The sequence below is a fragment of the Urocampus carinirostris genome, chromosome 12 (genome assembly GCF_059441175.1).
Source record: "Urocampus carinirostris isolate Australia breed hairy pipefish chromosome 12, RoL_Ucar_1.0, whole genome shotgun sequence".
NCBI classification, from domain to species: Eukaryota; Metazoa; Chordata; class Actinopteri; order Syngnathiformes; family Syngnathidae; genus Urocampus; species Urocampus carinirostris.
Genome location: NC_142360.1, coordinates 40,956,207 through 41,439,970, shown reverse-complemented (window position 1 = coordinate 41,439,970; position 483,764 = coordinate 40,956,207). Strand labels below are relative to the sequence as shown.

Genomic DNA, 483,764 nt, shown 5'->3' with positions numbered 1-483,764 from the left:
GGCTTCAAACACACTTCTATTCTATCGCCCATCCACTCGGCCCTATTTGATAATGATAAAGAATTTATAGTTCATCCATAGGTGTACATTTTCTTAAAGGGACAGTGTGTATAAGCAAAAAGAAATATGTATTATCATGGAAACATGCAAGTTTTTAAAGGTTTGGCAATTGTCTGACATAAGATGATTCTCACCTAGAGGGAGCTGACATGATTGGCCTCCATCTTGCTGCCAAGGCTACCCTCAAAACCAAAGTCTTTTTGTCTGCTTTTGCACGCCATTTCAACTATTTTTGAATCCCACAAACAATGGAAAAAAACAATGTAAGGTAATTTTTGCTTATTTTAAGTATTTTTAATATTTTTGTTATCTTACGTTACTTTTTCCCCTTTGTTCTCTTCATTTCTTCTCATCTTCTTTTCTTCATTTTTCTTCATCGTCTCTTTGACCTGATTTCCCTTTTTCCCCGTTTCTTTCCTTTTTTTCTTTCATCGCCAAAGACTATACAAACAAAGAAAAGGGTAATGTGTTTCGTGGCTTTGAGTCTCCGTTATATGTATTGCTCTATCGTTTTCAGTCGCACACCGCCACACTGAGACATCTAGTGGTCGACTGTCACACACTGTCCCTTTAATGATCGCTAGAACACATCTCACGTTTCTGTCCAATCAGGAGAGAAGGGCGTGATTTGTAGGCGGGGCCTTAGCGCGTTGCCGTTACTTTAGCAGGTGCTCCTCTTTCTCGTTCGGACTTTGGAACCCGTCGCAGCTCCGAGGAAGCCTACTCAACTTTACTCACGGTACCAGAACCTTCCGGGAACATGGCCCAGTCCAGTTTATTCGCCATGAGCGCCGCCACTACCGGAACTCTGCTGCTCAGCGAAGAGCTCAACTTTTGGGACGGGAAGCGTCAAACGCCCGGGCCGGGGGCCGCCACCGAGCCCGTCTACGAGCCCGCTACCGGTACGTTTGCTCGGCACACCAAAGAATAGAATACTAAATCAGTCCAACTTTATCTTCATACGTTTATTGTCATTTGTTTGACGAATCAAGAAAATGTTCGCACGTAGACACTACAACTCGGTAGCTGCTCGAGGAGTACGCTGGACGTGCCGCCATATTGGATGTGGCCAAATGATTTAAATGGACCGGTGGTCAATGTAAAGACTTCATTTGAGTTAAAACAAATCATTTTTTATGATGTGTAAAAAAATATATAAGCTATCATTAACTCAAGTCCCATTTTATTGTGACGCCCTTAATCAGAGGATGTCTCAAAGGACTACACAGGATTTACAATGACCCCATCCCCTGATCTGAAACCAACATGCAGGCAAGGAATATCTCAGAATCTCAGCATGGGGCAAAATGAAACCTGTGGTAATTCCCCTTCGAAGATGACCGGGCCACAATCGATATTGCATTAACAATACATTTAAGAATAGAATACAAATAATTCAAGTGTAATATAAAATATAAAGGATGACCGGGTTGCAATGGAAATGGCATCAACAAACGATACACAGCTGTTGTCAACATGGAATCTAGGTCATTCATAAACTGTAGATTAGAAGTGTGTTTTGGGTATCTATATCCAATACATAGTCGAGGTTAGGGCTGCAACAAATAATTGATAAGGTCCATTTTTAAAAGCAACTCATTACCAAGTGATTTGTCACGTTGCGCAATTTGTGAGCCACGAAGCGCGTTCAATAAATGCAAACTGGTGCATTGCAATTGCTTGTAAAGTTAAACGGCAGACCGTTTTTCTAAAAGCATTTTTTTTCTCTCTCGATTTTCATTGACAGACAAAATTGACATGAAACAGCCAAACACTTCAAAGTTAACCGTTTTCAAGGGAACGGAAAAAGCTGCAGAAATGGAGTGAAATCAAATGAAAATCAATTCATAAAATAGATCAAGTAAAAGCAAAGGTATCAATGATGAGATCTTTATCTCAACATAAGGAGCGGATTCATAAGCGTTTAATGTATCATTTGCACATATGGGAAAGAGATGTTTTGCCCCATTCAATATGGCCTCGATAGGGGACATGTGACTGAGCAGACAAAGCAGTTATTTGTTGATCAGTTGATGTGTCAAAGGGTTCAGAAGGCGTATCTGTTTCTTGCGTAACGGCGAGTCTTCAGTTTTCTTTTCCCTAAGAACATCGGAGGAATGTGTCCAATCTGGACTTTGTTTTCTGTGGTGAGGAGTGCCTCACCTTGCCAGAGACTCTACACTAATCGACTCCCTGGGCAGAGACCCCTTTCTCCACACAAGAATTTGACACTTATAGATATATCGTCAATTGCATCAATGCTCAAATAAAAATATGTGTACACTCTCTACATAAAAATGGCAAATATTGATCAGAAAAGCTCAAATAATACATACAAATCCACTGCTTATCTTGTCGGATCCCTCAAGCAGACCGGTGGTAGTGGCAGCATTTTCTGTGATGTGTCTTAGGCAAGTACAGCCTGGTGGTGCCCATCCCTCTCCAGGCCAACTGGGGAGACCTTTACTATACATAAAAATGGTAAATGTTTATAAAGAAATTGTGAAGATAATGTAAAATAATTCAAATGGACTGATATTCTTATCAACCAGTTAAGGGTGTCCCCTGCCCACTGCCCGAAGATAGCTGGGATGGGCTCCAGCACCCCCGTGACCCTATTGAGGATAAGCGGTGGGTGCAGATGATGGATGGATGGTCATTTTCTTACACACACTAACCCTAACCCCAGGTTAGGCGATCGATTGTGATCATTCACATTTGTGTGGCCTCGTAAAAGTTGCTTCAGTGTCCTTTGGCGAGTCATCGGACGCGCCGGCTGGAGATGAAAAAAGACTCTGTTGACTCGGCTCGTGTCCTTGGGAAAGAGATTTGATCAGTAGTCATCGTGAGGCCGGTCAATGGACGCCAATGACGATACCAATTACGTTTGCAGGCCGCGTTCTATGCCAACTGAGCCACTGCGGGCCGGAGGAGGTGGACGCGGCCGTCAAGAGCGCCCGAGGGGCCTACGCCGAGTGGAGCAAGATGGCGGGCACGCAACGCTCCCGCGTCATGTTGGAGGCCGCCCGCATCATCAGGGTGAGACGCCGCCGCTGCCATCTTGTTCCGGGTGAATGAAAAAATAACACAAAAGATAAAGTCGGTATTCATTAATGTGGTTTTTCCATACATCAGGGGGGGGTCAAATCCGTTCCAACTCGGGGGGGCCACGTGGTCAAAAAAAAAATCATTCTCGCAGGTGTCTAAAAAGAGTGCAAAACAGATAGAGAGAACTAGACAGAAAATGAGTGCAAGAGAGACGGAAAACTAGAGATGGAAGAAAAACAAAAGATAAAGAAAGAGGTCGTTAGGGGGAAAGAGAGAACTAGCGAGAGATGAGGAGAGAGAATGACCAAAAGAGCATAAAGTGCGGGAGAAAGAAATAGAGAAGATGAGACAAAGAGAACAAGAGAGAGAAAGGGATAAATGCAAAGAGAATGAGTAAGAGAACTAGAGAGAGGAATAAAAGAGGAAGTAAGGAAGAGAAAACGCGAGAAAGGGAGAAAGAAAAGAAGAAAGACAGAAAAGGAGCTGCAGTTTGAAATAGGTCCACTTGATGTCGCCAAAGCCTGAACAAGACACCAAAACTGGAGCTGTAGCTCTTTTTTTTCTTTATCTTTATATCAGATAAGTCTGACACCCCTGCCCTAGGCGTATGAGCGATCAAAGCAGCCATAATCCCGTCTTCAAATACATAGCACAAACCCTAAACGTTGGTCAAGCAAACAAGTGTTTGTCCCTCCGACACAGGAAAGGCGAACGAACACTACCGTCCAGAAGTTGGGGTGCCTTCGAAACGTCCTGGTTTTTGACAAAGATGCGCCGTTTTTTTCAATCATGAATCGGAAAACCCGAGACCTCGGTCTTGTGCTAAATATCTGCTTTTTCATGCGATATGGACACGGACGGCGTTTCGAGGCCCAATTGCAGTAAGCGGCCCTGTTCTCGTCATACGGTGTGTTTGCTAATTGCGTTAGAAGGCTAACGCCTGATTAGAAAACACCTTTGGCCAATCGCGTTAGCTCAGATGGCAACGGTAAAACCGGTGAGATGCGCTAGTCCAGTATCTGGAGCATCACATGGGTGGCTGTGATTGAACCTTTCAGATTGTCTAGAGAAAGAGAAGTATCGTGTGAAACTAAAACACTCTATTTTTGTGTGCTAAGAAAGGAAGGCCAACAAATGAGCAAGAAACTAAAGATCTTCTTTTACAAAAGTGTGTACAATTCTCTTCAGAGAAAAACGTAAACGGGTTAGCAACGGGCAGCTTGGTTCAACAGTAGCCGCTAAACGCCAACAGTGGCAAAAACTATATCTGAGCAGAGTTGTGTAGGGTTACTTGAACTGGATTACTTTCAATGACTTTTGGATGACTCCAATAGCAAATATGCTCAGAAAAGACAAAAGAAACTAAATAGGAATAAAATGACAAAATTTTGTGTAGGCTTGGGAGTAACAGAATACATGGAACAGCAAAAATGATGTTTGGATTGATTTTCATTTTGTTTCGGTGGCATTTGATGCTCGTTTTGCCGGAGATCAAAGAGATCAAAGCCAGGAGAGAAAGCTTACCGCGTGTTGTGAGTCATCATTTGATTCATATTGAGTTTCTTTTGTCTTTTGTTAGCGTATTTGGTATCGGAGTCATCCAAAAGTCATTGAAAGTAATCCAGTTCAAGTAACCCTACCCAACCCTGTATTTGAGACCGGCCGACAAAAATAAGAGATTAGAAGAACGTGGAAATGGGATGACTCGTTTGATGGAAAGCACAAAATTGTCTGGGTGACCCCAAACTTGAAAACGCAGCCGTACGTGAGAAGTAATGCACGCTCAAAGAAGACAATACGCCCGTGACAAATGCTAAGGACGCGCGTTTGTCCTCACGTTTTGGGGTCCGGCTGACAAGCGGACGTCTTTAGGAACGGAACGGCGGCCATTTTGAAGGCGTAACGTGATTTGCGTGTGGCCTTCAGGAGCGTCGGGAACAGATCGCCAAGTTGGAGGTGATCAATAACGGCAAGTCCATCACAGAAGGTCTGGCCGACATCGACGGGGCCTGGCAGTGTTTGGAGTACTACGCCGGACTGGCGTCCACCATGGCGGGTCTGTCTCCCCGAGGACGTCCTCGTCCGATCGTCTTCGTCGTTTAGTCTTTAGCCCCTCTCTCTCTTTCTTTCTCTGTTTTTTCTCACTTTCCATCTCTCTCTTTCACTCTCTGTCTCTTTTTCTCTTTCTTTGTTCCTTTTTGTCTTTCTCTGTGTCCTTTTACCTTATTTTGCTCTCTCTTCCTTTTTCCTTTTCTCTCACTCTTCTCTCTCTCTCTTGCGTTCCCCTTCTTTCTCTCCTTCTTTTCTCTCCTTCACGGTTTCAATTTTTCTGTGGATTTCTTTCTTTCTCTTTACCTCCCCCTCTCTCACTAGTTCTCTTTTTATATCTTTTGTTTGTCACATTCTCTTTCTTTCTTTCTCTCTCTTTCTCCCTTTCTCTCTTTGTTTGTCCCACCCTCTCTCTTTTTCATTCTCTCGAATCTACTAGTCCGAGAATGTTTGGTCTTTCGTGTGGCCCCCGGGTTCAAATGAGTTTGACACCCCTGCTTTAGAAGGTACTGCAAAAAAGAAAGGAGACTGGCCTTGAAAGTGCTTGAATTTGGCCAGGAAAAAGGTGTAGGAACCCTGTATCCCCCCCCTTGCTCAGGTCAGCACATCCAGCTTCCCGGCGGAGCCTTCGCCTACACCCGCCGCGAGGCTTTGGGCGTCTGCGCCGGCATCGGGGCCTGGAACTACCCCTTTTCCATCGCCATGGTCAAGTCGGCTCCCGCGCTGGCCTGCGGTGAGTTTTGCGCCGCCCGTTCGCGTCCGTCCCCGCTCGTCCTGACGGCCCCCGATCTCGCCAGGCAACGCCATGGTCTTCAAGCCATCCCCCATGACGCCCGTCACCGCCGTCGTCCTGGCCGAGATCTTCGCGGAAGCCGGAGTGCCTCCGGGACTCTTCTGCGTGGTGCAAGGCGGCGCCCGGACCGGGAGCCTCCTGTGCCAGCACCCAAATGTGGCCAAGGTGTCCTTCACTGGCAGCGTACCCACCGGCAAAAAGGTAACGCCGCACCGGTCTGCCAAAAGCGGGCCGTGAAATATGCCCCAGAAATATGCACAAAGAGCAGAGAAGTTGTTGATTGATATTCGTCAGCGTTCAAAACAGCGTTCTCACGCGTCTAAGAGACGATCGGCGTTCTTATACCCTCCAAGCAAAAACGTCACGTCAGAAATATCACGTGTTGCTTCGTGCGTCCCCTCCCGATGACGCGCTTGTTTTTCTCAAAGTGCATGCTTCCAGGAATTGGCAATGTTTTTCTCCGAATGTTTTCGTCCTCTTTCGAATCTCCAAAATGACGCCGATTTCCAAGAAAATCTTTGGGGTCGGCCCGACCCAGCCAAATTCCTGTCAGCTTGCAAGCTGTTCCAGACCAAGTGTTATTAATAATAACATTCGCTGACATTTAAACTCTGGAGAAACAAGCCTGGAATTTCCTGTCCAAACAAATGTGTCCTCATTATGTCGATAAGCTCCGACTTCATTAATCCACAACGATCTCTAAAGAGCACAACACATTCTGGACTACACGTCCGTGGCACTTCACCTTGGCCGGCACCTAGCAGCTGGTTTAGAACCGGTGCAGACCAGTAGGACTTGCTCTCCTACCTGAGTACAATGTCCGTTGATGTCTTCTCTCCTTATTTCGAGTCCCTACTACACTCTAAAGTCATCACTGAGGTGAAACCCATTCAGGAGCGACCCTTTAAGAGGTTCTCTGTTTTGTCGTTCTCCGAGGTGATGGAAATGTCGGCCTCGGGCATCAAACCCGTGACCCTGGAGCTGGGCGGGAAGTCGCCGCTGATCATATTTGAGGATTGCCAACTGGACAATGCCGTCAAGGGGGCGCTCATGGCCAACTTTATGACGCAGGGACAGGTGAGACCACCCCACACCGCCGACAAAATGGAAAAATACAGGACTGTAGATACCGTACTCCGAGGCCCGGGTTGGCTACCTTGAATGGGTCTCGTATGCTTACGGCAGGGTTATCTGGAGCTTCTATCGACTTAAAGGGACAGTGTTTAGGATGGGACCTTTAGATTTGCGGTGCAATCGCTACAAAGAAGAACACAAACCATATCAATGAATACACATATACAAACTACAAAGACTCGGTGACCAAAACGCAATATTTTTCTTTGCGTTTTTCAATTTTGTGCCGAGCCCTTTTGGGATGGGAATTGTCCAAATTTTGAAGGCACAGTGTATCCTATTTGACCTCTTGATGTCGCCGTGTCGCGTGCTGCAACCAAAAACGAGTGCTACGAAGCACAACGAGGGATAATACAAACGACGGAAACTCTGAGTGACCGAAACGCATCCTTTTCTTTTTTCTGTGCCTTTCATAAGGGTTTTAGAGAAAAAATGGAGAGAAGAGAATGACCGGGAAAAGTAAGAAAAAAATAAGAAAACAGTTTTTCTTCTTGCAGTAGCAAGATGGTCAACATCATGTCAACTCCCTCTAGGTGGGCCTCAGTTATGTCAAAGAAATGCATGTTTTATATGATAGTTCTTTTGCTTTGTTTTCCATTCAATTAAGAGAGGCAATTTTTTTTTACCTCTAGGAGGCGCTAAATACTACTCTTTTGTTCATTTTTTGTTCCTTTTCCTGCTGGACTTTGGTGAGGGTTTGTGTTTTTGCGTCTAGTCGTTTGGTCCCCTTTGAGTCGGACTCTGGTTTTTGGTCTTCTTGTTCTGGTTCCAGATGGGTTTCTTGTACATTTTGTCTCCTGGCTCTCATTCTGGGTTTGTTTGCATTTTTCCTAATGAAGGAGTCTTGAGACTATCTCGGCCCTCGTTCCGCTTCTGGTGGTTTTTGGGTCACCGCGGCATCGGAAAATCGATTGCTCCTAAGCCTGTTCCTTTGGCCTCCACCTCAGGTGTGCTGCAACGGGACCAGAGTCTTTGTCCAGAGGAACATCATGCCCCAGTTCCTGGAGAAGGTGGTAAGTCGGACCAAAGGCATCGTCGTGGGGGACCCCCTGCTGGACCGGACCCGCATGGGGCCCCTGATCAGCAAACCCCAGCTGGACAAGGTCCTGAATTTCGTCAAGGAGGCCAAGCAACAGGTGAGGAAGAAGAGCTGATGCTAATGTTTGAGCTCAAGCTAACGCTTCAAGTGCGGTTGCCGCAGGGAGCCAAGGTCCTGTGCGGCGGAGAACCCTTCGTTCCCGACGATCCTAAACTGAAGGACGGATACTTCATGTCGCCCTGCGTCCTCGGTGAGCTGGGGCTAACGCCGGGCTAACGCCTGGCTAACTTGTGGCTAACGCCTGGCTAACTTGTGTTTTGCCGCCCCCTGTCAGACAACTGCTCGGACGACATGACCTGCGTGAAAGAGGAGATCTTCGGACCCGTCATGTCGGTTTTGCCTTTCGACACGGAAGAGGAAGTTCTGAAGCGCGCCAACAACACCACCTTCGGGCTAGCGTCCGGCGTCTTCACCAGGTGAGCTCGCCCCCTGCGGGCGGCGGCGAGCGAGCGCCACCAACTTGGGTTTCCGCCTCTTTCAGAGACGTGTCGCGAGCCCACCGGGTGGCCGAACGTCTGGAGGCCGGAACTTGCTACATCAACAACTACAACATCGGCGGGGTGGAGGTTCCCTTCGGGGGATACAAGATGTCAGGTGGGCCGCGGATTCCGGACGGCGACCGATAACGCCTCCTCGGTTTAGAGTTACGGCTCGTTGGCGCGAAAGGGGGCGCCGCGGGTGCTGGAAAAAGACCAGCATGGAGAAAAGAATGCCAGAAAAAATAGAAGGCAAGAAAAGGGGGCAAGGGAGCGTGAGACAGAAATACAAAGAGGGAGAAAAGGTGAAACGGGGGAAAAGAATTGAAACAGACGGAGGAAAAGGGAGAAGACGTAGAGAAATGGAAAGGGGAGAAAAGAATGACAGGAGAACAGAGGGCAAGAAAGAAATAGACAGAGAAAAAGAAAAGGAAGAGAAAGGGAGAGAAACACTGAGAAAAAAGAGGGAGAGACATATAGCTCCAGTTGCTTTGTGAGCGGTGCCTGGCTCTGGCACCATCTAGTGGACATGTTCCAAATTGCAAGTCATTTTTCTCTGGCGCTCTCAGCGTATTCTTGCGGACCGGATGAAAACGCTTGGCGGGCCGGACCCGGCGCACCGGCCACGTGTTTGTTTTAGATCAGAGATGGGAACAACTCCAAATAGCACCAAGTAACTGCTAGCAGCAAGATTGCGATGTTATCCCAGAAAATTGAAAAATACTATTGAATTAAAACAAAAATTCTACAACCGAAACAAGAATAAAATACAACTATGGTAATAGTTCAAAATCACTCCATAAATTCAACAAAAATACTCTAAAAATAAATAGTCTGCATTTATATAGTGATTTTCAAGTCAATGAAGACTTCCCAAAGCGCTTTACAATCTGCTTCACATTTACCCATTCACGCACACACTCACACACCAATTAGGGATTCAGTGCCTTGCCCAAGGACACTTCCACATACAACACGGAGGAGTCGGGATTCGAACCTGCGATCTCTTGATCCAAGATGAGCGCTCTACCTCCTGAGCTAATCCGGATATTTTGTTTTCCCCTTTTTTTGTTTTTGTTTTTGTTGATTATTTTTTAAATTATGTATGCTTTTATTTTCTTCAAATTTTCATTTTTAGTTTTGTTGACGTTCTTCTGGTGTTTTTGTGTCCAGGTTTCGGGCGCGAGAACGGTCAGGTGACCGTGGAGTACTACTCCCAGCTAAAGACGGTGGTGGTGGAAATGGGCGACGTGAACAGTCTCTTCTGAACGGGACTGGCTCCAAATTCCGCACCTTTCAAATAAAATTTCAGATTTCTCTGCAAATTCACACTTCGAAAAACATCTTTTGTTTTCATTTTAGCCTTGAAAGGAAATTGGGAATTGCTTGCATTTAAAAGGAAAGGCAGGGTTTGTATAGGTGCTTGAAATCCTCAAATGCTTGAATTTTGAGGTTTGTGTGGAGTGCTTGAAATTGTTGCGATTTTCTCGACAGGTCTGCTTAAAACTTGAGGCAGACGCCGCTCTCTTGCGGCCTCTTTGCCATTGCTCTTCTTTTCTCGTGATTGACGGCAACTGGCCTTAGTTTGTATGACATCGTCCTATGAAGTGTCATCGCCACCTACAGGTCGTACCAGAGAGGACAGTTGAAGCAACCAAGATCTTGGAAAATTGGCCCCCGCGACCCCAGTGAGGATAAGCGGTGCAGATGATGGATGGAAAATTGGCTTTGAAAGCGCTTCAAAAAAAGGTGTAGAAACCCTGGAAAGGCGTGCCATTTGACATAGGCTTTTACAATGAAAACTTCAAACCACAAATGATTCTGGAAGCGTTCATTTTGAGATTCTATATCTCAAAATGTGGAAGGTTTGACCATCACAAGAACAAAATAAAAACGTTTTTTTGGAATGCGGGAGGAAACCCGGGTGCCCGGAAGAAACCCAGATTTGAAATCCTAAATCTCCTCATTCAAATGATTTTTTTTAACTGCGTTTATCTTGAAAAGACAAAAGTGGAAATCTGATTTACATGAAAGTTGATATCCTAAAGTTCAAGAATTCAGAAGGTTTTATTATCCCAAGAACTAAAGAATCTTTGTCCAAGTGGATCGTAGGAATTTGGAAAAGAACTGCGTTAAGACGTCCAAATCTTTCTTTGAAATACTGCGTTTCAATTCAAAAGGCAGAATCGGAAACAACCGGACTCGCAAGCGATCTGATCAATTGTATTTGTTTGACTCAAAGTGCTTTATAAAAACGTTCAAGATACTGTACAATAAAAAAAATCCTCTTATTTCCCCCCACTACCGGAACGATCTATATTTTTCTCTCATGTTATATTCAGAAAATCAATAAAAACGACTATGACACTGACATAAAGCTATTGCACAAAACTCATATCAATATGATTATTGGTGTATATTATGTAAAATGACACCAATTCTAAACAATATACACCAATGCCCCCCTGATGCACACGTTTAAAAAAACAAAAAAAAAACGAAAACTGGCTATGTTCACGACTAAATGCAGCACTACAGATATCCTAAAACTATACATTCGGAAGTATTTACCTAGACTAGAACAACAACATAAAGCAGGAATTGTTGAACGTTTTTTATGTTGTCGTCTTATGTTTTTTCATATAATGAAACAGAGGGAAGGCGAGAAAACCTATACTTGGCTGCTTTTACGTTGAAAGGCATGCCCCGGAACTAATATCTTATTTTCCATCCGGTTAATTCAGGCGCTGTCAGTTGGCTTGTCTGTGGTTTTAAGATGCAGGTGAGAATGAAGACGACTTTTATCTTTCCTTTAAAGTTTGTTTTGTCACATTTACATTTTTTGCAGAATTTATTGTCAAAATGTCGGTTGTAACTTGTTATTTTGTCCTTTCGACGTTTGTTGGTATTCCGTGGCGCTTAGCATTAGCCGCTAAAGCTAAGGCGTCAAAGCGGATGCCCACTCGCCTTAAGTTGATTTTTGTCTCACTTCTGTTCTTCTTAATATTGCCTATTATGCTATTCTTAGATTTATTTGAATAGCTACAAAAAATCTTAAGTCAAACATTTAAAAGCCACGTCGTAGTGTGTCCAAACTGCCGTCGTCCCAAATGCGGCCCGCCCACCATTATTTGAAGAACCGTGATCATAAACCGATTTTTTTTTGTTTTTGCGTGTTTTATCAACTACATAAATATTCTTGAACACTCAAATCATCTATTTCATTCTACAGACCATTTACTATTTAGTTTTCCAAATCAATCGGCCCAAATATTAGAAGAAGAGGCTCCTGGTTCCAAACAAAATTGCACAAAATCTCCTGGATGTTGTCGCAACGCCTGCAGATGAAGATATTTATTGTGCCAAAATATTGTCTGCAGAGTAAGTTGAACGATAAAAGACACGATCCATTTTGCGATTCTCTTCATCGTGATGAATTGCAGCCTCTCCAATTTGACCCAAACAGACTTGCTACAATGTGGTTTTCTAACGGGTTTCAATCAACATTCAATTTGGGTTCCAAAATGACGGATAAGGTTTTTAAATATAGCCAAGGCGAGGGTTTCAATCTTGAAAGGGGAGTCCATGTTTTGGATACTTACTAGGGTTTCAACCTCAAATTAGGGTCTTGTTGGAATGAAATTGTCAAAATGTAGCGTTTTCCAAATTGTTGGAATGAGTTATCTGACTCCATGAGCCAAACACAACCTACATTCAGCCAACAATGTATGCGCACTCGTTTCTTCCGTGAAAAATGAACAGGAAAGCCGACATTTTCACACGGGGGCAGATTTATTTTCCCTAACAGAAGAACTGCGTGTACTCCATCCAAGACAGCCGAAGTGACGTTGGGAGTCTGTGTGGAGCCTTTATCTGAAGTCCTTTAGCTTTTTCTTATCGGCCATCTTCTCCCTGCATAATGGTCTGCCAGCTCCTCCCATGGGCGCGCCAAGCTGTTGCTCTGCGCCCAACGTTCTCACAACGCAGCGCCCCGATGTCTGGAACATTCTGGTTCAGCACACTCGCGCGTCCTTTTATCAACAGAACTAGACAAATTATTATGCTTTTCGAACAGCCTGCCCTGACATTGAACTACAGCCCAGTCCGTGAATATCTTTTGCCTTAAATGTAATTTGTAGTCAATCGTATAAAAACCTTTACATTCAAATGTATAAAATCCTCCAGTCTTCAAATGCTTTTAGGGTTTCCAACGTGTCTTTAAAGTATCTGAAAATGTTTTGAAATACTCTTTTTGCTCCAAATGAATTTTTAAAAAAAGCTTTTTCAGGGTCTCAGGGCAGATTTTAAATCCAGGTGTTGGCTTCCTATTGCAGTTTTAAGTTGTGCTTAAGGTTCCAGCGTCACCGTACTTTTTGAGGTTTTAAACGAGAGTTTTTCTCGCCTCATGGTAGTCAAGTCATGTTAGAAGGGGGCCAAGTACTGAACCCTGCGGAACACCGCAGGTAACACAAAAGGGCTCAGATGTCATCTCGCCTGATTTAACACAGTGCGTCCTATCTGAGAGGTAGGATCTCAACCATCAGAGGCCGGTTCCTGAGAGACCAATCCTAGAGGATGAAAGCACTTTAAGGTTTCTAGCCCAGACTCGGGTTTTTGCTTCAATGGAGGGTTTGGGGCATTTTTAGGGTTTGAACTGAAAAAAGGGTTTTAGAGTGTGTTTAGGGTATCCTGGTCGGTTTTGAAACTCAGGTTTCGGTCCAATATGTGATATGAAGCGTCTTTAGGTAGGGTTTCCACCTGATCTATTCGGGGTGTGAAGCGTTTTTAGGGTTTCCAGCTAGGTTTTCAAACTCGGGTTTGGGGTTGATACGAGGGCGGAAAGGCGTTTTCTTCTCTTTTAGAACGAAAGGAATTTTGACGGAGAAAGTTTTTTGGTTTGCTCGCAGCAGCGAGAAGAGAAGCAGCTGGAAGCCTCGCTGGATTCGCTGATCACGCAAGTGGCTCACGTCAAAAACGCTTTGCACTCCTTCATCCTCAAGCTGGAGAACGAGTACGAGCGCCTGGCCTGGTGAGAACAGGAGGGGGGGGGGGGGGGGGCGGCGAGCGCTACCGCGGAAGGTCGGTATGGCTGATTTTCTTCTGGGTCGGTGCGGACAGGCCGTCGGTGCTGGACAATTTTGCCCTGCTGTCGGGTCAGCTCAACACCATCAACAAGCTGCTGAAGAACGAGAAGACGCCCTCTTTTCGGAATCAACTCATCATCCCGCTCTTGCTCTCGCAGGATCGCGACGACGACTTGGCGGTAAAGCGCGCTCGTCGGACGAGAGTCGCCCGAGCGCTCGTCCGTCGGATTTGCGTCGGTACCGGGCGACGAAAGCCTTTTTCCTTTTCCCTCAGAAAGTGACGGAGCAGCGCGTTCCCGTCTTCAGCCACGAGATGGTGCCGGACTACCTGCGCACCAAACCCGACCCCGAAGTGGAAGAGCAAGAGAAGCAGCTCAGCGTCGAGGCCGCTCGCGTGGGACCCGAAGTGGCTCAGGTGCTTCCTCCCGTCTGTCCTTTCCTACCTGCCTTCCTTCCCTTCTGACTCCTTGTTGTCCTCCTTTTTCTCACTTACTTTTTTTACTCTTCCATTTTTTTTCCTTCCTTCCCTACACCTTCTCTCCTCCCTTCATTATTTCCTTCCTACTTTCCATACTTACTTCCCCATCTCTCTCCTTTTATTCTTTCTCCACTTCCTTCCTATTCACCATTTCCTTCCTTATTCCCTTGCTTCCATCTATCCTCTCTTCCTTTCTCCTCCTTCCCTTCCTTACTCCCTCCCTACTTTTCCTTACTTGCTTCTTTCCCTACTCCACCTCTCCTCCCTTTCTCTTTTCCTTTTATCTTTCCTTTTCTCCTTGCTTGCTTCCTTCCCCACTCCTCTTCTACGTCCTCCCTTTTTACCATTTTCATTTCTCATTTCCTTGCTTCCATCTATCCCCCCTTCTTTCTCTACTCCTTTTCTTCCTCCATTTTGTCCTTCCTGACTTCCTCCCTACTTTTCCTAACTTGCTCCATTTCCTACTCCATCTCTCATTCCTTCTCGCTTTCTTTCTCTCCTCGCTTCCTTCCTCCCCTACTAAGTGTATATTTTTCCCCTTGACTTCCCGAAGTCCTTCAACTCCCCTACTTTGCGCCGTCTTTGCACTCGATTCTATCTCTCTTTCCTTCCGGGCCGCTTCCTTTTCTAACCTTTTTTGTCTCGGTGCGGCATCAGAAACAAATCCAGACGTTGAACAAGTTGTGTTCCGGCCTGCTGGAGAAGCTCAGCAACCCCAGGGACGAGCGAGAGGCGGAGAGCGCGGGTGAGGCGCCTCCCAAGATAGAAAGACGGGTGCCCGATGTCAAAATTATGATTTTTTTTTTCTTCTTCATCAGCGCTGCGCCAAAACAAGTGTTGGTTTAACCCGGCCGACACCGGCGCGTTGGTGGCGGCGGTGGCCTTCGGCAAGGGCCTGTCCAAGTGCCGCCCTCCCGTCGCCGGGGGTCACCCGGGAGGGCCGGGCCCCGCCGTGCCCGGCGGCGCCCCCGCCCTGCAGCAGGTGGCCGTGGGGGGCGGCGGCCAACCGGGCGGCCTAGGAGGGGCCCCTCAGCAGCAGGGACAGCCAGGTAGGACGCGCGGCCTTTCCGGGAGCGGCCGAGGGGTTTCCCGGTGGCGCTTCATGGCGCTTTGGTTTGCAGGCAAGATGCCGGGCATCAAGACCAACATCAAGTCGGCGTCCGCCTCCATGCATCCGTACAACAGATGAGGCGCTGTGTTCCCCCCCCTCCTTGCTTCCTTCTTCTTCGCCGTCTGGTAAAAAAAATCCAACCTTCAACAAGTCTCTGCAATGTTAAATTTTTAGTCAAACAGGAGGCTGATTGTAAAAGCTTCAAAATTGGTATCAAAATGTTTTCGTAATGCAAAAAGAAAAAAAGATTTTTTTGTTCTAAAATGCAAATAAAACTGAAATCGCTCTGAAAAGTTTTACAGTCGATCTTTCACTTCTACCAAAAACTAACGGTCCGGGAAAAATGTCAACGCAGCTCGTGAATTTCAACGTGTGGTCACTCCTGTCTCGGAGCCAGATGGACAAACTCATGTTATGGTAACAGCTAATGACTCAGCCTTCCATTTTTTGTGCTCTCGATCACAAACACACACGCTTGATCGACCAGTTCATGTTAGGATAAAAGCTCATTTATTTTCGTCTCCGGTTGAATGTGCTTCCCCAAAACAAGTTCATTTTACCTTTTTACACTATCTCTTAATCACACACATGTTTTTCTACTTTTAAAAATCTCAATATTATCAGCAGTCTTGGTTCTCAGTACATATCCTGAGCCTACGGGCTCGGTGACAGAGCCGCGGTGAGTCGGTTCGTGTCGGATCTCGTGTTAAGGTTTCGGTCGGGGTCAGAAGTACGGATAGCACTGGCAAGCTGCCCGCGTGATACTCACAGGATTGTGGCCTCGATCCCCAGTCTGGCCGGGACAGGTTTTGATTGAGAAACACCTTCAGTTAGAGCTCGGATTCCGGTTTTATTTAGATAGGGATTTTTCGGTACGTAGGGTTAAAACCTACGAATAGTTTTGGTTGGAATCTGAAGAAGTACTGGTAAGAGGCCTGTATTCTACTCTTAGGAGGGTTCAATGTGCAGTCAAGCCAGTACAGCGCTGTTTTGGTTGGAACTCGGTTTCAGGTTTTAGTTGTAAGGGTTGAGGGTTTTGCTCTATCTTAAGTAACTCGGTGAGCGTTTGAGCTAGAGTTTTGCCGTAATCAAGGCAACGGTTTTGGTCGGAGAAAATGTCAGGATCAGAGTCTTTGGCTAAATCTGTAGCAGAATCGATAGCTTCACTGCTAAGATACCTGTATTACAATCATAAGAGTGCGGGTTCGATTCCCAGTCACGGCGTTTCAAAAATCCAAGCTATTGCTCGGAGCTTAGCCGAGGGTTTTGATTCCTCCGACAAAAACCCTAGAAATTGTACTGCCTTTCCTGGGAATTGAACCCGGGACCTTATGAGTGTAATACAGGCATTTTACCGGTTGAGCTATCGATGCCTTAGCGATATAGAGCAAACCTCTAATCCTTAGCATCAACTCTGACCAAAACCGCAAGCTTTTCTGGGCAAAGGCAGCCATCGCACTTGGTCGTACTTTCAGGAAAACGGAGAGAAACGTTGCAACGCTCAAAAAAGTCCTTTTCCTTTTTTGCTTTAGTAGAAGCTTCGGCAAACTCATTAGAATTTATCCACTAGCGATAGTTTGTTAGCGTGTGCTAAGGTCGTCCCGAGACAGCCCGTCTAGCAGAACTGCCCCCGAACCGTCTCTAAGGTGTCAAACGTGCCGCCCGGGAGCCGGATCGGGCTCGCCGAGGGTTTGAATCCGGCCCGCGAGAAGCGCAGGAGGAAAATGACTCGCAGGTTGAAATACATCCGTCGCTTGCCGCCAAAGCCAGCGACCGAGCTGTATTTCGTTCTTTCTCCTTTTCTCACTCTGTCTTTCTTAAGCGCTCACTCTCTTCCTCTATTTTTTTTTTCTTGCTCTCCCCCTTTCTCTATTTCTTCTGTCTCTTTTCTCTTTCTGTCTGTGTTATTCTTGTCTCTATCTGCTTCTCTTTTCTTCTTTATCTATTCTATTTATCTCCATCTTTCTCGCTTCCTCGGATCAACCGGTCTGGCCCCCGTGAGTCTATTTTCCTACCGTGCGCCGCCCCCCCTCAGACACTCCTGTTCTAAGTCTGGCAAGGACGTTTGCGAGCGAGGACGAATAAAAGGGACACGTTTGGTCCGTCCGAGTCCGAGAGAGAAAAAGAAGAGAGGAACGGCTCCGTCGCGTCCCCGGCAGACGTCAGAGGACGAAGAGGAGGAGCAGGATCGCCGCCAAGACGGCCAGCAGCACGCCGATGGCGCACCACTGCCGCCGGTCTGGGGACGGGAAACGCAGCGTGAGGCGACGGCGGTTGTCGCCGGGCGACGAAACAAAGGCCTACCGCTGTTCATGTGAGACACTTTGGCCAACTTCTTCATGACGTTGTCCAGTCGCCAATGCGTCCTGTCCAGGTCGCTGCCGAAGTCGTCCAGCATGCTGTATCCGGGGACGCGCGACAGGGAGACCCGCGTTACTAAGACACGCCCACTACAACCCCCCCGGCGCCACCTTACACGGCCTGCTCGTCCAACTCCTCGCCGATCTTCTCCGACATGTTCTTCAAGACGCCCACGGTGCCCGCCACCAGCCGAAGCTGCTCGTCCTGCTGCTCCGCTATCAACTGAGGGAGGGGGAGAACGCCGAGGTCAGTGCCCGCCTTCGCCGTGCCCGCCCTCGTCGTGCCGACCTGCTGCTGCATCTGCTGCTCCTCCAGGAAGTCGCCGTTAGCGGGGCGCGACCGTCGCTCCGCCGGACCGCTTTCCTCCGGGATGGCCGCGCCGCTCGACGCGCTCTCTTTCATCCGCTAGAGGGTTGGCCGACGAGAGCCAATCAGAGTGAGGGTGGGCGGCGACGGCGGCGGGAAGGGCCTACCTTGACGCTGCGTCGGGCGGCGGCGATGAAAGCTTTCCTTTCGGCCAGCTCGGCGCCGTCCAGGTTGAACTTTTTGGGGTTGGACTCCACGATGCGTTGGAGACAGTTGAGGAAAGCGGCCGACAGGACGACATGAGTAGGTAGCGCCCAGAGAATCGAGTGCCTTCGCGACAAACTACAGCTCGCGGGCCAGACTACTGACCAAAGTCTTGTGTAGCCTGGGCGGCTGTAGTTTGTCCATCTCTGATTTAGCGCCTACTTGTGGTCATATTTATAGATATACATATTCATTCTTTTCTGCCTTCCTCCTCCTTTTAGTTACTCTCTTCATTCTTTTCTTTCTCTTGCTTTTTTTCCTCTCCTTTCTCTCTTGCTTCCTCTATCTCTTTTTTACTCTATTTCTCTTGCTTTAAATCTTTCATTCATGCTCGTTCTGTTATTTTTTCTGTCCTTCTTTCTCTTATCCATTCTTTCTTTTTTATATCTTTTGTCTCTTATTCACTCCTTCATGCATTCTCTTTTTCTCCATTTTATTCTTTAGCTCTTTCTTATTTTCTCTCATTTAAACAGTAAATGGTGTGCATTTGTATAGCACCTACCCATTCACACACACACACACTCACACACCGATAGCGGAGTAAGCCATGCAAGGTGCCTGCCTGCCTATTGGGGGCATTAGGGCTTCAGTGCCTTGCCCAAGGACACTTACACATTTAACCCAGAGGAGCCGGGAATCGAACCTGCAACCTCTCAATGCCATCTCCTGGGCCTCTTTCTCTCTTTTGTTCCTTTTTCGTTCTTTCTTTCTCTCTTCCCGCCATACTTCTTCTAGTCTAGTCACGTGACCCACACGCCGCGACGGGTTCCACCCCCCCGAAGGATATCGACGGTCTCGTCCAGGTCCTCCAGGTCCCACTCGATGGAGCGCAAACTGTTGCGGAGCTCGTTGGTGGTCCAGTCCATTTCCTCCTTGGAGGCGGGAGGGACCCCCTCCCGGAGCAGCTGAATCCATCGCTGGTGGAGGTTCTGTGCCCCGCTCAGCGCTTTCTGCACCTCGCTGGCGCCGCCCGCATGGACACAACGCAACAGACTTTATTCTCATCGGTATCGACGTCGTACGAAAACGGCCGAACGGCTGCCGAGGTCCCCGCGACCGCTAGGGAGCCCACGAGAGCGGTTCACTTTTTAAGCGCCATCTCCGTCTCCATTGTGTACAACAAAAATACTACAGAAATATTAGAAAAATACTACAAAATGGTATATTTGACCTCAAATATAGTGCTTTTAACCAGCAGCTCGTATGTTATTTTGCTTCGATTCTGACGAGGAAAAAAAATACCGGAGAAATACTACTACAAAACAAAATACTACTACAGTAGTATTACAAAAGTACTAAAGAAAGATAACAAAACTGACTATGGAAAGACATTAAAAAAAACGTCAACAGAAATACAACAAAATTAAGACCAAACTAAACGTAAATCAAATATTGTGCTTAGAAACACGGACCTCATACATTGTTTTGCTTTCGTTAAGAAAAAAAACTAGCATAGACCTTCTACACCAGTAACACCATATTCCTCAAGTCAAGTCAAATGTCTTTCTGACGCCCTTAATCACAAAAATGTCTCAAAAGACTGCACAGGATTACAATGATACAATTACCTGGTCGACTACAGTAATATTCCTACACATTTTTCACGGCCAAATTGGAGCACTTTTTAAGGATATTCAAAAGCCATGTTTTCCAGTACCATTCAAAGGAAAAATTCCCGTAACAAGAGCCTAAACCTTATTTTGAAACCCTAAAATCGGTTTACAACGCAGTAGCTTGCAGCCCAAACACTAACTCTGTATTGTGGAACCCTACGTTCGGTTGAGGACCCTTATATGGAATTCAAACCCTCGCCCCTAAACCTAACAAAGTGTAATCCCAGTCCCAACTTGATTTCAGTACCCTAAATCCACTTCAACCGTACAATAAGTCGAACCCCCTCATTTGCAGCCCAAACCCTAGCTAGTCCAACAACGCCTAACTTAAAAAACATGGCAACGATTTCAAGAATTGACCAGCATTTCCCCTCAAATTCAAGCACTTTTCACACCTTGAAAAGACGTTCAAGGCTTTCAAGCACCCGATCCTAGGAATCGACGTGCGGCTGATTGTTGTGTTTGGGTGTAAAAGGATGAGGAGATGCGCTAGTGCTATCAAGCTAACGAGCTTCGCTAACCCTTTAACGACGAAGAAAGGATCTTCCATGGACATCCTCGCCGCCTCCGCTTTATTCCATTATGGCCAAAAGGTCCAACTCTTTTCTCTTTTTGGATTTTTTTAGGCTTTAGTTTGTCGGCGTCGACGGCGGCTCGTCTTCTGCAGCGGAAACGCCGCGATGACGTCACAGCAAAACAATACGTTGACGCGTTCTGCCCTCTAGTGGACAGAATGATGGACTCATTCATCAAGCTTTTATTTCTTAAAGGATAAAAGTCTTTTCTATATCCGGAAGTATGATCTTACTTCCGGTTTTCAAAGCCAAAGCGAAAACTCATCGATTGCGGTCTTATTTCCTTTACTTGTTAGCCATACCATTTGAACGTCGTTGTTTGATCGTTCGTTTATTTATTTATAGTTTCCTAGTGGTGGTTCTTTTATCTGTTGTCCAGTGAGACCTTGAGAATGCTAAAAATAGCCTCGGAATAAAATGGTTTAACATAATAGTTCAAGTTTCGTTTCAAATAGGTCACGCCAATCACCCCCGGACATCCGGGTATTTGTGACGTCGCCAGACCGCAGAGGGCGCCATTTTGAATTCTTTCAAATACGTAGTAGCTTCAAGGTGTTGACACTTTCATTAAATAGAAGAAACATTCCCCGTGTACGAGTTGCCATATACTATATACAAAATGTAAGCCTTTTCCTGACCTTGAAAACACCATATTGAAATTTAAGGATTTTAGGTACCTGTACAAACGCATTTCTTCACAGGTTCTAATCAGTTTCTTCTCCGGCAAAAAAACGAGCCGTCTGACTTGGGAGACATTTTTTAATAGGTGGAAAAGGAGGCGAGCGCGACGCGAGACGAGAAGACGAGATCGGGTCTCGGCCCTCTACTTGTGGCCCTTGGAGGTCTTGAAGGAGACCTGGAGGACCTTGTCCCCGAGACGGTATCCGTTGAGATTGTGAATGGCCATGCTGGCCTCCTCGTAGTTGCTCATGGTGACGAATCCGAAGCCTTTGCACTTGTTGCTGTTGAAGTCGCGGATGACTTTCACGTTGCTGACGGCTCCGAAGGGCCCGAAGAGTTGCCACAGCATGGACTCGTCTGCCTCCTGGCTCAGGTTGTAAATGAAGATGCACCAGCCGGCGGCCCCCGCGGCAGGGGACCCGCCGCTTCCGCCCATGTGATCCACGCTCATGGGCGAAAACCTGAGGGGGACGGCAAACGTAGGCGGCCGTGAGCTGCGTTGCAAAGAACCGCTCGCGTTGATAACGTGCGAAGAAAAACTGCACAATCTTCACTAGAAAGTCTCGGTTGCACGTCCGCCTATTACTCTGGTCTCGTCCTATGAGGGCAGCACCGGTTCGGTCTGTGCTATCAACCCAATCTAATCGAGGTTGCCGTGTGGCATAGTGCGATTGTGTCATTGCAAAACACTGCGTTATTGATAGATAGAAACCATAACAAGACTCCCCAGAAGGAGGCGCTGTTTAACCCCTTAAGAATCCTGTCAAATTCACCAAAAATGCCCAACGTCGATTGAATGCTGTTCATGAACCCTTTGGAGAATATGGAGCCTTTTGATCTCTTTTGAAGACTAAAACGCTCTACGTTTGGTCCCAAACTGGAATAACTACTAACATTGAGTAAATTGAGTTGGAACACACTGAAATAGAAGCTTTTTACTCTGGCCTGAACTTATTTAGGCAATTACATGCTTGCAGATGGGGGTATCTTAGCTGGGCCTAACCTGGTCCCAGGTCAAATTGGATCACAATCTGAAAAACGAAACATTAGTATTTCACACCATTTTCTAAGAGTATGTCTAGGCGTTTTCATTCGGAGACTCCAAAAGAACCGGCGACGCGTCTTTGCTTCCCAACGGTCTGACGGCCCTGTCACCGGTATTAACCCTTGAATGCAGAAGTAGGGTCTCAAAGGACCTCATGGCTTGTTGCTCTTCAAAATCTTTAAAGATTAAAAAAAGTTGGAATATTGTCCTATTCCAGGTATTACTCATAAAACACAATACCATTTTCCCTCACTAATTCTAAACTCGTAGGTCATGCATCCCAGGGTTAAGTTCACACAAAAATAAGCAAACTTGGCAGAGAAAATACACCTTCCTTTTAAAGACAAAATCGCATCGAAACTGCAAGAGGTCTGAAAAATCACAATTAGTTTTTTTCCCCAAAATCGTGCAGTCCTAGTACCAAATAACTTTACGCAATAAGATCCTCCGGCCACTTTGTTTTTATCGATATCACTGTTCTATACTCTGTAGAAGGACCGTAGGTGTCCTGAACGGCACTTCTATAAAAAGGTATTATCATTCGAATTCTGGGCTTCATACCTGAACCTCTGCGCCTGGTGGTGCATCGGCCCGGCGAAGCGTCGCGGCTGTCCTTGGTACATCTGCGCCATGAGCTGCGTGTTCCTGGCCTGGTTGGGATTGGCGGCAAACTTGACTGTGATGGCCTCCGAAGCGCCGGGGGGCGTGTGCCCGTTCAGCTCCTTGATGGCTTCCTCCGCCTCGGAACGTTTGTCGTAACGGATGAAGGCCACGCCCCTCGACAGGCCTGCGGAAGCGAAATGCTAAATGGTCTGCATTTCTATAGCGCTTTTCAAGTCAATGAAAACCTACCAAAGTGCTTTACAATGTGCTTCACACTTTACCCATTCACAAACACTCACCCACCAATAGGGAGTCAGCCATGCAAGGCGCCTACCTGCTTATAGGGGGCATTAGGGATTCAGTGTCTTGCCCAAGGACACTATTCTAAAGGGTTTGGCGTAGCTTATCAGTAAGTATTAAGCCTCTGGAAATGATGTAAGATAAACCACCATTAGAGGGTTGGAGTGGCTTTGATCAGATCTTTTTCCAAACATGAAGGAAGCCCCCACTTCCTAGTCTTGCTTCCTGTATCCAGTGATAGAAGTGTGTAGCTGGCACCGTATGGCAAGTTTCGCCATAACGAAGCAGTGTGGCGAAGGCCGCCATAAGTCATTGATAGATTGGTACCGTTTATTTTGTAGGGCTGCATAGATGAGTCGACATAGACGAAAACGGATAATAAAAGCGTCCGACAATGAATTCCATTGTCGGCTATCGTCGCCAGACATGTTTTTGCAGGAGTGAGGCATTTCTCGATGAATATACTCTGCTGAGAGTCTCTCCTGCGCAATAGTCATTTGTCTCAAGCGCTAACATACCGAAAAAGAATGGCATCAAGTACCAAAACTTTTAAAGTTTGGGAGCTTTATAGCCTGAATACAGCTAATGTGAAGACTACTTGCACTTTGCACAGTTAAACCAAAGAAAGAAAAAGAGAGTCTGACCCCCCTCAGTACGAGTCGAGAAATATTCGAGACAATATAATTTCGATGACATACATTGTCCATTTTCTACTCGGATATCTGACTAAGAAAGCATGAGCGTTATGCCAGACTGTCCCTGACAAACAGATTTGCGATGAAATGCATGCGGTCCAAGGAACAAACCTCGGTTGTTAAATTCATTTCATTTCAAACTTGAGAATCGTCAAGTGATTTTGTCACCGGCTTTGCAATCGACCACTTTATGTACTTCACAAAATGCATTTACTGTTCTACTCCTGCCAATGAGCCTGTTCTTGGTTCATAGAAAATGTGAACATGAATTTGCCTGTCCGTAAATGGTTGAATACGGACTGAACACTGTTCCATGATTGGTTATCAGATATGGCATTTTGATTTAATTTTCATCTGAAGCCGCAGAATGTTTAGTAAGATGTATTTTTTTTTTTGTACCCATTTTTATAGAGCTTACGATCATTTGGCAGATAATCAAATCGAATTTACAAGTTTATAAGAAAAATAAACTATGATCCCACTTGGACCAGTCTCCGAGCATTACCGGTAACATTTTTGCCTATTTATCCTGACATTCTTTTATTTTTCACGCTCAAGTCTTCATGACGCGTTTCTTCTGGAGTGCCGCATCTAGTCTCCTCGCAAACAAAGTTCACTACGTTGGTACCGATGGATCAACGTGTTTGAAAGGAATGAGACTGCCCGAAAATATAGTATAAATGAATATACGACAACAGAGTACAGGGCAACTGATTTTTGGGCAGGCCAATTATCAGCATCGATATCGGTATGGCCAATTTTATCCAGTCGATGAGGCCATTATTAAGTCTCATACACCTGAGACTCTCTCTTGCTCCTCCTCTATCCTCACCTAATATAATTAAGTAAGCCTAATTTTATTTCCTGGACTGATGAAAAATGAGTCATTTTAATTGTGCTGAAATTCAAATTAATTTGCCCATCCCGCCAATTTTTATCATTTTGAATATCGGCTCCAAATATCAGTTACCATCCTTGAAAAAACCCAACGAGAGAGAGAGTGACGGGTCCGTTTGAGGAGACAGGACGGGACGAGACCGGGCTGGGAATACCTGAGGCCTGGTCCACCAGCACGCGGGAATTGATGATGTGTCCGAAGGGAGCGAACATGTCCTCCAGGTCAGGCTGGGCGACGTTGCGCGGCAGGCCAGAGATGTACAAGTTGGCGTCTTTGATGGTGTCCGAGCTGGGACGCGCGTACGACACCTGCGGCGAAACGTCGACGGCGTCAAAAAGACCGGGCCGCCGCTCTCCGCGAGCAAAACAAATGCACCCGAGGTCACGTGACACCAAACGGAAGCTTCAAACATCTTTGTCCGACCAAATCAAAAGACATTAAGTTCAAATCAAAGAAATGGCTTTAAGAGAAAATCAAATCAAAGTCGGGTACAGTAACGGTAGAAAAGACAATTTTGTCGGTAAGAAATCAAAGAACAAAAAGAACAACGATGCCGAGTACCTCGTGGATGCTTTGCGTAAGAGCGCCCCCTACGAGTGGAAGTGGAACTTTACCTTGATGGTTTTAGACTGAAGCCTCAGGCCGTTGAGGGAACTGATTGCCCTCTCGGCATCACTAGCGTTAACAAAGTTAACAAAGCCGTACCCTAAACTGTTGCCTAGAAACACAAAGCAAAAAACAAAACAAAAACAACAACAAAATGACAAGAGGTCAACAAAAGTGCATGGAACTCCTTCGGCCTATTGCCAAATTCAGACCACGGGTGGGCGGGGCCAGTTCGAGCGTAGGAAACACACTTTTCAAAGAGGACTGAACCATTGCACGATAAATCTCTTTCGGCCCCTCCTCTCTCTATTAGATGCCGCGAGAATAAGTAGGGCGGAATCAAAAAACAATCAAATAAAATGAAAAAACTGGTGGCCAGAAATATTGTCTCACAGAGAAATAGTGAGTTGATTCATTTTTGTCTCTTTAAATGTGACAAAACATGTCTAATGACAGAAATAATGTCTTGGAAAACATTTGAAAATTAGTTTGATCCAGGTAGATGGGAAATTCTTTAAAAAATATATATTTTAACAACTTTCCCTTTTTTTTCCCATATCTGAGAAATTATTAAGTAATAATAATGGCCTAGATTTAAACAGTTCCACTGAGGCCGCAGATGGAACCTCAGAGAGCCAAACAGAGAACATTCTCAAACCGGGGATTTCTTCTTGGCTCTAGGGATGGCGAGAAGACGTAGGTGTTTTCCGAGCGAAAGTATATTCAACGGCTTACGAATGAAGCTGTCAACCAGACGTTCTGCCATCACCTACATTTCATGTTAATGATGTGGTGCAATAGTAGTCTGGAGAGCCCTTTAAACGTCTTGTGATTAAGGGTGTCACCAATAAACATGGCTCGACTTGGCATCAGGACAACAGATCCTTACCAATACTACAGAAGACATTCTTCAAAATATAAAAATGAGGTAGGGTCATGTCTGTATACTAGGGCTTTTTGTGGATATTCCTCTTTCTCCATTTCTGTTTTGTATGATAAGTTCAAATTGAATATGATCTTTGGATAAAGATGTCGCAAAAGAGTATCTTAGATATTGCAGGTGTCTCGCATACATTTCTATGTATTTTTGTTTATTGTAAAGTTATTTGAAAAACACTTGTTTTATAACATATCATATGCAGTGCACTATTTCTCGACTGGTCCAAAACTTTAATATTTAAGTAAAGAGGAAATTTAAAATGTGTTTTTTAAAAATCCGATTCACCAATTATTGAAATAATCTTTATTTGCAGCCTTAGTGTATAAAGTAATACCTAACTAACAGGGTTTACTTTTTACAGATTTGCATTGGCCATTGTGTTCTGCTTCCTAATTGGCTAAACAGTGTCCCCTCACTTTAACTAGAATAGAATAGAATTTACTTTTATTGTCATTCTTTGTAACCATGCACACAGAACGAAATATCGATACTCCTGACCCGTGCAGTTAAACTGTAGCGAACCGATGCAGCCGCAGCCAAACAGGGTGCCGCCATTTTAGACCCAACTGCTGTGTTGGGAGTCATTAGGTGAGCAAACCCCCCAATTCCAACCCTTAATGCCGAGCACCAAGCAGGGAGGCAACGAGTACCAATGTTGTAAGTCTTAGGTATGACTCGGCCGAGGCTTGAACCAGCGACCTCCCAGTCTCGGAGCTAGGCTACCGAGCTGGTGTATAAAAACTATTACTATAACTATTTGACAATACAGTAGTAATTTGTAAATAAAGTGTATATATATATATATATATATATATATATATATATTAGTTAAACCAATGTTTGAGCTCGTAAAAGGGTTTTTTCTTTGCTTTGTATTGAATTGTTCAATACGTGTTATAAAAATAAAGGGTTTCACTTCACATTTTGCCTATCACGGGTTCTTTTTGGAAAGCAACCCAGTGATGCATGAGGGAATACTGTACAACAGAATCCATACTTAAAATGGAAAAATATGGGTAAGGTAGTGTCTGTTAATACATGTACTACAGGTTGTATCAACCGAGTGGCATCAGTACAAAGAAAAGTGCTTCCAATTGAGATACGATAATGCTCATCAATTCGAAATTTGAATCATAACAACCCCTTTTGCTCTTACATCAGCATCTTCTCATTCAAAATTTCAATGGTTAAGTCCCCGTCACATGGAACTGGCCCTTCAACATCATCAAGTTTAGCTTTCAAAATAAACATTGAAAAAACATTCATCTCCCCTCGACCCCCACCCATCAAAATAATGACAACAGTGGTCAGCATGTAAGGAAAACAATGGCCGCCCGTATAACATTTCAATGGGAAATAGAAACACCTAAACTAAGAAATAAATGAACCCAAATTAGTATATATAAAAAAAGATGGACAGAATTGGAAAATCCAAAATAAAAGACATAAAATTGCAACTTTGGATGTCGAGCCAAACATTTGAGTGGGAAGGCCACGCTCGTTGTCGGTTGGCTCGGTGAGGTTCCTGCATTATCGCGTTTCCACCAGCCAACGATGAAAGGAAGGCAAAATCTCCCCAGCCGCCTTAAGGCGACTGGACAACTCTCTTGGGAATTTTGCAGATTGAGAGGTCGGCCGGAGGTGCTTAAGGTTCCCTTCTTCATCTGCATGTCATTGATTTGCCACGACAAGATCAACACAATGGGCTTAATTAACATACCGTATTTTCACGACCATGAGGTTCACATAAAAGTCTCCGATTTTCTTGAAATTCTGCAACGCGCCCTATCGTGCAGTACGCCCTGCGTGTGATGTAAAGCGACAGACTGGGTGAGGTGTGGGCGAGTGTATAAGGTTCCCACTGCGGAGCTTATTGCTCAATTCAGATTTTTGGATGAAATCCCATGTTTTTGTGAAATTGTTCGCATTTCCAACCAAATGTGTATTGTATGCCATCCCCTCCCCTGTGACTTCTACGCACCTCCAGTGTGATTTCTAGAAGTGTCCCGCATGCGCAGCGCAGAAGAAGACAAAAGCCATCACAGGCAAAGCGGCCATTTTTTGCGGAAGTACTCATGGATATTGTGCTACCGGCGGCTGAACAGAGTTGCCCCCTAAAATATGAATTAACTCCAAACGTTCACCTTCCCTTCTGTGTTTTCGTCCGCCATGGCGTGTTCATTTCTATGCTATGGGAAGAATATGGAATGCGAGCAGCCGCGAAAGAATTGAAGACTTAATAAATCAATGTTTCACAAGTCGAGGAAGCTGGAAAACCAACTCCGACAAGTTTTTGTACATGTGTTTTACTTTGCAATCCATACTTAATCAAACCACATCCAAACTAGTTTCGATCCAGCTGTATTTTTAAATACGCGCACTCGTATGCTTATCTTTGTTGTTTTAAGGCGGCCGCAGCAGCAGAGGGCACCAGCGCCCTTATATTGCCGTGCGCATGAGATTGTGTTAAATACAGAAATAGAAGCAGCTTCGTAGACTGCGCCTTTTAACACTGTGCACCCTTTGCTCGTGAAAATACGGTAAACGGTTGGCTGAACAGATGTAGCGCCAATGGATTTGTGGAAAAAAAAAAAAGAATTTTAATGACTTATAAGTAAACTACTGCAAAAGTGCTAAAAAAAAAAAGGCCAAATTGAGAAAGGAAAAATGGCTTCCAGGACAAGACAATGAATGTGTGGAGTGTAACAAGACTTTCCAAAGGATTTGAATGGCCATTTGCAAGTTTGCAGTCTAGACTAAAAAACAACCACTCTTCATTTAGGTTTTAATAAGTGGTCAAATTCAAACCGGGAGTGGGCGTTTTGGCAGGGTTGGACCACGAAAGTAGCTCTCGAGCAAATGTGTCAAACTCAATGCTCGCGGGCCAAATGTGGCCCACGAGAGCTTCAATTTCTGAGCCTCTAAAAATGAACAGGTCAAAAGAGTGCTTTGACAAAAACTACATTTCTGACTCTGATTTTCGCAGTGACAGTTCAGCGTCACTACGCCACAGTATATCCTATCTATGAGTGGAATTGAAAAATAAATGATCCGAAAATGTCAGAGAAGATTGTTTTTTGTTACACAGTGATTTTATGTGACTATTATTGTTATTAATAATAGTATTCTTGGTATCCAAATAATGTGAGTTGAAGCATTATACATTCAATATGTCAAGCAAATAATCAAGCTTGTTATGATAATAACGATTATTTTTGTTATTATTATTATTATCATCATTATCAACCATGTATATTAGTATGATTATTGTTTAATGTTGTTATTACAATGAGGTCCATAAATATTGGTGATGATGGTGAAAACCAAACAAAAACTAAATGAATGAGGATACAATCACATACAGATATAAATCTTAATAACAAAACAAAACAGACACTTGGTTAGGGCAGACAAGTGGGAGCTTTGATGCTGGAGGCATCTGGCTCAAGCGCCCATGTCTTGTCTTTTGAATGCACAGATCAGGACACTTAGCAATGGGTGGCCCTGCTGCCTGGGGGAGGACCCCCTATAGCAGCAGGTCAGCAGGTTACCTTGTATGATGGACAACACATACCATGATCACCCATGAGAATTAGTGTTGTTAGAATAAATTCTCTTATTAAAAGCAATGGTGATGATGATGACCATGAAAATAGTGATGGTGATGATAATGAGGATGATGGAGTGACTGTACATCTACAGAACCAATGTAAATATGTATGTTCATGAGGTTTTAGTTACATGCACGTACACAAGAGACAATTATTGAGGAGGTCTGGGGATGAGGTTAAATCAGCATAGCCTTCTTCCTATTCCTTTTCAGACATGTATGTTAACATTGTTTTTGTGACTTGTTTGGTTTACATCACGTTCTGAATAAAGTTTCAAAGGGCAAAAAAGAAAAATGTTGTGGTTTGGTCATTTTAGGTCTCTGTAGTTTGTTTTTCTTTTTAGCACTCTTTTTCAGTTGCACGGCACAATAATGCAACATCTAGTAATGAAATAATAGACAATGTCCTTTTGATGTAAGGGCAGGCCAGGCAGATTTTGGACTCAGTTATCACTTATTGGTTTATTTTCACAATCATTCTTGATACTTCTTATATTTAGACATTATCTTGTGTAGCATTTTTCTAGGATATTGGAGAACAGTGGATCTTTTTTAATCAGGCGTTTTCTTGGTGAAAACCAAATCTGGCCCAACCTCATCCAGACAATATCTCCCGCAGGCCTCGAATCAACTGAGTTTAAGACCCCTTACTTAATGTGAAGGAATCATTACATTTATTTTACGTACCAATTATATTGAGTTACATTTCTAAGATACATCAGGCCCTTTGAAGACAGCCATTACGGTGATGTGGCCCTCGGTGAAAATGAGTTTGACACCTTGGCTCTGGAGTATGCAAGAGCTGTCAATAATCTGCGGCAGGTGCCGGCAAAAATAGGAGAAAAGCCCGGTCCTCGGGCGTCCTTCTTTTTACCCGGTTTGCCCTACGGCTGGCAAGGAGGAAGCACCTTCGGCAGGTTTTCTCGCAGGACGATAAACCGCCTGGCAAGTTCTCCACAAGGAGGAGCGCCGACACCGGCACATTTCAACGGGAACCCCCCCTCGCACACGTCAAGTTTACAGCGAAAATGTCGGGGCGCGAGCCGGCGGCGAATGCCAACGTACCGGCCACTTTGTCGCGAATGAGCTTGGCCGACTCCACCTCGCCCACGCTGCTGAAGAGGTTGCGCAGCTCGTCCTGGTTCATGCTTTGCGGCAGGTAGTTGACGATCAGGTTGGTTTTGGAGTTGTCGGTTTCGCCCGCGTTCTCGCTGTATCCGTTATCGAACATTTCCTGCGGAGTGCCGGCCGTGCGTTAGCAGAGTTTCCCGTACCGTATAAAAACACTGGCGGGCCGCCAGGATCTCACACTGTTTTTGTATAATAATATTTTTTGTCCTCGCACTCACTTTTGCTTAATTGTTTAATGAGTGTATTTTTCCGCTGAGCGGATGTCGGAGGGGCTGCGGCGGGGGGATGCCACAACAGCACATTGAAAGCAGGAACAGTTAAAGAGAGAATGCAATACGGGGGACAAAAAGTAAAAGCAGGAAAATGATCCTTAATTGGACTCATTTTAATTAAAGCAATAGCCGAAACCAATGTGCATAGTTTATCCCTGACAGAAGAATCTGAATTAGTCCCCCAAAGCTAAATGTCAAAAATACAGTAGATTAGTTATAATTTTGTTTTTGTTATACACATCTTAATTTATATTTTGGCACGTTTTTCAGGGGTTCAGGGTTGTTTCAGTCAACATTAGTAAGAAGTGAAATTGTAAATATAAGTTGTTTCAAAGTTTTTTTATTACAAAACACGAGAGTTAATATTTCTAATTTTTATTTTGTTGTGTAGTGTGTTTCGGGGATTCTGTGTTGCTTGACTTTAAAGTTGCTTGGTATAAAAAAGCTTAAATGAGCTAAAATTTTACTAGAGAGAAAACAGAAGCTATTATAATATAGTACTATAGTGTATTTTGGTGGATCAGTTATAAAGCAACAACAAATCTGAAGAGCCGTTTGGAGGTTTAGCTGAAAGCGCTGCTTCTCTAGAAAGAATCAGAATCCCCATCACTAATAGGATGCGCTTTACAAACACATACCTTTTGCGAACGTATACGTTTTTTTATGGTTTTTGATTATTTCAAATAGTGTACGCTGTATAACAATTTTTCTATGTGGAAAAAAATAGAACTGGTTTTTTGTTTGTGACCCCCTCTAGACCTTTCACCCACCGGGGTCTCGCATCATTCTACGGGAAACACCGCCTTAGGGGTGGCACTTTCGCCGAGGGCTACGCCACAAAGCGCAACCAACGTCACCTTTGTTGCGTCGGCCTCTTCACCTTCCCGTTCTTCTTTCTGGGACGCTTGCACCTCGCACACCTGGAACGCAGCCCAGCATCAGAAACAGAGATCAGCCGATATGACTTTTTCGGGGACGATACAGATTATTAGTATTGAGAGGAGGTCGATGACTGATATTTGGAGCCGGTATTCATTTGCTGTAAAAGCTTAAAAAGAAGACATTTTTAATAATGCAATGAGAAAAAAAAATTGTTATGAATACACAGAAAAAAAAAAATCGCTCTTTGCAACTTTTTACAGTAAATAAATTACAATTTGAAAACAACTAACATGACTTATCTTTCACTTCAACCAAAAACTAACAGTGAAGAAAGTCAACCTTTGCGGCAACTTGCATAAAAAGTATCTCAATAAATAAATAAAAATGTCAAAACAAACAAGAAGATTTAAATGAACTTAAAACAAAAAGTGCTTCAAAATTTCAACAGGACTGGCAAATTAAAATATGTGGCGGCAATCGTCTCTTAGAGCCAGAATGACAAACAAATGTTATGATAAGAGCTAATATTTAGTCCCCACCTGAACATGCCTCTCTAAAACAACTACAATGTTTACACTATCTCTTAATCACAAACACAGGCAAGTCAAGACAAGTCAGCTCTCTCAAATTCCCAGAAATTGGGGCCGATAATCGGCCGACCTCAAATCAGAAATGACCCAGCCCGAGCAAGACCAAAGGCATCCGACTCACCTTCAAGTAGCGAACGTGTCCTCGTCTCAACGCCATGTGATTTGACGACCGCCGGGTCGAGAATCGGTCAGTCCGTTCGTCCCTGTTACAAAGTTGCAGAATTCATTCGAAATTTGAAGCATAAGTCGTCGAAAAGGACGGCATTCGCTTGGGTTAAAAAATTTTTTTTAAAACAGGACAGAAAAGCTGTTCACCCACGTAAAAAGACTCAAATCTCAACTCTTGACAAGATCATGGAAACTTAAGATTAGCGGTATCGAGCAATACCTAACTGATACCAACACTGAGCAATAATCCTACACCAATTTCCCTTTTTACAGGGTAAGATTCTTGTCAAATGGATGGAACTCTGTATTGGTGGTATTGTAGAAGTAAATACAGAGAATTATTACTTTAAAAAGCTTTATTAGTGAATAAATCCTACCCCTTCAAAGAAAACCCAGAAGTTTTTTCAATCCACTAAAAGGAGGATATCTTAGCAAAAAACATGTACTTGATTTGCATGATAAAACTCAAAACAATATAGCCTGTTTGGGTCAGCAACCTTTTGGAAGAAGAGATGTTTTTTGTTACTGATTATTACCAAGGGCAGTTTGACATGCATTTTTGTAATACAGAGTTAGATACTTTATTCATCCCCGTAGGGACATTCTCCCTTCCAGCAGTATCCTTGTGTTGAAAAATAAAATCATAAAGATTTGGAATACAGAAATACCCAATGTAACGTGTTGATATGCAGAATTTAAATGGTGCTACATAAAATACACACTGTAATAAAAATAGGGTAATATGCAAACGTGGGGGTGGGGTTTCATGTGGGCTTTTACTCTCCCGGGTGGAGTTAAAGAGCCTCATAGCATGAGGAAGAAATGATGATGGAACAAGACAGTGACAGCAGTCTGTCGCTGAAGCTGCTCTTCTGTCTGGAGATGATGCTGTGTAGTGGATGTAATGAATTGTTATCCTGTATTTACAATGTTATCACCAGGTTGTAATTATGAGAAGTAGGGTTACTATAAACTCCGTCAATACAAAATCATACCAACGGGCACCACATTGGAGACCCCTGTTCTAAGTAAGGATTGACCAATAGGAGTTTTTCATGGCCGAAACTAATTGTTAGTATTAAGAGGAGGCCGATAATCGATATTTATGGTCGATATTTGCTGTATATGTTTAAAAATTAGCGCAAGAAATTTTTAATCAGAAAATGATCCAAAGAATATTTTTCATGAATTCTAATAAAACTTTCATAGCGCTCTAAAACATTTTTGAGTAAATAAAATGGAAATTCAACACAACTCACATGACTAATAAGAGTAGTATTCCTTTGTAGTTTTTACACAAAATGTTTGAAGTGTGTCTTATTTAGCAAAGCGTTGATTGTCAGACTTTAAATTCAATTCAAAAATGTGTTTACATGAGGAAATCCAATAAAGCAGTCTCTTTCCACGGACAGACTGAGGAGATCATTTCTCCCTCATGCCATAAGGCTCTTTAACTCCACCCGGGGGAGAAAAAGCCCACATTAAACCCCACCTATTACCCTATTTTTATTAGTGTGTATTTTTCGTAACACTATTCAAATGCTCTTTATTAACACGCTTTATTTGGTATTTTTGTATTCTATATCTTTTATCTTATTTTTTAACACAAGAATGATGGCAACCGGAGCCTCCATTTTGTCTTTCCTGCTTTTCGATAGAGGCACGAGTGTTACTTAGACGGCGACAACAAGCTCGCAAGGCACAAGCTCAAAAAACATCCGCGCAAACACATTTCACTCCAGACATTTGACATTTTAACGCGATGAAGACTGGGAGCTAAATGCTAGTGTTAGCCACGAACGTTAGCCGCTAACGTTAGCCTCAATGCTAACAAAGAGCCCGATGGCGGGAAGAGGCAGCGACCAAATTCGTACCTGTAGCGACGAAAGGATGACGAAGCAAAATGTATTCACCGCTTGAGAATAAAGTAGTAGGCTTGAATTTACAGACGCCCTGTGGAAGGCGTACACAAATAAAGTGACAAAATGAAGATGGTTGCGAGGGGGGGAAATGGCCAAGGTTTTCCTTACGGTCTGCGTGTAACGCTGCAGTCTTTCTTCTTCGCTTGATTTGGGGAATCGACTATTGGAATCATAGCGCCCCCCTCGGCAGGGAGTGTTAGTCATTTGGATCAACCATTTTCCAAAATAAAACAAATGGTCTAGCTGTAAGACACAAGTGTTAAGGAGGTCAAAAGCCGGTAGAGTGAAATAAACATAAACTTCTTCCTGTTTCATTTTCGGACATGTCACGTTAACATTGAGATAAAAGAATGGATGTCACTCAACTTCTTGCGCCTTAACTCTGAAAAGACCAAAATTCTAGTTATCCATCTAAACGCCGTGACTTGTTCTCACAACACTGCTCCGAACATTAAAAAATGTAATATCATCCGGAGTGATTCAGTCAAAAATTTGGGTGACACAATATTTAATAGAACATAATTTTTCCATTGCTAAAATTCGCCCTATGCTGTCTCAGTCGGATGCGGGGATTATAATTCATCCTGTCTCGATGAATGCCCCACTCTCCCGTCTCCCGAAGTCCAAAATCAAGAGCCTTCAGCCGGTACAAAATGCTGCAGCCAGGCTTTTAACTAAGACAAGAAAGTCTGATCACATTACGCCGATTTTAGCTAATCTGCATTGGCTCCTTGTTAGCTTAAGATGGGATTTGAAGGTTCTGTTGGTAGTATACCAAACCATGCATGGACTCATATCTTTCAGATTGAATTTCGCCCTATGTTCCGGCCCGGAGCCTTCACTCTGAAAATTCCGGTCTACCTGTGATCCCAAGAGCCAAGAAGAAATCCGACAGTGTTTTCCATTGGGTGCCTTGGAATGCTCTTCCCCCTGAGATCCGATCTGCAACTTCAGTGGAAATATTTCAATCTAAGCTTAAAACACACTTCTACTCTATAGCATATGAATAACCTAGATTTTACGTTGATAATATGTGTGTATTGTTTGCCCTCATGTAGGTTTTAGATCAGGGGATGCTGTCATAATAGTCTGTAGTTTGCAATTGTCTTTGCTCTGCGCAGCCCTTTGAGACTCTTTGTGATTAAGGGCCAAACAAATAAACTTGACTTGACTTGACAAGGGAACCCAGTTTCAGATGGAGTTCTAAAATAACAACTTGTTTTGTACTAATTACAATGTTGTTACTATGTATTTATAAGGTTAATTATTAGAAGTAGTCAGAGGAAAGAGAGAAAGAAAGAGAAAAGGGAGGTAGAGAAAGAAGGAAACAAAGTCAGATTGAAAGAAAAAGAGAGAGCAAAAATAGAAAGAAAATAGAAAGAGGGAGGGATAGATACAGAAAAGAGAGAAAGAGAAAGAAAGAGACAAAAGAGAGCAAATGAAAGAGATAGAGAAATAGAAAGAGAAAAAAGAGTGCAAATGAGAGAGAGAGAGAAAGAGAGAGAGTGCGTTCCCTATGAGCCGTCTCCCGATTGGCAGGGAGCTGGCTCCCGTCCTTCATTTCCAAGAGCCGACTCGTAGAGCCGCGTCGTTCGCGAAAGTCACATCACTGAGACGCATGTACGCAAGATGGCGGCCCCGTTGGAAGTGCTGGTGAGCAGCGACGCTAGCTCTCAACTATGGAACGTCTCTGTTTTCGACCCGCACAGCGGCTCCAGCCTGCTATCGTACCGCGGCGGCAACAGCTCGCCACGGACGCTCTGTCTGCTCAACGGACAATATCTTTTATCCGCGCAGCTCGCCAAAAACTTCATCAACGTCTGGGAGATCCACAGAAAGGTAGCTAGCTAGCTAGCCCACCGCGCATGCGCGGTGGCTCTTTGTTGATGTCCCCGGAGCTTTTCGCTTCATATAAGATTTTCTTTTTCTAAACCTGCGGATAAACTCCCAAACGCTACATTGAAAATAAATCATAAAATTGGCCACAAGTCCAGAAGACCCCGGGATACATCGTCCCCGCCTCAAGATCAACCTTCCTCCCAAGCTCAGAAGCTTCGCTCGAAACTAGGGTTGCAACAACTCATTGATCAAATGGATGAGTAATAGCATTAGCAACTCATCAGATCATCGATTGGTTGCATCGCGTGATTTACGAGCCGCCATGCACGTCCAATCAATGCAAATAAGAGTGCATACTGAGAGTTGTGGTACCAATTTGTTCCGCTGAGGGTGTCAAGACCATTTTTTTAAAAACGTTTTTAAATGTTTTTTATTGAACATTCTGTCACTCTTAACAAAATAAGCATGAAAGTTCCAACTTTATGTTTGTCTCTATCACCGTGAATCAAAGTGAAATATTTTCAATGGAACTGGCAATGCGGTAGAAGTACAGACACAAAAGTGAATAAAATAAAGTAAAAAGCGAAATGATAATAATTGCATGTGTTGGGAATTAATGATCATAATGTGACGTTTACCAAATTGTTGGAATGAGTTATCTGACTCCATGAACCAAACACGACCTACATTCACCCAACAATTTATGCGCGCTCGTTTCTTGAGAGAAAAATGAGCAGGGAGCTCTGACATTTCCACATGGGGGCACATTTATTTTCCCTCAACAGAAGAACTAAGTGAACTCGGGAGACGGCCAAAGTGATGTTGGAGTCTGTGTGAAGCCTTCTTCCGAAGTCCTTTAGCTTTCTCTTATTGGCCCACGTCTCCCTGCAAGACGGTGTCTCGGCCCCTCCCGCGGGCGTGCCGAGGAATCGTTTGGGCCCATTGTTCTCACAACACAACGCCTTGATGTCTGGCTTCTCAAAACAAGGCCTGCTGTCCTCGTCAGAGTCCCGTTATCCAATTTCCTTAGACAAAATATGATGCATTTGGAACAGCCTGCCCTGACCTTGTACATTAAACTCAAGCCCACTCAGTGAAAATCTTCATTGCATTATGAGTCAATCGTATAAAATCCTTTACATGTTTCTCTAAACAATGGGCATATTCCTAAGCATATCACAGATCATTTTCATATTGAGATTGCTTGTCATATTCAAAGATTTACCGTATTTTCCACACTATAAGGCGCACCTAAAAGCCTTTATTTTTTTCAAAAGCTGACCATGCGCCTTATAACACAGTGCGCCTTATTTATGGATCAATATTAACTAACTTGCAGCCGCCGACTCGATTTTCCCTCGAACGCCAAGTAGTACGCGGTGTATGCTGGGATTTATTTACCGGCGTTTCATTGGCTAACCAATGTGTCAATCATCAGTTGAATCGATCACTATTGGCTAAAGTTATTCGAAGGTCAAGGGGCGGATCCTTTTTATCATTTACAGGCTGGCATTGGCTTGAACGGCAAAACAAAGCCTGCAATTGGCCGAAAAAGATGAATGCGTATAGCACGTGGCTGACGGCATAGAGAAAGCATTTTTTTCTATTCTGTATTTGTAAATATTTTATTCTCCTGGATTTACTACCCTCACGGATATAAGAGGACATTAGCTGCACATTATTATGAACACAACGACTTTGGTGAGCTACTCCGGGTTTTATATTGTCCCTGTATCTTGTTTCAGACTGAACTCGATGTTTCTGTGATAAGTGGTGCAGATAATGGATGGAATGGAGGGTCTATTTTTAAATTAAACTCAATTCCAAGTGTTTATTGTCATATGCACAGTAAAGTTGCGAGCAAAAAAGAAAATAGAAACTAAGGAATGGTTGGCATTTCTTGAATCCCAAGACTTTAACCTTACGAATGATGGAACGATGCATTTGAGTGACATCTTACGGACACCGCATCCGCACGTGTCTACGACACGTATTTGCTTCTTTGCAAGCTTTGGGAATGTTAAGGGGGTAATCAGTTGGACTGAACCATCTGACTGTTTTGTCCACGTTCCCATTGTAGCGCCTTATAATCCGGTGCGTCTTATGTATGTCAAAAATGGGACCAAAAACTATTTTTTCGGGGTGCGCCCTATAACCCGGTGCGCCTTATAGTGCGGAAAATACGGTAACAAAAAAAAATTGTGAAAAATATAAAAAGTAAGTTTAGATTTTTGATTAAAAAAATGTGTGGATAAAAAAATTGCTACACAAAAGATGAAATGTCCCTCTTTGTTTGAATAAAATACTAGGGATCGGGATCAGTGGTCGGCAAGAGAGAAAAATGAACTTGCCTTATTTTAGCTCATGCCGAATTATATACCGGTGTACGCGCCCAAACATTAGCCTTGAAAGTGCTTTAAAAGGTGTTTGAATTCGGCCACAAAAAAGGTGACCGAACCCTGCATTCATCAGCTGTGGGTCTTACTCGAGGTAGAAGCAAAAACATGACGACCGTGGAAAAGAAGCTTGCGGTGCTGAAAAAAAATGCAAAGAAAGCAAAAGTTGCCATTTTAACCTCGACGTGACCTCGTGGCGCCCGCAGGAGCAGCTCCAGCAGAAGATCGTGTGTCCGGGCGCGGTCACCTGCATCGCCGCTTCGGCCGACGGCGTCTTTTTGGCGGCGGGCGTGGCCGAAGCCATCTACCTTTGGGAGGTGAGTGGCCCCGTTCTTCACTCATCGTTAAAATGGAGCGTTTAAAGCGTGGGTTGACTCGTTGGATCTTCGATTGGTCGTATCGCGGGATATATGAGCCACTAAAATGGAGGCAAATACGAGCGGACGCCATTCTTTTGTGACGCTCAAAATGAATGTGTTGATGTCAGGTTTTCAATGTCAATCTCTTGAATTTCTGTCTCAAGGTAATTAGCTTGTTTTTATATTACTAAATATAAAAACAATGTTTCTTATACACACACACACATAAAGTAACGTTCCAACAATGAGTGTAATTATATCTCTTGTACGTTTATCAATCTTTTATTTTAAAGTCATGTTCTTGTGTGTACTGATTTCTCTGACGCAAAATAAACCACTCTCTCTCTCTGTTTGGACTACATCCAGAACGGACGTCAGTTTTTTTCCGCCACCATCATGTAGAATTAAACTATATACATGTATTTTATCCGTGCAAATATAGCCACTAGTCTTAATAATGATTGACTTTAACAGTTGACAATATTTTAAAAAGTGGAAAAAAAGGCCAAATATAATATAATATATATTATTGGCGGTAGGAAAAGATTATCCTCCATATTTGCAGGCGTCTAGCATTTATTTTGTTTATTGTCAAGTGAATTGACACAGACTTGAATTGTTTTTTTGTTTCACGTTACAGAATATTCCGTTTTTCGTGCACTCGTTTCTATCCGTCCCAAACCTTAATATTTGAATAAAGAGGAGGAAATTGTCTTTGAGAAATCCGATGTATTGATTATGAAATGAATCTGTATGTTTCTCATGGAATTTAGTGAGACCTCGGTGGGCGCAGCGAGCGGCAGTCAGGATCCGGCCCCATAAGGGTTTTCGTCTTAACTGCAAGAAAACACCAAGAGAGGCGCAAGAGAAAAATGAGCTGCGGTTTGAAATAGGACAGCTTGATGTTGACGAAACCTTTCTCTCTTTCCTCTTTCACTCTCTTTGACTCTCTTTCACTCTTATTCTCTCTTTCATTTTATCTATAACTCCTCCTTTCTTTTATTTGCGCTTTGTCACTCTTTCTCTTTTTATTCTTTATCTCTGATCTTTTCTTCCTCTCACTTCTTTTTTTTCTTCCCCTTCTCTCTTTTTCCCTTCTCTATCTTTGTCCCTTCATTTTTCTTTTTCTTTCTCTTTCTCTTCACCCTCTCTTTTCCTCTTTCTTTATATCCTTTTCTTGATCTCTCCTTACTTTCTTTCTTTCTTTTTATCATCTGCTCTTTCTCTTTTTCTCATTCCCTTTTTCCTCATTCTCTTTTTCCTTTTTTTCTTCTCTTTCCCTGCCTTTCTTTTTCCTCTTGCTTTCTCTCTATCTCATCATTCCTCTTTCTGTCTATCTTTTTCACTCTTTTTCCCTCGCTCTCTCTCTTTCTACTTGCGATGACGAACGTGGTAAGATTTTAGTGAGTTCTACAAGATAAGCTCTTATTTGAGAAGTGCGTGCAAGAGTGGGGTCGCCCTTTGCACTGTAAGTAGTCAAAATGAATCCGGAGGCCCCCGCCCTAGGGTACGGGAAAAGGGCAAGGACCCTAACGTTGTCTCCCGTCGGGCAGGTGTCCACGGGCAAGCTCCTGTCGGCGGTCAGCCGGCACTACCAGAACGTCACCTGCCTGCAGTTCACCGACGACGGCAGCCATTTTGTTTCCGGCGGGAAGGACGGGGCGGTCCTGATCTGGGGTCTGGGAAGGTAAGGTCCCGACGGGGTCCGGAAGCCGCCTCGCCCAAAAACTCCGGCTGATCTTGTTCACGGGGGGGCGGGGCTAGCCTCATCCAGGTGGACTCCGGCCACGCCCCCGAGCCCCGCCACGTCCTGTCCCAGCACTCCCTGCCCGTCACGGACCTTCACTGCGGCATGATGGGACCTCAGGCCAGGGTGGCCTCCGCGTCCTTGGACCAAACCGTCAAGGTCAGGTTCCCGTCTTAACCTGTGGGCCCCGAGGCCGCGCTGAGTAGCGAGTCACGCTCTCCTGAGAGGAGAGGCTCTTTCGACTCCAGAGAGAGAGAGAGAGAGAGAGAGAGAGAGAGGGAAAGAGACAGACTGTGAGAGACTGAGACGGCTCTTTTGGCTTCCAGGCGGATTTTCCCTTTTTTTTTTTTTTTTTTTGTTCTTTTGGATGTCGTTGTCAAACATGCGGCCGGCGGGCCGTATCAAGCCCGCTAAGGGTCTTAAGCTGGCCCGCCAGACGAGATGAGAAAAGCGAGCTGCATTTGAAGTCATGTTCTTTCTGTCTCGTCCTCTCCTTTTTTTCTCCTTTTCTCTCTGGTGCCGTCTTTCTCAACTCTGCTCTCTTTTTCTTACTTTCTCCTTTTTCCCCTTTTTTTTTCTTCTTTCTTTTTTAATCGGTCTCCCTTATTTTCTTTCTCATTCATTTTTATTTCTCTTTCTCCGGCCGCCGTGAGATTTTTGTTTTTCCAGCCTGAAATGACTCCCCGCCTTAAATGACTCGACACCCCTGCATTAATCCAGAATTGACCAATTCTTACGTAACGGTATGCATGAAGAAACTTGGTAATTAAAAACAGTATTATTCTATGACATGATCATAGCGTTTATTTTTCACTCTCCGATGAAAAAGAACTTCTGGAAGGGAGCCGGCTCCTGCCGTTCATTTCAAAGAGCCACCTCTTGAGCTGTTCACTTAGGCAACGCATCTCTATCTCGAGGGAAGCTCGCTCCCGATCAGTGGGGAGCCTGCTCCCGTCATTTAATCCAAAGAGCCATTACTGTCATCAATGGCGCATCACTACATCGAAGGGAGCAGGCTCTTAACTGGTGGCATGCTGGCTTCTTTCGTTCACTCCAAAGAGACGGCTCATAGTCATCGTGGTCACCAACTATGCATCGCTTTTTCAGAATACCCTGCTCCTGTTTAATCGGTTGCAGGCCCCAAAAAGATCTTTAAGGGAGCTGGCTCCTTCTGGGTGGGGACACATCACTAAAGGGGGAGCCGGCTCCTGTCCTTCTAAGTCCTGGTTTATTCCTGGACGCTGGCTATTTCAGCTGAAAATGAAAATCTCCATTCTGATCCCTGTATATATATCCGATTGGCAGTTGTGGGAGGTGTCTTCGGGCGAGCTCCTCCTCTCGGTACTCTTCGACACAGAGGTCATGGCGGTGACCCTCGACCCCTGCGAACACTTCCTCTTTTGCGGCGGCGGCGACGGCAACATCTTCCAGGTGTCCCTGGTCAATCAGGTCAGTGAGGGGGCGGGGCTTCGTCGTCGGCCAATCACCGAGTGACGCCCTCTTCTCTCCGCAGAACGCCGCCGATAAATCCTTAGCGTGCGACGTGGACGCCAAGCGGACCTTTAAGGGCCACAGGTGAGTCGGAGAGTCGAGGTGGCTGAGGACCTCCGAAGCGCTCTACGATGTACTTCACACTTTCACGTTTGCACATGGATAGTTTCGGAGCAGGCGTATTGCCTCGCCCCAGAAACAAACAGCGTTCTCGTTCGTCTAAGAGACAATCGGCTTTCTTATACCCTCCGGAGCAGAAACATCACCTCAGCCATATCACGCGTTGTTTTTCTCTTACTGGGCGCATACTTCCCAGAATTGACCTATCTCAGCCGATACCGTTTTACAATCGTCCACATGTTTCTCATCAAAAGTCGCCGTGACCCAGCCAAGTTCCCGTCAGCTTTGCTGTTTCAAACCAAGCCGAGTATTATCGCTGCGCTGACATTTAAACTCGGGAGAAACAAGCCTGGAGTTTCCTGTCCAAACAAATGTGTCCTCATTATGTCGATAAGCTCTGACTTCATTATTCCGTGACAATAATGGAGTCGTCCGTGCAGTAGTCGGGCTCCGGTGTTTCGCCCGAGGACACAAATGAACTCTGATGAACCGGGAATCAAACGCACGACCGCTTTGGTGCCGAGACGAGCGCTCTACCTCCTGAGCCGCTGCCGCTTGGTACCCCATTCTTTCGTGTGCGTTGGGCCCCGGTTTAACGTGGCCCAATAATATGTGTTATTGTAACGAGGATAATATTATGAACCCAATCGAGTCCGCAACCACGGCCCCTTTGAGGGAGTTTTGGTGGCGAGGTTGTCGTGGCCACAGATGAAGAAGACTAGATAGGACATGCCCCTTTGAGCCGTGTGCTTACTGCGGGCAGAAGCTAGCGGGGGTCAAGTCTAATGCAGAATGTTCCGGTACATTCGGAGGATGGGTCTCCAAAGGTGGCGGGGGTGCCCCCAGACCTGTTCTGGCAACAAATCTTGATTATTTTGTAGCAATTAAGAGAATGGATGAAACAAATCTAGAATTCATCTTTTGATTGATTGATTGATTGGACAGGAAATACAACAAACTCAATTCCAATCGATGGGTGTTAAAAAGCCAATGAGCAAAAAATGTTCTGTTTTTAGCTAGCTAGCTTCCTAGCTTTGAAGCTAGCTTTTTGGCTATTTAGCAAGCTATCTAGCTAACATTTGGTCTTTCTGCTAGTCGAGCTGAATTTTGGCCTCTTTTCTAGCTATCTAGCCTTTAGATTTCTGGCTATTTTGTTGTCTTTTTACCATTTTAGCTAGCTATCTTCCACCCTTTTGTTTTTCCTACCCGTTTTTCCTACTATCAAGCTATCTGAATAGCTTTTTACATTTTTTTGCATGCTATCGAGCTAACATTTAATCGTTTGTGCTAGATATTAAGCTTCATTTTGGCCTCTTTTCTAGCGAGCTAGCTTTTGGCTTTCCATCTGGCTATTTCGTTTTAATCTATTAGCTAGCTATTTAGCCCCCTTTTGGTTTTTACCTGTTTTCCTATCTAGCTTGCTATCAAATGACCCTTTTAGCGATATCAACGCCCACGCACGAGTCCCTTTCTGGAAAGTACAAATGTTTTTGCCTCAACATTTTTTCTTTTTTGCAATTTCATCTTCTTGAGCTTCAGTAACTCCAGGTTTTCTCAGCGGCTTACATCATTTGCATGTTTTCTGCCACGCTCACCTTCTTTGATTTATAAATAGATGAATAACTTCCTTTAACTTGTGTTTTTCCGGGTTTTTATGATTAGACTACCGAATGACTATATATGGTTATGTGTGTGTATGAAGGGCTTAGTGTGGGATTTTATTGTCTCGTTGTATGCTAAATGCGTTTATACTGCACTTTTTTTCGCTTTTTACAACTACATTTTCTAGATGTAATTATGCTTATTCATTTATCTTGATGTGCCAAAGTGACACAAGTTTAAAAACAAGTGTATACTCTGCGCCGGTAGATTGGGAGCGTTCTCCCACAAAAGGACATCGAAAAATGGCTGACCCGTTTTTATAGGAAAGGGGTGTCGATGGGCCAAACGGAAACTGAAACTTAAAGGGCAAAGAACGGAACGCACATTTTTATCTTTGTTGAAATGAAAAGCGGCTGGATTTGGAAGGTTGCGTGATAAGATAATCATCGGAAGACCGTCGCTGTGAAAGTACTGATACGAAAGGATACGTGAATAGGATATGTGAATAAATATGATGTGCATTTAGCCACTAAACCAATAATGAGGCTACAGAAGTAATCATGTGATGATTTAATAATAAAGGTAATATGATTGGACAACTCTTGCGATGGTTTGGACATACTTAAATCATCTAACACGGTACACGGCCTTAACCGGGACGTCGTTACGTGACTTATCCACTCTATTGTCAAAATCTGTGTTTGTGGCGCCCCCTGCAGGAAAATGGTGAGCTGCCTGTCGATGTCCATGGACGGAACCCTTTTGGTGTCCGGTTCGCACGACGAGACGCTTCGAATTTGGGACGTGCAGAGCAGGCAATGCGTCCGCTGCCTGGCTCACAAAGGTGAGGCGTGACGGGTCATCGGAGCGGATCCGGGTTCGAGGCCGGCGGAATCGAAGACGGCTACCGGCTAGCGCTAAACCGTTTGAATCCGGCCCGAGAGACGGCGCTGAGAGAAAAATGAGACGTAGTTTCAAACGTGTTGGCTTAAAATTGACAATGCCACGCGCCACTTAGAAAGAAACTGGTTGTTTTTCCTCTCTCTCACGCCGTGGCTGGATCTAGCTTTCTCTGGCTCGCTCTCTCTGCCTCTCTCTGTATGGCTCTCTCTCGCTGTGGCTCTCTTGCTCTTGCTCTCTCGCTCTGGCTCTCTCTCTCTGTATGGCGCGCTTTCTGGCTCTGGCGTTCGCTCTCTCTGGCTGTTTGTCTCTCTCTGTGTATCTCTTTTTCTGTGCCTTTTTTCTCCATTTCTCTCTCTCATTTTGCTCTTTATCTGGCTCATTCTGTCTCCCTCCTTTAGCTTTGCTCCCTTTGTCTCTCCATTTTTCTTTTTCTGTGTCTCAGTCTTTGTCTTTCTCTCGTTGTTTTTCTTTCTTACTTTGTCCCTATCTCTCTGTTTGCATTTTTCTTTTTGTCTCCCTCTTTCTCTCTAGCTCTTTTTGTCTGCCTCTATTCTCCAGCTTTCTCTTACACTCCCCTTCTCTCACTATTTCTGTTTCCCTTTTATTCACTCTCGTTGTCTCTTGTTTCCATCTCTTTTTTTTCTCCTTCCTATTACTTCTCTCTCTCTCTCCATCTTCTTATCTTCGTCCCTTGTCCTCTTTTTAATTCTGTCCTCTCATGCTCGTTCTCTCTCTCTCTCCTTCTCTTTTTTATCTACAGGCCCCCGTGAGTTTGTTTGTTTTTGTCTCCCACGTGGCCCCCAGCCAAGCTCAAACGTGCTCGACGATAAACTCGTCACAAAGCGGGTGCAGAAAATCGGCTTTTTTTCTGTTGTTCTCAGGTCCGGTGACAAACGCGATCTTGACCGTGGCCCCCGCCAACATGTTCCTCCCCGACTCCAGGCCCTCGGTCCCCCTGCCTCGTTTCAGTCGCCACCTGCTGGAGAGTGACGGTACTCCGTCGGGGGAAGTCTGCGTCCGCCTGGGACTGCACCAACAGGTAGGTGGCGCCACCAGGCGCTTTGTGGGCGTGTCCCGCTCGGGCTAAGCGTTGTTTTTTGTTCCGGCCGCCGCCAGGAGGAGGAGCCGGCCTACCTGCAGAAAGCCCGGCGATTGGCTTCCTTGCTGAACAGCGCCACCGACAAGGTGAGTCCGAAACGAGTGCGGCGAGCGCCTCGTCGTCGACCGAAAACGAGTATGGCGAGCGCCTCTTCGCTAACCGACTTGGCTTTCCCTCCCAAGTTGATTTCGGGGGACAGCGGCGAGAACAGCAAAGCCAGGGTGTCGGAGCTGGAGGAAGAAGTGCGAACGCTGAAGAAAATCAACAAAGATTTGTACGACTTCTCCAGTCAGATGCTCACCAAAGCCACCTGAACTCTTCCTACGCTCTCACTTCCTGTTTTTTGTTGAAGACAATAAAGTTTTGCTTAAAAAAGGGAAAACCTCGCTGGCAGCTCTTGTATTTTGTGGGGTCTAAACAAGACCACTGATGTGTGGGAGAGCTATCTAAATTAGCTAACGCCAGAAAGAAATTCAGGCAAAGACTTTAACAACTGCAGCTGGAGAAAGAGCGGGAGGAACGGATAATTGACTTGCTCTCGGCTCGCCGGTCACGCTCCCTCTGACTCTCCCCCAGTCAGCTATTGGGTTTTAATGAAATCACAAGACATGGAAAAGAAATGATATATTGCGACCAAAGACCAACACATTTAAACAAAGATAGGAAGACTAAGACGACATTAAACGGATTATAAATACACACCTTGAGCAAATACGTTTAAGCCTACTTTACATATTTCTCCAGACACATTTGAGAAACAAAGACAGTTTGCGTCACGTCATCTCTAAGTGTAGGCTATTGATTTCAAATAAATTGATCCAGCATACATATCAGTGTGTACGATGGTAGAGGGCAGTTAAGCATACAAGATCATCTTTTAAAAATAAGTATTAGCCCGTTTTTACACAAACCCTACCATTCGATGTCTCTGGGACTCGCAGGGCATGGGATATCTGGAAGGACCCATTCGTCAGGTTTACAATAGACTAGATATGCGCCCAGTTTTGAACATTCCGTCAGACTGCTCTGGGCCTCGACCTTCACATGAGGCGTCCATTTATCACCTCCGCTTTGTTTCGCGTCACGTCCGCAAAAACGCTCGGGGACAAAAAACACTTCAGACAGGAAAGAGTTCATCTCGTCAATCATTTATGTATAAAAATCAAAAGCTTGAACTTGCAACATTTCTCCTAAAATAGATATTGCTGAAGTCAGGAGCCCGGCGACGGCTCATCTGGGTGTGGCGCCGTCTCCTCCGAAGCAGGCGGGGGCGCCGCATTTCACGGCAGGGTGGACGGCGTCCGTCTCCAGAGTCCCCCGCATAAGCAGTTTTTGATCCAACGTTGTTCCCATTGCTTCATGGCGTTACTTTTGTTGGGCGAACGCAGCATGGTCACGCAGCCGCACCTGCCCCAGGAGCCACACCTGTCAAGCTCGCCTTCGTCCTCGCCGTTCCCTACTACCGACGCCACGCCGCACCTATCTACTCGCAGACTACGCACGTTCAAAGTAAAGATCATTCGTGTCAAAAATGTCTACGTTGACAAGTCCGTGATCCTACGGTGTCAAGCATAGGGCCCACCACAGATATTCATTCAGCTTGCGAAAATACGCTGAGAGAAGCACAAGAGAAAAGTTTGAAATACTGTATGTCTACTAGATGCTGCCAAAGCCAAGCACCACTCAGAAAGCAATTGGAGCTGAATTTCTTTCACTTTTTTCACTCACTCTCTCTTACCTATCTCATTATTTCTTTTGTTCTTTCGCTCCCTCTGTCTCTCCATTCATTCCTCTTTCCCGCCCTCTTATCTCAACTGAAGTTATCTCCTTCACTTTTTCTGTCTCACCCTTTCAATCAATTACTTCTCTATTTTTATCCCTTTTTTCCCAATACTTTTCTTTCTCAATTTTTCTTTCATTCTCCCCTCCCTCTCTGTCTATTTCTTCTTTTTTACTCCCGTCTCTGTTCCTCTATTTCTTCCCTCTTTTTTCAATTATCTTTCTTCCTTCCTCAATTTGTCCTCTCTTTCTCTTTTCCTCTCCGTGTCACTCTATTTCTTTTTCTTTCTCTTTGTTTTCTCTTTTCACTCGTTCTCTCCCTTCCTCTGTCTGTTCTTTTTCTTTCAATTCTTTCTTTCCAAGTTTTCTCTCTCTGGCTTCATTTTCTCTCTATTTTTTCACCCATTTCTCTCTTACTCTATTTCTTCTTTCTCTCTCTCTATGACGTTTTCCCATTCTTTCTCTTTTTGGTTCTCCGTCTCTCCGGTTCCCCAAGCTGGAATGAGTTGGTCTCACCTGGTGCAGGCCTTGCTCTCCTCGGTGGGGCAGACTCCCATGTGCACGCAGCGGAGGTTGTCGGTTCCGTGGCTGCCGGCGTTCCTGTGACAAACAGACGAGGTCGCTTCAGGAAACTAAATAAGGGAGCGCGAGGCTCGGGTCTCTTGTAGACCCTTTTCCAGCATACTCTTTTTCACATCATCGTCATCTTTTTAAAGGGACAGTGCGTAATATATGTTCGACTAGATTTCCCCAGACCTCAATACTAATATAAGCCAGCAGTCTTAACCCCTTTACCGTTCCTGTCAAACTGGTCTAAGACCCCCATCCAAGACGTACCCAAAGTCAACTGGGAACAATCTCAACTTTTAGTCTCCACTTCAAGTGCTACCTACATGGAGTTATCGGAGTAGGACCACGCAGGTTTTTTTTTTATTCTCGCCTGATTTGTATTTTTGCAATCACATGACTGCAGATGAGTGTAGAATAGGCATCTGAGCTGGAAAATAGCTTGAAGCCTTACCTCGTACCTTGTCAAATAGGATCACAATCTGGAAAACTACACATTGCATTTTACACATTTTTCTAAAGGGGTTTATAAAAGTGGCCATTTGCAGACAGCCGATCAGTTTCCAGCCCTGAAACCTTTGCAACAGTGTATTTTACGTTGCCTCATTTTTAGACATTGTAAAAGAGTTGTAAATGTTTCATTTCTCATTCCAAAAGTCAATCACAGATTATGCACACTTGTGCGTGAGTAAAAAATGGATCCTGAGTCGGATTTCAAATGTATATTTTAAGCTTCGATTTGCTGTTCATCTTAGAAAAACTAAAGGCTTAATCTCAATATATCATGCAAACAATTTCACTGGCACATTTCCAAGTGTCACTGCTCCATTGAATCAGTCACTTCTCAAAGTGAAGCAAGGCACACCAGTGTCAATTGAACATGCAAGGCCAAAAGACTTTTATAATAATAAGGGACTGAAAAGCCATAAACATGCGTGGGTTGATTCACTTCAGCAAAATAAATGATATCCAAATGACCTCTATTCCCGCTGCCAATGACGGCGCTCCAATTCAGCTAAAAATAAACCTCACGCAGTGATATATCAGCACTGCCAGACGACTTGCAGTGCTGATAGAGCCGTTGTTTGAAATGGTACTTTGTCTCCATCTTGCGGTGGAATGTTTTTACCATTTTTTTTAAAGGGAAAACCGTAGACCACGTGACCCAACCATAACACCGTAGTGGGTTAAAGAAAACAGAACTCATTACGGCAAAACCAGAGTACTTGGCAGGTATGACTTCATACACCTGTGCGAACCCTCTTATTAGTTATAAAGTCGTTTTTTCTTTTTTTTTACCAATAAACAATATATAAAGTCCCCTTGAAAACTACAGATGTTTTTGGACTACGGGCACCGAAACCCACCTTCCCGCGCCGTCGGAAGCGGCCGGCCCGGCGTTTTTCCCGAACTGCAACCTGATGGGCTGCTTTCCCTGCAGCTTGACGATGACGCCGTCGTTGAGGGGCAACCAATCCATGGCGGGCACCAGAAGTTGACTCGGCAGCAGACAGCACTCGTCGATCAGGTTCTCGTCCGGTTCCTGCGGGGGGGCGTCCTCCCGACCTGCCGACGGGACGCCCTCGTTAGCGCCGGCGAGGCCCGGACGGACGGGCGCCACTTACAGCAGAGCCAGAGTTTGGTGAGCAGGCGGAAGAGCAGCTGCAGACTGTCCTGGCTGTCGGAGGTGGCGGTGAAGGTGGGCAGGCAGCCGGGCTTCAGGAGACCCCAGATCCGGATCATCACCAGCATCTCCCGCAGCATCCCCAGGGAGGCGCCGTCGCGCATGAAGCCGAAGCCGGGACGCACGGAAGAACCCTGAAGGTGGGAGGGGAGCCCCGGTGAACGGGTGGCTCGGGCCAGAAACCGTGGTTGAAGAACAGTGACCTTTTGCCAAGTACAAGTGCTGTAGAGTGGTGAAGGTTTTCTAGAAACCAGGACTGTAGGGCAATAACACTTTGATAGAAATCGGAGCCGTACAGTGGAGACCCTTCCGCTAGAAACCAGAGCTTTATAGCAGCGACACTTTGCTAGAAACCAGAGCTGCAGAGTGGTGACTCTTTTCTAGAAAGTGGAGCTGTCGAACAGACAGGCTGTCCTAGAAACTATCGTTATGGAGCAGTGGCCTTTTCACAAAAAACTCTAGCTGTAGTACAGTGACCCTTTCCAAGAAACCATAAAACCATAGCTGAAGAACAGTAACCCTTTGCTAAAAACTGGAGCTGTAAGGTAGTAACCCTTTTCTAGAAACCAGAGCTGTAGAGTTGTGACCCTTTCACAAGAAACTGTAGCTGTAAAGCGATGGCGCTTTGTTTGAGACTGTAGCTGAAGAGTTGTGACCCTTTCCTAGAAATTGTAGCTGAAGAACAGTAACCCTTTTCTAGACACTAGAGCTGTAGAGTTGTGACTCTTTGCTAGAAACCATGGCTGTAAAGCAGTAACTCTTTGCTTAAAACCGGAGCTGTAGGGTAGTAGCCCTTTTCTAGAAACCAGAGCTGAAGAACAGTGACTCTTTGCTTGAAACCAGAGCTGTAAGGTAGTAACCCTTTTCTAGAAACCAGAGCTGTAGTGTTGTGACCCTTTCACTAGAAACTGGAGCTGAAGAACAGTAACCCTTTGCTTAAAACAGGAGCTTTCAAGTGTTGACCCTGTCCTAGGAACCGTAGCTGAAGAACAGTAACCCTTTTCTAGAAACCAAAGCTGTAGAGTTGTGACCCTTTTACTAGAAACCGGAGCCTTCGAGTGTTGACCCTGCTCCGGAAACCGGAGCTGTATCTATTAGCGGCTAACCGTTAGCAACTGCCACCACGAACCCCAAACTTTTATTCGCCAGGTTTTAAATCAATCGAGACCCCCCAAAAAAAAAAAAAAGACTGACCTGGTTGGGCAGGTTGGCGAGCAGGTACAAGACGAAGTCGCCCACCCATTGGATGAGCTGTTGCAGGGACTGCAGGGGATCCCCGTCCAAAACAAACTCCTCCGTCTTCAGGTTGATCATCACCTTGTCGATGTCTGCACCCCATCACAGTCAGGGCGGGGCGGAGTCACCCGCCAGCGCCACCTAGCGACCGGCGTCTCACCCGAGTCGGTGTTCTTGGCGCAGATCTCGCCGAGACGGTCTCCGGGACTCTTGTCGGGGGTGTTGAGGACGTGCGGCCTGAGGAGCGACTTCAGAGTGGAGCTGATGGCGATGAGCAGCAACTTGGCGTGGAAGTCGCACGCTCGCGCCGCCGTCGCCGTCGAGAGTTTGCACAGCGACGCCTTGATGGCCACGATGCGGGTGGCCAGTACCTGTGGGGGGGTTTCAGAGGGGGGGCGAGCGTCACGCCAGGCCACAAATAATCGCAAAACGTTGCGCGGGACGGGAATCGAACCCGGGTCGCGGCAGTCAGAGCGCTGAAACCTAACCGCTAGACCAGAGTTGAAATGAATGACGTGCCAAAAAACCTTGTCGACCTTTCTGAGAAGGATATTTGAAGTGTTAAAATATATAAATGAATATAAATGAGTATAACTGTCAGTGTATTTTTGTAATATTTCGGTAGAATTTTGGTAGGGTTTTGGTAGTATTCATATTTTTGTGGTCTTTCGGTAATAGCATTTTTGTATATAAGTATGTCTGTAGCATTTTGTGGTATTTTGTCACACTTTTGTCGTATTTCTGTGTGTAATGGTATTATCGTCGTAGTATTTTTGTAGTATTTCCGTTGTAATATTTATGTTGTAGTATTTTTGTACCATATTACTGTAGTAGCATTTCCATTTTATTATGTATGTAGTATTTCTGTACTGTTTTGTAGTACCACAGTAGTATTTTTGTAGTGTTACTGTCGATGTACTTTTGTCATATTTCTGTGGTATTTTTGTAGTAGCATTTCCGGATCTGTGTATTTTTGTAGTCCCTATTTTGTAATATTTCTATAGCATTTTGTAGTAATTGTTTATTTGTTTTCGATAGAAATATTTTTGTATTATTTCTATACTACTAATTTTGTCGTAGACAAAGGGAAAATGTGGAAGAAACTACATTTTTTCATTAGTAGTTGTGTTTGGTCAAGTTTTTTGTCATTTTTCTGTTGTGTATTTTGTTGTGTTTTCTATATTTAACTTATATTAATATATATGATAATATGACTTTATTTACTACGACACATCTTGGCAGATTTGGACCTTTTTTATTTACAAAGCCTGCCGGGCCGCACGTGGCCCACGGGCCGCGGTTTGGCGGGGAGGTACCTGCTGCAGGGCCTGGTTCTGCCTCATGTACTCCTCGTGGAGCTTGTCCACCAGGTTGTGGACCATGCCGGGTTGCACATGGAGGAGAACGTCCCACCAGTCGTAGCCCGTCACCATGCAGTACTCCAAAAGGAACAGGAGGTGGCGCAACGTGGTGTTCATTTCCAGGACTTGGCCCATAGAGGGCGACACCCGTAGCATGTGCAGCTAAAAGCAAACAGAAGAGGGCCAAATAGAGAGATACAAATATATGCCAGAGGAATCAATCGACACATGGGTAAAACATAATACCTGAATACGTTAAATCAATTAAAGCTAGGGTCCGGGTGAGGTTGGGCCGAATGGGCTTTTCTACAAAAAAAGCGCTGGTAAAAAGAAATGCCTCTCTTCTTAAGGGACAGTGTTTTAGAGTTGTCCACTAGATGTCGCTGTCATGTGTAGTCCAAGGAAGAGTACAAACCATGGAGACGGAAAGTGAGCAAAAAGCAGACTTTTTCTTCCAGTCTTTCTCAAAGAAAGACAAAAAGAAGGGAAATGGAGTTTTTAAAAGGTGTAAATAAATAGGGATGAAGAAATACAAAAGAGATTAAAAAAAAAAGGAAAACGGGAATAAAAAAGTAAGTAAGGGAAAAGGAAGCCAAAAAGGAAAATAGAGAAAAAAAGGAAAGAAACTGTTTCAAGAGAAAGAAAGACAAAAACAAAATACAATTTTCTTTTTTGCTCCTTTTTTTGTCTTTTTTCCATTTTTCTTTTCCCTTTTTTCTTGAGTATTATATTTTGCTCCTTTTTCATTTTCTCTATTTTGTCTTTTTCTTTTCTTTATTTGCTTTTTTCACATTTTTCTTTTTTCTTGAGTTTTATTTTTGGTCTTATTTCTGAAAACATATGAAATGACTAATTACTAAATAATTTGGTGCATATTGATATTATATCATTAAAGAAAATAAAAATCTGAGGAGCTGTTTAGGAGCCAAAAGAGACGGTTTTCTAAATTGAGTTGTCCTCTCGGGTGCCACTTCACATGACAATGCCATCATGACTTAGAGCATTTTCACGTACTTGGTATTTTTATCTAGTGTGTGGTCTTTAAGGTCAGACTGCCAAGAAACATGGCAATGGCAACAATTTCCAGCATTTTCAAGCAGATCACCCAAAATTCAAGCATTTTCCTGACCTTGAACAAAAAATTCAAACATTATCAAGGATCTGAAGTGCCCGGAAGGAACCCTGTTATTTCTATGGCATACATTTGTCTGTATTTTTTTTATTTAGACTTTTTTTTTTTTCGTACGGCCGGATCGGTACATTTATGTGCGTTCGCACGCCGGTCGTCGGCCAACCGGCAGACGCCAACTCCCGGCCCACGTCGGCCGTATTTCACGCTTCGGAAAGACACTCACCTTCCCGTGATTGTCGACCCCGGCGAGAGCCAGGGAGGTCCAGGAGAACTGCAAGGCCTTAAAATGGAGGCCGGGCGTTCCGCTCCGGGGGCGCTTGACGGCCGAGTCCTCGCCCGGCCGCTGGGCGGAGCCGTAGAAGACGCCCATGGTGTGGAGCGACAACCGGTGCAGGATCTGAATGCTGCCGTCGTGGAAGGCCAGCGCCAGTCCTGCGCAAAACCCAACAGAGCGGTCCTCACAGATAGTGAGCGAATCCCCCAACGGATGGGTCGGCCTATGCTCGACCAATCATTTAAGGCACGCTCCCGCCTCCCGACTATAAAACCGACACGCGAGCTCCAAATTCGCTCTCTTCTCTCGGCACACCAGCTCTCCCGGTCTTCAGAAGGCAGGCTCCTTATGCCAACGACTAAAGCAGAAGGTCGGCGTTTTCTATTCCGCCGTCCTTCTCGACAAACTCTTCCAACAAGATACCTTTTGTTCCCGTGAGGTCAACCAAGATTTCACAACAACTGTTTTTGGTGCAGGAGCAACTCCTATTTCATTTCTGATAAGCTATGAAAGAATTCCTCGTCCTCTGAATAAGTTGATTGTTTTAACGCGGAGAGTTCTTCATTCGTATGAGTACCTATTCCTTTTTTCTTTGGACTAGAAAATCGCTAATAATGTTTTGGATAATTGCCTCACATATTTATGGTACCAGCCAAAATCCAAAATCCTATCGCTCCGTTTTATGTTGTAGCCTTTGTTTGTGTGGTGTTGAAGTTTCTTCAGTAGAGTGTTAGTAAAAAGAAAACTCCATCAATCCATGTGTGTTTTAATGTACGTATATCGGAAACAGGAAAAAATACTTCATTTAACATTGCTATGAAGCCAAATTTTCGAATGATGTGACTGAAATGGCTTTTCATTCTGTTTCCCTGATATCATGATCTCAAAAAGGCAAAACGAGTTTCAAAAGAAATAAGAAACTGGGCTCTTCAACTTAATTGGTCAATAAAGTTAAATTTTTTGCAACACGCAAGTAGACCACCGAATTTTCCGCACTATAAGTCTCTCCTGGGTAGAAGTCGCACCAGCAAAAAAATGCTGGGAAACACATGTATAAGTCGCATTATTTGGGGGACATTTCTGTAATCAAATCCAACAGCAAAAAAGAAATTCAACGGCTATTATCAAGAAGAGCGACTAAAGAGTCACTTGCTGTTGTTTCTGCCGCTCTATTTGCTCCGTAGACCCAAAATACGGAGGCGGTAAAGATTGACAAAAGTGAGACAGCCTTACCCAATCCGGGACAAAATTTGGTGTCTGACGCCACCTTCAGGTCAGTGTTGGAGATAGAAATGGGTAGTTTGGGAAGGGCGACGGCCGAGACCCTCTCCAGGTCGTTGGTGGTGGTCAGGATCCTCCACTTGAGGATGGTGGGCTGCTTCTCGCCCACTGGAAAGAAGGCACAAGCCTATTTGTCCGCATGCTCCACAACAATCGATAACAGGGACAATCGACGATGAATTCCAATGTTGGCTATTGTCTCGGCGACACATTTTTCAACGTAGTGAGGCATCCATACGCGCAACAGTGTCTTCATCTCGAGCGCTAAAAATAACAATCGTAAAAATAGGATTCATTTCAAAGCTCCTTGCAGGAAAACCGAAGGTCACCGTACACAGAATATTAAACAACAATAAAACTAAACAACAAGTCTGAAGAGGTTGTTTTTCAGTCCGGATTTTAAGAGGGACAGGATGGCGAAACTCTGGAGGTCAGGTAGGGATGAGTTCCAGAGCATGGGGGCAGAGCGGCTGAAAGCAGCTACAGACAGCGAAAAAAAGGGGCAGAGGACAGTAAGAGGGAGGGAGGAGGAGGATCTGGCGCGGCAATGTGAAGGATGTCAGAAAGATAAGGAGGAACAAGGTTATGGATGGCCTTATAGGTGTAGAGAACGATTTTGTAGGTGATTCTTTGGAGTTGCTGAAGGACAGTGGTGATGAGATGGCTAACGTACAGGAATGACGGCGTTAACATCATGGAGCAGAACTTGTAAAGTTAGGGAAACAATTTGCAAGGTGGCAGTATCTTGGTGGGACACAAACATTGAATGAGAAAGCACATCAGACAGTGGAACCAAGCAGAGTCTGACACGCCTCAGTAAGATTCAAGTTTTGATTGTACATTTTATACGCCTATATTTGGCTGTAAGGGTTTTAAATGTAAGTGGGCGGAGCTTATAGAGGAAGTTTGTACTGACCGACGGGCGATCGATGCTGGAAGATGTTATTGACGGGGAGGCCTTCCTTCCTCAGGGACCAGCACTCCACGATGCTGCCGCTCTGATTGGACGCGCAAAGTAAGACCTGTAAAGACCGCAAACACAGGACACCGTGTTACTTTACTCATACGGTGCCGTTGACGTAGGTTCATGTCATTTACGTTGTTGTTTTTTAAATGAAATGCTAGAAAAGACAAATTTGTCCTTCAGATGTACAATAAGGTCAAGGAAAAATAGCTAAAAAAAATAAAATAAAAATCAAGTATAGAATTCTTGAAAATGCACTGAACCGAACCTTGCATGGCTGTTGCCGCTGTGTGAGTGTGAAGCACATTGTAAAGTGCTTTGGGAGATCTTCAGTGACTTGAAAAGCACCAATATGAATGCAGAATATTTACCATTTTACCGTTTGAAAATTATATTAAGAAAAATAAGCGCCATTTTCTGTTTTACCCCGAAACAGCGTAAATGAGTTAAATTTAAGAAAAAGATCATTAAAATGTAAAACAATGTGGGTGTCATTGTTATTATTAAAGTAAAAGTATGACAAAGTTAGAAAAAATAACTCAAATAAATGACGTTTTTTGACAATGTGGGGTAAATGTTATTTACTTTTTGTAGTGCAAGTATAATACGGTAATGAATGGAAGTACAAAGATTGTATATTTGCATTTTAAAGAAGCATTTTCTGACAATGGGATAAATGACCATTCATTTTTTGAGTGAGAGTATAATAAATATAGCTATAAATTGAAGTATAATTACAAAAAATGAGCAACATTTTCTGCAATGCGAAAAAGACATAAATGACGTGAAAAATCGATGGCACTGAATGAGTTAAAGGGACGCCTACAAAAACCCTGTGGTTCTCTCTCTCTCCACGTTTCCTGTCTCTTTAATCTACTATGCCGGCACCCAAAAGATTTCTCAAACCATGTGCCCCTTGAGCTAAAATGAGTGACAGAAAACAATGAATAGATCCCACAGAGTGTGCTAAGCCACGCCCACCATACTTACCGTATCCATGTATCACACGCAGAGCAAATAGAGCGTCTGAAACAAGAGCGAGCGCCTCTTTAGTCGTTATTCCTAATAGCGTAGCCGTATCATTTCTTCCATATTATCCAAACTTATCTCAAAAGACAGTATAAAAGGCTCTCAATTATTATATACGGAGTTCTAATCGTGGCATCAAGGTGCCCAAAGACGCTAATAACCTTGCGAGGGTGGATGCAAAATGTTGGGGAACAACGAGGAAGTCATCCGCCCCTACCAATTTCACAAGGAATGAACTAAGATTTCTCAACTCTGACGGACTCTTACTGCAAATGGAAAGGAAGGTATGTACACTTGATTGTTTTCCCATCTAACAGACCTTCATGACTTTTGGCCTAGCATGTGACGTCATCCACTCCGCTGTTGCTAAACTACAAACACAGCACCCCGAGGCCATCCCCTTAATCTGTTCATAAACAACAAAAGGATACGGGGATGAATAAACTATCTATCTATCTATCATTTTCAGGTTGAATTGAACGTGAGGGCGACGGCATGCCTTTATCCACTTCCAACAAATATCATGATGAGTTTGGAGCTGAGGAAAAGTGCCCCAGACACACCGTCCAACCATTTTTGATACAAAACACGACTTGCAAATGTTTTAGGTCGCAAAGTTACTTCCAGAACGAAATCACCGCACAAGCGCGTGGATCACACGTGATACAAAGACGTACGACCTAAATCGTCCTCGCTTTCCGATTGGCTGAGAACGAGCGCCGCTGGATCTATTCATTGAGGAGCGCCGCTTTAACCGATGTTAGGGAACGCGAGGATGCAGCGAAACCGGGAAATAACAAATGCTAAAACAGACCTGCTCCGAGTTCTCCCTGGTGAGGAACTTGAGGTGCGTGACGGCAGGGTACTTGTCCCTCCTCAGGGGGTCGCTGGTGCAGCGCAAAAACAAGGAGGGCAAAAGTTCCGTATCGATGCGGCACTTCTCGCTCACCACGCTCACCACCACCTGCGAACGCCACCTCAGGTCACAGGCTCGGAGAGCGGCCCTCGCCCTCGCTCTACCTTGTAAAACTGCACCGGCGAGGAGCTGCTGCCGTCGGTGGCGGCCACCACGATGTTGCCGCCTCCCGTGAAGGCGATGTCCGCCAGCGCCACGCGTCCCCGCAGCCGGCAAAGGCTCTCGCTGGCCGTCAGCAGAGCGCCGCCGGGTTTGATGAGCGACACCGTCACCAGGCCGCTGACCGTCACCGCCAGCCAACCCTCCATCGGCTTGCCGCCGAAAAGAGTCAGGGACGGCGAGAACTTCACCCTGGAGAACTTCTCGCCGAAGTTGGTGGAACCGGACTGCGGAGAAGCGGGAGAGGGCGGGGCTCGGTGTCGGGTGCCGGTCGACGGGGCGAGCGGGCGGAGTTTACCTTTTCCACGTGCAGCGCGAGCGTGACGCCGTTGTGCAACCAGCTGAGCGCCACCACGGGGTCGCCCTCCACCCAACTGCTGAGGAGGTTTTCCCAACTGTTGACCAGATGTGAAGACATGGACCAGCACTTGATGTGACCGTCCCCGTCCGCCGACAGCAACTTGGAACCTGGAAACACCCGCACGCTTCACAACCTCGTTCTCCATTCAATATCGGACGCCTGCAAAGGCGATACCAGATCCTTATTTTGACTACGATTGCGCATGGCAGTCCCTTCTTTTGACCAATATTGTTCAATGTAGCCGGTTAAGTTCACCAATATTGTGCACTTTTGGGGGTGGGACAAAAATGGATTCATGCATATTGTAAAGTTGACCGTTTTTGGTTGTGTATTTCTCAGACTTCCATGCTATGCAATGAACCTGTTTTTATATTCCTAAATAAAAAAGCAATCATCGCACACACACATAGTCACGTTTCAAAGATCAGTCTAATTCCATTATTTGTAAATACGTTTCTCAATTTTATTTGAATGTGAAGTCGCGCTTATGTCTGACTTCATTTCCTGTTTATGTGTGACATCAATAAAGCAGGCCTACTGACCGAATGTTGTCAGTACGGCCCGGGCAACCTGGGAAGATGGCGGCTGGGCCGTGCTCGCTCCATTCGCCAGGGAGGTCAAACCTCAATAAGTGTTTTTATCTGAATAATAGAGAGTTTATATTTTGTATATCTCTCACACATATGTGGTGATTTTATCTTTGCCGATTTTTAAAATGAAAGTTTGTGACTGGAATCGCACTATATGCTCTATAGTGGGTTACCTATGCTCCAAATTAGTCTACCCGTTCCCCTTGCAGACCTAGAGCGCACCTTGCAATAATTTGGAGATGGATATTTTCAGCGTTTTGCAATAAGACAGATGAACTGGCTGTGCTGGTGAAAAACATCCAAGCGTACAGGGAGTGCAGTTTGCCGTGTTTTACGGAAACGTGGCCTCACGTCTAGCATCCCGTACGCTAACGTGGAGCTACCCGGCTTCAGCGCCGTTAGGGCAGACAGAGACACAAAAGCCTGCGGGAAGCGGAGAGGAGGCGGACTCGCTATCTACATGAACATGAGGCGGTGTCACCCTGGGCACAAAGATTTCCATCTGCCGCAGGGACGTCGAATTTTTGCTCTAGCGTTTGACGTCATCCACCCCGCTGTTGCTAAACGACAACACAGCACCTCGAGGCCATCCTGTTCATAAACAACACAAGGATACTGCTGGAAGTGTAAATTTCCCTACGGGGATGAATCAACTATCTATCTATCTATCTAGACATCTAGACATCTTGTATTGTTTACCAGCTTTTGTCTTTAAAGAATAAAAACATGAAGAAAAGAGACATTTTTCTGCTGCTGTTAGCTGCATTCACTTTGTGTGTTGAAATAAGAGTATTTTTACTCATCTTTGCCCCTCAGTTTTGCATTTAATGACTGAAAAGTGGAGTCCAAGACCTCACAAGCCATTATCCTCACAGACTGCGATCGTGCACTGTGACATTTGTTTTAGTCAAAGGAACAAAATCACGATGGTCTCTCGATTAAGTATTGACTTGATTTCTTGACCAATACATTGCTCTTCTTTATTAAGGTGTTCAGTTTTAATATTAAACAGATATCATAATGAGGGATTTTTTTAATAACTGACTGATATGCATTTTTTGAACATCCTTCATGATGAATTGCCCCAGAAGTGAATGATTGATGTTGCTTGTTGCAAACGAAATTGCAATCATCAATGATATTGAAGCGCAATTATCGAGAATCTTGATATAAATCGAATCGGCGCTTTAGTATCGTGATACAATGGAATCGTGATCAAAGCATATCTTCCCACCCTTACGCTCTATAGTGGGTTATTTGGACGATCATTTCGCACTGCAGTTCATTATTTTGACTATTGTCAGTGTCTGAAATAAGGCCTGCCCGGACGCCAAGAGCGTGCATCTTTTACGTCGGGCGTACAACTTACGAAATGTCTCGGCCCGGGTGGCCGACAACTTTTTCAAGAAAAAAAAACCAAAGATTTTTTTACAAATCAAACGTTCGCTTTATTCCGATGTCGAAATCTTCGTTCGTTGGCAATTTGCATACTCGGTAGATGATCAGAAGCCCGCATCGAATAATTTCATGCTTCCGGACTTTCCCAAGCATTATAAGGTCGTGCATTTGCATCTCATTTTCCAAAGTAGACGCATAGAGAACACAAGAAAAATGGAGAAGTGGTTTATAATCAAGCCAAAACCTCAGCCACAGGGGAAAGATTCAAAAGAAGCTAACAAAATGGATGACGCTACAAAACGTAAACATTAAACGCATAATGGAAAGAAGAGTTCACGTGGTTTGGAGCAAACATTGCATGAATAAGGATGAGTCAATCCAGGTACATACTGATGGCAGATGGAAAACATGCAATGAATTATAAGTAGATTTATAATAAACTTAGTTTGAAAGTGTTGTTCTGTTGTATATTCTGATGTTCACTCCTTAATACATTCTAACAGTGGGTTTTTTTGCAATGAGTCAACTTATTGTGTTTCAAGTTGTGAAAAATGGGGCAGGCAACTTTATGGCTCTGAAAAGTTGCCTTCCCTGGTGTCCGCTAACTTTTTCTCATGAGTTTCAGACACAGCTATTATTGATAATTTGATAGCTTGATTAGCTATCTAGCTATATAGAAAGAAATGTTTCTACCTCGTGGGTTTTGACTGTCACGAGACATTTTTGAAACGCAACTCCCGCAAAAAACAGGTATTACCTACTGTACTTGAATTTAGTTTGTGATCTGACCTGATTGGTCCCACTCCAGACAGGAAATGACCTCAGCGTGACCCGAGTTGACCGAGTAAACGTCCCAGGGATGCTCCGTGTCCATGATGTGGATCATGTGACTCACGTCTGCAACCAATCACAATGAGGCCGACGGCCGTGAGGGAGAAGCGAGCCGGCTCTCTGGCGCTTACCCGTCTGTCCTCCGTCGTCTTCGTTCTTCAGGTCCGTGGTGAAGGCCACTAGGTTTCTGCAGGACCAGGAGGACACCAAGGGGATGGAGGGACAATGGGTGGTTTTGGGACGGCGTTCCCAGTCGCAAACGTACGCCAGCTCCATCTTGCCGGGCGGATGGACGACGCTCACCCGTCTTTTGTCCTCTGAAACGGTCAAAAAAATTTAGTTTTGTTTTGGAGTTTTTTGTTGCTTTGTTGGAGCGAATTGACAGATTACAACAAGGAACTTTGAACGAAGCACACATGCTTTTAGGCAGATTTTTTTTGTATGTCGGCATTATTGTGTGCTTTGGAATAAATATTTTACACGGTTGGATTCACTATACTCTAAGGAGGCCGTGGTTGTGTACTTTCATTGAATTTGATGGCTGCAAGACGGCGTCTTTGGGAAGTTACGCCGGCGTTAAAGTTTTCAGCTATCCTTTTTCTGACTGATGGTGAGGTTTCTGTGATGAGTACATTTCATACCTGTCAACCTGTAGGTTTTTGCCGTACAAAGTACGTTTATGATGCATTTTAAGACATGTACGATGTACAAGAAAATCCGTACGGAAAAACGCAGATTTATCATTGATGGGTACCGTCCGGTATACACCGACGATCACCAAACGGCAAATCCATCAAGTCAAACGGGATGGCCGCGGTAGCCTCCATCTCGGTATCGGTTTTTTTTCGTTGCAAAGGAAGCAAGCGTTTGATGCAACCGTGCGCATGCATCTGCCGCTGTAGTGTCTCATTTCGACTCCCCTGCAAAATCCTCACCCCCTCGCGTGAACGCGGATTCTGCTGCGCTTCCGACAATAGCGATCGTATTCTATATAATAAGCTTATTAAAACAATAAAGCTATTGTCGGAAGCGCAGCAGAATCCGCGTTCACGCGAGGGGGGCGGATTTTGCAGGGGAGTTGAAATGAGGCACTACACCGGAAGACTCCTCAACAGACGCAGAAGTGACGTTTTGCCATTTCACAAAGCTTATGAAAAACAGGTTTCCCAGTCACAAGGCTGCAAAGCTTTGTATTTTCTGTCCCTGTTAAATAGTCTGTTTGAAATTTAAAATACAAGCATCAATGGTTGATATTGTGCTTTGGTTTACAAAATACAAATGCCGACTCATTTTTTCCTCCCAAAAATATATTTATTTACAAATAAATTAAGAGTATGTACAGAATAAACTGGCGAGGAAAGCGAGCTCTGTTGCGGGCACAGAGCTGGACAGCCTGACAACAGTAGCTGGGAGACGGGCACTGAAAAAGCAGCGGTCAATCATGGACAATTCATCGCATCCACTACACAGCATTATCTCCAGACAGAAGAGCAGCTTCAGCGACAGACTGCTGTCACAGTCTTGTACCACGGACAGACTGAAGAGATCTTTTCTTCCTCATGCCATGAGGCTCTTTAACTCCACCCGGCGGAGTAAAGGGTTAAGTCAAGTCATGTTTATTTGTGACGCCCTTAATCACAAAGAGTCTCAAAGGGCTGCACAGACCACAGTTTATTGCCAACTACAGACTATTATGACACCATCCCCTGATCTAAAACCTACATGAGGGCAAGGAAAAACTCAAAAACCTCAAGTCATATTTTTTGGTTTGGCCCTGAATCACAAAGAGTCTCAAAGGGCTGCACAGACCACAGTTTATTGCAAACTACAGACTATTATGACACCATTCCCTGATCTAACACCAACATGAGGGCAAAAAATACATATTATCAACATAAAATATAGGTTATTCATTAAGTGACTCGAATAGCACTATAAAAATGCAGTCCAGTTTCTTTTTTGTATCAGTTTCTTTTTAGATTTATAAACATTGTAACTTATGTTTCCTGTGTTTCTCAGTGTTGACATTTTATTTTTATAATGTTTCCCCATTTTTAAGTCATCCATTATAATTCATTATAAATTGTAAATTGTAATCGATTCATGTTGAAAAAAGAAATTTAAAGAAGAAGGATGGAAGACAGGATTTTGGGGTCCCCTATGTTCAGTACAATACTCATGATAATGCAATCTTCTGCACAAAATAAATGAATAGGTTTTTGAAAAATCTATTATTCTGCCAAGTTATAATAACATTTACTTTTTTCCTTCTGTCGGAAAAGTTTAACTCATTTGTTATACCAAGCAACTAGAAACTAGTCCATCCATGACACAACATCACGTTTCTTATACATATGGGTTTTGCAGCGCATCAACAATTAAACTAAGAAATACAAAAAAAAAATACGTAATCGTAAAACACAACCCTGAAAAACACTGGAAACATCCATTATCTGCACTAGGGTCGCGAGGGTGCTAGAGCCCATAACGAACTGGTTACCAGCTAGTTGGAAGGCACACAGAGACGGACAACTCACTCGCTCATTCACACCTAGGGACAATTATAACCGGCCAATTAACCTGATATGCACTGAAAACAGTGCTGCGGGGTTTATTAACCCCCCCCCCCCCCCCCCCCCCCATTCATTTGATATGCCCCCCGAGAGGCATGTCTGGCAACGGCCCTGCTTCGCATCATTTTGCGCTCACCTCACACAATTTGGGTCCAGCAGCCTTCACAACAATGTTATAATCACGTTCTTGTCCATAAAATTAACGAATAAACAAAATTCAATCAGCTTGAGGAGAAAAATCACAACTCGACAGCTTAACAACAAGCATCTTTCGTCTTACTGCTCAATGAAGAACAAAATGCCGAGGACCCCAAAAGCCCACTTTGGTACCCTTGGCTACGCCTTCCGCCTGAACAGATATGTATTGCTCAATTGCAGATTTAAAAAAAGCAACTATTTCATCCATACAAAAAATAATGACTTTTCATAATTCGATAATTACATTTGAAAGAGAAAATTATTGACACAACGTTATATTCATTGTTTCTGCTTCATGGAACGTATTTTTAAAGAAGACTTCTACGTCTACATAGTTGCCATATTGGATGTGGAAAAATGACCACAACAGAACAGCGTGACATGTTTTGCATTGAGATGCATGCATTTATTTAATTCCCATTTGAGACCACAAAAAGCTTGATGACGGACAAATTAATAATGTCTATTACAATACATAACTTAATTGAACGAATGTTGCTTCCAGAAGAAGGAAAATATTTTTGTATTCTATAATATGGCAAGAAAAGTTGAATAAAAAGGCTAGGACCCCCTCTCCAATGCTCTTCAAAGGTAGACGTTTAAGCTTAAAATGCCTTAAAGTGCTGCTTCTCAACTGGTTTGTCTTGAGACCCAGCGTTTTTTAGTTTTGTATTTCTTTTAGTTTTTCTTTTCAATCGGGTTGCAACAAAGGCTACATCACCTAAAAAATGAACAAAACACCTGAAAAGAAAAAAAAGGATGACAAGTTAAAGCCACAGGCTTATAAGAGAATGTTGGACGTTTCCTGTATCAATCCTTCAAACAAATGATCATATTTTACATTATTTTACAGTCAACATTACATTCATTTAAAAATGATCACATTGTTTGGAGTACATACAGTGTATGACAATTTCTGAGATTTTTTTTGTTTTGCAAACGTTTCCTTTTTTGACTCGATCGTTGTTATCACCGTTTTTCCACTTTTTCTCCCCCTTATCACTGTCTTTCTTGGGACGGATTATTATGGACAGAAAAGGAAATAAAACCAACAAGACCACAATAAAATGAGATGTGGTCCCCTTCAAATGCCCGATTGACTGAATAGGTAGAAAAGATCGAGCAGGGCATTATCGCCATATACTCTAATGCAGCTTTTGGCTTTGGAAAGGGAGGAAGGACATGAACTGTCACTTTGTGAGTGACAGGATATTCAAAGCTCCAGTGTGTAATATTTGACCACCAGATGACACTGTATGGTCTAATGCGAAGGAAAACCCCGTGCCACAGAGTACAGCATAGCAGCAAGATGCCAGACTAACACGGCGGCGACCTCTAGGTAAGGATTCCACTGTGTACTAATTTGTTTGTCTCTAAGCACAAGGTAATTAGTTACCTGCTGCCCTTTATTTTATGGAAAAGTACTACATGACTACTCTGCCAGGAGCTAGACCAGACAGCCACACAAATTGGATAATTTCCCACGGAACACCTGACAATATCTCGTGGCACACCCGTGTGCCGTGGCACAGTGTTTGAAAAACACTGTATTATTGCACACAACAGTGGGCTTATTTTGATTGTGGTTGCGAACAACAGTGGGGTTATTTTGACATATTTCGCACTGTTGTTGGTTATTTTGGCGATTATTGCAAACTGTAGTTGGTTGTTTTGACTGTTATTGATAGCTCGATAGCTATATTACACACCTGTCAACCTGTACGGTTTTGCCGTACAAAGTACGTTAATTATGCGTTTTAAGACGTGTACGACGTACGAGAAAATCTGTACGGAAAAAGGCAAATTTGTCAATGATGGGTACCATCCGGTATACACCGACGATCACGAAACGGCAATCAATCAAGCAAGTCAAACGAGTTCGCCACGGAAGCCTCTATCTAGGTATCGTTTTTTTCGCTCCAAACGAAGCGAGCGGTTTGATGTAATGAAAGGAAGTCCGTCTCTTTTTAGAGAACCGGCTTTTTCGGCTCAACTCATTCAAGAGAGCCGGCTCTCCAAGGGCTCACTTGCTTTGTTGCATTATATTACGAATGATGATGTTGTATAAAGAAGTGAAGAAAAAAGGAAGTATAAAATGAGAAAATGAAGAAGACGGGTTTGTGGTTATCCCTTTCATCAGTATATTACCAACAATAATTGAATGCAGAAAATGAATTCATATATTGAATAAAAAAATATTATTCTACTTAATTCTATTTGCATGTATTTTTTCCTTCTACAGTGAACGTCCAAGATCCTTAATTTTTGAACTTGTTTTTATAATAAACCTCATTCATGTCGAGCAACTCGGTACAAAATGTTCATGGACAATATATTCTATACAACAAAACACATGTACAATATAACATGTTAAACTACATCAATAAAAAAATATATGGTGTAAGATTAATTTGTATTTTGTAAGGGAAAATACGACAGTTTGTAAGGGCATGGAGCCCTGGAGCGCGACAGATATGATATTAGCTATCTAAATAAAATGGAAAGAACGAAAGAAAATTGAATACTTAGCGGGTTTTGACTATTTGTTATGTAACAAAGTAAAGGAAGAAAATAATTTAAAAAGAAGAAAACAAGATCCGTGACTTCCGTTGTGTTGACGTACTTCCGGTTTGCAGTAAAATCCGTCAGCTGAGATCGCAGCTCCCACTTAAGTCGAAACCTTAGCGTCTGGAATTCGGTTCGAGTGACCCAAAAGACTCTCAGTCTGTTCGGAATCGTTCGGCCTCACCTCCCCTTTTAACGTCGCTCTTTACGGCTTAGAAGGGGATACGCTAAGTGAAGAAGCTACATGCTAGCTAGCTAGCGAACTAGCTAGTTGGACGGAATCGGTTTGTTTCCGTATTTGTGAAGAAGATCCAGGAGAACTTTCTGGGATGGGTTGGAGTGGAGGTCATCAATAACAGGTAGGTTAGTTGCTGTTGTTGTTATGAATCCTGCTGTTGACGCTATCCAGATTCCGTACCTGGATGTGGAGTCGGTTCCGAACTGGGTCCATCACGCTCTGTCCTTAGGTCGAACTCCAAAGTTCGCAGGAAAAACAAAACATTAAAAGGTTCCACTGGGACCTTGACCATATACGACGCATACTTTTCTTTTAACAATGGGAATTCCGGATCTTTTTTAATTTAAATCCATTCAGACGTTATTTGCACCGCTTATCCTTAGTAGGGTCGCGGGGGTGCTGGAGCCCATCCCTGCTATCTTTGGGCAGTGGCCAGGGGACACCCTCCACTGATTGCCAGCCAATCACAGAGACGGACAATTCACACGCTCGTTCAAACCTAGGGACAATTTGGTTCGGCCAATTCACCTGACATGCTTGTTTTTGAAATGTGGGAGGAAACCGGAGTGCCCGGAGGAAACCTACACAAGCACAGGGAGAACATGCAAACTCCACACAGGAGGTTTGATCTCATGACCTCTGAACTGTGCGCTAACCACTGCGCTGCTGTGCCGCCCTTTTTATTTAAATACGTAATTCAATTTGTTTGATACCCTTAGGGCAGGGGTGTTTTAGCTGGGGGCCACATGCTATCAAATAAATCTCACGGGGCCACCTTAGTAGAATAAAGAGAGAGAGAGAGCAAGGTAAACGAGGGAAAAGTGAGAGAAAAATAGAGAGGGGGGAAGACAATACACAGGCAATACAGACATAAACATGAAATATAGGTAATGTTTGATCTTTCGTGTCAATTTGGTTTGTAATGATGCATGGAGGAGAAGAGAAAGAGACAAAGTATCAAATAGAGAGTTAGATCAAGAAAGAAAAAGATTACCCGAGAAAAAGGGTGAATGTGAGAGAGAATGACAAAGAGAAAGGGAGGGAGAGAAATAGAAAAGGGTGAGAAAGAAAGGGAAAAAAGAGTGAGAGAAAGAGTGTGAAAAAGAGAAAATTAGAGGAAGAAGGAGAAAAAGAAAAGGAGAAAGCGATATAAGAAAAGTGGGGAGGAAAAGGAGAGAGAAATCCAGCCCCAGTTGCTTTGCGAGTGGCGCCTGGCTTCTTTCGGCAATGTCTCGCAGGCCGGACTAAAACCCTTGGTGGGACAGATTTGGCCCACAGGCCACATGATTGACACATATGCCTTAGGAAATTGATCTTCACCCACTTTTCCAGGGTCAGTCAGTCAGTCAGTGCTGTCGCAGCAGAGCATGCGCCAAATAATCTGTTCTGGCACCTGATATTGTCAGGCGGTCTCCCATGCTGCTTAGCTTCTCAAGATCAGCTCAGAACGGCTCAGAAAAGTGACTCTTTCAGCTCCCAAATGCCTTTTCTTTGGTGGGTTCTTTTCTGCGTTCATGCATCTATTGCCAATTATTATGTAATAGTATGTAACATTATGCACGAAATGATTTGAAAAGGGGAGACATAGAGCGAAAAAAACAAGCAAAAAGTTACAAAAAGAAAACAAATGAAGGATGGATGCAGTAGCTCAGGAGGTAGAGCGATCGTTTTAGGATTAAGGGATCCCAGTTCGAATCCCGGCTTGTCCGTGTTACATGCCTAAGTGTCCTTGGGTAAGACACTGAACCCCCAATACCCCCAATAAGCAGGTTAGCGCCTTACATGGCTGCACAGATCACGGCCGCTATTGGGAAATGTGAAGCACAATGTAAAGCGCTTTGGGAAGTCATTGACTTGAAAAGCGCTATATAAAATGCAGATCATTTCATTACTTTATTCATCCCCGCAGGGAAATTCACATTTCCAGCAGCATCCCTTTGCTGAGAACAATACAATAATAAAACAAAAGGAATACAATATACAAATACCCAATGTGACGTGCTAATACCCACTGTAGCGGGTTGTATAGAGTATTTAAATAGGGGGAAAAGAGAAAAGGGGCAAGTAAAAAGTTGTAAAATTTGTGAAAAAAGTAAAAGAAAAAGGGGAAAGAGAGGTAGAGAAGAAGTAAGGAAAATAAATGTGCAAAAAAAAAAGAGCTGGGGTAAACAAACTCAAAAAATGAGAGAACGCAAAGAAGCAAAAAGCCAGAAAAAAACGAAGAAATAAATAAAAGAATAAAGGCTAGAAAGAAAGTAAAAAACTAGCAAGAAAGAAATAAAAGAGGATAAAAGTCAAAGAAAAAAGAGCGATGGAGGAACGAAGCAATGAGATAGGAAAAAAATAAGCCAAAAAATCTAAGGAAAAGAGCAAGAAAAACAAGAGAAAAGAAGAAATAAGAGAAAAGAAATAAAAGGCAAATAATTCAAAACGAAAAGCTAGAAAAAAGGGGAAGAGAAAATGAAGGACAAATCTTTGAAAAACAAAAGAAGAAAAATAAAATGAGAGAAAAAAGCAAGTCGCTCATAGAGCTGTTATTTTGACGAACGACGCATCACTGTCTACTAATTGGTGGCGAGCCGACCCCTGTCGTCACCTAAATGAGCCGTCCCATAGAGCCATTTTGTTTGCAAACGACACATCGCTATCTTGAAGGGGACGACTCTTCGTGGGTGGGGGGACCAGCCCCTGTGGTACACGTGAAAACCCCGATCATTGATCTGTTTCGCTCACCAAGAAGGCATTACTGTTTCGAAGGGATCCGGCTCCTGATGGGTGGGTTGCCAGCTCCTGTCGTTCACTCCAAAGAGCTGGCCCGTGGTACCTTCGCGAAAACCGCATCACTATCTGGAAGGGTTCCGGCTCCTGTAGTTCACTTCGAATAGAGGGGTCGAAGGGGTCCTGCTCCCGTCGTTCACTTTCAAGAGCCGGCAAGTCGAAGCTTTTCCTCCGCCGATGACACGACGCTATCTTTTTGTGTGTTGCAGATTGAAGAAATGGAAACCATGCTGACCTAGAAGCGTCCGTCCCGCTTTCAATCGGAGACGCCATGTCTGAGAATCAGGCCAACAACAACAACAACATCCCCCTCAACAACAACAATGTGGGGCCCAACCGGATCCGCAACCAGAACCCGCTCATCAATGTCCGGGACCGCCTCTTCCACGCCCTCTTCTTCAAAATGGCCGTCACCTACGCCCGCCTCTTCCCGCCGTCTTTCCGGAGGGTCTTTGAGTTCTTCGTGCTGCTCAAGGTGGATTTTCCGGGGGGTCCCTGAAAAACGCATGAAATAGAAATTAAAATACCGTATTTCCCGGACTATAAGCGCCTTATAATCCGGTGCTTCTTATATTGCAGAACATACGCTATTCAAAGATCTACAAAAAAGATGGAATATTCAAAACAGTTTTAGCTTTTTACACACTAAACAACATTAAATCCCTGAAAATGCAAAATGATAAATTAAGAATTAAACATATGTGTTCTGCCATACCATGAATGATAAAATGAATGATTTTTTTTTTCTTTTTAAATGAGCTATTGACAATTCTATTTTTTTTAACAATTTAGACAAAGATTCTCTGAAAAACATGCAACACTACTAAATCAAAATAAGCTAAACAAAAAGCAGAAGGTAAAATAAGTCAAAATGTGGCTCATTAACAAGATGGGAGACAATTATTTTACTACTGGGTTTTCAAACTATTCACTTGGGGGGGGGGGGGGGGGGTCGGTATGGTGAGGGTGAGTTTGGGACCAAATCGTATTTTCCACGGGGAAAAAATCAGATAAAAATATACTACTGATCAAATGTTTTTAGTAAATCCAGTACTTTCTCTCTTTTTTGTCTTAATAAGCCCAACGATTACCCAACACTTCTAGACCATTTATTAATAGTCTTTGTAAACAAGTGTGAATTAGCCAAGCTGCACAAGTATTATTGAGGCAGAATTCATGTCAGTTTATAGCAGCCCATTGACACAAAAAGATGGTAGATCATCGATAGAAACGGCACAAAACAGTACAGAGTATTCCAAGGTAACAGCTTCATTTTAGTTAACAAAACCAAAAATCCTTCTTTTGATCGGCGCTGGAGTTTGAGACCACTGTTGTACATCCTCACCGCCCATTCGATCAAGATTCTGCCCTAAAACGATGCCAAATTCCGTTTTCAGGCTCTCTTCGTCCTCTTCATCCTGGCCTACATCCACATCGCCTTCTCTCGCTCGCCCATCAACTGCCTGGAGGGGGTGAGAGAGCGCTGGCCCAGAGACGGCATCCTCCGGGTGGAGATCCAGCGCAATTCCAGCCGGCCGCCCGTCTTCCTGCAGTACTACGACTTGCAAGAGGAGGGCGCCGCAGGGGGAGGCGCCATCGCCGCTCTCAGTCTGGCGGCGTTGCCCGAAGAAGAAGAAGAAGAAGACGACGAAGAGGAGGAAATGAGCATTGAGGCCTTCGACAACAGCTCCGTGCAGGTGAGGGGGAAACGACTGCAAATCCTGGGGGGTGGGGGGGTCGCCATTTTGTCTCTGTTTGATGACAGTTGAGTCCCAGGATATGACGTTAACCCCTTAATGTTGAGGAGCAAAGTCGAGTCTTCACGATGTCATCAGTCAGTAAAATACGTCATGCCACATGTTATTGGAAAGTGCAGACTCTTGGGATTCAAGATAAGATTTCAAAATATACTCCTCGCAGAAACATCACCGTCAGTCTGTAACAAGTTACCCCAAAACTACAAAGCGTAACTCACCGATGACATCCCCCTCCCTCATCAAATTCGTTGAATGTCCCCAAATGGCTTAGTTACATCAAGGACAATCCAGGGAATCCAACAGTGCGAAATATTGACTCCAAAACACACGATAATGCCAAAAGATATAAAAAAAATCCGCCTAAAAGTATTTCCGCTTCGTTCGACTTTACATTTTTAAATGTGTTCATTTCGCTCTAAAACTCCCCCGTTGAAAATAAACAGACTCGTGAGATTGTTCCCAATGCGGTCGTTATTCTCTGAACTTTCGATTGACAGCACTCTTTGCACATTTGAAAAGGTTTTAGTGTTGTAAACCTGTCGTCTCCAGATGGCCAATTTGGAAACGGCTAGACCTACCTTTAGAGAAAAGTTTGAAATATCATGTCTAGTTTTTCTAGCTATTGTACCAACCTTTTTTTCCAGCTCAGATGTCCATGTTACACTCTTGCAGGCATGTGATGGCAAAAAATATTCACGTTGTAATAAAAGTCAACGACCCCAAACACTGCTCAAATTCTACGATGGCATTCATGCAGAGGAACAAGTACAATGTCCTGGAATGGCCATCTCAGTCCCCAGACCTGAGTATTATTGAACATCTTTGGTGTCTTTTAAAGCGGGCTGTCCGTGCTCAGAAACCATCAAACCTGACTGAAGTGGAGAGGTTAGCGTCTTACATGGCTGCAAGGCCGCTATTGGGAAATGTGAAGCACACTGTAAAGCCCTTTGGGAAGTCTTGACTTGAAAAGCGCTGTAGAAATGCAGATCATTTCATTTCAGATGTTTTGTAAAGAACGGTCAAAAATAACCAGAATCCAGCCCCTCATTGGAAGCTATAGGAAACGTTTAGAGGCTTTTATCTCTGCAAAAGAAGGATCTACTAAATATTGATGGAATTTTTCTGTTGGGGTGCCTAAATTTATGCACATGCCTACTTTTTTTTCAGCAATTATTGCACATTTTCTGTAAATCCTATAAACTTCATTTCACTTCTCAGATGTCACTGTGTTTGTCTGCCATTTGATATAATTAACTGAAATTGCTGATCCCAACAACCACTGATTTATAAAGGAAAATCTTGAAAACGGGTGCCCAAAACTTTTGTATATGACTGTATATGTAAATGGTCTGCATTTCTATAGCGCTTTTCATGTCACTGAAGACCTCCCAAAGCGCTTTACAATGTGCTTCACACTTTTCCCTTTTACACACTAACTCACCAATAGCAGTGTCAGCCATGCAAGGCAACTACCTGCTATCGGGGGCTATAGGGATTCAGTGTCTTGCCCACGGACACTTGGACATATAACACGGAGGAGCCGGGAATTGAACCTGCGATCTTTTGAAAGCCAAGACGCTACTTTTCCTCAGTGATTTGCACGATAAGCGGTGAACAAAAACCCTTGTAAAGCGGGATATCTGTATCTACTACTGTATTTGTATTTTTGGTGCTCGAGCGTGACTTTCCTTCCAGCAGTTCGGTCTGGACATGGAACCTCGCCTAAAGCCGGCCATTCTGGGAGGAGTGGAGCTCGGGGGCGGGGCCAACGACAGCCAGGACCTTTCCTTCAGTCACGTGACCAAAGGTAAGGGGCTACCCGGTCGGTTCCGCCTACCCGGGGCTCGTATCGACGCCCGCCATGTTTTATTCCTCAGCCTGGCCGCAGGAGGAGTACATGGTGGAGTACTCGCTGGAGTACGGATTCCTTCGTTTGTCGCAAAGTACGCGCCAGAGGCTCAACATCCCAGTCATGGTGGTCACGCTAGGTGAGTTGCTGTTGGCCAGGGTTTCCCATACCATAGGAAGAATGCGGCGGCCCGCCGGTCTTATGAAATTCCTTAATAAAGAAATTGTAATCATATCTTTAAAAGTCCCGCTTGGACTGAGTTGAAATTGCGAGCGTTTTGCCTAACTTGAACCTTTCTCAACACTTTTCGACCACGATAGAAGGCTTTGGATGAGCGTTCTGCCCAGGAAACCTGCCCGGCACATCGTCGCACTGCGGGTCTTTTCAGCCGAACGTAAAAACTGTGGGGTCTAAATCGACCTCTCACATGTGGGAGAGCTATTTTAAAAGTTGGCTAACGCTAAAAAAGATACACCGGGCGTTCGACTTTTTACAACTGCAGTTGGAGAGGGGGAGGGGCCAGGAGAGGAGGAACTTAAGTCCTTCTCCTTGCCGCGCTCCTTAACTCTGGGGGTCCTTCCCCCACCAAACTGTATTTTATTTAAGTAGAACAAAGACAAAGAAAAAAGAAACGCCCCTTTGGGCGGTACCAATATTTGAAACAGAGAAACGTGATACCATCTGGTTAGAAATGCACACTTTGGAGGAAATAGTTTAAGCCTACTTTACAAAAACACAACTAGCGGGGCCCTATCGTTGATGCAGAGCCGGAGCTAAGGCTAAGCGGCTAGCGGCGTTATAAGCCTTCGGTACCATCCGTAATCATGGTACCGAATAAGACCGACCAACTGGCTGTGCTGGTGAAAAACATCAAAGCGTACAGGGAGTGCATTTTGCTGTGTTCTACGGAAACGTGGCTCATGTCTAGCATCCAGGATGCTAACGTGGAGCTATCTGGAGCTACCTGGCTTCAGCACTGTTAGACAGAGACATTTTAGCCTGCGGGAAGCGGAGAGGAGGCGGACTGGCTATCTACGTGAACAGGAGGCGGTGTCACCCTGGGCACAATGATTTCCACCTGCTTCAGGGACGTTGAACTTTTGGCCTAGCGTGTGACGTCATCCACTCCGCTGTTGCTAAACGACAACACAGCACCCTGAGGCCATCCTGTTCATCTCTTAATAAACGACACAAGGATACTGCTGGAATTGTGGATTTCCCTACAGGGATGAATAAAGTATCTATCTATATCTAGTTTCTTGATTTTTCTTTAAAAATGCATCTGATTGAGGCATGCGACTTGAAAATGTCCATCTTCAATGGCAACCACTCCAGACCCACAATCCCCTCCGAGGCTGACGGCCGCTTCCTCTTTCAGATCCAACCAAGGACGAGTGCTTCGGAGACGGCTTCAGCCGCTTCCTTCTGGACGAGTTCCTGGGCTACGACGATATCCTCATGTCTAGCGTTAAGGCGCTCGCCGAGAACGAGGAGAACAAAGGTGGCGAACGGCGTCCGGCGAGGAGATGACCTCCGCGCTCATGGAGTTTATGGGTTTTTTCGTGTCTAGGGTTCCTGAGGAACGTGGTCTCCGGAGAACATTATCGCTTCGTCAGCATGTGGATGGCCAGGACCGCCTACCCGGCCGCCTTCGTCATCATGGTCATTTTTGTAAGAGATTACCGTCCGGGGGTTCGTACGGGTGCTTGAGATCCTTGAAAATGCTCGAAACTGTCGTCATTGCCGTGTTTCTTGGCAGATTCGATAGATCGTGCAGTAAATAAAGAAAATGATTTTTTATTTTTCTTTGAAAGTGTGAGAAAATGTGGCTGACACATTTGAAGCGGCACTCCCAAGAGGACAGCTCTATTTAGAACACCGCCTTTTCTGCCTGGGCTCACTTAGAAGAGACGGCTCTTTTGGCTCGCAAACGGCTCCTCAAATTTTTATTATTTTATGATATATTAAAACATTATGCAGCACATTATTTTGTAATTTTGTATGTTTTGCTGGTGTCCCTGGAAAACACATGAACTATAAAGGATAATGTTTACAGATTTTGTAAAGGACTAAACAATTTGAGTTCTTTACACACTGAACAGATTTAAAGTTCAACTACAACACAAAATCCCTGAATAGGCAAACCAATGATATAAGAATTCAAAATAAACTCATTAAAGATACGAACTATTCATTACTATAAATAGATATTTTTTAAAAAAAATATTTTTTTACAATGTTATTTTAACCAATGTAGTCACAGATCCTCTGAAAAATACGCTGAAAATAGATATTCAAATAAGTAAAACAAGAAGCAGAAGATCAGGTGTCTCTTGGATCGAAAGATTGAATGCACTCTGCTTCGGAGCAACCGATATCATTAAAATGATTCATTCTTCTGGTTTTTATACCGACAGTACTTTTTTGTCTTGTGTATTGAACTCAATGATACCCAAAGAGCCCTTTGAGTGTAAACAAGCGTGACGTATTGGAGCTGCGTGTGCAATGTTTGAAGCGGAATGGCAGAATTCACGTCAGTTTATAGCAGCTCGTTGACACAAAAGCAAAATATGTGCAAGAAGCAAGCTAGCAACTTGATTTTAGTCATCAAAGTCAACAAAACAAAGTTCTTTTGATGGGCGCTGGCTCTCTCTTTGAAGGTATTGAAAAAATTGGCTTTGAAAGTGTTTACATTTGGTTGGGAAAAAATTGTACGAACTCGGTTTACCGGTCCGTAACGGTCGATACGACGCTGAACGGCCGTTTTGCTTCCACAGACTCTGTCGGTGTCTATGCTGCTGAGGTATTCCCACCACCAGATCTTCGTCTTCATCGGTGAGTGGGCCGGCGCAAAACCTCACGTCCAGTCATGTTTATTTGTTTGGCCCTTAATCACAAAGAGTCTCAAAGGGCTGCACAGATGAAAGACTATTGCAAACTACAGATTATGATGACACCATCCCCTGATCTTGTCAACATAAAATATAGGTTATTCATATGCTATAGAATAGAAGATTGAAACCGTTCCACTGAGGTTGCAGATCGAATCTCAGGGGGAAGAGCGTTCCACAGCAACAGGGCCCAGATGGAGAACACTCTCCAACCTAAGGATCTCTTCTTGGTTCTTGGGATCACTATTAGACCAGAGTTTTGAGAGGGAAGGCTCCGGACCGGAACATAGGGGGAAATGAAATCCGAAAGATACGAGGGAGCAAGTCCGTGCATGATTTTGTATACTACCAAGAGAACCTTCAAATCACATCTTAAGCGAACGGGGACCCGATCGATGCAGGTGAGCTCAAATCGGGGTCATGTGATCAAACTTTCTTGTCTTAGTTAAAAGCCCGGCTGCAGCATTTTCTACCGGCTGAAGGCTCTTGATTTTGGACTTGGGGAGACCGGAGAGAAGGGCATCAGAGTCATCGAGACGGGATGAATTCTAATCTCCGCATCCGACCGAGAGGAATTTTAGCAATGTTGCGAAGATGGAAGAAAGCTGTTCTAGTACCACCTGTGTTTGAAAGGACAGAAAAAGAGGCAATCACCCTTTTACCATCACTATATTCCAAAGTCACAAACGGAGTATAGCTCGGGCCTGTGATTAGCATCAAGTCGTCCCTCAAATAAGCATTAAAAACGCCACCGTCTTTTAGGAAAGAGGCACGGATCGACCTGAGCTCCGACCTAATGCCGTTTTGCTTTGATGTGCTCTCAGTGGACCTCCTGCAGATGTTGGAGATGAACATGACCATCGCCTTCCCGGCAGCCCCCCTCCTCACTGTTATCCTGGCCCTCGTGGGTGAGTCAACCTCTATATGCTAGTGTTTCCCAAACGGTGTCGTGTTTTCCACGAATAAGCCACACTTTATCAAACCCATTCTTCCAATGTCCTATGTCTTTGTTTTTTTGCCCATATGTATCTCTTCCTCGCTTAGATGTTGACACTCAGGTTTTTTACTATTTAATCAAGCTGCTAGTAAGGCCATTCATTCTCAAACGAGACGCTCTGGCTCGGTTGTGCAACGCACCGACCACTTCACTTTTTTTACTTTGTGTTGTTGTCTGAAGGGAGTAGTACACACTGTTGTAGGAGATCTTCAGTTTCTTGGCAATTTCTCGAGTGGATTAGCCTTCATTTCTTAGAACAGTCACAGTGAACTGATGAGTGTCCCATGAAAGTTCTCTTTTGTTTGTGAGACTTCCTGTCAAAGGCCGGTGGTCACGTGTGACTTCCTTTTTCCAGGCATGGAGGCCATCATGTCGGAGTTCTTCAACGACACCACCACGGCCTTCTACATCATCCTCATCGTCTGGTTGGCCGACCAGTACGACGCCATCTGCTGCCACACCAACACCAGCAAACGCCATTGGCTCAGGTAACTGCCGCGGCCTTCCCCGGAGCCCTGCCCACTTCCTTTCCTTTTCTTGTTGCTTGCTTTTCTCTTTTATCGTTTTTTCCCTTTCTTTCTTCTTGTTTTTTTTTCATTCTTTTTTTAATCTTTCTCAAATTTTCATTTCCCCTTTCTTATTGTCCTTTTGTTCTTTTTTCCTTGTGTTCCTTCGTTTTGGTCTTTTTTTTCTCATTTTTTCCTTTCCGCTTTTTCTTCTTTTCCTACTTCTTTCCTCTTTATTTGGTTTTCCTTTTTTCTTGTTTTTTTAATTCCTTCTTTTCCATTTTTCTTTCCTTATTTTATTTTTGCCTTTTTCCTACTTGTCTTTTTCCTTTTTCCTTCTTCTAATTTGGTTTGGTCTTTTTTTTTTCATTTACTTTTTTGTTCTTTTTATTCTTCTTACTTCTTTTACCTTTTCTCATTTTTTTTCCTTTCTTTTTTCCTTTTTCTTTATTTCTGTATTTTTTGTTCTTTTCATTTTCTTTCTTTTATTTTAGTCCCTTTTTTTCCTCTGTTTGTGCTTTCCCTTCCTTATTCCTCCTCCCTTATGTTTGATCCCCTTTTCTTAGTTTCTCAGTTGTTTTTCCTTTAGCTTCTTTTTTTCTCTATTTTCGTCCCATAACCCCAACCGTTACAATTTCAAGTGTTTGTTTTTCAGGTTCTTCTACTTGTATCACTTTGCCTTCTACGCCTATCATTACCGCTTCAACGGGCAGTACAGCAGCCTGGCATTGGTCACTTCCTGGCTCTTCATACAGGTGAGTAGGCGAAGCACAAGTTTTTCTTAGGGCTAGTGCATTTTGGGAGTCTCTGTAGTTTGCATGCTCCTTTGTGTTGTTTTTGCTTGTACTACAGAATATGGCGCCATCTAGTGGCTAAATACACACTGTCCCTCTAGGACCTGAAAGTGCTTTGGGGAGTCCCGACGAGCACGTCATGTTGACATTTTGTCTTCCTTTAGCACTCCATGATCTACTTCTTCCACCACTACGAACTGCCGGCCATCTTGCAGCAGATCCGCATCCAGGAGATGCTCCTGCACAACCAGCAGGGGGCGCAGGCCAATCAGACGGCCCTGCAGGACAGCCTCAACAACAACAACGCCGCCCGGCCTCAGCCCGTCCTTGAGACCGGCTCCGTCGAACCCGCCCCCGACGGCGTCGAACCCGGCGCCGTTCGACGGCCCCCTCCGTCGGCGGAGGAAAGCGCCGCGGCGTCGCCCGCCGGCGAAGTGCGCGCGGAGCTCAACTGGGTGGCGCAAACGGCCGCCATTATCACAGAAGCGCTGGCGTCCTCCGGCCGGGAAGGGGCCCCCGCCGCTGCCGGCGATTTTCCCACGGGAGAGGAAGGCGCCGGAGAGGAGGAGGCGGCGGTCGGTAGAGAAAGCCGACCTCTGGGTGGCGCGGCGGTGTCTGGGGCGGATGCCGGAAGCGACGACGCCGGCGACGTTTTAACGCGATCGGACTTCGTGACGCGGCCGAGCTCGTAGCTGCCACGTCATCGATCGGGACGAGATTTTATTCGGAACTAGAACGCCTCGGGCCTACTTGTCGGCCCGAGCGAGCGTGGTCGAGCACGGCGGGCGCGGTCGACGGCCGGTTCTCGAGGACTTGAGTCGGTTGATGCCCGAAATGGGAAATGTTTTTGATCACGTGTAATGAAAGAAAATGGACTCAAATCCGTTGTTGGCGTTTTTTTCACACATTGATACTTTTGCAACATTGACACGTCACCGGTAGTATGACATATTAAAAGAACTCAAAGAAATAATAAAGTACCGAAAAAGTATGAAAAAGGTCATGAAAAATAGTCAACGGCATTGATAAGACTACCACTAAGTCGGTAGAACTGAAATGTATCAAAAAGTACTGAAAGAGTACCAATAAATAGTGAAAATAATGGAAAAAGTACTCAAAGAAGTGAAAAGTTGTGCTAAAGTATTGTAAATCAAGTGAAAAACCTAGAATGAAATATATTTAAGAGTACAGATAAATTGTAAAATGATGTTAAAAGTAGTGAAAAAATAAGTACTGCAGAGTATTTTGGAGGGGAGAAGGCGTAAAGAGAAGATAGTGGACCTTTAGGTGGCGCAGTGGTGTTAAGGGCGGATGCGGGAAGCCCAGCTTTGGTCACATCTTATGTCAAAAGAACTGAAAAGAATAAGGTACAAAAAAGAGTGACAATGATGTAGAATGTACTGAAAATGACTGTTTTGAAAAGAGTACTCCAAAGAATGAAGATTTGAATCCTATCAAAGTACCGATAGTGAGAGTCATGGGGAAAAGGACTCCAAGTATTAGAAATCACGTAAAACTGAAAAAGAGTGAAAAGTATGTTAAAAGTAGTGAGTGGTAGTTAAAAGACTAGTGCAGAGTTTGAAGAACTGAAAAATATCAATAGGTACAGGAAAAAAAACTTCAAAGCAGTGAAAAGTACGGCAAAGTGTCCTTGGGCAGGACACTAAACCCCTAATAGCAGGTAGGTGGCGCTAGAGGTGTGTGTGAATGGGTCGAGTGTGAAGTGCACCGTAAAGCCCTTTGGAAGTCTTCAATGACTTGAAAAGCGCTATACACAGACTGTCTACTATTTATATCCAGTGGACATATGAAGTCGTTATTTTGTTTATCTTTCTCTTGTGCTTCTCTCAGCACCGTCACAGCTGTGCTTATCAAGCGTTTGCTTTGTGACGTCATCGAGACGTCATTAGTACTCGGGATCCATCGATTCGTCGGTCGGTGGCTTCGCGCGCCCCAGCTCAGCGTCGCGAACGCGCGCAAACTCGGGCACGCGCACTGCGGAGAAGACGCGCGGAAAGAAGGAAGGAAGGAAAAGGGGAGGAAGGCAAGCTCGCTTCCTCCATTTTTGCTTTTGCGGTGAACGCAGGTAAGGCGCGCGCCTTTTTTCCACATTTTATTCTCAATGCGTCGGGGACGCGCATTCGCGTGCGTTATGTCATAAAGCTCATGAATTGGCCACGCCCCCAAATCTACCCCATTCATCGCTCCGCCAATGGCTGCCCTTATTAATGCTGGCGATTAATAAACCTTACGGACACAACGCGGCGCCTATTTACTCACAGCAAGACGGACGATGTCGAATACCGCGACGATATCAGCAATCTGCGACGACGTCGTCCGCTAAAACGGTGACAGAGACCATCCGGATTCGAGCCCAAATGGGCTGGGACAGTGTGTGATATGGAGCGCCCCCTAGTGGTACAAAAAAACTTTTATCCAGTAAAAACAAATACTAGGCCAAAAGACAAAGTATCATACCAATGTTCATTTTCATACATTTTCACAGGTCGAGAAACGTATATTTTTTTGTATAGCGGAATCCCCGTGGAAGTCGGCGCCATGTTTGTCCGCCATCTTGCCGCATTTGGCGGTGGTTTTCGTTACAGTGCCATCTCGTCGAGGTGCGAGTCAAGTTCCGTTAATCGCAAAAAGTCTCAAAGGACCTCCATCCCCTGATCTGAAAGCGACATGCGGGCAAGGGAAAACTCAGAAACTCAGCGTGAGGAAAATAGGAAACCTAGATTTAACATCGGGTAACGCTACACAAAACGGAGTGAACTACGATAAACAAATAATACAGTGGTGCTGCTTCTTACAAATTTAAAATTCTCTGGGAGTAGCTTTGTAACCTGAAACGTTTGTAAGCAGAGACACCTTTTGAATGTAAATGAGCTCATCTGTTACAACCCCTGCAAAACGATATATTTTTGAATAAATCATAAAAGAGCGTCAGAACGTGAAACAAATACATGTTGGATGACGGCACAATAAACACAACAACAAAAAAAAGGAAATAATAAAAATATTCATTATCCTTTTAACTGGCCTCATTGTTCACTGGTCATCAGCAGTGTTTTTTTCCTGGCGTTTCTTGAAAAACTGATTCGATGACGTCTGCTTTTGTAGGCTTTTGACAATCGGACGAAAGAGACGTCATCATAACGGGCGATACGCCTTTTCCTGGGTGATTTCTTTCCACGAATCCTGAGACTTGGTGCTATGGAAATGATGGAGGCATTCTCCTTGTCGACACAAAAGCTTCCCTTTTTATCCCACGTATTATCTATCATTATCTATAATCTGTGGTCTGTGCAGCCCTTTGAGACTCTTTGTGATTAAGGGCGTCACAAATAAACATGACTTGACTTGATTATCTCTTACTTTGTTTTGACGGCCAGAAAAAGTATCTTCCTCTTCTTTTCTCCCTGTCCACTTTTCCGCATCTCTATGGTGGGCTCCATTGTGAATGATAGCTCTTCGCAGCGGTACCATACAGTAGACAATTGAGCGGGAAGGGGACACGAAGAGCAGGCTGGGATTCACGGGTACGTACAGGTAGAACTCTGGGAGTGGCGAAAGGCAGAGCGTAGTGTACTCTATTTTAGAACCTTCAGGTTCTTTGTAACCTGAAACTTTTGTATGTAAAGAAATTTGTAAGTTGAGGTTCCACTCTATGTAAAATTGTCCAAAAGGTCCATGACATCACTGACGCCTGGAGCCTACTGGTCAACTGTTACACACTGGGCCTTTATATATTTTGCTATGTTTAATAGGTGACATTACTACAAGTGGGGAAATGACTAATACAAAAAGATTTTACTGTGGAAATACCACAAAAACGACTGCAGAAATGGTACCAAAATAGGAATAAACTACAGTAATACAACAACAAACATAACTTCAACAAAGATCAGACTTTGGAAATACTCAGAAAATACTTGAAAAATACAACGATTGAAAGTGCTTCAAAGGAGTGATTTTGGCTTTAATTGTCAGCGTTTTCAAAGCAATTTGAGGAGACGGATGGATATCAAAAGGACTGTGCCTCGGGCCGCCTTCTTTAACAAACTCCTTTTTCCACGTCTGCAGAATCTGGGATGAAAATATCGGAGGCTCCTCCCACTCGCGTTTGAATTCCACCACCATGATGATGATGAGTCCGCCGCCACCGCCGTCGGATAAGTTGAAAAAGAAATGGCCCAAAGACAGTCTCACGCTCCTGCCCTGCTTCTACTTTGTGGAGGTAGGCCAGAACAGCCGACAGGCGCGTCTCCGTACATGACGAGTGCATGGGTTGAAATGTTTAAATCAATGTTTGGAGTGTCGGAGATTCTTTGTAAGCAAAACGTTATCAACAAAAGTTAAAATAAGTACAGCAGGCTGACGCGCCGGCGTTTAAATTTTACAATTCGGGTCATTATGTCCGTGTAGTAGAAGTACTGCTATGATTTAGTATACTTTACCTTTACTCCGTATTATTTTTTTAGATTTTATTTTCTGTTGTTTTTGTGATTGATGCAATGTGGAAGACAAACTCCCGAAGGGGGGATCGTTGTGGATCGATGGAGTCGGAGCTTATCGGACACATTTGTTTAGACAGGAAATTCCAGGCTTGTTTCTCTTGAGTTTAAATGTCAGCGAGTGTTATTAATAATAACATTCGCCTCGCAAGCTGAAAGGAATTTTGCTGTGTCAGGCTAACTCCGACGATTTTCTTGGAAATTATGGAACTTTGGAGAATCGAAAGTGGACGAAAACATTCTGAGAAAAAAAATGGTCAATTCCGGGTAGCATGCACTTTGAGAAAAACAAGTGCGTCATCGCGAGGGGACGCACTATGCAACATGTGATATTTCTGACGTGATGTTTTTGCTCCGAGGGTATAAGAAAGCCGATTGTCTCTTAGACGAATGAGAACGTTGTTTGGACACTGAGGAATATCAATAAACAACTTCTCCCTCTCTGGTCAAGATTCCTCTGTACTTTTGTGCATATTTCTGGGGCATATTTCACGGGCTGTTTCGAAATACACACCCGACTCTCTTTTTGGTGGCGCAGCTCCCCATCGTGGCGTCCTCGGTGGTGTCGCTCTACTTCCTGGAGTTGACGGACGTCCTGCGTCCTCCTCGTCTCGGCTTCCGCTGCTACGACCGCCACCTCAGCAAGCCTTACGTGGACGGGGGAGACGAGATCGTCCCCATGCTCATGCTGCTCAGCCTGGCTTTCGCCGGCCCGGCCGCCTCGGTACGAGACCTCCTTCCTGCGCGACCCTTTGTCCTCGTTGTCATGTCGCGTCCTCCTTGGTCTTCCTGCACACTCTTGTTGCGGCCTCCCTGCCCTGCGCTGCACCCCTTGCTCTATCCCACATCCCCCACATGCACCCTATACCCACTGCGCCTTCCTGCTTCCCCCTGCGTCCCCTTAGCACCCGCTGCATCTCTCTGCACCATCCTGCGCCCACTGCGCCTCCCCTGCGCCCCTTTGGGCCTCCTGCATTCCCCTGCAACCCCCTGTTACCCCCTGTAACCCCCCGGATACCCCCTGAGCCCCGTCAGCACCCCCTGGGCTTCCTTGCTTTCTTCCACATCTCCCACACGCACCCTGTACCCACTGCACCCTCCTGCTTTCCCCTACATCCCCTTAATGCCTGCTGCATCTCTCTGCACCATCCTGCGCCACCCCCTGTGACTCTTAGCAGCTCCTGCATTCCTCCGCAACCCCCTCTAACCCCCTGCAACCCCCTTGCACCCTGTCAGCACCCCCTGGGCTTCCTTGCTCTCTCCAACATCCCCCACACGCACCCAGTGCCCACTGCGCCCTCTGGCTTCGCCCTGGATCCTCTTTAACACCCCATTCAACCTCCTGCATCCTCTCCCTGCGCTCCGCCGTCCTCCTGTACCCCCCCCCCCGTGTCCCTCGCCAACCACTTGCATTTTCCTGCATCTCAAGAGGGCACCCCCTGTTTCTCACATCCCTTCTATTGTGCTTGTTTGCCCGCAGATCATGCTGGGGGAGGCCCTGCTTTACCTGCAGCAGTCTCGCAGCAAAGTCCAACGTGTTGAAGGAAGCATTAACGCCGGAGGCTGCAACTTCAACTCTTTTCTCAGGAGGACCGTCCGCTTTGTGGGTACGAGCCGGGCAGGACACAAAATTGGGGTGGGCGAAACACAAAAAATGGTGGGAGGGACACAGAACAGGTAGGATTTGACACAAAAAAGGTGGGCGAGACACAAAACACGGTGGTGGGCAGGACACAAAAGGGTGGGCATCACACAAACTGGTGAGTGGGGCAAGGACACCCAAATCCAATTCAAAAGCCGGTTTGGACAAATGCGGACGGTCGCGTGCCTTGTCTTCTCGGTCGGCGACCCTCGGCGGCGCCACCTGCCGGCAGGCGTTCACGTGTTCGGCTTGTGCGCCACGGCGTTGGTGACGGACGTCATCCAGCTGTCGACGGGTTACCACGCCCCCTTCTTCCTCACCGTCTGCAAGCCCAACTACAGCCACGTCTCCTGCGACGCTAACGCTTACGTCACCAAAGACATCTGTACCGGGCACGACCGGCAGGCCATCGCCGCCGCCAGGTACGTTGCCCCCCTTCTATCTACCGCCCGTCTTTCGCCCGCTTCCCTGATTTGTCTCGACCTTTTCCGCCCGCCCAGGAAAACCTTCCCGTCCCAGCATGCCACCTTGTCGGCTTTTGCCGCAGTCTACGTTTCGGTAAGTATGTTCCCCGGGTCCCTTTCCTTGTCGCCGACCTTCCTTTCCTCGCGATCCGTCTCATCGATGTCTCTCGTCTTCGTCGTCCACCCGGTGTTGTCCTTGGCCCCGATCCGGGCGTCTAGCCAATCAGATCTCTTCAGATTCCTCTGTCTCCATGCCTTGCTGTCCTGTTTGGATTTAGCCTTAGAGATTTTGGTGAAGGGGCAGATAGAAGCCAGGACCCTAAGGTGGCCATTCCCGGTACGCCAACAAAGTCTAACAAAGAAAAGCAGACACCCGCTGTAACGTTTGCGTGATAATGCAAAAGGAAGATGGCAGTCAGGTAGAACATAGCATTTCGAGGTCGATGTGGTCGTTCCACAAGACACAGTCTGGACAAAACCGGCAAAAGAAAAGGCTGTAATCAACATTGAGGTTCCGTAAGACTTTAGATAAGTAAATGAGAGGAGAGCAGTTGTGTTTTTATTACAATAAAACGAATAAAACATTAGAAAAAAGGATCTTCTGCTTATGAATAATACAATGTCCTTTTCCCCCAAAAAACTGGGAAATTCAGGGGGGCAGTGCTTTGAGAGAACTGTTTTTGGATCTGGGGTTTTCCGAATGACCTATTTTCAACCTGGTCCAGCTCGAACAGAATCCCTGAAATGTTGTAAGCGGGTCTGGTAAAACTGCGGCCTTGAGACATCCAATCAACACAACCGGAAGTAAATCCTTCACCAAATATGTGGATAAATGTCATTATCACAACTAAATGAACAACGTGATGATTCAAATCATCAAATATATGTACTGGAACTGGAAAACTCATTCAATTATGACTATATAAACGGGGGGACCTATTACAATATTCTAACAAAAACCACAAGGCGCCTGGATTGGCAACCGGAGACGGCGATTGGCTGTTGAGAAGGGCGGGGCTTAGAAGGGACTAATCAAATTGCTCTTATTTGACCTGGCTTGATGAGAGTTGCTACACAAAACGTCATTGTGAGAAGCAAAGGCGAATCTTGATCGAAATCGCCAATCGGCGAGTCAGAAATACTGGGCTGTGGACCGAGTAGGTAAACGGTGTCCCTTGCCCTGCCTCTCTCCCGCAGATGTACTTCAACGCCACCATTTCTGACAGCACCAAGCTGCTGAAGCCGGTCTTGGTCTTCCTATTCGCCATCGCCGCCGCACTAAGCGGCCTGACGCAGGTGACGCAGCACCGAAGCCACCCCGTCGACATCTACGTGGGCTTCCTCGTCGGCGCCTTCATCGCCGCCTACCTGGTAAGATGGCCTCGGGGTTCCGCTCACTCGGACCACCTATGCAAATGTCCATTCTCCCGCAGGCTCTGCACGCCGTGGCCAATTTTAAGTCCTCCGACCTCCCCGAAGCACCGCCCCCTCCGCCCAGCCTGGAGGACCCTCTACGAGCACTGACCGAGCGGGGGCACGAGTCGGTCTACAACAAAGGTCCCGCTTCGGCCTCCGAGAGCAACGACGAGATAGCGAGGAGTCCCGAACCCGGTATGGGTTCCCTCCCCGCCGAGGGGTCCGCCGTGGGGAGCCTCAAAAGGGCCAGCGTCGACGTGGAGCTCTTGGCCCCGCGGAGTCCGATGGCCAAGGAGACCATGCTGACCTTCAGCAACACTTTGCCGCGAGCCAGCGTGAACGTGGACGAAGGGGTTCTGGCTCAGGGCTATCCCGATGCAACGGTGCCGCCCGTTCAGCCGGTCCAACCGCTGCAGCGACATTTGAAGACGGTCCCCGCCGACCCGGTTTTGTCCCAGCGTCTCCTGTCGGAATGGAAACAGAGATCCGCGGAAATGCGGGCAGAAGGCGAGGAGGACGCCGAAGACTACGTACGTTCTCCCGGCCTCGTCCGACGCAAGACGCCGTCCGATCGCAATCCCACTCCTCCTCCTGCTAAGGCGGTGGCCACGCCGAGACCGCCGCAGATCCCCGATGCCGCGCCGCCTCCGGTTTCGCCCAAAAGCTCCGTGGCTCGCGCCAAGTGGATGGCCATCCGGGAGAAGACGGGACCCGAAGCGGCGGCTCGCGTGGCAGCCAATCAACCCAGACTGGTTCACGTGGTCGCCATGTCCAAGCAGCAGGGCCTCCTGAGCGAAAGGTCCCCGGACGACTCCTCGACCGCGCCCTCGCCGCACTACCGACCCGGAAGCGGGAGGCATCACCGACCCGCGGTCACCGTGGACGCTCACGCCTCGCACCATCCTCTGGCTCAAGCCCCGCCCGGTCCCTGGGAGTGGGGCGCACCCGACCCACCTGCCGCCTACCACCATGAAAGTCTGCGGCGCGGCGACCCGCCGGTTTGCGGCAGCAGCTTCCGACCGACGCGATCCGGCGCCGCCGAACCCTTGGAGGTGTTGACGGACGCGCAGCGCAAAGAGATGGCCGCCAGACGCAAGACGGCGCTGGTTCTTTTGGAGCGGGACGCTCACCTGGGTCTGCAGGAAAACCACCTCAAGAGTTTCCAGAGTTGCAGAATGAAGGATTAGCTGGCAACTGGTTCTGATGGACCGTTCTTTGAGCAGCGTGCGAGGCGCTCCGATTCACGAGACGTTCGACCGTCGACACTCTCGTGAGCCAAAGTCGCCGCCGTATCGGACTTTCTCAAGAAAGGTCGCGATCGAAATCAAATTTGGAATTCCAGCCAAACATCTCACCGTTTTCGCATCGCATTTGCCAAATTTTGCCACTCGTGCCATGTACTGTAAAAAAATAGAGCACAATTCTTTCTTTCGCTCGCCGTCGTTCGGTGACATCGATGATTGATGATGAAGTTGTCGCCGCGGCAACACGACTTCAGTTTTTTTGTGCCTTTCCATCGGAGGGTCAGCGGGTGGCAGCTTATCGATCGTTTTTGTGGAATAAAGACGTGAAAAGTTCAACATTGTTTTGCCACGTCCAATATGGCGACTCGCCGAAGCGTGGCAGCAAGGGCCACATCGATGTGCTTGCGTCTACGATGCCTTGGCTCAGTTCTCGTGGTGATGCTAGCATGTGCGCTGTTGTGAGTTTGTGTGACAAAATGTTGACGTGACGTCGCAAAAAAATTCTAAAAGAGGAAGGGGAGGAGCTTGCAAAATACAGGAAGTGGATCATTTAAAAAACATTGGCACAAAAACTCAAAATTTGGATTTTTAGTTTGTTAGCTTTGTCTGTGGCTAATGCTAACCACTGTGATGAGGAAACGTTGGTGTTGGCCACGGTCACAAAACGTCGTTTTTGGCGCTAGCGAAGCCGTCAACAAACCGGTTTTGCTCGGAACGTGGAGTCCGTTTGATTTATTTTGCTTTGCGGTGTCCGGAATTTGAATCAGAGCCGGAATCTTAATGTAGTGCAGTGAACGCCATCCATGCCAATCGGTTGACTACCTCCAGATTTTGGTCAAGTGCTTGGAGAGCGTATGACCTGTAAGGACGGAGAGTCAGGTCCTGACTTGGTTCCGTTCCAGACGAGCGTTCCCGTCTTCTCGCAAGGACCCTTGAGAAAAGCCCTCTGGGTTCCCAGGTTCAACTCGACAATTGTGAAGCACAAGAAACGTTCGAGGTGGAAAAAAACTTTATTGGATGTAAACAAAAAAGACCGCATGACAAATAAAACGTCTTTTCAAAGAAAGCGAGTTGTCATTTCTGGTCGCGTGCGCACGACAAATATTGATCGAAGCGATTCCCATTTAAAAGCCAAAGCGAGGCAGGGATGCAGCCCCGAGTATGGTAACCATGGAAACAGTGTTTATGGATATAGAGTGCCAGCGCACACGTACACGTTTCCTGCAGGCCAAGCAGCTCGTTGCCATAGAAACAGCAGCCAGCAGAATACCTGATTTTGGAATTGAACAAGTGGTTCCCTCGTCAACTTCTGGTCTCGCTGGTGCAGGGATGCCCCTGCTTGTGGTCTTACTGGTGCAGGGACGCCCCTGGTTTTAGGTGTCACCGGTGCAGAGAAGTCCCTCTTACTGGTCTCACTGGTCCAAGCACGATGCCCTTTTCGATGAACCTCTTTCTGGTGTTACTGGTGCAGAGACGCCCCTCTTTTTGGTCTAGCTGCTGCAGAGACGCCCTTGCAGGGGCACCTCTGCTTTCTCTCTGGTGTAGGGGAAACCCATCATCTGGTTTCACAAGTAAGGCTCCCCCCCTCTTTTCTGATGTCACTGGTCCAGACATTGCCCTCTTTCTGATGTCACTGGTGCAGAGACGTCCTTTGGTCCAGACACGACATCTTATTCTGGTTTCACTGGTGCATAGACGCCGCTGGTTCTAGTGTCACTGGTCGAGCTGGTTAGCAAAGACCCCTGCCTCCCAGCGGACAGCCCGCTGGTTTTTGTGTCGAATAACTCGAGTGGATTCCACCACCTGCAAAGACGTTTAGAAAACAGTGAAACTACAATACGGTTAGAACTGGTTCAGGTTACCCCCCCCCCCCCTTTTTTTGGCGAGACTTCGCCATTTTTACACTCTTATTTGCTCCATCAATGTATTGAACTGGTGGTTAGCGCATGTGCGGCACAGTTTTGAGGTCATGGGATCAAACCATCCTGTGCAGAGTTTGCATGCTCTCCCCGTGCTTGCGTGGGTTTTCTCCGGGCACTCCGGTTCCCTCCCACATTCCAAAAACATGCATGTTAGGTTAATTGACCGGTCCAAATTGTCCCGAGGTGTAAATGCGGGAGTGAGTAGTCTGTCCCTGTGTGCCCTGCGACCGGTTGAGGGTGTCATCTCCTGCCCACTGCCCGAGGATGCCTGGGATGGGCCTCAGCACCCCCGCGACCCTACTGAGGATAAGCGGTGCAGATCATGGATGGATCTATCAGACTGCATATCCATTCTTGCTCTGGTTAATTTGTAAGTACCTTTGCCCCCTTCCCTCGTCGCAGACCGCATAGAGGACTTTCTTGTAACCAGACTTTTTGTCCATTTCAGAATCATGGTACCAGAAAGAAATCTCTGTTCTCACCTGGTTGTTGATGTCATCGACAGGCTGAATTCCAGCGTACTGAAAGAAAAGCAGACAGGAAGTGAGCGTTGTGCCAGAGCCGTCGACTGTTCTCGGCGTGCACTCACGGAGCTTTCGTCCGTCCCGAGTCGGCGCTTTTCAAAGTCTCTCAGCAGCGCCTCCGTCAGGCCTTTGGGGGCGGGTGAGATGCCGAGTGTCACTGGTGGCATAACGTGTCGTGAGTCAATATGGAAGGACATTATTGATTTGGTTCAAAGGGGAGAAGGTGAAGTTCAGGACTTTGGTCTCGTTTAGTTACTTATTGTTTGGCATTTATGACTACAGCTGAATTTCAGGAAGATTACGAGAAGCTACACCTTCAAGTGCTTTTAAAAAATGTCAGAAGAATGTGTTTGTGTTGGAGGAATGTACCAAAAACAAGATCTCTGGTCACCTGGGTTTTCCTGGGGGTAAAAAAGCTTGTGCGTCACTTTGGATACCTGCTCCACCAATGGAGCTGCAGTAAAGAGGCCAGGCTTGCTGATCTCCCCACTGGGCGTTCTGGTCTTATTCAAGTCTCTGGAGTCCCTGGACTTTGGAGAAATTCTGGACCGTCCCCATTCCTGAAGTCCTTCCTGCCGCCTCAGCGGTTCTTGTTTTTCCTTCTCTATTGAACGATGGTCACTGTTTTTTGGATGGATGGATTCCTGGTTCTCTTGCCAAGAAAGAGTTCTGATCCGTGACCAGACATGATCATGGGACGGAGGAGAAAGGGTTTTTTCAGGACTGGAAGAAGGTAAAATGATCTCCTGGTCATGAAACAGTTTTTTTGAGTCTGAATGTTCTTTTGGCTGTCCCGGATCCCCCTGGTTAGGGTTCCCCTTGTGGTTTTCTTGCTGAACAACAGAACTCACATGGTTGTTTTCTTGGGCCTTGGTATAAATTGGCGCCAACTGTACATGCTTGGGTTGAATTTCCACCATCTCTGAGAATCCACTTCTGTGGTCTAGGCCTCGTAAGCGTCTGAGGTTTTCCTCTCGTTCCTGAAGCAAACGCACCTCCTTTTCAATCGGGGTCTCTTTGTGAATAGCAGTCTTAGCGATTGGGGGAATTCTGTCATCGAACGCGACGTTGGTGCCCAATGGGCCCTGGCACGCCTCCACTGAAGAGTCCTCAGACAAATCTAAGCCCTTCTGAATGCCGCTTGGACTTAAACTTAGCCCTCTCTCACATTGAGCCGTCACCTCAGACCAGGTTCCGTCCTTTTCCTCCGCCTTGAAAGACACACGTGTCCTCCACGGTTGAACGGGGACATTCCGTTTGTCCTGCTCTAGTTTCAGGAACTGCTGCCGAGCGGCACTGAAGTCGATCTGAGTCCTGTCGATGGTCGCAGGGTCTACCACGCAAGGACGGTCTCGCTTGACGGGACTGTAGCTCAAACAGAAACTTTCTGCGAGCGGATTTGTTGATGGACTCCGACTCGGCCGTTCACTTTTCTTTGGAGCTTGTTCTTGGATGATTTCCTTTCTCAGTTGCATGGCTTCTTCCTTCCCCATCACTTGGCGCATATTTTCTGGCCTGACTTGGTACTGCGAGTCGGAGTCTGTGAACAAAGTCTCCGTTTTGTTCCCGCTCAGGTAGGACTGAACTCTAAAAGTTGCGTCCTCCTTAAGCGTGGTGAGATGAACCTGCCGCAGAGGAGAAACCATCCACTCCTCGTTTAGCTCCGCCTCCGGACTCGTCGGATCTTCCGTGAAGGAGTAGAACCCGCAACGAGATCCCGAACTGCTGGCGGGGCTGGCGCAACTGCCGGAACGCCGCTCGTCGCCGCTGTCTCCCTCGTCCTGCCAGACCGAGACCTGGCGAGCCCGGATCGGCGGACTGTCTGGAACTGAGAAGTCCCGGTCACCTGTGGTGGGATCTGCCATGCTTCGTAGGTCACTTGGCTGAAGCGGCGGGAACAAGGGCTTCAGAACCCACCTCCTGGGGACCTGATCCATGGTGTTAGGGTAGATATCACCCGGTGATGACGGTCCACTCAGCAGCCAAAGGGGTCTCGCTTGTCCCCCCACTGGAAGAAGGTTGCTACTGTATGCAGATAGAAAGAGAAGATGTTACCATGGGAACTCATAGAGCTGATTAGGTGAGTGCGCGCTAGTAGCGTTAGCTTTAGCCGAGTTGATAAGAAAAGCGCGGTAGCCCCACCCGATCTGCCGCCGACTGATAACGCTACGAGGCCGCCTAAGTTCAGAGATCCGAGTTCAAAACAAAACAAATAGACTGTAGATAGCGTACGCTAATGCTAATACTTCTAGTCACTTCCAAACATTTTGAGAACTTACCAAAGTGAGGTCCACCTGGACGAAGAAGCAAGTAAGTGACTACCGGACTATGTTCCTCTTCTCTCCCTGACACTGACTCCTCCCCTTGTACGAGGCCCCGCCTCCTCGTGCACGTTATTGGCTATCGACGAACGTTGAACCTTTTGGACCTTGATTGTTGGGAAAACATGCGCACCCACTGCAAGGAAAAAACGAAAAATTCTCCAAAACCCTCGTTCCCCAGAAATGATCAAATAAAATAGAAAGTAGTAAGTACTATAACATATAGTAACATTATAAATTAAAGGAAACTGAGAAATTGTATTTACCTTCAATGTGAGCTGGTACGGTCAAGTAACGGGTGGATGCAGAAGGAGGCAGGGGGAGTAAATTCAAATGAAAAGTGATTGAAAAAAATCCCGCTTCTTATTGGCATCCGCTTCAAAGCCTTTTTTTCACTCATAATAGTCCCTATTGTCAATTGTACAAGGGTAGCCATTAATGTGCCTTCTCTGATATTACATTTCTTCATTTCCATGGTTATCAGGTTTTTGCTTCTCGCCTAAAGCATCACGGCAAGCCCATAGCGAAGAAATACAATAGAAAAAATACAACACTGTATAGGACTAACTCACAACTCACAAACAAAGCACACAATATTCTAAACTGAATAAAGACATAGAAAGTGGTCATGGGAGGTAGTTCAGCCAATAGCCCAATGGCATCTTCATGACACAGTGTAGCAAACCAATAGCAGACCAGCATATGATAGGACGTGGACCAATAGCAGACCAGCATCTTAGACGCGTAACTAAAATGGAATTTTATAAGCTTCATTGGGTTTGAAGACCATCGCAATCAAAAGCAAAATCATATATTTTTGTTACTTTAGTTGTATTTTTTGTAGTATTTCTGTAGTTGGATATTTGTGGTATTTTTCTAGCATTACTGTAGTTTTATTTTTGTTGTATTTTTTTTATTATTTCTGCAGTTGTACTTTTGTTTGTATTTTCATAGTGGTATTTTTGTAGTCATTATGTAGTATTTCCATCGTATTATTTTTGTGGTAATTATATAGTATTTCCATACTATCATTTTTATAATTTAGCTGTAGTATTTTTTTTTGTATTTTCATGGTAGTATTTTTGTAGTATTTATGTAGTATTTCCATCGTACTATTTTGTGTAGTATTTCCATAGTTATTTTGTGTAGTATTTCCATAGTATAGTTTTTATAATATAGCTTTAGCATTTTGGTAGTATTACTGCAGTAGTATTTTTGTAGTAATTTCATAGTATAATTTTGTAACATATCTGTAGTATTTTTGTAGTAATACTGCGGTTGTATTTTTGAAATATGAAGCTCGTAGTCCAGAGGTGGGCAAAACGACGGCCCGCGAGCCAAGTCCGGCCCATCGGGATTTTGAATACGGCCCTCCGAGCAAAACTGCTCAAAATATCAAGACCAGAGTAAATAAAATGCTACTGACAAAAACATGTTTTTTATGCCAACTTTGTCATCGTTGTACTTTTGTGTGTCTACAAACAAAAATACGACTACAGAAATGCAACATAACTACTACAAAATTATGAAAAAAATATATATTTCAAATTAGTTCTGTAAATCAGGGACCTCATATTTTATTTTGCTTTTATCATAAAAGGAAACACATAGAATTGAAATACTGAGTGACAAAAATACTACCATAGTCATACTATAATACAAAAATACTATTATGGAAAAGTACGACAAGAATTATTCTATAATATTACTGCAAAAATACTACAGAAATACAATAAAATTCTGCTATGGAAATACTATCAAAATACTACAGAAACACTAAGAAAACACTATTATGTAAATACTACAAAAACATGACTCCAAAAGTATGACATATATACAGAAAAAATCTACTATGGAAATACTACAAAAATACTACAGAGATACTAAGAAAATAATATTACGTAAATATTTAAAAAAATACTACTGCAGACATACTACCAGAATTACAAAAATAGAACTACAGTAATACTACAAAAATACTGCAAAAATCTGACTGCAGAAATACAAAAGAATACGACTAAAGTAATACTACAAAACTAAATCTCAAATGAAGTGCTTAAAACAGGCACCCAACCAATTATTCTTTAAAGCAATTTGATGAGACTCATCCAAGGAAATATAACATGTAGAAGTCATGTGAGTGTGATATTGTCAAGGTCACCAGGAGGGTCCCCTTGACCACGTTTTTGAACCCTTGGCGCCCACCCGCTACAAAAAGTTTCCCGACCCTATTTTAGTCCGTAAAAGAAGAAAAATATTGTCTTGAAATAGATGCATAAAAGACATTGTACAAAAACAGCTCATGTAAATCGACAGAGTTTAATGAGGATGCTTCCATGCTAATGCTAATGTCATGCTAACAGCGTGAAATCACATTTCTTGTGAAAGTAAAGCAAAATCTTCCCTTGAAGTCTGATTGTCACATTTCAATGTTGAACATTTTGGAAAAACGATTGGAGAAAAATACAACTTTTATTGTTTCCGTGCTAACGCTAATGTCATGCTAACGATGCTAAATCGCACGTATGCAGCTAGATGAGCTAACGATAAAACAAAATGTGACCTTTATATCCGATTGTACCGTTTCAAGGATGATCCATATTCGAAACATTTATGAAAAAAAAATCCTAATGTTTCCGTGCTAACGCTAATGTCATGCTAGCAGTGCTAAATGGCACGTTTGCCGACGGATGAGATCAATATAAAAGCGAATGTTCCCTTTAAATCTGATTGTAAAGCTTCGATATTTGAAACATAAATGAAAAAAAAACACATCTCCTTATGCTAAAATCACGCTAATTCATTCATTCATTCATTCATTCAAATAAATAAGTAAAAAATGCCACCTTTAATGCTAATGTCAGGTTAACAGTAATGATATTTACTGTACGCTACTAAATCATACAAGTTATAAAGGCTATGCATTCATGAATTTGTTCATTCATTCATGCATTCATTCAAATACATTAAGAAACACAACTCTCAGAGCTAATGTCATGCTAGCAGTAATGACATTTACTGTAATGTATTGTCCAAATGATAAAGGCCATTCAGTCATTCATTCATTCATTCAAATAAATAAATAATGCAACCTTTAATGCTAATGTCAGGTTACCAGTAATGATAATTACTGTACGCTACTGAATTATACAAGTTATAAAGGTCATTCATTCATGAATTCGTTCATTCATTCACTCATTCATTCAAATAAATTAAAAAACACAACTCTTAGAGCTAATGTGATGCTAGCAGTAATGACATTTACTGTAATGTATTGTCTAAATGATAAAGGCCATTCATTCATGCATTCATTCATTCATTCATTCAAATAAATAAATAAAAAACACAACCTTTAATGCTAATGTCATGCTAACAGTGCAAAATCGCAAGTCTACGGGTTAGCTTAGCGGAAGGGTTAGAGAGTGTCTGGAGGGGGCGTGGCCGGTTCTCTGGCGCCCCCAGCAGGCTCACATGAGGCTGCAGCACCGGCAGTTCTTTTTCTCTTTGGCTCCGCCCCCTGACTCGGATTGGTCAGATTTCGGCGCCGGCGCCTCTGTCTCCGGCCCCACCCTCGTTTCAGGCTCCGCCTCCGACTTCTGGGGCAGCGTTTCCTGGTTGCCTTGACGACCTCTGACTTGGTGGTCTAGGTCCGGCGTGGACTGGCGTCCCGGCACCCGGACCGGCTTCTGGGGCGGGGTTTTGGCTTGGGTGGGGGTCCGGGACCCGCCCGACGCCTCCTGGGTGCTGTTTTCCGACCGGACCCGGTGGGACTCGCCGGCCAGGTCCGTAGGCGTCGCTACCGAGCTGAGACGGGCCTCCTGATTGGTCGCCCGATCAGCCTCCCGATTGGCTGTCTCATCGGCGGCCTCGTGGGCTTTGAGGATGAGCTCGTCCACTTCGGCGGCACTCAGCAGGTGGGCGTCGTCCTGTCCGTTCACCGCGTGGACCACTAGGGGGCACAAGTGGCCGGTTACGAGTCAAAAATGCAGCCCGCGGGCCGACTCGGGCCCGCCAAGGGTTTTGTTCCGGCCCGCGAGACGACGCCGATAGAAGCACAAGAGACAGTTTGAAATATGTCCACTTGATGTTGCCAGAGCTGGATTTATTTCTCTCTCTCCGTATGACACTCAAACTTACTCTTTCTTTTTTTGCTTCCACTCTATCTTTTCCTCCTTTTTATGTCTTTCTCCCCTTGCTTTCTTGCTCGTTTTCTTTTTCTCTCCCTCTTCCTCTTTTTTCTTTATCTGTCTTTCTCTTTTTTCTCTCTCTCTTTCTCATTCTGTATCTCTTTTTCTATCTTGTTCCCAAACTCTTTTTTTCTGTCTTTTCAGCCTCTCTCTTTCTCTCTCTTTCTCTCTCTTGTTTTTTAACTATATTTTCTGTTTATTGCCCCGCTCTCTTTATCTCTTTTCCTTCTCTCTTTCTTTCTTTCTCTCTTTCTTTCATTCTTTCTTTTTCTCTCTCTCTTTCTTTTAATCCCTCTGTTTTTCTCACTCTCTTTAACTTTCTCTCTTTTCCTCTCTCTCTTTCTTTTAATCTCTCTGTTTTTCTCACTCTCTTTAACTTTCTCTATTTCTCTCTCTCTCTCTCTCTCTTTTTGTCTCTGTTTTTGTCTCTCGTTCTTTCTTTTTCTCTCTCTCTTTCTTTTAATCTCTCTGTTTTTCTCACTCTCTTTAACTTTCTCTCTTTCTCTTTCTTTTTGTCTCTGTTTTTGTCTCTCCTTCTCTTTCTTTCTATCTTATCGGAAAATGATCGGAAAATCGCCTCGGCTTACCTTTTTGCTCATCCTCGTAAACTTTGACGCCGCCTCGCGAGCAGTCCACGGGGAGTTTGGTATGCGAGGACAGGACTCGGGTTTCTCCCGTGGTCTTGTCTCGTTCCACTTTGATCTCCACCGAGTAGACGGCTGCCACCAAAAAAAAGAAGAGTTTTGGAGGTGTGGCCACGCCCACCGACAGAAAGCCACTCACCTCGCTTCATCTCGACCAATGAGGGTCTTCGGTCCCGGACCGGTGGTTGATCCTCGGACCGCGGTTCCTTCCGAGCTTGGGACTGAAGACGGACGGGAAGTGCTCACCTGTCAGCAGAAGGGAATGTTGATGCCAGGTGTGGCTAACCAAGACACACCCCAGGAAATGCTGCCCCTACCACCCGGGCGCTTGAGGGATAATGCTACAGATATAATAATACAAAAAAAACACTACAGTAATAAATCAAAAACATATAAAAGAATTTAAATTAAAAAAAAACACGAGAATTACGTGCTTAAAATAGGGATGTAATATATCGTTTTGCTTTACCTGTGAGAGAGAGAGAGACAGACAGAGAGAGAGAGAGAGAGTGAGAGAGAGAGAGAGAGAGAGAGAGAGACAGAGAGCGAGAGAGAGAGAGAAAGAGAGAAAGAGAGAGAGATAAAAAGGTAGATAGATAGAGATAGATATATAGATAGATATAAAAAGATAGATAGATGGATAGATATAAAAAGATAGATAGATAGATAGATAGATAGATAGATAGATAGATAGATAGAAATATAATACGAAGATATCTACATGTATTATTTATTGATAAATGAGAACATTTGGCTAGCCTCTGGGAAGAGGTACTGCAGTGTGCGGTGCAGGACCACCAGGTTCCGCAGTAGTCTAGTCCCCCTGGCCATTAGACTGTTAAATGGTCAATCTAACATATAGTTAACCTAAATCTAAAAGGCTGCTAATCTGACTTTTTGCACTACTGGCAGTTCTTTATAGCTTGCCACTCCTTGCACATTTGCTCTCTGCACTATTGTACTTACAGCGTTATTGTTACAGTGTTAATGTTACTGTTTACCTGACTTGTTAACCTGACTGCCCATTTTGCACATCCGGTTAGCTACTCCTCTTGCACTATCGGCACTATGGTAAAATACTATACGTAGCCATAATACAATACAACTTTTACTAATATCTGTACATTCAAGGAAACTGTGCGGGTCAGATGTATCGACATTTCGTTCTGTATACACGTGTACTAGAATGACAATAAAGTAGATCTGAATCTGAATCTGAATCTGAATGTCTCCCGGAGGGGCCCCTTGGCCCCATTTTGGAACCAAAATGCAGCCCCCGACCCCGTAATTGCCCACATGAGGACTAGAAAGTGGCGGGAGGCGCTAAGGGACAAACACAGCACGGCCATTTTCTTCCGTTATTATTAATATCACAAATGTAATTATAATTAATAACACAAAGAGTGCCAATTATGGATCGCGGGAGCTGTCCAATCAGGAGACGCCGTCCACTTCCGCCGTGAACGCGCAATTCTGCAGCACAGCGCGCGTGCTCGCCACCAGCGAGACTCGCCAGCCAATCAGGAAGCTTCAGTCACACCCAATCATAGAAAACGATCAAGCTGACAAGTGACGTCACTGTGATGTCATATATAAAAACAAAGATTGTGTAAAAAAAGCTTACTTGCTGCTTGGGTGTGCGCGCGCAGGTCAGCGAACCGCAGTCGGGCGGATGACTGGAACTCTGAAACCACGCCCACCCGAGTACCAAAACAGTTTCAAAATAAAAGCGAGTTCCGGGAAGTGCGCCTCTCTCAAGTGTATGACGTCAGGTCTGGGGCGCAGTTTTGTTATCCAAACATAGCAAAATGACCGCTTTACGTCGTAGACTACCGCTTGAAAACACTTACAGTTATCTTTTTAATCCACCGCTTTTTCAATATCAAACAAAATAATAATCTAGACTGGAGACTATTAATTCAGTCTGCGGCTGTTTTATTTTGAAATATTTGTGCCTGAATAAAACACTCCAACCGTCGCATTAGATTTCCATTTTAGTAAAAGTTTGCTATTTCCGTTTTCAAACTATTTTTTTTTCCATTATATTGTGGAGACGGATTGTGTTCCACACATAAAAGATAGAGTATGCAATAAATCCAGTCAAAACCACTAATTGAGTGCACAATATTAGTCAATATAGGCGTCTAAAGTAAGCAATAATAGTCAAAATAACGAACTCAGAACTGAACAGTAAAAATAACAAACTACAGTAAGCAATGATGATCGAAATGACAAACTACAGGATGCAAAAAAAAGTCAAAATAAGAAACTTGGTGTGCAATAAGAGTCAAAATAACCATCTTCAATGCGCCATTTAAAATGTAAACAACAAAAACAAACTTGACTTATTATTATTACTTTCGGCTACAGTTGTTTAATTTTGAAATCTTTGCGCATAAAGCGCTCCAACGATCATGTTCCATTTCCGTTTTGATCAAAGTTTGCTACTTCCGGTTTAAAACAAGCACGCGTTTTTTTAAAATATTGTGGAAAATGAGTGTGGTTCTCCCGTAAAAATAGATTAAAAACTGGTACATTTTATCACGTAAAGTCAAAGGGTCGCCGTGTGTGGTTATCCTCCATGAAAAGTTAATATTTTGTTTGTAAAAAAAAAACCTTTTTAATTGGTTGCATATTTCTCTCCGCACCATTTTCTTTTTGCGTGTGCATTCTTCGGTTTATATCTTAACTCTTATCAGACTCAAGTAGTCAGGGAACCAGAAGAGGCGAAAGACAAACGGAGCCGAGTCATCCAAGAGTCCGTTTGATCTCAACTTTATTTTTTTCCACACAGACAAAAGCGAGACAACGATTGTGCATGCGTTTGACAGAAAATACGCCATTTGACAAGTTGGGGAAACAAAACTTTAAACTTGAACTTCAGAGTGCAGAGGAGCGGCCATATTTACAAATAAATAGCTTCAAATATATGCTAGGTGAATGAATCAACACATAGGTAAGTCACATTATACCCTAAATATCAATGCATTGTATTCAAATACTTAAACATGTCAATTATTTGTTTTGGTATTTATTTCGTCCTGTTGTAAAATTTGTCCTTTATTCGTCGTGTGTTTTGTCACAACGAAATCCATGGCCAAGTACACAAAAGGACAACATATGCAACAAAATACACGTGACAAAATACACGTGACAAAATACACGGGAAATACATGACAACATAATTGACAAAATGCATCAATAAATGAATACATTGCAATTTATAGTGTATTTTGTCATTAATTTTTAAGTCTGTTTTGTTTTGTCATGCATCTTGTCCTGAATTCTTTCACAAGAAAAGAACAAAATATGCGACAAAATACACGAGACGTGAGGAAATAAAGGACGAAATCAAAGACGAATTGCAATTCTGTGACATTTAGGTCAGATGTGATTTATTATTGTGTTGATTTATTTCCGAGTCATATATATTGTCTGTCTATAATTCTCCATATGGCAGGATTCTCCATAAGCGCCGTCCAGCTGGATGGACAAATCTTCACATGCAAAAGGTAACTCACTGAGGACGGTTTATTTAGCAAGAATTTTCCCTGTGAAGCTTTGGCAAAGGGAGGACGGACCATAGATAATAAAATCTGAATGAGATTTCGGAGCAAAATACAAATTGGGGCGTTGTCACGGCAACCGCTCCCAAAACCCAGACAAAGCCCATCATGGGCTTCAGCCATTCGTAGGATGGACGGAGATTCATACAGACATCGAGGAAAAACACTTCTCAGGACGTCTCGATCTTCAATGCTTTTGGTCTCGGAAACTGGTTCCGGGAAAGACGAGGCCTGCTTCCCGCGTCTCCAATCGTTCGATCGTCAGGAACCCTGACAGGAGCTCGATCGTAATGGTTCGAATCATCGGTTTTGAAGGAGGGAGACATCCAAAACTCCATTTTGGGATTCCAAAAAAGCTAATCAACAACCATCGGGCAAGTTCCTTTCCCCGTTGCTAGGAACAGAGGTGGGTAGAGTAGCCAAAGTTTTTACTCAACTAAGAGTACTTTTACGTCAGAGTAATAGGACTCGTGTAGAAATAACCGTAGCAATGGCCTATTTTAAAACAATCGTCCAAACGGATCATCAAAGTTCATTTAAGAAACAATAAATCACAAGTAATAGTCTATTTAGACAGTTTGTTTGGATGAACCCTCTGAATTTAAAACACACAACACCATATTTATAAATATATATATGTTTGTAAGTATGTATATGTGGTGCCTGCAACCAGTTCAGGGTGTCCCCTGCCCACTGCCCCAAGATTCCTGGGATGGGCTCCAGCACCCCCGCGACCCTTCGGAGGATAAGCAGCACAGGAAATGGATGGATGCTATATGTGAGGCTACGGCTATATGCACTGCGCTTAAAGTACAGTCAAAAAAAACATTTCTATCCTTCTTACAAGTTCCGCCTGATGGTTGTTGAGGTCCTGAGTCGAAACTAAATGGAAAAAAAGGAGGTTTCTGACAAAAGAAATTGAATTTAAATTACTGCTTCAATGTAGGCTAATGTAGCTGGAGTTAGAGTGCAGTTTCTTCTTCACGAATCTACTCGAGTCAAATTGTATAGTATGGTGATTTGGAAATACTCTTGGAAGTCGAAAATTTTCCAAAAACTTAGGTCAGTAAACGTAACGGAGGAAATGTTACTCATTACTACCAGTGCTGGGAATATCGGTGTTTTTTTTCAGTCACGAGGTCATCTATTTTTGTACGCGTATGTGTGTATTTACGTACTTTTGTGTATGTTTATGTACGCGTTTGTGTGTATTTAATATTGATGTACGTTTTATGTGTTTCTGTACATTTTGTGCTCGTTTCCGTACACTTTTCTGTGTGTTTACAGAGTTTTTTTTGTGCGTTTTTCACGACTTTAATAATAATAATAATAATAATAATAATTTCCTTGTATTGTCATTCTGTGTAACAATGTACACAGAACGAAATGTCGATTGCACCTGACCCGTTGTAGCGAGCCGATGCAGCCGCACCCAACAGAAGGCGCCGCCGACCACTTTAGATATAGTTTATTCATCCCCGTAAGGAAATTCCCACTTCCAGCAGTATCCTTGAGTTGAAAAATAAAATAATAAACATATAGAATACAAAAATAACCAATATAACATTTTGCTATAGAGTATTTAAATAGTGCTACGGAAAATACACACCGTCATAAAAATAGGGTCATATGCAAATGTGGGGGTGGAGTTTCATGTGTGCTTTTACTCCCCCAGGTGGAGTTAAAGAGCCTCATGGCATGAGGAAGGAATGATCTCCTCAGTCTGTCCGTACATTTTGTGCATTTTCCGTGAGTTTACGTACGTTTTGTTTGTGTTTATGCGGATTGCCAATTTATATTTTCTACTGTTCCTCTTTGTTGCACTTCAAGTTTAGGTTAAATGTGTTGCTGGTGAGGTCCAATAAATACAAAGTTCTATTACAGAACTACCTTCTCCTCTATTCAACAGACTCCATTACTGCTCCGTAAACACAACTTCTTTTTAAAGTCACAGAAATACTGACTTTCCCTGGTAAATAGTGACCTTTAATGCTTTTGGAAGGATTGGTAACTAGAACTAATTACACCGGTTACTGCCCACCTCTGCCTAGGACCACGGACTATCGCGCTCACAACCCCAGAACGAAAGCAGCTTCTCGGAAGGAAGGGCGGATTTTGTGGAAGGGAAAGATCCGAAGACGGGAAGAGTCCGGACTCAGAACTCCACCTTGCAGGCGGGGAAGGTCTCTTCCTGCATGGCCACGGTGCTGTTGCTGCCCAAGACCGTGACGGATAATCGGCGCTGCGTCTCGTGGGTGTCGCTGTACCAATCGTGCATGGCCGGCGAATCCGACGTGGGGATCAGCGTCACCTGGACGGACAAAAGGAGACGCTGTAGATTGGAGAGGTGACAGAACCATCATGACGGTGATTAGTTGCCGCGACCGTTCCTTTTTGTATCTTTGACGTTTAAGTCCTTCGCTAAAATCAGCAGATGAAAGACAATGGAAATTAGACACTGCACCAACAAGATAGTTTGTCACATCACCTATCATGGCGGTTCATTAAAAGCTGTGTTGCTTCACTTTTTTTGGGACTCTTTTTCATTTAGTTTCAAATCGACACTTAAGCCCATAATAAAAGCGAGCGGACGAAAGAAAATCGATATTGGACAAAATGCTGCAGCCAGGCTTTTAACTAAGACAAGAAAGTTTGATCACATGACCCCGATTTGAGCTCACCTGCATTGGCTCCCTCTTCGCTTAAGATGTGATTTGAAGGTTCTCTTGGCCGTATACAAAATCATGCATGGACTAACTCCCTCATATCTTTCAGATTGAATTTCCCCCTATGTTCCGGTCCGGAGCCTTTGCTCTGAAAACGCCGGTCTACTCGTGATCCCGAGAGCCAAGAAGAAATCCGACAGTGTTTTCCATTGGGTGCCTTGGTGCTGTGGAACGCTCTTCCCCCTGAGATTGGATCTGCAACCTCAGCGGAAATGTTTCAATCTAAGCTTAAAACACACTTCTACTCTATAGCATATGAATAATCTATATTTTATGTTGAGAATCTGTATTATTTGCCCTCATGTAGGTTTTAGATCAGGGGATGGTTTCATAATGGTCTGTAGTTTGCAATAGTCTTTGATCTGTGTAGCCCTTTGAGACTCTCTGTGATCAAGGGCCAAACAAATAAACATGACTTGACTGACGCATGCTTAGGTTTTGAGTTTTTCCTTGCCCTCATTTAGGTTTTAGATCAGGTGATGATGTCATAATAGTCTGTGGTTTGCAATAGTCTTTGATCCGTGCAGCCCTTTGAGACTATTTGTGATAAAGGGCTATGCAAATAAACATGACAAAAAAAAGAGACAAGATTAGAGAGATGACAGAAAGATCGTGTCCGTACTCCCTTAGTGTTTCGTTTTCGATCTGTTTCACGTTGACGCCGAAGCCCTTCATTAAAAACGAGCGGACGGAAAAATGAGAAGCTGAGAAGATTGGAGAGGTGACAAAACGATCATGACGGTAATTAGTCGATGCGACGCTTCCCTTTTTGTTTCGTCTTCGATCCGTTTCAAGTTGACATTCAAGACCTTGACTAAATTTTTGAGCAGGTGACAAGATTGGATGGATGACAGAAAGATGGTGACGGTATTTAGCAGCTGGACTGCAAGGAACCATACATAAGTTCTAAACTGGTGCTAATTATTCGATGACAAGCAAGCAAAGTCACAATTTGTAGACTAAAACAAGCTCTTAAGTATTACTTATTTTTTGGATTTAAAAGGTCTAAGTATCTAAAAGCATTTCAATCATGAATAAAGCCAAATTCCTTTTAAACTATAATGCATTGTATTTATGATATTGTTTTGTTCTGTTTTTATCTTAATGTACGAATAAAGTTTTCATTCATTCCGTGTGTTCCATTTTTCTAAAATTTCCAATCAATGAAGCCCTTGCAGGAGAACACCAACCAATAGGAACATCCACAGACCTGAGAGTCGGGCCAGTCGCTTTTCCCTTCCAGCAAAGCGTCCAGGATGTTTCGGACGGTGGCGGGTTTGACTCCGCCCAGCACGTAGTAGGAAGAACGGAGGCGGCGGAAAAAATCGGCGTCTATCGTGGTGGAGGCAGCGCCGGAAGGGAGGTAGGCCAGGTCCACGTGGACTGCGTTCGCCTGGCGGCTTTTGGACCCGACTAGAGAGACACCAGCAGAAGTTTTGGAAACGGATAGCACGAAGAGATCCAAAGATTTGGACAGACTTACCTGACGGTGGAACCTTGGTACTCCCGCTCCGAGAACCACCCAGCGATATCCGGCCGGACGCTTTGGCTTCAGAAGCGGAGCCTGATTTAAGCGGCTTGGACATGAGGCTCCGGACCGCTTGGGTTCCGCCGGTGGGCCTTTGCAAGGCTCCGGCTGGGTTTTTGGTCCTGCCGACGGACATCTTTTTGATCTCCCCGGAGACTTCAATGTCCGCCATGCAAGCTTCCGGTTGGGGAGGTAAGGGAGGCAAGTCTTTAACCGGGGCCGGGGGTGGATCAGAATCCCGAGCCGGAACGAGGGAGACGATCGCACTGGAAGGTCTAGGACTGAGAAAACTGCCGGAGTCCTCATCCGTGTCCGTGACCGAGGAAGCAAACTCCTCTGTAACGGGGTCCGTATTACAGCTTGGACTCATGGTGACAGAATCACTGCCAGAGATCTCCAGGCAGGTTCCTGCGCTCGCATCAGAGATACCAGACTGCTGTTGGTTGTCCACCGGTTCATTGTGCTGGTGCTGGAACTCGCAAGGCGACACCAGGCACAGATCCACGTTGTGAGGAACTTCATGGCCGTCAGCCTGAAGACCTTCCCGCCATTCCAGGTTACAGCCACCGTTGAGTGCTGGTGCAAAACCCGGTCGTATCTTAAGGGACGACTCGGTCGAGAGTCCGTTGGAGTAGAATTCTGTGGGTGAGTCTGTCCGCAGTGTCAGATTCTCTGAAAGCGAATCCTTTGCCGAAAAGTGACAAGAATCTTCGGTGCTGGGAGTCTCGAGACTGGAAAATCTCTCGACTGCATCGTCTTCTGCAGAAAGTCTTAAAGAAGAGCCGGTCCTGGGACTTGCTTCAACCACCTCCGGCTTCTCTACGGCAATCCTGCAATTTGGAAGCATCTCGTCTTCGGCAGTGAAACAGGACCCTTCAGCTTTGGAATTTTTGTTACCCGTGCCCATCTTTGGTATGCTGGCAGGAGACTTTTTCACCTCAGACTGTAAAGCTCCGCCTACTTTCTTCACAACTTTGGGAGGTAAAGCCGGCATTTTGATGTCTCTTTTGGCCTCGGGTTTGTTCTCCTTCTTCGCTTTCGGAACGTCTTTCCTCAAAGCTTCTTTCTCGTCTTTGCTCACGACTGTGGCCGTTTTTTTAACATCCTTCTTGATGGGGAGTTTTTCCGAGAGCCTGCCCGGCTTGAACTTGGACATTTGCTCTTTATCTTTGGACAAAGCCTCTCCTGCCGTTTTGGGCTTCAGCTTGAGCTCCTGCTTTTTCAGAGGATCCGGTCTACTTTTGTCCTTCTGGAATGTGGCTGCAACCCTCGAATCCCTGGACTTTAGGCTTTCTCGACTCTCGGCCCGCTTGGGCAACTTCTCTGTCCTGGAGGTTTCCAGGGCCTTGGAACTGACTACGGGAACACTGAGAAAATCCAATCCTTTGAGTCTTTCAAGTCCATCCAAGATTTTGGGCTGCGGCGTGCAACCCGGAAAAAGGACCCGAACGATGTTCTCCTGATCACTAGAAGGATGCCAGACCAGCAAAGCGCAAATAGACAGGGGAAGACCAGAACTCTTCAAGGTGGCGTTTTTGGGTACCGTCCGCAAGAACTCTTCCAGTTCTTTACTGCCGCTGACCGGATTCAAAGTGTACAGCTCCAGACGGCCGACCCCCATCTTGTGGAACAAGACCAAGGGCTCGACGGAGGGCCCGATATTGCGACACAAAGGTAGTGCTTTGATGGAGAGCTTTCCCAAGAGCTCCAAGATCAGGGCAGCTTGGTCGACGCTGCGGAGCTCGCTAGGATCTCCCGGGCCGGCCATCAGACTTTCTGGAGCATTGAGAAAAAACACGCCCACTTCTGGCGAGATCAGTTTCTTCATCCAATCCTCGTCAGCCTGAACTTCCGCTACATTCGCCTCCTGCTCAGATACTTTTCTCAGCAACAAACTGTTGAGCCCGGGAAGATTGTCCAACCCTAAGTGAGTCACCAGGACCGAGTCGATTCTGTCCAGATGTCTGACCAGTTTCCAGAAGCAGGCACGTGGGTCCGAGCCCCCGTTCACCAGGACATTGAAACCGTTGACGGCGAAGAAGGCAGAGTCCCCCCTCCCGCCGGGAAAGACGTAGCAGCAGGGCCGGGAGAGTTTCAGGAATCCGACCGTCAAAGGGGGCTCCAGGAGCTCGAAGGGCGACTCGGGTTCCAGACACTCGGAGAGGTACTCGGTGAACTCCTGCAGACCTTCCATCTGTGGGAGGAGCTGTGGAGGGTTGACCAGGACTTCAAGGAAGTCTTGATCCTTCAGTGAAGGTTCCTTCCAAAGGTCCAAGTAGGGACAACTGAGGGTGAGGCTGGCTTTTGCCTTCGGGTTTGCGGATCTCCACGAAACAGCAACCTAGAAACCGCACGGCCCAACAGAGGAGGTCATCAAAGGGGAAATACGCAATGGGATATATGGTTTTCAATCTCGTGATCATGAACAGAGATTGATAGGACGAAGAACGCAGGACTAATGCGACGACGGCAGCTGGCTTGAGCAGCTGACGGGAAATTCCCAGCTATAGGCGGCTAACCTCAAATAGTCAAAACATACAGGGTTTGTACACTTCTTTCCTGTCCAAATTTTTCAAGCACTTTCAAGGCCAATTTTTCCAGGACCTTGTAAGGAAGAAATCTAGCGCCTATCAATCTATTTGTTGTTGGCTTTGATGACTAAAATGAAGTGGTTATCTTGCTGCTAGAACATTCCTTGTACTATTTTCAGCTGTTACTACCATGATCTGCGATCTTTTTGTGGCAATGGGCTGCTATAAACTGACATGAATTCTGCAATTTTGCTTTACGCGCAGCTTCAATACTTAACCTTTGTTTACAAAGACGGAAAGGGTTCAACAGGTCTTGGGGTGATAATGGAGTTCAAAACAAAAGACAATAAAAGAAAAAGTACTGTCAGTATAAAAAGCAAAAAAAAAAAAACGGAGCCAAATTTGGACTCATTTGAATTGCTTCAAAACAGAGTGCATTCAATATTAGAGACTGCTTTTTGTTTTATTTATTTTAACTTATATTTTATGCGTGTTTTTTAGAGGATCTGTGTCTCAGTTGGTTAAATTCGAAAATCTATTTTGTATTTGATAGCACTTATATATATATATATTTGATTGTATTGAATTTTTAGGGATTTTATGTTGTTGTTTGACTTTAAAGCTGCTCCGTGAGTAAAAATCTCAAATTGTTTTGTAGATCTGTGATTATTTGAATCGATATTTCGTGTGTTTTGCAGAGAGCCGCTGCAAAGCATGTTAAATCAAATAGCAAATAATTTGCTCCATTATGTTTGATGTTTATCGAGAATATAAACAAAAAATCTGAGGAGTTGTTTGGGAGCCCAAAGCGCCGCGTCTTGAAAATGTGTTGGAATTCCCATTACTAAATCTAATAAAGGTGTCCTTTATAGTACAGTAAGGGGCAGTAGCATTACACACTTTTTTCACCATTTTTCTAATTTTAAAAACGTGGTCTATCGAGTGAGACCGCCAGGAAACACGGCAATCTTTGGAAGCACTTCGCCCAAAATCCAAGCATTTACCTAAACCTTTGAAACACAATTTTAAAAGTCAAGCGTTTTCAAGGATTTCAAGCACCCGTCCGAACCCCGGATCGATGTTAGAATTCCCAGACACGAAACATCGCCCCCTATTGGACTGACCTCGCCGTCGGCGCAGATCTGAATCAAGTCGGCCGGGGAGAAGCGTCCTTTCTGGAGTACCAGGTCTCCGGTCTCCTCCGCAAAGTGACCGGCCAGGACCAGCAGTTTGTGTCTCGATGGCTCGCCAAGAAGGCGTCGCACCTACATCGGGAGACACGAAAGGCACGATTTTTCTCCTTCGCTTTGAGAAAAAAAACGCCGTGGTGTTCTCGTGCGGTCGCACCTCCGAACAGAGCAGATCGTGAGCCGGGTTCAAAACCACCTGCGTATCCAGAAGGTCTCCCCGGTGTTGAAGCGTCCGCTGACCTGGGACCGGAAGGACAAAGATCAGGGTTCCTACTGTTGGGAATTCAGATCAAAATGTAGCGTTGACCAAATTGTTGGAATGAGTTATCTGACTCCATGAACCAAACGCAACCGACATTCACCCGACAATTTATGCGCGCTCGTTTCTTGAGGGAAAAATGACCAGGACGCCGACATTTCCACACAGGGCGGATTTAACTTCATTAACAATTTAACTAAGTGTACTCCAAAGAAAACGGCAAAATTAGTGTCGTCGGAGTCTCTGGGAAAACCTCTTCTTAAGTCTTTTAGCTTGTTTTCTTCTTGGCTCACGTCTCCCCGCAAGACGGTGTGCTTGCTCCTCCCATGGGCGTGCCAAGGAAGCCCAACGTGAGGCTTCTCAAAACAACGCCGAGCGTTTCTCAAAACAACGCCTGCCGTCCTCCGTCAGAGTCCTGTTATCAACAGAACTAGACAAAATATTTTGCATTTGGAACAGCCTGACCTGTCATTGAGCTAAAGCCTACTCAGTGAAAATCTTCATTGCATTATGAGTCAATCGTATAAAATCCTTTATAGTCAAATGTATAAAATCCTTCACTACAATGTTCTTACAGACAAATTCAAGCCCTTTTTAAAAAAATTTCCAGTACCTTCAGAGGAAGAAATCCATTATTTTTTGTTGATATTGATGACTTTCTGCTAGCACATACTTTGTGCAATTTGGAGCTGTTCTTGTCTATGCTATAGCATTTTTGATTTCTGCCATTCTGCATCTTGGCCACACTTGTTTACAAACACAAAAAAGTCGCGATAGGTGTCGAGTGATATACAGAAGACAAAAAAAGAAAAAAAGCACTTTATGTCTAAAAAAAACAGAAAGATTTGCCAAATATGGACTCATTCGAGTGATATTGATTGCCCTGCAACAGAGTCCATTCAATCTTAGAGAATGCTTATCTTTTGCTTTTTGTTTTCCATCCATCCATCATCTGCACCGCTTATCCTCAGTAGGGTCGCGGGGTGCCGGAGCCCATCTTGGCCATCTTCGAGCAGTGTGGACAGGGGACACCGACTGGTTGCCGGCCAGTCGCAGGGCTTTTTGTTTTATTTAACTTAATTTATATTTCTTTATGGGTTTGAGGATCTGTGTCTTTATGGGTTGAAATAGAATGTTTTTTGTGTATTTTATCATTTACTTAGATCATTTCTTCCTCATGCCATGAGGCTTTTGAACTGCCACCCAGGGGAGTAAAAGCCCATGTTAAACCCCACCCCTACATTTGCATCTTACCCTATTTTTATGAGAGTGTGTATTTTCCGTAACACTATTTAAATACTCTATGGCAAAATGTGATGTTGCGTATTTTTGTATTCTATATCTTTATTTTATCATTTTATTTTTCAACACAAGGATACTGCTGGAAGTCTGAAATTCCCTACCGGGATGAATAAACTATATCTATCTATCTACTGTATATCTATCCATCTATTATAGATCTGAAGAGTTCTTTAATTTTTTTTTTTTAAATGTTATTCTTTTGCATTTTGGGGGGATTTTTGTGTTGTTCAATTTTAAACGTGTTCAGTGTGTAAAAAATTTAGAATTTGTTTTGTATTTAAAATGTTTTTTTGCAGATCTGCGTATATCTTAATGAATGTTTTATATACGGTTACTAATTCCAAAATAATTGGATTTTGAATCATTAATAGTATACAAATGAAAAGGGGCGTCACATGACAAGACCGTACTGACGAGCCATCATTTTTGTGCAATTTTAAAAAAGTTCTCTTCATTGATTGCGTGGTCTATAGAGTCCAACTGTTAAGAAACATGGGGAAAAAAACTCAAGCATTTCCAAGAAATTCACCCCAAATTCAAAGCTTTTCCTGAAAACACAACATGACAGTTCAAGTATTTTTAAGGATTTCAAGCACCCGTGCGATAGACATTGGTTTCAAGTCATGACCTAGTTGATCTGCAAGCCCTCTTATCAAAATGAGTTTGAGGTAAATAGGCGCATTCCTGGGGGGAGATAGATAGTCTCACTTCCAGCAGTATCCTTGTGTTGAAAAACTAAATAAAAGATATAGAATACAAACATAGCCAATATAACGTTTTGCTATAGAGTATTTAAATAGTGCTACAGAAAATACACACAGTCATAAAAATAGGGCAATATGCAAATGTGGGGATGTGGTTTAATGTGGGCATTTACTCCCCCGGGTGGATTTAAAGAGCCTCATGGCATGAGGAAGAACTGATCTCCTCGGTCAGTAGTCAGGTGAAACTCCCACTTTTATTCCCGATAACAACGAAAATTGCTCCCCTTGGCTTGAGCAAAACTCCTCCCTCAAATGAAGGATAAATTGTAAAAATATATAAATAGAATTCTACTTGACGGATTCGGCCCATCACGGGTTCCTTATGGCCATTAACTTCACTGTACAAGCCATCGAGTTCATAAAATTTCCGGATAATCGCCATTGCCTGATGAAATCTGCTCACAAGCTTGAAAGATCATCTGACGTGTTTGTTTCCTCTGTAGAACGCAGGGGCGAGGGGGGGGGTGCGTCGGGTTAAAAAATGTGGCCGAGGGGACCATCCTGGTGACATTGACAACTACTCATTTATGAATAAACATGCATGCAGACATCTACATGTCATATTTCTTTTGAAATAGATTAGTTCTGTCAAGGAGCAGCACGGCGGCGCAGTGGTTAGCGCGTGCACTGCACAGTTCTGAGGTCGTTTTTGGAGCATGGCCAACCCAAATGCCCAAACAAGTTGGGCACCTAAATTGTTCATGCTTTGGTCCCTCCAGACGAGACGGGACAGCAGAAAGCGGCCGTGTCACTCGGTCAAGGTGACACAACACACTCTTTTGTTCAACAGCAGGGCCCGACAGCTATAGCTGGTTTACCCCTGCCGCATCATATGGGTGGCCCTGCCCATCCCTTAGAACACATGTAAACATCCCACTATCCTTTCACAATCATTCCACCAAGAAGAGTTCTAGCTTCCACTAGATTTAGACCTCTTTCCTGCACCATCCATCCACATCAATCACGGCCTTCCTCTTGGTCTCCTTCCATTGGCTTCTGCCCTGTAGATCCTCTTCAACATTTGCTCCTCATCCATCCAAACCAACCAAGTACTCTCTTATCCACTCGCTTGCTAAATTCCACTACTACTCCAGTTCTGTCTCTCACAATTTCATTTCTCAATCTATCCAATCTTGTCACTCCTGATATACTCCTCAAACACTTCATCTCAAGAACATTTCATTTCCTTCTCAAATCTGCGTTCAGGCTCCAAGTCTCTGCACCATACAACACAGTCGGCACGATGAAATGAAATGATCTGCATTTCTCTAGCGCTTTTCAAGTCAATGACTTCCCAAAGCGCTTTACAGTGTGCTCCACATTTCCCAATAGCGGCCTTGCAGCCATGTAAGACGCTAGCCTGCTTATTAGGGGTATTAGGGGTTCAGTGTCTTACCCAAGGACACTTCCACATGTAACACGGAGGAGCCGGGATTCGAACTGCGATCTCTTGATCCCGAGACGAGCGCTCTACCTCCTGAGCTACTGCCGCCCCGGCACAATCACACTCTCGTCCAGTCCCCTCTTAATATCCATACTCGTACTCTCCTCAGAGCAGCCAAAACCTTGCTTCCTTGATAGACTCTGTGCAATACCTGGCACTCCATTCCACCAACTGCAGCCACGTCACAACCCAAGTACCTAAAGCTTTCAACTTCTTTGAAAAAAATTCAAGAAGATGAAAGTTAAATATTCTAATATGTTTCATAATCATGTCTTTCACAATAATAATGATGTACTGGCTTCTTTTTCATCACATTACTAGTAATGGTTCCTTTAAGCACAAAATGTCCTCCCTATGAGTGTCCCGCCTGTTACCGCTATGCACTGTAACAGGTTTGACCAATTTGATGCCTCAAGTCACCGGTAAAAGAAATGTTTGAGAATTCTGAGCTGGACCAATTTGAAAGTCCCTCCTTCACGTTGAAATGTGACATTTTTGGAGCGAAGGTTACCGTGCGGCCGATAGGAAGAACGAGCCGTTTTCCCCGCGATCCGTGACGATAAGGACTATTGGATTCTATGCTTCCGAAATGCCGTCGCGGGTCCTTACCGGGTATCTCCTCCGATAAGAAAGCCGAATGTCTGGAAACAAAAAGCTTGAGCTGCTGGTCCAGATCTTCCAGCTTCATCGGGACGCGCCAGCAGCGCACGCCTGCGACAGGAAGGAGAAAAAAAAAAAAGGAATCGGAATGGAAATCTCGGGACGGCACGTGAGACCCTTTTCATGCTCCGCGGGAAACCTTCGAAATCCATCGTGACCGGCGTGGTGACCCATCGCTCGATTATTTATTCCGTGAACCGACGAATCAAATCTTTTAAAGACATTTTTAAAGCGGGAGAGCGCTTGTGTTGGGATCAAGAGGTCGCAGGTTCGAATCCCGGCTCCTCCGTGTTATATGCCGAAGTGTCCTTGGGCAAGACACTGTAATGCCCCCAATAAGCAGGTCGGCGCCTTGCATGACTCCCTATCGGTGTGTGTGTCTGTGTGAATGGGTGAGTGTTTTGTCCCCCTCTCTCTGTTCTTTTTTCCCCTCACTTTATTTCCTCTCTGTTTCTTTGTCCCTTTCCTCCCTCCCACCATTCGTTCACATTTTTCTCTTTTTCTTTCTCTCTCTTTTTTTTCTTCTCTCGTTTTTCTTTCTCACTACTGTATTCCCTTTTTCCATACTCATTTTTCTCTTTCACTCTCTCTTCTGTTCTTTTTAATCTATTACTCCCTGTGGATTGTTTTCGACCATGTGGCCTCCGAGCTAAAAAGAGTTTGGCAACCTTGCCTTATTTGGTAAAATAGAGGGAAAAACCACAAATTCTGCCTCTCCATGTGACGTCACTGATGAATAACTTGTCCGGAAATGAAAGACACAGAAAGAAGTTTTTTTAGCGCACAATTGGGAAATTAACGGACTTATTTCCCTCAATCTGATTTCTAACCCAAGACGACAATCGAACTCTAGATTGACTTGTGAAAGTTTAAAAGGTTTTGGAAAAAGTTTCACTTTCTTTGAAAGGAGCGAATTTAGAAGTTTGCTCCAACTTTTTCTTTTAATTGCGGAGGTCTTTGCCCCACTCTTCACTCTTAAATCGCTCAAAAACTCACCCGTCTCGATCTGTAGCAGCAGCCGCTGTAAGAGAGACCCGGCCGGCTGCCCCCGCTGCGTCCCGACCGCTCCGACCACCGCTAGCATGGAGCAATCGGCCGCCGTCGCCATCGCGGAGGACGCCGAAGAGGGACGACCTCCGCCCCGCTCCGCCGCCATCATGGCATCGTGGCCGCCCGGGGGGGACGTCACCGGCTCGAAGCCTAAACGCGCCCCTCCTTTCCCATTCAGAGGCGGACCACGATAGGAAAATGGCCAATCATCCAAGAGAAAAAGTTGATTGACGTTACTCAAAGACCAATGAGATAAGATTAGTGAGTTCAAGTTGCCTAGGGTTCATTTATTTGCAATATTCTGGTCCGAAATCTGCCATTTAATGGGATTCAAACTAATATATATTGTTCTTTGAATAAATCATTCATTGACATCTAAATTGATGCCAAAAGTCAACCTTAATATCATGTTGGCCACATTCTACATTCACAAATGCAAATTCACTGGTAAAAGAATGATTCGCTTCCAATGAGAAGTAAACCGATACATCTTATCCATAAAGTAGGAAGGCAATTAAAACCAATAATATGTGTAAGAAGTGTGGTATTTTTTACGTTTTAATTTTATGTATTTTTGGGTAGTATCCATTTTTTTTTACTGAATTGTAGTATAATTTATGTAGTATCTATGTTATAGCGTTGATGTTGTATTTCTGTCATAGTATTTCTGTATCACTTTTGTAGTAATTATGTAATATTTCTGTGGTATTTTGGCAATATTTCTGTCGTATTTCCAAAGTATTTTATCAGTACTACTGTAGTATTATTTTCTCTAGTATTTCTGTTGTAGTATTTCTGTGGTATTTCTGTAGTATTTATTTTCATTATTTCTTTAGTTTTTTTGTAGTAATTCTGTGGTATTTGTATAGTATTTACGCAGCATTTTAACAGTATTTCTGTAGTATTATTTCAGTAGTATTTCTGTGGTATTTCTGAAACATGTTTTGTATTATTTCTGTGGTATTTTGGCAGCATTTCTGTTGTATTTCCAAAGTATATTAGCAGTACTACTACAGTATTTTTTTCTGTCGTAGTATGTCTGTGGTATTTCTGTAGTATTTTATAGTAATTCTGTGGTATCTTTATGGCATTTATGTAGTATTTTAACAGTATTTCTGTAGTATTATTTCAGTAGTATTTCTGTGGTATTTCTGTAATTGGTATTCTATTATTTCTGTAGTATTTCTGTATTATTTTGTAGTAATTCTGTAATATTAATGCAGTATTTTGGCAATATTTCTGTCGCATTTTTGTAGTAATTCTGTGGTATTTTCATGGTATCGATGTAGGATTTTAACAGTATTTCTGTAGTATTATTTCAGTAGTATTTCTGCAGTAATTCTGTCGTATTTTGCAGTGTTCTGTGACTTCCTGTGATTAAGGGCTATACAAATAATCACGACTCGACTTGACTTTGATCGATAGTTTTCTTTTCTACCACGAGTAAGCACTAAATAGTACAGTACACACTGTCCCTTTAAGAATATGTATTTTAAACTCTGATTTCCCTCTTTTGTTTTGGTACCTGAACGCAGCAAGACAACTCAACAAACATGGCGGCGCCCGCAAGCCACCGGGATGGCCGATGTTCCTTTTTCGTGGCCAAAAAGAAACGTTTTTGTAAAATGGTCGTCGCGAGGGGACGCCGCTTTTGCGGGGAGCACGCCAACATGGATGTCGACGTGAGTTTTGAACATTTTCAAACGATAAATTGACTTTAATTGACAGGCACTTTCCCTTTGGTACTGCTCGGGTCCAAAAATGGCAACCACAAATTCAATAAAGTCCTGGATAAAAAATGGCTAATTCATTCATTTTTGTCTCTTGTGGCTATAATATGAGGTTCAATTCTTCAACAATATTTGATTGTATTCGAAATAAAATTGGCCGCCAACTTTTAAAGGGACAGTGTGCCATTTTGAAGTGCCTCCTCATGGGACAAAAAACAAAACAAAACATTGATTTGAATACCAGGCAAAAATATATTAAATGCCGTACCAAATGTCTTGTTTTTATAAAAAAATATATCTGGAGCATTTTTTTTACGCAGTGGAATGCCTACTTCGGGGTCTCAAACCTGCAGCCCCCCTGGATGATCGTTAGAGCCCCCAACCCCCTTAATATAAAAGTTAAAGGGACAGTGTGTATTATTTTCCCACTCGATTTCGTCGTATTCTGTCGGGCCACCGAAAACGAGTGCTAAAAGCGCAAAAGAAGGAGACGAAACACGGTGACTCTAAGTGACTGAAACGCACCTAATTACTTTTGAGAAGAAGAGGAATAAGAAAAGAAAAAAGGACAAAAAAAGAAAAGAGAACATTAAAACATTGGAAGACAAACTGTGAAAGGAAAAGAAAATGAAAAATATATAAAAAAAAGATTACCGTAAATAAACTAAATGTTTCTCTTTTTCTCGAATTATTTTATTTTTCTCATTCTCCTTATTTCACTCTCTTCCACCTACTTTTCTTTATATTTCCGCTTTCTTTTTTCTCTTTTTCAAAATTTTCCTTTCCTGTTTTCACCTTCCTTTTTTAAAATAATCTTGTTTTTTGTCTTTATTTGAAAAATGTGAAGAGAAAGACTGCTTTTTGCTCCCTTTCAGTCTCCGCAGTTTGTAGTCTTCCTTGGGCTCATTTTTGTTTGCGCTATGCACCACAGCGACATCTAATGGACAAATAGAAAACACTGTCCCCTTTAAGAAAAGTGGCATGTTTTTATAATGGCTTTTTTTGTGGAAAAGCCATTTTGGCCCAACCTCACCCTGACTGTAGCTGCCAAAGCCCCCGACTCCATTGAGTTGGAGACCCCTGCCCTACTTAGAGGTTTCTGCCATGTTTGTTGTTTGCTGCTTGCCGTCTCACTGGATTTTGGTCTGCACCAGACAACAGTGCCATCTAGTGGTGAAATATCGCACAGAGAATGGGCGTAAATTGCGGTCACGGCAAAATAAATTCAATCCAATGCATCGTGAGAAAAATGCTTCATGACGTGGCAGAAGAATTCTTTGGCATGAGTATTTATCTTCCAGTTTTGACAGTGGATCCATGGAAACATCCTTTTTATTTGGTGTTTTCCGTGTCGAAAGGTTTTCCAGATGGACCAAAATGGGATTTAAAGAAAAATTGAAATGTGTTTGAAAATGCTCCTGAATCCTGTGGTGTTTTGTTTGTTTCAATTGTGTTTTGTGTCTATCTTTCTACCCTGGTCATATCCCTCGAGAGGGGTGACCGACAGCAGGACAAACACATACAAAAAACAAAGAAAATTTAAAAAAAAAAGGGAAAAAGTAGCAAAAAACACACGCGAAATTTTTGGGGGGACCACGGCCACCCCAAATGCCCAAACACCCAAACAAGTTAGGCACCTCGGCACCCAGGTTGGTTATGCCTTCGTCCCTCCAGATGAAACCGGACACGAGAAAGCGGCCATGTCACAACACACTCTTCTGTTCAACAGCAGGGCCCGACAGCTTTTGCCGGTTTACCCCTGCCGCATCATACAGGTGCCCTGCCCACCCCTTAGAACGCGGCAAACATCCCACTATCCTTTAACGACACCTCCCCACTCATTCCTATCACCAACAAGACCTCTAGCCTCCACTAGATTTAGACCTCTTTCCTGCAGTAAAAGGAAAAAAAAGATCTCTTCTTTCTTCCACTCAGTGGCTTTACTTCCACATCCTCTCACATTGAGTGACCCTATAACTAGGGTTTGCTGCCCCCCTTTCTTTGCCTTGCTGTCTCTTAGGGAGTAGAGATAGAGAGGAGAGGATCCCCAGTCCCCTCGCTCCCTCCACTTAAGTCGCCTCTTACGACACGCAGCAGACCACGGTGGGAGAATTCTCTTACCTCTCACGAGGAGAGGGCCCCTCACCACAGGACATGTTTTTTGTCTACTTGGTCTTCAATTTGATTTCAAAAGCTATACAAAAAAGTCTTGAATTGAACTTGCTTTAAGCTGTAGGAACCCTGAGAGAGTTGACGGAGTCCCAACTTGCTCAAGGTGGGAATGTCTCCGTAAGACACAATGTCCACGAAACGAACGATGGCGTCTCAAAAGACCAACTGGAGTGCCTTTCTTGTAGAAACCTTTTGCTCCACCCTGACAGACATTTTTTTGTGATTGTGCATTTTTTGCTTTCAGGAAGACGGCGGCGGCGGCAGGAGGATCGTTTGCCCCCTGGACCCCAAGCAGTAAGGAACCGATACCGCTCGCATAAGCACACTCTCAAGGAGATCCTCTCGGACCTGAACATTGAAATTGAGATGTGGAGCCGATACTTGGAAACTTGCTTCAGAAATCAAAAGGTCTCGCCTGAGATCTGTTGAAGGCCATGCCTCAATTTTGGGTGGTGCAGGTTAAGTCTAGCGCGCACAACACCATCGGGGATGCTCATTTTGCCCATGGTGTCAGGTGGGCACCCACCGGCACTTAATGGAAGGAGTCAGCGCAGTGTCAGTGGCGCCGAGTATCAAACGGGTTGGATCATTTTCTGCGCTCCATCGCTAAATTCTTCTTCTAAAGTGAGCAGGGTAGACCGCGACTCGACGCATACGCCCTAGATACGAAACACCGCTACGATGTGTTTAATCGGGGTTTACTTTTATCCTCAAGGAAGCCGACGGTCCATTGAAGAGATGGGAATTCCGACTTTTTAGAGAAGCAGCTTTTTGGCCTAGCTTACTAAAAACAGCTGTTTTTTTACGGCGCTCTGCAGGTTGTTTGTGTTGTTTAAACACTTGAATGATGATTGACACGCCGGTGAGCCGATGAAATTCTGAAAAGAAAGAAATGGAATTGTCCAGAGTGCATCCAAATTAGACCCCAAGAGAAACGTGCGTAACGTCACTTGTGATTCATTTTTAGATTGATATATAGTTTATTCATCCCTGTAGGGAAATTCACACTTCCAGCACTATCCTTTTGTTGTTTATTAACAGATTAGCAGGATGGCCTCAGGGTGCTGTGTTGTCGTTTAGCAACAGCGGAGTGGATGACGTCACACGCTAGGCCAAAAGTTGGACGTCCCTGCAGCAGATGGAAATCTTTCTGCCCAGGGTTACACCACCTCGTGTTCTCGTAGACAGCGAGTCCGCCTCCTCTCCCCTTACCGCAGGCTAAAGTGTCTCTGTCTGTCCTAACAGCGCTGAAGCTGGGTAGCTCCACGACAGCGTCCGGGATGCTAGACGTTTCCATAAAACGCAGCAAACTGCACTCCCTGTACGCTTTGATGTTTTTCACCAGCAAAGCCAGTTTGTCGGTCTTATTTTGTAGAGAGTTCACATTTACCATGATTACAGATGGTACCGAAGGCTTATAACGCCGCTAGCCGCTTAGCCTTAGCTCCGGCTCTGCATCCACGATAGGGCTCCCTCATCACGCCGGCACGAGAATTCTTCAGTGCAAGGAGTTGATTCCTCGTATAAACGCATTTTACGCACCATTAGTACCCGCAAGTGCGCACAATCGTTGACGACTTGAAAGAGAAGTCAAACATTTACAACTCTTTCACGATGTCTAAAAACTGGCCAAAGTCAGATACAAGGTTGCAATTTTTTAGGGCTGTAAACTGGTGATTTCCGAATGGCCTCTTTTGGAAACACTTTGAAATACCTTTGGAAAAATGTTTAAAATGTAGATTGTGATCAAATTTGATGTGGTACCAGGTACAGCTTCAGGTTACCGTTCCAACCTTTTTTTCCAGCGAAGATTCTCGTGCTGCACTCATCTGTAGGAATTTGATTGCAAAAAAACAAAATTCGAGTAGAATTATTTTCCTGCATAGCTTCGTGTTGGGGTGAGTCCAACAACGCTTAACGGAAATCGAATGAAAATCTTTGCGTTTTTCTGTTTTTCCAGCACAGTCGACGAAGACAAAATGGACAAACACTTGAAGATCTGCAACGCTCGCGACAAAGCAAAGCCGGTAAGTAAGCGAGCGCCAAAAGCGCCGTGCCCAGAAAAAAAAGTACCCTTTTCTTGTGCCTCAGGCTTACTTTGCGCAAAACATCAACGGCGGCCCGGCGGACCTGGAGCGACACCCGGGCCCTCAGGTACGCCCGCCCGAAAACCCGTCCTGGCGTGTTACTGTGGTAACGGGCGGCCTTCACAGGTGACTTTGTGCGAAAGGAGCGCGGCGGAGTTGCGCCACCTGTTGGACAAACTGGAAGCGGCTTCCAAAGGTGATCCCGCTCCAATTTCACACTCGCTTTCGACAGTAAAAGGTCGGCAGGGCACCCGAAGGCTAGGGTGGGCTTTTCTTCTTGCCCTCGATAAGTTTGTAGTTTAGTAGACGCTCAAAACAAGGAGAGAAGACATCAATGGGGTTTGAGCTTGCAAGGAAAACAGGAGAGGACTGTACAAAAACCCTAACAAAGAAAAACAGATAGAAAGAAAGAGAAGGTGAGAAAATGAGAGAAATAAAATAAGAGTGAATAAGAGAAAGTGAAGGAGAGGAAAAAATAAAAGAGTGAGAAAAAAAGGTAGAGAGAGTGAGTTTTCTCTTGGCGTCCCCGACCCAACCCGCGGGCCGCACGTTCAGCACTCGTTTGTTAAAGTCTTTTTTTTTTTTTTTCTCTGTCCGCCGCCGCCGCCGCCCAAGATCTGCCGCTGGAGCCGGAGGAGAAGTTCCTGTCGCACTCCGTCTTCCGGGAAGAAGCCGAAGATCCCAAAAACGGCCCGTCTGCCCACAAACACCTGAGGCAGCAGGTAGACCCAAACCAGGACTAAGGCTACACCCTTAACCCAAAGCGCCATTGTGTCATCGCAAGACACTGCACTTTTTTCAAGGATTTCTAGTCAGGATCCTTGAAAATTCTTGAATTTTAATGTTGTGTTTTCAAGGTTTGAAAACGGCTTGGAATTTAGGGGAAGTGCTTGTAAATTCTTGAAATTGTTGCCATGTTTTTCGGCAGTCTGACTCAATAGACCGCATGTTAAATGTATGAAAATGAAACAAACCTCAACAACCACCATAAACACATCATTAATGTTGGTGGGATCAATATTAAACGACAAGTCATCAATAATTATTATTAACAATATAATAATGTTTGATCTCTTCCTTAAATGGTATTGGAGACATTGGAAAATTAAAAAGTACTTGAATTTGGCCTTTAAAAGGTGGACGAAGCCTGCTTCCATGTTTGGCCAATCGGAATTGTCTTAGTGCAGTTCAACAGCGCTGGCCAATCAGAGGCCAGTTTTCACAACACTAGCCAATAAAGGCCAGGCAATGTTTGAAAGCGGCACCTGTGAGCAGACGGCAACCTAACCAGGCTCCCCAGAAGAGGGCGCTGTTTCCTTAATTTGAAAGCAGGGGTCTCCGACCTTTTTTAACTGAGGACTACTTTTTGTTAGTAATTAGCGCAAAGGGCACTCACTTGGATATGAATTTCTGAAATAGAAACTAATCTAGATGGCTTGCTAAATAGCTAAAAATGTAGCTTGATAGTTAGCTAGAAAGGTAAACAGGTAAACCATTTAATAGGAGCTAGTTAGCTGGCTAAAAGTTAGCCGGATGAAAGCTACAAAGAAAAAAGCTAGATAGCGAGTTAGAAATGAGGCCTACATTTAGCTAGATTGCATGCAAAGAATGTTAAATGCTAGCTAGATAGCCTGCCAAATATGTAAAACGCTAGCTAGGCATCATGCTATATAGCTATAAAGGTACAAAAATAGCTAGCTAAAAAAAAACGACACATTTTTAGCTCAATCGCTTTATAAAACCCAGGAATTGGAATTGAGTTTGTTGTGTTTCCTGTGAAATAAAAAAAAATATATATTTTTACTGGAAAATCACAATGACCCAGCCGGTGAGCTATTTTCAGGACAGGTCTGCGGGCACCTCCACTGGTCTCAGGGGGAACCCCAGTGCCTGCAAGCATCGCATTGGAGACCCCTGGTTTGAAGCATGTCACGAGTATCAAGTACAAAACTAGCACAGAAAATGCAATTTTCTTTGATAATGGAAAATCTCAATGAGGACCCCACTTGACGGCCGCCATTTTCCTGCAGTCTTCCATCCTGGGCCACATGGAGGCGCTAGGGTTGCTGCGACGCGGCCGCTGTTTCGTGGAATTCGGAGCGGGCCGAGGGAAACTGGCTGACTGGATCCTTCGGGCCCTGGAGGTCGATCGGACCCCGGAGGCCGAACGGACCCCAGAGGCCGGGCAGGCCCAACCCCTGCAGATGCTGTTGGTGGAGCGCAGCAGCACCCGCTACAAGGTAGCAGTGGGCGGCTGGATATAAAAACAGAGATCCCTCAGTCTTTTGCGGTAATGGTCCCCACTAGAGGTGAGATGAGGCTTTAAAATCTAGCCTAAACAGACCCGACCCTCAGTTATACATGCCCGAACCCGGCCTAACCCAACCGATTCACTCGATTTGAGGGACTCGGCCCAAAGTAAACCCGAGGCTTTCCTTCGACGCTGTTTTCGAGAATACGTCATTGGGCGTCACCCCAAAATATACGCAGAGAAGGAGATATGGCAAAGAGGGAACGCTCTCTATTGCATTTAATGTTCGAGCAATGTTCATAGTTTCTCTCTTCACGTCGGCATTTATAGTGTGTTCAAAACAAACCATGTTTTTCCGGCCCAGCTCGCTCGGCATAACATCTTGTGACTTCCTGCAATAACATCCTGCCATGACTTCTGCCAGATGTCTACACATCAATAGGCTATTGTCAACTCCAAGGCTGTTGACTTACAGTTAATCCACAACATCTGTGCGTTCTCCGGCGCCTGAGTGCCTGCTTCGGATTTCATTTGGCCCTCAAATCGAGTGTGCGGTTCAGTGCCGAAGTGCGCAACATGCAGCAAAGTGCGGCGACATGACTCAACAAAATGGCGCCGAAAATGAAATCCTATTCTGCAGAAGACAAGATGCAAATAGTCAACTATTTGCCCAAAAAGCAGAAAGAAAGTTTGTAAAACCTGTAAGCTATTGGCGTTACGTTGAAAAGACGTCTGACGTAAGCAACCTAGAGGCGGAAAGAGGAAGCGGCGCATCTTTTACCATGTCATAGAGAAAGAACATTTCTTTGGATTTTGTGATTTGGGGTTCTTTATGTTAAATGAATCTGAATGATACAACTTTGAAGTGAGTTACTATAGTAACAGTACTGTTACTTTAGAATGATATTACTCAAGTCAGGTAAAAACAATGACATGAGCAAAAGTTAGTGCATGCTGCGCAGATCCTCCACGACGGTGAAAAAAAACGGCAAGGAAGGAGACCGGCACGACTTAATGATTGACATTTTAAGCCTGAATTTCGGGCACAGCCGGGGATCTTACCTCTCGTCCCCATTAATCTCACCCGCGAAAAGTGAAAATCCGCCAAATAACGTTGCAATTTTATAAAAAGGGTTACATTTACTGCGAGATGACAACATTACCAACGTAGAGTATACAACCGTAACCAAATAACAATTAAAGATCTATAAATAATAACACACATCCCATTATTGCTTGCTTGGACAATACTGGTCTACTCGGGATCCCAAGAGCCAAGAAGAAATCCGCAGGTTGGAGAGCCTTCTCCGTTCGGGCCCGGTGCTGTGGAACGCTCTTCCCCCGGAGATTGGATCAGCAACCTCAGTGGAACTGTTTCAATCTAAGCTTAAAACATACTTCTATAGCTTATGAATGACCTCAGGAAACTATTCACCGAACATTCTGTTTTTACCTAGATTTCATGTTGATGATGTCCGTGTGTTGTTTGTAGATGCAACATCCATTTTGCGCCGGTCATCCTGGAATGGGGACGACCTCAAGTTTTCTTAGCGTCCTCATGTTGTTTTAGAGAAGCCGTCTTTGGGCGTCGCCCCAAAACACACGCAGGCAAAATGGCAAAAAGGGAGCAACCCTTTATTTCGTTACAAGAGTTGACACAGCGTTTCTCATTCGTCCCTCAGAGACATCGGCTTTTTATACCCTTTTGTTCAGAAATATCACCTGTTGTTCTCCCGGAGCGGTGCGTCCTCTTTCAATGCTCCAACATTACGTGACTTCCCCGAAGTCGGAGAAGACGTCTTGACCCGGCCAACTTTCTGTCCCTTTCGCAACCGCCCGGCTGTCCCAAATAAAAAACTCGGCTTTCTCAGCAACTTTGGAATTTCCTGCGTAAATAAGCTGGTTTTTTTCCTCCTCAATTCTGTTGGCGTTTAAGATGATCCGCGTTTATTCTACAGCAGTGGAGGTTTTTGAGTTTTTCCTTGCCCTCCTGTCTGTTTTAGATCAGGGGATGCTGCCATAATAGTCTTTAGTTTGCGCAGCCTTTGAAGACTCCTTGTGATTAAGGGCGTGGCACATCAACGCGACCCTTTGTTATATTGTGAAGGTTTCAAAACCAATTGGATGAAACTCTCCTCTTTATTCATAAATGAAAGAAATGGTCTCCAGGATGGGCCCCTCGGCCATATGTTTTAACCCGTTGCGACCCCCGACTCCAGATAACAGTCCACCTCTTCATGTGTTTGCTCAGGTGGACGGCAAACATCGGGACGGCGACGGCGCAGAGTTTGCCAGGCTGAAGATCGACATCGAGCACCTGGATTTGAGTGAGAAGGCTCGCCTACCACCAGATGGCGCTGTCGGCAAAATAACGTGACGGCGTTTCTGTCCCTCTGCAGGTCGAGTGGCGCTACTGGAACGCCGGCTGCCGCTGGTCGGGGTCGGCAAGCATCTGTGCGGCGCTGCCACAGGTGAGCTCATGGTTTCGACCAGCGGGGGCGCTATTTCGCTTTTGTTGCCGGTGCCATTTTGGTTCCCGTCTCTAAAGGTTCCCTGGCATCATCAGGGAGGGATCCGCTTTCTGTGATCCCATCCTTCCATAGATTGAAAGAAATAGGAAGCCATAAAAATAAATCACCACTAAAATAATTGGTCTAATACCTGAATATATGACATCAAAGCCACATATTCACTCATTTATGCGTTTTGTCATTTGGTCATGTGTTTTGTCCTCCATTTTTGTAGTTTTCTCTCATCGCGTAGTCTATTGTCTATTTTGGTGGATTTTCGATGATTCTGTATTTTGTTGTGTATCTGAATGACTTTAAATGAACAGTTCTGAGGTTACGGGATCGAATCCAGCTACCGGCCTTCCTGTGTGGAGTTTGCATGTTCTCCCCGTGCTAGCGTGGGTTTCCTCCGGGCGCTCCGGTTTCCTCCCACATTCCAAAAATATGCATGTCAGGTGAATTGGCCGGTTCAAATTGTCCCGAGGTCGGAATGACTGAGTAATTTGGCTGGCAAGCAGTTGAGGGTGTCCCCTGCCCACTGGTCAAAGACAGCTGGGATGGGCTCCAGCTCCCCCGCGACCCTACTGAGGATAACCGGTGCAGATAACTGATGGATGGATATTCTCTTGGGTTCAATATTGGATTTGCTGGTGACCGGATCACACATTGGGCAGGGCTGATGATTTCCCACTAGAATGAGTCCCCAAAATCCAGTCTCATTTATTTCTAAAGGAAGCAATTCTCAAAACATCTTGGATTTTAGCTTTGGAATTGATCAATCTGATGGAAAATATTAGATACAACAAAATAGATCATGCCACTTAGTTTGATTCTACAAGATTTATTTACATGGCAAGAAAATCGAATTCATCTACAAAGAACATAGTTGACAAAGCACTCGCAATGGAACAGAGGGGGAAAGCCTGATTTTAAGATGATCGGCTCAGGAATTTCTTCATAGTGTGTCAGAACCATATTATTTATGCCCAGCACCAAACTGTTATCTTTTTCTCGTGTTACCTTTGGTCAGGGGAAGCATTTTGTTGGGGAAGGGTCCGCCTCAGACCCTTTTGAAGAAAACCAGGATCTCTCTCTCTCCCATGGAAAGATCCAAGGGCAATCCAAGCCTCGTGGTTAGAGTGCGCCAGGCCGGCATCTAGGGCTTCGGCCTTCTTTGTCCCCATTGTCCAGGGGGGTAAAGGCCAGACAGGGTCCCCCCTTTGGGCTGCCCTTCTGGAAGAAAGAGAGCGAGCAGGCGTTCCCGCCTGCCCTTTTAAATGACGATGAGGTCATAGGTCACCGGAGGCGTGGTTAAAGTGTGCTGTTGACGCTTTTCAAAATAAAACTAATTGATGAATAGGCGGATTTCATTCGGACGTGCGACGGAACAAATCTCTTCCATGAGTTATGACAACATAGATGGACACCTAATCTCTTAATTACAAATGAAGCCCCAAAGTTTTTTTTTCTGTTAACAGCCGGAATGGCTCCTCCATACTATGAGTCAAAAAACGCACATCCCTGTCGTCACGGCGCCCTTTTTATCCTCGGCCGGTAAGACGGAATCTTTTTCAGATCTGGCGCTCCGTTGCCTGTTTGGAAACGGCTCGAGGGTCGCGCCCGGCGGCGTGGCCGGCCTGGCGGTGGCGCTGTGCTGTCACCATCGCTGCGAGTGGCGCCATTACGCGGGTCGGGATTTCTTCACGGATCGGGGACTCGGACCCGACGAGTTCTCTGACTTTTGCCGCATGTCCAGCTGGGCCACCTGCGGACATCGCGGGACGGACGCCCGGGGGACGGACGTTGAACCAGGGTAAACGGCTCAGCCTTCCACTTTTTATGCTCTCTCGCTTAATCACTCACGCTTGATTGACCAACTCATGTTATGATAAAAGCTAATCTACTGTATCGGTGTTTCCATGAAAACAAGTTGATGAATCTTTTCACACAATTTCTAATAACACGCATGCTTTCCTAGCACGGGCTTGATTCTCAATAGCGGGCATTTCGGGGAGTCGGCCGAGTTTGTCGCTCGACTTGTGTTATTCCGGTGGCTCCGCCCCCATTCACTTATCCAATCGCGTGGGTCGGGAGGGGAGGAGTAGAAGAGAAAGCCTCTGCTGTATTCTGTGGCTTGATCATCGGCCTGAGGAATCAAAATGGCCTCTACCGATATCTGTCATATGCCCAACTATCGGTCCCGATTATCGACCTGTGTCTCTTTTTTGTCAGTGATTGACACAATTAGTCTTTTGTGGCATTATGTATACCTTAAAATACAATTGTAATCCCTATTTGAACTAAATGCACCTGTAATATGATGACGTGTTTTTCCGTCACTGCAATAGAATACGATTCCATTTTTCGGGTACCCTGATTACGTAACGCCGTTACATGTATTCCGTTGCCCTAGCACAGGAGTTGGGAACTTTTTGGACTCAAAGAGCCATGAAAGCTCAAGATTGAGATTTTCTTTTCAGTGAGAGCCACATCATAGATTGTAAGATAGATAGATAGATAGATAGTTTCTTCATCCCCGTAGGGAAATTCACACTTCCAGCAGTATCCTTGTGTCGAAAAATAAAATAATAAAATCAAAGATATAGAATACAAAAATACCCAATATAACGTGTTGATATAGAGTATTTAAATAGTGCTACGGAAAATACACTAGGGTAATATGCAAATGTGGGGGTGGGCTTTCATGTGGGCTTTTACTCCCCCGGGTGGAGTTAAAGAGCCTCACGGCATGAGCAAAAAATGATCTCAGTCTTTCCGTGGAACAAGACTGTGACAGCAGTCTGTCGCTGAAGCTGTTCTTCTGTTTGGAGAAAAACGCCCTCTATACACAATAGCTAACCTATTTGCAGTATTCGTGTTTGACATAAAAATTTTTTACCAAAATAAAACTCAACGTTTGATTTTTATAGTAGTATTGTATTTGTGAAATGATTGATCGTGGACAATATCACTGACCACAATCATGAAAAATTAGGGCTGCGATTAAGGATTTTTTTTCATAAGCGATCCATCGGATGATTATTTTTTTTCCGATGAATCGGATTTCTTAAAGACATTTTGAGATTCCTCCTTTTTATTCCAAAATGACTGTTTTTATACTTTCAGTACTTCCTTTTTTTAGAGCCCTTTTCCGTCTTTGTAATCAAGTTGTTGAAGGAGAATGGCAGAATTCATGTCAGTTTAGAGCAGCCCATTGACACAAAAATATCCGAGATAGGAACAGCTGAAAATAGTACAAAGTATGCGCTAGCAGCAAGATAGAGACTTGATTTTAATCATCAAAGTGAACAAAAGTCAACATTATATTGGCGCTGGATTTCTTCCTCTAAAAGTTGGCCTTGAAAGTGCTTGAATTTGGCCAGGAAAAAGTCGCTAACTCTTTATGGCCCCCGGCAGGTTTCTATCGCCGTCGGAGAGAGAGCGGATAGGACGGGGCTGCAAACTGCTTCTGGACGCCGGCAGATTGGATTTCCTGCGGCGACGAGGATTTCGAGGACGCTTGACGCGTTACGTCGACGCCCAGGTGACCCTAGAGAACATTTTGTTAACGGCCACGCCCGCCTCGGAAATCACGATGGGTTAAGACCCGCGCGACGTTCCTGTGCTAGTGTCACAACCTCGAGCCCAAAAAGTGTGAGTGCCGTTGAACTCCTCGTCATTCCTGTCAAATTAGCCTCGAATCTCAATCTTAGACATTTGAACCAATGCTCTTCTTGAACCCTTTTTATCTTTTGAAAGGGAACACTCTCCATTTTTGTCCCCACTGCAAGTTCTACTAACATGAAGTCACCTGAAAATACAGAATAGAAGGTTTTTATTCACGCCTGAATCATATGCCTGCAAAAAAAGTATACATGGAAAACGGCATGAAGCCTCATCTGGTCCCATGTACAACTTGATCACAAGCTTAAAAAGTAAATGTTGTATTTTCAACATTTTTCTAGGGCTAGTTTAAGGCGTTTCCATTCAGAGATAACCAGTTCACAACCCTCAAAACGTTGCATTTGTCTGTCTTACTTTAGCAGTTTTTTTTAACATTTTGAAAGAGTCGTAAACGTTGGGTGCTGGTGAAAAACATCAAAGCGTACAGGGAGCGCCGTTTGCTGTGTTTTATGGAAACGTCTAGCATCCCGGACCCTAACGTGGAGCTACCCGGCTTCAGCGCTGTTAGACAGAGACACTTTAGCCCGCGGGAAGCCGAGAGGAGGCGGACTCGCTATCTATGTGAACACGAGGCGGTGTCACCCTGGGCACAAAGATTTCCATCTGCCGCAGAGACGTCCAACTTTTGGCCATTCCGCTGTGGCTAAACTACAAACACAGCACCCTGAGGCCATCCTGTTCATCTTTTAATAAACAACAAAAGGATACTGCCAAAAGTGTGAATTTCCCTACGGGGATGAATAAAGAATCTATCTATATTATAAGTCGGATGCATTATCCCATCACTTGTGAGCACCTCCAGGGGCTTCAAAACCATGAAAATGCTTGAATTTTAACATTGTGTTTTCGAGGATTGAAAAGTGCTTGAATTAGGATTGAAGTGTTTCTCTTTAAAACGCAGATTTGTGGCTCTGCAAACGACATGACTCACAGTGCTTTCCTTTTTCTGGTGTTGGCTTTGAAAGTCCTCGAAAAGTGTTTGAATTCGGACATGAAAAAGGCGTACCGACCCCGATCGGTTCCCTCTTCCGAGCCGTGCATTCATTGGCTCACGCGTGCGAGGGGGGCGCGGCTTGAGCCCCCGGGAGCACGTGCACGTCGAGCGCGGCGTGCGCTCTCTTGCGGCTCTCTCGGATGTACGTGATCATAAAGTCGCGTCCGAACATCTCGCGCTCCTCCTCTTCGTCCTCGTCCGTCATCGCCGGCATCTCCACATCCAGCGCCAGCGGATTGTCTCGGAAATTAACAAACCTGCGCAAAAAAAAATGGAGGCGGTTCACACAATTGGTCTCGCGATGATCGCCAAAAGGAATCGGGACTTTTGGGAAATTCTCACATTTCTGCATCAAATCATAATCGATACAATAGTTCAGGATCAGATGGGATTCTAAGCTTCCGACGGTATCATGGACTTGCCCCCTTTTTTCTTCCAGATGTAATTTCCCCCTAGGAGCCTTTTCTCGGAAAATGCCGGTCTAGTAGTGTTCCCAAGAGCCAAGAAGAAATCCGCAGTTCCGGACGCCGATACTGTGGAATGTTCTGCCCTCTCAGTTATGACCTAAATTTCAAGTTGATGATGTCTTTTCAACATCCATTTTGTCCTGGGCCATCCTTCTCAAGGTTTCTTGGTTTTCCTCATGCTGAGGTTTTGAGGGTTTCCTTGCCATCCTGTGGGTTTTAGATCAGGGGATGCTGTTACGATAGTCCGCGCAGCCCTTTGATATTGTTGTGGAATAGTTAAGTCAGAGCTTGCCAATAGAATTGAGGAGAGAATAACACTCTGATTTAGAACAGCTGGCAAAACTGACAGGAAGTTGGCTGGGTCAAGGCGACTTCTCCAACTGTCTTCGGGGAAATCGCGTCATTTTGGAGAATCGAAAGAGGACGAAAACAACACGTCATCGCTGGCCGATCCTGTTGAACACAGGGTATAAAAAAGCTGATTGTCTCTTAGACGAATGAGAACGCCGTTTGAACGCTGACGAATCTTAATAAACGACGTCGCCCTCTCCGTCAACTTTCTGCTCTTTTGTGTATATTTTGGGTCGAGGCGCATATACGGTCTGCTCCGAAAATACTTCTTGTGATTAAGGGCCAAACAAATAAACATGACTTGACCTTTACTATCATTATGTTGCTACAAGGAAATTAGGGTTGCAGTCCAGTTGGCGAAGTATACAGTATAAACGTAACAATAAGGAAAATATAAAGCATTAGTCTCTAATATAGTCACATCTAATTGTAAAACTTTACAAAACCGGGATGTAGCACTTAAAAGTTTGTGGTTTAGAACAGTTCCTGATGAATTTGCCAAGATCACAGTTTACTCCAAGGGGACAGTGGAAATCTTATTCATCTTTTCATGCGCTTCGCAAATTCGACGATGAGGCATTTGGCTAGCAAAGGGATTCGTAGATACCTGTGTTGTTTACCTGACACTTTGTTTTAATTCTTTCACTTTGACATTAAGAGCACTTGGCAGAAAACACATTGCGTCGTCACAAGGGAAAAAGTCTCATTGTAGGCCGCATTATTTCAAAGTGCTGGATGCTTTTCCTTAAAGCAGAAACTGTTTTTGCATCTGTGAGGGTTTGACAAAGATCCCTTGCAGAAAGGTGAGAATTTCGAAAAGGTTCAGAAGCATTTTCATACCACTGTACCTGAGGTTGTTCATGTCCTCCATGACTGGGGGGATGTCCCTCAGTTGGTTTCCACTGAGGACCAACGTGTCCAGCTGGTACATCCTGGCCAGGCTCTCTGGAACCTTCTCCAGCCGGTTTCTCTGCAGCCACAGAGCACGCAGATTCTCCATCCTGAAGGTGGTTTATTCAAGTGATAACAAAAGATAGATAGATAGATAGATACTTTATTCATCCCCGAAGGGATATTCACATTTCCAGCAGCATCCCCGAGCTGAGAACAATACAGTAATAAAGCAAAAAGAATACAATATACAAATACCCAGTGTGATGTGCAAATGCCCACTGTAGCGTGTTATATAGAATAACTAAATAGTGCTACACAGAATACATATCGCAATAAGATTCTGTAATATGCAATGTAGGTGGTGTGGTTTACTGTGGGCTTTTACTCTGCCGGGTAGAGTTAAAGAGCCTCATGGCATGAGGAAGAAAATATCTCTTCAGTCTGTCCGTAGTACAAGACAGTGACAGCAGTCTGTCGCTGAAACTGCTCTTCTGTCTGGAGATAATGCTGTGTAGTGGATGCGATGGATTGTCCACGACTGACCGCAGCTTTTCCAGTGCCCGTCTCTCAGCTACTGTTGTCAGGCTGTCCAGCTCTTTGCCCACAACAGAGCTCGCTTTCCTAGCCAGTTTATTGAGACGAGAGGCATCCTTCTTCTTGACGCTGCCTCCCCGACACGCTGCCGCATAGAAGAGGGCGCTCGCCACAACTGTCTCATAGAATATTTTCAGGAGCTTTTTGGAGATGTTGAAGGAGGCCAGCCTTCTGAGGAAGTCAAGTCGGCTTTGCCCTTTCCTGCATAGAGCTTCTGTGTTGGCAGTCCAGTCCAGTTTGTTGTCCAGCTGCACACCCAGGTATTTGTAAGACCTTTTCTTGAAAATTACACACAAAACGCTTCATGTTCTTCTCCACAATCTTGCGATATGCTGCAAAATATTCCACCTGCCATGAAACAAAGTTGAGCGATTGACTTCATATCCCCTAGAGACGCGGACTAGGTCGGCCCCGTTTGCAGCCCGCTGCGCTCATTGTTTTTTCTCCCGGCCGGCTTTGTGTTTGGCTGGCAGTTATCCAGGCTCCTTACTGCATGTTTTCAGTCGGCCAGTCTCCCATTATTTTTCCGCCAATCTGTACCGATTCCTCCTCTAGACTAGTCTGCTGTGATCATTTGGTACATTTACAGCTGGCTCGACAGCGTTTTCCCTTCGGGCCTGCCCTCAGATTTGATCTGCAACCTCGTTGGAAGTGTTTAAATCTAGGCTTAAAACACACTTCTACTCTATAGCATATGAATGACCTATGTATCATGTTGACGACGTTTGCGTATTGCAACATCCGTTGCAGACTTGTCATCCTGGAAGGGGGATGACCTCATGTGCAGTCCCTTCTCGAGGTTTTTCCTTGCCCTCATGTAGGTTTTGGATCAGGGGATAATGTCATAACAGTCTGTGGTTTACAATAATTTGGGGTCTGTGGAGCCCTTTGAGACTCCTATTGATTAAGGGTGTCACAAATAAACATGCCTTGACTTGACTATTGTTTGCTCCCAGTTATTCTGGCTGCCTACTGCATGCTTTTAGTCGGCCAGCCTCACGTTTTTCTGCCGATCGATCCCGGGTTAGCCCTCTTTAGCAGCTGGCTAGCCTGCCGTGTCCCGGCTCGTTTACCCCGTTAGCTCAGTGAGTGTTATTTTTGTCAGTATTTTTGTCAAAATAATCAAATTATACAGAGGAAATGTATATTGATATTATGCAAAAAGCATGTACTATTTTCACGTTTTGTGTATTAGAACTTAGGTATCCCTATAAGAGACATTGATTTTGTCGGAGGCGTGACCCTCCCTACCTGTAGATGTCTTCGGGTAGCGAGTTGAGGCGGTTTCCCGCCATGTCCAGCCACTCCAGTGTCGGCATATCCAGCAGGCAACGCGGCAACGCCTCAAAAGCGTTCATGGACAAATCCAAGCGATCCAGTCGCTGAAGCTGCCTCAGCTGGACAAAGACAACAGGGTTGGTACGGGTGCTTGAAATCCTTGAACGTGCTTGAATTTTAGTGTTATGTTGTCAAGGTCAGGAAAATGCTTGAATTTTCTAGCGAAGTGCATGAAATTGTTGCCATTGCCGTTTCTTGGCAGTCTAACTCTAAAAACCATACATTAAATGAAGAAAACATTTAAACGAGTGCGATAAAATGAGGCTGACACGCCTGCTCTGCTGGCTTGTCATGATGGCGTTGTCATGTGACATTTTCACCTTTTTCTTTCTTTTTATACAACACGGTACTTTCTTTTTTGTCTTCCGTATTGAACTCCATTATTACCCGACGCCTATAAAACCTTTTCCCTCTTTGGAAACAGGTGTGGCGTAGCATTGTTGACGCAGATTGGCAGAATTCATGTCAGTTTAGAGCAGCCCACTGACACAAAAAGATCATACATATGATCAGTTCAAAATGGCACCAAGTATGTCCTAGCAGCAAGATAGCGAACGTTCCTTTGACAGGACTGGAAAATTGGCCTTGAAAGTGCCTGAAAAGTGCTTGAATTTGGCCATGAAAAAGGTGTACGAACGTCTCGACTCGGACTGCCGGAGGGACTCCTTTACCTTGTCGGGGAGCCGGTCCAGGTCTCGGTTGACGGCCAGTTCCAGCCTCTCCAGATTCCGGCAGTCTCCCAGCTCTTCCGGTACCGAGCCCACCCGGTTGTAACTGAGCAGGAGTTCTCGAAGTTGCGTCAAACGGCCTGCGACACGGCAACGGGGGTCAGCGCCTACAGGGGCGGGGGTTTCCCTTCCCAGAGTCACCCACCGATTTCTTTGGGGATCTCGCTCACTCCGTTCCGAGACAAGTCCAGGACTAGGAGAGTGCGGAAGCTGGAGACGAAGTCGGGAATCTTCTGCAGTCCGGTCCGGTGGATGTGCCACTCCTGGACCTGATTCAGACAGACCAGGCAGCCTGGCAGCGCCTGGATGCCTGTTGCGTTAGTTCAAGGGGGACGACCAAGTCCGACCTGGCAACCTTATCTTTTTGCCTCTATTTAAGGGGCCGAGCCGAGGGAGCCGGATCTTTTCGGGTAGGCGAGTCGGGAGAGCTGGCAACGTCATCTTTTTCTTTTCGGCTCTTTATAAAAAAGGAACGGGCTCTCCCGGCTAGGCTCCCCTAAAAAGAGCCGAAAAGAATAATGCAATGTTGCCAGCTTTTTTCACAGTAGAGCAGCCGGCTCTTTTTTTAGGCCAAATGGAAAAGAGCAGTCTCTTTTTTGGGGGAAGAGCCATAAAAGAACAGGCTCTTTTTCAAGCGGAGATGCAAAAGAGTTGGCTCTTTTTTTAGGAATAGACGCAAAAGAGTCGGCTCTTTTTGAGGATAAGACGCAAAAGAGTCGGCTCTTTTTTAGGAGAAGACGCAAAAGAGTCTGCTCTTTTTTAGGAGAAGACACAAAAGAGTCGGCTCTTTTTTAGGGGAAGACGCGAAAGAGTCGGCTCTTTTTATTAGAAGAAGCAAAAGAGTCGGCTTTTTTTTTAGAAGACGCAAAAGAGTCGCCTTTTTTTTAGGGAAAACGCAAAAGAGTCGCCTTTTTTTTAGGGAAAACGCAAAAGAGTCTGCTCTTTTTTTAGGAGAAGACGCAAAAGAGTCGCCTTTTTTTTAGGGAAAACGCAAAAGAGTCGCCTTTTTTTTAGGGAAAACGCAAAAGAGTCTGCTCTTTTTTAGGAGAAGACGCAAAAGAATCGGCTCTTTTTTAGGGGCGGAGGCAAAAGAGTCGGCTCTTTTTTAGGGGAGGACGCAAAAGAGTCGGCTCTTTTTTAGGGGAGGACGCAAAAGAGTCGGCTCTTTTTTAAAAGAAAGCGCAAAAGAGTCGGCTCTTAAGGGAGGAACTGCAAAAGAGCCGGCCCTTTTCTAAGAATGACAAAGAAGGTTGAGACACCCGGCTCACCTTCCACTCCTCGCTCTCCAGGCACAGAAGCAGTCGGCCATCTTGTGTCTTGAGTTTGTCTTTGAGGCGAGCGAGCGCGTGGCGCTCTTCCCAAACGCAAGCCGCACCCAACCTGCCCATCGGGAGACACCTAGCATCAGTACTAACGTAACGACGTTATATTTTCTCTAACGGGGTCATCTCATTCGGTACTTTTTCCCGCCGTTACCGTTATCAAAAGAAAAGCGTTACTTCCGGTGTTCTAAGTAACACCGTTACAATCTAAAGAATTCCTTTGTTCGCCGTTATGACGCGGTTACAGTTACTGATAGTCAAAAGCAACGCGTTATTTTGAATAAATTGTGTAAAGCAAACCATAACATTCGACTGCAAACATGAGAGGACACACTGCACGTGCCTAAGAACAATGTGGCATTATGGGTAATGCGGTTCTTATGTTAAGCACATCATATAGAGAGAGGGATTGGATTGTCGCTTGATATTGTTGACCTGTTAACTTTTGGTGTGTGAAAATACTTCAAAAACAGTAGCATACGTCTACTTGAGCAGTTGTCTGACGAGAGATTGTGATTTCTTCTTCAGTGTAAAACGCAATTTATATTGTTTGACAGTTGACGTGACCAAAATACTTGCAGTACAGTGGCATGGGTCTACTTGACCAATTTTCACAGGTTGTGAGAGTGAGATGTCATTTATTGAACTCACTTTTTATTGTTCACTGTTATTTTTTGTGCACTTCCGTGTAGGATAAATCTGTTGACACGTCCTGACGGTTCCATGCTAACGACAACATGCCAGAGTCGTGGTTAAACTCACTTTATATCGTTTACTGGTAATTGTTATTGTTAGGATATTATTTACTGATCATTTTTGTTGGACTTGATTTGTAGGAAAAATGTGTTGCTGGTAATATCACAAGGTATGTTTATTTTTCTCTACTCAATTTCCACTCATTTTTAAAGCAATGGAAATAGTCACTTTCCCTGGTAACTAGTTACTTTTACGAAAGAGTAATTGAGTTACTCAGTAACTATTTGGAAGAAAGGGTGAGTAGTTATAAATAAATATTTTTTTTAAAAAGGTAACGTGCCCAACACGGGTCAAGATGCTGTTTAAAGGATTAGCTTAGCATAGCATCCGACAAGCAGAGGACGACGGGGGTCTCACTTGCCGCGTGGCCTCTTTTTCTGCTTCTCTCGCTCCTTTTGGATTTTCTGGATCTTGGTCTCCCACAAACTTCTCATGGAGCCCACCGAACCGCTGCACAAAATGTCCGCCATATGACGTCGCCGCGCGGGCCCCGGGGTCCTGCCGGGGGGGGGCGTGTAAATTGCATAGTCGTGACGGGAATTCCAGATCAGAGGTGAGCAAAGGACAGAGCGCGGCCCATATGCAGCCCCCCTCGGGTTCTTTCGGGGTGCCCCCTTTGCATGTCTACAACAAAAGACCCCGACAGAAATGCCAGAAAACTAAATATCGAATTTAAAAATGGGATAATATTTCGTAATAACCTTTATTTAAACTCTACAGTGAACGTTGAACATTCAACCCTTTGAGACTCGGTGTGAGAAAAGGCGTCACAAATAAACAGGACTTTCAACCGTAAAGTCACCACAGAACCCCTGAAACAAATGCAAATGATAAACTCCTTAGGTCTATAAATAAATCAGAAAGGAACATTTAACTATTTACAATTTAAAAGAAATATTAAAGTGTCCAAATTTGGATCACTTTCTTGCTTTGACTCATCTTGACGTTTTTTGTATTTTTGTATTGCACTCCCAGAGACGACACACGCATACTGACAAAAAATACTTGCAATAGAGGAAAAAAAAAAACATCTCTTGTCGTGTACTTTGATGTGAACAACAGGAGCCTATTCCCCAGCAAAGAACCAGCTCATAGAGCCGCTACGTCCACCGACGACACGTCACTCCCCCGCTTACGAATATTCGATTCACGGAAAACGGTAGATAGGAACATTATTTTCGGGACGTCGAAAAATCTCCGGACGTTGCCGTAAGTCAGATTTTGTATCGTGTGCACCTTTTTCCAAGTACAGGACAGTACCCCTTTCCGCCGCTACAGACGTGTGGCGCTGTGAGAGGTCACCCAGCATCCACCATGAAGAAGAAATCCGGCTTCCTGGTTTGGATACACACTGCACTGTATCTCTAGCGCAGTAAGAACTTTGACATTTTTGTTTAATATCTCGTGCGTGCATCCATTCATGCTAATAAGAAGATGCTAACTACTACATACTAACAAGTAGATGCTAATGGCTACAAGCTAACAGCTACAAGTTAACGACTACATGCTAACAACTATATGCTAATGAGTAGATGCTAATATCTAAATGCTAACAAATACATGCTAACGACTTCACACCAACAACTACATGCTAACAAATAGATGCTAACGACTCCACGCTATCGACGACGTGCCTGAGCCCAGCCCCAACTGTCACAATTGCAGCGGCGATTTTAATTGTTGTCCTTCAGCGTTTTGAACTAGGTTAACGTGATCTGCAGGAACTGCTCTGAATCAGCCATCTTGCGATTCAAGATCGCCTCTGACCTTCGGAGGTTATAGTGCAACATGCTTTGCTAGCTTCAATGGCATTTGTTATCTTTAGCTCACTTAGCAGCATGCGTCTTGTAGCAGCTAGCATAATTTAGCCGTAGTTCAGTTGGGGGAAATGTGCCGCGGCAGTTTTTTTTTTATCGTCATAGCAACGAGTGATGCGGTTAGTTGCGTTTGGAAATGGAGAGGTCATAAATGTAACGCTTTTTATTGTTGCTCACCCGTTAGCGCTCTTCAGCCGGACGCTAAATTTAAAGAAGCTAAATTTAAACGTCGCTGGTGTCACCCGATCGGCCCCAAGTAGTGATGTGTCATTCGTGAACGGGCTGGCTCTTTGAAGTGGCTCTTGAAGTAGAGGGAGCTGCTTGACCTCTTTATTTCTCTCTCTCGCGCTATTTCTCCTTCTCGCCTCTCCTTTTATCATTTATACCTCTCCTTTATATTTCTCTAACTTTCTCAATCTTTCTTCAACTTTTCTCCTCCCTTTCTTTTCCTCTCTCCATTATGCACTCTTTCGATTTCTCCATCTATCCTCCCATTTCTCAGTCTCGATTCTTCTCTTTTACTCTGCCTCCCTTGTTCTCCCCCTCTATTTTTTTAGCAGGAATGTGAAAGAGCCGGCCCATTTTGAGGGTTCTGGAAAGAGTCGTCTGTGTTTTTAATGTTTGTGGGGGGGTGATAGTCAGAAATAGCTCCCTCATATTTGGGCAGAGGGCTAAGAAAGAACTGCCTCTTTTGAGGGTGGTTAGCAAGAAAAAGCCAGCTCTTATTAGGGAGTTGAGCTAGGAAAAATGGCTTTTTAGTTATCTCAGCCAAAAGAGCCAGCTCTCTCAAAATAGCCAGAATTCCTTGCTTGCAGTATTAAGTCTTCCAGCAGATGGCGCCGCGGCATCGCTCCATACCGGACGATTTCATTCACAAGTCCACACGGTTTAGAACTACAGTATTTATTTCATCTTACTTTTTTGTCCCGGGGCGAGTGAAGAAGGCTGTAACAGACCATAATAAGAAACACACATGATGGCGAGAGGGAGCGGGCGGGGCGAGGGCGAGCTATCCCATCGGGAGGCGGAGCTTCACTTGAGGTGCAGCAGCATGCTGGCGGGATTTTCCAGAAAGTCTTTCCACATGTTGTTGAAGCGACACATGGTGGCGCCGTCGATGAGGCGGTGGTCGGCCGACCAGCTCACGTTCATGATCCGGGCGCGGGTCACCTGACCCGAGGCGTCGAATCGCGGCAGCACCTGAGCGGCGAGAGGAGCCATCAGGGACCCCGAAGGAAGCCGCGTGATAGGATACCAAAAAAATATCTCACTGGGCCCGGACTAACAGATTAAAGAGAAAGAGAGAAAAGGGAGAGAGAAGGACAGAGGTCGAAAAGAAAAATAGAGAGAGAGAGAGAGCATAATAGAGAGAGAGAAAGGGAGAAGAGAAAAAGTCGGAAAAAAGAACATGAGAGAGACAAAAAGAAATGGAAAAGAGGGAAGGAAAGGAGAAAGAAATAAAAATATAGAAAGAAAGAGAAAGTGTGTGAGAGAAAAATAATTTGAGAGAGTAAAAGAAATAGATAAAGAGGGAGCATAAAAAGAAAGACGGAAAGAAAAATAGAAAGAAAAAAAAGGAGAAAAGGGAGGGAGAGAGCATTCGTTGTCTCACTGGCCAGATTCAAACCCCCGGCGGGCCCGAAATAGGGCGCGGGCCGCATGCTGGACACCCGTGGCCCACCTGGATTTTGCCCAGCGCTCCGATGGCGACCTCCGGTGGAAGGATGACCGGCTTGGCGTAGGTCCCTCCGATCTGTGGGCAAAAGTGGATTTTTCCATTCAAAAGAGCGGTTCCGATCCGAGAGCGCTTCTCGGGAGCGACTCACCGATCCGATGTTGGACAGGCTGAAGGTTCCCCCGCTCAGGTCGGCCGTGCCCAGTTGGCCGTTGGTGCCCAGTTCCTGGAGCCGGTTGAGCTCTTGCGCCACCTGCAGGATGCTGAGAACTTGCACGTTCTTGACGGTGGGCACCAGCAGACCCAGGCTGCTATCCATGGCCACCCCGATGTTGTGGGAGGCCTGCGGGATCAAGGATTTTATACCATTGAATACAAGTTACATTTATGAAGATTTTCACCGGGTAGGCTATAGTTCAATGGCGGGTTACGCCGTTCCGAATGCAGGATATTTTGACTAGGGAATTTTAATAACGGGACTCTGACGGAGGACGGCAGGCGATGTCGCGAGAACAAGGCCCCCGTGACGTAAAAACGCTCGGTGTTGTTTAGGTTAATTCCGGACATCGCGGCGCTCTTCTCCGAGGTGGTGGAGCCCGGGGGGCTTCATCGGCACGCCCGTGGGAGGAGTCGGCACGGCATCTTGCGGAAAGGCGTGGGCCGAGAGAAAAAAGCTAGAGGACTCGAGAGGAGGCTTGCCAGAGACTCCGACGACACTAATTAGACCGATTCGGCCGTATTCCATGGAGTTCACTTGGTTAAATTGTTTATGAAATGAAATCTGCCCCCGTGCGAAAATGTCAACTTTTCTTGTCCGTCTTTTCCATCAAGAAACGAGCACGCATTGTTGGGTGAACGTAGGTTGTGTTTGGTTAATGGAGTCAGATAACTCGTTCCAACAATTTGCTAAACGCTACATTTGAAGATTTCAAACCTAACAAGGAGGAGGCCGATAAGCCAGAATTCTTGTTTCCAATGAAAGCTTAGAAAAATCAGCGTCATAAGAATGCAAAAAGAAGTACATGTGTTAATATCTAAAACAAAATTTGAAGAGCTCTCCATAACCCTTTTATAGTCAATTTATTAACTGACATGACTAATCTTCCACTCAAACCAAAAACTAACATTATCGGAAATAAAATGCAGCAAATGAAATGAAATGATGTGCATTTCTCTAGCGCTTTTCAAGTCAATGACTTCCCAAAGCGCTTTACAGTGTGCTTCACATTTCCCAATAGCGGTCGTGATCTGTGCAGCCATGTAAGGCGCTAACCTGCTTATTGGGGGTAATTGGGGGTTCAATGTCTTACCCAAGGACACTTCGACATGTAACACGGACAAGCCGGGATTCGAACTGGGATCCCTTAATCCTAAAACGATCGCTCTACCTCCTGAGCTACTGCCGCCCCAAATGCTAGATGAAATTTGAAATAGCTCCTAACATTTTTCCCAATAAATAACTAAAAATGTCAATACAAGATGATTTCACCTAGAAAACTCCAGCATATATTGTGAGACTTGGCGCTGGGCTCTGGCATCGCTAGCACGTAGTCATTAGCATAAATTGTTAGCATATAGCCCTTGACACGACTCGTTAGCATCTATACCCGTTAACATGTAGCCTTTAGCATGGCTTGTCGGCACTTATCCGTGAGCATGTAGTTGTTAGCATAAATTGTTAGCATAAATTGTTAGCATATAGCTCTTTACACGACTCTTTAGCCAGTATATTTGTTAACATGTAGCCGTTAGCATGGCTTGTCGGCACTTATCTGTGAGCATGTAGTCGTTAGCATAAATTGTTAACATATAGCCGTTGACATGACTTGTTAGCATCTATACTCGTTAACATGTAGCTGTTAACATGGCTTGTCGGCACTTATCTGTGAGCATGTAGTCGTTAGCATAAATTGTTAACATATAGCCGTTGACATGACTTGTTAGCATCTATACTCGATAACATGTAGCTGTTAACATGGCTTGTCAGCACTTATCTGTGAGCATGTAGTTGTTAGCATAAATTGTTAGCATAAATTGTTAGCATATAGCTCTTTACACAACTCTTTAGCCACTATATTCGTTAACATGTAGCTGTTAGCATGGCTTGTCGGCACTTATCTGTGAGCATGTAGTCGTTAGCATAAATTGTTAGCATATAGCCGTTGACACGACTCTTTAGCATCTATACTCGTTAACATGTAGCCGTTAGCATGGCTTGTCGGCACTTATCCGTGAGCATGTAGTCGTTAGCATAAATTGTTAGCATATAGCCGTTTACATGACTCGTTAGCATCTATACTCGTTAACATGTAGCCCTTAGCATGGCTTGTCGGCACTTATCCGTGAGCATGTAGTTGTTAGCATAAATTGTTAGCATATAGCCGTTGACATGACTCGTTAGCATCTATACTCGTTAACATGTAGCCCTTAGCATGGCTTGTCGGCACTTATCTGTGAGCATGTAGTCGTTAGCATAAATTATTAGCATATAGCCGTTGACATGACTCGTTAGCATGGCTTACCGGCACTTATTCGTGAGCATGTCGCCGTTGGCATGTAGCGGTTAGCATGTCAGAATTTGTACACCTTTTTCATGGCCAAATTCAAGCCCTTTTTAAAGGACTTTCAAGGCCAATTTGCCATTTTTTCCAGTACCATTAAGAGAACAAATCCAGTGCCAATCAACAGATCATGGGCTTACACCTTAGTTTCAAACCCTGACAATAGCCCTAACCTTATTTTGGAACCCTAAATTAGATGTGAAACCATAACTAGCCACCCTAACCCCATTTCAAATCCTGACCCTAGCCCTTAACCTATTTTGGAACCCTACATTCAGTTTAAAACCCTAACCTCTAACTCTAGCTGTAAACCCTAACCCCAAGCCTATTTCAGAACCCAAAATTTAGTTTAATACCCTAATAAGGAGTCTAAACCTTAACGTAGTCCCAATCCTACAAGTATTTTGGAACCATCAAATAAGTTTAAAACCCCAATTTTAAACCTACGGAACATGGCAAGATTTGTATGCATTTCCAAGCACTTTGCCTAAAACTCAAGCACTTTTCAAACCTCGAGAGAGGCTGTAACGGAGCCTCGATAATCGGCCCTGTCGAATGAATAAATCGCCGATACCGATATCCTTCGAATCCCCAAATATCCGACCTCTAGGCGGCGTCGGGCCCGGAGAGCAAACCGAGAACCTTACCTTGTAGGTGATGTTCTGACAGGATTCGTCCAAGGAGGCGTTGAGGATGGGGAAGTGGCTGAGGCAGAGGGAGGCGGCCTGGCCAACGGGAGGGCGGGGTTAGCGGGCGGAGACGGCGAGCGAAACAAAAGGGCGGCCTGGGAAAAAACAAGGGCGACCCACCTTGAGGAAAAAGGGCATGTAGCTGAGTTTGACTCCGTGCCCTCGGGCCTCGTCCTTCAGTTGCGCCCGCAGCGCCACCAGCCGGCTGAGGTCCACCTGGTCGCACAGCCCCAGGTGCGGAATTTGCAGCGCCGCCGTCATGCTCTTCACCATGGCCTTTTGGAAGCCTGCAAAGCCGCGTGCTGAGTTAAGCTAAGCTAAGCTAAGCGGTGTTATTCATAAACAGGGTTTCTACACCTTTTCCATGGCCAAATTCAAGCACCTTCAAATTGTTCTAATTCCTTCAAAAACAGAAACCCAGTGCCGATCAAAAGGAAAGGTTTTTTTTTTGTCAACTTTGATGACTAGAATAAAGTTGCCATCTTGCTACTAGCACATAGTGAGCTCTTCCTTTCGAGGATCTTTTTGTGTCAATTCTGCTTTAACAATCCACGCGCAGCTTTGCTATGTCACACCAGGGAAGGACTCTATAGTTGCTAGGTAATAATCGTGTCCGATATGAATATAAAGGAAAAATATGTTTGTATAGTTTGTGTATCAGTGTCCTGCAATAACGAGTCCAACAGCGCCACCTGCTGGTACGGGGTAAGGTTTAGTTAAGCTTCTGATTTGATGACCGGAAGGCGGATAGTGTTAGCAGTCTCGGTAAGCCACGATTTTTGGTGCTCTGCAAAAAGTTAAATGACAACATTAAAACCGCAACATACACAGTAATATTATCGATGTTGTGGAGCTGTTTGGATTGATTTTCGTTTTGTTTCTGTCGCCATTGATGTTACTTTTGCCATACGGTGTGCTAAAATGCTAATTCCCCTCGTAGATATCGAGAACCAGCGGAGGTGCTAACCCCCTGGCGTGTGTATTGTCGTGTCGCTCATTACAGGTCAATTGTTCCCGTTTTTATACTCGTTATTGTCATTATTTCTGTTTTGACAAATATATAAAAAGGATGATGTCGGTTCAAATTCAGATTGAAAAATATGTCGAGTTGAATTCATTGTAAATGTTAAAACCACCAGACGATTATTTGTTAAAAGTATCTTGTCGAGATGGATGTAGAAATGATTGTAATGGTTGATTTTCTGAACTCTATTGTATGTCAACTGAAAAGAAACATATTTGATATGTTAAGAGCAGTCTCCATATTTTTTGCGCGTTTTTCAGATGATCATTTTTTGTCGTCGCATTCGATCTTTTATTGATCGCGTGGCGCACGCTCTGCTGCGACAGCACTCACTGTACCCCTCTACTGACTCTCCACACGACAAAGCCATGATGACGAGCCACCAAAGCATTTTCGCACTCTTTCAATTTGTCTTCGTTGATCGCCTTTTCTATGGACTGCCAAGAAACATAGCATTGGAAATAATCACTTATCCCGAAATGAAGGAATTTTCCTGACCTTGAAAACGCAAGATTCTTATTCAAGGGTTTTGGAGGATTTCAAGCCACACAATAGAAAAAACATTCGCTCGGGGGCCGGGACTAGTAGATTATAGATGAAGAAAAAAGAAGGAAAGAAATAAGAGAAAGAGAGGGAGAAAAAATAGGGGATGGGACAGAGAGAGGGAAAGGAAGAGAGACAGAGAAAATGTGAGAAACAAAAGAGATAAATAAAGAAATTGTGAGACAGGGGGAAAGAAAAAGAGAAATAAAGAAATCCAAAGAGAAATAGACAGAAGGAGAGAAAAGAAAGCGCCAAGGGTAGGAAGAAAGAAAGAGAAAAGTAAAAAAGGAAGTTAGAGCAAAATAAGTTATAAAGACACAGAGAGAGAAAGAGGAACAAAGGAAGAGAATAAAAGAGACAGAAAGAGAGTGAGAAACAAAGAAAGAGAGAGAGAAATACAAGTACAGCGTTTATGCTTAGGCAACATCAAGTGGACATATTTCAACCCTCATTTTTTCCCTTGTGCTTCTCTTGTCTTGCGGGCAGGGTTGGGTAGGGTTACTTGAACTGGATGACTTTCAATGACTTTTGGATGACTCCGATACCAAATATGCTAAGAAAAGAGAAAAGAAACTAAATAGGAATACAATGATGACTCACAACACGCGGTAAGCTTTCTCTCCTGGCTCTTGATCTCCGGCAAAACGAACATCAAACGCCACAGAAACAAAATGATAATCAATCCAAACATCATTTTTGCTGTTCCATGTGTTCCGTTACTCCCCAAGCCTGCACAAAATGGAGTCATTTTATTCATATTTAGTTTCTTTTGTCTTTTATTAGAATATTTGCTATTGGAGTCATCCAAAAGTCATTGAAAGTCATCCCGTTCAAGTAACCCTACCCAACCCTGCTCGCGGGCCGGATTCAATCCCTTAGCGGGCCTGATTTGGCCTGCGGTCTGACTGTTTGACACCCCTGGTCTAGAACTATGGTCAACTTTGTTGTTATTGTTATATCATAATTGTTACTATGGATATTATTTCTATTGTTGTTATCGTTGGTGTATTTCATAGGGAAGATGAAGAGGTATTTGCTGCTTACTAGCCCTTTTCCAACATGTTATGTCACATTAGTTTGTTGTTGAGTTTTTGATTTGAATGTTCCAATCACGTTTTCACGCATTCATTGATACCTTTGAGCGGCTCGGTGACGTCCTTCCCGGCGAAGGCGGGACGAGGGACCGCGCGCTCGGGTTCGGAAACGGCGGGGGCCAGGGGGGGCGGCGGCGGAGTCCGTATCTCCCGGAAGGGCGTCGGGGGCAAGATGGCTCCCGTCTGTTTGGCCAGGAAGTCGAGGATGTCCTCCTTCAGGATGCGTCCGTCTTTCCCCGAACCCACCACCTCGCTCAGCTTGATCTAGTCCGGAGAAAAGGAGGCGTTTCCCAGATGGCCGTCGAGAGACCCCTTTCCGCCGAGGCCTGCCGATCGTGGACCCCAGACAGCGGGCGGCTTTTTCACGGGAAAATATAAGCGCTTTCAAGGTCACCTTTTCCATTTCTCCGGTACCTTTAAAGCACAGGTGTCAAACGGGCGGCCCGCGGGCCAGATCGGGCCCGCCAGACGACACTCAGAGAAGCGCAAGAGAAAAACAAGCGGCAGGTTGAAATAGGTCCACCTGATGTTGCCAAAGCCAGGTGCCTCCAACAAAGACACTGTACTTGTATTTATTTCTCTCTCTCTCTTTTCCACCCTTATTCTCCCACTCTCTGTCTCTTTCACTCTCTGTGTCTCTCTTTTCTCTTCCTTTGTTGCTCTTTGTCTCTCTCTCACTGTGTCTTTATAACTTCTTTTGCTCAAACTTCCTTTTTTCTTTTTCTCTCTTTTCTCTTTCTCTCTTCCTACCCTTTGCGCTTTCTTTTCTCTTTTCTCTCCTTCTGTCTTTTTATTTCTCTTTGGATTTCTTTCTTCCTCTCCCTTTCTTTCCCCCCTCTCTCACGACTTCTCTTTTAATCTCTTTTGTTTCTCACGCTCTCTCCCTCTTTCTCTTTCTTTGTCCCGCCCTCTCTCCTTTTCCCTCTCTCTTTCTATTATTTCTTTATCTCTCTTTTTTTCTTTCTCTCTAATCGACTCGTCCGGCCCCCGACAGAATGTTTGTTCTACCGTGTGGCCCCCTGAGTTCAAATGAGTTTGACACCCCTGCTTTAAAGGAAGAAATCCATCGCAGATCAAAAGAACATTTTTTTGTTGTTGTTGATTTTGCTGCTAGCATATACTTGGTTCTACTTTGAGCTGGTCCTCTCAATGATATTTTTGTGTCATTTTGCTGCTATAAACTGACATCAATTCTGCCATTCTGATGAAACAATGCATACGAAGCCGTCTCATTTGTTTACAAAGACCGAAAGGGCTCTACAGTTCCATCCATGATCTGCAGCGCTTATCCTCAGTAGGGTCGCGGGGGTGCCGGAGCCCATCTCGGCTACCTTCGGGCAGTGGGCAGGGGAAACCCTCAACTGCTTGCCAGCCAGTCGCAGGGCACACAGGGACAGACGACTCACTCGTTCATTCCCACCGAGGGACAATTTGGACCGGCCAATTCACCTGACATGCATGTTTTTGGAACGTGGGAGGAAGCCCAGGGAGAACATGCAAACTCCACACAGGAGGTTCGATCTCATGACCTCAGAACTGTGCCGCACACGCGCTAACCACTGCTTTACAGTTGTTGGCTAATCATGGAGTTCAATACGGAAAACTCAAATAGTACCGAATGTGCAAAAAGCAGAAGAATGGGCCAAATGATGGAGTCTTTTTGATGATACTGATTGTCCCGTAGCAAAGCATTTGAAAGAGGATTTGTGTCTACATGGGTTCAAATAGAATTCATATTTTTGAGATTTATTTTAGTGGTAACCACGTCCGTGGCACAATTCTGAGGTCATGGGTTTCATTTAAGCGACAAGCCTTCCTGTGCGGAGTTTGCATGTTCTCCCCGCGCCTGCGTGGGTTTCCTCCGGCCACTCCGGTTTCCTCCCACATTCCAGGTGAATTGGCCGATCTGAATTCTTGCTAGGTGTGAATGAGCCAGTGAGTTGTCTGTCTCTGTGTCCCCTGCCCACTGCCCGAAGATGGCTGGGATGGGCTCCGGCACACCCGCGACCCTACTGAGGATAACTGGTGCAGATCATGGATGGTGGGATATATATTTTTTATCCTTTGGCATTTTCAGGGATTCCGTGTTGCTATTTGACTTGAAATCTGTTCAGTGTGTAAAAAGCTCAAATTGTTTTGCATTTCAACATTTTTTGTAGATCTTTGAATATTTTACATTTGTACTTCAAGTGTTTTGCAGGGATCCCGTGCAAAAAATATGAACCTATTAATTCATCAATAATTTGGTGCATGGTGTATTATTATTGATAATCATAGAAACTATCCGATGAGCCGTTCGGCAGCCTTCTCTTCTCAATGAGCCGAGCCCCAAAAAGCCGGTTTTCTAAATAGAGATGTCCTCTTGCGTGCCACCAGTAGGGGGCGGTGACACCTCACGTGACAACGCCATTATGTCAGAGCAGGCTTGTCACTGTTGTTTTCAAACCGTAAAAGGAACCTGTGTTATTTTTCCCCGCATGCACAGATTCTAGCCATGGATGAATTTTGTCATTTGGAGCCCCGAGGAGGTCTGGTCAGGGCGCAATTACACAGGCACGAACACTAGAGGGAGTAGGGTTTACTAGGGTTTACCGCCGTCCGTCACAGTGTCGGTCAATAAGCGAGAAAGGACTGACATTGTTCTCCATGGCCAGGCGTCGAACGGCGGGCGTGGCTTGCGTCTTCAGGCCTTTGATTTCCTGGTGGGTGTGTTCTTCTCGGGCCATGGCCGGCGTCTCCACCACGTCTTCTTCCTGGATCAGGTCTGGACCGGCACCACAACCGCGTCAAGGACGTCGGACCCCGGACGCCCGAAAGCCGGCACGCACCTGAAGTGGACTCGGTCTCGATGTCCACCAGCGGTTTCCCCACCAGGGCCACGTCCTCGGCGTCGTAGTAGAGTTTGGTGATGACGCCGTCGTATCGGCTGGTGATGGTCACCGAAGCTTTGTCGCTCTGGACCTCGCAGATGCTGTCGAACTGGGAGACTTTGTCGCCTTCCTTCACGTACCTGAGCACAGGTACGCGAGCGTTCACACCGTTTTCCATCAAACTTGAACTTATCAAATGTCTGTTTTTTTGCCCCATGTTCATCTTTTCCTTTTTTGATCAGTATTGTTGTGGATGAACTGTAAATTAGCAGCCTGGTGTGCAGACATCTGGCAGGATGTTATGAGATAACGTTGATACAAGAAGTCACAACACACTATAAAGCCCAGCGTCTCTTGGACAAATTTTGATCGTGGCTTGAATGAATGTTGCTGAATAAAGGACGTTCCCTTTTTGTCATATTTCTGTCTCCGCGTATATTTTGGGGCGACGCCCGACGACGTCCTCTCCAAAAGTCTCAGATAGGGATGTTTTATTGCCAGCATCTCGGAGTCCCCTCTTCGCTGTAGATGTAGACGCTGGTAGTTTACAGGTACTATTTAGTGAAGCTGCTTTGTGAGGCCTTATAAAGCGCCTATTTCTCAAACTAGAAACGAATGCGCTTGTTCTCTTGCTTGATTGTGCCTCCCACTTCTCTTTCTACTCTGTGCTGTTCTCTTGTTCTGATGGGAGTAGTACACATCGTTGCAGGAGATCATTCGTTTCTTGGCAGTTTCTCGGATGAAATAGCCTTCATTTCTTAGAACAAGAATAGACGGTCGAATTTCACATGAAAGTTCCCTTTTTCTGGCCATCCTGCCTTGAAAACCTGCGTCTCAGAGTCATCTCTCCACTGTAGACTTCGACATTTTACAGGTACCATTTAATAAAGTTGCTTGTTGAGGCCCTTTTGAGGTGTATTTCTCAAACTACAGACTCTAATGTATTTGTTCTCTTGCTTAACTGTAACTCCCACTTCTTCTACTCTGTTTGTGCTGATCGCTGAAGGAGTAGTACATATCGTTGCAGGAGATCTTCAGTTTCTTGGCAATTTCCACACCCCTCATTTCTTAGAACAAGAACGGACTGCCGGTCCTCTTTTTTTCTGGCCATTCTGCCTTGAAGGTACTATTTGGAGGTACTATTTAACCATTTAACTGCTAGTGTTGTTGAAAATGGTATTGATTTATGTATGAAATTGTATTCGTTTCTTCGTTCTGAACAGTGTCTGGTGCTCTTGAGTTAGGAAACATATGGTTCTAGTGAAGGGAAGGTCAGTCATCCTGCCTAACAGTTCAGAGAAACTCCAGAAACTTGGCTCACTAGGATATTTTCGACAGGGAGTCTGCCTCAGATGATTGGATCATGTATTGTTCTAAGATAGTCTACCAATCCAAATCCATGATTCTTGATTTTAACCTGAGATGGAATGATCCTGAAGCCAAGGACCCGGTCCCTCTGGGTCCTGGTCTACAAAAATGTGAGTTTATCATTATTACTCAGCCTGCGGGAAGCGGAGAGGAGGCGGACTCGCTATCTAGGTGAACAGGAGGCGGTGTCACCCTGGGCACAAAGATTTCCTTCTGCCGCAGGGACGTTGAACTTTTGGCCTAGCGTGTGACGTCATCCACTCCGCTGTTGCTAAACTACAAACACAGCACCCCCAGGCCATCCTATTCATCTATTAATAAACAACAAAAGGATACTGCCGGAAGTGTGAATTTCCCTACGGGGATGAAGAAAGTAGCTATCTATCTATCTATTACAGGACACTTGCTCAGAGTGTGATGTGTCTGTGTGATAATGTGTCAGGACCTTGCTTAGCGTCTAAGTCACGGGGCCAATGTTGCACCTACCACTCCTTGACCGTCACTTCCATGATTCCCTCGCCGATGTCGGAGAGTTTGAACTGGACCACGGCGCCGCGGCGAGCTGCGTCCCAACAAATAAAGTCAGTAAAATGGCCGACGAGCTCGACACGATTCCGAAAAGTGCGGCCCACCTGCGGACGCGTGCAGCGTGCGAACCCGCTGGAAAGCCGTTCGGTGCGTCTGCCGATGGCTGCGCGGCGCGGGGGCGGGGCAAAGCGAGGCCTGGCCACGCCCCTCGCCCACACGGAGGCATCGCCGGCGAGACTGCTGGATCAGCTGCGGGGAAAAGCCCAACACAAAATTAAGGAGACCGCGCCACCTCCGCTATTCAGCAACAGCCGTAAGTCTTTGGATTCGTTTCGAGAAAACGACGGCTCCGTTTACCGGCTGGGACGCGGGTGTCGGACGGGAGGCCCGCGGGCCGAATCGGGCCCGCCAAAGGTTTGAATCCGGGCCGCGAGACGACGCTCGAAGAATGCGCGGGAGAAAAAGGAGCCGCAGTTTGAAACATGTCCGCTTGCTGTTGACGCTTGCAAAGCCCCTGGAGCTATATTACTTTCTCTCGCTTTCTTTTTCTCTCCCTCTTTTTTCTTTATTTTTCTTGCTCCTTTTCTCTTTTTTTCTCCGTTTCACTCTCTATTTTTCTCTTTCTCTGTATCACTGCTTTTCTCTACATGTCTCTCTCTTACTCTCATTCTATCACTTTCGCTCTTTTGTCCTTTCTTGTTCTGTCTCTTTCTCTCTTGTAATCTCTCACCCTCTTTCTCTCTCTTTTCTTTTTCTGTCTCTCTCTCTCTTTATTTTTATTGCTTATTCTTTTTTCTCTGTTCCACTCTATCTTTCTCTCTATGACTGCTTCTTTCTCTACATGTCTCTCGCTTACTCTCATTCTCTTGCTCTTTAGTTCTTTCTTGTTCTGTCCCTTTCTCTCTTGTCATCTGTCACCCTTTCTCTTTTCTTCTTTCTTTTTCTCTCTCGCTCTTCTTTTCTTCTCTCTCTCGCTTCTTGCTTTATTTGTCTTCCTTCTTTTCTCTTTTTTCTCTCACTATTTTTCTCTTTCTCTGTATCACTGTTTTTCCTCTACATCTGTGCCTCCCATTTGATGTTGTTTGTGCAGTCATCTCATTTGAATTCCATGAGTTTTATGTTGTGACGCTCTTTTATGATTTGGAAGGGATGAGCGCATTTTTCATTCAAAAAGCGTCTCAACTTACAAATGTTTCAGGTTACAGAGCTACTCCCAGAACCGATTTCATTCCTAAGTAGAGGTACCGCTGTAGTACAAGGTCACAATCGGGTCCGCCGACTCAACTGGCCTGCCTTACCGGTTCTGGCGGGGCTCCGCGCCCCTTTTTTTTTTTTTTTTTTTAAAGGTGGCTTTTAAAGCCAATAGCGAGGGAGCCTGTTCTCAGTAAAAAGGAGGGACAGAAAAAGGAAGAAAGAGAGAGCACAATTTAGAGAAAAAGGAGAAAGAAAGAGATGGAAAAAGAGATAGAAATAAAAGAGTAAGAAGAAAGTGATAAAAAAGAAGGAAAGAGCCAAATATAGAAAGAGAAAAATAAAAAAATGAAGGGAAATATAAAAAAGCCAAGAAAGAAAGAAATCATGAGAAAAAAAAGATGAAAGAGAGAGAAGAATAAGAAAATGAGAAAAATGGATAGAAAGAGGGGAAAAAAGAGTGAGGGAGAGAAAAGTAGCGGACAAAATAGAGAGATGAGCAAGAGAGTAAATAAAGAAAAGAGAAATTACAGAAAAGATAAATGGTTCAAATTGAAAAGAAAAAAAGGGAAAAGAGGCAAGAGAGGGCAGGAAAGAAATAGAAAGAAAGAGAGCGAGCGAGGGTCAAAATAGAGAAATGAGGAAAGAGAGCAAATAGAGAGCATAGAACAGAGAGGAAGAAGAAAAAGAGAAAAGAGAGAGAATAAATAGAGAAGAGGAGAGTGAGAAAAAAAGGGAGCAAGAAAGAAAGAGATAAAAGAAAGAGAAAGGCAGTGAGGGAGAAATAGAGATAATGAGAGGGAGGAAAAATGGAAACAAAGACACTAGAGACAAAAAAAGAAAGAGAAAGAAAAAGAGAAAGAAAAGGCTAAAGAGACTGGGAAAAGAAAAAAGAAACATTGAAAAGTGAGAAAGATAGATAAACATCCATCTGCCCCGTTTGTACTCAGAAGGGTCGCGGGGGTGCTGGAGTCCATTTTGGCCGTCTTAAGGCACACATAGACAACTGGGAGTGCCCTGAGGAAACCCAGGCAAGCACGGGGAGATCATGCAAACTCCACACAGGAAGCTTCGATCTCATGACCTCAGAACTGTGCCGCAGACACACTAACCACTCATCCGCAGTGCTGCCCCAGAAAGAACAACAGATAGAGGAAAAAAGGAGATAAAAAGAAAGTGGGGATGAAAAAAAAGAATGAAAGAAAATGATTGGAGGAAAAAGTACGAGAGTGTTGTTTCGTGGGCCGGATTAAAACCATTGGCGGGCCTGATCCAGCCCGAGGGCCACATGTTCAGCACCAGTGATTGAAGCAAAACGGAAATGTAAAGCGAACGTAGGAGCTGATTTAGCCACAGATAAAGACTTCAAAATAAAAGCAAGCGTAGAGTCAAATACTAGTCTCGAGTAGAAACTTTTTCTGTGGTTTAAATCTGAAAAAGTGGTAAAAAACAATTTGGTAGAAGTTTATAACGGGAAAAAAACGGTAGTGTTGTTGAGTATCCGAGTATGATTAATTGTAGACGTTCACCTTCTTGCTAGCAGGTACTGAATGTTTGGGGGACTCTGTTTTGGTGCTAGCCTGCTAGCATTAGCATCTGTCCAGCCAAAGTGGCGACGATTCAATAATTTTACAAAGCCCAGAAGCATTTTGCTTGCGTTTTTTTTCTCTTATTTTTAGTTCTGCAAAGTTTGTTTTACGCACCATTCGGAGGAACGCCGCGGAAGAACCTCTCGCCATGGCCGCCATCTTGTTACCCCTACGTCACCGACGCACGCCCCACCGGCAGCCAATCAACGTACGCTCACAAAAAAGAGGGCGTGGAAAATTGAAAACAAATGTTTTAATTGAAAAAAAGGCAAATACAATTTCCATACAAATATTTCACTGCAATTTTGCCTCAATTTTTTAGAAAAAATGCGCAAGAAATATAAATAAACATGCCAGGGGCAGAAGAAATTGATCAGTGACATAAGAATACCGACATCTTTGTAGATGTTATTCGTTTTAGTGGCCTTCTTTTTGACTTCAATTTTAAAAGAAACAAGGTTGGATTGAAATCTATTAATAATAGGATTGCGTGGGGAAATCGAATGCTTTAAAAAAAGAATAGGAAAAAAATGCAGTTCTTTCTCTTGCCAGATGCGGCGGTAAAACCACTCCATGTGAGCCCGCAACCAACGAAGAAGAATCGGAAAGCGAAAGTAGATGCCAGCGCGTCTTTTGCGGTGTTCCAGCTATCAATTCGGTATCAAAAGAGCTGCGATAACCACTCAAAAGTGCAACAGCGCACACTTGGACTCGGCAATGGAATCACTACCGGCAGTAGAGCTCGACGGCAGCATCATGGAGGGGGTGAGAAAGCTATTTATAGGAAAAACTCAGCCGTTACGAGTACACAGTTTTAGCCATATTCGCTCTTTACCGACCCCTGCTGCTGTAGTGCAGTGTTGCAGCTGTATTTAATATTGTAAGGTAACAATGAAGAATCAAAATGAAATGTTATTAACTTGTTTTATTCCTCTCAACAAATAACGACATTAATGCAGGCTTATAACTCCACGAACAGCTGTTTATTGCTCAAGAAAACAATTGTCTCCAATGTCGATTTTGTCTTTGAGTATTCATTAACTAACTGAAAGACTGCGAACTATCTATCCATCTATCTATCTATCTAGACATCTATCTAGACATCTATCTAGACATCTATCTATCTACCTTGGTCATATCCCTCGAGAGAGGTGACCGACAGCAAGACAAACACATACAATAACAAAGAAAATAAAAGGGAAAAAAATAGAAAAAACATACACAAACATTTTTGGGGACCATGACCAACCCAAATGCCCAAACACCCAAACAAGTTCGGCACCCCGGCACCTAAGGTGGTCATGCTTTTGTCCCTCCAGATGAAACGGGACACCAGAAAGCGGCCATGTCACTCGGGTCAGGGTGACACAACACACTCTTTTGTTCAACAGCAGGGCTCTTTCGCTGGTTTACCCCTACCGCATCATAGGACGCGTCTAAACATCCCACTATCCTTTCACAACGCCTCTCCACTCCTTCCTATCACCAACAAGAGCTCTAGCTTTCTCTAGATTTAGACCTCTTTCCTAACTAACCTTAATGTAACATAATCACAAAACAATACAATCAGTCTGAAAATAAACCTTTTACTTTTAGGTAAGCTCTCTGTGTATTACTTAATGTTTCTTTCTCTCTTTCTATCTTTCTTTCAATCTGTCTTTCTTTCTTTCAATCTCTCTTTCTTTTTCTTTCTTTCAATCTGTCTTTCTTTTGATCTCTCTTTCTTTCTATCTCTTTCTTTCTATCTCTCTTTCTGAACAGCCCAATTTGCTACTCATTATCAACAGATTGAAGCAGTTTTAAAACCTTGCTGACTGGTCCCTCTTTCCGCTCAACAAGGCATTTTTCCCCTTCCCGACTGGTCACGTGACACTCTTACCCGACACACACCGCCAAACGAGGCTTCGTTTCTCACGCCTAAATCTTTCGACTCGACACTAGCTTCCTAGCTGTTTTGACCATCAGTCGCTACCGGTCTCACCGATGTCCCGTCTTGTCCCGTCTTGCGTGATGTCTCGCAGGGCGGACAAATCCTGCGAGTGGCGGCGGCACTCAGCTGCATCAGCGGCTCCTCCGTCACCGTCTCCAAAGTCCGAGCCGGCAGGAGCACCCCGGGCCTCAGGTCAAGACCCGTCTATTCAACTTGAGCGTAAAATATTTTTTATCGGGGGTCGGGAAGCTTTTTTGACCCAAAGAGCCATAAAAGCTCATGATGATTTGATGAAATCATGATAACACCACTTAAAATCTGTCTTCCTTCCTGCAGTAACTTAAACCCTTAACATTCTTCGGGCCCGCCCGCAGGCCGTCAGACTATCTAGAAGCAAAGTTGTGTATTGGCGGTGACTTCGACTCTTTCAAAATATACCCATCACCGAAACATCCCCGTCAGTCTGAATGAAAATGCCCGAAAACTACAAAGCCAATTGCGTCCCCTGCCCGTCATCAAATTCGTTGAGCGTCCGCAAAAATGGCCAATCCGGAGAATCCAACCCTATGAAATCTTGATTCCCAAACACACCGTAAAAGCACGTCTTCCTTCGACTTTCCTCTGTGTAGTTTGTTCGTTTGGCTCCAGAACTCCCCTCTAACTATAAACAGACTTGTGAAATGATTTCCAAAAGGAGTTACACCACTCTCGGCCGATGGCAGGCTTTTTTCCACGGTCCACTGCCTGCATTGGCTGTTAAGAGCCTTTATTGATGAAACTTTAATTTAAATGTTGAGTGACACATGAGTTAGACAAATCATTTTACGACGCGTGTTCAAACGAGAGCCAAAAATGAACCCGCGCGACATCATTTGGGATACTTTTCCACAGCATTTCTACGCGCAAGTGTTCACAATCATGATAGAGACGCAGAAAGAGACTGAAAACGTTTGCAACTCTTTCAAAAAATTTTAAAAAATTGCCAACGTACAATACACGATTGCGAATGTTTTAGGGCTGTAAACTGGTCGTCTCCAAATGGCCACGTTTGGGAATGCCTGGAACTATCAGATCAATGTGCCAAAAGTTTTGTTTTTCAGTTTTAGATCAAATTTAACAAAGTACCAGGAAAGGATGAATGCTATCGTCTCACCCGTTTTCCAGATAAGATGCCCGTGCTACACTCTTTTGCAGGCATTTGATCGCAAAATAAATTCAAGCGAGAGCAAAAACCTTCTATTGGTGTGTGTTCCAACTCGGATGACTCAATGTTAGTGATACTTGCCCATATTGACACATCTACAAAAAAAAAATCGAAAAATACACAACCAAATTAGCTTTTTACACACTAAACAGATTTAACTCTTCAGTGCTATAAATACATGATAAAATGAAATAAACTTTCTACAATTCTTTATGACCAATGTAGACACTGGTCCTTTGAAAAACACGCAAAATATAAATTAACATAAGTAAAACAAAACTCCTAATGAGTCCAAATCTGGTCATTTTTCGGCTTTTGTACATATAGTACTTTCTTTTTTTTTGTCTAACGTAATGAACTCCGTTATACCTGCATGAAGTATGTGCTAGCAGCAAGATAACGACTTTATTTTTGTCATCAACAAAAACACAAAAATGTTCTTTAGATGGGTGCCGGATTTCTCGAAGGTACTGGAAAAATGGCCCTTGAAAATACTTGCTTTTTGTGCACGCTCAGGCCCCAGCACCTGAGCGGCCTCCAGCTGGTCCGGGACATGTGCTCCGGCGTCCTGCAGGGCGGCGCCATCGGCTCCACCGACGTCCGTCTGGCGCCTTCGAAAATCCGAGCGGGAAGTTACCTGGCCGACCCGCACACGGCAGGGTGAGCGCGGCCGAAATGCGGGTATTACCGGCGTGTTTGAAGCGGGAAATTGTCCTCATTGGCGTGTCAGGAGCGTTTGTCTTCTCCTGCAGGTGGCGCTGCCGTGCGCCCTCTACGGCGACGCCGCCTCCAGTTTGTGTCTTCGAGGAGGAACCAACGCGGAGATGGCGCCGCAGATTGACTACACTCTCCAGGTAGGCGTCCAGTTGGGAGGATTTTGTGTCGAACGGGGGTCTCCGACCTTTTTCAATCGGACAACTACTTATTGTTCACAATTAGCGTCACAATTATCGTACTACAGTGTTATTGTTACTGTTTACCTGACTTGTTTACTTGACTGCCCATTTTGCACATCTGGTTAGCTGCTCCTCTTGCACTCCTTGCACTACTGTAAAATACTATACATAGCCATAATTATTTAGTATATTATTAGTACTTCAATACTCCAACTCAATACAACATTTTATTTATATCTGTACATTCAAGGAAACCGTGCGGGTCAGATGTATCGACATTTCCTTCTGTATACACGTGTACTAGAATGACAATAAAGTAGATCTGAATCTGAAGGGCACCCACTTTTATATGAATTTCTAATATGGCAACTTAGCTAAATGGCTTGCTAAATAGCTAAAAAGGTAGTTTGAAAGGTAAACAGGTAAAAGATTAAAAATGAGCTAGATCGCTAGCTAAAAGAGTAAAAAGCCAGCTAAAGAACCAGATCAAAAGCTAAAAAAAAAGCGAGATAGCCAAAAGAGGTCAAACTTTAGCTAAATGTAAAAACTAGCTAGCTAGCTTGCTCAATAGCTCAAAATGGATAAGAGATAAAAAATTTAACCAGATAGCTCGCTAATGAAATTTTTTTGGGTCTTTCGCTTTCTAAAACCCATCAATTGGAAATGAATTTGTTGTATTTCCTTTCAAATTAATCAATAAAAAAATTATTTAATACATGAATAAATTCCTATTCTACTTCTGTCAATGAATTGCTTAAAAATAACGATCAATACTTGAATAGATTTTTTATTGTCCATGAAGCCTGTTCATTGGAATTCATTGATTTGAATTTCTAGAATAACAACTGATCATGTTATTACGATGTTATTACAAGGTTCATTATAAAAATAGGGTCAACAAATATAAGTATAATATCACTAGAGCGTGGTGATCACCCAGCACTGGTGAGCTATTCTCAGAACAGGTCCGCGAGCACCTCAACTGTCCTCGGGAGCCTCCCCGGTGCCCGCCCGCACCACGTTGGAGACCAACCTGCTGTAGAAGTTCCAGTTGGAAGGTCTGAACTTGCTGTTGGTGCTCTTCAGGTCTTCAGGCCCATCGTGGAGAAGTTCGGAGTCCGCTTCGACTGTGACGTCACCAGGAGGTGAGTTCCGGCTCCGTTCCGGGTCCGCCCCTGCATTTAATTTTTTGTGTATTTTGTCATTCATTTAGTTATTTATTCATTTTGGTATTTAGAAGGAAATTCCTGACTAAAATACACGAGATGATACTGAAATACATGGAAAAATGAAATGAATTCGTATATAAAATGACAAAAATAAATACTGAAATAATTAAATGACAAAATTCACAATGCATCCAAATGTATGACAAAATCAATTCCGAAATAAATATTGAAACAATCAAATGACAAAATGCGAGACATAATCCCCCCAAAAAAACGACACGAGAAAATACTGAAATGGATGAGAAAATCCGCGACGGAATACACAAGAAAATGCGTGACAAAATAAATACTGAAAGAAAGATTGAAATCATTAAGTTAGAAAATGAAGGACACTATATGACAAAATACTAAAGTAAAGGACCAAATGAAGGACGACATAAATATTGAAATAAAGATTGAAATAATGAAATTACAAGACAAAATAAGAATCTCTAAACAATATACACAATATCATTTGTTGAATAGACAACAAAATGACTCCACAAAATAAATACTTCAATAAATAGTGGTAATGAAATACAGAGATCCATAGACAGAATAAATGGCAAAATGCATGGATAAACGAATACATTACATTAATGTCATTTATTTAGGTATTGCGTGATTTATTTCTGTGGCATATGTTTGGAGCTATTTCTTTCTTCATATGGCAGGATTGCACCTCCGTTTCCCTTTGTCTTCCGAGCAGCATTTTCTTAAAATAGCAAATTGGATCCTATTCAGCGGACAACATTTCTAGCGAGCCTTCCTCGAGTTCTGCCGTCCTCCATATCTTATCAAATGGGTCTTTCCTGTAATCTGTTGCCATGCCAGTCCCACCGACATCCATCCATCCATCCATGATCTGTACGGCTTATCCTCAGTAGGGTCGCGGGGGTGCTGGAGCATCCCAGTCATCTTTGGGCAGTGGGCAGGGGACACCCTGAACTGGGTGCCAGCCAATAGCAGGGCACACGGGGACAGACAACTCGCTCGCTCATTCACACCTAGGAACAATTTGGACCGGCCAATGAACCTGATTTGCATGTTTTTGGAATGTGGGAGGAAACCGGAGGAAACACGGGGAGAACATGCAAACGTCCCACTGACAAAGTCATATATTTTGAGATTTTGTTACTCTGATAAGAGTTTTATAGAAAACCTCATTTTAGTCACATGACTCTCTGATGTCGCCATTTTTTGAAGTGAAAACATTCAAGAAGAGTAAGTATCACTCTTTATTTGAACCCTTTTCCAGTGTTTTACTGATGAGGTAAGCATCGTATTTCCACCCTGTTATTCTTATAATGGGAACAGTCCATGATCTGCACCGCTTATTCTCAGTAGGGCCGCGGGGGCGCCGGAGCCCATCCCAGCTATCTTCGGGCAGTGGGCAGCGGACAGACAGTCACAGGGCACACAGGGACAGACAACTCACTAGGGACAATTTTTGTTAGGCCAATCAACCTGACATGCAAGTTTTTGGAATGTGGGAGGAACCCCACGCAAACACGGGGAGAACATGCAAACTCCGCACAGGAGGATTCGATCTCAGAACTGTGCCGCACGCGCGCTAACCACTACGCCGCCACGCTGCCCCTTTTGATCATGTTTTGGTTATTATTCTTTTTTTTCTTGTCAGGGGCTATTACCCAAAGGGCGGCGGCGAGGTGCTGGTGTCGGTCCCCGCCCTCCGATCCCTGCAGGCCGTCACTTTGCTGGACAGAGGAAACATCCGCAAGATCCACGGCCGCGCCTTCGTGGCCGGCGTCTTACCTCTGAAGGTCGGCCCGTCGCCGTGCCCGTCGTCTCGCCGTACGCCTCACGTGGCCGCCTCCCTTCCCGCAGTTGGCCGAGGCCACGGCGGCCGCCGCCGCGCACGCCATCCGACGGGAACTGAAGGAACCCGACGTGGACGTCCGAGCCGTGCGGGAGGAGAAGGCCTGCGGGAACGGCAACGGAATCGTGTGAGTCGTGCCCGCCGAGTGGGCGACGAAGCCCCCTGCAGGGGATCCCTGAATAACGCACGAAATAGAAATGAAAATATTCACGGCTCTCCCAAAAAAGGCGTCAAATACAAAACTATTATAGCTTTTATAACACAGACCATACCATCAAATCCCGAAAAATGCAATAGAATCAAATATAAATGCTTAAGTCGACAGTTCTATAAATAGAGCGCTCGTCTTGGGATCAAGAGGTTGCAGCTTTGCTTCATGGCTCCTCCGTGTTATATGTCGAAGTGTCCTTGGGCAAGACACTGAATCCCTAATGCCCCCAATAAGCAGGTTAGCGCCTTGCATGGCTGCTATTGGTGTGTGAGTGTGAATTGGTAAGTGTGAAGCACATTGTAAAGCGCTTTGGGAGCTCTTCAGTGACTTGAAAAGCGCTATAGAATAGCAGGCCATTTAGCATCTTGATTATCCTCAAAACGTTTGGAGGCAGACTCCCTATTGGTGTGTGAGTGTGTTTGTGAATGGGAAAGTGTGAATCACATTGTAAAGCGCTTTGGGAGCTCTTCATTGACTTGAAAAGCGGTAGAGAAATGCAGACCATTTACTCCTTCTTTCTCTCTTCTTTCCTTCTTTCTTTCCTTTCCTTCTTTTTTCTTTTTTTCCTTCTTTCTTTCTCCTTTTTTCTTTCCTTCTTTCCCTCTTTCTTTATTTCTCTCCTTTTTTCTTCCTTTCTTTCTTTCATCTCTCTTTCTTTCTTTCTTTCTTTCTTTCAACGCCTTGCATGGCTGCTATCAATGTGTGAATGGGTAAGTGTGAAGCACATTGTAAAGCGCTTTGGGAGGTCTTCATTGACTTGAACAGCTCTATAGAAATGCAGACCATTTACCATAAAATGCCCCCCCAAAATAATTATTCTATTTTAACCAAAATAGAAAAACACACCAAATATAAATAAAAGAAGTAAAACAAAAAGCTTAAGAGCAGCCGTCTCTAAGATTGAATGCACTCCAAAAATCCAAATTGGGCTAATTTTTCAGTTTTTATCCATACAGTCGTTTTTTTTTGTCTCCTGTATTAAACTCAAATACCAAAACTTACAAAGCCCTTTCCGTGTTTATCAACAAGTGAGACGTGTTGAAGCTGCGCGTGCATTGTTGAAGCCGAATGGCAGAATTCATGTCAGTTTAGAGCAGCCCATTGACACCAAAAATATCCTAGTGACTTTATTTTAGTCACTAAAGTTTTTGACCGGGGCTGGACTTCTTCCTTTGAAGGTACTGGATAAATTGTCCTTGGAAGTGCTTGAAAAAAAGCTTGAATTTGAGCATGAAAAAGGGATAGCCAAAAGAAAGCCTTTTGCTCTTTTTTTGTCTTTAGAATCATCGCAGAGTCGTCCACGGGATGCCTGTTCGCCGGCTCGGCCCTGGGCAAAAGAGGTGAGGACGGCCCCGCCCTCTCCCCACCACCGGGGGGCAGCCCGGCGTGACTCGTGTTTTGGGTCGCTTTCAGGCGTTTCTGCAGAAAAAGTGGGCGCGCAGGCGGCAGAGATGCTGCTGAGAAACATTTCCCACAACGGATGCGTGGATGAATTCCTGCAGGATCAGGTGAGTGGGGGTTGGCCACGCCCACCACGTCCACCAATCGGGAGGGGCCTCATTTCCTGTGAAAAGAACCGATATTTGGATCATGTATATCAGGGGAGTCAAACTCATTTGAACTCGGGGGGCCACACCATAGAACAAACGTTCTGTCCGGGGTCGGAGTAGTAGATTAAAGAGAAAGAGAGAGGGAAAAGGAGAGAGGGCAGGACAAAGAAAGAAAGAGAGAGCGTGAGAAACAAAAGATAAAAAGTCGTGAGAGAGGGGGAAAAGAAAGGGAGAGGAAGAAAGAAATCCAAAGAGAAATAGAAAGACAGAAGGAGAGAAAAGAGAAAAGAAGGGACGTAAGGTAGGAAGAGAGAAAGAGAAAAGAGCAACAAAGGAAGAGAAAAGAGAGACACAGAGAGTGAAAGAGAGGGACAGAGTGGGGGAAAAGGGGTGGAAAACAGAGGGAGAGAGAGAGAAATAAATACAAGTAAAGTGTCTTTGTGAGAAGCACCTGGCTTTGGCAACATCAAGTGGACCTATTTCAACCTGCAGCTCGTTTTTCTCTTGCGCTTCTTGTCTGGCGGGCCGGATTCAATCCCTTAGCGGGCCTGATCTGGCCCGCGGGCTGCCTGTTTGACACCTGTGATATATATCATCATCATCGGTTTCGTCCTCCATCTTGTTGTTTTATCGTGAATTTCGTCGTGTATTCTGTCGACTGTTTAGTCCTTGGTGTGTTTTGTCATTTTTGGGTTGGGAATTTCTTTGTGTATTTCGGCGACTCTTTTTTTGGACCCTTTTTTCGTCAACTATTTCTTCTTCTATTTGGCCATGAATGAATTCCTGAAGGGCAGCACGGCGGCGCAGTGGTGAGCGCGTGTGCGGCACAGTTCTGAGGTCATGAGATCGAACCCCCTGTGTGGAGTTTGCACGTTCTCCCCGTGCTTGCGTGGGTTTCCTCCCACATCCCCAAAACATGGATTCTAGGATAATTGGCCGGTCTGAATAGTCCCTAGGTGTGAATGAGCGAGTGAGTTGTCTGTCCCTGTGTCCCTTGCCTACCGCCCGGAGATGGCCAGGATGGGCTCTGGCACCCCCGCGACCCTACTGAGGATAGGCAGTGCAGATCATGGATGGATGGATGGATAATTCCTGACATTGATTTCGTAGACTATGATGTGTTCTCATCTGTGGTCTTTTATGTCCTCTTATTGGATTGTGAATTTGGTCAATTATCCCGTCTATTCCTCGATTTTGTCATCAATGAATTGATGTTTATTGTTGTGAATTTCGGCGCCAATTCGCTGCCTAATTCATCACCTATTTTGCCGACTATTTAGTCATCGATGTAGTCTTCGATGGAGTCCTCAAGAATTTCTTCCTGAGCTGTGTCCACAATTTTGTGGACTATTTTGTCCGGTATTTACGACAGTATTTACAGTATTGTTTTCGTGTATTTTAGTATTTGTTTTGTCGTGTTTTTACTCGTTTATTATGTTGCGAAATACGTCGTGAATTTGCTTGAGCGCTCTTTGGTCTATTTTCTGCTCCGATTTATCATCGCTTTTGTCGTGAATTTCATCGTGTATTTCGTCAACTCAATTCTGCCGACGATTATGTGTACTTTGTCATATCATTTGTTGAAAATTTTGCAGGAACGTAGTTGTCTTATTTCTTCGACGATTCATTTGATTTTTTTTTGTAGATTATTTGGATATGGTTTTATTTCAATTTTGACGTGAGTTTTGGTCATCTTTTATGTGGTCTATTTTTGAACCTTCGTCGCCTATTTTGTCTTCTATTTCGTCGAAAATTTCGTCTTATTTTGTTATGAATTTGGTCTTCTATTATGCTGTGAATTTTGTTGCCTCTTGTTACGTATTTCTTCGCCTATTTCGCAGATTGTTTTCTCATTATTTGTCTATTTTGTCATGTATTCATTTATCTATTTTGTCTACTATTTTGTCTTGTATTTTTTTCAGTATTTATTATTTCGTGAATCTGGTCGTGAATTCCATTGAGTATTTTGTAGTGAATTTCGTCCGGATTTTTGTCCTGAATTTTGTTGGCTATTTTCTATTCTATTCTATTTTCTTTGTCATTTTTTGTGTATTTTTTTGTGAATTTTGTCGACCGATAGGTCATCTATTTAAATAAGCATTTTTGTTTTGAATTGATTTCAATGTTTACGTAGTGCAGTAGTAGTTTGCACATTGGTCCAACACCCCAAAAGGTCCTCGGTTCAAGAGTGCGTGGAAACATTTGTTGCGCCCCCTACTGCCCGTGTGCTTTAGGGATCCAACCGACCGACCATTCTGTCGTTTATCATGTCATTACTGGACTATTATCGTGAAATTTGTTGTGTACTTTGTCGACTTTTCCGACTTTTTTTGTCGACCTTTTTGCCAACTCGTTAGTCTTAGATTTTGACGTGAATTTGCTCCTCTACTATAAATGAACGAATGAATGAAAACTTTATTCAAACATTAAAATAAAAACAGAACAAAAACAATAACTCAACAATAAAATAATGTGACATAATATGTTCGAAAAAGGGGAGTAAGAAGCAGATGCTTCTATTCCCTACCCCTTCATCTTCCCCACCAAATACACCAATGATAATAACAACAATTGTAATAATATTAATAATAACAGTTATGATATAACAATAACAACATAGTTAACCATAGTTCTAGACGCACTATTCCAATCTACCCCATTTTCTTCATCTCTGTATTCCGCCAGTCATGTTTTTTTGTATTTAAATTTGAACACATGAATCATTGGACATTGTTTGATCCCTTGTAAATTGTTCCAAATATGACTCCACACACAGACACACACATACTTTTCCTGGTGGTGCTCACCTTTGGGATTAGGAATTGACGACAGCCCCTCGAGTTATCATTTCCCTCTTTCCGAACGAATCATTTTTGGATGTTTTCTGGCACCTTGTTTTCGTGGACCTTAAATAGCGGTTGTGAAGTGAAAAATTGACTAAAACATCCAATTTTAATCATTTGGACTGCAGGAATAAAATATGAGTATGATCCCGATATCCTACCCTTTGTATGGTTGTAATTGCTATGTGGACTATTATGACGATGAATGTCGTGTATTTTGTAAACGACGTTGTTGCGTATTTATTTCAGCATTTTTGTTTTCCGTTTGTGTCGACATTCATTATGTCGCGTATCGTGTCATGTCAATACTGGACTATTGATCGTGAATTTAGTCGTGAATTTCCACAACTGCTATGTCGTGTATTTTTGTCATTTATTTTGTCGCGAATTTCGGCCCAACAAATTGTTATTTAAGTAAAGAGGCATCCCATTCGCCTCAGCTTTTCACCTATTGGTCGATCGGTGCCAATTTGACCCCGCCCCCTTATTTGAATGACATTTTGTTGCGGCACTCCGGGACCGGGTCAGTCCACCTCTGAGCTCGGTCCAAAAATGTTTGTTTTTGAAACGTTGGGTTGGGGTTTTCCGCAGCTGATCATCTTCATGGCGCTGGCCGACGGGACGTCTCGGATCCGGACGGGCGCCGTCACCCTCCACACCGAGACGGCCATTCACGTGGCGCAGCGGATGACGCAGGTGATTGGTCACGGGATGCCGGGTGGGCGGAGCTACGGTCGAGAGGTCACGTGATTTTTCCCTGCCTTTTCCAGGCCAAGTTCAGCATAAAGAAATGCGGGGACGACACGAACGTCACCTACGTCATCGAGTGCCAAGGGGCGGGGCTCCTCAACCCAAACCTGGCGTGAGGCCCCGCCCCTTCCACACCTGTAAAACGACGGTGTCAATAAATGAATGAAAATCGCATCCGAACCGTCTGCTTTCATCTCTCAGGGTTCGGACGGGTCCTTGAAATCCTTAAAAATGCTTGAATTTTGATGTGTTTTCAAGGTCAGGAAAATGCTTCCGTTTTAGGAGAATTCCTTGAAAATGCTTTTAAATGATTTCCATTGCCGTGTTTCCTGGCAGTCCGACTCAATAGACTACGTGATAATTAAGAATTTGCGAGAAAATGTCGCCGATTCGCCTGCTTTTTTCTCATCACTACTGTACTGGTCGCACTCAAGAGAACAGCTCTATTTAGAAAACAGGCTCTTCTGGCTCAGCTCACTGAAAAGTCTGCTCCCAAACAGCTTCTCAGATTTTTTCGTTTTTTTAACGATAATAATGAAACATTATGCACCAAATTATTGAGTAATTAGTCATTTCTTATTTTTTTTCAGAGGATACCTGCAAAAGACCTAAAATATAAATAAAAATATTAACAGATCTACAAGACAAAATACAAAACAATTTTAGCTTGTTACACATTGAACGGCTTTAGAATCGAACCACAACACGTACAACATCCCTGAAAATGCCAAACAGTAAAATACAAATTAAAAGTATGAACTCCACATTGCTATGAATAAATGATGAAATGCAAAAAAAAAAAAAAAAAGTATTTACGATTCTATTTTGACGATGTGGATAAAGATCCTCTGAAAAACACGCTAAAAAAAATCGAAATTGAAATAAGTAAAACAAAAAGCAAAAGATCAATCGTAGACTGTTTGAAAGATGGAATGCATTTTGCTTTATAGCAATATCATTGAGTCCAAATTTGGCTCATTTTTCTGCTTTTCATACATACAGTACTTTTTTTTTCTTCCGTATAGAACTCCATTATTAACCAAAACCTATTGAGCCCTTTCCATCTTTTTGTAAGCAAGAAGAATGGCAGAATTCATGTCAGTTTATAGCAGGCCATTGACACAAAAAGATGGTAGATTGCATACAGGAAAAGCTCAAAATTGCACAAAATATTGTAATGACCCTGGGTGCGATCAACGATGCATTCAATCTCGTCGCCAATTTAACAGCCGGTATAAACATTTACACAAGAACTACTTTTGGTCGTAACTCACACCGTTCAATTTAATAACAAAATAAAAGCGGGTATAAACATTCACACGAGCACTACTGTTGGTCGTAACTCACACCGTTCCGACTGACTTTAAAGCACAAAACTTCAGCATTTGTCGCCTCCCCCCTTCCTTGCATCATGTCCTTTCTTAAAGGTTCCATGCGTGAACATAAACAACAGCAACAAGAGTAATAGATATTACAGTATGTGCTAGCAGCAAGATAGCGACTCTATTTTATTTTGAAATGAAATGATGTGCATTTCTATAGCGCTTTTCAAGTCAATGACTTCCCAAAGCACTTTACAATGTGCTCCACATTTCCCAATAGCGGCCTTGCAGCCATGTAAGGCGCTAACCTGCTTATTGGGGGTATGAGGGGTTCAGTGTCTTACCCAAGGACACTTCGACATGTAACACGGACGAGCCGGGATTCGAACCGGGATCCCTTGTTCCCAAGACGATGCTCTACCTCCTGAGCTACTGCCGCCCATTATTATTCTTTTGATCGGTGCTGGACTTCTTTTTTTGAAGGTAATGCAAAAATTAGCCTTGAACGTGCTTGAAAAGTGCTTGAATTTGGTCATGAAAAATCCCTCATTACGATTGACCGGTGGAAAGATGCGAGGTAAGACGAGTGGACCTCTTAATATTTTTAGCATTTTCCACTTCAGACTTTTCTTTCAGTTATTTTTGGCTTATTTGTTTTCTGGTCCAAAGTCTCCGCCCCCTTTCCGTGACATCCCAGGTGTGGATTACCTGCGCCGTCACCCGAACTCCATGTAAACCGACACCCGAGACCGACACCTGAGCGCCGGACGGGTGACCCCGCCTCCCACACCGCCGCCACCCTCTGCTGGATCCGGACCCAGGCCCGGACCCAGTCCCCAGACCCGCATCAGGATGCACCAGGAAGGCCGGCGGCTCCTGCAGCCTCCACCGGCAACGGGGCCCAATAATAACTGCGTTTGGATCTCTCTTGTGGCGGGTGAGTGGGATGAAAATGCTTGACTTTTGATTTGTTTTCCAGGTTAGAAAAGTGCTTGAATTTGAGGTAAAGCGCTTGGAAATGTTTGATATCGTTGCCATGTTTCTTAGGTTGAGTGTTGGGCTAGGGTTTGGGATTGGGTTTCAAATGCTAAATGGTCTGCATTTCTATAGCGCTTTTCAAGTCACTAAAGAGCAGAGCAGTTTCAGTGACAGACTGCTGTCACTGTCTTGTACTACGGACAGACTGAAGAGATCTTTTCTTCCTCATGCCATGAGGCTCTTTAACTCCACCCGGCAGAGTAAAGGCCCACATTAAACCACACCACCTACATTGGATATTACCGAATCTTACTGCATTATGTGTTCTGTGTAGCACTATTTAGTTACTCTATATAACATGCTAAAGTGGGCATTTGCACGTCACACTGGGTATCTGTATATTGTATTATTTTGGCTTTATTATTGTATTGTTCTCAGCTCAGGGATGCTGCTGGAAATGTGAATTTCCCTTAGGGGATGAATAAAGTATCTATCTATCTATCTATCTATCTAAAGGGCTCCAGAGGCGCTTTACAATGCGCTTTACACCTACCCATTCACACACACACTCACACACCAATAGGGAGTCAGCCTCCAAACGTTTTGAGGATAATCAAGATGCTAAATGGTCTGCATTTCTATAGCGCTTTTCAAGTCACTAAAGGGCCCCCGAGGTGCTTTACACCTACCCATTCACACACACATTCACACACCAATAGGGAGTCAGCCTCCAAACGTTTTGAGGATAATCAAGATGCTAAATGGTAAATGGTCTGCAATTTAATAGCGCTTTTCAAGTCAATGAAGACCTCCCAAAGCGCTTTACAATGTGCTTCACACTTACCCATTCTCACACACACACACACACACACACCAATAGCAGCTGGCCTGCTTATTGGGGGAATTAGGGATTCAGTGTCTTGCCCGAGGACACTTCGACATATAAGGGTTTTAACCTTTTTCTATGGTTCTAAAATAGAATGGCAGCTAGGGTTATAAAACTAAGCTTTTGGCTCCTTATTAGAGTATTAAACTGAATTTAAGCTTCTAAAAGAGGATTGGAGCCAGGGATCAATCTTCCCTGTCATTTTCCTTCCGGGTCTGAGCGTTCACACAAAGTCGGTGAGCAACGCTTGAAACAACAGTGGGCAACCATAATCCCAAGTGTGGCAATTAAGTCATTATCAAACATGTCCAAAACTTGACATTTTGCTGAGTTTCCGGCAATGCAAAATGATTTTTCACTTTTGAATGAATTGACTCATGTATTATTGCAAAGCTTGTACGGCCTACAAACGTCGTTTCTTCTTACAATTCTTTCACAAGATATCCATTTCTTTTTATTTCCTGATATATTTTGTCGCATAATATTAACATTTTTGGGGGCTTATTGAGTCGGTTGTAAGATACAGAACTGTACTTAATCACATTTTTGATTGACTTGATATCATTGGAAATTATTTGAATGCAACACAAACTTTTGCCACTTTTTCCCTTGTTTTTTTCTCCTTTTTTTTTTTAAATTCCTTTAAAAAAATCTCATTGTGTTTATTTTTTCCTAGCTGTTACTTTTTTCCTTTGTTTTTTTCTTTTCTCTTTTTCTGGCTTTTTTTTCTGAAATTTTCCTTCTTTTTTCTCTTTCTTTTGTTTCATTTTTTTCTCAGCTTTTCACTACTTTTTCATGTTGGTATTTTTTTTTCTCTTTTGCTCGATTTCCCCCCCTTCCTTTAAGTCATTTTTTTTTGCATAATTTTACATGATATTTGGTCATGTTGGGATGAAAGAAGCAAAAACTACCTGAATAGCTGTGGGACCCAAAAGAGCCGGCTCCTTTTAGTGAGCCGAGCCGAAGAAGCCGGTTTTCGAAAAACTCTACTGACTTTACTCAACTTTGTTCTACTTCGACATCCAAATACGGCATTTAGAATACAGCGTCGGGGGAACCCGTGTATTTTGACCTTGATGCACCGTAACTTTGACTTAATTGGCTTCTTAATGAGCAATTTGGAGCCCTGATTTTTGTGAGCCGGCTCGATTTTCTTGTGCGCGGAAAAGCTCCGGGTAGTGCGCAATTGCGCAGACGCGCAGCTTAGAGGGAACATTGCCAAGGATACACACTTACTTGTTGGTTTTGGGTTGGGAACTGGGGTTTGGGCTCCCTGTTAGGGTTCTAAACTTAATGTAGGGTTCCAAAATGGGTTTAGAGCTATTTTTACAATTTGAAACAGGGTTAGGACTAGGGATAGGTGTACTACACTAACCCTACACTGTAGGGCTGGAATTAGAAGCAAGGGTTCAGGCTTCAATAAGGGTTTGAAAAACTTTTGGTTCCAATATATGATTTGGGCTAGGGTTAGAAGCTATGGTTTAGATAGAGAGATAGATACTTTATTCATTCTTGTAGGGAAATTCTCACTTCCAGCAGTATCCTTTTGTTGTTTATTAACAGATGAACAGGATGGCCTCGGGGTGCTGTGTTGTAGTTTAGCTACAGCGGAGTGGATTTTGTATGTATATATTTTTTTGTATTTTATTATTATTCAGCCAGTATCAACCATCAACATGATATCTAGCGGAAATCATTTTGTCACGCGAAGCTATCGACGTGACTCGTCGCCTTCGATCGGCGCCGGGTTTTTAGACCCAACTGCTGTGTTGGGAGTCATTAGGTGAGTAAACCCCCCCAATTCCAACCCTTAAATGCCGAGCGCCAAGCAGGGAGGCAACGGGTACCAATGTTGTAGGTCTTAGGTATGACTCGGCCGAGGCTTGAACCAGCGACCTCCCAGTCTCAGAGCGGGCGCCCTACCATCTAGGCTACCGAGATGACGTCACACGCTAGGCCAAAAGTTCCACGTCCTTGCGGCAGATGGAAATCTTTGTGCCCAGGGTGACACAGCCTCGTGTTCACCTAGATAGCTAGTCCGCCTCCTCTCCGCTTCCCGCAGGCTTTTGTGTCTCTGTCTGCCCTAACGGCACTGAAGCCGGATAGCTCCACGTTAGCGAGGGAGAGAGAGGGAGCGAGAGAGAGAGAGGCAGGGAGAGTGAAAGTAAGAAAGTAATAATGCTCCAGTTGCTTTGCAGTGGTGCCTGGCTTTGTCAACATCAAGAGGACATGTTTCAAATGGCCACTCACTTGTCTCTTGTGCTTCTCTGGGTGTTGTCTCGCAGGCCGGACTAAAACCCTTTGCTGGCCCGACTCGGCCTGCGGGCTGCACGTTTGACAGTTCATTTCAGCAATGTAACCTTTAAATATTCCGTGTTTTCAACATGAAGGAGGGACTTTCAAACTACAAGAGACATTTTTCACTTTCAGATGTATGTTCTCCCCGTGCTTGCGTGGGTTTCCTCCGGGCACTCCGGTTTCCTCCCACATTCCAAAGACATGCATTTCAGGTGAATTGGCCGCTCCAAATTGTCCCTAGGTGTGAATGAGCGAATGAGTTGTCTGTCCCTGTGTGCCCTGCGATTGGCTGGCAACCAGTTCAGGGTGTCCCCTGCCCACTGCCCGATGATTGCTGGGATGGGCTCCAGCCCCCCCGCGACCCTACTGAGGATAAGCGGTACGGCTAATGAGATGAGATGAGATGAGATCAGGACAGATTTATGTCACTTTATTTTTTATACATGAGTTTTTATCTGTCATTAGATGAGGCTGACTTAGTGGTGACTGACAGGATTCTCAGCCATTTTGCTGCTGCGGGTACCCCAAAAAGTCTTTTTTTATTTTTCTATTTCCCCTTTTCTTTTTTCTTTTCCATTTTTTCCTTTTGAATTATTTTCTTTTATATTTCCTTTTGAAATATTTTATTTTCTTTCCTTGTTTTTTTTCCTATTTATTTTTCTTTTTATGTTTCACTTTTTTAACTTGAATTCTAAGGAAAAAAAGAAGAGAAACTTCGTGTTTGCAGTAAAATAAATTCCGCGCTTTCCATAGAACCGTGAAGGCAGCACCTAAACTCCACCTGCGGATTGGGCGGGCCGAACGCGGAAGTGGCGGTCGTCATGGTAACGAGTCTCTCCGGGATTTGCTCAATCGGTTTTTAGGACTAATCCCGGTTAGCATTAGCGCGCTAGCACGCTAATGCTAAAGCGCCATGTTCGGCGAAAGTGAAGCGGCGGCGGCGGAAAGGCGGAAAAGTTGGGCGACTCGCTGAGGGCAAAGTCGGGCAACTTGTTGGGCAACTTGTTGCGAGTTTGCCGCTTTTCGGCCATGAAGCAGGCCGTCCGGACCCCGGTCCTGGCCGCCTTCTTCGGCGGGACCGACGGCGAACCGCCGCCCGGAGACGCCGAATTCATCAAAGGTAAACGAAAACGACTCCAAGTATTATTATTATTTCGAGAAAAAAAACATCATTTTCGGAACCAGTTTTGGTTTTTAATTTAAAATTTTAATTTATGTTGATGATATTGACAAGTTTTGAGTGTATTTTAAACCCGTTTTTCAAGTTTTGCTCTATGTTGTCTTTTTGTTTTTCGAGAAAATGACAAAACCAAAACTTAAAATGAGCCGAGTAGAACCAAGTAAACTGTTTTTTTTTGTTTCAACTTTTGTCAGCTTTTCTTTAAACTGCCCAAAAAGATCATTTCTCCCTCATGCCATGAGGCTCTTGAACTCCACCCGGGGGAGTAAAAGCCCACATGAAACCCCAACCCCACATTTGCATATTGCCCTATTTTTATTACTAGCACTATATAAATACTCTATAGCAAAACGTTGTATTGGGTATTTTTCTATTCTATTTTCTTTTATTTTATCATTATGTTATTTTTCAACACAAGGATACTGCTGGAAGTGGGAATTTCCCTACGGTGATGACCATTTTTTTTAGACATTGTGAAAGAGTTGCAAATGTTTGACTTGTCTTTCCAGAAGTCAAACCAACGATTGTTTAAACTAATGGTGCGTGAAATTGAATCCCGAATGGTTTTACGCACATTTACTTTCGGCTCTGGTTTGAAAACACTCCGTAAATGTGTACATATTTATGTTGGGAATTTATTTGGCTGTCCAATATGTTAATCCACATTCGAATCTGTCACTATTGGCTCAAGATGTTTGATGCCGAATTGCTCGTGATGTTTTTGTTTCCATACGGGCCCTCATAGCTTAGCACAGGCTAAGCACCGTGAAAAAAATAGCAATTGGCCGTGAGTGGTGTCATTTAAAAAGGTCAAAGAATAACGGCCATATTGAAAATCATCTGGCAAGTCTTGTTTTTTTTCTTAAGGGGAATTAGAGAGCGAAACAAACTGATTACAACAATGGTCGTCAAACGATGCAGAAATGCTTTTAGGTGAATTTTTATTCATTTGTGGGCATTATTGCGTGTACTGGAGGAAATATTTTACACAGTCGAATTCGACTCCATGTTGGTTAACACCGGTGAGCTATGTTGGCTTTAGAGTTTTCAGGTATCTTGTTTCAGACTGAGGGTGATGTTTCTGCGACGAGTACATTTTGAAACCGTATCTCCAATCTCGGGAGTTGAAGACTTCCTACGATAGGCGGCGTGACCGAATTTCAACCACCCACCGGTGACCTCGTACATGCGTTTGGTGGCGTCTGCTGCCCCCTACTGGTACGGATGAAGGTTAAGTTACTGTTTCTGTGTTTCAGACCGTCTCTACTTCGCCACCTTGAGGAGCAAACCCAAAAGCACGGCCAACACGCACTACTTCTGCACCGACGACGAGTTCGTCTATGAGAAGTAAGCGCTCCTTGCTCATTATCGGCACGATCAATCAGAAAACTTGGCAGATATCAGTATCGGCATTGTGTTTTTTATCTTTTTACTTTTTTTATGTTATTCTTTTGATTTTATTGTATTATTACTGCAACTTTCTGTCCCGTTAAAAAACTTATTTGTTCGTAAATAGCCAATGTTCAATAAAAAAAATGTAAGATAGCTTTTTTATAAAAACGTTTTGACGCCCTCTGCTGGACTTAAATGGTATTACAAGTCTCAGCAACACGACGTTATCGTGTGCTCTCTTATTTGCATTGATTTAGCAAACCGAGTTACTCATAAATCACGCGCCATAACGAATTGACGATCTATGAAGTTGCCGCGCTTTTAATTATCGATGTTGAGTTGTTGCAGCCCTGGCGAACGGAGGCAGCTCTGCTATCTCCTGAGTCCGCTGATAATATTGAGGAAAAAGTCCACGCTAGAAAAATGTGCGCGTGATTAGAAGATAGCATACAAAGTGTAGGTTACTTACTTTAGAGATAAATGTTCAGGTGGAGACTGACTTATTAGCTCTTTTCATAACGTGAGTTGGTCAATCAAGCGTGTTTGTGATTGAGAGACAGCTTGAAAAGCACAATAAAGTGGAATTGATGAGCTGTTACCATAACATGAGTAAATGTATTTCCTGCAGTGTTGGTTCTTTGGTTTAAATCAGGTGTCTCAAACTTGCGGCCCGGGGGCCATCGCTGTCCCTTTAAGAAAAGTGTCGGGTTTTAATCAGCGCGTTTTTTGTGAAAAAGCCCATTTGGCCCAACCTCACAGGGACCCTAACTTCTAAAATGATAGATGAGTCAATTGAGTTTAGGTGACATTTTAATTTATCGACTGTAAAATGTTTATTTGAATTAATAAGAAGTATTCATGATTTCATTTTGCTTTATGCATAAACAAAAGAAAAAAAGAAATCAAAAAATAAACAGAAAAAAATGAAAATTAAAAAAGGACAAAAACTAAAACTCGAGAAAAAGAGGAAAAGAAAAACGAAAAATATAAAAAAGGAGAACAATTAAAAGAAAAAAGAAAATGGCATTTTATTTTTCCTTTTTCACTTTAAACTTTCTGTTTTGTTTGTTTTTCTCCATTTTACTGTTTTTGCTTTCTTTTCTCTTTGCTTTATTCCAGTTTTCCTCGTTTGCCTCTCTTTCCTATTTCTTCTTCCCTATTCATTTTATTCCTTTTTTCTTTGTTTGAGAAAGGTTGGTAAAAAATGGGAAGAAAAAGGCTTCTTCACGCTTCCTTTCAGTCTCTGAGTTTGTAGTCTTCCCTGGACTCATTACACGAGAGAGCGACATCTAGTGGACAACTCTAAAACACTGTCCCTTTAAGAAGAGCGTCATGTTTTTATGAGCGCTGTTTTTGTGAAAAAGCCCATTCGGACCCTAGCTTCCAAGGCCCCCGACCCCTGCTTTTCCTGCTTTTTCTGCAGTTTCTAGCGCTCCTTGCTCCCCGGTGACTTGCCCTCGTAACGTTTTTCCTTTTTTTTTTTTGCAGTTTCTACGCCGACTTCGGCCCTCTCAACCTGGCCATGTTGTACCGATACTGCTGCAAGCTCAACAAGAAGCTAAAGGTGAATGTCCCGCCTGGCGGTGGCGCCGACGCCTTCGTTCGGAATGCGGAATGGCACGTCCCGCCCGCCCGCCGAGTTGGGCTTTAGCGAAAGTCCGCATCCCCCTCTCCTCTTTATTCGAAAGCCATGAAGTGCTGCGTCGTTTTGACTCCGGCCCCTTCTTGGTTCAGTAATTAGTCAATGTTACTCACTACTTCTTCTGAAAAGTAACCGAGTTCGTATAAGTTACTAGTTACCAGGGATAGTCATCATTTCCCCTTTCTTTAAAAAGAAGTTGTTGGATTTCAGAGAATTTGACATTTTTACGTTTACGTGGAGAGATGAGAAATGACCTAAAAAATGGGAAACAAAGAAATGAAACGAAAAATACAAAAGGAAAAAGAGAGGTAAAAGAAGAAAAAAAAGAATACATTTTTGTATGAAAACAGGAAATACAATTAAAATGCTATATGAAAAAAATAAAGGACAAAATACAAAACAATTTTAACCTTTTTTAATGCCCAACAATACAGAATCCCCCCAAAGTGCATTTTGACCAATCATAAGTGGAAAAAAAAAGGAGTCTCACAGGGAACCGGCTCTTTATTGGCGAGGAGCCGGCTCCCTTCTTTGACTTCCAAGAGACAACGACACAATTCGCTCGACTTAACCTTCAATGGCCTTTTCTTTCAGCACATTATTGATTACTATATCGGTAATGGCCATCTAACTGTATAGTAGTCACTACTTTGAATGGCGACGTGATCGAGGATGACGTGACGTAAACAACTCTGAGGAGAGCGAAGAACTGCTTTGTTCAAAGTCATATTGGCAGTTCTCACCTAGTGGGAACTGATGGGATTGTCAGCCATTTTGCTGCTGAAGGTACCCCAAAAAGTCTTTGTTTTTCCATTTCCCCTTTCCTTTGGTCCTACTATTTTTCTTTTTTTCTAGCTTCTCTTTACGTTTCTTGTTTCCTTTTTCTCTTCCTTTTTTCCTTTTGAATTATTTTCTTTTATTTCCTTTTTTCTTTTTCCTATTTATTTTTCACTTTTTTCTTTTTTTGTTTTACTCTTTTTTTACTTAAATTCTTTGGTTTCCTTTTTTGAAATACTTTTGAACTTTGCTTTTTGAACTTTTTTTGTATTTAGTCATTTTTTTGGTCTTTTTTTCTCTTTTCATTTTTTTTCTTTTTCCTTTACTTATGCTTTTTTCATCCTTCTTTTTATATTCATGTTTTTCTGTAAATGTTTTTTTCTTCTTTTTTTTCTTTTTTTTTTGCAAAAGGCTAAGCAAAAAAAAAAGAGAAGCAAAATGATGCTTTTAAGACACCTAAGGTTTCCTAGATTGTATTCTTCTTTGTTTTTTAGCACTCATTTTCGGTTTCACGGTTTTGATTTAAACACATTTTTTCTGTTGTCAGCTTGTAGCTGGGCAGCACAGTGGTTAGCGCTTGTGCAACACAGTTCTGAGGTCATGAGATCGATCGAACCTCCTGTGTGGAGTTTGCATGTTCTCCCCGTGCTTGTGTGGGTTTCCTCCCACATTCCAAAAACATGCATGTCAGGTGAATAGTCTGGTCCAAATTGTCCCTTGGTGTGAATGAGCGAGCGAGTTGTGTGTCTCTGTGTGCCCTGCGACCGGTTGAGGGTGTCCCCTGCCCACTGCCCGAAGATAGCTGGGACGGGCTCCAGCACCCCCGCGACCCTACTGATGATAAGCGGTGCAGATCGTGGATGGATTGCTTTTAGCTAGCGTAGCAACGAGAAGACAGACGCTCCTACTTGAGCCAAACGGACATTTGGATTCAGTTACCGGTTAAAACGTTTCCTTCAATGCAGCCGTTCCAAATCCGGTAAAATGCCATTTTGCGTGAACCACCCGTGTCAGAGAACACGGGACGAACACGGGACAGTCACAGGACAGAAGGACGCGTGACGCTCACGGATGTTCCTTGGTCACGTTAGCCTCCGCATAACATTTTTCCATTTGGTCTCGGTTTTTGGTCCTCCATTTTGAACATTTACTCAGTCCAAAATGGAAATAGTGGGCGTGGCCTTGTGGTAAGGAGTACAGGACCATGTCATCAAATATATTAGGAGCATGTAATAAGACCGCATCGTATTCATTCGGACTGGCGCATCTTTTTCTACCCAAATTAGTTTTTTTTTTGGGGGGTTTAAATCCACCTTTTGATATCGAAACATTGAGCGAATCGTGCCATTCTTTAATACAAATATTTATTTTGAAGTAGGATTTCATTACTATTAAATATACATGCATCTTGATGTATCCAATCATTCAGTTGTTATCCTGTCCCTACATTGTTTCGAGCGGCGTTCGCAAGCGTCGACATTCTAGTATGAAAATAATTGTCAGCCATTTTGACCAGAGAAAAGGTATACATGAAAAGAGAGGAAAAAAAACACAGGGAGAGAAATAAAGACAGGAACTAGATTCAGAGAGAAAAGGAGAAAAATAAATTTGCGAAGAGAGAAAAAGAAGACAAGAAGAGAAAGACTGGACGAGAGAGAGAAAGGGATAGACAGGAACAGTGGCAGAAAGACTGGTAGAGAGACAGAGAAAGAAAGTTAGACAGGAAGACGGGAACAAGATTCAGAGAGAAAAAGAGAGAAAGAAAATCAGGAAGAGAGACGGAAAAAAGAAGACAAGAAGAGTGAGAGAAAGACAGGACGAAAGAGAGAAAGAGACAGACAGGAACAGTGACAGAAAGACTGAGAGAGAGAGAGAGAGAGAGAGAGAGAGAGAAGGAAAGAAACAGGTAGAGATGCAGGGAGAAAAAGGAAGAGAAAGAAAAACAGGAAGCGTGAAAAAGAAAGAGGGACAAAAGGAGAAAGAAAGTAATACAGGGAGAGTAAGGGGAAGAAAGACAGGAAAGGAGAGAAAAAGAGAAAGACGGGAAGAGATACTGATATAAAGGAAAAGAGAAAAAAGTTAGACTGCAAAATATAGACTAAGAGGAAAAAGAAAGATGTGAATAGAGAAAGAGACAGGAAGGAATGCAGAGAGAAAAAGGAAGAGAAAGAAAAACCAAAAGAGGGACAGAGAGAAAGGAAGACGGGAGAGAAAGAAAGGAAAACAGCAAGGAATAGGGAGCGAAAGAGAAAGATTGCAAGACTGACAGAAAAAGGAAGAGAGGACGAAAGTTGGACACCAAAAGAAAGACAAAAAGATAAAGAGAGACAAGAATAGAGAAAGCTAGACAGGAAACAAAGCAGATAAAAAGTAAAAGGGGAAAGAAGACTGGCAGAGAGAGAGGGGGGGGAGAGAACAGATCAGCTCCGGTGCAACATGGATGTAAACAAAGATATCACTTGATCACAATATTCTCAATATTTTCATTTACCGAGATATTTCTGTCTTTGTCGCAGGAACTTAATGTGTTGTGTTTTTGTTTGTTTGTTTATTTACTGTTTTCGTTGATGTTTGTTTTTGTGTTTTTGTCTATTTTTTGTCTCTACGTGTGCGCTCCCAGTCGTTCACCCTGAGCCGCAAACGCATCGTGCACTACAGCAGCTTCGACCAGAGGAAACGCTCCAACGCCGCCGTGCTGATTGGTGCCTACGCGGTCAGGACCCCGCCCCTAACCCGCCCCCCCACGCTAAGCCTCCGCCTTGACCTGGACTTTTGCGCACGACAGGTGATCTACTTGAAGAAAACTCCGGAAGAGGCTTACCGGGCTCTCCTCTCGGGATCCAACGCTTCCTACCTGCCCTTCCGGTAGGCCCGCCGAAGGGACGAGGGAGGGCCCCTCGGGAGCCCGCGCACCCCGGCTTGATATCCTGTATTTTGCTTGCGCAGGGACGCCTCGCTGGGGAAGTGCACCTTCAACCTGAGCGTCCTGGACTGCCTGCTGGGAATCCGCAAGGTAGGAGTCCGAGGATGACCTTTATGAACGCCACGCGGAACCTATTTACTCGCGGCCAGACAGACTCTAACACGTTCTCTGTGAAAGGGTTAGAAATCATGTTACTTTTGGACCCATTTTTTTTTCGAACCACCCAAAATGACAATATCCACCATGAATAAGCCCATGTCATAAGAGTTTAAAACAGACTTCAAGAATTGTCGCAAAGTCGTCTCTCGGTGTCCATATATTTCAGTGGATCTCTGGCGCCAGACCCAGAATCCTACAGAGGGGAGCGAGGTGTATAGCAGTATCCTCCCCCAAAAAATAGACAAGTGTCTATAAATAAATAAAGTATCTATCTAGCTATCGAGACATATAGACATCTATCTATCTATATAGACATCTATCTAGCTATTGAGACATACATCTATCTAGACATGTATCTAGACATCTATATATCTATCTATCAATCTGTACATCTATCTAGACAATAAAAATGTCAAAGTCTTAGCCCGCTGGAGATACAGTATAGAATGTTTACTCACGAACTAGAAAGAGGAAGCGGATTTCTTCTTCAGGGTAGGATGCTGGGTGACCTCTCACAGTGCCACGCAGTGTAAAGAAATGCATGTCTTTGGAATGTGGGGGGGGGAAACCGGAGTGCCCGGAGGAAACCCACGCAAGACCGGGGAGAACAAGCAAACTCCACACAGGAAGTCCGGTAGCTGGATTTGAACCCACACAGGAGGGTCCCAAGACCTTAGAACTGTGCCGCAAACGTGCTAGCCACTGCGCCGCTGTGCTGCCCCTCCATCTAGACATCTATCTATCTATATCTAGACATCTATCCATCTGTCTAGACATCTATCCATCCATCTAGACATCTTTCTAGACATCTATCTATCTATCTAGACATCTATCTTGACATCTATCTATCTAGACATATATCTATATATCTATCTATCTAGACATCTATCTTGACATCTATCTATCTAGACATATATCTAGACATATATCCATCTATCTATCCATCTATCTATCTTGACATCTATCTATCTAAGTATTAGCCTTGAGGGAAGATAACTCATGGAAAGGTAGTTCCATTGAAATAATAACAATAATGTAGACAAATAGCATACATGAGCCACCACAGCAATTTGACAAAAAACTAATAAAGTCATGTTCAAATGATTGAACTTTTTGTTTTGTTGTATAGCTTTCAGGTCACAAAAAATGCTTGACTTGCTCCGGTTGAGACCGATCTGCTCCAGACAAACGTTTACCTTCATCCGACGCCCTTGTGGGAAGTTGCTGCCACCCTGTGGCTGTTTTAGAGAACTACATTGATAGCATTTGATTGAAATCAAGGGTTTTATCCAAAGCCCGTCTTCTCTTCTTTCAGGAAGCATTTACAGTTTCTCTTTTAGCCCAACGGTCGCCGAGTGACGCTCATTTAAAAAGCACTTCTCAAACGGGGGCGCCGGCGCCCCCACGGTCATTAAAGCGTTTTCAAGAATGGAGATGAAACAATTGAAGGGGGCAGACTTAGTCCATTCAAGCAATGAGCATCTTCTTTCACAAAGTGTTGCCAAGAACAAGTTACAAGCTTGCATTTGGGAAGGTAAAAAGTCGGAAAAGAGGGAAGGAAGGAAGTGGGGGCAGAGGGAATGAGGGAAAAGGGCGAGGGAGGGAAAAGGGTAAGACAGAAGGAAGATCAAAGAAGGGAACTCGGGGAGAAGTGTAAGAGGAAGGACAAATGATGGGTGATGAGGCAGGGAAAGGGGAAACAAAAGAAGGAATGGGTAAGGGAAAGAAGATAAGGAGGAGTAAGGAAAGAAGGAGTGAAGAAGGGGGTGGGAAAGTAAGAGAAAAGCAGAAAGAAAGTAGTTAAAGAGGGAAGAACGGTAAGACGGAAGGAAGGGAATTGGGGAAGAAAGGTAAAAGGAATTGGGAGGTAAGGAAAGGGAAAATAAGGAAGGAAAGAAAGGAAGAAGGGGGAGTAAGGAGTGAAGAAGGGAATAAGGGAGGGAAGGAAGTGAAGATCAAAGATGGGAACTAGGGAAGAATGGTAAAAGGAATGGGAGGTAAGGAAGAAGGGGAAGTAAGACATGAAGGAAGGAATAATGGAGGGAAGGAAGTAACTTGGGAAAAAAGTGTAAGAGGAAGGGAAATGAGGAAAGAGAGAAGGAAGGAGGGATGTAAACTGCCGCCATTGCTGGTTTCCAGGCGCTGCAGCACGGCTTCTTCGACTTTGAGTCCTTCGACGTGGACGAGTACGAACATTACGAGGTGGGATTCCGAAAAGGGGGGGTGGGGGGGTCGTTCCCCGCCTCGGCAGCCATTTTTCACGCCTCTCGGTTTTTAGCGGGTGGAGAACGGAGACCTGAACTGGATCGTTCCCGGGAAACTCCTGGCCTTCGGCGGACCGCACGACAAAAGCAAAATGGAGAACGGTGAGGGCGCTTTTTTCTCTCTGTTCCTTTCCTTTATTTTACTCTTCTTTTGTTCATTTTTCCAAGCTCTTTACTTTTATTCTAATTTCTTTTATTTTTTCTTAGCCTTTTATGCCTTTTTCTTGCTTCTTTTTTTGGGCTTTTTTTTTTTTAAATTCTTTTTTTCTTTTTGGTTTATATTTTCTAGGTTTTTGCTCCTTCTGGCTTTTTTTCATTCTTGTTTGACTTTTTAAAATTGTTTTCTTCTATGGTTTCTTTTTCAACCTAGCTTTTTGCATCCTCGTTCTTGCTTTGTTTTTGTTTTTTCAGTTCATTTTTTTTCCTATTATTTCCCCCCCCCTAGATTTTTACTTTTTTTTGTTCTTTCATTTTGTTTTTCTCATATTTTATCTTTTGTTTATTTTTTCCCAAGTGTTTACTCTCCCCTTTTCTTCAATTTTTAAAAAATCCTTTTTCTATTTTTTAGCATTCTTCTCCCTTTTTCTTCCTTTTTCATCTTTTTGATTTTATTTTTTTCTATTATTTTTTTTTTGCTCGCTTTTTCCTTTATTATTTTTGCCCTCTCCCTTTTGCTTTTTTCATTGATTTTTTTTTTTTGTGGTCTTTTTTTTCTTGCTTTTTTTCTTTCAATTCCCCCCCTGTTTTTGTTTTTTTCCTTTTTTTTTGTCATGTGCGTCATGCGACATCACAATCGGATATATTTGAATTCGCAGCCACAACCCGAAGAGCGGCGATGGAGCCGGCTCTTTTGGCTCACTAAAAAGAGCCGCTTCCGAAACGAGCCGTGACTCCCGTCGTTTTTGTTGCCTTTCAGGTTACCCGCTTCACTCGCCCGAATCCTACTTCGCGTACTTCCGTTCCGGCGGCGTTTCGGCGGTGGTCCGCCTCAACAAGAAGATGTACGAGGCCTGGCGTTTCCAAGATGGCGGCTTCCGCCATTGGGACTTGTTCTTCCCGGACGGCAGCACGCCGAGCGACGCCATCGTCAGACGCTTCCTGGCGCTCTGCGACGCCGCGCCCGGCGCCCTCGCCGTGCATTGCAAAGGTCAGTCGCAAGCCCCGCCCCCTTTCGCTCGGGACCCTCGCCGCGCGTTGAACTCAAGGGCCACACCATAGAACAAACATTCTGTCGGGGGCCGGACTAGTGGATTAGAGAGAAAGAAATAAGAGAAAGAGAGAGAGAGAGAATGTGAGAAACAAAAGAGATAAAAAGAAAAATAGTGAGACAGGGAGAAAGAAAGAAAAAAAGAAAAGTACAAAGAAATGAAGAAAGAGAAGGGGAGAAAGAGAGAAAGGGAAAGCAAGAGAGAGAGGAAGAGAGAAAAGTAAAAAGGAAGAGAGAGCAAGACAAGGTAAAAAGACAGAAAGAAAGAGACAAAGAGAGTGAAAGAGAGAGAGAGAGATAGAATGAGAGAAAAAGGGAGGGAGAGAGAGAAACACAAGTACGGTGTCTTTGTGAGAGGCGTCTGGCTTTGGCAACATCAAGTGGACATATTTCAACCTGCAGCTCGTTTTTCTCTTGCGCTTCTCTAAGCGGGCTGCCTGTTTGACACCCCTGCTCTACCACTAGGAGGCACCAAATATGACACACTGTCCCTTTAATAAACATATAGTACAGCCTAAGATCATGACACATCGTTCTGTGGCAAACAGGAGTGTGCGTTCACGTTGAGCGGAGTGAGATTTTTTCTGCAGGACTTGACATCAAATTTTGGTGGTGCTGGAAAAATTGGCCTTGAAAGTGCTTGGAAAATGCTTGAATTTGGCCGTGGAAACATTTCGTCAAACAAGATACGATCGAGTTCCGAATCGGGGTTGGAACCTTGCAGGTCGGCACAGCAGTAAAAAGGGGCGCTTCTATCGTTCTGTTCTTCTCCGGTAGTTATTGATATGTTTCAACTGGAATGCTGATTCAAGCGGTGTCCGCTAGGGGGCTCCTTGCCGTCCGTCACAAGTCTCGTCATTCGCGCAAACTACACCTAACGTCACGTGCAGAGGGGGGATCGCAAAAGCGAGACGCTAGCCCCGTCTCTTTGGCCCCATCTTGACCAATTGCTGTCGCCCTCAGCCGGCCTGGGCAGGACGGGCACTCTGATTGGCTGCTACCTGATGAAGCACTACCGCTTCAGCGCCGCCGAGGCCATCGCCTGGATCCGAATCTGCCGGCCCGGTTCCGTCATCGGACCTCAGCAGCACTTCCTGGAAGAGTGAGGATATTCCATTGGAACGTAAAGCGCTTTGGCTCCGCCCCGAATGATCGCCGTCCAATGTGCCGAGAGTAGGCGGAGCCTCCTGGCTACGATAAACCAACCCCGCTAGATTAGCCGATTCGTTCGTCCCTGATCGACCAGTGGGTGAAAATCTCAGTTGTGACAAAATACGCAACAAAAAACACTCCAGAACACGACAAAATAATGTAATGTACAACAAAATGAATAACAAAATGGATGAATTAATGCCAAAATCAAATACATGACAATTTATTAAGAAATGAAAGACGCCGTAATACGTGACGAAATGAGTTCTAACAAACATGTCTACATCCACGACACAGTATCATCTCCAAACAGAAGAGCAGCTTCACAGTCTTATTCCACGGACAGACTGAGGAGATCATTCCTTCCTCATGCCATGAGGCTCTTTAACTCCACCTGAGGGAGTAAAAGCCCACATTAGACCCCACCCCCACATTTGCATATGACCGTATTTTTATGACGGTGTGTATTTTCCGTAGCACTATTGAAATACTCTATAGCAAAATGTTATATTGGTTATTTTTTGTATTCTATATCTTTATTATTTTATTTTACAACTCAAGGATACTGCTGGAAGTGGGAATTTCCCAAAGGGGATGAATAAAGTATCTATCTATTTATGTATCTCTTTCTTTCTCTATATCTCTCTCTATCTCTATATAACTATAAGTCTATATCTCTCCATCTATCTCTATCTATCTCTTGAGCTCTCTCTCTCCATCTTTCTTTGTCTATCCATCTCTCTCTATCTCTCTCTCTGTATCTCTCTCTCTTTATCTATCTATCTATTTATCTATGACAAAATCACTACAAAATACACGACCTGATGCATGACAAAGACAGAAATAAATGCCAAAATGAATGACAAAAAACACGACAAAATAAATGTCAGAAAAACGAGACTCGACATAATTCACTACAAAACAAATCTCGAAATGAAAAATGACAGTTACGTTAAACACACTGAGAAAAATAGACAAAATCCACGACACCAAAAAGAGAAAAACCTGACAAAAGTAAGACAAAATATGCGACCAAATACAAAGTAAATCCTGAAAGAAATGAATCGATTGCATTCATAACATATACTAAGGTATTACGAATACGGCAGGATTGCTTCTCTGTAGGTTGGATGTCGAGTGGGCGGAGCCTCCCGTCGTTCTCGTTCCACTGACTCTTTTGATTGGTGGGCAGGAAGCAGGCGTGGTTATGGTCGCTAGGAGACCACCAACGCTCCCAGGGTTCAAAGTTCGCCGAGGACGAGGAGCGATTGGCCGAGCTGACGGCCGGCGTGGAGCGCCTGGCGGTCGACGGCGCAGAGGACGAGCGCCAGCCTCCCGTTGGCCGGGCGCCGGACGACGGGCGGCGCCGGGCCCCGCCCACTCAAGGCGACAAACTCCGCGCGCTGAAGGGTCGCCGACTCGTGCGGAGCTCCGCCCCCGGCAGGTGAGACCCATCGCCGACTAAAATGTTTTATGACTTCGGTCCTTTAGTATCAAAGTGTTAGTCGGCCATTTTGGACAGGAAACCCTTGAATTTCATTTGTGCCCGCGAAATTCTGACACAAGAACCTCAATAGATTAGCAAGAGAAAGACAGGAAGAGAGAAAGAAAGACAGGAAAAGATTTTTAAAAAAGACAGGAAAAGCAAGAGAAAAACAGGAAGAGAGAAAGAAAGACGGAAAAATATTAAAAAAAACGACAGGAAAAGCAAGAGAAAGACGTGAAGAGAGAAAAAAAGACAGAAAAAGATTTTTTTTAAAAAGACAGATAAAGCAAGAGAGAGACGGGAAGAGAGAAAGAAAGCCAGAAAAAGATAAAAAAAAAAGACAGGAAAAGCAAGAGAAAGACATGAAGAGAGAAAGAAAGACAGAAAAAGATAAAAAAGACAGGAAAAACGACAGAAAAAGGAAGAGTGAGACAGACGGGAAGAGCTAGAAAGACAGGAAGAGCGGGAGAGAGGTAATAAGAGAAAGACAGAATGGAAGACAGGAAAACACAGAAAGTAAGACAACAAAAAGAGATAAAGAAAGAGAGTGGAAGGAAGACAGGACAAGACGGAACAGAAGAGCGAAAAAGAGAGAAAGACGGGAAGAGACAAAATAAAATGAGATGAGACCGCCCACTTCCCGATCAAGCGGCCAATGCCGTACAGGCCTGATGGACTCTCGTCCTCGCCAGATTGTGGGCGGGTCCCGAGGCGGGCTCCGCCCCCTCGCCCATCCGATCGTCCGCCACAGCCAAGAGGACCGGTCGCAGCGCCTCGTCGTCGTCGTCGGCCATCTTGAGGTGAGGTTCCTCCCCTTCCCCGCCCGTCCCTCTCTCCGCCGTCCGGTTGGCTAGCGCCGTCACGTGACCCCGCAGCTCCCGATTGGCCGGCTCCCTCGGGGACGTGCGCTCCGCCGCCGGCTTTGCCGATTCGCTCAGGGCGGGACGCCACCTGAGTCGCTCCATTCCCGTAAGTGGGCTGGCCCCGCCCCCTAGCCGCCGCCTGGTTTGCTGTGAAGTGGTGTGTGTGGTTGCCGTGGCTACAAACTCCGCCCGCACAGACAAACTCAACTCTTTCGTTTTTAAAGCCAAATAAATAGAAGGTTCCTCGTTTTAATATTTGGTTGGGTAATATTCCTGTGTTATTCCTGCAGCCAGATTTTTGTAGTATTTACTTTCCTTCATTTTTGTTTTATTTTGATTGAATTTTTGCAGCAGTATTTACTTTTGTAGTATTATTGGAGTCATCATTTTGTAGTATATCTGCTGTAGTATTTTTTTCATATTTACATAGTAGCATTTTTGTAGTTTATCTATGGTATTTTTGTCCTATTACTGCAGTTGGATCGACGCAGTTAAATATTTGTCGTATCTTTGTAGTATCACTGCAGTTTCATTCTGTTGTAGTATTTCCATAGTAGAACCTTTCTAGTATACCTGTGGTATAGTATAGTATTACTCTAGTTGTATCTTTCTGGTATATTTGTTGTATTTCTGCTGTCGTATTTTGGTCGTATTACTGTTCTTTTGTTTTTGTAGTACAGTATTGTATAGTATTTCTGCAGTCGAATTTTTGTAGTATCTCAGTCGTATTTTTTCAATAGTTCCATAGTATTATTTTGTAGTAACCTGTCGTATTTTTGTAGTATTACCATGTTGTATTTTGTAGTATATAAGTCATAGTATTTCTGTAGAGGTTTTTTAATAGCATTTCTGTTGTAATTTTTATGTAGTTAGTATTATAGTATTACTGTAGTTCATTTTTGTTTTATTTTTGTTGAATTTGTGCAGCTAGATTTTTGTAGTGTGTATTTATTTACTTTTATAGTGTTATTGAAGTCATAATTTTGTAGTATTTCTGCAGTAGTATTTTTTCTATTTACATAGTAGCATCTTTGTAGTATATCTATGGTATTTTTGTACTATTACTGTATTTGTATTTTTGAGGTTAAATATTTGTCGTATTTTTGTAGTATCACTGCAGTTTCATTTTGTTGTAGTATTTCTGTAGTAGAACCTTTGTTGTATACCTGTAGTCATTTTATAGTATTACTCTAGTTGTATCTTTCTGGTATATTTGTTGTATTTCTGCTGTTGGGTGTTTTGGGTGTATTACTGGTCTTTTTTTTTTTTTTTGTAATACAGTATTGTATAGTATTTCTGCAGTAGAATTTTGGGAATATTTCAGTAGTTTCATAGTGTTATTTTGTAGTAACCTGTAGTATTTTTGTCGTATTAGCATAGTTGTATTTTTGTAGTATATAAGTCATAGTATTTCTGTAGAGGTTTTTTATAGTATTTCTGTTGTAATATTTATGTAGTTAGTATTATAGCATTACTGTAGTGTTATTTTTGGAGTATTTACGCAGAAATATTTTAAAGTATTTCAGTTGGAGCATATTTTTAGTATTTCTGTTGTATTTTTGTCGTATTTCTCGAGTATTTTGGAATTTTACCAGTGTTGTAATACTTCTGTCATGGCATTTTTGTATTACAGTATTAATGCAGTTTTGTAGTATTTCTCTAATCTTTTCAGAATGAAAGCAAAATACTACATTAGGTAGAGAGAAAGAACAAGAGAGACAGAGATCAAGAGAGAATGTGAGAAACAGAGAACAGGAGAGAGAGAACAAGATAACAAGAGAGAGAAAGAACAAGTGAGAGAACGAATGAAAGAGAATGAGAGACAAAAAGAATGAAAGAGAAAGAGAGAGAACAAGAGAAAGAACAAAAGAAAAAGAGAATTAAAGATAATGAGAGAGAAATATAGAAAGAGAACGAAATAGAGAATGCAAGAAAATGAAAGAGAAAGTGAGAGGGAACAATAGAAAGTGAGAGAGAATGACAGAAAAAGAGAGAACAAAAGAGAATGCAAGAAAATGAGAGAGAATGTGAGAGAGAACAAAAGAGAGAAAATGAAAGAGAAAGCGTGAGAGAGAGAGAAAGAACAATAGAAAGAGAGAATGACAGAGAGAGACCAAAAGAAAGAGAACGTGAGAGAGAGAGAGAACGAAAGAGAGACCGCAAGAGTGGGAGGGAACGAGAGAGAAAAAGAAAACGGTAAGAACGAATAAATCCAGTTAGTGTCTTTGGGAGTGGCGCTTAGCTTTGGCGACATCAAGTGGACATTTCAAAAGTGCAGCTACTTTTTCGCCTTTTTTCTTTTTCTTCTTTTCTCAAGCTTGCTAAGAGAAGCTGGCATGATTTGCTCATGGTTTTTCTCTTTTTCCTTCTTCTTCTTTTATATTTTTTCATTCTCGGCCCCAAAAAAAGAGAAAATGTTGACTGTTTTTTTGTGTTGATGTCCGCAGTCGCTTCAGCCTGACTTCCTCGACTTCTAGAAGGTCCCACGGTCCCTGAAGGCGCCACGCCCATCACTGCAAGGCAAAGGACCGATGACGTCACAGGATTTTGTCGACGTGCAAAATCAGGGGTGGGCAGACTACGGCCCGTGGGCCACACGCGGCCCGGAAGGCTTTTTCATTTATTGTACAGTACTTCAAAATTAAATCTGAATTAGAGCCAGGAACCAAATATAAGGTTTTGCTTTTATTCTGAAAAGAAAAAAAATACGATAGAAATACTACAAATATGCGACTAAAGTAATATTATAATACAAAAATACTACTACTGAAATATTACAACAGAAATTCTACTACGAAAATACTTCAAAAAGACCTTTACAGAAGAGTACAAAATTCTTCTACAGAAATATAGCGACAGAAATACCTCAAAAATATTACTGCCAAAAATACCAAATTACAACCACGTCAATATTACAAAAATACTAAAACAATTGCAGAAATACAACAGGAAAAACTAAAAAAAAAAAAAAAAAACTTCTATGGAATACTTTCAAGAAAACTACTCCAAAAATACTACCACAGAAATATCACAACTTAAATAGTACAAAAACACTGCAGAAACACTCCTATGGAAATGCTGCTTAATACTACAGGAATAACTACAAAAAATACTACTATGGAATACTTCAAATAAAACTACACAAAAAATACTACCACAGAAGTATTATAACAACTTGAAGAGTACAAAAACACTGCAGAAATACAACTATGGAAATGCTGCTAAACACTACAGAAAAACTACAAAAAATACAGCTACGGAATACTTTAAAAATACTTCAAGAGAAATACTACCAAAAATCTTACAACCGAAATAGTCCAAAGATACAACTAGAGTAATACTACAGCTATACTACAAAAAACGTACAATGGAAATACTCTGAAAATACTAAAGAAATACCAGAAAAAAACATCATTGCAGAAATATTGAAAAAACAAGTGTAAAGAAATAGAACATGTACGGTATGTAAAAATGGATTGGTCTCTAAACTTGGGCCGACGGGCCAGGATGCGGCCCCCGGCCCCAAATAGTTTCCCACCCCTCGCAAAATAAAAGCGATGAACTTTAGAGTCTGGACGAAGGAAGTACTACTTCGAAACTTGTATATTTTTGCGATCTTCCGATCGGTCGCCCGAGAGAGATGCCTTTTATTTTCTAGGGACGATCGCGTGAACACAAAGTGCCATAAGTAAGCCCCGATAGTAGGCTTTTATTTTGAAGGGGAGTCACCCGTCCTCGGGTTTCCCTGTGCGACGGGATCCCAGCTTTTATTTTGTGTACCAGAGAAAATAAATTATTTTTCTTGAAACCTTTTCCTGTTTTTCTTTTAAAGGGACAGAGTGTATTATTTGGCGCCTCTTAGTGTTAAAAAAATAATTTTTATTAAAAAAAAAAATGATTTTAAATTTAAGCCAAAAACATGAACTATCAAATAATAGTGCAATTTTTAAAAAATTGGAGACATTTTTATGTATTTATAAAAGGAACTAACGCGATTGGTGGCCATTTTGCTCTTACAGGTTTCCCCTCATCCCCTTTCTGTTCTTTATTTTTTTCCCTTATTTTCTTTTTCTCTTTTTGTAATCATCCTTCAATTTTTTACACTTATCTTCTCTTTTTTTTTTTTACCATTTTTCTTGTTTTTTTTCTTTTTCTCTTGTTCACTTCTCTCTTTTTTTCTATTCTCTTTAACCTTTTGTTTAATTGTTTAGTCCTTTTTTCTGTTTTTTTCTTTTTCCTGTTTCAAATTTAGTTTTTTCCTTTTGCTTTTAGCTTTTGTTTTTCTTTCTTTTTATCTTTATAATGTCTTTTCCCCCTTTTCCATTGTTTTTCTTAAGTTTCTTCTTTCCCTTCTTTTTGGGCTTTCATCTTTTCTTTTTTCCTTTAGTTTATTTTTTTTCTCTTTGTAAAAGGCTGGTCAAAAAAAGGGAGACAAATTGTGCTTTTTAGATATTTGTGTTTCCTCTTTAGTATGTATCCTCCCTTGTGCCTTGTAGCGCTCATTTCTTGTTGCACGAGAAAGTAGAGCAGCATCACATGTTACACACTGCCCCTTTAACAGACTCAGAAGAACTCGAGTGCTCTTATACCTGTCGAATGATGTCACTCAGCAGTCGTAAGTAAATATATATTCATGAAGAAGGGGAGATTTATTTTTGTTAGCATTGTTGCTAAACTAGCACTGTTTTATTCGATTGATTGACATTTATAGGGAGATGGCTTTCTAAAAGGGTAACTCGTGGCTAGCTAAAATGGTCATAAACGAATAAAGTGAGCCAGATAACTAGTTAAAAATGTAAAATCTACATAGTTGGATAGCTAAAAACAAAGCTAAATAGCTAGCTAGAAAGGAGGCCAAAATGTAGCTTGCTAACTAGCAAAAAAGGTCATTTAAATGTTAGCAAGATACAATGGCAAAATCTAAAAAGCTCACTCGATAGCTTGATAAATAGCTACAAAGGAGCCAGATAGATTTGACTTATTAAGCTGGCTTTCAAAATAGTTGGATAGAAAGCTAAACACAAAGCGAAACAGCTAGCAAGGAGGCCAAAATTTAGCTTGAAAACTAGCAAAAAAGTCAAATGATAGCATGCAAAAAAATGTAAAAGAAAAACTAGCTAAATACTTGCTAATTCGCTAAAAGGTAAGAAGATAACTAGCTAGAAAGCTAAAAGGGTAAAACAAAAATAAAAGGGAGTTAGCTAGATAGCTTTCTAAATAGCTAAAAATGTAGGAAGATAACTAGCTAAGAAGGTATCAGGAATCTTAATAGCTAGCTAAAAGAGTTAAAAGCCATCTAAATAGACAGAAAGCTAAAAACAAACCTAGATAGTTAGTCAGAAAGCAGCCCAAAAATTTAGCAAAAAAAGTATATTGTTAGTGAGATACCATGTAAAAAGCTAGCTAGATAGCTTGCGGAATAACTAAAAAGGTAGTTAGCTAGCTACAAGAGTAAAAGCTTTCTAAATAGTCTGATAGAAAGCTAAATGGCTAGCTAGAAAGGAGTCCAAAATTTAGGTTGATAAATAGCAAAAAGGTTAAATGTTAGTTAGATAGCGTGCAAAAAAGTAAAACGCTAGCTTGACAGTTAGAAAGCTAAAAAGGTAAAAACCAGTTAAAGTGAGCTGGATTGCTAGCCAAATAAGTAAAAAGCCATCTAAATAGATAGAAATCTAAAAGCTTTATAGCTAGCTAGAAGCTCAATATTTAGCTAAAGAACTCGCAAAAGAGGTCAATGTACAAAGCTAGCTCGGATTAATTTGAATTTTATGAAATAATAACTGAAAATGTTATGATTACGTTGATTCTTCAGAACGATCCAATCACCTAGAAAATCCCAATGACCCGCCACCGGAAGCTCTTTTCAGAACAGGTCCGTTTCGTGTGGCGTTGCCGTGGCAACGGGCGAGGATGCCGTCCCCGCGACGGCCGCCAGGGGGAGCCGTCTGACGGAGGACGCTCGCTCCGGGTCTGGTGCGCGCTCTCTGGAAACCGTTTCAGTTCTTCCGAACTGGACGTCGAGTTGGGACCATGACGAGACTCCATCTCGTCGGCTTCTGCTTGCTCTCAGGTCAGACGTTTTGCTGCTAGCAGGTTCGGGTTCGGGTCTTCGGAGCAGGACGGACAGCGCTTGTTCTCGTGATCGGAACCGAGGCTCAGGATTTTGCCTTCAAACGCGCACTGAACCTTTTGTGGGGGCTCGTCGCTGCTTTGAACGGGAGGAGGGACTCTGAGGGTCCTCTGTGGCCCCCAAGACCATCTTTAGGGGGTCCTGTTCCACATGGAAGCTTGGACCTCATGAAAAGCTTTTTTATTATTATGATTTGACGTTAGCTCGGGTCTGTGGGCTTCAGGGTAAGGGTCTCGGGGGTCTCAGTGGCCCTCAGGACCATCTTTCGGGGCCCCTGTTCCAAATGCAATATTGGACCTCATGAAAAGCTTCTATATTTTCATCTTTTTTTTTTCATTCGTCTCTTCTAGTCTGGGGTAGGGGCCATCCGAGGGGTTTGGGGTGCCCGGGACTGGTCTGAGGGTCTTCTGTGGCCCCCATCGGACCTCATGAAAAGCTTTATGATTCGTAGTATTATGATTTGATGTTAGCTCAGGTCCGTGGGGTTGGGGTGGGGGTGTTTCAGGGCTACGGGACTCGGGGGGGTCTCAGTGGCCCTCAGGACCATCTTTCGGGGACATCCGAGGGGTTTGGGGGTGCTTGGGGGATTAAGGACTGGTCTAAAGGTCCCCTTTACTTGATCTTCTCATAGATTTCATTCCATGTTCTACCCCAGGGGTGGGTAACTATTGGTAGTGGCCAGGGGGGCCCGCGTTGGCTACCACAATTCAGCCAAGGGGACCCTCCTGGTGACCTTGACAACTTCTCGTTTTGGAAAAAAATATCCTTTTTTTATATTTGTTTTGAATGAGAAGAGTTTCATCAAATTGTTTTTGAAGCCTTCACAATAAAAGCTTCAATCTTCCATGAGGTTCCTGTTTTGAGCGCTAGTATTTTCCGTAGGACTGGGGCAATATTCCTGGACTCAAATATTGTCATTGAGTATTACTGTAGTATAGTATTTTTGTAGTATAAACATACAATGTTTTTTTTTTCAGAATAAAATCAAAATAATTTATAAGGTCCCTGTTTGCAAGGACTATATTTGAGAGTATTTTATTTTGCTTCTATTAATTTCCAAACAGTATTTTAGTCGTATTTTTGTCACGTTTCTTGATTATTTTTGTACTGTTAATGTGGTAATACTTCACTAGTACATTTTCATAATATAGGGTCGGCCATTTATAGCCCCTGCCCCTGCGTGCTACCCCCCGTCCCCCGGACTTTACCCATACTCGAGTGCCAAACTTTGTCCTTTGATCACAAACCAAATTAGCATACAGAAAAGAGTCAACGTTTCCGAAGCCGAAAAGGGTTTTTGTTTTTGTTTGCTGACATCTTTTGTTTACTCTTTGAGAATTCGCCCTCTTCTGATGATGACATACCTGGCTTTTATTTTGAAAGACATTGATTTGTTGACGATGTCATAGAATGTCCGAGGGACCCAAACGCAGGACAAAAGGAGACCGGGTGGCAAATCCGCTCTTTCGCCCTTGCTCAATGAGAGTGGGAGCGGGACTGCTGAGGAGGGGGAATCTTAAGGTGGTCTGGAAAAGGAGATTTGGGAGTACCTTTAAGAAGGGCGCTGGTGACGAAGGTCTTGGGGCCAGGAGGGAACTGAAAAAGGAAGACGAGCAAAACGACCCAGAAAGTTGAGGTGGGAGAAAGGGAGTGAAAGTGGGGGACAGAGAAAGAGAGGGGAAAGGAAAGAGAGAGAGGCGGAGAGAGAGAAAGAGAGAGGAGAGAGACAATGATTTAAATAGAGAATAAACAAGGGGATAAAGAGAGAGAAAGAAAAGAATGAAAGAGAGGATAAAGAGAAAAACAGAGAGAGTGAGAAAGAGAGAAAAGAGAGAATAAAAGAGAAAGAGAGACAATCGTATGTATAAAGAGAAAAAAAGAGAGAGAGGAGAGAAAGAAAGAAAAAAGAGATACATGTAGACTTTAACATGACTTGTTAGAATGTAGCTGTATTCATGAATTGTTAGCATGTAGCTGTTAGCATCACTTGTTAGCATTTATCCATTAGCATAACTTGTTTACATGTAGCACTTTGCATGACTTGTTAGCATCTACTTGTTAGCATGTAGCTGTTAGCATTACTTGTTAGTATTTACCCATTAGCATAACTTGTTTACATGTAGCACTTTGCATGATTTGTTAGCATCTACTTGTTAGCATGTAGCTGTTAGCATGTCTTGTTTGCATGTAGCACTTTGCATGACTTGTTAGCATGTAGCCGTTAGCGTGACTCGTCAGCATCTAGTCGTTGGAATGTAACTCTTAGCATGAATTGATAGGATCCATTTGTTAGCATCCAGTTAGCATGTTTTTGATCATGATTTCATTTCAGCTTCACACAAAAATGAACGCGTCATTGCTGCACAATGGCGCTGGAGGCGGAGCTAGCTATCTAGCTCTGTTTTTTGCGTTCTATACAGCTAAGTAGAGGGCTTTTTACTCTTTTAGCTGACTATCTAGCTCCCTTTTGATCTGGTACCTTTCAGCTTTGTAACTAGCTATCTTTCAAACTCTATAGCTATTTTTTATGTGCTATTTATGTGCTATCTAGCTAACATGTAATCAAGCTGAATTTTGGCTTCCTTTCTAGCACGCAGTCGTTAGAATCCACTCGTTAGCATGTAGTTGTTAGCATGACTCGTTAGATGTAGCCATTAACACGCACTCGTTAGCATCCACTCATTAGCATGTAGCCGTTAGCGTGAATCGTTAGCATGTAGCCATCAGCAAGACTCATTAGCACGCACTAACGGACGGTGGGCTTTCCTGTTGAGCGCAGTGTTGCATGCTGGGAAGATTGATGCCAATGTCGGCTCTTGATCCCGGAATTGTGTTTTGTTGCATTCTAGGCGCGCTGACGTCTCATTGGTGCACGACGGCGCTGGAGGTGGAGCTTTCTCCCAGCATGCCGCTCTTCAAGATGGGCGAACGCGGGCAGCTAACGTGCATCGTTAGCGACTGCCCTAGCGCGCCCGCGCTAACGTGGGCGCGGCTAGGAGACCGTCCTCTAGATGGCGCCGCAATCACCACCGAGAAACAATCCTTACTTACCTTTGAGCCGGTGGGGGCGGAGCATGAAGGCCCGCTGTTGTGCAAAGTCGCCTGCGGGGGGCAGCGTAAACACGCTAAAACCCGAGTGAGAGTTTATGGTGAGTCATTCTTGGAAAGGAGAAGATTTGAGCTAACCCGCTAGCTTGCTTTGACTGTACTTGATTGGCGTCTTGCTAGCTAAAAGCACTCTTGCACGTATTAGCCAGTTCGACCCAGTCAAGCCCGTCTCACAATTGCACGAGGGAAAGGTTGTGCCGTTGTTTAGCTAGCTATCCGGCTACCTTTTCAGCTTTCTAGCTAGCTATCTATTTTTATCATTTTACATGCTATTCGGCTAAAATTTTAGCTTTTTAGCTAGATTTCGAGATACATTTAGGCCTCTTTTGCTATCCAGCTTTTTGGATGGCTTTTTACTCTTTTGGCTAGCTATATTCCTACCTTTGTTGCTATTTAGCTAACTATTGTTAGGAATTAAATATTAAAATTGTATGGTTTACCAAATTGTTCGAATGAGCTATCTGACTCCATTAACCAAACCTACATTCGCCTAACAATGCGCGCTCGTTTCTCGAAGGGAAAATATGGACAAGAGACCGGCATTTCCACTTGGGGGCAGATTTAATTTCTTAAACAATTTAACTAAGTGAACTCCATCGAATTAGCCGAATTAGTGTCGCTTGAGTCTCCCTCAAGCCTCCTCTCTTGATCTCCTGCCTTTCTCAACCCACGTCTCTCCGCAAGCTGGTGTGCTGGCTCCTCCCATGGGCGTGCCAGGAAAGCCCCCTCGCTTCAATGTTGGAAAAGGTCAAAACATCCCTGAGCGTTTCTACGTCACCGGGGCCCCTCTGTGTCGAGAAGTGCTATCTTGTCAGCCCTTTGTCCCGGTTCCCCGCTGTTCCTGTAAACATCATTCTCAACTAGGTTGCATCGACCTGGCCCCACAGCTCAGCCCGTGAATATCTTAGGCATTTAAATGTCATTTGTATTTGATCGTATAAAATCCTTTATAGTCAAATGTATAAAATCTTTCAATATCCAGCGATTTTGTTTTTTTTTACATTTTTGTATGCTAAGTAGCTAAGATTTTGCCTTTTTTGCCAGTTATTAAGCAAAGTTTTGGCCTCCTTTCTAGTTTTTTACATTTTCTAGCCGACTATTTAGTTGGCCTTTTACTTTTTGAGCTGGACGATACTACAAATTACGGGCGCCGCCTTCATTTGTGTCCCCTAGCTTTTCCGAGGGACCCCGAGATCCAGGGGCCCCGCTCGGCCCCCGCCGGCGAGGAGTCGACGCTAAGGTGCCGGGTGCGGGACGTGCACCCTGCCGAAATGCTAACGCTGGAGTGGCTGCGAGGGGGGCGGTCCTTGCGCCGGGGGTCCGGGGAGGCCGGCGCCACCTCCGTCCAATTGGATTACAGCTTCACGCCGCAGGGGGCGGAGTCCAGCCTGAACCTGACCTGCAGGGCCACCTTGGGACTGGAGAACCTGCCCCCTTCCGAACGTACCCGGAGGACCCGCGCCGATATCGAGGTGACGGGTGAGTGTCTATCCCGGGGGTGGTAAACTCGTTTGCGCTCGAGGCTCGAAAAAAAAACATTCTCAAGGGGCTTGGAGATATGAGATATATATATATATATATATATATATATATAGATAGATTTATCTATCTATATATATATATATATATATATATATATATATATATATATATAAAGAGAGAGAGAGAGAGAAAAATAGAGAGAAAGAGAGAGAGAGAGACGCACAGAGAAAAAAAAAAAAAAAATATATATATATAGGGAGAGAGACACACAGAGAAAAATAGAGAGAGAGGGAAAGACGCACAGAGAAAAATAGAGAGAGAGAGAAACACAGAGAAAATTATATATAAAGAGAGAGAAAAACGCACAGAGAAAAAGATATACTGGACTGTCTCAGAAAATGAGAATATTGTGATAAAGTTCTTTTTTTTCTGTAATGCAATTAAAAAAACAAAAATGTCATACATTCTGGATTCATTACACATCAACTGAACTATTTCAAGCCTTTTATTATTTGAATATTGCTGAATTTGGCTTACAGCTTAAGAAAACTCAAAAATCCTATCTCAAAATATTAGAATATCATGAAAAAGTATACAAGTAGGCTATTCAACTAATCACCTGAATCATCTAATTAACTCGAAACACCTTGCGAGGGTTTCCTGAGCCTTGAAAACACTCAGCTTGGTTCAGTAAACTAAATCACCAGTATGGGGAAGACTGCTGTTCAGAGGACCATCATTGATACCCTCCATCAGGAGGGTAAGACACAAAAGGAAAATTCTCAAAGAGCAGGCTGTTCACAGAGTGCAGTTTCAAAGCATATCCACAAAAAGTCTGTCGGAAGGGAAAAATGTGGCCGGAAACGCTGCACAACCAAGAAAGATGACCGCAGCCTTAACAAAATTGTGAAGAAGAGCCGCTTCCAGAATTTGGGGGAGCTTCAAAGACAGTGGGCTGAAGCTGGAGTCCAGGTATCAAAAGCCACAGTTCACAGACGTGTCCGGGAAATGGGCTACAATAGCCGTATTCCCGTGGTCGAGCCACTTCTGAACTCGAGACGACGGAAGAAGCGTCTGACTTGGGCTTTGGAGAAGAAGCACTGGACAGTTGCAGAGTGGTCCAAAGTCCTCTTTTCAGACGAAAGCAAGTTTTGCATTTCATTTGGAAGTCAAGGCGCCAGAGTCTGGAGAAAGGCTGGAGAAGAGCAAAATCCAAGTTGCTTGAAATCCAGTGTGAAGTTCCCACAGTCAGCAATGGTTTGGGGAGCCATGTCAGCTGCTGGTGTTGGTCCACTGTGTTTCATCAAGTCCAGAGTAAATGCAACTGTGTACCAAGAGATTTTAGAGCACTACATGCTTCCATCTGCTGAAAAGCTCTATGGAGATGAGGATTTCATTTTCCAGCATGATCTGGCACCTGCCCACAGTGCCAAAACCACCAGTAACTGGTGCACTGACCATGGCATCACTGTCCTTGATTGGCCCGCTAATTCCCCTGACCTGAACCCCATCGAGAATTTGTGGGGTATAGTTAAGAAGAAGATGAAAGACACCAGACCTACAAATGCAAATGAGCCGAAGGCCGCTATCGAAGCATCCTGGGCATCGATAACACCTCAGCAATGCCACAGGCTGATTGCCTCCATGCCACGCCGGATTGATGCAGTAATCTGTGCAAAAGGATTCCCAACCAAGTACTGAGTGCATCAATGGACATTTTCAAATGTTTGATTTACTTTTGCTGTTATAAAATGATTTTTTGACTTGGTCTGAGGAAGTATTCTAATATTTTGAGATAGGATTTTTGAGTTTTCTTCAGCTGTAGGCCAAATTCAGCAATATTCAAATAATAAAAGGCTTGAAATAGTTCAGTTGATGTGTAATGAATCCAGAATGTATGACATTTTTGTTTTTTTAATTGCATTACAGAAAATAAAGAACTTTATCACAATATTCTCATTTTCTGAGACAGTCCAGTATATATATATATAGAGAGAGAAAGAAACACACCGAGAAATATATTGAGAGAGAGAAACACACATGAGAAAAATAGAAAGAGAGAAAGGATAGAGAAAAGACAGAGTAAAATAGAGAAAGAATAGACAGAAAGAGAATGAAAGAGAGACATAATGGGAGAGAATGAAAGAGAAAGACTCCTTTTGTCTTTTTCTTTTTCTCTCCATTTCTCTCCTTCTTCCTTTCTCTTCAAAATGGCGCCACCCATGGAGTAGGAAGCGCTCTGATTGGCTCCCCCCCCTCTCAGCCCCTCCCAGCAACACCAGCGTCCTGGTGGCTCCCTCCGCGGCGGTACGGGCGGGCCAGAACGTCACCATCTCCTGCCGCTCCAGCGGCTTCCCGCCCCCCCGCCTGGTCCTGGAGAAAATGGCCGACGGGAGGCGGAGCCGCTCGCCCGACGGCGTCTTCCGATTGGTCGGCGTCACGGCCCAAGACTCGGGTCTCTACCGGATCAACGCCAGCAACCGCTCAGGATACCAAGTCCGTCTATTCAGGCTCACCGTCACAGGTGGGGGGTTATCGTGGGCGGTAATTTAGCCAAGAGCTTCTTTCTTTTTCCATTTTTTTCTCTCCTTCTCTTCTTTCTTTTCCTCCCTGTTTCTCTTATTTGTCCCTTTCTCTCTGTCTCTATTTCTCTTTCCCTTCCTCTTTCTTTTTATCTCTCTTTCTTCCTTGTTCTCTTGTTCTTTCTCTTATCTTCCACTTTTGGTTTGCTTTGTCTTCATCTCTTTCACTCTTTCTCTCACTCTTTTTCTTTCTTTCTGATTATCTTTTACTCCCCTCTCTTTTCTTTCTTTCCCTCTTTCTATTTTTCTTCCTCTTTCCTTTTCTTTTTATCTTCCTCTCTCTTTCTTCCTTGTTCTCTTGTTCTTTTATCTTCGACTCTTTGTCTCATTCACATTTTCTTTGTCTTCATCTCTTTCACTCTTTCTCTCACTCTATTTTTTTCTTTCTGATGATCTTTTACTCCCCCTCTCTCTTTTCTTTCTTTTCCTCTCTCTTTCTATTTTCCTTCCTCTCTTTCCTTTTCTTTTTATCTTCCTCTCTTTTTCTTCCTTGTTCTCTTGTTCTTTTATCTTCCACTCTTTCTCTCACATATCTCTTTCACTCTCTCTCTCTCTCTCTCTCCCTTTCTCTCTTTCGTAGGTGCCGGCACCGACTCCCTGCCCGTCCTGGCCGCCATCTTGGTCCCGGTCGCGGTGGTGGTCGTTGCCGGGGCGACCGCGCTGGCTCTGGAGCGCCGTCGGAGGTCCGCTAAGAAAGGCTCCTACAGAGTGGCGCCCCCTACTGACCGGCACTCTCTCGGCATGGCCTGAAGCCCCGCCCCCTCGACCCCATCCACTAAAGTGACAGAAAACAAGTCTTGGACTTGTATGCGATGAAATTGTTTTGGAATAAAGCCAGTTGGCGGCCATGTTGGAGGCAGCTCCTGTAGACTGAGGCATGGTTTCCGTGGCAACGGCTGAAAACCGTGTGGCCGCCATTATCTATCGCGCTAGCTAGCCATCTTTTTCGCTATCCATCTCGCGGCCGAGCTGGCAATCATCTATCTTTATCTATTTATCTATCGAGCTAGCTATTAATTTATCTATTTACAGTATATCTATCAAGCTATCGAACTACAGAGCTATTGCGCTGTCAAGCTAGCAATCATCTATCGATATGAATCGAGCTAACATCCATCGATCTATATCTACCGCGCTATCCATCTATCTATCAAGCTAGCCATTATCTATCGATAGCTATCCAGCTAAAATCTATCAATCTATATCCATCGCACCATCCATCTATCAAGCTAGCTATCATCTATCGATATGTATTGAGCTAACATCTATCGATCTATATCTACTGCGCTATCCATCTATCTATCAAGCTAGCAATCATCTATCGATAGCTATCGAGCTAACATCTATCGATCTATATCTATCACGCTAGCCATCTATCTATCAAGCTAGCAATCATCTATCGATATCTATCGAGCTAACATCCATCGATCTATATCTATCTCGCTATCCATCTAGCCATTTATCATTTGAGCTAGCGCACATCTATCTATCTAGTGTATATCTATTGAGCTAGCGAGGGTTTAACTGATGATTGAGCTAGCTATTACGGATGTATATCTATGGCTTTATTGAGGCTATCTTCCGAAGGTAGCTCGATAGATTGCCATTTATCGCGTTATCGATCAATCGGGCCGGCTAGCTTTCTAGAATTTTCTAGAATAGAAGACAGGTCCTTGTATAAGAAGGTGGTCGGCGAGGCATTTAAGGAACTCCCGTCATCTTCGCATTCAAGTACCCGGAAAAGCTGGAGATCCCGAGACGGTGATTTGTGACTTTTGAGCCAACGCCAACGCTGATGGCGCAATTTTGGTTTCCTGGAAAGAAAACAAAAGAAAGTCCAAAGATGCCGCAGTCAGCGGAACCCCGCCGCCGGGACCCTTTTCTCCGAAGCCGCTCCGGAACTTCCGCGGGTCCGAAAGGGAAGTCGGGGCCCAAGGTTCCGGCCCCGTCGAGCCGCTTTCGGGGACCTGGCTCGATTGGACCCGAAGGGACGCTCGGTCGAAGGTGCGACCCGCGGGCCGAGTCGGGACCGCCGAGCTTTCCCGTTCGGCCCGCGTCAGAGAAAAATCAGCTGCGGTCTTTCAAGATGTCCGCCGAATGTCGACAGAGCGACTTGTCTCTTTTCTTTTTCCTCTCTCTCTCTCTCTCTCTCTCTCTCTCTCTCTCTCTCTCTCTCTCTCTCTCTCTCTCTCTCTCTCTCTCTCTCTCTCTCTCTCTTTCTTTCTCCCTCTTTCTCATTTTGACTCTCTCTTTCTCAACCTTTCTGTCCCTCATTTTCTTTTTTCTCTCTTTCGCTGTCTCTCTTCTGTTTTCTTTTTTGCACACTCTCTCCTGTCTTTCTCTCTTTTTCTCTGTCTTTCTTTCTGTTTCTTTTCTCTTGTGCGTTCTTTTGCACACTTTTTCACTCTCTTTTACCGCTTTTCCTTTCTTTCTCGATCTCTTTTCTATCTCTGGCTCTTTTTTTCTCTTCATCTCTCTTTCCCTCTCTCTCTTTCTCCTTCTGTTTCTCATTTTGACTCTCTCTTTTTCAACCTTTCTGTCTCTCATTTTCTTTCTTTGTTTCTCTCTCTCACTGTCTCTTTCTGTTTTCTTTTTGGCACACTCTCCTGTCATAATCTCACTGTCTTTCTTTCTCTTTCCTTTCTCTATTGTGCTCTCTTTTGCACACTTTCTCACTCTTTCTTTTACTGCTTTTCCTCTTGCTTTTTTCTCTCTTTCTCACTCTTTTCTCTCTGTCCCTTTTTTTTCTTGGTCTCTCTTTCTCTCTACCTTTATTCTTCTTTCCTCTCTTCTCTCTCTCTCCCTCCCTATCTCTGGCTCTCTTTATTTCCCCCTTTCTCTCGTTTTCTCTGCTTCTCTCTCTCCTTCTCTTCTTTTGCTTTCTCATTCTCTTTTAATCAGTTTCTCCATCTCTTAATCTCTCCCTGTCCTTCTCTTTCCCTACCTTTCCCTCTCTCTCTTGCTCTGTCACTCACTCTATTTCTCTCTCAATGTCTCTTCTCTCTTTCTTGACTCCATTTCTCCGCTCTTTCCCTCTCTCTTTCAGTCCCTCACGCTCTTTCTTTTATTACTTTTCCCCTCTTGCTTTCTTTCTCTTTCTCGCTCTTTTTTTCTCTTGGTCTCTCTTTCTCTCTACATTTATTCTTTTTTATTCCCTTCTCTGTCTTCTCTCTCTCTCCCTCCCTATTTCTGGCTCTTTATTACTCCCTTTCTCTCGTTTTCTGTTTCTCTCATACTCTCTCGCTTTGTCATTCTCTTTTTACCAGTCTTTCTCTCTCAATCTTTACCCGTCGTTCTCTTTCCTTTTCCCTACCTTTACCCCTCTCTTGCTCCGTCACTGACTCTTTTTCCCTCTCTTAATTTCTCTTGTCTTTCTCTGTTCCGCTCTTTCCCTCTGTCTTTATCTCGCTCTTTCTTTCTCATCTCATCTATTCCGAGTTCCTGTATCGCTTCTTTGCTTTACCAATCATATAACGAATAAGATTCACTCGCTTTACCACACACTTACATCCGGTCATAGCCGAAACCCCCTTCCCCCCAAAATAAAGTCCCGAACGGTGAAAGGGGAAGGGCGCTTTTATTGTGAAATCCCCGGAGCGGAAACGCGGCTAGCAGTAGCCAGCGGCGCCCTGGCGCACCGATGACGTGTGTTTAGTGCGCGTGCGTGGCGCGTGCCAGAGCGCATCCGGAGCCGAACCGCAATGTTACCTTTATCCATCCGAGACGACGAATATAAACCCGCCAAGTTCACGTTAGTGCTCAAACTATCGGGATGGATCAGGTAAAGCTAACGGGCTAAAGCTAGTTAGCATGCTCATCAAGCTAAAAGCCAGCTCACTTTCATATGCGGGCTGGGGTCCGGGGGGGGCACCAACACTTTCTGCTTGTGTTCAGGTCCATTTTGTCGGACAAAACGTCGAGGAATTTGTTCTTCTTCCTGTGCTTGAATCTTTCCTTCGCTTTCGTGGAACTCAGCTACGGCATATGGAGCAACAGGTAAGCTAGGGGGGGGGGGCTACACCTGGCAGAGGACCCCTCCTTTCCCTTCCCCCTCCACATGGTTTCGTCCGGCAGGTCGCTTGCCCGTTGACCGATGTGCCACGTCTTGGTGGGGGGTCGATGGCGAACGGAATGGCCCCATGGGCCGGCTCTTTGAAATGAACGACGGGAGCCGGCTCTTTATGGATGAAAGTCTGTCCTTTTCGCTCTCTGTCTTTCTATGTTTTTTCGATTTTTTTTATACCATGTTTAACTCTCTTCACTCCCTTTTTGTTTTTCTTCCTCTATTTCCCTCTTTCCTTTATGTTTGACTCCCTGTCTTTCTCTGTTTTTACTTTTTCTGTTTGCCCCTCTCTCTCTCTCTCTCTCTCGCCCTTTAATTCTCCCTCTCTCTCACAATATCTCTCTCTTTCTCTCTCTCTTTCTCTCTCGCCCTTTAATTCTCCCTCTCTCTCTTTCTCCCTCTTGGTCTTGCCCTTTAATTTTCCCTCTCTCACAATATCTATCTCTTTCTCTCTTGGTCTTGCCCTTTCGTTCTCTCTCCCACAATATCTCTATCTCTATTGGTCTCTCTCTCGCTCTCTCCCTCCCCCCTTTTTCAGTCTATCTCTTTCCCTCTCTCCCCCACCCTTTTCCACCTTTCTCTCTTTCTCTCTCTCTCTCCATTTCTTTTCATCTCCGTCGTCTTTCACTCCCCCGTATCTTTGTCTCCGTCGGTCGATACATTTCTCTCTTTTTCTTCTCTTCGACTCGAACTTCCCTTTCTGACCCGAGGGGGGCGCCGCGGCCAACTCACTCCGCCTTTGCTCCCCCAGCCTGGGCCTGATCTCCGACTCCTTCCACATGTTCTTCGACTGCACGGCGCTGCTGGCCGGCCTGGCGGCGTCGGTGGTCTCCAAGTGGCGCGCCAACGAAGGCTTCTCCTACGGGTAGGGGCGTCGGGGGTACCCGGTGGGGTGGGCACCGGGCCTGGCTAACCCTGCCGTCCCGTCAGCTACGTGAGGGCGGAAGTCCTGGGCGGCTTCGTCAACGGCCTCTTCCTGGTTTTCACCGCCTTCTTCATCTTCTCGGAGGGGGTGGAGGTGAGTCCGCGGCCGTCCCCCCGTTATTGGTATGGAGAGGCACCCGATTTGCTTCGAAAAAGCGGAATGCCAAAAGAAACAAAGGATTGTTGTTATTGATTCAAATCGAAAACCTATACAACAAATGCGTACACATTTCAACACTGAACACCATTGATTTTTCACTTCAAGCCAAAACCAAAATTAGAATCGACAGCAACTCGCAGAGAGGCGCATCAAAACGTAACAAAAGTCAAATTTTGATTTTCTTTCGAGGAAAAAATGTCGTAAACATGGAAATGACAGTAAAATCACCCACCGGATCGAATAAGCTCTTAACTCCGATCCACGGCAAAAACAAACAATGATTAAAACTTGACACTGACGATTGAAGCTTTCAAAATCAAACCGCAAAACTACTTCTTGAAATTCCTTTCCAAACATTTTAGGCACGAAAAGCCTGTGCCTCTGCCAAAGAAAGGTTGGAAAACACACACCCCGAAATATGAAAACGTGATTGGGTTCGTATGGGTGCTTGAAACCCTCGAAAATGCTTGCATTAGAATGTTTTTTCAAGGTCAAGAAAATTCTTGCATTTCAGGTGAAGTGCCCGAAAACGCATGAAACCATTTCCAATGCCGCTTTTGCTGACCGTCTGACTCCAGAGACAGCGCTTTATGATAAATCTTTTTTTTTTTAAAGTGCGGAAAAATGACGCTGTCGGTGGTTCCGGCCCTCACTATTGAGTTGGCATTTGTAGCGTTACTGCCCCCTACTGTCGCCTTCCAAGAGGACAGTTTCATCAGCCTCTTTTTCACAAAACGACTCTTTTGGCTGTCAAACGGCTCCTCAAATTTTTCGCTAATGATGTATTACTACTAATAGTAAAACGTTATGCACCAAATAAATAAGTTATTATCTTTGCAGTCTTAACAAAAATATTCACAGATCTACAAAAAAGATGGTAAAATACAAAACAATTTTTGCTTTTTACACACTGAACAAAATACCTGACAACGCAAAACAATAAATGAAAAATAATAATAATAATAATTTCCTTTGTATTGTCATTCTTTGTAACAATGTACACAGAACGAAATGTCGATAAAAATATTAACTATAAAATAAAAATTGCCCCAAAATACTTGACTATTCACCAATTTTGACACGGATCTTCTAAAAAAACACCCAAAATCTAAATTGAAGTAAGTACAACAAAAAGCAATCAATAGATTAATTGCACTACAGCGCAATCAATATCATAAAAATGAGTCCAAATTTGGCTCATTTTTCTGCTTCAAATACATACAGTCCTTTTTTTTGTCGTCTGTTTGGAGCTCTTTCCGTTTAGTGTGACTTTCAAGCTGTGCGTGCATTATTAAGGCAGAGTGGCAGAATTCATGTCAGTTTTTAGCAGCCTGTTGACACAAAAAGACGGTAGACCATAAATAGCAACAATTTCAAATAGGACAAAGTATGTGCTAGTTGCAAGATAGCAACTACTAAATGTTATTTTGACGCTTGCTGAATTTGTCTTCGGAGGTGCTGGAAAAATCGCCCTCGAAAGTGCTGAATTTGTCTACGAAAAGGCTTACCAACCCTGATTTCTTTGTTCTAGCGGGCACTGGAGCCTCCCGACGTCCACCACGAGCGCCTGCTTCCCGTGTCCATCGCCGGTCTACTGGTCAACCTGGTGGGAATTTTCGTTTTCCAGCACGGGGGACACGCCCACTCGCACGGAGAGCAAGGTGATTGGCGGGGGGATCGACGGGGGCGGGGAATCCAGACGGGTATGGAGCTGTCACGTTCGCCAACGACGCATCACTATCTCCAAGGGAGCCGGCGCCCGATGGGTCGTTCGCTCCAAAGAGCCGGCTCGAAGAGCCGTTACGCTCACCAATAGCACATCGCTTACTCGATGGGAGTCGGTTCTCCTTCTCTTTAAAGAGCCGGCTCGTAGAGCTATTGCGTTCGCCAACAGCACATGACTCTCTTGAAGGGAGCTGACTCCCGATGGGTGGGGAGCGGGCGAGTTCCTGTCAAACATCGATGCATCATTGGTCGGGAGCTGGCTCTCATTTTTGACTCTGACAAACCGGCTCATAGTGATGTCAATCGCGAACGTATCAGCTCTATCTCAACCTTCATCCTTTCTACTGATAGAGCCGTTACGTTCACCAACAACCTACAGGCATGCTCATTAAAGGGAATAACGGGGGCAGGCTCCCCACCATTAAGGGGCTGGCTCCTTTTCAGATGACGATGTGTTTTTCCGCGAACGTAACGGCTCTACGAGTCTTTGAGGTAAACGACAGGAGCCAGCTCCCTTTGAGAAAGTGACGTGTCGTTTGCGAACACAACGGCTCTATGCGCTGGCTCTTTCTAGTGATGGGTTATTGGCGGAAGTCATGCTGAGCCTCCTCTAGGAAGCGAAAGCGAAAAATGGCTTCCCATCCATCGAGCCTTTCAGATAGTGTTGTGTCTTTTGCAAACGTTATGGCCCTGAGTCGGCTTTCCGACGCGAACAACGGCGGTCGACTCCCTTCGAGATCGTGATGGATGGAATGGCTCTGCCCAGACTAAGGACATCACTATCTCAAAGGGAGCTTGCTCCTTGTCGACTGGAAGACGGTCCCCTGTCGTTCATTTGTGAGAGCTGGCTTACAGAGCCTTTACGTTCACCTACAACACATCGCTATCTCGAAGGTAATCGGCTCTTTGTCGGTGGAGATCCTGCCACGACCCTTAAAAAGAGCTGGCTCGCAGAGCAGTCACGTTCGCCTACAACACGTCACCATCTCGAAAGCAATCGATTGGCTCCTGTTCACTTCATAGACTCATGTCTTCAGTATTTGGAGGGCAAAAGCAAAGTGGGGACAGGGGGGGATGGTTTGGTGGGTGGGTGGGGGGTGACCAAACGGGGTCCGGGCCCCATGCGGAAATGCGTCACCTGTTTGTTCCGTGGGCCCCTGCAGGTCACGGACATAGCCACTCCCTGTTTAACGGGACTGCGGGTCACGCCCACCAGGAGGGCCACGCCCACCACGGGGACCATCACGGCCACGCCCACGGGGACCATCATGGCCACAGCCACGCCCACGAGGACCATCACAGCCACGCCCACGGGGACCACCACGGCCACAGCCACGCCCACGAGGACCACCACGGGCACAGTCACCAGCACGCAGACGGTAAACCGGGCTTCTCCAGGGCGGAATAGATGAAGTGCATGTGAACCTGTTCTGCTGGGTCATTGTGATTTTCTGGTCAAATGGTTTCATTAGTGGTTGACGGAGTCTGGTAAGCCCGATTTTTAATCATTAACCCGGTAATATCCGGCGGCGGGTCACGAGGGCCCGCAAGGCCTCCTCCGCTGGCCTAAAACTGCCGAATCTTGCGACGTCGATCGCATTCCGTTTATCGATCCATTTAAGTGGCGCTCGTGTGTTTTTTCTGGGCAGACGTACACGTGGCGGGTTCCGGTAGGCAGATCCTCCAAGGTGAGTTCCCTCGTCGGCGTGACAGGAGGAGGACCCCGTTGGGTCAAACCCCTGTTTTGGTTCTCAGGCGTGCTGCTGCACATCATGGCCGACACGCTGGGCAGCGTCGGCGTCATCATTTCGGCGCTTCTCATGCAAAACTACAACCTGATGATCGCCGACCCGGTCTGCTCCATGCTCATCGCCGTCCTCATCGGCGTCAGGTAGCACCGATAGGGAGGGGGGGTCTTCTGTCAGGGGTCTCGTTTGGATATTGGCACCGTCTGTTTTCGAAAAGCAGCTTACCAAAAAGAGCGCCGTCGTTAGACTCCCCAACCAGCTTGTTGCGTTGCAGTACTAGTTCAGAAGTCCGATTCAAAGAGCCAGCACATAGAGCCGTTACGTTCGCAAATGACACAACACGAGAAGGGAGCCAGCACCTACTAGTGGGAAGTCGTCTCCTTTAGTTTATCGACACATCACTATTGACTGAAAATCTCAATCCAAGACAAACCCAAAGTCAATTGAAACAGATATAGTCAAAAACAATTAGCAGTAAATATTAAGTGGGTTTTATTGGTCAAGTAGACATATGCTACTGTACTTTACACCCAAAGTCATCTGTAAAAAAATATAAAGTGAGTTTCACTCAATAGAATAAATAACAATCTCTATCAACAGACAACTGCTCAAGTAGACGTATGCTACTGTGCTTTCAAGTATTTTCAGTCTTTTTCTTTGCAGAGGACCTCCGAAGCGCTTTACGCTATACCTGTTCACGCACACGGATAGATCAGTCAGCGTTGCAAAGCGCTTGTCTGCTTATCGGTGGCATTGCAAAGAAAGAGAGTGAAGAGAGATAGGAGAGCGAGCGGAGAGAAAGCATAGAGAGCGAGGAGAGAAGGAAGTAGAAAGATCGAAGAGAGCAGAGAAAGGAAAGATGAGAGTGAGAGGAGAGATGGAGAGAACAAGAAAGGGTGGAGAAAGATAGAGGGAGTGGAGAGGAAAGATAAAAAAGTGAGAGATGGAGAGAACAAGAAAGGGTGGTCTGTATTCATAAGCTTTACAATCAGTGAGAAGCTCCCAAGTGCTTTACAATGTACTTCACACACCGGTAGCCGGGTCGGCCTCGCAAGGCGCCTTTTCGCTTACGGTGGGGGCTTCGGTGACTTAGACATACAGCCGTCGGGAATCGAACCCGGCGCCCTACCTCCCAGGCCGCTGACGGATACGTTTCCCCTTCCCCAGCGTGGTCCCGTTGCTGCGAGAGTCGGTGGGCATCCTGATGCAGAGGACGCCGCCGTCGTTGGACCGCGTCCTGCCCGAGTGCTACCAGCGGGTACGTGGGGGTTTTATTTTGGCTCGGCGGTGCGTTGGAGGACCCCCGGTAAACGGCGGCGTCGGTGCGGCTTTCAGGTGCAGCGTCTCCGGGGCGTGTACAGCGTGCAGCAGCCGCACTTCTGGACCTTGTGCAGCGAGGTTTACGTGGGGAGCCTGAAGGTGGCGGTGGCCCCCGATGCCGACGCCCGCTGGATCCTCAGTCAGACGCACAACATCTTCACGCAGGTCAGTAGGGGGCGCCGCGCCGGGTTCGGACCGAGGCTCGGAACCCTTGGATTTGACCGGGATTAGAAAGCGCTCGAATTTTGGGATGTTGTCAAAGTTGGTATGGGTGCTTGAGGATTGAAAAGTGCTTGAAAATGCTTGAAATTGTTGCCGTGTTTCTTGACAAGTCTGCTTAAAAATGAAGTGGACACTGCTCTCTGGTGGTTTGGCCATTGCATTACTTCTTTCCTTGTGATTTTACTTATTTTACACAACTGTGAATAATGAAATTTAGATTTGAGGTGTTTTTCACATAATGTTTAACGATTGATAACCTAATAAGAATTAAAGCATTTTCCTGACGTCCAAATCACATTAAAATTCAAGCATTTTCAAGGATTTCAAGCACCCGCACAAACTTCTTAATTAGACAGGCTTAAAAAAGGAAGCTAAATTCCGTTTGCGCAGGTCGGCGTCCGGCAGCTCTACGTGCAAATCGACATGGCGGCCATGTAGAAGCTCCGCCCCCCTTTGACTCTGGGACCAATAGCAGTCCGCGGCAGGGACCCCCAACCTCGGGGCGGACCCCTACGGCCGCGTGCCCCGCCCCCATCCGATGCAAGCTCCGCCTCTCGGAGCGGGCGACTGCGGGAAAGTGCCTTTGCTGTTTGCACCTGTTGTGTCATTTTCTGTATTTTGTGTATTTGAGCCAAATCACGTGACCGACGCCAATAAATCATTCTTGGAGGTCAACGCCGATTGCTTTACTGATGACGTCACCAGGAAGTGTGGCACTTTCTGCCTGAGGAAGAATAGACTGCTGATCCCTACAGATTCCTATAGAAGACTAGGCGTCAGTGCCTACCAGGCGGCCATATTGGTGGGGTCAAGGTTCCCCGGTTAGGGAAATGTACAGTAGGTACATTGAAAATAAATCCTCACTTTTTTTTAATCTACATAACACGTGCTTATTACGAATCGGGACTGGAACACGACGCTGAGAAGCACTAGAGAAAAATGAGCTGCGGTTTGAAATATGTCCTCATAAAACACTTAGAGTTGGTTTTCTACCTCTTTCTATTCCTCTTCCCTTTTTTTTTAACTTGTTCTCATTCTTTCTCACTTTCTACTTTTTCACTCTCCCTTACTCACTTGGTTTGTATGACTTTTGCTTCTCCCTTACTGTTGTGCCCCCCTTGTTGTCTTTCTCCCTCTCTCTGATGTGTATATTTTAAAACACAATCTTGGATTTGAAGAGTTCGCTGTTCTCTAACATCGTCATCGTTTCAGAGCTGCCTCTTATGTTGTGTTAATGGGACGCGCCATCGTAATGAGTCTTTGTTTTCATCCGGTGATGTCATAGCTCTAAGGGATATGAGGTCAAAATGTCCACTATGAGAATGAATTCCTCGAGATCCACGGCGCCTGGAATATTTTACAACATATATGCATGATGGTGGGGAGGAACATTACACGTTCTGTGCCTAATTGAATAAAAAAATGATCTTTTGTCATCCCGTTAAAGGAAAAGTGTGTAAAAGTGCGTGATTTGACCACTAAATGTCGCTGTAGTGTGTGGTGCAACCGAAAAAGAGTACACAAGTAAGATAACAGGAGTGACACCATTTTTTGCCTCTCTTAAGGTTTTTCACGTAAGACATAAATACAAATTTCTCAACCTACGAGTATTTGAAAAGAAAATGCACTGTTATTGGCTAGTTCGTGCTTATTTTATGAATCAATGTTCTTTGTAGTACATTTTTAGCACTAGGAGGCGCTAATGACGTACTGTCCCTTTCAATTCCCGTTTGTCAATCAAGCGCAAATTTTGGCTCCTTTTAGTGCAATGGAAGTGGATGCTGAAATATTTGTAATGACCGGGTTCACCAGCAGAGGGCGCACGAGACCGAAGCACTTTGCCCTACCGTCCCGTTTTGCCCCTCCCCCTTTGTCCGGGACCAAACGCATCTGTCGACGCCCCGCTCGTTAGGAGGCGTCCGATTGGGCGAGAAGCCGGAGGGCGCGGTCCCGCGCGTGAAGTCGCAACATGTCTGCCTCCAGGGGGTGGAGCTTGCCGACGACCACTAAAGAGTGCAGCGGCGCCCCCAGGTGGCACGCGGCCATGTCCGCCAAGGTGGCCGTTCGGATCTCCTGATTGGCCGCGCCCAGCCGGGCCACGCCCACACACAGCGTGTCCTCGGTCAGACCTGGGCACAGGACGGGGAGAGTGAATTTCGGGAGACCCCGGTGGGCACCAAGTAATGTCCGGACAATCGTCTAGTAAACGACGGAATTCATGATACCGTCAACCACGGCAAGTAAAATCGGCCCCAGACCTGCTCATAACTCCACTAGAAGACACTGACCAAAAATGGCATCCATGAGAGAGTTCCCTGGCAAAAACCACCGCTGTCACAAAATAACCCAGGGTTGTCTCACATTTGCCAAAAAGCATCTTGATTATCCTCAAGACTTTTGAAAAAACATGGAACTCTGTGTAAGTAAGGTGTGCAGCCCTTTACAATTAACAAAAAAAAAATGGCATTGCCAAAAAGCATCTTGATTATCCTCAAGACTTTTGGAAAAACATGGAACTCTGTTTGGGGTGTGCAGCCCTTTAAAATAATGGCATTTGCCAAAAAGCATCTTGATTATCCTCAAGACTTTTGGAAAAACATGGAATTTTGTGTAAGGTGCGCTGCTCTTTTACGTCTGACGAAAAAAATGGCATTTGCCAAAAAGAATCTCGATTATCCTCAAGACCTTCGGAAAAACACGGAACTCTGTGTAAGTTGTGCAACCCTTTACGTCTGACGAAAAAATAGCATTTGCCAAAAAGAACATGGTGCCAATAGTCAAGCACGGTGGTGGCCGTGTCATGGTCTGGGGCTGCTTCGCTGCCTTAAAACCGGGACCACTTGCTGTGGTTGACAGAATCATGAATTCTGGCGTTTTCCTGAAGATTTTAGAGTCGGTGCGCTCGAATTCAAGCGCTCTTGAATCTCGAAACAGGACAACGATCTGAAACGCAGCAGCAAGTCTACCTCTGAATGGCTCCAAAAAAACAAACAAAGGTTCTGGAGTGACAGAGTCAAAGCCCAGATCCACAAAGCATGCTAAACCAAACCAGAGTTCAAAGCAAAAAAATCCAAAAATCTGCTCATCATCTATTTAGACTAAAAACAACTCGTATCGTTCCTATGCCCATGCCGTATTGTTTCCAGATAACATATCAGCGTGTGGACAGACAAAATGACCAATAAGTTATAATATAATTCAATTTCATATTCCTATCAGTGATTCAGTAAATATTAAATATCAGTCGCGCTGCTTTTGTGATTGCTGCTACGACGGGATGCCGGTTCCTCTTCCATGGGATACAGGAGGTTATTGCATATCTGTCCACCTCAGCCGATCGTTCCCGGTATTAAAGATCGCAATTCCCTTTTTTGAGTGATAATCAACATTACAAACACATCGCGGCACTTATTTATTCAAGGCAAGACAGACGATAGAGAACAAAAAAAAAATTGTTATACAAGGTATACAATTTGAAACGATCAAAAAAGGTACGTGTTATTGTAAAGCGCAACCTATTCGTGAGGGGAATTCTGGTTCTTTCTAAAGAAGCGGCTCTTTCAGCTCGGCTCCCAAACGGCTCTACAGTTTTTTGGGGGATGATTTAACCGATGTACTTCCAATAATAATGCGACATTATGCAGTGAACTTTTAGCGCACTGAAACGTTTTTATACCAAGCAATTTTTGAGTCAAGCGACACAGAAACCCTGAAAAACGACACAACAAAATAAAAATAAGAAATATCTCTTTGGCGCTATCAAAAAATATGAAATGGAAAAACTTGGAACCGTTTACAATTCAACTTCTAACCAATGTAGACCAAGACAGCGCAGAACCTGTGAAAATAGCAATTAAAATGTATAAAACAAAATATTATTAGTCTCTACACAAAACGGGTATTTCAGATCACAAAGTGCTAAGCTTTGAAGGAGTGATTCATTTTCTTCCGTCAGTGATAGACCATGCACTATGTTTTGGAGCCATTCACATCGTATAAATGACTCCAAATAAGGATCATTTTCCTGCTTTGACTCATTTTTTTAATTTCCTATGTTGTTCTCTGTATTGCCATCTCTCGAATTTATGATATTGTTCTCTAGTTCTGCCATACTTAACATGTTGTGCAGAAGTCTGGGGCAATCGTTGACTCCGGCCCCTTTTCATCCTCCAAAAACGTGCAATAAGAACTATATACACAGGGTAGGATATCGTGATTATACCAATATGTTATTCCTGCAGTCCAAATTATTAGAATTGGATGATTTGGTAAACATTTTCATGTCACAACTGCTATTTAAGGTCAACAAAAACATAGTGCCAGAAAACATCCAAAAATTATTTATTCGGAAAGAGGGAAATTATAATTTAAGGGGCTGTCGTCAATACACAATCCCAAAGGTGAGAACCACCAGGAAAAGTATGTGTGTGTCTGTGCGCGGAGTCAAACTTTGGAACACTTCACAAGACGAGATCAAACAATGCCCAATGATTCACGTCTTCAAATATAAATACAAAAAAACATGACTGGCAGAATACGGGGATGAAGAAAATGGGGTAAATTGGAAATGTTGCGTTTACAACTATGGTTAACTTGTTATTGTTATATCATAACTGTTATTATTAATATTAATAATATTGTTGTTGTATCATTGGTGTATTTGGTGGGGAAAATGAAGGGGCAGGGAAAATAAGTATCTGCTTCTTACTAGCCCTTTTTGAACATGTTATGTCACATTTTTTTGTTGTTGAATTATTGTTTTAGTTTTTATTTTAATGTTCGAATAAAGTTTTCATTTATTCTCTCTTGCCTGGTTCCTCTGCGGTGCCTTGGACCCCTCCTACTTCTGCTCAACAAACAAAAACACCCGTTATCCATCAGACTAAAAAGGGTGCAGGCGAGCACACCACGGCGTCCCATCTTTTATATAATGAGATATCTTAAGGATATTATAATTCACTTTCCCTTTATACGTTTTTTTAATGATACAAGTTTGAGACCCTGGCAACCGTCACTCACCCGGTTCCTCGCCGTCGGCCCGCCTCCTCGCCACGATCTCTAGGAGCTGATTGGCCGCCTGCGCCACCGTCATGAAACGCGGCGCCTCGTAGATCTTCTTGCCTCTGAGAGAAGAGTGCCGAGAAACGTCAAGGCAAGCGGTGTTCCCTCTAAGCTGCGCGCGTGCGCAATTGCGCACAAGAAAATCAAGCCGGCGCACAAAAATCAGGGCTCAAAATGACTCATTAAGAAGCGACTTAAGTCAAAATTACAGTGCATGAAGGTGAAAATACACGGGTTCCCCCGACGTTGTGTCCTAAATGCGGTATTTTGAAGTCGAGTCGAAGTAGAACGAAGTTGAGTAAAGTTAGTAGAGTTTGTCGACACCCGGCTTCTTCGGCTAGGCTCACTAAAAGGATTCCGGCTCTTTCGGGTCCCAAACGGCTCTTCGGGTTGTTTTTGCTTCTTTCATCCCAACATGACCAAATATGATGTAAAATGATGGACAACATGGCTTAAAGGAAGGGGGGAATAAAACAAAAAAAGAAAAAAAAAATGAAAAAGGAGTGAAAAGCTTAGAAAAAAGAAACAAAAGGAAGAGGAATTTTTTTTGAAAAAAGCCAGAAAAAAAAGAAAAGAAAGAAATGTAGGAAAAAAGTAAATAGAGAACAAAAAGAAAAAAGTATCAGCTCTGAAAATATAAACACAATGAGATTTTTTTAAAGGAATTTAAAAGGAGAAAAAAAAACACGGAAAAAAGAAGAAAAAGTTTTGTTGCATTCAAATAATTTCCAATGATATCAAGTCAATCTTGTTGCCAATATTGTACTTCCACTCAAAAATGTGATTAAGTACAGTTGTGTATCGTGAAACCGACTCAAAAAGCCACCCAAAAATGTTATTATTATGCGACAAAATATGTCAGGAAATAAAAAGAAATGGATATTTTGTGAAAGAATTGTAAGAAGAAACGACGTTTGTAGGCCGTACAACCTTTGCAATAGTACATGAGTCGATTCATTCAAAAGAGAAAAATCATTTTGCATTGCCGGAAACTCAGCAAAATGTCAAGTTTTGGACATGTTTGATCATGAATGATCTTGCCACACTTGGGATTACGGTCGCTCACTGTTATTTCAAGCGTTGCTCACCGACTTTGTGTCAACGCTCAGACCCGTAAGGAAAATGACAGGGAAGATTGGCGGCAAAGCGGCCGTTACCTCATTAAGTTGTCCAACGATTGCTCCTTGACTTTCAGGTCTGCACAAAGAAAGGTTTGGGGGGCGTCGACGGACGAGGTGTAAATGGCGGCGGCGGCGGGCGGGGCTCACCCAGCAAGCAGAGCGTGTGCAGGCCCAGGGCTCGGTTCTGCAGGATTTTGTCGTAGAAGCTTTCGGGTTTCCAGGACTCGGTCCAGAAGACCACCGACACCGTCTCGCCAAAGTTGTACAGCTGAGGCACAGGACGAGGCAAATGTTATCACACCGCGCGTCACGGCTAGAGGTCGAAGGATTATTGGGTTATGGTCATGGCCAACTATAGACAAAAAAAAACCCAATTGCAGTTAAGAAAATAGTCTTTACTGTCATGTAATTGGAGGGCTACTCCTTTCAGAGTAAGAAAGCGATTTAGAGAGCGGATGGTTAGCTACATGCTAGCGTAGAGTAACAGGGACTTCTTCAAGGTATTGGTGACGAATCAAACGCAAGTGTGACAAATGTGGCGGTTTTCCGCGATTAGTGTAAGTGGCTAACGTTAGCAGCTAGTAGGAAATGCTACTAAAAGGGACAGTAAAATATTACAAAAAGAAACCAGAATTTGTCTAGTGTTGAGACATCTAATTACAGAACTCAGTTCCCTTGCATGACCAGCTCTGGAAAGTAAGTGACACTAAAGGACAAAGCAAGCTTTAATAGATAACAGGACTGGCTGGAGAGGGAAACTGTCGGAAAAAAGTGGAAGCTGCCTGAATCATGGGACGTGGCGACCATCACATAAAAAGCTCAGCTATGACATGTAAGTGGCCCTCAAGTACCAAAAACACCACTGTGGCAAACTATCTTGGCAAAACCGCCATCCGGGCTTCTGTAGCAGAAAGATGGCAGCCAAACCTGTCAGCTTCTCCAAATGGGTGTTGCAAGTCGTGTTATATAATTACAGATTTTTAAGCTTAGAAATCTTGAAAATGGATTTCACGGGTAATGGATCTGGGATTGGTGACTAGCCGCGTTCAGCATCAGTGGCCTAAGAGTTGTTAGCCTAGCTGTTACCTTTCCCTCCCGACGCCGTCTCAGAGTCAATTCCAGGACGCAATAGAAATCCAGGGAGCACTTGCTGGTGATCAGCTTGTCCTTGCGCTTTTCTGACGCCATTTGTCTGGCGAACTTTGCCTGGCCTTTATTGGCTGGCGCCATTAAAACCAGGCTGTGATTGGCCGGCAGTGTTAAACCACAAAACGTGACAGTTATTGTTGGCCAAAATAACAGACCTCAACCATGAACCCTTGAAAAAAACGCAGCGGTTTGCGGTGACACTATCGCACTACGTCACATCGCGATAACGATTCGATCTGGGTTCGATTCCCGACGCGCAATTCGATAGACTGGTCGCGACACGCATCACGAGAGCCAGAAAGCTTACCTGGAGGCCGCAGCAGCCCACGGCGTTCATGATGGAGGCATTGTGGACCACCTGGTACGGGATCCCGTCCCGTACCGCCCTCAGGACCAGGTCGCTATGGGTGGTGGCGCTGCCGGGACGAAAAAAGGAAACGCGTTGAAAGAGGGACGGGGCTCCGACGGGCGGCGGCACCCACCCGAAGGGGTCGCCCACCACCAGGAAGGCCACGTCCGTCTCCATGGCGTCCTTCAGGATCTCCTCAGCTTCCTGTTCCACCAGGTCTCGGTCGGCCAGGATCAGCTCCTTTTCGTAAAACTCCTCCTGGGGTGATGGAGAGCCATCTTTGGACTACCTCGATTGACCAAGTATCAAACAGACTGCCTGGAATTTTGTCATTGTGGCCATGAAAGAGTCATAAATCATATTAAGAGTGGTTACTTTTGGTCCTTTTTTCCCATAAAATTCAAACTTTTACTATTTAGCATTATCTACCATAACTCTGACAATAGGGTAAGAGTTTAAAATGAAAACAAAGAACAAACTTGGATTTTTCAGGATTATAATGAAGAGACTGGAACATCCATCTGTTCGTCCCAGAATTCCCTTTCAAAAGTCAAGAGACTGTCAAATGATTTCCAATATGGGCTTCTGACATTTCGATTGACACCGCTCTCGCCCAATTGCAAACTTTTTCTCAATGTCCTTAGCCCGTGATAACTTATTGAAAACCCCTGACATGACCTACTTTGACCCATTCATTTATGCATATTTACCGAGTGTATTTAAATCAGACCTGAAAATAATCGTACATAATGCAACTTGGGATTCATTTATACACACGCTTATCACGCACAAGGGTGTGCAATTGATGATTGACTTCTGAAAAGAAAAGATAAACATTTACAACTCTTTCAACAGTGTCTAATAATGGGCCAAAATCAAATACACATCAAAGCACTTTTTGTGATTTATTGTTTGAAGTGTCTGCTTCTATCTTCTGTGTTTTCCGTCCCGTTTGACAACTACACTTTGGATGACTTTCCATCCTATGGTTATGGGTTTTAACGCACAAAAATGCCTTTATTCGAGGAATCAACTCCTTGACCTGAAGAATTCTCGTGCCGGCGTGATGAGGGGGCCCTATCGTGGATGCAGAGCAGGAGCGAAAACTAAGCGGCTAGCGGCGTTATAAGTCTTCAGTACCGTCTGTAATCAAGCCAAATGTGAACTCTCTACCAAATAAGACCGACGTACTGGCTGTCAAAGCGTACAGGGAGTGCAGTTTGCTGTGTTTTACGGAAACCTGGCTCACGTCTAGCATCCCTGACGCTAACGTGGAGCTGCCCGGAGCAACCTGGCTTCAGCGCTGTTAGGACAGACGGAGACACGAAAGCCTGCAGGAAGCGGAGAGGAGGCGGACTCGCTATCTACGTGAACACGAGGTGGTGTAACCCTGGGCACAAAGAGGGACGTCCAACTTTTGGCCTGCTTTCTTTATCATTTTATTTTTCCACACAAGGATACTGCTGGAAGTGTGAATTTCCCTACGGGGATGAATAAAGTATCTATCGAACTGTCTATCTACACGATTGCAAAGGTTTTAGAGCTGTTAACGCGTTGTCTGCAAATGGCCACTTTTGGAAAGTGTTTAACAGACCATTAGAAAAATGTGTACAATACAATGTTTAGTGTTTCACGTTGTGATCCGATCTGACAAGATACTGAAGATGCCAATGCACTCTTTTACAGGCAAATGATTAAAAAAAAACAACAACTTCCATTTATGTGTCTTATAACTCGGAGGACTCAATGTTAGCTGCACTTGTAGTGAGCATTTCAAAGTGTGTTCCCTTTGAAAACAGACAACAAGCGTCCAGATTCTCCAAACGGTTCAAGAACAGTGTTCGATTGACCTCAGGTTGGTCTTAGATTAGAATTTGAGGCCATTTTTACAGGAACATTCATATTTTGACAATTTTCTTACAACCGGGAGGCTAAAAAAGGCCACATTTTACTTAACATTGCGCCTCTCTTGCCGATGGCCAGTTAGTTTCAGGGTTGTGTAGGGTTACTTGAACTGGATTACTTTCAATGACTTTTGGACGACTCCAATACCAAATATGCTCATAAAAGACAGAAGAAACTAAATATGACTCCATTTTGTGCAGGCTTGGGGAGTAACGGAATACATGGAACGGCAAAAATGATGTTTGGATTGATTATCATTTTGTTTCTGTGGCATTTGATGTTCGTTTTGCCGGAGATCAAAGCCAGGAGAGAAAGCTTACCGCGTGTTGTGAGTCATCATTTGATTCCTATTTAGTTTATTTTGTCTTTTATGAGCATATTTGCTATTGGAGTCGTCTAAAAGTCATTGAAAGTCATCCAGTTAAAGTAACCCTACCCAACCCTGGTTAGTTTACAGACCGGGGACGTCGTTGCTGTCATGCACTTTCCGGGCAAACTTCAACATGTTAGCTAGTCTTCTCTTTTATTGATGTTTACTATGTTTGTGTACTGTGTCACAATGCTAAATCCATTCCACCCTGGTCATCCTGGAAGGGGGATGACCACTTGTGAGGTTTTCCTTGCCCGCATGTTGCTTTAAGATCAGGCGATGCTGTCATTGGGATCCTGTGCAGTCCTTTGAGACATTTTTGTGATTAAGGGCGTCAGAAATAAATGGGACTTGACTAGTTACCGAAAAAGGAAATTTAGACGAAAGGAAATTTCAAGTCAGCGCCATTTCTGCTGGTGTCGTCGGTTCGGAGACGAGAACGTACCAGGGCTTCCTTCCCCACCGTCAGCATGGACGTATAAGCCTCCAGGTAGACCCGCGAGCAACGGCGGACTACCTCCAGGCCTTTCACGGTGATGTCCTTGGCGTCGCCGAGGCCCAGGCCGACCAGGTACAACATTTTGGAGCAATGTCCGTCTTCCTTCGCCCGGCACGTTGGCGGTCTAACGCTTCCTGTTTGATTTGCGACTGCCGCCAAGCGTCTTTGTTTCGCGACACTCGGGCCGCCTTGACGGCTAGGCCCGAGCGAACGTCTACGACCGGCTCCCTGGCGGCCATGTTGGAAGGGGCGAGATTGATCTCAATTGAAAAAAGTAGATAACGGTACTACAGTATACGTGAATCACATTACTATGCTAAAGGTCTGAAATGTCTTTTTTTATATTCTGACTTTCTTCAAAAATATTACAGATACACTTCAAAGATTCTACTCTGGTAAATACTACAAACATACTACAGTAATACTACGAAAATACTACAAATATACTCCAAACATTCTACTATAGAAATACTACAAAAATACAACGTGAGTAATACTACAGAAATTCTACTATGGAAATGCTACAAAACATTACAGAAATATTAAAAAACATGCCATAATGGAAATACTCCAAAATACTACTGCAGAAATGATACAAAATATTTTGAAAAAAAACTACAGTAATACTACAGAAATTCTACAAAAGTTTGACCTTAGGAAACACAACTACAGCAAATATACGACAGAAGTTCGACGATGGAAAAAATTCAAAATTACTACGGATATACTACAAACATTCTACTATACAAATTCTACAAAAATACAACTACAATAATACTACAGATATACTACAGAAATTTTACTATGGAAATACTACGAAATATTATAGAAATATAAAAAAACATGCTATAATCTTTTTTTTAAAAACTACAGGAAAACTACAGAAATTCTACAAAAATTCGAGCGTAGAAAACACTATGGAAATAATACAAAAATACTACAGCAATCCTACAAAATGATATTTCGGAAATACTACAAAAATATTTGTGCAGAAAAACTACAAAAAATATGACAGGGATATAATTAAAGTAATTCTGTGAAAATACAGTAACACTACAAAAATACCACCACAGAAATAATATAACACAAAAATCCTACTACATATATATTACGACAGAGACACTGCAAAATACAGTACTTTGACAGAAATATTACAACAGAAATACTACAAAAACACAACCGTTGTAATACTACAAAAATACTATAGATACTAACAAAATTATACCATAAAAATACTACAGAAATACTACAGCAATATCAAAAAATATACGACTGCAGAAATACAAAATAAATACCACAAAGATACAACTACAGTATAACTATAAAAATACTACAGATATTACTCCCAAAATTCGAATATGGAAATACTACGAAATAGTACTGCATAAATAATATAACATACTACAAAAATAAAACTATAGTTATACTACATAAATGCTAGAAAAATCCAACTGCAGTTAAACTTCAAAAATAAAACTACAGTAATACTACAAAAATACTGAAGAATTACTACAATGTACTATTATGGAAATACTACAAAATACAGACCAGTAACAGAGTACAAGTACACTAGATCAACTCTACAAAAATACCATACAAATACAACTAGACTAAAAGTCCAAAAATATTACAGATATACTTAAAATATTCTACTATGGAAATACTAGAAAATAATACTGCAAAAATAAAACAAATATTAAAAAAAGAGACTACATTACAGAAATACTACAAAAATCTGACTACAGATATACTAAAACATAAATTCTACTACGGCAACACTACAAAAATCCAACTGCAGTTAAACTTCAAAAATAAAACTACAGTAATATTACAAAAATACTGAAGAATTACTACAATGTACTACTATGGAAATACTACAAAATACAAATCAGTAACAGAGTACAAGTACACTAAATCAACTCTACAAAAATACCACACAAATACAACTAGACCAAAAGTCCAAAAATATTACAGATATACTCAAAATATTCTACTATGGAAATACTAGAAAATAATTCTGCAGAAATTAAAAAAAAACTAAAAAAAAGAGACTATAGTACAGAAATACTAAAAAAATCTGACTACAGATATACTAAAACATAAATTATACTATGGCAACACTACAAAAATCCAACTGCAGTTAAACTTCAAAAATAAAACTACAGTAATACTACAAAAATACTAAGGAATTACTACAATGTACTACTATGGAAATACTACAAAATACAGAACAGTAATATAGTGCAAGAACACTAAATCCATTCTACAAAAATACCATACAAATACAACTAGACTAAAAGTCCCAAAATATTACAGATATACTAAAAATATTCTACTATAGAAATGCAACAAAACAATACTGCAGAAATAAAAAAATACTAAAAAAAAGAGACTACAGTACAGAAATACTACAACAATCTGACTACAGATATACTAAAACATCAATTCTACTATGGCAACACTACAAAAATCCTACTATTCTTCCTCCATTGGAGCGCTTCATGTTCATCCCCTATTTTTCCCCCAACAAAAACAACTCAGTCGGGTCGTGTCTGCACTTGGGTCCAGCCACAAATCCAAACAACCATTTCCTGTGGTGTGTCTTGGGCAAGTACAGCCTGGTGGCGCCCGTCCCTCTCCGGGCTACAAAACTACAAAAGATCGAATACGTGTGAGCATTTCAAAAAATGAAAATGCAAATGACTTTGGAAACAAACAGAATGAAATATAATATACAGGATGTCTGCCTGCATATGGAATCATGAATGAGACATTGTCAAGGTCACCAGGAGGGTCCCTTGTAGGCCAAAACCTAAAATGCCAACCTCGACTCCAAAGAGTTTCCCTCGTCGGACTTGCCGATTCCCGGTCGGCATCACAATGCCGATCGCTCGAGGGAATGGGCCAAAAGAGCGAAGACCAACCCGGGGAGACCCCCACCCACCCCCCACCCCGAGGCCTCAAAAGCGAGTGGGCGAAGGAGGCCCACCGAGGGGCTCGGCATGCTAATGAGAAGGCCTGGATGTAAAGAGGACCCCGGGGTGGGGGTGTCGTGGGGGGTTACGCAATACAAGAACCCGGTCGGGCCCTCTCAGGGGTTTCATAATGCAGAGAGAAGCGCAAGAGAGAAATGAGCTCAGCTTGAATTATGCCCACTTGATGTCGCCGAAGCCAAACACCACTCGGAAAGACACTAAAGCTGCATTTTCTTTCTCTATTTGTCTCTATTTTTGTATCTACTCTCCTTTTTCTCTTTCTCTTTCTCTTTCTCTTTCCGTCTTTGTCTCTCTTTCTCTCTCTCTTTCACTCTCTCTCTCTTTCTTTTTCTTTCATTGTTTTCTTTCTTTCTTTATCTCCCTCTTTTTGATCTTCCTTTATTTTTCTGTTTCTCCCCCTTATTGTCTCTCACTCTCTTTTCCTCTCTTTTTTATAACTTCCTTTGCATTCATTCTTTTTCTCTTTTTCATTTTCTCTGTTTCTCTCTATCTTTGTTTGGCTCGCTCTCTCATTCTATATTTCTTCTTAGCTTTCTTTCTCTTTTTTTCTTTCCTTCTTTGTGACTCTCTCATTTCCTTATTATCTCTATCTTTTGCTCTCTTTTGTGTTGTTTTTAATTTTTTTGCTTTATTTCTCTTTCTCTGTTTGTCGCTCTCTCTTTCTTTCTCTCTCTCTCTCTCTCTCTCTCTCATTCTTTCTCTCTTTATGTCCCTCTTTTTGATCTTTCTCTTTTCTTTTTCTGTTCCTCCCCTTTTTGTCTCTCTCTCCCTTCATCTCTTTTTTACGTTCTCCTGCATTCATTCTTTTTTTTCTTTTTCATTCTCCCTATCTTTGTCTGGCTCGCTCTCTCGTTCTTTATTTCTTCTTAACATTCTTTCTCTTTTTTCTTTCTTTCTTTGTTAGTCTCTCACTATCTTTGTTACTCTCTCACTCTCTCATTATCTCTATTTTTGGCTCTCTTTTGTTTTGTTTTTCATTTTCTTGCTTTATTTCTCTTTCTCCCTTTCTCGTTCTATCTTTGTTCTTGCCCTTTCTCTCTCTTTCTCTTACATGTTCTCCATCTCTTTCCTCCTTTCTTTCTTTCTTTCTCTAAGTATCTACTCGTGTGTCCTCCATAAAAGAAAAATTTCTAGAATGTGCTAAAAAACTTCAGGGACGACCTGGGAACGATTCACCCTCTCGCTTCTCCGCGAGATGAGCCGGGTGAAGTGGCTCGGGCCTGTGCTCGAGAGGCCTCCGCGGAGGGACACCGGGGACGACCCGGGAAAGATTGAGCAGACGTCTCTCGTCTAGTCCGAGAAAGCCTCGAGATCCCTTCCGGATGACTCGGACGAAGTGGTTCGGGCATACGCTCGCGATTCCTCCCCGGGTAGCCTCTGAGGACAGCCCAGAAAGGATTCAGCGGACGTCTTTTGTCCGGCCTGGGAAGGCATCGGAATCCTTTCGGATGAACCGGACGAAGTGGCCGGGGAGGTGCCAAGGACCTTTCATTTTGTCCCCTTTTGAGACCCTGAAAAAGCGGACTTGAGAATTCCTGGCAGAACACTGGCTGCGCCGGTCCAACGGTGACCATGGCGACGCAGAGTTATGCGGTCTCAGGAGAGAAGCCTTTTGTCAGGCCTACAATGAGACCCCCCCTCCAAACCCCCCGAAACCCCTCGCCCTCCATGCACGCTCGCTCAGCTAGCGCCCGACTGGCGGCCTAGCTTAGCGCGAGAAAGACTGGCAAAGGTGACTTTTGTCTCACTTTTGAGGTTTTTTGACAAGAACTGAATCCCGAACTCGTCTTCCAGAGAGCCGGAACGATTCTCTTTTCGGACAGAGACGAAAAACGGGGAGTCCGGGAGTCGGCGGTCCGGAATCGGGCACCGGTCCGATGCCCGTTTTCGCTCGAATGGGGGAGGGGCGATGACGTCACAGAGACCCCGCCCCCGTTTAAGCCCCGCCCCTTTCAGGCTGCCCGTGGGAACGAGGCTGTTGGAAGTTTTCCGTCGACGGGCGACGAGCGCCCATCTCAAAAGGTAAAACTTTCATTTTTACCGCCTTTTTTCACTCGATTTTGGGTCTTACTTTTGTGGTCCATTTGAGTTTGTTTCGTGGTCGCTTTTTGGATCATTTTTGGGTCAACTTCGACTGGTTTTTGCTCGTCTTAAGTTCATTTTTGGGTCGATTGGAGTTCGTTTTATGGTCCGTTCTTGTTCGTTTTGGGATTATTGTTGGATTATTTTAGTTTTTGGTCTTTTCTTCTGTAAATTTTTGTTCGTTTTGGATTATTTTTGGAATATTTTAGCTTTTGGTGTTTTCTTCTGTAAATTTTTGTTTGTGTTTGGATTATTTTTGGATTATCTTAGTTTTTGGTCTTTTCTTGAGACATTTGAGTTAGTGTTTGATCACTTTTGTAACCTGAAGTTTGTTTTTTGATTGTTTTGAGTTTGTTTTTTTCAGTTTGGTCAGTTTTCCATCATTTTTTTGTCAATTTAAATTCGTTTTTTAGTCTGTATGAGTTACTTTATGGGTTGTTTTTTGGTCAAATTGATTCTCTTTTTTGGTCGTTTTTGAGTCAATTTGAGTTACTTTTTATGTTCATTCTTTTGTCAATTTGAATTATATATATATGTATAGATTATATTACAGCAGCAGGCTGGCAATCAATTGAGGGTGTCCCCTGCCCACTGCCTGAAGATAGCTGGGATGGGCTCCGGCACCCCCGCGACCCTACTGAGGATAAGCCGTGCAGAATATTGATGGATGGACAGATATATATGTATATCAATAAATAGAATATATTTATGAATTGATTTTTTGTCGATTTGATTTAGTTTAACAACAACAAAAGAAAAAAGTTATTTAGAAAAACGTTGTGTTCTTACTTGAGATTTGCACTACACAATGAAGTGACATCTAGTGGTCAAAGTCACTTTTACTTTCACATCAGGGCAGGGACCTAAAACTATCATCCTGAGCGACGCAATTGGCCCCCGAGCCGTGCGTTATAGACCCCTTGTGTAAGCAATACAATACAATGAACCGGACATTGGTAGAGGAGTGAAGTACTGATTCCACTTCAATAGTCTGGATCCGTACTTGCGTAGTATCTATAATACTGATATTTGAATGGTTCAGTCCAACCAAACCTGATTTTCTGTCTCCTTTCCCCAGGCTCAGAGTCAGTTTTTTGTCGAAGCGATGTCATGAGGCGGCGAGCCAATCACTGAGCGCCCGGGCATGGCTGACCCCGCCCACTCGGACCTGGGCATGGCTGACCCCGCCCCCTCGGACCTGATCTCCAGGCACTACAACTACACGGGCAAGCTACGTCCGGCGGGTGGAGCTAGCGGCCTGAAAGCCGACTCGGCGGTCTTCCTGGTGGTGTGCTGCCTTATCGTTCTGGAGAACCTCCTGGTCCTGGCCACCATCTGGAGGACCAAGAAGTTTCACAAGCCCATGTTCTACTTCCTGGGGAACCTGGCGCTGTCGGACCTGTTGGCGGGCACGGCCTACGCCGCCAACATCCTACTCTCGGGCGCCAACACCTACAAACTGACGCCCACTCAGTGGTTCCTTCGCGAGGGTTCGGTTTTCGTAGCATTGGCGGCGTCGGTTTTCAGCCTGCTGGCCATCGCGGTAGAGCGCCACCTTACCATGCTGCAGATGAAAGTGGCGGGGGCGGGTCGCGCCAGTCGCGTTTTGCCACTCTTGAGTGCCGTTTGGGCGGTGGCGGCGCTGCTTGGCGCTATGCCCCTTATGGGGTGGAACTGTATCGACCAGCTGGAGAGCTGCTCTACCGTGCTGCCGCTCTACCACAAAACCTACATCCTCTTCTGCACCAGCGTCTTCAGCGTCATCCTGATGGCCATCGTGGCGCTCTACGCCCGCATTTACTCCCTGGTGCGGGCGCGCAGTCTGCGTTTCCACCAGGGCGGCGCCAACAAGAGTTGCGAGCGCTCCCTGGCGCTCCTGCGAACGGTGGTGGTGGTGCTGAGCTGCTTCATCGCCTGCTGGGCGCCGCTTTTTGTGCTGTTGCTGTTGGACGCCGGCTGCCGGGCGCACCGTTGCGCCGTTCTCTACCAGGCCGAGTGGTTCCTGGCGCTGGCGGTGCTCAACTCGGCCACCAACCCCATCATCTACACGCTCACCAGTAAGGAAATGCGACGGGAATTCCTTCGTACGCTGACGTGCGGCTCGGCCGAAGCGGGCGGAGCCGCGGAGTTCAGCCGAAGCCGGTCCGAGACTTCGTCGCGCCCTCACGGGAGCGGGGCCTGTCGCTCGCCCTCCTCCAAGGAGGCTGCCGCCCCACCCTCCTCGCCCTGAGTCCCGCACTCGGACCCCACTCGGACAAGGACTTTAAGTCGAGTTATGTTTATTTGGAAAATCCCTAATCACACAAAAGTCTTGAAGGACTGCACAGACCGCCATTACACCCTCTGAGATGAAACCTATACGAGGGCAAGGAAAAACTTGATAAGTAATCCCCCTTCCAGGATGACCAGGCTGCAGTAGTCGTTGCAAGGAACTCAACAGACAATACTCATCAACATGAAATGTACTGTTGGTCATAACAGAACGTCCAGTGGAGTTTCCTAGCCCAATTCAAGGACGACACATCTTAACTCTAGCATCAGTCATACACGGACTGAACAACATTGATCAAACCAACCCATTTCTCCGAAGCACCCTCCACACGGTCAAATTCCTTCTCCAAGTTAAAACGAACACATGTACACTGGATGGCCAAAATCCCATGTACCCTCAAAGACCCTGCAGAGGGTGTTGAGCTGGTTTACTGTTCCACGTCCAGGGGGGAACCACACTGCTCCTGCTAAATGCAAGTGTTGATTTCCTGATGGACCCTCCTCTCCAATACCTCTGTATAGACTTTACCAGGGAGGCTGAGAAGTGTTATTTGGAAATGTGTCCCTTCCCATGGGCTCACCACCTGTGGGAGGGGACAGAGGGATCGGTTGCTCAAAGAACTGTGCGGCAGCCAAAGGAGGGGTCTTTAGTACACTGATCCCTGGCTACAGAAACTGGCTTTTGGGACAGGAAATGTCACCTCTCTGGCGGGAAGGAGTTTGAGCTTGTAGGTGAGGTTGAACGGTTCCCACTGGATATAGTCAGACTCACCTACACACATAGCTTGGGCTCTGGTACCTGTCTTCATGAGAGGGTTTGGACTTTCTCCCACTCTAAAGTCGCCTGCGGCGTTAGGATCAGAGCCGGTGTCGTCATACGTAGTAGTCTCCCCACGGCTCTGTGCCTGTGTGTTAGCGCTCACCCCGGTAGACGATAGCCTGCATCCGTCTTCGGGTGGAAGGACGGGTCCTGACTATTGTTTGTGCTTACGCAACAAACAGTGGTTCAGAATACCCATCCTTCTTGGAGTCTTTGGAAGGAGTGCTTGAGAGTGCACCCCCTGGGGACTCCCTTGTACTCCTGGGGGGACTTCACCTCTCATGTAGGCATTGACAGTGAGATCTGGAGGGGCATGATTGGGAAGAACGGCCCCCCTGACCTGAACCCGAGTGGTGTATCGTTATGGGACTTCTGTGCTCGTCATGGTTTGTCCATAACGAACACCATGTTCAGACATAAGGGTGTCCATCTGTGCACTTGGCACCAGGACACCCTAGGCCGTAGTTCGATGATCGACTTTGTCGTTGTTTCGTCGGACCTGCGGCCGCATGTGCTGAGCACTCGGATGAAGAGAGGGGCAAAGCTGTCAACTGATCACCACCTGATGGTGAGCTGGCTCCGATGGTGGGGGAAGATTCTGGTCCGACCTGGCAGACCCAAGCGTGTTGTGGGGGTCTGTTGGGTACGTGTAGCAGAATCTCCTGTCAGAAAAAGTTTCAATTCACACCTCTGGTAGAACTTTGCCCGTGTCTCAAGGGAGGGAAGGGACATTGAGTCGGAGTGGACCATAGTCCGTGTCCGGATTATCAAGGCGGCAGATCATAACTGTAGTCAGGGTCTGCCGTTGCGGCAACCCTAAAGCCCGTTGGTGGTCACCAGCAGTAAGGGATGACGTCAAGCTAAAGAAGGAGGCCTTCCTGGCCTACGGAACCCTGGAAGCAGCTTGCAGGTGTTTGCTGGCCAGGCGGAATGTGCCTTTGGTAGTCAGCTTTGAGAAAATTGTGGTCCACCATGGGGAAAGTGGTGTCCCATCAACACTGAGTAGAGTGGTGGCTGCTGACCTCGACCTGGAATGTTGTGAAGCAGTCGGTAGAATACTTCCTCAATCCCACCAACAGTTCTTTCTGCAGGGGAAGCACAGCCTTGGGACTCTGAGGTGGGCTCTCGCATCTCTGGGATTGAAGTTACTGAGGTGGTTAAAAAGCTCCTCTGTGGAAAGGCCCCAGGGGTGGATGAGATCCCCCCGGAGTTCATCAAGACCTGATCATGTGGGCGTGTACAACATGGCGTGGACATCAGGGACGGTACCTCTGGATTGGTGGACTGGGGTGATGGTCACACTTTTTAATAAGGGGGACCGGAGAGTATGTCATTGTAACGATGCGTTTCCAATTTTATTCATCGTGCTGTGCAGTACCTTTCTTTCTTTCTTTCTCTATTTCTTACCCCCTCTTTCTCTTTTACAATTTTCTTTCTCTTTCTCACATTTTCTCTCTTCTGTCTTTCTCTCTCTCTCCCTTTGGCTCTCTTTTTGGTTTCTCCTCTCTATCTTCATCTTCTTGCTCTCTTTCTTTGTCTTTCTCTTTTTCTCGCTTTTTAGAGAAATCCACCCATTGTGTCCATGACGACGTCAGCACTTAATAAAAAGACAATTTAAAGCACTGCTTATTTGTTTTTGTCAGACCTTTCAGGCTCCTCCCATTGTTTCCTAGATGATTTTGGTCTTTTTATATATTCTATTATTAGCTGCAATACCTTTTCAGAAGCATTTTCCAAACATGAAAACATTAAACTACCTTTTTTCGTTGTTTTATTTGAGAAAACTACGGTAAAGGGTTTGGCACAGCTCATCAGTAAGTATGAAGCCCTTGGGAATGATTTTAGGAGGAGTGGCTGGGATCAGATCTTTGACCCCACTTCCTAGTTTTGCTTCCTGGATCCAGCGATTGAGAGGGGATAGCAGGGGGGCCCCCGAGTAGGGGTAGTAAAGCCGTGTGGTGATGAGCAGAGCCGATAAACGGGTAAGTACAGACAGGCTACGCTTCGAGCTTTCTTCTTTCTAAAAACCGGACGGAGTTACTTCATCTTCGGGGCAGAGAGGGATGACGTTTCATGCACGGATGCGGGAATGCTATGCCCTCAGGCACCAGGGTGCCCCCTAGGGACAGCTGAGGTGCCCGCAGACCTGTTCCGAAGAGAGCTCACCAGTGCAGGGTCATTGTGATTTTCTGTCCAAATTGTTTTTCTATTGGTTGACTGAGTCTATGTAAGCCTATGTTTTTAAATAACTTAGCTGGTAATAACATGATTATAACAATATACGTTGTTATCTTAGAAATCCAAATCAGTATATTCCAGGGGATGGGCTTCATGGACAAAACAAATTTTTTTTTTAGCAATAGATGAAGAGAGTAGAAGGTAAATTGATTCGTCTATAAAACACATTTACTCGTCTTTTTATTGATTGATTTTGATTCTGTTTTTTTAGCTAGCTATCTTCCAAACTTTTGAGCTATTCAGCAAGCTAACAAGCTAGCTTTTTACATATTTTTTGCATGCTATCAAGCTAATATTTGACCTTTATGATACCTACCAAGGTAAATGTTGGCCCCCTTTCTAGTTAGCTAGCTAGCTTTGTTTTCACCTTTCGATGCGGCTATTTGGATGTTTGTTTTTTTTACTCTTTCAGATAGCTATCTACAGTAGCTCCCTTATAGATTTTTACCTTTTTACCTTTCTAGCTTACTTATAAATCTACATTTTTAGCAATTTAGAAAGCCATATAGCCAGGTTGTTTTTATTTTATCTTTTTGAATGCTATCTAAGTAACATTTGACCTTTTTGCTAGTTATCAACGTAAATGTTGGCCTCCTTTCTAGCTAGCTAGCTAGCTTTGTTTTTACCTTTCGATTTTTTTACTCTTTCAGCTAGCTATTTAGCTCCCTTTTAGCATTTTACTTTTTTACCATTCCAGCTAACTGTAAAGCTACCTCTTTAGCTATTTAGCAAGCCATGTGGTTGTTTGGTTTGTATTTTTTTTGCATGCTATTAAGCTAACATTTGACCTTTTGGCTACTTATCAAGGTAAATGTTGGCCTCCTTTCTAGCAAGCTAGCTAGCTAGCTTGGTTTTTACCTTTCGATGCGGCTATTTGGATGTTTGTTTTTTACTCTTTCAGCTAGCTATTTAGCTCCCTTTTAGCATTTTACTTTTTTACCATTCCAGCTAACTGTAAAGCTACCTCTTTAGCTATTTAGCAAGCCATGTGGCTAGGTTGTTTAGTTTGTATTTTTTTGCATGCTATTGAGCTAACATTTGACCTTTTTGCTACTTATCAAGGTAAATGTTGGCCTCCTTTCTAGCTAGCTAGCTTGGTTTTTACCTTTCGATGCGGCTATTTCGATGTTTGTTTTTTTACTCTTTCAGCTAGCTATCTAGCTCCCTTTTAGCCTTTTACTTTTTTTACCATTCTAGCTAACTATAAAGCTACCTTTTTAGCTAGGTTGTTCTTTTTTATTTTTATTTTTGCTATCTAAGTAACATTTAACCTCTTTTGCTAGTTATCAAGCAAACTGTTGACCTCCTTTCTAGTTAGCTAGCTTTGTTTTGAGCTTTCATTCTGGCTATTTCGAAGTTTTCTTGGAAAACGAGTATTCTTAAGAAACATACTTTATTTTCTAATGATTAGGTTTTGAAGCTTTCTCTGGATATGTTCTATTTCTATACAGCTACAGAACTATATTTTTTTGGGGTGAAAATGACAAAAATTCTCCTCCCAAGTGGAAACAAATGTCTGGCTTTGAATAAGTTTATAATAATAACGAGACACCCAAATGCTACCGCCCCCTCTTGGCAATTCTAGCATAAGATGTGCTTTCATGTATCTTCAGACCCCCCTGGTGGCCATTGTGAGAAATTGCCTGATTTGCCAGTGGGCTGCAAGTGGAGAATGGCTTTGAACCAGGGTTCTCCAAGATGGGCAGCAGGTAGCCCCCCCCCCTAAGACCATCTTAGTAGCCATTGTGGGTCATTGTGATTTTCTAGGAAATGGGATTTCTAACTGCCTTAATGTTTAGAGGTTGACGACGAATTCCCTTGCCAATTGTTGGAGTCGGTTAGGGCTGAGCGTTGGGGAAATGGAACTTTGTGCGGCGGTCTCATACAAGTGTTTTTTCTTCAAGGGAGGTTAACAGAAAACTGTTAGCATCTACTCTTTAGCATGTAGCTTTTAGCATGTAGCTGTTAGCATGAATTGTTAGCGTGTAGCCATTAATATGACTCGTAAGCATCTACTCGTTCGCGTGTAGCCTTTAGCATGACTCGTTGGCATGTAGCCATTAGCATGACTCAACAGCATTTACAAGTTAGGGTGTAGCCATTAGAATGTAGCCGTTAGCATGTAGCCAATAGCATGTATCTGTTAGCATGTAGCTGTTAGCATGTAGACCTTAGCATGACTTGTCAGTATCTACAAGTCAGCATGTAGCAGGTAGCATGTAACCATTAGAATGACTCGTAAGCATCTACTCATTCGCATGTAGCTGTTAGCATGATTTCTTAGCATGTAGCCATTCGTATGACTCGTTAGCATTTACAAGTTAGGATGCAGCCGTTAGCATGTAGCCGTTACCATGACTTGTTTGCATGTAGTCGTTAACATGACTTGTAAGCATCTACTCATTCGCATGTAGCTGTTAGCATGACTTCTTAGCATGTAGCCATTTGTATGATTCATTAGCATTTACAAGTTAAGATGCAGCCGTTAGAATGTAGCCGTTAGCATGTAGCCAATAGCATGTATCTGTTAGCATGTAGCTGTTAGCATGTAGATGTTAGTATGACTCGTAAGCATCTACTCATTCGCAGGTAGCTGTTAGCATGACTTCTTAGCATGGAGCCATTCGTATGACTCGTTAGCATTTACAAGTTAGGATGCAGCCGTTAGCATGTAGCTGCTAGCATGATCCGTTAGCATTCAAACATGTTAATGCGGGAAACCTGTTTTGAGGCTCCCACAAGGCCTTAAATATTCCACATCTTGGCCCACCTTGAAGCCACACCCAAATTTCCACGATGGGATTGAAATGACAGGGTTTGTACGGGTGCTTGAAATCCTCGCAATTGCTTGAATTGTAATGTCGTGTTTTCAAGGTCAGGAAAATGCTTGAATTTCAGGTGAAGGGCTTGAAAATGCCTGAATCATAATGTTGTGTCTCCAAGGTCTAAAAAATTCTTGAATTTTGGGTGAAGTGCTTGAAAATGGTCATGAAAATGGTGTAAGAACCCTGAAATCAGCCACCTTGCAGCTCATTGAAGCAAGACCAGCATTCGCTGATGTTCTTCAGCTAAGTTGCAAAAGGGCCCCACAAAAACAGCCGTCCGAGCTTCCTGAAGCCGACTCCTTTTGGCTGCCCGCAGGATGCGCTCTATCAATTTGCTGCTTCTCCCGTGCATACTCTGGCTGGCGTCAGGCTCCGCCCCCGAGGACCCCTGCGGCCTCAGAGCCAAAGACGTGGCCCTCGAAACCCGCTGCCCCGACGGAACCCCTGCGGAGGGCCCCGCCCATGAGGAGAAAGGCCACGCCCCCGAGGACGGCGAGAACGCCTCGGATACGGCGGTCCCGAAGGCGACGGATCCTCGGGTTTGGGAATCGGCGGCCGCCAACGCTCGCTTCGCGCTTTCCTTCTACCGGCAGGTGGCGCTAAGTCGGGCCTTCGAGGACAACATCTCGCTGTCCCCCCTGAGCGTTTCGGTGGCCTTCGCCATGACCAAAATGGCCGCCTGCGGACGCACGCTGGAGGAAATCGTCAAGGTAACGGTTGATGCCCGACCGCCGGCCGACCGACCGCTCCGTCTCACGCGTTTTGGCGGCTAGGTCTTCGGGTACGACTCCCTGGCGGAGAAGACCTCGGAGAGCGTCCATTTTTACTTGTCCGAGCTGCTGTGCCGCCTGTACCGGAAAAAGGACGCCGGCGCCCGATCGGTGGCGGCCGACCGGCTCTTCTGGGACCGATCGGTGCGGTCGGACCCCGCCTACCGGAACGTCAGCCGGCGCCTCTACGGGGCCGAGGGCGCGGCTCTGGACTTTCGGGTGGGTCGCCCCGGTCGGGGTCCCCGTGGCGGCGGGCGCTGACCCGCGCTCGTGTCTCAGGGTGGTCCGGAAAGGTCCCGCGCCGCCATCAACGATTGGGTGGCCGACAAGACGGAAGACCTGATCCGAGAGACCCTGCCCCCCGGCGCCGTCGGTCCGGACGTCGTCCTGCTCCTGGTCAATAGCGTCTACTTTAAGGTTAGCCGACGGACTGAAATCAAGCTAGCTTGTATTTTGCGGCGTCATAAGAATAGAAAATGAATTACGCTTTTAATGATGGAATGACTTATCTGACGTCGGTGTTCTTTTAATCTCTTCCTTCCGATTGGTCAATCCAAGATATGACCCCCCCAAACTCCCTCCCAGCATCTCTAGTGTTTGATGGCTAGTGTTTGATAAAGCTACTATATGAGGACCTATAAGGCATCTGGTACTCAAACTCCTTTTAGCTGAAGAAAGAAAGAAAGAGAAAGAAAGAAAGAAAGAAAGAAAGATAGAAAGATAAAATGAGAGAGAGAGAGAAAGAGTTAGAGAAACAGATAAAATGAGAGAGAGAGAGAGAGAAAGAGGGAGAGAAAAGGGCAAAAGAAAAAAGAGGGTTAACAGAGAAAGAGAAAGAAGGAAAAAGAGGATGAATGCAATAAACAAAGAGAAAAAGAGAAAGAGAAACAAAGAAAAGAATGAGAGAAGAGAGAGAGAAAGGGAGAGAAAAGGTGAGAAAAATGAAAGAGAGAAAGTGAAATACAACAAGAGAGAGACATGGAAAATGGGAGAGAAAAAGAGATCAGATAAAAAAGAAAGAAGAATGACATTCCGCAAGTGCCGAAACCCAGGGATCTACGTACTGGTGCCTGGCTCCCGTCCCATTCCTTTACTTTCTCCGCCGCATCGCCCCGAAAGTCTTCATGTTTTATTTACCATGGCTTCGCGATCCAAGGTGGTTCCTTTATCTCGAGGTCAGGTAACCCTCCAGATAAAGAGACGTGGCGATAATGGATTCCGAGACGCGGACACAAAAGAGGGGCCCCGCCGCACACTCTCCTGCACGCTCCTTTGGCAGAAGCTCAGGACGCTGACAGACACTCGGATTGTTCCTGACCGTTGACTCTCCGCTCGCCCGGCTCCGCTTTCATAGAAGGGGGCAACACGAGACGGTTTCCGGGACAGAGTTCACAACCGGGTCAAGGGACCCGAAGGGGTCTCGCCCTCCCCCCGGGTAAGGCTCTCTCTCGAAGACCGCCGCGTTCCAGCCGGCAAGACGACACGGAAAAGACCTTTTGTGTCGGTCGTGACCTTTACCTGCCGGCGACCCAGACTCTTGTCGCGACCCAGCTAGCGTAACGAGACGGATCGGGACGATAACCCGACAAGACGGAGCGGAAACCGAGGTCGGAGACGTGACGCAGGACAGAACATGTGAGGGAAGGGGGAAGACGCGCTAAGCTCAGATAGGGTTAGAGAGACAGCATCTGAAAAGACGCAACAGGACAGGGTTTGATAGAACAAGACAAGAACAGGACCACACAAGACAGTGGTCAAATAATAGGCTCAGGAGGAATAGGGATTGGACAGACAAGATACAGCTGAGTGGTCTGGATGAGGCAGGGAAGGTTAAGGTGTCTTGGCACAGGACAGAACAGGACAACACATCAGAAGAGGGGAAGAATTTGCCAAGGCAAGGTTAAATTGGATTAGCAAAACAGGATACAATAGATTTAGATGAAAAATGGCAAGTCAGGATTTTTGGGGAAAAGGACAGGATTAAGAAAACTCGAGGCAGGAGGCGAAGGACAGGCTAAAATGGGGTAAGGTTGGACGAGCCAAACAGGGCAATGATATTAGGGAACAGGACAGGAAAAGAATATAACAAGGCAGGAGGGAAGAACAAGGCTAAATTGGGATACTGTCCGACAGATGGGACAGAAATGAATGTGGTGGCTCAGGACATCATGACACGGGGGACAGGACAAACAATGGTGTGAAAGAAATGGAATTATAGAATGAGATGGCACAGGACATGGACAGGAGGACAATACAAGGCAGGAGGGCAAGACAGAGCCTAACAAGGCAAGACAGGATATTATAGATTAAGAAAGATGTGGTGCCACCTAAGGACAGCTGAAGGCCTTTACGTCAGTCCACGAGACAACACCCAACGAAGCACAAGAGATAAATCAAGTCAAGTTTGAAATATTTCCACAAAACAAGAAACGACTTGCAAAGCAATTATAGCAATACTAATTTTTCACTCTCGCTTTTTTTTTCCCTCTCTCTTTTTCTTTATTTATCTTTCTGCTTAAATATCTGTTGGGTCTAAAAAGGGACCACTTACTTGTGGGAGACCTTTAAAAGTTGGCTAACGCTAGAAAATACACCAGGCATGAGACTTCTTCAGTTTTCTTAACAACTGCAATTGGAGAAGGAAAGAAGGTCAGAGGAGCAAGCCATTTTACCTGCTTTCAGCTCGCTAGCCCAACTCTTTCTGTCCCTCCCCATCCCCTTGTACTGTGTTTTATTGAAGTCACAAAGGTGGAAAAGTACTGAGACAAAGATAAACCGACCATCCCTCCCTGGAACAGTACACTTTTAAACAAAGACAGGAAAACTAGGTCACGTCAAAAAGGGCCACCACTGATTAGAAATACACACTTTTGAGCAAATACGTTTAAACCTACCTTACAATACCACTGCATTTCCTTTTCTCTCTTCTTCTTTCTTTTTATCTCTTTTCCTTTTCTCTTCTCTATGCCTCTGTCTTTCTCTATCCCCATCTCTCCTTTTTCTTGTTCTTTTCTCTCTCTTTAATGATCTCTCTTTCTTTCTCTTTCTGTGAAAATGAGAGGTTAAGGTTTCACGTCAACAGGACAAGAAGACAAACAAGTAGAGTGGCGACAAGCAGGTTTTAGTATTTATTGTCGATTCATCCGTTCCGACTGAAAACACTTTCCGAGAAATAAATACACATTCAAACCATTTTTCACATCCGGTGTGATCAAGGAAAAGCGGCCGGGTGGGACGCTAAACAGTCTGCCGTACCTTGAACTACGTTTGTGTGTTGTCCAGGAATATATGCAAAAAAGTTCCTCAGGAGGCAAAGTAAGAGTCCTGCATGGAGTAGAGGCGGTCGATAGGAGTCGGGGTCAGGGTAACGGCCGAGGACAGGCCATCCACGTCCGCCGTGTTGCCAAAGGGAACATCCAAACCTGGAAAAAAAAACAAAAAAACAAAAAAAAACAGTTTTTCGATTTCATCGGATCCTGGAACAGCAAAGAGCGGGCGTGTTCAGGATGCAGACAGCGGGCCGGATTTGGCCCGCCAAGGATTTTAATCTGGCCCGCGCCAGAAGAACAAGAGAAAAATGAGCCGCAGTTTGAAATATGAGCACTTGATGTCACCCTAGCAAATGAACTCATTCTCCAATACAAGTTCTTTCTCTTTTTCTCTCTCTCGCGCTCTCTCTCTTTCTATTTTATTTCACTTTATCTCTCTCTTTCTACCTTTAGAGAACTCTCTTTCTTTGTACCTTCACTTCTCTCTCTTTGTACCTTTACTTCTCTCTCTCTTTCTCTCTCTCTCTCTCTCTCTCTCTCTATTTCTAGCTTTGTTTCTCTCTCCCTCTCAATCTCTCTACCTTTATTTCTCTCTCTCTCTCTCTCTCTCTCTCTCTCTTTTTCGTTCTTATTTCTCTCTTTCTCGCTTTATTTCTCTCTCTACCTTTATTTCTCTTTCTCTCAACCTTTATTTCTCTTTCTCTCCTCCACTTTTTTTCTATTTTTTGTTTTACTTTCCCTTTCGTTCTCTCTCACACTCTCTCTTTCTATCTCTTGCACTTTTTTCTTTTCCCTATTTATCTCTTTATCCCTCTCTTTCTTTCTCCCTCTCTCACACTTTCACACACACTCTCTCTTTCTCTTGCCCTCCCTCACTCTTTCTGTCTCTCCGTCTCTCACTTTTGTTGATTCTCTCTTTCTCTCTTCCTCCTCCTCTCTCCTCCGATAGCCAAAAACAGCTCCAAGTCGGAACTAGCGTTAACGATCGGATATATGATGGAAATAAAAACACGCTAACGCCGCTCTTATTCACCTATTCTCTATCCTCTGCGAAGAACAGAGTGTCTGGGCGAATGAGCACCCCCTGCTGTTGGCTTTGTAAATTTACCGTAAGGGTGCATGTGATCTCCCGGCATCCGAGGGGGGGTCAAGCCCGGCGCCAAGGCTTCCGGGTCAAAGTCTTGCTGCTGCGCTCCGGTCCGGTCCATCCGCCGATGATGCTGCCGGACGTGGGAGTAGGGAGACCCCGGGTGTTCCAGCTGAGAGGCAGGTTCACCAGCGGGGGGCGCTGCCGAGCAGGGATCCGGAAACAAAATATTTCTTTCGGTAAGAAGTTCTTTTTGCATTTCTGATGAAATTTCAAATAGCGGTTATCTGCCTCCTCTTCATCCTAAGAATCGGTATCGAGCGTTAATCCGTTATCCCCAAAGTAAATCGAATGCTGTTCCTGAACCGATTTTAGAAAATGGCCAGAAAATGAATGTAGCGTGGGTTTCTTAGCTGGAAAACGGGCGAGACAATAGCTGAAATCCTTCTCTGGTACCCTGACAAATTGGATCACGATCTGATATTTCAAGCATTTTTCTAAAGGTCAAAGCATTTCCAAAAGTGACCAGTTTACAGCTGTAAAACATCTGCAAATGTGTATTATAGTACGGCAATTGTTTTTAGACATTGTGAAAGAGTTGTAAATGTTTGACTTCTCTTTCCAGAAGTCAACCCTTGATTGTGCAGACTTTTGTGTATTAAGGGAGCGTAAAAATGAATCGCAAACGTTAATTTTGGAGTCTTATTCGAATACACTCCATACATTTAAATGCCAAGCGGATGTTCCAATCATCGTTGGAAACGGTGACTACTGGCTGAATATATTCCGAGGTAAAGGAGGCGATCGAGAGTTTGATTGGATAATGCGGGCTGCGGACCGTGTGGCGTCGATAAAAAGGTTGGGGACGCGAGAAGTGCAAGAGAAAAATGAGCTGCAGTTTGAAAAATGACCACAAGCAAAGAAACTCATTCTCCCTTACTAGTTTTCCCTCTCATTTTCTTTCTTTGTTTCTCTCTCTCTCTCTCTCTCTCTCTCTCTCTCTCTCTCTCTCTCTCTCTTCTCTCTCTCTCTCTCTCTCTCTCTCTCTCTCTCTCTCTCTCTCTCTCTCTCTCTCTCTCTCTCTACCTTTATCTGTCCCTCTCTCTCTCTCTCTCTCTACCTTTATTTCTCTAACTCTCCTTCTACCTTTATTTCTCTCTCTCTGTTTACCTTTATTTATCTCTCTCTCTCTCTTTCTTTCTCTGTCTCTCCCCCCCTCTCTCTCTCTGTCTCTCTCTCTCTTTCTACATTTATTTCTCTCTCTCTCTCTCTCTCTTTACCTTTATTTATTTCTCTCTACCATTATTTTTGTCTCTCTTTCTCTTTCTACTGTTATTTCTCTCTCGCTCTCTCTCGCTCTCTCTCTCTCTACCTTGAATTCTCTACCTCTCCTTCTACCTTTATTTCTCTCTCTCTGTCTACCTTTATTTCTCTCTCTCTCTCTCTCTCTCTCTTTTTTCTCTCTCTCTCCCCCCTCTCTGTCTCTCTCTCTCTCTCTTTCTACCTTTATTTCTCTGCCTCTCTTTCTACCTTTATTTCTCTCTCTCTTTACCTTTATTTATCTCTCTCTACCATTATTTTTGTCTCTCTCTTTCTCTTTCTACTGTTATTTCTCTCTCTCTCTCTACCATTATTTCTCTCTCTGTTTGTACATTTATTTATGTCTCTCTCTCTCTCTCTCTCTCTCTCTCTCTCTCTTCCACTTTTTTCTATTTTTTGTTTTTCTTTCCCTTTTGTTCTCTCTCACACTCTTTCTATCTCTCGCACTTTTTTCTTTTCTCTATTTCTTTCTCCCTCTCTCGAACTTTCACACACTCTCTCTTTCTCTTGCTCTCTCTCACTCTTTCTGTCTATCTTCTTTCTTTTGTTTTTTCTTTCTCTCCTTCTCTTTTACTTCGCCCGTCTCCTCTGATAGCCAAATATAGCTCCGAGTCGTAACGAGCATTAACGATCGGATAAATCACGAAATCGTTCAGGCAGAGCCTGACGGAAGCACGGTCAATAATCTGTCGAGTCTGTTTATTCGTAAAGGGAAGTCACGGACGAACAATGCAGGAATACTTTAAGGCGGATTTTTATTTGTATCTGAGGAGTCAATATTTGATTGTAACCACGCCACATTTAAGAGAAATCGCTACGTGACCACTAGGGGGCGTTATTGATCCGCTACGCGGTTTTTATAGTTTGGGGGTATCCGGTTCCAGACCCGTGCCGACGTTTCCGCGATCCTATCCGGAATTCCGAGACGGCCTCGGAAAATACCTTTGGGACGCGCGGGCTTCCCCCGTTCCTGCTGCAGTTGCCTCCTGGCCAGTTTCTTCATCTAGGAAAAGAAGGCGTTCGTCGGAGGAGGAAGTGCTAGAGTGTGCGCGGTCTTACCTTGGCTCTTTGGTTCTGGAACCAGACCTGAACCACTCGGACAGTCAGGCCGGTGTCCGCCGCCAAGGTTTCACGTACCTTGGAGAAAATAAAGGAGGGGAATCGGATTTATTATTCTTACCGTTTAAAGAAATCATAACATACAACTGTAAACACACTGCCAACGCGGCATGATGGGTAATGTGGTTCTCATGTTTTTGAGCGCATAAGGGAGAGGGACCGGAGAGTCACTTTGTATCGTTTTACCGTCGACCTTTGTTGTGGACAAAATATTTGAAGCGCGGTTGCCTATTTCTACTTGAGCCGTTGTTTCAGATTGTAGGCGTTTGATGCGTTAAACACGTTGAACCGTTGTGTGAAAATCCTTGAAGTACAGTAGCATACGTGGTATTTCCTGTCCAGTATTGTTCCTGTTTATTTTGTCCTGTTTAATATCGGTTTCCAGTTTCGTTCCCGTCTAGTTTGTCCTGTTTAATTTCGATATCCTGTTTTGAGATCAACCCTGTCCGTCCCGTTGTTTAATATCGGTTTCCAGTTTTGTTCCCGTCGAGTTTGTCCTGTTTAATTTCGATATCCTGTTTTGAGATCAACCCTGTCCATCCCGTTGTTTAATATCGGTTTCCAGTTTTGTTCCCGTCTAGTTTGTCCTGTTTAATTTCGATATCCTGTTTTGAGATCAATCCTGTCTGTCCCGTTGTTTAATATCGGTTTCCAGTTTTGTTCCCGTCTAGTTTGTCCTGTTTAATTTCGATATCCTGTTTTGAGATCAATCCTGTCTGTCCCGTTGTTTAATATCGGTTTCCAGTTTCAATCCCGTCTATTTTTGTCCCGTTTAATTTCGATATCAATTCTTTTCTGTCCTGTCCTGTCCAATATCTGCCCCATCCGTCCGATATCTGTTCGGGAAATTGATACCGATCTCGTCTGCCTCTGGTCTGGCCTCCTCTCATTTCACGCCAGACGGCTGCCTAACGTGCATGACTCCCCGTTTTCCGTAAAATGAAAGGACTGTGTGAGTAACGTCACGCGTTTGGGTCCTGATCCTTTTCCAGTTCCTGACATTATGTGTTTTTTTTCTTGGTTCTTTTTTCTATAAAAGAAGAAGAAATATGGTGCCCCTGTGACTCTAGTGGTTGAGCGATCCAAACAGACAAAAACAATCAAACCAAGATATTTTTATTATTATTTCCCAAATGTCTAGCAAAAGGAACCTATGTAATATTTATGTGAATAGACAAAACAGCTAACTGTCGGACATGATTCTTAAGGAAGTGACAAGAACCTAGAACAGGATCAGGACCCAAACGCGTGACGGTCTTACACAAGTCTTTTATTTTACGGGAAATGGGGAGTCATGCACGTTAGGCAGCCGGTCTGGCGTGGAAAAACGGGAAGCCAGAGACCGACGAGACCGATTTCAATTGCCCGAGTTGATATCGGACAGATGGGGTCGATACCGGACAGGAAGTGACAGACAGGATAGATAAAGAATCAGGACATCGAAAATAAACAGGAGAAACTAGACGGCAACGAAAACTGGAGAAAATAATAAACAGGACAAAAACAGACTGAAACAAAACTGGAAATCGATATTAAACAGGACAACAATATACGGGAACAATACCGGACTGGAAATACCAACAGGTAAACAGGACCGAGTCAAAACCCACGTCTTGCGGGGCACGGGGTTTGTTGACGGACTGACCAAGTAAGAGAGAGCGCACTGATTGGAAAGCCAATCTGTGAATGAGCCGCAGTTGGTGCCACACGGGCGGGGCCAATCGGGCACCATGGCAACCGTGACACACACGGGCGTGGCCAATTGGGCGCCATGGCAACCATGACGGGAAGTGGAAGCGGTAGAGTGAAATGAGCATACGCTTCTTCCTTTTCCTTTTTGGAAACGTTATGTTAACGTCGCTTTTGTTTTTCTCACGTTTGAAATAAAGTTTGATTCACTTATTCAAAAAGTAACAAGAAGGACCTGACCTTCCGACAGGGTTTGGACGAAACCTCAAAGGAAGCTTTGAAGAGCCGCCTTTGCTGGGTGCTCAAAATGGTGCGAGGTCTTTTGGGACGTTTACTTTCTTCTTCCTCCGATCCGACCCGGGCGTTTGTCGCGTTCCTTGAGTGCTCGCGGTTCTCTCCGTCCGTGTCGTCGCTTTTCCCTGGGAATGACAAGTGAAGCCTTAAGAAACAAGATAGGTACCATCGGTGATGAGTTTATAGATGAGCGGCTATCGTAAACGTCGGGGTCGCGTGTTCGATTCCCGATACCGGGCGCGCCCCGAAGAGAGCGATTGGGTCGAGGACTTTTACTACTTCGAACAGAGTATACTCTCGGCCAGGGATCGGGATACAGTCATTCTTCTAAAAACATGGAAAAATGTCTCTCCCCCTGTCTCATAGGAAAGGGGCGTCGGTTTTACATCAAGGAAAATGAAACTACTAATGTAGTGGTAGAGTAAGAGTACACTTTCTTCTTCACAAATCTACTCGAGTAAAAGTCAAAAGTAGATCGGTTTCAAACGTCAAGTTAGGTCAAGTCCTGTTTATTTGTGATGCCTTTTATCACAAGAAGTCTGAAAGGGCTGCACAGACCACAGACTATTACGAGAGCATCCCCTGATCTAAATCCTACATGAAGGCAAGGAAAAACTCAAAACTTCAGCATGATGATGTAATACTCCAAGAAGTACAAAATGTCCCGAAACTTGCTTAAGTAAATATAACTCTTATGGAATCTCCTTTGCTGGTGGCCAATCTTAACCAGCCGGTACATTTGTAGTATTACTCTTGTTGTCTTTTTGTAGTATTTCATCAATCTGTATTTTGTAGTATTTCTGTCGTAATTTTTAGGGTATTACTGTACTATTATTTTGAAGTATTTTTACAGTGTTTTTTGTTGTATTTCCACTGGATATTTCTGGTAGTATATCCGTGGTATTTTTGTAGCATTATTGTCATAATATTTATGTTGCAGTATTTTTGTATTATGGTATTACTGTTGTGGTATTTTTGTAGTATTTCCGGGTTTCTATACTAGTATCTTTCTAGTATTTCTCTAATATTTTTACCATTACTGATAATTGAATTTTTGTATAATCCGGTTTTGATATTTCTGTTATAGTATTTTTGTAGTATTTCTGTGGAACAATTTTGAAGTATTTCCATCCTAGTATCTTTCTAGCATTTCTCTTTTTTACTAATACTGATAGTTGAATTTTTCTAGTAATCCAATTTTGATATTTCGGTTATAGTATTTTTGTAGTATTTCTATAGTATTTTTTTTCTTATGAGAATGAAGACAAAATGATATGTTTGGTCCCTATTTTGATGCACTTCGTTTGAAATTTAGTTTTGAAGAAATCTTGTCAGAAATTTGTAGTATTTTGGTGGTATTTTTGCCTCGCCGTGTTTACGAAACGACGGTGACAAGACGGGTGGTTGAGATGTTAGTCGGAAATAACTCAGCCTGTCGGCTACCCGTCGGTCATTCCGGAGGGGTTAGGACAGCGTTAAAAGCAGAATCCGGTCCAAAGGGGATCTCACCCGCGTCCGAGCGAGTCGGGCCGTCCTCCCGTCGGTGGTAGTCTTCCCTGGAGCACAGCAATCGGCCTTGGCGCAGCGCGCAGAGGTCTCCGGTCCTCAAGGGGGCGCCGCAAAGGCTACAGGTGAAGCAGCGCAGGTGGAAGACGGCGGGCCCGGCTCTTAGCACCAGCTCCGAAGGCCGGATGCCCTTGGCGCAACCCCCGCATCGCACCGCAAACAGCCTAATGCGAGAGAGAGAGACCCAAACGTGGTGGAATTTGCTCCATGCAGAGGATAAAGCGTGCTGTCATTATGACAAATTTAGGCTTGTCACAGCTATTTAGCGTTAGCATTATGTTTAGCTTTAGCTTAACTTCTCCCGGTTCGTGACCGGGTGGAAACATACATTGGCCTGGAGAGGCGCGGGTGCCACCAGGTTGTACATGCCCAAGACACACCACAGGAAAATGGACCCCGACAACCCATAGTGCATAAGGGATCCAACCAACCTGTATTTCTATAGTGCAGTGGTTAGCACATTGGCCTAACACACGAAGGTCCCCAGTTTGAGATCTGGTGGAAACATTTAATGACCTAGAGAAGGATGGGCGCCACCAAGTTGACTTGCCCAAGACACACCACGGGAAATTGTACCCATACGACCCTAGTGGTCAAGGGATCCAGCCAACCCGTGTTCCATAGTGCAGTGGTTAGCATATTCGCTTGACATGTGAAAGGTGCCTGGTTCGAGATTGGGTGGAAACATATGTTGGCAGAGAAAGATGGGCGCCACCAGGCTGTATTTGCCCAGGAAACACCACAAAAAGTGGTGCCCCTACAACTTCTGTGATTAAGGGATGCGATGCAACCAACTAGCACATTGGCCTAAAACGTGAAAGGTCCCCAGTTTGAGTTCTGGTGGAAACATTTGATGGCATGGAGAAGGTTGGGCGCCACCAGGGTGACTTGCCCAAGACACACCACAGGAAAATGGACCCCGACGGCCCATAGTGCATAAGATATCCAACCAAATTGTGTTTCTATAGCGCAGTGGTTAGCACATTGGCCTAAAACGTGAAAGGTTCCTGGTTTGAGTTCTGGTGGAAACATTTGATGGCCTGGAGAAGGATGGGCGGCACCAGGTTGACTTGCCCAAGATACACCACAGGAAATTGTACCCTTACGACCCTAGTGGTCAAGGGAACCACCCACCTCGTGTTTCCATAGTGCAGTGGTTAGCAGATTTGCTTGACATGCGAAAGGTCCCCAATTCCAGATCTGATGGAAACATTTAATAGCCTTGAGAGGGATGGGTGCCACCAGGCTGTACTTGCCCAGGAAACACCACAGAAAATGGTGCTCCTATGACTTTTGTGGTTAAGGGATCCAACCAACCAGTGCAGCGGTTAGCTCGTCAGTCTATCACGCCAAATGTCCCCGGTTCGAGATCTGGTGGAAACATGTAATGGCCTTGAAAAGGATGGGCGCCACCAGGTTGACTTGCCCAAGACACACCACAGGAAATTGTACCCATACGACCCTAGCGGTCAAGGGATCCAACCAACTCGTGTTTCCATAGTACAGTGATTAGCACATTTGCTCGGAACGTGAAAGGTCCCCGGTTCGTGACCAGTTGGAAACATACAATGGCCGGGAGAGGCATTGGGGCCACCAGGTTGTACTTGCCCAAGACACACCACAGGAAATTGTACCCTTACGACCCTAGTGGTCAAGGGATCCAACCGACTCGTGTTTCCATAGTGCAGTGGTTAGCACATTCGCTTGACAGGTTCCCGGTTTGAGATTGGGTGGAAACATATGTTGGCCAAGAGAAAGATGGGCGCCACCAGGCTGTACTTGCCCAGGAAACACCACAGGAAATGGTGCCCCTACGACTTTTGTGATTAAGGGATCCGACCAACCAGTGCAGTCTAGGCTACTGGGGAATTTTGCCGATCGCACGGGAGTCGCGCATCTTAGCCCCTGGCAACGCTGAGCCGGGGTCGCCGGGGCCCCCGGGACCCCCCGGGGCCCTCCAGTAAAGGCGCACGGCGGGCCGTGGCTCCGGTCGGAACGGGGCAATCGGGAATCCCGGCGGGAGAGGCCGTCTCGGGATTATGCCGGGACGGATCCCGGAGTCTGCCGGGACAAAGAGCCAGACGCCCCCACAAAAGAGGAACCCGGCGGGACTATTGTCCGAGCGGCCGGCATCCGATCCTTTCGGGGGCCGTCACGCCGCCGCCACCGCGTCGTCCCTCCGAGAAACTTTCGGGTTCTTCTTTCAAGTTATTTATTTGTGTATAGCGGGGGTGTTCAAACCTTTGAGAAGGCGGGGGGCCGGGCGGGGTCGGCTGAAAATGTGGGAGGGACGACGATTCAGCTTAGAATAGTTTTTCTTAAATTCACCCTCCGTCAGAGGTCGTAGCTCGTTTTTGTAGCATTTTCATTTGACTGTGAAAAAAATGCAGCTGTGCTGTTAAAACAGCTTCTGGTTGCTTCACCTTTTCACAGTTAGGCTGTATTTAGCATATTTCATCCGGTAGTGCCTCTCGATGTGATATTCTTGAAAAACAGCCACAGTCTCTTGGGGCAGACGCGGTTGTTTTTTGGATTTTGGTGAAAAAAAATACTCCGAATTCCACTTGTCCTGGAAGCGGCAGTCCCAGCAGTCAACTTTCCTTTTTTTCCAGTACAAATGTATTTCATACTGCAGTGAAAATACTAGCAGGCCACATATGATTTATTCTATGACAGGCTCCGGACCAGTACAAATGGGATCACTGGCTGTAACCGGCCCCCAGGCCAAATTTGTACATACTTGGGCTAAACAATACAAAAAATAGATAAAATAACTAAATCCTGTCTAAAACAGACCAGACCATAATTAGCCTGAGACCCATTATTTAAAAAAAGAAAAATCTGTTCTTTGGTGGTTTCCACATAAATATTTGCTTTTCTATGGTATTCTTTCAGAAAGGGCTTTCTTCTTCCCACTCTTCCACGAAGGGCAGTTTTATGCCAACCAATAGTTGTTATTGAAGGAGTTCTGCCCTATACATAACGACTGAGATATCCGTCACCCGGGAGGAGCTAGGCTGACGGGTACAATGTCACCTGAAGTGGCTGGGGCTATTTCCTGTTGAAATCAAATGTTTCAAACGGACTGCAAGTTAACTCAAACCGACATCCTTTTTCTACCAGACTTCCGTTTAACGCCGATTAAAAAAAGAAAAGAAAGAAACAACAACAAACCTAGCGAAGGGATAGCCTAGCAGTCAAAACCTTATACCTTTCCTGATACTTTCAGAGCAGACAGAGAAATTTGACAGAGAGGGAGACCTCGTTTATCGATATTGGTCAGCAATCTCATTCGTCTAAGAGACAATCAGCTTTCTTATACCCTCCGGAGCAGACGCATCACGTCAGCCATATCACGTGTTGTTTTTCTCTTACTGGGCGCATACTTCCCGGAATCGACAATGTTTTTCTCAGAATGTTTTCGTCCTCTTTCGATTCTGCAAAATGAAGCGATTTCCAAGAAAATCGGAGTCGCCCTGACCCAGCCAAATTCCTGTCAGCTTCGCAAGCTGTTCCAAACCAAACCGAGTTTAAAGGTCATGTTTAATCTCGGAAGAAACAAGCCTGGAATTTCCTGTCGAAACAAATGTGTCCTCACTATGTCGATAAGCTCCGACTTCCACAACAATACCTGTGTGACGACACAAACGTCCCTACTTTTATATATAGACTAGATCATGTGCACCACCCTGTGGACTATATATATAAATAACAGTCAATGCCACTTATATATTTTGACGATTGTATTATGCGCAGGTCGCCCTACCTCCGCTGTGTATGCCTGCAGGTCATCCAATGAGAAAAGGGGTCTCTTGGTTGCTTCTTGGATTAGTTTTCTCTTTGTGCCGAAGGTTTCGAGGGCCGGACAGGTCTTGGTCGGTTTGCGGCGGTTTTAAGGTCTCTCCATTTGGATATTTTTGCTCACACCGTGCTCCGATTGCATGGCTTTTTTCTGTTTCTGTCTATGACTATTATAACCTCATTACTCATTGTGACTACGTCCTCGTCCAAGTCTGGTCATCCGCTGACTCCGTCTGTGCAGTTACCAAGGTAACGGCGAAGCATCCTCGAGTTCGCCAAGGGTCGGCTCGAGCTCTTCGGGTCGCCTGCCTCCAGGCTTCGGCGGTATGCACTTTATAATGGCCGACGTGCCGCAGGCTCGCATTCCTCAGTGTGAGAACGGGCCGAGGGAATGCTCGGAATGTTCGGGTAAAGTGACGATGCGCCGTGCTCCTCGCCGGGGGTCGCCGGCATTGCCATCCGACCGATTCTAAAAATAGCTCACCTTCTGCTGAGGCACAGTCCTATCCTGCACTCCGATGAGTGGAATTGAGAAATGATTCAAAAAATGTCCAAATTTTTGTCATAATTAGTCATTAAAATAATGTCAGGGTTTGTTGCCCGGAGTCCTTCTGTTCTCCACAAGATGGCAGTTTCACCCCGTTTTCCAGTCCCCTTCACATTTCCTCTACCCAGGTGTTTCCAATTGGACAATCGGCCACCTCACTATAAACCGCATGGGCTCCCACCTCACTTTGCCGAACTGTTTCGATTCCTCTAGACTTTCGCTCTCAAACGACTTCCTCCCTGAAGTCCCTTCCCCTTACAGTTTCTCCACTCTAAGACCTGCCACTTCAACGCTCTTCTTAAAGGTAGTCCCGAATCTCTTTTTCCAGATTCTCTGTGTTGGAGTCTGCAAGAGACATGAGAATGTGGAGCAGGTTGACCTTCCAACAGGAGTACGACGCTAAAGATGAAGTCGAATTTTCAACGGGATGGTTTATGTCACGATTACTGATGCGAGGCAACTGTGCCCGTTCCTTTGGTGAAATGAAATGAAATGAAATGAAATGAAATGAAATGATGTGCATTTCTATAGCGCTTTTCAAGTCAATGACTTCCCAAAGCGCTTTACATTGTGCTTCACATTTCCCAATAGCGGCCGTGATCTGTGCAGCCATGTAAGGCGCTAACCTGCTTATTGGGGGTAATTGGGGGTTAAATGTCTTACCCAAGGACACTTCGACATGTAACACGGACAAGCCGGGATTCGAACTGGGATCCCTTAATCCTAAAACGATCGCTCTACCTCCTGAGCTACTGCCGCCCCACTGGTCACTGATTGGCTCCCTGCCGTCTTCCGAAAGGAAGCCCTCAGATTGTCTGCGAACCTACGCTTTCCGCTAGGCAAGCTTTGTACTATCCGACATTCTTATGCCTGATTCCTGTTGCCGACCTGTTTCCGGACCCGATTCTGATTTTGCTCCTCTGTCCCGGCCATCGAACCGTTTTTGCCCCGTTTCCTGCCTGATACCCGTTGCCGACCACGTTTCCGGACCCGTTTCTGATTTTGCTCCTCTGTCCTGGCCATCGACCTGTTTTCCCTGGGTCCTGTCTCCGTTCCTGGTTTGTGACAATTTAACCCTTTGAAGGACTTTTGATAAACAAAGACATGTCTTCACGATGACACTAGTCACTGAAATCCATCAAGCCGGATATCAAAAAGTGCAAACTCCCCGAATTCAATCTTCATTTCATTTTAAAACGGACTCATAAGAGAAACAACACCATCGGTCTAAAACAAGATACCTCAAAACACACTATCATGCCAACAGGTTAAAAAAAAACTGCCTAAAAGCATTCCTGCGTGGTTTGGAGAACCTTATTGTAATCAGTTCGTTTTGATCCCTTTTAAAAGTAAACCCGTGAGCTGATTTCCAATATGGCCGCTAGCCTCTGACCTTATGATTGACACCCCTCCCAGCCAATAGCAGGCTTTTAATTCACTCAGTCCTTAACCTATGAGGCCCTGTATTTAAAACACCAGCATGAAAAAATTGCCTTCAAAAAGAAATAGTGATTGATTCAAATGTTGATTGGCACATTGGTTAGCCAATGAAATGACAAAGATTATTTGATGCAATTTTACAGGAAGTTTTCAAATCACAGCCTAAAACAGGGCTGTCAAACTCATTTGACCTCGGGGGCCACACCATAGAACAAACGTTCTGTCGGGGGCCGGACGAGTCGATTCAAGAGAAAGAAAAAGAGAGAGAAAGAAATAAGAGAAAGAGGGAGGGAAAAGGAGAGAGGGCCAGACAAAGGAAGAAAAAGAGAGAGAGGGAGAGCGTGTGAGAAACAAAAGATAAAAAGTCGTGAGAGAGGGGGGAAAAGAAAGGGAGAGGAAGATAGAAATCCAAAGAGAAATAGAAAGACAGAAGGAGAGAAAAGAGAAAAGAAAGCGCAAAGGGTAGGAAGAGAGAAAGAGAAAAGAGAGAAAAAGAAAAAAGGAAGTGAGAGCAAAAAAGGTTAAAAGACACAGAGAGAGACAGAGACAGAGACAGAGAGTGGGAGAAAGGGGTGGAAAAGAGAGAGAAAGAGAGAGAGAGAGAGAGAGAGAGAGAGAGAGAAAGAAATCCAAGTAGAGTGTCTTTGTTGGAGGCACCTGGCTTTGACAACATCAAGTGGACATATTTCAACCTGCAGCTTGTTTTTCTCTTGCGCTTCTCTGAGTGTTGTCTGGCGGGCCGGATTCAATCCCTTAGCGGGCCTGTTCTGGCCCGCGGGCCGCCTGTTTGACACCTGTGGCCTAAAATAAATGTAACTAGGGGGAGGGGGCAATACTTTTGCAAGGCACTACTAAGGAGCCCACTCAAGTACTACTGGGTGACTTAAACCCCCTCCCTTCCCTCCGGCATGTACTAAAGCTGTAATGCTCCCTCCGCGGGTGGAGCGATGCGCTCCAGCGGATCCATTCGGAGCCGTGTCCGCTTTCCGGATCGGGTTAGCGGGATCTGGATACGGATCTTCGGGGTCGAGGACGCCGGCTACGCCAGAGGCTAGCGCCGCGCGCCGCGTAAACGAGCGCCGGAGCTGATGTCGATTTAGTTCGAGGAGCCCTTGACCCGGGGCCGTCAAAGTCATTTCCTCGCTCAGGGTGTCGGAGTAGTGGGTTTGAGAGAAAGAGGGAAAGAAAGAGAGAGGAGGGAAGGGAGAAAGATGGAGAATAAGGGGGAGAGAGAAAGAGAGCGAGAGAGAGAGAGAAGGTAAGAAAGAGAGAAGAAGGAGAGCAAAAAAGAGAGAGAGAGAGCAAAATAGACAAAGGGTAAAAAAGGAGAAAGAAAGGGAGAGAAAAAGAAAGAAATAGAGATAGAAATGAGAAAGAGAATGATCAAAAGAATGAGTAAAGAGAAAAGGCCAGAGGGGAAAAGAGTGAGCATGAGAAGAAAAAGAGAAAGAAAGGGAGTGAGAAGAAAAGACAAAATGAAAAATGATTTTTTAAAGGAATAAAAAATAGGGAGAAGAAATATGAAAAAGGGGAAAACAGAAAAGTAGGGGAAAAGAAAGAAATTCAAGAGAAAAAATACAGAACCCCCCAAAATTTCTTTCTTTTTCCTTTGAATTTTTTTAAAATTTTGATTTTTTTTTCAATTTGGAGTTTTACTTTTTGTTCTATTTTTTTTTCTATTTCCTTTTTTCTTGAGTTTTACTTTTTTGTCTTATTTCTTTTTTTATTTTTCGTCCATTTGTTGTCTTATTTTCTAATTTCAAAAGTCAAAAGGAGCACATTAGCCACCATATTTCATCTTCTTCCGCTGCACTTTTAGCACTCGTTTTTGGCGGCAGCCATCATGATTAGGGGGTTCGGCGTCTTGCCCGAGGACAATTTGACATTCAACAAACGGGATTCGGGAATCGAACCCGCGACCGCCTGAAATGAGCGCTCTACAATGTACATCACGTTGACCCATTTACCCATTCGCTCACACGCCGATACCGGGGGTATCGGGGGTTTCGATTTCACTTTTAAAATCCGAGGATTCCGACAAACGGTTTCCCGCACTACCAGGGAGCGCCAGCAGGCGGCAGTGTGTCTCCTCTTTGCAGACGTGAGAACCGAGAGGCGGAGTTTTGTCAGAAAGCCTCGTCGGTCAGGTCGGATATTTCACGGTCGGACGGAGCGATTCCCACGATGCCGCGCGGGGGGTTAGCTTTCCAGATGTCGCCGCGAAGCCCGTGCCAAAGCGAGTTCCCGTCGTCGTCGTCATTCCTGACAGATTTCTGGCCACCTTGCAAAATTGACCGGGTTGTAAAACCCCAATTCGGTCAGAAACGTGAACGTCCGCCATCTAACCCGGTCGGGGAGAAAATGTCACAAAGGTACTGCCCTCATTTTTGATAGAAGAAGAAACATCAGAATGAAAAGAATGAAAAGAAGTCCGTCAACAAAGGCAATGGCTAACTGCGGTCTGATGAGACAAAGTAGAATGGATTCGGCTCAGACAGTGCGAAGCATGTGTGGCAGGAACCAAGTAAGGAGTACACCGTGTTTGTGTCGTCGAACATGGTGTTGGCAATATCCAGCTGGAAATGGGTAGTTCCATTTCATGAAGGGAAACACAAACTCAAGGATGTACTGAAATCCCGGAGCAGCGAACGATCCCCTCCTTCCAAAACCTGTGTCGCAGGGTGTTTCAGTCTGACAAAAACCCCAAATACGAGATGACCGAGGCTTTTCTAAAGGGTCTGAAGGGGATGTCTCCAGATTTAAATCCAACAGAACCTCCTCAAGCAGAAGGTGGAGAAGCACAAGATCTTGAATAATTTGCAAGGCTCTGCTAAAATCCACGGCCATAAGGATTGGAGCGGTTCTGCAAAATCACGGTGGCCACACCAAATAGTGACACATCAGGAACTTTCACTTTAGGGTGTACTCACTTTTTTGGTTACCAGGGGGTTTAGCGACCAATTGCTCTATTTTGAGTTTTTTTCAGGGGAAAAATATACAGACACCGTTATTTAATGTATATATGTACATGGAACAGACGAGAGCGTCTAGATTTCTTCTGAATTTCCAAGATTTGAGAAACTATGACTTGACTTAAATGTCCAATTTGAGGATTTCATTGGGTTTCCTAGGCGATATGCGTGCTTTTAACAGGATTCCGTGAACATCGGGTCCGACTCCATCGAGTTGAAGCGCAAAGAGGTTGTAAAATACGTGAATTGAACAGGGGGACACGAGTTTTGCAACACCCTCTTTTCAATTTGTTCATTTGCACAATATCAAGTATTGAACGCATTTGGTTTATTTACATGAGTGTGCCTCACATGGTGAGTCTTAATATGTATATTTTTGGAGTTCTTTATCGATAGCAGGGTTGTCAAACTCTTTTCATCTTGAGCAAGAAAGCGAGAGAAAGAAGGAAAGACATAAAACAAAGAGAGGAATAGAGAGAAAGACAAAGAAGGGGAGAAAGAGATAAAGAAAGGAAGAAAAAGACTGAGGGAAAGAGAAAGACTGACAAAGAAAGAGAGAAAAAAAACACAAGGAGAGAGTGAAATAAAGAAAGAATGAAAGAGAAAAAGAGAGAGAAAGTGAGAGAAAGAGAAAGAGAAAAAGAGATAAAGAAAGGAAGAGAAAGACTGAGGGAAAGAGAGAGAAAGACTGACAAAGAAAGAGAGAAAAAAAACACAAGGAGAGAGTGAAATAAAGAAAGAGTGAAAGGGAGAAAGAGGGGGAAAGAGAAAAAGAGATAAAGAAAGGAAGAGAAAGACTGAGGGAAAGAGAGAGAAAGACTGACAAAGAAAGAGAAAAAAAAGACAAGGAGAGAGGAAGAGAGAGAAAGAGAAAGACGTAGAGAGACATGCAGCGAACCGATTTCCAGGCGCAGCTCGTTTTGATCTCGCGCTTCTCTCAGGCTGCTTTCAAAGATGGCAAGATGACAAAAAGTCCTGGCTGGGTGGGTTTGGTTGAAGGGGGGGGGGGGGGGGGGGTCAATCCTTTCGCAAGGTGCCACCATGAGGAAATACGTCTTGTCAGGTTGGTGAAAAGTGTGGAGGGGATTTAGCCCTCCGCCATATGTTGCGCCCCCCCCCCTCACTATCACGCGGGCCAACGGATTTAGCCATCGGAAGGCGTTTTGACAAGGCGTCGGACCCCCCGCCTGCTCGGAAAGGGGGGGGGGGGGGGGGTCGGGGGCGTCCCGCTCGCCTTTTCCTCCCAACAAACCAGAGACTTTTTAGAAAAGACAAAATAGAAGAGAAAAAATTGAGAGAGCACAATGAAAAGAGTACAATAGAGGGAAAAAGGAGGAAAAAAAAGAAAGCGAGAGATGGGAGGAGAATAAGAAAGAAAGAAAGAAAAAAGAGAGAGAAAATCAAAAGAATGAGAGAAGAGAAAAAACAGAGAAAGGAAGAGAGAGATAAAAGGTGAGCATGAGAAAAATAGAGGGAAAGAAAGGGAGAAAAAAATGAAAGAGAAAGAGAAAGCAAGAGACGGGAAAAGAATTAGAAATAAAGAAATAAAGATAGATAGATAGATAGATAGATATATAGATAGATAGAAGATGAAAAAAGAGAGAAACAACATCAAAAGAACAAGAGAAGAGAAAAAAACAGAAAGAAAGAGAGAGATAAAGGGTGAGCATGAGAAAAATAGAGGGAAAGAAAAGGAGTGACAACAAGAAAGAAAGTATGAAAAAAGAAGGAAAGGGTACAAGAAAGTGAGAAAAAGGAAAGAGAAAGCAAGAGATGGGAAGAAATAAGAAAGAAAGAAAAAAGAAAGAAGATGAGAAAGAAAGAAAATCAAAAGAATGAGAGAAGAGAAAAAAACAGAGAAAGGAAGGGAGAGATAAAGGGTGAGCATGAGAAAAATAGAGGGAAAGAACAGGAGAAAAAATAAAAGAGAAAGAGAAAGCAAGAGACGAAAAAAGAATTAGAAAGATAGATAGATGTCTAGATAGATAGATAGATAGATAGATAGATAGATAGATAGATAGAAGATGAAAAAAGAGAGAAACATCAAAAGAATAAGAGAAGGGATAAAAACAGAGAAAAAAAGAGAAAGATAAAGGGTGAGCATGAGAAAAATAGAAGGAAAGAAAGGGAGTGACAACAACAAAGAAAGTATGAATAAAAAAGAAAAGAAAAAAGAAACAAGAAAGAGACGGAAAAGAATAGTTGTAATATTGTAATCTCGTGCAGTCCTTTCCTTTGAGACATTTTTGTGATTGAGGGCGTCAGAAATAAATGCGACTTGACTTGAATATGAAAGAAAGAAAATGAGAAAGAGAGAGAAACATGTAAAGAGTGAGAGAAGAGGAAAAACAAAGAAAGAAAGAAAGAGATAATGAGTGAGCATGAGAAAAATAGAGGGAAAGAAAGGAGTGACTATGAGAAAGAAAGTGTGAAAAAAAGAAAGGAAAAGGTGCAAGAGAGGGAGGAAATGAAAAAAACTGGGCTCTTACTTTATTTCCTTCTCTTTTTTCTCTTTTTTTTCTCACCCTCTGTTTTCTGCCCAGCTTTTTTCATATTTCTCCCTCTCTCTCTCTCTTTTTCTCTCTCTCTCTCTCTCTCTCTTGCTCATTTTCCTTTCTCTCTCCCCCCTTTTCTCTCTCTCTCTCTTTTTGTCTCTCTTTCGTTTCTCTCTCTCTTTTTGTCTCTCTCTCTCTCTCTCTCTCTTTCTTTTGCCTCTCTCTTTTTGTCTCTCCCTCTCTCTCTCTCTGTCTTTCCTTTCTCTCTCTCTTTCTTTCTTTCTCTCTCTCTCTTTCTCTTTCCTCTCTCTTTTTGTCTCTCCCTCTCTCTCTCTCTTTCTTTTTCCTCTCTCTTTTTGTCTCTCCCTCTCCTTCTCTCTCTCTCTGTCTTTCCTTTCTCTCTCTCTCTTTCTTTCTTTCTCTCTCTCTCTCTCTTTCCTTTCTCTTTTTGTCTCTCCCTCTCTTTCTTTCTCTTTCCTCTCTCTTTTTGTCCCTCCCCCCTCTCTCTCTTTCCTTTATCTCTCTGTCTTTCTCTCTCTCTCTTTCTTTTTCTTTCTCTCTCTCTCTCTTTCTTTCTTTTTCTTTCTCTCTCTCTCTCTTTCTTTCTTTTTCTTTCTCTCTCTCTCTTTCTTTTTCTTTCTCTCTCTTTTTCTTTCTCTCTCTCTCTCTTTCTTTCTTTCTCTCTCTCTCTTTCTTTCTTTTTCTTTCTTTCTCTCTGTCTATTTCTTTCTTTCTTTCTCTCTCTTTCTCTCTCTCTTTTTTTCTCTCAATCTTTCCCTTTCTCACTCTCTCGGAAATCAAGCCGCGAGCGTCTCGGCAACGTCGAGTGGCGTTATTTCAAAGCAACGCTGTTTTTTTTTTTTTCCTCTCGCACTCCTCTCCCGGATTCGGACCCTCGTCCGGCCCGCGTCCCGCCTCTTTCGACCCCCGCCCTCCACTTACCGGGTGTAGTCTCGCCGGCAGTAGAGTTTCCGGTCCCGCAGGAAGCAGGAGCCCCCAAGCGCGCCCCCGCAGGCCGTGCAGCGCGTGCACGCGCGGTGCCGGAGCCCTCCGGCGACTCGCAGCAGGAAGCGATCCGAGATGGGACCGCGGCAGCCGGCGCAGATCGGGACCACCGGCCGCATCCTCCTCTGCGGGGGGAGAGGGGGGAGGAACGCGCCGGGTTAGCGTGCGCGCGACCGCCCCTCAAAAGTGCGCGCGCCACCTCAATTATGGGAAGGGATTGTCTCGTGTCAACTATGAGATGAGATTTCCAAAAGTGTCCTTTGTTACGTGCTAGTCCCGTTTCGTGGCGGCGCCATCCAGAGCTGTATCCAATCGGGCTTTTTGCTGGAAGTCACGTGTCCTTTTCCTCTTATTTTCTTCTTTATGGTTTTACCCATTAACCTTCTTTTGCACCTAACTCTTCCTTTCTTTCCTGCCCTTTTATCTTTCTTTTCTTCTTATCCGATTTGTCACTTTTTTTTTCTTTTCCCCCAAGCTTTTTTTCTTGGTTTTCCCTTTCCCATGTTTTTCCTCTCTTTTTCTTTTTCCTGTCTTTTTACTTTCCTTCTTCTTTTTCTCTTTTTTTCCTTTCCTTTTTTGTCCATTTTTCTTTTTTTCTCTCTTTGAAGTCATTTTGTACATAATATGAACTTGTCACGGTTGCCGATATGCTTCACTTGTGCCCGCTCCTTTGGACTCTGATTGGCTCCCTGTCCCTATTTAAACCCACTCCTATCCGTCCCCTTTTGTCAGTCCGTCTGCAAACCTCAGTTTACTCTAGGCAAGCCTTTCGACCCTGACTCACTCCCGTTTTTGCTCCCGTCTGTTTCCCGGCTTCGACCCGTTTTTTTAACACGACCACGTCTAATCTCCTCTCCTGGCTTTTGACTCTTTTCTGACCCCGACTTTGTTTTTTGCTCTCCTGTCCCGGCGACTGACCCGTTTTTTTCCTGTTCCCGACATCGCCGTCGCTCGCCACAAAAGCTTCCATACGTTTTTAATCACAATCGTTTTCTCGAATCGGGACAACGATACTTACGATACTCTCCTTTACATAAACACAATGTATATTTTCAATCCAATCCACTTCAACTTCTTGAAATCCAACATCAAATTGAATGATAACCAGCATTTTTTAAAAAATAATCATTTTTCCAAGCAGCCATGAATATTTTTGAATGAATACACTTATTATATTACTATACGCTTTATTTTGTGATTTTATTTTTCAACACAAGGATACTGCTGGAAGTCTCAATTTGCCTACGGGGATGAATCAAGTATCTATCTATCTATCCATCTATCTAGACATCTCTATCTATTTCTCTATCTATCTGTCTAGACATCCATCTATCTATCCATTTCTCTATCTATCTATCTAGACATCTATCTATTTCTCTATCTATCTATCTACTGTATCTATCTATCTATCTATCTAGACATCTATCTATTTCTCTATCTATCTATCTATCCTCTACCTAGACACCTATCTTTCTATTTCTCTATTTATCTAGACATCTATCTAGACATCTATCTCTCCTTTTATTTCTCTATCTATCTATCTATTTATCTATCAATCTAGACATCTATATCTATTTATCTATCTATCCATCTCTCTATCTATCTATCTATCTATCTATTTCTCTATATATTTCTCTATCTATCATCTATCTAGATATCTATGTAGACATCTATCTATCTATCCATTTAGACATCTATTTCTCTATTTATCTAGAAATCTATCTATCCATCTATTTCTCTATCAATCTATCATCTATCTAGACATCTATTTCTCTATCTATCTATCTATCTATCAATATATCCTCTACCTAGACACCTATCTTTCTATTTCTCTATTTATCTAGACATCTATCTAGACATCTATCCTTCTATATAGACATCTATCTATCTAGACATCTATCTAGCTCTGTATCTATCTATCTATCTATCTATCTATCTATCTATCTAGACATCTATCTCTCCATCTATTTCTCTATCTATCTATTTATCTATCAATCTAGACATCTATATCTATTTATCTATCTATCTATTTCTTTATATATTTCTCTATCTATCATCTATCTAGACATCTATGTAGACATCTATCTATCCATTTAGACATCTATCAATCTATTTCTCTATTTATCTATCTATTTCTCTATCTATCTAGAAATCTATCTATCCATCTATGTATCTATTTCTCTATCTATCATCTATCTAGACATCTATCCTTCTATATAGACATCTATCTATCTAGACATCTATCTAGCTCTATCTATCTATCCAACTATCGATCTTCTAGAGAGCATTTCCATTTCTCCGATTGACAATCATCAAAATAATACACGACGAAGATGATCTTATTTCATAAACGCAGAAGGTCGATTTTTTGGGAGTCAGATCCATCTGATTTCGAGCATTAGAGAATGGATTTCTTGAAAATGACATCATCTGGAACACTCCTTTCGATTTTGCATTGAACGCACTTCAATTTGTATTTCTCAAATCGGGAAACCAAAGTCTCCAAATAATACACGACTCCCATTCGTTTTGTCTGGCATGAACAAATAGGATATTATTCTATTTGAAGCACCATTGTATTTCTCTTCTTTCCAGACTTTTCATTTCTTAAAACGGACGACTTTCAAAATAATGTCCAAGAAACCTGGTTTTTCACCTCGTCGACTTATTTTGAGCGTTTGAATTTTGGAAATCCCCCCAAAAAGACAAAAATGTCCGACCCCGGGATTCGACGAACGTACCTTCTTCTGCTTCTTCTCGGAGGAACTTTTGCAGAAAGTCTCACAACATCTCCCGGTTGACGCCGCTCACCTGGAGAAGTTCAAGCCTTAACAAGTCCTTTCTCCTTCTTAACTGGGACGCGCTCTCTTTCTTGGCGCTCCGGCTAAATATTCTAAGGACAGAGAGAGAGAGAGAGAGAGAGAGAGAGAGAGAGAGAGAGAGAGAGAGAGACTTGCACCATGTGTGTTTTTGTGCGTGTAGATGCAATTACCTCCACAATATACCCCCTGCCGCTCGCTCTTAGGACTCAAAGTATTCCAAAGATGGGACAAGGATACATAGGAAGGATACAAGAAAGGAATAAAGAAAGAAGGAAAAACAAAAGCAAAAAAGAAAGAAACAGAGAGAAAGACATGAAACAAAGAGAGAAATAGAAAAATGAAGAAAGAGAAAAACCTGGGAAATAGTGAACGAGAGAGAGAGAGAGAGAGAGAGAGAGAGAGAGACGGAGAGAGAAAGAAGGGAAGAAAAAGAGGAAGAAAAATAGATTGGGAAAGAAAGAAAATGGAAGGGATTTAAAAAAAGAGAGAAAGACAGAAAAATTAGAAAGGAAAAACAAAAATAGATCAGAAAAGCCCTACACAAATGCAGACCATTTACCATTCAAAGAAACAACAAAGAACAAAAGAAAGTAAGTAAGAAAGACAAAGAAAAATGGAGAGGACGAAAGAGAGAAGATAAAAGAAACACAGAGAGACAGAAAGACGGAAAAAAAAAAGACCGAAGAAGAATATTCAACAGAAAGAGAAGATAGAAGAAAAAAACTTGCACCACAATAGACCCTCCCTCCCCCCATCACCACCCAACAAAGACAGAAAGAAAGAATAAAGAAAGAGAGAAAAGATGAAAAAGGAAAGAAATGGAGAGAAACATAAAAAGAAAGAAATGGAGCAATAGCGGCGTTTCGCAGGCTGAACCAGTTCGGGCCCGCGGGCCGCCTGCTTGACACCCCTGCCTTATAAGGAAGCCAAGCGCTCAATACTCACGTATATTCATCGGAAAACGGGAAGAAACATGTAAAAGCGTCCGAGAGCCACTAGGGAGCGCCAAAGGACCCCCGTGTCGGATAAACAAGAGAAGCACAAGAGTAAATGTATTTCTTAATACTTTTATTTTGTAAGAATACTCTGGCGTTTTTTGGAACAAACGCATTTGTTTTGTTTTTTTACTTTTGTTCAACGACTCTCTGAATAAAATCCGATTCCTCCTCAAATACTTGCTTTTTTTTCCCCCGAACGTACACTTTCCGCCACGTTATTTACAAAAAAACTAGGACGGTACTCGGTCTTTACCGGAAATCCAGGATGACGCCGCCGTGGTCGTTTTTACACGGCCGCGAAAAAGTTTTTGCCCCGTTCCTCAAGTCTGTGTTTTTTTGCACTCGTTCCTAAACCTTTTTCAAGGCCAAATTCAAGCACTTTCAAGGCCAATTTTTCCAGTACCTTCAAAGAAAGAAAATCCAGCCCAGATCAAAAGAACAGGATGGTAATATGAATTCTGGCCTGTACCAGAAGCTCTTTAAGGAGAAATGAAAAAGGAATTGGTCCATCTTCGCAGTCCCTACTGAAGAAAAGCAACCCAGAGCATGATCCTGTCACCACCATGTTTGACATTGGGAATGATGTCTCCAGGGTGATGCGAGGTGTTACTCTTACGCCAAACGTAACCAGTCGGTGCCCTCAGACTCAAGCGCTCTTGAATCATGAAGCAGGAAAGCGATCCAAAACGCAGCAGCAAGTCCGACTCCGAATGGCTCAAAAACAAAATGAAGGTTCTGGAGTGGCAGAGTCCGGGTTTAAATCCAATCGAGATGCTGTGGGGTGAGACTATAAACGGGCAGTTCATGCTGGAAAATCCCTCCAATATGGCAGATTTGAAACAATCTCGCAAAGAAGAATGGGCCAAAATTCCTCTGTGGAGTTGTGAAAGACTCAAGTCAACTTTATTTATAAAGTCCTTACCAACTGCCACAACACACGCATTACCAACTATGTTTGATTTCTGTTATTGGTACCGAAGGTAGCCCAACTCGCTATGAGCTTTAAGGGGACAATTACCTACTCACCCTAACCCATATAGGTTTTGGTTTTGGTGCCTTACTAAATGGAGTCATCATTGAGAAAGTGCAATTTGTATTTCCTTGGGTTATCTCGTTGGGAAGGCCAGACCTCCCTACCCCCTGCCGCTTCATCCTGCTCACCCGACAAGATCCTGAGGAGTTTCTGAGCCAACCTAGAGACAGAGTCTCCCCAGCGTGTCCTCGGTCTTCCCCGTTGGTGGCACACGCCAGGAACACCTCCCGACCAAGGCGTCCAGGAGGCATCCTTATCAGATACCTGAACCACCTCAACTGGCTTCTCTCAATGCAGTCCCACACTCAGTCCCTCCCAGATGACTGGGCCTACCCTGAGTGCGCCCAATCTCGACCTGGTTAGTACTTGGATGGGAGACCGCCTGGAAATACCAACCGCTGTAAACTCGGCTACCTTATTGTGGAGGAGGAGTTAGTGTCTGTCAATGATCCTAGGAGCTATGTTGTCTGGGGACTTGAAGCTCCTGGTAGGTTCACCCATGACACGCAGGTCCTAGGTGAGGGGCCAGACCAAGCGCAGACCCCTTGTGAGGGAAAAGAACAGACGCCGGGAGGGGAGATACCAGGGACTCCCTCTGGAACCAGGCCTGGAGGTGGGCGAGACCCTGGTGGTCAGGTCTTCGCTCACAGGGGCCAGCTGGATACAACCCCAAGGGATGACATAGGTCCCATGATAGGTAGGTCTTAGGTGAGGGACTGACTCAAGCGCAGACCCCTTGTGAGGGAAAAGAACAAACGTTCGGAGGAGAGATACCGGGGACTCCCTCTGGAACCAGGCCTGGAGGTGGGCGAGACCCTGGTGGTCAGGTCTTCGCTCACAAAGGCCAGCTGGAGACAACCCCAAGGGATGACATAGATCCCATGATAGGTAGGTCTTAGGTGAGGGACTGACTCAAGCGCAGACCCCTTGTGAGGGAAAAGAACAAACGTTCGGAGGAGAGATACCGGGGACTCCCTCTGGAGCCAGGCCTGGAGGTGGGCGAGACCCTGGTGGTCAGGTCTTCGCTCACAGGGGCCAGCTGGATACAACCCCAAGGGATGACATAGGTCCCATGATAGGTAGGTCTTAGGTGAGGGACTGACAGAACCCTTGTGAGGGAAAAGAACAAACGTTTGAAGGAGAGATACTGGGGACTCCCTCTGGAACCAGGCCTGGAGGTGGGCGAGACCCTGATGGTCAGGTCTTCGCTCACAGGGGCCAGCTGGATACAACCCCAAGGGATGACGTGGGTCCCATGGGGTCACCACTGGTGGGCAGCGCCAAAAGGGTCAGGTTCACTGAGGGGTTCTTGGCGCACTGATCCCCTGTTGTAAAAACTGTTTTTTGGGTCGTCTCTGAGTGCGCTTAAAACCAGTTTACGAGACCCTGGTGGTCAGACCTTCGCTCACAAGGGCCAGCTGGAGACAACCCCATGGGATGACATAGGTCCCATGATAGGTAGGTCTTAGGTGAGGGACTGACTCAAGCGCAGACCTCTTGTGAGGGAAAAGAAGAAACGTTCGGAGGAGAGATACCGGGGACTCCCTCTGGAGCCAGGCCTGGAGATGGGCGAGACCCTGGTGGTCAGACCTTCGCTCAAAGGGGCCAGCAGGAAACAACCCCAAGGGATGACGTGGGTCGGTGGGCGGCGTCAAAAGGGTCGGCTGCGTAGAGAGCCTGGTAGCAGCCATCGGAGGAGTCCTGGGCGCACCGAAGCCCCGTTGCAAAAACTGTTTTTTGGGACGTCTCTAAAACCGGTTTGATGCTCTGAAACCGAGTGATAAACATCCCCCAGAAAAACACAGAAATCAGGAAGGGGGGCGAGTACCTAATCACGCCATTGTCCTTGTTCTAAAAGAATCCATCTGGACACGTGTAGCGTCCCGGCCCCTCCACGAGTCCTCTTTTGTATTTCTGGACGGGGTTTTATTTACAAGAGGGGTTTTGCGGGGAGGGGGTCAGGACGGGATCTGATGGGGGGCCTCCAGCATCTCCATGAGGAACGTATCGATGGGCGTGTCGCCGATCAGTTTGAAGAAGAAGAGATGCTCCAAGCACTTGAGGCCGATGGAGCGCAGGGCCGGCAGGCGCAGCAAGAGCTTGGCGAACCTGAAAAACACACAAAGGATATCCGCAATCGGTGCCTTGCAAAAGTAGTGACCCCCCCCAGAACATTACGACACGATGCCATGCTTCAGCCTTCGAACGATAGAAAAGAACTCAAACTATTTCCTGAGAATCCACAACATGTGAGACACGATTGGGAAAAGAATCCAAAATATTTCTACATGTATATTTACAACGAAAAACTGGAAAGTAAGTGTTGCCGGTGTTTTCAGCTCAGTCACATAAATCCAGAAGTTCCCCGATGGCTTCTGAATCATCCATTGTTGACCGAAATGACTAACGGCGACAGAGTCAAACTAAGCCTCGGTTTAAAGGCACCTGTTCTATAACAGGCTCAGAGGTCTGTGAGAGGAGACACTGGGGAACAGAATGAATAATGTTGTGGAAAAGTTCAAAGCAGGAATCGGTTACAAGAAGATTTCACAACATTTACATATCTCCTGGAGAACTGTATGGGCATTGATATTTAGCTGGAGAGAGCATAAAAGCACTGCAACCCTACCAAGACCTAGCCCAAACAAGCAGAAAACTAATCAGAGAAGCAACCAAGAGGTCCAAGATCACAATGGATGACCTTCAGGCATACATAGCTAAAAAAGAGAGACGTGTAGCAGCCAAAGGAGGGGGCCTGGGCGCACTGAAGCAAAAGAGAAAGAAAAAGAAAGAGAGAAAAAAAGAAACAGAGAAGAATAAAGAAAGAGAAAAACGAGAGAAATAGTGAACAAGAGAGAGAGAAGGTGTCACGGTTGCCATGGCGCCCAATTGGCCCCACCGTGTGGCACCAGCTGCGGCTCATTGATGGATTGGCTTTCCATCTATTCAATCTCAGTGCTCTCATTTTTCTTTTGTCAGTCCATCAAGGAACCTCTGCCCTGCAAGATGTGGGTTCTGACTTGGTCCCGTTTTCCTGTTGGTATTTCCAGTCCGGTATTGTTCCCGTTTATTTTTGTCCTGTTTAATATCGGTTTCCAGTTTTGTTCCCGTCTATTTTTGTCCTGTTTATTATTCTCTCCAGTTTTCGTTCCCATCTTGTTTGTCCTGTTTATTTTCGATATCCTGTTTCATTATCTATCCTGTCCTGTCCAGTATCGACCCATCTGTCTGATATCAACGGATTGGAATCGATCTCGTCGGTCTCTGCCTTCCTGTTTTTCCCCGCCCGACCGCTGCCAAACACGCATGACTCCCCATTTGCCGTAAAATCAAAGGCTTGTGTGAGAACGTCACGCGATTGGGTCCTGATCCTGTTCTGGTTCCTGACAGAAGGCATACATAGCTAAAGTTGGACAATCTGAGCAATTCTGCATAAATCTGCTTTATAAGAAAGAGTGGCAAGAAGAAAGCCAAATGGGGTTAAACAAAGTGCTCTGGTCAGATGAGACCAAAATGAAACTTTTAGGGTTGAATGCCAAGCGTGCCTGAAAACATCATTCCCAATGTCAAACATGGTGGTGACAGGATCATGCTCTGGGTTCTTCAGCAGGGACCGGGAAGATGGATCAAATCCTTTTTATTGAATTTAATGAATTAAGATTGTCTGAAAAGGTACCAGAGTATTATCATCACGGATGCCCAAAAAATCATGAAGAGTTTTCTCTCACCTGCCAGGCTGGTCCGGGTATTTGTGTTTGGTGTAAGACTCCAGCGAGGCGTAGACCTTTTCCCTGAGTGCTTCCACCTCCATCGGGTTGGATAAACCTTTGGCGTCTGGAATAAAAGCAGGAAAGAACTGGCCTTATTTTTCTTTTTCACGCAATCGAATCTTTCATCTTATCTCCTAAAGAAATGACTGGAAAGATGCTCTCCAAAGTCAAAAGATTCTTTTAGTCATCCTCACAGTGAGTGATCCTTTAAACGCTACGGGAACATCACTAAGTCGTTCTCCAAAAGAAAAAATTTTTGGACGATCTAAAAGAGGGGTGTCAAACTCATTTTATCTCGGGGGCCACACGGTAGAACAAATATTCTGTCGGGGGCCGGACGAGTAGATTCAAGAGAAAGAAAAAGAGAGAAAAAGAAATAAGAGAAAGAGAGAGGGAAAAGGAGAGAGGGCAGGACAAAGAAAGAAAGAGAGAGGGAGAGAGCGTGAGAAAAAAAAGAAAAAGTCGTGAGAGAGGGGGAAAAGAAAAAGAGAGGAAGAAAGAAATGTAAAGAGAAATAGAAAGACAGAAGGAGAGAAAAGAGAAAAGAAAGTGCGAAGGGTAGGAAGAGAGAAAGAGAAAAGAGAAAAGGAAAAAAGGAAGTGAGAGCAAAAGAGGTTAAAAGAGACAGAGAGAGAAAAAGACAAAGAGCAACAAAGGAAGAGAAAAAGAGAGACACAGAGAGTGAAAGACACAGAGAGTGGGAGAAAAGGGGTGGAAAAGAGACAGAGAGAGAGAGAGAGAGAGAGAGAGAGAGAGAGAGAGAGAGAGAGAGAGAGAGAGAAATAAATACAAGTACAGTGTCTTTGATCGAGGCACCTGGCTTTGGCAACATCATGTAGATATATTTTAACCTGCAGCTTGTTTTTCTCTTGCGCTTCTCTGAGTGTTGTCTCACGGGCCGGATTCAATTACTCAGCGGGCCTGATCCGGCCCGCGGGCCGCCCGTTTGACACCTGTGATCTAAAAGATTTGACTTTGAAGCTTGTTTCAAAAGTCAAGGTATTTGTTGTACTTGAGTGAGGGCTCCCTCTAGCGGTACAAACACTGTCATTCTTAATGAATCATCTCATTCATACTTCACATCTAAACCTTAACTATCTGAAATATTGAGATAGATTCCTTTTTCAATTTATTTTTTGAAAGTCATTCTCAGTCATTCCATTCAAAAGACGTTTTTAGTGATTCTCAAAGTGAGGGCTCCCTCTAGTGGTACAAGAGGAATAACGTCTTTTTCCAAAGTAACTCTCAATTAAAAAAAAAAACTCATTTACATTTTTTTACATGAACATTTTAACCATATCCGTTTCAAATATTAGAATTTGAAGTGACTCTCCTTCGTCAAAAGTCAACTTTTTTTGTGCTACTCAAACTGAGGGCTCCCTCTCGTGCAGGGGTGCCAAACTTATTTTAGCTGGGGGGTTAGAAAAGCGCTAGAAAAGAAAATCCAGACTAGACGATTAAAGAAAAAGAGTGACATGAGGTAAAAGAGAGAGAACAAGGGAAACAGAGAGACAGAGAAAGAAAGAGAGAGAGAAAATGGGAAAATGAGCACAAAAGAAAAAGGGAGAAAGAGAAAAGAAAGAAACTACAAAAGCATGAAAGGAAAAAAAAGAGGAAAAATGAAAAAAGCTAGATAGATAAAGAAAAAGAAAAAAGGCATGAGAGAGAAAGAGTGACCAAGAGAGAGAGAGAGAGGGAAAGAGAGAGAGAAATGGCAAAAGGAGAGAGAAAGATAGAGAGGGTGAAAACGAAAGAGAAAAAAATGAAAGAGATAGAAGGGAAGAGAGAGAAAGAAAGGAAGAGAGAGAATTTGAAAGAAAGAAAGAGAGAGAAATTGAAAAAAACAAGCGAAATACAAAGAGCGTGAAATTGAAAGAGAAAAAAAAGAGACAGAGAATGCGAAAGAGAGAGAAATTGAGGAAAAAAAGAGAAAAGGAGGGAAAAGAAAGAGAAAGCAAGAGAGAGGAAAAAAAGAGAAAAGGAGGGAAAAGAAAGAGAAAGCAAGAGAGAGGAAAAAAGAGAGAAAAGGAATAGATGAATGACAGAATAAGAGGGAGGGAGTGACAGGAAGTGAGAGAAAGAGAGAGGGAAAGAGAGAAACCGAGTGCTGAAAAGAAGAAAGAGGAACTTCGGAGAATTAAAGTGAGCAAACGGAAATCAGCCTTTTGCGAAGAATGAAAAAAAGGGAAAATAGTCAAGAAAAAGACAGAGGGGAAAATGCAAAAAAGACACACAAAGAAAAAACAGAAAGAAAAAAAGAAAATGCAAAAAAAAGACACACAAAGAAAAAAAGAAAGAAGAAAAAGAAAAAGAAAAAAAGAGAAAAAAATGAAAAAAGACAAATCAAAAAAGCAAGAAAAAATAAGGAACAAATACAGTTTTTTTTGGGGGGGATACCTGTAGTAGCAAGACGGCCGACAACGACGGCAGCTCCCTCTAGCTGAGGCTAAGGCATGTAAAATGAATGCACATTTTTCGACCTACGAGTACTTGTAAAACATGCTATTTCATATCATAGTTTTTTGCTTATTTTTTAAATCGCTATTTTAATGCATTCTATTTTCAACCACCAGAGGGCGCATCCCCCTAAAACATTCATTTGTAGGCGGGGGCCCGACGCTATCGTCCCGCGGCCGTCAATTGGCCCCCCGGCTGCGAATTGGAGACCCCCGGTCGATAAGAAAATCCTTAATGGATGAAAAGAAGACCGACCTGGGTTAAACAAGACGATGGCTCGCAAACAGCCCAGTTCGCTTTTGTCCATCTGCATGTCTTTCATTTTGGACACCAGTTCCGTCAGGACTCTGCAAAGACATGGAAGATATCGTTTCGTCGGTGGAAAATACCATAAACGTCGGTTGTACTGCGCAGAATAGTGCCAGATCGCCACGCAGACGCGTCTTTTTGCGCGTCGTCATCGAACCCGACGGCGTTCACGTGTCATCGTTCCTCGAGGATGAAAGGAAACTCCCGCAAATCGATAACTTCCACTGCTGTTCCGTTCGGATGTCGAATTTGAAGACTTGATTTGGGGTCGTTTTTGACGTCTGTCGGTTTTTTAGTCGATTTTTTTGGGTCATTTCTGGTCTTTTTTTATAAGTGTTTTTCCGTCTTATTTCTGTCGAGTATTTTTTTCCCAGGATGAATATGCAAAAATATTTCCAAAGTAAGAAAGTCCGTTTTTTGTCAATTTTTTAGTCCTAAATAGCTGTTTGATGTTTTTTTGTGGTTTGTTTTTTATTGTTTTGTTATTTTGGTCGTGTTTTTGGTCTTTTATTTGTCTTTTTTTCATGTGTACTTTGTCCTATTTTTGTTTTGTTTTTATGGTCGCATTTTGGTTGTTTTTGACCGTTTACTGGTCCTTATTTGGATCTGTTTTTGTCTATTTTTAAGTCCTTTTTGCTGTTTTGTGGTTTGTGTTTTATTGTTTTGTTATTTTGGTCTTGTTTTTGGTCTTTTATTTGTCTTTTTGAAAATGTGTACTTGGTCCTGTTTTTGTTTTTATGCTCGCATTTTGCTCTTTGTTTAACTGTTTACTGGTCCTTATTTGGATGTGTTTTTGGATGTTTTTTCTGTCTTTTTTGTTTTGTTGGTGTTGTTTTCTGTTGTTTTTGTATCAGAGTACACAGGCAAAAATAATTACAAATTAAGTAAGTAAAAATACTGAACACAGTACAGTCAAAACTCTTGTTTATCTCCTGTTATGAATCATATGAAAACTATTGGCCTAAACATGTCTCATTTCTCTGGAAGGGCGTCATAAATGTTTCCAGACGTCACCACAGTCATTTGTATTTAAAGTGCATGCGTTGTGGAAAAGAGCAGCTCGCCGTTTTTCTCTGGGCCACCACAAGAAAGCTTGGGACCCTGAGGAAGTCCTTGGGCAAGACACTAATGCCCGGGATGAGTAGGTAGGAGCCTTGCATGGCTGACACCGCTATCGCCGTGTGAGTGTGTGTGAATGGGTAAGTGTGAAGCACATTGTAAAGCGCTTTGGGTGAAAAGTAGCAGCTTGTAGTCCTGAATTGAGAGTATTTTTTTCAAATAGTCCCACCGCGTGCTTTGAGTTGATCATGAACGTGGACGGGGGAGTAGTCCTTGTGTGATTTGGCGCCCCCTACCTGTCAAAGATGGAGCCGACGCCGGCGCTGTGGGCGCTGCTCCTGTGGACGTGTAATCCCGTCGCCAGCAAGATCCCGTCTTTGACCGTCACCGACCGATGAGAGAAAGAGGCGATGAGCAGCTCGTTCCAGCCTAAAAAACAAAAAAGAAAGAGAAAATGGGATGGATTACGTTTCAAAATAAGGTGCAAGCAGAGTTTATTTGAAAAAATGTCTCCCAAAAACCGCAAACAAAAAGTGGATGGATGTTTTTCCCTTCAGCGTGTGGGAAAAAGGGACACGTGTTGTGTTGCATAGTGTCACGGTCGCCATGGTGCCCAATTGGTCCCTGCCGCGCGGCGCCAGGTTCTGTCACGGTGGCCAGGGCGCCCGATTGGCCCCGCCCATGGACACTGGCATCTGCAAAACTCTGTTTTGACACGTCAAGCCCTGAGAATCTCCGTTTTTCCTGTGTTTTTGATCCTGTTGTGCCCTCGTCACGATCTGTTTGATTTTGACCACTTCCGCGTCCCGAGCAATCTACTCCCCACGATCCCCGAATCGAGTGTGCGCTCCTTTCCCTTCTCCCCAATAAACTGTGATTAACGTTACGCGAGTGGGTTCTGCTTCCTATTTCCTGGCCTGGTCCTGACAGTTCCGTGTGCTTGGCTGGCATGTGTGGGTTTTTACAGTTTGTTGTGTGGGTTTTTATCATAAAGTGTCTCAGAAGGGAACATTTATTATTAATGAACTTCCAAAAAGGATTGTTTCGTGATGTGCAGCAAAAACGGGGTTTGTCGGGATGACACCTTGACTGTAAACCACAGGCGTCAAAGAGGCGGCCCGCGGGCCAGATCGGGCCCGCTAAGGGATTGAATCCGGCCCGCAAGACCACACTCAGAGAAGCGCAAGAGAAAAACAATCTGCAGGTTGAAATATGTCAACTTGATGTTGCCAAAGCCAGGTGCCTCCAACAAAACACAATTGCAATCACTTGTCATCGCTCCTCGAGGATTAAAGGAAACTCCTGCAAACTGACATTGGCGCCAATGATAAAAGAAGTGCTGAGTTTTTGATCGATAACTTCTACTGCGGTTCCATTCGGATGTAGAAATGGATAGATAGATGTCTATATAGATAGAGATAGATAGATGTCTAGAAAAATAGATGGATTGATGGATAACTAGATAGGGATAAATAGATATATAGATAGATAGAAATATAAATAGACAGATGTCTAGATAGATAAATGTCTAGATCGATGGATAGATGTCTAGATAAATAGAGATAGATAAATGTCTAGATTAATGTCTAGATGGATAGATGTCTAGATAGATAGATGGATAGATGTGTAGATGTCTAGATCAGCGGTCGGCAACCTTTGACACCGAAAGAGCCATTTGAACCCGGTTTCCACGGAAAAGAAAACACGGGGAGCCCCACATCTAAAATGAAAAAAAAAAAAACTTCTACTACTTTACTGCAGGATGTTTCTTATGAAATCCACGTGCTACAGAGAAAATGACATTTTATTCATTTAATGAAGACATTTTGAACATTTTGAATTCTTGAAAAATAATAACAACGAATGTCTCTTTCAAATAAATGAAAAAGCTGAATTGAAATTGTCCATGTAGCAAACGAAAGCCGAAAAATGCCATGAGGCGTCATCCTTATATCCATTTCTCTGATCTAAAATGAAGATAACACTGTATATATTGCTTTTTTCTTACCTTTACACTTTGTATAAACAACTATAGCGTGGTTATGTCTTATGAAGCGCTACGGAGAAAATGAAATTTGAGCGAATTTGCAGACTTCACCCACTTCTTGAAATGATTTTTCGTCCGCTCAGCCTTCCGCATCGGTTCCGAAACAGCTTTTTTCCTCTCGTCTCCCTCTGGATATTTTTCAGCAAAGGCTCTGCGTGGATTGTTAAAATGTCTCGCGACATTTGACCGTTTAGTGTTAGCCGGTTTTTCTCCACAAATGAGGCATACTGGTAGGCCGCTCTCGCCCGAGGTCAATGCAAACGGATCTGCCCGGGCATCGTCGAATGTTCTATTTTCTCGAGATATTTTTATTTTCTTACATTTCGGGTATACCAGCTTCCGCAGCGTGACGTCTATTTTGAGCGACGAAAAAATAATATCGAATCATTTCATTCATATTTCAAATATTTCAAGATCACAATAATCTTCAAATTTAGAACTAAAATAATATAAAAACGAACACAAATAAAACACACTTCAATTAAATACAAAAAAATTTTTTTTAGTCATTTATTTTCCCAAGCCAATCAGAGCCACATTATAAGGATGAAAGAGCCGCATGAGGCTCCGGAGCCGCGGGTTGCCGACTGCTGGTCTAGATGGATAGATGTCTAGATAAATGTCTAGATGGATGGATAGATAGATAGATAGATGTCTAGATAGATAGATGTCTAGATAGATAGATGTTTAGATAGATAGATGTCTAGATAGATGGATGGATAGATAGATGGATGGATAGATAGATGGATAGATGTGTAGATAGATGTGTAGATAGATAGTTGTCTAGATGGATAGATGTCTAGATGGATGGATAGATAGATAGATGTCTAGATCGATTGATAGATGTCTAGATAAATAGAGATGGATGAATGTCTAGATAAATGTCTAGATGTCTAGATAGATAGATGTCTAGATAGATGTCTAGATAGATAGATGGATAGATGCCTAGATGGATAGATGTCTAGATAGATAGATGTCTAGATAGATAGATGTCTAGATAGATAGATGTCTAGATAGATGTCTAGATGGATAGATGTCTAGATGGATGGATAGATAGATAGATGTCTAGATAGATAGATGTCTAGATAGATGTCTAGATAGATAGATGGATAGATAGATAGATGGATAGATGCCTAGATGGATAGATGTCTAGATAGATAGATGTCTAGATAGATGTCTAGATGGATAGATGTCTAGATGGATAGATGTCTAGATAGATGTCTAGATAGATAGATGGATAGATAGATAGATGGATAGATGCCTAGATGTCTAGATAGATGTCTAGATGGATGGATAGATAGATAGATAGATGCCTAGATAGATAATTGTCTAGATAGATAGATGTCTAGATAGATAGATGTCTAGATGGATGGATGGATAGATAGATGGATAGATGTGTAGATAGATGTGTAGATAGATAGATGTCTAGATGGATGGATAGATAGATGTCTAGATAGATAGATAGAGAGATAGAGGAATCACCCTGCAGGTACTTCTTTCACCAGCAGAGGTCAGTACCGAGTGGGGGGGGGGGTCTATTTCGGTCTTTTCTGCTCCATTTAGCTAAATGTTAAATATGCGGAGTGAATGCGAAAGGATGGAAATAGATGGCGAGCAGTAAGCGCCATTAACAGCTTAACATCATATCATATCGTCCGGTATGGACACCGAGCTATTTAGAGTCTCTTATGCTCGTTGAGACGCAGAATTGACATTTTGCCAACCTTTGGAGGTTGGCAAAAAGGAAAAAAAAGAACTTTAAAGGGACGGTGTGTGTTATATAGCGCCTCCTAGCGGTAAAAAAAGCAATATTTAGAAAAAGACATTTCGATAACAAACACACTGCGGAATATCATAAAAGTGCCTTAGTCTAGAAATATATTCCACATCACATAAGCTTCACTTTGAGTAAGCTGACATCATTGTCTGCCATCTTGCTGCTACGGGTACCCAAAAACAGCCGGGTGATTCAAAACATTTCACTTTGAGTCTCGTCGTTTGTTTTCCTCCGTTTGCTTTTCAGTTTTCGCTTCACAGTACAGCGACATCTAGTGGTCAAATCATGAACACTGTGCTTCAACATTGAATAGATATAACCATTTTATGTATTTTTATTTGCTATCATAGGGGTAAACCGGCAAAAGCTGTCAGAGCCCTGCTGTTGAACAGAAGAGTGTGTTGTGTCACCCTACTTCCAATAATCGACTAGGTAATAACATAGTAACAACACAGTAATAACCCAATACATGTTAGGCTCTGGTATGCTATGTTCCACCAGAGGGCGCCAACCAGGTTTGGAACTGGGTACAGCTGTATCCAATCACCTCACACCTGTCTCTAATTATCTTGACCCTTTATTATGACTGTTTGGTTTGGATTTTTGTGAGTTGTTTGCGCCCACTTGTAATTGTTTGTTACTTTGTACGTTTGCATTTTTCATTGCGTCTGTTTCCTGTTTGGACATGACGCTTCATAGGACAATACCTAACAAACTAATGCCAGCTGCCGTTAATGACGAGGGAAGAAGAAATGCAACGCCAAAGGGACAAGAGAAGACGTGTTGGCGCGGCATTTTTTATAGTTTGTTACTTTGTACGTTTGCATTTTTCATTGCGTCTGTTTCCTGTTTGGACATGACGCTTCATGGGACAAAGCTGCACAAACTAATATCAGCTGCTGTTCATGATGAGGGAAGAAGAAATGCAATGCCAAAGTTACAGGAAAAGGCGTGTCGGTGGCATTTTTTATTGTTTGTTACTTTGTTCATTTGCATCTCTTCTTCAACGCCAGGATGTTTTTTTATTGTTCCTGTTTGTTGATGCTTGTAATGACGCTGGATAGGACAATACCGTACAAACTAAAGTCAGCTGCTGCTAATGACGATGGTAGAAGAGATAAAATGGAAAAACCATTAGAAGGCGTGTCAGCCTCATTTGTAATTGTTTGTTACTTTGTTGATTTGAATCTCCTCTGCCACTCCAGGATTGGGTTTCTATCATTGCTTCATAGGACAATACCGTACAAACTAATACCAGCTGCCGTTAATGACGAGGGAAGAAGAAATTCAATGGCAAAGTTATAAGAGAAGGCGTGTCGGTGGCATTTTTTATCGTTTGTTACTTTGCATTTCCTCTGCCACGCCATGATTGTTTTTTTTAAATTGTTTCTGTTTCGTGTTTGGACATGACGCTTCATAAGACAAAGATGCACAAACTAATGCCAGCTGCTGTTAATGACGAGGGAAGAAGGCATGCAATGGCAAAGTTATCAGAGTGGCATTTTCTTATTGTTTGTTACTTTGTTGATTTTCATGAGTGTTTTTTTTTCTAATTGTTTCTGTTTCCTGTCTGGACATTTTTTCAGTAGTTTAGTTCCTGTTTGTCTTTGGTTACTTTCTGGTTTTGGTCTCTGTTTCTTGTTTAGACCTTGTCAGGTTTGATTTTTGTTGGACATGCCATTTGATTTGTGACCTCTTGTTCCTGTTTTTTTTTTTTTTAAATAACTAGCAACTTTATTTTTGAGCACCCCTGCACATGGGTCCACCCTTAAAACTCAAGAATAAATGCACATCGCACGGTGCGGCCTTTGCCCCATATAGTCAAAAAAGAAGCGGGTTAGCATGTTAGCATGAAGCTAGCCGAACGGTGGGCGAGTTTACCTGCTCGTAATAAGATGACCTGGTCATCCAGGGGGAGCTCGGAGAAGTGAGGGATCCTTTTGGCCCATTCCACCAAAGTGAAGAGCTGCTTATCGGCCGCCTGGCAGATGTTGGTGACCGGATCGTTGCTCTGGCGGCGGAGAAAGCGGCAGAGTCAGAACAGCTTCCGGGACAAAAGTCCAGGCCGCGACCGGGCCTCTTTCGGGCGGCGCTGACGCAACCGTGTTGTTCTCCGGAGACTTCGGGATGGATTGTTTTGGAGCCTTGCGAAATGCTTTTGGCACTCGCGTGAAGCAATCTTTCGTGAAAGTTTGAAGAAATCGTTTGGAAATCGAGACCGAGGGGAACGGGGGGAGGAACCGAGGCCCTTCCTAAAAGAGCCAACTCGGCCATTTCGGCTCTCGCAGCCCAGTGGCCTTCGGGTAAGTCGCCGGTTCGAAACTTGGCCGAGTCTCAGGAAAAGCTATTCCGCGCATAAAAATCAAGACACAAATTTTGGAATTAATTCACTGATCAATTCGTAGAGTATTCCAGTGCGAGCAGGCGAAAACACTGCAGGTTTCCCCTGCGGTGTCTAAAGCGCGGTCTTTTGAAGTCTATGTCGGCACGAGATTGAGAAAGATTTGAGCGAGCGGGAGTTTTTGTGTGAGGGAGAGGCGTCAGGGGGTGAGAGTGAGGTTTTTTTTTTTATTATTGTATGATTTTTTTTTTTTTTTATCACTGAGACATTAAAATACAGAGAAACAAGTGTGGTTTACTTTTATTATCTTCTGCACGGTTGGACAACTGTCACGGTTGCCCAATTGGAAACAAAAAGAAGGAAACAGCAAAATAAAGAGAAAAAAAAATAGAAAAAAAGGGAAAGAGAGAAAGGTTGAGAAATCAAGTAAAAGAGAAAAAAGGAAAGAGCAAAAGAGAAGAGAGATAGAGAAAAAGAGTAAAGAGTGTGACAGAGAGAAAGAGAGATAAAGTGAGAAAAAAGAAGAAAACAGCAATAAAAGAGACAAGAGGTGAAAGAAAGAAAAAACAGAAAAAAAGGGAAAGAGAGAAAGGTCAAGAAAGAGAGTAAAGAGAGAATGATATAGAGAAAGTGAGAATAAAGAAGAACAGAGCAAAAGAGAAGAGTAAAGGGAGAGAGTCTGTCTCTCTCTCTCTCTCTTTCTCTCTCTCACAAGATAACAATATTTGTATTTCCCGGCGTGAAACGTTTACCGAGTTCCCGGGGCTCCCGTCGGAGTAGCTTTCGGTTCTGGGCTCCACGGCCAGTTCGGCGTCCAAGATCTTGTCCACCGGCATCTCCTCGTTGAAGAAACCCACGGCTTCCGTCTCGTTCTCGCCTCGTTCCTTCCCGCGTTGCCTCTCCTCTTGGACCGCTACGACGGACGGGAACAAGTCGGCACCGGTGAAAACGGCGGCCTCTTCCGTTGCGCCCCGACATTTCGCGTCTTCCGCCCCGGACGTCGGCGTCTACGTCGCGGGGGCGAGCGATATGATCTCCTACTCCCCAAAAGAGCCGATACTCCCCGTTTTTCTACGCATTTGTAAAATAGCCACTTGGCTATAAGGCTTGCTAAATAGCTTATGATGGAGGAGGGAGCTAGCTAAAAAGGTAGAAAACTAACAGGGAGCTGGATCGCTAGCTAAAAGAGTAAAAAGCCATCCAAATAGCCGGATAGAAAGCTAAAAAGGCTAAAATTGAGCTAGCAAAAAAGGTAAAAAGGCAAGCTTGCTGGATAGTTTGCTAAAAGAGTAACGACAACTCAATAGCTAAATAAAAAACTAAAAAAAAGGCTAGATGGCTAGCTAGAGAAAAGGAAAACATTCTGCTTTATCAACTATAAATAAAATGCAAGTCAGATAACATGCAAAAATTGTAAAAAGCTAGCTAACTAGCTTGCTAAAATAGTAGACAACTAAATAGCCGAAAGAATAACTAAAAAAGGGTCGGATGGCTAGCTATAAAAAGGCCAACATTTAGCTTTATAACTCGCAAAAAAAGATAAAATGTGATCGAGTTAACATGCAAAAATTGTAAAAAGCTAGCTGTCTAGCTAGCTAAAAGAGTAAAAAAAACATCAAAATAGCCAGATAGTTAGCTAAAAGGGAGGCCAAAATTTAGCTTTGATAACCAGAAAAAGAGGTAAAAAGCTGACTAAGTAGCTTGCTAAAAGAGTAAATACAACTAAATAGCCAAAAGAAAAACTAAAAAAGGGCCACATGGCTAGCTAGAGAAAAGGCAAACATTAGCTTTATAACTTGCAAAAAAAAGATAAAATGTGAGCAAGTTAACATGCAAAAATTGTAAAAAGCTAGCTAGATAGCTAGCTAAAAGAGTATAAAGCCACCGAAATAGCCAAAATTTAGCTTGATAAATAGAAAAACAGGTAAAACCAAGCTAGATAGCTTGCTAAAGAGTAAAGATAACTAAATAGCTAGATAACATTTTTAAAAAAAGGCCAGATGGCTAGCTAGAAAAAAGGCCAACATTTACCTTTATAACTCGCAAAAAAAAAAGAGATGTGATTGAGTTAACATGCAAAAGTTGTAAAAAGCTAGCCAGTTAGCTTGCTAAAAGAGTAAAAACCCATTGAAAAAACCATAAAGTTTTTTTTAATGGGCGCCGTTTTCCGCTCTCCCCCGGGTTGTTTACGTCACGTCTTTTCAGCTCAAGACACCGTTCAAAATAGCCACTGGCAAATAGTTTTCCTTTTGTTACTTTTAAAATTTTTGTCATTTTTTTTTTCGATCCTCTTCCGCCTCGAATGGGTTTTCGGTAGCCGCACGGTTATCCCAAACCCTAAACGACGCGACTTATACTCCAGTGCGATTCCCAAAGTTACCTTCTCTCTTCATGCCCATGGCCAGGCACTTCTGGTAGCGACAGTACTGGCAGCGGTTGCGTTGGCGCTTGTCGATCAGGCACTCTTTGCTGTCCCGACAGGTGTAGCTTAGGTCCTTCCGGACCGTCCTCTTGAAGAAACCTTTGCAGCCCTCGCAACTGTACACGCCGTAGTGTTTCCCTGGAGACCGAGAGGAAAAGCGTCATCGTTTCTGATCCCGACCACGTCTACTCTCCTTTCCTGGCTTACGACTCGCTTACGACCCGACCGCGTTCGTGCTCTCCTGTCCCGGTTACTGACCCGTTTTTTGCGTTCCCGAAACCACCATCGCTCGACACGAAAGATTTTTTTTTTTTTTTTATCCTGACCACGTCTACTCTCCTCTCCCGGCTTTCGACTCGTTTCTGATCCCGACCACGTTCGTACTCTCCTGTCCCGGCTACTGACCCGTGTTTTCCGTTCCCGAAACCACCATCGCTCAACACGAAAGATCGTTTTTTGATCCTGACCACGTCCACTCTCCCGTCCTGGCTTTCAACCTCTTTTTGTCTCCGACCTCATCTACTCTTCTTTCCTGGCTTACGACTCTCTTCCGACCCCGGCCACGTTTTTGCTCTCCTGTCCTGTCCCGGCGACTGACCCATTTTTTGATCCTGACCCTCTCTACTCTCCTCTCCTGGCTTACGACTCTCTTCCAACCAGGCAAGTTCGTGCTCTCCTGTCCCAGCTACCCATTTTTTCTGTTCCCGACACTTCCCATCACTCGACACAGAAGATTGTTTTTTGATTCCTGACCACGTCTACTCTCCTCCCCCGGCTTTCGACTCGTTTCTGAACCTGACAACGTCTACTCTCCTTTTCTGGCTTACGACTCGCTTTCAACCCCGACCACGTTTCTGCTCTCCTGTCCCGGCTACTGACCTGTTTTTTCTGTTTTCTTCCTGACACCGCCATCGCTTGACACAAAAGATTGCTTTTTGATCCTGACCACGTCTACTCTCCTTTCCTGGCTTACGACTCGCTTACGACCCCGTTCGTGCTCTCCTGTCCCAGCTACTGACCCGTTTTTTCCGGTCCAGACACGGCCATGACTCGAAAGTGGCACTTCCGCATTCAGAGCAACCTGCTTCCCGCCACCAGAGATCTCCGGATCGTGTGTGCAACCCAGGATCAAAAAACGTGTCAAAGCCAGGGAACAGACGGGAGCAAAAAACAGGACAGGTGGGAGTCAGGGACGAAAAAAGGCTTGCTTAATGTTAACTGAGGTTCACAGACGGACTGACAAAATGGGACGGACAGGAGTGTGTAAAAGTACTGATCGGGAGCCGGGACAGGAGAGCAAAACATGGTCGGGATCGGAAACGAGTCGAAAGCCCTCTGCCCTCAGACAAATAAAATGAAAAAAAAAAAATCCAGCGCCCATCCTAAGAACGGAAGCTTGAATTTCTAACCCTTACTCTAGCCTCAACCCTATTACCTTTTAAACCCCGACTCGCAGCCCAAACACCTACTTCCTAGCCCCTCTCTCCTTTAGTCCACGCTACTCCAATCCGTCCATTATCCGCACCGCTTATCCTCAGTAGGGTCGCGGGGGTGCTGGAGCCCATCCCAGCTATCTTCGGGTAGTGGGCAGGGGACACAGGGACAGACAATTCACTCGCTCATTCATTTCGGTTAGGCCAATCAACCTGACCTGCATGTTTTTGGAATGTGGGAGGAAACCGGAGTGCCTGGAGGAAACCCACACAAGCACGGGGAGAGCATGCAAACTCCACACAGGAGGTTCAATCTCATGACCACAGAACTGTGCCGCACACGCGCTAACCACTGCGCCGCCGTGCTGCCCTTCCTCCAATCCAACAGTCCCGATTTGCCCTCGTAGGAATGTTTGTCTATCGACTCGTGTAGCGTCCTAGATCGACCAATTGAAACGCCCCGTTTTCAATTTTTCCTTGTCAAAATTTATGAACTGTAAAACTGATAACACTTCAAATAAAACGATGAACTTTGGGCAGTGGACTGGTTAACCCGTCAGCCCCGTGGTGTGGAGGTTCAGGGTTCAATTCCATCGATCAGCCTCTCCATGCGGAGTTTGCATGTTCTCCCCGTGGATTTCTTCTGTGCACACCGGTTTTGTCCCACATTCCAAAAATCACGCATGGCAGGTGGATCGGCAGGCTCCGATTGTCCCTAGGTATGAGTGAGTGGCTGAACGGTTGTCTGTCTCCGTGTGTCCTGCCTGGCTGGCAACCCCTGCCCGAAGATAGACCCTGGTGTGGATAAGTGATGCAGGAAACTTGGTTTTTCTGTCAGAACGTATCGACAATTACAAAGAAATATAAGAGAGAGTCAATTTTATGGTAGGCCTCTGGCGTCCCCTGCTGGTTATCCAGAATAACAGTAAAGTATAACTGCATTCTAAAACAAAATCTACGAAAGGTAGAAAATCTTCAACGGCGAAGTTCACCTGAGGACCGATCCCCGCAGATGGCGCAGATGTGCTTGGACATCCCTCCGGGACTCGGACATTGGTAGTTGATCCCGCTCAGGTTCTGCAGTCCCGGCGGAGGTTTGATGTCTTCCGAGCCGCTCATAGAGTTCATCTGAGGAACGGAAACAGAAACTGAAGCGGAGGAGGGCGGGAAGCTAAAGGGAAGCAAGAGTGAGGTGGTCTCGTGACCACTTCCTGTTTTGGTTTTCCTTCTACTGATTTGGCTATTGTGTCCCCCTCCCCCGCTCACCGCTTCCACTTCCCATAGACTCTCTGGCAATTTTATTGTGAAAGTGCGTCACATGCTAGCTTAGTGCGAGAGCGGGGTGTTCTCCACGAGGCCTTTCGTGCAGGTTTCTTCATGTTTTCTGTTACCTGATTGGCTGTGGGACTCTTTTTAAACTCCCGTCTTACGAAAGGAAGCCAGCAGACCGTCTGCGAACCTATGCTCTCCGCTAGGCAAGCTTTTGTTCTCTCCGACATTATCCTGCCCTATTTTCCTGCTTGATACCTGTTGCCGACCTTTTGTCTGGACCCGTTTCTGCTTTCACTCCTCCGTCCTGGCCATCGACCTGTTTTGCTCCGTTTCCTGCCTGATACCTGTCGCTGACCTCGTTTCTGGACCTGTTTCTGTGTTTGCTCCTCCGCCCCGGCCATCCACCTGTTTTTGCCCTGTTTCCTTTCCTGATACCTGTTGCTGACCTCGTTTCTGGACCTGTTTCTGTGTTTGCTCCTCCGCCCCGGCCATCCACCTGTTTTTGCCCTGTTTCCTTTCCTGATACCTGTTGCCGACCTGTTTCTGGACCCGTTTCTGCTTTTACTCCTCTGTCTTGGCCGTCGACCAGTTTTGCCCTGTTTCCTGCCTGATACCTGTTGCCAATCTCTTTTTGGGACCCATTTCTGTTTTGCTACTCTGTCCCGGCCATCGACCTGTTTTTGCCCCGTTTCCTGCATGATACCTGTTGCTGACCTCTTTTCTAGACCTGTTTCTGTTTTGCTCCTCCGTCCCAGCCATCGACCTGTTTTTGCCCTGTTTCCTTTTTTGATACCTGTTGCCGACCCGTTTCTGGACCCGTGTCTGCTTTTACTCCTCTGTCTTGGCCATCGACCTGTTTTGCCCTGTTTCCTGTCTGATACCTGTTGCCAACCTTATTTCTGGACCCGTTTCTGCTTTTACTCCTCCGTCCCGGCCATCGACCTGTTTTTGCCCTTCAAGCTTTGCTCTCTTTCTCAATAAAACCGAGGAAAACGAACGCTATTGGGTCCCGTCTCCGTTCCTGGTCTGAGGACAGTTACAGGGTTAGCCACCGGGGGCGCTCCTTGATGCATTTACGGCCTACAAAATTTAAAGGTACACGGAGCGCAGTTTTCCTGATTACGGTTATCACCCAGCCACAGCTATGGTGTCTATGATGTCTTTGAGGTGTTTTCTTACACAACTTTGTGGAAACAGGGAACGAAATGTCATCGGATGACCTTATTTGGAAGAGGCTTTTAAAACACGGGACACGGATACTTATAGCGAGGCCGAAAACGTCCAATCGGGCGGAACAATTCTCTTTTTGTGATCACCATCCGTTCCTACGACCCCCTTTTCCCCTCCTCGAGAGCCGAGCGGGTTTATTTTCTCCCGTTTTTTTTTCCGTTCGGATGCAAACATCTGCGTCCCAGCTGCACCGCTGACCGACAAATGGCCTCCCGTCCTATATATTTGATGCTCTGTGACATAAAGGACCAGCGTGTCAGTCACTTATCACTTATTTATCTCTCTTTGATGGACAAATTCAAGCACTTTCAAGACCAATTTTTCCAGCACCTTCGAAGGAAAAAAATCGATCCGAATAAAGTGTTTTATTTGTTGTTGACTTTTGGGCATATTTGGTATTGGAGTCATTGAAAGTAATCAATAAGTAATCAAGTACATTTCTACAATATTATAGCGTTCGGATAACGTTACCGTTTACATTTTTCAAAATAAAGTCGCTATCTTGCTCCTACTTTGTGCCGTCTCCTATTTATGATTGTCAGGACCGGAACGGAAACAGAACCCAATTGCGTAACGAGAAAGGGCTGCGCCCACCATCCGGTGTTCGCTTGACACGAGAAGCAAGTCGCTCTCGTACTCGGTTTGTGATCCGAACACGGAAGTGGATCTTCCGTAGTGAACGATGGAGGTGTCAGGGACGGAAAAAAAACAGGTAAGTAGCCGGGATAGAAGAACAAAAACGTGGTCGATATCAGAAAAGGAGGAAAGCTAGCTAGCTAGATAGCTAAAAGAGTAAACAGCCAACATAATAGCCATAGAAAAAGCTAAGCAAAGGCTAGGTAGCTAGCTAGGGAGGAGGCCGAAATTTAGCTCAATAACTACCAAATAGATCAAATGTTAGCTAAATAGCATGCAAAAAATGTAAAAAGCTAGTTACATAGCTGGCTAAGTAGCTAAAAAAAAAGTAGGAAGAGAGCTAGCTTCAAAGCTCAAAGGGTTACCAGATAACTAGCTAAAACAGCACATATTTGCTCATTGGCTTCATAAAACCTGTCAGGACCAGAACGGAAACAGAACCCAATTGCGTAACGTTTACGTAAGTTTTATCGAAAGAAAGAGAAAGTGTTCATCCAGTGTGCCTCCCGCATCCAGTGTTCGCTGGATGCGGGAGGCAAGTCGCTCTCAGATTCAGAATGTGATCCGGACACGGAAGTGGATCTTCTGTAATGAGTGATGGCGGTGTCAGGGACAGAAAAACGGGTCAGTAGCCGGGACTGGGAGAGCAAAGCGCGGTCGGGGTCGGAAACGGGTCATAAGCCGGGACGGGAGAGTAGACGTCGTCGGGATCAACACAGGTCGTAAGCCGCGACAGGAGGGTAGACGTAGTCGGGATCAGAACAGGTGGAAAAACGGGTCGGTAGCCAGGACTGGGAGAGCAAAGCATGGTCGGGGTCGGAAACGCGTCGTAAGCCGGGACGGGAGAGTAGACGTCGTTGGGATCAACACAGGTCGTAAGCCGGGACAGGAGGCTAGACGTAGTCGGGATCAGAACAGGTGGAAAAACGGGTCGGTAGCCGGGACTGGGAGAGCAAAGCGCGGTCAGGGTCGGAAACGGGTTGTGAGCCGGGACAGGAGAGTAGATGTAGTCGGGATGAAAACAGGTTGTAAGCCGGGACGGGAAAGTAGACGTCGTCAGGATGAAAATAAGTCAAAGCCGGAGACAAACAGGAGCAAAAACAAGAAAAGCGGGAGTCAGGGTCGAAAAAGGCTTGCCGAGTATACACAGAGGTTCGCAGACGGACTGACAACAGGAGATAGACAGGACTGGGTTTAAGTAGGGACAGGGAGCCAATCAGAACCGACGGCGGTAGGCGCCAAATGAGTGGGCAGAGGTGATTCACGTCGGTAATCATGATAATGATCTACAATCTTTGAGTGTCAACGGGCTGCTATAAACTGACATCAATTCTGCCATTATGCCAGTCAACAATGCAGGCGCACTTGTTTACAAACACAGAAGAGGCTCCATAGGTGTTGAGTGATAATGGATTTCAATAGAATCCCCCAAAAAAGAAAGAACTTTTAATGATATTGAAGCAGACTCCAAGTATCAATCTCAGAGACTGTTGATTTTTTGGCATTTTTGTGAGGACCGGAACGGAGACAGGACCCACTTGCGTTACGTTTTTTTATTAGAAAAAAGGAAAGGGCTGCGCCCACGATCCGGGGATTGCTGGACGCAGGAAGCAGGTCGCTCTGAACGCAGAAGCGGAGCTTCCGGGGCGACCGAGGGCGGTGTCGGGAACGGAAAAAAAACGGGTCAGTCGCCAGGACAGGAGAGCAAAAACGTGGTCGGGGTCGGAAACAAGTGGAAAGCCAGAAGAGGAGAGTAGACGCGGTCGAGAATAAAAACTGATCGGTATTTGGGACGGGAGAGCAGGCGCGGTCGAGATCAAACAGATCGTAGCGGGAGACAAACAGGAGCAAAAAACGGGACAGGTGAAAAAGGGCTTGCCGTGTAAAAACAGAGATTCTCAGACAGACTGACAAAAGGGGACTGACTGGACAGAGGTTAAATACTAACAGGGAGCCAATCTGTCAACAAGCTGCAGCTGGCGCCACAGGAGGGGCTAATTGGGCGCCATGGCAACCGTGACACAACCTTGTAAACACATATTTCAAATTCAAGCGTTTTCAAGCACCCTTACGAACCGAGCACTAGAAAAGTTGAGAGGGAACAAAAAAGGATGTAGAGTATGACATCCCGACTGTCTTTTAACCCCGAATGTCCCTCCGGGCGGCCATCTATAGAACCGTGCGGTGTCGGGGTCGTCGTTCCACAGCTGACGGCGGGCTCACATCGTCCTTGAAGGGATAATGGAAAGCCGTCCCGCTTCCGTCTAATGTATATTCGAGCGATGCATTCATCGAATAGAATGTACGGAGCTAGAAAAAGCGCATACGAGACACAAAAGCTGCCGTAAAGGTCGCTCCTTTCACTAGCGCCTCGCTCTCTTTCACGCTCACCCTACGGTCTACGCCATTACAAGTCATTTTCTCAAAGTAGGAACAGCGAGACCGCGCGAGTCCGTTCACGTGACAGGGATGATCCGGAGATAGTAAGTTTAAGAGAAAGAGAGAGGGAGAAAAAGAGAGAGAAAGAGAGGGAGGGCTAGAGAGCGTGATAAACAGATAGGGAGAACAAGGGAGAAACAGTGAGAGAAAAAGAGAGAGCAGAATAGAGATATGAATGGAGAAGAAGGGGGAAATGAATAGAGAGAGAAAAAGAAAGTGAAAAAAGAGAAGGATAAAAAGAATATGAGAAGTGAAACGACAGAAAGAAAAAGAGACAAAGTGAGGTGAGAGAGAGAGAGAGAGAGAGGTCATAAAAGAGAAAGAAAGAGGGTGAGAAAGAAAGAGAAAAACAGAAAGAAAGAGAATTAAAGTGTAAATTAGAGAGAGAAAATAGAAAGAGAGACAAAGAAAGAGTTGGAGAGTGAGAGAGAAATAGAGAAAAGAGAAAAAAAGAGAGCGAACGGGAGAAAGAAAAAGAGAAATGGAGAAATACGACCACAATTCTTTTGCAAGTGTTAACTGGCTTGGGTGACATCCAGTGGAAATATTTCAAACTACAGCTCATTTTCCTCTTGCGCTTCTCTCACTCTTGTCTTGCGGGCCGGATTCAAACCCTCGGTGGGCCCGTTCGACACCCGCGTTCGAAACCTCGAAAAGAAACACGAATATCGACTCGTAGGACTTTATCGGAGCGGACCGGGGAGGCGGACGGGGATAAGACGAGACGGCGAGCGGCGAAGGTTCGCTCTCACCTGCGGACTCCCGAGCGGCGCCGGGTTGAAGTGGGGCGCGGAGGCCAGCGAGAGAGCGGGCGAGGCCGTGACGGAATAAGGCGATCCGTCGAGGTGCGGGCTCCAGGAGGACGAGCGGCGGGACGAGCCGATGACCGACGGGTGACGGAGCGTGCCGCTCGTCGCCGGCCCGTGAGAATGGATCGCGCTCGTCGGCCCCGCCGAGTCTGTCGAAGGAAACCAAAAGCGTCTTGGGGTTAGGGCCTTCTGGCGTCAGACGGCCGATCGCCGATGGAATAGACCTATCTAGCGTCTCCGTTTTGCCAAATTCAAAACGGATTCCGTTCCTACCTTACGGCCGCGCTCCATTCGATAAATGAAATGAAACCATCTGCATTTCTATAGCGAGTTTTCAAGTCAATGAAGACCTCCCAAAGCGCTTTACAATGCGCTTCACACTTACCCATTCACACACACACACCAATAAGGAGTCAGCCTCCAAACGTTTTGAGGATAATCAAGATGCTAAATGGTCTGCATTTCTATAGCGCTTTTCAAGTCAATGAAGAGCTCCCAAAGCGCTTTACAATGTGTGCTTCGCACTCACCCATTCACACACACACACACTCACACATCGATAGCGGCCATGCAGGCATGCGAGGCGCTGAAAGAAAGAAAGGAAGAAAGAAAGAAGGAAAGAAAGAAAGAGGGAAAGAAGGAAATAAAGAGAGAAAGAAGGAAAGAGAAAAGAAAGAAAGAAAGAAGGAAAGTAAAAAGAAAGAAGGAAGGAGAGAGAAAGAAAAAAAAGAAAGATGGAAAGCAATAAAAAAATAAGGAAAGAAGAAAGAAAGGAGTAAATGGTAAATGACCTGCATTTCTATCGCGCTTTTCAAGTCAACGAAGACTTCCCAAAGCGCTTTACAATGTGCTTCACACTCACCCATTCACACACACGCTCACACACCAATAGCGGCCGTGCAGCCATGCAAGGCGCCGACCTGCATTAGGGATTCAGTGTCTTGCCCAAGGACACTTCCGCATACAACACGGAGGAGCCGGGAATGGAACCTGCGATCTCTTGATCCCGAGACGATCGCTCTACCTCCTGAGCTAATACCACTCGAATCCCTGTCCGGTCTCCGCAGGTGTTCCCCAGGGCTCTGTCCCGGAACCCCTCCTCTTTATCCGGTGATCTCAGCCAGAGCTCCCTGACTTTGGTGTCAGAGCCGTGACTTTGCTCGGGGTGTATTGATGGGAAGCGACAGGTCGGCATTTGCATCCGTGACCTACTTAGAAAAGGTGTCGCTCGACAGGAGCGCACCGTGCGCCGCCTCACGCGTGGCGCTACACCCGTCCGGCTTTTTTCCTTTATTGCCGTTATAAATAACCCGCCGTCATTATTTCAGTAACGGGGTCATCCGACGCGTTCGTTTTGCCGAGGGTCAAAAGCATTTTTGGACGCGAGGAACATAAGCGGGACACCATCGATCGGCATATTTACCGACGACACGTGGACGCCGCTCTCGTTTGAGCGAGCGCGGCCGCCGTCCAGGATAACACAAAACGATGCGCGATGACGTTAAATTAAATTCACGAGACTTCACCTCTGCGGAAACCGGTCTGGCGTTCGTTCTCGGCGGTTCCTGCGTCTCGAAACACTTCACGTTCCAAAACTGAGAGAGGTATCGGATACTTACTTGATATTATCTGATGTCGACCCTTTGTTGCGAATACAATATTTTATCGTAATCTACTTGACCAGTTGTCTCAGGTGTCATGGTTGCCAAGGCACCCAATTGGTCCTTGCCACGTGGCGCCAGGTTCTGTCACGGTTGCCACGGCGCCCAATGGGTCCTGCCCACGGACACCGGCTGAAACCCGTTGACGGATTGCTCCCTGCCTCTTGTCTGACTCTTGTTTGCCAAGCCCTGTGAATTTCCGTTTTTGCCCGTGTTTTGCTTCCGTTTTGTTCTCGCCCCGATCCGTTTGATTTTGACCGCTTCCTCGTTCCGATCGATCCACTTCCGTGACCGACGATCCCCGGATGGGGTGTGCGCTCGTTCCTCTTCTCCCCAATAAACTGTGAGTAACGTTACGCGATTGGGTTCTGCTTCCTGTTTCCTGTTCTGGTTTCGTGACATCAGATCCTGAGAGTTTGATTTATTTATTTGACACCACGGTGTTAAACTCATTTATTCGTGTTATATTGTTTGCTTTTGTTGTGTGAAAATACTTGAAGTGCAGTAGCATACGTCTACTTGAGCAGTTGTCACAGGTCCTGAGGGTCTGATTTATTTATTTGACACCACGGTGTTAAACTCACTTATTCGTGTTATATGTCATGATTGCTGATTGGGGGCCCCTGCGTCTGCCCCGTTGGCGCCAACAGCCCTGAGCGCTGATTGGTTCCCTGACTCCTTTTAAACCCCCGGCTTCCAAGAGGAAGCTGTCAGACCGTCCTGCGAACCTACGCTTTCAGCTAGGCAAGCTCTGTACCTTCCGACATACTCCTGCACCGTTTTCTCCTGCCTGATACCCGTTGCCGACCTGTTTCTGGACCCGTTTCTGCCCTGCTCTTTCGCCCCGGCCATTGACCCGTTTTGCCCTGTTGCCCGTTGCCGACCTCTTTTCTGGACTCGTTTATGTTTTTGATCCTATGCCCTGGCTATCGACCTGTTTTTGCCCTGTTTTCTGCCTGACACCTGTTGCCGACCTCTTTTCTGGACCCGTTTCTGTATTTGCTCCTCTGCCTCAGCCATCGACCTGTTTTGGCCCCGTTTCCTGCCTGATACCTGTTGTCGACTTCTTTTCTGGACTCGTTACTGCCATTACTCCTCCGCCTCAGCCACCGACCCGTTTTTTTCTCGCTGTCAACGACGACCTTCGTTCGACACGGAAGTGCCACTTCCGCGTTCCAGCTGTTGCCCGTGACCGACGATCATGGGATTGCGGATGCGAGTCCTTTATTCCTTATAAATAAAAACTGAGTAAAACGAACACTATTGGGTCCCGTCTCCGTTCCTGGTCCGTGACAGTTATACGGTTTGCTTTTGTTGTGTGAAAATGTGTTGAGTGCAGTAGCATATGTCTACTTGACCAGTTCTCTGGTTTGTGTTTTTTTTGTTTGATGATTAAAATGTGTTTCTGAGTATGTTGTTATATTAGTTTCAAGATTTAATCCGAAGCATATCGTATGCATCCAGAAATTTGAATGAAGTATTTACTTGCGATCGTATTCCGACGAGTCAGCCCGATCTTTTGAAGCAACCTTAAAGATTTTGCAGTGTGCAGCTTTCATTTCTTGTATGCGGACTTCTTCTTTTAGCCTTGTCATGCGAGTTCCCGGACATTCCCGTCCAGCGCTTTAGGTTTCGTTTTTGCCGGTCCGCACCCTTTCCTCAAAAAAAACTGCGCTCGGCCGTTTGTCCATGCGTTTTGTTTTTGTTTTATTTTTTTAACTTTGTAATAAATGTCCTCAACTGAACAGTTTCTCTCCAGTTTTGTTTTTCTGCTTCCGAATCCTAGAAGTTGAACACGCGGTGTCCAAGCCAATGACTCTATCGAGTGAAACTCAATATATTTTGTTTTACAATAGAAGACATTTTTTTTTAAGTCCAGTGGACTATGTCTACTTGACCATTTTTCTCGAGTCGTGAGTGTTAGATTTCATTTCTTCAAGTCAAGTCAAGTCCTGTTTATTTGTTTGGCCCTTCATCACAAGGAGTCTCAAAGGGCTGCACAGACCTATTATGACAGGATCCCCTGATCTAAACCCTACATGAGGGCAAGGTAAAACTCAAAAACCCCAACATGAGGAAAATGAAGAAACCTTGAGAAGGGACCGCACACTCACTTGATGTTGTTCATTGCTGATTGTTATTTTATGATCTCGTTTCTTTTTGTTGCACTTGAAGTGTAGGATAAATATGTTTGTGGTGAGGTGCAAGAAATATGAACCCGTCTGTTCTTCTCTATTCAATCGACTCGAATACTGCTCAAAAATAGTCATTACCATCCCAGAAGTTGAACATGTGGGGATGGTCTGTGCCGACAATTCTATCGAGTAAAACTCAATGTATATTGTTTAACAATTGAACAAAATACTAAGTCCAGTGGACTATGTCTACTTGACCATTTGTCAGGAGTAGTGAGAGTTAGATTTCATTTGTTATACTGACTTTATATTATTTAGTGCCGATTATTATTTTATGATACGGTTTCTTTCTGTTGTACTTGAAGTGTAGGATTAACGTGTTGCTATAAATATGAACGCAACGACCCGTCTGTTCTCTATTCAATCGACCCGAATACTGCCACGTGCTAGGAAAGTAAACTCCCGGTGGGCCAGAAGAGTAGATTTAAGAGACAAAGAAAAAGGGAAGAAAAAAAGCACAATAAAGAGAGAAAGAGGGATAAAAGAAGAGAATAAGAAAGAGAGGAGAAACAAAGAGACGTACAAAGAAATAAATAGAGAAAGAAAGTGAGAAAAAGAGACAATGAGAGAAAGCTAAAGAGACAGACACAGTGAGAGAAAGAGTCAGAGAGGGAAAAAGACTGAATGTGAAAGAAAGTTAGAAAGAGAGAACGTGAGAAAAAAAGAGAGCACAATAGAAAGAGGGAATAAAGAAGAGAATAAGAAAGAGAGGAGAGAAACAAAGAGACGTAAAAAGAAATAAAGATAGCAATAAAGTGAGAAAAAGAGACAAAGAGAGAGCTAAAGAGAGACAGACAGAGAAAGAGTCAGAGAGTGAAAAAGAGTGAATGTGACAAAGGGAGAGAGAGAGAAAGAAAGAGAGTGAGAAAGAGAGATAAAAAAGAACAAAAGAGGGGGCAAGAGTGAGAGAGAGAAAGAGCGAGCAAAACCGAGAGCAAGAGAGGGACTGAGAGAAAGCCAGAAAGAGAAGGTGAGAGAGGGAGGGAGAGAGAGAGTGAGAAAGAGAGAATGCGAGAAAAAAACTGCAAAAGAGGGGGCAAGAGAGGGAGAGAGGGAGAAAAAGAAATATAATGAGAGAGAGAAAAGAGCGAGCAAAAGCTAGAGCGAGAGACTGAAAAAAAGCCAGAAAGAGATGGTGAGAGGGAGAGAGAAAGAAAGAGAGTGAAAAAGAGAAAATGTGAGGAAAAAAAGGGGGCAATAGAGAGAGAGGGAGAAAGAGAGTGAGAGAGAAAGGGGGAACGAAAGCTAGAGCGAGAGACTGAGAGAAAGCCAGAAAGAGATGGTGAGAGAGGGAGAGAGAGAAAGAAAGAAAGAGTGAGAAAGAGAGAAAAGAGAGATTTAAAAAAAAAGAGCAAAAAAGGGGGCAAGAGAGAGAGGGGGAGAAAAAGAGAGTGAGAGAGAGAGAAAGAGCGAGCAAAACCTAGAGCGAGAGAGAGAGACTGAGAGAAATCCAAAAAGAAAGCCAGCTCATTTTTTTCTAGCGCTTTTATCGCTATTGTCTCACGGCCAGATTAAAATCTTTGGCGGGCCTAATCCGGCCCGCGGGCCCCATGTTTCGCACAGGTTCTATAGAGCATTTGTGGAAAGAGTTGTAAATGTTTGACTTCTCTTTTGGCGTCTCTATCACTTTTTGCGCCGAATAAGGATTCCATTGGCTAACCAATTTGTCAATCTTTTGAATCGGTCACTATTGGCTCAAATTATTCGGAGGTAAAGGAGGCCTTGTCTTTTTTAGCAATACATGCACTGAGAGTGGACCGTGAAACAAAGCCTGCAATTGGTTGAAAAAGCTGTCAATCACAAGTTGAGAGGCTAACGGCCAATAGAACATCATTTTGGGGCTAAACAGACAGCTAACAACTAGCAACGTCCATTGATGCAGACATGCTTTTAGGCGTACTTTTTTGGGGGGAGGTCTGTTGCCATTATTTCTTGTTTTGGAGTCAATATTTAACACAGTTGGATTCACTGAAGGGTCCCGGATGTAAAGGAGTCCATATTTGCAGAGAATCATCTTATGATGCTTAGGAAGAGAAGTTCCAAATCCTTTCCAGAAAGGAACTCAAAAATGTGGGGATGCTTTGTATCGCTTCCCTTTAAGACCGCCGACTCGTCTACGTCACGTCCCGACAACGTACGCCGGCTCAAAATAGGATCCAAGGCGGCCTATGTTCACTTTGTCTCGTGGGACCGAGGGCCACCGAGCGGTCCCCTTCCATTTGCCTTCCGGCCCAGGGGTGTCAAACTCCTTTGGGGACACTCGGGAGAACCAAAAACTCTCGCAGGGGCCGGCAGATGAAGAGAAAGAAAGAAAGAGAGGGAGAGAAAGAGAGGAGAAAAAGATACGAATAAAGAGAGAAAACGTGCAAGAGAAAGAGAAAAAGAAAGAAGGTAAAAGAAAAAGAAAGAGAGAGAGAGACAGAGAAAGAAAGAAAAAGAAAAGAGAGAGAGAAATAGAGAAAGAAAGAAAGAAGACAAGGGAGAGGGAAAAAGAGAAAGAAAGAAAGAAGACAAGGGAGAGAGAATAAGAGAAAGAAAGAAAGAAAGAAAGAAAGAAAGAAAGGGAGAGAGAAAAAGAGAAAGCAAGAAAGAAGACAATGGAGAGAGAAAAAGAGAACGAAAGAAAGAAAGAAAACAAGTGAGAGAGATATAGAGAGAGAGAAATAAATAAAGAAAGAAAGAAAGAAAGAAATAAAGAAAAAGAGAGAGAAATAGAGAAAGAAAGAGAAAAAAAGAGAAAGAGAAAAAAATGAAAAAGAAAGAAAGAGACAAGGAGGGAGGGAGATAAAACTGAGTGTAAGGGTGAGAAAGATACAAAGGGAGGAGACAAAGAAAGCAAGAGGGAACAAAAAGCGGGATACATAACAGAAGAGAGAGAAAAAGAGAGTGAAAGAGAGTATGAGAGAGAAAGTAAGAAAAAGAGAGATATATATCTCTTAATAATAGGAGAGAGATACTACAGATATACTTCCAAAATACTACTCTGCAAATACTACAAAAATGCGACGACGGAAGTACTTCAATGAGACAATACTCCAAAAATACCAAAATGGAAATGTGACCCAAAAAACAGAAATGCTACCAAAATACCAATACAGTAAGGCTATGATACAAAAGTACTACTCTACAAAATACTAGCGAAATCCCGTAAAAGGGAGCGTTATCTGCCGAACGGGAATCGATTCCGGAACAAACGGACTCTCGGCCGTTCGTCGGTCCGGCGCCAAAGTCCAACTCTTGACCAACTCTTGATCGAAAAAGAGGTCCAGTTTTCTAAATAGAGCTGTCCTCTTGGGTGTGACCAGTAGGGGGCAGTGACACGTCATCATGAATGAGAGCGTCAGGATCGTTTTCAAGCACTTAAAAAAAAACACGTATCGCTTTCCCAGTAACGCGGCTACGGCGCCCGTTTCGAGCATTTTCAAGCACTTCACCCGAAATCCAAGCATTTTCAAGGATTTCCAGCACCCGTACGAACCCCGGTCTTTTCTGCCGCACGACGCCGACATCGGTTTCTGTGCTAAACGAGGTTGATGCCCGATCAATGCTGTCACTCCATCCTCTTATCCTCGGCTAAGTATGCCGAGCTCAGCGGGCCGGCTGTCAGGAGGCCGGGGAGGAGCCGGGGAGGAGCCGGGGAGGAGCTGGGAAGGGGCGGGGGCTTCCAAAAGCGGACGGCGGGCCGGGGACGGACGGATTGACGGACGAACGGGGGACGGAATTTGTTCCCTTGCCCTCCCAAAGCTATACAGCATATCATCCAGCTCAGTAGCCTAGATGGTAAGGCGCCCGCTTTGAGACTGGGAGGTCGGTGGTTCGCGCCCCGGCCGAGTCATTCCTAAGACTTAAAAAGTGGTCGGCGGCGCCCTCTGTTGGCTGCGGCTGCATCGGCTCGCTACAACGGGTCAGGTGCAATCGACATTTCGTTCTGTGTACATTGTTACACAGAATGACAATACAAGGAAATTATTATTATTATTATTATTATTATTATCTGACAAAGAACATGCGACCGCCCGTTGAGAAGCACAAGAGATCCATCATACAAAAGGCATACGCATACTCTTTAACGTTCCTGTCAAATTGGCCCCGAAACCCGATCCCGGACGACCGGTTTACGGCGCTAAAACCTCGGCGAATGTGTATTTTATTTTGGCCATTTTTTTTAGACATTGTGAAAGAGTTGTAAATGTTGGACTTCTCTTTGCAGAAGTCAAATGAAAGATTGTAGATATTTGAGGGTAATAATGGGGTGTAGTAATGAATCAGGATTGGCTTTGCGCCCGTACTCTGATTAGAATATGCACCATAAAATCGCATACGTTTATGTCGGGAATTTTCAATCGTCATTTGAATCGGTTACGATTGGAACTTCAGGAGGCGTTCTCCATTTTATCAAACAGGCCTGTATAGTCTAATGCGGGATATGGATTGTAAAAATAAAAGCCTCCTATTGGCTGAAAGTGATGTCAATCGGAAGGGAAGAACGGTAACTACCATATTGGGAATCCTTTTACGTGTCCGTTCATTTTCAGTTTTGGAGCGAAAGGAACGGATCGCTACCAGGAACCTCCAATGAAGCAGATATGCTTTTAGGCGGATTTCTTTTATTTGTGGGTATCGAGAAATATTTTCTCCGGAAAAGCCATTTTTGCGGACACGCAAGGAATTTGGGGTGTGATGGCGAGTCACGCCGGCTTAATAATAGTAGGATATCTGTCGGCCAATCGATTTAGACTAGGGCTGCGACAATTAGTCGGCACAAATCGATCAAAGCGATCGTCGACGATGAGTTCCGTTGCCCGAGGAGAAAATTCAACAAAATATGAATCAAAATCCAAGGACGGATCATTCCAAATACAATGACGACTAAATACAATGTTGAAATTCAACGGGAAAACGACAAAACAGGACAATGAAAACTACAAAAGACAATTTGTAACTGTTCATCAGTACTGTCACGATTACTGATGGGAATCGCCTGTCCTCGCTCCTTTGGCGGCAACTGCCGCAGGTTCCGATTGGCTCCCTGTCCCTATTTGAACCCAGTCCCGTCCGTCCCTGTTGTCAGTCCGTCTGCGAACCTCAGTGTATACTAGGCAAGCCTTTTTCGACCCTGACTCCCACCTGTCCTGTTTTTGGTTTTGTTTGGTCCCATTGGCAAGGACAATCTATTTCAATCTTTCTTTCTCTATTCTCTCTTTCTTCATCATTATCTCTACTCTTTGCTCCCTTTCTCTCTCTATTGTGCTCTCTCTATTTCTCCCCTTTTCTGTCGCTCTCTTTTCTTCTCCTTCTTCTCTTACACTCTCTTTTTTATCTCTTATTTTCTCTTTCTTTCTCACTCTCTCTCTTTTTTTACTCTTTCCCTCTTTTTCTCACTTCTCTCTTATGCGCTCCCTTTCTTTCTGTCTCTCTCATGCTCACATTTTTCTCTCTCTCTTTTTCTCTTTATGTCTTTTTATTTCAATCTCTTTCTTTCTCTATTCTCTCTTTCTTCATCATTATCTCTCCTCTTTTCTCCCTTTCTCTCTCTCTCTATTGTGCTCTCTATTTCTCCCTTTTTCTGTCTCTCTCTCTTCTTCTTCTTCTCTTAAACTTTTTATCTCTTAATTTCTCTTTCTTTCTCACTCTCTCTCATTGTCACTCTTTCCTTCTTTTTCTCACTTCTCTCTTACGCGCTCCCTTTCTTTCTGTGTCTGTCATGCTCCCATTTTTTTCTCTCTCTCTCACTTTTTCTCTTTGTCGTCTTTTTATTTCTGTATTCTCTCTTTCCTCCTCATTATCTCCCCTCTTTTCTACCTTTCTCTATTGTGCTCTTTCTATTTCTCACTTTTTCTCTTTCTCTCTCTCTCTTATTCTGCCTCTCGTTCCCTCTATTTTTCTCCCTCACTTTTTCTTTCCCGTCTGTCTCCGACCTGTTTTGATCCTGACCACGTCCCGGCTCACGACCTGGTTTTGTCCCCGACGACGTCAACTCTCCCGTTCTGGCTTACGACGCGTTTCCGACCCCGCCCGCGCCTTGCTCTCCCAGTCCCGGCTATTGACCCGTTTTTCCGTCCCTGACCCCGCCATCGCTTGCCCTGGAAGTCCTACTCCCGCGTTCAGCGTGACCTACTTCTTGCATCCAGCAATGGGCACAACCCTTTCTCTTTCTTCCAATAAAACTTGTGGTCAACGTCACGCAATTGGGTTCTGTTTCCGTTCTGTTCCTGACAAGTACAGGTATTTCTACGGACGGCGGGATGGGATCCGTCTTCCGGTTTTGCTGGGTTTTGTTCGGTCCCGTCGGCGAGGACAGCGAAAACTGCCACGGCGTAATCTCCGAAGGAAAAGTCAAAGTACGGTATTCGGATCGAACGTCCTTGCCGTAAAGCGAGCGGCTGTAATAACACAAACAGGTCTCGGCGGCCCTCCTCGCCGACCCCCCTCCGAGTTTTGCACCGCGGTCGACACTCTCCCATCCGCACGCGGACTTTCCCTCTGAGCCTCTGCAACCGCGGGCGAGTGCAGGGTTCCTACACCCTTTTCACATCCAAATTCAAGCACTTTCCAGGCCCTTTTTTCCAGTACCTTCAGAGGACGAAATCCATTGAAGATCAAAAAAAATTTTAGCTCAGCTTTAACGACTCAAATCATGTGGCTATCTTGCCGCTAGCACGTACTTTGCTATTTTTGAACTGTTCCTATCTAGGATCTGGCATATTTGGGTGTCAATGGGCTGCAATAAACTGAGATGAATTCTGCCATCCTGCTTTAACAATGCATGTGCAGCTTCACACTTGAAGAGGTGAGCCTGGTGTTGAGGGATAATGGCGTTCAATAAAAGAAAGAACTCAATGAATACAAATCTGAAAAATGAGCTAAATTTGGACTCAAATTTTGAATCTCACAGACTACCCATCAGTTTTTTTTTTACTTATTTCGATTTATATTGATTGCGTTTTTCAAAAAGGAGCTGTGTCGAAAATAATGAAAATAAAATTGTAAATCTTTTTTTGCGTTTGATCATTTGTTTATAGCAGTAAAGAAGTTATATTTTGCAATAATCTGTGGTCTGTGCAGCCCTTTGAGACTCCCTGTCACAAATAAACTTGACTATACAAAAATCTTTTTTTTCTTTTTAGTTTATCCTCTTTTGCTTTGCCAGGAAGCAAACCGATCTATCGTTATGTCTTTGTTCACTTTAATGAATACAAATGAGAGGATATCAATCATTTCAAGCTAAAAATCAAAATAAATGATTTTCTCAGGAAAATATGTATGAAAGTTCCTTAAAAAAATCTACAAAAATCCTTTTTTTTTTAGTTTATCCTCTTTTGGGTTGCCAGGAAGCAAACTGATTTATCGTTATGTCTTTGTTCACTTTGATGAAAACAAACCAGAGGATATAAATAATTTCAACCGAAAAATCCAAACAAATGAGTTTCTCAGGAAAATATTTACGAGAGTTTCTTAAACAAAATTATACAAAAATAATTTTTTCTTTTTAGTTTATCCTGTTTTGGGTTGCCAGTCAGAAAACTGATATATCGTTATGTCTTTGCTTACTTTGATGAATACAAATAAGAGGATATCAATCATTTCAACCGAAAAATAAAAATAAATGAGTTTCTCAGGAAAATATGTATGAAAGTTCCTTAAATTTTTTTTTACAAAAATCCTTTTTTCTTTTTAGTTTATCCTCTTTTGGGTTGCCAGTCAGCAAACTGATCATTTGTTATGTCTTTGTTCACTTTGATGAATACAAATGAGAGGATATCAATCATTTGAACCGAAAAATCAAAATAAATGAGTTTCTCAGGAAAATATGTATAAGAGTTCCTTAAAAAAATCTACCAAAATCCTTTTTCTTTTTAGTTTATCTTCTTTTGGGTTGCCAGTAAGCAAAACTATATCTATATATCGTTGTTTGCGTCATCTACTACATTTATGAAGTACCAAAAACAAATGATATGGGGTTTCTTATTTGTATTTTAAAAGATACAATTGAGCTTACAATCCTACGACCGCAAAAAAAAGCGAGACTTCGATGAAGGATAAAACAAACAGACACGCCGACCCGAACTTTGAACCGATATGCCGCACGGGAAAGTGTCGAAATGAACTTTGTCAGGAAAAAAAAAAAAATCAAACTGAACTGTTTGTGTTTAATGCTAACTCGCTAACACGAGCATGAAGTCCACCGTCAAGTTGCGGTGTTACGCTGACCCGAATCACATTTCTTGGGAAAAAAAGCGAAGGATGACGTAACTCTTAAAGTGATGACACGCGTGTGATTTTTTTCCACTCTTTCCCGAAATATCCCGACAACACGCGATGCCCTTTTACATATATACAGTGCTTCGCTAAAGTATTCCTTTCCCCCCGCCCCGTTTTTCTCTAGAATTCCTTTTTTTCTCTTTTTTCTTTCTTTTTCTCCATGTTCCCATTTTTACCTTCTTTTTTCCCCTACTTATTATTCCAGTTTTGGTCATTTTTCTCAAGAACACCTTTTATTTCCCGTTTTTCTTTCTTTTCCTCCATGTTCCCATTTTTGCTTTCTTTTTTTCCTACTTTTTATTCCAGTTTTGGTATTTTTTTTCTCTTGAATCCTTTTTTTTTCTTTTTTCTTTCTTTTTCTCCATGTTCCCATTTTTGCTTTCTTTTTTTTCCTACTTTTTATTCTAGTTTTGGTCTTTTTTCTCAAGAACACCTTTTTTTTCCCGTTTTTCTTTCTTTTCCTCCATGTTCCCATTTTTGCTTTCTTTTTTTCCAACTTTTTATTCCAGTTTTGGTCTTTTTTCTCTAGAATTCCTTTATTTTATTTTTTCTTTCTTTTTCTCCATGTTCCCATTTTTGCTGTTCTTTTTTCCTACTTTTTATTCACGCTTTTGCTTCTTTTTCTTACTTCTTCTCCCCTATTTATTTTTAATCCCTGTTTAAAACTGTTTTTTTCCTTCTTTTTGTCTTTTTCATGAGAAAGACTTGGAAAAAAGGGGCTGCTTTTTGCTCCTTTTCGGTCAATGTAGTTTGTAGTCTTTATTTTGGGTCACTGTACAGCGACAACTAGTGGACAAATATAAAACACTGTCCCTTTAAGAAGAGCGGCATGTTGTTGTGGAAAAAGCCCATTAGGCAAATTCAAGCACTTCTTAAGGACCTTCAAAGCCAATTTCCAATTTTTTCCAGTACCGGAATCCAACGCGAACGATCTATTTTCCATTTTCAGTTGCAGGAAGTTCACTCATTTTAGAGTGCCCTTTTTAGGTGTAGCATGCACATATCCCCTAGGGGGCAATGCCGCTTCATAGGACAATTCCATACAAACTCATACCAACAATAACACGATATCTTTTTTCCGTCAAGCTTTTCTCCAAAAACGCCATCAAAACTCATACTTGTCATGAACCGGAACAGGACGAGAACCCAAATGCGTGACGTTTCTCACACAGGCCTTTTATTTTACGGGAAATGGGGCAGTCTGTTGCGGAATGACAGGATTGATATCGAAACAGGATCTCGAAATAAAACAGGACAAACTAGACGGGAAGGAAAACTGGAGAGAATAATAAACAGGACACAAAAATAAACGGGAACAATACTGGACAGGAAATGCCAACAGGAAACAGGACTAAGTCAAAACACACGTCTCGCGGGGCAGAGGTTCGTTGACGGACTGACAAAGGGAGAGTGAGAGCACTGAGCTTAAATAGACAGAAAGTCGATCTGTCAACGAACCGCAGCTGGCACCACAGGGGCGGGGCCAATTGGGCGCCATGGCAACCGTAACAATACTATTTGTAAACAATTTGGTATTTTTATGGAATTTGTGTTTTCTTTCTTTCTTCTGTTTTCTCGGCCGTGCACTCGGATATAATGTTTACGCAACGCGGCGATGCCATTTTTGTACGGAATCGTGCATGCTTTTGCTTCTCGATCAGATAAAAACTAACGCCGGCTGCCGTTATTCACGAGGGAAAAAGAAATGCCGGCAGAGAGCGGCGGCATCATTTTTAAGCGGACTCGTTGAAAAACACGGCAACAATTTCAAGCATTTACGAGCCCAAATTCCAGCATTTTCCGATCCTTAAAAACACAACGTTGAAACTCGAGCTTTTTTTTAAGGATTTCAAGCACCCGTACCAACCCTGTTATCAACGCAATGTCACAAGACTTAAGTCCTGCAGGGGATGAGCAAACGGCTGTATTCATCAATCGATCGGTTCAAAAAATGGATCGTTCTAGGCAACAATTTCAAGCATTTACAAACACTTCAGCCAAACGGTCCTATCCAAACAGGGTTCCTCTGGGCACTATAAAAGACAACTATTTGCTGGTTTTATGTGTAAAACTCAAAGGAAAAAGAAGAGTTCTGGGTTAGGACGTCCGGGGATTAGCGGCATCGCTAAGAGAGTTCAAGCATGTGTGGGAAAAAAAAAACCAACAATAAATAAAAGACATAACTGACCCCGATTCGCTTCCTTTTTTTCCTTACAAGGACACGCCGGACCATTACCGTAAATTTCGTATTAGAGAGCCTCGTGCTTCAAGTTCAATTCTTACATTTTCAAAATATCAGCGGGGAAATGTCCAGTACAGAAAAGTAACACCTACCACGGTACGTCACGATTACTGATGTCATGCACCTGTGCCTGTTCCTTTGGCGCCAACTGCCTCAGACTCTGATTGGCTCCCTGTCCCGATTCAAACCCACTCCTATCTGTCCCCTTTTGTCAGTCCGTCTGCGAACCTCAGTGTATACTAGGCAAGCCTTTTTCGACCCTGACTCCCACCTGTCCCGTTTTTGCTCCCGTCTGTCCCCCAGCTTCGACCCGTTTTTTATCTTGACCACATCTGCTCCCCCGTCCCGGCTTTCGACCATTTTTTGATTCCCTGACCACATCTGCTCTCTTGTCCCGACTTATGACCCGTTTTTGATCCCGACCACGTCTGCTGAAATGAAATGAAACGATCTGCATTTTATATAGCGCTTTTCAAGTCAATGACTTCCCAAAGCGCTTTACAGTGTGCTTCACATTTCCCAATAGCAGCTGTGCAGCCATGTAAGGCGCTAACCTTCTTAATGGGGGTATGAGGGGTTCAGTGTCTTACCCAAGGACACTTTGACATGTAACACGGACAAACCGGGATTCGAACTGGGATCCCTTAATCCTAAGACGATCGCTCTACCTCCTGAGCTAGTCCCGTCCTGCCTGACGACCCGTTTCTGACTCTGACCACGTTTTTCTTCTAGTCCCGGCTATCGACCCGTTTTTCCGTCCTCGACAACGTCATCGCTCGCCACAGAAGATTCACTTCCGCGTTCAGAGCGACCTGCTCCAAGGGTCCGGCAATCTTCAGATCGTGAGCGCAACCTTTTCCCTTTTTTCTAATAAAACTTGTGAGAAAGGTAACGCAATTGGAACCTGTTTCCGTTCCGGTTCTGACACGATGAAGACACCTTTTTCATGGCCCAATTTAAGCACTATTCAAGTACTTTCAAGGCCAATTTTGTCATGATAACCGATGTGTGATTGGCTCCCTGTCACTATTTGAACCCACTCCTATCTGTCCCCTGGTTGTCAGTCCGTCTGCAAACCTCAATCAACACTAGGCAAGCCTTTTCCAACCCCGACTCCCACCTGTCCTATTTTTGCTTCCGTCTGTCCCCCGGCTTCAACCCATTTTTAATCCTGACCACGTCTACTCTCCCGTTCTGGCTTACGACGTGCTTTCGACCACATTTTTGCTCGCCTGTCCCGGCTACCGACCCGTTTTTTTGTCCTTGACACCGCCATCGCTCGCTACGGAAGATCCACTTCCGCGTCAAGATCACAATCAGAGTACGAGAGCGACTTGCCTCCCGCGCCAAGCGAACACCGGATCGTGGGCGCAGCCCTTCCTCTTTCCTTGAATAAAACTTGTGAGAGACGTTACGCAATTGGGTCCTGTGTCCGTTCTGGTCCTGACAAACTTCCTGTACCTCCAAAGGATGGAAATCCAGCGTTGACTTTAATGACTAAAATAAAGTTGCTATCTTGCTGCTAACACAAACTTGGTGCTATTTTGAGCCGTTCCTATCTACGCCCTTTTTGTGTCGACGGGCTGCTCTAAACTGACACGAATTCTGCCAATCTGCTATTCTGCCGGGTAATAACTGAGTTCAATTCGAAGGACAAAAAAGGAAGAAAGTACTGTGTGTGTAAAAAGCAGAAAAATGAGCCCAATTTGGACTCATTTGAATAATAATAATCTTTTTCTTTGACTTATTTTAATGTATTTTTTTTCTTGCTTTTTTATCACTTTTCTCTTTTTGATTTCTTGATTTATTTCTTTCCTAGCTTTTTACTTCTTTTTTATTCTTTTCATCTCCATTTTCCTTTTTTTAGTTTTTTATATTTTGTCTATTTTTTCTGCTTATTCTAAGTGCCTATTATTTATTTCCAGCTATTTTAGTTTCTTTTTATTCCTAGCTTATTTTTTTCTCGTTTTCCCCTTTAATTTTTTCTTCTTTTCTTGATTATCGCTTTGCTTTTTACTTCATTTTTCTTATTTATTTCCTGTTATTTCAGTTTCTTTTTATTACTAGCACTTTCCTTTTTTTTCATGCGCGCTGATGTTTTAATGTAGAAAGAGGGAAAGTTCACGCTCGTGTCTGCTACGTAGACATATTATATGAATGAAATAGCATATGCGCTGCCCAGACTGCCGCGACTACTACATCCACTTTTCTTTGGGTGGACATAGTGCACAGGTCTCAAACAGGCAGCCCACAGGACTGAAGAGTTAATACTTGTCATTTGTATTTCATTGTTTTGCATTTACAGGGATTTCATGTTCAAATTGAAATCCGTTCAGTGCGTTGTTTGGTATTTTATACATTTTTTATAGATCTGCGAATATTTTAATTTATATTTCATGTGTTATTCATTTCTAGATAATTTGGTGCATAACGTTTTTTTTGTATTATTGAGGATCATTAAAAAGAAAATCTGAGGAGCCGTACAGGAGCTGAGCCAAAAGAGCCGGTTTTCTAAATAGAGCCGTGTGCGACATGCACAAGACAACGCCATCATGACACAGTGTCTGTGTCATTTTCACACACTTTTTTTATATTTTCCTTTATTTATTCCATGGTTTATAAAGTCAGACTGCCAAGAAACATAGCATTGGAAATCCTTTCAAGCATTTTCCAGCACTTTGCCCAGAATTCAAGCATTTTCCTGATTTCAAGGATTTCAAGCCCCCGTACGAACCCTGATATCACGTACATTTACATGAACGCATACACAAGGGTGGAAAAAAGTTAGAAATAGTGGCAGATGATTGAATATTTTAGTGTGGCAGCCGTTGACCGATTACCCGCTATATTTTTCCTCCGGGGCCACTCAGTCTTACTTTTCCTAGACATTTCCCCGCCGATTCATTTCCCCTAATAATTCTTACATGGCATCAATTTCAAGCATTTACAAAAAGACTTTACGCAATATTCAAGCACTTTTTAAGGACTTTGACATAAACCTTGCACTCATACTTATTTCATAACAGTAGCATGTACCTTTCCTCTCAGGGGGCGGGGACCCTTCATAGAACCATCCCATACAAACTCATGCCAGCTGCCGTTATTCACGAGTTAATGGCAAGAGAAGAAATGCAAAGGCAAAGGAAAACCACCACAGAGCAGTGATAGCCTCATTTCTAAGCTGACTTGGTGAGAAACATAGAGATAGATAGATAGATAAATAGATAGATCTTAGATCTAGATAGATAGATCTTTAGTTAGATTTAGACGGATAGATAGAAAGATCGTTAGTTGGATCTAGATAGATAGATAGATCTTTAGTTAGATCTAGACAGATAGATAAATCTTTAGTTAGATCTAGATAGATAGATAGATCTTTAGTTAGAGCTAGACAGATAGATAGAAAGATCATTAGTTGGAGCTAGATAGATAGATAGATAGATCTTTAGTTAGATCTAGACAGATAGATAGATAGATCTTTAGTTAGATCTAGACAGATGGATAGATCTTTTGTTAGATCTAGATAGATAGATAAATAGATAGATAGATATAGATAGATAGATAGATACTTTATTCATCCCAAAATTCCCACTTCCGGCAGTATCCTTGGGTTGAAACATAAAATAATAAAATAAAGATATAGAATACAAAAATGCCCAATATAATGTTTTGCTATAGAGTATTTAAATAGTACTACAGAAAATACACACCGTCATAAAAATAGGGTAAGATGTAAATGTGCGGGTGGGGTTTCTTTAACTCCCCCGGGCGGAGTTCAAGAGCCTCATGGCATTTACAAATAGACTTTACGCAATATTCAAGCACTTTTCAATCCTTGAAAACACAACATTAATATTCAAGATTTTAAGCACCTGTATGAACCCTGCAATAAGATAAAGAGGTATTTGGTTGAATTTCTTGACTTTGACATTCAGAGCAGTTGGCAGAAATTCGTTTTAACGAACCAGTCCGATCGCTCTGGCCGGTTCTAAACCTGCCGCAGAGCACCTACATGCAGTAAGAAGGGCCCGGTGCGTGTCCGTACCGCATTTACAGCCGCGACCTTTAAAACGTAAGAAAAAAAGCAGCTTGCGTCGGGGAATGGAGGGTACTCACAGTGACCGTAACCCATCTCCCTTCCGGCGCCGCCTCCGGCAACGGGCGAAACCGCAGGTTGCCACATGCCTCGGGCACGTTGGTCGTGGCGCACGCCGTCCCGCTCCGCCAAACTGAAAAAGGAGGCCGGGATTCCGGACCCTGCTCCTTTTTAAGTCCGAGGGGGAGGAGACGGAAGCTAAAAGGGGCGGAGTCCATCAACCCCCGCTTACGAGATTAGCCGGATTATCCTTCCCGGGAGATCAATCCCCGAGGGGCCGAAAGGGCTCCTGGGCCGCCCCCTCCCGTACCTCGGGCCGCTCCTAGAACCGTACCGGGACACCTGTTGTATGGCAGGGTGTCTGGCATGGCATTAAAGGGGGCAAACGGGGAAGGTGAGAGGGGGCATTCAATCTGTCGGGATCCCACCTACGCTAGAAGCGCTAGTTTCCAATTACAACTTCTTAAAAGGGATCAGACGCTAGCAAACGCCGGATTAGTTTTAGAACCCACGGCTGTTAAGCGGGGGCTCCCCCAAAAAAGAAGGTCGACCGATTCTTTGGCATATTTATGTATTCGTCATGTTGATTATTCAGGCTCAGATGCAGCAGAACCTCTCCCCCCTCCTGGACGCCGCTGCGACTTCTGATGGTATATGCGACCGGGGGCTGAGCCACTGAAACGGGAAGTCTAACGCCAGAGCGAAAAAAAACCACGGCGGCTTTGCTAACTTCTGAGTCCCGAAATGCATGAGAATCAAGATGGCTGATTATATTCAGATTTTAAAAAAGTTTGTGGTAGAAAAGCGTGAAGTTCACTTGCTTTAGGGAAGCGACTAAAATATAATAGCTAGTTATAATAATAGTGCAATGTTTGTGAATGAAAATGAATACTGTAGTGCATATTAATAATAATGCAATGGAAATAAGTTCAATAACTCTTAGCATCAACAATTGAAAGAAGAAAATCAAAAAGGACTGGAGGAAGGAAAGAAAGAACCACGGCGGCTTTGCTAACTTCTGAGTCCCGAAATGCCTGAGAATCAAGATCGCTGATTATATTGAGATTTTAAAAAAGTTTGTGGTAGAAAAGCGTGAAGTTCACTTGCTTTAGGGAAGCGACTAAAATATATTAGCTCTTATCACAACAGGAGTTGCTCAATCAAGCGTGTGTGTTTTTGATGGAGAGAGAGCATAAAAAGCAAGACAAAAGTGGAAGTGATTAGCTGTTACCATAACACGAGTTGGTCAATCTGCCTCTAAAACCCACACTTTGGTAAATTGTCTGCATTTCTAAAGCGCTTTTTAAGTCAATGGAGACCTTTACAATGTGCTTCACACTTACCTACCCATTCACACACACACACTCACACACCGATACCAGAGTCAGTCATGCAACGCGCCGACCTGCTTATTGGGGGCATTAAGGATTCAGTGTCTCGCCCAAGGACACTTTGACATATAACACGAAGGAGCCGGGAATTTCCCTTCGGGGATGAATAAAGTATCTATCTATCTATCTATCTATCTATCTAATGGAACCTGAGCCAATGCCGCCCATAAGTATGGTAGAAAAGTGTTAGGTTCACTTGCTTTAAGGAAGCACATTCAGCCTGGAGACTAAAATACATTAGCTTTTATCACAACATGAGTTGGTCAGTCAAGCGTGTGTGTTTGAGATGGAAAGAGAGCATGAAAGGCAAGACAAAAGTGGAAGTGATTAGCTGTTATCATAACACAAGTTGGTCAATCTGCCCTCTAAAACCAGAGTGCCCCCACTTTTCGAAACGGCAGCTTCTTTAAAATTGTGTTTGAAGTAAATATAAGTCATGTTTGGTTGTATTGACATTTTGATTTAATAAGTGTAAAATAAATGGGGGCGCTATCTCATTTTGAATGCACTTTTGCTGCTAAGCTTAATTCATATTTATAGCAAATATTAATCATTAAGCTTTTATAGGAAATGATTATGGACCCCAAATAGCAGTTATCGGCCTCCTCTTGATACTCGTGATCGGTATCGGCCGAGAAAATCCCATATCGGTCCACCCTTATTTTTACTGTGATAGGTACCAGTGGTGGGCCATCGGGGCCTGCTATGCCTTCTCTGCTGGCCTAAATCTGAGTTGTGATGTTAATTGTAGTCCATGAATACTGAATTGAATAATTCCAATTTTTTTGGTCGGTTCCCTTTTATTGCTTTTCTCTGGTTGCGCTGCTTCCATATTTAAGCATTTAACGTTTTTTTGCCATCACTTGTCGCCGAGCTCACAAATCTACCCGGAGGCCTTCGCATTCGGCACTGCGGGCCCCGAGGCGTAATATCACAGACGATAAAGCTGTTGGTTAAGCCAATCGGATTCTGAGTTGGCGAGTCAGCGCTTGCTAGCGGGCCTTGGGAAACATCCCTGCTAGGGGGCGCTGAAGATAGTATCACAACAACAAAAATAAACAAAAAAAAATCCCCGCGTCTGAATGGACAGTTATTGAACTATTCAAGAGGAAGGAAGAAGAATGGATTTGTGCAAAAATCGAAATGTTTTTAGTGAGTAAAATGTGGCTATAATCCAAAGTAGGAGAATAAGAAATAATGATTTTATACATTTTGACTCTAAAGGATTTTATATGATTGACTCATAATGCAATGAAGATTTTCACTGAGTGGGCTTGAGTTCAATGTACAAGGTCAGGGGCAGGCTGTTCGAAACGCAGAATATTTTGCCTAGGAAATTTTGAGAACAGGACTCGTAGATTTGCTGACGCAGGACGACAGGCGTTGTTTTGGGGAAGCCAGACATCAAGGCGCTGTATTGTGAGAACAAAACAACTGCTTGGCACCCCCATGGGAGGAGCCGACTATTCAGCATGGCATTCTTCGAACGGTCGTTAATAAATTCAGCCTCCGGTTGGCAGTGCTTGGCTATCAGCGTCTTGACCTCGCAGCTCGCCCTTGTAGCATTTTCATTTGACGAGCTAGCTCCTGTGCCCTTAAACAGCTTCCGGTTGCTTCACCTTTTTACAGCCTGTTTCCAGTAAAGGATTTTATACATTTGACTATAGAGGATTTTATACTATTGATTCATAATGCAATGAAGATTTTCACTGAGTGGGCTTGAGTTCAATGTAAAAGGTCAGGGCAGGCTGTTCGAAACACATCATATATTGTCTAGGGAATTTGGAGAACAGGACTCGTGGAGGCGACGTTGTTTTGGGAAGCCAGACATCGAGTGGATGAGATTGTGAAGCCCACGTTGGGCTTCCTCGGCCTGCCTATGGGAGGAGCCGGCACACCATTATGCGGGGAGAAGATGGCCCATAAGAGAAAGCTAAAGGACTTGAGGAAAAGGCTTCCCAGAGACCCCGACGTCATTAATTCGGTCGTTTTCGATGGAGTACAGTTTGTTCAATTGTTAGGGAAAATAAATCCGACTTTCCTAATCATTTTTCTCTCAAGGGTGAATGTAGGTTGTGTTTGGTTCATGGAGTCAGATAACTCATTCCAACAATTTGGTCAACGCTCCATTTTGAGAATTTCATTCCAAGAGAAATAAGAAACAAGTCTGTCTGAGAACGGGGAGCAGGTTCACCTTCCTTAACCATGAAGCAAAATCTATAATAACACTTTAAAGGTGTTTTTCAAGCCAGGCCAAAATCCAGACCTCAACCCTATAAAGCGGTGGTGGGGAAGCTGTGGCTTTTCATGAGTACCTACGGCTCAAGAGATAAAATTGTACTCGTGTAAATCTCATTGATAGCGTTCCAAATCTGAGAAGTGCAGAGTCGAATCGAGTGCGCGCATTGCTGACCCGACGCCAATAGTGATTATGTTTCCGTCCGGTATATACTATAGCATACTCCTCACTACAGTTTCTAGACACACCTACAGACCCCGTTTCGGCTGTACGTCGCGAAGGAATCCTTTATATAGAAGCTCCTTAAACCATTTAGGTTCACTGTTGAGACACTTTATGGTGAAAACCCATAGAAAAACTGTAAACAGCCAGAAACCGAGCACAGAGAGCCGGGGTGAGCGTAGGAGTGCTCGGTGCAATGCACACTCTGCCGTCTGCACCGAAGGTAAAGACGCGAGTATACTCGTTTTCAGTATTGTGTGACATTTTCACAAAAGAACTCTGCTTGCACCTTCTTTTGGAACTCTTATTTAGAAAGAAAGGAAAGTCCGAAAGAGCCTCAATGGCCTGCAGGAGGGAGACAAGTTTAGAGTGGTATATTTTGGGATATATGGGACGCAGGCTCTGACATTTTTCTTACTTCATCAAATCATCTAACTGTGAAATAAAATGGACTAGAAAATGTGATTTCGTTTGGAGAGCGCGTCTGGCGGTTCTGCTGAAATTTGCCTTTGAGTATATGGTATGGCTCGCTCTCTCTCTATTTCTTTCTCTCTGTCTCCTACATTTATTTCTCTCTCTCTTTCTACCTTTATTTCTTTCTCTCTCTCTTTCTCTCTCTCTTTCCACCTTTATTTCTCTTTCTCTCTTTCCACCTTTATTTCTCTCTCGCTCTTTATTTCTACCTTTATTTCTCTCTCTCTCTCTCTTTATTTCTACCTTTAATTCTCTCTCTCACTCTCCCAAAAAAAAATCAAATAAATAATAATCTAAATATCTTAGTCTTAAGGCCCCTTCCGAGCTCCGCTATTTGTGGAAAGATCTGAAAACTTTAAGGAAATGGAGCCTTTTTGTAAGGAAGAATGGGGGAAAAAAAAATTCTCTCTCGACAAGTGCAAAACAAGAGTTGTGTCTGCCATTAAAGCAAAAGAAGCTTGTACAAAGTATGAACACAAAGGGGGCCAACATTTTTGCAACACCCTACTTTTCAATCTCGTTGAAAATGTTAAATTCATACGGTCTCTTTTCACGACTGCGTCTGACGTGTTGTCGATTCTTAGGAAGTATTTTCTGTTGTTTTTTTAAATCTATAAGTGTGAAGTCTTAAATATGGCAACGTCAAAAGGTTCTCGGGGGGGCTGAATACTTTTGCAAGGCTCTTTCTGACTCCTTAGCGCGGGGCTGTCGATCTCATTGAATGTCAGAGGGGCCGCACGGTAGGAGAAAAACACTAGCACGGGGGCCGGACTGGTAGATTAAAGAGAAAGGTGGAAAGAGAGATCGAAAGGGAGGGAGAGGGAGGGAGAGCAAGAAAAAGAGGAGGAAAAAAGTAAGAGAGCAAGAAATGAAAAGAAAGAGTATGCAAAAGTAAGGAATGGAGAGAGAGAAAAAGAAAGGAAAAAAAGAAAGAGAGACAAAGAAAGAAAGAAATAGAGAGAAAGAGTAAGAAATCGAGAAATAGCAAGATAAAACAATGAAAGAGAGAGAGAGAGAGAGAATGAAATAGAGAAAAAGGAAAAAGACTGAGAGACGAAGATAGAAAAAGAGAGAAAAGAGACAAAGAGGGAAAGAGAAAAGAATGGGAGAAACAGAGAGGGGGAAAGAAAGAGGAAAGAAATAGAAAGACAGAGCGAGTTAGATAAAAGAGAGAGAAAGGGAAGAAAAATGAGTAAGAAATAAAAAGAGTATGAAAAAGTAAGGAAGAGAAGAGGGAGAGAGAAAGTGAAAGAGACAAAGAGAGAGGCAGAGAGAAACAAAGAAAGAAAGAGAGAAAGAAATAAAGAGAAAGCATAAGAACAAGAGAAAGGGAGAGAGAAAAACAATGAAAGAGCGAGAGGAAAAGAGAAATAAGAAATGACTGAAGGACTGAAATATAGAAAAAGAGGGAAAGAAATTGAAAAAAAGAGAGCGAAGGAGAATAAAGAGCGAGAGAGAGAAATAGAAAGGAATAAAAACAGCTCCAGTTGGGAGTCAGACCTGGCTCTGGTGAGGTCCAGTAGTCATAAGCTCAAGTCATTTTTCTCTTGTGCTTCTCTCGGCATATTCTCAGCATGCATAGCGTTTCCGTTTCCAGGAAGTGAAGAATCGTCTCCTTGGAAGGCCCCAGGAAACCAAATTGACCCATGCTGAAAATACACCGTGGAGGCAAAGAAGAACAATACGCGGAGAAATCCTCAGGGAACCTCCATAGAGGGCAAAACGCCAGCGGGGAATGCCACTTCCTCTTAAATCCCGGTACCAGAGGCCAATTCGTGCTCAGAAAAAAAAAATAATAATAATAATAAACATACCCTGAAAAGTCCATTCCAAACGACTTATTCATTCAGAAAATTAAAAAAAGAGGGATTTTGTTTAAAATGGCAACCCACTATGGACCCAATTTCCCTGACCCTAACTTCCAGGCTCGGACACCTTTTTCAAGGCCAAATTTTTCATTTTTTTCAAGAAAGAAATCCAGCAACCGTCAAAAGGTTTCTTTTTTTGGTTTGTCAAAAACAGGATCAGGACCCAAACGCGTGACGTTCTCACACAAGTCTTTTAATTTCCGGGAAATGGGGAGTCATGCACGTTAGGCAGCGGTCTGGCGTGGAAAGACAGGAAGCCAGAGGCTGACGAGATCGATACCCATTTCCCGAGCATATATTGGACAGATGGGGTCGATACCGGACAGGACGATACAAAGAGGACGGATAATAAATCCGGATATCAAAAATAAACAGGACAAACTAGACGGGAACAAAAACTGGAGAAAATAATAAACAGGACAAAAACAGACGGAAACTAAACTGTAACCCGATATTAAACGGGACAAAATAAACAATACCGTACAGGAAACACCAACAGGGACAGGACCGAGTCGAAACCCACGTCTTTCGGGACAGAGGTTTGTTGACGGGCTGACAAAGGGATATTGAGAGCGCACTGAGCTTAAAAAGACGGAAAGCCAATCTGTTAATGAGCCGCAGCTGGGGGCAGATTGGGCGCCATGGCAACCGTGACATTGTGGATTAAAATGAACTCGCTATCTTGCTGCTAACACATACTTAGTGCTATTTTGAGATGTCACCATCCTTTTGTGTCAATGGGCTGCTAAAAACTGACATGAATTCTGCCATTCAACAATTGGCTACATCACACTTGTTTACAAACAGGGAAAGGACTCTATAGGTGATAATGGATTTTAATACGGAAGACAAGAAAAGAAAGAAAGTAGTGTATGTATGAAAAGCAGAAAAATGAGCCAAATTTGAATGATGAAACAGAAACAGAGAGAGAGAGAAAGAAAAGAAAAAGAGACGGATTAAAGAGAAAAAAAATAGAGCTCCAACTGAGTCGTGAGGGACATGCAGCAAACGTATTGAAAACCGCAGCTCGTTTTTCTCTTGTACTACGTTCTCATGGGCCGGATTAAAACCCTCGTCGGGCCTGTTTCGACTCGCGGGCCGCACGTTAGTCTCCCCGCGGACTCAAGTCACTGGTCGAGTTGGACGCGGGAGGAGAAAAGAAGGAGCAGGGAGCGAGATTCCGTTCCGCGCCTTAAGAGATCCCGACGGGAGAAGCAGAAATAATCCTGAGAGAATAGCATGGCCCACATAAAACACAACGAATGAACCCCAAGTGCTTCATTTAGCCTTCGCTCTGAAAACTCGAGAGGGGGGGGGGCAAATGAAACGTAGATTAGAGAAGGTTAAAGGGACCGTGAGCATTATTGAGTGTCGCGAACCAGAACAGGAAACAGGAAGCAGAACCCACTCGCGTAACGTTACTCACAGTTTATTGGGGAGAAGAGGAACGAGCGCACACTCCATCCGGAGATCGCGGAAGTCGATTGATCGGAACGTGGAAGTGGTCCGAATCAAACGGAACAAAACGGGAACAAAACACAGGCAAAAAACGGAGATTCTCAGGGCTTGACGTGTCAAAACAGAGTTTGGCAGACGCTCCGACAAAAGGCGACTCACAGGACAGCGTTTAAGTAGTCTCAAGGAGCAATCTGTCAACGCGTTTCAGCAGGTGTCCATGGGCGGGGCCAATTGGGTGCCCTGGCAACCGTGACAGAACCTGGCGCCACACGGCAGGGACCAAATGGGCGCCGTGGCAACCGTGACAATCTGGTGCCTTCTAGCGGTAAAAAAACATCTATCATTCATTTAAACGAAAACAATACTGATTTGAACCAATATGTCTTTATTTTTGTTTTATCGGGCACCCATAACAGCGGTTTCAAGCACTTCAACCAAAATTCAAGCATTTTCCTGACCATGAAAACGCAACATCACAATGTAAGTCTTTTCAAGGATTTCAAGCACCCGCACGAACCATGTCACTATTTCACCAGATGATGGCTGCGGCTCTTTGGCCACCTTGCCCTTGGCTTTCTTGAGAGTTTTAGCCTTTCCTGTTTCTGACACAGCAACTGTAAAAAAAAAAAAAAGAAAAAAAAAAGGAAAGTTGATTGTGAGGGTCTTCAAGGACCATTGGAATCTGGGCTATTGCTTCACCCAAATCAAGAACAATATCGTAAGAAGAATATCATCTTAAGAGGGGCAGCACGGCGGGGCAGTGGTTAGCGTGTGCGCAGCACAGTTCTGAGGTCATGAGATCAAACCTCCTGTGTGGAGTTTGCATGTTCTCCCCGTGCTTGCGTGGATTTCTTTCGGGAACTCCAATTTCCACCCACATTCCATAAACATGCGATCTGTCTCTGTGTGCCCTGCGACAGTTGAGGGTGTCCCCTGCCCACTGCCCGAAGATAGCTGGGATAGGCTCCGTCACCCCCGTGACCCTACTGAGGATAAGCGGTCCAGATGATGGATAGATGGATGGATGAATATCATTTTAAGATGCCGGACCAAACATGCAGACGACAAAAAGCAAACTGGAAACAAACGCTGTGAAAAGGTGAAGCGACTGGAAGCTGTTCAAATGTCACAGGAGCCTGCGGGTCAAATGAAGATGCTACAAAGGCGAGCTAAGTGGTCCGATGACCGAGCACTGCAAACCTTTGACGGAGGGTGAATTCATGAAAGACGGTTGAAAGAACAGTCGGCCCTAATAGATTCTGGCCCCCGGCTTTCTCAAAAGTTTGCACCCCCCCCCCCGATTGAGTGGAAAAAAAGCAGCAAACGTCGCGTGCATTTATTGCACGATGACTAAATAGGTTCGCAAACGCAGAGAGAGGCGCAACCTTTCCGAGATCCTCCGCTTGATGAAACCTGGAATCGAATCAAAGCTTTGACCTTCTTGGCTAATGACTAATTAGCGCCAATTAGCCCCGAGAAGGCCTTCCCTGCTTCCCTGCTCCCCGCGTCCTGCGCCGCCCCCGTTCCTTTCCTGTTCCCCGTTCGAACAACAAAGCATGCGTGAGTTGGGGGACGGTCACTTCAAAGAGTAATCCAATACAGTTACTAGTTACCTGTAGAAAAATGTAATCAGAATGAGAGGTCCACCAACTATCGCTATTTGGGAATTTGACGGCTATCGGTATGAGCATTTATTTTATTTGTTATTCGGGCTCAGATGCAGCCGATCCTCTCTCTCCCTTTCTTGCCTCCCTCTGTCTCGGACACTCCCCACGCGGCGCCTTCCGATCGGATAAGTGACCGGGGGCGGAGCCATTGTTGCAGGTAGAAGAACGTTAGAGTGAATTAAACCAAGAACGCTAACAATATTGAGATTTTTAAGAATATTGAATTTATGGGATAAAACCGTGTAGTTAACTTGTTTAGGGAAGCGCATTCAGGTGGAGACTGATATATGAGCTCTTATCATAACATGAGTGTGTTTGTGATTGAGAGAGAGCATAAAAAGCACGCTTAAGTGAAAGGCTGAATGATTAGCTGTTACCATAACATGACTTTGTCAATCAGGCTCTAAAACAGGAGTGCCTTCAACTGGTTCTTTTGAAATGTCGATGCCTTTTTTGTTTTATGTTATATTACGTCATGTTTGTTGTCCTGACATCTTTTGTTTTTTATCACTGAAAAAAATCAGTTTTTAATGTAGCTTCATTTATTCAAATTTATTGTTAAAGGGCTAAGACAGCTATTCAAGTTTTATTTGAATTTATAATACATAGGATTTGTTTATGTTTGCATTATTAAAAATATCTAGCTCCAACAATTTAAGCTAAATGATGAATATCGGCTCCAAATATCGGTTATCATGAACTCCTTGGGCTTCAAAATCTTCAGTCAGTAGTGACCGATTCAAATGATGATTGACACAACATTGGTTGGCCAATGGCATTCCCATATTTACAAAGTGTATTTCGATCAGAGTAAAAAATAAAAGTGCGTTGTTTCAACCTGGGACCTATTTTACGTGGAAAGAGAAGTAAAACGTTTACAACTCTTTCACAATGTCTAAAAATTGGCCAAAGAAGAATACACAATTGCAGAGGTTTTAGTGTAGTTTTTCATCATAGGCGCGAGCGGCAGCCTTTTCAGCAGCTCTGTGTTATTTCACTCTTTTTGTGATTTATTGTTTTAAGCGTCTGCTTCTATCTTGTGTTTTTCGTCCCGTTTGACCACGACACTTTGGATTACTCTTTTTCCTATGGTTATGGGTTTTAACGCACAAAAATGAGTTTATTTGAGGAATCGACTCCTTGCCCTGAAAAATTCTCGTGCCGGCGTGATGGGGGGGCCCTATCGTGGATGCAGAGCCAGAGCTAGCTAAGCGGCTAGCGGCGTTATAAGCCTTCGGTACCGTCCGTACTCATGGTACCAAATAAGACCGACGAACTGGCTGTGCTGATGAAAAACATCCAAGCGTACAGGGACTGCCGTTTGCCGTGTTCTACGGAAACGTGGCTCACGTCTAGCATCCCGAACGCTAACGTGGAGCTACCCGGCTTCAGCGCTGTTAGGGCAGACAGAGACACCAAAGCCTGCGGGAAACGGAGAGGAGGCGGACTCGCTATCTAGGTGAACACGAGGCGGTGTCACCCTGGGCACAAAGATTTCCATCCGCTCCAGGGATGTCCAACTTTTGGCCTAGCGTGTGACCTCATCCACTCCGCTGTTGCTAAACGACAACACAGCACCCCGAGGCCATCCTGTTAATAATCAATATAAGGATACTGCTGGAAGTGTGAATTTCCCTACGGGGATGAATAAAGTATCTATCGATCTATCTATCATCTAGTAAAGTAGTGGTCTCTCTACGGCCACTTTTGGAAACACTTTGAAATACTTTTTAAAAAATGTGTAAAACTCAATGTTTCGTTTTTTATATTTAAGGCTTCCTGCTATCGTCCACGCTACATTCAATTGTTGACTTTGTGTACGTCTTGGAATGGGATTTTCCGTGACTTTTACAGGATTTTTAAGGGTTTAAAGCAAATCTACCCGTAAGGAGTCCTCACGACCGTAACGGAATCCGACGGCGTTTCGAGTATCCCGACGAGGTAACGCTGTTCCGCGTATCCCGTTACTCCCCGGACGGGCGGCAAATCCCGTCTAGCCACATTTTCAATCCCGCATTGTGTGCAAACGCTCTCCAATAGAGATCATCCGTCAGCAGGGGCCACACCTCTTACCTGTCTGAGGTGTATTTACCTGCGCAAGGCTTGGCACTCAGCGGGCAGGTTTTCAAAGAACTTACCGCACACGGGGCAAAGGTGTGGCCCGCGGGCCGGATGCGGTTCCCAAAAATGTTTTCTACGGTCTCCAACCTTTTCTGAACCACAAACTGGTTTCCTACAAGCACTTTTTAAGGACTTTCAAAGCCAATTTTCCAATTCTTCCAGTTCCCTAATTCAGCAGCGGTCAAAAGAACGAAGGCCTAAGCCTTAAGTTTCAAACCCGAGGCTACTACAAAAATACTACGAAACTAAATATCAAATTTAGTGCTTGAAAACAGGGACCTCCCATATTACTACCATGCTTTTATTTTGAAAGGAATAGATATATTCCAAATATAAAACTGCAGTAATATAACAAAAAATGAGAATTACAACAAAAATACGACTATGGAAATACTACAAAAACACTACAATTAAAATACTTCAAAATACAGTAATACCATGATTCAAATATACTACTACAGAAATGTTACAATAAATACTACAAAAATACTATTACATATATATCACAAAAGAAATACAACAAAATACAAGCATGATATTGCTACAAAAATTATTTTTAGAAATACTACTAAAATACTACTGCAGCAATATTACAAAAATGAAACTACGGTAATGCCACAAAATACTCCAGTAAAATGACATAAACACGACATAAATACATACCATACAGTAATGCTCCATAAATATGCCAAAAATACCACTGCAGTAATACTATGATACTCAAATACTATTATAAAAATATTATGAGAAATATTACGAGAATATTACAGAAATTTTACGACAACAATACGAGAAAAATGCAAGGACGGTAAAACTACTCGAGTAAAAATACTAAGATGGAAATACTACAGCAGCAATACTACAAAAATACCTCGACAGGAATACAAATCATACAAAAATGCTACTATAGCGATATTATGACAAATACTTCAAAAATATTATCACAAAAATATTATGGCAGAAATGTTAGGACAGAAATAAGACAAAAATGCAACGACAGTAATACGACAAAAATACTTTAGTGAAAATACTACCAAAAAAAAAAAAACACCACAGAAACGAGTCGAAAGCCAGGAAAAGAGAGTAGACGTGGTCAGGATCAAAAACGGGTCAAGGCCGGGGGACAGACAGGAGCAAAATACAGGTGGGAGTCAGGGTCGAAAAAGGCTTGCCTAGTGTAAACTGAGGTTTGCAGACGGACTGACGAAAGGGGACGGACAGGAGTGGGTTTAAATAGGGACAGGGAGCCAATCAGAGTCCGAGGCAGTTGGCGCCAAAGGAGCGGGGACCGGTGATGCATACCAGTGATCACGACATCCTCAATTAAAAACCGATACAAAAAGGATTATAACGTGTATCTTATTCATAAACGAAGAACAGTTATTATTATCAATACACAGAGTTGATTGATCTTTTTTTTTCTACGTGTCGCAGCTCTAGACGCAGTAAATGTTTTATAGCCGGTGGATTCAGGCGACGGAAGGCCTAGGTGTGAAATGCACAGCCCGCCACTGGTCAAATGCACATGATATGCTTTTGCAGCCAGAGAAGAAAACATCACATGATCATCTCCTGCATCACAGGAGTAATGTGTAATTCAACATGGTGATTCAGCAGCACACACGCAACGGTGGGAAAACCACACACATAAAACAACGTTTCAATAATCAGTCTAATTATATCTCTTGTACGTTTATCAATCTTATATTCTTTTATTGTGAAGTCGTGCTCATGTGTGCTGTCTGACGTATAATAAATCACGCCCATGTCGTGGGCGGGGTCTCTTCCCTTCTTTCTACCATCACGGAAGCCTCGTGTAAGTACTTGCTCCTGCTATCACGTTGTAGTTTTTAACATTGTATATCTATTTTATCTGTGTAAATACAGCCACCAAATAGTCTTAATAATGTCTATCTCTGACAGAATGCTACTACAAAAATACTACGAAACTAAATATCAAATTTAGTGCTTCAAAACAGGAGCTTCCCATATTACTCTGCTTTTATTTTGAAAGGGATAGAAATATTACAAAAATAAAACTGCAGTAATATTACAAAAATTGAGAATTACAACAAAAATACTACTATGGAAATACTACAAATGCACTATAATTAGAATACTTCAAAAATACCACGACAGTAATACCATGATACAAAAATACGACTACAGAAATGGTACAATAAATACTGCAAAAATACTATTACATATATATCACCAAAAAAAATCAGCAAAATACAACCATAGTATGACTACAAAAATATTTCAAAACTAAATATCAAATTTAGTGCTTCAAAACAGGGACTTCCCATATTACTCTGCTTTTATTTTGAAAGGCATAGAAAAATTACAAAAATAAAACTGCAGTAATATTACAAAAATTGAGAATTACAACAAAAATACTACTATGGAAATACTCCAAAAGCACTATAATTAGAATACTTCAAAAATACCACGACAGTAATACCATGATACAAAAATACGACTACAGAAATGGTATAATAAAGACTACAAAATACTATTACATATATCACAAAAGAAACAATAAAATCCAACCATAGTATTTCTGTAAAAATACCTCTTTGGAAATACTACTAAAATACTACAGCAGCAATACTAAAACAATGAAACTACAGTCATGCCACAAAATACTCCAGTAATATTACATAAATACGACATAAATACTACAAATTACCATACAGTAATGCTCCATAAATATTACTAAAATACCAAATACTCAAATACTACTGTAGAAATATTATGACAGATACGACAAGATTATTGCAGAAATTTTACGACAACAATACAGGAAAAATGCAATGACAGTAATACTAAGATGGAAATAATACAAAAATACTACTGCAGCGATACTACAAAAATACCCCTACAGTAATAAATCATACAAAAATACTACTATAGAGATATTAAGACAAATACTTTAAAAATATTATCACAAAAATTTTACAACAGAAATGTTACGACAGAAATGAGACAAAATACTTTAGTGAAAATACTAGAAAAGAAACAATACAAAACTATTACGACAGTTACAATAAACAAATACTACATAAATACAAGAGCAGTAATATTACAGAAACACCACATGAATACTCCAAAAAATACAGAAATACTACAAAAAAATGAAACCACTAAAATATTACAAAATTACTAAAAAATTAAACTACAGTAGGACGACAAAATACTCCAGTATTATTACAAAAATACCTAAAAATACAATACAGTAATGCTCCAGAAATACTACAAAAAGAAACTACAGTAAAAATATAAAAACCCTTTCAAAATGAAACTGAGGTAATACTACAGTAATACTACAAAATACTAGATGAATACTACAAAATACAATAAAGTCATGTTACAGAAATACTACAACACTGTTACTGCAGTAATACTAGCGTACAAAATACTACTATAGATATATTGTGACAAATACTTCAAAAATATTATCACTGAAATAATCCGGCAGAAACATTACGGCAAAAATACGACAAAAATGCAACGACAGTAATACGACAAAAATATTCCTGTGGAAATACTACAAAGATCCTACTGCAGCCATACTAAAAATATAAAACGACAGTAATACTAGAAAAATCTGACTGCAGAAATGCAACAAAAATGTGAAAAAAATACAACTTCAGAAATACTACAAAAATATCAAATTTGAGCTGAAAACAGAGACCCTACTTATTATTTTTTGTCACAATTACCGATGTGAATCACCTGTGGCAACTGCCTCGGACTCTGATTGGCTCCCTGTCCCTATTCAAACCCACTCCTATCTGTCCCCTGTTGACAGTCCGTCTGCGAACCTCAGTTTACTCTAGGCAAGCCGTTTTTTTTTACCCTGACTCCCACTTGTTTTTTTGCTCCCGTCTGTTTCCCGGCTTGGACCCGTTTTTTTTAACCTGACCACGTCTACTCCCCTCTCCTGGCTTTTGACTCGTTTCCGACCCTGACCACCTTTTTGCTCTCCTGTCCCGGCGACTGACCCGCTTTTGTCCGTTCCCGACACCGCCCTCGCTCGCCACGGAAAATCCACTTCCGTGTTCGGAGCGACCCGCTTCCCGAGCCCAGCGATCACCAGATCGTGGGTGCAGCCCTTTCCTTTCTTCCGATAAAACTGAGAGAAAAGTAACGCAAGTGGGTCCTGTCTCCGTCCCCGTCCTTACAATTTTGCTTTCATCGCGAGCGTTTCAAAACCAAAATTGATGAATCTATTGAAAGAACCCATAGAAAGATATTTCTTCATGAATGAGGAAATTGTCTAGGTCACCGGGAGTGTCCCCTCGCGAGCCAATGTGGCCCCCGACTCCAAAGAGCAACAGCGACTCCTTTCGGGCCCCCGAGTGCGCCGTCCACGTGTTGCCACAAGGGCGGGAGCCGTAAAGCTGTCACGTAAACAATTCTGCTAATAGAAAGGCCCAAAACCAAAAGGGGAGAGTACGAGGGCCCGAGCGGAGGAAAGATCAGCCGGTCCAAGGGCAAAGTCGTCCCGGTCGGAGGAGGAAAGGAGCTTTACTTAGCCAAATGACGGATGCCGTCCCGGGAATAGGGGCCGGGGGACCCGAGGAAAGGGGTCTGAGCTACGCTTCGGGGGTGCGCAAACTACGGCCCGCGTGCGGCCCGTCCGGCCCACACCGAACAATATATAACTAGATAGATAGATATATAAATGTCTAGCTAGATAGATAGATAGATGTCTAGATAGATGTCTAGATAGATGTCTAGATAGATAGATAGATAGATAGATAGATAGATAGATAGATAGATAGATAGATAGATAGATAGATAGATAGATAGATAGATAGATAGATAGATAGATAGATAGATAGACAGACAGATGTCTAGATAGATGTCTAGAGAGATAGATAGAGAGATGTCTGGATGGATAGATAGATGTCTAGATGTCTAGATAGATAGATAGATGTCTAGATAGATAGATAGATGTCTAGATAGATAGATAGATGTCTAGATAGATAGATAGATGTCTAGATAGATAGATAGATGTCTAGATGTCTAGATAGATAGATAGATAGATAGATAGATAGATAGATAGATAGATAGATAGATAGATAGATAGATATATTGATAGGTAGATAGATCCTTCATTCATCCGCGTAGGGAAATTCATACTTCCAGCAGTATCCTTGTGTTGAAAATAAAACAGTAATAAATAAAAGAAATGGAATACAGAAATACCCAATATAAAGTATTTAAATAGTCCTACGGAAAATACACACTGTCATAAAAATAGGGTAATATGCAAATGTGGGGGTTCATGTGGGCTTTGACTCTCCTGGTTGGAGTTAAAGAGCCTCATGGCATGAAGAAGAAATTTACTATAACTGCATATGAGATTTTGTGCTTGAAAACTACGACCTTGTATATCTATTTGCTTTCTGAATATAGAATTACTATACAAAAATATGACTACAGTAATAATACAAATACTACAAAAATATTACAAAAGATATACTATACTATAAACTACAAAAATTCCACTAAGGAAGTACAAGTAAAAACACGACAGAAATCTTACAAACATTACTATGAAAATACTAGTATGGAAGTATGACATTAATACTATTTCAGAAATACCACTACAGAAATATTACAACAGGGATACTACCAAAAATACAACTACAGTAATAATACTTCAAAAGAATACGACAAAAATATTACAACAGATATACTATACACTACAAATATTTCAATATGGAAGTACTAGCAAAAACACTACAGACATCCTACAAACATTTCTATGAAAACACTATTATGGAAGTATGACATTAATACTACTGCAGAAATACCACCACGGAAATATTATAAAACAAAATTACTACTATGGACAATAAATGTTACAAAAATAAAACTACTGTAATACCACAGAATGTTACAAAATACGATGGAAATACTCTAATAAAAAATGCTACAAATTCAATATTACAACACTAATACAACTATTTTAATAATACAAAAATACCACAAAAAATATTACTATGAAAACACTCCAGAAATCCTTCAGAAATACCACAGTGATACTAAAAAATACTTCTGCAGAAATACCAAAAATATACTAATACATGAATATTATAATACAAACATATTACCAGAGAAGTATTACACTACTGTAATAATACTACTGATCTACAACAAAAATTCTGTTATGTAAATACTACAGAAAACATGAGAGAGATCATAAATAAATACAAAAAATGCTATTATGTTAGTATGAAAATAATACAAAAATACAATAAAAATCCCACGGCAGAAATACTACAAAAATACTAACAAAACGACAGTACTGTACTGCAAAACTAAATATGAAATGTAGTGTAGTGCTTAAAACAAGGACCTGATAAATAATTTGACCTAGAAGGCCTGGATTCAGGGTCTTGCCACCCCAGAGTCACGTGGCTTGGAGAGCCCGTGGTTCTCTCCGTTCCTGTTGTCCGGAGTAGCATCAAGATCCACCGCCAAAAAGTATAAGAGCAAGTTTTCTTCAGCTTGCTGTGAGGCCATGTGCTCCCTTGCACACACCCCTCCCCCAAAGGGCCCCCCTATTTTCTTAGATATAAGCAATAAAAGATAACGCAACAACCAGTCTTTGGTGTTTCGGGCTAATATTCCATGTTGACACGCTACGATATTCAAATGAGTTAATTATCTTAAAACCGGGTCAATTGATCAGTACTGTTAACCTGTTGCAGAATTTCTAGCCGGACCAATCGGTAACCGCCAAATTAAATTCTGGACCAAATACCGTAAATTCCGGACTATAAGCCTCTACTTTTTTCCCAAACTTTCAACCCTGAAGCTTATTCAGTGATGCGGCCAATTGATGTCATTTTTCTAACGGCCATACTGAAGGAAGACGACTTTGACGACGTCAGTTAAAAGGAGGAAGATGAGGACGGCTTACCGAGCTTACTACAAGTACGGTATGTTTTTTTAACAGAGCTGGTTACGGCGTTGCGAGCGTGTTGCTAGTAGCGTTTTGCTACCCTTCACAGGCACGGTTTGGGATGAAAGTTATATCATTATTATTAAAGCTTTGAAAACTCTCTCGGTGTACCGTCTTTCTTTGTAAATATGTGTAACCATGTATAATATGTATTTGCAACTGTATATTTTTGTCATGTATTTATTTTAGAAACTTATTCTGATGTTTTGCACGAGCAAATGAGAAAGAAGGGTCGGGGCAAACGCGGGCTGACGGGAAGTGGAGTAAAGGTGAGACGTGTTTGTGGACGCGGTCGACAATAGTGGATATATATTTTTCCCGCCCTTACCTCTGGAAATATACACTTTTTTCCTTGGATTACTTTCAACGGGCACCCGGACTCTGCAGGTCTGCATTAAATCTTAAGTACCAGTATCATTTTGCATTCATTTTGCCGGCTGTGTTTTTTAAACTGTATCGGGTATGGATTAATTCCGTGTTTGTATTGCGTTTTTTCAATGTGGGCGCATGCGGCTAATATACAGGTGCGGCTTGTGTATGTACAAAATCGGTTTTCCTCCCGAAATGTGGTGGGTGCGGCTTATAATCAGGTGCGCTCCATAGTCCGGAATTTACGGTAGATATGATTTAAAACAATTTCTTCTTCACAAGCAAAAGGAAAGTGAAAGAATGCAGCGCTTGTATGAGTCTGTTTTTTTTTCATTGCAGTGTTCCTTTTGTATGACCCATGTTTTATTTTGACAATGTCTGTGTTTTGCAACATCAGTTGCAGCCTGGTCCTCCTGCAAGGTTTCTTTATTTTCCTCATGCTGAGGTTTTTGACTTTTTCCTTGCCCTCATGTTGGTTTTAGATCAGGGGAGGATGTCGTCATAGTCTGTAGTCTTTAGTACTGTAGTCTGTGCAGCCCTTTGTTACTTGTGAATAAGGGTGTCACAAATAAAAATGACTTGACGTTAAATGTCACGGTTGCCATGGCGCCCAATTGGTCCCCGCCGCGTGGCGCCAGGTTCTGTCACGGTAGCCACGGCGCCCAATTAGCCCCACCCATGGACACCGACTGAAACGCGTTGACGGATTGCTCACTGGGAGTACTTAAACGCGGTCCTTTGAGCCGTTAGTTGTCAGAGCGTCTGCAAGACTCCTGTCAAACTCCGTGTGAAATGCCTGGTTCTGTGAATTGCCCGTGTTTGATCCTGTTTTATCTTTGGCCCGATCGGTTTGATTTTGACAACAGTATTGTTCGGATTTCAATCCACTCGCGCATTCCTCCTCTCCCTAACAAACTGTGAGTACGTTACGCGATTGGGTTCTCCGTTCCTGTTTCCTGTCCCGGTTCGTGACATTAATAGTGAGCGTTTCAAAACCAGTTTGATAAAACGACTCGATTTAAAAACGAATATAAGACGTACGACATGTATATGTATTTAGAAATGTAAACAAACGGTACAGGTCTTCAGGACCGGCCGTTCGGCCATATTTTTTGATCCCAGCGCAGCCCGCGACTCCAAAGGTTGGTTTTGGGCAATAAAGTCGTTTGTCCGTTTTCACGCAAACGCCTCACTTCACCACTCGCAATAAATCTCCGTTTGTAAGAGTTTAGGGAGATCGTAAATGACAAAAAAGCCATTCGGATGCCAACCTCTGACCTCCCCAGACCACCTGACTTGATTTACGGCACGAGACGCGAAACGCAAAACTATACCTATCGAGCTGTAGGTTTTTGCCGTACAAAGTACGTTTCTGATGCATTTTAAGACGCGTACGACGTACGAGAAAATCTGTACGGAAAAAGGCAAATTTGTCAACGATGGCTACCGTCCGGTATACACCGACGATCACCAAACGGCAAATCGATCGAGTCAAACCAGTTGGCCGCGGTAGCCTCTATCTCTGTATCCTTTTTTTTTTTCGTTTGATGCTACTGCGCGCATGCGTCTGCTGCCTGGGCATTTCCCATCATGCATCATTTCCATCACACGTGAACAAAGCGAAAGCAGAGCAGTAGGCCTACGTGACAACATAGTTTTGAATTTTCTTCGGATACGAAGCTCGAGTCGCAATGGCCGAACCTGAACGAAAACGCCGAAAATCATTCTGATCCGAAAACAACAGGCGGGGTCGATTGAGTCCATTTGAAAAAAACATCAGATTTCATGTGGTTGTGTCTAGTGAAAGGAAGTCCGTCTCTTTTGAGAGAACTGGCTTTTTCGGCTCGACTCGTTCAAGAGAGCCGGGTCTCAAACGGCTCACTTGCTTTGATGCATTATATTACGAATTATTGTGTTGTATAAAGAATTTACCGGCTCGGTGGCCTTGGGGGTATGGCGCCCGCCCCGAGACCGGGAGGTTGTGGTTCAAGCCTCGGCCGAGTCATACCCAAGACTTAAACATTGGTAACCGTTAGCCTCCCTGCTTGGCGTTCAGCATTAGGGGTTGGAATTGCTCACCTCATGACTCCCAACACCTCAGTTGGGTAGAGCGAGGGGGCTGGGAATCCCCTCCTCTGAATCATCTCCCAAAAAGAGTCGGGGGATATGGCTGTGGTATTTTTTATTTTATATTATAATTATATTATAATAAAGTTAAGACAAAAAGGAAGTATAAAAGGTGAAAATGAAAAAAAGACAGGTTTTTGGTTATCCCTTGAATCAGTATATTACCAACAATAATTGAATGAAGAAAATGAATTCATAATTTGAATAAGAAAATTCTACTTAATTCTATTTGCATGTATTTGTTCCTTCTACAGTGAACGCCCAAGCTCCTTCATTTTGGAACTTTTTTATAATAAACCTCATTCATGTCGAGCATCTCACAACAAAGTGTTAATTAACAATATATGATATAACGAAATACATGTGCAATATAACATGTTAAACTACATAAATTAAAAAATATATGGTGTAAGATTATTTTGTATTTTGTAAGGGAAAATACGACAGTTTGTAAGGGCATAGAGCCCTGGAGCGCGACAGGTATGGAAACGCGAGACGCGAAAAGCGAGACGCGAAAAGCGAGACGCGAAAAGCGAGACGCGAAAAGCGAGACGCGAAAAGCGAGACGCGAAAAGCGAGACGCGAAAAGCGAGACGCGAAAAGCGAGACGCGAAAAGCTTCGGCACCGGACTTCAGACCCGTGACTTGGACCGACTGTGTGGGCAGAGAAACCCCGGGGAGAGTGCGGCGTGGTCGGGGAAAACTCGGCCACCGAAGCGCTCCTTTCGACACGCTACTACAACCGAGGCTGACGGCGGAGAAAGCCCCCGAGAGAGCGGGGCCTGGCCGGGGAGAACTCCGCCACCGAAGCGCTACTTTCTTTCTCTTCCGGAATCCGAAAAAAGTCCTAAAACAAGCGGGCGCTCTTACTTAAATGTCCGTAGGGATCATGGGAGTTCATGGCGGCGCTGTCGCGGAGCTTCCCCGGGTGTCCTAGGGTCTTGGCTGCTCGGCATCCCCGCGCATTCCTCTCGCGGAGCGGACTGACGAAGTGTGCGAGGCGGCTCCGGAGCCCTTGGGGGGGGGGGCCCCCGGTAAAGGGGGAGGAGAACCGGGGGGAGGAGGAAGGACGGCTTCTCCCGATGACAAGGGTGTGCGCTCTGAGGGCTGCGGGCCGGATCAGGTCCACCGAGGGTCTCGCGAGACTACACGAGAGAAGCGCAAGAGAAAAACGAGATGCACTTTGAATGATGTCCGCTTGATGGTGCCCACGAAGCAACCGGAGCTGAATTTCTCTCGTTCTCTCTGTCTTTCTTTCCCTTTCATTTTTATGTTCATCCTTTCATCTCTTGCTCTTCTTCCTTTCCTTCCTTCGCCTCATATCTGTTTTTTCTCTCTCTCAATTTCACTCTTTCTTTTTTCTTTTTGTCTTTCTGTCTTTTGCAAACTAATCAACAAACGAACGTATACATCAGCATTTTGGTTTTGATGAATGAACAAATAGATTAATTATTTAATAGATGAGTGGATGGATAAATACATAAATAATGATAGTTTTTTTAACGTTAACTTTTTCTGTGCAGTTACTTCAAGGGGTCTAAAAAACACTTAAAGTACAGTTTAATACTATAAATTTCAATACCAACTAAATAATAAACTACATTTTAGTTTAGAAAATGACTGAATCAATCAATAAAATATTTCAAATAAATATACGTAAAATGAAAAAAAAAACGGGTAGTTCGTGCTTTCAAAAAAACCTCCAAAATGGCAGATTTTAAAACAATATTGCTAAGAAGAGTGGGCCAAAATTCCTCCAGAGTGTTGTGAAAGACTCATTACTAATCATTGGAAAGGTTTGATTTCTGTCCTCGCTACTACCAGCTCAGTAGCCTAGATGGTAAGGCGCCCGCTTTGAGACTGGGAGGTTCGGGTTCGCGCCCCGGCCGAGTCATTCCTAAGACTTAAAAAGTGGTCGGCGGCGCCCTCTCTTGGCTGCGGCTGCATCGGGTCAGATGCAATCGACATTTCGTTCTGTGTACATTGTTACACAGAATGACAATACAAGGAAATTATTATTATTATTATATTATTATTAAAGGTGACCCAACTCGCTCTTAGTATCAGGGTGCTGACTAACTAACTAACTAACTAACTAACTAACTTCCGAACACACCAACCAACCAATCAACTAATAATGTGTTGGCAAGAAAATGTCTAAATCAATCATTCAAACATTTCAAATAAATGAACACAAAATAGGAATACAGGCAGTTCATGCTATCAAACCCTCCAATAAGGTAGATTTGAAACAATTTTGAAAAGAAGAGTGGGCCATATTCCTCTGGAGGGTTGTGGAAAAACTCATTACCAAACGGTTGATTTCTGTTCTTGCTACCAAAGGTGGCCCCATTCACTCTTGGGTTCAGGGGGCTAACTAACTAACTAACTAACTAACTAACTAACTAACTAACTAACTAACTAACTAACTAACTAACTAAACTGGTAGTTCATGCTAAAAAAAACAACACTCCAGTATTGCAGATTTGTAACAATTTTGCAAAGAAGAGTGGGCCAAAATTCCTCCAGACTGTTGTAAAAAACTCATTGCCAATTATTATAAAGGTTTGATTTCTGTTCTCGCTACCAAAGGTGGCCCAATTCACTCTTGGGTTCAGGGGGCTAACTAACTAACTAACTAACTAACTAACTAACTAACTAACTAACTAACTAACTAACTAACTAACTAACTAACTCAACAGAAAGTTCAGGCTAAAAATGCGGAAAAAAAAACACTCCAGTATGGGAGATTTGTAAGAATTTTGCAAAGAAGAGTGGGCTAAAATTGTGAAAATTTTGGTAAACGTTTGTGTTATTGCTGCCAAAAGTGGCCCAAAAGGGGGCCATGAATTTTTCACAAAGGGCAATATCGATTTGGATATTTGGTCGTTGTGCCTTCATAAATAGAATGAACTATTCAAAAGTGCATTTTGTAGTTCCTCGGGTTGTCTCTGTGTGATATTATTATTGGTCGCGAGTGATAAATATGCAAAAAAAACAACACAGAAATGAAGAAGGGGGCAAAGGCTTTTTCACAAAGGGCAAGATGGATTTGGATATTTGGTCGTTGTGCCTTCATAAATAGAATGAACTATTCAAAAGAGCATTTTGTAGTTCCTCGGGTTGTCTCTGTGTTATATTATTATTGGTCGCGAGTGATAAATATGCAAAAAACAACAAAGAAATGAAACAGGGGGCAATACATTTTTCACAAAGGGCAATATCGATTTGGATTTTTGGTCGTTGTGCCTTAATAAATAGAATTAACTATTCAAAAGTGTATTTTGTAGCTCCTCGGTAGGTCTATGTGTGATATTATTATTGGTCGCGAGTGATAAATATGCCAAAAAAACAACACAGAAATTACAAAAGGGGGCAATGAATTTTTCACAAAGGGCAAGATGGATTTGGATATTTGGTCGTTGTGCCTTCATAAATAGAATTAACTATTCAAAAGAGCATTTTGTAGTTCCTCGGGTTGTCTCTGTGTGATATTATTATTAGTCGCGAGTGATAAATATACAAAAAAACAACAACACAGTGATGAAGAAGGGTTCAAATACCATTTCACGCTACTGTACCTGTTGCTACCTAGTAGCGTGAAAGTGATTAAGGTCCCCCCGCCTCGGCCCCCCTGCCCGGGGCCCCCCGAAGGCCCCCTCTCCGCAGAGCGGGGTCACTCGGGGGTGAAGCTCCCGGTCCCTCGGAAGGTTATTCAGGAGTCATTCCTCGCCGGAGCTGGCCAGACGCTCCGTCAACGCCGGGGCCCGCCGAGCCCTCAGCTGGCCCGCTAATGGGGCCCCGGACCCTTCGGACCCTTCGGACCCCCGCCCTCCTTGTAGCCGCCACCCATAAAAGAGCCGAGGAGGATGCTAACCAAGACGAATGGGCTCTTTTTCTCCTTTCCTCGTTGGCCGCTAATCAAAGCTTTTCATTTGTAATGGCCTCGCGCCGGCCCCTCGGCCGCGGCCCCCATTAGGGGCCCCGCAACGGAGAAATTCATTCCAGTCGAAGAGGGACATAAAGTAGTCATTTGTCAGACTCTTCTTTGTGCGCCCAGGGGTGTAACCGGCCCGTTTTGGAGGGGTGCTCCAGCACCCCCCCCAAAAAATATAATAATAAAGGGCAGGATAGGCTCCAATAGGATGAAAAAGGCTAGATATAAAAAAAGAAAAGAAAACACGAAAGACGCGGCGTCGGAAATACGCACTTAAAATGGTTCAGTCTGTTTCATTCCTACCGCTGCGTCGCTGCAGTAATATTTTCTATTGCATCATTTTGATAGTATATCCGTAGTCCTACTGTAGTTGTATTTCTGAAGTCATGATCACTGATGCGAGGCATCTGTGCCCGTTCCAGCCCTGGTCACTGATTGGCTCCCTGCCACCTGTTACCAGCGTCAGACTGTCTGTGAACCTATGCTCTCAGCTAGGCAAGCTTTTGTACTCCCTGACATTATCCTGCCCTGTTTTCCTCCCTGATACCTGTTGCCGACCTGTTTCTGCACCCGCTCTGCTTTTGCTTCTCCGTTCCGGCCCTCGACCTGTTTTTGCCCCGTTTCCTGCCTCATACCTGTCACCGACCTTTTTCTGGACCCATATCTGTTTTTGCTCCTCCGTTCCAGCCATCGACCTGTTTTGCCCTGTTTCCTGCCTGATACCTGTTGCCGACCTCTCTTCTGGACCCGTTTCTGTTTTGCTCCCCCGTCCTGGCCATCAACCTGTTTTTCTCGCTGCCAACGACGACCCTCGCTTGACACGGAAGCGCGACTTCTGCGTTCCTGTCATCTGCTACCCGTGACTGACGATCATCGGATCGTGGGCGCAAGCACTGCTCTCTTTCTTAATAAAAACGGAGTCAATTGTATGCTATCTGGTCCTGTCTCTGTTCCTGGTTTGTGACAGGGAATGCATCAAAAAAACCCGGTGGTCCGAAATTGGAACGCAAACCTCAGTTTGTCCGTCCCTGTCCTCAACTCTCATCACAAACCACCTGCGAGCAAGTCACGGAGCGTCATCCGATGTAATAGGTAAAAGAATCCAAGTGAAAAAGCAAACCCCCCAAAACAGGGGTGTCAAACTCATTTGAACTCGGGGGCCACATGATGGAACAAAGAGGGATAAAGAAATAAGAGAAAGAGAGATGGCCGGACGAAGAAAGAAACAGAGAGAGAGAGAGAGAGAGAGAGAGAGAGAGAGAAACAAAAGATAAAAAGTCGTGAGAGAGGGGGAAAAGAAAAAGAGAGGAAGAAAGAAATCCAAAGAGAAATAGAAAGACAGAAGGAGAGAAAAGAGAAAAGAAAGCGCAAAGGGTAGGAAGAGAGAAAGAGAAAAGAGAGAAAAGGAAAAAAGGAAGAGGGAGCAAAAGAGGTTAAAAGACGCAGAGAGAGAAAGAGACAAAGAGGAACAAAGGAAGAGAAAAAGAGAGACACAGAAAGTGAAAGAGGCAGAGAGTGGGAGGAAATGGGTGGAAAAGAGAGAGAGAGGGAAAGAAATCCAAGTACAGTGTCTTTGTTCGAGGCACCTGGCTCTGGCAACATCAAGTGGACGTATTTCAACCCGCAGCTCGTTTTTCTCTTGCGCTTCTCTGAGTGTCGTCTGGCGGGCCGGATTCAATCCCTGAGCGGGCCCGATCCGGCCGGCGGGCCGCCCGTTGGAACCTCCTACCCTCCATCTGCCTGCGCTCTCATTAGCCGTTCTCTCTTTTCTGAGAGGATAACCCCGAACAGCCTTTCTCTCCTTTCTCTCCGGGTGGCAGACACGCTCCCGAGATGATAAGTGTTCTTAACCTTTTTGTGCGTCCGACACAAAACGGGGCCGCCGAACGTCATCCGTCTCCGAGCTCGTCCATCTGGGACACAAAAGATGAAATGCGTTCCCGACTTCTTCCAAAGAACGGAGCTTTTCTGTGCTTCTTGTGCTTCTTGATCTCCACTAAACCTAATGTTCAACAAGAACTTCGTCTCACATTTTTGCAATGCGAAGGTGGGTAGTAAGAAGTTACTTTTACTCGAGTATGTTTTTGCCATGAACCAGAACAGATAAAGGACCCAATCGCGTGACGTTCTCACACAAGCCTTTGTTTTCCAGGAAACGGGGAGTCCAGCACGTTAGGTAGCCGGTCTAAGCGCGGAAAGACCGGAAGCCAGAGACCGACGAGATCGATAACAAATCAGGATGAGGAAAATTATCAGGAGAAACTAGACAGGAACAAAAACGGAGGTAACTAACAAACAGGACAACAACAGACGGAAACAAAACTGGAACCCTAAATTAAACAGTACAAAAATAAACGGGAACAATACCGGACTGGAGATATCGCAGGAAAACAGGACCGAGTCAGAACCCACGTCTTCTGGGGCAGAATTTCATCTGGCGGGCTGACAACCGAAGCAAGAGAGCGCTGAGCTTTATATAAAGAGAAAGTCAATTTCTCAACAAGCCGCAGCTGGCACCACGTGGGCGGGGCCGATTGGGCACCATGGCAACCGTGACACACACAGGCGGGGCCAATTGGGCACCATGGCAACCGTGACACACACGGGCGTGGCCAATTGGGCGCTATGGCAACCATGACAGTTTTGGGACATCTTGTACTTCTAGAAGTATTTTTAGCTCACTATACTTGCGAAGAAGAAACAGTACTCTTAATCTTTTAAATTAGGCTACATTAAAGCCGTTACTTATATCCCCCCACATGTCCGTCTGTCTCTGATAGGGCGCATTTATTTTGTCGGACACCTCTGTTTTGTTTTTTCTCTTGCTTCTACAGGTACCCCCAAAAACAAAACAAAAATGTGTTTTTTGCTTGTTATTACTTAGGTTTCTTTGTTTTCTCTCCTTTCTATCTTTTTCTTTTCTTTTTCTTCTTATTTTGGTCTTCTTTCTTTTTTTCCCCTTTTCCCTTATCTTTTTCCTTTTTCTTTCTTTGCAAAAGGCTGGGCAAAAAAATGAGAAAACTGTCGTGGTTTGGTCCCTTTGTCTATGTCGTCTGCCTTCTTACTTTTTAGCACTTGTTATGGGTCGCACGGTACAATAAAGCGACACCTAGTGGTCAACTCTTACACACTGTCCCTTTGATGTAAGTGCAGCCCACGTACATTTCGGATGTATTTTCACATTCATTCTTGATATTTTTTATTTTGGAGATGGGCGGATTCTTTTTTTTAAATGAGAAGCAGTAGCCTAGATGGTAAGGCGCCCGCTTTGAGACTGGGAGGTTCGGGTTCGCGCCCCGGCCGAGTCATTCCTAAGACTTAAAAAGTGGTCGGCGGCGCCCTCTCTTGGCTGCGGCTGCATCGGGTCAGATGCAATCGACATTTCGTTCTGTGTACATTGTTACACAGAATGACAATACAAGGAAATTATTATTATTATTATTATTATTTCTTGTGGAAAACAGGATCGGGCCTCACCCAGACCCTAGCTCCGGTGGCCCCTTAACTCAATTGAGTTTGAGACCCCAAAGATGAAGAGATGATGTCACACAGTCTTCATCCTTTAAGCGATTAAAGTTCTCTGTATGGGGTTAACCTGATAATCCGCTGTCCGAGTCTGGATAACAGGGGCTTTACATGTAATCAATAGAAATGATTTGAAGAGTCTGTTTATTTTAAAAGGGGAGTCATGAAGCCAAACAGTAGGATTACAATAAAGACCGTTAATTGATGCAAGGATGCTTTTAGGCGGATTTGTTTTTTATCTGTCTGCATTTTGGGGTGTTTTGGAGTCAATATTTTACACTGTTCTGATTCACTGTAACCAAACTATAGTTTTCCAGCCCTTTTGGGTGAGTTACCCTGGCTCTATAGTTTTGGGGTATCTTTGTTTTTCAAAAGTCTGACAATTAAGAAAAAAAAGGATTTTTTTGCAATAACAAAAGGAACGAATAACTTTTTAGTAAGACATGCGATGATCGGAAGAATTAACGATGAAACTCATTGGAATAGGCAGCACGGCGGCGCAGTGGTGAGCGCTTGTACGGCACAGTTCTGAGGTCAAGAGACCTCCTGTGTGGAGTTTGCATGTTCTCCCCGTGCTTGCGTGGGTTTCCTCCAGGCACTCCGGTTTCCTCCCACTTTACAAAAACATGCATGTCAGGTTTATTGGCCGGTGTGAATGAGCGAGTGAGTTGTCTGTCCCTGCCAGGGTTGGGTAGAGTTACTTTAACTGGATTACTTTCAATGACTTTTGGATTACCCCAATAGCAAATATGCTCATAAAAGACAAAAGAAACTAAATAGGAATAAAATGAATCAATTTTGTCCAGGCTTGGGGAGTAACGGAATACATGGAAGGGCAAAAAGCTGTTTGGATTGATTTTCATTTTGTTTCTGTCGCATTTTATGTTAGTTTTGCAGGAGATCAAAGAGATCAAAGCCAGGAGAGAAAGCTTACCACGTGTTGTGAGTCATCATTTGATTCCTATTTAGTTTATTTTGTCTTTTATTAGCATTTTTGGTATTGGAGTCATCCAAAAGTCATTGAAAGTAATCTAGTTAAAGTAACCCTACACAACCCTGGTCCCTGCCTGAAGATAGCTGGGATGGGCTCCCCCGCGACCCTACTGAAGATAAACGGTGCAAATGATGGATGGATGGATGGATAATGGGAATATTGATTGGAGCGGACTGGTAGCAGATGGCGGACTCTTAGCGATGGCTCCCCGCCATAACAAGTCAAAGGCGCTGATCTCCTGATCTGTCAAAACGCAGCAGACAGAATCGGATCGGGTCCGGAGTCCTGCAGACCGCTTCAGGTTAATCTCCCCGCGACCTGAAATGTCCGGGAAGGATTAACAAGGAAGTACGCCAGCTTCTGATTTTTAAGACAAACCTCCGGGCAGAGGCAAGACATTTCCTACATAGAAAGGCCAAGAGACAGCCGACTGACTGAATGAGTTTCACCATCCATCCGTGATCTGCACCGCTTATCCTCAGTAGGGTCGCGGGGGTGCTGGAGCTCATCCCAGCTCTCTTCGGGCAGTTGGCAGGGGACACCTAGGGACGATTTGGACTGGCCAATGAACCTCAAATGCATGTTTTTGGAACGTGGGAGGAAACCGGAGTGCCCGGAGGAAACCCACGCAAGCACGGGGAGAACATGCAAACTCCACACAAGAGGTTCGATCTCATGACCTCGGAACTGTGCCGCACAAGCACTAACCGCTGCCCCGCCGTGCTGCCCTAATTCCACCATTGATCTGCAAATGAGGGAAACTCACTAATGACCCTTCGCGTGATAATGTGAAGAAAAGAATGTTTGTTGGGGGGGGCGTCATTAGCTCGTATTTTTCTTGTTGTATTTTTGTAGTATTACTGCAGTTTGTATTTTGTAGTATTTCTGTTGTATTTCCACAGTGCTTTTGTAGGATTTCCATAATTCTTATTATAGTGTATCTTTTTTTGTTTTGTTTGGTAGTATTTCTTTAGTTTTACTTTTGTAGTATTTCCGTCGTAATATTCCGGTAGCAATATGTTTGTAGTATTTCTGTCGTGATTGTCACAGAGTTTTATTAAGAAAGAGAACAGTGCTTGCAGCCACAATTCGATGATCGTCGGTCACAGGTAGCAGATAGCGGGAACGCGAAAAGTGTCACTTCCGTGTAGAGCGAGGGTCGTCGTTGACAGCGAGGAAAACAGGTCGATGGCCGGGACGGAGGAGCAAAAACAGAAACGGGTCCAGAAAAGAGCTCGGCAACAGCGATCAGACAGAAAACAGGACAAGATAGAATCGGATAGTCGCAAAAGCTTGCCTAGCTGGGAGCATAGGTTCGCAGACGATCAGACGGGTTATTTCAGGAAAGCAGGAGTTTAAAAAGAGTCCAGCAGCCAATCAGGGTCTGTGGCCAACGGGGCAGTGCATCAGTAATCATGACATTGTACTATTACTTTAGTTGTACTTTTGTAGTATTTCTGTCGTAATATTCCGGTAGCAATATGTTTGTCGTATTTCTGTCGTGATATTTATGTAGAAGTATTTTTGTATCATGATAGTACTGTAGTGGTGTTTTTGTAGTATTTCTGTTGTATTTCCACAGTGCTTTTGTCGGATTTCCATAGTTATTTTATAGTGTATATGTAGTATTTTTGTAGTATTACTTTAGTTGTACTTTTGTAGTATTTCTGTTGTAATATTTCGGTAACAATATGTTTGTCGTATTTTTGTCGTGATATTTATGTAGAGGTGTTTTTGTATTATAATAGTACTGTAGTGTTATTTCTGTAGTATTTTTGTATAAGTGTTTTGAAGTCGGGGTCTTGTGCAGTTATCGTGACTTTTCTTTCTGGTATAGGAATTGTTAGATGATCCAAATGTGTCACTGAGTATGTTGTCACCATCACAAGAGTTTTCTAACTATGTTCGTTTTATTATTTAATCATGACATTATTACTTTGATACTCACATTATTCATTTAGTTGTTATAAATGCACTTTTGTTCATCCACACATTTGAATGAATGTCAGGACCAGAACGGAAACAGGACCCGATCGCATTAAGTTTTATTAAAGGAAAGCGGAAGGGCTGCGTCCACGATCTGTAGTTCGCTAGGCGCAGGAAGCAAGTCCCTCCCGTACTCCGACTGTGATCCGAACACGGAAGTGGATCTTCCGTAGCGAGCGATGGCGGTGTCGAGGATGGAAAAACAGGTCGATAGCCGGGACCGGAGAGCAAAAACGTGTTCGGGATCAAAAACGGGTCATAAGTCGGGGCGGGAGAGCAGACGTGGTCAGGATCGAAAACGGGTTGTAAGTCGGGACGGGAGAGCAGACGTGGTCAGGATCAAAACGGGTCGTAGCTGAAGACAGACGGAAAAAAAACGGAACAGGTGGGAGTCAGGGTCGAAAAAGACTTGCTTAGTACACACTGAGGTTCGCAGACGGACTGACAACAGGATTGACAGGACCGAGTTCAAATAGTGACAGGGAGCCAATCAAAACCCGCGGCAGGTGGCGCCAAATGAGCAGGCACAGCTGAGTCACATCATGACAATGAAGTATTTACTTGCTGTATTCATATATTTCTTTGCCGGTTTAAGTTTCAATTTCCATTTGGCCAATCGACACCCCTTTCCTATAAAAAGGGGTCAGGCATTTTTCGATGCCCTTTTGTGGGAGATCACTCTTCTGATTTGTTTTATTTTGTCACTTTAAAAACAAAGACCTCCACCGAAAAGCTCTTTTCAGCTTTTTTTTGACTTTGTCCAATTTTTGGTCTGGTCCCGGGAGTTGAACACAAAGCGGGACACAGAATGTCGACGCCGAAGGAATCGACCCTGAGAATATCTGAAATGTACATTGTGCAAACATTACACAACGTCTTATCGACGTTTTATGTCAGCTGCTCGAGCGCCACAGATTTAGATGAGCTCGCATGCGGCCATCGACACACAAACACACCGCTATTCGAAAAATTCCTTGTCACTTTTAAATAGACAAGAAACTACGTCTGTAATAAATGAGGGGTGTCGTGATTACTGATTCGCTGCTGGACTGTTTTTAAACCCCCATCTTCCAAAAAGAACCCGTCAGACCGTCTGCGAACCTATGCTCTCCACTAGGCAAGCTTTGTACCATCCGACATTATCCTGCCCTGTTTTCCTGCCTGATACCTGTTGCCGACCTTTTTCTGGACCCGTTTCTGCTTTTGCTCCTCCGTCCCGGCCATCGACCTGTTTTGCCCTAATCATGTCAAGTCAAGTCAAGTCAAGTCATTTTTATTTGTGACGCCCTAAATCACGAAGAGTCTCAAAGGGCTTCACAGATTGTTACACTATATTACACAAACTATTTTCAACCGACAAGAGGAGTAGGTTATTCGTATGCAATGGAGTAGAAGTGAGTTTTAAGTTTAGATTTAAACATTTCCACTGAGGTTGCAGATCGAATCTCAGGGGGAAGAGCATTCTGAAATGATCTGCATTCATATAGCGCTTTTGAAGTCAATGACTTCCCAAAGCGCTTTACAGTGTGCTTCACATTTCCCAATAGCGGCCTTGTATTGCAGCCATGTAAGGCGCTAACCTGCTTATTGGGGGTATTGGGGGTTCAGTGTCTTACCCAAGGACACTTTAACATGTAACACTGACAAGCCGGGATTCGAACTGGGATCCCTTAATCCTAAAACGATCGCTCTACCTCCTGAGCTACTGCCGCCCCAATCATAATAATGAAGATAATAATAATTATAATCATACATTGTATTTCAAAGCACCTTTCTGAACACTGAAGGTCACTGTCCCGAAATAAAAATGATTTCAATAAGACAGAAATAAAAACAGACAATAAATACAGAAAAAAAAAAGAAAATAAAACCCACTACTGTTATTTCTTAACTATGTATAGGATAATGCAACATACACTTTCACATTTCATTTCTTTATTCTTACTTCATCACAATGTTGCTACTATTTTTGTACATGCAATTTGTCCCACTCTACAACCACTATCCTGTAAATATTACCTGTCTATTCTCATATGATTTGTATTTTTATTTGATTTTTTAAGCCCATAAATCATGTTTACCCAGGAGAGTTAAATCAAATCTTGTTGTAAATAATGTACAGTACACAACTATTCTATTCCAAATCACGTATAATTCGTTTTAACATGAGTAGATAGATAGATAGATGTCTAGATAGATAGATAGATAGATAGATGGATAACTGTATTCATCCCCGTAGGGAAATTCACAATTCCAGTAGTATCCTTGTGTTAAAAATAAAATAAAAGATATAGAATACAAAAATACCCAATCTAGCGTGTAAATAAAAAGCATTTAAACAGTGTACAGTATACAGGGTTGTGTAGGGTTACTTGAACTGGATTACTTTCAATGACTTTTGGATGACTCCAATACCAAATATGCTAATAAAAGACAAAAGAAACGAAATAGGAATAAAATGATGACTCACAACACGCGGTAAGCTTTCTCTCCTGGCTTTGATCTCTTTGATCTCCGGCAAAACGAGCATCAAATGCCACCAAAACAAAATGAAAATAAATCCAAACAGCTTTTTGCCGTTCCACGTATTCCGTTACTCCCCAAGCCTGCACAAAATGGAGTCATTTGATTCCCATTTAGTTTCTTTTGTCTTTAATGAGCATATTTGCTATTGGAGTCATCCAAAAGTATTTAAAAGTAATCCAGTCAAAGTAACCCTACCCAACCCTGACAGTATATATAGAGTTACAATTGAAAATGTTTATATTGACATCATTCAAACCCCAGTGAACGTGGTTTACAACGAGATTAGACATGGCACTCTGAACAAACACAAACAAGATTAAAAATAGAAAAATGAGCCCAAAAAAATGTCAGGGAAAATATTGACGAGGTAGTGCTTTTAATAATTAATGTAATAAATCGATAAAGCAATTGTATGTTAAAATGTGCCCACTAGTTTGCAGTACTGCGCCACTTAGTGGCGAACTGGAGTAATTCGTTTTCCTCTTTTTGATGTTTGTCCCTCGTGCGATGCCGTCTCCGCTGTTAAAACGACGTGTAGGTTTCCGTGACAAATAACAAAACACATTTGTGTCCATTTCTTCGCGTCAGTCGCCGTCAATGAGTTGTTCGATCTCACTAAGACGAATTTCATATTTGAATGACATTTATTTTCTAATGAATTTAAAAGGAAATGTCGTCCAATTTGACGTTCGACTACGATAACCACCAACCTTCTTCCAAGATGAACCCGGATCCGGGCTTCTCCATCGACCAAGGAGGCGACTGGGGTAATGTTTATGGACCTATTTCAACAAATAACGACACATAAATAGTGTTTAATGTTAGTATTGTATGCTTTTTAATTTGATGTAGAATCATTTGCAACGTGTTGACGAGTATTTGGGGTCTAGCTTACTTCATATGTTAGCTTGAGTTAGCATTAGCCTACCGGAAATGAGGCGATTATGTAATAGGTTGTGTACTTATTACGCGAGGGTTTCATCATCATTTTTTTCTTAGATTAAATATTAAAAGATCTTTATTAATTGGAAAAAAGAAAACATTTTGTGTACATATGAAGCGTTTCATGCATAATTGAGTTGAACATAATACTACGTATACATTCTATTATGTTGTCGTCCCCTTGGATTATATTCCGATAACAGTCCCATTATCCGTTAGTGTTGATATTTTTCTTTTTAATAATCGTTTCCTTCTTGCTATTTTCTAATAGTGCTTTGAAAATAAAATTCTGATGCATTTATTTAATCGGGCAAGTCCCCAATCAGTACTCCTGTCAATATCAAGATAAAGATTACATTCTTTTTAGATTATTATCTTAATATTCTTCTTTTAGATAGATAGATAGATACTTTATTCATCCCCGAAGGGAAATTCACATTTAAGTCGTTATTACATGTTTATCCTGGAGTGCTGTGTCTAACCTCGTTGTAAACAAGGATCACTACTTTATTATTAATGACAATTAAGACCTTTCTATCCAAATTCTAAATTTAAAAAAACAACGGAAAAAAACTCATAAAGTACAATTTACTTGCATCATTTTAAACGTTATTGATTCTCCATTTTAGGCAGCACGGCTGCGCAGAGGTTAGCGCGTGTGCGCAAAGTTCTGAGGTCATGAGATCGAACCTTCCTGTGCGGAGTTTGCATGTTCTCCCCGTGCTTGTGTGGGTTTCGGGCACTCCAGTTACCTCCCACATTCCAAAAACATGCATGTCATGTTAATTGGCCGGTCCAAATTGTCCCTAAGTGTGAATGAGCGAGTGAGTTGTCTGTCTCTGTGCCCTGCGACAGTTGAGGGTGTCCCCTGCCCACTGCCTGGACATAGCTGGGATGGGCTCCAGCACCCCCGTGACCCTACTGAGGATAAGGTGCAATTTTGTTTCTGCTCACTGAGAAAAGCTCCCAAACAGCTCCTCCGTTTGTTTATTCTTTTCTTATGATATATTATTAATTATAATAAAATGTAATTAGTCATTTCATATGTTTATCAGGGGATCCCTGAATAACACATAAAATAGAAATGAAAATATTCACAGATAGACCCAAAAATGTGTAAAATACAAAACAATTTTGGCTTCTCACACACTGAAAAGATTTCAAGTCGAACAAGAACACAAAATACAATACAAATTAGAAATATTAACTTTTGTGTGCAGTGACACGCTGGATGAGTGGTTAGCACAATTCTGAAGTCATGGGTTCAAAACCTTCTTTTGCAGAGTTTGCATGTTCTCCTCATACCTGCGTGGGTGTCCTCTGCGCACTCCGGTTTACTCCCACATTCCAAAAACATGCATCACAGGTTTATTTGCCGGTTTATACATACAGTACTTTCTTTTTTGTCTTTGTACTGAACTCTATTATTACCCAACACCCCTAGAACACCTTCTCTATTTGTTAACAAGTGTGACGTAGCATTGTTGAGGCAGAAAGGCAGAATTCGTGTCAATTTATAGCAGCCCATTGACACAAAAAGATTGTAGATCATACATGTGAAAAGCTTAAAATAGCATAAAGTATGTGCTTAGTAACAAGATCGCGGCTTCATTTTAGTAATCAAAGTCAACAACAACCAAAAACACTTTGGATCAGCTCTAGATTTCTTGTTTTAAAGGTGTTTGAAAAAGGCCTTGAAAGTGTTAAAAAAGTGCTTGAATATGGCCAAGAAAGTATGAACCCTGAAAAATGTGGCACGTCAATAATAGTGCAGGCAAAAAATAGCTTTCAGGTGAATCATGCTAGTTTCAAAGCATGGTACTATTTTCATTGCGCAATAAATGTTCTGCTTGTTGCATCTTTTATTTCGTGCGTACAACTTAGAAAATGTCCCCGCCCGGGTGGCCCACAACTTTTTCAAGAAAGAAAGAACCGATTACGAAATCTTTGTACGGTTTGGAAATGTCTGTTTTTTAGCAATTTGCATACTCGGTTGCCAATCAGAGGACGGCATCGAATAACTTCGTGCTTCCGGACTTTCCCGAGCGTTATGAGGTCGCTTATTTGCATATCATTTAGACGCAGAGAGAACACAATAAAAATTGTGAAGTGGTTAGGAATCAAGCCAAAACCTCAGCCACAGGGGAAAGATTCAAAAGAAGCTAACAAAATGGATGACGCTACAAAACGTAAACATTAAACGCATAATGGAAAGAAGAGTTCACGTGGTTTGGAGCAAACATTGCATGAATGAAGATGAGTAAATTCAGGTAAATACTGATGGCAGATGGAAAACAGCAATGAATGTTAGAAGTAGATTTATAATAAACCTAAAGTGTTGTTCTGTTTTATATTCTGATGATGTATCCTTAATACTTTGCAAAAATAGTTTTTTTTTGCGATGAGTCGTCTTATTGTGTTTCAAGTTGTGAAAAATGGGGCAGGCAACTTTTCAGAGTTGTTTTTCTCATGAGTTTCAGACACCGATGTTGCGCTAATACTCCACTTTGTGTCATCAGACTATTAATGCCACGCTATTCTTCCCACAGACATAAGTCTTTTTGACGAACTGGACTCCCTGGGGGTCGCAGAGGATTTGCTGAAGGTTTTCGAGGACACAGACTTTGTGAGTACTGCCGACTGAGAATACCGAAGCGGAACACTATTTTCACCCGGAATGTCTTTTTTTTGCTTTTCAGACGTGCAGCGGTCCAAACCTGGACTTTGATATTCCCATACCCGGATGGAATGAAGGCTACTACGCAAGCGGCACCTGCACAGGTGAATTACAAATGCTGAGGTATTTCTTGTGTCGTCTGGAGTTACATGCATCTCTAAGGGAGGTGTTGTCGTCGTTGCACTGTGACATCGACATAGAAACCTTTCTATATGGATTCAATGAATGTATATGCCGAGATAATTGCTTCGAATTTTCATTTATTTGCTTCAGAATATCTAATTCAGTGGTTACCGATTTGGCCAGTAGGCGGTGTTTACGTTTTCCCACACAAATTGGTTCCACAAAAAGCCTCTTTTTGTCTTTGGTGTTATTTATTCTCTTAACAAAATGTATTTTCGTTTTTTAGACATTTTATTTCTCACACACAATTTGACAGACGGTTGGGTCACCCATCATACAGCAACACAAACAAAAAATATATACAATTGACATTCCCATAAATAACAAAAGAAACAACAACAAAAAATGTTAATACAAGAAATAAAAGAAAAGGTGAGGTGTTTAGACATCAAGTAAAAATTGTGTGATAAGCTTCCATCTTTTCTCGAATTGATCTAGTTTCAGTTGAAGTCTCGCGATGACTTTTTTCCATAATTTACAATGGCTTGCAAAACTCTTTGTCCCCCTTGAACTTTGTGAGCTTTTGCCACATTTCAGAATTCAAACATCAAGATATTAAACTGTCATTTCCTGTGAAGTGGAACACATTTTATTGGATATTTTCAACTTTTTTTTTTTACAAATGAAAAACGAAAAAGTGGGCGTGCAAAATGATTCAGCCCTATTGAGTTAAGACTTTGTAGCGCCACCTTTTGCTGCGATGACACCTGCAAGTCGCTTGGGGTATGTCTCTATCAGTATTGCACATCGACGCAACTGATATTTTTGCCCAGCTCAGTGAGGATGGCTGTAAAGCCCTTGTGAACAGCAACTTTTTCAGTTCTTTCCACAGATTTTCAATTGGATTGAAGTCTGGACTTAGACTTGCCCATTCCAACGGCTTGATATATTTTTTGGTGACCCATTCCACTGTAGCTTTTGCTTTATGTTATGGATCATTGTCTTGTTGGAAGACAAATCACCGTCCCAGTCTCTTGCGGACTCCATCAGGTTTTCTTCCAGAATGGTCCATTTGGCTCCATCCACCATCCCATTAATTTTAACCATCCTGCCTGTCCCTGCTGGGCCCAAAGCATGATGCTACCACCACCATGTTTGACAGTGAGGATGGTGTGTTGAGGGTGATGAGCTGTGCTGCTTTTACACCAAATATAACGTCTCGCATTGTTGCCAAAGAGTTGGATTTTGGTCTCATCTGACCAGAGCACCTTCTTCCACATGTTTGGTGTGTCTCCCAGGTGGCTTGTGGCAAACTTTAAACGACACCTTTTATGGCTATCTTTAAGGAATTGCTTCCTTCTTGCCTCTCTTCCATAAAGGCCAGATTTGTGCAGTATACGACTGATTGTTGTCCTATGGACAGATTCGGGAGACCTCTGTAGACCTCTGTAGTTCATCCAGAGTGATCATGGGCCTCTTGGCTGCACCTCTGATCAGTTTAAAATATCCAATAAAGTGTGTTCCACTTCATAATTGTGTCACACTTATTGTTGATGCTTCACAAGAAATTGCAGTTTTGTATCTTGATGTTTGAAGTCTAAAACGTGGCAAAAGCTCACAAAGTTCAAGGGGGACAAATAGTTTCGCAAGCCACTGTATGTGCATGCTGCAAGATGGCGACTTTTTTTTAATTAACAACAAAAATGTTCTTTTGATCTGCGCTAGATTTCTCCCTTTGTCTGTTTGTTGCAACTCAACTCTGTTTGTCCTTGTGCATCCAGATGGCGAGGCGAGCGTCCAATCTCTGTCACCCGCTCACACCTTGAGCTGCGTCCCCTCCCCCGCTGCTGCAGAGTCCCCATACTCTTTACAAGTAAGTCCAGCGCCTTCACACCTTTGCAGATTTCCACTTGTATTTTCCACCCTCAACTCCCCCGCCGTCCGTTTGACAGGATTCGTCCTTGCTCCTGTTTTCATGTTGTGCGTTTAAAGGTCAGGGAAATGCTTGAATTCTGGGTGAAGGGCTTGAAAAGGCTTGAAATTGTTGCCATTGCCTGGCCGTCTAACTATATAAATACATATTTCTTTTTTTAAAAGTGTGTGAAAATGACGCCGATACGCTTGCGCCCGTGGTTTGTCATTTTGGCGTTGTCATGTGAAGCGTCGTCGCCCCCTACTGGTCACATCCGAGAGGACGGCTCTATTTAGAAAAAACGGCTGTTTCGGCTCCCAAACGCCCCCTCAAATTTATTATTGTTATTTTTTTTTTTCTCAATGATATATTGTCAATAATGATAAAACGTTATGCACTGAATGATTTAGTAATGAGTTAAAATCCATATGTTTTGCAGGGAATATCTGAAGAACACACGAAATATACATTTCAATATTCATAGATCTTTGAAAAATTTTTAGATTTTACACACTGAACACATTTTAAGTCAAACAACAACACCAAATCCCTAAAAAGGCAAAATAATCAAATACAGATTCAAATGATGAAATCTTGAGTGCTATAAATACATGAAAACATCTATTTTAACCAATTGAGACAGAGGTCCTCTTTAAAACACACACAAAATATAGATTTCTTACTGACTTGTTTACTATGTAAGTGCTTGCTTACTTGTTTACTTACTTACTATGTGTTTGCTTGCTTACTTGTTTACTTACTATGCAAGTATTTACTTATTTAATCACATGCTTATTTACTTACTATCTAAGTGCTTACTTACTTATTTACTTACTTACTATGTAAGTGCTTACTTACTTACTTGTTTACTTACTTACCATGTAAGTCAGGTCAACAAGTGTTTGCTTACTTACTTACTTACCATGTAAGTGCTTGCTTACTTACTTGTTTACTTACTATGTATGGGGTGACAGTAGCTCATGAGGTAAAGCGCTCGTCTCGGGATCTAGAGGTCGCAGATTCGATTCCCGGATCCTCCGTGTTATATGTCCTTGGGCAAGACACTGAATCCCTAATGCCTCCAATAAGCAGGTCGGCGCCTTGCATGGCTGACTCCCTATTGGTGTGTGAGTGTGTGTGTGAATGGGTAAGTGTGAATCACATTGTAGAGCGCTTTGGGAGCTCTTCGGTGACTTGAAAAGCGCTGTATAAATAAGTACATTTACATTTAGATGAGAATAAGTCAAACAAAATTCAAAAGAGCAGCAATCTCTAAGATTGAAAAGTTCAATGCTCTCTGATTCGGAGATATCAATATCATTCAAATGAGCCCAAATTGGGCTGATTTTGATTGGCCAACAGCTCTAGAGCCCTTTTCCTGTTTGTAAACATGTGTGACGTAGCCAAGCCGCATAAGAATTCTTGAGGCAGAATTCATGTCAGTTTATAGCAGCCCACTTCTTTTGTTTGGACCTGGATTTATTTGCTTGGAAGGTCCTGAAAAAAAATGGAAAGTTGCTTTTGAAAAGTGCTTGTTGATGAAAACGGTGCACGAATCCCGTTTTAGACGCGTCCTTTCACTCGTGCGTTCGATGCAAATCGGACCCTCGATCGCCCCCGCCATCCGTTGGATTCGCATACGTGCAGGAATCCAGATGGAACCTAAACTCGGGCAGATGCTCCCGGCTGTCAAACACCTACTGCACGCACGCTTCACACTTGACTCCATTGGGACGTTTAGTAGCCCGAGACCAAAACACCTTGTCAACTTTGTATTTAATGTCCATTCTGATGATTTTGCTGCTTCGTTGGTAATACGGCGAGTGTTGACAGCTTTGCTCGAATTAGAATCATTTCAAAGGCACGTCTTCTCGTGCAGAAATGGTAAATGGTCTGCATTTTCTTTTTAGCGCTTTTCAAGTCAATGAAGACAGTACACACACACACTTACACACCGATAGGGAGTCTGCCTCCAAACGTTTTGAGGATAATCAAGATGGTAAATGGTCTGCATTTCTATAGCGCTTTTCAAGTCAATGAAGACCTCCCAAAACGCTTTACAATGTGCTTCACACTTACCTATTCACACACACACACACACACACTCACACACCGATAGCGGCCACGCAGACATGCAAGGCTGCCGACCTGCTTATTGGGGGAATTATATTTATTCATAAGTGAAAAATTTGAGAGAATACTGTCTCCTTGGCCACATTTTTGAACCCAATGCGGCCCACGACTCCAAAGAATTGCCCACCCACGTCTAGAAGAATACAGTGTCCCAGTTTTCAGTGTCCCAGAATGTGATGCACATTTTCAGCATAGAAAAAGAAGACGCTTGAAAAATTCCAAGAAGATGATGCGTCGACAAATCGCTAGTTGTCCGTGTTGAAAAAGATGACACTTTTTTAACGTAGAGGAAGACACCCAAAAAATGATGCTTACTTTCATTATAGATCAGGGGGGCCAAACGTTTTAGCCCGGGGGCCACATGCTAGAAAACAATTCTCACGGGGTCCGGACTAGTGAATTGAAGAGAAAGAGAGAAAGTGACAGTGTGAGAAAACGAGAGAGAGGGAGGGAGAAAGGAGTGTGAAAAAGAGGGAGATAGAAAGAGAAGAGGGAGAAAAGGAGATTAAGACAGACAAAAAGACAGAGAGACAGAAGGACAGCAAGAAAGAGAGAGAACTAAAGAGAGAGGGAGGAAGAGATGGAAGAAAATAAATAAATAAAGGGATCAGGCTCGCCAAGGGTTTTATTCCAGTTGGAGGTTAATGATCCAGTTCCCGAGACGGGGTAGAAAGAGAAATCACACGCAGAAATTGGAACTGTTTTCATTTTTTTCCTTTTGTAGTTGTATAGTAGTTGTTTTTTGACAGTACATTTCTTAGTGCTGCTTTTACAATAATTGTAAACCCCCCAGGTAGACAACCATATAGCGGGAGATAGAAACCTAAGGTGGGACCCATTTTAAATGTAAATGCGCTAATCCCTTCCAAGCCCCGTAAAAGTACGTTGTATTTAATATATCATAAAAGAACATCAGAACATGAAAAAAATACATGTTAAAATGAGGTTAAAGGACAATAAACATAAAACAAGAGCCACATAATGTAACACAAAGAATAAAGGAAATTTTAAAAATGTATTCATTTAAATACTTTTTTGCCTTGCATTTCTTGAAAGACTGATCCAATGACGTCCGCTTTCACTGGCATTTAACAATCTTTCGGAAAAGCACGAGAAAGTCGTAGCCATAGCCCGACTTGTCAACACTTTATCCGGGTGATTCCTTTTCAAAAATTCCGAGACTTTGCGGAAAATGATTGAAATGATGGCTGCGTCCTCCTCCCATTCTATTCTGCCGGGACCCGTCCTCCTCTATGTCCCTGAACTCTAGACCAGTGTTTTTCAACCTTTTTTTGAGCCAGGGCACGTTTTTTTTTACATTGGAAAAATTTCGCGGCACACCACTAACCAAAAATGTAAAATGACACTGAACAGTATGTTTAATTACAATATAATTTATAATACCCCCAGTTTTTACAGCACAGATACTTGACAATGACATAATATTTGCAGAAAACGATTCATAAATGTATTATCAAGTTTTAAAAAGTGACATTGGATAATTTCTCACGGCACAGCTGACGATCTCTCACGGCACAATGGTTGAAAATCACCGCTATTGATTGCGACGGTGACACGAAGAGCATGCTGAGAATACCCTTGCGCACCTGGTTACAAGGCAGATTGCCAGGGAAACTGGTAGCGGCGAATAGCAGCACGAACTGTATTGTTGCGTTTGTAACGAGCGCCATTATTATCATGTTCAGTTACTTTGTAACCTGAAACCTTTTTATTTAGAGACATTTGTAACCAAAGGTACCATTGTACATTAACACTGCAAATTTTGAATTTCAGAGGATTTTGGGGACCCTAAATAATTGGTTGTGGATGTCGTATAGTGGGATAAAATCTGTAAAGGCCTCACGATAGAATAAAAACTGTCAGGGGCCGGACTTGTAGGCAAAAGATAAAGATGGAGAGCAAGAGAGCGATGAAGAGAGAGAAAAGACCGGAAGTGTGGGAAAGAAATAAGTAGAGAGAAAGAAAAAAGGGAAAAAGATGATAAAGAGAATTACAGCGGGAAACAGTCTGATAGCCAAAGAAAGAGATAAAAAAAGAGACAAAGATAAAATGGGAAAATAAGAGTGAGGGAAAAAGACAGTGAGATAGATAATGAGGGAAGAAAAAGAGAGAGAAAAAAGAAATAGAGGGAGAGAGAGGGGAAGTGAGAGGGAGAGATATAATAAAGAGAAATATGGACAGAGAGAAAAGTGAGAATGCGATATAGTGAGCGAAATTTTGGAAAATTGTGAGAAGTGGAGGGACATTTCTGCGGACATTACCTTTGAGAGACGATTTGCCTTACGCTCGCGTATGCCAACCCGACGTATATTCTCCCCGCAGGACGAGGCCGCGTCTTCCCCGGCATCCGTGTCCTCGGAGTCTAGCGGCTTCTCTGAAGTCGGACCGCCGGCCAAGAAAACGCCCAAGCGGAGCGGCCACACGACAGCAGGTGATTCGGCCGTCGCCGCCGTTCCTAGATCCCGGAGCCGAGCCACGCCCACCGCGGTTACCGTATCCCTGTATCACACGGGGAGCAGATAGAGCGGCTGAAACGACAGCGAGCGACTTTTTACTCTCTATTCCTTCTTATGCAAACTTATCTCAAAAGTCAGTAGAAAAGGCTAACAATGAGAACATACATCGAGGTGTCCAAAGACGCTAATGACCTTGCAATGTCGGCCATCTTTGAGGAAGTCGTCAGCCCTGTACCACCTACTTATAGAAATTGATTCCCATTTTTGACAGATACTGGATATACAATGAGTGATCCAGTATATCAAATTGATGAAACAAGTGTCATTTTCATTTGAAATGGCATCACAAGTACCATATTCTCTCACAACACCCAATAGCACAGCTCTATTTAGAAAACCGGCCCTTTTGGCTCTGTTTGAGGAATTGTATATTTAAAAAAACAAACCTTACGTATAAAATGATTTAGTGTTGGTAATTACATATGTGTTGCAGGGGATCCTTGAAATACATGAAAAATAAATGTAAATATTCACAGATCTACAAAAAAATAACACACTCGTATCAATAAAATGAAAATGATTTACTCTTCAGTGCTATAAATAACTGATAAAATACAAAAAAAAAACTACAGTTTTATTTTAACCAATTTAGACACAGATCCTCTGAAAAACACACAAAAATAAAAATAAGTAAAACAAAAAGCAAAAGATTGAAAGATTGAATGCACTTTCATTTGTAGATATAAATATCATTGAAATAAGTCCAAATTGGGCTCTTTTTTCTACTTTTTATACATACAGTACTTTTATTTTGTCTTCCCTATTGAACTCCTTATTACCAAACACTTTATAGAGCCTTTCCCGTTTCTGTAAACAAGTGAAATATTGAAGCTGCGCCTGCAATGTTGAGGCAGAATGGCAGAATTTGTGTCAGTTTACAGTCAGTGTCACACCAAAAGACCCTGTTTTGGCATTACATCGCTTCAGAACAATTTGATTGGGTGAGTGGGCGGAGCTATGCACACACAGAACTCTCCCCTCTCACACCCGTCCCACTGCGCCAAAGGGAAATACATCAGTTTGCAGTGTTTCGGGACATATTTACAAAAGAACTTTGCTTGCACCTTTTGAAACCAGTGTTATTGAAAAAAGTAAGGTCAAAAGTAACTCTGGGGAGGAGACAAGTTTATCAATATGTCCGTCTCCTTTCCTGCGGCACGACAGCCAAAGCGGCGTACCCGAGCAGCAGGCCCATTCGAACGGGCGCCGGGTTCCCAATCCAACCCAAGCCGGTGATCGCGGCCGTCCCCCTGGCGCACGCCGTCCCTCCCCTGCAACCCAAGACCATTATCCTGCAGCCCCTCCGGACCGCCGTGCTTCCCGTGGTCAAAACGGCTCCCGTCAGCATCCAGCCGGCGCTCCCTGCAGGTAGGAGGAGGTACTTTGAAAAAGTGGCTCGACATGTTTTGTGGATACAAAAAATCGCTCGAAAACGAAATTTTGTTTAAATAAGGTGGTAGGAAAAGAGCGTCTTACATATTTGTAACCATCAAACATCGGCCTGTCATAACACAAAAACACAGCCGTAGATTTTTTCAATGAAAACAGAAAACTTTGTCAGTCGGTTCCAGTAATCCAATCATCTGAGAGTGAGATTGTCATGTAGGGGAGCAGGTTGTGACTCCTGGGTGGAAAGCATATATTTCTTTGTCTTTTTGTTTATTGTCAAGTGAATTGACAAACACTTGAATTTTTGTGTTTTATATTCTAGAGTGTTCTGTTTTTTGTGCACTTTAATATTTGAACAAAGAGTAGGAAATCAAAAAATGTCTTTAAGAGATCCGATTCATTGGAAAAAAAAATAGCCGACCGATTCATCATTTATATAAATAAAGGTCAGTAGCATCCCTAATCCTGATTACGTATATCGCCGTTCCTCCCCAAGCCTGGAAATTTGTTTCTTGTGCTTCTCTGCAATCCCACTCGTTTGCTTAGTCATACGCAATCTAAATCTATTGCTGTGGATTTCTGTGTTTTGCATCTTTGTTTAGACTTCCAAGATTTTAGGTTTTTCTTTCCACACGAGCGTCATTTGTAAAGTAGCCAACAGGGGGCACTGTTGGTACACACTTGAAAGTGCCCTAGTCGTACTCCTGAATACAACAGGAAGAAATCTTGACGCCAGGGGTCTCAAACTCAATTTAGGGTCCGGGTGAGAAAAATGGCTTATAAAAATATTCCCTTGTTCGCCACAAAATAACATGCACAAATACTAAATGTTGGCCTGGAGAGGGATGGTCGCCACTAGGCTGTCCTTGCCCAGGACACACCACAGGAAATGGTGCCCCTAGCACCCGGGTGCTTCAGGGATCCCAAGCAAAAACTGAAGATTAAGAATGAATTCTGTATTATTCTGTTGTTGGGTTGGATCCCTTAAAGCACGCGGACGGTAAGGACACTATTCAAATTAGGGGTCTTGTAGCTGGTGCCCGCACAGGTGCCTGCAGACAATTGAAAGCAGTGTGATTTTCAAGTCAATTTCTTTTTTTAAGGTTGACCGAGTCAAATGAACCCTTCTTCCTACTTATCTCTCCTCTTCGCTTTCTTTTTCATTATCTTCTTTCTTTTTTCTCCCTCTTTCTTTCTCTTTCTTTCTCTTTCTTTCTTCTTCTTTCTCTCTTACTTCTCTATTTTTTTCTTTCTTTCTGACTTGCTCTCTTGCTATTTTCTTTTCTTTTATGATATGTTTGTCTTGTCCTCTTCTCTATTGTAACCTGTGATTTTTTTTTTTTTTTTTTAACATCTGAGCACATTTACGAGCATTCCACCATAAAGATGACGCTTCGCTTGGAATGTGGACTTCAAAAAAAAAAGAAAAACAGGTCACAGATAGTGAGATTCCACATGTAAACACTGTGAGAGCCGAGATCTGGAGGACGGCAGCAGTGAGGAAGGTTAGGAGGCTTAGATAGATAGATAGATAGGTAGATAGATGGATGGATGCTTTCTTCATCCCTGTAGTGAAATTCACACTTCCAGCAGTATCCATGTGTTGAAAAGTAAAATAATAAAATAAAAGATACAGAATACAAAAATACCCAATATAACGGTTTGCTATAGAGTATTGAAATAGTGCAGCGTAAAATACACACTGTGATAAAAATAGGGTCATATGCAAATGTAGGGGTAGGGTTTTAATGTGGGCTTTTACTCCCCCGGGTGGAGTTAAAGAGCGTCATGGTATGACGGAGAAATGATCTCCTCAGTCTTTCCGTGGAACAAGACTAATAGAATGTGTTTTTTTTTAGCGATACTGTTCCTAATGTGTGACTTCACGTTCCTTCATTGTAACCTTCGCCTTGTCTCTTTGTCCAGGCCAGGCGATCGTGCTGTCACGTGCAAGCCAGTTGGTGCAGATCGATACTCCTCAGGCGGCGAGCGGTAGCGTCCTCACCTTACCGGGCCGAAGTCGAGACGTCCCCGCGGCGGCGCCGATGTTCACGCTTCGAAGCCCTTCTTCGGACGACGACGTGAGTTCACGGAAATGCCAATACTCCTCGGCTCGCACGACAGTTTCACATCGCCCGCTACGATTCCATCCAATCGGCCTCCTATGCCGGGGAGAATAACCGCACGGAAGGCGGACCGTCCCTGAGGGTCCATTTTCCATAGAGCGGGTCCTTTTTCACGCTATCTGGGACTGTCCAAACGGGTTTTAACTCTCAGACGCTCACAAAATCCCAACCTCAACATTGTCAAATATGCTTGGTGAACAACATACAGAACGGATCAAATGAATTCCTCATCCCCTTGTGTATATGTAGGGAGTACTAACCAAACAAAACATTTTATGATCAGGAAACATCGGCCTGTCATAACACGAAAACACAGCCATAGATTTTTTTTTATTACACTGGAAAACTTCCAGTAATCCAATCATCTGATGAGTGAGATTGTCATGCAGGGGAACGAGCCATTCAATTCACAATATCATCTCATTTGGGGAAACTAGTATAGGATCCTTTCTCAGTGGTTCCTGCGTCTTTAAACATGAATTGTTCCAAAACGACCTCTCTCTCATTGAGGGACGTCTTGTCAGCTATCATAGACAGGGGGGGGGAATGGAGAAATGGGTAGGATAGAGATTGAGAGAGGGGAAGGAGAGAGAGAGGGATCGCATAGTCACTTGATATTGTTTTACTGTTGATTCTTGGTCTGCACAAAATATTGCAGTTGCCTATTTCTACTTGACATGTTGTCTCAGGTTGTGAGAGTTGGATTTAATGTATTTGGTCAGGAGGTAGAGCACTCGTCTTGGGATCAAGAGATCGCAGGTTCGATTCCCGGCCCCTCCGTGCTATATGTCAAAGTGTCCTTGGGCAAGACACTGAATCCCTAATGCTCCCAATAAGCAGGTTGGCGCCTTGCATGGCTGCTATTGGTGTGAGAGTGTGTGTGTGAATGGGTAAGTGTGAAGCACATTGTAAAGCGCTTTGGGAGGTCCTCATTGACTTGAAAAGCGCTATAGAAATGCAGACCACTTTATATTGTTTACTGCTGATAGATGTCGCTCTTCAAAGTGTAGGAAAAATCTTTAGCTGATTTTTTTCCTACACCAATCCTTTTAAAAGTATAGGAAATGGTTCCTTTCCCTGGTAACTATTTACTTTGAGTATGGACTAACTCAGTTACTACCTTAGATACTTTTTGGAAAAAGTAACTCATTACTTTTTTAAAGTAACCCGCCCAACACTGATGCTTCGAGACTGGTTATGATTATAGTGCAATATTTTTGAATGAAAAAAAATAGTGCATTGAAAAAAGTTGCAAAAACAATACCCCAAATAAATTGCAAGGTTTGTATTCTACATTTATATGATTGATCATGTGTTTTTGCTTATTATTCACATCCTTATTGTTTTTTTAAACGCCGTTTTCATACACACTGTCCCTTTTAAACAAAAATGTATGACTACTGCATTGCCATGGACAGGGTTCGTACGGGTGCTTGAAATCCAGGAAAATGCTTGAATTTTAATGTTGTGTTTTCAAGTGCTGGGTAAAGTGCTTGAAAATGCTTGCCTCGTTTCTCGGCAGACTGACGTGACAAACCTCGCATTAAACGAATCAAAATCTAAATACTACAAAACAAAAGTACTCTTTGATGTCTCGCTGATTTTAGTATTTCCAAAGGTTCTTTTATAGTATATCTGTGACATTTTTGTAGTATTACTTTAGTTGTACTTTTTTAGTATTTATTGTCTGAATATTCCTTTAGCAGTATTTTTGTAGTACTTCTGTCATAGTATTCATTTAGCAGGACTTTTGTATTATAGTATGACTCTAGTATTTCTGTAGAAGTGTTTTGAAGTAGGGGTCTTGTGCACACCCAGCACATTCCATTTGAACAACTCCGCCTTGCCGCATTTTCAGAACAATGGTGACAAGATGGGTCGTTGAGTCGTTAGTTTGTAATATCGCAGCCTTTTGGCTGTCCGCTGGTCATTCTGGTGGGGTAAGAAAATTCCTGGGACATTTCGTTTTCACGGTCCTGGAAAGTGCTTGAATTTGGTTCTTAAAATGGTGTACGAACCCCGTGTTAAGACTCTTTGGCCTTGGTGGTTCTGCTCACATTGATTTACGCTGAAGCAGTGACATGTACATCCTCCATAGTGTTGCTATTTAAACAGCATCTACAAATCTTGTCCCGCCTGTCGGGTTTGTTTGCCTTTGTTACACAAGGCTACCGTGTTTTTTCGGGCTCGGGTCCATAGAGTCGCTATTGGCCATGTGCCGCGCTCGTCTGACCTTCTTGATGATTTGAAAAATGTTCTCACAGCTCTCCATGTCGCCAAGAATCTTAAATGAAGCGTTTCCCCGGAGAGCTGTTTGTGTCCTATTCAGAAGAAGCAATTATTGGGATAGCGAATGTTGTGGTTTTTGAGAAATGGAGGAATAATGACTTCAGGAAAGGCTTGGTCTTTGGATGGATTTTTTTCTTGGCAAGGGTAAAAGCGAAGGCTGGATGGAAAAGGCTGGATAGGTCATCAGCAAGGGGTGTCCAACTCATTTTTGCCAGGGGCCAAATGCTAAAACAAAAAACCTCATAGGGGCCAGACTAGTAGCTTAAAGAGAAAGTGTGGGGGAAAAAGAGAGGGTAGTGTTGGAATTAAACTATCAAAATGTAGCGTTTACCAAATTGTTCGAATGAGTTATTTGACTCCATTAACCAAACAAAACCTACATTCACTCAACAATTTATGCGCGCTCGTTTCTTGAGAGAGAAATGATCAGGAAAGCCGACATTTCACACGGGGCAGATTTATTTTCCTAACAGAAGAACTCGGTTTACTCAGGAGACGGCCGAAGAAGTGACGACGTTTCAGTCTGTGGGAAGCCTTCTTCTGAAGTCCTTTACTTTTCTCCTATTGGCCATCTTCTCTTCGCATAATGGTGTGCCGACTCCTTCCATGGGCGTGCCAGAGAAGCCCCCTGGGCTTCACAATCTCATCCACGAGCGCCTCGATGTCTGGCTTCCCAAAACAACGTCGCCTCCACGAGTCCTGTTATGAAAATTCTCTTGACAAAATATTATGCATTTCGAACAGCCTGCCCTGCCCACTCAGTGAAAATCTTCATTGCATTATGAGTCAATCATATAAAATCCTTTATAGTCAAATGTATAAAATCCTTTAGTAGCAAGTGAAAGAAAAAGAGGGAAAGAAGAGGCGTAAAAATAAAGGGAAAGAAAAAAAGAATGGCCATGAAAAAGGTGTAGGAACCCTGCTTGCAGATCATATTGTTGAGAATCTTTCAAGCGTGAAAAGAGGCCCGGTGGTGCAACAACACCTCAAAGTCCTTTCCATTGTTAAACTTGTCCCGCCTGCACCAGGTGTTCCTATCTGTTGAAATCTACGTCTGTTTACGTTTGACTGTACCGTGACTCATAGTTGACTTTTATGAACCCGGGTTTTAAAAGGGGCTGCGGATGATGACACGCTTCAGGCAGGTGTTATGCAGGATGAAGCATACGTGACAGCTGTAAACGGCCCTCAGGGGTCGGGGTCCCCGCTATGTCATGCCGCTCCCGCGTAGCCTGGGGGGGATTTGCCCGATCCAGAATAAAACCTGTATTATCAGCCTCCACAAATCTTCCATTGGCAGAGGATTTAGAGGAGACGGCAGCAGTGCGTTAGCTCCTGTGAGTCTTATTTATTTATAGTGTGTTGCATTTTCATCAGTGTTGAATGAATGAAGACTTTATTTCGAATATTAAAATAAAAACAGGACAAAAACAATGACTCAACAACAAAATAATGTGACATAACATATTCAAAAAGGGGTAGTAAGAAGCAGGAGCTTATTTTTCTTACCCTTTTATCTTCCCTATTAAATACACAATGATAACAACAATAGTAATATGAAATGAAATGATGTGCATTTCTATAGCGCTTTTCAAATCAATGACTTCCCAAAGCGCTTTACAATGCGCTCCACATTTCCCAATAGCGGCCTTGCAGCCATGTAAGGCGCTAACTTGCTTATTGAGGGTATTAGGGGTTCAGTGTCTTACCCAAGGACACTTCGACATGTAACACGGACGAGTCGGGATTCGAACTGGGATCCCTTGATCCCAAGACGAGCGCTCTACCTCCTGAGCTACTGGCGCCCATATAATAATAATATGAATAATAACAATAGCACCAATAACACAAAGTTAACTATAGTTGTAAACGCAGTATTTCCAAGACTGAGCAATTCGGATGAAAAAATTGGCCTATGTGTAATGTGTAATGTAAGATCAAACATCAAACATTCCGGTTGTATCCAGCAACTCTGTTTGACCCTCACCCCCCTATATCAACCCCCCCCCCCCCCCCCCTCCTTCATCTCTCTATTCTGCCAGTAATGTTTTTTGTATTTAAATTCAAACACGTGAATAGTTGAATATTGCTAGATCTCGTCTTGTAAATTGTTCCAAAGATTGACTCCGCACACAGACACACACATACTTTTCCTGGTGGTTCTCACCTTTGGGATTTGGAATTTACTGCAGCCCCTTAAGTTATCATTTCCCTCTACCGAATGAATAATTTACGGATGTTTTCTGGCACTGTGTTTTTGTTGACCTTAAAGAACAGTTGTGAAATGAAATCGAACTAAATCATAAAATATGAGTATGATTTCAATATCCTACCCTGTGTATGGTTCTAATTGCACGTTTTTGGAGGATAAAAAGGGGCTGGAGTCAACTTTTGGAATGATTGCCCCAGTGTTGCTTGGTTGGATCCCTTAACCACTAGGGGCACCACTTCCTGCGGTGTGGCTTGGGCAAGTACAGTCTGGTGGCCCCCATCCCTCTCCAGGCCAACAAACAGGGGACCTTTTGCGTGTTTGGCAAACGGCACGTTCCTTTAAAAAAGTAATTCATTCTAGTTACTTGCTACTTCTTTTAAAAAATAACTGAGTTAGTAACTGAGGTACTCTATAGTAAAGGTAACTAATTACCAAGAAAAAATACTATATCCATGACTTAAAATCTTTTTAATAATTGTTGCACCTCACCAGCAACTCATTTATCCTACATTTGAAGTGCAACAACAAGGAAACGATATCGTAAAATGACAATCAACATGTATAGAAACGGCAGCACGGCGGCGCAGTGGTTAGCGCATGTGCGGCACAGTTTTGAGGTCATGAGATCGAACCTCCTGTGTGGAGTTTGTATGTTCTCCCCGTGATTGTGTGGGTTTCCTCCGGGCACTCCGGTTTCCTCCCACATTCTAAAAACATGCATGTCAGGTGAATTGACCGGTCCAAATTGTCCCTAGGTGTGAATGAACCACTGTGTTGTATGTGCCCTCTGATTGGCTGGCAAGCAGTTGCGGGTGTCCCCTGCCCACTGCATGAAGATAGCTGGGATGGGCTCCAGCACCCCCGCGACCCTACTGAGGATAAGCGGTGCAAATAATGGATGGATGGCCGGTCCAAATTGTCCCTAGGTGTGAATGAACGCGCGAATTGTCTGTCCCTGTGTGCCCTGCGACTGGCTGGCAACCAGTTCTTGGTGTCCCCTGCCCACGAAGACAGCTGAGATGGGCTCCAGCACCCCCGCGACCCTACTGAGGATAAGCGGTGCAGATCATGGATGGATGGATGTATATAACACGCACGGAAGGTACCTAAGCACGTGCATACGTGGACACGCACAAAAATCGACCTAAACGTGCATAAAATTGTACATTAAAAACACGAAAATATAGGTAAACAAGCAAACTGTTTGTAAACACACAAGAAACTAAGTAAACGCTAAAACATACTTAAAAAGGCACAAAAAAATGAACACGCACGAAAACAGACGTAAACACGCTCCAAAATGGCGTAGCGCACAGCTTTTGACTGTCAGTCACAGTAACAGTGGAAAAATGACCCCGTTGCTGAAAAAATAAACCCAGAAAACCTTACGTAAACGCAGACGAAAACCTACTTCAAAACGCACGGAGCATACACGACACAGCTGCTTCATCTCGTTAACGCTCTAGCCGTTTTCAAAAGGGGTCATTTAAAGACATTAGGCTTACAGCACAAAAACTTTTGCAACTGTGTATTTTACTTTAGCGATTTTTTTTTAGACATTTTCAAGAGTTGTAGATGTTTGACATCCCTGTGACTATTGTGCACACTTGCGCGTAAGAACGAATCTCGAGTGGCGTTTTGCACGTTTATTTTGGGGCCTCATTTGAATACACTCCAGACATCCCTGTCACCATAACATGAGTTTTTCAGCTATATTAATTTGATTATTTATTCATCACATCATTACTTTGATACTCACATTATTCATTTTAGTTGTTGTTAATGCACATCGTATTTATCCACGTATTTGACCTGCTGAGTATATTCTTTCATATTAGTCTACTTCACTGCAATGGCTTTATCATATCAATTTGAAGACTCAGCAATGTGCAGTACTAATCTTGTACAGGGAATTCCTGTTTTTTGCCAAGAGATGTCAGGTCTGAATTCAGAGTGTCTGTAATGCCGCATGTACAACTTTTTTACTATAAGAAAGGGGCAGAAACATTTTTGCCTGCCTTTTTGGGGGAGCGCACTAGCTCCATCTTTTGTCACCGACCAGGAACGGAGACGGGGTCCAATTGCGTTCGTTTTACTCAGTTTTATTTAGAAGGGTAAAAGGACTCGCATCCGCGATCCGATGATCGTCGGTCACGGGTAGCGGGTAGCCGGAACGCGTGGCACTTCAGTGTCGAGCGAAGGTCGTCGTCGACGGCGAGAAAAAACGGGTCGATGGCCGGGGCGGAGGAGCAAAAAAAGAAACGGGTCCAGAAAAGAGGTCGGCAACGGGAATCGGACAGAGAAAAGGGCAGGATAGAGTCAGGAGTCACTAAAGTTTGCCTACCGTGCAGCGTAGGTTCACAGACGATCCGACGAGTGTTGTCAGGAAGGCGGGGGTTTAAAAAAGAGGAAGCAGCCAATCGGCGTCCGCGGCTCTTGGCGCCAACGGAGCAGACTCGGGTGCCACGCATCAGTAATCAGGACAATATTTCCCTCTGGGTAAAAGTCCCAGACATTTTCTTTTTTCTCCAGGGATGATTAATTGTAAAAATTATTCGACAGATAAAAAGCTGTCTACCATTCACTACTGGGGACAAACAACCAAATATGTGCATATAAGCTGACCTCCCGATTTTAGCAAATCCGGCGAGGATGCGAATATATACGGTAGGGAGAATATCTCCATGAGGAGAAATTTAGCCCCCTCGCACTCACTTTATTGCCGGTGGATCGAGGTTAAGGTAGAAGTATTCTGCAGATTATCTAATGAGTAACGCAGTAACACGCCTTGTAGTTACGACATTTCATACAGTACTTGTTACAGGGACCGGTCCAGGAAAAGGATTGCAACAAAGAACATCCAATGATGCAGGGATGCTTTTTGGCGGATTTTCTTTTTTACATTTTGGTATCTTTTGGAGTCAATGTTTTACACGCTTGGATTCACTGGACACTCCTGTATGTAAGGAGTCCATTTGCAGATCTTAATCATCTTATTACCTGGGGTGTTTTTGGTGAACTATCCCGGCTTTATAGTTTTCTGGTATCTTGTTTTAGACCGATGGTGATGTTTTTTTGTTGAGTACATTTTGAAAGAGTTTGCGCTTTCCAATGATACGTGGAATGACCGATTTCAGTGACTGCTGAGATGTTACACGTCTTTGTTTATCAACCGTCTTGACAGCCCCTTAAGGGGTTAAAGGACAGCTAGAGCAATGTAATCCGCTCGTGGTCAAAATTTGTTTTTATGGTTTTCATGGCACTGCGCATGAACCGTTTTTTTTTTTTTCAAATAGTTTCTTCGCCCCGGTCGGCCTCACTGTGGTGAGGAGGTGACGTTCGGGCCGCTCTCCACTCCCTGCTAAGTGCGTAACTGCGGCGTTCCCAGGCTCGCTATTGTGGCAGGAATCCCAGATCCGAGCCGGGAGACCGAGGGACTTTCTCAGGACGCGCTACGCAAATACGGAGATTCAAATGACTGGATGAGGGACGAGGCCGTTTGTCCTGAGAACTTTGAGGCGTTGCCCCAGGGAAGGTTTTGTGTAGTAGGACGGTGGTTGGCAACCGGTCGTTTGGTCCCCCAACGCGCTCGGAAAGAAAATAAGCTTTCTTTTTTTTTTTGCTTCCATCCTATTTATTCCTGCATACAGAGATTTTTTTTTTTTTTTTTAAATCAAATGAAAATTTTGGTGCGCATCGGCTTTAGGTTTCATAGTAGTATCTCACTGTCATCAAGCATTGATTGACTTTTTTTGTCATGATTACTGCCCCATTGGCGCCAACATCCCTGATCGCGGATTGGTTCCCTGACTCTTTTTAAACCCCCGTCTTCCAAGAGGAAGCTGTCAGACCGTCCGCGAACCTATGCTTTCAGCTCGGCGCAAGCTCTGTACTATCCGAGATTCTCCTGCCCTGTTTTCTCCTGCCTGATACCTGTTGCCGACCTGATTCTGGACCCGTTTCTGCTTTTGTTCCTCCGTCCCGGCCATCGACCGGTTTCCCGCTGCCTACGACGACCCTCGCCCGACACGGAAGTGCCACTTCGGTCCTGCCACCACAATTGGAAACATGAGCAAAGGAAATCGACAAACTTGATATGAATCCTGATCCATTCCATCCTTTTCCTGTTGTCCGTCTTGAAGTTTCCCGGAGGCGGGTCGGTTGATTGGGTGGTCTTTTAGCCGCGCCCACCTCCCTGTTGCACAGCCAATCGCTGTAAGGAATACAACTGCGTCTACAGAATACATAAATATGCCAAAAACGACTGATATTCAATGAATATACTTGCCCCTGACCTATTTGGGACCTGGCGTCTCCAACCGGGACCCCCGTGAGGACAGCAGAAATGCCCGGGGCCCTGTTTCTGAAAATACCCCTCTTTTTCCCTTTTCTTTCTTTCTTTTACTCTCTGGCTTTTTCTTGATTTCACTCAGTCATTCTCTTTATCCTTTTCTCTTTCTTTCTCTTCTCTGTCAAGAACCGGGACAGAAGAACCCAAATGCGTGACGTTTCTCACACATGCTTTTATTTTACGGGACAAGGGGCAATCATGTAGGTAAACACAAAATGCCAGTGATTTGGCGATCGTTGGGCGAAAGAAGAAAGACAAGTCTGGTGTGGAACAACAGAAAGCAAGAGACCAACGAGATCGATACCAGTTAAACGAGACGATACTGTACAGATGATGTCGATACCAGACAGAACAGGATTGAAAGGATTGATAACCAGATAAAGGAGACTGGAGACAGATAACAGACAGGACGAGAATGATGGGCACGATACCAGTCACTGGAGACCGAAAGCAAAACAGGACGAAACAGACGGGATCGATACCGGGCAGGATACACAAACGGGATACCGGACGGAGTCAAAACCCACGTCTTGCAGGGCAGAGGTTCGTTGACGGACTGACAAAGGAAGAGTGAGAGCACTGAGCTCGCTCTCTGGGGCAAAGCCGCTTCATAGGACAATTCCATACTAACTAATGCCAACAATAACACAATATATTTTGTCCGTTAAGCTTTCCTCCAACCAAAAACGCCATCAAAACTCATACTTGTCATGAACCGGAACAGGATCAAATGTGTGACGTTTCTCACACAGGCCTTTTATTTTACGGGAAATGGGGAGTCATGCACGTGAGGCAGCAGTCTGGCGTGGAATGACAGGATTGATATCGAAACAGGATATCAAAAATAAACAGGACAAACTAGATGGGAACAAAAACTGGAGAGAATAATAAACAGGACAAAAATAGACAGGAACAGTACCGGACAGGAAATGCGGACAGAGTCAAAACCCACGTCTTGCGGGGCAGAGGTTCGTTGACGGACTGACAAAGGGTGAGTGAGAGCACTGAGCTTAAATAGAAGGGAAGCCAATCTGTCAACGAGCCGCAGCTGGCTCCACACGGGCGGGGCCAATTGGGCGCCATGGCAACCGTGACATTCTCTTTATTTCACTCTTTGTTTTTCTTTTTCTCTCTTTTTCTTTTTTCTATCCTTTTTCTTTGTTTTCCTTTTTTCTACTTGCAATAACGATTTTGGTAATAACAGTAACGTTGAGAACCGCCGGTTTAGAGCTTTCATGCGGGACTCTTTTGAGTCTGAAACATACTTTGAGTTTAGCATCACGACCTGGACGTCCTTTCTCAGAGATGTTTACGTATCTCGAACGGAAAATCATTTCTCGAAAGACGGACCGGCTCCATAAACACATTCTTCCTGGAAGCATTTTTCACTTGCGCTTCGAGATAAGAGTATTTTGGGTGTCGCAGATTTTCATCATTTATTTTGTGCCAAACGGGAATGCAACCTTGGCCTTCATTGTATTCCTTCCAGCTCCTCTTTCCTTTGACCGGCGCTCCGATTTCTTGCCTTTCACGCTAGCTTTCTGGGGCGGGAGATACTGTACTGGGAATTATGGTATCGATCGGACTAAATACTAGGATTCTTACGGGTGCTTGACATTTTTGAAAATGCTGGAATTTACTGTTGGGTTTTCAAGGTCAGGAAAACGCTTAAATTTGGTGTGACGTGCGTAAAATGTTTGAAATTGTTGTCATTGTCGTGTCTCTTAAATGAAGAAAACATTTAAAAAGTGCATAAAAATGGCGCCAATGGTGGCCCCAGTCCTCATTATCGAGATTTCATGTGTTACTGCCCCCTGCTGTCGCTTCCAAGAGTTCCGGTTTTGGCTCGGTTTACTGACATCACCTCCGTTTTTTTAGTTTTTGGGGGGGATATTTTATCAATAATAATGAAACATTATACACTAAATGATTTCGTAAGTAGTCATTTCATGTTTTGCAGGGACAGTATTCATAGATCTACAAAAACATTGTAAAATTCAAAAGAATTTAAGCTTTCTACACACTGAACATATTTGAAGACAAACAACAACACCAAAAATGCAAAACAATGAAATAAAAAACAAATAATAAAGTCAACTCTTCAGTGCTGTAAATTAAAACTAATTGACTATATAAAATTCTGATTCAACCAATTTTCACACAGATCCTTTAAAAAAACACGCAAAAAGTATCAATTAAAATAAGTAGAACAAAAAGCCAAAGAAGAGCAATTTCTAAGATTGAATGCACTTTGCTTTGGAGCAATGAAAATAATTCAAGTAAGTCTAAATTTGGATCCTTTTTCTGCTTTTGATACGTACACAAGTGTGACGTATTGAAGCTGCGCGTGGATTGTTAAAGCAAAATGGCAGAATTCAATTCTGACCCCTGTTATAACTCTTTGACTAATGCTTTCATTGCGTGAAACGTAATTTTCCAATTCAGTTTTGTTTCATACATATATATCACACATAGTTTTGGTCAAAGCCCTGTACTGCTTTTCTCAACAGAGGGCAAAAAACTACAAAAGAATAAAGAAAAAATATGTGTATAGTTAGCTCTGATGCCAATGAACATTTTGAGTGGTCGAAGGAAAAAATATTTAGAAATAAGTTAGTTATCACACTTAAAATACGACTACAATTTTTGTAAAATTCGGGTGCGTTCTATATATTTTTTGCTACCATAAGGGTTAATATTGTGTTTTTTTTGTCTGTCCTCAGTCCAAATTCTCCCAGAGGCAGCAACGCATGATAAAGAACCGCGAGTCTGCGTCCTTGTCCCGGAAAAAGAAGAAAGAGTATCTGCTGTCGCTGGAAGCGCGCCTGAAGGTGGCGCTGTCTGAAAATGCCGCGCTCAAAAGTGAAAACGGCAACCTCAAAAAGCAACTGGAGGGCCTGATCAATGAGGTGAGCATCCACAAATGCCGAAGAACTTGATATCGGCGCTAGAAAGTTCTTCGGTTACTTAATATCGCGTATCAAATGTTCCGGTTAAAGGAGGACCGTGATTGGCTGATCCCTGAGCCCAGGGCAAATTTGATATTAAGCTACAAAATGGCCGCCACTTGAGAGAGTAATCCTTTTCATGTTCTACAAGAACTGTCATGAGAAAAAAAATCAATAATTCGATAAATCAGGGTTGTCAAACTCATTTTAGCTTGGTGGCCACATGAAGTCAGACGAGGAAAAGGCATTAAAACTGTGCCTTGGCTGCAGGGTTGGGGATTTTTGGAGGCTCACAGGGATATAAGATTTGCTTAATGATTATTGAGGGTTGTCTTCCCTCAAAATGTTTTCCCTTTACTAAGATTGAATCTCTTGTCGTGTTTTTTTTTTTTTTACTGTAAATAGATAGATGGATAGATACTTTCTTCATCCGGGTAGTATCCTTGTGTTGAAAAATAAAATGTTAAAATAAAAGATATAGAATACAAAAATACTCAATATAACGTGTTGATATAGAGTATTTAAATAGTGCTACGGAAAAAAGACACTGTCATAAAAATAGGGTCATATGCAAACGTGGGTGTGGGGTTTCATGTGGGCTTTTACTCCCCCGGGTGAAGTTAAAGAGCCTCATGGCATGAGGAAGAAATGATCTCCTCAGTCTGTCTGTGTATTAGTAAATAAAAACGCAAAACAATATAATTCATTTCCACGACTGTTTATTTAACTCTGGGAAAACTGGAAAAAGACACAGTATACAAACACTAGTTTAAATAATTTATTTCATGATGAAAATATGTTTCTGCTTTTAATTTGTATTGTATTAAAATGTTTACCTGAATATTGGAACTTCATTGGTAGACTTCATAACGACTACAGAAAGGAGCTAAAGTGTCTTTAAAATTCTGCTGACACCCAGGTGTCATCTGTTTTCATTTTTAGCACGTCAGGGAATTTTGTTTCAAGTCCAATAAAATCAGGGTTGATTTCCTCAATGTTTTCTGCTCGAATAATGCTAATAAACAAATACAGCGACAGTGGGTGCTTTGCAAGTGGCACCTGGATTTGGCAAAATCCAGTGGCCATATTTCAAACTATGTCATTTTCTGTAGCTCATTTTTCTCGTGCGCTTCTCTCGGCATGGTCTGGCGGGCCACATTTAACCTACGGGGCAGGAGTTTGAAGCGTGTGCGATATATTGTTAGGAAATCATTTGTTTTTTGGGGGGATCCCTCGGTCCCATTGAACATACAGTAAATTCATAATCCCAAAGGTGAGAACAACCAGGAAAAGTATGTGCGTGTCTGTGTGCGGAGTCAAACTCTCAAACATTCGTTTATTCATACATGGCGCCATTCGAATAACCCCAACCCTTAAAATACAGTCAACAAATGAATGGAGAACTGCTCTACTTTCCGTCACCGGGAAAAAGTCCCCAACGTCATCACGTAATAACATCATACGCAACTTGGACATGATGTTTGAATTAAAAACTGGTCCTTGTTTTATATCTCTCTTGCAGAATTCCGTGCTTAAGGCGACAGCTCCCAAGAGACGAGCCGCGTGCCTCGCCGCCGTCCTGCTCTTCCTCGTGCTTAACGTCGGACCAATAAGGTAATATCGGCATAGACGTCTCTTTTTATTTTGAAGGAAAAAGTGTTTAGCACTCGCCATAGAAGCCACGTGACGGCTTGTCTTGACTTGAGGTTCTTGAGTTTTTCCTAGCCCTCGTGTGCCTTTTGAGACTCTTTTTGATTAAGGGCTATACAAATAAAACTGACTTGACTTGACTCGTGTAGGTTTTAGATCAGGGGATGGTGTCATAATAGTCTGTGGTCTGTGCAGCCCTTTGAGACTCCTTGTGATTAAGGGCCAAACAAATAAACAGGACTTGACTTGCAGTTTTTGAGGTTGTCCTTGCCCTCATATAGGTTTTAGATCAGGGGATGCTGTCATAATAGTCTGTGCAGCCCTTTGAGACTCTTTGTGATAAAGGGCCTCACAGATTAACATGACTTGACTTGACATGTTGAGGTTTTTGAGTTTTCCCTTGCCCTCGTGTAGGTTTTAGATCAGGGGATGCTGTCATAATAGTCTGTAGTTTGCAATAATCTGTGGTCTGTGCAGCCCTCTGAGACTCTTTGTGATTAAGGGCTAAACTAATAAACAGGACTTGACATGTTTTTGAGTTTTTCCTTGCCCTCATATAGGTTTTAGATCAGGGGATGCTGTCATAATAGTCTGTGCAGCCCTTTGAGACTCTTTGTGATAAAGGGCCTCACAGATTAACATGACTTGACTTGACATGTTGAGGTTTTTGAGTTTTCCCTTGCCCTCATTGCCCTCATGTAGGTTTTAGATCAGGGGATGGTGTCATAATAGTCTGTGGTTTGCAATAATCTGTGGTCTGTGCAGCGCTCTGACACTCTTTGTGATTAAGGGCCAAACAAATAAACAGGACTTGACAGGTTTTTGAGTTTTTCCTTGCCCTCATGTAGGTTTTAGATCAGGGGATGGTGTAATAATAGTCTGCGCAGCCCTTTGAGACTCTTTGTGATTAAGGGCCTCACAAATAAACATAACTTGACTTGACATGTTGAGGTTTTTGAGTTTTCCCTTGCCCTCGTGTAGGTTTTAGATCAGGGGATGGTGTCATAATAGTCTGTGGTTTGCAATAATCTGTGGTCTGTGCAGCGCTCTGACACTCTTTGTGATTAAGGGCCAAACAAATAAACAGGACTTGACAGGTTTTTGAGTTTTTCCTTGCCCTCATGTAGGTTTTAGATCAGGGGATACTGTCATAATAGTCTGTGCAGCCCTTTGAGAGACTTTGTGATTAAGGGCCTCACAAATTAACTTGACTTGCCAGGAGGAAACCGACGGGAATCGGATGATTCACTGCGCGACTCCTGCCTGTCATGTCTCCCGTTATTCAAAGCGTAATTGAAAACAGCGCAGACTGCTTCCTTTTGATTCGCTCTGTTGGCTGAAACCAAAAGTATTTGACAGTATTTTTTTTTAATGGGTTTGCTAAACGACTTTGACGTGATGACAGTGAAGGAGTCGATGCAGACAATGTGTTGCACGGAATTCAGGAACGGTCAAATTTAGGAGACCGATGTTCTTTTGTAGTCATCGTCGCCATAGTTCTTCTGATCCGCAGTGTTCACCGGACCTGGTGACTAATCGGCGAAGGAACCTTTAAACACTTTTGAGCGCTTTTATCGGGATCAATGTTCCCTGTCATTTTCCTTACGGGTCTGAGCGTTCACACAAAGTCGGTGAGCAGCGCTTGAAACCACAGTGAGCAACGGCAATCCCAAGTGTGGCAAGATCATTCATTATCAAACATGAATAGAATAGAATAGAATAGAATATGCCTTTATTGTCATTGTTACAACATGGGATATGCTGTGACAACGAAATTGGACGACTCCAGTTCCACATTTACAGTGAGGATAAGGAAACAAAGAGATAAAGGAACAAAGAACTAACTGTCTTTGTTGTAAAAACTTGACATTTTGCTGAGTTTCCGGCAATGCAATAACATTTTCACTTTTGAATGAATTGACTCATGTACTATTGCAAAGGTTGTACGGCCTACAAACGTCGTTTCTTCTTACAATTCTTTCACAAGATATCCATTTCTTTTTATTTCCTCACATATTTTGTCGCATAATATTAACATTTTGGGGGGCTTATTGAGTCAGTTGCACAATACACAACTGAATTTAATCACATTTTTTAGTGGAAGTACAATATTGGCAACAAGATTGACTTGATATCATTGGAAATTATTTGAATGCAACACACACTTTTTCTTCTTTTTTCTGTGTTTTTTTTCTACTTTTTTTCAAATTCCTTTAAAAAAAATCTCATTGTGTTTATTTTTTCCGAGCTGTTACTTTTTTCTTTTTGTTCTCTATTTACTTTTTTCCTACGTTTCTTTCTTTGCTTTCTGGCTTTTTCTAAATGTTTCCTTTTTTTTCTCTTCCTTTTGTTTCTTTTTTTCTCAGCTATTCACTACTTTTTCATGTTGGTATTTTTTTCTTTTTTGTTCTATTCCCCCCTTCCTTTAAGTCATTTCGTGCATCATTTTACATCATATTTGGTCATGTTGGGATGAAAGAAGCAAAAACGACCCGGAGAGCCGTTTAGGACCCGAAAGAGCTGAGCCGAAGAAGCCGGTTCCCCGACAAACTCTATTAACTTGACTCAACTTGGTTGTCCTTCGACTCGACTTCAAAATACCGCTTTTAGGACACAACGTCGGGGGAACCTGTGTATTTTCACCTTCCTGCACTGTAACTTTGACTTGAGTCGCTTCTTAATGAGTCATTTTGAGCCCTGATTCTTGTGCGCCGGTTCGATTTTCTCGTGCGCAGAGAATGTGCCAGAGCAGTGCGCAATTGCGCACGCGCGGAGCTTAGAGGGAACACTGGTCGGGATGTAAACATTTTCTCGGTTTGAGCGTTAAAACAAAACATGTCCTGCTTGACAAGCGACAATTCCCGCCATTCTTTTTCCTCTCCGCTTTTACGAAGACGACTCATATCAAAGAGCCCCGTTCGGCCCCAAATGCCGGGATTCTGTATTCCAACGATAACAACCGACGATCCGATGTCATGATGGAAAAATGTTGATTTTCTCCCGGGGAGGACGTCCCCCGCGAGTCGGATTTGTTGACTTTGATAAGACTTGCCCTGTGCTCGGAATGTGCGCCGCCTCCGCTATTTAGCTTTGCGGCGGTGACATGTGAAAAATCACCCTGTTTTGTTGCTTTTTTGGGGAGCTCAGCTGTTTCCTTAAAGGGACAGTGTGTCATAGGAAAACAGAAAACAAAAGGAAAAAAACGGTGAATGAAAGGGAAAAGAAAAAAGCAAGAACAAGGCGGAAAAGGTTGAGAAAACAAGATGAAAAATAGAAGGAAAAGAGCAAAAAACAAGAAGGAATAAGAAAAGAAAATTAGGAAAAGAAATATTCTTTTTCCTTTTGAAAAAAAAGAGTAAGGGTAGAATAAAAAGATCCCTCTAATTGATATATTCTCAATACTAATTTATTATGCACAAAATGAATTGATATCTAATATCTAATATTCTCTAAAAAAATACAAAGTATATATTCATGATATAATGATAATTCAGTTTATATTATAGATGTCGAAGTGTCCTTGGGCAGGACACTGAATCCCTAATGCCCCCAATAAGCAGGTAGGCGCCTTGCATGGTTGACTCCCTATTGGTGAGTGTGTGTGTGTGTGAATGGGTAAGTGTGAAGCACATTGTAAAGCGCTTTGGGAAGTCTTCATTGACTTGAAAAGCGCTATATGAATGCAGACCATTTACCATTTAATATTTAGTGCCTCCTAGTGGTGCAAATATTGGGCAAAAACACATGAACGATTATATCATGCCTAGCATTCAAATCGATGTTATTTTTTATTTAAAAAAAAAAATAGGATGAGAAATTATATTTCTTTTAGACTGTGGAAGTTTGTCCCGCATCTGCCGCCACGCTGCGCCGTGTATGACAGTGCCATCTGGTGGTCAAATATGAAACATTGCTGCTTTAATGGTGTGGCCCGTAATTTAATGTTAGCTTCTTGCTGAATTCATCCATCAATGCAGCCTCTGTCAAGCACCTTTTGTTGCGTGTGCGAGTATGTGAATTTCTTATGCGCTCAAATTACATTTTCTTTTCATCTTTTTGGTGGTTTGGGCTGGACTGTATTTGAAATAACCCTTTTCTTACTTTCACTATATTCAAGTTACATTAAAAGAAAACCGCGAGCACGAGCATTAAATCCATCGTAATGCACTCTGTGTGCCCAGCACAGCGATGATAAACATAAGAATATGGCTGATAGGCGTGTACGGGTGCTTGAAATCTTTAAAAATGCTTGAACTCTGGGTGAAGTACTTGAAAATGCTTGACATTGTCGGCATTGCCAAGTTTCTTGGCAGTGTGATTCTATAGACCATGCAATAAATGAAGATAAAAAATGCGGGAAAATGACGCTGCTATGCCTGCGCTGGTGGCTTGTCATGATGTAATGTCATGTAAATCTGCATTTCTCTAGCGCTTTTCAAGTCAATGAAGACCTCCCAAAGCGCTTTACAATGTGCTTGACATTTTCCTTTTTACACACTTACTCACCGATAGCAGCGTCAGCCATTACCCACCTGAAGCCTTGTTTGTCGCAGGGGTTACGTTACAAAAACCTAATTTGGCATATATGTGTACATATTAAACCACAATGTTATTGACACGATCCTGCACCCATGTTGTTTTTTGTGGCTCTCTCTATTGTTCTCCTACCTTTATTAGTATATTCATTCCCCTTGGTTCCTTGCTAGTTCCTTGTCTTCTTTGTCACGTTCCAAGCATCCTTGTCTCAGCTAAATGTCACTAAATCTTTTTAGTTCAAACAAATAGAAATCATATGCTTCCTCTGAAAAGTCTTAAGTCTAATTCCTGATTGTGAAATGGTCACTACTGGACACCCTATAAGAGTTTAATTTTGAGTTATTTTCCCTAGCTCAAAAGGTCTAGTAATATATAAAAAAATGTCAATATAATGGCGTTGCCCCCTGCAAGTCCCACCCAAGAGGACAACTCTATTTAGAAAACCCGACTTTTTTGGCACAGGTCACTGAGAAAAGCTGGCTCCCAAACAGCTCCTCAGACCTTTTTTTTTTTTAATAGTGAAAATTCTTATATGTGCTTAAATAAACTCTTTTTTTTCATCTTTTTGGGGGTTCGGGTTGGACTATACTAACCCCTTTATGTTTTTTTGACATTTTCGACATACTAACCCATTTGTTTTTTTGACATTTTTGATATATTAACCCCTTTGTGTTTTTTCGACATACTAACTAACCCCCTTGTGTTTTTTTTCGACGTACTAACCCCTTTGTTTTTTCGACATTTTAGACATACTAACCCCTTTGTGTTTTTCCGGCATTTTCGACATGCTAACTAACCCCTTTGTGTTTTTGACATTTTTGACATACTAACCTCCTTATAACCTTATCCTCCTTGGTATAACCTTATCCTCCTTGTCTTATAACCTTATCTTCTCTGTTCCTTTATCTTCTTGGGTTTTTTACCTCACTGTGAATGTGTGAAACTGGAGTGTCATGCCCAATTTGGTTGTCACAATATGTTAACCCATTTTGTAACACTGACAATAAAGGTATATTCTATTCTTCTTCTATTCTTTGTTTTTTCGCCAATTTCGACATACTAACCTCTTTGTGTTTTTTGACATTTTTTATATGCTAACCCCTTTGTGTTTTTGTGACATTTTCGACATACTTACTGTTTTTTTAAGCCCTTTTCCTACTGAAATCAATGTCCGCCCCAAATAAACCCTTCGGTAATGTGCTCCTAAAAGTAAGATTAAAGGCCGATAGGCGCAGTTGAAAAAATAAAACAAGGCTGTTCAAAATCAGTTGGGCATCAGATACTTCATCGAGCAAATATTGTAAACTACGCACCCCGCCTCCAAGAGTACCCACAAATGCAAAATCGACCAAAGTCCTTTTTTTTTTTTTTTTGAAAGGGGAAATCAAAATTCCATCTGGTGTTGCGAAATCATTCTAGAACACCTGACGAGCCTTTCGTATTCTTTGGATCGCACGGACGAGATGAGAGTTTCACTGTCGGACTTGAAAGAAACCCCTCCAAAAAGAAACTCTTCTGTGCACAGGATGAGGGCCACTTGGAATGTTCCTTCTTTCAGCCCACCTTTCGCAATCTTTAATTCGGGGGTCGGGGACCCATGGCTCACCAGCCACATCTGGCCCGTAGATCCAATTCTGAACATGCATCGTTTGCTAATTCTGTCAGGAGCACGGTCGAGATCGATGCACTCGGTTTGGTCCAGTCTAGAAAGGGCACGCTCCCTAATACAGTTTACAGTCGAGGTGTCGCACCAACAAACCCTATTTAGGCTATACGTCAGGGGGATGAATAGAGTATCTCTCTCTCTCTCTCTCTCTCTCTCTCTCTCTCTCTCTCTCTCTCTCTCTCAGTAGCTCAGGAGGTAGAGCGCTCGTCTTGGGATCAAGGGATCCCACTTCGAATCCCGGCTCATCTGTGTAACATGTCGAAGTGTCCTTGGGTAAGACACTGAACCCCTAATACCCCCAATAAGCAGGTTAGCGCCTTACATGGCTGCAAGGCCGCTATTGGGAAATGTGGAGCACATTGTAAAGCGCTTTGGGAAGTCATTGACTTGAAAAGCGCTATAGAAATGCAGATCATTTCATTTCATTTTCTCTCTCCGGAAGCACAAAGTTAGTCGATGCAGGCTTCTGATTGGCTGCCGAGTATGCAAATTGCCAAACGTACCGAAATTTCGAATACGAACAAAGATTTTGAAATCAAAATAAAACGGAGCCTTTACTCACGACTTATAACGAAGGTTGGCATGCAGGCAGGCATACGGTACGTGAGTCAACAGACATGCTAAAAGCTATCGCATGAAAAACACGCCGGGCCTAGAAGCTACTTCAGAAAACATGGCGTTGGTAGAACGTCTTCTCAAGGTCGGACGTTTTGGCGAAAAAAAAACATTTACTATTATGGCTCTTTGGGTCACAAAGGTACAAGTGGCCGAAATGAGTTTCCTCCGCAGGGTGTCTGGGTTCTCCCTTCGAGATAAGGTGAGAAGCTCAGTCATCCGGGAGGGACTCTGTGTAGAGCCACTGCTCCTCCGCGTCGAGAGGAGCCAGTTGAGGTGGCTCGGGCATCTAATAAGGATACCTCCTGGACGCCTCCCTCGTGAGGTGTTCCGGGCATGTCCCACCGGCAGGAGGCCCCGGGCGCGACCCGGGACACGTCGGAGAGACTATGTCTCTCGGCTGGCTTGGGAACACCTCGGGGTCCCGTCGGATGAGCTGGAGGAGGTGGCTGGGGATAGGGACGTCTGGGCTTCCCTTTTAATGCTGCTGCCCCCGCGACCCGACCTCGGATAAGCGGAAGACAATGGATGGATGGATGGGTCACAAAGGTTCCCGACCCCCGATCTAAAGGATTCTTTCTCTTTCTCTGCTTTTATCAGTCATCTTCAGGGCAACTCCAATTCCGGGCTGGAGGTTGTGCCCGTGCAACACAGCAGACACCTCCTCGGGTTCTCCACGGAAAGCAAGACCGAGACGGGTCCCGAACCAGTCAGGAACGACATCGCCGACATGGCCGACAGGTAACGTGCTCGCCGGCAGAATAAGTCCCAGGATGCACCTGTGCCGGACCGGCACCATTTCGTGACGTGTTCGTAAACAGAGTGGGGGCGCCGACCAGTTTTCAAACGTCTGCCTTCAAATACCTGCTTTAGCTCTGATTTGAATAACGGGGTGAGAAATCGGGCTCAGGTCTAGTTTTCAGGGTTGGTGCGTGTGTTTGAAATCCTTGAAAATGCTTGAATTTTAATGTTGCGTTGTCAAGGTCAGGAAGTTCTTGAAAATGCTAGAAGTTTGCCATGTTTCTTGGCAGTATGACTCCAGAGACCACACAATAAAGGAAGAAACGTTAAAAGGATGCTGCCACGGCCGCTCCTGGTGGCTTATCATGAAAAGTGGCTCCACCCCCTACCAACAGGACAGCTCTATTTAGAAAACGGGCTTTTTTTGCTCAGCTTAACTTTAAATACGTGTTATGTCGTAACGGAACTAGATATGGTGTCTGATTGGAGCTCTGAGACCAAGGTATAAATTATGCAAGGACACTTAAAGGGACAGTGTCTATTATTTGGCACCTCTTCGTGGAACAAAAAAGTCCTTATCCATTCAATATATTGGTTTGAATGGGTAAGTGTGAAGCACATTTTAAAGCACTTTGGGAAGTCTTCAGTGACTTGAAAAGCGTTATATAAATGCAGACCATTTACCATTTATTGAGAAGAGCTGGCTCTTTAATTTTTGAACAATATATTATCAATCATAATGAAACTTTATGCACCAAATGATTTAGTCATTATTCATTTTATATGTATATCAGGGGATCCTTGAATAACACGTAAAATAGAAATTCGAATATTCACAGTTCTACCGAAAAATGTGTAAAATACAAAACGAGTCTAGCTTTTTACATACTGAACAGTTTTATGGATGGATGGATGGATTTAGACAAATGTCCTCTCAAAACCACGGAAGACATAGAAATTCAAATCAGACAAACAAAAAGCAAAAGATCATCAGTAGGAATATCATTAAAATGAGTCCACATTTGTCTCATTTTTCTACTTTTTATACAAACAGTACTTAAAAAAGGTGTACGAACCTTGCATTTTTCCAAAGACTCATATTGTTCTTTAAATCTATGCCCAGCAAAGTCTCATTTGAAAATGTCATGACTCACATTCTTACGTGGCACGTTACCTCCATCTGTGACGTGAAAACCATGTTTCGCAAGGCGGTTCAAGTTCTCGGGATCGGCCGCCTGTGTTTCGTCGGTTGCGCGCTCGCACCGTGTCGCTTGTTAATACAAGCCAGTCACCTGTAGTATCACCTTTCTTTAAAAAAATACACGGAGGAAGGAAGCCATTAGCCATTTTGGTGCCAAATTCTTGCAGACAGGACAGGGACGGAAAATGTAACCCGATCCGGGGGTCTGCCTGTATTGGAAGCGTAAAGGTTGATTCGGGCCCCTAAACGTGCCCATGTGGTCTGACGTCTTGCGGAACGCAACCTTTTGGGGGCCTTGAGAGTTGGCCGAGGCTGAGGGGGATTTCTTAGGTGGGTTTTCAGTACCCTCGCCGGCGGGCCGCCGTCGAGCAAAATGGGAAGCCCCTCCGTAAAATGAAAGCGGGAGTAGACGTCGACTTGATTTTGGCAGACGACTGTCAAAGAATTATAATGGAGCCCTATTTTACAGCCAGATGGTTCTATTTTGTATGTCCAGCTGGTCAAGCTATTTCAAAGTCATGGACAGGAATTGCTTCAGAATGTTAACAAATGATTTCTTTTCTACTGAAGACAGTTTTTCCTTTTCGAGCAAGACGCGCACGACTTTTTTGTTTTTGCTCAAAATGTTAGCGACTTAATACATCCATCCATCCATGATCTGCACCGCTTATCCCCAGTAGGGTCTCAGGGGAGCTGGAGCCCATCCCTGCTATCTTGGGGCAGTGGGCAGGGGACACGTTGCAAGGCACACAGGGACAGACAGTACGCTCGCACATTCCCACCTAGGGACAATTTGGACTGGGGAATGAACCTGACATGCATGTTTTCAGAATGTGGGAGGAAACCGGAGTGCTCAGAGGAAACCCACGTAAGCACGGGGGAGAACATGCAAACTCCAGACAGGAGGTTGGATCTCATGACCTCAGAACTGTGCCACGCACGCGCTGACCACTGCGCCGCCGTGCTGCCCCGACTTAATACACAGGGGGAAAATGAGTGTTGTACCTGAGGTTATCCGGTAGCCCGCATTCGTCCACTGATTTAAAGGGTCCAAAAATAATGCTGACTACAATCGCAAAACAAGAGATGCAACGGGAATCAAACCCGGGTTGCGGCGGTGAGAGCAACAAAGTTCTATCACTAGACCACCAGCAATTTAGATGGTAAATGGACTGCATTTATAGGGCTTTACCAGTCACGCAGGACTTCCAAAGCGCTTTACAATACGCTTCACACTTTACACCGATAGAGTCAGCCATGTAAGGAGCCTACCTGCATATCTGGGGTAATAAAAGGAGATGCAAAAACATGCTAGTATTTTGTTCACAACAAAAGTCAACTGTAAAACAATGTAAAGTGAGTTTCACTTTAAGGGAATAAATCGCAATCTCTACTGCACAAGTAGACATATGCTACTTACTGTGCTTTACGTTTTTTCACGTCACAAAATAAACGGTTCCACACACTAAGTGAGGCTACTGTAAGGTTTTAACATTTATTATACTGAAATCTGACTCTGAAGACACTTCCCGTGTCTTGTGTAGTCCCTTACAGTCGGAGCATGTCCAGAAGCCGGAGAAGTTATTGAGCCGAGTATAGTCCACATATTAATTTATTTAGCCGAATCAAAGAGTTGAACACTTCGGATCTTTCATCCTTGCCAATTACAATCGCGTGTAGAAAGATGAGGGGGGGTGTCCGGGTCTTCCTCTGTTAAAATTCATGCCGATGAAATGTTCACGGCCCATGACCAAGACTCTGGCTGATTGGTCTGGCCGCGGCGATGCAAATTTCCCAATTGTCCTTTGAAGCTTAGGAGAAGGGTGATAGGTCATCGCCCTACCCCCCGAGGCGCGGTGATCAGTCATTGTTTTCTGCAGAGACTGAAACCAAAGACACAATCCAAAGCAAAGGCCGTTGCACTCAAGGCTGAGGTCAAACCTAGGACAAGTATTTTTGAGTATAAGTGGAATAAAACAGCGTATAAAATAGTATATAACATCACTACGCAGCAGTGTAAAATAAATGAATCAAACTTACAACCTGAGACAACTGGTCAAGTAGAAGTATGCAACTGCACTTCAAATATTTTGTTCATCACAAAAGTCAACAGTAAAATATAAAGTGACAATCCGATTTCTCTTTCTCCATGTGGTGTTATGTGATGTATAACTACATTACCCACAATGCCACATTGTTACTGAGCATGTGCGGCGTTTGCCCTAATTTTTCATTTGTATGTTACGGTTTACTTTCGAGTGACACCCAAGTAAACGCGGTCAGTAACGGTAATGGCAGAGAAACAAAAGGGGTAGTTGACGCCGTTACTGAAAAAATTAACTGCAATATTCCCAGCAAGGCTTGCAGTCCAATATACCCTTTTATCGGCAATTTCGAAACGCTTGTAAACCATATTGATAGGCAGAAGCCGTGGCTACACATGGTAACTATTAGAAGTGAAATTGCGTCAAAGGAAAGAAGAAATCAAGTCACACTTGACTGGAGGCCAAGGCTTTCCTTCGAAACCTCCCGTCGCGGGTGTCGGACTGTTGACGCGAGGCAGTCGGCCCCGTCGGCTCCCCGTTCCGAACCCGTGTGGCGTTTTTTTAACAGGTCGTCGGAGCAGATGTCAAATTCTCACATGCGCCTATCTAAGCTTTTCAACATGTTTCCAAATTCTCACTGGTGTCTTCTCTTTGGGACGCCGCAGGGTGGAGGACAAGGCTCTGATGGTCGTGAAGGAACTCAACTTCCTCAGGCCGCCGCCTCCGTGCTCGCCGCCTGTTAATAAGACCAAGTGCATCGAGTGAGTATCGCAGTCCTCCAACGTCACTCATTAACGATACGGTGCCTAGTGAAAGTGTTGGCCCCCTAAGAACTTGTGGTCACGTTGCCACATTTCAGGCCTAAAGCAAAAACATGCGGGACACAATCGAGAAGCAGAACCGAATTGTTTCAACGTTTTATATATTGACAATGAAAAAATGGAACAGTTGATGTTGCAAAAAATATTGGCCCTGATGACTTCTCAATGATCCAATGTCCACCTAAATGACAGACAATGACAAAATGCACCTGCGATTCGTCAAGTCTCTAGTTAAACCGCTCCATGATGACTCCGAGGTCTGTGAAAGCAGGTGAACGGATCAGAAAACACACCAGGCAGGCCCAAGATAATGTTGTGGAAAAATCCAAGCAGGAACAGGATTCAAAAAGAATTTGCAGCATTTACACATCTCCCGGAGCATAATATCAAAATGGAGTGAGCCTAAAACCACTGCAAACCTACCAAGACCTGGGGATCCCTCTAAACTTCTGGCCCAAACAAGGAAAAAAACGAATCCGGGAAGCAACTAAAAAGATTACATTGTTTGACCTGCAGCGACGCACAGCAGAGGTGGGACAATAGGTGAATAAGGAAACTGGTAGTCGTACTCTGCACAAAGCTGCCTTTTATGGAAGAGTGGAAAGACAAAAAGCCTTTCTGAACAAATACCATGTAAAAAGCCGTTTGCAAGAAGCCACAAGGGAGACACAAATAACATGTAGAACAAGGTGCTCTGGTAAGATGGGACCAAAAAAGATTTTTTGGGGCTGAATGCAAAGTGTCACATTTGGGAAGAGTAATACTGCACATCACCCTGAAAACACCCTCCCTGCTGTCAAACATGGTGGTGGCAGCATCATGCTCTGGGGTTGCTTTTCGGCAGGCACTCAGAATATGGTTAGAGTAGGTGGGAAGATTGATAGAGCCGAAAGGGGGCAATTCTGGCAGAAAATCTGATGGAGTCTGCAAAAGACATGAGAACGGGAAGCAGGTTCACCTTCCAACAGGACAACCACCCTAAAGATGAAGCAAACAACCACCATTAAACCTTAAGGAACTTGAGCTTGTTTGTAAAGAAGAATGGGAAATGATTTCTCTTTCAAGATGTGCAAAACTTGATCGCAGAAAAAGCAGGTTGTACAAAAGTGTAAAGGGGGCTAAAATAACTAAAAGGGGGACAACATTTTTGCAACGCCTTAATTCTTTGTTTGTTCGCACAATATAAAATGTCGGTTACATTTGATTTGGTTTCACGGTCGTGTCTCACATGTTGTTAGAAAATAATTTGAATTTAAGTTTGAAGCCTGAAACCTGGCAATGGGTGAAGCATTCTTTGCCTGTGGGGGGGGGTTAATACTTTTGCAAGTGACCGTTTATTTTAAAAGAAAATGAAATGTCATTTAATTGTGCTGTTTTTTGCTGGACAGGCTGGCCCAAGAGTTGAAGGGTTGGGTCAACCGTCACGACTTGGTTTTGACCAAATCCAGACGAACGAGTAACGGCCCCCTCAGACCCCCCAGGAACATTATGGTAAATCGAAATGGATCCTTCTTCAAAATGTTTTGCAGAGATTTTGTTTAATGATATATTATCAATAATAAAAAAACATGATGCACCAAATGATTTAGTAGTTAGTCATGACATATGTTTTGCAGGGGATCCCTGAAAAAAACATGAAATATATAATGAAATATTCACAGTTCTACAAAACAATTTTGAACTACAATCACAGAAAATGCTAAAAACAATAAAAAATAAATGAAACATTTTAACTCTTCAGTGCTATAATTAAATGATAAAATGCAAAAAAGGGAAAGATTGAATGCACTCTGATTCAGAGCAATCAATTTCATCCAAATGAATCCAAATTTGGGCTCATTTTGCTACTTTTTGGACATGCACTACTTTCTTTTTTTTTTTTGTCCTTTGTATTGACCTCAATTATTTCCTAGCACCTATAGAGCCCTTGCCATTTTGTAAATAGATGTGGTGTAGCATTGTTAGGGCAAAATGGCGGAATTCATGTCAGTTTATAGCAACCCATTGACACAAAAAAGATAATAGATAGGAATAGCTCCAACTAGCACAAAGTATGTTCCAGCTGCAAGATAGCGTCTTTATTTTAGTCATCAAAGTCAATAAAAACGTCTATTTGATGGGCGCTGGATTTCTTCCTTTGAAAGTACTGGAAAAAGTGAAAAATTGGCCTTGACGGTGCGGCGAAATGAAACTGAACAAAATAGCCCCGTAAAGAAACTCCAATTCTGCAGATTGCAGGCTGCAATTAGTAAAGTATTCGGCCGAAAGACAGAAAGTTTGTAAAGCTTGTAAGCTAAAAAAGGCTGAAATGAGGTCTGGCGTAAAGAGGCGGAAAGAGGAAGCGGCGCATACAGAGGATGAACATTTCTTTGGATTTAGTGTTTTGAAGTTATACCGATAGTTTGGTAAGCTTGCTCTTTACAACAGATATAACTTTGGAGCCGAAGTGCAGCACCCAAGTGTGTTCCCTAAGATCCTCCACTAAAGGAAGAAAGTTTTTTTGAGATACATCCCTTTTGTTATAAAGATTCCATTTTTTCTATTCACCAGTCTCTCATTTCCACACCTTTGTCATTTTTGCCCTCTCTTCTGTCTTTCTGAGCTGGATTTCCTCTGACAAACATAAAATGGGAATATAAGCAGTGTCTGAATTGATGAGAAAAAGTTAGCGGAGAGCAGGGCAGACAACTCTGAAAAGTTGCCTGTCCAGCCATAAAGTCGCCTGCCCCATTTTTCACAATCAGAATATATAACAGAACAACACTTTAAAATGAAGTTTATTATAAATCTACTTATAACATTCAGTATGTACCTGTATTGACTCATACTCATTCATGCAACGTTTGCGTTGCGTCGTCTGCTCCAAGCCACGTGAACTCCTCTTTCCACCATGCTTTTAATGCACGTTTACGTTTTGGTGCGTCACCATTTTTGTTAGCTTCTTTTGAATCTTTCTTCTGTTGCTGTGGTTTTGGCTCGATTCCTAACCACTTCTCAGTTTTTCTTGCGTTCTCTGTAGGAGTATAAATGTGCCTTATATTTCCATTTTATTGTTTTTTTTATAGTCCTCTTTAAATTCAATACAGTATTTTCGGGGGTTTATACTTTCCCTGGGATTGTACAACCCTCTTAATACGGCGTCTCTATTTATCCCAAAAAAGAAACATAAGTAAATGTTTTCTTAGAAATTAGCTGGCCCCAACAATTACGCTTAATGGAGAAGTTACTTTGTTAGCGAGTGTTTTTGTTATGATCGGGCGGTCCTATTTTAAAACCCTCTTTTCAATTTTCCGACAGAAAACTGAAGAGAAGGCCGGAGAGAGCTCCCAAATGTTGGCGGTTCCGTATGCAAAAAATGCCAAAGAAAAGTGAGTAACGATGTCATTTATTTTCACACTATTTTTTTCTATGACGTCAGAAATGTATAAACGAGCGGCACATTGTTTTCCCAGCTCCCTTTGCATTTCATTGAGCTGAATTTACTTTGAGATCCATGTACTCTATGGAAAAGAGAGGTAGAGCTGCATGTATCGGTTCAACCCACTTTCAAAAAAACAACTTTTTGTCCTGGCATTAACTCATTCAGTGCCATAACGTATAAATAATTTTCAGAAGCACTGTCCCCGAGTGCCGAAAGGTAAATATGTTTTGTTTAATTTTAAATTCTATTCTATTTCTTCCTCATTCCATGAGGCTCTTTAACTCCACCCGGGGGAGAAAAAGCCCACATGAAACCCCACCACCCCATTTGCATATTACCCTATGTTTATGACAGTGTGTATTTTCCGTAGCACCATTTAAATACTCTATAGCAAAACGTTTATTATTTTATTTTTCAACACAAGGATACTGCTGGAAGTGAGAATTTCCCTACGGGGATGAATAATGTATCTATCTATCTCTATATCTATCTAAAGGATTTGGCGCTTTTGATCAAAAAGTAGCGAGCCTCAGGGAATTATTTCAGTATGATAAATCTCCATTAGATGGCAGGAATGGCATTGGTCAGATCTTTGTTCACACATCAAGGAGCCCCCACTTCCTCATGTTGCTTCTTCTATCCAGCGATTAAGAGTGTATGGGTTGCCCCCTATTGAGTGAAATTGTGTTGTCACATCTTAGGAAATAGGGAGCGGAAAATGTTTGTGCATAAATTCAGTGTTGTTGCAATAGATATTGTTTTTGCAGTGCGGGAAAAATGTAAAAGCCGAGAAAATACATCTATGGCCCTGGATCAGTTAATTACACATTTGATAGAAAAACAAAAGAGACACTTGAAAACTCCGTTTTCCACAACATTGTTCAATGAAACAACTGTTCTTTACAGCCATCACGGGAGGTCAAATTGATTGTACTTTTTGGGAAGTTGTCCGCTTTCTCCCTTTTTTACAGTATAATATGGCACAGATGGCAAAGGGTGACTTTGGTAGTTGACCTGAGAGTTGCAGAGAGTTGCAGAGAGTTGCAGAGAGTTGCAGAGAGTTGCAGAGAGTTGCAGAGAGTTGCAGAGAGTTGCAGAGAGTTGCAGAGAGTTGCAGAGAGTTGCAGAGAGTTGCAGAGAGTTGCAGAGAGTTGCAGAGAGTTGCAGAGAGTTGCAGAGAGTTGCAGAGAGTTGCAGAGAGTTGGTGAGAGTTGGTGAGAGTTGGTGAGAGTTGGTGAGAGTTGGTGAGAGTTGGTGAGAGTTGGTGAGAGTTGGTGAGAGTTGGTGAGAGTTGGTGAGAGTTGGTGAGAGTTGGTGAGAGTTGGTGAGAGAGAGACTGTGAGAGAGAGACTGTGAGAGAGAGACTGTGAGAGACTGTGAGAGACTGTGAGAGACAGTGAGAGAGAGACTGTGAGAGACAGTGAGAGAGAGACTGTGAGAGACAGTGAGAGAGAGACTGTGAGAGACAGTGAGAGAGACTTTGAGACTGAGAGAGACTTTGAGAGCGAGAGACTGAGAGAGAGAGAGAGAGAGAGAGAGACTGACAGAATCTGAGAGAGACAGAGACTGAAAGAGAGACTTAGTGAGAGAGAGTGAGACTGAGTGAGAGAGAGACACTGAGAGACTGAAAGAGACACTGAGAGACTGAGAAGAGAGAGAGACTGAGTGAGAGAGAGAGAGAGACTGAAAGAGAGAGAGACTGAAAGAGAGAGAGAGACTGAAAGAGAGAGAGACCTAGAGAGAGACTGAGTGCGAGAGAGACTGAGTGAGAGACTGACAGAATCTGAGAGAGACAGAGACTGAAAGAGAGAGAGAGACTGAGAGAGAGAGACTGACAGAATCTGAAAGAGAGAGACTGAAAGAGAGAGACTGAAAGAGAGAGACTGAAAGAGAGAGACTGAAAGAGAGAGACTGAGAAGAGAGACTGAAAGAGAGAGACTGAGAAGAGAGACTGAGAGAGGGAGACTGAGAGAGAGAGACTGAGAGAGAGAGACTAAGAGAGAGAGACTGAGAAGAGAGATACAGAGACTGAGAGAGACTTAGAGAGAGAAAGAGAGTTTGTCGTTTGTTAATTGAAACACTCCATCAAATATTAGCGCACGTTCTATTTTCTCTCCGAGCCATATGTACTTTGGAAAAGAGCCGTTTATGGCCCGCGAGCCGTAGCTTCCCAACCCTCTGTTCTCTCAACCATTTCTGCTGCGCTGCACTCACATCAGACAGATGGAGGCAATCGGTTTTGTTGGCCCCCTACAGTTTTTTTCGCCTCCTTGGCGAGGAAATCTGAAGGACAAAGGGGAAAGGCTTTTAGCAGGTCCAGCCGTCTAGGTTTTTTTTTCCCCTCTTTTAAACGATTGTAGACAATGGAGTTGACAGATATGCTCGAGAAAAAACACGCATAAGATCTTTTTTCCTTGTGGTTTAAAAAAAGGTTCGATCAAAGCCTTGGAGCTAATTGTGGTAGAGAAACACATCAAATGAGTGCTAGAGTGCTTAAAAGAGAAACGTTATACAAAATAAAGTGTTGCTACAGATGGACGCCACCTGGATACTGTGTCTCTGATTTTCAGACATTTTCAATGATTTCAAGCACCCGTACGAACCCAATGTTTTGTTTTCAAGGATTAGAAAGAGCTTGAAATTCAGTGAAGTACTGGTAAATGCTCAAAAAAGTGTTGCCACAGACGGACGCCACCTGGATACTGTGTCTCTGGGTTCGTACGGGAGCTTGAAATCATTGAAAATGCTTGAAAATCAATCTTTTGTTTTCAAGGATTAAAAAGAGCTTGAATTACAGTAAAGTGCTTGTAAATGCTCAAAATTGTTGCCAGGTTTCTCAACAAGTCTGCTTACAAATGACGTTGGCTTCGCTGTGCCATTGCAACAACCACAAACGGGGTTCAAACAGGTGTTTGAAACGCTTGAAAACGCTTCTATTGTAATGTGGTGTTTTCAAGCATTTGAAAGTGCTTGAATTGTTTGAAATTGTTGCCATGTTTCTTAACAAGTCTGCCTAAAAATGACACCAACACTGCTCTCCAGTGGTCTAGGGTTGCCATTGGATTTCTTCTTCGCTTGTGATTAACAGCAGCTGGCATGAGTTTGTATGACATTGTCCTATGAAACGTCATCGCCCCCTTGGGAACAGGTGCATGCTACACCTAAACAAGGCACTGTGTAGATTTATAGATAGATACTTTATTCATCCCCGTAGGGAAATTCACTCATCCAGCAGTATCCTTGTGTTGTTTATTAACAGATTAACAGGATGGCCTCGGGGTGCTGTGTTGTAGTTTAGCCGCAGCGGAGTGGATGAGGTCACACGCTAGGCCAAAAGTTGGATGTCCCTGCACCAGATGGAAATCTTTGTGCCCAGGGTTACACCACGTCGTGTTCACGTAGATGGCGAGTCCGCCTCCTCTCCGCTTCCTGCAGGCTTTTGCGTCTCTGTCTGTCCTAACGGCGCTGAAGCCGGGTAGCTCCACGTGTGATGCATATTCGAGCAAGGATTACATACAAATGATGGAGATTTATGATGGGCCGATTCTCAGTTGGTAAATTGTAATGGGAAGAAAACTTCAAGGTACATATTACTGTTATTTGTACCCAAAATGCCTATATGGAGAGCGATTTATCTCAAAAACTGCAAAACACATGATTCACACTGGATTTCTTCCCACCAAAAGTGGCCTTTCTAGTGAATCGCAGCTCTTAGTTCTGATCCTGTTTTTTGTCGGTTTTCAAAGGACCCTCGGCAGCGAGTTGCAAGTGTACTACAAACCGGCTCACTCATACCCTGACTTCTTTGCTGAGATGAACCGGCGAGGCGACACATTCTACGTTGTGTCTTTCCGCAGGGTAAGTTTATACACAAAGCCTCACTGGATCATTTGCCAGACTAGATTTTCTTGTATATCATCCATAAAGATAATAAGCTCTAATGCAGGGGTCTACTGTTTTCAAAATGAGAGCTCATTTTTGTTACTGATGAACACAAAAGGAACCCAGTTTGACATTGCTGGCGTCAACAATTCGCGGCCTGCGATGAGTTCAATTTCCGAGTATTTGGACAAAGGAAATCAGAGCTGAAGAAAGTAGTTCTGTTGAGGATAGATAGATAGATACTTTCTTCATCCCGGCAGGGAAATTGACATTTCCAGCAGCATCCCTGAGCTGAGAACAATACAATAATAAAGCAAAAAGAATACAATATACAAATACCCAATGTGACGTGCAAATGCCCACTGTAGCGTGTTGTATAGAGTATTTAAATAGTGCTAGATAAAATACACACTGCAATAAAAGTACGGTAATATGCAATGTAGGGGTGTGGTTTAATGTGGGCTTTTACTCTGCCGGGTAGAGTTAAAGAGCCTCATGGCATGAGGGAGAAAAGATCTCTTCAGTCTGTCCGTGGTACAAGACAGTGACAGCAGTCTGTCGCTGAAACTGCTCTTCTGTCTGGAGATAATGCTGTGTAGTGGATGCCATGGATTGTCCACGATTGACCGCAGCTTTTCCAGTGCCCGTCCCTCAGCTACTGTTGTCAGGCTGTCCAGCTCTGTGCCCACGACAGAGCTCGCTTTCCTCGCCAGTTTATTGAGACGAGAAAAGAATAAAATAAGAAATAAACAGAATATTCTGGGCCTGTGATCAGGACGATATCATCCCTAAAAAAACATCGAGAAAATGGCTCACCACTGTCTTATAGGAAATGGGCATGGATTGAGAAAATTAACACTTGCCTGGAAAACAAAGTTTAACTTGGCAAAGTAAGGAAGTCACATTTTCACTAGAAACATTTTGTTAAGACTGGACCTAGCTGAATTTTGAAGGTGGTATGGTAAGATTATGGCAGAACACCCTTTGAATGAATGAATGAATGAATGAATGAATGAAAACTTTATTTCGAACATTAAAGTAAAAACAGAACAAAAACAATAACTCAACATCAAAATAATGTGACATGATCTGTTCGAAAAGGGGTAGTCAGAAGCAGATGCTTCTATTCCCTACCCCTTCATCTTCCCTATTAAATACACCAATGATAATAACAATAGCAATAATATTAACAATAACAGTTATGATATAACAATAGCAGCAATAAAACAAAGTTAACCATAGGTGTAAACGCAGTATTTCCAATCTACCCCATTTTCTTCATCTCTGTATTCCGCCAGGAATGTTTTTTTGTATTTAAATTTGAACACGTGAATCGTTGGACATTGTTTGATCTGGTCTTGTGAATTGTTCCAAAGTTTGACTCCGCACACAGACTCACACATACTTTTCCTGGTGGTTCTCACCTTTGGGATTAGGAATTTACTACAGCCTTTAGAAACATTGCTGGGCAAGTACTGAATGAAAGAATACATGGAAACACCAAATGAATGCAAGAAGTATTTCCCTAATGTATGTGGATGGACATAAAGTGCATTCATAGAAACTAAATGAATATTGTGATTATAAAGCTAATGATGTGATGAATAAAATGAAAACGAATAAAGCCTGGAAAGTCATGCAATAGGGACATATTCAGTGACACGTTTTAAAAATCCAACTATGTGAATTTCTAAAATAACCTCTCATGTTGTTACTATGTTATTACAGTAATCCCTCGGTTATCGCGGTGAACGGGGACCGCGACCATCCGCGAAAACTGAAAATCCGCGAAGTAGGGGCGCCCCTTCAAAAATGCTTCAAAAAACCTATACAGGTATACAGTATACCCCCCCCGCCATGAAACCGAAGTGATCGCTGGCATGATGGCAAGGAGTTATTGGGTGACTCATCCAGAACTCTTCACACTGGAACTGAATGTACCAAAACATGACCCACAAGTGTAGCCATGTCTTACGTCATCAATTTACACGGAATAGGACTGCAGCGAAACCACTACGAACCATTCAGTATGATTGTATTAACAGACCACATGCAGCCATCGCAGCTTAGTTCGCTTGTTAACACTACCGGTTACATATTGAAAATAAAAACAGTGAAAATGTGATATTTGATGAGTGTTTGTGAAGCGTTTTGAAAAACAACAGTTAAAAAAATGGTCCGTGTTCATTTGAATGATAGTGAAAGAGCTACCTTCTGACAATAACAACATACTTTAGCTAGTGGCATCGAACGGCTTTTACAACAAATACACGAAACCGCACACAATTAGCCGTGTTTAGGTAATACAAACACCCGCTCGCTTTTGGTATAATAAAGTCTATCTTGAGATGAAATGTGACAGAAGAGAATATACCTACGCCGCGTCGCCGAGTTCCTCCATGATAAACAGCGCCACATAAGAAGGGGGTGAGGTGGGAGGAGTTGAAGGAGGGGGGGTGAACAAAGCAGTAACTCACCATGACTAAGCATTGTGTCAGGGCTTCCCCCTCCCCTTCACAATAGGAGTGTCCACACCGTGTCCTCAGTTGACATAAGCTCGCGCTTGCTCAAGTCAATAAATGCTTTTATTGAGAAGGTAAGGTATAGTTTTTAGACCCGCGAAGCTCTGAACCCGCAAAACTGGAACCGCGAACTAGCGAGGTTCCACTATACCAGGTTAATTTTTGGAAGTGGCGTTAAATGGCCCTAGTAAACCACTAAAAAGATCATTTGACTGGAAAATCGGGTCGCTGTCATCTCTGCTGTTCTCAGGGGGCAGGACTTTGGAGACCCCTGGCAAGTCTGCAGGGGCGACCAATATAACATTTCCAATCCATCGAGTTGCATGTTTTATGCGCCCATTTATTCATTTCAACTCAGCTTAAAGGAATAATACTGGACATGACTTCTTAGATCACTTGGGTTTTGGCTAAAACGTAACACTGTGGTTTTGTAAACATAACGTATTTTCTTTAGTTGTCACTTTCAATTTGTGTTCTATTTGAAACTAAAATATGACAAACTTTTAACAACGTCTGTCCCGTTCAGTTGAAGAATGTTTCAGTAATGAAGGTTGAACAACAAGAGTTATTGGACAGTTTGCGGTTGACTGTTTCGAGAACTTCAAAATGCAAACCAGATTGTCGATTTTCAGACCTGCGAAATAAAATTAAAACGTTTGCCTCGGTCAGGTCTGACTGCTTTCTGTCGAGACAATAGTTCAAAATACTTTACACAGTAATGTCTCTCTTTCTCTATCTCTAGCTTTCATATATGCCGAAGCCATATCCCCCTAGTGGGAGGTGGCTAGAGAACACACTCACATTCATTCCCCTTCGCTCTTCCCAACCTGACACCAAACATTAATCTCACAGCACAACAAGGGGTGAGTTGCTGTGCCATGCTATCAGCAGCATTTGCTGGTTTACCCCCTCTGCATCACATGATCCTGTCCCACCTGTGGCCCCCGCTGGCCCAAGCAGGACAGGTTAGCCAGTTCGCGCTGCGCCTTTATCAGTCATTGTTAACTATCCTTCGCCATTCACATCTATCCCCATAACACACTCTTGCATCTATTAAATTCACCGATTTCACATCCAGGGAACTTTTCAACCGTTCCATCCAACCATAGATAGGCCTTCGTCTCCTTCCATTTCCCACCACTTCTTCTGCACTATGTATTCTTTTAGTCATCTATTCTTTCCAGCAAGCTCTCTCACCACACCTGTACTTCTCCTTACTTCCTCGTTCCTTAACCTATCCAGTCGTGTCACTCCACACATACTACGCAAACATCTCATTTCAAACCTATGAAGCTCATTTGCTATTAAAGCCTACGCCTCTGAGCCTTACATCACTGATGGTACCACTTCACCTCCATACTATCATCATTTTGTTCAAATGTAGAGATCTGCCAATGGATGCAATCTGTTCATCACACCCATTACCTCTCACCCTTCACCCACCCTTTTCTTCACACCACCCTCCAAAACCATCATCTGCTGCCGCATACTAACAAATACTTCAAAACATCTACCCCCTGCAACTTGACACCGTTCAAGAAAATCTCTAATCCGCCTACCTCTCCAACACCTCATTACCTTGCTCTTGTCTGCATTCACCTTAAGCTTCCTTTTCTTCCACGCTCTATGGAACTCCACGACCGAGCACTCAGTCCTGCTGAAGAGTCAGCCACCGAAGCAGTGTCATCTGCAAACAACCGCTGACTTTTATGCAAGCCACCCTCGCACGCTATACCTGCTATCCCTGCTCTTACACGCACCACTCCACCCAGAGTTAAGATCTTGGGCCCGAGATTCAGGTCGGGTTCGGGCATAATATGATAGATAGAGATAGATAGATACTTTATTCATCCCTGTAGGGAAATTCCCACTTCCAGCAATATCTTTGTGTTGATTATTAACAGGATAGTCTCAAATACCTCGCTACAGGTGCCATAACACAAAAGGTATGCGTATTTGGACTTTTCTGCCCTTTTTGAGAGGTTACATTTTCCACATCATCATCTCCTCTGGTCCTTGGTCTTCTGCGAAGAGCTTAAACTAAGTAATCCGAAGTTCCTTGAGACCCCAGCGAGAAGGACGTGAATGATGAGCTGAAATTGCCGGGGACGGGGGAAAAAGGTCTCCACGGCCCCCAAGGACAAAAATCAAAATTAAAAATGATTGCCGTCAGATTTTCGATGGAGTCCAGAACCTTGGCTTCCTTTTGCAATCACATCATACAGGATACTCAATCCAGAAATCAAAACACGTGCGAATAAACAATGGCACCAGTTCAGATTCTTAGAAATGAACATCACCACAATGTGTAAAAGAGCCCTGATTAAAAAGGTTACAGGCACCTCACGCACCATTGCGTCCGTATACAAATTGAACATCCATCCAACCATCCGTGATCTGCAGCGCTTATCCTCAGTAGGGTCGCGGGGGTGCTGGAGCCCATCCCAATTGTCTTCGGGCAGTGGGCAGGGGAAACAAAGACGGACAACTCACTAGGGACAATTTGGAGCGGCCAATGAACCTGACATGCTTGTTTTTGGAATGAGGGAGGAAACCCACGCAAGCACGGGGAGAACATGCAAACTCCACACAGGCTCGATCTCATGACCTGAGAACTGTGCCGCACACGCGCTAACCACTGCGTCGCCGTGCTGCCCACAAATTAAACAACAATTAAACTTTAGATCACTTTCTATCCTATGGTTATGGGTTTTTAACGCACGAAAATGCGTTTATTCGAGAAATCGACTCCTTGCTCTGACGATGAGGGGGCCCTGTCGTGGATGCAGAGCCGGAGCTAAAGTGAAGGCTAAGCGGCTAGCGGCGTTATAAGCCTTCGGTACCGTCCGTACTTATGGTACCAAATAAGACCGACGAACTGGCTGTGCTGGTGAGAAACATCAAAGCGTACAGGGAGTGCAGTTTGTTGTGTTTTACGGTAACGTGGCTCACGTTTAGCATCCTGGACGCTAATGTGGAGCTACCCAGCTTCAGCGCCATTGGGACTGACAGAGACACAATAGCCTGCGGGAAGCGGAGAACAGGCGGACTCGCTATCTACGTGAAGACGAGGCGGTGTCACCCTGGGCACCAAGATTTCCATCTGCTGCAGGGACGTCCAACTTTTGGCCTAGCGAGTGACGTCATCCACTCCGCTGTGGCTAAACTACAACAGCACCCCGAGGCCATCCTGTTCATCTGTTAATAAACAACAAAAGGATACCGCTGGAAGTGTGAATTTCCCTTCCGGGAATGAATAAACTATCTATTTATCTATCTAGTTTTGGGCCAGGAGTATATGTCAGACCGTAAACCTTTACACTCCATATTTGTGCAAGACCACTGATTACCTCTTAACTGCTCACGGCTATTAGAGAGATTTAAAAAAAACAGATATTTATAGCGATGAAAACGATTGACATCGTGTTGAGTGGAAAGAAATGGCAGATTGGTGTGCAAACATGATGGAAGTTTGGACAAAATGATACCCCTTTGTCGTATAAGCATGTGGAAGTAACTTCGATCGAACCGACGTTAAAAATACAAATGCGTAGCAGAGCCCAAATGCGATAAACTATCAAAAAAAATCGTCACCACTTGCCTCTATGTGTGAGGCTCTACGAAAAAAACAATTATAATCAAAGCCAAACTTGTAAATGGGATGATTTATTCGTAACAGATTTCTTGTTTGAAGTGGATTTCACTTTCCGCTTCTGAGATTTGGGCTTTCGGACAAGTGGTTTGGCGCGCACAATACTGGCAATCATCAATCCTGTAGTAACGCTCTGACTGATCTCATATAAACATCATTATAAAACACTTGGTGTCATTGAGTATGAATCCGCAATTACAGCTTGTTAACCATCCGGTAAAATTGGCCAAACCTTCCAATCCAAAGTCAATTGAATGCTGTTCTTAAAGCGTTTGGAGAATATGGACTCTTTTGTCTTTTTTCAAGTTTTGTCCCAAACTGAAATCATCACTGCAAAAGTGCTACTAACATCTAGTAACCTATGATGGAGCACACAGATTTTGGTTTTTTTCTCGCCTGATTTTGGTTTTGCAATCAAATGCCTGCAGATGAGTGTAGAATGTACATAGACCATAGCTTGTAGCCTTACCTGGTACCTTGTCAAATTTAGTCACAATCTTGAAAAATAAACATTGGATTTTAAACATTTTTCGAAGTGTAGATTTAGGTGTTTCCAAAAGATAGAGACTTAATTCATCACTTCCAGCAGTATCCTTGTGTTGAAAGATAAAATTATAAAATAAAAGATATAGAATACAAAAATACCCAACATAACGTGTTGATAAAGAGCATTTAGGTATTTAAAAGTGGTTAGTTTACAACACTAAAACCTTTGCAAGTGTGTATTTTACTTATGCGAATTTCTAGACATTGTGAAAGAGTTGTAAATGTTTGACTTGTCTTTCCAGAAGTCAATCACCGATTTTGCAAACTTGTGCTCGATAATTGTGCCTAAAATGGATCCCTGGTGGAATTTATGCCCGTTTATTTTCGGCTCTGATTAGAATACACATCGTAAATATGAATACATTTATGTTGTGAATTTCACTGCCTAACCAATGTGTCAATCATCATTGGAATCAGTCACTCCTGGCTGAAGATTTTTGAAGCCAAAATAGGTTATGTCAGTTTTCTTAATAGAGGCATTCATGTGCTACGTCAGGCTAGGTACCGTGAAAAGATGCTCGCGATTGGTCGAGAGCGGTTTCAATCGAAAGGTCAGAGGCTAGCGGCCATATTGGAAATCAGCTCATGGGTTTACTTTTAACAGGGAATTATGGAGCAAAGCGAACTGATTACAATAAGGTTCTCCAAACCATGCAGGAATGCTTTGAGGCGGATTTTTTTTACCTATTGGCATTACGGTGTGTTTTGGAGTCTATATTTTACGCAGTTTGATTTACTGGACTGTCCAGAATGTAACAAGACCATCGATAGCGACTGTCAGAGGCACATTACTGGTGAGCTACGCCGGCTTTACGGTTTTAAGGTATCTTGTTTCAGACTGATGGTGAGGTTTCTCTGATGAGTCCGTTTAAAAATGGTATCTTGAACTCTGGAATGGCAAGAGTTGGTGCTTTCCAATGGTATGTGGCGTGATGGATGTCACAGACTGGTGACAGCATCCACGTATTTGTTCATAAACAGTCTGACGTTACGGGGTTAACGAATGCTTCGCGAGTGACAGAAAAACCATATAAGAACCCTGAATTCTTAGCTCTCCCCTCATAAACGCATGCCATAAATGAATTACGTTGCCGTATTGGTTGGTTTCTGGAGAGCGCACTACTCAAAAGTGCTTTGCAAAGTCCTTTTTGATTATAGGCTGCGGCGTCGAATCTTGTGACAGGAACACCATTGACCACAAGGATCTCTTCCTCACCCCGAAACAAGAAGCCTCTCGTTTTTACAAGCATCATACCAGTTGACTTACTTTTCATAACTCTGGGTTCGTACGGGTGCTTGAAATCCTTTATAATGATCGAGAAATGTAAAACAATGAACTATTATCACCAATTCAGACACTAATTCGTTGCAAAACATGTAAAAAAAATATATAAATGAAAACACACAGCAAAAGACCAGCAGTCTCTAAGGTTGAAAGATTGAATGCACTTTTGCTTCTGAGTAATAAATAGAAATAAAAGAAGTCCAAATTTGGCTCATTTTTCTGCTTTTTTTTCTTCTTCCCTATTAAACTCCATTATTACCCACCGGTGTTACATATTGATGCTGCGCGTGCATTGTTGACGCAGAATGGCAGAATTCATGTCAGTATAGAGCAGGCCATTAACACAAAAAATATTGACGGTAGTGACAGCTCAAAACAGCACAAATGATGTGCTTAGCAGCAAGATAGCGACTTTATTTTGCTCATCAAAGTAAACAAAAAAAGACAAATTTGAGATTTCCGCTGGATTTTTCCTCTTTGAAGTGTTGGGAATTCAATATCAAAAAGTAGCGTTTAGCAAATTGTTCGAATGAGTTATCTGACTCCATGAACCAAACACAACCTACATTCACCCAACAATGAATGCGCGCTTGTTTCTTGAGGTGAAAATGAACAGGAAAGTCGACATTTCCACACGGGGCAGATTTATTTTCCCTAAAAATTTAACGAAGTGTATTCCATCCAAGACGGCCGAAGAAGCGACGTTGGAGTCTCTGTGGGAAGCCTTCTTCTAAAGTTCTTTAGCTTTCTCCTATTGGCCATCTTCGCCCCGCATAAGTGTGCCGGCTCCTCCCATGGGCGTGCCAAGGAAGCCCAACGTGGGCTTCACAATCTCATAGGCGAGCGTTTTGATGTCTGGAACATTCTGTGTCAGCACACTCACGCGTCCTGTTATCAACAAAACTCGACAAAATATTATGCATTTCGAACAGTCAGCCCTGTCATTGAACTAAAGCTCAGTCAGTGACATTCCTTTGCATACAATGGTATTTGTAGTCAATCGTATAAAATCCTTTTTATAGTCAAATGTATAAAATCCTTTAGAAGGTACTGAAAAGATGAAAAATGGTCCTTGAACGTGCTTGAATGTGGCCATGAGAAAGGTGTACAAACCCCGCGCAGGCAGCGTGGAAATCGAATACAATCTTATTTTTCCTCGGATAATAGCAGTCGACTTCATTTCCATAACTATTCTTGTGTCGGTTCTCAGGATCATCTGCTTCTTCCTGCCACCAGCCACAATAAAGGAAGTCGCCCCAAGATGTCCGTCGTGTTGCCTGCCATGAATATTAACGGTAAGGATTTTTCTTGCAACGTATGCGCAAATGGATCTGTCGGCATTGGAGCATACAGTGCCGGGAAACTCTGTGTTTTTGCTTATTTATCACTTTCAATTTTAATATCATACAGTGGCAACCCAAGGTAATACAAAATGAAGTTTTAAAATGTTGTTTCTGTTCATTAAGTAAGTAAAAAGTAATTGCCCCCCTTGTTAAATCCCAAAGTATCTAACCACAGTTTTGTAAAAGCTGAGTTCAATTCCGCAGACCACACCAAAAATGGAATGCCACCATCTGTGATGAATCAAGACAAGTAATCACTTATTAGGCTATAAAATATCAAGAACACGATTGACATGCCACGGTCCAAAGAAATTCCGGAAGAAAGTAGAAAAAAAGTGATTGAAATTTATCAGTCCGGAAAAGGTCACAAAGCCATTTCCAAGGCTGTAGGGCGCCAGCGAACCACTGTCGGAGCCATTATAAAAGAAAATTGGAAAACCGTGCCAAACCTTCCCAGGAGTGGTTAACAAATAAGAATTATTTCAATAGTTTGATGACGGCTCATTCAGGCATGGTACTAATAAAAGAACATAGAAAAACATTCAAGGAACTGCAAGCCTTGCTGGCCTCAGTTAATGTCAGTGTTAACTAAAATGAAGACAGAGGACAGGCCAAAATTGGCATCCATGGGAGAGTTCCCAGGTGAAAACCACTGCTGTCACAAAAGAACCCAGAGTTGTCTCACATTTTCCAAAAAGCATCTTGATTATCCTCAAGACTTTGGGAGAAACATTCAGTGGAGTGATGAGTTAAAAATTTAACTTTTTGTTATGTGCGCAGCCTGTTGTGTAAAAATGGCACAGCATTTCACAAACAGGAACACAATGCCACAAGTAAAGTATGGTGGTGGCCGTATAATGGTTAGGGGCGACTTTTCAGGAACAGGACAGAATCATGAATTCTGGTGTTTACCAGAAGATCCTGAATGAGAACGTCCAGCCATCAAATCGGGCTCTCGAATCATGTGGATGGACAATGATCCGAAACAAACCGGCAAGTCCAAGTGAAGGTTCTGGAGTGGCCAAGTCAAAGTCTGGATTTAAATCTGAATAAGATGCTTAAGTGTGACCCACCAATATAGCAAATTAAAAACAATTTTGCAAAGAAAAATGGGCCAAAATTCCTCTGCAGCGATATCGAAGATTCATTACCTATCTATCTATCGACCCTAGTCATATCCCTCAAGAGGGGTGAAAGACAGCAAGACAAACCCAAACAAGAACAAAGAAAATTAAAAAAAGGGAAAAAGTAGCAAAAAACACACACGGAATTTTTGGGGGGACCATGGCCAACCCAAATGCCCAAACACCCAAACAGTCGGTCATGCTTTCATCCTGCCGGATGAAACGGGACACAAAAAAGCGGCCATGTCACTTGGATCAGTGTGACACAACACACTCTTTTGTTCAACAGCAGGGCCCGACAGCTTTCGCTGGTTTACCCCTGCCGCATCATACGGGTGCCCTGCCCATCCCTTAGAACGCGTCCAAACATCCCACTATCCTTTTACAACACCTCTCCACTCATTCCTATCACCATCAATGATTCCAGGTGGTGAGGGGTAAAAGAATTCTCCCATTATGGTCCTTGTCGTAAGAGGCGACTACAGTGGAGAGAGCGAGGGGACTGGGGATCCTCTCCTCTCTATCTCTACTCCCTAAGAGACAGCAAGGCAAAGAAAGGGGGGGCGGGAGACCGAAAGGTCTCGCAAACCCTAGTTATGGGGTCACTCAATGTGAGAGGATGTGGAAGTAAAGCCACTGAGTGGAAGAAAGAGGATGATGACTAAAAGCAAGGTTGATGTGTTCGCCTTGAGTGAAACAAAGATGAAAAGAAAGGGTGAATTACAGCTTGGAGGTATAAATGGTAGAAAGTCTGGAGTTCCGGGTGGACATGCAAGAGAAGGAGTGGCTGTGCTTGTGAGTGAGAAAGCAAAGGAAAAACTGATGAAGTGGAAAGAGATTCATTACCAATTATCGTAAATGTTTCATTTCTGTTATCGCTGCCAAAAAGGGGGCAATCAGTCTTTCCCATAGAGCCAGATAGGTTTTCATTTCTTTTGAAAGGAAGCAGCATTTTAAGAGCGCATTGGTTTTTTTCTTTGGGTTGTCTCTGAGTGATATTCGAATTGGGTTGATGAAATGTGCAAAAAACACCGAAATGTTGGTTGCACGTAAAATGAAAGGAAACACAACTTGTAGCATGTGTGCCGCTTGTTAAAAGGTCTTAACAACCCAAAATATTTGTGTTTGTTAGTCCTCGGTGGCCTTTGTCACATCCCTCGTTCTGTTCGTCTCTCCGCCGCATTGAGCAGAGCTGCGACGTGGCTGCAAAGCCACTGTCCAAACCGCAAAAAAAAAATGCTTTCTCAGTGTCGCCATTTCCTTTTGGCGGCGGCTCTGCAAAAGCTTGTCCTGGAAATCGTTTAACAGATGCCAGGCTCCGCTGGCTTACATAATCACAATGTCACAAAAAAAGAGATCAAACACAAGAGAAGTGCCTTTCTATACAGTGTTCGGACGGGTGATTGAAATCCTTGAAATTGCCCGGATTTTAATGGTTTGAAAAGGTCTGTAAACAACGTGAGGCGCTTGTAAATGCTTTGAATTGTTGCCACGTTTCTTAAGCTAGGTATTCGTACGGGTGCTTGAAATCCTTGAAAAGGCTTCAATTCTAATGTTTTCAAGGTGAGGAAAATGCTTGGTTTTTGGGTGAAGTGCTTAAAAATGCTTTAAATTGTTGCCATTGTCACGTTTCTTGGCAGTCTGACTCCATACATTAAATAAAGATTTATTTTTAGGTGCGCAGATTTATTTTTAAGTGGCTCGTCATGATGGCGTTTCACACCCAAGAGGACAGCTCTATTTAGAAAATTGACTGTTTTGGCTCAGCTCACCGAAAAAGCTCCCAACTGGTTCCTCAGATTTTTTTATGTTAATGCATTTTATGTATTTTTTCTTTATGTACCAAAATAATTTAGTAATTAGTAAGTTCATATTTTTTGCATGGGTAGCTGGAAAAACACATCAAACAAAGATTGAAATAGTCACAGATCTCCAAAAGCTTATTGTAAAATACAAAAGTAATTTAGCTTTTTACACACTGAACAGTTTTAAAGTCAAACAACAACAATAAATCCCTGAAAATGCAAAACAATAAGATATGAATTAAAAAACAGTAACCCTTCATTGCTATAAATAAAGGATAAAAGTGATGTGGAGATCATTTCTTCCTCAAGCTATGAGGATCTTTAACCCCACCCCGGGGAGTAAAAGCTCACATTAAACCACACCCCCACATTTGCATATTACCCTATTTTTATGACAGTGTATTTTCCGTAGCACTATTTAAATACTCTATATCGACACATTATATTGGGTATTTTTGTATTCTATATCTTTCACTGTATTATTTTATTTTTAAACGCAAGAATACTGCTGAAAGTCTGAATTTCCCTACCGGGATGAACAAAGTATCTATCTAGACATCTATCTCTATCTATCTATATCTATCTGTCTATATCCTTTTATCTATCTCTATCTATCTCCAACTCTCTATCTCTATCTCTCTCTCTCTCTCTATCTCTATCTATATCTAGCTATATCTAAAATGCAAAAAGGAGTTATTGACAGTCATTTTTTTCATTTCATTTCATTTCATAGTATGTGCTTGCAATAAGATAGCGATTTTATTGTAGTCATCCAAGTCAACAACAAAAACAGCACTGATTTCCTTTCTTTGAAGGTACTGGAAAATGTGAAAAATTGGCCTCCAAAGTGATTGAAAACCCAGTTTGTCGAGGTTTATTTTTGCGCTACTTGTGGTCTCCTCGTGACTGACGACCGCAAACTACAAATATAGAATCGCCCTCCATTGTTTTGTTGATTTAGAGGTCCCTCTCGTCACTCGGGATTGCACGGCTTCTCGTCGCGACCATGACACGGAATCCGTCGTCCATATATACGACCGAGAAGGGTGGCTAAGGTCGCTTGGGTTAGGTCTTCTCCGGCGGAGGAGAGGTAAACCCATTCCCTCGGAGTGACACTTAGGTCACCGTTTGGCCGTCACCCCTTTTGTGAATCATTCAAACGCCTTTTATTTCTCCGAGTTCACCGAGTTCTTCTCCGAGATGTGCCGCGTCATCCTTTCCGAAGCGCGTCAGTAGAAAGTGATACCGGCAGTTTTATTTCATATTCCTGTTTTCATTTCATATAGTTGCCTGCCCAGCCATCAAGTTGCCTGCCCCATTTTTCACAACTTCAAACACAATAAGACGACTCATTGCAAAAAATTATTAAGGATTGATCATCAGAATATAGAACAGAACAACACTTTCAAATGAAGTGGATTATAAATCTATTCATTGAATGTATATGACATGGCTGTTTTCCATCTGCTATCCGTACGTACCTGTATTGACTCATCTTCATGCAATGTTTGCGTTGCGTCGTCTGCTCCAAACCGCGTGAACTCCTCTTTACACCATGCTTTTCATCTACGTTTACGTTTTGTACCGTCATAAATGTTGTTAGCTTCTTTTGAATCTTTCTACTGGGGCTGAGGTTTCGGCTTGATTCCTAACCACTTCTCCATCTTTCTTGTGTTCTCTGTGCGTCTACTTTGGAAAATGATATGCAAACGCTCTACCTTATAACGCTCGGGAAAGTCCGGAAGCCCGGAGTTATTCGATGCAGGCTTCTGATCGGCTGCCGAGAATGCAAATTGCCAAACGAACCGAAATTCCGAAATTTCCAAACCGAACACTGCTTTTATAGCCGTCTTCGGCGTATTTGGGTCATTTTGAAGAAGCCGACGGATACAAATGAGGACGGGCGGGTTTAGGGCAGGTTCCTTTCAAAATGGAATTCCTCAGGTGACTAAAGTTGTTGGATGTGGAAGAATTCGAGCGGTATTCCAGTCGGTTGAATAGAGAAGATGCACGAAAACGTAAAGAGACGCACACAAAAATGGATGTATACACACAAAACGTACATAATTGCGCACACAAAAAGAAGGGAGCGAGAGAGAGCGATAAATGGAAAAGGGGAGAAGGGAGCGAGAGAGAGCGAGAGCAATGGAAAAGGGGAGAAGGGAGCGAGAGAGAGCGAGAAATGGAAAAAGAGAGAGAGAGAAATGGAAAAAGGGAGAGAAAGAGAGAAATGTGGAGAGGAAGAGCGAGCGAGAGAGAGAATCAATCATTTGATTTTTTTTCTTTGGAGTGGGGACATGCCTTGATCACAGCCATGCTTAGTGTGAGAGAGAAAGGGAAAGAAGGAGGGAAGCAGAGATAGAATTTGAATTTATTTTTTCTCTCTATGTATTTTGAATTCAGTCGATGTGTTTCTTAAAAGGTGTGTAAAAATGACGCCACACCCCTGCTCTGGTGGCTTGTTTTGTGAAATGTTCCCGCCCCCTACTGGTTATACTCAAGAGGACAGCTCTATTTACAATAATTGCTCTTTTGGCTCGCCGCACAGGCTCCTTTGGCTCCCGAACGGCTCCTCGGATTTTATTTATTTTTCTAACGACTTATCAATAATAAAAAAACTTTATACACCGCATTATTAAGCCAATGGTAATTTCCTGTTTTGCTGGGGATCCCTGAGAAACACACGAAATATAAATCTAAATCTTCACAGATTCACAAAAAAACGTGAAAAATACAACTTTTGCCTTTTGAATAGATTTTAAGTCCAACAACAACGCCAAAACCATGAAAATGTACAACAATGAAATAGAAATGAAGCAGAATAGCAGAATTCATGTCAGTTTACAGCAGCCCATCGACACCAAAAGATCCTAGAACATAGATAAGAACAACTCTGTATGTGCTAGCAGCAAGATGGTGATGGTCTTTTGATCGGCGCTGGATTTCTTCCTGTGATGTTCCTGGAAAAAACAGGCCTTGACAGTGCTTGAAAAGTGCTTGAATTTGGCCATGAAAACCCCGTTTTCAGATTTCCTCAAGTACACTTTCTCTTTCGGGTCTTCTGCCGTGGATCTTGAAGAAAGCCAGAACAAATGCTTTTCCAGAAGTACCACTGTACCTTTAAATTGTGGTATTTTGTAGTATGTCTACTGGGTTTTTTGGTGCTTTTTGCATAGGATTTTTTGTGGTATTACTGTATTTGTACTTTTCTAGTATTTCTGCCTTAATATATCTGTAGCAGTATTTGTGTACTTTTTCTATTGTATTATTTGTTTAGCAGTATTTTTGTATTATAGTATTATGTGGTATTTCTGTAGAAGTATTTTTGAAGTATTTCCATACTAGCACCAGTGTAGTATTTCTTTAATAGTTTTTACTAATACTCTAGTTAATTTTTTTGTAGTCATTCTGTTGCAATATTTCTGTAATAATATTTTTTTTTATCATAAATGAAATGAAAAGATCTGCATTTCTCTAGAGCTTTTCAAGTCAATGACTTCCCAAAGCGCTTTACAATGTGCTCCACATTTCCCAATAGCGGCCGTGCAGCCATGTAAGACGCTATCCTGCTTATTGGGGGTATTAGGGGTTCAGTGTCTTACCCAAGGACACTTCTACATGTAACACGGGCGAGCCGGGATTCGAACTGGGATCCCTTGATCTCAAGACGAGCACTCTACCTCCTGAGCTACTGCCGCCCCCCATAGTATTACTCTAGTACTATTCTTTGTAGTATTTTATAGTATTTTCTTATCAGAATGAAGAGAATATAATATATGAAGTCCCTGTTTCAAGGTACTTAACTTGATATTTCGTTTTGTAGTAAATTTGTAGTATTTTTGCCAAGTCTTGATTCATCTTTTGCCCGCATTGCCGCGTTTACAAAACAACAGTGACAAGATGGGCCACAGAGTTGTTAGTTTGAATGAACACAGACTTTTGGCTACCCGCTGGTCATTCTGGAGGGTACTCCTGGGCCTTTAAGGGTTTAAGCTTTTTAACCATATGTATTTGTGGTTCTGCATGATACGCGATTCACGCCAGAATTTGTCTTTTAATTGTACTGGAGAAATTGCAAAAGCATAAGAGGACAGTTCCTGAGAGACCAAGCCATTTTTCCAACTGTTCTAGTAAGATATTATGGTCTACCGTGAGTGATGAAGTGCCCGAGTCCATTGCCAGTAGAAGATGATTGGTTACCTTAATCAGGGCTGTCTCAGTAGAGTGGTTGGTCGTTACTACCTTTTTTTTTTGGCATCTCCCAGGAGTTGAGTCCACCCGAAGGCTTCCTCCTTATAAGGAGGGCCTGCCTGCGTTTATTTAATGAGCCGTAGAGTTTGAAAGTAGCTCCATGGAGTGGAAGTGACATGTTTGGAGGAGAGGAATGCTCGGGCGATGACATCATTTACAGGTGGATCAACCCCGGGAGACTATTTACTCCCGAGTGCTCTGCGGCGAACCGGCAGCAGTCGGTCAGGGTTTCAAGGCGAAGCGTCCGATTCCCATTTTCCGACTCAACTCGACCAAACGAGGAATCCGCGTGAGAGCCGAGTGTGAGCGATGCCCCGTTACCGGGCTTCAGTAAACGTTGGCTTTGGGGGATTTTCTCGAGATCCTTTTACGTAAACAACGTCATTTGGGATTGATTCATTTGGCCCATTCCGTCTCGAACGTAATTGAAAAAGAACATTTGGCTCCTAAAATACTGAGCCTAGCCGAGCCAAATGTAAACCGGGTGTACTGTCGGGGGTTTTGACTCTAGGGACACTCTGCACAGGGGAGCCTATTTTTTTCCATAGCCCCTGACAATGTTCCCTCTGCGCTCCCATGACTCTGAGCAATCACACAAGGTCCGAATCATAACGGTGAGCAACATCCATCCCAAATTCGCCAACCAAACCATGAGCAAACGTTAGGGCGGCCGCACCATGAACCGAAATCGAATCCGCGTTGCGATGTGACGTAGTGCCATCGTGTATTCGCACATCACTGCGGTTTTTTTCAAGGATCCATAGTCTTTCTTCCTAGCTTTTCTTGTCTTTTTCCCTTTTTCCTGTTTTTCTTTCTATTATGTCTCACTTATTTCTGCCCTTTCTGCCTTTCATGCTCTATTTTCTCCCTTTCAAAGAAATTTTGTGCCTCATGTGACATTAAAATTGGTGATTTATGGACGAAAGCGACAAAACAACCGGAAAAGCCGTTCCAAAGAGCCAGCTCTTTTTAGTGAGTCGAGCCGAGAGAGACCGTTCCACCAAAACGTTCAGGTAGTCACTAGGTAGGAAAGATTTGTTTCCTTTTTTTAATATTAAAATTTAAGCTTTGATTGACACCACTCTCAACCGATTGCAAGATTTTAATATCCAATGAAGGCCTGAAAAAAAGCAAGCATGACCTACTTTGGTTCCAAAAATCTTCAGCCAGTAATGACTGATTCCAACAATGACTGACTCATTGAAATTCCCAACATAAACATACTGTATGCTTACATACGATGTATATTCAAATCAGAACGAAGAGAGGGTAAACATTTACAACTCTTTCACTGTATCTCAAAATAGCAAAAGTAAAATAAACTGATTTGAGAGCTGTAAACCGGTTGTCTCCAAATGGCCACTTTTGGAACATACCCTTTGATGAGAGTGTGCAAAATACTCGTGTTTAGTTTTTCAGATGGGGATCCAATTTGCCAGAGACACGATTTAGGGGAAAAACTGGTCCGGTTCCTAAATATTAAACAACCAGAGCGAGATTGTTTTTAGTGCAATCCTTCTATTGAAGTGACACTGATTGGATTTTGCCGAATTTGCTTTCCCAGAGGCGCTTTTGATGGATCTTTGTCTCCGACGTCCCAAAAAAAAACCCCACATGCTCGTAAATTTCAAGACGGGTCAGCGAAACGACGATCCGGTTCCAAAACGTCTCCGCTTGTAAATCGGCGAGGGGCCCGGGAGCGCCGCCTTCGCCCCGCTGTTTTTTTCGTTTCCGTTTTGTCTCGGAGCGAAGGGGAAAATTTGCCGTGACTCGCCTCCTGCTGTCTTCTTGCTTAAAGGGACAGCCTGTCATTTTTACAGGGTTGGGACGGGTGCTTGAAATCTATGGAAATGCTTGAATATTAATCTTGTGTTTTTGAGGTCAGGGAAATGCTTGAATTTGGGGGAAAATGCTTGAAAATGCTTGTTGCTACTATCATGTTTCTTGGCAGTCTGACTCTTCAGACTGAGCATTAAAGGAAGAGAAATTCAAAAAAGTGCTATAAAACGACCCCGACTAGCCTGCTATGCTCGCTTGTGGCGTTGTCATGTGAAGCGTCACCTCCCCCTACCGGTCGCACCCGAGAGGACAGCTCTATTTAGAAAAACAGCTCTTTTGGCTCGGCTCCCAAACGCTTCCCCGGGTATATTATCAATAAAAGTAAAACACTCTGTTCATGTGAAAATATCCCCGCCACCTACTGGTTATACTCAAGAGGACAGCTTTATTTACAGTACCAGCTCTTTTGGCTCAGTGCACTGGCTCCTTTGGCTCCCAAACGGCTCCTCAGATTTTATTTATTTTTCTAATGATTTATTGTCAATGATAATAAAATTGTATGCACCAAATTATTAAGCCATTGATAATTTCCTGTTTTGCAGGGCATCACTGAAAAACACACAAAATATAAATTCAAATATTCACAGATTTACCCCAAAAAGTGGTAAAATACAAAACAATTTTAGATGTTTACACGTCGAACACAAAATCCCTGAAAATGCAAAACGATCAGATGAAAAATAAAGACATTCCCTTTTCGGTGCTACAAATAAATGATCAAATGCAAACAAAACAATCAACCCAATTTAGACACAGATTCTCCTGAAAAAAGGTGCAAAAAAAAAAGGAAAGTAAATAAGTAAAAATGTAAAGCAAAACATCAGCAGTTGATTGATAGATTGAATGCACTTTTGCTTCAGAGCAGTATTGAATTCCTAATCCCAAAGGTGAGAACCACCAGGAAAAGTATGTGTGTGTCCGTGTGCGGAGTCAAACTTTGGAACAATTTACAAGACCAGAGCAAACAATGTCCAACTATTTATGTTTTCGATTTCAAATACAAAGAAACATTGCTGGCGGAATACAGAGATGAAGAAAATGGGGTAGATTGGGAATAGTGCGTCTAGATTCTAGACTCTAGAACTATGGTTAACTTTGTGTTATTGTTGCTATTGTTTTATCTAAACTGTTATTATTAATATTATTACAATTGATGTTATTATCATTGGTGTATTTAATAGGGAAGATGAAGGGGTTAGGGAATAGAAGCATTTGCTTCTTACTACCCCTTTTCGAACATATTATGTCACATTATTTTGTTGAGTTATTGTTTTTGTTCTGTTTATTTTAATGTTGGAATCAAGTTTTCATTCATTTATTCAAAATCCTTCAAATGAGTCCAAATTGGGCTCATTTTTCTGCTCTCCGACATTTTTTCTTTTTTCGTCTTATTCCCCGTAGAGCCCTTTTCGTGTTTGTAAACAAGTGTGACGTACTGGAGCTGCGCAAGCATTGTTGAGGCAGAATTCGTGTCAGTTTACAGCGGCCCATTGACACCAAAATATGGTAGATCCTAGATAGGAACACAAAGTCTGCGCTAGCAGCAAGATAAAAAACAACAACTTTCGATCGGTGCTGGATCTTTTCCTTCGAAGGTACTGGGAAAAAGGTGTACAAACCGCGGCTCTCTGTCATCCGGGGGCCAATAACGGGCGGAGGTATTGACGCGGTTGGATTTTGTCTGTTTTTGTAGAGAGCGTCTTGGAAAAGGAGGAACGGGAGAGCATGATGCAGATCGATTGCGAGGTGACGGATACCAGGATCCTCCGCATCCGTTCGGCCAGCGTCCCGCCCGTTCTGCGGGTCAACAGGACTCAGGCTTTCTACCGGAACCCCGCGAGCCCTTCCCGGGACGCCGCCGCCGCCCCTTCCCTCGGGGTGCTCGCCGGTTCCGCCTAAAGCGGAGGGGTGTCGAGAGAAGCGCAAGAGGAAAACGAGATGCGGTTTGGAATATGTCCGCCGGATGTCGCCACTCGCAAAGACACTCGAGCTCTTTTTTTAGTCTCTCTTTTTTCTCTTATTCCATCTTTTTTCACTCTTATTGTACTCTCTCTTTTTCAATTTCTTTCTCTCTCTCCCTCCCTCCCTCTCATAATCTCATGGTCGTTTTCTTTCCCACGCTCTCCTTTTTTATCTTCTCTCGCTATCATTCTATTTTTTCTTTCTCTCCCTCTCTTTCTATTTCTGTCTTATTTCTTGTCCCTTTTTTCCCCCTCAGTCTCTCTCGTTTTCTGTCTCTATCTTTCGCTCTCACCATCTCTATTCCACTCTGTTCTTGCTCTCTTTTTCTTTATTCTTATTCTTTCCCTCTCTGCCGCTCTCTGCCTCACTTTTTTTTTTCTCACTTTCTTTTTTTCTCGGGTTCTTTCAATTTTTCTCTTACTACCTCTTTCTCTTTTGCCATCTTTCTCTCCTTCCCTCTCCTTCCCTCTCATGCTCTTTTTTTTACCTTTCACTCTTTCTTACTCACTTCTTTCCTCTTCCTATTTTTCTTTCCATACCTCTTTTTTTTCTCTTACTCTGCCATTCATTTCCTCTCGCCCCCTCTCTCTCTCTTTTTCCTTTTGTTCTCACTTTTATTTTTATTTTTATTTCCCTCTTTGGCTCTCTTTTCTCTTTTTTTTTCTCTTTCTCTCCATTTCTCTTTTGCTCTATTTCCCTCTCCCTTTCTCTTTATTCTACTCGTCTGTCCCCTTTGTTTTTCCTTGAACCTCGCGGCCCCCGAGCTGAAATTTCCAAAGTTTGATAGGTTTTGCATCGGGCGAGCCGCTTTGGCGGCGCCTGGAGTTCAGGAAAGCGAAAGGGGCAAAGCGCGATTTCCCCACATAACCTCGGAGGTCCCGAGGAAGAAATAATTGCTTGACGGCGGGGGACGGAGCGGTGAACCCGGAGTCGCCCCTGTAGCGCTCTATCCTCAGATCCACTTTGGAAGAATTCCATTTCAATGGCGCTAAAGTGCAGTTTTGGGACGGCTGCATTCTTTTACAGAAAAAAACATCCCGTTTGGTTTCTACCACTTGTGACCACTATGTTTGCACTCGCTGTTTTTTCCTCCTTTAAATGAAGAAAGCGTCTTTATTTGAAAAGGTATTTATCGTCGTCAACATTTGAATATTTTGTGTTTCGGCTCGTTTATGTGTTAAACCGGGGAGGGGGTTTCCCAGACCTTTAATAAGTTTGAAAAGCGCCAGTTGTAGGCTTTCGAATCCTTTTTGGTGCACTTGTGCAGAGCTCAAGATTTCTATTTCCAGTTTTCACTCTTTACCGATACGTCCGACGAATGAATTTCCTTGGCTCTATTTCTATTTTAACCCCGGATTATTTTTAGAGGTCACGGTTTCCTTACGAGAGTGTGCGGTTCCGAAAAACGATTTCAGTACTTATGAATGCGGAAGATGTGCCGTTTGCACCGAGCGAAATAAACACTGGACTTTCTGGATGCCTGTGTGGCTTGATTTTATTTTCATGGAGGTCAGGCTTTAAAATTTTTTTAGCTAAAGCGAGCGTGTTTTTTTGTCTGCAATCCTCGCCCTCCAAACGTCAACCGGACAAGAAGTGATTCTTATACAGAATTCTGCTTTTACCTCAAAAAAACTGGAGTAAAATGATAACACGCGATGGAAATGTTTTTTAAGGAGTAAGGCCTAGCTTTAAAGTCAAATTTGTTTCTTTTTTTTCTAAATATTTGGTTCAAATATTTTTGGTCATTTTTTTTTGTTTTTTAATCAATCAAGTTGAGCTTGAAAGTCGACCAAATATTTTGATATTTGCTGAATATATGTTACGTTTTCTGAAATAAACTCACCGATTAACCTTTCAAAACCTGTAAATTGTCAAATCTGCCTGAAAGGAAATGTAAGGTCGACCCAGTACAGTACGTTTATCTGTTGAATAAATGTTTATTTTTCGACGGAAAACTCACAAAAACGACTTACTGTTTAACATATCCAAACCTCAAATTGTGAAAATCTGGCTTAAGCTATCGTTCGTATCTTTGAAAAAACAAAGTGTAAGGTTGGCATCTAAAGTCGACCAAATACTTTCAAAAAATGAGGATTAAATGTCTCATTTTCAACAGAGAACTCACAAACTACTACCTAAACTATTTTAAACCCCAAAATCGTAAATCTGGCTTAAAATATTGCGAGTATATCAAAACAAGTGTCAGGTGTGTTGGAATGTAGCGTTGACCAAATTGTTGGAATGAGTTCTCTGACTCCATGAACCAAACACGACCTACATTCATCCAACAATTATGCGCGCTCGTGTCTTGAGGGAAAAATCAACAGGAAAGCCGACATTTTCACACAGGGGCGGATTCGATCACAACATCAGAACAGGAGACGCTTGAAGTGACGTCGGAGTGTGTGCGAAGCCTTCTTCTTAAGTCCTTTAGCTTTCTCTTCTTGGCCCACGTCTCCCCGCAAGACGGTGTCTCGGCTCCTCCCGTGGGAGTGCCAATGAATTGTCTGCGCCCGTGGTTCTCACAACACAGCGCCTTGATGTCTCGTTTCCCCAAAACGGCAAATCTACGAGTCCTGTTATCAAAATTTTCTAGACAAAATAGGATGCATTTCCAACAGCCTGCCCTGTCTTTGACTTAAAGCCCAGTCAGTAAATATCTTTATTGCATTATGAGTCAATCGTATAAAATCCTTTATAGTCAAAATGTATAAAATCCTTTAGGGTGAATAAATATTTCATTACTTTGTTTACAACTAGAAATGGTCAAATCAGACTTCATTCATTGCTTGTACACTAAAAGGGATTGGATTGAGCTTGAATTCAAGAAAAAATAAAGAAAGTGGACCGAAAGAATTGGAGAGGCTAGTAATAATACGCAATTTGAGTCCAGACGCACACCAAACGAATCAGCAGAATTAAAGATTTACCGCTGGTTCCATCGAGTGCTTGCCAATGCAAATGCCAGCAACTATCAACCCCTAAAAACATTTAATGGTAGGGTGGAAAAAAAATTTTTTTAAAGTGAGTCGCAGTTTGCCATCTTTCCCTTTAGAACTCTTGCGACTCTTTTGGGTTTTCATTTTTTTGGGGGTGATATTGCTGCTTATTTTTTGCACAAAACTGTGAAGAGGATTCGTACACCTTATTCATGGGCAGATTCAAGCACTCTTTAAGGAATTTCAATTTTCAATTTTTCCAGCTGCGTTCAAAGAAGAAATCCAGCATTGATCAAAAAAATTGACAGCCTTAATCTTGATTCCAAGCCCCAATTCTTACCCCGACCTTATTTTGGAACCCTAAAATTGGTTTAAAACCTTACCTGGCAAACCCTAGCTCCTAACCTTAGCCTTACACCTCACCCTAGATGTAACCAACCCTAGCCCTGTCCCTGTTTTAAACTGTAACCCTAGCTCTAAAACTATTTTGGAACCCTTCTTTCAGTTTCAACTCTTACATGGAACTCTAAACCTACACCTGGCTCTAGCTTTAAACCCTAGCCTCACTTTTATAGTCCTAACTCTAGCCCCAACCTTATTTAAGAACCCTTACAATCCGTTTTAAACCCTTATTTGAAGCCCAAACCCTAGCTTTTAATCCTATCCCAACACATAACCTAAGAAACATGGCAACAATTTTTAGCAATGACAATCCCCTAAAATTCAAGAACATTTCAAACTTTGGTAAACAACATGTTAAAATTCAGCCTTTTTAAGGATTTCAAGCAGCTGTACTAACCATAACTTTTCATTGCACTACAGTTCTTTTCTTCCTTGTGCCATGAGGCTCTTTAACTCCACCCGAGGGAGTAAAAGCCCAGATGAAAGCCCACCCCCACATTTGCATGTTACCCTATTTTTATGACAGTGTGTATTTTCTGTTATACTCTATATCGACTCGTCATATTGGGTATTTTTGTATTCGATATCTTTTATTTTATTATTTTATTTTTCAACACAAGGATACTGCTGGAAGTGGGAATTTCCCTACCGAGATGAATAAAGTATCCATCTATCTATCTATCATTCGATGTCTTCACAACGTTGATGTCGATTAAAGGTCTACCAATTATCGGGCGAGCCGAATATGGGCACAGATATTTGTGAATTTGACGGATATCGGTATCGGCATTTTTATTCATTCGACGAGCAAATTGTTAATTCTGATACAGCCGACACTCTCTCTCTCTTTTTCTCCGACTCTTCCCTTTCCCTCTTCTTCTATCCTCGCTAGCCATCCCGCGGCTTCTGATTGGTCAAGCGACGAGGGGCGGAGCTACTGAAACGGGAGAGAACGGCAGCTCAACTGTATGATAGAAAGGTGTGTCTGTGAAAGCTTTCAAAGTCTTATTTGAATTAATAACAAATAGTCGTTGTTCCTTTTTGATTTATGAAAAAAATATTACGCCAATTTTTAAGCTTTTACAGCAAATGAATATCGGTTATCACCCTGAATCGGTCCATCTCTATCCCAATAATAATTCACTGACCATGGTGGCTCCATTTTTTTTTATTTCATTCCGATACAAATCGAACAAGTAGCCATTACCGGCCAGTTGGACTGATCTACAATCCATGTGTGAATTCCAAAGTACTACGAGACTTAATTGGAGTCTACATATGCAAACTTGATCTGGTATGTCACCTGGTGTCCGTTGTCCCACGCGTACAGCAAACCCTCTTTGGGGTTATAGTCGATTTGGGTGGTGAAGGTGTAATTGTTGGTGAAGGGCATTCTGGGAATCATCTGAGTGTTGGTGTGCGTGTCAAAAGCGTATTCCAGGTTAGCGTCCTTTCGGTCGTAGCTGTCGACAGCGTACAGGACCCCGCACACCACGAAGCAGTTCCCGTAGTGGTTCCTCCTCAGCCCGGTTCTCCAGGTGCTCTCCGGCCGCATGCCCAGGTCCACCGGGTTCAGCCGGCTCAGGACGACCACCTCCTGTAGGAAGCCTTCGTCGTCCAGGGCCGGGTAGACGATCCACAGGCCGCTCTCGTCCGAAGCCAAATCGATGTGGGAGTGACTGCGCCAGTCCCGGGCCGCCACCGAGTCCTCCGTCACCGCGTCGTGGAGCATGGTCCAGGCGGCCACGTAGCGCGAGCGCAAGTCGAATTTGATGATGTCTCGGGAGAAGGCTCGGTTGTAGTAGAAGGCCCCGTCGTAGACCACGTGACCGGTGCCGATCCAGTGGTAAGGAAGCTTGTAGGAGTTGGTAAAACGACCTTGGGAGACACAGAAGATGGTTTGAGGAGCTTCGACCTCGGAGTTCACTCCGTCTAAGAAATAAGTAGGTTAAGAAGACCGTATACCGTATTTGAACGACTGTAGGGTGCGGCTATCTTACAATAACACAGACAAGTTTCGGAGCAGGACGTATATCGGCCCCGCCCCAAAACATACACAACAAAGCAGAGAGTTGAAATGAGGGGGGACACCTTGTTTATTTCATCCAAACATTCAGTCATGTTCGAGCGACAGTGGCATTTATACTTTGTTCAGTCAGTACTGACGTGTTGTTTTTCTCTAGCCAGGCGCTCGATTCTCCGAAATGACACGATTTCCCAGAAATAGTTGGAGTTGCCCTGCCCCAGCCAAATTCTTATCAGTTAAGCAAATCGTTGGAGTCGCCCTGACCCAGCCAAAGTCCTGTCAGTTACGCACCTTCCAGATGTTTCTACTTTTATTCCACAATACAAGTAAGTGTATTTAAAAATACAGTGGGAGCAAAAGTGAGTTGCGTTGTGGTTTCTTCAAGTATTGATTACAAAGTAAAACAGTTTACGGATCCTTAAAGCGCCTGGCTCTTCGGGCACCAAAGGGAACGCGACTCTGGACAGCTTTCCGCACTGTTGACCGTTCCTGGCCTGTTTTTGGTTCAAAGTTGGCAGCAGTCTATTCCTTAATGTGCCCAGTTCTTCTTCTGCCCTCTTGCACTGTGTCCTGGAGAATGATCTATATCAGTCCTGATGATCTTGTGACGTGACAGTACCACTCAAGTTTCCGTCCGTGCACAGTTCTTCGCAACATCCCTACTTATGGTGTTGCGGACTGTTTGGTTCTTCACATGGGCTAAGTAACTGATGGCTAGAAGTTTCCTGTAGTATGGCATCTCCATGGCCTGGATTCTCATTTCCAGTTTTGCTGTGAGAGGCATTGTCTAGCAAACATAGAGGAAGATGGAAGTAAACAGCGCTTGCATGAGTCTGATCTTCGGTTTTACTGCCAAGGTCCTGTCCTTCTAAGTGCGGCTGCTGTTTGAGGACTCCTGGCTGAGATTTCTGGTTTAGACCCATCTTCAGATATGACAGATCCAATGCATTAAAGTAAAACTCACGGATAAAAACTTGTCTGAGTTTCCTTCCTCCACTTGCAAACCGTTGATTTATTCATCTTCATTATTCTCCTGGCTGCTCGGTTTCCATGTTCCTCCTCGTAGCGTAGTAATCAACACACCGTGGCTTACGAAAACACGGAAAGCATGCAATGAAGGTAGAGTGAGGTTTTGGATTTAATTCATATTTGGAGGGACAACTCTCTTCAGCCTTAAGTAGCACAATCACTTTCAAATTGTTAGATACCCTACAGCATTCGCATCCATGAGTACTTCCGCAAACAATGGATGCATCGTGTGTGTCACATGTCTTCTTATGCACAAGCGGGACATTTGTCACGTTCACTCAGGAGATGAAATTAAGTTACAGAAGAGCGCATACAAGTCACATATGGTTGGAAATGTTAACGATCTCGAAAAACACTGGATTTCACCCCAAAAAATGGTCAGTCTTAGGTATGACTCGGCTAAGACTGGAACCTGTGTCCTCCCAGTCACAGGGTGGTTGCCCAACCCTAAGGCCACTGAGCAGGTCTACAGCTGCCACTTTATATAAACACAGGGCTCACCGCACAATAGGCTGTCCCGCACAATTTGAAGAAAATCGGAGACTTATGTGCGCCTTATGGTCGTGAAAATACAATACACACGGAACTTTTGTTGAGGTCAGCAAAATGCCCGAATTATCGGTAAATTGATCAACAGGTTATTGGAGTAATTGTTGCTGGCAGAGTTCAAAGAAACAAGAGCAGTTCAAGGTTCAGGATTACCTTTTTTGAAAACCTCCATGTTCTGGAACTCCAGGAGATTGTTCCCGTAGTAAAAGTTGGTGACGTAAATCCGGTCTTTATCCGATTTGGGGTCCTTCATCCAAGCCCCTTCGCTCCTCCCGTACTTGTTGTGAGTCACCGGTTCAGCGATGGTTGCCAAGGTGTCCTTACATTCCTCTGCAAGACACCCGGAGTGTTATGAGTGAGGCAGGAGAAGAGTGTCGACATCCTCCAGGACCGCTTCAAAGACTGACAATAATTACTGGAACAGGCTTTTATTTGAACCAGGTCCTCACATTGGCATGGAATGGCCTGAATAAGACTGTTGGACCCTAACCCTTTCCAGCAGCTCCGTGTTAATTTACCTTTTTTGTGATTTATTGTTTGCTTCTATCTTCAGTGTTTTTCGTCCTAACTACACTTTGGATGACTTTCGATCCTATGGTTATGGATTTTAACGCACAAAAATGCGTTTATTCGAGGAATCGACTCCTTGCCCTAATGAAATGAAATGATCTGCATTTCTATAGCGCTTTTCAAGTCAATGACTTCCCAAAGCGCTTTACAATGTGCTCCACATTTCCCAATAGCGGCCTTGTATTGCAGCCATGTAAGACGCTAACCTGTTTATTGGGAGTATTAGTGGTTCAGTGTCTTACCCAAGGACACTTCGACATGTAACAGGGACGAGCCGGGATTCAAACTGGGATCCCTTGAACCCAAGACGAGCGCTCTACCTCCTGAGCTACTGCCGCTACTGATGAGGGGGCCTTATCATGGATGCAGAGCTGGAGCTTAGGCTAAGGGGCTCACGGCGTTATAAGCCTTCGGTACCGTGCGTAATCATGGGAATTGTGAACTCTACCAAATAAGAGCGACGAACTGGCTGTGCTGGTGAAAAACATCAAAGCGCACAGGGAGTGCAGTTTGCTGTGTTTCACGTGGCTCACGTCTAGCATCCCGGACGCTAACGTGGAGCTACCCGGAGCTACCCGGCTTCAGCGCTGTTAGATAGACACCAAAGCCTGCGGGAAGCGGAGATGCTCGGACTCGCTATCTATGTGAACAGGAGGCGGTGTCACCCTGGGTTCAAAGATTTCCATCTGCTGCAGGGACGTGGAACTTTTGGCCTAGTGTGTGACGTCATCCGCTCCGCTGTTGCTAAACTACTAACACAGCACCCTGAGGCCATCCTGTTAATCTGTTCATAAACAACACAAGGACACTGCCGGAAGTGTGAATTTCCCTATGGGGATGAATCAACTATCTATCTATCTAGGTTAAACCCTTTTTAGTAAACATCAGTCCAGTCCAGTGACACCTGAACTAATGTTTGCTGTGGCATGAGGTGTGCCGGATCATGGATTTGCATTTATATGTAATTTCTCAATCAATGACTCACTTACTCAAGCCATCCATTTTCTCACAGTAAAAGAAGTCCAGAGTCACAGATGTAGAAAGCTTGTGATGAAGTTACCTGGTTTTCTTGTTGTTGCTCCCTCGTGCCTTTGCATGATGTCATCAAACTCCAGATCCTCCTCTTCTTCCTCCCAACTGATCTTGTACTTCCGTTTAACAGTAGGGGCGGTCGTTGTAGTAGGGGTTGGCCTTGCGGTGGTCTTGGGACTGTCGGTAGTAGCCGGGAGAGAGGTCGTTGCGGGTCTGATAACAGGGACGGATGTCTGTAGAGGGTTTTCTGTAGAAGACCTTGGAAGGTGGGTCGGTTCAGTGTTTTGTGCTGTTGTAGCAGCCGCCTGAGTGACTGTTGTTATTGGAATGGTGGTGTGAGTCCCCGTGTTGGTAGTCTCATCTTTCTCCGTGGGGTTTAGGACTGTGGTTTTCACTGGATCAGTCATCTCCAAGGTTGGGGTTTCTGTTGTGATTGTGTATGTACTACTGGGAGGGGTTGCCTTGTGATCAGCTTGGGTTGTTATGATCATCTCATTGGTTGTTACTTCTGGGGAGGGTTCTGCTATCAAGGTCCCCTGGCTGATTTTCACGGGTGGAGCTTGCGTTGCAGAGTTGACTGTGCTGGGGTTCATCGAGGTCGTGTAGGGAGCAAAGGTGGCTTTGTCTGTCGTGTTTGTGTCACTTTTGTTCTCGGATGGAGCGTCGATATCTTGGATCTCTTCGCTCAGATTTATTGTCAGGGTTGTAGACTGGCTAGTCTTCTTGGAGCTGTGATCAAGGTCCGTCATCACCGGGCGTACTGATCTCGGCTTTGCTTTCCCCCTTTGACGGGGACGCACTTTGTGTCGAAGGAGATTCTCCTCAATGAGGAAGTCGATTGGACCGTCACCACTGAATCCGTGATACTCGAAATCTGTAGAGGAAGGAGAAGTTAAGGTTGGAGTTGCTCTTGTTAAATAGCGTTTTTGTTTCAAAAGCTGATATCAGGGAGCGTTTCAGATCCGATACAATCCTAAAATGATGTTCCATGAACCGCCTGCAGAATAGAAAACGTGTGCTCATATTTCGGAACCACAGTCACACTGGGGCGAACCTCTACAGTGAGACCTTGAAGATCACGGCTTGATTAAACCAACGGCACCTCATTATCTGCAAAAAGCAGAGATGCAATGCTGAGACCCCAAACTGGACCGCTTCACTGCAAGGCTGAACCTAGAAATTCTGTTCATTAAAGTTACAAACAGAATCAGTGACAATGGGGCGGCCTTGGCGGAGTCCAACTCCCACTGGGAACAAATCCGACTGACTGCCGGCAATGTGGACCAAACTCTGGCAGCAGTCAAACAGGGACCGCACAGCCCGGAAAAGACTGTCCGGGGACTCATACTCTCGAAAAAACCTTCACAGAGCTTCCCAAGGAACATGGTCAAATGATTTCACCAAGTCCACAAAACTCTCATACACCCTTAAGGACCCTGCAGAGTGTGTAAAGCTAGGCCACTGTTCTGCGGCCCAGATGAAAACCACACTGGTCCTCCTCAATCCAAGATTTGACTTATAGGCGGACCCTCCTCTCCAGTACACCTAAATAGACCTTACCAAGGAAGCTGAAGTGTGTGGTTCTCAACACAGATAACTGACTTTTAGTCATTAGTTTGAATTCTCCATCAAGGTCCTTCATTGTGCAGGATTTTATACAGTTGACTATAAAGGATTTTATACGATGCACTCAGTTTAATGCCAGATTTTCAGCGAGTGGGCTTTAGTTCAATGAAGGGGCAGGCTGTTCAAAATGCATCATATTTTGTCTAGTTTGTTGATAACAGGATGCGTGAGTGTGCTAACACAGAACGTTCCAGACATCAAGGCGCTATGTTGTAAGAACGTTGGGCGCAAAACAACCGCTTGGCACGCCCATGGAAGGAGCCGAGACGCCATCTTGCATGGAGACGTGGGCCAAGAAGAGAGAGAGCTAAAGGACTTCAGAAGAAGGCTTCCCACAGACGCCAACGTCACTTCAGCCGTCTCTGATGAAATAAACTTAGTTCTACTGTTAGGAATATAAATCCGCCCCGTGTGCAAACGTCGACTTTCCTGTTCATTTTTCCCTCCAGAAACGAATGCGCATACATTGTCGGGTGAATGTAGGTTGTGTTTGGTTCATGGAGTCAGATATTTAAATCGAACAATTTGGTAAACGCTACATTTTGATAGTTAAATTCCAACATTTACCACGAGTTGGTTCTTGTCAGAGTGCACACTGCTCCATACGAAGCTAAGTGACTGGACAAATCGTTCAAACCCTGATGTTTGGAAGACCTTGACCATATTTCTTGAGGTTCGGTGACCCTTACCGTTCTCTTCATGCTCCCCGTCGTCACCGGCGATGTGCTCCGGCTCAGACTTGTAAAAAGTCACCCCTCTGATGACCATCCCGTGAAGAGCAGTCTTGGACCCCAGAGAATCCCCCTTTTTGTGAACCGCATGCCGCTTCTCCTCGGTGACCCGGACGCTACCATTTGATAGCTTCTCCACGTGAATCTCCTGTTTGTGGAAAGAGGAACGTTTTCACAAACATCCAGTGAGATGAAACGTTGCATATATTAGTCAAGTTTTCCAAACGAAAACAGGTTGCATCCATTCATATTTCTCTTTGTGGAACTCTGAAGTCAACCGAGTGAAATATAAGCCGCATTTTTGTTTATGAACAGTCAAACGCTCTCATCGGTCTTGTGTATCTTTGTAATTATTGGAGACGGGATTTTCAAACCGACTTTCCAGTTCATGCCTAAAGGGCCCGACGGGTTGCCATGTTTTCTTCATCACATTGGATTTTTTTTCTACAGAGTTGCAGTTTTCCTAAATAACCTTGCGTAATCCACCTGGGAGAGCATACCGGCACGGTGATTCAATTTTGGGGAAGAAGTCCACCCGATACTTCTGGAGAGGATCGCCATTTCGCTTGGATGGCGTCATAGGGTCAGTGGCGTTACACTCACAAAGACTCCCTCTATCCATGATCTGCAGCGCTTATCCTCAGTAGGGTCGCGGGGGTGCTGGAGCCCATCCCAGCTGTCTTGGGGTAATGGGCAGGGGACACGCTGAACCGGTTGCCAGCCAGTCGCAGGGCACACAGGGACAGACAATTCACTCGCTCATTCACACCTAGGGACAATTTGGACCAACCATCCATCCATGATCTGCACCGCTTATCCCCAGTAGGGTCGCGGGGTGCTGGAGCCCATCCCAGCTGTCTTTGGGCAGTGGGCAGGGGACACCCTCAACTGGTTGCCAGCCAGTCCCAGGGCACACAGGGACAGACAGGTCACTCGCTCATTCACACCTAGGGAGATTTCGGTTAGGCCAATCAACCTGACATGCATGTTTTTGGAATGTGGGAGGAAACCCACGCAAGTACGGGGAGAACATGCAAACTCCACACAATCCACACACATGATCTCATGACCTCAGAGCTGTGCCGCACACGTGCTAACCACTGCGCCACTGTGCTGCCCACTCAAAGACTTCTTAAAACCAATACCTGAAGATTTCATCGTATTGTCCTTGAGATAAAAGTAACCCAAAGTCAAGTTATGTCAAGTTGTTTGGCCCTTTATCACAAAATGTCTCAAAGGGCTGTACAGAGCACAAAAACACAAAATATCGAGTAAAATATAAAATATTTTTGTGTAACCCTATCAATAATATGTTGTAAGGGCTTCATGATACTCACTATATCAGTGATTCTCAGTTATTTTTCTGTCACGTCCCCCTCGGAAGAAGAAATACCCCCACTCCCCCATGATATTGGTGAGGACAAAACAACATTTGCTCAATATTAGTGCCAAATCTACAGCTTTCGGTACATTTTTGCTGAAAAATGGCTTGGGTTGTAATGTTTTCAGGTGACAGCTTCATTTATTTGGCTTCACGCTGTCTGCTGCCGACATTTTTTCTATAGCGATCTTTGCCCATCTCCCTCCGTGGTTGCTGTGAAGTGCTTGGTCAAACGTCCTCGTCCCAGCTTTTGTGAAGAGACTTTTGTTGATTTCTTTACCCCGGCCTGCTACACTTCCTGTCCACACTAAAAATATCTATCACATTGTTACCAATTGTGACATGTAATGGACGAAAACGTTTGAATATTCTTGGGTGTCTGAAGACCACCATCCATTGACTCATTCACACGTCAAGTATATTGTTCAAGTTGACCTTTTCTTTTGGAGATGAATCTGGTCCTCCATGTTTCTCTCTCGCTTGATCGTTCTGGTGGTGTGAAGCAGAATGTGAGGAACTTTCCTGCCTTTGAGAACCGTCCGTGGGCTTTGCTTGATCTCTTTGAGACTGGACCTCCTCCTTGGTTTGTAGCAAGCCCAGCACCTTAAAGCATTCAGAAACATTTGTGATTAAAGCAGTTGACGTTGAAAGTCTACATGAGAACTTCACACAAGAAGGCGTTATATATGTGAGGTTCCAGTCCGCCAACGCCAGCCAGAAGGGCGCCATGGAACTTTAGGCCCAATTGGGGAGACCTGGGACTTGAGTATCCGAGGACAACGTCGAAAGACGCTCATTGTCAGATGGTTGAATCTCAAAGCCGCCTTCACTGGGCCAAGGAAAGCCCTCAACGCCTTTTGTGATTCCAGCTCTGCTGTTTCATGGACTGTGTTTCTCTTACCAGTTTTTCCACTCGCCTCCTCTATTGAGAGTCTTTTGTTGCTTCCTTCTCCCCATTAAAAACTGTAAAATCTGACACGTGTTTCTGCCTTTGAATCCACTCTGTGCAACTTAATGTAGTTGGCATGTTTTTTTTAAAGCGAGCGCTACTAAATCATGGCTATTTTATACAAGCCTGCTCTAGAAATCAACAATAGGATCCTGCCTCTCTCTGCCGTGTGGAATCGTATTTCCTTTTTTTGTGTGGAAATTTCTGTGACGGTCGCTTTTACGTGTTAAGCTCTTCGGTTCAGTTTACAAGTCGAACTGGAGAATCATTTTTCTTCTGGTTTTTCCATTTAAAAACTTTCCAGGGGCCACTTAGTAGTAGGAAGAGTGCGTTCAATATCAGGTCACCCAGCTAAAGGCGGATTGTTTCAGACTGCGAACAGTGTAACTGCCTCGGACGCTGATTGGCTGCTCATCTCTTCAAACCCCTGTCTTCCTGTCACCCGTTGTCAGTCCTTCTGCGAATCTCAGCCCACGCTAGGCAAGCCCTTTCGACCCTGAGTCTATCCTGTCCCGATTCCCGTTTGATTCCCAGCTCTGACCCCTTTTCTGAACTCGATTACGTTTCTGCTCCTCCGTCCCGGCTATCGACCCGCTCTTCTTCCCGTTCTCGACACTGCCTTCGCTCGCCAAAGAAGCGCCACTTCTGCGTTCCGAGCGATCTGCTACCCGTGACCGACGATCGTGGGTGCAAGCCTTTTCCCCCTTCTAAATCGAGCTGAAAAAACGAACGCAAGTGGGTCCTGTCTCTGTTCTGGTCTCTGACAGTCAAGGGACTTGGACTGTCACACTCTGTCAGGGATTTTTATGATATTTTTTTTTTTACTTGATTTAAATTGATATAATGTTTGAAAGTGTTTATTCCTCAATAATCACAATAAATATCTTTCTGTTGGTGATATTTGGGTGAGAGTATATGCACATAATGATCAGGAAATCTACCACTGTCCTAAAAACTCAAATATAGAGACGTTTGTTACAACATGCAATTCTCAAATCTCGCGTTGTTATTGACCCTAATTCCGTAAAATTCTCTTTACCTTTAAAAAAATACCTCTAAAACTTAAGCCTGCAATCATGACTTTCAGCCAGTAGATGGCAGGAGAGTAAGTAACACATTTTTATTAGAAATGCGCAAATAAACTCTTCTTTTTTGATCTTTTGGGGGGTTTGTTCCGCCCCGAACAGGCCTGATAAAAGTCAAGTAAAAGCAGATGGGCCTGTCATTTGTTAACACAAGTAAATCTCAACCAGGAATGTCAGAATGTGAAGAAAAAAAACTTTTTTGATTTTTAAATAATAATAATAATAATAATTTCCTTTGTATTGTCATTCTTTGTAACAATGTACACAGAACGAAATGTCGATACACCTGACCCGTTGTAGCGAGCCGATGCAGCCGCAGCCAACAGAGGGCGCAAATAGATTATTTCCAAATTAGAGTGCTGAATAAGTAGTTGGTCATCTACAAACAAGCAATATTTCTGGAGGTCAAAGAGGTCTACAGAGGGTCCACTCCCCACTATGGCCAGAACTGAAGATCTGTCCAAGGACACCAGAGACTAAATTGTAGACCTGCAGCAGGCTGGCAAGACTGAATGTACAAGAGGTAAAATACTCGGTGTCGAGATATCAACGGTAGGAGCAATTTTAAGAAAATGGGAGAAATACAAGACCACTGATAATCTTTCTCAATCAGGGGTTCCATGCAAGATCTTAACCCCAGGCGGCAAAATGATATCAGAAGCAAAAATCATGAAGGGTTCAGTGAGAGTAACAATGCGCTGCCAGATATGTCCCCTTGGTGAAGCCAGTACACTTCTAGACCCGTCTGCAGTTTGCTAGAGAGCATTTGGATGATCCAGAAGAGGACCAAGATGAAACCAAAATGGAACTTTTAGGTGGAAACACAAGTTCTCGTGTTTGGAGGAGAAAGAATACTGAAATGCATCTGAATAACACTGTACCCACTGTGGAGCACGGTGGTGGAAACATCATACTTTAGGGCTGTTTTTCCGCAGAGGGACCTAGATGACTGATCTGTGTAAAGGAACGAACGAATGGGGACATGTATGGAGCGATTTTGGGGGAAAATCTCCTTCCATCGGCAGGGTATTGAAGATGAGACGTGGCTGGGGCTTTGATGTGGACAATGATCCCAAAGACAGGGCAACAAAGGAGTGTCTTCAAAAGAAGCATTTCAAGGTCCTAGAGTGGCCTAGCCAGTCCCTAGATCTCAACCCCATAGAAAATCTTTGGAGGGAGTTGAAAATCTGGGATGCCCAACGACAGCCCCGAAACACCATTGCTCTCGAGAAGATCTGCACAGAGGAATGGGCCAAAATACCAGCATATTGTGAAGACTCACAGAAAATGTTTGGCCTCCGTTATTGCCAACAAAGTGTACGTAACGTGATATCGAGATGAACTTTTGCTATTGACTAATGACTTATTTCCCACCATGATATGCCAATAAATTCTTTGAAAATCACACAACGTGATTTTATGTTTTCACACAGTCTGTCTCATGTAGACGAATAAATAATTATAATAATAATAAATATTTTTTTTCTGCCGTATGTCTCTCAATACTTTACGCGTCTCTAACCCGACGTGTAACTGGAGTATCTTTGCCACACATCTGAATCGTCATCCGGTACCTTTTCCAGGTGTGTCACGCGGTCCACCAGATCGCTGATGACTCGGTGCAGCTTGGGTAGATCCATTCCCAAATAGGAACCCTCCAGAAAATCCAGCACGTCCGCCAACTAGAACCATCAAACGGACCCGGTCAACCGGAGACGAGAGCTCCAAGAACAGGGGCGGGCAGTCGGGGGGCCACGTCCGGTTTCAAAATTTTGCCAGGGGACTCTCCTGGTTGCCTTGCCAATATCTTTCATTTATGAAGAAATATACATGCAGAAATGTTTCGTTTCTTTTGAAATAGATTCGTCTAAATCGATTTCAATCGACCCCCATTAAAGCAAACACATAAATTAGGTCCCTGTTTTTAGATTAAGTTCTGTAGTATAACTAGTTTTATGTACTATTTCTGAAGTACTATTTTTACATAGTAGGGTTTTTGTTTTATTTTCTGTATCATTTTCTAGTATGGGGCAGCATGGCGGCGCAGTGGTTAGCGCTTGTGCGGCACAGTTCATGTCATGGGAACCTGTCGTGGGTTCAAATCCAGCTCCAGACTTCCTGTGCGGAGTTTGTATGTTCTCCCCGTGCTTGTGTGGGTTTCCTCCGGGCACTCCGGTTTCCTCCCACGTTCCAAAAACATGCATTTCAGGTGGATTGGCCGGTCCAAATTGTCCCTAGGTGTGAATGAGCGAGTGAGTTGTCTGTCCCTGTGTGCCCTGCGATTGGCTGGCAACCAGTTCAGGGTGTCCCCTGCCCACTGCCTGAAGATGGCTGGGATGGGCTCCAGCCCCCCCGCGACCCTAATGAGGATAAGCGGTACGGCTAATGAGATGAGATGAGATGAGTAGTACTATAGTAGTATTTTTGTTGCATTCCTGTAGTATTAGTTGTTGTTTTACGTTGTAGTATTTTTGTAGTATTTGGAGTACTTTTATCGTATTTATATAGAATTTTTTTGTATACCTGTCGTATTTTTGTAGTATTTCTGTAGCATTTCTGTAGTAAGATTTCTGTAGTTGTGTTGTTGTATTTCTGTAGAATTCATTTTTGAATACTGTATATTCAAAGTAGTACTCTAAGTTTTGTATCATTTCCATAGTGGCATTTTTGTCGTATTTCATCAGTGTTTTTGCAATATTACTTAAGTTGTATTTCTGGGGTAACATTTCTGTTGTCGTTTTTGGTATAATAGAAGTATTATAGTAGTATTTTTAGATTTTTAGAATTTATGTCGGATTTTTTTTCTCAGACAAACGAAAGCGAAACGATAGACAAAGTCATCCTTTTTTAGTCATTTTTGAGGTATTTCAGTCGGTCGCGGGCCGCTCTGGTCGGCCGCACGTGGCCCGCGGGCCGGAGTTTGCCCACCCCTGTCCACGAGGTTCATTTTTTGCGTCGCGGCGGTTCACCTTGGGGTGGTGTCGAGCGGCCTCCCTGAGCTTTTTCATCCCGAGCTCTCCTCGGCAGGGGTCGGGCGTCGACGGCGGAGCCGCGCGAGAGCACTTACATGGGGGAGCGGAGGTGAGGGTCTCCACGACGTAGGACTCTTCGGCGCCCCCTTCCTCCGTCGGCCGACTCAGCGGTCTGACAACACATTGACAGCGACAGTCAGAGCCTTCCCAGAGAGCTTTCACTTTGTCATAATCACCCGGCAGCTACAAAGAGAAAAGGACGGTATGTGGGTTTTTTTCCAACAAGGCTCAAAATCGTGCACAAGAAAATGTATTGTAAAAATATTGGCCCCCTTCCTGGTGTTTTTTTGCCCTTTTATCCCTCGCAGAGGGTTTAGATCGTCGAACCCGTCGGAATAGCACACAGAGACAACTCAAAGAAATATAAATAAAATAGATCCATTATCCATCCATCCACGATCTGCATCGCTTATCCTCAGTAGGGTCGCGGGGGTGCCGGAGCCCATCCCAGCCATCCTCGGGCAGTGGGCAGAGGACACTCTGAACTGGTTGCCAGCCAGTCGCAGGGCACAAATGATTCACCTGACATGCATGTTTTTTTTGGAATGTGGGAGGAAACCGGAGTGCCCGGAAGAAACCCACGCAAGCACGGGGAGAACATGCAAGCTCCGCACAGGAAGTGTATCTCATGACCTCAGAACCGTGCCGCACACGCGCTAACCACTGTGCCGCTGTGCTGCTCATAGTTCATGTATTTTTGCTTCTTTTTTAAATCAATATTTTTAATGAATTATTTTATAACTTTTCTTCATCTCTGTATTCCGCCAGGAATTTTTTTTATTCAAATTTAAACGCGTGAATAGTTGGAAATTGTTTGATCTGGTCTTGTAAATTGTTCCAAAGTTTGACTCCGCACACAGACACACACATACTTTTCCTGGTGGTTCTCACCTTTGGGATTATGAATTTGCTACAGCCCCTTAAATTATAATTTCCCTCTTTCCGGATGAATCATTTATGGAAGTTTTCTGGCACTATGTTTTTGTTGACCATCTATGTAGACATCGGATCATCCAATGGGGAACATTTGGAGTCAATTGGCTGAGCGGAGAGGGCCAATATTTTTGCAACATGTATTTTATTTTATTTTCGTCGTTAACATCGTGTGAAATGTTGAAATAATTCAGTCGCACTTCAAAATTGTGTCTCACGTGTTGTTGATTCTTAGATAATGGTTTTGGAATTTTAGCTTTAAGTTTGAGGACCTTTTTAAAAAAAAAAGTAGTGAGAAAGTAACGGATGACACGAGTCCCCAAGACAGATGATCAGACATTTTCTATTGCGGTGGCGTGGAAAGGCTAAAATCCATTCAGGACTTAAAGGTCTCGAGTATTACCTCGGAGAGAGCCTCTTTCCCTTCTTCTGCCCCCTTTCCACTTTCCTGTGTGTGGATTTCCAGCCCGGGGTCCGCAGGGGCCGGGCCCTCCGGCGGCACGGCGGCAAAAAGCGCGCCGTGCAGCAAGATTACAAAGCACCACTTGGACATGCCGCCGGGTTTCTCGATAAAAGAGGAGAGAAAAAGGACCTCGGGGATCGTTAGCAGAGGGGAAAAGTCCTCGGCCTCATCCTTCTGGAGAGTCCCGGCCGGAGCTTCTACCAGGCCATGATGTCGACGCCCCGATGGAGAATGGAGGCAGGGTGAGCGGGAGCCCCGGAGTGGCCCCGACGCCAAAGGGAGGCGGGCCCTCGTGCGAGCGGGGAGGAGGAGTTCCACTGAAAATACATCCACGCTGGAAGTCAAGGGAAGGTGAGTCCAAAGTCTGGCCCAGGGGCCGGTGACGACCCCTGATCACATTTTGAAGTCAAGTCAAGTCATCTTTATTGATGAGGCCCACAAAGAGTCTCAAAGGGCTGCACAAACTACAGATGATTGCAAACTACAGACTATTATGACACCCTCCCCTGATCTAAAACCAACATGAGGCAAGGGAAATCTCAAAAACAAGTTATCTTTATTTGTTAGGCCCTTAATCACAAGGAGTTTCAAAGGGCTGCACAGACTGCAGACTATTATGACAGCATCCCCTGATCTAAAACTCAAACACCTCAAGTCAAGTCATATTTATTTGTTTGGCCCTCAATCACAAAGAGTCTCAAAGGGCTGCACAGACCACATCTTATTGAAAACCAGAGACTATTATGACACATCCCCTGATCTAAAACCTACATGAGGGCAAGGAAAAACTCATAAACCTCATGTCAAGTCAAGTCCTGTTTATTTGTTTGGCCCTTAATCACAAAGATTTTCAAAAGGCTGTACAGACCTCAGACAATTGCAAAGTAGACTATAATGACACCATCCCCTGATCTAAAACCGACGTGAGAGCAAGGAAAACTCAAAAACCTCAAGTCAAATCAAGTCATGTTTATTATAGATTGAAACATTTCCCTTGAGGTTGCAGATCCAATCTCAGGGGGATGAGCGTTCCACAGCACCAAGGCCTGAATGGAGAAAGCTCTCCAACCTCCGGATTTCTTCTTTACTCTTGGGATCACGAGTAGACCAGAGTTTTCAGAGCGAAGGCTCCGGACCGGAACATAGGGGGAAATTCAATCTGAGGGAGCAAGTCCATGCATGATTTTGTATACAACCAACAGAACCTTGAAATCACATCTTAAGCTAAAAGGGAGCCAAGGCAGGTTAGCTGAAATCGAGGTCATGTGATTAAACTTTGTCTTAGTTAAAGCCTGGCTGCAGCATTTTGTACCAGCTGAAGACTCTTGATTTTGGACTTGGGGAGACCGGAGAGTAGTGCATTAAAGTCATCGAGACGGGAAGTAACAAACGCGTGAATTATAATCTCCGCATCCGACTGAGACAGCATAGGGCGAATTTTAGCCATTTTTACTGGCTCTCTGTGCCGGTCAAAAGAATGGGAGCCTCAACCTTAGTTTTTCATTCTAGAAGAGAATGAAAATCTATTCTTGTACTCAAAACATTTATGCGTCTTTCTATTGATTTTTTTTTACAGGAAATACGATAAACTCCATTCCAATTTATAGGTTTTATAAAGCCAATGGGCAAAAAGTGTCCAGTTTTGTTTGCCTACCTTTTTAACTTGGTAGCTAGCTATCTTCCTACATTTTTAGCTATTTTGCATGCTATCTAGCAAACATTTGACCTTTTTCGCTAGTCATCAAGCTCAATTTTGGCCTCCTTTCCAGCTAGATATCTAGCTTAATTTTTTAGCTTTCTATCAAACCATTTAGTGGGCTGTTTACTCTTTTATCTAGCGATCTAGGCCCCCTTTTTGTTTTTTTTACTTTTCTAGCTCACTATTAAGCTCATTTTTAGCTATGTAGCAAGCCATGTAGCTAAGTGGCTATCTTTGAAATTCATGTCCTACTAAGTAACAAAAAGAAGGTTGACGCCTGAAAAAGTTTGGAGACCCCTTTTCAAGGTCATTTCTGTCAAAAATTGTCTTTTTTTTGAATAAATGCAAACCATATGCTCTCTGGCCACTAGAGGCCAGTGTTGAGTTTGTACAGCCCGGTGAGTGGGTTCTGGCGTAAAACTTCATTGACTCAACTAATAAAGGTGGGGTACATTGATGGAGGTGTCCTTAAAACCTTGAAAGTAGAATCTTTTCTCGATTAAGATTTTGTTAAAAAATGCCCAAAGAGCCCCCAGGCTTTTTTCCCCCGCTGCGCCGATCTGCTTTTATCTTACTTTTACCAAAGCTGTTCTGGTCTCGAGGTAACAGCCGGCTCCCTCCAAGACGCCTTTTTTCTTTTGCGATTGCTCAATATTCATTTTGGGGGGATTCTGTATTATTGATTTTCAAATTTGTTCAGCATCAAAAAATAAAATAAAAATTGTTTTGTAGATTTATGATATTTGGGGCGGCAGTAGCTCAGGAGGTAGGGCGCTCGTCTCGGGATCAGGGGATCCCAGTTCGAATTCCGGCTTGTCTGTGTTACAAGTCGAAGTGTCCTTGGGTAAGACACTGAACCCCTAGTACCCCCAATAAGCAGGTTAGCATCTTACATGGCTGCAATACAAGGCCGCTATTGGGAAATGTGAAGCACACTGTAAAGCGCTTTGGGAAGTCATTGACTTGAAAAGCGCTAGAGAATTTCACATCATTTCATATCCTGTGTTTTTCAGTTTTGATGTGTTTATAAAAAAATCTTGATCTCCCTTTTTCCCTTTTGTTATTGTATTTTTTCTTCCTTTTTGTCAGTTTTATTTTATTTTCCCCGATTTTTAAGTCACTCCAGGCATAATGTTGCATCATGGGTAAATGTAGGGAATGAAGCGACATAAACAACCTGAGGAGCCGTTTGGGACTCAAGTGGTCATTCCAACTCTCCAAGTAAACTCCGGTTAAAGACCTCGCCGCGGTGTTTCCCATGAGCTCGGAAAATGTCAAATTATTTTACATGCAACTCCATTTTAAAGTAACGGTATCAATAATTTTTCCTGGGGACTCGTTACTTTTACTTGAGAGTATTTCAGTTACTCAGGGACGAAATAGTAAGGATGCTCATGTAGCTGAATGAGCAAGCATGATCAAGAAAAACAAAGCTCAACATTTGGAGTTGAAATTTTCTTTCCAATGTTATTATTGTGGCCTGGAAATTCCTGCGAGACATTTTAATCAGACACATTTGAAAAATAGTGATATTTTCTGTCTGTCTTGTAAAAGAAACGGAGCAAATGTTCATTTTCAAATGTGTCTGTCAAATGCTGCCCTCTACCGTTCACTAGCATACACTGCGAGGCTCAAATGGATTTTAGTGTACGGTCTGCATTTCTAAAGCGCTTTACAATGCGCTTCACACTTACCCATTCACTCACACACTCAGACCGACAGCCAGAAGCAGCAGGGGTAAGCAAACTACGGTCCGCGGGCCAGCTGTGGCCTTTTAGGGGTTTTTCATCAGCCTACCAAACAAGAATAGTCCAAATAAAATGGCAATTCCATGATTGTAGTACTTTTGGTAAAAATTTGGGTGCCAAATTTGTCCCTACGGTCCCTTTGTGTGACTGCATCAAATATACTACCACAGTAAAACTGGGAAACTACACATAAAATTTAGTTCTTAAAACAAAGGATCTCATGTATTTTTTGATGTATCTTTTGGTCCCCCCCTTTTCTTCCATCTTTTTTACATTTTTCTTTGTATTTTTTCCCCCTTTCTTTTATTTATTTTATTTGCAAGAGGCCAGGCAAAAAAAATCACTTTAAGTGTCTGTAGTTTGTCTTCTTTCTTTTTAGCACTCGTTTTCAGATGCAGGGCTCATTATGGCGAACGAGTGGTCAAATAATACACGCTGTCCCTTTGATGTAAGTGAAGCCCATGTGAATGACGGATCGATTCATTTTTACATGATATCTTGAGATCTTTGATTTTTAGATATTACTTTGTGTCGTGGCGGCACGGCGGCTGGGTGTTTAGCGTGTTCTGAGGTCATGGGTTCAAATCCAGCGACCGGCCTTCCTGTGCGGAGTTTGCATGTTCTCCCCGTGGGTTTCCTCCCACATTCCAAAAACACGCATGTCAGGTGAATTGGCCGGTCCAAATTGTCCCTAGGTGTGAATGAGCGAGTGAGTTGTCCGTCTTTGTGTCCCCTGCCCGCTGCTCGAAGATAGTTGGGATGGGCTCCAGCACCCCCGTGACCCTACTGAGGATAAGCAGTGCAGATCATGGATCGATGTTTATATAAATGTATACTAAACAACAAAATATTTATTTTGTCTTGCCTCTTATTCTGTATTCCGTCTGTATTTTGTTGTGTTAGATTCTTAAGGACGGACCGCTGCTGTCGTTTATGGCCCACTTTTTAGCATTCAACATTTTTTGAAAAACATTAAATGATAGAAAATTGTCAGTTCATGTCATCTTTGCGGACACAGAAATATAAAAGATGTCAATGTTTACACGGTTAAATTTGGTTCCAAAATACAGGATTTAATTTCTTATCAAAGATAGTCTTTCCTCTCGAGTCCTCACAAAATATTCAATTTGGGGTTCGCTTCGAGCTCGGTCCTGCATTCAAGTGAAGTGGTCGGGCTCAGGCAGGGTCGGGGTATAACACCCCAAGGTCGGGCTTGGATTTTTTAGGCTCGATCGCGTCACGACCATAAAGTGCCGTCAGCAAACCCATCAAAAACATCGTCCGAAGGTTCACTAGCATTGTTCCTTCTCTGTCCACTCTTCCGTCACAACAGGAAGAACCAGGTGGGAAATCCGGCTCCAGAGTCCGCCGTATTTGTCGGGGTCCATCTGGTCGAAGGCCACGGGACCTCCGTGCGAGAGGAACTTCCTCTTAAGGTGGTCATCCACCATCTCCTCCACGGCGCTTAAAGACGTCCCGCCGGGTATCTCCTCCTCCAGCAGGACGGTAAAGATGATGAAGGTCTTCTTGTAGGCGGCGTTCTCGTGGTCGCAGTAGCGGTAGAAGATGAGAGCGGAGCCCGGCGGCAACAGATCGAAGCGGTGGATGACGGCCACGGGTCGGTTCCCCCCGAAGGCTCCTTGCAGAAGGCCGTCGATGCGCAGCTTGACCCGGTCGCCGTCCCGGCCGGCCTGGCCGGAGCCGTCGACGTGCAGCGCCGAAGCGTTCCGGGCCGTGGAGAAGGCCGAAGCCAGGTCTCGGGCCAGGCAGCGGAGCGTCCGCCCGCCTCCCCGCCCGGCCGCCAGCATCAGGCTGACGGGCTCGCCGGGCATCTGCGTCTGGAGATGTCGCTTCAGGCGGACCCGGCAGCGACTCCACAGTTCGGAACGCTGGCGGGGGAAGCGAGATTGCGTGCGTTCCAACTCCTCCAGGAAGATTTGAACGGGAGGCCTGACGCTCGGAGGCGGAGCCTCGGGCCGGAAGAGGTACTGCGCGGCCATGGCCACGAAAACCAACGCCGCCGCGCCCGCTAGGTATCTTCTTACTGTACGGAGGGAGATAAGGTATTTACTATTTCATCACAGATATTTGTGTTTGTAAAAGAGAGTAGAACAACTGAAGAAACATCACTGTGACGCAATGAAAGGTAGTCTGTGCTAAATATTTTTTTTCTCCCCCAAAAATAAAGCAAACTGGGGCTGATTTTTCTCTGGTGCTTCTCTGGGTGTCGCCAAATCCAAAACATCGGCGGGCCAGATTTCCCCCCATGGGCCTCATGTTTGACATGAGTGCTGTACACTAAAATAGAACAGCTCCATCAATAAGACAATAAATACAAACTATCAAGACAATGTGAGGGAATACTTAAAAGGGGACTTTTCAGTCTGGTTTGGGTCTCAAAAGTTTTTTTCGGCCGATTTTAAAAGCAAATTTGGGGAATCAAATCGAAGAGAGCTTTTTGAGGGGGAGCCTTTAGCAACTATGGCGTCACTTTATGTCCACAAGTGGAAAAAAGGTCCTACCGCCCAGATTCATTTAAAAAAAATATATATATATATATATCGCCCGATGCAGTATTCCCTCGCTAGAACGCAGGCCATCTTTCGCAGTTTGCTACTTCCAGGGTTCCTGCACCTTTTTCATGGCTAAATTCAAGCACTTTCAAGCCCAATATATCCATTTCTCCAGTACCTTCAAAGGAAGAAATCCAATCGCTAGCTTGCTGCTAGCACATACTTTTGAGCTATCCATGATCTTTTTGTGTCAATAGGCTGCTATAAACTGACATGAATTCTGCCATTCCGCCTCAACAGTTTACATTGTCCAGTGAAGGATTTTATAGGATTGACTACAAATTACATTTAATGCAAAAGATATTCACCGACTGGGCTGTAGTTCAATGTCAGGGCACCCTGGTGGAAAATGTTGTTTACAGGAACGGCGGGAACAGGGCATAAGGCTGATAAGATAATCAGCACATCCAGACGGAGAAAGGTCCTGATGACATAGAAACGCTCGGTGTTGTTTTGAGTATTCCAGACATCGCGACGCCCAGGGGGGACTTCCTTGGCACGCCCATGGGAGGAGTCGGCACGCCATTATGCAGGGAGAAGATGAATAGGAGCGAGCTAAAGGACTTCAGAAGAGAGCTTACCTGAGACTCCAAAGACACTAATTCGGCCGTTTTCGATGGAGTACACTTAGTTAAATTGTTAATGAAATTAAATCTGCCCCCGTGTGAAAATGTCGGCTTTCTTGTTCATCTTTTCCCTCTAGAAACAAGCGCGCATAAATTGTTGGGTGCATCTGCTTCTGACTACCCCTTTTCGAACATGTTATGTGACATTATTTTGTTGTTGACTCACTGTTTTTGTCCTGTTTTTATTTTTATGTTCGAAATAAAAGTTTTCATTCATTCAATGTAGGTTGTGTTTGGTTAATGGAGTCCGATAACTCTTTCGAACAATTTGGTAAACGCTACATATTGATCATTAATTCCCAACACCAGTCAGCGGGAATAGAATCCAGCGCATTCGACAGATCATCAGAGCATAAAATACCTCCAGGGATCCCGTCCTCTCCTACATTCGCCGTCTTCTTAGAGGTGGAAGCGACAGAATCCAATTTCGTCTTCGCGCCATCTTTGAGTTTATCTGTTGAAGCTCCTTTCGCGGGAATTCGAATACAAAAGGATGAGCGAGAAAATGGATTTCTAAACCAGTCTTGTGAGTAAAGAGATCCCCGAGTTTTCGCGGTTAATGAGGACCAGAACCGAAAAGAGAGAGAAAAAGAAAGAACTGGAGAAAGAGAGAAAAGATAACTCAAGGGATCTCCCATTGTATAACAAGTGTTTCTTCACCTTTTGGATGGTCACGGACCCTGGATTTGGGCCAGGGGCTTTCAATGAGATCGTCCTCCTGGCCGGAGTCTCCATTGCTCTCTATTCCTGCCGCGGTGTCTTCTGGCACCGTCTCCGCTTCGTCCTCCCCGTCTACAAAAAAAACAACTCGTCACTCGAGATGACTTGATGCACGGGGGGCAAACGGGCGGTCCGCCGGCCGGATGGGGTCCGCCGAGGGTTTGAATCCCGCCCGCGAGACGACACCGAGAGAAACGCGGGAGAAAAATTGAGCTGCGCTTTGGAACGGGACCACTTGATGTCACCCAAGCCACGCGCTGCTCGCAGAGCAACTGTAGTAGAATTTCTTACTCTGTCCTTTTCTCGCTCTTTCTCTCTCTTTTTCTCTCCCTTGCTTTTGCTTTTTCATTCTATTTTGCTCTTTCTATCTGTTGACCTTATTCTCCCTATATTTGTTTTCCCCTCTAGGCTTTTTTTATTCTTTCTTCCTCATTCTTTCTCTTATTTCTATTTCTCCCTCTTTTGCTCTCTCCTATTTTTTTCACTTCATCTCTTTCTCACTCCTTTTTTTCCTCTCCTGCTCTTGCTCACTCTTTTTTCTCTCGTTCTTTTGATCTTTCTCTTTGTCTATCTTTCTCTTTTTTCTCTCTATCACCTTTCACCTTCTCACGCTCACTCTCTTATTGTTTTCTTCTCTTTTCATACCTTTCTATTGTGCTCTTGCTATTTCTCTCTCCCTTTCCCCTCTCATCAGCTCTCTCTTCCCTCTCATCATCTCTCTTGTCCCTCTCATCAGCTCTTTCTCTCTCTCTTTTTCCCCTCATCATCTCTCTCTCTCTTTTCCCTCTCATCAGCTCTCTCTTTGTCTCTCTCTCTTCCCTCTCATCAGCTCTCTCTCTCTCTTTTCCCTCTCTCTCTCTCTTTTCCCTCTCATCATCTCTCCCTCTTTCTTTTAAACCTATTAGTCCGGCCCCTGTGAGATTTTTTTCTAGTATGTGGCCCCCAGCTAAGTGAGTTTTCTCCTGACTTATCGAAACGAATGGAAAGTCACGTCGTCTTCTCAAGGCCCACATAAGACTCTCACCAGCAACCTTCTCCTCGACTCCCTCCGCCGCCACGCACCCATGACCGAGTTTATCGGCGTCTCGGTCAAGCGAATCCGGCTCGTCCAGTCCGTCCCGCTTTCGCCCGTCGGTCGGAACGTCGGTCTCCTCGCGGGGCCGATCGTCTGCGTCACAAAGGAGGTCCCGGTCACCTGATGGGGCAGAAAAACTCATAATACTCTTAGTTGTACTATGAATCGGTCCGTTTTTTTTCTGTGAAGATCCAACAAAGCAGCGCTTCCTGTTCCCTATCTATGTTTTCGATCATTTATAACTTCTTTATTCATTTAGTCCAGGCACGTCCAATGTCCGGCCAGGGAGATACTTACGGCCCGTGAACAAAGGAAGAGGGAGGTTTTACTGCCCTGGGGCCTCTGTCATAAAATAATAATATGTTGCCCACAGTATAGAATAATAATAAATATTTACCATTTGAAAAGATGGCAGTAGCGACTGGGTGTGTTAAAAAAAAAAAAAAAAGGAAAGTTGACTCTGAGGGTCTTCCAGGACAAGGGGAATTTGGACTATTGTTTCACCCAAATCGGAAACAGCTGCATATGCCTAATTTGCCGTGAGACGGCGGTTGTTTTTTTAAAAGAATCTCTTATTAAGATGCCAGAGCAAGCATGCACACTACAAAAAGCCAACTGGAAACGAACGCTGTGAAACTGTGAAGCAACCGGCAGGCGTTTTAAGTGGGGTCCGCGAATCGAATGAAAACGCTGCAAAGGCGAGCTACGAGGTCGAGACGCTGTTTGCCGAGCTCTATTCACGGAGGGTGAATTTCCCGAAGACTGTTTGAAATATGCCGGACTGAATCGTCGGCCCTCACATCTTATCAGCTCAGCAAACCTGCCCGCCTGCTTTTCTAAAGAGTTTGGACACTCCTTGTCTAGTGGCTTGAACTAGTTAAATAAAACATTTGAAATGCCATTCTTCGACCCATGCATAGCCAATGGCGTTGTGGCTGAGGGAAAATCCATTATATAAAACAACATCCAAGCATTCTGGACATGCGAATGGTTTGAAAGTACCAGGTGAACTGCAACGGGTTCTCTCAGTTCCCTAGCGTTTATGGAAGTAGATTAGAGAAAACCCCTTACCCTGTTTACCTAAACAAGGTTTTTGTCTCTTGATCTTCTCATCAGACTGATCTTCGTCTTTGTTGAGACCTGAGAACATGACACATGATATTGATCACCAGTCCTTCGATGCCATTCAAAATGTTGCCTTTGTGGTGAAATCTATGACCTGTTGCTGCCGTATTTTCTTGTTTGGAATCGTTTGTTGGGTTTTCCATGACTGGTTTGGACATTTCACTCCAACTGTCCCACTGTTGGACTTGTTGTCCTAAGATTAAACACACGATCGTCAAATCATAACAACTTGAACTTTGAACCAACCCAGTACAACTGCAAAGTCCATCATAATTCATGACCCCAGCTCTATAATAGCTTTATAAATTCGAACGTTCTAGAAAAATATGAAATGAATAGTTTGCTTAGTACAAGTCCAAAGGCGAGAAAATGAAACTAAAATGTTGGCAGCAAGTTAGCTTAGCAACATTAGCAAAACAAAGTCTGGCTTGGAACCGCTGTAACGAGAACCAAGACACCCTGGCTTGGAAATATGTGAGTGAAGGAATTAAAACGTCGATAAAATATAATAAAATATAAAAATATAATCAAAAGATATCCAGGGAAACTCACGCGACCACTGATGAAGCGAATACGACAGTCTCTCCCTGACAAGCCAAAGCGGAACCCTTTCAAGAAGACCGTGTTTCCAGAGGGACAACTTTGACTATCGGGACGTTTCCCTTTCATTATCCCGTCGCGTTATTCCTTCCCCGTGCGTCGGAGCGCAATGTTCGAATATATCGTTTAATCCGCGTTTTATCGCATTTATTTTACTTTTAGGATTCAAACTAGAAATGGAAACGGGTGTTTCCGAAGATACGGGTCCCCAGGCTTTGAGGAGGTCGGCGCGGCATCACCCAGCGGGAAGGCGTAAGTGTGACAGTTTCGTGTTGTTAGCAATCGATGCTAGTCCACGTTAGCCACTTCTTTCGGAGTTGAAGACACAAAATCCATTCAAATCAACTTTTCCTGCAGCTTCATTTTGTGACGCCACTCCAAGAGCTCCGATAAAGAGATCTCGAAGAACCATGCAAAAGCGGAAGGCGTCGTCGTCCTCTGTCTCAAATGTTAACGGCTCCACGCATGCGGAGAATAGCTCTGATGATGAAGGTGAGCTGACTGTATTTTATGTCTTCAACGACAATCAAAAGGCGTGAAAATAGCTCACCTTTTGGCGAAATTCACTCGTTTAACGGCTTAACGTTCCGACTTTTGATAAACTAAGATGTGTCCCCAACATGTCATCAGTCACTGAGATACGTCAAGTCATGTTTATTTGTACAGTCCTTAATCACAAAGAGTCTCAAAGGGCTGCACAGATTATTGCAAACCAAAGACTATTATGACACCATCCCTCATCTAAAACCTACATGAGGGCAAGGGAAAAGTCATGAGGTCATCCCCATTCCAGCATGACCAGGCCAAAATGGATGTTGCATTAACAAATAATACACAGATATTGTCAACATATCAGCATGGATTTAAACAGTTCCACTGAGGTTGCCGATCGATACTCGGGGAAGAGCATTCCACAGCACCGGGGCCCGAAGGTCGAACGCTCTTGAACCTGCTGATTTCTTCTTGATTCTTGGGATCACGAGTAGACCAGCATTTTCAGAGCGAAGTCTCCGGACCGGAACATAAGGGCGAAATTAAATCTGAAAGATATGAAGGAGCAAGTCCATGCATGATTTTGTATAATACCAACAAAACGTTAAGTGAACAGGGAGCCAATGCAGGTGTAACGACCCTCTTTCATGCACGACACAAGGGTTCACAGTCACTCGGTTTATTGCCTGCATTCAGTAAACAAAACAATACAAAAGTCAGGGCATCTGTTCACGACTGCAATTATCTTCAGCGCGATACAAATTGGCTGACGCTACGGCCAGCAGACAACATGCGAGCACATTATTAGTGAAACTTCAATAATAACAATGAACATAACTTTCCCACGTACCTGCATTCAGTAAACAAAACAATACAAATGTCAGGGCATCTGTTCACGACCGCAATTATCTAAAACATTAAAGATACAAAGAAACGGGTCATCACTCAACAGGCCGCACCTTGTGGCGTGTTTGCATCAAAACATGTTGCATCATCGTTTCAAGCTGTATTACTTTACTTTTTTTTAATATACATCATTTAGCACAACTTATATATCTTTATATACAAAAATAATTTGTGAAAGCAGCTCATATATCTAGCAAAATATGCATTTTTTTTATCCAACTGATATTGGGCACATCTTACCTTCAACGCTTACAAATTCACTTAAGCTACGGCAAGCGCTGAAGCCCATAAAGTGCCAAACGAAAAAAACAGTCGCAGACGCCCATGACTTAACTGAATGAGGTACCGGAATATTAACAGTAATGCAACAAAAACACAGATTTTGTGAGAATTCTAAAAAACAATCAAATTTCAACTCTGTTACACAGGTCAGCTAAAATGCCTAAAACTCCTGGGATTCAAGATATGGACTCATCAGAGAAACATCACCGTCAGTCTGAAATGAGAAAGCTGGCGTCACTGACCCAAAAGTGCTGTGACATTCCACTCTTGAAACTATTAGACACATACACACAATGATGTTTACATATTAAAAAAAAAAAAAAACTAAAAGCATTTCTGCATCAGCTGACGATCCTTTTTGTAACAAGTTTGTTGTGCTCCTTAATTCCCCGATTAAAATAAACCGACTCATTAGAAGATTTTCAATATAACCTCTGACCTTCTTATGGACACCACTCTCAGCCAATCCCAAGCGTTTTTTCACGGTCCTCAGCCCGTGACAACTTACGAGGGGGCTGCATTGAAGAAAAACGACACCTACTTTGGCTTCAAAAATCTTTACCCAACAGTGACTGATTCAAATGTTGGTTAGCCAATGAAAACCCCAGCATCATTTTATGCCATTTTACTCGGTGTTCAAATTACAGTCCGAATAAACATGCAAAAATGCATCCTGGGATCCATTTTTACTCACGATTTGCACTCTTGCTTGTGATCCTATGTTCCGTGGTAGTATTTTTGTATTTACTGTAGTAGCACATTTGCATTATTTCTATCGTATTTTTTAATATTGCATTGGACCCCCGTTTATTGCCTGTTGCGTTTTTTTAGGAAAGAAAATTAAATAAAAATACTTGTAGGATCGCTATTATCAAGAATCGTGATATGAATCAGTACCTGAGTATCGGGATACGATCACCTTTATAACACCCGACGCGTTTTCATGCCCGTCATTGAGCTTGTTGTCGTACTTTCTGAGCGAAAAGTGTTTACATTTTCTCAATTTCGGCCTTCCAGAATCCCCTGGTAAGAAGGGTCGACAGGAGGAGGGAGAAGCGCTTGGAGGCAGCGGTGGTGAAATGGAGATGGATCCTCAGGAATTCGCCCTGGAAGAAGATGAAGACCAAGAAATTAATAAAATGAGAGATTTTGTGGGTACTTCCAGTCAGCCGCTATTCCCGCTCAGTAAGTCCCTATGATCTCGCTTGATGTCGAGATCTTGATTTTTTTTTAAGTTCCATGTTTTTAATCTTGTACAACAGCCTCCTCCTCCATTGCACCCATGCAGCCCTTCTCTGATAGACACCTGACCAAGCACAAAGGTATAGCAGCAAACTTTCCTAGTTGTGCTCAAATGGATGGATAAGTGCAGGGTTCGTACGGTTGCTTGAAATCCTTGACAATGTTAATGTTGTGTTTACAAGGTTAGGAAAATGCTTGAGATTGTGGCCATTGCCATGTGTCTTGGCAGTCTGGCTCTAAAGACCACGCAAAAAAATCAAGAAAAATGTTTTGAAAAGGGCGTGAAAATGATGCCGACACGCCTGCTCTGGTGGCTTGTGACGTTGTCAAGGTCCCCGACTGGTCGCACCCAAGAGGACAGCTCTATTTAGATAACTGGCTTTTTTGGCTCAGCCCACTGAGAAGAGCCAGCTCTTTCCGTTCCCAAGCGGCTCCTCATATTTTTTGTTTTTTCAATGATATATTATGAATAATATTCAAACCATATGCAAATGATTGAGTGATTAGTATGCTCATATGTTTTGCAGGGGATCCATGAAATATAAATTAAAATATTCACAGAATTGTAAAATACAAAACCATTTAAGTTTTTACGCACTGAATAGATTTAAAGTTGAACAGCAGCACAAAATTCCTAAAAATGCAAATCAATGAAAACAAATATATTACATCTTCAGTGTGATGGATTATTGATCAAATTAAACAACAAAAACTATTTACAATTTTTCATCTAAAGAATTTAGACAAAAAATACAAGTTAAATCAAACAAAAGAGCATTAGAAAGATTGAATGCACTCTGCTTTGGAGTAATCAATATCATTCACATGAGTCCAAATTTGGCTCATTTTTCAGCTTTCTATACATAAGAGTACTTTCTTTTTTCGTCTTTGGTATTTAACTCCTTCATTACCCACCACCTATAGATTCGTTTTCCTGTTTGTAAACACGTATGATGTATCCAAGCTGCACAATCATTCTTGAAGCAAAATGCCAGAATTCATGTCAGTCTATAGCAGCCCAATGACACTAAAAGATAGGACTAGCTCAAAACAGAAGCAAGTAGATAGATATAGATAGATAGTTTATTCATCCCGTAGGGAAATTCATACTTCCTGCAGTATCCTTGTGTTGAAAAATAAAAAATAAAGAATACAAAAATACCCAATATAACGTGTTGCTATAAAGTATTTAAACAGTGCTACGGAAAATACACACTGTCATAAAAATAGGGTAATATGCAAATGTGGGGGTGGGGTTTCATGCGGGCTTTTACTCGCCCGGGTGGAGTTAAAGAGCCTCATGGCATGAGGAAGAAATGATCTCCTCAGGCTGTCCTCGGTATGTGCTAGTAGAAAAAGAGCGACTTTATTTTAGTCATCAAAGCTAACAAAAAAGAGCGTTCTTTTGTTTGGCACTGGATTTCTTCCTTTGAAGGTACTGGAAACATTGGCCTTGAAAGTGCTTGAAAAAAGTTGTACGGACCCTGTAAGTGAAATTGTTTCCTCTTTTTTTTTTCAGTTATAGAATCAACTAAAGAAACCACTATGTTCTTGAAGCCGCGAAGTGAAAATCTAGACAGACCCTGGATCAACCATACAAAAGGTACAACGTCTGCTTGTTGTGTTTAAGTGTATACACAACGTGTACTTTTACATAGAAGCAGTCATCTGAATCAAAACAGAATATTGCTAGCAAGTCGCCTATGCAGTAAAGTTTTCTTCGTTTTCCTGGTTACTTGTACATGTAATTGCTTGTTTCCATACCCAGTTTCCCTTACCTGGGATTTTTTATGGCCCAAAGCATTGTGGGACTTGTAGTACAGAGACGAGTCGTGCATGCAAAACTTTGTATCGCTCGCTGAAAAAGCCTTATGCGTGGCGTTTGATTTTCTCCGGGTCGTTTCCATTTTATTTTCTGCCCATACGGTGAAAATGCCACAGTTGTATTTATCCATATAGAGTGTAAGTCTAGGCTGTACAACGTCACCAGTCAGTGAAATGGGTCATGCCATCTATCACTGGAAAGTAAAAACTCTTCAAATTCAAGACATGATGACCATTTCAAAATGTACTCACCACAGAAACATCAGCATCAGTCTAAAATAAAACTATAAATCTGGCATTGCTCACCAAAAACATGAACTGAAAGTCGGCCTATGGCACGATTCCCCGCAAACAGGACCGTGTTACAGCCAAGACTCTACATAGAATCCAACAGTTAATCATATTAACTCCAAAACGCACCAAAATGCCTACCTATAAAAAAAAAAAACGCCTAAAAGTATTTCTGCATCATTGGGTTTTCCTTGTTGCAAACTGTCTTTTTCGCCTCATAATACCCTTTTACAAGTAACGAGACTCGTGGAATGATTTCTAATATGGCCGTTGGCTTTTTGGTCTTTCAATTGCATGAGAGAGAAAAAAATGGAGAAGCATTGATTTAATGTCTAAAGTTAAATGTGAAAATGATGTTTATTTGAGTAAAAAGGTCCGTTTCGCTTGGGCGTTGAAATCAGATTACTCGCCACGTCTAGAGGGTTATTGGACAGACGTACACAGGACATTATCTACCGACACGGAAATCAGATACCTCCACACATGGCATCACACATCCAGATGACTGTATACGATTATTAGAGACAGTTAGGTGCAGAAATAGAAGAAGGGTCTTTAAACGACCACCTAGGTTTGTCTCTAGGCGTGTAAACGATTCTTCCGAATATTCTGTTTTTTGATGGGATTACTGCCTGCCTGTCATCACAGTGGATGCCGTTTTGTTTCTTGTTGTTTCAGTCAAGGAATCATCAAGGCAAGAAGCCGCTACCTTCTCCAAACCCCGAGCACCGGAGAAATCTTCCGACCTGCACGTTAACAAAATCACCAGCATGGCCGAATACAAAAAGGAGATGGAGGCTAACGCCAAAAGATTTGGTACGATCCACGAGCAGCAATCTGAATGGTGAAGTTTTGTGAAGTAAGACTCTTTCTTCCACGTGTAGGTGACGCCAGTCTCAACCGTAACGGCGGAACGAATTTGCGCACGACGTCCGTGACGCCTCTCGCGCTACGACATCGAGTCAATAACGCTCCCGTCTGGAAAGAACAAGCCCCACGCAAGAAAAAAGGTAAAAATGGATAGTGTAAAATCCGGACGACAGAGCGCACCTGACTAAAACGGTTAAAAAGCCTCCAAACCAAGACTCTGACATTTAAACTCGGCAGAAACAAGCCTGGAATTTCCTGTCTAAACAAATGTGTCCTCATTATGTCGATAAGCTCCGACTTCCACAACAGCGCTCGAATCTAAGAACGAAATTTTGTCTTTGTACGGGCTGCACCGGATATTAAGCTGCAGGCCATAAAAATGAACTCATTTGCGTCCATTTCTTGCATACCTGAAGCTGTTCCGCTGTTTCTTTCCGCAAGTTGTTTACGTCACATGTTTTCGGAAGCGATCGTTTAATATGGAGACTATTGGAGTGATTATGAAAATGAGCACATAATGACTACTTAGCTGATAAAAATTGCGAAAAAGGGCGGCGCCGCGTAAAATGGGAGCCCTTTATTTCTAGACTACAGTATCAGAATAACTATTGTGTGGGCTTTGTGCTTTTGCCATTGGCGGTTGCCGTGGTTACGGACCGACTTGCATTTGTTTGTCATCGTTCTTTGATGATTAAAGGAAAATCCGGCGACCGGTGATACGAAAAGAGAACAGACAAATAGATAACTCAAATTTTTAAATTGAGAACTTGAGCTGTGGGTGGAAATGTTGACATAGCGTGAATACGTAGTACATATCGAAGACCGCAGTAGCTCAGGAGTGGCCGTCTTGAGACCGAGAGGTCGCAGGTCCGATTCCCCGCTCCTCCGAGACGCATTTAGAAAATAACAAAAGACATCTCGTTGGGTTAGATCAGTGTTTTTCAACTGTTTTTGAGCCAGGGCATGTGTTTTTTACACTGAAAAAAATTTGCGGCACACCACTCACCAATTTTTTTTTAAAATGACACTGAGCATTAGGTTTAATTAGGATATCATTTATAATACCCCCTGTTTTACAGCACAGACACTTGACAATGACATAATATTAGCAGAAAACGATTCATAAATGTTTTATCAAATTTAAAAAATTGACATTAGATAGTTTCTCACGGCACACCCGACGATCTCTCACTAGTGTGCCTCGGCACAGTGGTTGAAAATCACTGGGTTAGATAACTGCCGCCAATTCTAGATCATGCTGCAAGAAGAGTCACCAGGGCACTGTGAGCATTCGACGCATATGCACAGTGCCAAATCGGTAGCCTTTCCAGAAGATTCCATGCAGATGAGAATTGAGCGTGGAGGACGCTTTCGTCGTGGCCGCGGTGAGGTAAAGAATGCTCGTTCGATTTTCCCGCAAAAACACGAGGCGGTATGCGAACCAAATGTACTCGGGCAAGAGACTGAACCCCAACTGCTCCCCATAAGCAGGTAGGCACCTCGCATGGCTGACTCTACTAAGGCTTCGGGAGCTCTTGTCTGACTTTTAAATATTGAAGGAAGTACTGTTAAATCTCTCGTTCAGCTTGTGGAGAATGAATTCTCAAAATGTAGCGTTGACCAAATTGTTGGAATGAGTTATCTGACTCCATTAACCAAACACGACCTACATTCATCCAACAATTTATGCGCGCTCGTTTCTTCAGAAAAAAAATGATCAGGAAAGCCGACATTTCCACACGGGGGCGGATTTATTTTCCCTCAACAGAAGAACTAAGTGTACTCCATCGGAGTGACGTTGGAGTCTGTGTGAAGGCTTTTTATGAAGCTTTCTCTTATTGGCCCACGTCTCCCCGCAAGATGGCGTCTCGGCTCCTCCCATGGGCGTGCCAAGGAATTGTTTGCGCCCATTGTTCTCACAACACAGCGCCTTGATGTCTGGCTTCCCAAAACAACATCACCTCCACGAGTCCTGTTCTCCAAATTCCCTAGACAATATATGATGCATTTGGAACAGCCTGCCCTGACCTTGTACATTGAACTCAAGCCCACTCAGTGAAAATCTTCATTGCATTATGAGTCAATCGTATAAAATCCTTTATAGTCAAATGTATAAAATCGTTTAAGCTTCAGTCATGTATTACAGGAACAATGTTGTCAAAACACGGGCTAACGTCACGAGAAGGTTGTCACTAAGGTCACCGCAGTTCTTTGTATTTAGAACGCACGTGGTGTGGAAAAGAGCAGCTTGCCCTTTTCCTCGATGCTGAATCATTTGTGATCAGAAGTTGTGATCAATCATACAATTCAACTGGACCTCTGTGAGCTTCTCGTTCATTGAGTCGGTCTTTTGTTTTTCCAGACAAGGAAAAGAGTAGAAGCCTCATTGCATTCAAAGCTGCGGCGTTAAAAGTGTAGCAACAAAAAAAAGTAGCGCCTTGTCGTCCGGAATTCAGTGTATATTTGTAATAGTGGCAGCCATTTCAGTGTAACATTCCCTACCTCCCCCTCCCCATTTTCCTTTCAGAAATTAAAAAGACCAAAGAGGCTGCAAGGCAGAGTTCTGCAGGTTCATCACGAGGTAAAGACGGGGTTCGTACGGGTGCTTGAAATCCGGGAAAAGGATGGAATTTCAATGTTGTGTTTTCAAGGTTTAGGAAAATGCTTGCATTTTGGGTTAAGAGCTTGAAAATGCTTGAAATTCTTGCCACTTTTCTTGGCAGTCCGACTGGTGAGACCACGCATGAAACGAAAAACTTTAATATTAAAACAATAAAGTTGGCTCAAAAATGACGCCAACACGGCATCTACGTTGTCATGTGAAGCATCATCGCCCTCTGCAGTCATCATTCTGGTCCATATGAGTAAAATAGATGAAAATAGTGGCTCATATTTTGAGGGTGTGTGAATTGATATCCCATGATGCAACTTACAATGAGAAATCTGGTACGAATCAATCAAGTACTGCCTAATAGAAATATCAAGAACATTAAATTGGACGTCAACCAAACTGAGACGGCAGCAAAAAGTAATAAAATGGGGAACAGAAACTCGCTTTCATTTTCTATGCCCCATTCAGCTGCTGCTTTATTGTTTGTTCTGGTTCTTTTTCCTACAGGCAGCACTCGGTCACCTCAAACAACAGAGCTAATGATTGATTCACTCCCCATTTCCTCTTTTAATGGTATTGGAAAATTGGCCTTAAACGTGCTAAAAAGTGCTTAAATTTGGCCCTGTCAAGATCACCTTTTTTCCCCCCAGACTTGAATTAGGGATCGCTTAAATGTGCTGTTCTGTTCCTTCCAGGATGCTTTCATTATTTGAGCCGGTCGCTTTTGGTCCTTCTTCTGCTGAGTTCCGCTTTGCTGCTGCTCTACAAAAGCAAGATGATCTGGCTGAACCGGAAGTCTGCCGAAGGTACGCAGCGTCCGTCCAGGTCTGTGAAGCTGGAGACCTTCACGGATCTCGTAGCTCGGTTGGAGGAGCGCTTCGGCAGTCAAAGACCAGAACTTTGGAAGAGGAGCAAAATCCACCTGGTCAAGCATCTCCAAAACGCAGAGCCCACGGAACCCATCAGTCTCATCCTGACTTCCGGATCCGGAGCCGAGAAAACGCTGTCCTGCCTGGCGGAGGGCCTGGCGACCGCATTCTCCTCGGCGCGGGAAGCTTCCGTGTTGCGAATCGACGGCTCTCGGAACGCCGGTCTGGATAGCGACCGGGTGAAGCTGGACATGGACGAGAAGATGCGGGCGGCTTTCGAAGGAAACCAAAGGGCTGCCGTCATCCACCGCTTGGAGGAGCTGCCTCCGCCTTCCACTCTCCTTTTCTATCGCTACTGCGACCACGAACACGCCGCCTACAAAGACGTCTTCCTGTTGTTTACCTTGCTGCTGCCTCAGGAGGAGGTCGGCGGGGGACTCGGGGTGGTGGAGGAAATGGTTCAGGACTATCTTAAGGACAAGCTGGTGGGCACGAGCGACTCCAAGGCCTTCAACAACATGGATTTGGACAAGTTCGGAGGTCTGTGGAGCCGGATCTCGCACCTCGTCCTGCCCGTTGTGGCCGAGGATGACGTGGAAAAGAACGGATGCCGAGTATAAACCTGCGCTGTTGTCATCGGCGGTGTCTGCAATAACGGACCAAAATGCACTTGCTTGTCATCGTCCCGCGATGATTAAAGGAAACCCGAGCAACCTGACAATGCCTTTGATGATACAGAAAGAGAAGTGTAGCGTTTTTGATAGAAAGCTTTGTCAGCTTTTTCTCATTGGTCACTCCAGGTTAAGAATTTTACCTTCATTTCTTAAATTGTTTCACAAAATCAGTCCTTTAATTTGATTTAAAATCTGCGAAAAGTTGGCTCATTGAAAAATGTATTGGACCATGGGTGACCATTTTGGCATAGATGCAGACCATTTACCATTTGTATCCACCAATATATGGTATTGCACACAAAGAGCGCTAGTCCCCACCAATGACAAGACCAAACCTGCACCTTTCATGGCAGTGGTTTTCAAATAGAGGCGCGGGCCCCCCCTGGTGGTGGGACTTTTATATTGCCTTAGAATAAAGTGCATTGCACATCCACTACCTTAGGGGGTAAAGCATCCGCGCTTTGTACATGCACAGCAGAGGGAGAATGAATATGAAGTGTCGCAAACCCTCCGGTCACCCTAATGAAAACATTTTTAACACGAATGAGAAGACGGGCAGAGAGAGACGGGATTAAAAAGGAGAATCTCTCGAAAGCTAAGATGAGAAAGTTTATCCAAGCATACGTAGCCATCAGCTTCACTGCGACCACTGTGCTAGACATGCTCGCTAAGTCTAAAAATGTTGGCAGCGGACAGCATGAACCCAAATAAATTAAGCTGTTAATCAATGAGGTTACACAGAAATCATGCTAGTTAGACGCTTGTTTGGGGCTGGGGGTATGAAAATAAAATCATTGAGAAGACGTCCCCTCCCATGCTAAAACTACAGTTTTTTTCTTGTTTACTGCCTCAAACGTAAATATTGGTCAATCAAATTGTAGTCTGTGAACAAAAACCTTTCAACACACCCAATGAGTTTACTTCATAAATTATAAATAAATAACAGAAACTAAAAATCGAATTGATAGTATTTGAGGATGGAAAAAAATGAAATGAGCGATTTTGGATTTATTTTTCTGACCGATCTTTTAAAAGGTTACCAGTCTTGTGTTTCAGACAACACCTCAATTGTCAAGAAAATATAGTTTTAAGCAGGGAAGAGGCGAAAAAGTCTCATTTGGCGCTTGTTGAATCGAACTGACTGGCTGAACTGTTTCCGGGAGACCGCCTAGGAATACCAGTTCCTGTCTGGGTCGTTCGGAGCACGCTCTGCTGCGACAGCACTTACTGTACCTCTCCGGTACCGTCTGTGAAAGGACTGAATACATTGAATTATGACTTTTGATTTCAAGTCGATGTATCACGTGTGTTTTTGTGTTCCTTTTTGTGATTGATGGAGTGAAAATCTGCGTATATTTGACCTGCTCAACCAATCAATTCCTTTGTAAAGATTCCATCTGTTTTTGTTTAGTGTAAAAAAAAAAACACTTTAAAGTTTGATGAGAAATTATTTTTTTATTCGTTTTGATTATTTCAAAGTATTTTTCTGAAAATTGGGTATACTGTAATGATTTTTTATGCCCAAGGTAATACAATTTACTCTGTACAGCTTTTTACATATAATGTGTGCCTTTGTAACTACAAAGTAAAATACTTTTTGAAATATGCGGACTATAAATGAATGGTGTGTGCTTTTCAAAATTTATTACAATTATTAAATATGAATAAAAACATTTTTGAGTAGATGACTTGTCTTTCATCCTTCGGGGCTCTTATTTTACAGATTGTTGATTGGCGATCTTTACAGAACTTTTATGCAAATTGCAACAATTGAATCGGGGTTTGTATGGATGCTTGAAATCCTTAAATTGTAATGTGTTTTCATAGTCGGGACAAGGCTTGCACTTTGGTTGAAGTGCTTGAAATGATAATCATTTCCATGTTTCCTAGCAGTCTGACTCGATGGACCACGCTTTAAAATAAAGACATTTGAAAAAAAGTGAGTAGAAATGACGGGGATAGTGGCTCCAGCCCTCATTATTGAGTTGTGAAGCGTTACTGCCCCCTACTGTCGCATCCAAGAAGACTGCTTTATCAGACTCATCGTGGGAATTCCGTCTTTTTGTTCGACTCTTTCAGATTTTTTTAGTGACTTAATAACAAAAATAAACATTAAGCACCGAATGATTTCGTAATTGGTAATTTCACGTGTTTTTCAGGGGAGTTCTTAACCCAGGATGTCAAACTTATTTTAGCCTCATGGTAGATAAAACATTCTCACAGGGGCCAGACTAGTCGAAGAAAGAAAGACAGAAAAAAAAGAAAAGAACTCTTAAAAGCGAAAGAGTCAAAAGAAAGTAAAGAAAAGTAGGACAAGTATTGCCGGATGCCAGCAATCACATGACGCTAGTGTTTACACCGTGACGTCAACCGACCCTGATAGTCGTCAAATCCCGCCTACTCTACCCTAAACCATTGGTCGGCCACATATGTTTATTTTCTGTGATTGGATGATTCCATGTGTCAATCACATCTGCTCATTGTTGATCCCCAAGCGCAGCTGGTCTGTTATGGACATGAGACATAAGCGAAAAAGTAAGTGAAAGTTGATATTTTTCTAAATAACAACGCTCGATAACAACACTATAATTTTCTTTTAATATTTATTGTATTAAAACTGATGTTAAGTGGGTTTAACGTTTTCCTTCTTGCCAAGTTAATCGCCAAGTCGGAGGCGACCACTTCTTCCTTGTTGGTTTTTTAAAGGTTTTCTTCGCCTTTTAAATGTCGAAATTTAGCGACAAAATCACGTTTTAAATGTTACTTATTTAATTAAATTGGTTAAATATGTTGTCAGAGTTGGACAAAGCTGCCGGAGATTAACCCAGTTAGCTTTGAGCTAACGTGAGATGGCTAGGTCAGGGGTCTTCAACGTGGTGCCCGTGGGTACCAGGGTGCTCCCACGGGGACAGCTGAAGGGCCCGCGGAAGTGGTCTGCTGGGTTTGAAACATTTTAGATAAATTCTTGTAAATCTTGCAATGTTCTTGAGGTTAAGTGTTGAACTGAGGCTAGGAGCTTGGGTTTGGGCTTTAAATGGGGTTTTAAACGCGTTTTATCGATCCAAAATAGGATTGGGGCTAGGGTTTAGAAATAAAGGCTTCTTATTGGGGTATTCAACTGAATTTAGGGTTCTGAAATAGGGTTAGGTGTATGTTTAGGGTTAGGAACTAGGGTTTGTGCTTCATCTTAGGGTTTTCGATCAATTTTTGAATTCCCAAACAAGGTCCCCAACCTTAGAGTTAGGATTTGAAACGAAGGCTTAGGCTCCTGATTTTTTTTTTTAGTGTTTGACATTCTATTTAACTAAACAAGATGGTCATCTTTTTAGAAATGTATATAAAAGTGGGTGCCCTTTGCGGTATTATGCAACAAAGAATTAGCTCTTGCTTGAAAAAGATTTGAGACTCCTGAAGTAGGTCGTAAAACGTAAATAAAGGGTTCTTAACATACATTACAAATTCGCTTCGACTTAATTCTTTGTAAGGTTTTATTCCCCCTTCAAAATGCTTTCATTAACATAGTTATATTTCATTTCCATTTTGGTGATTATAAAGGCATCGTTCGACAAATCTACAATACAGTAGTGACTTTAGAATTGTCTTTGTCATTGACGTGTCACTCCACCATCAGCTTGTTATAAAAGACTTCAAAGAAAGAAATAAGATTTAAAAAAAAGAGTACAAGGATAATCAAGTCGTGTATATATATATATATATATATATATATATATATATATATATATATATATATATATATATAGTGTGTATATATAATTTGAATAGTCTTTTCATCCCAAACAGTGTGAAAAGGCTGCACAGACGACCATGTCAAGTCAAGTCAAGTCATTTTTATTTGTATAGCCCTAAAAAAGCAACCCCTGATCTGAATCTTAATTAAATATCATTTTTTGCAAACTTAACCTTCCAGTAAAATATATATTTTTTAAAAACAGTATTTTTTAAACTTGTTTCGCGAGTGAAATACTATATTGTATATGCTTTTATTTAGAAATTATTTATATCACACACTTTTTCCTTAATTCACTATATTCAAAACATTTCTAAACCTATCAATTTTTGTTCTTGTTGTACTATATTTTAACCTGTAAAACACTATAATAAATATGCGTTTAACTATTTTTTCCGAATAAAGTAAGAGAAAATTGCATTTAAACAAAACAAGTTTTTAGCTGATATATTTTTCACTTTTTTTTGTAAATGATATTAAGAAATGACTGATATAGCAGATGGTTTTGCATCTTAAGAATTGTTTTTCCTCATTTTGAGGGAGAAATCAGTCAAAAATATAGTGAAATAAATACATAATGATAATAAGATATTGTATTCAATATGTGTGAATTAACAAAAAAAAATACATTTTTTTTACTAAATTGGCAAAACAATACGTAGGCAATATTTCCAAGATAATACTGTACTTGTAAACAGGCACCGTTGTAAATGAGTCAGAAAAATGGTGCAATGACATGAGCAGCAACATTGTGCAAAAATAAAAATAAATTACATTTCCATGCCTTGGAAATATGGGGTCCTGTTCACCATCTTGTGTGCTTTTTAGTGCGCTGATTGTAAGAAACGATCTCTGGGCTTTTTAGTTTTGAGGCTAGTATTTGGGTTCAAAACCCAAGTTGAAGTATTTCAGTTTAATAAAAGCGTGTCCATTTATTTTCCAACATCCAATCTCTTCCCTTCATAGCATTTTTCTTGCCCGCACAATTTAAGCCTATATTATTTCCCTCCAATCCGATTCCTGACGAATCGATGTGAATCTGCGAAACGCGAAAAAATAGCACACTGAGGAGGTAGATGTCAAAAGTTTTATTTGGTGAGGTTTTGCCAACTCCTTCCTAGAATCATCTTGTTGGTGTATGTCAATCTGTACCTTCAGCAATGGTAGCAATTCCAACAAGATCTATCTATACTCATCCTCACAACGCAATTTGGCCCCTTAAAACACACGCATCTCTCTGGCCTCCTTTTTTTGAGTGCAGCAAAACTGTCATCTGATGATAAATATATGAATATCTAAACTGCCCCATATAAGCGCAATCACCTTTTCTCATATTGTATGGTGTTAATATACCTCATATTAACCAGGGCGGCATTGGCTCAGGAAGTAGAGCGCTTGTCTTGGGATCAAGAGGACGCAGGTTCGATTCTCGGCTCCTCCGTGTCAAAGTGTCCTTGGGCAAGACACTGAATCCCTCATGCCCCCGATAGCAGGTAGTTGCCTTGCATGGCTGACGCTGCTATCGGTGAGTTTGTGTGTAAAAAGGGAAAAGTGTGAAGCACATTGTAAAGCGCTTTGGGAGCTCTTCATTGACTTGAAAAGCGCTATAGAAATGCAGACCATTTACCATTAGCATCTTGATTATCCTCAAAACGTTTGGAGGCAGACTCCCTATTGGTGTGTGAGTGTGTGTGAATGGGTAAGTGTGAAGCACATTGTAAAGCGCTTTGGGAGGTCTTCATTGACTTAAAATGCGCTATAGAAATGCAGACCGTTTACATTTAAGTAAACGAAATCCCACTGAATGCATAATAACCGATCGCCAGAATGTATCGGTCCGTCAGACTTAAATAGACTGTCACAAATAAAGATTCCTGCACACAACTTCAAGCAAAATGTTTCTCTTTCAGTATTTTGATCGAAATATTGTAATTCGGCAGACCGGACCTGACTCCAAGGAGGAGGAGCAGGAGCGCCATGGCTGCCGAGGCTTCGGTCGGGGAGGGACAGCTCCAGAGGATTATCAGAGATCTACACGGTACGCTGTGAGCTTTGTTCGGAAATAGATCAGCATCAGAGAGTTGTTGTGATTTTCCGTAGACCCAAACGCAAGAAACTCGCGGTACTCCCAAAAAATGCAATTGTTATGATTACCGATGTGATGCACCTGTGCCCGCTCCTTTGGCGCCAACTGCCTCGGACTCTGATTGGCTCTCCGTCCCTATTTAGACCCACTCCTATCTGTCCCCTTTTGTCAGTCCGTCTGCGAACCTCAGTTTACTTTAGGCAAGCCTTTTTCGACCCTGACTCCCACCTGTTTTTTGCTCCTGTCTGTTCCCCAGCCTCGACCCGTTTTTGATCTTGACCACGTCTACTCTCCTTTTTTCGACTCGTTTCCGACCCGACCACGTTTTTACTCTCCTGTCCCGGCTACTGACCCGTTTCTCCGTCCCCGACACCGCCATCGCTTGCCACGGAAGTCCCACTTCCGCGTTCAGAGCGACCTGCTTCCCGTGCTCAGCGATCACAGGATCGTGGGTGCAACCCTTTCCTTTTTTCCAATAAAACTCAGAGAAACGTAACGCAAGTGGGTCCTGTCTCCGGTCTGGTCTTGACAGCAATTTGGAGTTCCCCCTCTGGCACATAATGCTTTATAATGCAGACTGTTGTATATTTACTCAAGATTTTCACATTGGATGCAACAAAAATCACGAATTTCAAACACCTTACTCTTTATATCTAATCACATTCTATACATTGAACCCAATGAAAAGTGTCCTTTAGTCGAAGTTCAGGATAATACTGAACTCTTACGTAGAGATGATTTTTCTTTTTACTCTGTGAAGTTCATCCCCAGTATCCGTCCATAAATGTATGGTTTTTTTTTGGGCCCTAACGAATGAACATAAGTTGTTTTTTTTTGGAATAACAGAGGCCGTCGGGGAGCTCGTTAAAGAGTACAAGGAAAACGGTGAGCCGATCACGGATGATAGCACCAGCCTGCACAAATTCTCCTACAAACTGGAGTACCTGCTCCAGGTGTGTCTTCCGGTTATTTTCGTCGTAATCCGTTACGTACTCATGTTCTTAATGTTTTAAAACTACATTATTTTACATGTTTTTCAGTTTGACCAGAAGGAGAAGACAACATTTCTTGGCACAAAGAAAGATTACTGGGATTACTTCACTGACTGCCTGGCTAAAATCAAAGGCGCCAATGAGGGCTTACGCTTTGTCAAATCCATATCAGAGGTATGAAGTCTATCGTGCAAAATGTGCCTGTCTGGAATCCACTGTAATCAATTTTTTCTTAACAAATTAGAAGCGATGAGAATATTGAAATCAAATTGGACAGCTTCTTATACAGACAGGATTCTGATGCTAAGGATCGGCCTGTCACGGTTGCCATGGCGCCCAATTGGCCCCGCCCGGGTGCCGCCAGCTGCAGCTTGTTGACAGATTGGCTCCCTGTCAGTATTTAAACTCTGTCCAGTCAGTCCCCGTTAGTCGGTCCGTCTGCAAGCCCTTTTTCGCCTGTCCTGTGTTTTTTGCTACCGTTTTTCTCCCGTTACGATCCGTGTGATCTCGACCACGTCTGTTCTCCCGCCCCGAATCACGAACTGTTTTGATCTCGACCACGTCTGTTCTCCCGTCCCGAATCACGACCTGGTTTGATCTCGACCACGTCTGTTTTCCCGTCCCGAATAACGACCCATTTTCCGATATCGATCACGTTTTTGCTTTTCCACCCCGGCTATTGACCCGTTTTTTCCGTTCCCGACACCGCCATGCTCCCACTTCCGCGACTGAGCAACCTACACCCCGCGACCAGCGATCTCCGGATCGTGTGTGCGCTCCTTTCCCTTCTCCCCAATAAAACTGTGAGTAACGTTACGCGAGTGGGTCCTGATTCCTGTTCTGGTCCTGACACGGCCGAAAATTGAAAATTATACGGCAGCTATCGCAAGACCAAATCCAACGAGTCAATTGATGTGTGTAGAAATAGTGGATTGCGTTCTGTCACGAGGCGTCACGCTCTTTAAATCGAAGCTTAGCGAGTGAACGATGAATTGTCTTTCGTATCCCAGTTTGCTCGATACCTCTGAAAATAACCGAACCATGTGTTAGACAAAGTCTTTTTTTAGATTGTGGGACTGGAAAGTCCTTGTATTGTGAAGAGATGGAATGAAATCACGGAGATTTTTGACCTTGATCCATTTCTCGTTGCATTAGCTGAAGACGTCACTGGGGAAGGGGCGGGCCTTCCTTCGTTACTCCCTCGTTCACCAGCGATTGGCTGACACTCTTCAGCAGTGCCTTATCAACCAGAAAGTCACCAGGTACAGTTTTGGATTTGGGCTCCAAATAGACAGGGAAATCCCATTGACCACCCTACCCCAAGTGTTCATTTGAGCTGTGAAAAGTGATGGGTCCCGGGGACTCGCATGCTCAAAAATCTATGGGTCCCAACAGAGATCTATGGCTCCCCAAAATTTAGTCTTATCGAGGTTGAAATTGAAAATCGGTGACAAATACATAATAAAAATCTATATAGTCATTCAGTTTTAATCATCAAATTATGAATTCATCTTCTGCATCAAATTATTGTTGGTAATATACCGATTAAAGGGATAACCACAAACCTGTCTTTTTTTCATGTTCTCCTTTTATACTTCCTTTGTTTTCTGAACTTCTTTATACAACATCATCATTCGTAATATAATGCATCAAAGCGAGTGAGCCGTTGGAGAGCCGGCTCTCTTGAATGAGTTGAGCCGAAAAAGCCGGTTCTCTAAAAAGAGACGGACTTCCTTTCACTACACAACTCGAGATCGGCGTGCAGACAATAACTCGAACCGCGAGACCAAAACAACAACAATGGCGGATCTGCCTGACGAAAAGTTTGGAGTGCGGTAAATCTTTGTTTAAAAAAAAAAGTAATCGGTTAATAATGACAATTTTGTGGCAAAAAAGTTGCGTCCCGGGGACGCACGTTGATTTGACACAATGCGTCCCCAGCAAAAATGATGCGTCTAGGACGCAGGGACGCGGGCAAACCAGAACACTGTACCCCCCGTGTCTAAATACAAGTATCATTCTATTTCAAGTGGTAACCGTTGTCAGAAATAGATGGTTTTAAGGTTGTGTTTTTTTTGTTTTTTTTTTTTGCTTGAAAATGTTTGAAATGACGGCCATTGCTATGTTTATTGACAGTCTGACTCGATAGACCACGCAAAAAAACATTATCAAAACTTAAAAGTGCGTGAAAATGACACCACACACCTGCTCGGGTGGCTTGTAATGTTGTTATGTGAAGTGCCACCGCACCCAAGAGGACAGCTCTAGTTGGAAAACCAGCTTTTTTGGCTCGGTTCACTGACTCCAGGGAGGAGGAGCTCCTTAGATATTTTTGTGCTATATCATCAATAATCATAAACCATGATGCACCAAATTATTTAGTCATTAAGAATTTCATATGTTTTGCAGGGGATCCTTTAAAAACAAATCAAATATAAATGAAAATATTGACAAATCTACAAATAAATGTAAATGATAATTCATTTAATTTTTTAGCTTTTTACTCACTAAAAAGATTTAAAGTTGAACAACAACACAAAATCTTGCTTGAATCTTAAGGTTGTGTTTTTAAGGTCAGGGAAATTCTTGAATTTTGGATAATGTGCTTGAAAATCCTTGAAATTACGGCCATTGCTATGATTGTTGACAGTCTGACTCGATAGACCACGCAAAAAAATCAAATCAAAACTTAAAAGTGCGTGAAAATGACACTGGTCGCATCTAAGAGGACAGCTCTACTAGGAAAACCAGCTCTTTCGGCTCGGTTCACTGAGAAGAGCTGCCTATTTCGTTCCCAAACGGCTCTTTAGATTTTTTTTGTGTGCTATATTATCAATAATCATAAACCATTATGCACAAATTATTTAGTCATTAATAATTTCATGTTTCGCAGGGGATCCCTGAAAACACATCAAATTTAAAAGAAAATATTCACAAATCTAATAAAAAATATAAATTATAACATTTTTTTTTAGCATTCCTTGAAAATGCAAAACAATATAAACAAATACAAATATTAACTATTAAGTGCTATAAATAAATGATCAATGATCAAAATACCTATAATAATATTTAAACCAATTTAGACACAGATCCTCTGGAAAAGACACAAAAATATAAATGAAAATAAGTAAAACAAAAAGCAATCATCAGCATTCTCTAAGATTGAAAGGTTGAATGCACTCAGCTTCGGAGCAACTTGTATTGTTAAAATTAGTCCAAATGAGGCTCATTTTTTGTGCTTTTTATACATCCAGTACTACCTTTTTTGTCTCTTCTATTGAGCTCAATTATTTCCTAGCACCTATAGAGCCCTTCCCGTTTTGTAAATAGATGTGGTGTAGCATTGTTAGGGCAGAATGGCAGAATTCATGTCAGTTTACAGCAGCCCATTGACACAAACATTTTGAAGATAGGAACAGCCCAAAACAGCGCAAATGATGTGCTTAGCAGCAAGATAGCGACTTTATTTTGCAAAGCGAACGACAAAAAAAACTTTTTGAGATGTCTGCTGGATTTTTTTTCTCTGAAGGTACTGGAAAAGATGAAAAGTGCTTGAATTTGGCCATGAAAAGGTGTCAGAAACCTGATTTTATGACTAAATATGAATACATAGTTCAGTCTTTTACGCTCTGTCCCCGCAGTGACTGGTACTATGCAAGGAGCCCTTTCTTGAAGCCTCACCTGAGTGTCGATATCATCAACCACTTGTATGAACTCAATGAGATTCACTTTGATGTCGCCTCCAGAGGTTATGACCTCGATGCTTCCTGGCCCACTTTTGCACGGTCAGTGATTTTCAAAGCAAACCTCGGAACTGAAAATGGTCATTTGGATTCATCCAAATTATGAATGTGACCTTGAACAGGAGAACAATCGGAGGTGTCGGCTCACCTGGACACTCGTGGAAACCCCCCAGTCGAAGTTCCAGTATTAACAGCCTAGCCAGCAGTTACTCCCAGGTAACAGATCTGAAAAATATTTTCCACTAGGACGGTTGGCCACCAATTTCTCATGATGTATCTTTTCCAATTCAAACGACTAGCAAGCATCCGAGTTCCTCTCCAGTCCAGACTACGGTCAGGGTCCGCTGACCGACCTGAACGACTCCCTACCGGTCTGCAGCGAGGACGTCGGCACTGTCGAAGACCTTCGCCTGGAGCTGGATCGCTCTGATCTAAGGCAGCAGGATCTCCTGGATAAAGTGAAGCAGCTGAGTGCGGAGGCCGAGGAGCTCAGAGGAGTCGTGGTAGAGCTCCAAATGCAGCTGGATTTATCGTTGACCGCACAAGAGGAACAGCGAAGTTTGCACGGAGAGCTCCGGGATCTCCGAGAAAGAGAAGAGAGCCTTTCCAGAGAGGTGGAAAAGCTCAAGACTGTTGGAAAAGCCACGGAGGCTGAACAGCACCTCCTCCGGGAAAAGCTGGCCGCAACTGAAGGGAAGAACATCGAGTTACTGGCAAAGCTGGATGGTGTCGTGAGTGAGAAGGGCCAACAGGCATCCAATTATTTTGATTCGGCGCAGAAGATCCACGACTTGTTGGACAACTTGAAGGAGGCCGAGAAGGGTAAGATGGAGGCATTTGCCGAGGCTGAGGAGAAACGAAGACAGACTGAAAGGACAGAGGAGGAGCTGAGGGTAAAAGAGGCCGCGGCAAAGGAGGTTGAAACGAAGCTCAGGACGCTGCTTAACTCCGAGTCTGAGGAGAAAGGAAAACTTCAGAATCAATTCGAGGAACAGTGTTATGTCATTGAAAAGCTGCAGGGCGCATTGACGCAGAGAGAGAAAGAAAGCAGCGACTTACGGAAGAAGCTTCAGGACCTCCAAACATCTCTGGAGGAAAAAGGAAAAGAGGCTGAAGAGTTGAAAAAGAGAGATCAAGAAGAGCTGAAGGACACTTTGGAAGAAGAAATTACTTCTCTAAGAAAGCAATTGGAGATGAAGGAAGTTGAGCTGACCTCATGCTGTGAAAAGCTGCGACTTCTTGAAGATCACAGCGATAAATTAACTTCAAGGCTCAACCATCTAGAAAGTTGCGTTCGGGAACGGGACGCAAAGATAGAAGACTACAAGACGCAGTGTGCTAACTTAATGGAATTAAATGAGAACCTGATGACAACAGCAAGGAAAAACGACGAGCTTCAAAGGGAGATGTCGGAGCACAGGACCGTTCTCGAAAGTGAATTAGCTTCCCTTAAGGCTGTGGAGAAACAACTAAAAAGACAACTGGACGATGCCGAATTGACCGTCGGTGAAAAAGAAAAGGTGTTGCGTGAGGAGAATCTCAAACTGGAGGAGAGTCTGCAGGGCGCCAAAATGGCCGCGGAATTGTCGGAGGTGAGGTCCAAGCAGTTAGAAAAGGAGAACGAAACCCTGCGAGAGGAGCAGGAGACAGCGAAAGGGTCTCTCCTCGGCATGCAGGCCGACTTAAAAAACGTTCACGGGCAGATGGGCCGGCTGGAGAAGAGCTTGGAAGATTCGCGCGATAACGAAGGCCGCCTCAAGGAGCAACTGCGGACCACCGAGCTGCAGCTCCGAGATAAAAACGAGCAGCTCCTTGAAATCCAGTCCAGGGTGGTGACGCTCGAGGACACGGAGAAGGAGCTAAAGTGTGCTAAGACGAAGGCTGAAGCGGCGTGCACCAAACAAACCGAAATGATTGAAACGTTCACGTGTGAGAAGCGGGCCATGGAGAAGTGTCAACTGGAGAGAAGTGCTGTTCAGGCAAAAGAGAACCAGGAAGTGGCTGTTAAGTTGACTGTTTTGGAGGGCCAGTTGGAGGTCAGCTTGAAAGAAGTCTCCAGACTTCAGGCGGACGTTCTGGACCTCAAGGTGAACCTCCAGAGATCAGAGGAGGAGAGGCTGAAGTCCCAAGCACAGTTGGACGTGACCGAGGCCCAACGAGATGAGCTGCGGACTCTCACAGAGCAACTCAAAGTCCAGACGGAGGCCTTGAACCAGAAGCACGTGACGGAGCTCCTCGAGTGCAAAAAGAAAGAAGAGTCGCTCACCGAGCAACGCGACAGAGAGACGGCCGCCCACGCCGAGCTCTCCATCTCTTCCGCCGCTCTCCGGGAGGAGACGTCGGCCCTCAAAGCCGAGAACGAGCGCCTGTTATCGGAAAACACCGAAACGCGAGAAGGTTTGCACAGGGCCAACACGGAGATGGCCGAGCTCGGGATGACCATCTGTAAGCTGAGCGCGGAGAAAGAGGAGGCCAGGAAGCACTGGGCCGACGACGCCTCCGCCTTGGAGGAACTCAGGCGCGAGGTGGAGCGATTGGAAGAATGCACGGGGCAGTTGCAGCTCCAGAACGACCGTCTGGAAGGAGAACTGAGCGGCAAAGAACAACTACCAGAAATCATCGCAAGACTTCAAGAGCAGCTGGAAAAGAGCGACGGCCGGCTACAGAACCTCAGCGTCTCCAGCCAAGAAGAGTTAAAGTCCCTTCAGTTTCAGATGAGCTCCGAGAACATGAACCATCAAGTCCAGATGAAGGTGACTCTCCTTTATTCGGTCTTTCTTCACATTTCATTTTTACATTTTCTTTACACTTTGTCATATTTAGAATGCGGAGAAGCAGCTACAGGAGGTCAAAAGCCAGCTTAAGGAAGAGAAGAAGAAGTCGTCGTTTTTGCAGGACAGGGTTTCTGAACTTGAGGTTTGTGTTCCTGTACTCCGTGAACATACACGTGCAGTCAAAAGGAGACCCAATTACCGTTGTGGAGTGCGAGACTCCCGACGAACATGGCCTTCTTCTTTGGCGCCCCCTGGGAGATAATTGCAACGTGCCGTCTGCCTTGTTTCACAGTAATTCATCGTGATGTATTCCTCTCACATATCTGTAATAAGATGCGTGGCAAGCTTTGATGAAAGCAGCTAAAGTAGTTTAATTGAGCACCGTTGCGGGTAAGGGCCGCACGATTTTGGGAAAAAAACCTAATTGCGTTTTTTCAGACCTGTATTGCAATTTCACAAACAAGTTAGGCACCTCGGCACCTAAGTCCGTCATGCTTTCGTCCCTCCAGATGAAACGGGACACAAGAAAGCGGCCGTGTCACTCGGGTCAGGGTCACACAACACACTCTTCTGTTCGACATCAGGGCCCTACAGCTTTTGCTGGTTTACCCCTGCCGCATCATAGGGGTGCCCTGTCCATCCCTTAGAACGCGTCCAAACATCCAACTATCCTTTTACAACACCTCTCCACTCATTCCGCTCACCAACAAGAGCTCTAGCCTCCACTAGATTTAGACCACTTTCCTGCAGTGCACTCATCACACCATCTATCCACGTCAATGGCGGCCTTCCTCTTGGTCTCCTTCCATTTTCTTCTGCTCTGTAGATGCTTTTCAACACTCCCTCCTCATCCATCCAAACCAACCGAGTACTCTCTTATCCACCTGCTCGCTCAGTTCCGCTACGACTCCAGTTCTGTCTCTCACAATTTCATTTCTCAATCGATCCAATCTTGTCACTCCTAACATATTCCTCAAACACTTCATCTCAAAAACATTTCATTTCCCTCTTAAATCTGCGTTCAGGCTCTGCACCATACAACACGGTCGGCACAATCGGACTCTCATACGGTCCCCTCTTAACATCCATACTCATACTCATGTTGCTCATCACTCTTCTCAGAGCAGCCAAAACCTTGCTTCCTTGATTCACTCTGTGCACTCCAATCCACCAACTGCAGCCACATCACAACCCAAGTACCTAAAGCTTTCAACTTCTTCCACCGATTTACAATTTTATAAAAAAGGTGCATTTTATGTGCTAGTTTTGGGGGGTGAGAACTTCATCGTAGCGAGATGCAAACTCACCTAGAGATGACATCATTACCCACTGAGAGTAAACACGTGCTTGAAATCATTAAAACTGCTTGAATTTCAATGTTGTGTATTCAAGGTCGGGAAAAGGGCTCAGGAGGTAGAGCAGGTTCGATTCCCGGCTCCTTCGAGTTATATGTCAAGGTGTCCTTGGGCAAGACACTGAATCCCTTCAATTTTTTTCTATTGATCGGCGCTAGATCTCTTCCATTTGGGAAAAAAATTAAAAATGGCCGTGAAAGTGCTTGAAAAGTGCTTGGATTTGGCCATAGCAAATGTGTTTTATGAAAAATAACCGCGTGACAAATTCATGATCCGCATGTATGTTTTGCTAACGCTCTCAAGGCTGGGATCCAGCAGTTCCTTCAGTCGAGCGGCGAGAAGGATGCTCACATCACCAAGACGGAAGCAGCCGTTCGGGAGGGCGAGGACACCGTCCGGCGGCTCACAGACGCCCTTGCCAGGTTCGATTCCACCCTCTTTCCCTTAATCTTGAGCACCATTTTACGCTTTCCCTCTTCAGGGCCGAGAGCTCGCACTTGTCGGCCCAAAGCGAAAACGAAGAGTTGAAGCGGAAACTGGACGCCGGCCGAGACGCAAACGAAAAGCTGAATTTCAAATTGACAGCTGAGATCGATGACCTCAACAGGACCAAAGTCTACTTGGAGGAGCGACTCATAGAACTTATAAGGTAGCAGTTTGGTATCGGTACCGCTGACGGTCTTTATGATGGTTCCCGAGTACAGCGTTCGTACGGGTGCTTGAAATCCTCGTAATTACTTGAATTGTCTTGTCGAAAATGCTTGAATTTTGGGTGAAGTGCTTGAATCGGTTGTCATTTCCTTGTTTATTGGCAGTCTGACTCTATAGACCAAGCAATAAAGGAAGAAAAATGATAAATAATAGAATGCAAAACCATAAACTATTTACAATTCTATTCCAACCAAAATAGACACGAATCCTTTGAAAAATGAATGGAAATAAGTACAACAAAAAGCAAAGATCAACGGTTTCTAAGATCGAAAGATTGAATGCACTCTGTTTCGGAGCAATCAAAATCATGAAAATGAATTGTATCTCCTTTTTCTATATTTTATACATACAGTACTTCCTTCCTTTTTTTGTCCTCCATATTGAACTCAATCGTTACCTATTCAGCCCTTTCCATGTCTGTAAACAAATGTGATATAGCCAAGCTGCACGGGCATTGTTGAAGCAGAGTGGCAGAAATCATATCAGTTTATAGCAGCACAAAAAGACCATAAACAGGAACAAAGCAAAATAGCACAGGGCAAAGTATGTGCCGGCAACAAGACAGCGACTTTTTTTTAGAAATTAAAGTCAACGAAAAAAAGTGTAGGGGGTTGAATCACGTTCTTTTCTAGAGCGCTGACACATCGGACAAACAGAGAGGATTTCTTCTTTTGAGGGGGTGCATGACAGAAAATAATTGAGACGTACTGTTTAGTGTGAATTGCCCTACGGGGATGAATAAATTATCTATGGTATCTATCTATCTATCTATACATCTATACATCTATCTGGTAGTGTGCCCGCTTTGAGACTGGGAGGTCGCTGGTTCGCGCCTCGGCCGAGTCATACCTTATTGGTAAAATGGCGGCGCCCTCTGTTGGCTGCGGCTGCATCGGCTCGCTACAACGGGTCAGGTGTATCGACATTTCGTTCTGTGTACATTGTTACAAAGAATGACAATACAAAGGAAATTATTATTATTATTATCTATACATCTTTCTTTCTCTCTCTTTCTTTCTCTCTCTTTCTATCTATATCTATCTATCTAGACATCTACCTAACTATCCATCTCTATCTATCTATCTATCTACACATCTATCTAGACATCTATCTACACATCTATCTATCTATCTATCTATCTATCTAGACATCTATCTAGACATCTATCTAGACATCTATCTATCTCGTGACATATGCATGAAAAATGATGGTTTTGCAACCACGGATAAATCCAAAAATGAGATACTGGCACAAAAACAATTGTTCATTAAATATCTATTTCTTCCAAGCTTTTGTGCAGTATTTCCCTACTGGTCTCGAAAACTTGCTTAAAAACGCTGTAGCGAGTTGGACTGATACATTTCTTTTTAACGCTATTATTTGTTTTCTGCCCGAATTGACTTTTAATAGGAAAAAAACATGCTATATAACTTCGAATTGCATTGATCCTCTATTTAGTCGTTAGGATCATGTTCAAGCTGTGCATCATGTCATCGTGACCTACACTAGTGTTATTTTTGTGAACAGCTGAACTACATTGCTACTTTCTCTCAATAATACTAATTATAGTGGTACTTTTAGTGCTGGGAATCTATTTGAGGTGATTCTTCGTGTAAAACCTACTCGCGGTTCCCGCGGGGTCTTAAAAACTTGAAAAGGTCTTTCTTGAGTTATATCACCGTAAATTGAGGCCGTAAATGGGTCTGTCAGGACCAGAACGGAAACAAGACCCACTCGCGTAACGTTTCTCACAGTTTTATTAGGAAGAAGAGAAAGGAGCGCACACACGATCCGGAGATCGCTGGTCGCGGGGTGTAGGTAGCTCAGAAGCGAAGTGGCACTTCCGTGGCGAGCGATGGCGGTGTCGGGAACGGGTCAGTAGCCGGGATAGAAGAGCAAAAACCTGGTCGATATCAGAAAACGGGTCGTTATTCGGGACGGGAGAGCAGACGTGGTCGAGATCAAAACAGGTTGTAGCGGGAGAAAAACAGGAGCAAACACAGGACAGGCAAAAAAAGGGCTTGCCTTGTAAAACGGAGATTCGCAGACGGACCGACCAAGGGGGACTGACAGGACAGAGTTGAAATACCGTCAACAAGCTCCAGCCGGCGCCACCCGGGTCTGGCCAATTGGGCGCCATGGCAACCGTGACAGGGTCTTACATCTCGTTTACAAGTCTTAAATGTAACTCTCCGGCCTTTGAAGCCAAGAAATATATATAAATTCAAATATTTGCAAATCTTAAAAAATACAAGATCAAATACGAAACAATTTTAGCCTTTAACACACTGAACAAAAGAGAATCCCTGAACAAATGCAAAACATAACTTTACAGTAATATCTCTATAAATGAACTATGGAATACAAATCCAAATTTGGCTCCTTTTGTCTCCGAATCTACCGAGCTTCAGAACATCACACAAATACATGGTAAATTAGATTAGCGCAAAATAGGCACATCATGTAAAAAAAAAAAGAAAATTAAAGGAAAGCTTCATTTAAATTTAAGCCAGGCTCTTTCTTTACTGGTTCTTGTTCCTGTTTTTTGCCTGGCGTTTCCTGAAAAACTGATCCAATAAAGTCTGCTTTTGACAACTCTGTTCACAAATTCTGAGACTTTATGGAATTTTGCCCGAATGTCTCTTTGTTGTCCTGCAGGGCGGTGTGTGTTTTCATTCCTTTCTATTATCTTTTGATTTGTTATGATGGGCAGAAAAAGTCTCTTTCTCTTCTATTCTCCATTTCCACTTTTCTGCATGTCTTTCGTGGGGTCTTTTACTCTTTCTCTCCCTTACTCCGTTTTCCTACTCTGTCTCTGTCTCTTTTTCTTTTTCTTTTTTTCTTTCTTTGCTTTGTTTCTTTCTTCCTTCCTTTCTTGATCTCTTTTTCTTTCCCCTGCAGGGACAAAGACGCTCTGTGGCAGAAATCGGACGCGCTGGAGTTCGAACAGAAGCTGCGAGCCGAAGAGCGCTGGTGGTTATCGGACAAAGACGCCACGCATTGCCCGGGATGCCAGGGACAATTCACCTGGTGGCTGCGAAGGCATCACTGCAGGTGAGTGGGCGGAGCCAGCTCCATAGCATGTTTAAACTCTCTTTTCCTTAACAAAGGTACAAGATAGGCTTCATTATCATGAATAACGCAGCATCAAAAATATCCCACTGCCTTGAAATGGTTCAGTCCATTTCATTCCCACCACCGCGTCCTATTATTTCTGCAGTAGTATTTTTAGAGTGTTTTCTATAGTGGATTTTTTTTCAGCACATCTGTAATATTACTGTAGTTGTATTTTTGTAGTGTGTCTGTAGTGTCATTTTTTTGTAGTTTTGCAGTTGTATTTTGTGATATTTACATTGGAGAATCTTTGTAGTATATCCGTGGTACTTTTGTAGTATCAGTTTTATTTTTGTGGTATTATTGTAGTATTTCTGCACTCATATTTGTGTAGTCTTTCTGTAGTGTTTTATTGTATTACTATACTTTTCTAGTATTTTTGTAGTTTTTCCTTAGTATCATTTTGTAGTATATCTGTAGTATTTTAGTACTATTACTGTAGTTTTAATTTGTAGTATTTTTATCAAAGTATTTATGGAGCAGTACTTTTGTATTATTGTGTTACCGTAGTGGTATTTTTGTAGTATTTGTTTTATAGTTCTGCAGTTGTATGTTGTGATATTTATATAGGAGAATGCTTGTAGTCTATCTGTGGTACTTTTGTAGTATTACTTCAGTTTTATTTTGGTGGCATTTTATAGTATTTCTGCAGTCGTATTTTTGTGACAATAGTATTGTTGTAATAGTATTTTATAGTATTTTTGTAGGTTTTCCTTAGTATCCTTTTGTTGTATATTTGTAGTATAACTATAGTTTTCATTTGTAGTATTTCTGTCAATGTATTTATGTAGCAGTACTTTTGTATTATAGTGTTACTGTAGTGGTGTTTTTGTAGTATTTCTACAGTTTTTTTCCCATGGTTGAATCTTTGTAGTATATCTGTAGAATTTTTGTATATATTACTGAAGTTGTATTTTTGTAGTATTTCCGTAGTATTTTATAGTATTACTGTACTTTTATTTTGTAGTATTTTTGTTGTATATCTGTAGTAATATTTATGTAGCAGCATTTTTGTGATATATTGTTACTGTTGTGATATTTTTGTCATATTTCTGTAGAAGTATTTTAAAGTATTTCCATACTCTTATCTTTGTAGTATTTTTCAAGTATTTTTTTTAAAATATGATTGCTGCAGTATTTCTGTTGTAACATTTTATGTAATAGTATTTATGTATCATAGTATTGTTGTCATAGTATTTCTGGAGTATTTCTATAGTATTTATTTTCCTAATCATGTTTTTATGCACCAAATTTGCTGTTAAGTTTTGTAGTATTTTTGTTTGGCGTAAGACAATCTGTGTCTCGCTGCGTATTCAATTTCCGGGACCAGACCGAGTATTCAATGATTGACCACAGTTTTTCTAAGAAAGGATCGTGGATTGGCAAAACACTGCAGAATCTTCAAGGATGTAAGATAAGATACGGTTGACGTTTAGACTATTGTTGGGAAAATACTGATATGAAAGAATACATTTTTATGAATACAGCAAGTCAATACTGGATAAATATGATTCTGTCAGGACCAGGGCCGGAAGCAGAACCCACTCGCGTAACATTACTCTCAGTTTATTGGGGAGAAGAGAAAGGAGCGCACACTCGATCCGGAGATCGTTGGTCGCGGGGAGTAGGTTGCTCGGAACGCGGAAGTGGTCAAAAATCAAACAGATCGTGGCGAGAGCAAAACAGGAGCAAAAACACTGGAAAAACGAGATTCTCAGGGTGTCAAAACAGAGTTTAGCAGACGCTCCGACAGAAGGCGACTCACAGGACAGCGTTTAAGTAGTCACAGGGCGCAATCTGTCAACGAGCTTGAGCTGGTGTTCATGGGCGGGGCCAATTGGGCGCCGTGGAAACCGTGACAGAAGCTGGCGCCGCACGACGGGGGCCAATTGGGCGCCATGGCAACCGAGACAGATGTGCTGCTGAATAAATCATAAAACAAATATAACTGAAAAACTCATGCGATAGTGACACAACCACCAGTTTATTTGGATATCTTCCATTATATTGTGAGCACTTTAGTTCAGTGGGCTATTGTTTTCCTGCCCCTGTTCTGGATGCTGAGCACTGTTGGGAATTAACTATCAAAATGTACCGTTAACCAAATTTTTCGGATTAGTTATCTGACTCCATTAACCAAACACGACCTACATTCATCCAACAATTATGCGCGCTCATTTCTTGAGAGAAAATCACCAGGAAGGCCGACATTTTCACGCGGGGGCGAAGGTTTTTTATTCCGAACAGCAAAACTAAGTGTAAACAGGAGACGGGCGAAGTGAGGTTGGAGTGTGTGCAAGAAGCCTTCTTCTTAACTTCTTTAGCTTTTTTTGGCATCTCGGCTCCTCCCATTGGCGTGCCAAGCAGTTGTTTGCGCCCAACGATCTCTGGTCGTCCCGCGTCAGCACAGGCCTCCTGTTATCCGAAATGTCCTAAACAAAACATCTTTCACACAGCCTGCCCTGACCTTGTACATTAAACTAAAGCCCAGTCATTAAACTGAATATATGTAACTTGTAGTCAATCGTATAAAATCCTTTATAGTCAAATGTATAAAATCCTATAGCACCTAAAATGGCCCCCCGCACACGTTGCATTCGTTTGTTTCCTTTTTGTGTCTTCAGGCATTGCGGCCGCATCTTCTGCTACTACTGCAGCAACAACTACGCCAGCATCAAGAAAAGCGGGAAAAAGGAACGCTGCTGCAAGGACTGTTACGGCCAACGCGGCCTTTCGGAGGAAGATTTCCCCCCGGGCCGACTCGCCCCTTCTCACGAGCCGCCTTCTCCGTCTGGGGCGGGAGCCGATCCTAACCCGGAGCCGGCTCCTGACCTCGCAGGTACGTTGTTCCCGAGAAAAAATACGTATACGTAGTGGATTTTGGATTCCGTTTTATTTATTTTACTTGGGTTACATTGTTTGCCTTGGCAACCTAAATAGAATAGAATAGAATAGAATATACTTTTATTGTCATTGTTACAAAATGGGTTGAACATATTGTGACAATGAAATTGGGCGTGGCACTCCAGTTTCACATTTAACAGTGAGGATAAAAGAAAACAAAGAAGATAAGGTTATAATTTACACAATATTTACACAAGAAATGTGGGCATGTCGGATGTTACATACAGTTTTGGGATCGTAAATAATAAACAATGCAAAAATTAGGAACATCGTGTCTATTTAATGAAGTTAAGGGTAGCGTAAAATTTGGACTACAGAGCGCACCTAATGATTAGCCGCACCCAGTACACAAACTCCTTAATGCTATAGATAAATGCTAAACGGCAAAAAAATTAAGTCAAGTCAGTCCTATACCATTTAACCAATTTAGACACCGCTCTTCAGAAAAACACGCAAAAATTACATTAAAATAAGTAAAACAAAAAGCAAAAGATCAGCCGTCTCTATGATTGGATGCACTCTGCTTCAGAACAATCAATATCGGTAAAATTAGTCCCAGTTTGGCTCGTTTTTTTTGCTTTTTATAGTTATAGTACTTTCTTTTTTTGTCTTTCCTGTTAAATTCCAATATTACCCAAGCCCTTTCCGTCTTTGTAAAGAAGTGTGAAATATTGAACCTGCGTGTGAATTGCAAAACGGCAGAATTCATGTCAGTTTATAGCAGCTCATTGACAAGATCCTAGATCAGAACACACTTCTATTCTATAGCATATGAATAACCTATATTTTATGTTGACAATATCTGTGTATTATTTTTTATTGCAACATCCGTTGCAGCCTGGTCATTCTGGAAGGGGGATTACCTCAGGTCCCTTCTCAAGGTTTCTTCATTTTCCTCATGTTGAGGTTTTTGAGTTTTTCCTTGCCCTTATGTAGGTTGTAGATGAGGGGATGGAGTCACAATTGTCTGTAGTTTGCAATAGTCTTGGATCTGTGCAGCCCTTTGAGACTCTTTGTGATTAAGGGCCAAGCAAATAAACATGACTTGACTTGACTTAAAATATGTGCTAGAAGCAAGATAACGACTTTATTTGAGTCATCAAAATCATTTTGATTTGCTGGATTTCTTCCTTAGAGAGTACTGGAAAAAAATAAAAAACTGCCTGTGGAGTTTTTTTTGGGGTGAATAAGAAGGCACATTATTCACGGATAAATATGTAAATCACGATGTGCTTGTTCTACCCATTTAGATAGATAGATAGATATTTTATTCATCCCCTTAGGGAATTTCCCGCTTCCAGCAGTATTCTTGTGTTGAAAAATAAAATAATAAAATAAAAGAGATAGAATACAAAAATACCCAATATAACGTTTTGCTTTAAAGTATTTAAATAGTGCTACGGAAAATACACACTGTCATAAAAATAGGGTCATATTCAAATGTGGGGGTGGGGTTTCATGTGGGCTTTGACTCCCCCGGGTGGGGTTAAAGAGGCTCATGGCATGAGGAAGAAATGATTAGCAACAACATTGTGCAACAATAAAAATGAATTACGTTTCCATACCTAAGCAATAAGGGGTCCTGTTCACCATCTTGTGTGCTTTTTAGTGCACTAATTGGAGGGAATGATCTCCTCAGTCTGTCCGTGGAACAAGACTGTGACAGGGTTCTGTCGCTGAAGCTTCTCTTCCGCTAGTAAAAATGTTTTCAAGCGAATCACATGCTCAAGTTGTTTTCCACTTTCAGACCCGAGTAGCAACGACGGCGCTTTCGATATCATCACAGAAGAAGAGGTCAACGGCGTGTACGACAGCGACACCAACTCGCAGACGACGGGCGGCTCGTTCGAGGGAGAACAGGATCCGAGGCCGCTCGCTTCCACAGACATGTGAGTTTTTTCTCGGCAGGGTCGGCGGCGTGCGACTTGTAGCCCGGCGGGCCGTCAATTTTGTTTGTGTCGTCATCTTCGTACGCAAGTTCCCCGGAGCTTGAAATATAACATCAGCTGATTCCTTCTCTAAACACCGCCATGTTACTTTAATGTCGAGTCACATTTGTTTGGATAGCTCTTAACCCCGAAAGGTTTCTGTGAAATTCCCCTAAAATCCCAATCCAAGACCTACCCAAAGTCAATTGAATGCTGTTCTTTAACCGGTTATAGACGGTTTAGCTCTCTTTTGAAAGGTAACCCTCTGACGTTTTGTTTTGAAGTTTTGAAATAATCACTGCAAGTGCTACTCACATTGAGTCATCTAAACACACACCTATAGAAGGTTTTTCTTCTCGCCTGAATTTTCTTTTAAATGTTTTTGAGATGAAGTGTTTGAGGAGAATGTTTGGAGTGACAAGATTGGATCGATAGAGAAATGAACATGTGAGAGACAGAACTGGAGTAGTAGCGGAACTGAGCAAGCGTGTGGATAAGAGAGTACTCGGTTGGTTTGGACACATGGAGAGGATGGATGAGGAGCCAATGTTGAAGAGGATTTACAGAGCAGAAGTCAATGGAAGGAGACCAAAGGGAAGGCTGCCATTGACGTGGATGGATGGTGCAGGAAAGAGGTCTACATCTAGTGGAAGCTAGAGCTCTTGTTGGTGATATAAAGGAGTGGAAAGGTGTTGTGAAAGGATAGTGCGATTGTGGACGCGTTCTCAAGGATGGGCTGGGCACCCCTATGATGCGGCAGGGGTAAACCAGTGAAAAGCTGTCGGGCCCCGCTGCTGAACAAAAGAGTGTGTTGTGTCACCCTGACCCGAGTTTCTTGAGTCCCGTTTCATCTGGAGGGACGAAAATAAGACCGACTTGGGTGCTTAACTTGTTTGGGTGTATAGGCACTTTGGGTTGGCCACGGTCCAAAAATGTTTGTGTGTCTTTTTTGCTCCTTTTTCCCTTTTTCTTTATTTTATTTGTTATTGTATGTGTTTGTCAAGCTGTCGGTCACCGCTCTTGAGGTATATGACCAGGTTAGATAGATAGATGGAATTTTATTTTCTAATCAAATGGCCACAGATGAGTGTAGAATGGGCATCTTAGCTGGAAAACAGGTGAGCCAATAGCTTGAAACCTTGCCTAGTGCCTTGTCAAATTTGATCACAATCTAAAAAACTAAATATATAGCCATTTGGAGACAACCAATTTACAGCACTAAAACCTCTGCGACTGTGTATTTGACTTCGGCCAATTTTTCTAGACATTTTGAAAGAGTTGTAAATGTTAAACTTCTCATTAGTGTCTCTATCACTATTGTGCACACTTGCGCATGATAATGGTGGGTAAAAAAAGAATCACAAATGGCGTTACGCATGTTTATTTAGGGGTCTCATTTTGAATACACTGTATATCTGCGAATCATTCTTTTCAGATTTCAATGGCTAACCTATCTGTCAATCATCATTTGAATCAGTTCCTACTGGCTAAAAATATTCAGAGTTGGAGGTGGCAATGTCTCTTTTATGAATCGGCACTGGATTTCTTTCTCTCGAGGTACTGGAACAAATGAAAAATTGGCCTTGAAAGTAACGGGAAAGTGCTCAAATTTGGCCAGGAAACAAGTGTACGAGCCCGGATATTAACTCGCCGTGTCTCTTTTAGAACAGTCCGCCCTAAAGCTCGAAAGAATAAAACTCAACGGAGTAAATGTGTGAAAGCGCCCGTAGTCCTTTTAGATCCTCGTAATGGACCGAAATATTCTCCACGTGCTCTTGGCGGCGCTTTTAAGAGCACATCACTGAATTTAGCAGCGGCTCCTGGTGGTTACATGTAATGACAACTTGGTCGTCCCCATGACAACGAAGCATATATCATCGGTTGCTAAGATTTGTCTGAAAGCTCTAGGAAAAAAAAGCGTCCTGCAGATTCTTCATGATGGGTGAAGATTTCAGAAAACTTGTGAGTAGGACCCAAGCGTGTGAATCATTAACCTCGAAGGGTAATGGTCCCGCTCACTGCAGAAGAAAAGCTTGCCCTTCAAAATCAGGGCTCAAAAAAGATTCTTATTATTGTTTTGTTTTTTTGTCACAAAGACTTTAAAAAAATAGCGACAAGTTTGGTTTACTATCGCCTGCACAGTAAGTCCTTGCATACATGACTACGTCATTGATACCAACCAAGTTCCTGTCTTTTTTCGAGAAGCGTCTCTTTCGGTTCGGCTTACTCAAAAGAGTCGGCTCTTTTGATACCCAAACGGCTCTTCTGGTTGCTTTCATCCATATATTAACAATTTTTATGCAGAAAATGACTTAAAAAGGGTGAAATTAAACAAAAAAGAAAATGAATCCAGACTGTCTGTCCAATAGATAAAAGGCACGGTCTTACCTACAGTTCAGAGTCAAGGTGTCACACCAACAGACCGACAGGGTTTTAGTTTGTTGTGTGGCTTTTGATTGTAAAATGTCAATAGAATGCTTAGTGAGCGTTCATATAAAGGATTATTTAGTCATTCACAGCCTAAACGGGGTCTGTTAGTGTGACACCTCGACTGAAAACTGTATTGTTTAGGCTTCTTATTTGCGTCAACCGGCTCCTCATGTGACTACACATTCATTTATCGCAAAATTTCCATTTTATCTCCGAGCTGTACGCACTCTTATAAAGAGCCATATGTGGCTCAGGAGCCACAGGTTCCCGACCCCTGCTTTGTATGGAAGCTCATTATCTACATTAAATAATAAAGACATTATGATAAAAACCCACTGAACAAACTGTAATAACCCACAAATGCTAGCCAAGCACACATAACAAGTTAATTGGGTGAGCGGTAGGTGTGGGCGGAGCTAAGCACACACGCATCTACTAGCTGAAGGGAAATACAATGATAAACTATTCATTTTCAGTATTTTGTGACATTTTCACAACATTGAAACAATTATTTACGAAAAAAAACGATAACTGTGGGCCATGTTTCAAGTGGTATATTTGTTGTCATATGTAACATTGTTATTCTTATTTCATAAATTTCATTAAATCATCTAATGTCACACAGATGGATAAGTTGCGCTAAAAATGAGCTTTTATCTGGAGAGGCGGTTTGGCGGTTTTGCTGAATTTCGTCACAAAATATATGTTACGACTTTCTCAAAAAGTAAAAAATCTAACTCTTTGGGGTCAAAAAGGCTCCTGAGCTCTGAATGAAGGACTTATACAAATAAACAGGACTTGACTTTGCTCTTTGTGTGTGATGCCTTTTTTTATTTTTGCAGAGGCATAGGTGAAATAACTGTGGATGAGCCCGATGAGAATGTTGCGACTCTGCAGGATTCGGAAATCAACCTCCTCAAGTCGGGAGAACTCACGTGAGTGTTTTCATCGATTCGTTTGTATTTTCCGCTTTATTTTTTTCTTCTGAGTTTCTTGAAAATGTTTCTAGTTACCCGTTAAAAAATATCAGTAACGTAATCTGAATACTAAGTCAAGTCAAGGCAGGCCTCCAAATTTCCACAGTTTCGTGTGTCAGATTCCTCCATCGGAAGATATAGTTGAGTGTCATCTGTGTAGCAACGGAAACTGATATTATACTTGCGAATAATATCACCTCATGGAAGCATTTCAATGCTGAAAAGAAGGGGGCCCAGTACTGAACCCTGCGGAACACCACAGGTAACACTAAAGGGCTCAGATGTCATTTCGCCCTATTTCACACAGTGCGTCCTATCTGAGAGGTAGGATCTGAACCATTCCTGAGAGACCAATCCATTTTTCCAACCATTCTAGTATAACATTATGGTCCACAGTGTCAAAAACAGCACTAAGGTCCAGCAGCAGCAAGAGGGATGAAGCGCCGGAGTCCATTGCCGGTAGAAGATCATTGGTTACCTTAATCAGGGCCGTCTCAGTAGAGTGGTTTGCCCTGAATCCTGATTGGATGGATTCAAAAAGATTGTTCTCGGATATAAAATTTGAATATTGCAGTAATGTAACCTGATTACTGCATTACTCCAATGCCAAATATGCTAATAAAATACTAAATAAACATAATATAAATAAAATGAGTTCATTTTGTTAAAGATTATTGAACTATGCAACCTTGCAAAAGATTTGGAGGAAACCAAGGTCAGGTAGTTGCTTGTAGTCTTATACAGCAGTATTCCAATTTCTTAAGCAAAAAAGAAATGTTTTCTTTCACATGGCAGACAAGATATTTTCAATTTTATGTCACATTAAGTACTCAATATTGTTTTAAACCAGTGGTTCTCAAATAAGACATTACTACGATGTATTCGCATGACGTATTTAAACGTATTTTCCTATTCTGTGACTCACCAAGACCGTTTTTCATTCCAAAACGTCCGTTACCTGCAGAATGTCCGTCCCGCTCCGCATCGAGGACATCTCCCAGTTCGGGGACGGATCGCGGGAACTCTTTATCAAGTCCAGTTGTTACAGCACGGTGACTATTTCCGCAGCCGCCTCGGGGCCCACCGTCGGATGGACCTTTTCGTCGGAGGCCAAAAGCATCTCCTTTAGCGTGGTTTACCGGGAATCTGCCGAAACGAACTTGGAACAATCAAAGGTAGCAGCACGATGGCCCAGCTTTGGTTTTTAGCATTTTTTCAGCATGAAAATCCCTCACCTTTTGGTGGAGTCGTGACCTGTGTGAATTGTGTAGATCTAAGGAGAAAGTGATTTGAAGGGGTGGGGGGGTGTATTGTGATATTTAACATAATGTGAATCGGGCGGGGCAGCACGGCGGCACAGTGGTTAGCGCGTGTGTGGCACAGTTCTGAGGTCATGAGATCCTGTGTGGAGTTTGCATGTTCTCCCTGTGCTTGCATGGGGTTTCCTCCGGGCACTCCGGTTTCCTCCCACATTCCAAAAACATGCATGTCAGGTTCATTGGTCGGTCCAAATTGTCCCTAGTGAGTTGTCCGTCTCTGTGTGCCCTGCGGCAGTTGAGGGTGTCCCCTGCCCACTGCCCAGAGATAACTGGGATGGGCTCCAGCACCCCCGCGACCCTACTGAGGATAAGCAGTGCAGATAATGCATGGATGGATGGATGAATCGGGTGTTTGAGGTGGTGGGCTTGAATTCAAATCGGTGTAGTTTGCGCAGGCATAACTACTGTATTTCTTCCCGCGTAACACATTTTTTTAACCTCAAAAATAATTTGACGTTTCGCTGCGCAATACAAAATAGGTTTTACGGTCATATCTTACCTTATGTTTGCAATAATTGATCAATCATCAAATATTGCAGACCGCAATCACAAAATATTGGAGGCCGCGAGAATCGAACCCAAGTCGTTGTGGTAAGAGCGCTGAATCTTCAAAATGTACTCATCACAGAAACATCACCATCACTCTGAAACCAGATACCCCAAAACTATAAAGCCGGCATATTTCACGCAGAAGTGCAAGGAAATTCTACTCATGACACGATTCCCCGCAAATATGGACTGGTTATATTCATGAAAGTCCCGTAAATCCAAATTGTAAAATATTAACTCCAAAACACATGATAATGGAGACGGATTAAAAAAAAATCCGCCTAAAAGCATTCCTGCATCGTATGACCATCCTTTTTATAATGAGTTTGTTTGGCCTCATAATTCCCTCTTAGAGATAATCAGACGGGTCATATGATTTCCAATATGGCTGTTAGCCTAGGCTTTTTTTCACAATCTACAGCCCTCATTAGCCTATAAGGGCCTGTATTGTCCTATCATTAGCCAGTAGTGAGGATTGACACATTGGTTAGCCTATGAAATTCCCAACCTAAATGTATGCAATTTTCCAAAGTGTATTCAAATCAGAGTCGAAAATAAACGTACGTAAATAAACTCTGGATCTATTTTTACGCGGGAGTGGGCACAATTAGGAGTTGACTTCTGGAAAGAAAAGTCGAACATTTACAACTCTTTCACAATGTCTAAAAATGAGCCAAAGTAAAATACAAGGTCACGGAGATTTTCGAGCTGTAAATTGGTCGTCCCCAAATAGCCACTTTTGGAAACGCTTTGACATAGCTTTAGAAAAATATGTGAATTACAATGCTTAGTTTTTCAGATTGTGATCAAATTTCATGGGCATTGTAGTGATTTCTGAAAATATTGAATGGCTTTTTTGTTGATGGCAACTGACTACTTTTCTGATGAGCAAGGCTTTGGTGCCATCTTGTGGGATTTGAGGGGACTACACAAAGTGCAAGAAATTGACAGAGTTGTTAAGCACTTAAAGTTTAGTACTATATCTTTCCAAGCGCAATGATGATCACATTATGAAATGAAAATGCATGAGCTCTCTTGACATTTATCTTTTAGCACTTTGGTGCAGGTGTAGCTAATGTTCCGGAAGACGAACTGCACTTTAGCGCTCCGCAGATTTGAATCCGAAACAACCCAAGTGCAGGACAGGGATGTTAATAATCCATAACCACCGACATTCCGATTCCATTTTCTAAACATCTGTTTTTCGAAAGCATTTTTTTATTTTTCATGAGTTTCAAATTGTTTGCCAACAATGGGGTCATAATATAGGGCACAGGTGTCAAACAGGCGGCCCGCGGGCCAGATTCGGCCCGCTAAGGGATTAAATCCGGCCCGTGAGACAACACTCAGAGAAGCGTAAGAGAAAAACAAGCTTCAGGATGAAATATGTCAACTTGATGTTGCCAAAGCCAGGTGCCTCGAACAAAGACACTGTACTTGTATTTATTTATCCTCTCTCTTTCTTTTCCACCCCTTTTCTCCCACTCTCTGTAGCTGTCTCTTTAACTCTCTGCGTCTCTCTTTTTCTTTGTTGCTCTTTGTCTCTTTCTCTCTCTGTGTCTTTTAACCTCTTTTGCTCTCACTTCCTTTTGTCCTTTTCTCTTTCTCTCTTCATACCCTTCGCGCTTTCTTTTCTCTTTTCTCTCCTTCTGTCCTTCTATTTCTCTTTGGCTTTCTTTCCTCCTCTTCCTTTCTTTCCCCCTCTCACGACTTATCTTTGTATCTCTTTTATTTCTCGCGCTCTCTCCCTCTCTCTCTTTTTATTTGTCCCGCCCTCTCTCCTTTTCCCTCCCTCTTTCTCTTATTCCTTTATCACTCTTTTTCTTTCTCTTTAATCTTCTTGTCCGGCCCCCGACAGAATGTTTGTTCTGTCGTGTGGCCCCCGAGTTGAAATGAGTTTGACACCTCTGATATAGGGGGAGGGAAAGGACCCAGTTACTCGTTTAAAGGGACCACTGGATGTCCCTGTATTGTGCACTGCAATTGAAAAGGAGTGTTGAAAAAGCACAAGGAAGAATGCAAACTCTTGACTCAAAGTGACCCGTTTTTCTTTTTAATTTAACAAGGTTTTTGTGGTAACCGTAGTAGCAAGATGGCCTGCTCCTTGCAGGGTGATTGGTTGTTCTCTGACTCCTCAACCTTTTTCATACATTTTCCTATTCTTGTCTTGTGTAGCACCTATGCTGTTAGCGGGGTTCCTACGGGTGCTTGATATCCTTGATATTTTTTTGAATTTTAATGTTATGTTTTCAGGATCAGGAAAACGTTTGAATTTTGTGCTTGAAGATGCTTGAAATTGTTGCCATTGCTATGTTTCTTGGCAGTCAGACTCTATAGACCACGCCTTAATGGATGTTTTTTTGTTTAAATGACGCTGACATGCCTGCTCTCAGTCGTCATGGCCTTGACATGTAAAGCGGCAGCCCCCCATATTGGTCGCACCCAAGAGGACAGCTCTATTTTCAGATTTTTTTTTTTTTTTTAATGCTATATTATCATATGTCATGAAACATTTTTCACCAAAAGATTTAGTAATGGGTCATTTCATGGTTTGCAGGGGATCCCTGAAAAAACATGAAATATCAATTAATATATTCAAAAAATTGTACAATACAAAACGATTTTAGCAGTAATGTTTTGGTTGGTTGTTTTAATCCTTTAAGCACCTGGGTGGTAGGGGCACCATTTCCTGAGGTGTGTCTTTGGCAAGTAAAGTCTGGTGGCGCCCATCCCTCTTCAGGCCAACATATGTTTCCTCCCAGTCTCGAACCGGGGACCTTTCGAGACCTAGGCAAACGTGCTAACCACTAGCAGGTGGAGCAATCGATATCATTCAAATGAGTCCAAATTTTGCTCATTTTTCTGCGTTTCCTATGTACTGTACTTTTCGTTCTGTATTATTTCCCAACACCTATAGAGCTCTTCCTGTCTTTCTTAACAAGTATGACTTATTGAAGCTGCACAAGCATTGTTGAAGCAGATCGTCAGAATTCATGTCAGTTTAGAGCAGCTCAATGACACAAAGTGATCCTAAAGGGGAACAGCTCAAGTATTGTCCTAGCAGCAAGATAGCGACACATACATGGGGAGAAATTTGTCTCACAAATATATTCACAGTAAACTCAATATCTAGAAGTCGTATACATGGATAAATGCACAGACTGCTGCTGTCACAGTCTTGTTCCACGGACAGACTGAGGAGATCATTTCTTCCTCCTGCCATGAGGTTCTTGAACTCCACCCGGGGGAGTAAAAGCCCACATGAAACCCCAACCCCACATTTGCATATTACCCTATTCTTATGACAGTGTGCATTTTCCGTAGCACTATTTAAATACTCGACATATTTTGGGTATTTTTTTATTCTATATCTTTTATTATTTTATTTTTCAACACAAGGATACTGCTGGAAGTTTGAATTTCCCAAAGGGGATGAAGAAAGTAGCTATCTATCTATTTAGACATTTATGTAGACATCTATCTATCTAGACATCTATCTCGACATCTATCTATCTATCTAGATATCTATTTATCTAGACATCTATCCATCTATCTATCTAGACATCTATCTAGACAGCTAGACATCTATCTCTATCTATCTAGACATCTATCCATCTATTTATCTAGACATCTATCCATCTATCTATCTAGACATCTATCTATCTATCTATCTATCTATCTCCGTATCTAGCTCTGTATCCATCTATCTAGCTCTGTATATATCTATCTATCTATCTAGAAATCTATCTATCTAGACATCTCTAAATGGCATATGTTAATTGCATATAGACTCTTGGCTCTGCAGAATACACAAGCCACGCCAGATTTCTTCTTTGAATGTTCCTGGAGAAATTGGAAAACTGTCTTCGAAAGTCCTTGAAAAGTGCTTGAATTCGGCCATGAAAATAATGTACGAACCCAGTACCACAACGTGTTTCCTGTCCAATTGTATTATTTTATTAAAATATCCTTTGGTTTTCTATTTCCTCTCTGTTTTTAACGAGGGTTTACTTTTGTCTAGGTCCTGATTCCACTGACGCGCTGTAATTCGCACAAGGAGAACATTCAAGGGCAGCTGAAAGTGCGCCGTCCTGGAACCTATTCACTCATCTTTGATAACTCTTTCTCAAGGTCGGTCCATGAGTTGAATCCTCATTTTCAGTTTGCCACAGCTCATGAACGGACATTTTGGTGCCCTACCGGTATTTACAAAATCTTTCTGTAGAGTGCTTGAAACGTTCCACCATGTTTACATTTTAAATTTGTGTTTTTGAGGATTGCTTGAATTTTGGGTGAAGTGCTTGTAAAATGCTGGAAATTGTTGCCGTGTATCTCAACAAATCTGCTTGAAAATGAGGCCTTGCGGGTGGTTTAAGTATTTTCGCTTATTATTCAAATCAATTTTTTTTTTTTTTTTGAGTGGATTATTTACGCCTAGGAGGCGCTAAATAATGCACGGTGACCCTTTATCTCAATTTTAAGCGTTTTATATTTGAGTTTTTTTGGTCCATTTAATTTTAAATTTTTTTTAATCGTTTATATTCAACTTGAGTTTGTTTTGGGTGAAATTTATGGTTTTTGATCAATTTAAGTTTTTTGTTTTCATTTCTGGTGAATTTGAGTTATATTTGAGTCCAGTTTTTTGGGTTGAGTTGAGTTAGTTTTTAGTAATTTTTTGTCGATTTCAGTTAATTTTTGGTCAATTTGAGTTCGGTTTTGGTTTTTCTTTGGATCAATTTAATTAAGTCGATTTCTGTTTGATTTTCAGTGACTTCAAGTTATATTTGGGTCGTTTTTTGGTCAATTACAGTTCGTTTTTAGTCTTTTTTTTAGTCTATATTAGTTAGCTTTTTGACCTTTTTTTGGTCGATTTGAGTTAGTATTATTGTCAATTTGAGTTTGGTTTTAGTCTTTTTTTTGGATCAAATTAAGTCGATTTTCAGTGAATTTGAGTTATATTTGGATCATTTTTGGTCAATTACAGTTAGTTTTTGGTCAGTTTGAGTTTGGTTTTGGTTTTTCTTTGGATCAATTTAATTAAGTCGATTTCTGTTTGATTTTCAGTGACTTCAAGTTATATTTGGGTGGTTTTTTGGTCAATTACAGTTAGTTTTTAGTCTTTTTTTTTAGTCTATATAAGTTAGCTTTTTGACCTATTTTTGGTCGATTTGAGTTAGTATTATTGTCAATTTGAGTTTGGTTTTGGTCTTTTTTTTTGATCGATTTAAGTCGATTTTCAGTGAATTTGAGTTATATTTGGGTTATATTTGGGTCATTTTTGGTTTTTAGTCTTTTTTTTTGGTCTATATAAGTAAGCTTTTGGTCCTTTTTTTGGTCAATTTGAGTTAGTATTATTGTCAATTTGAGTTTGGTCTTTTTTTGGATCAATTGAAGTCGATTTCTGTTTGATTTTCAGTGACTTCAAGTTATGGTTGGGTCATTTTTTGGTCGATTACAGTTAGTATTTTGAGTTTGAGTTTGTTTTTAGTCATTATTTTAGTCTATTTCTGTCCTTTTTTTGGAAAATTTGAGTTGGTGTTTTGGTGAGTTTGAGTTTGTTTTTTGTCAATTCAGGAAGAAAGCGATATATTTACCCCGATCCACAAATATATTCGCGATTTGACTCAAAGTAATGTCTTGATGAATGAACGTGGCACGTGTAAATGGCACATAGATAGATAGATAGATAGATACTTTATTCATCCCCTAAGGGAAATTCACATTTCCAGCAGCATCCCTGAGCTGAGAACAATACAATAATAAAGCCAAAAGAAAACAATATACAAATACCCAGTGTGACGTCACCCCTGGATTTCTTCTTTTAACCGTACTGGAGAAATATGAAAATTGTCTTTAAAAGTCCTTAGAAGGGCTTGAATTTTGCCATAGAAAAAGGTGTTGCAACCCTATTTCTTCCTTTGCAGGTTTATCTCCAAGAAAGTCTTCTATCACCTGACCGTCGAGAATGCCATCATCTACGACGGAAGCGACTTCCCCTGAAGATGTTGCTCCGAGTGGTCGTCGTCATGGCAACTGCAAGCCGACCCAGACAAAAACTCAGGTTTTATCCTGGAAAGAATAACACGATATTTGCAAAGGAATGCACTTTTTTTATAGATGATTTGCTTCGCAAAAGAAAATAATCATCCAGTCAAACTGTCACCAGTGTACGGTTAGTAAGACTACCCAAATCGATCCGGTAACCGGCCATGTTTTTAGAAAAATCATATCATTTTAAAAGCTAGACTTTTGTCCAGTCCAAGCACCCTGGAGGGCTAAAACAAAATCACATTGTTCCAGAACACTAATTGCACTGTGCGCTCTTCTCAGGAGCACAAAAATGACATTTTGTGTTTTTTACGTCCCAAAAAAACATCAAACGAGCGCCATTATCCGACATCATCTCAAGGGCTGTTGTCCTATGTATTTTAGTAAGTGCCTATCGACTCTCGACAGTTTGTACCGGGAGTTGACTTTTAAGGCAATGTTGTGTTCGTAGCTTGGGTTTTCTTCGTAGCTAAATGGTTAATGGTCTGCATTTTTTATATAGCGCTTTTCAAGTCACTGAAGAGCTCCCAAAGCGCTTTACAATGTGCTTCACACTTACCCATTCATACTCACACATACACCAATAGGGAGTCTGCCCCCAAACGTTTTGAGGATAATCAAGATGCTAAATGGCAAATGGTCTGCATTTCTATAGCGCTTTTCAAGTCAATGAAGACCTCCCAAAGCGCTTTACAATGCACTTTACACTTACCCATTCACACACACACTCACACGCCAATAGGGAGTCTGCCTCCAAACGTTTTGAGGATAATCAAGATGCTAAATGGTAAATGGACTGCATTTCTATAGCGCTTTTCAAGTCAATGAAGACCTCCCAAAGCGCTTTACAATGTGCTTCACACTTACCCATTCTCACACACCAATAAGGAGTCTGCCTCCAAACGTTTTGAGGATAATCAAGATGTTAAATGGTAAACGGATTGCATTTCTATAGCGCTTTTCAAGTCGATGAAGACCTCCCAAAGCGCTTTACAATGTGCTTCACACTTACCCCTTCACTCACACAATCACACACCAATAGGGAGTCTGCCTCCAAACGTTTTGAGGATAATCAAGATGCTAAATGGTAAATGGTCTTCATTTCTATAGCGCTTTTCAAGTCAATGAAGAGCTCCCAAAGCACTTTACAATGTGCTTCACACTTACCCATTCACACACTCACTCACACACCGATAGGGAGTCTACCTCCAAAAGTTTTGAGGATAATCAAGATGCTAAATGGTAAATGGTCTGGATTTCTATAGCACTTTTCAAGTCAATGAAGACCTCCTAAAGCGCTTTACAATGTGCTTCACACCTACCCATTCACACACACACACACACACACACACCAATAGGGAGTCAGCCATGCAAGCCGACCTGCTTATTGGGGGCATTAGGGATTCAGAGTCTTGCCCAAGGACACTTTGACATATAACACAGAGGAGCCGGGAATCGAACCTGCGACTTCTTGATCCCAAGACGAGCTTTTAACCTTCTGAGCTAATGCCGGTGCGTTTGTCGGTCTTGTTTTATATTTCCGGAAAACAAAAACAATCTTGTGATATCGCAATTTATACTGGACTTTTGACATGTGCACATTTGTATGCAGAATTTGTATTTGTTGAAAATATAAAAATATTTTCATGGTTTGATCCATTTTTTGGACTTTTGACTGGTCTTTTTAGGTGGTCGGGTCTCTGGGTGTTAAAAACATATGAGTATATATTTTGGGGGTCAGATGTTATATACAGGGTTACCCCAAGGTCAAAAACTAAAAAAGTCTTACATTTTCCCATTATTGTCACAGTTGCCATGGCGCCCAATTGGCCCTGCCTGTGTCGCGCCTGCTGCAGCTTGTTGACAGGTTGACTTCCCCACTATCTAAACCCTGTCCTGTCAATCCCCTTTTGTCAGTCCGTCTGTGAACCTCTGTTTTTCAAGGCAAGGCTTTTTTCGACCCTGACTCACGCCTGTCCCATATTTTGCTCCTGTTTGTCTCCGGCTACGACCTGTTTTGATCTCGACCGCGTCTGCTCTCCCATCCTGAATTACGACTCGTTTCCGACCCCAATCAGGTCTGCTCTCCCGTTCTGGCTTACGACTCGCTTACGACCACGTTTTTGCTCTCCTGTCCCGGCTACGACACGCATTTTTCTTCCCCGACACCGCCATCGCTCGTTACGGAAGATCCGCTTCCGTGTTCGGATCACGAGCCGAGTCCGAGACCGAACACCGGATCGTGGGCGGAGCCCTTCACCGTTCCTTCAATAAAACTTAACTGGTAAACGTTACGCGAGTGGGTCCTGTTTCTGTTCTGGTCCTGACATCTATATTGTTTTATAAAAAAGTGATTGTTACTTGTCCCTGTCTTCTGCAGTTATTCTTAGTTATTCTGACTACTAAATGTATACCAGGATAAGTGAGAGATTGGTCCTAAAAGTCTTAAATTTGAAAAAATAAAATCCTGGGGGGGACCCTATACGTAACCGATTTGTATTTATACACAGCTGCAATATTTTCAAAACGGGTGCTTGAAATCCTTCAAAATATAAATGTTGGGTTTTCAAGGATTGGAAAGCGCTTGATTTTTGGGTCAAGTACTTGTAAATCCATGTTACTCAACAAGTCTCCTTAAAGATGATCCCGACACTGCTTTCTGATGGCTTTGCCATTCCATTGCAATTCTTCACTCGGGATTAACGGCAGATGGCATTAGTTTTTGTGGCATTTTATTAGTGCCCCCCAAAGTGTTGCGCCCAAAAGGATAGGTGCATGGTATACTTAATTTCTTTTTAAATTAAATGCCTGCAATTGAGTATGGCATGGGCGATAGCTTGAAGCCTTACCTGGTCTCATGTCAAATTGGATCACAATCTGAAAAACTAAACATTGTAGTTTATGCATTTTTCTCAAGGTATGTCAACAGTGGCTATTTGGAGACGACCAGTTTACAGCTCTAAAACCTCTGCAACCGTGTATTTTACCTTGGACAATTTTTAGACATTGTGATAGAGTTAAAAATGTTTGACTTCTCGTTTCAGAAGTCAATCACTGATTGTGTGCACTTTGCATGACCTTCATGCATAAAAATGGATCCCGAGTTGCATTACGCCCGTTTCTTTTCGACTCTGATCGAAATACACATTGTATACATATGCAAACATTTATGTTGGGAATTTCATTGGCTCACCTATGTGTCAATCCAAATTTGAACCGGTCACTCCCGGCTTAAGATGTTTGAAGCCAAAGAGGGTCATACCTGTTTTTCGATACAGGTCCTCCTAGGCATTGTCAAGCTAAGGACCGTGAAAAAAAGCTTGCAATTCGTCGAGAGTGGCGTCGATCAAAAGGTAAGAGGCTGACGGCCGTATTGGAATCCATCTCTCAAGTTTGTTTTACTTTTAAAAGAGAATTATGGGGCAAAACGGATGGATCGCACCAAGGATCGTCAATTGTGGCAGGAATGCTTTTAGGCGTATTTTCTTTTTAAATCTGTGCACATTATAGTGTGTTTTGGAGTCAGTATTTTACACTGTTGGACGCCTCCAAGTTTATGAAAAATTGTTTCATGAGTGGAATACTACGGCACGTTTTCGGTGAGTTATACCAGCTTTATAGTTTTTGGGGACTTTGTTTTTGAGTGATGGGGATGTTTCTGTGATCAGTATATTTTGAAAACTTGAGTTTGCACTTTCCAATGATATGTGGCATGGACGATTTTTGTGACATTGTGAATAGTCTAACATACAAACTAAAGTATCTAAAAGCATTTCAATAATGAATAAAGCCAAATTCCTTTTAAACTATAACGCATTGTATTTATTATATTGTTCTCTATATCTGCTATACTTAACATATTGGGCAGAAGTCTGGAGCAATCATGACAAAAGTTGACTCCAGCCCCTTTTTATCCTCCAAAAACGTGCAATTAGAACCATACACAGGGTAGGATATCGGGATCATGCTCATATTTTATTCCTGCAGTCTAAATGATTAAAACTAGATGATTTAGTCAAGTTTTTCACTTCACAACTGCTATAATCATGGTAAATGTGAACTCACTACCAAATAAGACCAACAAGTGCTGGTGGAAAACATGGAAGCGCACAGGGAGCGCAGTTGCTGTGCTTTGCGGAAACGTGGCTCACGTTTAGCACCCCGGACGCTAACGTGTAGCCACCCAGAGCTATCCGGCTTCAGCGCCGCTATACAGAGACACGAAAGCCTGCGGGAATCGGAGAGGAGGCGGACTCGCTAACACGAGGTGGTGTATCCCTGGACACAAAGAAAAGATTTCCATCTGCCGCAGGGATGTCGAACTTTTGGACTGGCGTGACGTCATCCACTCAGCTACAAGCACCCCTAGGGCTTCATGTTCATCTGTTAATAAACAACGGGGTCGACTGCTGGAAGTGTGAATTTCCCTACGGGGATGAATAAAGTATCTATTCTTATATCATAACTGTTATTAATATTATTTCTATTGTTATATCATTAGTGTATTTAATAGGGAAGATGAAGTTGTAGGGCAGCACGGCGGCGCAGTGGTTAGCGCTTTTGCGGCACAGTTCATGTCATGGGAACCTGTCGTGGGTTCAAATCCAGCTCCAGACTTCCTGTGCGGAGTTTGTATGTTCTCCCCGTGCTTGCGTGGGTTTCCTCCGGGCACTCCAGTTTCCTCCCACGTTCCAAAAACATGCATTTCAGGTGAATTGGCCGGTCCAAATTGTCCCTAGCTGTGAATGAGCGAATGAGTTGTCTGTCCCTGCCCACTGGCTGGAGATGGCTGGAATGGGCTCCAGCCCCCCCGCGACCCTAATGAGGATAAGCAGTACGGCTAATGAGATGAGATGAAGGGGTAGGGAATATAAGCATCTGCTTACTACCACTTTTCGAACATATGTCACATTATTTTGTTGTTGAGGTATTTTTTTTGTTCTGTTTTTATTTTAATGTTCGAATAAAGTTTTCATTCATTCTTTCATTCAGGGTTCCTTAAGGACATTTATACCAGCTCAGTAGCCTAGATGGTAAGGCGCCCGCTTTGAGACTGGGAGGTCGGTGGTTCGCGCCCCGGCCGAGTCATTCCT

At 43.4% G+C, this 483,764-nt stretch overlaps 28 protein-coding genes and 1 long non-coding RNA gene across 43 annotated transcripts; 16 read left to right on the top strand and 13 right to left on the bottom strand.

The window, feature by feature from the left end:
- The first annotated feature begins 692 nt into the window (after window positions 1–692).
- Window positions 693–9,990, top strand: LOC148356071 (4-trimethylaminobutyraldehyde dehydrogenase-like). Its single transcript, XM_088348973.1, has 11 exons — window positions 693–962; window positions 2,954–3,099; window positions 5,035–5,164; window positions 5,756–5,890; window positions 5,955–6,151; window positions 6,887–7,027; window positions 8,032–8,220; window positions 8,286–8,373; window positions 8,458–8,599; window positions 8,665–8,777; window positions 9,833–9,990. Exons 1-11 carry the CDS (start codon window positions 821–823, stop codon window positions 9,925–9,927), a joined length of 1,518 nt encoding a protein of 505 aa, XP_088205099.1. The 5' UTR covers window positions 693–820; the 3' UTR covers window positions 9,928–9,990.
- A 1,360-nt stretch (window positions 9,991–11,350) lies between these two features.
- Window positions 11,351–15,625, top strand: med8 (mediator complex subunit 8). The gene is made up of 7 exons (XM_088349411.1): window positions 11,351–11,441; window positions 13,567–13,688; window positions 13,778–13,922; window positions 14,018–14,158; window positions 14,879–14,966; window positions 15,040–15,270; window positions 15,343–15,625. The coding sequence occupies exons 1-7, from the start codon at window positions 11,436–11,438 to the stop codon at window positions 15,408–15,410; spliced, it is 801 nt and encodes a 266-aa protein (XP_088205537.1). The 5' UTR covers window positions 11,351–11,435; the 3' UTR covers window positions 15,411–15,625.
- A 194-nt stretch (window positions 15,626–15,819) lies between these two features.
- Window positions 15,820–20,574, bottom strand: stx6 (syntaxin 6). Its single transcript, XM_088349412.1, has 7 exons — window positions 20,398–20,574; window positions 19,051–19,223; window positions 18,167–18,261; window positions 17,982–18,098; window positions 17,809–17,915; window positions 17,637–17,731; window positions 15,820–17,571 (listed from the first exon to the last, which is right to left on the bottom strand). Exons 1-7 carry the CDS (start codon window positions 20,430–20,432, stop codon window positions 17,495–17,497), a joined length of 699 nt encoding a protein of 232 aa, XP_088205538.1. The 5' UTR covers window positions 20,433–20,574; the 3' UTR covers window positions 15,820–17,494.
- Window positions 20,575–21,192: 618 nt separating this feature from the next.
- Window positions 21,193–34,946, bottom strand: LOC148356068 (ELAV-like protein 1-B). Its single transcript, XM_088349222.1, has 8 exons — window positions 34,747–34,946; window positions 32,826–32,907; window positions 32,090–32,152; window positions 30,895–31,063; window positions 25,288–25,391; window positions 24,828–24,981; window positions 22,739–22,964; window positions 21,193–21,593 (listed from the first exon to the last, which is right to left on the bottom strand). The coding sequence occupies exons 2-8, from the start codon at window positions 32,859–32,861 to the stop codon at window positions 21,275–21,277; spliced, it is 1,071 nt and encodes a 356-aa protein (XP_088205348.1). The 5' UTR covers window positions 32,862–32,907; window positions 34,747–34,946; the 3' UTR covers window positions 21,193–21,274.
- A 1,426-nt stretch (window positions 34,947–36,372) lies between these two features.
- Window positions 36,373–46,732, top strand: wdr18 (WD repeat domain 18). Of its 2 annotated transcripts, XM_088350366.1 has the most exons (10): window positions 36,373–36,633; window positions 39,236–39,346; window positions 40,942–41,075; window positions 41,153–41,294; window positions 42,441–42,584; window positions 42,649–42,710; window positions 45,068–45,192; window positions 46,133–46,290; window positions 46,368–46,436; window positions 46,533–46,732. In XM_088350366.1, the coding sequence occupies exons 1-10, from the start codon at window positions 36,424–36,426 to the stop codon at window positions 46,662–46,664; spliced, it is 1,287 nt and encodes a 428-aa protein (XP_088206492.1). In that variant the 5' UTR covers window positions 36,373–36,423; the 3' UTR covers window positions 46,665–46,732. The 2 variants fall into 2 exon arrangements, with proteins under 2 accessions (XP_088206492.1, XP_088206491.1); XM_088350365.1 differs by having other exon boundaries at window positions 46,368–46,732.
- A 750-nt stretch (window positions 46,733–47,482) lies between these two features.
- Window positions 47,483–64,801, bottom strand: med16 (mediator complex subunit 16). The gene is made up of 16 exons (XM_088349354.1): window positions 64,622–64,801; window positions 62,044–62,229; window positions 61,871–61,978; window positions 59,031–59,200; window positions 58,678–58,959; window positions 58,472–58,621; window positions 56,581–56,686; window positions 55,617–55,772; window positions 54,333–54,541; window positions 52,933–53,139; window positions 51,777–51,987; window positions 51,575–51,708; window positions 50,322–50,514; window positions 50,064–50,262; window positions 48,646–48,729; window positions 47,483–47,757 (listed from the first exon to the last, which is right to left on the bottom strand). The coding sequence occupies exons 2-16, from the start codon at window positions 62,186–62,188 to the stop codon at window positions 47,631–47,633; spliced, it is 2,481 nt and encodes an 826-aa protein (XP_088205480.1). The 5' UTR covers window positions 62,189–62,229; window positions 64,622–64,801; the 3' UTR covers window positions 47,483–47,630.
- A 2,499-nt stretch (window positions 64,802–67,300) lies between these two features.
- tmem259 (transmembrane protein 259) lies at window positions 67,301–79,944 on the top strand. Of its 2 annotated transcripts, none has more exons than XM_088348825.1 (12): window positions 67,301–67,607; window positions 70,474–70,739; window positions 71,662–71,961; window positions 73,720–73,828; window positions 73,899–74,009; window positions 75,249–75,371; window positions 75,441–75,541; window positions 76,648–76,705; window positions 77,586–77,669; window positions 78,114–78,246; window positions 78,920–79,019; window positions 79,223–79,944. In XM_088348825.1, the coding sequence occupies exons 2-12, from the start codon at window positions 70,536–70,538 to the stop codon at window positions 79,748–79,750; spliced, it is 1,851 nt and encodes a 616-aa protein (XP_088204951.1). In that variant the 5' UTR covers window positions 67,301–67,607; window positions 70,474–70,535; the 3' UTR covers window positions 79,751–79,944. The 2 variants fall into 2 exon arrangements, with proteins under 2 accessions (XP_088204951.1, XP_088204950.1); XM_088348824.1 differs by having other exon boundaries at window positions 73,717–73,828.
- Window positions 79,945–80,996: 1,052 nt separating this feature from the next.
- On the top strand, window positions 80,997–89,410 carry plppr3b (phospholipid phosphatase related 3b). The gene is made up of 8 exons (XM_088348820.1): window positions 80,997–81,144; window positions 83,148–83,301; window positions 84,117–84,302; window positions 85,059–85,185; window positions 85,453–85,642; window positions 85,721–85,778; window positions 86,882–87,055; window positions 87,118–89,410. Exons 2-8 carry the CDS (start codon window positions 83,203–83,205, stop codon window positions 88,285–88,287), a joined length of 2,004 nt encoding a protein of 667 aa, XP_088204946.1. The 5' UTR covers window positions 80,997–81,144; window positions 83,148–83,202; the 3' UTR covers window positions 88,288–89,410.
- A 233-nt stretch (window positions 89,411–89,643) lies between these two features.
- On the bottom strand, window positions 89,644–93,142 carry misp (mitotic spindle positioning). 3 transcript variants are annotated; one of them, XM_088348821.1, is made up of 5 exons: window positions 93,070–93,142; window positions 91,182–92,815; window positions 90,856–90,947; window positions 90,645–90,787; window positions 89,644–90,566 (listed from the first exon to the last, which is right to left on the bottom strand). In XM_088348821.1, the coding sequence occupies exons 2-5, from the start codon at window positions 92,725–92,727 to the stop codon at window positions 90,422–90,424; spliced, it is 1,926 nt and encodes a 641-aa protein (XP_088204947.1). In that variant the 5' UTR covers window positions 92,728–92,815; window positions 93,070–93,142; the 3' UTR covers window positions 89,644–90,421. The 3 variants fall into 3 exon arrangements, with proteins under 3 accessions (XP_088204947.1, XP_088204948.1, XP_088204949.1); XM_088348822.1 differs by having other exon boundaries at window positions 89,644–90,563; XM_088348823.1 differs by having other exon boundaries at window positions 89,644–90,147; window positions 90,749–90,787.
- A 2,269-nt stretch (window positions 93,143–95,411) lies between these two features.
- Window positions 95,412–99,637, bottom strand: palm1a (paralemmin 1a). The gene is made up of 4 exons (XM_088349198.1): window positions 99,567–99,637; window positions 98,082–98,188; window positions 97,886–98,017; window positions 95,412–97,060 (listed from the first exon to the last, which is right to left on the bottom strand). The coding sequence occupies exons 2-4, from the start codon at window positions 98,089–98,091 to the stop codon at window positions 96,579–96,581; spliced, it is 624 nt and encodes a 207-aa protein (XP_088205324.1). The 5' UTR covers window positions 98,092–98,188; window positions 99,567–99,637; the 3' UTR covers window positions 95,412–96,578.
- A 1,450-nt stretch (window positions 99,638–101,087) lies between these two features.
- map1sa (microtubule-associated protein 1Sa) lies at window positions 101,088–115,117 on the bottom strand. The gene is made up of 7 exons (XM_088349197.1): window positions 114,909–115,117; window positions 113,862–113,963; window positions 109,641–109,723; window positions 109,418–109,558; window positions 105,718–108,103; window positions 105,445–105,647; window positions 101,088–103,819 (listed from the first exon to the last, which is right to left on the bottom strand). The coding sequence occupies exons 1-7, from the start codon at window positions 115,069–115,071 to the stop codon at window positions 103,664–103,666; spliced, it is 3,234 nt and encodes a 1,077-aa protein (XP_088205323.1). The 5' UTR covers window positions 115,072–115,117; the 3' UTR covers window positions 101,088–103,663.
- On the top strand, window positions 103,182–104,038 carry LOC148356061 (uncharacterized). The gene is made up of 3 exons (XR_015852195.1): window positions 103,182–103,257; window positions 103,339–103,480; window positions 103,560–104,038. It is a non-coding gene; the product is annotated as an uncharacterized LOC148356061 (long non-coding RNA).
- Window positions 115,118–116,495: 1,378 nt separating the features above from the next.
- On the top strand, window positions 116,496–130,262 carry trmt13 (tRNA methyltransferase 13). The gene is made up of 11 exons (XM_088350061.1): window positions 116,496–116,644; window positions 119,109–119,158; window positions 120,825–120,891; window positions 120,956–121,018; window positions 121,078–121,147; window positions 121,567–121,673; window positions 122,982–123,191; window positions 125,454–125,529; window positions 125,602–125,673; window positions 127,288–127,525; window positions 129,130–130,262. The coding sequence occupies exons 1-11, from the start codon at window positions 116,516–116,518 to the stop codon at window positions 129,314–129,316; spliced, it is 1,269 nt and encodes a 422-aa protein (XP_088206187.1). The 5' UTR covers window positions 116,496–116,515; the 3' UTR covers window positions 129,317–130,262.
- Window positions 126,619–137,654, bottom strand: lrrc39 (leucine rich repeat containing 39). Its single transcript, XM_088350063.1, has 7 exons — window positions 137,198–137,654; window positions 136,031–136,142; window positions 134,908–135,064; window positions 134,706–134,842; window positions 133,948–134,093; window positions 132,057–132,209; window positions 126,619–130,647 (listed from the first exon to the last, which is right to left on the bottom strand). Exons 1-7 carry the CDS (start codon window positions 137,308–137,310, stop codon window positions 130,446–130,448), a joined length of 1,020 nt encoding a protein of 339 aa, XP_088206189.1. The 5' UTR covers window positions 137,311–137,654; the 3' UTR covers window positions 126,619–130,445.
- A 1,890-nt stretch (window positions 137,655–139,544) lies between these two features.
- Window positions 139,545–153,998, bottom strand: dbt (dihydrolipoamide branched chain transacylase E2). The gene is made up of 11 exons (XM_088349496.1): window positions 153,904–153,998; window positions 151,114–151,258; window positions 150,968–151,043; window positions 149,072–149,253; window positions 148,880–149,007; window positions 146,285–146,507; window positions 143,703–143,869; window positions 143,541–143,618; window positions 140,484–140,675; window positions 140,339–140,410; window positions 139,545–139,857 (listed from the first exon to the last, which is right to left on the bottom strand). Exons 1-11 carry the CDS (start codon window positions 153,946–153,948, stop codon window positions 139,690–139,692), a joined length of 1,476 nt encoding a protein of 491 aa, XP_088205622.1. The 5' UTR covers window positions 153,949–153,998; the 3' UTR covers window positions 139,545–139,689.
- Window positions 153,982–166,395, top strand: rtca (RNA 3'-terminal phosphate cyclase). 2 transcript variants are annotated; one of them, XM_088349498.1, is made up of 11 exons: window positions 153,982–153,997; window positions 154,342–154,554; window positions 157,440–157,583; window positions 157,654–157,777; window positions 158,906–158,964; window positions 160,670–160,811; window positions 160,876–160,994; window positions 162,360–162,418; window positions 162,492–162,586; window positions 166,063–166,167; window positions 166,242–166,395. In XM_088349498.1, the coding sequence occupies exons 3-11, from the start codon at window positions 157,477–157,479 to the stop codon at window positions 166,335–166,337; spliced, it is 906 nt and encodes a 301-aa protein (XP_088205624.1). In that variant the 5' UTR covers window positions 153,982–153,997; window positions 154,342–154,554; window positions 157,440–157,476; the 3' UTR covers window positions 166,338–166,395. The 2 variants fall into 2 exon arrangements, with proteins under 2 accessions (XP_088205624.1, XP_088205623.1); XM_088349497.1 differs by lacking the exon at window positions 153,982–153,997 and adding an exon at window positions 155,811–155,911 and having other exon boundaries at window positions 154,350–154,554.
- Window positions 166,396–167,979: 1,584 nt separating this feature from the next.
- On the top strand, window positions 167,980–190,558 carry cdc14ab (cell division cycle 14Ab). Of its 4 annotated transcripts, none has more exons than XM_088349878.1 (14): window positions 167,980–168,480; window positions 174,142–174,232; window positions 175,766–175,841; window positions 179,317–179,409; window positions 179,482–179,561; window positions 179,643–179,709; window positions 181,918–181,980; window positions 182,057–182,144; window positions 182,959–183,189; window positions 184,213–184,351; window positions 185,594–185,845; window positions 186,580–186,687; window positions 186,763–186,856; window positions 189,198–190,558. In XM_088349878.1, the coding sequence occupies exons 1-14, from the start codon at window positions 168,396–168,398 to the stop codon at window positions 189,225–189,227; spliced, it is 1,497 nt and encodes a 498-aa protein (XP_088206004.1). In that variant the 5' UTR covers window positions 167,980–168,395; the 3' UTR covers window positions 189,228–190,558. The 4 variants fall into 4 exon arrangements, with proteins under 4 accessions (XP_088206004.1, XP_088206003.1, XP_088206005.1 ...); XM_088349877.1 differs by lacking the exon at window positions 167,980–168,480 and adding an exon at window positions 172,516–172,825; XM_088349879.1 differs by lacking the exons at window positions 167,980–168,480; window positions 186,763–186,856 and adding an exon at window positions 172,517–172,825.
- Window positions 190,559–192,680: 2,122 nt separating this feature from the next.
- On the top strand, window positions 192,681–200,920 carry vcam1b (vascular cell adhesion molecule 1b). The gene is made up of 5 exons (XM_088350321.1): window positions 192,681–192,820; window positions 195,730–196,029; window positions 197,162–197,467; window positions 199,734–199,994; window positions 200,633–200,920. The coding sequence occupies exons 1-5, from the start codon at window positions 192,781–192,783 to the stop codon at window positions 200,800–200,802; spliced, it is 1,077 nt and encodes a 358-aa protein (XP_088206447.1). The 5' UTR covers window positions 192,681–192,780; the 3' UTR covers window positions 200,803–200,920.
- Window positions 200,921–203,625: 2,705 nt separating this feature from the next.
- On the top strand, window positions 203,626–210,889 carry slc30a7 (solute carrier family 30 member 7). The gene is made up of 11 exons (XM_088349545.1): window positions 203,626–203,833; window positions 203,947–204,048; window positions 204,867–204,980; window positions 205,046–205,133; window positions 206,731–206,860; window positions 208,088–208,303; window positions 208,574–208,612; window positions 208,680–208,815; window positions 209,840–209,930; window positions 210,008–210,157; window positions 210,605–210,889. Exons 1-11 carry the CDS (start codon window positions 203,754–203,756, stop codon window positions 210,650–210,652), a joined length of 1,194 nt encoding a protein of 397 aa, XP_088205671.1. The 5' UTR covers window positions 203,626–203,753; the 3' UTR covers window positions 210,653–210,889.
- dph5 (diphthamide biosynthesis 5) lies at window positions 209,033–220,816 on the bottom strand. The gene is made up of 7 exons (XM_088349546.1): window positions 220,615–220,816; window positions 218,028–218,152; window positions 217,853–217,961; window positions 216,544–216,664; window positions 216,433–216,472; window positions 215,234–215,337; window positions 209,033–212,343 (listed from the first exon to the last, which is right to left on the bottom strand). Exons 1-7 carry the CDS (start codon window positions 220,747–220,749, stop codon window positions 212,123–212,125), a joined length of 855 nt encoding a protein of 284 aa, XP_088205672.1. The 5' UTR covers window positions 220,750–220,816; the 3' UTR covers window positions 209,033–212,122.
- Window positions 220,817–225,627: 4,811 nt separating this feature from the next.
- s1pr1 (sphingosine-1-phosphate receptor 1) lies at window positions 225,628–230,460 on the top strand. Of its 2 annotated transcripts, none has more exons than XM_088350053.1 (2): window positions 225,628–225,686; window positions 226,825–230,460. In XM_088350053.1, the coding sequence occupies exon 2, from the start codon at window positions 226,891–226,893 to the stop codon at window positions 227,974–227,976; it is 1,086 nt and encodes a 361-aa protein (XP_088206179.1). In that variant the 5' UTR covers window positions 225,628–225,686; window positions 226,825–226,890; the 3' UTR covers window positions 227,977–230,460. The 2 variants fall into 2 exon arrangements, with proteins under 2 accessions (XP_088206179.1, XP_088206180.1); XM_088350054.1 differs by lacking the exon at window positions 225,628–225,686 and adding an exon at window positions 225,727–225,852.
- A 3,757-nt stretch (window positions 230,461–234,217) lies between these two features.
- serpinc1 (serpin peptidase inhibitor, clade C (antithrombin), member 1) lies at window positions 234,218–235,994 on the top strand. Its single transcript, XM_088348854.1, has 4 exons — window positions 234,218–234,610; window positions 234,674–234,889; window positions 234,950–235,087; window positions 235,827–235,994. The coding sequence occupies exons 1-4, from the start codon at window positions 234,218–234,220 to the stop codon at window positions 235,992–235,994; spliced, it is 915 nt and encodes a 304-aa protein (XP_088204980.1).
- A 1,979-nt stretch (window positions 235,995–237,973) lies between these two features.
- Window positions 237,974–262,378, bottom strand: LOC148356049 (LIM homeobox transcription factor 1-beta-like). Its single transcript, XM_088348853.1, has 8 exons — window positions 262,256–262,378; window positions 257,212–257,399; window positions 244,958–245,178; window positions 243,395–243,573; window positions 241,406–241,483; window positions 241,289–241,349; window positions 239,048–239,227; window positions 237,974–238,092 (listed from the first exon to the last, which is right to left on the bottom strand). The coding sequence occupies exons 1-8, from the start codon at window positions 262,376–262,378 to the stop codon at window positions 237,974–237,976; spliced, it is 1,149 nt and encodes a 382-aa protein (XP_088204979.1).
- On the bottom strand, window positions 261,192–326,541 carry LOC148356048 (retinoic acid receptor RXR-gamma-A). 2 transcript variants are annotated; one of them, XM_088349061.1, is made up of 10 exons: window positions 326,373–326,541; window positions 286,072–286,277; window positions 280,735–280,870; window positions 278,268–278,447; window positions 276,640–276,800; window positions 275,428–275,557; window positions 270,019–270,151; window positions 268,610–268,701; window positions 265,856–265,961; window positions 261,192–264,236 (listed from the first exon to the last, which is right to left on the bottom strand). In XM_088349061.1, exons 1-10 carry the CDS (start codon window positions 326,401–326,403, stop codon window positions 264,086–264,088), a joined length of 1,326 nt encoding a protein of 441 aa, XP_088205187.1. In that variant the 5' UTR covers window positions 326,404–326,541; the 3' UTR covers window positions 261,192–264,085. The 2 variants fall into 2 exon arrangements, with proteins under 2 accessions (XP_088205187.1, XP_088205188.1); XM_088349062.1 differs by lacking the exon at window positions 286,072–286,277 and having other exon boundaries at window positions 326,373–326,513.
- A 12,436-nt stretch (window positions 326,542–338,977) lies between these two features.
- atf6 (activating transcription factor 6) lies at window positions 338,978–406,493 on the top strand. Its single transcript, XM_088349124.1, has 16 exons — window positions 338,978–339,237; window positions 341,962–342,038; window positions 342,112–342,193; window positions 343,994–344,085; window positions 348,601–348,709; window positions 349,959–350,162; window positions 352,110–352,264; window positions 363,885–364,070; window positions 365,632–365,723; window positions 373,177–373,317; window positions 377,229–377,324; window positions 378,773–378,875; window positions 380,682–380,752; window positions 384,552–384,663; window positions 393,903–393,987; window positions 404,748–406,493. Exons 1-16 carry the CDS (start codon window positions 339,141–339,143, stop codon window positions 404,951–404,953), a joined length of 1,908 nt encoding a protein of 635 aa, XP_088205250.1. The 5' UTR covers window positions 338,978–339,140; the 3' UTR covers window positions 404,954–406,493.
- Window positions 406,494–409,509: 3,016 nt separating this feature from the next.
- On the bottom strand, window positions 409,510–424,027 carry LOC148356046 (olfactomedin-like protein 2B). Of its 2 annotated transcripts, none has more exons than XM_088349122.1 (8): window positions 423,704–424,027; window positions 422,305–422,550; window positions 420,910–421,017; window positions 417,737–417,904; window positions 415,879–416,068; window positions 413,592–414,437; window positions 412,115–412,291; window positions 409,510–410,235 (listed from the first exon to the last, which is right to left on the bottom strand). In XM_088349122.1, exons 1-8 carry the CDS (start codon window positions 423,851–423,853, stop codon window positions 409,619–409,621), a joined length of 2,502 nt encoding a protein of 833 aa, XP_088205248.1. In that variant the 5' UTR covers window positions 423,854–424,027; the 3' UTR covers window positions 409,510–409,618. The 2 variants fall into 2 exon arrangements, with proteins under 2 accessions (XP_088205248.1, XP_088205249.1); XM_088349123.1 differs by having other exon boundaries at window positions 422,305–422,479; window positions 423,704–423,851.
- A 4,235-nt stretch (window positions 424,028–428,262) lies between these two features.
- LOC148356045 (uncharacterized) lies at window positions 428,263–433,842 on the bottom strand. Of its 2 annotated transcripts, none has more exons than XM_088349433.1 (6): window positions 433,424–433,842; window positions 433,276–433,344; window positions 432,154–432,324; window positions 431,070–431,201; window positions 430,771–430,875; window positions 428,263–429,254 (listed from the first exon to the last, which is right to left on the bottom strand). In XM_088349433.1, exons 1-6 carry the CDS (start codon window positions 433,605–433,607, stop codon window positions 428,503–428,505), a joined length of 1,413 nt encoding a protein of 470 aa, XP_088205559.1. In that variant the 5' UTR covers window positions 433,608–433,842; the 3' UTR covers window positions 428,263–428,502. The 2 variants fall into 2 exon arrangements, with proteins under 2 accessions (XP_088205559.1, XP_088205560.1); XM_088349434.1 differs by having other exon boundaries at window positions 433,285–433,344; window positions 433,424–433,841.
- A 104-nt stretch (window positions 433,843–433,946) lies between these two features.
- On the top strand, window positions 433,947–445,662 carry LOC148356044 (uncharacterized). 3 transcript variants are annotated; one of them, XM_088349431.1, is made up of 8 exons: window positions 433,947–434,181; window positions 436,627–436,794; window positions 436,872–436,931; window positions 438,371–438,454; window positions 439,645–439,782; window positions 439,851–439,976; window positions 442,364–442,417; window positions 443,143–445,661. In XM_088349431.1, exons 1-8 carry the CDS (start codon window positions 434,106–434,108, stop codon window positions 443,934–443,936), a joined length of 1,500 nt encoding a protein of 499 aa, XP_088205557.1. In that variant the 5' UTR covers window positions 433,947–434,105; the 3' UTR covers window positions 443,937–445,661. The 3 variants fall into 3 exon arrangements, with proteins under 3 accessions (XP_088205557.1, XP_088205556.1, XP_088205558.1); XM_088349430.1 differs by lacking the exon at window positions 433,947–434,181 and adding an exon at window positions 434,268–434,421; XM_088349432.1 differs by lacking the exon at window positions 433,947–434,181 and adding an exon at window positions 434,706–435,050 and having other exon boundaries at window positions 443,143–445,662.
- Window positions 445,663–449,648: 3,986 nt separating this feature from the next.
- fyco1a (FYVE and coiled-coil domain autophagy adaptor 1a) lies at window positions 449,649–479,701 on the top strand. Its single transcript, XM_088350027.1, has 17 exons — window positions 449,649–449,776; window positions 450,671–450,777; window positions 450,865–450,990; window positions 451,972–452,078; window positions 454,461–454,604; window positions 454,685–454,778; window positions 454,862–457,315; window positions 457,386–457,478; window positions 458,995–459,113; window positions 459,173–459,340; window positions 462,304–462,456; window positions 465,141–465,355; window positions 467,168–467,309; window positions 470,621–470,713; window positions 471,720–471,930; window positions 476,645–476,754; window positions 478,548–479,701. The coding sequence occupies exons 1-17, from the start codon at window positions 449,716–449,718 to the stop codon at window positions 478,621–478,623; spliced, it is 4,473 nt and encodes a 1,490-aa protein (XP_088206153.1). The 5' UTR covers window positions 449,649–449,715; the 3' UTR covers window positions 478,624–479,701.
- Window positions 479,702–483,764: the final 4,063 nt, after the last annotated feature.

Coding starts and splice junctions, on each gene's coding strand:
- atf6 (XM_088349124.1), top strand. CDS start 339,141: ATGTCGTCCAATTTGACGTTCGACTACGATAACCACCAACCTTCTTCC. Junction 342,194..343,993: donor CGCAAGCGGCACCTGCACAG/GTGAATTACAAA, acceptor TTGTGCATCCAG/ATGGCGAGGCGAGCGTCCAA. Junction 344,086..348,600: donor AGTCCCCATACTCTTTACAA/GTAAGTCCAGCG, acceptor TTCTCCCCGCAG/GACGAGGCCGCGTCTTCCCC.
- plppr3b (XM_088348820.1), top strand. CDS start 83,203: ATGATGATGATGAGTCCGCCGCCACCGCCGTCGGATAAGTTGAAAAAG. Junction 84,303..85,058: donor TCGCCGGCCCGGCCGCCTCG/GTACGAGACCTC, acceptor GTTTGCCCGCAG/ATCATGCTGGGGGAGGCCCT. Junction 87,056..87,117: donor CCTTCATCGCCGCCTACCTG/GTAAGATGGCCT, acceptor ATTCTCCCGCAG/GCTCTGCACGCCGTGGCCAA.
- med16 (XM_088349354.1), bottom strand. CDS start 62,188: ATGGAGCTGGCGTACGTTTGCGACTGGGAACGCCGTCCCAAAACCACC. Junction 61,979..62,043: donor AGACGACGGAGGACAGACGG/GTAAGCGCCAGA, acceptor GATTGGTTGCAG/ACGTGAGTCACATGATCCAC. Junction 50,263..50,321: donor CACCAAACTCTGGCTCTGCT/GTAAGTGGCGCC, acceptor TCCCGTCGGCAG/GTCGGGAGGACGCCCCCCCG.
- s1pr1 (XM_088350053.1), top strand. CDS start 226,891: ATGGCTGACCCCGCCCACTCGGACCTGGGCATGGCTGACCCCGCCCCC.
- lrrc39 (XM_088350063.1), bottom strand. CDS start 137,310: ATGGCGGACATTTTGTGCAGCGGTTCGGTGGGCTCCATGAGAAGTTTG. Junction 134,843..134,907: donor CGAGATCCCCAAAGAAATCG/GTGGGTGACTCT, acceptor GCCGTGTCGCAG/GCCGTTTGACGCAACTTCGA. Junction 132,210..133,947: donor CTACCCGAAGACATCTACAG/GTAGGGAGGGTC, acceptor AACCACCTTCAG/GATGGAGAATCTGCGTGCTC.
- LOC148356068 (XM_088349222.1), bottom strand. CDS start 32,861: ATGGCGTTGAGACGAGGACACGTTCGCTACTTGAAG. Junction 25,392..30,894: donor CATTCGCGACAAAGTGGCCG/GTACGTTGGCAT, acceptor TTGTGTTTCTAG/GCAACAGTTTAGGGTACGGC. Junction 24,982..25,287: donor TTCAGTCTAAAACCATCAAG/GTAAAGTTCCAC, acceptor GTTTCGCCGCAG/GTGTCGTACGCGCGTCCCAG.
- rtca (XM_088349497.1), top strand. CDS start 154,408: ATGCCAGCGCGTCTTTTGCGGTGTTCCAGCTATCAATTCGGTATCAAA. Junction 162,419..162,491: donor CTCGGCCCTGGGCAAAAGAG/GTGAGGACGGCC, acceptor GGTCGCTTTCAG/GCGTTTCTGCAGAAAAAGTG. Junction 166,168..166,241: donor TGGCGCAGCGGATGACGCAG/GTGATTGGTCAC, acceptor TGCCTTTTCCAG/GCCAAGTTCAGCATAAAGAA.
- slc30a7 (XM_088349545.1), top strand. CDS start 203,754: ATGTTACCTTTATCCATCCGAGACGACGAATATAAACCCGCCAAGTTC. Junction 203,834..203,946: donor AAACTATCGGGATGGATCAG/GTAAAGCTAACG, acceptor GCTTGTGTTCAG/GTCCATTTTGTCGGACAAAA. Junction 204,049..204,866: donor TACGGCATATGGAGCAACAG/GTAAGCTAGGGG, acceptor TTGCTCCCCCAG/CCTGGGCCTGATCTCCGACT.
- LOC148356048 (XM_088349061.1), bottom strand. CDS start 326,403: ATGAACTCCCATGATCCCTACGGACATTTAA. Junction 276,801..278,267: donor CATGGGCATGAAGAGAGAAG/GTAACTTTGGGA, acceptor CGTCCGTCGTAG/CGGTCCAAGAGGAGAGGCAA. Junction 270,152..275,427: donor GGTCATCTTATTACGAGCAG/GTAAACTCGCCC, acceptor TTTGTTTTTTAG/GCTGGAACGAGCTGCTCATC.
- LOC148356044 (XM_088349430.1), top strand. CDS start 434,340: ATGCAAAAGCGGAAGGCGTCGTCGTCCTCTGTCTCAAATGTTAACGGC. Junction 436,932..438,370: donor ACACCTGACCAAGCACAAAG/GTATAGCAGCAA, acceptor TTTTTTTTTCAG/TTATAGAATCAACTAAAGAA. Junction 439,783..439,850: donor GGCTAACGCCAAAAGATTTG/GTACGATCCACG, acceptor TTCCACGTGTAG/GTGACGCCAGTCTCAACCGT.
- map1sa (XM_088349197.1), bottom strand. CDS start 115,071: ATGATGGCGGCGGAGCGGGGCGGAGGTCGTCCCTCTTCGGCGTCCTCC. Junction 113,964..114,908: donor GCTGCTACAGATCGAGACGG/GTGAGTTTTTGA, acceptor TTCCTGTCGCAG/GCGTGCGCTGCTGGCGCGTC. Junction 105,648..105,717: donor TACCAAGGTTCCACCGTCAG/GTAAGTCTGTCC, acceptor GTGTCTCTCTAG/TCGGGTCCAAAAGCCGCCAG.
- tmem259 (XM_088348824.1), top strand. CDS start 70,536: ATGTCTGAGAATCAGGCCAACAACAACAACAACATCCCCCTCAACAAC. Junction 76,706..77,585: donor CCAGATCTTCGTCTTCATCG/GTGAGTGGGCCG, acceptor ATGTGCTCTCAG/TGGACCTCCTGCAGATGTTG. Junction 78,247..78,919: donor AGCAAACGCCATTGGCTCAG/GTAACTGCCGCG, acceptor TTTGTTTTTCAG/GTTCTTCTACTTGTATCACT.
- wdr18 (XM_088350365.1), top strand. CDS start 36,424: ATGGCGGCCCCGTTGGAAGTGCTGGTGAGCAGCGACGCTAGCTCTCAA. Junction 42,585..42,648: donor AGGTGTCCCTGGTCAATCAG/GTCAGTGAGGGG, acceptor TTCTCTCCGCAG/AACGCCGCCGATAAATCCTT. Junction 42,711..45,067: donor CGGACCTTTAAGGGCCACAG/GTGAGTCGGAGA, acceptor CGCCCCCTGCAG/GAAAATGGTGAGCTGCCTGT.
- dbt (XM_088349496.1), bottom strand. CDS start 153,948: ATGGCGGCCATGGCGAGAGGTTCTTCCGCGGCGTTCCTCCGAATG. Junction 146,508..148,879: donor GCCTGGCCATGGAGAACAAT/GTCAGTCCTTTC, acceptor TCTCCGGACTAG/ATCAAGCTGAGCGAGGTGGT. Junction 143,870..146,284: donor CGTCACCGAGCCGCTCAAAG/GTATCAATGAAT, acceptor GCGGCTTTGCAG/GCTTCCAAAAGGCCATGGTG.
- dph5 (XM_088349546.1), bottom strand. CDS start 220,749: ATGTTGTACCTGGTCGGCCTGGGCCTCGGCGACGCCAAGGACATCACC. Junction 216,473..216,543: donor GCACACGCTCTGCTTGCTGG/GTGAGCCCCGCC, acceptor TTCTTTGTGCAG/ACCTGAAAGTCAAGGAGCAA. Junction 215,338..216,432: donor TCGTTGGACAACTTAATGAG/GTAACGGCCGCT, acceptor CTCTTCTCTCAG/AGGCAAGAAGATCTACGAGG.
- LOC148356046 (XM_088349122.1), bottom strand. CDS start 423,853: ATGTCCAAGTGGTGCTTTGTAATCTTGCTGCACGGCGCGCTTTTTGCC. Junction 421,018..422,304: donor CCGCTCGACACCACCCCAAG/GTGAACCGCCGC, acceptor TGATGGTTCTAG/TTGGCGGACGTGCTGGATTT. Junction 410,236..412,114: donor CATGGAGGTTTTCAAAAAAG/GTAATCCTGAAC, acceptor GTGTCTCCCAAG/GTCGTTTTACCAACTCCTAC.
- trmt13 (XM_088350061.1), top strand. CDS start 116,516: ATGGCGGCGCCCGCAAGCCACCGGGATGGCCGATGTTCCTTTTTCGTG. Junction 119,159..120,824: donor TGCCCCCTGGACCCCAAGCA/GTAAGGAACCGA, acceptor CTGTTTTTCCAG/CACAGTCGACGAAGACAAAA. Junction 123,192..125,453: donor GCAGCAGCACCCGCTACAAG/GTAGCAGTGGGC, acceptor GTGTTTGCTCAG/GTGGACGGCAAACATCGGGA.
- stx6 (XM_088349412.1), bottom strand. CDS start 20,432: ATGTCCATGGAAGATCCTTTCTTCGTCGTTAAAGG. Junction 19,224..20,397: donor CCTTTCTTCGTCGTTAAAGG/GTTAGCGAAGCT, acceptor GGGCGGCGCCAG/CGAGGTGCAGAAAGCGCTGA. Junction 17,572..17,636: donor AGTGTCTCACATGAACAGCG/GTAGGCCTTTGT, acceptor TCCCGTCCCCAG/ACCGGCGGCAGTGGTGCGCC.
- serpinc1 (XM_088348854.1), top strand. CDS start 234,218: ATGCGCTCTATCAATTTGCTGCTTCTCCCGTGCATACTCTGGCTGGCG. Junction 234,611..234,673: donor CGCTGGAGGAAATCGTCAAG/GTAACGGTTGAT, acceptor TTTGGCGGCTAG/GTCTTCGGGTACGACTCCCT. Junction 235,088..235,826: donor TCAATAGCGTCTACTTTAAG/GTTAGCCGACGG, acceptor TCGCGATCCAAG/GTGGTTCCTTTATCTCGAGG.
- palm1a (XM_088349198.1), bottom strand. Junction 97,061..97,885: donor TTACGAGGATGAGCAAAAAG/GTAAGCCGAGGC, acceptor TGTGCCCCCTAG/TGGTCCACGCGGTGAACGGA.
- LOC148356045 (XM_088349433.1), bottom strand. CDS start 433,607: ATGAATTATGATGGACTTTGCAGTTGTACTGGGTTGGTTCAAAGTTCA. Junction 432,325..433,275: donor ACCTTGTTTAGGTAAACAGG/GTAAGGGGTTTT, acceptor CTGCCCCATCAG/GTGACCGGGACCTCCTTTGT. Junction 430,876..431,069: donor GGTCCGTGACCATCCAAAAG/GTGAAGAAACAC, acceptor TTCCCGCGAAAG/GAGCTTCAACAGATAAACTC.
- cdc14ab (XM_088349877.1), top strand. CDS start 172,735: ATGAAGCAGGCCGTCCGGACCCCGGTCCTGGCCGCCTTCTTCGGCGGG. Junction 181,981..182,056: donor ACGAGTACGAACATTACGAG/GTGGGATTCCGA, acceptor CTCGGTTTTTAG/CGGGTGGAGAACGGAGACCT. Junction 186,857..189,197: donor ACCTGAGTCGCTCCATTCCC/GTAAGTGGGCTG, acceptor TGATGTCCGCAG/TCGCTTCAGCCTGACTTCCT.
- misp (XM_088348821.1), bottom strand. CDS start 92,727: ATGGATCAGGTCCCCAGGAGGTGGGTTCTGAAGCCCTTGTTCCCGCCG. Junction 90,788..90,855: donor TCGGGACGGACGAAAGCTCC/GTGAGTGCACGC, acceptor CTTTTCTTTCAG/TACGCTGGAATTCAGCCTGT. Junction 90,567..90,644: donor GACGAGGGAAGGGGGCAAAG/GTACTTACAAAT, acceptor GCTTATCCTCAG/TAGGGTCGCGGGGGTGCTGA.
- vcam1b (XM_088350321.1), top strand. CDS start 192,781: ATGACGAGACTCCATCTCGTCGGCTTCTGCTTGCTCTCAG. Junction 192,821..195,729: donor CGGCTTCTGCTTGCTCTCAG/GTCAGACGTTTT, acceptor GTTGCATTCTAG/GCGCGCTGACGTCTCATTGG. Junction 197,468..199,733: donor CGCCGATATCGAGGTGACGG/GTGAGTGTCTAT, acceptor CCCCCCTCTCAG/CCCCTCCCAGCAACACCAGC.
- LOC148356071 (XM_088348973.1), top strand. CDS start 821: ATGGCCCAGTCCAGTTTATTCGCCATGAGCGCCGCCACTACCGGAACT. Junction 963..2,953: donor CGTCTACGAGCCCGCTACCG/GTACGTTTGCTC, acceptor TTACGTTTGCAG/GCCGCGTTCTATGCCAACTG. Junction 8,778..9,832: donor CGGGGGATACAAGATGTCAG/GTGGGCCGCGGA, acceptor TTTTGTGTCCAG/GTTTCGGGCGCGAGAACGGT.
- fyco1a (XM_088350027.1), top strand. CDS start 449,716: ATGGCTGCCGAGGCTTCGGTCGGGGAGGGACAGCTCCAGAGGATTATC. Junction 450,778..450,864: donor AACTGGAGTACCTGCTCCAG/GTGTGTCTTCCG, acceptor CATGTTTTTCAG/TTTGACCAGAAGGAGAAGAC. Junction 454,779..454,861: donor TAGCCAGCAGTTACTCCCAG/GTAACAGATCTG, acceptor TCAAACGACTAG/CAAGCATCCGAGTTCCTCTC.
- LOC148356049 (XM_088348853.1), bottom strand. CDS start 262,378: ATGCCTCCTGGACGCCTTGGTCGGGAGGTGTTCCTGGCGTGTGCCACC. Junction 257,400..262,255: donor ACTCCTCAGGATCTTGTCGG/GTGAGCAGGATG, acceptor CTCCCCCCGCAG/AGGAGGATGCGGCCGGTGGT. Junction 245,179..257,211: donor TGCCGGCGAGACTACACCCG/GTAAGTGGAGGG, acceptor CTCTCGCATTAG/GCTGTTTGCGGTGCGATGCG.
- med8 (XM_088349411.1), top strand. Junction 13,923..14,017: donor ATCGCGACGACGACTTGGCG/GTAAAGCGCGCT, acceptor CTTTTCCCTCAG/AAAGTGACGGAGCAGCGCGT. Junction 14,159..14,878: donor TGGGACCCGAAGTGGCTCAG/GTGCTTCCTCCC, acceptor GTGCGGCATCAG/AAACAAATCCAGACGTTGAA.